General features: G+C 40.8%; 4 protein-coding genes and 2 long non-coding RNA genes across 10 annotated transcripts; 3 read left to right on the top strand and 3 right to left on the bottom strand.

The window, feature by feature from the left end:
* The first annotated feature begins 227 nt into the window (after positions 1-227).
* On the top strand, positions 228-16,288 carry CCAR2 (cell cycle and apoptosis regulator 2). Its single transcript, XM_031950878.1, has 21 exons — positions 228-298; positions 799-893; positions 1,278-1,369; positions 1,836-1,927; positions 2,215-2,329; positions 2,481-2,610; positions 2,773-2,869; positions 6,106-6,225; positions 6,336-6,558; positions 6,654-6,767; positions 8,696-8,859; positions 9,284-9,455; positions 9,534-9,767; positions 9,863-10,081; positions 13,288-13,444; positions 13,539-13,621; positions 14,090-14,236; positions 14,411-14,522; positions 14,611-14,802; positions 14,945-15,150; positions 15,426-16,288. Exons 2-21 carry the CDS (start codon positions 836-838, stop codon positions 15,468-15,470), a joined length of 2,772 nt encoding a protein of 923 aa, XP_031806738.1. The 5' UTR covers positions 228-298; positions 799-835; the 3' UTR covers positions 15,471-16,288.
* Positions 16,289-16,691: 403 nt separating this feature from the next.
* BIN3 (bridging integrator 3) lies at positions 16,692-65,289 on the bottom strand. Of its 3 annotated transcripts, XM_031950886.1 has the most exons (10): positions 65,177-65,289; positions 50,725-50,809; positions 46,134-46,182; positions 39,615-39,655; positions 39,197-39,258; positions 28,985-29,121; positions 28,191-28,231; positions 22,053-22,194; positions 21,732-21,866; positions 16,692-17,696 (listed from the first exon to the last, which is right to left on the bottom strand). In XM_031950886.1, the coding sequence occupies exons 6-10, from the start codon at positions 29,117-29,119 to the stop codon at positions 17,550-17,552; spliced, it is 600 nt and encodes a 199-aa protein (XP_031806746.1). In that variant the 5' UTR covers positions 29,120-29,121; positions 39,197-39,258; positions 39,615-39,655; positions 46,134-46,182; positions 50,725-50,809; positions 65,177-65,289; the 3' UTR covers positions 16,692-17,549. The 3 variants fall into 3 exon arrangements, with proteins under 3 accessions (XP_031806746.1, XP_031806745.1, XP_031806747.1); XM_031950885.1 differs by lacking the exon at positions 50,725-50,809; XM_031950887.1 differs by lacking the exons at positions 46,134-46,182; positions 50,725-50,809.
* A 23,479-nt stretch (positions 65,290-88,768) lies between these two features.
* Positions 88,769-94,844, top strand: LOC105749066. The gene is made up of 3 exons (XR_001120340.3): positions 88,769-88,808; positions 89,810-89,893; positions 93,962-94,844. It is a non-coding gene; the product is annotated as an uncharacterized LOC105749066 (long non-coding RNA).
* A 10,983-nt stretch (positions 94,845-105,827) lies between these two features.
* On the bottom strand, positions 105,828-111,112 carry EGR3 (early growth response 3). 2 transcript variants are annotated; one of them, XM_031950889.1, is made up of 2 exons: positions 110,777-111,112; positions 105,828-109,489 (listed from the first exon to the last, which is right to left on the bottom strand). In XM_031950889.1, exons 1-2 carry the CDS (start codon positions 110,928-110,930, stop codon positions 108,483-108,485), a joined length of 1,161 nt encoding a protein of 386 aa, XP_031806749.1. In that variant the 5' UTR covers positions 110,931-111,112; the 3' UTR covers positions 105,828-108,482. The 2 variants fall into 2 exon arrangements, with proteins under 2 accessions (XP_031806749.1, XP_031806748.1); XM_031950888.1 differs by lacking the exon at positions 110,777-111,112 and adding an exon at positions 110,582-110,695.
* A 23,278-nt stretch (positions 111,113-134,390) lies between these two features.
* PEBP4 (phosphatidylethanolamine binding protein 4) lies at positions 134,391-398,076 on the bottom strand. The gene is made up of 7 exons (XM_031950890.1): positions 397,975-398,076; positions 394,735-394,868; positions 392,484-392,613; positions 266,596-266,694; positions 155,085-155,130; positions 150,731-150,850; positions 134,391-134,702 (listed from the first exon to the last, which is right to left on the bottom strand). Exons 2-7 carry the CDS (start codon positions 394,860-394,862, stop codon positions 134,620-134,622), a joined length of 606 nt encoding a protein of 201 aa, XP_031806750.1. The 5' UTR covers positions 394,863-394,868; positions 397,975-398,076; the 3' UTR covers positions 134,391-134,619.
* LOC116421422 lies at positions 333,207-347,308 on the top strand. Of its 2 annotated transcripts, none has more exons than XR_004231771.1 (3): positions 333,207-333,450; positions 334,869-334,946; positions 347,199-347,308. It is a non-coding gene; the product is annotated as an uncharacterized LOC116421422 (long non-coding RNA). The 2 variants fall into 2 exon arrangements; XR_004231772.1 differs by lacking the exon at positions 333,207-333,450 and adding an exon at positions 333,958-334,109.
* Positions 398,077-483,989: the final 85,913 nt, after the last annotated feature.

Below are 483,989 nucleotides of genomic sequence, written 5' to 3' on the forward strand. Positions count from 1 at the left end.
GAATGGGGGACTTGGTTGGGGGGGAGGAGTCTTGAGTAGAGGAACTCGAGCAGTTGCCGGACACTTAGACCGTGAGCACCCGGCCCCCGAGGCACCCGCGCCGGCCCCAGTAGGAGGAGGCGCACTTCCGTTTCTGGGCTGTGGAAGGCTAGGGGCGGGCTAAGAGGACGATATCCGGCTGGGAAGCGGCTTCGGAGCGGCGGTCGCGCTTCCGGCGAAGCGCTTCCGGCGGCGGTGGCGGCGGCGGCGGTGGTTCCGGGTGCCTTTGTCCCCCGGTGTCGCGACCCCGGGCCCACAGGTGGGTTCAGGGCCCTTCTCCTCCCCGCCGTCCGCCCGCGGCGAGGGGTCGCGGGCTCCTGGACGGGGCTTCCCGGGCCCGAGCCGCGGCTCGCAAACTCCCCTCCTTCCCGGTTTCCGTGGTAACGGGCTCGGGCCCCGGGGAGGGGGAAGTGGAAGCCGCGCCCCTCCTTTCCTTTGCCCTCTGCCCCTCCCCCAGCGGCCCGGGCCGCCTCGGCCGCGGCCGGGGAGGCGGGAAAGCTGCAGCCCGGGGCTGCGGTCCGTCGGGGCGGGGAGAGGGCTTCCGGGAGCCTCCACCCCCGGCCCCAGGCGCCCCCTTCCTCGCTCCCTTCCCCTCAGCATCCCCTTCCTCCCTGCCGCCGTCCTGCCCGTATTCCCTCCCCCATCGGCTGCACTCTCCCCCCCGCATTGTCGGGACCCCCAGCGTCCCCTCTCCCCCTCTCCGGGAATCCCACCTCCGGCCTCCTCACCAAGTCGGTAACACTCACTTTTTCGCCAAAGGTTTTTCCGAGACCAGTAAAAGACACCGGCATTCTCGATGTCTCAGTTCAAGCGCCAGCGGGTCAACCCCCTTCCCGGAGGACGAAACTTCTCAGGTCAGGCTCTGCCCGCAGCCCGCTCTCGGGAGGGGGAGGGGGGGCGGCCGCGTTGTCCTCCCGGGGCGGATTCGTTGTTACAGGCAGGCAGCCGCGGATGCAGGCCCTCCCCCCGCCCCACTGCCCCGGGGGGGGGGTGGGGTTCGGAAGGGGCCCACAGAGCCCCGAGAGCCGCAGCATCTGCGGCCTTTTCAGTTCAGAGCTAGAGTGAGGAGATGGGGCCTCGGAAAGGGGCCTTAGTCAAGGTTGCAGAGGATTTGCACCCAGATCCCGCCTCCGTTGTGCTTTCGCTTTCCCACGGCGTCTCACGCACCCTTTTCCCGGTCCCGAGTCCTGGAGCAGACCAGGGCGGACGCCAGCTCTGCTTTGCTTTGATTCTCACAGGCTCCACATCCACCTCTCTCCTGGGCCCGCCACCTGGTTTGCTCACCCCTCCTGTAGCCACAGAATTGTCCCAGAATGCCAGGCACCTTCAGGTAGGCCTTTATTCAGGTACATTTTGTCCATTGAGGTTTTTTTAATGGGTCATTCATTCTCCTCTTCTACCTTTTGCCATTCTGGGGGATGGGAGTGCTGGCCAACTCTTTGCCTAGGAATCCTATACTTTGGCCCTGAGGATTATTTAGCTTTTCTCTATTCAAGAAGAAGCCAGAGTCCCTACAGGTCGGTGGCTCAGAGACCAATCTGATTTTCATCTGTGACTGGATTACTTCTATTTTTAATTGTTAGTCTCCTACAGATTGAGATTTTCTGGCAAAGGGGACTTTAGCCGTATTTTTTCATCTGTCCCTTTTACTGTGTATCTTGATGATTCAGATTGTTGAGGGTGTTGGGTAGAGATGAGAAGGTAGTTTGAAAGTAGATTTTTTTGTGTTGATGGTGAAATTATGAGATGCTCATTTTTTCCCTTCTTTTTTTGATCACTACCCTTTTACTCTACAGGGTGGAGAGAAGCAACGTGTCTTTACTGGCATTGTCACCAGCTTGCATGACTACTTTGGGGTAGTTGATGAGGAAGTCTTCTTTCAATTGAGGTAGGCTGAAGACTCTGATGGTCTCCCCAAGAGTGAGGATGCTTTGGTTGAAAAAATTCAATGGGTTGTTAAGGTTCATCTTCATCCTGGTGAAGAAGTCTCCGAGGTTGCTATTTACTTTGGGCCCCAGGGGATTTTATTGCTGACAGGCAGGAAATATATGGGGGAAAGACCTTCTTTACCAGAAGATCTTCTGGGGAAGGGGAGGGAGTGGTCTTTTTGAGGTGACCAGGGGACCTTGTCAGGCCCCTCTCCTCAATGGGCACTCTTGGATTTTGTGCTGGCAGTGTGGTGAAGGGCAGGCTGCCCCAATTGGGTGAGAAGGTGCTGGTAAAGGCTGCATACAATCCTGGCCAGGCAGTGCCCTGGAATGCTGTCAAGGTTCAGACACTCTCCAATCAGGTACTCAGTCCTTGTCAGTATGTGCATTGGGGAAGGGAACCCATATGACCTGAAAGCCAAGAACTCATCCTTCTTGGGAGGGGGATGTTTTGCCTTAAGGTGTGTGAGCTCAGCATTAGAGTTCCCTGAGTTCTTAATTTTCACTCCTCAGCCTCTGCTGAAGTCCCCAGCACCTCCCCTTCTACATGTGGCAGCACTGGGTCAGAAACAAGGCATTCTGGGGGCCCAGCCCCAGTTGATCTTTCAACCACATCGGATTCCCCCACTCTTCCCTCAGAAGCGTGAGTATGGTTGATAAGGAGGGTGATATAGTAGTTATGATTTGAACTAACAGGCTTCCTATTCTAATTATAATTGTGGATATAGGATCTGAGATATAGAGATGTGGAGATAACCAGGAACGCTACTTGAGTCTTGAGTTATAACATATTTTCTCTTCTTAGCGCTGAGTCTCTTCCAAACATCCCCTACCTTGCATCTGAGCCATCTGAGCAGGTTTCCTGCTCGGGGTCCTCATAGCCGACTGGATCAGGGTCGAAGGTAAGAAAATAGGACAAGGGAAATTGTTATTTGTGTGCTGCTTCTTTATCTTTATTGATACTGTCTCTGCCATGGTCATTTTGCTTAATTATATATTTTCACACTGATATATAAATGTAAATGACTATTTTAGCAGACAGATGTAAGATGTGAATTGGTCTTTTAAAGTATTTCAGATAATAGATTTTTTCATATAACTAAAATGATTATAAGACCGAACATTTCAGTGTTCATTAAAATGACATTGCCATCTCCATTTTTAAAAGTTTAAATTGTGCGTATTCATAAATGTATAACAACAATTCTTTAGATTTATATAATGCTTTGAAATTAAGGAAACAAAGGTCTTAGGTTGCTTAGTGTGTAGCAGGTGTGTTGAATTGGACCTTTGGGATATATTTAATATGTTTTGTATGATATATGAGTAATGTGCTCTGTCAAGAGTGTTATTAGTTCTTGCTCCCTCTGCTTATTTTTTCCACCTAAAGGTTTTTACTTTATTCCCTGAGACTAAACTTACTTTTACCTTAGAATCATAGTCTCAGAGCTGGAAGGGATCTTAGAAACCTTTTAATCCAACTTTTACCTGAGTAAGAATATCTCTTTCATATCCCTGACAAGTAGACACCTAGCTGTTATTGGGTGTAATAGGATACTCATTACCTCTCAAGGCAATTCATTCCTTTGTTGGACAGCTCTAACTGAAAAAGGTTTTCCCTTTCATCTTGCCAAAATTTACCTTTCTGAAATTTAAAGTTTTTTTTTTTTTTTTGCCTTTGAGAACCAAGTAAAAGAGTAATAATACCTGTTCCACAGGATAACTTTTCAGATACTTGAAAAATATCATCATGATCTCCCTAAATCTTTTTAGGGAGTTTCTTTTCCTGTTCCTTCAACTGATCCCTTTTATGGCATAATTTTGAAGTCACTCACCATCTTGTTTTCAATCTCCTGGATATTCTCCATCCTCTCAATGTCCTTTTTAAAATATAGTGTCCCAAAGTGAACACAAAATCTCCTTTGTTTGTGATACCATATTTCTCTGTTAATGCAGCCTCAGATCAAATTAGCTTTTGTGCCTTCCATATCACGAACAGACTAGAGTTGTGTGTGTGTGTGTGTGTGTGTGTGTGTGTGTGTGTTGTGAAGCTTTGGTCTCCTTTGAATTGAAAAACAAAAGAGGGATAAAAATCTCATCCCAAATGTCAGCAGGATTGTAAGTAATAAGAAAGCCATCCAGAATCCTGAAAAGAAGCTCTGCAAAACTTAGGACAAAGTTTTATAGTTATATGACCAGCAACCGGTCAGGCTGCAGAGTTCATGTTTATTTAGGAATAAATCTTTCTTGAATTCACAACTAAAAGATAAGTTTAGAACCTTGAAAGTTGCTTATCAAGAGGCTTCGATTTATGCTGAGAATTGCTCTTCAAGAGGCTTTGATTTATGCTTTCTTTGATTTTTCTGCATCTCATGGTAATAAAGTTCAAATCATATACAGACTTTTTACTCCTAGATCTATGGGCTTCAGTGTACTTATTTATAAAATGAAGGATTAAATTAGGATGATTGCTACAGATGGCCTTTCTCTTTTCATATTCTATGCAATGAGTTAATTATTATATCCATTAAGTCATCATATAAGTCAGGTGAAAAATACATATTTCTGTTTTTGTTTTTAGAATGTAGGTCAGTTATGGAGCTACCAATATCTCTTTTGCATGTCAGACATTGCATTTGGGATTCATTATGTGATGTTGGCCATGGCTTTATAGTGATCTAATTTGGAGTGGAATGAAATAATTGAGGATGACCATTTTATTAGTTGAGAAATATGTGTGGGGTAAGAAAAGAGGTGTTGGAAATTAATGCTTTTAGGGGATGTAACATTAATAATTTTGCTGGAAGATATGTTTTTCTGATTCCACATTTAGAAAGGAGATTAAAAAATCATCAAGTGCCCAAAGGAGGTATCTAGGATGGTGAAAGTCTTAAATTCATATCAGGTTTCATTCATTTTTTTAGTCATATCTGACCCCATTTGGGTTTTCTTGGCAAAGATACTGGAGTGGTTTGCTATTTTCTTCTCCAGCTCATTTTACAAATGACCTGAGGCAAACAGGATTAAGTGACTTGTCCACACACAACTACTAAGTGTCTGAGGCTGGATTTGAACTTGGGAATATGAATCTTCTTGATTGAGACTTAGCAACTAATATATCTATTAGTTGAAGGAGCTGGGGATATTTATCCTGGAGAACAGAAGACTCAAGGGACATTATAGTAGGCTTGGAAGATAATTAAACATATTCTATTTGGCACCAAATTTGTGGAAGTCACAAAGAGACAAACTTAAACTTGATGTTAAGAAATACTTAATGATATTTAGAGATATCCAAAAGTGAAATGAGTTGCATCACTAGGTAGTAGACTCCCCTTTCATCGTGCAAATGATGGATGGCCACTTTTTTGGATATAGGTTAGGCTAGATGGTCACTTTACTCTCTGGCATCTCTGAAATTTTGTGATTCAATGATGACAGCTTCTTTTCTGGGGATTCAGAGCATGGTATCTCATTGGATACTAAATAATACTAAAAGTATTATTCCTCATGAGGCTTTAAGGCTGGTTTTATTTCTGCTGACAGTTTTCTGTTATTGAAATTTGTTTTTTGTTTTTTAACTGATAATGAATTATAACCAAGTCCTGATCAGAATAATAGAAGAAACCTGTTTTGAATAATTCTAAACCACAGCTATTTAGTAGACTTTACAATGTAATATTATATATTACGTATAATATATACTAAAATAATATATAATATTAAAAAAGTTATATACTAAAATGTATTTAAAGTACTGGTCTAGCTGTATATATTGTCCAGATGATTTCAAAGTGTATCTTAGAAACACTGAAATTCTTGTAGAGACAGCTGAAAGAAAGAATTCTTGTCTCAATAATTAAGTAACACCTAAAACGGTTGAAACTGTGATTTTGAAGCTCAGTGAGAGCAGAAGAAAACAGGTCTTGTACCAAAAAATCTGGCTCTCAGTTATTCTGGAATGAGTAATTTACCCCTGAATAACTGAGAATTAGTTATGTTTGTACCAAAAGGGGTTTTACTATCTGGGATTATCTGAAAATGTATGTTACTGGATGATAGAGATTGTCTTTAACTCATACCATAACCTAATACATATGGGTATTTAATACTTTAATGATAATATTTCAATTTCCAGTGATGACTATGACTCCAAAAAACGCAAACAGAGGGCAGGTGGGGAGCCTTGGGGTGTTAAGAAGCCAAGACATGACTTACCCCCTTATCGGGTCCATCTTACTCCCTATACTGTGGACAGGTGAGCATATAAGCTATGAATTAGAAAGGAACTTTTTGACAACTGAATGGGAGAGTTTGATGTTATAAGGGATAGGCTATGACTCCATTTTCTTTGTTCCTGATCTGTAGCCCCTCCTGTGACTTCTTGGAACTCCAGCGCCGTTACCGTAGTCTCTTAGTACCCCCAGACTTCTTAGTTGTGCATCTGAGCTGGCTGTCTGCCTTCCCTCTGAGCCAGCCCTTTTCCTTACATCATCCAAGTCGAATTCAGGTATCATCAGAGAAGGAACAAGGCCCAAATGCTAACTCTGAGTCCACTCCATCAGATTCTGACATGACTTATAGTGCTAAGGTGAGTTGGCAACATCTTCTTGCTTTTCTCATGATTTAGGTGAATATTCATGGTGTCTTTTTGATTGTTATTCTTTCTTTGCTGCCTCTGCTTAGGTACTTTTACTCTCCTCTCCGGGACTGGAAGAATTATATCGTTGCTGCATGCTGTTTGTGGAAGATATGGCTGAGCCAAGGGAGAATCCAGAACATCCTTTGAAGCAAATTAAGGTGAGAGTTGGAATGTTTCTGGGATCTGTGAAGCAAACTCTCAAAAAGTTTTATGCTTTTCCTTCCCCTGAGACTTTCATTGATACTATTCCCCTCCTACCAAAGGGATTGGCTGTATTTCCCCCTACTACAAATTTGCCCTAATCTTCTCTTCTGTGTCCTTGCCTACTTCCTATTACAAGAATCTTAGGTGAATTGTAATTCTGTTACTCATTAATCAAGCATTTCCTATTTTCCTGTGGTGCTGATAACTGGGGAGGACTATAGGTTTCATGAGGGTGTAGCTTGTTTCAACTTCTCACTTAGCAGTAAAGCACTTAATTGTGCTTGACTTGCACTGAAGAATGTTAGAGCTAAAAGAAACCTTGATATAAGATCACATAAGAGAGGATGAGATCAAAATGGGTACATGATTTTGACAAAAAGGGCAAAACTGTAAGCAAATTAGTAGAGCAAAGAAAAGTTTGCTTTTTAGATCTGTGGAGAATGGAAGAATTTATGGTCAAACAGGAGATAGAGAACATTATGAAATGCAAAATGGGATAATTTTGATTACATTAAATTAAAAAGGTTTTGTATAAACAAAGCCAGTGCAACCAAGATTAGAAAGGAAGTAAAAAGCTGGGAAATAATTTTTATAGTTATTGTTTCTGATAAAAGCTTCATTTCTAAAATATAAAGACAACTGAGTCAAATTTGTAAGAATACAAAACATTCTTTATTGAGAAATGGTCCAAGAGTATGAACATGCAGTTTTCAGATGAAGAAATTAAAGCTATCTGTATTCAAAAAAATGTCCTAAATCACTATTGATTAGAGAAATGCAAATTTTAAAAGCCTGAGGTACCGCCTCATAACTATCAGATTGTCTAATATGAAAGAAAAGAAAATTGGTAATTTTTATGTGGATGTGGGAATATTGGAACACTAATGCATTATTGGTGGAGTTGTGAACTGTTTTAGCCATTCTAGAGAGCAATTTGGAACTATGCTCAAAGGGCTATCAAATTGTGCATATCCTTTGATCCAGCAATACCATTATTAGGTCTGTATTTCAAAGAGATCATAAAAAAGAGAAAAAGGGATGCACATGTGCAAAAAATGTTTATCACAGTTCTCTTTGTGGTGGCAAATGATTAGAAATCAAGGAGATATGCCTGTAGCTAAACAAATCATGGTAATTTGAATGGAATGGAATGCTATTCTCTAAGAAATTACGAGCAGGCATATTTCAGAAAAATTTGGAAAGACACAAATGAACTGCTGGTGAGTGAAGTGAGCAGAACCAGGACAACATTGTATACAGTAATAGCAACATTGTATGATGATCAGCTTTGATAGACTTGGCTCTTCTTAGTGATAAAGTGATCTAAGATATTTCCAAAATTGATAGAAAATGTTATCTATCTCCAGATAAAGAACAATGGAGTTTGAATGCCTCAGAAGCATACTTTTTTTTTTGCTTTTTCTTTCCCTTTTGTGGTTTTTCCCTTTCGTTCTGATTCTTCTTTCACAGCATGACTATGATTGTTATGTATGGAAATATGATTGTACATGTATAACCTATAATAGATTGCTTGCTATCTTGGAGAGGGGGAAAGAGAGGGAGGGAGAAAAACAGAAATCAAAATCCTATAAAAGTAAGTGTTGAAAGCTATACTTAAATGTAATTGAAAAAATATAATACTATCAAGTTGGGAGAATGACTTTGAGATTATCTAGATGAGATGAGAAAGCTAAGGGCTGAAAAAACCTACAGATTTGCCACATTGTGCAGTTATGACTTCTGGCAGCTAGAACCCTTGTCTTTACCTACTCTTCATTCTGTATGGCTTTCTTGGCTAATACTTTATATAGATTGGTTGAGAAGGCAAGTAAAATGGAGGAGGAACCATTTAATCAAGCCATAAAAACATTTTCTTTCACAGTTCTTGCTGAGGAGGAAGGAAGATGAGACTGTGATGGTTGGGGGTGAGTGGTCACCCTCTCTAGATGGTCCTGACCCAAAGGCTGATCCCCAGGTATTGGTCCGAACTGCTATCCGCTGTGCCCGAGCTCAGACAGGCATTGATTTGAGCAATTGCACAAAGTGGTAAGTGCCCTTTCTGCAGTTTTTATTTGAGGACGTTTAATGTAATTGGTGAGATTGTATTTTAATTAGGATAACAGATTGAGGTTCCGTATAGAGTTGTTAGCCCTTCACAGTTTTGTGACCACATAACACACCTTTGACCCCAGCCTTACAGATAGGTATTGATCATAAAGGGGGTGGGCTTGGTGACTGTGTTTGTGTGTGATTTAGTGCCAGTCTGCTATCCTTCCTGATTCCACAGCAGTGGTCATCCATGTGTTCTTTGTGTAGGAAGTCTAGTGCATTTGGTGCAGGCAATGGTCACAGTTTGAACTCATGTATTCCGGCTTAGGGAGCTTTTGGTAGTTATGGCAGTTGCTTGGTCATTTGGGCTGTAGGGTTCACCAGAGGGCAGTGTCTCAGTGCCCCCTTCTGTTGGGAGCAGGTGGCGCATTGCCGAATTCCAGTACATACAGCTGGGACCCCCTCGGCGGCAGCGAACTGTAGTGGTGTATCTCCCAGACATCTGGACTCTCATGCCCTCCCTGGAGGAGTGGGAGACCCTATGCCAGCAGAAAGTGACTGAGGCGGCTGCCCCGCCCCAGGAGTCTCCAATGGTATGTCTAAGCCCTGGGAGGGAAAGGGTCCCAAACATTAGGACTAACAATTGATGACTTTTTTGGTTTGCTTCCTAGGAAGCTGAGGCTTCTGTAGAAGAAACAGACTCTTCTGAACTTGCAACAACAGAGGCTTCTGAGCAAGACACGGAGAACCCTGAGCTCAGCCTGCAGCAGGAAATGGATCCTTCTCTCCCAGAGGCCCCTCCCCCTCCTCTGGAGCCTGTCATAGTAGCCCAGCCTGGCTGTACTAACCTTTCCCTCCACGCCATTGTGGAGGATCGTCGGCCAAGAGACAAGATTTCGTTTGAGGTAGATGTGGATGATCTGGGGCAGATGTTGGTCTGGTGGGATGTAGAGGAACCATTTCTACTTGGTACTCATGTCCCCTTAACTCTTATTAATAGGTAATGGTGTTGGCAGCACTGTTTCAGGAGATGCTTCAGCGAGACTTTGGGTACAAAATCTATAAGATGCTGCTGAGCTTGCCTGAAAAAGAGGTGCCCCCCCCAGAGACGGAAAAGGAGGAAGCGGCCAAGGATGAGGCAGCCAAGGAGGAAGTGGCCAAAGAGGCCAAGGACGAAGCCCAGAATGAGGGGACGTCCACAGAGCCAGAAACCCTGTCGGTGAGTGCCGGGGCCAGAGAGCAAGGACTCAGGTGCTCTGAGGCCAGCAGTGGGGGAGGGCCTGCCTGGGCCTGGCACTGGGCCCGGCCCTGCATCTCTGAGGACAGAAAGTGTCTGAGAGTAGACTTTCCTGGTGAGAGTGCTGTGAGCTCTGTGAGGCAGAGGTAAACAGGGAACTCGGGGCAGGCATAAGGGCAACCAGGGAAGAGGCACAGAGACTGGAGACGGAGAGCTGATTGTGAGGTGAGATTGGGCTTTCAGAGCTAAAGACAGGAGTTTCTTTTGTGTCTTAGAGGCAACAGAAAGGCAGTGGAGCTGGTTGGGGAGAGCAATCACGTGGTCAAGCCTGTGCTTAAGGAGAAGCACTTAGGGAACAATGGATAGGACAGCTGGAGTCTGGGGCCACACTCCAGGAGGGGGGGAGGCGGGTTAGGTGGTTGTAGTAATCTAAGCAAGAGGTGAAGCCCTGCACCTGGGTGGTAACTGAGGAACAAAGAGCCCCATATGAGAGAGACACTGGAGGTGAAAATGCCCCATTTCATAGTCAGTTGGGCCTGTGGAGTGAGAGTGAAGAACCCAGGAGAATGCTGAGCTTGAGAGCCTATAAAGCTGGAAGGGGCTGGAGCCTTCCCCAGAAATAGGGGAGTTAGGAGGAGGGGAGACTTAGAGGAAAAGAGAAGGAATTCATCTTTAGACATGTTGAGTTTAAGATGCTTCTAGGATATCCAGTTTGAACCATCCAATAGGCAGTTGGTAGGAGACTAAACCTTGGGGAGGAAATGGGGTGATTCTATAGATTAGGCCAAAATCTACAAAGAAAGTGATTAAATCTATAGGAGCTGAGGGGGTTACTGAGAGGGAACAGAGAGGGAGAAGAGGGTCTCATGATACGGATGATGAGGTAACAAAGACTGAGAGTGAAAGAGAAAAGGAAGCAGGCAAATCAGGAGCAAAGATTTTTCTGGACGTAGAGGTAAAGGATGCATAGGTGATAAGTCAGAGAGCCCGAAAAAGTCATCCAGAATGCTTAGGGAATGGGGCATGTAGATCATTATTGTGGTTGCTGACGGTTAGCCCAAAATCTTTTTGCTTTAACCTTTGTCAGAATACTTTTCTAAAATGAGTGAATGTATTTTTCTGCTGAATATGATTTAGTGAACATGATTTCACTTCTGCATCTTGGATTTGAGGATCTTGTACTACTCAAATGAAACTTCTCATCAAGAGGCATCGATTAACTGTGGTGCACGGGATAGAGTGCTGGCCCGGGAATAAGATAGACTCAAGTCAAATCTGCCTCAAATATTTTCTAAGTGCTTTGGTGTTTTAAGTCATTTGCATAGGTGGTAAGGATTCTAAGAATTTCTTGCTCTTAAGGAGCTAATTTTCTGCATTCCTATTGATCTTGTTTGTCACTGTGTGAATAAATTGTTAGATTCAATTCTTTTGAGTGGTTCTGGGTCTTATGAGGAGACCCTGTAGGATTTTGGTGCTTGATATAATTACTACAGTATAAATTGCAAACAGGGTCATCTGGAGAACTTCTTCATCTATATAGGGAGTTCTATTATTTAGACTCTGCATAGAACATCTTTCATGATAGTAATGAACACTTTTTGTGAGTGTTCTATGCTTTATTTCATATTTATAATTGGAGAATTTTTAAAAACATATATATATACACACACACACACACACACCATAACTTATTCAGCCATTCTCCAACTAATGGGCATCCACTCAGTTTTCAGTTTCTAGCCACTACAAACAAGGCTGCCACAGACATTTTTATACATGTTGGGTCCCTTTCCCTCCTTTAAGATCTCTTTGGGATATAGATCCAATAGAAACACTACTGGATCAAAGGATATGTTATCAACAAAGCAGTGGAATTTCATTTTCTTTTTTGGGGGGGTGGGATGGGGGAAGGGTGAGGCAATTAGGATTAACTGACTTGCCCAGGTGTCACACAGCTAGGAAGTATTAAAGTGTATGAGACCAGATTTGAACTCAAGTCTTCCTGATTTCAGGGCAAGTGCTCTATCCACTGTGCTGCTTTGGGATTTCATCTTCTATAAAGATTTTTATGGCTTTGAAGAAGAGGTCTGTAAGAGCCCTCATATTTTCAGCTCATAAAGATTTTATACAGATGGATACAGATATTCTTGGATATTTGTTGGTAGTTCTTAATGTCTTCTCAGGCAGCTGCTTTTTTTTTTTTTTTTTTTTTTTTTTTTTTTTTTTTTTTTTTTTTTTGTAATATCTGATTTTGGGGCTTTATTCTTCACTTTTGAGATATCTTGAAAATTGGATCTTGGTAATTCAAATCATGTTGCCTTTTGCACAGTATGTTTTATGTTTATACTTGATTTGATCTAGTCAACTTTGTGACTTCATCTTTTGATTTTCTAGTTTCTCTCAATAGCACATTTGGTTCTGAATCTTGATGTAATTCCACTAATCAACAGTTTTAAAGAGATACAAACATATGCACATGTGTATGTGTGTGCGTGAGTGCACGTGCACAGATGTCCTGTTCTGCATCTGTTTGTTTTCCTTAAGTTTCATATAAATACTCTTAGCTTAAGTGGATCTTATGTCAAGCTCTCTGCAAACTTGTTTGGCTTTGTATCAAGTAATCACCTTCTGCTATGGTCGGCAAATTAGGGTAGTGAACACCTTTGAATGTGTGTCTCCCTGGGTGTGTACTCTAAATGACATTGTTGCTTTTGGCTGTTCTGTTTCCCTTCCTTGAGAGGAGATAAAGTACTTGCTGATTGAAGTGGTTTATGGGCCCTTTGGGTTTTCCTTGTTATGGTGGCTATCATCATGAGTTAAACTTCCCTAAGAATTGGTATAGTTTTAGGTAAAGAGGCAGAATAGGCACAAGGATTCGGAAATGAAGATGGATCTTCATAGACGGTCTAATCATTGTGGCCTACAGGGATGAAACTAGGTTTTAATTCCAGGTCTTAAAACTGGGTTGTATTGAGAAAAGGAGTTGTTGCAGTGAGGGAAGGGAATGTTTTTTTGGGCCATGAGAATTCCTTACCTTCTGTTCATTCCTTGTGATTAACTAGCTAAATTTTATTACAGATATCTAGAATTTCCCAAGAGCACCTTGAACTTCAGTTAATATATTTAAAATGTTTTGCAAATGATATATAAATGTGGGCTAATTGTTATTACTCTTCTGTCCCTCTCAGAGTCCCTCTCAGAAGGAGGATGGGCTTCTGCCTAAGGCTCCAGCCTCTGCTGAAGAGGAGGAGGAGAAGGGCCGGGGTGAAGCATCTGAGGACCTTTGTGAACTGAGCTTGGATGCAGAATTGTTGCTGCTGAGGGAAGATGTGGAAGAAGATTTTGGTATGGAGGAAGCCTGAGGGAGGAGGGAGGGAATTTTGATGTAGTTGATTTGGGTCTGATGGTCCCCTCACCTTGTTATTCTGGGACTCTTCAGCAGGGGCAAAGCTAGAAGATGCTGAGGTACGGTCTGTTGCCTCAAACCAATCAGAGATGGAATTCTCCTCACTCCAGGACATGGTGAGGATCTCTCCTTTCCCACCTCTTCTTCCTCACTGAGTTGGGTTATTATAGTTTGGGGAAGCCTCTGATTTGAGTAGCACTTTTAGAACTTTATCAGTGTTGGTGGACACCAAATGGCCCTTGCTTTTTCCGTTTGACGAAGAATACGCACTTAAGAGAGAATTTGTATATATATGAAGATAGGGCCAATAGAATTTACTATCTGAAAATATGATTAATCTCCACTTGATATTCATCTGTAGGTCAAAACCCCTAGGGCTTGTTAGGATAATCTTCACACTTTGAATTTTATAGAGCTAGTTTCAGAACTAAAAACCTGGTAACAGGAATTCCTTTACTTGGCCTGACAGATTCAGTAACTCTTCCAGTTTACCAGCCTGTCTGAGAGCCAGCAATCCAGCAATATAATTGCAAACACTAAGCCAACAGGGACATTTCTCTTTACTTTCTTTGGGTTTCTCTTAGCCCAAGGAGCTAGATCCCTCAGCTGTGTTGTCCCTGGACTGTCTTCTTGCTTTTGTGTTCTTTGATGCCAACTGGTGTGGCTATCTTCATCGACGGGACCTGGAGAGGATCCTACTCACTCTGGGACTTCGTCTCACTGCAGAGCAGGTACCTTCTCTTTCCTCTGTTGCCACCCTGCCCTGGGATGCCTTGTTTTATCTCGATGTCCTCTCTCCCCAACATAGGACTCAAGCTAAGTAATTCCTGTAGTCCTTGAATCTTGTATTGGGTACGACAGTTCTTTCTGATCCTGGTGCAGTAATGGTTGCGTGTTGTCTGTAGGCCAAAAAGCTGGTTAGCCGGGTGGTAAGCCAGAACATCTGTCAGTACCGGAGCCTCCAGTACAGTCGTCAAGAAGGCCTGGATGGAGGACTCCCTGAGGAAGCGCTGTTTGGTAAGCAGGAGAACTTCATGTCACTTCACTTTGGAAGGAGAAGGCCTTGTTTGTCTTCCTCATATCTTAATTTCTTTGTCCTTTCAAGGAAACTTGGATCTGTTGCCGCCTTCCTCTGGGGAAAGCACAAAGCCAAGCACTCTTCAGGTGGAACACAAGGGTCTCGTGTCTCATAATGGCAGCCTGATTCATGTGGGAAACCTACTGCAGCGGGCAGAGCAGCAGGACAGTGGGCGGCTTTACCTGGAGAACAAGATCCACACATTGGAACTGAAGCTGGGTGAGATGCTCGTAGCCCGAATCCTTGTGTCTGAATGTCCCATAGGCTGGTTGCATCTTGGCAGGATGCTAGGGGTGACTTCTGTCCCTTATTTGTCTGAAGTTGCAGGCTGGGAGCAAGATTTCTGATGTTTTCTCTTTAGAGGAGACCCATAGCCGCTTCTCTACCACGGAAGCCGCCAATAAGACATTGACAGCAGATATGCAGGAACTTCGGACACGGCTAGCAGAGGCTGAAGAAATGGCCCGCACTGCTGAGAGGCAGAAGAATCAGCTACAGCGTCTGCTTCAGGAGTTTCGAAGACGTTTGACTCCTTTACAGCAGGAGATGCAGCGGATGGCAGAGAAGGTAGGGGGAGGATTGGGCAGGGTCTGGTTACTATAGAAATGAGGAAGGCCACATAAGGTTGCTATTGGGAGAAGACCGCTAGAGTGGCAGCTCCCTCCCTCCTCATCCACTAATTTCTTGGGCCCATTAGTAGAGAATTCTCAAAAGTAGTAGCTGGTAACTTTCCCAGTCCTCTTTTGTTAGAGTGCACAGATCCGTTTTTCCCTCCCGTCTCTTCCCTTGCCCAGCTCTCTCCCACCTCCAGTCTCCTAATCCTCGACACACCTGTGTTTCAGGCTGACAGCTGGGGAGAGAAGGAGGAACCAGCACCTAGCAACTGAGGCCGAAGGGCACTGCACAGCAACTGCCACCCTGTGAGCTCAGCGATGGAGTGACTGATGAAGTTAGATCCTCTCAGCACCAGAAAGCAGCTGGAGCAGGGCCTGGAAACACAGGCAGGGGAGGCTGACAGTGCTCAGCATCTCCAAGGCAAATGGAGGGGGAGGGGCCTGGGCCGTGAGGAGAAGAACAGGGACTGGTTCTCGGCCTATCAGAGCAGGGAGGGACCCAATTTACACCCACCACTAATACAGCATCTTTCCTTCTCACTCCTGAAATATTGCTTCTCCCTCTACTGTGGTTCCTCCTGGAGCCCTTTTAAACTTGTGCTTCCTCATATCCTCCCAGTGTAGAATGAGACAAAGGAAGGGAGGGGAAGACATCTTGAGAACCTTTGACCAGGCCTAACAACAACAGACTTTCTGGAGAGAGTCAGGAAGTCCAGTTTTGGGCAGTGGATCCTTGATCTGGTCAAGCTGCTGAGCTGTAGGGGGCAGATCCTCAGAAGAAAGGGGCTCATGGCTCCTGCAATAAGGAATAGAGCCAGCAGCAGGGGCCACTTTGTGTCTAGGACTTCTTGTCTGTAGTCCTGCACTCTGCCAACTCCAGATGAGATCTCTTGTCAGGTGAAAGCCGCTCCTTTCTTTTCTGCTCTTTGTTCAGAATGTGGTAATGGCTTGGGCCTGGTAGGTCAAGCCTTTCTCTGTTACCTTTGTAATTCTCACCTCTTTCCATAACCCACGGTTCCAGTTTGACTTTGTATATAAACAGTTGTCCTTTTTTGGCTTTTTGTTTTTTAAATAAACCAAAGTCAAAAACACAGTGTGTGCCTGCAGTGCTGTAGGGCCCCCTCCCCTGTTATTTCCCAGTGTCGGTCTTATCTGGTTTTTAACCTATTCATGTCAGGCCCTGAGCTTTCTTGTCTCTTTTTCAGACTTTGCTGCACTTCTCTTCCCAGGGAATGTAGTGAATTGCCTCAGTTTCTTCCTGTTAAACACATGTCAGATTCCAGAACTCAGCTAGATATAAGCCCAGAAAGAATATTTGAAAAAGAAAACAAGTTTGTTGGTACTACCAGGCATTAGGCAGAAGGGTTGTTATCAGTTAAAACATTTTGTCCTCCAGAGGGCAGCACCGCATTATTCAGAATCTTATCAGGTCTCCTTGGAAGCAAAGCTTGTTGGTTAGTTTAACCCCCAGTCCCATTACTTAGAGCACCAGCAATATGTTCCAGATTTATTTTACATTTCCTTGAAAAAATAAAATCCCCAGTATTGGAAGTCAGGGGAGCCCAGACTTTGCACCCTTTCCATGGGGCTCCTGAGTTGACAGGTGAATAGAAAAACAGCATGAAATTTACATTACATTACATTAAACTAAACTAGATCCCAGACTCCAGAAGTGGGAAACTTAGAACTCTTCCCTTGGTTGAGGTACAGGACAAAGACTAGGAAGAAGAAAAAAACTTCTGGACAACTTTGGGTTTGTCCCCTCAAGTTATTTACCATATCTCTAACTCAGACAAAATGCCTTTTGAAGTGAAAGGTTCATCAGCAGAAGCAAGGCTAGAGTGCCAAAGCAAATCGGCATTCTAGGCAAAAAAACTCCCTGACTTCAAGATTTAAATGTTCTGGCCCAGCCTAAGCTGAATTGTTTACACATCTGCTGCTGCTGGATTCAAGTTACCTAAAGCTCTGGGCTGAGGATGTAAATAGATGTTGGGCCAGTTATTTTGGAAACAAAAGCCCTTATTGCTGTTCCTTTTACACTAATGTACATAGAATATCTGGCTCTAAGCAAATACAATGGTACAGCAATAAAATGAGACCACCTGCAACCTGAGGGTTGTGTGTGTGGGGGGGTGTAGCTCTCCAATAAGAAGGTTAGACTTAGTCTAAGGGCCAGTAAAAGGTAGCAGGCTGATGCCTTTGTGGTTTTTCCAGTGGGTCATGGCAAAGTTTTACAGTGGCTATTGCCCTTTACCACAGTGCTGGCTTTACTGGGTCTGAAGGTATATATAGCAGGAGGAGCTCTGCTCCCGGGGGGAAGGGGGAGTGGGAAGGGTTGATTCTGTGTAGAATTCAGTCATCAGCCACAATGGAAAGGGCTCGGAGCTCGCTCAGTTTCGTCTCATTCTCCTGCTCCCTCTGCTCATCTGTGTGACCAGGCTGGTCTAGCTGTTGGGTTAAGTCCCTGAAGATCTTGTGCATCTCAGTGTAGTATACAACCTAGGGTCAGTGGGAAAAGGAAGAGAGATTGACGAAATCTGGGACTCAACTGGATAAAAACTATACCCTCTTTTTCTCTCCATATAAGCCCTAGAGACCAAAAGCCTCATAGTATAGTAAAGCAGTCAATAAGCAGTTATCACATGCTTATTGTGTTCCAGGTGCTATACCATGGAGAAAGATAAAAGGCTACTACACACAGGATTAAGGTTCAAATGGGGGGGAGGGGGGAGAGGGTTAAACTTGGTTTGTCCAGTAGTCCGGCACTAGGGAAACTGAAAGGGGTGGGCCAAATTTACCAAGTCTAATCCTATAAGAAAAGCTCAGGCCTCTTTTTGGAGAGAAATTCTGTGGCCTGGTGCCCCATGAACACCAGAAAACTAGTAAGGGATACCTTAGAAAACCACAATGAATCTAATTAGAATCTGTCTTCTGGCCTTCAGTCTCCCCACTTGAGGGCAGGAAAGTGGTTGTGGGCTAGTTTGCCACTTTTCCTCCTGAAAGTGCCAGAAGACACCAGAGTGTGAACAGAGAAATGGGTATTATGGGTCCCCACCCTCCCCATGTAGGACCATCAACATCAATAAAAACAATATAGAGCTGTTTAAGGGAACGACCCTGAAAGAATTTTGAAGAGTCTTTTAAAAGTTGGTTTTATCTGGTGCTGGAAGGTATATAAGAGGACTCCTGTACCTCAACACTGGTTTCTTGTATTAGGGCATTTGATCAAGATCCCCCTAACCTGCCTTCTCTCCCTTTTCAGACAGGTAGGAACTGTTCTCCCCCACCCAGCTTAGACAGCTGGAGATTAAGTGAGCCCCCAAACTTGGATCTTCTCACAAGAGTTTAGTCATAGTACCCCTGCCTAACTGACATTCTGTCCCGGAGGGGTCGGGAGTTGAGCAAAGATCCTAAGAAAATCCTGTTTCTTTATTCCTCGTAGGGGCTCACAAAGAAGGAGTCAAATCTGGAAGTTTCCAACTCCCACTATCAGCTCATCACCTCTCTAGCAACTCTGCCACAGCCTTGCAGGAAAATAGGGGACCTTGTGGGCAGCCTAAGCAGGCTAGTGGGTGGATGGGGGTGGAGGATGGTCCCCCCCACAAGCCGCACTGCGCTGGTGAGTCACCAGGAATGCTCACTTTTACTATGACTAATGGTACCAGAATTCAGAATTCAGGCAGAATTCAGGCAGGAGAGGGTTAGAAGGGAGTGGGAAGGCCTCCTCCAGCCAAAGATTCTCAGAGGCTACACTCTAAGCCCTGAGGATTCCTTTTCTGACAACACTAATCTAGTGGGAAGTCAATGTGACGGGATGGGAGGAACGATGGAGGAAACAAAGTAGCCTCCCTGGCTAACAGAAGCTTACAATCCTTCCAATTCCTTCCTGATGACAGTTGGGTTCCTGGTGCCAAAACCATTAGGAGATTATGGTAGCACCAGCATGTCACCCCCATGGACTTCACTCCTGCCCACTGTCCCAGACTCTTTGGGAGATCTGCTGACACAAGTTCCACTGGATCACTACCCATATCCAACCAAGCCTGTGCCTGGGACGCCATGGTCAGTAGGGTGTGTTTGGTGGCAAGACTGGCCAAGGGCCCTGATGGTCTTGAGTCATTTCTTCTACAATTGTGCCTAGAAGCAGCAGCAGGGCCAAGGACTGCCAACAATGGGGTTTTCTGCACACACTTAGTCCCTAGCTCAGGGTTCCTACCCCTCAGACAGCTGCTTCCCGGCCTCTCCTTAGCAAGCTTTGGTACATGCCTGAGGCCAGCCAGCAGGTGGAAGTGAACCCAGCTGCAATGGCTCATATTGTCCACTGGAGGGCATAAGATGTTCAGAACATGAAAGAACAACTCTGAACAGGAAGCTGATTGAGCCCCAAACCTTGCCTATCTGGTTCCCATCCCCAGATCAAGAGTTTCCATAGCCTCTGAAGGGCCTGAGGTCTGGTGGAAGGAAGCTGGGCTAAGTGTTCCCTGCCTTAAGCTACTCATGATTCTTCCCAGGGACTGACTTTCCCTTCTGCACAAGAACTGTTTCCAGACTTGCTAGGCCAAGTAGAAGGAGCCTGAGAGGATCAAAAGAATTAACTTAGACATAAATGTGGCCTTTCTTTTCCATTTCTGCCCTCCCTAAAGGTATTTAGATACAAAGGGCTACAATTTTGATCACAACTCTAAGGCTGGGAAGAGGCCAAGCCTCTCCAATGCCTGATATTGATGAATTCACTTCCCTAATGCCTCCTTTTCTGTTCCCTTATCAGGTAGGAAGAGGGGCCTGAAGATCAGAAGGTAGTGACCTCAATCTAGTCATCTCCTTAAGCAAGGGTGGGGGGACTCTTGGATTCAGCTCTCATTTCAGCAAGAGCTGAAAACCCCTTAAGAGTCCATCTCTCTTCTTCCCCAAGAAGGGTTCTGACTAAGAGGTAAGGTAAACTGGATTCTCTGAAGATGATGATTTCTTTTGATGGTCCCATCAGCTCACACATGTTCACTTATCTCTTGTGCAGATAACTCCCAAGTTTAGATATGAAACTTTCCTTTCTTAGAACTCCAATCCATTGCCAACTGTCCAGTGGACCTCTCCATCTGGAAAGTGAACTGTCACTTCAAATTCAATACATCTCAAACAGAGCTGCTTATCTTTCCCCTCCAATTTATTCTTCCTTGAAATGTCCTTATTTATGATGAAGGTACCCATCTACTTCTAGTCTATCAGGTTTGAGATCTAAGAGTCATCCTTATCACATGCCAAGTCTTTAGTGCAATCCTCCACAGTACTTTTTTCAAACATCCCATCTCTTTGCCCATTAGGCCCACCACCCTGGTTAAGGCTTTACCATCTCTCATCTCAACTAGTACAACAGCCTCTTAATTGATCTTTCTGCTTCAGTTGTTCTCTTCTCCAATTTATTCACCAGACAACTGCCAAATTTATGTTTCTAAAACCATGCCTGATCACATGTTAATTCCCTCCTCAAAAATCTTGACTAATACTTAGGCTGGCATTTAAATACCTTTATAATCTGTCTTCTACCTACCACACCAGACTAATTTCACATTAGTCCCTTTCACAATGTTTAAGCCAAATTAGCTTAAACTAATCCTAAACTTGATTTGATATCCCTTGCCTCCATTTCCCATGTCTGGGATGCATTTCTTCCTTTCTGTCTCTTAGAACCTCTAAGTTCCCTCAAGGCTTGGTTCAGGCACTGGACTTTCCAGATTTCCCTGGCTCCCATCTGTCAGTACTGTTTCTTTCCCCTAAAATGACTCTGTATTACTTATATCTTCCCTGTGCACCCCCAGACCACAGGACCACCACACACAAGCAGGTTCCAATTTCAGTGCCATCACTTTCTAGCTGTGCACTCACATACAAATCACTTGTACTTTCTGAGTCACTGTCTCTTCTCTGTAAAAGGGGGACCTCACTGATCATGGCAATATGGTATAGTACATGAGCCATAGGTAAGTCACTTAACAAGTGATAAACTGAATTGCTGGTCTCAATCAGTGAAGGGAGTTTCCTCATGCTGATGAAATCACAGGATGGACAAAAAGAAAACAGACTACCTCAGTTGTGAAGAAACTTTAAAGTTCAACAGAAATGTCATTGTCATCATTATCCTGGAAGTGAAATAAAGGGCCTTTTACTGACTGCCCCCCAAGACCTCGGCCTCTGGGTCTTATAGTCCGCTGGACAGCTTCTTTAGGGCCATAGAAACAAATATATGCCAGGGAATGCTGCTGGCTCCATTGGGTTTGAAGAACAGGGTACTCCCCCAGAACTAGAGCTTTGGCCTCTTATTTCTCAGCCATGAAATAAAACTGAAATCCAAAAAAGAAATTTCAAACTGTGCCCGTGTGGGCTTTCCTTGAATAGCTCTAGGGTGGTGGGAGCTGAATTCCCTAGCTTCCAGTCTTCTGGATACTCTTGTTCTTATTTTATTGTTTATTCTTTCAGTGGGGTATCTGGGGGAGGGGGGCTGCCAGAATTCCACTAGGAGCTCAGAAAGCTCAGTTTTACCTGGGCCCGGATCAGGGACTCAAAACTTGGCTGGAAGTAGTCAAGGCGGCTGCTGTAGAAACGAGGCATTTCTTCCAGGAGTTGTCTGTTCTTAGCTTCAAAGTCATCCTTCACAGGCCGGAGCTCTTCTCGTACCTGTTCACAGCGGGCTCAATCAGGTTCCCAGGCTGGGCAGTGGGGGCAGGGGCAGACCTATGTTTATACCACCCTGTCTCCTCAGAGACACCTAATTCCAAGGTGACGGTGGGGAACCCCCACCAATGGCCAGCCCTTTTCCTCACCTCCCCAGACTGTGCTTGGGTTTTTTCCCTGTCCTAGTACCTGGTGGAGCTTGGCCAGGACTGGTCCCGTCTTTTCCTTTTCCTCATACTTTTCCACTTTGGACTGCAGCCGTTTATAGTCTTGCAGAGCCTGTTCCCGTCTCTTTACGGCCATGTTGAGGCTGGGGAAGACACTACCGAACCTGCCAGAAACAAGGTAGAAACACGATTAGAGGTTGCCCGGGGAAAACAGCATTTCTCCTGCCAGAGCACAGAAGGGAGGAGAGGAAGAGTGCAAGTTTCCCAGAATTTGAAAAGACCTCAGAGGTGATCTAGTGCACCCCATTCATTGCACAGATGAGGAATCTGAGGGTCTGAGTAGTTCTGCAACTTGCTCACAGTCACCCAAGTAGTAATGCAGATTCTTTGATGCCAAATTTCGCGTGCTTTTCCACCAAACTTCAATGTCCTAGCATGAACTTCAAAGAAAAAAAAAAAGGAAGGACCAAAGGCATGAGCACTGTGCTGGTCCCAAAGCAGCACCTTGCTAGATGGTGAATACATATGAAGCCTTTATCCTTGCTAAGCCTGTCAGTCAGTGTGTTCATGATTTCAGTCAGTTGGGTCTAATAATGACTTAGGAGCTTGGGAAAGCTGCCTGTGTCACAGCCTATGGAATTACCCACGAGAAGACTTTATCATGGAATTGTAAGGGCCCCTAGAGATGATCTAGGGCAGATTCTCTCATTTCACATAAGTGGGATGGGGTAAGTGACTGGTCTGAAGTCAGATCACTTGATCACAGCAGCAGTGGCACAGTGGAAAAAAGCTTTGGGTAGCTCTGGTCAGAGAGCCTGGGTGTAAACCCCCATTCTACCTCTGTTGTGACTGGGGGTATATTAATTACTTATGCTCTGGGTCTTTTCCACGACTCAGACTTGGGGAAAACAGGATCCATGACTTACCAGATTCCAAAATATAAACCTAACAGAGCTGACTTTGGAGAGAAGTCACCCACTGATCTACAGGACCTTTTGCCTCTTATATAGCAACTTTTGAGAGCTATGCGTTTTGATGACCAAAATAAACACCAGATAAGTCCAGAGCTTTGGCACCATCTGATAAGCTGTCAATAATCCGCCATTTCAAAGTAAAGGAAGCACTTATTTACTAATTGTTCTGAGATGAAAACCTCAAAGTTGTTAATCCATGGCTGTTGTTAAAAAGACTTTGGGAGCATTTTAAATGCCCCTCAAATATTTTATGGCTAAAGCCATAGAGGCAGAAATGACTTTCTTTCCTTGGACAATCTAGAAAGGCAGTTCTTGAGGGTTCAGCTTTTTTTCACCACAAGCCCATATGAGCTCTGGATTCCAAATACTAACATCTATGTGGATCCAATTGAATACATCCTGAGGAAAAAATAATGCTTGCAATAATCATGCTGCTGAAGCTTTCCCCAAACTTGGAACAGTTGAGATCACCACTCAAACAAACAAAAATTAACAAAACATTGTACTTGAGTTAAAGAATTATTTAATGATGCCTGAAACCCAAACAAAGGAAGAAGAAAATAAAAAGTTGACCAGAGAGATGGAAATCATCAACTTGCTCACATCGGACTTTTCTGTAAGCAAATATTTTGATTAAACTATTTTCTTTCACTGAAGTCTTCCTCAGATACTTGACCGTGTGTGTGTGTGTGTGTGTGGGGGGGGGGAACGCCACGCGTGCCCTCATGAATGCCTGCCTATGTCAGCAGAGGAGGACAAGATCTGGCAGGATCTGTTCAGCTGGTTAAGTTTCTGAATAGGCACAGTATGAAACTGCGTGTTGGGTAGCTAAGGGCAGTGTAGCGGAGAAAGACTTTTCATTCTGTGGGTGGCCACAAGAACCCTTGAAGACCATCCTCTTAAGTTTCAAAAGGATCACAAGAAGTGTTGGTGAAGGGAGTATCCATACCAAAAAAAAGACAGATTCTTTAAGTATAGAACCAAGTAAACCATAGCTGGGGGGCTTGTTCCAAAAGCAAGGCAAAATTTCACCATCTTTTAGATCACTAGCTGCTGCTCTGAATGAGTTTCCCTTACTAAACTGGGAACCCCAAAGGTTTAGTGGTCTCTGCCAGTCAGTACTGTGAGAGTCCTAGTGATTCTAAGAACAAGGGGCCACTATGGGATACAATCTCTGATTTCAAGAGGCTTATCTGCTTCTGAACTGGCATCTGAGGTTGTTACTATGAGGCAGTCTGAGAGATTTCTTGCCCCACCCTCCACTCCCCTTGCTGAAGACTATGGCAGACAACTGATAAATCTGACACGGGAGCGGTTCCTCCTGTTTCTCCTTGACAGTGACTTTCTTTCCTGCAACTTCAGGAGAGGGCGGCCCTGTGGAAGGGGCAATGTAATGTGAAACACTGAAAGCAGACAGCCCTGGGAGAGATGCTGTAGTGGGGTGGGAAGGATACTTGCTGGACTTGGAGTCAGGGAAAACTTGAGCTGAATCCTAGCTGCCCAGACTTAGCCCGTGATCCCCTAAGTCAGACCTCCTCTGAATCCCCAATCTGACATGGCACCTTTGACATCTTTAATGCACTAACTGCCTCCCAAATTCACACACCTTAAAACCTGTAGAAATGTCAGTTGTATTATCTGGAGAGCAGATGGGGCCAACCCAGTAAAGAAACAGTTAAGGGTTCGTCCTGAGGGAGCACCAGCTCCCTGGCCCACCAGGATATCCCCCTCTCCTCTACAAGTTATCCCATAGTATGCATTTTCCAAAGTCATGGTCACATTGTCCAGGGAGTGATTTGGCAAGTACCCCGTGGCCTAGGGACATGACACCCATTTTTAGGAGCAGAGAGAGGGACCCTAACTGCCCTAACAAGCTTATGAGTTCTTGGGAAATTAGCCCAGCCTCCTCCACACAAGCCACCTGACTACCCTGGAAGCCATTTCTTTTTCATGATGCTTGTTTTGCCTCCTGACATTGCTGTCCCCAAGCCAAGGCAGGACGCCATGGATGGGATAGGTGGGAACAAAGTGAATATGGCAGCCAGGATATTACCCTGGGAATCTAAGATGAAATAAGTGGGGATGCACTTTACGCCCAGTATGGCCAAGCAACAGTGAGGTGGGCAATTCTTTCAGCTCACTGTTAGGTAACAAAGAATGACCAATACTTCTGGGACTCTTCCCAGCTCTTCCTTTCTCTGAGATGTTCCATGGCTCACTGTAGATTATTCACTAATACATTTCCATTCACATGAATTCATTCAATTTTGGTGTTCCCCTCGGGGGTTGATTTCATATTTTCATTGGATTAGAGAAACTGAGGCAGAACTGGGGGCGAGGGCACAGCTTAAACCAGGCTTCTGATAAGTCAGTGGTAGGATCAGGAATCAAGAATTCCTGGCTCTCAATACTGGCCCACTCAGCCCCCACCTCTCTACTCTATTTATAGGAGATGGAACAGCCTTTACCAACTCCCAAGTTATGGGCAATATAAATAACCACGGTGTTGCAAAAGGAGTTGGTTTGAAAGCAGGAAACCTCCAAACTGGCCTTCTGCAGTTTGGGGGGTAGTGTGGGATAATGGAAAGTGCTCTGGCTATACAGGATCTGCCACCTGACCCCTTGTGGGGAGTGGGCAGTGGGCACATCATTTCCTAATCTGCAAATCTACATTTCTTCATCTGTAAAATAAAAGAATTGGATTAATGATCTCCAGACTCCAAACTGGGGGTCCCATGATGGGACCAGGCTAGTTCGAACCCCTCAGAACAAGCCCAGCAATGGTTTCAGATGGGACCTTCATGCTAGTTTCTCTCCCAGGAAGGTCTCAGTAGCTTTCAGGGTCCCTCAGTGCCCCTTCTACCATAGCATGCTGCCTCAAAGGCACCTTGTACCGGTTGCTCCTGGAGTGTGGCTCCTGGATAACACAGTATAGAGTAGTGCCTCATTGAGGATTTGATTCTTTGCTTTCTCCATCTCTTGCCCGTCCCAAGGCTGGCTAACAAATTCTCTCTGCTGGGTAAGTGTGGGGTAGGAAGAGAAGGAGGGAGAGAGAGGCCGGCTGGGAGGTGGGCTGGGAGCAGCCGGCCTTGGTAGGGAATGCCTGCCATTCCTCAATCTGTGCCTACACAACCGGGATCTTCCACCCACCAGGAAAGGGAAATTAAAAGCATCCCAATCCAACCAGAGCCCGGAGGAGCAGAACACCCGGCTCAGAGAATGGGGGATTAGAGGCCGAGCCCCCTGGAGGCGGGAAGGAGGTTGTGAGGGGGCAGTCATGTGGCCGTGTTCTTCATTAGGGGAGGACAGGAAAGCTGCTCTTTCCTGCTTCCGGTCCTGGGGTCCCCAGGAGGCTCCCCACTACCAAGACGGAAGTAGGAAGGGAGTGTGCAGAGGGGGTACAGCTAGTACTAGTTTGATGTGGTCAAGGAGATTGCATGTCACCCGGGGTGGGGTGAGGAGCTAGTCTACAGGCTCACAGGGAGGTCAACGGATCTGCCCAGGGAGATCTCAGCTTCCACCCCCTGCCACTCGCCCACCTTCCTGGCAGGTGGTGGGCTGCCATGGTGGTGGGAAGCAGCCGGGATTTCTCTCAGCTGGGCACCAGCTACAAAAGCCAGGGTCAGGGATTGGATTTCAAGGCTGCTTGGTGTGTGTGAAATTGAGTCAGAAGCTCCTGGGGCTGACTTTTCCTGCCTAGATTTGCCAGGCTCCGAGTGCCTAGCCCTGTCCTGTCCTTTTTACCTGCCACATGCCAGCTCAGGTGTTGCCCGCAGACTAATCTGACTGCTTCGTCTTTGGTGGAGCAGGGCCCAGAGAGCAGGGCACAGCTTCTGATGTCAGAAGGCTACACCAGGGCAGGGGCCACTCTGCTGCCCACCTGCTTTCCTGGTTTTCTGTGATGTCTTATCTCAGGAGGCCGGAGTGCCAAACCACAGAGCCGTCTGATTTATTTAGATACTGGCTTCCTGACTGCTACAGCTGCCCATCTATTGTCATCTCATGAGCTTCTCCATAATAGATCCAAACAATGTACCTTGTTCCTCATCGTATCCTGATATTTTGAAGTGAGGAATGACTGCAGCAGGAAAAGGGATTGACTTTGGTAGTAAGAGAGAAAATGCTTTGACTTATAAGCCACTGACTTTAGTCACCTGTAAGGTTTTCAGTCATTTCCTGGAAAAGCTGGTGATCAAGAAAGGTCAGAAAGAACCCCTTCCAGAGGTTAGGAGAACCTCCTCCTAACTTTCCCCCTTGGACCTAGGCAGGGATGGATAGTTTATGATTCCCAAATACAAAGGGTTAGAGGATCAAAAACTATTCTCTCTCATCCAATTTTGGGGACCCTGATCTAGCCCATATAATTTAGCAGATCCTGCTTATCCAGGTCCCAGATGAGTCAACTGCAAGGGACCACCAGAGAAGAAGTAATAATGTGCAGCTGTTGAACTGGAGCCTGGATCCTTTCTAGGTCAAAGCCAGTTTGGGAGAGGCCAGAGAAGATGAAGTGAGGTGGGAGCTTCAAGGCAGCTTTCCTGTCTCCTGCCACCCCCACACCTACTTTTTCCCTTCAACTTAGGGGACCTAGGGAGCAAGTCTGTCTCTCTGATCATCAGCTGGAGACACTCCCAACAGAGCAGATGGATCCCACTGCAGAATTTATGAACCTGATGGGTCATGAATTATGAGGTCTTTCTAGTCAAACAATCATGCCGTTGCTCCCCCCACTCCCATCTCCCCTGCCCAGCCGCTCCTTTATTTCAGAAGTAGAATGCTCCAGACAGCTGTTCTTTCACTTCTGACCAGAGATGAAAGACCTCCTGCACCTCCACTGAGGGCCAGCCAAGATCTCTGTTAGCTTAATTTGGCAAATTCAGGCCCTACTGGGTCTTGAACAGAGAGCAAAAGGAAAAAGCCAAATGACCATGGTTGTAATGGCAGGTAGATGCTTGGCTGCCTCAGGTTTCTACAAGGACAAGAAGCTAAATGACAGAGACCAGAACCAAGTCTTGTGGTCTTCTATAATTGTCCTTTAGCAGTCTAGTCTGGTCCTCAAGCTGCTACCAGCCTGCTCACCTCTTTCCTTGCTCCTTGCCAAAGTTATTTGAGTTTTCCTCTTTATAAAGAGAACAACCTCGGCAAAGCTCTTTTAAGAATATCAAACCTCAGGGATGGCTGCTACTCACTTTTTTAAGGGTTCAATCACTGTCTTTTGGATCTGGTTCACCTGTCAAAAATAAAACACAGGGGGTCAAATTCTGGGTGGCAATGCGATTGCTTGGGCATTCAGATATCACTTCCTCAGACCAAAATCTGAAGCTGGTTTGCAATGGACAGACCAGAAGATCTGAAGATCTTTCCTTCTTCCTCAATCATATTCTCCCTTGCTAGTCTGCCATCTCCAGGACATTTAATGATGGTCAGTTAGAAGACATGGATCTTTTTTGAGGGCAGGGAATGTACTGCCTGTGTCTGTGTCCTGGGATCTAGCACAGTGCCTTGTATATACTAGGTACTTAAAATTAGCTGAATTGAATGAAAAGAGCAAATCATATCTGAAAACTATAGTATCTATGTGAATAGCCACAGAGATCCACTGGGATTCAGGCAGACTTCTTATCTATCACTGAATAAGACTAAATGGACCATTCTCAGTGTGAAAAATGGCACTGCAACTGGCATTCAGTCATGGTGTTACAGATATCAATGTTGGTTTTAACTGATTTAGTCTGGCTTCTCAAATAATTATTAACTCAATGGTCTTCTGAGGCTGAAAAAGCTATAGGAGGAACTCTGGTAGGGTTAAGTCAGACAAATATTAAGAGACATTTTAGCTTTTGCAGTAATTCAGCAGAAATTCTCTGTAGAGGGTAGGACGAACTGGAAATGAGAAGTAGGGGCCCACTGTGGATTCTAAAAGAGCTGCCCAGTAGTTTGTAAGAAGACATGAGAAGAGAGAAAAAGTAATACCCTTAGCTACCTTTTCCTGGTTAAAGGCATCCATCCTTTTCATGGCTGTATCTAGTGCAGTCACCATGTTTAAAAATTCCTGGTCTTGCTCACAAAGTGGATTGGAGAGGAGATCAGAAGAGATCTTCACAGCTGATTTGGACATGGCTGTGGGAAGAGAAAGCTTAGAGGTTGAATGGAAGGCCAAAAAACAAGGGTATTTAAAATTTTTTCCTTCTACAATTCAGATGACAATGACCACTTTCATATTAACACTTCAAATTTTGCTGTCCATATATCTTATGGCTGACTTGACAGCCATGAGAAGGGCAAGAAGAGGGAAAAGAGCAGGCTAGAGTCTGAGAATTAGATACTAATGGCTATATAGTGCTTTTAACACAACAAAGTATTTTATGTCTTTAGATTCTGACGACCCTGAGAAACAGGTATTATAGAAGAAACAGGATGAGAAAGGTTAATTTATTTGCTTCATATCATAAGGCTAATAAGTGGCCCAGATGGGACTCAAACCAAAATCTTCTGACTCCAAATGCAGAGTTCTTTACGTTATCTCCATAGATGATTTGTCATAGTCCTGGAAGAAAGTTGGTATAGCACAGGTAACTTAGATCCTCCCAGCATGGGTTAGAATCCAATTGACACCTTTTCCCCTCTACATGCTCCTTTAATAAGGATCAGAGATTCTCAGAGTTGAAAGATTCTTAAGTGATAACAGACAATATTTCTGATACTACTGGTCACTAGTTTCTATGTTTGCTTAATATAGCAATTCTTTCTATTTAAATTATATCCACTAGTCCTAATTCTAATATATGGAGTCACAAAAGCTAAGCCCAAATAGTTCATCTTGCATTTGTTAATACTCAAGTACAGCTATCACTATCTCTCTAATTCTTTTCCTAGCTAAGCATCTCCAGATCTTTTACCTGCTTCTCCTATGACATAGCTTTTTTTCCCCTTTTCTTTTCTTTGTTTTTGTTGAGACAATTGGGGTTAAGTGACTTGCTCAGGGTCACACAGCTAGGAAGTGGTAAGTGTCTGAAACCAGATTTGAACTTGGGTCCTCCTGACTTTAGGGCTGGTGCTCTATCCACTATACCACCTAGCAGCCCCCTTCTATGACACAGCTTTAAGGATCCATGCCACCCACTTCTTCCTAAAATGTGGTGCCTAAAATCAAATTCACTATTTTCCACAGATGTGATTAGTTGCCAAAATGGTGGCTACTTTAGGCTGTCAGTTAAAAATGAATGGAACCAGGGATCAAGAGATCTAGCCTACTCACTCCCAGTCCTGATTCTGGGGAAATCATCTAACTTCTGTAGGTCTATTTCTTCATATCAAATCAACAACACACTATCCACCTCAGGATCACAGTATCCAGTGAGATAAGTGACATGAACAAGCTCTGAAAATAGATTGCTGTATCAAGTTTTATCATAGAATACTGTCTTAAGTGACTAAATTTGTAGAATTTTTTTGGGGGGAGGACTGTAATGAATCGGATGGCCACCCACTTGGCACAATATAGTTTTTTTTTTTTTTTAATTTAATAGCCTTTTATTTACAGGATATATACATGGGTAACTTTAGCATTAACAGCCAAACCTCTTGTTCCAATTTTTCACCTCTTACCCCCCCCCCCACCCCCTCCCCTAGATGGCAGGATGATCAGTAGATGTTAAATATATTAAAATATAACTTAGATACACAATAAGTATACATGACCAAAACATTATTTTGCTGTACAAAAAGAATCAGACTCTGAAATATTGTACAATTATTGTGAAGGAAATCAAAAATGCAGGTGTGCATAAATATAGGGATTGGGAATTCAATGTAATGGTTTTTAGTCATCTCCCAGAGTTCTTTTTCTGGGCATAGCTAGTTCAGTTCATTACTGCTCCATTAGAAATGATTTGGTTGATCTCGTTGCTGAGGATGGCCTGATCCATCAGAACTGGTCATCATCTAGTATTGTTGTTGAAGTATATAATGATCTCCTGGTCCTGCTCATTTCACTCAGCATCAGTTCGTGTAAGTCTCTCCAGGCCTTTCTGAAATCATCCTGTTGGTCATTTCTTTTTTTTTTTTTTTTTTTTTTTTAATTTAATAGCCTTTTATTTACAGGATATATACATGGGTAACTTTACAGCATTAACAGCCAAACCTCTTGTTCCAATTTTTCACCTCTTACCCCCCCCCCCACCCCCTCCCCTAGATGGCAGGATGATCAGTAGATGTTAAATATATTAAAATATAACTTAGATACACAATAAGTATACATGACCAAAACATTATTTTGCTGTACAAAAAGAATCAGACTCTGAAATATTGTACAATTAGCTTGTGAAGGAAATCAAAAATGCAGGTGTGCATAAATATAGGGATTGGGAATTCAATGTAATGGTTTTTAGTCATCTCCCAGAGTTCTTTTTCTGGGCATAGCTAGTTCAGTTCATTACTGCTCCATTAGAAATGATTTGGTTGATCTCGTTGCTGAGGATGGCCTGATCCATCAGAACTGGTCATCATCTAGTATTGTTGTTGAAGTATATAATGATCTCCTGGTCCTGCTCATTTCACTCAGCATCAGTTCGTGTAAGTCTCTCCAGGCCTTTCTGAAATCATCCTGTTGGTCATTTCTTACAGAACAGTAATATTCCATAATTTTCATATACCACAATTTATTCAGCCATTCTCCAACTGATGGACATCCATTCAGTTTCCAGTTTCTAGCCACTACAAAAAGGGCTGCCACAAACATTCGTGCACATACAGGTCCCTTTCCCTTCTTTATAATCTCTTTGGGATATAATCCCAGTAGTAACACTGCTGGATCAAAGGGTATGCACAGTTGGATAACTTTTTGAGCATAGTTCCAAACTACTCTCCAAAATGGTTGGATTCGTTCACAACTCCACCAACAATGCATCAATGTCCCAGTTTTCCCGCATCCCCTCCAACAATCATCATTATTTTTTCCTGTCATCTTAGCCAATCTGACAGGTGTGTAGTGGTATCTTAGAGTTGTCTTAATTTGCATTTCTCTGATTAATAATGACTTGGAGCATCTTTTCATATGACTAGAAATAGTTTCAATTTCTTCATCTGAGAATTGTCTGTTCATATCCTTTGACCATTTTTCAATTGGAGAATGGCTTGATTTTTTATAAATTAGAGTTAATTCTCTATATATTTTGGAAATGAGGCCTTTATCAGAACCTTTGACTGTAAAAATATTTTCCCAGTTTATTGCTTCCCTTCTAATCTTGTCTGCATTAGTTTTGTTTGTACAAAAACTTTTCAGTTTGGTATAATCGAAATTTTCTATTTTGTGATCAGTAATGATCTCTAGTTCTGCTTTGGTCATAAAGACCTTCCCCTTCCACAGGTCTGAGAGGTAAACTATCCTATGTTCCTCTAATTTATTAATAATTTCATTCTTTATGCCTAGGTCATGAACCCATTTTGACCTTATCTTGGTGTACGGCGTTAAGTATGGATCAATGCCTAGTTTCTGCCATATTAGTTTCCAATTTTCCCAGCAATTTTTATCAAACAGTAAGTTCTTATCCCAAAAGCTGGGATCTTTGGGTTTGTCAAAGACTAGGTTGCTATATTTGTTGACTGTTTTGTCCCTTGAACCTAATCTATTCCACTGATCAACTAATCTATTCCTTAGCCAATACCAAATAGTTTTGGTAACTGCTGCTCTATAATATAATTTTAGATCTGGTACAGCTAAGCCACCATCATTTGATTTTTTTTTCATTAATTCCCTTGAAATTCTTGACCTTTTGTTTTTCCATATGAACTTTGTTATTATTTTTTCTCGGTCATTAAAATAGTTTTTTGGGAGTCTGATTGGTATAGCGCTAAATAAATAGATTAGTTTAGGTAATATTGTCATCTTTGGCACAATATAGTTATGACTGGGTCTAGAGGCAAAAATCTCACCAAGTTTTTCAGTTCGATGAATCTATGTTGTACTTTATGAAAAGACAGAATATTCCTATCTTTTAAAAGATTTCAGGGACAGGGTTGGGAAAAAGAGCACTTGAAGTTTCTCATCCCCTACTGGTTTTAAAAATCTATATAGCTTTTAAAAACAAATTCTCTAAGTGACAGACAGGATGGGCTAGAGTTGCTATATAATAGAGAATGCCCATAAAACTTTCAGCTAGTGTTTGTTACACAGTCCCTGGCACAGGGTCTAAGTATTTTTCAGGAAAAAGATAACTTGAGAGACAGCTAGGTGGCGCAGTGGATAGAGCACTAGCCCAGGAGTCGGGAGGACCTGAGTTCAAATCCAACCTCAGATACATAACACTTCTTATGTGTGACTCTGATAAGTCCCTTAACTCCAACTGCCTTGCAAACAAAAACAAACAATAAAAAGCGAAGGTTATTCTGTCATAAATCTTAGCAATTCATAGGGAATTCAAAGTGTTTTTAAGATGTGCTATCCTTGACTTTTATCAACTGTTGCTAAGTGAAGAGAGTAGAACCAAGAGAACATTGTACACGGCAACCACAAAAATGTGAGAATCAAGTGACTTTTTTCAACAATGGGGTGATTCAGGCCAATTCCAATAAACTTGTGATGGAAAAGAGTCATCTACATCCGGAAGGAGGACTATGGGGACTGAATGTGGATCACAACATGGTATTTTCACTTTTTTTGTTGTTTGCTTTTTTGTTTTCTTTCTTTTCCCCCCTTTTTGATTTTTTTCTTTTTTTTAATTAAAGTTTTTTTATTTTCAAAACATGTGCACAGATAATTTTTCAACACTGATCCTTGCATAGCTGTATGTTCCAATATTTCCCCTCCTTCCTTCCATCCCCTCCCCTAGATGGCAAGTAATCCAATATATGTTATACATGTTAAAATATGTAAACATATTTATACAATTATCCTTGCTACACAAAAAAGATTAGTTGATCTGATTTTTCTTGTGCAGCATGATAATTGTAGAAATATGTATATAAGAATCACACATGTTTAATCTATATTGGATTACTTGCTGTATAGGGGAGGGAGTGGTTTCGTGAAAGGGAGGGAGAAAAAATTTGAAACACAAAGTTTTGCAGGGATGAATATTGAAAACTATCTTTAAATATATTTTGAAAATAAAAAGCTATTGTTAAAAAAAACACTTAAAAAAAAAGATATGTTCTCCCTAATAAGTAGGGAATTCTTCTCTCCCAAATAAAGGTTCAAAGAAAGGCAGTGACTCAACCTAAGTCACAGAAGTCTGTATTCAAGTCAAAAATGGAATTTTTGATGATGACTTTTAAATGCTGCCACTTGGTGCTTCTTTTCTCTCTGGAACTGGAGATACCTACATAAGGAAAACAATAAAAAGCACAGTGGGAGATAGGGATATAAAATTCCCAGAAATGTTAAGAGACATGGAGAAACATGTTTTTAAAAAGTGAAATTGTGGGAGAAAATATATGAGTGTATGTATATATAAAACAATATTTAATAAGCATTTTAAAGTACCTTTTAGGATCTTTAAAGTCATTTTGTTAGTTTAGAAACATAATGCTTAGCACAGTTCTTGGCACACAATTAAGCACTTAATAAATGTTTATTGATTGATTATAATCTAGTTCACTCATAAAATATCTTATTTAAAATAGAAATGATTAAAGACCTCAGAAAGGAGAAATAGTTCATTAAGAACAAAAAAGTCATCACGAAAATTTTTCTTCCAATTTCTCCCCTGACATCCCAAATCCCTGACTCGTATTTTTCTACATTTCAAGGAGGAAAAGATAAATTTCTTCTTTGCTAAAATTATAGGCTACTGTGGTGGAAGGTCTTTGGAGTCAATTTGTTTTGCTTAGCTAATTAGCCACTGGGAAAAGCTGAGCCAGGTTTTCCTTGGTGGGATCTCAGGCCAACTAGCTAAGCTCTTTAGAACAGGATGCCAAACTAAACCAGGGTCACAGATTCCATTTCCATATGGGTGAATTAGCCATGCTCTGCAGCCACAGACTAAATCTTCTTTCAAAAATATGGTATTAAGGGAAGAGGCAATGGGCTAGCTGACAGTTTATAGCTGATCAGGGCAAATATATTGCTATTATTTGAAAAAATAATTCAGAAATTACTTGGGTCACCTTCATATATAGCAAATGACACACTTAACAGAATTCCTAATAAATGTTTACTGAACCTGGCTTTTTTGATGAAAAAATTACTCACTGATCATTATATACTTCAACAACAATACTATATGATGACCAGTTCTGATGGACCTGGCCATCCTCAGCAACGAGATCAACCAAATCATTTCCAATGGAGCAGTAATGAACTGAACCAGCTATGCCCAGAGAAAGAACTCTGGGAGATGATTAAAAACCATTACATTGAATTCCCAATCCCTATATTTATGCCCACCTGCATTTTTGATTTCCTTCACAAGCTAATTGTACAATATTTCAGAGTCTGATTCTTTTTATACAGCAAAATAACGTTTTGGTCATGTATACTTATTGTTTATCTAATTTATATTTTAATGTACTTAACATCTACTAGTCATCCTGCCATCTGGGGGAGGGGGTGGGGGGGTAAGAGGTGAAAAATTAGAACAAGAGGTTTGGCAATTGTTAATGCTGTAGAGTCACCCATACATATAATCTGTAAATAAAAAGCTATTAAATAAATAAAAAATAAATAAAAAAAAAGAATGTATTACTAAGAAAAAAAAAAAAGAAAAAATTATTCACTTCAGCTCTGGGCCAGGGAAAGGGAGCTAAGAGAGGCTGTAATGAAAAGGATGGCATGCAGGAGTACGACTGTTGAGAAAGATCATGAACCCTTTAAAATTAGGACTTAAATGCTAGAGAGACATCTAGATCACAGGGATAAGGGTAGCCTTTTCACTGCATAGAAGAGGAAGTGAAGATCCATTCTTCACAGAGGTCACCTGAGATGTGGGATCTTCATGACTATAGTGCAGTTTCTCCAGTCTAAAGGTGGGCAAAGGTCCCATTTTGAATGGTAATTACACATTGTAACTTTTCTGTGAGACAGTATATGCAATTTTTCTTATCTAAGTGGAATAGAATCCAGGAGTCATCAAAAAAAGTTTGTGTGGGATCTATCCAAATCTAGCCTCTGGGGTCAGTGAAGGAAATCATCACTTCAGAACTGGGGACAGCTAAGATTAAATAATAAGCCTTCTTTACCTTTACTGCCTTCCAATTCTCTGAGGGTTGAATCTGTGAGGCCAATAATTCACTTCTGGGATTCTGGCGTTATATGTATAACCCTGATATCAGTGTGACTAAAGCAAGGACACCAACAACAGGGCTGGATCCCACAATTTATACAGTCAAAGGGAATGATTTATTATTGTTACTAATAAATCCATGAGGAAAAGTTTGAAAACTTCTACTTTGGGATGTAAAAATCTTTCTTTTTAAGGTTCTTTATTTGAAGAATAAAGAGTGTTAATTCCAGCTATGAAAATTCAATAATGCTAACATCCTAGAAGGAATGGAAACACTGAATCTCAAATCCAGTGAAAGAAGTCACCATAGTTAACCATCATTTCATCAAATCCCATCCAATCCCTAAATGACTGTAATACAGCCTGGTATTTGTATGGTGTTTCACAAATTATCTGTAAAGTAATTTCCTAAACACAATAAAAGGCCATGTTTATTTAAAACTTTAATGTTTGCAAAGTGCTTTTTCACAATAGTTGGGAGATAAATGGAGAAAGTATCATCATCTCCATTTATAGATAAGAAAACTGAGATTTAGAGAGGTGACATTATTTGCCCAAGTCACAAGGTAAATAAGCAAGAGAGTCAGGCTTAGAAATGGGAACATGTTCCTTCTATTGTACTAGGATTCCTTTATAATTGATAATTGTCCAGATCTTCCCTCTATCCCTAACCCCTAGCTCCCATCTCCTTCCTTCAATGTTGAAAAGGTAAAGAAAAAGGGAAATGAGAAAAAGAAAAGGCAAGTTCCAACTAAGTTGAATTATTTTAAAAACCCAGATTTTCTCTATGTGCCAATTTTTCCCTAGTTGGAACCAAAAATAGAGGCTGGGAATAAGTTATGAGTCAAGTATGGACTAACTCAAATAATCTGGATTAACATGGTGTGAATTTCCCTGGCATAAACCAAGGGGTTTAGCTATAGACAGAGTCAGTTCATATCAGGGCTTCTGATTTTGGGGAAGAGGCATTTTGTTTTTTGCAGCTCATTATGATTAAATGAGATAATGTATATAAAATGCTTTGCAAACCTTAAAACAATATAAATGTTAGGTATTATTGATTAATGTTATTCTTATTATTAATACCCTTAAAAGGATGTGGAACAACTCCTTTGCATAAGTAATTGTTCCTTAGTTCTTGTGATGAATACTAAAAATCCTGTGATAGAAAACACATACAAAAATATTCTAAGTCTTAATGCAGTTTTAAACTTGTAAAATATGCTCTGTATTCCACTCAGATGCCAACCAAAAGGACAAACTCTAGCGAGGTCATATTGAGAGTATTTGATGCTGTAGAACAGAAATACATAATATGTAAATATTCCCCTTGTGAGGAGGAGGGAGTGGGATCTATAGCCTGGCTGGCTAATGGTACTCCACATTGCCCTTGAACAGGAGGAGGAAAATGAAGAACACTGTGCTCATCCAGTGTTGATTCTGGTCTGCCTTTCTCAGGAATGTCTAGAGCTGGCAGTCTGCAGAAGACAGATTCCTCCACCCTAAATTCTAGGGACCCTAATGGGAATGCCTGGAGAGCTGCCTAAAACCCCAAAGGACATATCTTACATGGGTGGAGTAGGCCCCACTGAGCAGCTGCCACTGACCACTCCCTACAGACTCCCAGCATGCTCTTCTTTGACCATGAAAATTGGTTTTATAATATTAATTAATTATTTACAAAGTGAGGCGTGAGGAGCAAGGCAAGCCTGGATTTCTAACGCTCTTGACTCCCTATAGGAACTGATATGAATTACTTCCACTCTTCTGTCTCAAGTTGTGGATAAAGGTGCAGTAAAGGCAGTCCAAACTGGAACACTCATTTAGTTTCATCAGAAAACTGAATGGCTAACAAGGGCCTCCAATTGGGCAGCCTGGGTGCAATTTCAGAAAATGCTTCCAAGGAACCACAAATGAGTCATCATGGACCACCAAAAAGAAGACTTACTACTGATGAACTTTTATTTTCTCTGACATCTGGTCACAAAATGATAGGCCAAAGAATGTTAAAATGAGAAAGCATCTGGGAGATCATTTGGTCTAAGCTCATTATTTTGCTAAATGGGAAACTAGTCTCCTTATGTATTTCTCCTGCCATTTCTGGAAGGAAAAACTTTATATACAATATAGATGGGACTCCTTGGAAGAGAAGCCTCAAAGAGCTGCTACAGACTTCTGACATGTTCCTGTGTCAAGGAGAATGGTAGTGCTAATTGGCATGACAATGTGAGTTAGCTACAAGTTGTTGTTTTTAAAATATAAGCGTTCTAGTATAATTTCTTTTCATTTAAGAGTGACTCTAGGTAAGAGATTTGCATCTCTAAGACTTTTGGCTGACTCCTATTAATTTCCACACACAAGACTCTCTTAGACTTTTCAGAATACTTAGTAAATTAACTAAATTCAGGGCAATGTAAAAGCGTTCTTTAAAGCCTGTCTATCTTAGAACTATGTTTTAGTCTACAAGATATTCTTCTGCCCTTCTCAAAACCAATTTCTGAGTAGTTTTGCTCCTGAAAAGCAAATCACCTATTTCCCAGGGGATCTATTGTAACCTTTGTCAATATTCATTGCTGCAAGGGCCTGAAATGAGGAAGATAGAAGACAGCAGCCTAGATTCCAATATGCCAAAGACACTTTTAGCATAAAGTTCAAGTTAACTGTGATGGTATTCCAATTCTCCTTGAAGCAAATTTGCTTCAAGCTCATCAAACTCAGGATTAAATCCAACAATACTAAGGAGTACACAGAGGGCCTCCTGAGAAGTTAGGAAAGTAGGAGAGTTTTGACAAAAATAAGAAGTCTGAACAGTTAACCTAGGGTCAACTGTCAGTCAACATTTTTGAAGAAGTCATTACAAATCTAGTCCCCACAAAAAAACAGACTTGGGGTTCTGTAAGAGAGAAACCTATTTATTCTCACAGTCACCATCCTCCAACTCTTGGTCCCTAGCACCATGGTATGGGACTACCTACCCAGATCCGCATCGGTACTCTTCTTCAGATCCTTCTGCAGCTTCTTGGTCTGATCTTCCAGCCTGCAAGAGAGACAACAACAGCTAGATTTCTGGCTCTCTTAAGCTTCTTTTGGTTCTTAAATCTAATCTTCTCTAGGATGCTGCTGGAGAATAGAAGCTCATTTGTTATGGATATTTTCAATCTAATCTAAAAGATCACTCATTTTATAAGCTTCTCTAGACAGCGTTATCAATGAAGATAAAGGAACATGGGCATTTTGTAGTATAATGAATTGAGCTGTCTCAACAGCATACTAATGAAGGTCACTAATAAAGCATCAAACAAATGTTATAACTAGAGAAATTAAAAAAAAAACAGAGCTCTCTCCCCCCCTTTGGAGTCCCTCCATCTCCTTTTCCTGGAGGTGATCACTTACTGCTGAAGTTTTCCATATTCTCTTTCAAAGTCTCTCTCCACCTGTAATGAAAGACAACTCAATCATCAAAGAAAAGACAATGTTGGAAAAAAATATCAGCCCTTACTTTAAACAATATATGATAATCATCCCCCACCTGAGCCTCCAGGAAGTAATACTGTTTAGTTCATGCAAGTACTGACAATTCTCCAATGACAAGTTCTCTTTGTGCTCCTTGATTAATTAACTGCTTGATTTAGGGAAGAGACTCCTCTTATATGGGCCTTCTAGGCAAGTACCAGCAGATTGTGACCTTATTCTTCCACCAAAGGAGCAGGGGAATAAATTCTTTCCCCTCTACTCCCACAGCAATGAAAGAAGAAAATTATTGAAACTATTTAAGGAAATAAAGTCAAACTTTTGCTTAGTTAGCATATTTTTCATACACCAGAGAAAATTGTATCTATTTGTATGTTGGTAGTCCCAACTACAAACATGTTAGATGAAGTTAAAGGTCCTTCTCTGTTTTCTTGTGTATCAGTTTCCTCATCAAGAAAATGGAAACAGTAGCCTGACTTCACTATAAGCTTTCTATAGTTAACACTCAGCTTATCTGGGATGTTATATGAAACAAATAATGCAACAAATTGTACCAGAAGATACTAAAAGAACACAGCTAGAAACATATCTTTACTTTAACTACTTTCACGGGAAGGAGATAAATGGATGTTCCTGGTCGGAAAAGTAAATGTCACAGGTATGACTTGGTGAACTTTCATTGGATTCATGTATGCTTCCCTCTTAATCAAACTTACTTACCTAATATTCCTCTTTGGGAGGATGTACTCACTGATGGAGTCAAAGATTTGGTCTCTAGAGCTCTCTCCTTCTTCCTTATGCTTCCCCTTTGATAACTGTCAAGTTGCCTCATCTTTCTATGTTAATTAGCTCAGAAGGCAGAGATGTAGTTTCCTCACTTTATAGACTGGCAAATAGAGCCTGTGCCAGACCATGGCAAAATTGTAAAATAGACTAAATTTGGTCTTTGGTGTCCCCAGACTTCTGGGCTACATTTTTTTCTCTCTGCAGCGAGGTTCCTCACTTTTCTCTACCAAGTGCTCAATAAATGTTTTCATTCTTTTCCCTTCCCTGTTTTTCCCCCTGACAAAATCTGTTCTCAGGGGAATGAGCTGAGACTTATTAATGGATAAATAACTGATAATAGTTTCAATAATGTTGTCCTCTCAGGGGGATATGCATTTTAAAAAACCTAGATCAAATGAGATAATGTATGTACAAGTTTTTGTAAAGTATAAGTGCTTCATGAAATATAATGTGTTGTTAATACTGTTTTAGTAGAGAATCTTAAGTTAAAATAATGATGCTTCTGTGATGGGATTTCTAGGGTCAGTCAATCAATGGGGAAGATTTTTTTTGGGGGGGGGGTAGTAAGGTCTTATCTGTGCTCCTGAAATCATACAACATAGTGACCTATTTAGAAAGGCACTGATAGAATTCAAAGAGACTTGGGTTCAAAGCCCAGCTCCATCACTTAAGAGTTAACAACAGCCAGCATTTGTAGATGTGCTTTAAGGTTTGAAAAGTGCTTTATACACATTATCTAATTTGATCTTCACAATAAGTCTTGAGAGGTGGCTGCGGCTATTATCTCCATTTTACTGATGAAGAAACTGAGGTAGAAGGAAGTGAAAACTCTAAGTCAGGATTCTGGAAGCCCTTAGCTCAGTCTTCTTCACTGCAGACCCAGTGCTCTGACTGGATAGGTTTTGTGACTGTGGGCATAAGACTTCCCAGGACAATCTCGGACATCAAACAAAATACCACTGAAGGATTTTGCACACCAATTCTATATTTAAAAAGGGAGAACAAGACTTTTGAGAATGAGTGGAATAGCCCAAATTTCACAGTAAGCTGGTGGCAGGGTGATGCTTAGAGTCTAGAATCTTACTTCAAGTCAAGCCACCAGGAGATGGCAGGTAAGTAGTATGTCATTCTATGTTAGGTTCCCAGAAGAAGTTGAGCATTTTAACTCTGCCAGAACCAGTCCCTGTGAGGGTGAGAGTAGAGTGCAGGTGGTTTCTTGTACAGAAGGCAAGAGAGTTTATTAAGCTCCTAGAGCTGTGACCTTTGGCTTCCACTCTTCTCTTTTGCAATCCCACCGAGTGTGCTGGTATGTGGGACGTCAAAGAACACCTGGTTTCTCTGGACTGAGATTGCTCGTAATTGTATAGCACAGGATTTTAAGCTTCCAACTAGGTCAGTTCATTCTAGGATGCACATGATCCTGGGCTTGCACAGGGGCTGGAAGCTGAGAAGGGCAGTCAGGGGTGGGAACTGATACCTACAATGAATGCCAAGAAAGGATGCCCTTCAGCCCTTTTTGTATGGCTAGAAACTGGAAACTGAATGGATGTCCATCAGTTGGAGAATGGCTGAATAAATTGTGGTATATGAAAATTATGGAATATTACTGTTCTGTAAGAAATGACCAACAGGATGATTTCAGAAAGGCCTGGAGAGACTTACACGAACTGATGCTGAGTGAAATGAGCAGGACCAGGAGATCATTATATACTTCAACAACAATACTAGATGATGACCAGTTCTGATGGATCAGGCCATCCTCAGCAACAAGATCAACCAAATCATTTCTAATGGAGCAGTAATGAACTGAACTAGCTATACCCAGAAAAAGAACTCTGGGAGATGACTAAAAACCATTACATTGAATTCCCAATCCCTATATTTATGCACACCTGCATTTTTGATTTCCTTCACAAGCTAATTGTACAATAATTCAGAGTCTGATTCTTTTTGTACAGCAAAATAATGTTTTGGTCATGTATACTTATTGTGTATCTAAGTTATATTTTAATATATTTAACATCTACTGGTCATCCTGCCATTTAGGGGAGGGGGTGGGGGGGGTAAGAGGTGAAAAATTGGAACAAGAGGTTTGGCAATTGTTAATGCTGTAAAGTTACCCATGTATATATCCTGTAAATAAAAGGCTATTAAATAAAAAAAAAAAAAAAAAAAAAAAAAAGGATGCCCTTAAGCCTATGAAATGCTAGAAGAAACTATGCTATCTTTGAGTCTATGATAGGTAAGTGCTGAGCCACTTTCATACTTCATCAGCTAAAAGGGCTCTCCAACTTCCAGATGGGAAAATTCAAGGAGGTCTGAGAAATTTTGGTTCCTTAGGTAGAAGGCACAAAAAAGCTACTTCCCTATTTTAAGGGAAAGATTTGACCAGGAAAAGATCAGAATCCATTTAAATGCTTCTTTCCTCTGCCAGAAGAGTAACTGGATCTCAGTCAACAATGCTAGAGTAAACAGAGATGCATGGATAGCAGGGGCTGGGTCAGGCTGATGAAGTGAGCTCAGGGACTCAAGCTGGAGGCCACTGACCAACACTGCTCAGTTGCTCTCAACATCCTCAAATTTGGGGCTAGTGCCCATGTGAAATGTGACCTTTTATCAAAGAGACTAGAAAGATTCTGGCAAGGTCAGGAGGTTGGAGTAGATCGCTGCTGAGAGGTCATTCCAGTTCTAAATGAGAAAGGAGGCAATGACAAGAGAACACAAGGATAGAAGGGGCTCCTGTGGCAATAAAAAGGCTAGAGTGCCAGAAAAGGCTGCAGACACTTCTCCCAGAAAGCTAGGGTCCAAATGGTGTATTCTCATGAGCTTGATATTACAGAGCTGGGTAAACAATCAGAAAGAATGCAGACAAGCACCATCTTTTGCATTTAAGAACCTTTCATCAGCAAAGGTCTCATTTGACAGGTTTTTTCCTTGCCTCACATGGAGAGGGGGATCCCTCTTTAATTTACAGACTCAAATGAGCTCTTCACCTGGGAGATAAGCAAGTCATAGAAAAGGAAGCTCTGCACTAAGATTCTTTCTCTTTTTTCCTTGAAGTACCCGGGCTCTCCATTTTTTTCCTCAGGGGGATGTTCTAGCAACTCTATGAGATACTGGGAATTGTGAGGGGAGCAAACAAAATGACAGCATTTGATAAGGATTTTTTCCTTAAGTTTCAGATTCACTTGTCAGCTCCTACAGAGAACAGGCCATTCTAGTAAAAGTCCCAGAAACCTTCATGAATAACCTGGGTGCAGGAGAACAATGAGGGCAAAGACACAATGCTCTCTTTGTGTTTGATGGCTGGGTGTCTTGAGCCAAAAATCTCCTGAAACTCCCTGAAGATAACATTAGCATTTATTCCCATGACAGCGCCCCTGTGACTTCCAATAACCTAGCTATCCACATCTGTTCCACTCCCAGAAAGCACTCAGGCAAGAAAAACAGAGTGCGTCACTGGTGTTCAGATGGCAGCTGCCAGAGATGCTGATACAACTGTATAGCCTGGGCCTGTTTGGAAATTTGGGGTGAAGATGGTGGTAGGGGTGAGGGACAGTAAAGAGGAAGAGTTGGTAAATATTAAGATTCCTTAAGAGTTCAGGAGATAAAGGAATATAGACATCAAGGAAGTAAACTCAATAATGTTTCTTAACCCAACCTGAGAGCTCTTTAGACTCCTTCATTATGGATCAGACTCAGATCATAATCTCACTAAGCTGGGATTCCAGGTGCTTGGCATGGAATTATTTCTTGGAAATTTATAAGAAGGCACTAACTATCTCCTGGCTGCCCTTCTGCTTCAGTGGAAGCAAGATTCTCTGTGGTAGTTCAGAGTGGGACATTAAGAGGAAAAAAGTTCTGTCTCAAATGAAGGCCAAGCCTAAGGAGGAATAGAGAATGAAATGAGGGGAATCACCAGGCTGGTGTGACTCAAGGGGTTTTCTAAGCTCTTCATACCTATCCTTCCCCCTATAATCTTGGTTGTCTTGGAGTCATTTTGCCACTCCAGATAGTCTGTCAGGCCCAGGGGATCTTTCTATCCAAAAGTACAACAAACAAGCTGGATCTTAGCCCTGCAGCTTTCCAGGGAGCAGCATGTTCCAGAAGGAACAAAGTTCATTTCATTAAAGGCAGGAATAGTTTTGTTTTGTTTTTTAATATCAATGATAGGAATATAAGATCCTTCCCAAAACCACTTCTCTTTCTGATCTGCCCTGGATTAAGCCCTGGAAACCTGAGGCCACTTCCTGTAGCCGGCCAGAGCCCAACATCTGCACACCCAGATTCTTTGAGCTCTGGCTCAAAGTCAGCCTGTACAGATGGATGGCTTCATTTAGCATCCTGACTCCTGATGACAAAGTAGGAAAACTCTTTTTAGGATTTAGGAATAGCCTCCTCTCCCCAAGTCCTTCTTTTATAAGTGACTGGGCTTTGGATTTCCTACTGATAGAGTTGTTGCTATGTTTGCTCTGAACTTCATGCTGACTGTTTTGTATTTAATTTAGTTATCTCAGTTAGAGAGCAGAACCTATTAGTCCAAGAAGGCAGGAAGGGACTTTAGCAAATAATCATACTTGAGAGGCTTAGAGTTCCAGAGTTGGAAGGACCTTCAGTTGCTCATCCAATTCATACCTAAAAGATTCTTCATGGCTTTCAAACTAAATTTAAAAGACTTACTTGGAGGGGGAAGCCAGAGAGACCTCTTAATTTTATGGGCTTTCAAAAAATCTTGCAAAGTGCATATGGGCACAAAATAGAGAGTGGAAGAGAACAAAACAGGGGCAGGATCTAACTCCTGCTAGAGGTATCTTCATAACTGGAGGCTATTTAATTGCTTGGAAAGGTAACAAACCTTCTGCAGAGGCTCAAGAAGCTTGCTTCCCTGGAGCTGACCTATTCCCTGGATGTTAAATTAGCTTACAGCCTCATCCAAAGTAAAGGACACATTTGGATATATAGCAGGTAGGGGAGGAGGAGGAGGAGAGGATGAGAACAGAACTCATTGTTGAGGGGGGGGGGGAAGGGGAAAGGCAGGGTCCCCCTATGAGGCCAAGACAATAGGAAACCGTTTTAGTAGACCATTAATCATAACTTCTAAGTCGATACACAGCTGTAGTGGCTACTAAGCAAGAGAAGTGGTAAGGGCCTAAACTGTTGGCTTCAACTTAACACAAGAACTCTCTAGGGAAGTACAAACTCTATCTTGATCTTCCAAACAGGTTGTTGGCACGTTAATTCTTTCTCTAGAAAAATGAATGGAAGCTAGATGGAAAGTTATTAGGCAGTAACAAAGAATGGCTACTCTGGAGAAGTACTAGTAAAAATTTCTGAATTTTCTGCATCAAATTTATTTTAGATCATTAAATCCAGCCCTATTTCTGGAGATGGGCTTGTTTAGAATTATTAATTTTTCCAGGTCCTTTGTAATTCCCCCTATTCATTTGTTCTTGTGAGGTTGAACAGGATGATCCAAAGAAAGGAAAAGTCTCAGAACTTGAGAACCTTTGAGGTTTTACATCTACAAAAATGGGAACAAAGTCAAAGGCTGCTTTTTTTTCCCCACATGTAAGATGTGTTGGGTCAAAATAATGGTTCTACTAGAAGGCCATGTGCGGCAAGACTGGCTTTTACAGAAGAAATTGGGTTACTCACTGTCTTGGGAACAATCTGTTTCTTGGGCTGCCCAATCTTGAATGGAATCCTGTAAAAGAGAGAGAAAACTTATAGGAGACAGAGAAGAATGTACTGTTGTATAAGGATGAGGATAAAGTGGATTGTTTAAAGCTAGGTAACTCTCTTTTACAAGAAGCACTGGATTTAGAATCAGAGGATATGGGTTTGAATATAAGCTCTGCCAATTCTGCAGACTTCAGTTTTCCTATCTGCAAAATGACAAATTTGGGATAGATTAATTTTTTTCAATAGTAATTTTTTCCTCCAAATATGTGTAAAGATAGTTTTTTCAACATTCATTTTTGTAAGATTTTCTTCTCTTCTCTCTCTAAAATAACAAACAATATGATATAGGTTAAGTATGTGCAATTCTTTTAAACATATTTCCATATTTGTCAAATTGCACAAAGAAAATCAGATAAAAAAGGAAAAAAACCTATGAGAAAGAAAAAAAGAAACAAAAAAACTGAAAATACTATGTTTTAATTCAAATTCAGTCTCCACAGTTTTCTCTCTGGATGTGGATGCACTTTTCATCCCAAGTCTAGTGGAATTGTCTTGAATCACCACAATGTTGAGAACAGCCAAATTCATCACAGTCGTTAATCACATAATCTTGTTGTTACTGTATTCAATGTTTTTTTGGTTGTGCTCGCTTTACTTAGCCTCAGTTCATGTAAATCTTTCCAGGCTTTTCTGAAATTAGCCTACTCATTTCATTTCTTACTTTTTAAATAATAATTTTTTATTTTCAAAATACACACAAAGGTAGTTTTCCACATTCACCCTTGCAAAACCTTGTGATCCAAATTTTTCTCCCTGTCTTCCTCCCACCTCCTTCCCTAGATAGTAAGTAATCTAATATATGTTAAATATATGCTGTTCTTCTAACCATTGGAAATATGTTTAGAAACATCATGCTGCACAAGAAAAATAAGATCAAAAAGGGGGAAAAAACGAGAAACAAAGAAAACAGCAAGCAAATAACAACAAAAAAGGTGAAAATACTATATTATAATCCACAGATGGTCCCCATAGTCCTCTCTCTGGGTCCATCATAAGTCTATTAGAATTGATCTGAATCACCTCATTGTTGAAAAGAGCCAAATCCATCAGAGCTGATGATCACATAATCATATTATTGTTGTGTACAATGTTCTCTTAGTTCTACTCACTTAATTTAGCATCAGTTCATGTAAGTCTTTCCAGGCTTTTCTGAAATCAGTCTGCTCATTGTTTTTCATAGAACAATAATATTCCATTACTTATTCAGCCATTCCCCAACTAATAGGCATCCACTCAGTTTCCAGTTCTTTGATACTACAAAAAGAGCTGCTACAAATATTTTTGCACATGTTGGTCCTTTTTCTTCTTTTATGATCTCTTTGGGATACTGATCCAGTAGTGACACTGCTGGATCAAACCAGAGTATGCACAATTTGATAGCCCTTTGAGACATAGTTCCAATTACTCTCCAGAATATTTGGATCATTTCACAACTCCACCAACAATGCATTAGTGTCCCAATTTTCCCTCCAACATTTATCATTATCTTCCTGCCATCTTAGCTAACCTGAGAGGTGTGAGGTGGTACCTCAGAGTTGTCTTCGTGTGCATTTCTCTAATCAAGTGATTTAGAGCATTTTTTTGTGTGTGATTAATACTGATTTTAACTTCATCTGAAAATTATCTATTCATATGGATGGAATAGATTTTAAATCTTTTCTAATTCTAAATATTCTGACTGTTTCAGGAATGTAAAGACAGAGAAGGCAGGCAGATTACTATCTGTGATGCTGTTTCCAACTCAGATCTTTGTGGCTATTCACAGCTAGGCTTACTTTCAGGACAATGATCTTCAAATCAACAATACTTTATCAAATGCAGTTTTTGAGAGCATACTCTTGTTCCTATCTTTGCTGATAGTCACTGTAGTATTAAATAAAGAGAGTAGTTTCAGGCTAGCAGTCATTTTACTTACATAATCAACAAACAAACAAAACCACACTGACAGTCTTCTCTATTAGATGCCTGATAACTCTGCAGTGGTTCTCAAACTTTTGTTTTTAGTATCTTTATTCTATTAAAAATTATTGAGGATCTCTCCAAAGCGTTTTTGTTTATCTGGATTATATTTATAGACATTTACCATATTGGAAATAAAAACTATTTTTGAATTTGTAGACCTTCTAAAAGGGTTTCAGAGATCCTCAGGATTCTCTAGATCATACTTTGAGAACCACTGCTCTAATGCATTTGTGGATCTAACATTTTTTTTTTTTTTTGGATTGGTCAGATGTGATGGATTTCAACTATACTTGGAAAACTGATTAATAAGCCTAGTTTCCGCTAAACTCCAAATGAAGCTCAAAATGGAATCTAAGATTCAATCTCAAATCTGTCTTCAAGTCAACAAACATTCTTTAAAGTGCTTACTAAGTGCAAAGCATAGCTACAAATAAAAGCAAAAAGAAACTTATTGTCCTCAAGGAACTTACATACTAATGGGAGGAAACAACATGATACATAAAAGGGAGCTGAAAAGTGGGGAGGAAGATACAAGGTGGGTTTTCACTTGGGGGACTGATGATGAAGTCTGGAAAATCACAGGCGGAGATGGGAGAGGAGTGAAGGATGGCTGGTCCTGTATCCTTCCTCAAAACAGAGTTCTGCAAAGAACTACCAATGAGAAAAAGGGCTGAGAGGAAGGGCGTTCTAGAGACCTGTTTTGGACCTACAATGACGTTCTTTACTTCAGATTCTCCACTTGAAAACAAGGAATATTTTTACTGAGAAGTAGCATAGTATAATGGAAAGAGCATTAGATCATGAACTATTTTACCTCTCTAAGGCCTCAGTTTTCTTACTTGAAAAATGAGGATCCTATCATTTGCTTTACTTATCTCTCAGAGATATTGGGAGAACCAAATCAGAGAAGGTGCCAAAGTACTTTGAAAACTCACAGTTATATAGAAGACATTTTTATTATTCATATATATATATTCTACATATATATTATCTATATATTTTACATGCTCACAAATTCACGACATCCTAACATATTGACAAAGAGAATCAGTACAAAAGCTGGAACCCAGGTTCAGATTAGGAGGCAAAAGACACATATTTCCTGATATAATTATTGAAACTGTAGATATGTCTTAACATCAGATAGGGTAGGGAGTCACTGGGATCAGCCCTAATAGATGAACAAATTCAAATGCGCCCTGGAGGCAAGAGAATGAACTAATGACTTCTCATCTCTCAGTTCTTCCCAGCTTTCTTGCTTCCCTTAATACAAATTTCTTGCTTCAAATGTTACAACTTATCTGTTCACTCACTGTTCCTATCATCCCCTTCATACTTCTCTGTTCTGTACCTAGTTCTATTTAGTCCACACTGACCAATATTGCTTCCAAACCCAACAGTGTAATTAACCACCGATAATAACCCCAGACGTCGATCTGGTGGAGAGGTTGGGCCAGCCTGAGTCACAGCGGTTAAATTTAATTTCTGGAGGACATCCTGTTTATTGTTAACCCAGCCCAGTAATTTGGAAGGGTTAACCCTTTGGGGACTGGCTAGCCTGGCAGCAGCCAAAATTCACATGGCTTCCATAAACAAATAATCCTCAACTGTATAATTACTGAGGAAAAGAGCCGGCTGAGGGATAAAGAAGGGAAGAGAATTAGAATGCTGCTTCCCTTTCTTGACCTGGCTAGGAAGGTCAATGGCTAGGTGAGAAGATCCCCTGAGACTTCTCTAATTCCCAACTCTTCTTCCTAAAGAGTGAAGATTAAAACCCACATGTTGGTTTGAGACAGCTGGCAAGTACCTTTAAGGACCCCTCTGTGGCAGTGCAAAGAAGGTCCTCGGAGAGGCATCATTATGAAATCAGACACTGGCTTCCTTGAAGCCTGTGGTGTGGAAAGAATGCTATTGTAGCAATCACAAGACTTAGGTACTAGTCTGTAGCTCTGAAACTGATAAGTGTGTGACCCCAGGCACTTCTCTTCATCTCTTTGAAATCTGTTTAAAGTCAACAAAAAGAGGGATTGTGGTGGGAAGTGGATTAGAAAATAGGTAAGGTTTTGTCTAAACTACATAATTTTAATCTGATAATCCAGCTCGAGACAAGTAAAGCTGGGCCAACAAATTTCAATGTGGTTTTCAAATGGATTTGTACTTAGATATGCAGTGCTCCTGAGAAAAGACTGCTAAATTAGGAATCTGGGTTTAATTCTTTTTCAAGCTATCACCAATAATTGGATTAGAATTATAATTGTAAAAGTTTGAGAGTTTAGAAGGCCACCTGAAGATTATCTAGTCTGATTGCTTTATTTAGAAAACTGAGGCCTGGAGAGGCTGGGTAGTTTGTCTACAGTAGACGGCTAATGGCAAAAGGAAGCCAAGTCTCCCAGACTGGAAAGGAGTAATGATGATTTGGATTCTGACTTAAAATGTATTTGTCATTATTAAAAACAAAACAAACAAACAAAAAACCCAAAAGCACCCAGTCAAATGCTTAACATGAAGATTTGGAGGAAGGGGTGGTGGTGGTTAAAATTACCATAAGTAGAAGGTACTGCTGAAAACTATCTTCAACTCAAAGAAAGAGATTTTCTTGCAGGGATGTTGCAAGATGTGATGTCTATCTAGGAAAGGAAAATTCATATGCATGACAAAATATTCATCCCTTCTTCCTCACTTATTGAATTTCAGGCCTTTAGTCATACCACTCTAATTGTAAAAGTCTGAATGGTCTCCCTTATTTTTTTTCCCCCTTATTCCTACTGATCCTTCTCTACTGCTACCACATTAAACATTCTAACAAACTACCTGTATCATGCCATTCCCCTGCCCAGAAAAGGGTCCCCTGCTGCATGCAGGATAAAAGCTACTCCATGTTCCTTAAATTGTCATTTAAGAGGGTAGCTAGTTGGTGTAGCGGATAGAGCACCAATCCTGATATCAGGAGGACCTAAGTTAAAATCAGGCCTCAGACACTTAATAGTTCCTGACTGTGTGACCCTAGGTAAGTCACTTAACCCCAAATGCCTCAGCAAAAAAAAAAAAAAAAAAAAATCATTTAAGATTTCAGTGGTCTGGATAGAACTTCTAACCTGAAGTATCCTCTCTGGCCACAGCTCAGAGACCAGACAGGGATTACATTTAAGATACAGTGTGGTATTGCAGAAAAAGCACAGGCTTAGGAATCAAAAGAGCTAGGTTTGAGACTTAGCTTGCATCTGCCTTGGTATGACTGGGCATATCTAGTGGCACTAAATTGCCTCTATGATCTCGTCTAGCTCATAGTCTTTGATCCAAGTTCCTAGCCTATTTTTCACTGTTTTTCAGTGAGAAGCTTCTGTTTCTAGTCATGCTGATGCAGTTACTCACAGGAACCTCCTGCTTCCTCAGAATGTCTTCCCATCTTTTTTTCCATCTTTGCCATCCCTGCAAAATCTCTTTCAAATCATCTCTCCCTTATATGCACCTTAGTGATTCCTTCCAATCTTTTACTACTAAGAAGTGCCTATACTACTCACCTGGCATTTATCACATGACTCTGCATCTCATCTCTTTAACTATGAGATGTACCTCAAAGCCAAGAGTCAGGTAGTATACTAGTTTTTATTTTCCAGAGTCTCATCTAATTCTGGGCACATGCTGAGTAACCATTCCCTCAAAAAGTTTAAGTGAATGAGATTCTTCACAATAACTACTAATATAGTAGTTACTTATTTCCATAAGTAATTCTATGTTGGTGAAATACTGTTTCCTCCAGCTAAGGTCAAAATGCTGGGACATCATTCTATTTAGGGTCTTAAGAAAAGCAAGAACAACAAATACTCAGAAAGGATGGCTCTCTTGGGATTTGAGGATCAAGCTTTCAGTTAGCATTCAGGATAGGAGGCTAGCTTTCAGTCTGAAAAATGAATAGGATAAGGGAAAACACATAAAAAGATCCAAGAGAGGAAATATCAAATAAGGGGAACATCCCTGAGTCATTCTGTCAAATAGAAGATATACTCATACTCTGTTATAGGAGTGGCTTGAAAAGAAATATATGCCTTGCTGTAGAGAAGTTGAGATAAAACACCTACTGATAGTAGTGATGGTGTATATCAAAAAGGAAAGAAAAAGAACAACTATAGATTCAGTAAGACCTTCTATAATTTCCTCAATCTGTCTCCGTGGTTTCCACAGTGTTTGAAGTGAAGTTTTTTTTTTTTTTTTTTTTTTAATACATGACCAAAACATTATTTTGCTGTACAAAAAGAATCAGACTCTGAATTATTGTACAATTAGCTTGTGAAGGAAATCAAAAATGCATGTGTGCATAAATATAGGGATTGGGAATTCAATGTAATGGTTTTTAGTCATCTCCCAGAGTTCTTTTTCTGGGCATAGCTAGTTCAGTTCATTACTGCTCCATTAGAAATGATTTGGTGGATCTCGTTGCTGAGGATGGCCTGATCCATCAGAACTGGTCATCATCTAGTATTGTTGTTGAAGTATATAATGATCTCCTGGTCCTGCTCATTTCACTCAGCATCAGTTCGTGTAAGTCTCTCCAGGCCTTTCTGAAATCATCCTGTTGGTCATTTCTTACAGAACAGTAATATTCCATAATTTTCATATACCACAATTTATTCAGCCATTCTCCAACTGATGGACATCCATTCAGTTTCAGTTTCTAGCCACTACAAAAGGGCTGCCACAAACATTCGTGCACATACAGGTCCCTTTCCTTCTTTATAATCTCTTTGGGATATAATCCCAGTAGTAACACTGCTGGATCAAAGGGTATGCACAGTTTGATAACTTTTGAGCATAGTTCCAAACTACTCTCCAAAATGGTTGGATTGTTCACAACTCCACCAACAATGCATCAATGTCCCAGTTTTCCGCATCCCTCCAACAATCATCATTATTTTTCCTGTCATCTTAGCCAATATGACAGGTGTGTAGTGGTATCTAAGAGTTGTCTTAATTTGCATTTCTCTGATTAATAATGACTTGGAGCATCTTTTCATATGACTAGAAATAGTTTCAATTTCTTCATCTGAGAATTGTCTGTTCATATCCTTGACCATTTTCAATTGGAGAATGGCTTGATTTTTTATAAATTAGAGTTAATTCTCTATATATTTTGGAAATGAGGCCTTTATCAGAACCTTTGACTGTAAAAATATTTTCCCAATTTATTGCTTCCCTTCTAATCTTGTCTGCATTAGTTTTGTTTGTGCAAAAACTTTTCAGTTTGGTATAATCGAAATTTTCTATTTTGTGATCAGTAATGATCTCTAGTTCTGCTTTGGTCATAAAGACCTTCCCCTTCCACAGGTCTGAGAGGTAAACTATCCTATGTTCCTCTAATTTATTAATAATTTCATTCTTTATGCCTAGGTCATGAATCCATTTTGACCTTATCTTGGTGTCTGGTTAAGTATGGATCAATGCCTAGTTTCTGCCATATTAGTTTCCAATTTTCCCAGCAATTTTTATCAAACAGTAAGTTCTTATCCCAAAAGCTGGGATCTTTGGGTTTGTCAAAGACTAGGTTGCTATATTTGTTGACTGTTTTATCTGAAGTGAAGTTTTGACTCTGCTCCACTGTGGGAATGCAGGCTTTCCTGATGAAAAACAGATGCTTTGGGAAAAGTATAGGTGAGGTGACAATAGCTCAGGATTCTGGAGAAGAATGATCAAGCTTGACACAGCTAGAATACTTAGAACTGAGATGCTAGGCCTTGAAGGAACATTCACTCCAGTGTATGGAGGAACTCATAGTAATTGAAGGGGACATTATTCATTCATTCTCACAGAATTCAAGGAAAGCAGAAAAGGCACATGGATTGAATTACATTTAATAATTTACCAACAACAAGCACTGGGAATGTTGTTGTTTTAAGTCCTTGCCTTTCAGAAGTTTACATTCTATTTAGAGTTTCCTCTTTGTATTACAGAAGAGATTCAGGAAGAGGACACAGTCTACTATTAACTACAGAACTTCATGGGACTGAGAGAAATGAAGAGCTCACAGATGAGTGTGGAGTGAAATTCACCATCCTGCCTTGTTCTCCAGTTCATAAATATGGAGTCACAGAGGGCAGGAGCAGGGAAAAACAGTTTTCACAACTATTCCTTACACCCCCACCCCTTTACCTAAAACAAAACAAAAAAACCAACTTCTATGTGTGCAAAGAAGGAAAAGAAAAAAGAGATTCTATTTTCTTTCAAAACAAAGATAAGTCAACAGGATGTTCTCCAAAGCTACAAATATACTTTTTCAAACAGTAAATATCTTTATTAGCAGCATGATGCCAGTTGGCTAATTTTGTCTGTCTCAGTAAAACCTTTCCAAAAAAACTGCTCTTGTGTAATGTCTATTTACAAAAACAGCTCTTTTGCATTTTCAACTTGCGGGGTTTCTCAATCTTTTCTCTCGTCCCCTCCTCTTTCTTCTCTGCTGCAGAGGCAAGGACAAGAGAGATGCTCAGACAGCATGAGTTCCCCAATTTCAAGATGATTTTCTTGACACCTATTTCTTTAGAGATTCTCCTTTGTCTTCATCAAGTATATTAATAAGTTATTTAGATACTAATCATGTTCTCCTGGCTTCTATTGGATTGTGGGGTTTTTGTTTGTTTGTTTGTTTGTTTTGCCACCAAGCATAAGGGGTCTCTAAAGTTTGTTCTGGGAGTGGAGAGTGCCCTAAAATTACTTTTCATAAATTAGTAGATGATTCAGTCCAGCTCATTCCATGAATTTCTTCTGTCTTTCTCTGTCCCAGGGATCCAATTTAACCCCTAATCAGTAAGGGGCTAGAACTGAGCAAAGAACATAAGATAATCCATAATGGCTGAAGACTAGTTGTTTCAGGGTAATGATCTGGGCTTAATCACAGCCTGACCAACAGCAGGAATAGATTGGAGAATTAGTTTTTTGCTGTCTGGATAGGATTTCTATCCCTTATTCTACTTACCTCCATTAATGTCCTCCCATGCTTCTCCCCAAACAAAACTAAACAAACCTCAGGCTCATGCTTATCTTTGGGTTTATTATCTGTCTGGGGTTCATAACTTACTCTATGAGAGCTACCTTCCCATTGTCATATAGATAAGAAACAATCAATCAACTTCTTTGGATGCCATTTAGAACCAGGGTAACAGCTATCTATGGAGTTTCAACTTCTCTGTTTGAAAGAAAGCACTTGCTGGTCAGACTGTCAAAGTAATCAGAGTGCTTGTGTCAGTGTCGGTATCAGTAGCTACAATCCACCTCAGCTCCCTTTTCCCAAACAACCACTATCCTATTGAATGCCCATTGCAAAAAGGAACATTAACAGTATTCACCAAATGGAGGTAAAATATATACATGTTTAAAAGTCAGGCGCAAAAATGACAGTTTTTTTTTTTTTTTTTTATGACTTAGTATATGGCTTATTTGATTCAGAAAAGTCATTCTGCTTGCTGTGGGCCTTTCTTCTCTAGGCTGATCAGACTAGAAATCATAACCAGAATCAAAATCTACATGATCATAGTTGACATATACATAGTACTTTGGGGACTGCAAAGCACTTTATGAATATTACCTAATTTGGTCCTCACAACAATCCCATCAAGTCATCAAAATCAGCACTATAGGGATTAGTTCATTTTTATAGATGAAGAAGCTGAGGCTCTCAAGAACATACAACACTTCATTACAACATGCAATTTAGAGCTAGGAAAAGCCTTAGCAATCATCTAGTGCAGGGGTTCTTAAATTTTTTTTGACTGATTCTTTTTTTAGTAAACTAGTGAAATTTATGAATTCCTTTTCAGAATGTTTTTAAGTGCATAAAATCAAACATATGACAAAGGAAATCAATTATATTGAAATAGGTTCTGTGTTTTTTTAAGGACACCAGCTAAAAAGCCTTTGATCTGATCCAACTTGTCCCTCTCTTGCTCCAACAAGGATGGAATGGAGGTCTACATAGCTTAAATAATTTGCTCAGCTACTCAGTAGAAGACCTGGGTTCTCTGACTTCCAGTCTGGAGCTCTTTCTATAGTGCCATGGGATTGTCAAAGGTCAGTAGGTTCTTACCACAGGTCTGAGATGGTGCAAATTGTCTTGTTTCACAGAAAAACACTTGTGTCAAGAACTCACTATTGCCTGGACCAAGGTAAGAATGGAGACTGCTTCCTTGGTAGTCATATTAATTTAATTCATGTTGTAACAACACATTGTGCTACACATAGGGGAAAGGAGTGATACAAAAATGAATAAGATAGTACCTACTGTCATGGAGATCACAGTTTAGTAGGTAAGAAAATGCACACATACACATGAGGAAAAAAAAAAAAACAAAGCAAATCTATCTGAAGGAAGCTCACAGAAGGTTTTAAGGAAAGAAAGCACTTGAGCTGGTTCTTGAGGAAGAAAAGGCTAAGTAAGATTGTGGGATAATGAGTACAAATGCCTAGGGAAGATAAGAGCACTCTAAGGAGTCTAGTTTGGTTATGCAGAATAGGTTACATGGAATAGCATGAAATACAGATGGAAAGCTAGGCAGGAATCAGACTATGAAGGATCTGAATGACAGCCTATGAAGGTTATATTATATTTAGTAGTCAATGGGTTGGCTACTAAAATAGACTAACGCAAGGGATAATGAGGGCCTGAACTAAGTGATGACTGTGGGAAGTACTGGAGAGAGACTGCAGAAAGGACTTGGCAACTGACTATGTTAGGAGTAAGGGAGGAGGATTCAAAGAGAAAATTCTGAAGTTCTGAGTCTGGGTAATTGGGAGGATGGTGGTGGCAGCAACAAGCTAAATGAAACAGAGAAGCTGTAAGAAAGAGCATATTTGGGGTATAGAGTAGATAAACAATGACGAATTCAGAGTCCGGGGCAACTTTCAGCTAAGGATATTCAACAGGAAGGTAGAAATAAGGAATAAGAATTCAGGGAAAAGGACAGAGGTAAAACTAGAGCTTTCTGAATCTTCACAGAATTCACTGAAGTTATAGGAATATATACATGGCTTTGTCAGAAGAGATACTACAGAGAAAGAAAATAGCTAATGACAAAATTTCTGCTACTGGAATTACCAAGTGAGAAAGTCAAGAAATCAAAAAAATTAGTGAAGATGAAGAAGGCAGATCACAAAAAAGAAAAATGGTGATTTGTGTTTTGCTGTGGCTGTCTTGAGATAGATATGGTGTAGTGCTAAAGTGTCAAACATGCAGCCCATAAAACTCCCAAGTGCAGCTGAACCAGATTAAAATGTAATTAGGAACTAATTAAAAAATAAATTAAAATAAAATATAGATAATTTTGCATTTTAAAATTAGATCAATAGGCCCTATGTCTGGTTTAGTGGCCCCTGTTTCAATGTGAGACCTAGCTTCAAAGACTATCTCAGACACACAGTAGCTGTGTGACACTGGGCAAGCCACTAAACCTCTCTGGGTCTCCGTTCCCTCATCTGCAAAGTGAAGGGGTTTGAGTCAATGACCTCTCAGTTTCCTTCTAATTTTAAATCTATGATCCTGTGGTCTGTATCTGTTATCTATATGATCACAGATAAGATCACACTAATTCTCACCACTCTGACACAGAGTATGTGTGGGGAAAATGATCTTTTATAGAGAAGTTTATTCTATGGAAGGGGGAACTGAAGTAGAAATTTAATAGTTCGCTAGGCAAGTTAACAGTTGTACAAAGAATCAGACTCAGATGTCGTCACTTCTTTTATAATTTAAGGCTTTGAGAACTGGTGTTCTTATTCCTCCCAACTAGGTGGTGTCCTCAGTAGCCACAAGTAAGGTAGAATAGCCAACAGAAGTAGAAATAGAGAATGGACTTCTATTGTAAAGCCAGTTTTGGAAGCAAGTTTGTGTGTAGCACATGCTTTATCCACACACCTTTACTTTATTCCTGATCCTGGAAATCATGTTTGGTTCAAACAGTGTTGACCTACGGGACGAAGCCAATTCAGAACCCTAAGAGTCAAATCTACACCAGCCGTGGAAGGCTGCAACTGTCTTTAAGGTGACTGTTCAATGGCAATAAACAAGGTATTCTGGCCAAGAATGTTGCTTCAGTGAAACTGGAAAACAGTCATCAGGGATGGTGTTGCCAAGACTGGGTTTGACCAGTTTCCAAACCCACAGTACAGGTTTTCATAAACAACATGGACATAACCTTTTGGTTGCCTGATTCTTTCCTCTCTTCATCATTATGTATTTTAAAAAATAAAAATGATTCCCCCTGCCACCATAATCATTTAGTTGGTGTCCAAGGAGGGAGCTTGTGTTCTATAGAAGTCTCCTAAGAGATCTACCTGTTTGCATTCACTAAATGCAAGCCATCCTACACATGGTCCCATATTATGAATGAATGAAGAGCATGTATTCTGAACTTAGTTTGTGTTTTGTTTGTATCATATCAATACCACTCTAATAAACCTTCAATGGCATTCCAACATCTATAGGATGAAATCCTAAAGAATCCTGGCATTTGAGACTCTTGATAATCTGATTATACATATCATTCCAATGTTATCTTCCATTACACCATTCAAATTGTTCTCTGCCCAAGGTGGACTGGAGAAGTTATGTGGTGAAATAGAAAGCCTATTGGATTTAGAATCAAAGGAATCAAATTCATATCCTTGCTCTGCTACTTACTGCCTGTGTGACTTGGGATTGACATTTATATAATGCTTTAAAGCCTGAAAAATACTTATTTCTTTTGATCTTCACAATAACCTTATGAGAAAAGTAAGTACTGCTATTATTCCATTAGGAAAGGAAGCTTAGACAGATTAAGTAGCTTTTTTAAGATCACATAATTAAAAAGTACAGGAGAGGGGCAGCTAAGTGGTGCAGTGGATAGAGCACCTGCCCTGAAATCAGGAGGACCTGTGTTTATATGTAGTCTCAGACACTTAACACTTCCTAGCTGTATGACCCTGGGCAAGTAACTTAACCCCAACTGCAGGAGGGAGGTGGGAAGGGAGGAGTACAGGAGGGATAATTTGAATACACACCTCAAGTTAATTTAGTGCTGTTTCCTTTATAATATACAACCTTACTGTCTGGTTAGAAAGGAATGTAAGGCAACAGGTCACTTAATGTCAGTCAAATCTGACTTTCTGTAACCCCATTTGGGGTTTTCTTGGCAAAGGTACTGAAGTGGTTTATCATTTCCTTCTCCAGATCATTTCATAGATGAGAAAATTGAGGGAAACAGGGTTCAGTGACTTGCTCAGGGTCACATTGTTGTTAAGTTCTTGAGGCCAGTTTGGAACTCGGGAAGTTGAGTCTTCCTGATTCCATGCCAAGCATTCTTATCTACTGTGCCACCCAACTGCCCCACCATAAATAAATCCTACTTGTCATTTACAACCAGTGCAGGTCCTATCACAATTTATTTGGCATTTAGCAATACTCTCTAGTATGGTCAATGATCTTTTTATATGTATATGCCCTTGCTCCCTAAGGTAAGTTCCCTGAGGTCCAGGATTGTCATTTCTTTCTGATCTCCTAATATAAGGTACCCTACACACAGTAGGTGCTCAAAACTTATCCATCCAACAAATATATAACATACCCAAGTGTTGTTTGAGTGTCTGAAGTTAGCTGATTAGAGTTAGCTAGAGAAGCATCATGCTACAATGGGAAGTGCTGGATTTAGATGCAGGGGATATGGGTTTGAATTATAGCTCTCCTACTTATAGGATGATAGATTTAGATTTGGAAGGGATCCCAGAAACCATCTAGTCTGAACTTCTCATTTTACAGATGAAGAATGGAGGCCCAAAGAAAGGCAGCTAAGTGGCACAGGGGATAGAGTACTGGGCCTGGAATCAGTCAACAAGCTTTATTGAGGGCTTACTATATGCCAAGCACTGTGCTAAACAGCTGGGGATATAAAGAGAGCAAGACAGTTTCCTCCCTCAAGGAGCTCGCAATCAGAAAGACTTGGGTTTGAATATAGCCTCAGGCACTTACTAGCTGTGTGACACTGGATAAATCATTTGACCACTGTCTGCCTCAGTTTCTTCAATTGTAACATTTATTAACATTTATTGTGCACCAGATTGGTCAATGCCATGGCAATAGGTTTTGGAATGATAGTTTCAGGGTAATCTTATACAAAGACTTTAAGTCATCTATACTATTTCATCTCTGTAATCAGTGCATGGAAATGGAGAATATAAAAATTGGAAGAGAATTGAGAATTCACTTACTCCAAAACATAGCTGAGCAAGAACCCTCTCTACAACATTCCTGGCAAATGATCCTCCATTTTCTTCTAGAGATAGTAAAATGACTCTTTGAGAGAAGGAATATCCAGGGATTGAAATCTGCCTTTGCAACTCCCATTCACTCATCTTAGTTCTGCATTCTGGCTCCAAAAATCCCACTACTCCACTACACAGCCTTCTGAAGACTGATGTAAATCTTCTTCAGGTTAAACATACCAAGTTTCTTTAAATGGAAACTACATACAGGATGATCCTGAGTTTCTTTAATATCCTGGTTCCTTTTTTCTAGTGCTCCCCAGATCATCAATGAACTTCCTAAAATATGGCACTCAGAATGGAACACAATACTTCAGATATATTCTGAGAAGCAAGGAAAACAGCAGGATGATAACCTCCCTTGTTCTGGATCCTCTACTTTGGTTAACTTGGCCTAGGATCACATTAGTTTTGTTGATAGAATACATTACATGAACAGTCCAACTAAAACTCCCTCTTTTTCACACAAACTTGTTTAGCCACCCCTTCTACATCTTGAATTTGTTCATTGAAATATTTAACCCAAGCATGGAACTTCATAAATTTCCTATGAAATTTCTTTATTTTTTGACCTTGTTGCAATCTTTCTAGATTCTCTGTCATCTAACATATTAGTCATGCCTCACCTTAAAATTTACTAAAGCATGTCATCTCTGACTTTATCATCACCATTGATAAAACCACTGAATATAACAAAAGCCAAGGCCAGAACTTAGTCATTCTACTGGAGCCCTCCCAACAGGCAGACATCAAACCATTAATTACTATTCTTTGGGTCTAACCATACTATCACCCAATTCACAGCTTTCCATCTGGTCTATAAGGATATCAGGGGAAACATGCCAAAAGTACATTTATGTCTACAACATTCTATTCATCCACCTGTCTAGCAGCCTCATCAAGAAGGTCTGATTCAGGTCACTACAGTGAAAAAGTAGAATGTGATAAATGCCATGAGAGATGGGCAAAATGACACAGGAAGAATTCAGAGTGCTAAATCACATTTAGTAAGAGAATTAAAAAAAAAAAAAAAACTTTATGATCTAGGTACCATGTGAATCTTTATCATGATATCAAGCAGTTCCAGTTAGTAAACACAGGATACTAGGTCTCACCATGGCATCTGTGCAGTCTCTTTCATCTGAACCTAAAATTGGTAGAGCAAGAGGTTCATGCCTATACTCTTAATTTTTCCTAGTCCTATGGCAGAGCCATAGTGAAAGAGTCCTAATAATACTTAGCAATTTTATGGCACTTTTAAGTTTGCTAAGTGCTTTATATTTATTATTTCATTTGATCTTCACAATAAAACTGTGGTGAAGGTGCTTTTCATTTTACATACTGAGGCTAAAAAGTTAAAATGATTTGCCCAGGGTCACACTAGAAGTGCCAGGGCTTCATAATTATGGTCTGGCACCCTATCCATTTTACTACCTAGCTGCCTAAGAGGACTAGGTCTTAGAGTTCTTAGATAAGAATGTTTGGTATTTAGATTTCTCTTCTTTTTTTAATCAATGTCATTTTAAAGGGACAAATTTGAAAAATCACTAGTAATTATTAGTATTAAGGCTAATTTAATCAAATGATATTCCTCTAAATAACTAAAAACATTCAGATATACTCTTGCTTATTCTCACAAACTGCACATGTGGCAGTCAATCAATAAACAATACTCATTATGTGCCAGGTACTATGCTAAGTGCTGGCAGAAAGGCAAAAAACAGTCTTTGCTCTTTAGAAGCTTGGCCTAAAGTCAGGTTGACTGGACCAAGGACTCACAAATAAGCAGCTAAACCAGGGATTGAGTCCATTTCTTCTATTTCCAGGATAGTGCTTCACTCACACTATTTGGATACTTTCTTTTGATTTAGTCTTCTAGGGCACACATAAACTTTTGCACAAGATAAATCTGACAGTTTCTCCTCCAAGGTTTCTTTCTCCTGATCTTACCTGTGATCTTTTAAAGTTTCAGAGAAGGGAGTAATGGTAAGCTCAATAACAAAATTTAATTCTATTCAATTTTAACTCACATTTTAGGGAACAAGGTATTTAGTCTGTATCAAAGATGAGAAAATGGAGATACAGAATCTAGTTTGTGCCACATAGCAGGGGAGTGGAGCTGAGTCTCCAATAGCCATTTGCCCAGATTCCTGGGTCGTCTTGATTAGAAACGGATGGTCTTTGAAAGAGGGAACACACCAACTAAACAAACAGGGGGGTAGGCAGGTCGCCTGCAAAGAGGAAGTTGGGAACAAAGGCTATTCGATCTTCGTGTAAAACCCAGTGTGCAAAGGGCACTAATGTTGGACATTTTTCACCATGACATTTTGAAAGCACAGCCTGGCCCAGAACAATAGCTTCCCTCAGGGAGCCATGCTCAGAATGCCCTATGTCTCACTCACCAATAGTTGGCACATCCCCTGAGCTTGGTGAACTTGACCCTAGGCTAATGCCTCCCTTGGTGGCTGTACGTCACTCTGGCCATTTTTCCCACCCCTGGAATTCCAGGCTTTGGTGAATGAAGAGATTGATCCCAGGAGCAGGAAAACAGTTCCATGTATGAATCAGACAGACCAAATCCTGGCTCCCTGTGCCAGCCATTGAGCCAGGAACTGAATGTAATTGTGTGCCTGGTCACCAGAGCTGCTCCCCTTTCAGAGGGAGAGGGTCAAGGTCCACGCAAGAGATGACGTGGGCTAAATCTAAATGGAAGAGAGACACATCTCAGCGTTGAGAGACAAAGCTGCTCTCTTTAGCAGTGGCCTCCTGTCTTAATAAGACAGAGTACAAGTGGCTCAAAAATGTAGTAGTGCAGGCCTATGACAGCATTCTTTTCAGTTCCTATAGCAGCGCTTACTCATGAACTGTCCTCTTCTTTAAAAAAAAAAAAAACAAAAAAACAAAAAAACCGCTCAGAAGCCTCACTTTTACAGAATATGCTCAGTGAGAAAGATACAAACATCTTAAGAACTTCCCCAGAGAACTGCTCACCCAGATCTTCTTCTAGATAGAGAAGTAAAGAGGAGTTCTGTCTGATTTGTAAATTATGCTCTGAGCAAAACAAGGCAATCCCCCTTTCTGGTTCTGATCCTGAGAAATGAGGTACCATGAGGTAAAATCATGATGCGATTTATTGGGGATAAATCTAGCCACAGGAAAAAGAGGACCAATCTGTACTCTAACTAATCGATTCTCTTGTGGAAAAATATCCCTGTACTATCACTGTCTCTGACTGGCAGGCAGAAAAGACTCTGTGATTAGGTTCTAACAACTGGAACATTAACTTTTCTTAGGTAAAGGACTACAACTGGCCTCTAGCAAGAAAGATCATTAGAAAAAGAGCAATTCCTGGAAGCCTGTATTAAGTTATTGCTTGGAGCGCTACCTAATCTGCTGGGTACTGTTGGTTCAACATTTGCACACAGTAAAGAGAAAGGGAGTCCCAAGCAGTTTGGACTTCACACTACAAATTTGTCCCTGATGTTTCTTGGCATATCAGCTGCTTCTAGGCAGAAAAATAATCTGCAAATGAACTCTTTAAAAGGACATACATTCAAACCTGTCTGCGGTCAATGGACTTAACTATAATGCTTTATGGACAAGCCTCCTAGTTTTAGCACAAAAGTCTTGGCCAAAGGCAAGACTCAGCAAAGCTGACAACTAGATAAGGAGATTCCTGAAATCCTCAATAAAAAACAGGAGGGGGAAGGGGGAAGGGCTTCTTTTCCAAGAAAAAAATCTTGTTCTACACACAAAAGTCAATCCAGTATACAAAGAACCGCCTGCTTTGCCCAAATGGAGTATTTAAGTCTAGCAATCATCAAGCATTTAGTAAGTGCTTACTATATATGAAATATTATCAAGTGGAGCAGCAAATAAGGGTTAGAAGTACTGCAGAAGGGGGGTTTGACAGTTATTATTCATACGTCTGACACTCTGTTAATATGTACATGTGTGTTTGTATATATATGTGGATGACTATATCTTTGCGTGAGAAACCCAAAGTCCAGATAGTACTAGAACTTTAGAATATTGCCCTAGAGCTCTAGGGATTCGAGATTCTCTTTAAACACCTTTTCTACAGGATGAATCAGCTTGGGAAAGGTGAATTTTGGAGTCGCGATTAAATGGAAGATCCTGCCGGCCAAGTTTAGGAAAACAGAGCCACGCCCCCCCCAGCCACTCTGCACACCAGAGCACCGGCTATGCAGCAGGGCCAGGGTTTAATTAATAAAACTCCCTCTCACTCAATCTCGCTGGGCCGCCTGTAGAATGACAGGGACGGATGGGACGGGCAACTTCTAAGACTCCTCCCGGCTCTAATGAGACGGTCTCACGACGGACTTTTCTAGAGGTCCGGGCTCGCCCCGCCTCCCTCGGGCTCCTCAGGCCACGCCGCTGGGGGGCGGGGGGGGGCATCGGAAGGCAGAAAAGGAAGGGACCCCCCCCTCCCCCCCCCGGGGACGCCTCCGCCAAGCTGCCGCCCTGGGGACCGGGAAGCGGCGTTAACCAAACCCGTTCCCTGCCCGGCAGGAGAGAGCGAGCTTCGCGCAAGCGCCAGAGGCCGCCCGCGGCGGGAGCTCAGCAGGAGGGACCCCGGCGCCGGGGCGGGGCGGGGCAGCCCAGCCGGGGGTCTCAGACGCGGAGTCCGGCGTGAGGCGTGAGGGGGGCCCTAAGGAAGCCGGCGCAGGACGCGCTGCGTCTCACTCACTCACCAGCTCATGACGGCGGCCCCGCTGTCAGAGCCACCAGGCGCGGCCCCCGGCCCAGGCCTCGGCCCGCTTTGCCACGGCCACTTCCGGATTCGGGCCGTCTCCAGGAAGTGACGAGTGAGATACCCCCGGAAGCGCGCGGCGCGCCCGGGGCACGTAAGGGGAGGATACTGGCGTGGTTACCTAGTAACCCTTTCGCTGCGGCATCTGTCGGAACGTGGGCTAGGACTGCGCTATCCCTCCCCTGTCCTTCAGCGGACTCCTTAAAGCCCTGTCCCAGGCGCTCACGTCTCTTTCTTGCTCAGTTACTTCAGCTACAGAAATGCAATAAAGCACAACGCGCATCTATTAAGCGCCTTCTGTATGCGGTGCAAAAAAGAGGAAGAGGAAGGCAGCCCTGGCTGCTGCGGAGCTTCGGAGACTGAGGCTGAGGCTGAAGTGGAGGAGGACGGGTACGAGGAGGGGGAAGGGTTGCAGGACGGACCTAGAGTCAAAAAAGACCTAAAGTACAAATTCTGCCTCTGTGTGAACTTGGACAAATCCCTAGACCTCTCATCTGCAAAATGAGGATAATAACAGCTTCTGCTTTACGAAGTTGTGAGGGTCAAATCGTGTGTAAAGCACTTTTGACAGACCTTTAGGTAAAAATTAGCCATTATTATCGTCATCCTTCAGGTTCGGGATCTTCCACGTTGTTCACAGATTAAATCGAATGGCGTGTCATAGAAAGTGGGGACTCGGAGGATCAGGTTATTGCAGAGGTTGGAGCCTGGAAGCAAAGGCTTGCACGCAATTATCCTTTACTACTTTATTCTATTCAGCCATCTTTCCAGCCTCACCGGACATCACTTTCCTCCTTCCCCTCCAATTTTTTGATTCGGACTTCTCCCTGCTTCTTTCACAGAATACCACATTTCACACTCTCTGTTTTGACATTGGTCTTCCCTCGGCCTAGAACGTATTGCCTTAGTGTCACAGGGACTTTCTCTGAGATGAAGCTTTGGACCACTTTCTGTGTAAAACTTCTCCTGTTTCTCCCATCTACTGGTGCCTTTTAAAAGATCTTGAATTTTAACTTCTGTGTACAAAAATAAATGTTTTTGTATTTATTAACTTTATATTTATGCTATATATTATATATAGCAAGTATATGTAGCAAGTAACCAAGAAGCAAATTGTAGAGAAAGTCTCAGGATAGAGCCTTGGGGGGTACACCCAAAGTTAGTGGGTAAGATAGATATTGAGTCAGCAAAGGAGTAACCAGGCAGGGAGGACAACCAAGAGAAAGCAGTGTCATAAAAACCCAGAGAAGGAAAAGCACCATGGTCAAAGGCACTTTATTAAGTGCCTACTAAGCGCCTGGCATTGGACTATGCCTGAAAGACGCTTACATCTCTGGAGGGTTGGGGAGACAACACGGACACAGATGAGGAGATATTTATATGAGCAAAGGGAAAATTAATCTGGTGAGGGAGAGCATTGATAGTCCGTGGGTGGGCGGTGGGTGAAGGTGACCAGGCTGAGTGTCAGGTGCTACAGAGATTCAAAGACTCAGGATTCACAAAAAGCTATCATGTTTTGCAAGGTAGAGATCTCTGATAACTTTGAAGAGAGTAGTTTCAGAAGAGCAATGAAGCCTCCTGTAGGAAATAGTGTTTCAGTCAAAGCCATCAACAAGGACTTATGTGCTAAGCAGTGTACTACAGGTTAGGGACACAGATAAACCTGACAGTGCCTGCCTCGAGTTTCTGTTCTATTGGGGAAACATGTACACATATACATAAATCTACAGAAAAGTATACAAAGTCAGTTACAGAGTATGTAACAGCCAGGAAGATCAGAAAAGGCCTCTTGTGGGAGATAGACTTGAGCTGTGTTTGTAACGAGCCAGTGATGTGCGGGATGAGGAGGGAGAGCATTCCAGGCATGCAGAAGAGCCTGGGCAAGAGCCGGAATTGAAAGTCATGTGTGAGCAACAGTAAGGCGGCTGAAATTAGGAATGGCAGCTAGGGGGCGCAGCGGAGTCAGAAAGACCCCTAATTTAAAGGAGACCTCAGACACAAGCGGCATGATCCTGGGCAAGTCACTTAACCTGTCTGTCTCAGTTTCTTCATCTGTAAAACAGGAATGATAATAGTACTTAGTTTGCATGGTTGTTGTGAGGATCAAGTGAAATAATTTTTAAAGTCTTAGTACAGTGAATACTTTAAAAGTCAATTCAAAATTTTAAAATTTAAAACAATTTAAATTAATTATTAAAAACAAAAAATATTATTATTACCCCCAGGGTTATTGTGAGGATCAAATAACTTAGTAATTACAAAGCACTTAACATTAAATAAATGCTACTTATTAGTGGATACCTAGAAGAGAGAAGGACTAGATTTCGGAGGGAGCAAGGTTTAACAACTGAATGGGCATGTGAGTTTAGTGAGTGTGAGGAGCTAAGAATGATTAATATTGGGAACTTGGGTGCCTGGAAAGGCGGTGGCACTTTTTATAGAAATACAGAAATTTGGGGAAAAGATGGGTTTGGGGTAAAAAGGTAATTCTGTGTGGGACACATTGAGTTTGAGATACCTATGGGATATCTGTTAGAAATTTCTAATAGGCAAATCATGCAGAAGCGGGGCTCAGAAGGGATCAGAGCACATATCTAGGATGTGAGAGTCATTATCTCATATCTCATAGAGATGGTCTTTGAACCAATGGGAATCGATGAAGTAACCAAGAAACAAATTGTAAAGAAAAGTCTCAGGATAGAGCCTTGGGGGGTACACCCAAAATTAGTGGGTAAAATAGATATTGAGTCAGCAAAGGAGTAACCAGGCAGGGAGGACAACCAAGAGAAAGCAGTGTCATAAAAACCCAGAGAAGGAAAAGCACCATGGTCAAAGGTGTCCAGTGCTGTAGGGAAGTTAGGAAGGATAAGGATTAAGAAAAGGCAATTAAAGGATCACTGAAGAGAACAGTTTCAGCTGAGGGTTGGAATTAGAAGCTGGATGTAAGAGGCTGAAAGGGGATGCAATGAGTATGTTGTTTTAAAAAGAAGGTTTTTTCTGAAAGGGAGGAGAGATAATAGAATAATATTTTAAATTGATGGTAGGAAGTCCTGAGGAGGTTTGGATCTATATTACAAAGATGTCTGTAAGAAGATGGGAAGGAAGCACTAGACAGGGAGAGGCAGAAAATTAGGGAGGGGGAGAGTTGAACCTCCAAAGATGTTATAGATTGTCTGAGACAGAGGTGACAGGGAAATGCATGTATTTCATCCCTATGAGACAGCTCCACAAAGAGCTTGGATAATACCATCCTGGCTTCCTCCCTCTTCTTCACATACCTTTAACTTCCAAGGCATCTCTTACCTCTGACCCTTCTCTTTATTTATATGACTACCACTTTAGATGAGCCCCTCATCACCTTTTGCCTAGATTATTGCAATAGCCTCCTAATTGGTCTCCTTGCCTCAAGGTTCTCATCACTTTAGGCCTTCCTACACACAGCTGCCTGAGTAATTTTCCTTAAGCACAGATCTAACCATGTGACTCTCCTACTCAGTCTACTCCACTGGCTTCCTCCTGCCTTTAGGATGAAATATAAACTCCTCTGTTTAGCATTTAAAGCCCTGCACTTCCTGACCCTACGCCATCTTTCCAGCCTCACTGGACATCACTTTTCTCCTTCCCCTCCAATTTTTTGATTTGGACTTCTCCCTGCTTCTTTCACAGAATACCACATTTCAAACTCTCTATTTTTACATTGGTCTTCCCTCAGCCTAGAATGTATTGCCTTAGTGTCACAGGGACTTTCTCTGAGATGAAGCTTTGGACCACTTTCTGTGTAAAACTTTTCCTGTTTCTCCCATCTACTGGTGCCTTTTAAAAGATCTTGAATTTTAACTTCTGTGTACAAAAATAAATGTTTTTGTATTTATTAACTTTATATTTATGCTATAGAAATACTTTGAAGGTGGCTTATTACCTTTGTGCATCTTTCCTATGCTCTGTGGAACATCTATATCTTGGATTCTAGGAAGATTGTGGTTTTCTAAGATTCACAGCTAAAATATCATTGGAAGAATATTTATATTAATAAGATGTACAGAATATCTGCTTGATATCATTAAAAGCATTAGCCAGTTTCCTTAGCATACTCCAGCCTACTCTCTTCCTCCTATTTAAATGGGGACCCAACTCATTGTCCATTTTTAGCACTAGTCCCAGATGTAGGTACTGAGGCACTAATTCAACAGATCATCCATCCCAATACATGTCTAAATCTATGCAATAGGCATTTTTCATTCATTTAGTTTTAAATGTATGGACTGTTAATCTCTCTTGTATCTCATGAAAAAACCTGCATGATCTTTGCTCTAACTTGAATAGATGATCTTACTGTATACAGACAGTTGATGGTAACAGTGGTTAGTTTTATTACTTAGAAGTATCCTGTATTTGTTGAGAGTTGGATCAACTTCATTTGTTATACTTTGGTGAGGGCAAAAGGAGTAAATTATTTGTTGATTTTACTTATATAAATTTGCATTTGCCATTATTATAATAATAAGTCACATTTACATAGCATTTTAGAATTATGAAAGTAATTCTAATCTTATCAAATCCTATATGATATCTTTATGGTATTTGGGATCAGCAGAAAACTCTATTAGTGGTCATCTAATTCAGCTCCCTCATATAACAAATGTAAATTTGTTGTAAATTTTACTACCAGTAAAATAGGTAGTACACTTATGATCTCCATTTAACAGATCAAGAAAATGGGACCCACACAGAAGGGGGCAAGTTTAGGGTTACTCAATGAGTTTTTATCAGAGCTGAAGTCAGAACCCCCTTAATGATATTCATTATGCTCAGTCCCCAGAGAGGGAGAGATATGATTAGAATCTGATTCTTTTCCTCAGTTTCCCTAGGCTGTAATATCTTTTTTTTTCTCTACCTTGGAGAGCTTCCTTCATTCATGAATCCTCAGAGCAACAGATGTTCCTTGGGTACAAATACAATCTGTATTGTTGTCTACAGGAAGAGCTTTCTTGGGGGCTTAGACCAAGTAGCAAGAAGAACACTGATCAGAATAGTGTGGGGAGTATCTGTCTGGTTCCACTCCTTGGCATCAGTCCAATGGGAGCTGTTTATCAGGATCATCTTGAGATGAATTCAACCACCAATCAATCATGCTCCTGTGTACTTTTCTCTTCCATAAATTCATTCAAGTAAAATCCCAGCATCTGTGAAAGAGAGTAATGGGAAGGGTCATCACAAAAAGCCACATGTAGTCTGGAAAGAGTCTCATGGTTTTATCACATAGACAGATTCTCTGGCTACGCCTTGTATGAGGGAGGAAAAATGTGCTAGAAAAATCTTGCCCAGGGATATGCACCTTAGGTCTTTCAGCTACCTGAACCACTACTATCTAACCCCTCAGTCATTGCCCAGTTCTTTAGTACCCATAGTCTTCCTTTTCATTTGTTTAATGCTTTCATTTTATACCCATAATGTTATAGAACAATTGTTGCTACTTTACCACATCTGTAGATTTTCCTTAATTTTTTTTTTTTACTTACAATCAGTATAAGATCCATTGATGCAAGAGATCCTAGAAATTATCTAGTCATATTGTCATAGATTTAGGACTGGACGAGATCTTGGAGAAATTTAGTCCAACTTTCTTTTATAGATGAGGAGACTGAGGTTCAAAGACTTGCCCAATATCATATAGTCCTCTGATTATAAATCTTGTGGTTTCCCCATTACACAACACTGTTTCACATTTAAAGCTTTATTCAAAGTAGCATAAATCCAGCCCCCACAACAAAAACAAATACAAAGTAGCATTTCTCTTTAAAGTAGAGGTTGTCATGGAAAATCCAGGTCACATGATAGTTATCTTAGGAGTCCCCCTAGAAGCATATCCTTCAGGACCTCAGCATAATAGGAAGGGCACAGTAGAAGCTGATTGCTATCTTCAAGGTGTTTATGAAAAATCAGGGGAAGGGGCCAGTGTTATTATAATCAGGGAATCAGGGCATTGAACTGTGGGGAATAGACTTAATAAAGATATCAATCTCTCATCCCACTCTAAAGTTGTCAGCCAGCAATAGAAAGGAAAACAGGGCTACTCAGAATCTTGGTGCTGGTGTTTTTTCCAGGTTAGCTCTCCATAACTACTACTAATTGTCCTTGGGGAAGAAAGAGATGGAGAGCCAGCATCATCCAGCTGGCCAGATGAGACCTCTTCAAGGCCCAGCACTGCTCTAGTTTCTTTGTGCCTTTCTTTCAGAAACTTTTGTTCCCTTGAATTATGTTTTTTGTGCTGGGCTGTTCATTGAGGGGCTGATGTTAGCATAGTACCTAGCATATAGTAGTTCCTTAATGTTTGTTGATTGAGGTTTTCTTAGGCATAAAGAATAGTTAAAGGGATGTATGATGATGGCTTTTTGTCTATCACAAGATGACTATTACCTCGCCCCCCCATCCTTGGCAACATTTTCTAACAGCTCTTCCCTATTTTCCAATGAGTGTTTTAGAACTTGAATATGTTAGAAGTAGAGGAACCAGTGGCAGAAAGAGGCCAATTTTAAATCCTTTTTCCCTAGGTTTATAAAGTACTTGGTCTGCACTCCTTTACCCACCTGTGGGTCGTTAATTCTGCCTGCCTGCATGTGTTCCATGCACACCATCTGCACCTCTAACCCAATTCAGTTATCTTGCATTGACTGCAAGGGGAATTGGGTCAGAATAAGAGGGGCCACATCAGGATGAGTCCTTCCTCATAATTAAATTAAGAACTGTAATAAGGCAGTTTGGTGGTGCAATGGCTAGAGCTCACCAGCCCTGAAGTCAGGAAGACTTGAGTTCAAATTTGACCTCAGACACTTAACCTTTCCTAGCTGTGTGACCCTGGGCAAGTCACTTAACGCCAATTGTCTCAGCAAAAAATAAACAAACAAACAAACAAAAAAAAACCCCAAACCTGAAACTGTAGTAAGTAACAAAAAGTCAGAAAGATAAACACCAAGAGGATACCAAACTTAAAGGTCTGTAGTGGGTGTAGCCAGCCACCATGCTGGATCAAAGAATCCAGAAACATATAGGAATCCAGTCGTGTTAGAAACCATTCTGCCTGATGAGGGCCAGAAGGATGCAGAGTGATACAGAGAGGCCATTAGGGACATCAGAAAAGGACAAGTTGGTGTGAATCCTGACTTTGGCACTGCCAGCTTTCCTGGCTTCAAAATTGAAATCAGTGTTACCATCTGCAGGAAGCCTTTCTGGGTGCCCCTAGCTGCTCATGCCTCCCCTCTGAACTTGCTTTCTATCCATTCTATATATCTCTATGGTGTCTCCCATTAGAATGTGAACTCCTTGAGAGCAGACTGATTTTGCCTTTATTTGTATCCCTAATGCAGAGTGCCTTTCACATAGTAAGTGCTTAATAGAGGCTTGTGGACTAACGGAGCTGGGGATCCAACCCTACCTCTGATGCTTACTCCTTGTTTGACTCTGGGTAAATCATCTAATCTCTCTGGAACTCCCATTCTTCATCTACTAAATGAAATAAGTGGACTAGATGGCTTCTGAGATTCATGTAAGGCAAAGGGACCAAAAGTTTCAGCATATACAATTACCATTGCAAACCACTAGCCACAAGAGCTTTGCCTCAGTTTAGGTATTTTTACCATGCCTTTTATTTTCTTGTTAGGGTAGGACCCATATCTTAAGCATGGCTTTCTTATGACAAGGTGATGGACATAGGCTAACGAGAATACTTGGTTGGAGAGGGAAGTGTGTACATCCCAACACAAAAAAACTTTCAGAGAAAATATCTATCCTGGTTTTTAGAACTGAGTAGAGAGGAAGGACAGAAGAGTTAACAGCTATCAGTGGTCGAGGAGGTTAGAAGAATAATTTGACCATAATGCTTCTTGGGGATTTATGTCCTGAAGACCCCAATGCTGCTTGAGTTCTGGCTGCTGCTTATAGGATTCCCACCTTCCATTTCATGTTGCTGCTGCTGCTGCTGCTGTGTGTGTGTGTGTGGTTTTTTTTTTTCCTCTGGAGAATGACTAACTTTAAGGACTAAAAAAAAAGTGTTTTGATTACACTGCCTTTTTACCAACTGGGAGCATTAGTCACTGTGGATTGCTGCAGATAACGGGTAGAGCTTACAGCAATCCCCCTCCTCCTCTCTGGATTGCCTGCAGCACCCAGTGAGAAGGCAGCAAAAGAGGGGGAGAGAAAAGAAAAAGAAAGAGAGCCCAAATTGGAGTTGGGGGCAGACTCCCATGAATTGGCATTGCCAGAACCTGAGAAGTTCATTGCAGAATTTTCTTGTTTCCTAAGCCTTGGATTCTCAATGAGAAGACTAAGGGGGAAAGGACTCTAGGAAAGCTCCACAGAGTCCGTTTAGGGTCCTTTTTCTTGGGATTTTAGATCATGAGCACTTTAAAGAGGATGATATTTCCTCTTCCAAAGTTCTTCACATGATTCAACCATTGAATAAAACTGGGGAAAATATATTTCGTCATTGCAAGTCTGTGTAGAGGTATAAGAGAAATAAAAAGAATCCTTAAAGGATGTCATATTTCTGTCATCCATTGGAGAAGGGGATGTTGACAGGTTAAATGTAGGAAGTGATGACTATGCCCCCAAAAATGGGAATACAAAGGAGATGGTTTGGGCTGGTCCCCAAAGCCTGAAGCTGACTCCCATTCTCTGATCTCTGATCTTCAATTTCTATCCAGAGCCAATGTTTGCCTTTACAGTTTCCTGGGCCTCCCATCCTAGAAATGACCTACATCTAATCACAATGATGGATCTATAGACAAAGATGCTGCTGATATTGACCAGCTGTCTACCAGTTTGAATTGCTTTACCAATAGTGGGGAGGGATTTGTCTCTGGAAGTAGAGAGATGTAGGCTCCTTTGAGAAAGAGATTGAAACCTGTGGATCAGCTCAGGAGGGGATAGAGCTATATTTTCTCAGATTCATTCAAGATCTTTTAGCCCTGCTTTTCTTTGGCTTCTATACCTTTAAGTGCCCCCTCAAAGAATTCATTTTTCTGAGAAGCTCTTAGAGGGTACCAGTAAAGGACAGAATGGAATGAATCCTACTTTCTTATGGGTTTATAGATGGGAGAGGAAAATTAGGCGTCAGAAGTAGAATGAGAGAACATAGAGGACTAAACTATAGTTTTGTCTATTAGAGACAGCATAGCATAATGGATAGGATGCTGTACTAGGAGTGAGGAAGGTCTTAGATATTTGCTGGTTGTGTAACCCTGGATAAATCATTAATCTCTATCTACCTCAGTTTCCTCATCTGCAAGTGAGAGAGTCAGACTAGGTGACCCCTAAAGGCCCTTCTAACTCACTCCATGTTGAATCTCCAAGAAGATAATATTTAAATTAGTAGGGTTGTATCATGTCATTCTTCTCCAAAAATCTTCAGTGTGTACCTGCTAAGTGAAATTCAAACTCCCTTTGCCAGGCATTCAAAGGCAATCTGGTGCCACCATACCTACTCTTCCCAATATATTGAGTACTTTAGTCTGCCAAAGCAGACAACACTTTATCCCTCCATCAGGATTTTTTTCTACCTCCATAGCTTCATTTTTGCCATTATTAACTTCATATTAGGTCTTGTGCCTGGAACAGAGCTTACAAGATGAAAAAAGAACATAGTCCCTGCATGGAATGCCCTCCTTTCTTCTTTTTTACTGGTCGAATTCCTACCCATTATTTAAAGTCCAACTCAAATGTCACCTCCTCCAAGAAAGCTTGTTCTAGTTCTAAGTCCTAAGTCCCTTCTTGTCCCCCACCCCTTCTTCCATGACCTTCTTCTTTCCCCACTTATGACCTTATGTAGCCCCATAATTTGGTACCTTTCCAGTACATTAAACATTACTATGCAATATAATTATTTGGAGATTACACACACACACACATACATATAGGTATATAAATATATTATATATACATGTATATGTGTATATATATATATACATATTTGATGTGTGTATCTAGATATAGATATAGATTATATCTATATAGATAAATATCCTACTAGACTGTGTACTGTGTGAGGGCAGAAAACATATTTTAGTTAATGTGTTTTCTCAATGGTTAGCACAATTCTTTACACACAATAGACATATATATGTGTGTGTGTGTGTATATATATATATATATTTGTTTTTTACATATAAATGAAAAGAAACAGTTTCCTCCAGAAAAAGCCTTTTAGTTTTCAGGTTAGGGCTTATAGGCTTGGCTTGGGGCAGGGAAAGGGGAGGCTGGCTTTCCTAGCTGGACAACCCTTCCTTACTCTTCTAGAAAAGAGACAGTCCTAGACACTATGCTGTGGTAATCTACCAGAGTAGGTAATTATCTCTGAGCTTTGATTATACCACAGAATTGAACAGGAAGGCCTCAAATAGTCCAACAGCTGCCCTAGAGGTATCAGTCAACCTTGTTCCAGGGAAGGGAGATAGAAAGGGAAAAGAGGAGGGGGATGGTTTTCTGCTGGAGATTCCTCCTGAGATTGGATACTGGAACTCAAACTCTTTTTTCCTGGAGGCATTGGAAATTGAAAGCTGCTTGGTCCAGAATTAATAAGGAAATATAGTGATTAATTAAACAAATATTGATTAAGTGCCTATTAAGTAAAATGCACTGTGGAAACATTTTAAAATGAGAAAATACAATGAAGAAGCTGCCCCTCTCCTCCATAGCAGAGTCTAGTGTGCCCTACCCAGGGATAACTGTGAAGAATTCTCCAAGATAAATTGGGGGAAACTGTGTAGTAGTGAAAAGAATAATTGGGATCAGAAAATCTGAGGTCAAATGTCATCTGTGAAGCTTTACTATCTATGTGAATTTGGGCAAGACTCTTAACCTCTATGAGTCTCAGTTTTTTCATTTTAAAAATGTGGGGATGGTTTCTGAGGTTCCTTTTAGATCTAACTGTATGATCTAAGGATCAGAAAAGACAAGGACAAAAGGATAAAAAAAATGAGACTTCTGGAGAAGTAAGGAAATTCTTTAACTTAGCAAATTCTTTAGCCTGCTCCAGAGCTGTATTCCTAAGTCCCCTCTCACTGCTTTCATCATTGTTTTGGGTAACCCTTATCCTAAAGGAGGCAGGTGACATCAGGCAGGGTAAGGTTCTGGCCTGTAGTAGAGACGTGGATATAGAAATAGAGAAAGAGATGGAGGTAGAGAGGGAGGAAGAGGAGAAGGTAGAAGATATGGGAGGGGGGAGTGGGAAAGTAGCGTTGATTGTTAGTCTAAAAATGATATAGTACAAATATCCGTGAGCTAATTTAGAGTCTTAGCCTTTGCTATATGATCATATTCAGCCAAAATTTCTTAATTTAAAAAAAAAGGTTTTTTTAGACTATAACAGAGGTTCTTGACCTTTTTTATGTCATGGATCCCTTAGGTAGAATTGTTGCAGCCCATGAACCACTCTCAGAATCATATATTTAAATGCATAAAATATATAGGATTATAAGGTAATTATTCATATTGAAATGTAGTTATGAGAAATATTTCTAAAACCCCACATTCATAAATACTTCTGAACCCCACAGACAAAGAAAGTTCCATGGATTAGTCAACAACTCAGACTCTGAAAAGTGAAATCAGAATGGGGCTGAGGAGTCTCTTACACTGGGGGCTGGGATAGGGTTCCAATTAGGGCAACAGGAGGAAGGGCTTCTTCCTTTCTTGGGAGCTTTCCCACTCTCTTGCTTCTCTCATTCCTATTGGATCCTCTTCAGAACTTGCTCTTTGCCATAGTGAGGAGGAATGTCTGGGAAATTATATGGAACAGAAGAAGTCATTGGATTTTAAAAATTGGAGGGAAACATTTCTCCCTTGATCCATTTCTCCTCTCGAATAAGCAAAAGTGCATTGATGTTCATCTCCTTCCTCTAATTTTGTTACTATAATTTCCCCTACATGTCAGAAAGCAGAGGGACTTTTTTGAACAAGCTAAGGGCAAAAGTGCTGCTGGCTTGCTACTTGTGAGCAAGAACCTGAACAAGGAGTGTTGGTCCCTCAAAATCTTTCCAACATAGGAAATAGTGGTATTTTGTGGGTAGGAAGGTAATTGGAGGAGAAACTGGATTTAATTTAAAAGACCTGGGTTCCCTGACAGATATCATTTATCCAAGAGAAAAGACCAGGAAATAAGTCATGTCTCTACTTCTTTTCCTCTTCAGTCTCAGCCTCCAAACTGAGCCTCTCAGCCTCTACACACACACACACACACACACACACACACACACACACACACACACAAACACAAACACAGATATATAATTTCTCACTCCCTTTTCCATCTTCTCTTTCTATTCTTCTTCTTCTTCTTCTTCTTCTTCTTCTTCTTCTTCTTCTTCTTCTTCTTCTTCTTCCTCTTCTCTCTCCTCCTCCCTCTCCCTTTCTCCCTCTCCCTTCTTCCCTCCCTTTACCTCTTTGCTTCTCTCTCTCCCTCTTTCTTTCCCTCCTCTCCCTTCCCCCTTTCTCTCTCTTCTCCTCTCCCTCCCTCCCTCTCTTTCCTCCCCCCAAGCTGGCAACAGATGGTTCCAGGCCCCGTATTAGTCAGCCAGTACAGGGACAGAGAATGACTCCTTCAGTCAGTGGTACGGTGGCTCCCTGCCACCCTACCCAGTAAGTTTGCTTATAGAGAAAAGGCAGTGGGAGGAAATGATAGTTTCAGAGTTATTTTCAGAAAGGAAACAGAAAAATTTTTTAAAGGGTGAGTGTCCTGTGTTTTGGTACAAAATCCAGGAAGTTTGAGGAAAATCACCTGAAATCTTTCCTTTTTCCTCCAGCCCTCATCAAACAGCATTAAGAGATTGACCTGACTGGTGATGACAATTTCTTTGCTTCTCATTACTTTGTTTTTAATTGTGTGTGTGTAACTGGGGTGGCTGGTCAGAGAAGACAAGGCAGGAGGAGGTTAGAAAGAAAGCTGGAAAACCTTCCAAGACCCTTGCCACCAAGGCAGCTGCACCCAGGTCTGGAAAATCTGTGATATCTTTGTCTTGCTGCTCAGAGCTGGTTCCTCCCTTTGGGGGTGTGGAGGGGTCAGAGGAGATGGAGCTGAGGAATTGAGTGGGAAAACCATGGAATTCTTGAGTTGTTGCTTACATGCATAGTCTATGTAGGATTGGCCAGGATGGGAGGGTGTGTACAAGGAGAGAAACACAGCTAGAAAGAGAGGGAGAGGGGGAGGAAAGGAGGGAAAGAGAGAAAAAGAGAATGTTGGGGTGTGTGTATGTGCGTGTATGTGTGTGTGTGTGCCTGCTTGTAGGAGAAATGTGTAGGGTTGCTAAATGTGATTGTGTGGAAGGATGAGTACATGAGTAACCAAAGCTATGTTTTGAAGAGATAGCTAAAGTTGCTTCTCTTTGAAATTCTAGGAAATCAGACTATAGGTTCATTGATTTAAGGATAAAAAGGACCAAAATGGCTATCCCTGAGATTTTGTCATTTAGCTCACTCCTCTCATTTTATGGATGAGGAGTCCAAGGTCACAAAGTAAACAGCAGAGCCAAGATTGGATTCTAGTTCCTCTACCACAAATCCAGTTCTCTTCCCACTTCACAGGGCCAGGGTTGTTCTCCCTATGAAGGACATTAGTTACCTTCTGGGGTTCTTGGAATATTTTGGTTTTCCATAGAAGGAGAGAATAGCAATGGCCTTTAGCCCCTAGAAACATCTGCTTGGGGACACAATGTAATAGGAAATTAGCTGGCTTTCCTTGGTTGAGATCATCAGGATTTGCTAGATCCTCTTAAATAAGAAAGTATGAAAAGGAATAGGGGAGGGGAAGAAAGAAAGGGAAGGTAGCAAGGGAGTGAAGATGTGGAAGGGAGAAAGAAGCCTCGGAGGGAAACACTTAAAGGAGAAGATAGTGGGCGCTCTTGTTGCTTATCTATAGCATTCAAAATCTTTGCACTGACTATAAGCAAAGGTTCCACTTATGGATGATGCAGTACTGGTTGGTAGAGAACCTCTGTTTTCTCCATGTTGATCATCAGGCCAAAATGAGCACAAATGGTAGAGAATCAATCCTTGTTCTGTTTCATCTAAGCCTCGGAGGCTACACAGAAAAGAGAAGGAAGAAATTCTGGTCAGAACTAGCGGTTCTACTGGTCACTTTTGGGACATTTGGGTATTAAGTGGTTTTAAGTAAGATAGGAAGAAAGAAGAAAGAAACAGGAATGAGAATTGTAGACAAAGTGGTTAGGAAAATTTCAGTTTGATGAATCCCTCCAGATCACTTTATAAAATTACAGGGCATGGACCTAAACAGAAAGAGAACTCTCCCATGGAGCATGTGGACTCCCTAGACATGTAGACTTCTTACTGGGTGGACATAGTGAACTCCAGATTGGTTCCCAGAGACTGGGGCTATGTCAAAGAGAATTGATGATTGAGGCCCAGAAGGATGAATTCTTGCTGGGAGGAATCCTGCCTTGTCCTCTCCACAACCAACCTCCTGCTATGAAAAAATAAGCAGTAGAAGTGGCTTTGCCCTTGTGATTCCTTTCTATCACTTTCTCTCTCCTGGACTTCCAATGGGAATGGGAGATGACTTTTCCTTTCCCTTCCATTGCAATAGTGGATTGCAGTAGAAGGAGATGGCACTGGCTAGAAATCCTCAAAGAAAAGGACATTTTCAGCCTTGGCAACTAACTCATGAGTCAGAAGCTCCTGAGTTGGGGATTCAGGCCAACCAGTGGAGATTTCCACAAGAGCATGAATCTAGAAGAAGTAAACCACTACCAGGATCATTTTATACCTGAAGGACCAAAGAAAGCTATATTGTCCAGGAAAGTTCAATCCTTGTGAATTACTCAGACAGGCAATGCAGTAAATGTGAAATATCTACCCATCAGTTCCACAAAATTGTCTTTGTCATTCTAGGGGGTGAGTTATAAAACATCATGAGTATAATGGACCAGTGGAGTATTTGATGAAAACAAAAATATACTTCTTCATGTGAGCCTTCGAATTCTTTTATTTCATATAATTTCTCTGGTGGAGGAAATAAAAATGTTGTTACATACCTGGGTACTTATGTAGAAAGGAACCTTACTACCCACTTTTGGGAAGATGCTAGAGCATACCTAAACTTCATTTTAGAGGTTTCCAGCTGGAAGGACAGAATTGGAGAGAGAATCTGTACTCCAATAGGGTCAGGTTCCACAGAATGACCCTAAGTCTTGTAATCTCATTCTCCTTTGGGAACTACTTATATGTCAAAGATGACAGGATCATAGCTCTGGTAGGTAGAAGAACCCTTATGAGGTCTCTGTTTTCAATCTCCAATATTCATCCAAGATCAATTGAATTTTAAAGAATTATAGTACTGGGGGCAGCTAGGTGATGCAGTAATTAGAGCACCAGCCCTGAAGTCAGGAGGAGCTGAGTTCAAATGTGGTCTCAGACACTTAATACTTTCTGGCTCTGTGACCCTGTGCAAGTCAATTAACTCCTATTGCCTCAGCAAGAACAACGACAAAAGAATCATAGTATCCCAGAGTTGAAAAGGACCTTATGGGTTGTCCAGTCTAAACCTTCCCCAATGAATAAATCTTTTCTATAACATCTTTCAAACGATTCCTGGCTCTGTTGCATTCAACCTTTGCCTGGAGACTTCCAGTGATTGGGAATTAGCTACCTCCATGTCACCGTCTGCAGTTCTCTATCTTTGGATAGTTCTACTTTCTTTATATTTAACTGAAATCTTCACCCCTGTAACTTTCATCCTTCATTCCTGGTCCTGCATTTTGGGAGCAAAAAGAACAAATCAAATCTCTTTTCCTCATGATTTTCCTTGAAATAGTTCAAAACAGCTACCATGACCCACTATGTTCTCTTATCTAGACTAGCACCAACAATTATTTCAATTAATCAGTGCTTGATTTTAAGTCTCATCACTATCTTGGGCATAATCCCAGTTTATCATTGTTTTTTTCCAATATATTATACTTAGAACTGGATATAGTGTAGATGGAGATTGCCCAGGGCAGACCACAGAAGGACTATCTCCTCTTTTTCTCTGGATTCAATTGCTTTTATTAATGCAACCCAAGATCACATAAACTTTTTTTTTTTGGCTGCCACATCACACTTCTGAGTCATCTTGAGATTTCAGTCCACTAAAACCTTCAAGATTTTTTTTTCCCTTCACACAAACCACCCCCATTACTAGCTCTGTGACTTGTTTAGGGTCATGCAGGTTCTAAGTGGTGGTGGTGATGGAGTGATGTCCTAGAACTCAGGTTTTCTTTTTCTTACTGCACTTCTTCCCTAGGGACTCTTGAGTTAAAGAATCTGCAAGTATTCAGTAGAATTAAGGAGAATAGCAATTTAAGAGAAAAAAGTTGGACTGAAGTCAGGAAAATTCTGATATTGATGAGGACCCACGAGGCAGAGTCAACCTATCCTCCTCCCTCCATTACTCAAAATAAAATGAGGGAAGTCCTCTTTTCCTGCTAAACCTGAACAAGCCCTGGAGATCAGGGAGTGTATGGGGAGGAGATGGAGTAATGACTCAACATATCAAGCAGATCCTCAAATAGGGAGGAGGAACCACACCCTCACAGAGGGTAGATTGGGTAACTGAAGCTGGAGTTGAGTGAAGGATGGAATAAATTGATGTTCAAAAAGACAAGGGAGAAAGGGAATAATGAGAGGGAGTGTAGAATTTGTTCTCTGTGCCTTGGCCTTGGGAGGAGAGAAGGGAAGAATAATTAAGTTATGAAAAAATATATTTTCATCTCTGGGCAAGGGATCAGGAGAAAGAAAATTGTTATTTCCCAAGATGAATACAGTCTTTGCTAAAAAAAAAAAATAAAGAGGGACAGATATAAAAGAAATTGGTGAGTTTGCCAGTGGAGCTAAGATCCAACTCTTGAGAGATACCCTGGCTCAGGTTGCGAAGATCTCTTTTGGGATTAACTCTCTCCACCCAAAAGGCAGGACAAATTTGCAGGTTGCCAGGGCATTACATAGAACCATCATGGATTGTAGATCACTGGAGTATCCTCTGAGATAACTTAATGATGTCTACCTTAAATCTAAACAGAAATGAGGCTGCTTCCAAAGATTCAGTACAAAAAAGAACTGGGAAACTTTCAGTAAAAGAGAAAAGGGGTGTTTTGAAGAGTTGAATTATGCTGAAATCTAGAGGGAATGTCATAAAACTGAAACCCTGAACAGTCTGGGGAGTATGTACTATAGCAACAGTCTGAGCAACCTGTTTTTTACTACTATAAGGGAGAAAGGTAATTTGTTCTTCTTTTTCTCATCATTGAACATTTAGGGCTAAAGACAAAAAAAAAAAACCTAAAAGGCTTATAGTGTAGCACTGTACTTCTCAAATAGAATACTCTAGGGCTTGAATTATCTTGGTAAGAACCATAAATACTAAGCTACAGGTGTGGAGATCTAAAATCCCCTCAACGATGGAGGTAGTTCAAGGAAATTTTGAAAAAAGTAGATTGAAATTAAGGCATTTCTTTTTTATACTGAACAATACTTAAGTATTTTTGATACTTGCATAACTTAATATTTAATACTTCAAAGGAGAAAAATCCCTATTTACATTTTATCATTTACCTTTATTCACATAACACAGAAGTTTGAAAAACACTGACCCAAAAAAAAAAGCCAAGGGAATTTTAAATGATAAACAAGGATGGAGACAGAGGAAGTCTTCTGTCTCAGCACAGCTGAGAGGAAACATTATCTTGAAATTTCAGCAAAAGAAATCAAAGCACAAATTTTTAAGAATAAGCTCTATTCCTCAATGGATAAAATGGTCAAAGGATATGAACAGGCAGTTCTCAGAGGAAGAAACACAAATTATCAAGAACTCCTTGAAAAATTATTTGGAAAGAATAATGAGAATTTAAACACCAATCTGAGGTACCATCTTATACCAATTAAGCCATCAAAGATAGTTAAAAATATAAAATTCAATGTGGGAGTGGTTATGGAAAAATAGGCACATTACCACATTGCAGGCTGGGCTGTGAATTACTGTGTTTGGAATGCAATATGAAAATTTAAAAAAAAGGAGAGAGCTACAAAATTATTTATGCCCCTTTATCCAGGGGTCCTAACTATTGGACTAATACCCTACATATAATCTAAAAGAAAAAAAACTTATTTATCTGTACAAAAATATTCACAGCAGCTTTATTTTTAATAGCAAAAAGCTTCCCATATGCCCAACAATTGGAGAAAGGCTGAACAAACTGTGATATATTAACATAATGAGATTTTATTGCATTATAAGAATTGACAAATATGAGTATAAAGAAATATGGAAGGACATATATTAAGTGATGCAGAGTGAAGAAAGAAGCTTTTGAATAATATGTATACTATGATTATGCAAAATAATAATGATATTAGCAAAGAAATCTGAAAAATGTATAAAAGTATGATCAAAAGGAAATGTAGAATCAAATAGTATTTTTTTAAAAATTAAGCTCTTTGTAAACCTTATGTAAATGTCATCTTACTTAGAAATTCAGGAAACTTTGCAATATTCTGGGACCTGATATAGTCAGCCAAATGTCATCCACAAACAAGAACATCTGGAGGACCTTCCCATCTACAGAAAATCATCCTTTTATTTGGACTCTATGCTGGGAATTCTCTGTGGATGGTAACAAATGCTTTTGGCTAGTACGTATCTCCCAATTTTATGACTTGTTTGACCTTGATAATGAGAAGGTCAGTGGCCAAAGTTAGCTCTGTTATTATATCTTTCAAATACCCCTGTATGATCTTGCACATACATAGGAGACATCATGATAGAGGACAGTTTAAGGTAGTATTTTGCTACACTGAAATAAATTTTATTTTCTAGTCAATAAACAATAAGCACAGTGGGACTTTGTATTCTATATACTTTTCAGTCTTCGGTGTGAATGAATGTCAGCTACAATGATTATTATTTTGAAGAATTAAAATTATAAATAATTTAGAGTTTGTAGTTTTATGTATACCCATTAAAATGTGCCTTATTTATTTAAATGTGTTATTGCTGATGGTTGCTAAGTTCAATTTAGAGTTAAATCTCTCTCTTTTCCACAGAATCAAAACCCAAAGTTCCTCTTCTCAATTCTACCCTTCCAATTTGGAGTTTCATTTTTGCCCCCTGTGAATTGGTATCAATAATTCTCATCATATATTTTTTTCTTTTTTGTTATTTTTGAACAGTCATTTCAGACTTTTCATATCCCATTGTGGGCATTTCTTGGCAAAGATATCAGAATGATTTGCCATTTCTTTCTCTAGCTCATTTTACAGATGAGTTATTAGGGTGAACAAGATTAAGTGATTTGCCCAGTCACCTAACTATTAAGTGTCTGAGGCTAGAGCTGAGCTCATGAAGATGAATCTTTCTGATTCTAAGTCCCAGTACTTTATTCACTGCACCACCAATTTCTCTCATTGTACATAGTGCATAACAGTCTACATTGTGGACACAGGTAGTAGCCAATGGGATGTTCCATCAGATGGATAGATCACAGGGTTTGATTGGGGTTGATTATCTTTGGCCTTGATGGTCTTGAATCCACTTGAATCAACAAATACCGTATTTCTGCAAACATATATTAGGTACTTACAGTGGCCAAGGTGCATCCCAAATGTCACTTCTGATCTGGCCTAATAAGAGAGTTAATTTGGAGGTGACACTGCTAAGTAATCATGGCTTCTTCCCAATCCCCTTCCCAAAAGAATTGATCTTAAAACATCACACGTGATAGTTTTGATGTGGGAAATAAAGGAACCTGACTAGTTGGTGCTTCTCACCCAGAGGGTTAGTTTGATTTTTAGAGAGCAAGAGAAGAAGAAAAAGGAGTAGGATTGGGAGTTGGACTCTAAAGAAGTTTCCATGGGCTTAGAATAAGGGAAACTCAAATTAAAGCTGATCAAACACTATCCCTCATTTCCCAGGCTTCATTTCTTCCCCTAACCAATGACAACCTCATGGCCTTCCATTTTTATGGTGCTATGACTAGTACCCAAGATCACTTTGTCATTTTGACCTGACACTATTCTTATTTTGTTAGTGTCTGATCTCTACTATCTACTCTCTCCACTCTTGCTCCCTGGTGGTTGAACGTTGCTGGAGAAAAATCACAAAGTTCTCCATTGGCTCCATAAGAAAATCAGGCCATCTAATGTCAGCAGGACTCTTAAGGCAGGTCAAGCAGTTCCTTGAACTCATCTCTTACTGACCCTTACTTATCACATTCCCTAGAGCAATCATTGCAAATATCTACTTTCATCAGAACTCAACCTCAGCTGACAGACATTGAACTCTTTCACCTTCTCTTCTTTGCACATCACAGTGTTTTAATATCTTGATTCATCATCTCCTTTTTCCCTCCGCCTCAAAGGAAAGAGAGGTCATCCTCCTTACTCAGGTGAAGCCCTCTACATGTGCCTTTGATGCCATATTTTCTATTCCAGGTCCTTGCTCCTTCAGCATTCCTTCTCTCTGTCACACCTTTAATTTTTCCCTGTCCACTGGCATCTTATGCTTACAAATGTTCTCAGCCAATCTCAATCCTTACAAAGGGCCTCCATTTAACCCTGTTATTCCCTCTGGTGTTCACACTAGATATCTTTTCCTTCCTTTCTCTGACATACTTTATGAAAGTCTGTACTTGATGCTTCAACTTCCTAGTTACTTCCCACTTCTCAAACCTTGAAATATGATTTCTAGACTCACTACTTGAATGAAGTTTTCTCAATCGTGACTAGCTGTCTCTTAATGGTTACTTAGTTTTCATATAGAGTTAAACACTATTACTCGCCTCTTCATTCTTAAAAGTTTTGAGTTTTTTACTTTTTGTGACATCACTCTCCCCTAGTTTACTCTTACTTGACTTTTTCTCCTTTCCTACCATTTTTTCACTCTTTAAACATAGTAAATTCTCTAAGGTTCTTTCTTTGGACCTCTTTTCTCTTCATATACATCATCCCTTAGACATCTCATCTACTTTCACAACTTCAACTATCATCTAGTCATAATTTCAGAATTCATATATCTAGTTCTGTCCTCTCTCTAGAGTTCTAGATGTGAGTCTCCAATATCTCAGGTGTTGGACCTCAGATATCTGGATGTCTTTCTGGATTCATCATAGGCATTTTGAACTCAACAGCTAAACTGAACTCATATTTCCTTCTAAATCTGCCTAAATTTCAAAGCTCAACTCCTGAGCACCTACTGTGCAGAACATTTTGATAACTTACAGTCTAGTAATCAACTAAGAAGCATTTATTAAGCAATTTCTATGTGACAGGCACATTTTTTTTCATTTTTTTTAAGAAAAAGGGAGTTTATTTCTTTCCCTAATTACTTTGTATCAATTTTATATTTATTCTTATTCTGAATGTAATTACATATATACATATTACCCCCCTTAGAACATAAGCTTCTCAAGAAGATATCATTTCATATAAATTTTTATCTTTGAAAATTAATACAAAGTAATTAGGGAAAGAGGCCACTAACAATTGGGAGAAAGAAAAGGCAAGACATTATGTAGAAAGTAATGCTTAAACTAGATCTTGGAGGAAGTGCAAGATTCTATAAGGCAGGAATTTATCTTAAGCAAGGAAATAAATACAGAGAGAAGACCAATTTGACTAGACTGTAGGATTCAGCAAGAAGAGCAAGTGATATATAATAAAGTTGAAAAGTTAAGTTGGAGCCAAGTTGTGAAGATCTTTAAAAACCAAACAGAAGAATTTATATTTTATTCTAGAGGAATAAGGAACCTCTGGAATTTAATGAGTAAAGGAATAACCAACATAAAATCAGGTTGGAAAAATAAATGCATAGAGGTCAGATGGGGAAAGAAGGATCATTTCCAGCTGAGTGATCATCAAGGAGGTGGCACTGTAGCAGAGAATAGCACTGGCCAGGGATGCTCAGATACACCCTAGACATTCCCACATTCTCCCAGGTATTTTGAAAACTTTGGTTATTTTTCAGCATGATGTCTCACCTATTACATCCAAGTCTAGTTAATTCTACTTTGTCAGACTCTCTTGAATCCATCACCTCACATCCATCCCATTGTTATTCCCCTAGATCAGTTCACTTCTCCCCGAGACTGGCATCTGAGCTGGTTTTCCTATATATAGTTTCTTTCCCACTTATCCATTGGGCACAAAAGTACCCAAGTAATTTACTTCATGCACAGCTTTGATCCCACTGTTTTCCTACTCCAAAACCTGTGATTATAATAAAGTCCAAACTTCCTGGTCTGGCACTCAAATTCTCTTCTGACTTACTCCAAACTACCCTAGCTCACATTCCTATTCATATATACCCTATGTGCCAGGCTTGTCATGTGAACTGTTTGGCAATCCCTGGGCTTGCTCGGCGCCTCCTTGCCTTTGCTCACGCTGGTTCCTCCATCTAGGGTACCCTTCTCTTCCTGTTATGGTGTGACTCAGACTTCAAGGCTCTGTTCAAACACCATAAACCCTCCCTGATCTCCCTTCTCCCTAACCCCAAATGATCTCTTCCTCCCTTGAAATCTCATAGTACCTTCTATGTTGTCGCACAGTGGAAAAGGGCTGGAGATGGAATCTCTGCTACTTACTGTGTGACCCCAAAGAAATCCCTTAGCCTCTCTGAGCCTCTGTTTCCTCATCTGTAAAATGAGGAGGTGGACTAGATGGCCTCTGAAGACGCTTCCAGCTTCCTGTTATCCTAGCACTTACCACGTTCTGCCCTGTACTAGAACTATTTGTATACTTGTCACAATGATAAGAATAGCTGATATGTAAATGGATTTTAAGGTCTGCCAAATAGTTTCCATACATTATTTCATAAACTCTCTGAGGGTAGGGACTTTTATTTTTGGTTTTGTGTCTTCAGCACCCAGCACAGTGCCTGGCACATGGTAGGCATTCAATAGAAGCTTTTTGGTGGATTTCATTCTCACAACAATTCTGGGAGTTAAATATTACTGCTACATTTTTAAAGATGGAGAAGGCAGGGATCATAGGTTCGGATCATAGGTTCATAAAATTAAAGATTTAGAGCTAGAATGGACTAAGAAATCATCTCAGACCAATCTCACTTATTTTACAGAGGAGCAAAACTGAGGCCCAGAAAGATTAAATGACTCTTCTTGCCCAGTCATATGTCTAGTAAATGTCAGAAGAAGGAGTTAAATCCCAGGTGTCTCCAAACTTTACATCTGGTACTTTCTCCTCTGACTGTGGGCTCCAGTAAGATTCATCTTTATAGATCCAGATTTATTGTTAATCTGGGTCCTTGAACACAGTAGATAAATACTGGTAGAACTGAGATATCCTTTCCCTAGCTCTCTTCCTACCCCAAGAACTGGACAAATATGAGCCTAATCTATAGGATAAGGGGTTGAATTTTTTTTGTTCAATCATTTTTAGTTGTGTCTGATTCTTTGTGATTTCTTTTTCTGTTTTCTTGGCAGAGATACTGAAATGGTTTGCCATTTCCTTTCCTAACTCATTTTCTAGATGAGGAACTGGGACAAACAGGGTTAAGTGACTTGCCCAAGATCACCCAACCAGTAAGTATCTGATGCCAGATTTGAATCAAGATGAGTTTTTTTATGTCAAGCCCAATGCTATAGCCACTGTGCCCGCTACCTGCTGAGAATTGGATTAGATGATCTTTATATCCATAATATATGTACTGTGAGGTCCCATAACTAATAGAAGCCCATTCAGAAGGTGCATAGGAAACAGGAGCAGAGAAGGAGAGATTGAGAGCTCCTGGTAGAGCAAATGGGGTGGTTAATTGCTGTTTTTGACTGTGTTGAGATACAGCACTATGAAGACAGAGTTACGATGGAACCAGGAGAGATTTGGTGGGCAAAGCACAGAAGAGCTCAAGGTACTGGGGTGGTAGGAGGTCAAGATGGCCTGCTGGCTGCAATGAAAACTAAGTTGTTGATAAGATCAGGAAGCCCAAATCTCTGTAGCTTTTTCCATGTTTTCTTCAATTGCTTGGGCACCAAGAAAAGTCTCAGAAACGCTATTCCTCTACCCCTTCTTTTTGTACTCCAGGAGTGGTTAAAGGATTAGCAGGAGGCAAATGGCTGAGCATCAATCAGATCACACTTAACAAGTATCTTACAGATTTTCCCGTATGTTAAAATGCACAAGGCCTTTGCTTGTCTACTATAGAGAGACTTGGCTGCATTAAATGGAATTTCTTAGATAAACAGGGATGGGAGTTAGCACCAAATAGAAATGTCCATATTTCTCATGTTTCAGAGTGGTGGTTTATTAATTTGATTTACGCTCTTAGATCAGGACCAAATGGGGCTAGTGTCAACATGTCTAGACGTGAGAGGATTTGGTGGAGGAAGAGGGACTTTTCTAAGAATTTGTAACCTGCCTCCCTCTGCTGAGCAGTGACTATTCTACAGACTTTAAGGAAATAAGCACATGGGCACTGGATGGCATCTGATAAAAATGCCTGGTTTATTATATGCTATTATATACCAATTATATATATATATGCCTTACCAATCAATTAATTAATTGACAACCTGTTTTTCTGTAGGCTTGTGGAAAGTTGGAAACATGTCAGATATGGGCGGCTTCTGCTACTGGAATACCCTGAGTGTCATCTGGATACTCACTCAAGGTTTGTCATCTGGACATTCACCAAACACACAGAGCACTCAGACTACTCTTATGGAGATAAAATACAGGGAATCTGGACAGTAATAAAGGAAGAATTGGTGAAAACAAAAGATTGGTCTGAGGTTGCAGAGACATGGAATTGTAGAATTATAAATTAAGAGCTCGAGGTGATCTATTCCAACCACTTCATTTTTATAGATGAGAAATCCTCAGAAGTTAAATGACTTGCCCAAGCTCACACAGCTAATAAGAGAGAGCAATATTAAATTGTTGTAGTGCTACAAACCACTAGGTATTTAATATAAAAAGGCAAAAACAAAATTATTCTTACCCTCAAAGAGGATATGTTCTACTGGGTGAATGGGAGGCAGAAAAGGCAGGATACATTATGTTTAGAAGCCTGTAAATACAAGTAATGCAAAGTCAAACGGGAAATTTAAAGAGTGGGAGTGTTAATATTAGGGGGGGGGGATAAGGAGAGATCTCCCAGAAAAACAGGCATCTGAGCTGTGCTTTCACAGAATGTCCAGGTGGGGCAGAATGGAGGGAAAAGTATCATCAAGAGCTAGGGAACCATGGGCCTACCCATCGATAAAAATTCAGTGATAATGCACTTTAATTCAATTATTTAATTCAAATATTCATTACCTATTCTGGGTAGGACACCAAGCTAAATTCTGGGGCAGATATCAGGATGAGTAATGACTTAATCCTTACCTCTAAGTACATAGTGATTAGTATTTAGTATTAAATACTAAGTGATTAGTAATAATGACTGACACAGAGCACTCTAAAATTTACAAAGTGCTTTACATACATTATTTCACTTAATAGTCAATCTGAGTCATTCTGAAATCAATGTTATAATTATGCCCATTTTACAGATGAGGAGATTGAGGTTCCTATAAGTTAAGGGGTTCATCAGAGATCACTAAACTAGTAAATGTCAGAGGCAGGATTTTGTCCTTGGTCTCATTTGATTCCCTTCATATCTAGGACTTTTTTCATTTCATAGCACTGCCTCTCTATTAATGAGATAGGCCCACCAATAACTGTAAGTTAAGAGGATACTTAAGTGCATGGAAAAGGACAAATAGTGTACTGATGGACGTAAGGAGGGAGGGATCATTTTAGTTGGAGTGATCAGGGAAAGCACCATGGAGAGGGCAACCCTATAGCAGCTATTGTCACCTGGCCAGAGACACCCCGATATGAGATAATGATGGATAAATAAAGCTAAAATCAAGAGAGATCCAGGAATATCCCCATCACACCTGAAAGTTTTACTTATATTGCTAATGACGTATTTAGAAGAGCCGATATAGAGTATGGCTCTATATAGATATATGATAGATATATATAGATATGATATAGAGATACTCAATGAATGGTGTTATGAATGGCAATTCATGGTGTGTGTGTGTGTGTGTGTGTGTGTGTGTGTGTGTGTGTGTGTATGTATGGTGATAATAGTAGTGAAGATATTACTTTCAACCTATGGCTAATCTATGGGAAATAGACATTTTTAAAGTATCAAGGAATGAAAGAATGCTAGCTGAATTTGGATCAAAACCTAGCACATATGTAACAAGGATGCTTTTTTTTAGGCAATAGTGAGTGGAAGGGGAGAGGGTTGAAGTGGGGTAGGATATTGATTGATGATCCAGAAGAATTAAGTTGAAATCTCAGTATCGGTGGAACTAGCCTGTATCTTCTACCTATTCTTTCTCTTTGGCAAACACATTTTGCCAAAAATCTTGGGTAGAGAAAGATTCTATAAAACAATTAAGAAAGGGAACAGCTGAATAGCACAGTGGATAGACCACCAGCTTTGGAGTCATGGGGACCTGAATTCAAATTTGATCTCAGGCATTTAATACTCACTGTGTGACACTGGACAAGCTACTTAACCCCAATTGTCTCATCCCACCAAAAAAAAAAAAGTAGGAAAGGCAGAGTGTGTACTAGAGTTGAATTAAGAAGACTTGGGGGTTACCTTGGCTCTCCTGCTGTGTTCTATTATTCTGTTAGTCTCCATTTATATCTCTATAAACTAGAGCTGAACTAGTATTACCTTCCTCATGGATGTATGAGAAAAGTACTTTTTCAACTATAGTTCAATGTAAACATGAACTATTATTTATAGCATATTTTTATATTTATATTATTTAGCACAGTGCTTGGCATTAATAAATACTTGTTGCCTCCCTATCATTTTTTATTGTTGCTGTTTTTGAATGAAGGGAGAGAGGGACTGGGAGACCAGCTGGAGTAACAAGTATCTAAAAGAAGGATGATATCAGATAAGGTTGAACAGAATCTTGGAGTCATATTGGACCCTGAAAATTTTAGGTTTCCTAAGTCCAGGTTCAGTTATGTTCCTAAGCAAAAATAAACAACAGGGCAAATGGAATAGGGTTAAATGGGAAACTCTGTTATAACCCATCCAGAAAATATGAAAAGCAAAAGCAGGTCTCAGTATAAGAGAAGGAAGTACTGATCCTATAGATTTTGTGTTATGGATCAGAATTTCCTCTTCACTTGACAGAAATAATTTTTGTGCTGCTTTTAAATTAGACTTAAAGTATTCAGAGTTTGCAAAAATGTAATGGTAGGATCCTGGGAGACCACCTTTCCCAGGAATATAGGCACCTGAGTTATATGACAGATATCCAGTCCAGAACCAAAAGCATGATCAAAAAAATAGACCTAAAGAGAATACTTGGAAGAAGATCCTGAGAAAAACTGGGGATTCCATTAATTTCTGGAAATATTGACACCTCAACTCTGCCTCAGGCTAGAATAAGAGAGTCTTTATTTAGCATCCAGACCAATCTAGACACTTGGAATCTCTAATTCTTCTTATCAGTTGGGTTTTTAAAATTCCTTAGCATATCTACTAAGATTGTCCTCTACTGCTATATAACAATATCAAGAATTTAGTTGGTGTAGTGGAGAGAATGCTCCATTTGGAGTCAGAGAACCGGGGTTCAAATCCTTTCTTTCACTTACTACCTGTGTAATCTGCTCAGGGCATTATACTAGACATGTCTCTTAATTCTAAATTTATGATCTTATGACCTTGGGTTCTTGAAGATAATTCCAATGGATAGCAAGCATCGGCATGTCCTAGCAAGTTGGAAAGGCTTTAAGTATGGGTTGGCAACAGACTTTCTGTCTGTCATCCAAGAACCAGCTTAGCTGAGTTCAGAGAAGCTTCTCAACAGAAGGCTGGCCACCAGATGATGAATATTTTTTTGGCCATCTCATGAAACTGTCTACTAAGGCATGGGGGTAGAGGAACTTTCAATCTTTGTTGGTGTTAAGGATAATTTGTAGTATAAAATTATGTCTCTTTGGGGAAGCATTTGAAGTAGGATCCTTTATAACATTATTACAAATGCAAGCCACTTGTGGTTTTTGTCAAGGGAACGCAGTTATGGTGTTCCTCCTTAAAAATCTACATAGAAAGAGTAGAAGTACTCTCCTAGTGTTCAAGTATAATGATGACAGTCATAATATCAATTCTAAACCCTGGTGAGAGTCAGTAGAAGTGAGAACAGAGAGTAGGGACAGAGTAAGGGCCATCTGGGGGATACCAGGTCTTTTTGATTTGCATCACAGGTTATTAAAGCAAAGTCTAAATTTTCTATTATGTGAAACTGTCTATACTCTTTTGCTAAAAATAATAATTTAAAAATATTTTAATTCACATAAACAAAACTTGCTTTGTAAATTAAAAAAGGGTCTTTCTCTCCCAAGAGGTAAACTCCAAATTTAAAAAGTGATAGACATCAAATGGGACTTAGATCATGGGATTACAGAATCTCAATATTAGAAGAGACTTCAGAGATATGGTTCATGCCTGAATAAGAACCCTTCTATCACATATCTGACCAAGCAATCATCTAGCCTTCACTTGAAGATCTCTAGTGATAGAAACCAACTTCTCATGGAGTACCCCATTCTACTTTTGGACAGCTATAATTGTTAAGAAACTGTTTACTTAAATTGAGCTTAAATATGTCTTTCTTGAATTTTAATCCATTGTTCTTAATTTTATTTCTAGGGCCATGAAGAACAATTTTAATCTCCTTGCTATGTGATAGTTCTTCAATTATCTGGGCCATCTTGCCTCTCTGATTTTTTTCATCTCCAGGTCAAAATTTCTCAGTTCCTTCAATCAATCCTCACGTTGGAATGGTTTTCAGGTCTTTCCTGTGTGCTTTCTTTCTGGACACACAATACTGTTTCCTAAAATTTGATGCTCAAAGCTGAACATAACATTCTAGTTGTACTCTGATCAGAGAAGACAACAGTATGGCCACCCCCTTCTCCTTGTAGACAATATATATGATTAATTCAGCCTAAGATTGTTAGGGTTTTTATTTTTTGACACCCATGTCACACTGTTGATTCATACTGAGTTGGCAGTTTGTTAAAAAATCCCAGAGCATTTTCACATGATCTGTCTAGCCCTGTCTTCTTCATCTCATATGGGTGAGATTGATTTTTTTGAACCCAATACAAGTATAATCAATAAACATTTGTAACCTAAGTATAAGACTTTTTACATTAATCCCTATTATATTTCTTCTTATAGGTTCACTCATTGTTCTAGCATGTTGAGATCATTTTTATTCCTCCCTCTGTCATGTAATGTGTTGGCTATCCCTCTTAGTTTTGTGTCATCCACACATTTGCCGTCTGTGCCTTCACCCAAGTCAGTGTTAAAAATGGTGAGAAAAGCAGGACCAAGGACAGATACAAATCGACACTATACTGGAGATCTCCCCTAGGATGACATTGATCCAATAATCATTACTCTTTAGGGGGAAGTAATTCAGTTATTCAGAATTTGCCTAACTCTATGGTCTTCTGGTTCACATATTTCTATCTTGTTCACAAGGATACCATGAGAAATTTCATAAAATACATCAAAGAAACCCAGACCTACTATGTCTATAATATTATCATGGTCTATTAGTCTAGTGATACTATCCAAAAAAAGAAAATTAGTTTAAGCATAGCAAAGCTTGTTTTTGGTGAACCAGTGCTACTTCTTGGTGATTACTCCTCTTTCCAAATGCTTACAAACTATAACATGAATAATCAGATATAATACTTTTTTAGTGATCTAAGTAAAGCTCAATGGCACATAATTTAGAGAATCCACATTTTCCTCTTTTTGAAAATCAGGACAATATCTATCTCTCTGAAGTACTGCAGCCACAACCCTGTTTTCCAAGATTTTTCAAACATCATCAATTATTACATCCTCAGCATCAAGGGATGTAGTTCACCCAAGTCTGGTGACTGCAACTCCTTGAGGGTGGCCAGATATTTTTCTTTTTATCAACTCATTTCCCAATATCTTAAGTATTACTTCTCTGTTAACTAATTTTATTCATTTCCCAGTGTGAAGATAGTTCTGCTTGTTAGAGAAAACAAATGCAAAGCAAGAGTTCAATAGATCTATTTTCTCTTTGTCATCCATTATTATACTGCCTCATTCATTCCATGCAGCAGACATGTCACTTCTTTTCCTTCCAATACAGCTTTAAAAGGTCCTTTTTATTGTTGTTAGCATTTATCACCAGCCCCAATTTGTTCTGAGCATATCTGTTTCTGATAGTTTCCATATAGGACTGTGCCACTTTTTTTTTGTATTCAATATCAATTTACCTGCCTTTTGTTTTGAGTATCTTAAAAATCTAAATTGGTTGATGAATTTCCTGTATACCTACACCAGTCCTTTGGGTTTTTTCATGTTGGTTAGAATCATATCCAGAAATATAAATTCTCTTTATCAATACCTCTGATTTTTGAAGGACGAAATTATTAAGGTAAATTTAAAATATATTAGTTGTTCTGTTTTTAGCCATGAGAGAATTGAAGCAAATGTCACTATTACTATAGCATGCTTCCATGCTAGGTTTGTAATCTGTTTCCAAAACTCACTATCCATTTCTTTCTTTTGTTAGGTGATATGCATACTCCTACCATAAATATGGCTTCTTTCTCTCTCTATTGATCCTCCCCAAAACATTTTCACCCATGTTTCACTCTTCTGGTTCAAATATTTTCCCACATTAATATATGTTTTTAATATGCAATAGCACTTTGTTGCCCTTTTTAACTAATCTGCTCCATTCGAATTTGGTAGGATCATAGGAAATACCTGAAGAGCCATCTAGTTCAATTCCTTCACTTGCCACAGCCATATTCCAATTGACTTACATACCATGCCTCAAAAAAAATCTGCTTTCTTGTGTTATGAGCTTGGTAATTATTCATTTTGTGTGTTTTTGTGTTATATGTAGACTTCTGCAACCATTTATTTTATTGCTACCTATCTTCTTTAATATTACCTACCATGAATTACTGGTCTTCTACACTTTGATAGAATTTGATAGAATTCTTCTTTTGTTGTTGTGTCCTTCTCAAATGTCCTATTCTGATGCTTCATTCTGACATGGAAGTAACCCTAAGGTATTGAAAACTGGTAGATTCTACAAAGGTGGAAAGGTTTCAAGTATCATCTTGGTGATAAGAACCAGCCTGGTATAGTTTGGAGAAGTTCATTATTGGGTATTTTATTCATAGGTTATGATGGCCCATGAAGCAAATAAAAATAAAATACGAAAAGTTCTTAAGATTTGTCAGCTTTGTTGTAATTGTCCCAAAGTTTTAGGACAGAGGCTAGAGGATTCTAAGAATAAAACAGTTTTTGGATCTTTGATAAACATTCATTTAACTATTGTTTCTTTTAATATGAGGTCTCAGTCCAAGAACTATTCCATTGATAACTAGAGGAATGAAACTAAATACATGTTGAATTTCTTGGAAATAAATAAAACTGGAAGATATAAAGAAGTTGTGCCTAAATGGAAAGAGGGCTCAAGATTTCTCTTCAAAGGAGAAAATAATGAATGTTGAGGAGCTTCTCTCACTGTCCACCCAAAGGCAAAACCAAAACAAAAAAAATATAATTTCTTAGAATTCCTGGCCACCTCAACTTACAGTGCTCATGATGAGACTAAACAGAGGAAACAGCATGAAAATGAGGTCAGTTTATGCACCATCTGTGGCAGAAGGTAAAGAGATAAAGGAATGCTGTGACAACCTTGAAAAGTTCTATTCATTGTCAATATGTGTGTGTATATATATATATATATATACACACACACATACACACATGTGTGCATATGTGTACATATGCACACTATACAAATATGTATACATACATATGCTATATATGTGGGTACATATATTTTATGTATATGTATGTGGGTACATATATTTTATGTATATGTATGTGTGTGCATATACATACATATATATGTATATGCACACACATCTATCTTATACTTTGAAACTTCAGTGTAAAGATAGGAATATGTAAGAAAAGTGAAAAATGTTTGAAAATATGCTTTAGGATTAAGAAATCAAAGTGACCAATAGCTTGAAAATCTTAAATATGGATTATAGAAAACATTTGTATATCATAAATACTTTTCACAAAGAGTCAAAAAGTGCTTGATATGATGAGAATTGGGCACCTCAAAAATGAAATTGAATATACCCTAACAGAAAGAGAATTACTGGTTTCCAATATATAAATTGTTTTAGAATCAGGTATATAGTTAGACTATTTACTGGTGATATCAATTTTCATAAGATGACACAAAATTAGTAGAAAAATTTTTAAAAATGAAAACCAATGACAATGTCTCCAGGTACAGAGAGCTACCAGGCTGTCTGAACAGGGGTTAACTGGCCAATTTTAAAAAAAGAGAATATATTAAAACTATTGCTGTTGGGCCAAATAAAAGGTTGGTGCACTTCCAGCTTAGGTGAGAAAGAGACAAAGTCTAAAAAAAACAACCCAATCTCACCAGTCCAAATCAGTGATGGGAAAAGCAATCTGAAGAAAACTTGGGATGAAGACTAACTTTGCCTGACTATCCTTAGAATATTTACAGATGAAACTGAAAAAACAATAAAGATCTAAAATGGAAATGTAACAATTGATTCTATCATTAATGACAGTAATTGATTGATATTTAAGCCAGCTTAAGAAAATGTGTTGATGAAAATGGAAAGAGGAGAACAAGTAGATGGAAAATTTAATAGGTCTTCCAGCCTCTTTATAATTATCTAGTGTTATCTAGATAACACTAGATCATGTTTATAAGTATCTAGTAATGATTTACTAACTCTGGAATGACATTGGGCTCTATAACTTCAGTACCTTATAGACCATAGGAGGAAATAGAAATGATCCTTATGAAGATGAAATCAGGAAGATGGGCCTGACTGCTCTGCTGGACTGGAATTTCAAGTAAAAGAGACAAAAATCTCACATCAAATTGACCTAATCCAATAGTAGATCTATTGTTGATATAGAACTGTTAGCATAACATATACAAAAAAGGATACAAAATGTCCACCTGCCTTATTGTCATTTCAGGGGGTCTCTTCCCTGGCCTGATTTTGGGAGATGAAGTTCCCCAGTACCTATTGCAATCTAGGTACTCTTCCCTCTGTCCTGGCCATCAAGTGATGCAAACAAAGAGAGCCTGATGCACAGGCAAAGGTTAACTCCTAGAGTTAACAAGAATCCTAAAATCTATTCAGACATACAAATTATATTCCAAATTGGGGAAAAGGCACATTCAGGGGTTAATATAGGTTCTTTGGTTCTAGTAGTTTTATTAATCCTTTGCAAACTAGTTATATTTTTCCTCATTCTTCCACAGGGAGAAAGAAAGGGTTGAATCTGAAGCAATCTTAACTGACCACACATGGAAGAAATAAATAATGTTTCCCCAAGTTTGTACTATCTTGGTGCATTTTTACATATTAGTAGTTTAAAACTGAACTAAGATTTGTGAGACACCATATATATGCTGAATTAACACAATTTTAATGGAATCAGGGATTGATATTCAAGGAATCTCCAACAGACATCCCCCCAAAAAGAGAAATCATAGAATGGTATTTTTTTCACCAACTTTTTTTTTTCACCAACAAATTTTTTTTGTTGTTCACCAACAAATATTTTTTCACCAACAAAAGGCACCAAAGATGATACCAGCAACTTCTTAAACTTACCTACTTGCTTATGTCTACAAAAATTTAATGCAAATGATCTAAGTTCACACAATGTGAGTATCCTCGATGAAAACATCACAGAATATAGATAAGCTTTTGAAGACTATTTTCTACAGCAAACCATACTTTGTCATATACGGCTGAGAAGTATAGTTAATATAAGAATCCCTTGTGCTTATTTTCTTGCATTTTCTTTGAGTAATGACCATCAAGATGTCGACATGCACATAAAATTATATGAGATTTTATGATAGATATAATCATAGGGATGATTTCAATGTCATTTGAGTACCAGCATCATTCAAGGCATAAAACAGAGATGCTCCTGAATATGATATCAGTGATGTCAAACTCAAATACAGATGGATCCCTGATAGTGATTATTGAGTTAGAAAACTTCAAACTAGCATTTTCTATCTTGTATTATAGTTTTTTCTTTTGTTAAAGATTTTTGAAAAATCTGGCTGGCTGAAATCAGGAGTTTTTGCAGGCCAATTGCAGCTTTTGGCTCTGAGTTTTACACCTCTTTTGTACAATACTGCCATGAAGACCATCTTAAGCCAAAACCAAGCAAAAGAGGGATTCCTTACAGATGATAGATTTCTCTAGATTTTTTTTTTCTGATGACTCCATTGAGTCCTGGAAAACCATGGGATCCCTTCATTGCAAACCACAATTAGTCAAAAAAGAATAGTGTAGCAAACTACAAAGAAAAAAAAATAAGCAGATAAATAATGGCTATTGCTCAGATTATGTAATGCAGTTGGATTGAATTGTATCTTGAATTGTAGATGGATAATGAAACTAGATCCAGAATTGAATAGAAGTAACAGACTGAGATAGATGGCATTTGTGAAATCTCAAAGCGCTTTCAGTGACCCCATTTTTTAAAATACCAATATTCTCTTGGTAATAATATAGGGCTATAATAATATGTTCCAGATATCTTATATTTTACTCCCTTATACAAACTCTATAATCCAACTATACCGACCCGTGTGTTCCTCACATATGATATTCTGTTTTCTAATTCAACTCCATACAGTTTCTCTGGACTGCTCTTCTTTCTCATCTCTGATCCCTAGTTTCTTTGGCTTCATTTAAGGCCCGAATCAAATCTTTCCTTCTGCAGAAGGCCTTCCCTAGTTCCCTCTATGATTAGCTCCTTCCCTCTGAGATTAGCATTCATTTGCACTATACATATCTTGTAGGTATGTAGTTATTTGCATGTTGTCTCCTCCATTAGAACTGTGAGTTCCTTGAGAACAAAGACCTTTCTTTGTTGAAAGAATACACTGAATAAAAATTATAGATGATCCAAAGGAAAATTGAAAGACATATTGTTGTTGATCAATGATTTCCCTAGGGTCATACTGCTAGTTTGCAATTAAGTGCCTAAATTCAGTCAGAAAAGTCTTCCTGACTCTAGACCTGGTACTCCATCCATCGCACCACTCAGATGCTCCAGAAAAACATATGATGTTCACCACTAGATTGTAGCACATTACCAATCAGAACAGTTTTGGCTTCTGGGACAAGACTCACAAAATTTGCTCAAATCCAATTCGATAAGTATTTATTAAGCACCTACTTTGTGCCAGGCACTGAGTATACAAAGACAACCTGAGAAAATAGAAGTCTGTGATTTTTAGGTGCTTATATTCTACGTAGTGGTTCTCAAACTTTTGTTTTCAGTACCTTTATCCTATTAAAAATTATTGAGGATCTCTCCAAAGAGTTTTTGTTTATCTGGATTAATTATATTTATAGACATTTACCATATTGGAAATAAAAACTATTTTTGAATTTGTAGACCCTCTAAAAGGGTTTCAGAGATCCCCAGGATTCTCTAGACCATACTTTGAGAACCATTGTACTAGTGGATGGGTGGGAATACATGTAAACAGAAGAATATATGTAAGTACTAATAGCTAAGGAGATCAGGAAAGGCTTTTATGGGAGATGGTACATGGGTTGATTTTTAAAGGGAAACTAAGGCAGTGGTAGCTCTTTTTTAGGGGAGAGATTATGCAAAGTTACAAAGGTAGAAGAGATGGAAAGCTCCATTTGGAGAATGGTATGTAAACCAGTTGGCCAAAGCAAAGAATACAAGAAATGGAGTTAAAAAAAAAAAAAAAAAGTGTGCGAAAGTAAACTGGAGTTAGATTAGGGAACCTATAAATAACAACCTGAAGAGTTTGCATTTTATCTGAGACATAATCACTAAAACTTCTTAAGCAAAGGAGTGATAGGTCATCTAAACCTTAGAAACATTATTTTGGTTCTTGTGTAGGGACTGTATTATAAAGGTGAGAAGGGTCAAGCTGGAAATCCAAGTAGGATGCTTTTGCAGTAATCTGAGTAAGAGGTGGTAAAGCCTGAATTGGACATGTAAACCATAAAGGAGGGGATGGCTGTGAGATAAATTGTAGCAGTAGGATTGACAAGACTTGGCAAATAAATGGGCTGTAGAGGTAGGATTGGCAAGACTTGGCAAATAAATGGCTATAGGGTGTGAAGGGGAGAGAAGAATCCAAAGTTGCAAACCCGGACAACTGGAAACATAGTTGTACCCCTAATAGAAATAGGAAAGTCAGAAGGAGAGGTGGATTTGAAAAGAAGGAAGAAGTTAAGTTTTGTTTTTGATATTTTGAGTTAGAGAATTCTTGTTGAAGATTTAACGGGTGGTTGGAAATATAAAACACTGATAGTAAGAGAGAAATTAGGGCTGGATGAAGAGATTGGGGAGTCATCTGCTTAGTAGGTAATTGATACTCACAGGAAATTAATGAGGTAGCTAAGTGAGGAAGAATAAAGAAGAGGGCATAGGACACTGCCTTGGGGTAGATACAGTCACTGCCAGGGGCCATGACATAGATTATGACTCAATAAAGGAGACCAAGGAGAGGTCAGATAGATAGGTGGGAGGAGAACCCATCCCCTCTCCCAAAAAAGCAGAGAGACTGAGAAGTCTTATTTGGCAATTAAGAATTCAATGTTAATCTTGCGCAGTTTCGATTGAGCGGTGAGGTCAGAAGCCAAATTGCAAAGGGTTGAGAAGTGAGTGGGAGGAGAGGAAGCAGGGATAAAGGAGTAGGGATGGTTGTTTCTAGAAGTTTGGTTGTGAAACAATGGATATAAGAGGATAATCTGAGGAAATGGAAGTCAAAATTTTTTTTTTTTAAGATAGAGGAGAAAGATATCCCGGCATGGTTTTAGGCAGTAGGGAGGGAGTGTTTAAAGAGAGCATAAATTATGGCACAAATTCACCGAGAAGGAAGGATCAAGCGTTTAAATACAGAGGTTGGCTTTGGCCAGGAAGAGGGCCACCTCTTTGTCAGATCTGGAATAAGGTAGGAAAAAGTGGGGGATGGTGCAGAGAGGTTCTGAAGTACATTTAAAGTTGGGGAGAAGAGGTAACTTACATTAGATGGTCTTTATTTTCTTAATAGAAAAGTTTCTGTTAAGAAGGCAGGGAGAAGAAAAGTGTAGGGAGACTTGAGGAGACAAGTAGTTTGAGATAGCCACTAGATGGAGTGTGATAAGCAGTCAGGGAAGAATTAAAAAGATTTCTGTGCAGTAATGAGTGCCCATCTGAGACTAGCCTGTTGTTTATTTTCATGGGATCTCTAATTATCAAATTCCTGCTAGAGCCCTAATGGAAACAAAAGCTGTCCCTACCCTTTGTCTGTTAAAATGATTTTGTATAGAAATAAACTTTCCAATTATTTCTTCTACTCTCTTCAGTTCAGACCTTAGACACCTTTTGCTCCCCTTTGTTTTTCACCCCCATACCATTAGGTTTTTTTTTGTCTTGTTATAGAAAAAATGATCTTCAAAAAGGTTTGATTTTTGTTGAACATGGCACTGACTAAGCTGTATAGGTTTTTGCTCCACAAATGAGGGGTTGGTTGGTGGAAATGAACGGTGAAGCTCTTTAGAGGGATCTTTGAATTGTCTCCAGTGACCAGTCAATCCACAGGTTTCTGACATTAGCTCAGGCTTTGGAAAGGCCTCTTCCTTCTCTGATTCCATCTCTTCCAATGATAAATTTCTAAATGAGCACCCTTTGGTTAAGGGATTATGAAACTATTTCAAAACCTCATATTCTCTTTTAGAGAGCTATTTTCTTCTAGTCTTTTAGATACTTGCAATATAATTTTTAATCTACAAGACACACAGAAACTTCCTACTTGAACTTAGTTATTTAAAAATATATATAGAAAAGCCAATCGTGAGTAAGGAAAAAATCATAGTGCTCATAATTATTTTCTCAGTGTTATCATTTAGGCCAAAACTCCATCCATTTACTCAAGTCCCAAGTTTCAGAGTTGAACCTTCACTCCCAACTGGTTTCTACCCCAAACCTGGCAGGTTGGGATGCAGGTGTGATCCTATCTGGGGCAATCTTATCTGTTTACAAAGTGTGAATCAGTGATTACACCATATAGGGTTGGTGCTTGTCATACAGGCTGCCATATTGCCAAGTAACCCATTGGTCAAATCATGTTGAGTAATACTTGCTAATGAGAGGCTACAGAACACACATTATACTTTTTTTTTTTTTTGCTGAGGCAATTGAGGTTAAGTGACTTGTCCAGAGTCACACAGCTAGGATGTGTTAAGTGTCTAAGGCCAGATTTGAACTCAGATCTTCCTGATGTCAGGGCTGGTGCTCTACCCACTGCACCACCTAGCTGCCCCTATATGGTATACTCTTGAATAAAAGTGCAAACCTGAAGGCTTAATTTGACTGGAAAAGGTGCCCACTAAAGCAATGTGCTAAGGGCAATCAATCACATGAAATAGAGTAGATACCAACATTTAATAAGGAAAAGATCTTAATGAGGTTCATGGGCACTAAATGGGGATCTAGACCGTGGGAAAAGAGACAATAAAGATGGAAATCAAAACTTGGAGGTAAATACTGTGTTAGAGAAGTTATTATGGTTGCTCATGGGCTTTGCCTGCCATGGGGAATATCAGTAAAAAACTAGTCCGTTTCCCCACTTAATATGGAAAACTATAGTTCAGATTGTTAAGAGTTTCCTAAGGTGAGGGAGGAAATTCAAGATGGTAGCCAACACTGTCCTAGAATCGTGTGGGTGGGAAACTTTACAAGATTCCATACTGCATTCTCCTTGTGTGTTTCTCACTTCAAAGTCATTCTGCTCCAAGGCCCTAATGCACCTGCTCCACCCAGGCCTGGACTGAGCTTCTTGGTGACTTGCCAATAAAAAATACCACCCACCACCTCCTCATCAAGTGGGGAAGGGGGGGAGGGGGTGAGAAGAACTGTCTCTTTAAAGAGAAGCTATCAACCATTTTCCCTTCCCATTGTTTAATCTAATTTTTGTTTTGATAGCTAAGATACCCATTTGCCCACCTTTCTCCCCTGCCAGTTTGGTCTGTTATTTGGCCCCAATAATCCAATTTTAACACATTGTTCTTAGTGAAACTGAAGCTTCACAACAAAGATGCTTAGAGGAGTTTTTCTAACAGGTAGGAAGTGGGGGGGAGAACTGCTTATCCTCTACAAGCCTAATATGATTCTCCAGTAATAAACCTCACACTCTCATAAGTGCAAAAAGTGATAAAGAGAAGAATGGGAGATAAAAAGATAGCTAATGTGAGAGGAATTGGGTGGGTGGGTGTGGGAAACAAATTTCTGTGCTGGCTCAACTCAAGATAGGGGAAAATCATCTAACCTAGCAAATACATTGGATGGGGTAAGAGATATAGGGTAGGAAACTTTAAAGTGAGAAAAGCGTGTGTGTTATGGAAGACAAAAGTGATGAAATAAAGGGAACCAATATGCAAAGACAGACCCCGTTCTTTCTCCCCACTTCCCTTCTTACATCCCATGGGAGGAAAATCAGATGTCGGACTTGTATTTCAGCAAAAAAGAAAAGAAAACAAAAACAAAAACAAAAAAACCCCAAACCAAAAGCCAGACATAAAAAAAACCTACCTTCCTTGGTTAATTTATATGAAAGACTTCCAAAAATCAAAGCCATCTTCAAACTAGGTAGATCCAAATGAGACTGAAACAAAGCTCTAGAAGTCCTGTCCCTGTAGGATTAAGGCTGCTGCATTTAACCCTTTTCTTCCCATTCCTATCCCACCCCTCACCTTTTGTAGCTGCCAAGGAAGTTTCCAAACTACCCAACAGCATACTTGAAAATCCTGAGATCGAGTCTTAAGTCAAGCTGTAGGTAACGCAAGTCTCCTATTTTCTGTTTTTCACAAAGCTTCAAGTAATAAGAGAGACAGTCTCAATATAGTTGCAGACAACCTTCGTAGTCCTATTCTCTTTTCTCCATTCCCCCTGGTCATCACAGCAAGATTCTGCAAACCAAGAGGGGTTTTTTCCAAGGTTACTGATTAGTAGAAACACAGGGGGAAATAGGGATGAAGGGAGTACAAATTCCTGGCTTATATCAAGGCCCCCTGGGCTGTCAACTCTTTCCCATGAATACATCAGTAGTGCTTCCTTGTGATTCTCAACTCTGGACAGACTAAGGTGTCCTGGCAGAGGAACACCCAAACCAATTCAAGCCAAAAACCAACCAACCAGCAACCCCTCCCACTCTCCAAAACCAACAACCATCAAAACCCTCTAAATCTGGCTTTCAAATGGTACCAGAACCTAGACAAAATTCACCCTTTTCCCACTTCACGTTTTCTCTGTGAAGGTTTTCTGAGCACGGGAAGTAAAACCAAAAACCAAACCAAATAAACCAAAGCAAGAAACAAAAATAAACATGATCTATACAAAATTAAAGGACCCAAACACGAAATGAAATTTACAGCCCAGGTGATTGTCAGCAAACACAATATATTTACTGTATTAGCATTTGCTCACAGTGCAAATGGTACGACGTTACACCATTTCAATATTCTGGTTTTTAAAAATGCTTTTTGCATTAACTATATCGTATTGGCATTACAATGTGACAAATGAGCAAATGAAATGCTGGTGAAGAAATTCACCTTTTCACAATATCAAGCATACTTTTGGTTACCTTAGTATAAGGTACTATAAATCCAAGAAATAAAAACATCCACAAAATATATTACATCTGGTTTGTCTTTTTCTAAGTACTCAACTTTATACAAAAGTCTTTCAAAAAATATCATTCCCCTTAGGTTTTTCCTGTTTAAAACCTGATTTTGTTTTGTTCCTCTCAGTTCACATAAGTTAAGAGTGCATTTTCTAGTTGTTTTGATTTTACATGCAGACATAAAAACCTGGATAGCACAACCTTTTGGCAACAAAGTTTTTTTTTTTTCCTCTTAGTTTAGCTTAAATGTCTGAGCACAGTTTTATTAAAACAAAAGAAAACTCAGATCTGTCATGCAGTGACATGCATATACCAGAAGGAGCAAGAAAAATATTAAGGGATATCTGATTCCTCCTTCCAGCTTTGAAGTGACCAAAAATTTTGGTTTTATTTTTTTTTTTAATCACATTATAAAAAGTGTTCAGCAAAATACTGTCTCTGCAAAGAAAGATTTTACCCTTCAGCTGAAAAAAACGTGGGCCTTTCCCAGACCTTTTCTCTCCTCTTAGGAATTAGGAAAAGGTTAAAAACTCCCCTGAAATTTCACAACCCTTTGCCTTTCCATTTCTTCTGTCTCAAGTCCTTTAGTATTATTTTATCCACCACTGAAAAGGTGCTTTTTTTCTTCTTAAAGAAAAAAGAGAGGTGGGAAATGCATAAAGTGACTTTAAAAGCAGACCCACCCTGTAAACTCCAGACCTCTACACCCTCTCTCAGCAGCTTCCTAACCACAGGAGAAATAAATCTTATAGGTACATTCAATCAGACCTGTGCTGAAAGCTGCTGGGGAGAGCAACTTCCCCTCTATTTCCACTTCAAATGAGCCATCATAACACATTCAGGGCTGCTTTGGGGTTGGGTTCCGGGTCAAGTTAGAGCAGGAAGAAAGATTTGTGGGAGAGGGAGAATAGAGAGGTTAAGGTTTGGGTATGGGAAGATCATCCAGCAATAGAGGTCAATGCAAAAATCCCCATCTTCCTTTGAGGAAAGTTTGGATATAAACACACACATATACATACTAGTTATGTATATATATTATATATATGTATATATAATCTCCTCCACAGTTAGCATTTCTTCCAAAAATAAAACATTTAAAGCTGTATATTTAAAGATTATCCACGTGCACTGCACCAGATAACCAAGTACCGTAGTGATATTATCCGGCTAAGGGAATACTCTGTGTGTGTTTTCACACATACACACATATTTAAGTTCAATTTGTTGTACCATTTTTTTTTTTTTTTTTGTGATGACTAGGACAAAAAAAAAAGGGCCATCTCTCTCTTCTGTGAGGAGAGGTGGAATATGTGACTTTTCTCTGTATGTGAGAAAGAAAAATACAACCGCACTCGGGGCAGGGAGAAAGGGGTTGCTAGGCCAGCTAAAGTTGGAAATTGGGTGGGCCTCGCATTTTCTGGAGAAGGGGAAAGTGGGGGTGGGACGGGAAAGAGGACCGAGTAGAGGAGAAGGAAGGGGAGCAGAAGACGATGAAAAGTCAGTTTAAAAAAAAAAAGCTAAGAGAGGAGGGTAAAATACGTGGAAAGAATAAAAAGAAGAAAGAAAAGAAGCAGGCTCAGTCATGGCCGCCTCCTTCTCCAGGCAGGTGAGAGTAAGCGCCCTGAGGGCCATGGAGGGAAGAGGTTAGAGGACCCAGGGGCCAAAGGAGACCCTGAGGCGGCGGCATCCGAGGCATTTCTCTAAGAATGAAGGTTTCTCGTCGACGGAAGCAAGCCCACCTCATCCCGCCCCGCGGGCAGACCCCCAATTCCAGCTCTCGGCTCTGGCTCTCCTCCGAGAGGCCTGGGGCCCGGGTGTGGGGAGGGGAGTTTTTTGGAGGGGAGGGTGGTAAAACAGCCCAGTTGAGAGCTCGGTCACAAACATACATAACACACGCACACACACACACACATACACGCGCACGCAGGCGCGCACACGGCGGGCAGCAAGCACTGCGCTTTGGTGCGCTCCTTATCTCCCCCCTCCCACCCCCGTCTCCAAGATGGGGGGCGGGGGAGGTGGAGACGGAGGGCGGTGGGGTGTGCAAGGGTCGGACTAAGCTCCTCACCCCACCCATAAGTCTTCGTAAGGTCCCTGGTGAGTCCCACCTGCCCCTGTGGATCAAGGCGATCCGAGTTGAACAAAGCGGGCTAGACGCCACCTTTCCACACCCCCCTCTCCAGTGAAGGGCGGCGGCGGGGGGGAAGGTTCCCCCATTTGGACCCCGACTCCAAGGCTAATGCCGAGGGGGTGGGTAGGAAGCATCATAGGGGAGTTGGGGGCCGTGCGTCCAGGGAGAGGCCAGGGCGCGGCTCCTGCGCCTCCGCGGCGGGGTGCCCCATTACTTTCAAGGCAGCAACAGGGAGGCACTGGAGGGGAAAAGTGGGGTCTGGAGCCGGAGCCAGGTCCTCAGGCGCAGGTGGTGACGACGGGAGCCAGAGATACAGGGGGCGCCGAGGAGGCGGAGGCCGCTCCCCCCTTCTCTGCCTTCTTCTCCTTCTGTTTGAGGTGGATTTTGGCGTGGCGCTTGCGCTCGTCGCTGCGCGCGAACTTGCGCCCGCAGAACTCGCAGGCGAAGGGCTTCTCGCCCGTGTGAGTGCGGATGTGGGTGGTGAGGTGGTCGCTGCGGCTGAAACTGCGCATGCAGATCCGGCACTGGAAGGGCTTGTGGCCGGTGTGGATACGCAGGTGCCGGGTCAGCTCGTCTGAGCGGCTGAAGCGGCGGTCGCAGCCCTCGGCCGGACACGCGTGGGGTCGTTCGTGGAGCGGGGTCTTGCTGGGTCGATTGGGGTACTTGCGGGGCCGGATGGGCTTGAGAGTGAGCGGCGGCTGGGGCAAGCTGCCGAAGCCAGGGTGGATCTGTTTGTCCTTGAAAGCCTTGATGGTCTCCAGAGGGGTGATGGGGGGCGGATTGACCCGGATGGGATCCATACTCTGGAACGGCTTGTGGTCCGTGACGGATCCCATCTCATTGGGGTGGTGGTACAGGTTGTAGTCGGGGATCATGGGGAAAAGGTTACTGTCCAAACCGGGCTTGGCCGACTGGTAATCCTGGGGGGAATAAGCGAGCCCGGGGTTGCCCTGAGGGTCATGAAAAGACACGGGCTCAGAATAGAGGTCGCTGCAGTTGGAGTAAGGGGGCAACGCCGGGTACATGGGTTCCACCTCGCCCTGCGGCTGCACCATGCTGGCGGTAGAGGTCTGTGTACTGAGCGCCCCGGAGGCCGGGGGCACCCCTAGGATGCCGGCGCTCATGAGGCTGATGATGTTGTCCTGACACCAGTTGGAAGGGGAATCGAAGGCGAACTTCCCCAAGTAGGTCACCGTCTTGTTGCCCGGAGCGGGCTGGAAGGAGCCGGAGTAAGAGAGTTCCTGGTTGGGCTTCTCGTTCGCCAGACCGATGTCCATCACATTCTCTGTGGAGAGGGGGGAGGGAAAGAGGGGAGGGGTGAGTGAACCCGAGCGCCAGCGCCGCGCAAAACGGGCCCAGGGGCCCAGACCCGTGCCCAGGTGCCGAGCGAGGGTGGGGTGCCAAGGAAAGCGAGCGAGCTAATGGGGCAAGAAGCAACGCGCGCCCCGGCGCGAACCGGGCGGTGCCGATCTACCGGGCGCAACCTGGGATACAGCAAAATACGTACTATGGCTCGGGGTGTGGAGTATATGCAACACACACACATACACATACACGCGTATAACACACGCGCGCACACTCGCGCATAACGCGCACACACATGCAGGTTTATTGTTTCCCCCCCGAGGAGGGGCAGGCAGGTAGCTAGCTATAGCTACAGGTAGATTCGGAAGCGGAGCGCAGTGGTCTCTCTCCCCGAACCCCAACAAACTCAGCTCATTCTCTCAAACCCTTTACCCCTGCGAGACCCCTCCCTTATGCCCTAGGATCGGTGGGAAAGAGGCAAACAGCAGTCCCCAGTACTATCGGATGCTTTGTCCCTAAAGCAAAGAGGGGACACCGTGGCTATAGAGGAACACGGAGTGCCGAGAGCTGGGTCCCCTTACTGTTCCTTCTCCCCCGCCCCCACTCCTCCTTGGGGCCTGGAGAGGCTCCGGGCTCTCAGTGGAGGGGGTGGGGTGGGAAACGAGAACGAGCTGGGGAGAAAGGCTGAGGGCAACTTGGCCAGCATTTCCCCTTCGGGAGCAGTCATTTCTCCTCTACCTCCCTTGTCCCCTTCAGGGTCCTCAGGCACAGGATCGGTCGGTTTCTAACCCCGCCACCCCAGCCCCCACCCCAACCGTACCCACACCCAGTTTCTCTCCGGTAAATGCCCTGGAAAGGCAGCGTCGCAGTGCCTCTCCCTACCGCGGGGACTCATCGCACATGGCTCCATTCCCGGGGGGGAGGGAGGAAGGGCCGATCTTATATAGAAAAAGGCAAGACCCCCCTACATGCACCCGTAGAAAGAGAAAGGGGGAGATCGCCACGCCTAGCGTTGAGCCTGAAGATCGGGCCACCTGCAAGGGGAGAGAGAGCTGGAGCTACTAGCACCTACCTCCCATCAGCGGCTGCACCCACCCGGGATAACCGGAGCCTTTACCGCGGCGTCTCCAAGGGAGCCTCCCCGCAGCCCGGGAGGCGGGAGGGGTGGGTGGGAAAAGCAACTCGCCCCCCGGAAAATTCCCAGCGCGCCCCCCTCCCTCCATCCCTCCCTCCCCTCCTCTCCCCATCTTCCTTCCTTCCTCCTTACCTGTAGCCATCTGGTTGTAATGAGCCACCGCGTCGCTGCTGCCGGAGAAGAGGTTGAGAGAGCTGGGGATCTCCTCGGGGTACAGATTGTCAGGCAGTTGGTTTAGCAAACTGCTCATGGTCACCGGCAGCTTCTCGGCGAGTTTGCCGGTCATAGCACTCCCGAGCTGCCGCCGCCGCCGCCACCGCCGCCGATCGCTCTTAGCACAGCTCCCCGGGAAGCGGCATCCGAGAGGCGATCCGTGGTGCGGGGGAAAAGCATGCGAGAGGGAAAGTTCGGGGGGGAGGGGGGAGGGAAAAGGGGAGGGGGGCGGGCTGAGGGAGGAGAGCCCTTTTTGGGGGGTGTGGGTGGAAGAGGGGGGAGGGGGGAAAGGGGGTGCAGCCCTCTGTGCGCCCTTGGGCGCTGTGGTGTGAGGCTAGGCGCTGTGTGCGGTGGGGGTGGGGGGGTGTGCCGATGGTGGGGGGGCGGGGAGGGGGGCTCTGGCTTGCAGGTGTTGGAGGCTGCCCCTTTACTGATCTCACACACACACACGCGTGCCTGCTTTCCTGGGACCCCCCCACACACTCCACCAGCGCCACCACCGCCACCGCCACCGCCACCGCCGCCGCCGCCGCCAGCACCAGCAGCCACACCGCTTCTTAGCAAGCTCACTGCTGCCCAAATGCTCCCAGCCAGGGAACTCCACCAGCCTATTTATCCGAGCCCCGGGAAAGCTCCGTGACGTAGCTGCCCATATATGGACAGACAAAGCCCAGCCGAAGGGGCGCGACGTCACAATGGAAGCTCCTCACAATGGAACATTAGAAAGCAGGAAGCCGCTGCAGCCAGTGTTGCAGCGCTCGCATCGCTCGCGGTTCCAGTTAGCTGGAAAAAGAAAAGAAAGAAGGAAAGAGAGAGAGAGAGAATGGAGAGAAGAAGGAGAGGAGGGAGGAAGAGAAGGCGGAGGGAAAAGGAGGGGAGAGGAGAGAAAGTAGATAGATTCAAGGAGGGGGGGAAGGGGAGAAGAAAGAATGGTGAGGGAGAGGAAAGCAGGGCCCATGTTTCATTTTTTATTTTTGTATCTACGTAGTGCCTTGCACATAGTAGGTGCTTATTAAGTGTTGAATTTAATTGGGTGCAGAGGAACGGAGTAGAAGGAAAAGTGGGAGGAGAGGTGAAAAGGGGAGAAAGGAAGAGATGACAGAAAAAGGGGGTACAGGAGAGGGGGTGGGGAGGGAAAGGGAAGAACGGGAGGAGGAAGAGAGGAGAGAAATGAGGAAAGGGGGGGGGGGAAAGTGGAAAGGACAAGAGAGAGAAGAGAGGGTAGATCCTTGCAGTTGCCCAAATCCTGGGACAAAATGCGAAGCCTTTTTCTTTGGAGAGTCAGGGTTGGGCCTCAGGAGAGAAGGGGAGGGGAAGGTGAAGCAGAGAGGAGGGGAGTCGCAAAGGCGCTTCTTATTTGAAAAAGCTAGAGCCACGTGTGTGTGTGTGTGTGTGTGTGTGTGTTGTGTGTTTCCCCGCGCAAGCGCTCCCACAGTTCGGTGTTATTTCAGGTCGGTGAGGGAGGGTAGCTTTATTGGGATGGGGGTCGGTAGAGGGGTTAGAGTTTGCCTGAAGAGCTTTTAAAAATTGCAACCCAGAGAAAGTCCTCAAAAGTAGAGGCACTGATCTCTCTTTTTGTATCCCCCTATCTCCCCAAGACCAAGGGGGAAAACTTTTAAGTCCCTGTAGCTCTCCCGCAGACCCAGCCCACTTGGTGGGCTTTCCAGAAGCAAAAGAGAGGTGATTGGGGGGAGGGGGGAAGAGTCCATTTGCAGCGACAGAGCTATCTTCCATCCAGAATTCCAGGAACTTCTCTAATCATCTATGCCTTCAACACTCTCCTCTCAACTCATGAATCCCACTTTATGCACTCCTAGGCTTAGTGGATTCCTAGGGGGAAGCTGCGCTCTTTGCTCGGGAGAGGCCGCTGGTCAGTGCAAGGGTAGAGGAGAGTAGAAAGGTGAAGTCAGGTTGGAGTCTAGGGAGGGACAGTAAATTATAGATCCCTATTTCACTTTACCCCCCTCCCCTCTCTTCCCCCCTTCCCCCGCGCAACAACTTCTAGGTAGAGCCAATGAAGGCACCTTGCTAACTAGGCGAGGGATGGATGCTTCTGGGGCGGAGGGACCACCATCTGAACTTGTCATCTCACGAAACCCCGCAACCAAGAAATCTTTGGGACTGGGGGAGAAGGGAGAATTGCTTCGGCCTCCCGGGGTCTTTATCAGGGTTGTTCCGTTGTCGCCCGAAGCCACTCAGCAGTGGGTGGTGGTCCTGTGTGCCAAATGAAATCTTGAACGGAGGTCTGTTACGGCGAGTCTTGGGATGTGGGGGGTGCAAATAACCTCTCCGGAGACTTGCTCTGCCAACAAGCTACGGAGTACTTGGCCCGAGACTGGCTTGTGAACGACCCCGGGTTCTTTCCGTGGGAGGATTCCCTCCTCCGTGGTTCTGGGGGCTGGGAGGATCCCGTAACCCCCGAGGGCGCAGGGGCACGGTTGGAGAAGGGCACGGATTTCTCCCGGCCGTGGGGGTGGGAAAACAAGAGGATCCCCGGGTCCGCTCTGCGCAGGGCCTGGAGTCGGGGACAAGTGAGTGGGAGGAACTCCCAAGCCTCACATTTTGAGAGGGCGGATGGATGCCAGCAGCCTCTTCCCTCTCCTCCCTCCTCCGCGATGGGGACGACTAGGGTTGGCAGAGCCAGTGCTTCTCTCTTCATGCCATCTACTGTCCTGGGAAGGTGCAGGGATTCCCACCTCCCCCTCTTCCCCACCCCAATCTTCTCGCACCACTTCTAAAAAAAAAAGCAGATTCCCCGAGGCTCCCCCTTCCCACTCCCGAAGGAGCCGGGCTCAGCGGCCCAGGGCGCAGGCCCGAAAAGGGGCCTCCCCGCGGCTCCTTCGCCCCCGGGGGCTGCGCTCTTCCAGCTGAGCCCCTGGCCGTGGGCGTGCGGGGTGTGTAAATGTGTGTGTGTGTGTGTTTGCGCGGCGCGCGTGGGGACGGGGGAGGAGGCCCGGGCGGCTGCTAGGAGGGTCGCGGGGCGGCGAGCCAAACGGGGAAGCTCCATAGAAGGAAAGGATCCGGTGACGCGGCGGTCGCGCCCCTTCTCGGGCTCGATTTGGCTGCCAATTCCGGTCTCTGAATTTGCATTTTTTGGCTACAAGTGGAAAAGGGAAGAGAGCGGAACCCGCAGCCTTTAAAGGAACCGCATAGCCGGTCGCGTCACCCAAGGAGGCGGTCTGAAGGGCGGGAAGAATTAGCCTCGGTTCTTAGCCTCGGGGTGGAGAAAAGGGCCGGGATGGGGGGGAGGGGGGAGAAGAGGAGGAGGAGGAGAAATGGCAGTCGCCAGCTGCACTCTCCTTCTCCTCACCGGCCCCTGTAGTCCTGGCATGAGGACCGCGGTGGCTTCGGAAGCTGAGCCTCCCACGTGGGGCAGGGTCTGGACCGGACGGCGCGCAGGGATGCCCCCGGAGGAGGGAGGGAGGAAGTGGGAGGGTCCGGCCACCCTGAGCAGGGATGCAAGAAGCCTGCAATTCGGCTCTCCCCGCAGCGTCCTCCACACTCCCACTTTCCTGTCCCAGGACCCCTTACTCAGGGAGTACACAAAGCTGCAATAAAGTCCGACTGTTGCTGCTTCCTCCCCTACAGACGCCTCAGAAAATATCTGGATAGCTGGGCTAGTCTAGGTTTGCTCCTCAGACGAGCTGAGTTTTTGTAGGAAGAGGCAAAGGAACGAATGGTGGTCAAGCAAGGTTCGGAGTGGAGGGTGAGGGGATATTCCCTTTCTTCTATTAGCTCAGACTGGTTTTGGGGAATCTTCAGTTAGATTCCATTGACAAACCTGTCTACTATATGCTTGGCTCTGTGTTGGTATCTGGAAGAAGGATGAGAATCTTCCTTCAAGGAACTTCTTTAAATCTTTTTTTGGTATATATGTGTGAGAGGTAAGACATCTTATAAAAACAATTAGGCATTCACCCCCCCCCCCAAAAAAAAAAAAAAAAACAAGCCAAAAACACACTTTCAGGCCTTATTGGGTTCTGAAGTCCTTGGCAGGGTTAGGGAAAGAGTGAAGATACAAAATTGGATAAAACACTACTTTTGACTTGCTGGATAAGGCACAATAGTTTCCCTCCCTCCCCCTACACCGCAACCTCTAACTCCCATCTCCGAGATATCTATAATTACAAAATAGCTAGTTGAGAAGCTTTTCCACCTAAAGTGTTGCATTAGGACCAAGGGTATAAAAGCCATTGAGAAGAATGAAGCAGGAGTTGATTTAAGGATTAGCAGAAATGTAACAATTGTCTACTTGTTTCATGAAACAATTAAGGAATAAAATGAAGCACTCACCACCATTCTGTATCCCTATACCCAAGAGTTACATTAAATGTTGATCCTTCTGAAATATCCCTTTGGATCCACTGAAGTGAATCTGAAAAGGGAAAGGATTATTGCTTTCAGGATGATACAGTAGAATAGAAATGACCTTAGCTGTGGACTCAAATGTCCTGGGTTCAAATACCGCTCTGTACCTCTGCAATTTTATGCAATTTGCTTTTAACTTAACAGTTCAATTTTCTTTGGGTCTCAATTTTCTTTTTTATAAAGAGTCTGGGTTAAGTAAGGATTTCTTAATTTGGAGTCCATGGACCCCCCTCCCCCCCCACTGGTAAAATTCACAAGGCCAGGGAATTTGGATGGCAAAAAATGAATTACATTTTGATTTTCATCAACTCTACTTGAAACTTAATATTTCCTTCAATTACTTAAAAACGTGATTTTTTGAGAAGGGATCCCACGGGCTGCATTTGGAGGAGTCTGTGACCCTGGATTAAGTTAGATTTGTAGTTCTCAATTTTATAATCCTTTGATTCAATGATTATAGGTTCATAGGCTATTTCTTCCCTCTTAGATTTCTATAGAGCTACTGTAGATACTTAGTGAATAGCCTTCAAATATAAGACTCTTATCACCCCATGTCTGGTCTAGGTGTGGTCTGCCGGGAAGATCATTCCCACTGCTCAACCCCTCCCTCCCCAAGGACATCAGGGAAGAGCAGGGGAGGGAAAGGGGCAGGTCTATGTGAATGATAAGAGGCTGCTTCTGTAGACCCTGGCAACTCAGTTTCCTCTGGTGCCAGGTCCTGAGTTCCTCATGGAAAAATGCTGCTCATACCCTCTCTTCCGTGGAGGGGCCAAGGATGTTTGTCTTGGTTTCATTGGCAGGCCCAGGTGAGATTGCTAAGGGCCTAATTACCTGAGCTTGAAGTCCTGAAACGTGTAGCAGAGCAAGTAGGCACTGGCTCAGTGTCCTCACCCTGAGAGATGGTGAAAGGCAAGCCCAGCCCCTTTGGTGCCAGGTGCCAAGAGAACCCAACCCTGGCTCCTCTTTCTCTCTTGCAGGATGTCAGCCAGCCCCATTAGCTGTATCTTGGAGGTGGCCTGGATGGATATATAAGCTCAGCGGACCCAAGAGCTAGTGATTGGTTTTCCTTGGTGAATTCAGGGCAGGCCCCTGGAAAAGAGTTTGGGACTGCAGTGCTTCTGATCCCAAATGCAAAGAAAGCATCTTTCCTTCAGCCTTTCAGTTTTCTAGTGGAGTAAAATCTCCTAAAAGAAGGTCAGTAGGGGTGGTATGCTAGTCAAGTTACTTTTCCTCTCCCCATTCACTCACTACTTTCTCCTTTCCTCAAGATGTCTAGTGGATTCAGGGGCTATCTCTTTTCTCCCAGGAATGTGTTCAGATAAATTCCTTCACACCAGAGTGTTAATTAGAATTGGCTTTTCAGTGGAGATTTGCATTTTAAACTAATATCACTGGAAAAGAGAAAGACACTTTACCTGCAAGGATGAAACTTGACGTGGTAGAATCTGAGGCCTGATGACAGGCCATGGAATAGCTTTTTGGAGGACCTGGAAGGGTCCCCCCTTTATTACAGTCACCTACATCACCTAAATACGACTGGTCTTATTTGTGAGGGCCTCATGGTTGAGAGACCAACCCCAAAATTCCCAATTGGTGGGCTTTTACTGTTTTTGTTTCTCTTTGTGCCTCCTCAACCTCTCAGATTATCTCCAGTGACCTGAGGAGAACTGAAAGTTCCCCAGTGGGTCTATTCTCAATTCTAATTCTTGGTATAATCTGTTTGATAAGCTAAGAAAGAGGTCACAGTGAATTGAGAGAGAGCCAGACACACAATGAGATGGAGAGAGGGCTTGGTGCAGTCAGAATTGGATTTGGAGTTAGAGGATCTTGGTTGGAATTCTTTACTCTGTCCTCTTCCTACCTGTGTGAATAAATTGGGATCTCTACTTTAGTTTCTTTATATGTAAAATTAAGGAATTGGACTAGATGATCTTTAAGATCCCTTTCCAGCTCTAAATCTGCAGTATGGTGATGTGTATGGTTCCCGTAGTTAATATTTATCAAGCCTATTTATCAAGCACCTATAGTCTGCTTTTCTTGGTGAGTCAGACAAAGATTCAAGTGATTCCTGTCCTCAGAGAGCCAGGTTGACACCCACATCCTAGAGAAAGGAATTACTGTTGGTTCCTTCATCCTCAGAAAGGACCATGACATCAGGGAAGTGATGTCATGACATGCAAGTGAGTTGGATTTAAGGGAGGGAGGGCTGGGTAAAGTTACCAGCCTGTTTTTCTAGAACCATCTGGGTTACCTCCAGGATCAGGACCCCTGGAGATGACCCTGGATGCAAGAAGGAAAGATGGTAAAAGATGTAAAAATATGAAGGGATGAGAGAGATAAGAGAATTGACAAAACTGCAGGGAAATGAAAGAGGATCTTTATCATTACTACTAATATCCCAACACCACCCTCACAATAATAGTAATAACTTACATTTATGTAGCACCTGAAAGCTTGCAAAGCATCCTGCATGTATGTTGTCTCATTTGAATAATAATTTTTCAAAGGAGATGCTACCTTGTGTCCACACTTATCAATTCTTCCAATATAATATGTCAGTCCTAATATAATAACCACATCCATGGAGAGTTATCAAGGCTTACCAAATATTTTCCTTATGGTAATACTTTGAGGTAGGTAGTTTGTGTCACTTTTCTTTTTTTACAGTTGAAGAAACTGAGGTTGAGAGGTATGAAATTATTTTTGAGCATAAAGATTCAAACTTAAGTCTTCTGATCCCAAAATGATTATGAACCCCCACTACCACCATCCTCTCCACATTTGCCATGTGGAGAACACTGTGTTTCTTACTGAGGATAAAAGGACACAGGCTATGGTCTCTGATCCTTAGGATACATAAAGAAATGTATAACAGTACAAGGTAGGATGTGTTGCCCACTTTGTTTGCACATGGCCTAGGCTGAATCACTTGCTGACTTTTTCTTTGTCTCTCCTGTTCTTAGGATGGACACGCTCCACATCTTCCATTATAGAATTTCCTTTTCAAGGCCTGGCTTACCAGTCACCTCTTCTTTGGAGGCTTCCCTGATCCCCTGGGCAAGTTCTGCTTCCCTCTTTGAATCTCTCTAGCTACTCTACTTAACCCCTCCTATGAACTTCATCATTTTCTAATCTTGTATGATGAATATCTGATTATGTGTCTCACCTTCCCCTGTTTTCCCCATCTCCTCCCTACTAGAGTGTAATTAAAGAGTGAAGGACTGAACACTGAAGTAGGAATAAGAAGACCATCGTTTCCAACCGGATTCTGTCAGTTGAGTGAGTTTGGAGAGATCATCTTCTGAGCCTTAGTTTTCTTGTCTTCTTTATAGGAGTCATTGTGAACCTCAAACTGTAAGGTAAATTTTACCAGCTTAAGGTATTATTCTATTAATCCTTTGAAGGCTGGCCAAGACAATATCTTATTCAATATTCAATATCTTTCTTCAAGTACCCAGTGGGGTATTCTGTATGTATCAAATATTCAATATGTGTTTGTTCAGTGCAATTGCCATGTGCCAAATGAATGGCACTTCAGAAGATCAGAGGCAAGAGAGAGGGAGATCTCTGATGAGTGTGAAGTAGTCAGAGAAAACTGTAATGAAAATGTGTGTTGAAGAATGGTCAGGATTTTGATAATCAGAGAAAAGTCTAGGTGGTACAGATTCATAGAATTTAAAAACTGGAAGAGACCTTAGAAGTCCAAAAAATGATCTTCTAATTTTACAAATGAGTATACTGAGGTCCAGAGAGAAATTAAATGACTCACAGGAAGTCTCATGACTAGTAAGGTGCAAAGCCAGGACTTGCAACCCAAATCTTCTGACTTAAAGCCTAATGTTCTTTCTTCTACAATGGAAGAGGAAGATGAAGGAGCTGGGAAAGTATTAATAGGAGGTCAAGGGTGGTCCATGAGAAGGCTGACAACAGAGGGATGCTATATGTATTGGTTCCCCAATGTAAATCTGAAATTGTGCTCAAGTTCTAGGACATTCAGGTGGGGAAGTGGTGGCTCAGGGGATCAAATCTCATGACCTGAGCACTTGCTCTATTAGTGCAGAGGCTACATGGAAATATTCAATTGAGTCATGTGTTCAGGTGGGTGTCATTCTCCCTGGGGGATCATGGTGGGGCATCCCCTATAGAGAGTGAAGAAGGATAAATATCTATGTGAAAGGCACCCTCCGGGGAAGGGACTTTTGGAAAGAGGAACTTTGTGGCTGTAAATCAACCATAAAAGAGAAAAGTAAATGTATGAGATACACACACATACACACACACACTCTAAGAGAGACAGAGAAAGGGGGGATGGAGGGAGAAAAGAAGGGAGAGAGAGAAAAAATAATTGGAAAGAGAAAAAAAGGGGAGGGAAAGAATAGGAAGGGAGAGAAATAAAGACAAACGGAAACAATGAGAAAGTTCAATACAGAGAGAAACTATTGGGTACTCAAACAAGTGTTTAGGTTGGAGAGAGGGAAATGGGGAGAAGAACAGAGAAAGACAGAAAGAGCAGACAGAGACAGAACAGGGGAAAGGCTGAATTCTAAAAGGGAGAACTGAGACAGAAAGAGACAGAGCTGGAGAAACAGAGACAGACATAATAAGGCAGAGTCAGAAAGAATGAGTTTGTGGAGCTCAGCTACATATTCTCATCATTCTCCTAGCAAAGTCTCCTTTGCTAGGTGTGAGGAGGAGCTGTTCAGGCCCCACCTGTGGGACAGGTGCCTGAATTCCACATTACTGGTTGATCAGTCTCCTCCCCACCCCGTAGGGAAAACAATTGGGAAACATGGGGATTGCAGCCTTCTGTAAACCTTGCACTCCTATCAGCTTTCAGTTATAGGGGCCCTCCCCTGAGTGAGAAAATCTCTGACCCTTTCTCCCACTAGGTGAGGTATCTGAGGCTGCCCATTTGGTTTCTTGGGTGCAGATCAACAAGGTCAGAGATCTGGGTACTGAAGAATGAGCAACACAATACTTCAGTCACTCATCAGTTGATTCTCTGCTTCTCTATAGTAGCAGCTCAGGAGAGGAAAGATGAGAAAGAAAAATATTTATTTTCACCAGGTAGTGGGTTGAGGGGAGGGAAGAAGAGAAAGAAATGAGATAGAAACAAAGTGAAACAGAGCTATAAAGGCACATCCATCTCTCTTTCCATACACATCTACATGTGCTTATGTTCAAAACTTCTCTAAGACTTGTGGTACATCCTGTGTGGATGCATCTATGTGTGTCTATGCTTATATATGTATATATGTAATATTCACGTAGAGAGACAGAGAGAAACAGATAGGACTTGCTGAAGGGACACAGACAACCCAACATTTTAATGATGGAATAGGAAATAGATCCTGGTAGCTCTTTCTGAGATACTGATTCAGAGGCTGAGGTTCTGTTTCTTTTCATTTCCCTCCAAAGAAAGTGCTTCTTTTCCTGCTGAAATTTTCTCTTCATAGAAGGATGGATTCTATATGGCACAATGCTGGGCAGTGGAGGGAAGCCATCTTCTATCAGGATTTCCTTCTTTTTGAGTGGTCACATTTCATTTGTTTAGTAGTTTTTCATTTGTTGAATGCTTCATGACCCCTTCTGGGGTTTTCTTGGCAAAGATATTAGGTTAGTTTGCCATTTCCTTCTACAACTCATTTGACAGATGAGGAAATGGAAGCAGAGTAAGTGATTTGCTCACAGTCATATAGGTAGTAAGTATCTGAGATCAAATTTGAACTCAAGTTCTCCTCACTTCAGGACTGGTGCTTTGTCCATTGTAGAGTGCCCTGGTATATTGGAAGGATTGTGTGATTTGGATTCAGAGAAACTGGATTCATATCCTGTTACTGACACTTATTATCTGCATGATCTTGGGCATGTAAAAATTGGTGGGGTGAACTAAATTTTCCCCAAGGACCTTGTAGTTCTTGATCTATTATCATATGACCTAGAAAGATCAATTACTTCTGTTCTCCCATCATATTTAGGATTTTCCTCTAGAAATGTAGTCCATGGTCCCCTATGGATTCCGATTTCTAGAGCAGTGTCCCAGCCAGGAAAGAGGAAGTTTAAAGCAAATTGTATAAAGCAATCAGGTGCTGGAGTAAGGAGGAGTGGCAGTTAAGCAAAAGCAAGCAAAAGTGATAGGAACTTTAATTGAATGCTAGTGGTTTATCTTCAAAGCACCAAACTCACTTTAATTAAACTTGGGTGTGTGAGTGAAGATGTGTAAGTCCTGCAATTCAGAAAGGGAAATCGAGGTTAATGAAGGCAGAAAAAAGTGGCCTAAAGTGGTAGGGGAGATCAGAGGTGGTAAGCATAGTGGAGTGGAAAAACGACTCAGCCAGGAATGGAGTCATTAGTCCGTTTGGTACTCTGTGTGGCCATGTGACTATGGATGCTGAACCTTCATTTCCTTATTTGTGAAATGGGGGTAATGCTACTGTACCACTTGCTGCCTGTGATTGTAATGAGGAAAGCACTTTGCAGATCATAAAGGGCTATATAAATTTCTTTCCTTTTTCTTATTTATTTTAACATACATTGCTTTATGAATCAGTTGGGAGAGAAAAAATCAGAACAAAAGGGAAAAATCATGGGAAAGAAAAAAAATAGAAAAAAGAAGTGAACTTAGCATGTGTTGATTTACATTCAATCTCCATAGTTCTTTTTCTGGATACAGATGGCATTTTCTATCCAAAGTCTATTGGGATTGCCTTTGAAAAGGCTATATAAATTTGAAGTGTACTTATTTTGTGGAGAGTTAAAAAAGCAGGCCCCATGGTCTTTCCAAAATCCTCCAAATCCATTTTGTTTACAGCAAGAGTACCTCCTGTTGCTAATTCAGAAGATGAGTGAGGTTGAGAGACATAACTGAGGCTTTGGGGGCAGAGAAATCCATATGAGTTTGGACGTAGTTGAGGACTTTTCACAAACTCCTGGTGGAGGGTTAGGTAGTTGACCCACCTAGAGGTGTACTGGTCATTGATCACCTGGCATATAGTATGAGCTGCCCTTGGGAAGCTCTTCTTCCTAGTTATGATGGCAAAGTTCCAGAATCAAATTCCAAAATCTGAACTCATAATCTAGCCAAGGCTTTCTGAGCCACTCAGTTCTGTTTCTACTTGACACATGGGTTGCCTTCACCTATTCCAACGATTCCAAAAGCACCAAATAAAGCCCCATATATTGTGTTTTTTAAAGATGATTTTTAAGTTTTAATTTTTTCAATTTCATGTAAAAATTAAAATTCATCTTTTTTTCTTAGCTTTTTATTTGCAAGATATATGCATGGATAATTTTTCAGCATTGACGACTGCAAAATCTTTTGTTCCAATTTTTCCCCTCCTTCCCCCCATCCCCTCCCCCAGATGGCAGGTTGACCAATACATGTTAAATATGTTAAAGTATATGTTACATATATAACATTCATCTTTTAAAATTTTGAGTTCCAAATTCTTTCCCTCTTTCCTTGACCCCTTCCTTAAGGCAAGCAATTTTATATAGATTGTACATATAAAGTCATACAAAACATATTTCCATATTAGCTGTATTGCAAAAGAAAACATGGACTAGAAAAAAGATAGAGTGTATTGATCTTCAATTAGACATTAGCTTTCTCTGGAGGTGGATAACATTTTTCATCATAGGTCCTTCAGAATTGTCTTAGATCGTTGCATTGTTTAGAGTAGCTAAGTCATTCACAGTTGAACATCAAACAATATTACCATTACTGTGTACAGTGTTTTCCTGGTTCTGTTCACTTTACTTTGCATCAATTCATGTTAAGTCTTCCTAGGTTTTGTCTGAAACTATATAGATTATTTTTTCCTTTTCTTTGATATCTTTGGGATACAGATCTTGTAGTGATATTGCTGGGTCAAAGGGTATGCACAGTTTTATAACTCTTTGAAACCCCATATATTGTTAATATCATCCCTGTTTTTAGTAGGAAATTGAATCAAGAAAGATGAGGTGGCTCCTCCTGTTTGGTTGCTTACTGTTTATGGATTGACCACAGAAACTAATCACAAAGCTGGGAAAAAAGAAGCCAGGAGCCCTTTGCCCCAGGTCTCTGTCCCCAGGGGAACTCAACAGCACCTATATTCATATTCATCATGAGTCACTGACAGCACCAAAATGCCTTTTAGTTTCCTCATCATACTGGTAGTCCTTGTGGGGATTTTTCATTAGGTCAGTAATTAAAGAAGGTAAATATCATCATGAGGCCCCCAGTTTTCATCTGAACTGAAGCCCAGTTTCAGAGCTTTAACAGCTCAGCCTTATGGATAAAGCAGATTTGCTGTTAGATTCCCTGAGAAACTTGTTCCCCAGATGTCTTATCTTTCATTCTGTTTATTTCACTCTTGATCCCAGTTTTTCCCTGATACAGTTTCCCATTTTGAGTTCATATTCCAAATGGAGTCTTATTTCCTATGATTTCAGGTTTCTCTCCAGGTTTTTCAAAATCTTAGATCAATTCTTAAAGGATGCTATAGTAGAAGACATTAAGATCATAGGGGTTTTTGGAGGGCTCTCAATTCATGGAACCAGAATAGGTGGTTTTTTGAACAAATTGTGAATGGACAGCCACAGGAAAACTTGGGCTATCAGCAGATGCAGAATCGATGGTGAGGATGGGGAGAGAATCCTCTTAACCTCCCTATGTCAACCACTTTGCCTTATTCTGAAACCTATATTGAAAATTCTGGGACTTTCTTCTGAAGACAGTAGGCTTTACCATTCTAATTCCTTCCCTGCCAAGTTTTTGCCCTTCCAATCACTCAGCATTCTTGTTTTGCCCACTAAAGTCCATTTCCGATCTTTTCTTATGGCAGGGAGGTGACCTTGGTTGCCCAAAGACTATGCCAGTTGAAGTTCAGGCCCTGCCAACATGAGTTTTACATCCAAGTATGGTGGTAAAATTTGCCTAGCTAAGGTTGGAGAGACTTAATTCCAGATTGATTGCCTAGTGATGAAATTTTGGGCCATACAAACTCATGAAAACTGGCTGCTAAGGTGCACCAAAACATACAGGTGTCATGAGCTCTATGTGTGGAGGCTGTATTCACAGACATTTTCAATACAATGAAGAACTGAAACTTATCTTGATTCCTCCTGGTGGAACATAAACTCCATGAAGACAGGATATCTTTAATTTTGTCTGGGTATCCTCTGTGTCTAGCACAGTGCTTGACACAATCGAATTGGATTCTCATTTTTAAAAACAACAGAAAGATAATACTTATGATTTATATTTTACAGATAAGGAAACTGAGGCAAAACAACTTAACCATAGTCACAAAACTAGTATCAGAGTTGACATTTAAACCCAGATCTTCTAAGTCCATTTCTAATATCAAACTGCACTATACTGCTTCTAAAAATCTATGACATTATTGCTGTGGTATATTTACATATTTGAAGCCTTTTGGGATTCTCACCAAATGCTGTTGCTATTGCTTTTTCTTTCTTCCCTCAATGTTCTCTGTCTCTTATGCCTTTGTCACATTCTACCTTCTATAAGTTATTCAAATCCCTGTTTTATTTCTCCACCAACAATTAAACCCAGTGAAAGCAGGGACCAGGTCTTATTTGTTTTTCTCCCCTGCCCTCCCAACCTTGAACATAACCTTGAACATAAAAGATGCTTTCAAAAGATCTATCGAACATAAGATTTGGATTCAGAAGAACAGGTGTTAAAACCAGAATGCCAGCACCTGCTACCAGAATATCTTGGTCAAATCACTTACCATCATCTGGGCACAGTCTTCTTATATGCGAGAGGGGTTTGATTTTTTAAGAAATATTTTAACATTCATAAAATAACATTAAAAATTTAATTTTTTTAAACATTCCCTTCCCGTGACCTTACCCTATATTCCCTAGTACAATTACAATAGGTTCTAAATAAGGAAAAAAAATCACATAGGGGAATAGAATGTTAAAGTGGAAAGGGTCACCTAGTCCAAAAACTGGTCATTTATAGATAGGAAGACTCTATTGGTGGGGTTAAGAGATTGGATCAGGGTCACACAGGCACTAATTAGCAGAAACAGAAGGCTGGTTCTCACACTCCAAATACTACCCTGAATTTTTGGCGACAGAATCACATTTAAAATGCTCTTGAGGTGCTCTCTATTTAAAGAAACTAGAGGGCAGTTAGGTGGTGCAGTTAATAGAGCACCAGCCCTGAAGTCAGGAGGACCTGAGTTCAAATCTAACCTCAGACACTTAATATTTCCTAGCTGAGTGACCCTTGGGCAAGTCACTTAACCCCAATTACCTCAGGAAAAAAGAAACTAGAGAGAGTGAAGCTTTCTGCATAATGGATAATTTCCTTTGTGGAACCCGCTCTTATTTCTTTGGCATTTCACCCCCAGTTTAAATAGCTCTATGGAAGGATTTAACAATGACAGAAAGAGGAGGCAGGGAAAGATGCAGTCTGCATTGCTCCAGGAAGGCTGATGAGATGGATGGAGGGGAAGAGAAAAGCAGACTGCTATTAGAGTCCAACTTCTGATACTACCTAGCTGGGTGACCCTGACTTATTTGAACGCCCAGACTCTCTGTAAAACACTTAATAAGATTGATGTAAGAATCAAATCTTTCTACGCAGAAGAAATTTTATGACTACTGCTCTGTAGAGACGAGCTCTTAACAATGAAACCGTGGAACCCTAAAAGTCTTATAAAAGCATTAGAAAGCCCTTCTTCACTTTTTTACCTAAGGGAAACCCAAATCATTTCCTCCGAGCCTCTGTGACCCTAGACAATCACCCTCAACTCTACCCGCCTGATACCGGAACCCACGGACTTCAAAACCTGACTTGAGGAGCAAGATAGACTGAGAGGCTCAACTGTGAACTGGAGTGACCCCTCAGACGGAGCGGCAGAAGCTACTTTCCCCGAACTAAGGAAGAAGCGTGGGGGGAAGACACAGATGTCTGTGTCAGGACTCGTGTGGGGGAATGAGGTGGGGAGAATAAGGAAGGGGAAAGGGACAAGGTAGGGATGCTGGCTAAAGCCACCTGATGCGGCTCTGGGTACCTTAGTCCTCCTTCCACTATACTTTTTGAAAGCTGGGATTGATTTGTGGCTGGTTTTTTTTTTTTTTTTTGGGGGGGGGAGGGTATTCCCAACGCTTAGCTAAACAATAAATGTTGGTTGAATGAGTGACCGCTCTTTGCATGAATTATCTCTTTTCCCCTAGAGGGGACAGAAGTTCTTCCCCCTAACTTTCCTCCTGGAGGACGGGGCACCTTAGAGCTACACAAAGTGTGATTGAGGAAGGGTTCCGAAATAGGGGAGCGCGGAGTAGATGGACAAATTGAGGTGCTGGGCTGATCCCCAAATCTCAGAACCGTATTTCCTATTCTCTCCTCACCCATTCACCTATCCCGGCATTCTGGGTAGAGACCGAGGCTTCTTCCTGACCTCGAGCAAAAGAAAAAGTAGCCTCAATGGAAATTCGGACTCACCCCGGCGGGACCTAGCCCCACTTCCCTCCCTCAGCCACACTTGGGGCGGGCGCCACAGGATATTTTGGGCTCGAAAACAAAGCGTCAGATCTATTTGAGGGACTTTTGTTCCATTGAAGCCCAAGCTCGGGGCCCTGCGGCTGGCCCGGACTCAGCCACTTCCCCCAGGACCTGACGCGTTTCCCCTCCACCGGGGACCGATTTAGCAAGCCCGACGCGCCACTTTCAGTCTCAGCTTCTCCTTTTCTTCCCTGGCCTCGGCTGGAGATGGGGCCGAAAGGGGTGGGGGAAGGGGACAGGATCTTGCCATTGCCTATCAGTGGAAAGGGGAAGATAGAAGATAAGTTTCCCAGTTTCCATCTGCTCAGATCCCCACAGCCTGCGCTCAGCGAGGCAACTGGCCCCAAGGAGAGGGAACGGGCAGTGGACCGGACAGGCAGAGTGAGCAATTGTGTTTAAGATTCCACGGGACTGCGCACTCCTCTCGATTTCTCCACAAGTGGCCTCTTGCCTCTCTTTTAACGGGTATCGTTTTCATATACAAGGGGTACCCCACACTGTATGGAACAACGTGTAGACAGTTTGCATGGATGCCTAGAGAGCTGAGGGATGCTGTATGTTGTACCGTATGCTGTACCGTATTTGCATAATGGTGTAAAAACCCTGGGATTTTGCGTGGGCTGCTGAATTTGCAATATGTATTCTGTGTATGTGTCCCCAGCGTGTGCCATGTCCGTGTGTGACACCTCAGAATAGGTGTTTGAGGGGCACAAGATGGTGTTGTGAAAGGGACACTGGATTTGAAGTCAAAAGACCTGATTCTGCCTTTCATGTGGGATTTGACACAGGTCACTTAGGATCACACATATAGAAGAGACCTAAAGGTTGTTTAGTTCAACTCCTTCATTTTTACAGATGGGGAAACAACCCCAAATGGATTAAATGACTTGTCATAGCTCCTGATGATTAAAACTCAGGTCCGATGACTCCAAAATCAGCATTCTTCCTAGAATTGTGGATTTAATTCAGAAAGGACCTTAGAGGCCATTTGAATCCTACTCTTGCACGATTTTCACATTTGAGGAAACTATAGAGAAATTCTGTCATTTTCTGCAGTTAGTGTCTGAGGTAGGATTTCAATATTCCAGATTTTCTGACTCCTAATCCAGTTCCATAGCCTCTGTGCCATGTTGATTCTTTGTAAAATTAGTGAATTGGATTAAATAATTTCTAAAGTAGCTTTTGGCTCAAAAATCCTATGATTCCTGTGGCATTGGATCTCAGTATGTATGAGTATGCATCGCTTGTATCTTTGTTTGGACTCTTTCTAGGGGTCTGGCAAAGGAATATATGTGTAGTCACTGCTTCCTTCCAGATAACCTCCCCCAAGTTTTTACTGACACTTTCCTATTTGGGACATACTCTCCTCATTCCTTTCCCCAAATTCCACCTATTCTCTAAGTTTCACTTCAAGGGCCCCCTCTGCTAGGAAATCTTCCTTGAGCCTAGAGGAACCTCCATCCCTTTTTGCAACTCTTTCTGAAGGAAGATCTTTGATACGGCCTTGTATGAAATACTTTGGCTTTGGAGTCAGAGAGCATGGAATCAAATACCATCTCTGCCACACACTGTGTAACTTTGAAGCTAACTGCTCGACGCCTCCAGCCTCAGTTTCCTCATCTGTATAATGAAGGGGTTTGTTAAACTCTGAGATCTCTTCTAGCTCTAACTCTATGATCTATGAACTCTTATGACCGTCTTTTCTCCTTTCACCAATGGGTGACTATATCAGTGCCTAGCACATAAAAAGTCCTCAGCATATAATCATTCAATAACCATTTATCATGAGCCTACTGTGTGCAAAAGTCTATGAGTACAAGAAAGAATGAATGCATTCAAGGCCTCTAGTATGTGTGCAGAAATGCCAGCATATCTGGGTCTATTTATGGCCTTTGCAATATATACTTCCGGACTTCACAATTGATGGGTGTGTTTCATATTGCTACTGAAGGAAATGCACACTTAACTTGCTGTTTTTGAGGCTTCCACTTTCACTTTATGAGTTAGAGCTAAGTATGGTAGGCTTACCAAAGTGGGGGGTGGGGGTGGGAATCAAGATGGTCTAGTAGAAAAGTAAGCTTCTGAAAGGCTCAGCAGACCCCTGGCAAATAGCCCTAGCTCCTCTTCCTTTATTTAATCCAATGTCTCCTGGTCAGGGAGTTGATATTCTAGAGAGGAAAAAAAGGTCATCTTGTTCTTCCTCATTTTTACCCTAACCAAAGGAAAATTCTGGCTACAGGTAACTGAGATACAGATGGAGGACCCTTTTATTTTGGGAAACTAGCAGCTTTAAAGAGCTACATAGTTCTGTTTCTTGGTGAAGACAGAGCCACAGCAAGTTTGGATACTAGAAAAAGACACATTTGTGTACTATTGCCATTTTAGAAAGCTTTGATATGAATCCAAATGATACCTCTATTACTTAAAGCCAACATTAAGCATTGGCTTTAGTGGCCACTTAAAAATCTTGTCAATTTGGAACAAAAGGTTTGGCAGTTGTCAATGCTGTAAAATTACCCATGCATATAACTTGTAAATAAAAAGCTATTAAAATAAAAAAAATATGCATGGAAAAAAATAAAATGCATAGACTTGTCTATGAAAAAAATCCTGTCAATTTGAATACAGTTCAATTATTAAATAAACCATTAGATATCAAATGGGAGACCCTTGGGACTCTCAGCCCCATTCCTCAACACTCCTCTTAAAGCATATTAGGGTGATAGACCTCCTTTTGGGCTGATTCCCAACAAAGAACTGGAATTTACTTCCAAATCTATACTATATGATGTGGCCTCCTAAGTGGGATTTTTCTGTAATGAGATTGTTAAAGCCAAAGATTCTCAATTCATTTTCATGATACAAACAGTACACTGTGAGTCCCTGTTTCACCCTGGGGTCTCCCTACCTCTTAGGTAGATTGGGCATCTGGAGATAGTGGACTGTGGAAGACCAAAGTGGCACAGTAACTACTCACTCCCAACTGATGCATCTCATAGAATTTGTCTTAGAGCTGACATTAGAAGCCCCAGCCCCTTCATTTCACAAAGAAGCTGAGGTCCATAGGATGGAGGGCCAAGATCCCAGAGTTCTCAGTTAGCTAAAGGAGTTGGTACTCTTAGGACAATCAGATTTTAGAATTGAAAAAGATCACAGAGATGGTTTGGTTCAACTGCATTTGTCTCATAGATGAGAATACTCAGGCCCTGAGAAGAAAAAGGACCCACCCCCCAGGTTCTAGTGTATTGAACTAGCTGAGATTCAAAACTCCTATTCCAGATTCCAGCCAGACTGCTTCTACCAAGCCATTCTAGTAAGTCTTCCATTCTACTTTCTTTTTTCACCTATTCCTTTCTTTTCCTACTCGCTTCCCCACTCCCCACAATGTTTATGTCTTAATGGACCATTGGCTTAAGGTAACTGTGTGTGTGTGTGTATCAATCTCTTAATAGCTACGAGTTTTTGTTTTTTCCATTGTACTTCAGTAATTGTGGAGTCTTCATCTTCAGCCCCTTAGTTTTATTCTCAATCCTTCTGTCAAGTAATCAGTTTTTCTTCTCAGCCTCAGCTTCCTAGTCTGTAACATGGTGATTATGAGCCTCTTAGTAGGGCAGAGAAGAGATATTTGGGGTATGTATGTGTAAGAAACAGAGACAGAGACAGACTAGAGAAAGAGAGACAGGGAGACAGAGCGAAAGAAACAGAGTGAGATGGAGAGAGAGAGAGAGAGAGAGAGAGAGAGAGAGAGAGAGAGAGAGAGAGAGAGAGACAAAGACAGAGACACACACACCGAGAGAGACTTCGCCTGCCCGTGCCTGCAGGTGTGTAAATGGGAAAGTTAATTAGTGACTGTTTGAGATGCCAGGATGAAAGGGGCCGGTGTGGACCGGATAATTTCAGGTAATATCAGGACAGCCTCCTCCTAGGTGGGCCCAGAGCCAGCTCCTCCTTATCCTGGAAGGGGGGAGACTAGGGAAACAACCCCTCACCCCACTCTTAAGCCGTGGATCACATCCCCAGAGGGGCTGGGGGAAGGGAGAATTCTGATCTAAGGGTCTTTTGTCTTTATAGGGAGTTGCTTGTTAGTTGCTAAGGAACTGTAGATCTTTGTAGATCCAAGACTCCATTGCCTCATCTGACTTGGGGAGTGGGATGCTGGGTAGAATTCATTGAAACTGGGGGAGTCCATCTAGAGCCCCCAAGTCTCTGCCCATCACCCCAATTCCACGACATTATTTGCTGGAGATTTCTGCCTTTTGCTGCTAAATCGGAGTCAAAAGATCTGCAGCTGGGAAGGATCTTAGAGCACATTTAGTCCAATCCTCCCGAATATGGGGAAACTGAGTCTTCCTTCAAGGCTCAGCCATGAAATCTTCTCTATCTTCCCAATTATTAGTGCTTCTTCCCTCCTAAACTTTCCATGAACCACCTTTATTTTCATATACAGTCTCCCTTTTCCTCCCCCTCCCTCTACCTCTCCCCTTACTCCCACTCCCCCGCCCCCAGTAGATTATTAACTTTGAGGACAAGGACAGTTTTGTTTTTTGTATCTTCGATGCCTGGAGCAGTGTGTTGCCCATAATAGGTACAGTTTAATTGTCTAATGGAATCAAGTTTCTCAGAGATGAATAGACTTGTCCAAAGTCACAAGGCAGTAAATAGGAGAGCAGGGTTTGAACCCATTTCTCCGACCTTAAGTGCTATTTCCAAAGAATCAATAGCTTCTCAGGCTTTAGTCCTTATCCTCCTTGATCCTCCTAGGACAGGCAGGCAGGCAGGCAGGCAGGCAGGCACACACACACACACACACACACACACACACACCACAAACACACCACAAACACATTTGAATAGACCCCACCCCAAAGGGCAAGGAAAAACAGGTGTGGTGCTGACAGCTCATTGGAAATTCAGTGGAACTTTAGTGTGCATACCAGGCCTTCTTCCCTCTTGTACCTGGAGTCATCATCATTATTATTGTTTTTATATGGAAGTTTTCCAAGGTGACTTGTTCTTTTTCCCTCTCCCTCTCCTTCTCCCTCTGCCTGCCTCTCTCTCTCCCTCTCCTTTTCTCCTTCCCTCCCTTTCTCTCTCTCTCCTTTTCCTTCCCTCTTTCTCTTTTCCTTCCTTCTCCCTCATTTTTTCTCCCCCTCCCTCTCCTCCTCCTCTTTCCTTTCTTTTTTTCTCCATCTCCTCCTCCTTTTATTTTACTCCTCCTTTCTTCTTCTCTATTTCTTGTCTGTATCTTTCTCTGTCTCTCTGTTTCTGTCTCCTTTTCCTTCCCTCTTACCCTCCCTCCTCCCTTTTCCCCTCCCCTTTCCCTCTCCCCTTTCCTCTCCTCTTTTTCTCTTCCTCCTCTTCCTTTTTCTCCTTTCTTCTTCTCTATTTCTTGTCTGCCTCTTTCTCTATCTCCTCCTCCTCCTTCTTGTCCTCTCTCTCTCTCTCTCTCTTTCTCTTTCTCTTTCTCTCTCCCTCCCTTCATCCTCCCAAAGAGTAATTAGCTCAAAGCAATGGTTTTCTCAGGGAAGAATCGGATGGGTATAGAAGACCAAGGAGTAATTGGCAGAATCTGGCTAAAGGATGGATCTTGCCTGGGAGACAGTGATGGGGAAGCTCTCTTCTGGGCAATCCTTGCCATTACCAAGGGGGCCCCGGGATCACGATAGGTCAAGGAGGGGAGATGCACAACATTTGACTCCTACCATCCATTTTCTCTCTCACTCTATCTGGGATGTAAGGGGAGGGAGCTGGGTTTGCTATAAGTAGTCCAAAGGGTGCATGTCTGTTTCCCAGTAGATAGCTGGCACTTCTCCCAAGTGGTCATCATCACCTTTTCCCAGGTCCAGGGACATTTTCCTATATTTCTTTTCAGTAGATCTATTATTGGGGATCTCAAAGCAATTTGTATCTCTCACATTCTTACTCCTAGAGGAGGAAGATACAGAGAAAGTCTGGGGGGAGGGACTTTATGTAGGAAAGCTGAGGCTGAGGTGAATTTTTCCAAAGAAATCCACAGCAGATCAGGTATGCCATTCTTCTCCCTGGGGCTCTCCAGAAGGGTGTGGCTTAGCCAGTCACAGAGTACACACATAGAGCAGTTTCTCTTATTATTAATATATGTAAAAATATATGTATCTATATATTTAAGGGTAGAGTGCAAAATGGGATAGGAGCTTTCTTCTAAAACTGATAGAAAACTCCAGAATACAAGGGAGAATGGGGGGTGGAGTGGGGAGAAACCAATGAAAAAAAGGCAAAGAAAGTCAATAATTTCCTTGAAGGATAAACATCCGATCCACCCCACCCCCAAATAAACACCCTCACCACAAAGAAGGAAGAGAATCAGGGGGGAATCTGTCTGTGTCTGGATCTGGTGCAGCCCTAGGAAGTTTAGCCTCTCTTATTTCTCTTGGCACTCACCCAGCAGCCAAAAAACACCCTGGTGTTGGGAGGAGGGGGTGGAGGGAAGGGGGGTGGAGAATGATGTGGAGGGAGATGTTGACACACTAAAACAGTCCCCATTGCGGCTGCCTTCCATGACATTGTAAACGGTCACTTCCTTTTGCTTTTTTTAACTCAGATTGCTGGGCTGGGGGGTGGGGGGGGGAGGAGGAACTGTGGGACCCGATTTCACCACCCGTATTTCCTCTTGGCCCCCGGCTTGGTCTCAAATGCAGTAATCCCACAGCGGCGGAGTCAGAAGGGACTCGGAAGAGAGCTGCGGACTCTGAGCAGTTGTGGGCTACCTCCCTCTGGAGCCCTGGGGGACGTTTTTAGGCCTGTCCAGCGAGCGGCAGCAGCCGGGTTAGGAGCTGGCCAGAGGCTGGCAGGGCCACGGTGCTGTGTGGTGGGAAGGGGATGGCCCTGCGTTCTGGGGCAGTGCCTTTCCTCTCATGATCTCAAAGCACTCAATTAACATCATCCTTAAGACTGGCCAAGGTTGGGGATGGGGTGGCCATGGAAAATGTGAACTTGTGGAGGACAAATGAGGCAAGGATGAGGAGCTGAAGGGGGACGGCCAGTGGGAGACCAAGAAGGTGCAGGGGGAGAGAACCTAAGTGACTTTTTTTTTCTAGGTTATGAGTCACACTCTGTAGGGTAGCTAAGCCTCAGGGACTCCGAGGGGAAAGCCTCTGGAGGAGTGTTAAGTGGAAGGGAGGGTGTGGCTGATTAATTAGGTTCGTGAAACCATACAGTACCCAAACTGAAAGCCGTCCACTTTAGAAGTTCTTCACCTGCGGTCCTTGAACCCCTAAAGTGTCCTAAAGGGGGAGGAAAAAAATCTTTCTTTTTTCAGAAACCTCTAACTGAAATTCAGCCTTTCCTTCTACTCTCTCCAGAGGGGATTGTGAGGCTACTGCTAGAACACAAGAACCCCTGATTTAATTGAACCCCCTCATTTTAAAAGTGAGAAAGCTGAGGTCCAAAAGAAGGCGAGTGACTTGCTCGAGAAGTCAGATCAAGTTAAAGTTAACGACAAAGACAGAATTAAAAAGTAGATCTCCTGTTCTCCAGCTTAGCACCCCCTTGATTCCCCCTCACACCTTGGAGACAACCTCCAAGTCTATTTTCTCTCATCGACTTTTTCCCGATTAGGGTAAGAAGAATGAACAGAAGCCAACAGATCCAACCAGATGGCAATTTAGGATGTCATTTTTATTTTTGATGGGGTGACAAGGAGATTCCAAATCCAGAGGCCACAGCCTGAAGTTTTTCAACAAGCTTGAGATGACCTTGTAGGGGGAAAGAGTGACTGGGCAAAGAGCTGGTACCTTCGGCACAGAGCTTGGAAGAAAGGCCTGGTTCTGTCCCTGGTCATTGGCAGCTCTCTCCAGTGGCTAGTAGGTCTAGCTAAAAAACCATGCTAGTTCTGGGTGAGGAATTGGGTGGCGGCCACAGGATGGCCCAGGTGGAAATGCTTTATGAAGTCATTCATGGCCCAGGAACCTGAAAAGAAAAATAAGAGAAGTAAGGAAGTGATGTCCATGGTCGATCCTTTGTCGTTAGAAGGGGAACGAACTATCAGGTACTCATTTAATAGGATGCATGAGGAAGGACTGATCATTTAATTGTTTGCAGGAAAGATCACTGGGGTGGGGGCAGTGAGGGTGGAGGAAAGGGGAATAACCTAATCCTATATAGCCTCTACCCTATTCCCTCATTCTCTCACAGTCCATAGATCCGGTTTTATCAGATAAAATTCCGAGAGGTCTTGGTGCCTGGAACTATTGCAGACTGGGAGTAAATTTAAGGTTCATCTATAAACCCACTGGATCCTGGAACAAGATCTTGATATCTTCCTGTCTCCATATTTGGCTACTCCGGCTTCTGAGTCTGAGAAGCCTCGGCTTGACCCTCTGATCCATCTTTCTTGCTGCTCTCCCATCTTACCTCCCAAAAAGAAGGAAAAAAATCTACCACCAACTAACAAATATACATATAATGTAATATTTGCTGGTGGGGCAGATCAGGCAGGATACTTCAAGGTTAATGGCAATGCCGAGGCATGACAGACTGTCTCAGAATTTTGTTGGGCATGAAAAAATTACTGAAGGTTGAGAAATGGAGGTTAAGGGGTTCCAATATTGGTGCCTGCTAGGGAAATTGAGGCAGAGCCAGAGGGCAAGGGAAGAGTCTTAGAGGAGGAAGATTTTTTTTTTGGTAGGTAAGGCCTGGGAGAAGAGGGAATTGCCAGAATAAATAAAAAGGGGCCGAGGGAGAGAGGGGGCAGAACATGACACAGGAAGGGAAGTGGTGAGGTCCTCAATGTTAGCCCTATTGCTTCCTGGAGGAAATACAAACCCCACAATCTAGTATTTAGTTTGCTCCCCAAACTGTTTCCCTTTTACCTTTCCAGAGCTCTTTACGCTCTTTACCTTCTCTCTTCTCTGGGCCATCTGGTTTACTAACTTTTCCGTGGAGACATTCCTTCTTTTGTCTTTGTTCTGTGTACAGCCCTCCTGTCTGGTGGGGGCTCTGATTCCTAGAATTGAATCCCGGGTCCTGATCCCCCAAATATTAGCATTCTCTCTTGAAATCACTTTGTACATACTTTGTCCTTGCTTACTTGTGTACTGCTGTATTCCTCCACTGGGATACAAACAGGGATTGCTACATTTTTGTCTTTGTGGCTCAGAACTCAGTGGCTTGTGTGCAGGAGGCCCTTAATCCACATTTGTGGAAATGAATTTAATTAAATGAGATCCTTCACTCAGGAGACCTTGCATCTTAAAAGAGGCCCTTGGGGGTAGAGAAATGTTTAACCCAAGGAATGGATTTCTAATTGTGGAATTTTAGGCATCTGTTGTTGAACATTTCTGAGGAGGAGATATAACCAGAGCTCCTTAGAATCCCTTAAATCACAGCGTTCTCAATAAATATTCAATTGAGAAAAATGGTGATTTGATCATTTTAAGAATGGAATAATAAAAAGGAAGGATGTTGGAAGATCTATCTCCAGCCCAAAGGTCCACCTTAGGCATTTATAGTCCTTTCAACTTACCTGGGGGCATTGCCAGGTTTGCATTTGCCCAGCCAGCCTCTCAGGGAGTGCCCAAGGCTAATTTCCTGGAGAAGTAATGGGGGAATATGGCAAAAAATTGGAAAGTTGGAGTCTGAAGCAATAGGATTCAAATCTTGGCTGCAATGCTTAAATAGCTTGTGAGTTTAGGAAAGTTAAAGTCTCCCTTCATCTGTAAAATGGGGATGAAAATACTTGTTCTATATGCTACACAGGTTATTATGAATACAGTGTCCCTTAAAATAAGTGAATGAAGAGCATTTAGGTGGCATAGTGCATTGGTCCTGAAGTCAGAAGGACCTGAATTCAAATCTGGTCTCAAGACACGCACTAGGGTCCTAGGCAAGTTACTTAAGGCCCATTGCTTCCAGAAAGAAAGGAAAGGAAAAGGAAATGAGCAAATGAATGAAAAGCTTTTTTTTTTTTTAAATGTATAAAATATTGTGCCAATGGGAATACAAAGAGAAGAAGGGAGATAGCCTGCTTTTAAAGAACTCCTACTTAGTTATGTTCTGGCTAGTACTCCCCAGAGCCAAGGCACTCCAAGGATATAATCAGCCCCAGGAGGCAGTGCACCTCCTGGGTAAAATTGTAGAGGCAGTCAAAGGAGTTTTATCTTTGGTGACTTTTTAGTATTGCCTTTCCCTCCCTAGTGTTAAGAGTTCTTTTTTCCTCCCTCCCTCCCTTTCTTCTCCCCCTCTCCCTCCCTAAAAGAATCAGGGGCTGTCACTCACATTAAAGCCTTAGCATTTTGAGATGTTATGCTTCATAGGGACATTTATATTTTAAGTAAGGCCCTCTGGGAGAGAGCAAAGCTTAATTCAAAGAAATGCGTCCCTAATGGAAGAATGTCAGGCATCAATGGGATATATATATATTATATATACACAAAAATATATCTTATATGTATTTTATATTCATATAATGTATACAATACACACATATATATTTGGGAAGAGGTAGTCCTTAGGGTCCTTCAAATCATAGTGTGCCTGCTGCTTATTTTGGGGGAGCAAAATTAAGTCGGCAAGCATTGAATAAGTACTTATTATGTGCCAGAAACCAAGCTAAGTGCTGGATATAAAAATAAAAGGAAATACAGTCTCTGCCTACAAGGAGCTTTCAGTCTAATAGGGGAGGAAATACATAAAATGGAGCCTAAAAGCAGGTAGGTGGGAGGTCTCAGCTCCAGGGGGCTTGGTAGGGAGGTTCCAAATGTTTGGCCAGGGCCTTCCTCAAAATTCGGGTTCCTGAAGAAACTCATCAATGGGAGAAGAGGCCTTCAGGGGCAAAGAAAGGAGGAGACAGCTGAGAGAAATATGGCTTAAGTCCAAAGAATGAGTAAAATGGCTAAGTCTCATCTTTTGAGGGTTGGGGATAAGAATGACAATTAAAGGGGTTTCTTGGAGCCCCTCATTTTATTCAGGTTTTGCTTTTTCCATCTGATAAGGGATGGACTGACCCACAGAATAGAGAAGCACCTCCCTCTCCATCCAAGGAGGGAGGCAGGCTGGCTTTGACTAATGTGGAGTCCTTGCCGGCCCCCAGCTTCTCTGGTATAGGCTCTTTACCTAGTTAACACCGAAGCCAGGACTATGCCCTTTGGGGGTCACTTAATCCAAGCCAAATAAGACAAGCATCTCTTCTCTGACACCTGGGACAGGTATGCTCCAACTGCTGCCCATCATCCTTATTCTGGTCTCTGTGGCAAAGCAGGAAAAATTGATTCCCCCTTTCACATGGCAGTCCTTCAAACCGTGGGATTATACTGGTAGATCTAGAAAGGACTTCAGAGGCCAGGACTTCAGAGGCCACCTAGCGCAAGCTTCTCATGTGATGGGGAGAAAAATGAAAAGACATGACTTGGCCATTGCTGGCAAAATTCTGGAATCGGTTACAAGGATACTTTGTCAATGCAAAATGGAAAGTATTAATCAGTAAAAGTTAGCATGAACTGGTCCTTCCAAGTTAACTTCACTTCCTTTTTTTTTTTTTTTAAAGGGTTGGAAACTACTGGACCAGGAGAATGAGATAGGCAAGTTATATCTGTATTTTGGCAAAGCTGAGATAAACTCCATAATATCTTTGAGGAGATGATAAAGTTATCTGGGCTAGATCAGTGGTGTCAAGCTCAAATAGAAATGGGGAATGGGGGAGGGTGGGAAAGGGGAAGAACAGAGAAGGGGAGGGGAGAAGCACTAATCCATATACTAGGATCCCTGCTGGCTGCATATTGATTTAGCTCTTAAATGTGCTTTACTGCATTTTAAATTTATTTTGTCAAATATTTTCCAATTACATTTTAATCCCCTTCCCACTTCAGTCAGGAATATTGTGGGCTAGATGTATGACACTTCTGGACTACATTATAGAGGTTAGATACCAATTGAAGGACTGGACATAAAGAATGGTGATTAATAAATTGAATCCAATCTAATGAAATGTCCCAGGAATCTCGGCTTGAATCTTTTCTCTTAAATATTTTTTCTCCTGAATGAGGATGTAGATGAAATGCTTTTTAAAATTTGTAGATGACCCAGAGCTGGAAAGAGAGTAAATCTATTCAATCATAGAGTCAGGAAGCAAAGAGACCCTGACAGGCTAGAGTGATGGAAGAAATCTAATGAGAGGAAGTATAACGGAGCCGAGTTCAAAAAAATCAGTTGTACAGAGTCACTGAGTAACTATTGGTCATGTGAAAAAGTCCTGAAGATTTTAGTAGACCACAAGCTCAGTATGAATCAACAGTGTGACGTGACAGCTAAAAAAATTAATAAGACAATGAATAGGGAAGTGTGCACTAGGAAAGGAGGTAACAATCCTGATGTTATGTTGTCCTGGTCAGATCACATCTAGAATACTGCCTTTGGATCCAAGTGGCTCATTTTCAAAAGGAAATTAAATTGGAAAGCATGTAGCACTGGGGAACCAGGATGGTCAGAGGTCTCCAAACCATGCCACATAAAGAGCTACTTGAAGAAACTAGAGATATTTTGCCTGAAGAAATTTAGACTTAAGGGATACATGGTAGTTATTGTCTTCAAGGCCAGAAAATAAGGTTCTTCTTTTTTAAAATGGATATTTAAAATTTTGGGGTCAAATTCCATTAAATCTTGAGTAATGGAACAAATTTCCTATCTTGTTCATTATATTGGACAATTATTTGAAAATCCTAAATAAAAGAGCTTTTGTGAGCAGTATCATAACCTGTGCCCTTCTCAGAGTTCTAATGGATTAGGGCAGGAGAAGTATTGGAATTTGAAATCCAAGAACCTAGGTCCAAATCCTAAGGCTACCAATTATTATCTATGTAGGTAATACACAGGTAGGGGGAAATGACCTTTCTGAGCAGCTTACGTCACCTCTCTGTGGCTCAGCAATCATGTCTATCCAGGTTTTTTTGTTTGTTTTCGTAGTACATTGATGTCCATGGAGGTCTCATGTCCTAAATTCATTGAGGGTGGGTAGAAGCACTCTTACCATGCACTCCTCAATGTCTGGGATAATCAATATCTTGCTAACCTTTGTTTTATATATCCCAGTTTGAAGATCATTCTTCTTGGAAGAGAAAGCAGAAGCAAAATGAATTAATTAGCTCCTCCTTTTCCCCTCTGCGGTCGATTATCATCATGTTCTCTATCTCAAGTGTGGCTATGGCATCTTTTCCTCTTCCTCTTTCAATCTACAGCAATTTAGTAAGCATTTATTGAGTGCCTACTAAATCTAAGGCTTTATAAGGAAGAGGAAGAAAATATGCATTTATATAGCACTATGTGTCAGACACTGTGCTAAGTGCTTTACAGATAGTGCCTCACTCCATCCTCACAAGCCTGGAATGCAGGGGCTATTATGATCCCCATTTATGAACTGAGGCAGACAAATTAAGTGACTTGCCCAGGGTCACCCAAGCTACTAAGTGTCAGAGGCAGGATTAGAGTCTGGTTTCTACTGACTACAAGAGATCAGTGTTCTTTTTCCTGGAAAAAGATTCCACTTAACCAAAACTTGGATCATTCTTTTCTCCTCCAAATTCACCAGGAATTGTAATCTGTTAGACTGTGTTCCAGGGGAACAAGAGCAGTGAGGAAGGAAGGTAATGGACGGTGGGCATGTGAACCTGACAGAAGATGATGACAAAGAGAAATCCCCTACACCCCTGAGAACTTCCTTCCTTCCAGATCTCAGGGGGCCACCTTGGGGTCTCATGGCTCCCAGCAGCTCGCATCCTACTCTAGCCATGTCCTTCTCCAGAAACACTATGCTTGGTTTTCGTTGGCAAATATTTAAGAGTGGGCTCTATCTTCAAGTTCTACTCTTGGAAGCAGATATATCCATATCCTAGTCACCTCCTCTCTGATTCTATTGGGATGCTGCTTCTCTCTCTCTCTCTCTCTCTCTCTCTCTCTCTCTCTCTCTCTCTCTCTCTCTCTCTCTCTCTTTCTCTCTCTCTCTCTCTCTCTCTCTCTCTTTCTCTCCTCCTTCTTCCTTTCCCTTTTCATCTCTGTCTCTCCCTCCCCTTCTACATGTCTCTTTTCTCTCTCTGTTTTTGACTCTGTCTCTCTCATCTTTATCTCTCTCTTTCCCTCTCCTCCTCCTTTTCCTTCCCCCCATCCCTTCCTGTCTCCTTCTCTGTCTCTGTCTATCTCTGTCTCTCTGTCTCTGTGTCTCTCTTCTCTGTCTCTGTCTCTTTCTCTGTTTCTCTCTCTCCTGTCTCTCTCTGTCTCTATCTCTCTGTCTGTCTCTCTTCCTGTGGCACCCTTCTCTTCCTCTGAAAGATCTAAAAGGAAGAGGAGTGAGTCAGACCCTTGGTGAGGGGGCTGAGGGTGTTTCAAGCAAGAAGCCAGAGGACTGTGGTTTCTTTGTGGTTACTGCTCTGAGAAGAGTCCCACTATGTATGGATCAGCCTCTTTCCACAAGCTGGAGTGGAGTCAGCTGTCTGTGCCATGTGGAGCTTATACACAGAAGCCTGCCAAGGTGGGCTCTTCCTGGGTTTTTGTGAGAGTGAAACTCCAGAGGGTCCAATCAAAACCTATGGTTTCATTCTGACTGAAAGGGAGAAACAAGGAGGAGATGCCTGATACATGCATTGCTTTCTGGGATGGTGCTTTGTACCTTGCTAGGTGAAGAAGGGCAGCAGTAAGTCTGCTTAGCAGTCCCAGGATATTGGGCGGGGAGGGGGCTGGCATTCAGCCCATGGCTCCCCAAAGATCCTCCTGTTCTTGCCTATTTATATGACAGGTGCTAGTAAATTCCTCCCTTCTTGACCTTGCATCATTCTCACCCTGCTAATCCCCAGACTTCCTAACTTGGTCATAGGAAGAAATTAAAGACTTGTACTGAGGCCACTGGAAATTCATTTTGTTTAATGTTAATTGAGCTCTCACTGGTGCACTGCAATCCTTTTGTTCAATTCTTATTGATTCCCAATCATACTCACTACAGGTATTGTTCTTCTCTAGTCTCCTATAAGTGTCCAGGGATAACTCTTTCCTATCTTACTTTCAGCAATGCCTCAAAAGATGAAAACCATCCCATAAATCCTTTATTGCCCCTCTTCCACATCTCAAAATTTCTCAATGTCCTTCCCTCTCCTCGAGATGACCTTCCCATTCCCAATTTTCACATGTGATCTTGACCTTAATTCATCTCCATCTTCTCCATGACCTTTTTAGATCAATAATCTCTCTCATGTTTTATTGGCGCCTGACTCTTTGTCAAAGACACATTCACAGTCCACAATGGAAAAAGCATCTCTGCTACAACACAAATAGCCACTTAGCCTTAATTCAAACACCTCCAGTGAAGGAGAACTCATCACCTGTCTAAGCTGCCTATTCTATTTCAGATAGATGTAATTATTAGAAAGTTTTCCCATTCACCAAGTATTACATTTAGGTCTTTGAAAATTTCTCTTTACCTATTACCTCCTTCCCTTCCCCCTAAGTTCTATTCTCTGGGGTCAAGAAGAACAAGTCTAATTTCTCTCCCATAGGACACTTTTTCAAATCTGAGTCTTCTCCTCTCCTGGCTAAATATCCTGCTCTCCTCAAAATGATCCTCATGTAGCATGGGCTTTAAGGTCCTTCACCATTCAGATCTTTCCAATTAAAAAAACAAAAAACAAAAGGCTTCCCTTGATGTGGATACCCTCTCCACCTACCTTCTTTGCTCCTTAATTGTCAAATTTCTAGGAAGAATAGTTTCCACTGTTGTTTCTATTTGTTCCTCACTCATACATTCCTTAGTGTTTTTAAATTTGTCTTCCATCCTCAATCCCTCTTCTGAATTTCTTTAAGGTTATTAACAATCTCTTCAACACCAAAATCCAATGGCCATTTTGGACCATCCTCCTGGACTTTTCTACAGCACCTCCACCATTGAACACTCACTCCAAGATACTGATAATTTCTCTTGTTCTTTGGCTGCCTTGACTCCTGCATTATCATGGATTCTCTTCTCAGTTCTTCACTAGTTTGTCTTGGTCCCATCCCTGAAGTGTGAGTATCCCCCCAATTTTTAGCACTCTTTCCTTATCTCTCTGCACCAACTCCTTGGCAATCATCTCCTCCGATGGTCAATTTCTATGCAGATCATTTCCAAATCCGTAGTTCTAGTCTTGATTTCTCACCATTTCTAATCTTGGCCCCAACCTCACCATTCTAATGCTTGGGAGACATTGCTACAGGCAGCACACACACACACACACACACACACACACACACACCCCACATAGACACATACAACATGTCAGGAGATTATAAATGGAGTAATAATACTCATGATACTTCCAACATTTCCAAAATTGGTTGCCCCAATCCTCTCTAAAACTCTCTTTTGTTAATAGCATTGAACATTTATTAGTCACCCAGGCTTGCAACCCTGAAGTTATTGCCCCAGCCTTCCACAATCAGTTGTCTACCTTCCCTATTCTGTTTCTGAAATATCTCTTGAATCTTTTCCCTTCCCATTAAATCTCAAAGTCTGAAGGAATTTTGGAGGACATCTAGCCCAACAATGGAAAGAACACTAATTCTGGAATCATAGGAAATGGATTCAAATCTTACTTCTGATACTGAGTTTCTGTTTGATTTTAGGCAAATCCCTTTACCTTCCAGTGTCCTCAATTTCCTTATATGTAAAGTGAGAGGGTGGGACTAGGTTGTTTATGAGATCTCGTCCAGTTCTAGGTCTTTTGATTTCTGTTTCTCTGTACAATGATTTCTTCTGTGACATCCAGACAAGTCCATTTAAAACCTGCAGTGAAGGGGGAGCTAGTACCTCCCAAGTCAGCTCATCCCACTAAGTGCTAATTGCTAGGAAGTCTTTTTTCCTGAAGTCACTTTGAGTTACAAGTGAGTGATGGCCTCATACCTTTTGCTGTTCTTCCCTCCTCCTCATCTACCCGGACTGTGGTGGAGTGTAAAGGAAAGACTTCTACACTTGGAAACCTGAGTTTGAATCATGATTCTGGCACTTATTAGTTGAGTACCAGATAAATAGAACTTATTATATGCCAGGCATTGTGCTAAGTACTGGGGATACGCATATAAGGCAGTCTCTGCCCTTAAAGAACTCGCATTCTACATGACATATAAAGGGAACCTGGAAAAGAAGAGGAGGAGGAAGGAAGAAGGGTACCTGGTTGGGGGTTTGGTGAGGATACAGAGAGGTCTGGCCCATTGCAAGATAAGGGGAAAACTCTGCTATCAGAGTCAGGGGATCCAGGAATGGAATCCAAGTTTCCAGTAGGATGGAAATGGTTTGAGAAGAGGGCCATGGTGAGGAGGCAGCTGGGATTAAGTAATCCATGCAGCCTTTCTGACCCTTGCTTTCCTTCTCTGTAAAGTGGACACGATTCTTGGGGTACCTGCTTAACATGTACTTTGAACATTTTCAACATCAGTGACTAATGTCGACCATTATTTTATTTCTGGTCTGCTGGAGGAATAAGGGGGAATGGGACCACAGATAGACTTAGTGGGAAGTCCAGCTGGCTCTCCCTAGAATTCTCCTTGGGCCTACTGGCTCCTGCCATCTCCAGGTGGGGCAGCTTTTGGTCTGACTGATAGAACTCCACCCAGCCCTCTTTACTCTGCAGCTGGTGAGCCTGGGAGCCATGCTGTTCCCACTCACTGCTTTCCCATGTACCTCCTAGACCACTGCTCTACTGCCTCCCATCAGGGACAGTGGCCTGCAAAAAAAAAAAAAAAAAAAATCAACTCCAGCCTAATAACAGTCCCGCCAGGATCCTGGCTTAAGTCTGTAATTTGTCTGGCTCGTTGGCAGGGCTGGCTGGCGGTGATAGGAGCGCTGATGCTTTTCTACTGAGATTAATGATATCCTGGTGCTGGTAGGCGGGAGGCCTGAGCCTTTTATTTTTTATGCCATTAAATGACATCCAGAGATTTCCACTCTGAAGCTGAAAAGCCCCCGTTCCACCACATTCAATTACGCCTGGAGATTATTTGCTGAGTGGGGGAATCTTGGAGTGGAGAAGCTAACTTTGACTTTAGCGGGAGGAGAAGAGTTAGGATGTGAAGATTTAGATCCCCCCCCGGGGGAACCCCCCCATTCCCTCCCATTTCAGGCAGAGTTGCCCAAAGGCCCAGAGGACCCTGGCGGGGAGAACCAGGAGCTGGTTCTGGAGAGAGCATCTACGGGCCTGGTGGGGTTAGCGGAAGCTCTCCCCTGAGGAGGCGGCTAACTAGGTGTGGATGCAGGTGGTCTTCCTGCTTAGTGCACCCTTTGGACCACCATTGGCCCCTCTCTTTGGGAAGAGCAGCAAGGGAGACTTGTAGCCCTTGGGATGCTATGTCCACTCTGAAGCCTTCCTCGTCGCCCAATCTCTCCCTCATCTCATAGCACTGTGTGTTGCTCTTAGACGCTTTTTATGTTCTCACAAGGATTAATTTGTCTTTGTGCCTTACTCCCATCAGACTGTAAGCCCCTTGAAGACAGATGCTGTGGTCCTGACCAATGGGCCACTACTGGGGAATGAGTGCTTGCCACATGAGTGAGTGATGTCAGTCAGAGCTGTAAGAGAACCCAGGGGTCATGCAGTTCCTGAGAGGAGGAGCCCGGGCCTCCAGTGAGGTGACTGCTGGCTCACTGCACTTCCTGTAAACAGTTCTGGCAAGACGTCTGCTCGTGGGGGTTGGAAGGTTTCGGGGAGCTTGGGATATTATTATTATCTGTAAGGTTTTTTTCCCCCATGATTTCTTACTTACTACTTTGAATAAGGACACACTGGCTGGTCCAGGGTGTTCTGGGAATGGGACAAGGCTAAGGTGTCCATCTGAGAATTGCCCTAGAAAGGCCCCAGCTGGGGCGCTGCCAAGCCCCCAGTTTTACCAGCTCGGCCAGATGGGTGGTGCCTGTCCAAGCAAGAGAGATCCCTTGCATAAGTGTTCAGAACTGACTCAGGGCGGTGCTGGGGCCTCGTGGGGGGTCGTCGGCACAGGCTCCCCGAGCCTCCCCCCAAAACCTGCATTTACACAAAGGGGTCTGAGAGAGCAGAGGGGACTGGCAATCAGAAACTCCGGGGAGGCTTCTCTGCCACCAAGCCCTACAGCAATTTGGGGAAGAGCTCCCATTTTAAGAAAATAAAGTGTGTGTGTGTGTGTGTGTGTGTGTGTGTGTGTGTGCGTGTGTGTGTACAGTGTGTGTGACTTTTATGCTTCGAAATTTCATTTCTAAAATACAGTTCGGTCACCTTCTTCCCAATGACCCTTGTCTTATTCACCTATTATACCCTCAGGCCTTCAGCTTAGCCACTCAGAGATACACTTCAGTGTCTGACAAGTTTCAGCCCATCCTTCCTATTTCATTGTCAGAGGATGGATACAACAGCGTCCGGGCCAAATTCAGGGTTGTGTAAAGTGGGGCTCCTAGGGAAGGGAGGATCAGAACTGAAAGGGGCCTCACACACCATCTAGTCCAACATCCTCATTTCATTAAGGAGGAGGCAGAGACCCAGAATGGCCTGTCTAAGGTCACACACCTTCATCCCCCCACTCCCGGGCTCTTCTCGATGTACCATAAACGGCTTTTCCCCTCTTGTTTGGGTTTTCTCTCTGGGACTTCTGCCAGCCCCTTTGGCTGAGGGGGGCAATTTTACAGGGCTGATTTCAGCCTTTGGTCAGGGAGGGAGGAGCTTTGGGGGCAGTTAGGCCTCCCTCTGGTCTCTTTAATCCTCACCTTGGGGAAGCCTCACTGGCTCTTTGGGGTGAGGAGGAGGGCTAAGAAAGGGGAAGGGGAATGGATTTATTTTTGACAGCTGGGCTCAGCGGAAGTGACCCTGGGTCAGGTGCAGTTTCTCTGGGATGTGGTTTCCTTATCTGTCAAATGGAAATCATGACACCTATTCAATCCATCTTGTGGGGTTTGTGAGGATCCTATGGAATGCTTACTGAGAAAACTCTTGACAAAGTCCTCAATGTGTGAATTGTGGTTATTTACTTGGGTCCCTTCCATCACTTTGCCTTGAGGTCAGGGAGGTTGAGGATGGCAATGAGGGAAACTTTCATTCATGAGGATGTTTTTTCAAGCTCCTAAAAGAGTTGCAGAATCTCAGAGTTGGCTGAGGAAGTACATGGGGGCTGTGTATGTTTATATAGATGTGTGGGTGTGAGAATGTGTGTGAGTCTATGAATGAGAAAGGGTGTGTGTGTGTGTGTGTGTGTGTGTGTATGTGTATGTAAGTATGTATGTTTGTGGACATGAACACAGCACTAGACACTATAGGGGGAGAAAAGACTGGTGAAGATCTTCAAGAAGTGTCTAAATAAAAGATGACAAGTGCACAAATAAAGATTCTCAAGAGCACAAATTCTAGAATCAGGGAAAGGGAATAAGCATTTATTGTACCAATTATGTGCCAGACACTGTGTTAAGTGCTTTTACAAATCCTATTTGAGCTTCACACTAACCCTGTGGGATAATTACTGTTATTATCCCCATTTTACAGCTGATGAAACTAAGGTAAATGGAGGTTAAGTGTCTAAGGCTGGACTTGAACTCAGGTCTAACACTGTTTGCTACCTAGCTTTGTGGAAACTCTGGAAGATCTAGCCTAGAGTCTCATTTCTTAGGGGAAGAGTCTTAGAGATATATTCCCTAAAAGCCTGGAGATGAGAGGTCAGGGGTAGGGGGAATGGTTCTGTAAGATGAAAATTGTATCCATGTATAAAGAGTAATGAAGGGTGTGTGTGATCTGCTCTAATGAATGCTTTTAAAACTTCCCATTTGGGGACTGCTTTATTATCTAGTGCCTCCATGGAACCTCTAAACCCATTTCTGGGGAATGTAACTTAGAGACTGCCTTAGTGAAAGAGACTCTTAACTGGGTCAAGTCTTCTACTATAATCATCTACTGAGTGGTAGGGATGTGTGTGTGTGTGTGTGTGTGTGTGTGTGTGTATGTGTGTGTGTGTGTGCACATTGGGGTCTTCAGCAAGTCCTTGTGTACTTTAAGCTTTAGTAATTTAAGCTGTTTCTATCACAGCATTTAAAAGCACATTTTACTGCAGTTTAGAATAATTCATCACAAAATCACTCCCAGTGTGTTCCTTCAGATTCCTGGACAAACAAGAAATGCTTACTGTAGATATAAAGATAAGCTATTTCCTATGGCTGTCAGAAATTAAGTTACTATCAACTTGCCTTTAAATTTTACTCACAGATTGCTCCTATCTTAGCTACCACTGAAAATAACTTAAAAGTTAAAATTGGGGGGCTAAAAATCTGCTTATGACTTTAGGAAACCCTAGCAGCACCTCTAGCATTAGGGAGTGGCTGGCAGGGTTTGGGGCAGTACTTTGCTGGAAGGGACAGCCACAGGCCATATCCTGCCTTCTAAAGTCTTTAGTCTGAAGGTCATCAAGTTGTATCCAACATGTTCCAAGCGGAGCCTCATCCAGGACCAATACTGAGTCAAGTTCAGAGGAAACCAATTGACACATGATGAGCCAAGTATTCTGAGCAAAGGCTCAGGTTTTTAGCTATGGATGGTCAGGGGAAGAGATTGTGCAGGGGAGAGGGTATTAAGATTAGGGTAAGAAAGCAGAGGAGCCTGAGCCTGTACATGTTCCCTGGGCCTGAAATCATTCCAGACCCTTTTTCTTTCCTCTTTCCTTTACTCTACCCACAATCTAGGAAGGCAGCTTCTGTGCAATCAAGGGAGGTAGGGGGTTAGGGTTGAAGAGTGAGAGTGAGCAGTAGAGATTTTCCCTTCTTTCTCCCTCCGGTTCTCATGATTCGATCCTAGTCTGATACCATTTGATCTTCCCCTTTCTCCGCCCCATCTTGAGTAGTTCTGAAAGTCCCCAATGGAAAAGAGGGCTTGTGACATCATATTTATTCCAGAGACTGATAGAACAGTACAAGAACATACTTGGGGGACAGTATGCTGGGAGGGGGGTGGGTGGAAGAAGGGAGGGCACTGAAAGTATGTTGGAAGTGGGACAGCAGGATGGAATTTGTACAGCCAGAGGAAGCCGGATCCAAACCTGCCTCTAGGGCCCTTCATGGGGTCTTAGCACCCCAGTGCCTGGGCCAATTTTGATGCCCAGACATGTCTGGAATTGGTTGGGACATTGCTTCTGTGGGCCTGCCTCTAACTGTTTGCCAGACCGTGGAGATGAGGGCAGCCAGGGCGGAGAGCGGGGGGCATGTGTCACCCCACCTTGGTTCTAACTCCTCAGTCTGGATCTGGGAGACACTGATTCGGATTAGGGGAAATGGACCCTCCCCCCCTCCTTCATACATTTTTCCCCTTCCTTTCTGCTCGCCAGGATGCCTACTTGCTATGGAGGAGACACAGAGGGCTGGGGGAGACACAGAGGGCTAGGGAACAGCATCGCCTATTAGGGATTCCCCATGAAAAGACAAGGAGCAGGCCACGGGTTCTGGGCCCCAGGTGGCACTGAGCCTATAGTAATGTAAACCATCTAGTTGAGGCTCTCATTACCTCTCACCTACACTTGGTAACAGCCTCTCACCTTGGTCTGGTGCCTCCAGGCTTGCCCTGCTCCCTTCTACCTCCTGTGCCAGACTCGTCTTTGAGAATCCACCTCCTCTTCTCCCTTCCCCACTCAGCGGCCTACAGCACCCTTCCTGACTCCTTGTCAAGACCAAGGCTTTCCAGGTCCTCCGTGACCTGGCTCCTTCCTTTTCCTTCTGCTCTGGTGAAATCAGCTGCTTTCCCATCCTTCCCTCTCCCCACACTTCCAGATAATGGGTTCATTCCCCAGGGATGCTAAAGGGGCAGGACGGGGTCTGGGAGGGCATCGGTGCCCCCACAATTCACAGCTCAGAAGGGTGCTGAGGGCACCGAGAGGGTTGGTTAAGAATAGCTACTGTATTAATATATTTGTATATAGTTTACTACAGAGTTTCAGTTTGCAAAGTTCTTTACTTACCTAGGTTTTTTCATTCAACCTCACAGCCTGCTTGCAAAGGCAGCAAGTGCTATTATTGTCCTCTTTTTTCCAGATAAGGAAACAATTTTAGAAAAGTTAAAGCCCCCTGCTACTAAGTATCTGAGGCAGAATCCTAACCTAATCTAATCTAATCTGTTTGGCTGCTAATATTCTGGAATCTTCCTTCTCTTCCTTCTCTGAAAGATCAAGGCTAGCTTTTTGGGAATCCCAGATTTGGGAAGGGGAGGGGAGTTTCTGGGGCTCGGCCGGGCAGATGTTGGGAGAGGGAAGAAGAGCTTGGGCTGGGCCAGCTGCTTCTCCCCAGCCGCCCTTCTGCTGACTCTGCCTTGATTGACATCACTGCTTCCTGGCTTACCTCCTTCTGCTACATCCCTTCCCTCCCACTGCCTCATCTTGACAGGCTCTTGAAATATTCTTCTTCTTCCTTTTCTTCCATTTTCCTGGAATGGAAATCTAAGGCTCGGAAAGGATGGGGGGAGGGTTCACTCAGGGTCACGGATTATGTCAGGTGGCTGCTGGAAGCCCGGCATCCTATTCTCCCCCTGCCCAGGGCAGGAGGGAATGGAGGGTCTTGGGGGGGGGGGCGGTTCAACAAGAATTCAGAGAGGAGAGTGGGGGATCAGGCTGGGCTTGAGGTTGCCTTTGCCTTGGCCATGGAGGAGTTTTACGGAGAACAAGCTGGCAGGGAGGTATTCCAAAGTCCTCTTGCCTAGATCAGACCCAATTGCCAGTGGGGCTGGTTGCTGCAGGGGTTACTGCCCATACCTCTGGGGTCATTAGGGGAGATTGCTCATCCTCTCCATCTGGGGTTCCTTTCATAGCTACGCTCTTGGTTCCTGGACTTTGCTGTCTTGGGGAGATGGCGCCTCTAACAAGTAAATACCTTTCTTTTTCCCAAAGAAGGAAAACCCTTTGCTCAACTGAGACTTCAGAGGCTTAGTACTATGGGGACTGAAGCCTTCATTACCCCAGTGGGGTCTGCTCCAGCTGGACCATGGGTAAGCTGGATGCCTTACCTCTCTTAGCATTTTCATTAGCCTTCAGGGTGATAGGTTTTCCTTTTTTTGGCTGCTCAAACAGGATGAACTGGTATCGATGGAAGCCAGTCTGTGGTGGTGGGCTCGGAGGTTGGTAGGCTGAGGACAAAGAAGGGACAATGGAGTGAATCCCTCTGGAGCACAGTGCAGGACAGAGACCCCTGAGGCCTTCTTAGGTGTCCCCTGGCTAATCCAGGCAGAGGAGAAATCTGGGGACCAGGTTACCTAAATATTCCTACTTATCCCACCCTTGCCCCTGAGAAAGATGGGTCCTCTTCTTATAATCAACAGGTTCTCAGAGACATTATCATCAACATTGTCCAAGGATCCCAGGGGGTCGTCTTCTTCATCTTTTCCTCATTTTACAGAAGAAGAAACTGAGTTCTGGAGAAGTTACCATGTGAGTTGCCCAAGCCTTACAATAAGTGGTAGGGCTGGGATTTGAACCCCAGGTTCTCCATCTCCAGACTCTGAGGTCTTTCCACTGGACCAAATATTCATTCACTCACCAAATAATTACTAAACCCTCATGTACAAAGCCCTGCCCTCATGGACCTTATAGTTGAGTAATACTAACAATATCAGCTGACATTTCTAGATTTGCTTTAAGATTTGCCATTATCTCATTAGATACTCACAAGAACCCTGGGACAATATCACCCCCATTTCCTGGAGGAAACAAATGAGGCACATAGAGGTCAAGGGGCTTGCACAGTAAGTGTTTGAGGAAAGATTTAGGATTTAAAGCGAGGACCTCCTGACATAGAAATTGTGAGTCAGGAAGGGGAGATGGGGGATGGGACGGAGTGAGAAATCATGAAAACATGGGGTCAGGAAAGATTTCTTTGAAGAGGTAGCATTTGAGCATTTCCTAGAGGGGCTTTCTAAGGAGTGGTAGTTTTCAAATGGGAGTGTGTGGGGCACATTCCAGGCACAGAAAACATCCTGAATTCCAGCATCAATACCCAAAACCTCTCCTCTTTATCTCTAATGATCTAGTGAAGGGCAAGAATCAGGCCTGAGGGAGAGGGATGGGAGGTCCCTGCTTTGTTGCTCTGCCCCATGACAGTCTTTCTGTTCAGGAAGAAGCTCATTTTTTCTACTTTTTTGTATATGTTTAGCAGTGTTCCCCTCCCCCCTTCTTTCTTTCCTTTTTCAGCATTTCCTTATGAACTAAGTTCCCAGGGGAGCCAGTTTCTTGGATGGGCCCAAGGATCTGGAAGTGGTTATGGGGGTGGGCTGGATTCAATTCAAAGGCTTGCTCATGGAAGCTCTCCCAGTGGGAGTGGTGGCCTGGGTTGTGGCAGGGGAGCTTACTGAGGACCTTTTGGATGAGAGAGGGCCCGGGCCGAGCTCTCCCCCTCTTTCTTCTCAGGAGTCAGGTTTGGAAGGATAGAAGGATCTCTCCCCACTCCCCAGCCCTCCAGTCTGTGTGAACCGCAGTCTTAAATGACTTTAACTGTCCTCATCAGGTCTTCCTTTTCCTCTCTTTCTCCTGCAGGAGAGAATTAGATTGGAGCCTTCCTTGGCCCTCTCTTCCATTTGGGGAAATTGAGGCCCAGAGTATGCCCTTTTTTGGTGCTTTTTTTTTTGAGTCAGAAAATTCTGGAAAAGAATTTTGGGGGAATAGAATGGGAGAGAAGGGATTAATTATGCAAGGAATCTGAGGAAAAGGCCTGGAGGTCTTAACTACATTTGTCTTCTGTCCCCCACTCAGCCAGTTCACAAGTCAGAGAGAAGGGGGCTGAAAGAAAGAGGGTCTGTTTGGAGCTCAGAGGACCTGCAACTAAGAGGGGCAGCCTGTCTATTAACATCCTTGCTCAGCTTTTCTGAATGCAAGTCAGTCCGAGTGCCTGAGCATGTATGAGTGTGTGTTATGTGGGAGTGAGTGTGTATTGCATGTATGTGTGTGAGTGTTATGTGTGTGAATGTTTATATATGTGTATGTGCATGTATGTGAGGGAGTACGTGTGTGTGTGTGTGAATGAATCTGTGTGTATATTATATATATGTGTGTGTGTGTGTGTGTGTGCATAGTATGCTAGAATTGGAGTCAAGACCTGGGTTCACATCCTGATATCTTTCTATCTATGGACTAAAAAAAGAGAATAAGGAACTTGCTCAATCAAAAAAAAATTTTTTACTACTACTTTCATTTCCAAATTTTTTCCCTCTTGCCATTCCTTTCTTTTCCCATTGAGAAGACAAGAAATTTATCCTCTTTTGAACTTCTTTTTACTCATCTGTAAAATAGAGATAATAACAGTATGTACCATAGTGTTGGTAAAGATGGTAACGATGGAAGGATCAAATGAGGTATTGGTTATAAAGGCCTTTGTAATTAAAGCGCTTTTATAAATAACAGCTATTATTATTACTAATGTTGTCATTTTAGGCTCATCTTTGTTAAATGGAAATTCAAATAATAATAATAGCTAGTATTTATGTAGCACTCAAAGGTTGGTAAAATGCTTTACATAAATGACCTTCATTTGATTTTTAAAGCAACTCTGTGAAGTAGGGTTGGGATAATAATATCCCAATTTTATAAATGGGGAAACAGACTCAGAGACTCAGAGGGAGGCTCAGAAAGGATAACTAGTTAAGTGTCTCAGGCAGGATTTGAATTCAACAGTTTCTGACCCCAGGTCTGATGCACTATTTACTTTGCCAACAAGTTGCCTTTATAATGGTAAATATGCTCTATATATTGGCATATATGGTAGGGATGGAAAGGGTCCTGCTTTTTTTATGTTTAGGGTTACTATTAACATTGTTGTTATCTTGGTGAGAGATCAGTCAGTTGATAAGCATTTATTAAGTACCTAAGCTCTGAAGATATGAAGAAAGCCAAAAGACAGGCCCCACCCTTGAGGAGCTTACAGTCTAATGTGTTTGTGTATATATGTGAAATGAAGGTGTCTGTCAGGGGCTGTAGGCCAGCAAAAGTTTGGGGAAAGTCTCCAGGTTTGTGTGATCTTAAAGACGTTTTTGTTATCGTGTACATTCATGCGTAAGGGCTTCCGAGTATTTGTGCTTATGGATGTTAGGGTTTCTGTGTGTGTGTTAGAGACAGAACCAGAGAGAGGGAGGGGAGGAGAGAGGGAGGGAGGGAAGGAGAGAAGGATGGAGGGAGAGAGAGAGATAGAGACAGAGAGACAGAAAGACAGAGACAGAGACACAGAATAAGAGAGAGAACAAAAGAGAGACAGAGAAGACAGACAGTGACAGAGAGTGAGAGACAAATATATATATATATATATATATATATATATATATATATAGAGAGAGAGAGAGAGAGAGAGAGAGAGAGAGAGAGAGAGAGAGAGAGACAAAGACAGAGAGACAGAGACAGAGAGACAGAGACAGACAAAGAGATGGAGGGAGGAGCACATTTTTAAGTCAATGTCCCGGTATGCAGGGATGGTGAATTTTAGCATGTGCTATTAGGAAATGCTCTGTGTCTTGGAAAATGACATTGGGAAGTAGGAGAGAAAGAAACACGAGCTTCTCTCCTCCATTTCTCTTCTCCAGCACTTCCCCCATCTTTACCCTGAGTCTCCCATTATAGGACTCTTCAGCAGAATTCCCTTCCTAGTGGTGAGCATGGGGAGCCCATGCTCCCACTGTGGGCATCCTGGGCACCTTCTGGCTTACTTCCCTGGAGAGATGAGGCTGGGAAATTGGTGACCACTTGGGAGTGCTGTCAGTGCTGAGGACATATTCCGACTGAGGGAATGTGAAGGGATTATGGGGGAAGAGAAAGCATAGTTTAGGGGCAATAGGTAAGGAGAAAGGTCAAAGGGTGAGGGAGGTAACAGTAAACTGCAGATGTCCAACTCTGCAATTGTCTTCAGCTTCCTACTGGATTGTAAGCTCCTTGAGAGCAGGAGGAATTTTGTAATGATAATAGTGTACAACTCTATAGTCCTTTACAATTTTGAAAGCCCTTATGGGACAGTAGCCTTGTGAGATCAACAGTACAACTATAAAGACCCCATTTTACATATGGGGAAGGTGAGATGACGCCTACAGCCAAATAACATTTCTCAAGTAGGATCTTGCACATAGCAGAGGCCCATAAATGTTTATAAAAGGAACGAATGTTCATTCTCCCATCAAATTCATCAGACCTACCTTCTGGGGTTTCTCAGAGCACACCTCTGCACCCCAAAGCAGCTGGGTCACCCGGAAGTCTTACCCACTCATCTTACTAATGAAGAAACGAGAACCTAAGTATCATTGGAGAAAGGATTGCTTTGGGGCGTACCGCAGTGGATGCTTGCTGCCTGATTGACTGAAAATGAAGATGGGGTCAGAGTGTCTTACTTACGGGTCAGCTCGTGGCCACTTATTTTTCCGGTCTTGAGGCCAGCACCCTAAAACACAGAAGCATGTGTGGGTTACTTAGGGAAGGGCTAGAGGGAGCAGGAAAACTTGACTGCTGGACAGGAGGTGGCGATGGGCGCTGTGGGAGGCAGCATCTGTCTTGGACCAATGCCCACAGAAGGATGCTCAATCTGCTTCTTTCAGTTTTAATGCAGGTAACACATACCCGTGTTCCAGAGGGAATGGTTCAAGGGGAAGGACTCCCTGGAGGAAGGGGGTGGGCTGACTCTGGAGAAGTCCAAGGGTCCATTTCTTATATCGGCTTCTGGAAACCTATGGGACTGCGGGGAACTGGAAGTGTATTGTGCTAGAAAGGGCACTGGGTTCAGAGCAGTGGTTGCCCTGTCAGACTCCTCATGATCCCATATGGGATTTTCTTGGCAAAAATATTAGAGTGGATTGCCATTTTCTCTTCCAACTCATTTTACAGAGGAGGAAAATGAGGCAAATAGAGTAAAGTGGCTTGCCCATGGTCATGCAGCTACTGTCTGAAGCTGCATTTCAAATCAGGTCCTCCTGAGTCCAGGTCTGACACTATCTACTGTGGCACCTACCTACCTCTTTATTTTATTTAAGATATAATTTTATTTTATTTGTTTTTTAATTAAACATTTTTATTTTCAAAATATATACATGGATAATTTTCGACATTCACCCTTACAAAACCCTCTGTTCTAATTTTTTTCCCTCCCTTCCCCTCTCCTCTCTCCTAGTTGGCAAGTGATCCAATATATGTTAAACATGTACAATTCCTCTGTACATATTTCCACAAATATCATGCTGCACAAGAAAAATCAGACCCAAAAGGAAAAAAAAAAACCATGAGAAAGAAAACAAAATGCAAGCAACTGACAACAAAAAGAGGGAAAATGCTATGTTGTGGTCCACATTCAGTTTCCCTAGTCCTGTCTCTGGGTGCCTAGGGCTCTCTTCATCACTGAACGATAGGAATTGTTGTAAAGAGCCATGCCCATCAGAATTGATCATTGTATAATCTTCTTATTGCCGTGTACAACAATTTCCTGGTCCTGCTCATTTCATTTACTCATTACATTTAAATGACTTCCCCAAATGAGTTCAAATAAGTGCTTCATGGTTATCTCTGGGATCTGGAGCAAATCATCTTGGCCCTTCCATGTCTGAGATTCCCCACCACAAGCTGACTCTCTTCTAGCTCCAGACCTAGAGTTCTAAAATGGGTATCAGTGGCCCAAGTTTAGGTTCTGCACAAGGGTATAGATCCTTCCTATCTCCTTTGGGAGCATTCAAAGGGCTTGGCCAATGGCTGTCTAAGTTACCCATAGTAAAAGGGACAAAGGAGGGTGGGATGGACCATCCAGGCTCCTTTTGTGGGGCTGACTCAGCTTAAGGCCCCCAGCAGGCCCTGGGGCCTCCTCTGGGCCTCTGCTCTCCCCAGCCTGTGGGATAATAAAGAGATGGGGGGGGGGGTGCGGCATTAATTACTGTTTGTTTAGGGCTGGGAGATGCTCAGATGAAAGGACTTAGAGGGAGGGCACTGGGCTCATCGGTGCCAGTACCCTGGGCTATGCCGGGGAATCCTGGGGCCCCCAAATGTAGGTTTTTATAACGTTCATCGTGATGATTAAGGACAAATCATAACTGGTTCACTCGGCACCTAACTGTGGCCTAGCCACTCTTCCCACTCAGCTGGTCCTCTTCCTTGGGTGAGGGATCGAGGTGGGGGGGAGGCCTCAGGGGGAAGCAGGAGTCTCATCCTGATATCTTAGGAAGAACCCACACAAAGTTACTGCTGTAGTTCTGATTTTAAATCTAAAGTCCAGGTAGGATCCTTGCTATAAAATCCTTAAAGTGGACAACATACTTCACATGTGTGATGACGCTTGATGCTCATAACAAACCCATGAGGTAGATTCTACTGTTGAGCTGTTATCCCCACTTTACAGAAGAAGAAACTGAGAGTCAGGATCATTGGGTGAATTATTGATGGTTACAGAGCTATAGATGCCACAAATAAGTGTTAGATTGGAACTCAGATCTCTCCCGAGTCTCTCTGTCTGCAGGACTTTCCATTACTCTATTCTAATCTCCAGGATTAATTTCACACCTGTCCTATAGCCCAGCCTCCCATTTCCTTCTCTGGGAGAACGCCCTTCATTTTTGCTGAAGCTTTGAATTTTCCCAGAGTTGTTCCTCTGACACCTTTAGCACTTAGGTGCTGACGCGGGCAGGAGGGGACTGAAAGTGGGGGTCTGCAAGGAGAATGTGGTAGCTGCCTTTTTTGCTTCTTTCCCCAGAGGGCTCCTCTGTGCATTAACCACTTTTCTCACTCCTTTTCCACTGTGGAACAGCCTCTCTCGGCTTCTATTTCTACACCAGGGACACAACACAGCTGTTTGGGAGGAGGCCAGCGGGCCGTGCCCACCCAACTCATTCTCATAAACTGCTACCAGCAGTGTGACCCATGCTACTCCCATCTGCCCTGCAAGTCCTGTCTGCCACGGGCTCGAGATCTACCTTCTAAGTCCTGTCCTCCCTCCTCCCTGTCAGCTCACTCCACTCCCAAGCTCCCTACCTCAGCAGGGATCTCTCTACCTGTATTTTTCCTTTTTTTGTTTACTCAGAACCTATTGCAGTGCCTTGGATAGAGTAGAATGACATTGAATTCAATATCCTCCCTCTCTTTATTAGACATTCTGGGGATTTGAATCTAGGGTCTCAGACCGCATAAAAGGATTCTTTTAGCTGCCCACTCTCCTTAGCTCAGACCTTCCCAGCCCAATTTAGCTAGTGATTTGTTTAAACAAAACAATAGCAACCCAAAATCGCTGTTTCATTTTTCCTTGCCTAAAAACTCCCAGCCCCACCCAGAGATATGACCTTAGCTCTGTCCACTGGAGGGAAATGGGGGTGGGGGTGGGGAGATCTGGGGTGGAAAGTTTGATTTTCCTCTCATTGACTTGGGAGGGAACTTATTCTCCCTCTGGGAAGTTCTCTCTCACCAACTGGAGCTTCTTAGACAGGGAACTGATCTCTTCCATTTACTTTGCTGAGTAAGACCATATGGCCTGTTGCCCTGGACCCTGGGCCTAAGCTGGCTGAGTCAGCTTCTCAGGAACTTGTAAGCAGGGATCCTTAAAAGAGCTAAAAATACTCAAGAGGAAGGAGAGTAGTTGGGGGTCCTAGGTCAGGACCATAGCTGGATCGTTTCAGCTTCTTTGTACTGTGAGGGGCTTGGACAAACGTTCTTTGAAGTTCCAGGATGCTGTGATCTCATGATCTTTGCTGCAACCTTCCCTGTGTGAATTAAGAAGGGCCTGAGGAACAAGGGAGAAGTAAACCCACTCCTGTTCATTGCCCTGATGTATCACCCCAAACTTTCACTTTTTGATTCCTGCTATGGGGGAGTCTTTATAAAAAGCATCTGTACCATAAGGGTGGGATCTCAAGACATAGGGAAGGTGTTAGCTCTCATATTAAAGCATGGGTCCCTAAGATCAGATTGGCAAGCCTTTGCTAATGTTCTACTCCTGGAAATCATTAACATGCCCCCAATTTCATAGTTGAGGAAACAGGAAAACAGGGAAGAGAGTTGCCTAAGATTACACTTGGAATCCAGGCTCCCTCATGTCTATTCCCATGCTTTTCCCATTATATTGAACTGGTTCCTAGAAGGATCTCTGAAGGGAAGGAGAGAAATGGTTACAGACAGAAGTACAGGAAATAGCAGAGAACTGGGAATCAAAACATCTGGATTCAAATCCAGACTTTGATACTGAGCACCAGTGCCACTTTGGTCAAGTTCCTTTTATTCTTTGATTTTTTTTGACAACCTCAGTTTCCTCATCTGTAAGGGTTATTTATACTGGATGATCTCTAAGGTCCTTTCCTGCTCTCAATCCCATAAAATGATATGTTCTCTGTGGGTTCAAGGCATGAAGTATGACCAGACATGATGGACCTGCTTAGGATCATGGAGACTCCAGGTGGCAGAGGAGCATGGGCATCTCAGGGTAGGGTGGGAGAAATCATGAAAAGGGGAGGAAGGGGAATGGAAAGTGGAGAGAATTTAGAATCAAAAGGTCTGGATGTTATTCCTTCTTCTGTTTTTTTGTGGGCCTCAGTTTTTTTCATCTGTAAAATTCAGAGAGAGGGAGGGTGATTGTACCAGACAACCTTTGAGGTCCTTTAAAGCCCCCAAATCTATAACATTATGATCTTTGAGGTTTTGTTTGTTTTTTTGGTGTTTTGAGGTTTAGTTTCCTTTTTTTTAAATCCCATTTTCTTGATTTTTTTTTTGTTTTTATACCACTTTTTCTAAATATATCCTACCATTCAATTTAGCTATTCCTTGCAAAATAAAATAAAGGTAAAAAAATTTTATCAACCAAGTTGGCAGTATATGCATTATATTATAACCACAATCACTTATCTTTGTAAAAAAAAAAAAGGCGGGATAGGGATTGGGAGGGAGGTGTATTAGCTTTTCCTCATGGTCAGACACTAAAAAAATTTTTTTTTTGATAGGTAACATGTAATAGTTGCTGGACTTGGAATTAGAAGGATTTGGTTTAAAATCTTACTTCAGACACTTCTTAGGTGTGTGACCCTGGCCTAGTCCCTTAACAGATTTATGTCTCACTTTGCTCATTTTATATAACAAGGAGTCAGAATAGATGCTTCTTAAGATCCCTTTTAGCTCTAGACCTGTGACCTGACAGTCTTTTGAATGCTGTGGGTCTTCAACCAATCAAACACAAATATCACCTTCCTAATTGTTGCAAAGGCACACTCTGCATATGGTATCCAGAACTTTCCCATGGCTGGCACCAACCCCATTGCATCCAGATTTCTCACCAGCATCCCTAACTTTTACCATCAAGACCATCTTGGGTATTGTAGAAAAAATAGTGGTTCTGTTTAGAGTAGAAATTACTTCAAATTTTGCCTCTAGTGCTCATTGTGGCACACAAGAAGAAGCACTGGCCTTGGCGTCAGAGCACCCCAAATTATTTTTTATTAAAGCTTTTTACTTTTCAAAACATATGCATAGATAATTTTGCAACATTAACCTTCAAAAAATCTTGTGTTTCAAACTGGGAAAACATCTTCACAGTTAAAGGTTCTGATAAAGGCCTCATTTCCAAAATATATAGAGAGCTGACTCTAATTTATAAGAAACCAAGCCATTCTCCAATTGATAAATGGTCAAAGGATATGAACAAACAATTTTCAGATGATGAAATTAAAATCATAACCACTCATATGAAAGAGTGTTCCAAATCATTTTTAATCAGAGAAATGCAAATTAAGACAACTCTGAGATACCACTACACACCGGTCAGATTGGCTAAGATGACAGGAAAAAATAATGATGAATGTTGGAGGGGATGTGGGAAAACTGGGACACTGATACATTGTTGGTGGAGCTGTGAACGAATCCAACCATTCTGGAGAGCAATATGGAATTATGCCCAAAAAGTTATCAAACTGTGCATACCCTTTGACCCAGCAGTGTTTCTACTGGGCTCATACCCCAAAGAGATACTAAAGAAGGGAAAGGGACCTGTATGGGCCAGAATGTTTGTGGCAGCCCTGTTTGTAGTGGCTAGAAGCTGGAAACTGAGTGGATGCCCATCAATTGGAGAATGGTTGGGTAAATTGTGGTATATGAATGTTATGGAATATTATTATTCTGTAAGAAATGACCAGCAGGATGAATACAGAGAAGCTTGGAGAGAATTACATGAACTGATGCTAAGTGAAATGAGCAGAACCAAGAGATCATTATATACGTCAACAACGATACTGTATGAAGATGTAATTTGATGGAAGCGGATTTCTTTGACAAAGAGACCTAATTCAGTTTCAATTGATCAATGATGGACAGAAGCAGCTACACCCAAAGGAAAAAAAAAACACTGGGAAATGAATGTAAACTGTTTGCATTTTTGTTTTTCTTCCCGGGTTACTTCTACCTTCTGAATCCAATTCTCTCTGTGCAACAAGAAAACTGTTTGGATCTGCACACATACATTGTATCTAGGATATACTAGGACATATTCAACATATATAGGACTGCTTGCCATCTAGGGGAGGTGGTGGAGGGTGGGAGGGAAAAATCGGAACAGAAGTGAATGCAAGGGATAATGTTGTAAAAAAAAATTACCCAGGCATGGATTTTGTCAATAAAAAGTTACTATAATAATAAAAAAAAATCTTGTGTTTCAATTTCCCCCCTTCCCCTACTTCTCCCCTAAATGGCAAGTATTCCAATATATGTTAAACATGGTAGAAATATATGTTAAATCCAATATATGAATACATATTTATACATTATTTTGCTGTACAAAAAAATCAAATCAGACCAGAAAAAAATGAGAAAAAAATAAAATGTAAGCAAACAACAAAAAGTGAAAATGCTATGTTGTGAACCATCCTCAGTTCCCACAGTCCTTTCTCTGGGTGCAAATGGCTCTCTTCATCATAAGATCATTGCAACTGGAGCACCCCAAATTCTAACCTTGGCTCTGCTGCTTCCTAGCTGTATGACTCTGGTCAAGTCAATTAGCCACTCTGACCTTCAGTGAGGGAGTTGGACTAGATGGCCACTGAGGACCTTTTGGCTTTGTATCTATAACCTTATGCATCCTGGATGCTTTACAAAGCTTTTACTATGTACAGAACAGTGAAAAATGATGCCGTTTCTGCCCTCAGAAATCCTGCATTTTCATTTCTCAACCTCCCAGCTGGATTTCCTAGATCCTATTCAATTGGGGCCCTCAATCTGACTCTACAAAGCAGGAGGATTAGACATTCTTTTGGGGAACTGACTTATTCACTAGGTGGCTTTAGGAAGGAGTCACCTTCCCTGACAGTATTCTCTTTTGAAAATGGAGAGACCAATGTCACTCCGACAGAGACTGGGACAGGCTCTTTGAGGGCCTTATATCTGCTGAATGCTAGCTGGCTGTGATGGGCATGTGGGAGGTAGGCGCCCACCCAGCCCCTAGAAGGCTCCTCTAGTCCCATGCATACAAACTAGCCAAGTTTCCCATTCCTTTAGAGTTGTGTTCCTGGGGTGGCGCTTGTTGGTAATCATAGCTGGGAACAGACAGAACTCCATGGGAGTTTGGGCTCTAGAAGTCTAATTTTCTCTTCTCCCCTCACTTAGAGTCTGACTATTCCCCTGTCAAATGGGGCTAGAACTGGCCAATGAGCTCCAACAGAGACAGCGACTGGCTGTGTGGACACCATCAGTGTCTTCCAAAAAGGCCCGAGTCAGTTTTGCTTTGGGTGGGCCTGGGGGAAGCTTTCTCTTTCATGGTATCCATTGAGAGATGATGTGGTAAGGGGAAAGGTGCTGGCCTTTCCTCTTTGACAGTGCGGCCCTTAAGAAATAGGGCACATGTGGTCTTTTAATTTGTTCATTTTTCATTCTGTGTGAACTTCTAAAGGTCCCGAGAGTGAGCCACAAGAATCTGGGAGCTGGAAACTAGGCTAGGTTTTCTAACTCAGTTTAGCATTGATGCCCCCAGAGTGAGGATCAGTTTTGGTGCCCCTAGGATTCTGTGGCACATTCAAGTGTGACTTTGGGACCCTAGCCCAGCACAAGCCTCATTCCTGGTAGACATGCTGAATCTGGATTCAGAGAGAATTTCCTCACACTTAGGGTCAAATGCTACGTAGAATCTGAACTGAGTTTGGCATCTACTCCCCACAACTAAAGTGATGTAGGGGACGGCATGTCCTAGAGGTATTGGGGGCTTTTTGTCCCCATTTGTCCATTTATTCTTGCTATTTTGAAGTCAATATCACTGTGTAAAAGCCATTCATGTGAAGTAGTTAGATAGAACTAGGGTGCTAGTCATTGACTTCTTAAATAGGGGAAACACTTGGTGGGGTCTCAGACTGCTGAGATTAGGGAGATACTTCAATCCTAGAATCCTGAAATGAGGTGGAACTATCTGACCTCTGGGAGAGGGATCCAGAGCACACATAATATACACCCTTCACAGAGCTGCCAAATTAATTTATTATTATTATTATTAAAATATTAATTTTATTATTATTAATCTTTTTATTTATTTTTTATTATAGCTTTTTATTTATAAGTTATATGCATGGGTAATTTTTCAGCATTGACTTTTTTTTTTTTTTTTTTTTAATTTATTTTTTTTTTATTTAATAGCCTTTAATTTACCGGATATATACATGGGTAACTTTACAGCATTAACAATTGCCAAACCTCTTGTTCCAATTTTTCACCTCTTACCCCCACCCCTCCCTAAATGGCAGGATGACCAGTAGATGTTAAATATATTAAAATATAACTTAGATACACAATAAGTATACATGACCAAAACATTATTTCAGCATTGACTCTTGCAAAACCTTCTGTTCCAACTTTTCCCCTTCTTCCCCTCTCCTAGATGGCAGGTAGTCCAATATATGTTAAATATGTTAAAGTATATGTCAAATACAAATATGTATACATATCCATACAGTTATTTTGTTGCACAAGAAAAATAGGACTTAGATATAAAGTAAAAATAACTTGAGAAGGAAATCAAAAATGCAAGCAGACAATAACAAGGAGTGCAAGTGCTATGTTGTGGTTCACACTCACCAAATTAATCTTCTTAAGGGAAAGATTGGACCATATTCTCCTGCCCCTAAATCATCAGTGGCTCCCTATTATTTCCAGCATAAAAACCTGGCCTTGGAAGCCCTCTGCCATCTGGCTCCAACCTACCTTTCCATTTTTATTTCACATTACTCCCTTTCTCTGGACCCACATGTTGCAGCCAAATTGCACAATTGCTCTCAGAACTTGACATTCCATCTGCCCCTTTTGTGCATTTGCAAACCTGTGTCTTCAAGGTACTTTTTCCTTTCTGAATCCTGAACTTCCTTCAAAGATCAGCTCAGGAGCCACCTCTTCTGTCGGTGGAGCCTACGCGGGCCCCTGTTCTTGTCACAAGTCCTCCTAGGCTCCTAGCCAGAATTGGTCATGGATGTCATTCCGCTGTTGGAGACAGCTGATGGATAGATGGACACTGTTCTCCTTATCATATTCTGTGTTTCCTTGGGAGAATAGCTGGAGAGCTCATTTGTCCTTGACCTCTGGGGCAGGAGGGCAGGAGTGCTGGGGCTGCCCCAGGGCCCCTCTCATTAGTCCCCTCTGCTCAAGTCAGTGATTGGCCTGGGAAGGCCACAGAACAAGAGGCCCGGCTCAGCTGCGGGCCCCAGCAGCAGCCGAGGACAGTTTCCTCATTCCACTTCAATTACCCACAGCCAACCAGCCGCCCACCTTGTCGTTTGCTAGGGCCTCAGGTGCCCGATGCTTGCTGACCTCTCCGGAGCAGGGGGTCAGCAGCACATTTCCCCGAGCGCAGAAGAGATGATTTAATCTTTTCACCCACCTCTTCCCATTGGGTCGGGAGGAATCAATCACTTTCCCTTTCCTGGCTACAAAACTCAGGCCCTCAGAGTTGAAAGGTGTCCCTTTTGATGGAGAATGGGGGTGGGGGTGGAAATGGACAGTTCTTGCAACTCAGAAAGTGAGGGAAAGAAATAGAGAGAGAGAGACCTCGAGAAATAGAGTAAAGAGGGGGTGAGGGTGGAGGGAAGTGCATGTAATCTACCACTGCCTGCATCTGGCTCTAAATCTTAAAATTAGATTGGAGAGAGAAATTGGAGGGAGAAGCTCAGAGACAGAGACACAGAAAAACAGAGAGAAAAAAACAGGTAGAGAGGCAGAGACAAAGAGAAAGTCAGAGACAGAGAAGGACAGATGATGAGACTAAACAGAGGTGGTGAGAGTGTGAGAAACGGAGAGAGATCCAGTGAGAGGCAGTCACAGACCGAGCGGTTCAGAGAGATGTACACACACACAGCTAAGGACAGAAAAAGACAGGACCAGGGAAAGTGGAAGGTGGTGGTAGTGGGACTATGGGGAGGACAAAACAACAAAGATGGAAGATACAAAAAAAAAAAAAAAAATCAAGACGGTAACCCAAATCACCTATTTCCTTTTTCCTGAATTTTGGGTATTGGGTCTTAAACATGAGACACATCTTCCTCTTTGACCCAACAACCAGGTTCTGGGGATTCAGAAAGAGTCACTGCCAGGGGACTGCCAAGGAAATGGCTCTAAATGAAAGCACTTTCCCATATGTTACCACATTTGATCAAAAAAGCCCAGGGAGGTAGGCAGTACAAGTATTATATTTTATAGAAAAGAAAACTGAGGTTTAAGAGGTTAGACTTTATTTTATTTTTGCTTGATTATATCTGTTTTCAGGGAAGGTTTTTATTCGATGGGGGGAAGTTAGGAGTTGTAAGGAAAAGGGAGAAAATAGCAATAGTGATGCAAAAAAAAAAAAAAAAGAAAAGGAGAAAAAAGGAAATGAATAAAATATTTAAAATTACACAGGTGAGAGAAGTATTTCAGAAGGATATAGAGGGTAATTTTCATTTTCCCACCTTAAAATTTATATATTTTCAAAAGCAAGATGTGTAGAATATATTTATGGTCTTATATACTAGCTTTTTCTTGGCCTTCTTTGAACAAGAATATATATTTATTGATGATAACAAAAAAAAAAATTAAGGACACCACATTCCTCACAAAAATCAGAAGATGAGAGAGAAGAGGAGCTAAGTGGAAAGCTCATTGAACACAAATGGAGGTTCTATTCTGGACTATTATACCACTGGGAAGAACAATTTATACTATAACATCAATATTGTAAAAATGAACAGCTTTGAAAAACTTAAGAATTTTGATCAACTGAATTATTAGTCATGATTGCAGCTGAATGATAAAGAATTCTGCCCACCTCATGACAGAATAATTTACTTACTAAATTACAGATTTACTAAAATACAGAAACAAGAAATGCATTTTTGAAAGTGACCAATGTGGGAATGTTTATACTGTTTTAATATAATACAGGCGTTCTAAAATCTTTCCTTTTTTATTCCTTTCTCCTTCTCTCTCTTCTTTCTTTCCTTCCTTCCTCTTTTCTTTCCCCTCTTCCTTCCTTGCTTGCTTCCTTCCTTCCTTTCTTCCTCCCTGCCCCCCCTCTTTTCTTTGTCTCCCTAATTTCTTCCTTCCTCCTCTCTATGTCTCTCCCTTGTTTTAATTAATCAAGATCTACCTTCTCACCTTCCTCATGTTAAGTGGCTTTTCCATGATCTCTTTAGATTCTGGGGACTACCATTGTCCATTAAACCATGAATCTACAGGCTGGAGTCCTGGGGTTGCTATTTCTGGAGAATTGATTTTCCTCTCCAAATTTTTCTAGTTTTGTATTTCTCTGTGTGTATTTCTGTCTTTCCATCATTTCTTTCTACTTCTCTTAGTCTCTGTATTTAGTCTCTGTCTCTTTCTCTGTTTATTGCTCCCCCCACCTCCTCCATCCTGCTTTCTGTCTCCGAGGAGAGGAGAGTCTCAGGGAGTGAGACTGTTTTTGGGCTGCCAGATGCAAAGTAGCTGCCAGCTCTCTTGGGTTAAGTAAATTTTAAAAGGAACACTTGAGGACAGCCAGGACAAAAGATCTCTCAAGAGTGGGCACTGTCTTTTCTTTGCCAAACACCCCAAAGCACTAATTCAGGAGCCCACTGAGATGTGAATTTAAACATTAGTAAATGTCCTATTTCTGCACCAGTACTCTGGATCTCTGAGTTTTGATCCCTAGCTTGGCTACTGGTGTGGGCTTCTGGGCCCATAAAATGAGGTGATCAGGCAGGAAGAAAAGATGTGATCAACAGAGATCAAGCAATCAAAAAGTTAAAGTTTTCCCTTGAGCTAGGAATGTCCCATGCCCAGTCTGGGAAGGACAGGCACATTCCTATAATGCTAGCCAGGCCAGTAAGCAGGGTTGCTCAGGATGAGAACTGTGGTTGTTTATACCTGGAAAAGTACATAAACTATAGGTTACCTCCCTGGCTCCTGATCAAATATTTGATGACCCTTCAGGGTGTTCCCACATGCCCACATCTCTTCCAGAACCGTTAGCTGCCCCAGACCTCAGGCATCCATGCTCCAAAGCAAAGGCAAGGTTTTTCTTGCTCTCCAACGTCTCAGTCCTCAAGAGCCAGTAGGGCAGTCAGAAAAGGCTGGCAAAACAGCAGCTTTTTAGGTTGGCATCTCACTGATATTCTCAGGATCCCCATGGAGGAGTGGAGTTGGGCCCCTGAGTTGCATTAGCTGCTCAGGAATTAAAAAGCTTCTTAAGGCAAAGCCCCTTTCCCAACATTTTCCCCCTACCTTACTGGGATCACTGGGCATGAGGAGCCCTGGCCAGGGAGGTATGAGACCCTACAGTTCAGAGAATTGGGAGAGCAGAAAAAGACGCCACACCTGTCCCTCTTTGACTCATGATCTGCAGTAAACAGCTTATTCATACTATCATCAAATGAGCCACCCATTATTTAAATATTTATGGCGTGGCAATAAGTGTATTAAGCTCTATTTAGAGCATATATACTCTGGTCCTGTTCTATAGGAGTTCACAAGCTAGGAGTGATCATTATTTATCAAATAAATAAAGTATAATTTAAAGGGGCTGTGAGTATAGTAGAGAAAGCACCGGATTTGGGATCAGAAAAAGACCTGTGTTCAAATTCTGTTCTGACTCTTATTAGTTGTGTGACCCTGGGCTAGTCACTGAGGCACCATCACTCCCATTTGGCAGATGAGAAAACTGAGGCTCAAAGAAGCTTGAACCTCCCAGGACTGTTAGAAGGAAAGCCATTGCCAGCATTAATATATGAGAGGAAATGTCAGTTACTGTATTTTTAATTATGGATAAAACAAGTATTGGGATGGTTAATGGTGGGCTCATGGTTAAAGGAAAGACCACACTTTCATGTTTCATCTCAAGCCCCTTGGCAGCTGTAGTGGGCACGGCATCATTGACAGCTTTTGAACTAGATCCTGCTGCTGGAGGACATGTAGTACGACAAAGACTGACCGACTATAAATAGAGATTTCTGTTTACTTACCAGTATGACACTTTAGAATGATAGAAAAGAAGTGGGTGATACTGGCCTGCCTTCAAGGAGCTTACAGTCTATTTTTGAGTGGATAACAGATAGCTAAATGCTAGTAAATCTTAAGGTCTTTCCTTAATTAAGTGGGTCTTTTCACCTCTCTTACTACCCGTTACTCCTCCCTTCCCCCCTTTCTCTTTCCTTCTCCCAACCACCTTCTAGTTCTGTTCCTGAACTTATATAAACCACATATATGCACACACACATACACTTACTTCTAGGTCAAACCTAATGAGATGAAATCGAATCCTGAGAAATGTAAAGTCCTACAACTAGCCTAAGAAAATCAAAGTCTTTAAATCAAGAAGCTATGAGGTACTTACTATGTGTGGGGCAACTTGGGGACACAGTGCATAGAGGGCCAGAACTGGAGTTGGGAAGACCTGGTTTCAAATCTGGCTACAGACACTTATAGCTGTGTGATCCTGGGTAAGTCATTTCACTCTATTTGCCTCAGTTTCCTCATCTGTAAAATGAGCTGGATAAGGAAATGGCAAACCACCCTAGTATCCTTACCAAGAAAACCCCAAACGGGGTCACAAAGAGCTAAACTAAAACGACTGAACAACGACAAAACTCTTAGAGCCCTCCACAAATCCCGAAGGTTTTAAACCACAGAGGCTTGTGTAGCGATTTTCTTCAATGGAGGTAGTTTTCACTTTGGGAGCTCCCTATAGAGATGAAGTCCTGGATCCAGACCATGAAAGATTGGTGATGGGGAACACCGATTTCCTAACAAGTTGTTCAAGAATGGAATGGAATGACTTGCAAAGTTGGGAGTTCCTCGTTTCCTTCAAGAGAAGCCTTGGTTTCCTTTTTGATCTGATTTTTCTTGTGCAGCATGATAATTATAGAAATATGCATAGAAGAAATTGCACATGCTTAACATAGATTATTTTCTGTCTAGGGGAAGAATTGGGGGAGGGAGAAAAAACTTGGAACACAAAGTTTGGAAGGGTGAATGTTGAAAACTATCTTTGCATATATTTTAAAAATAATTTTTAAAAAAAGAAGCCTTGGTTATCCGAGATGGGGCAATGGCCGTCCATGTTGTAGATTCATTTGGGACCAGATGATATCTCAGATTTCTCTAAGTCTAGGTCTCTGTAGTTCTAGAAACTTCATCAGACCTATGAGTTGTTGGGGTAGGCTTTATGCCATGGTGGAAAGAAATATGGGGCTGCTTTCTGGTCCCTATCTGGCCACTGAGCAGGGCTGTGGCTTTGGCACAGTTTCACTAGGTCTCAGTACCTTCACCCTTAAAAGAGGGATAATAATACCCGTCCCATCTAGCTCACCAGGTTGTTATAAAGATCAGATGAGATAATAGGTATGAAAACACTCTGAAAGTTATTAAATTCTGCACAAATATAAGGGATGATTAATATATATATATTTCCCATGGAGGGGAGATGGGGTGGGAAGAGGGGAGAGGGTACATGTAGCTCTTTATGTTCCCCACTCTGAGTTCTGTATCCCAGCTAGGTTTCTTGGTGGCAGGCCCAGGGACCAGCCTATTGGGGTTGGCCCAAAGAGGCTAATTAATGGTCCTGCCGAGGGGCTGATGGATTGGAGGTTGCTCAGCTATGAATGCCCAGGCCCCATCCTGCTGCCTTCTCGCTCACCCAGGGTGTGTGGAGCCAACGGCTGATGGTGTTTCTTAATATGTCTTGATGAGGGGCATTAGTATCCCTTAATGATACCATCTGAGCTCAGCCTTCCTCTTGGCCCCCTCTGCAACCCCTCCTTCCCTCACTGATCCTCAGGAGAGGGGAGAGGAAGGAGGGGAGGGGGAGCCACACAGCCCCCATGGACTCCACAGAGTTTTAAGTGGTAGAAGCAAGGATGACCCATAGAAACTAGATTCCTCTAAAAATAGGGTGGTGGTGGTGAAACCAGAGCTTCTAGGACTGGGTGGAAACTTGGCTGGGAAGTATTTGGTGATTGGGCCAAAATACAAGCAAGACTTTTTCAAAGCTGTTGATGAGCTTGGGGAAGTGGAGGTAGAGTGCGTGTGAGTGTGTGTGTGTGTGTGTGTGTGTGTGAGTGGAGACAGAGCCGGAGTGGGAGTGCAGTGCTTAATTGTATGGGGTGAGGAAACCGGACCAATAAGGCTGTTCCCAGGTCAGTGCCTTGATGACCCATCGGCAGCCAGAAGGCTGGAGCTCTCCGATCAGGGTGAGAGCCAGGAGAGGGAGAAGAATGAGTCACACACATGCTCTCCTAATCAGTCTTTGCGCTTAATGGGTATGACAGGATCTGGGGAGGGCGAGGAGGAGTGGGGCAAGGGGGCGTCTGGGAAGGGGATCAATGGAGAGGCTACGGCCTGGACCATGGGGTTAGGAAAAGTGGGTGTGGGAAATCTACACAAGCCTTGGCAGAGGCCCAGTACAAACAGATGACTGATTTGGACTTGAGGTCTGTGAATAAGAACATGGCTGGTTTGTTATTCCCACTGAGACAGAGAGAGGGAAGGGGAAGCGGGACGAGAAGGGAGGGGAGGGACAGAGACTGACCCAGGGGAGGGAGATAAGGTAACATCTGGAAGACCTAGTCAACAACGAGGGCCAAGGGGGACTTCTGGGGGGGAGGGGATGGCACTGTTTCCTAATCCCACTCTTGCCCTTCCTGGAGGGAGGGGCAAGACCTTGTCTCTCCCTGGAAGAACAGAGCAATTAGGACAGCAACAGCTCACTTAATCCCCCAAATAAACAGTGCTTGGGAAACAGGGACGGGAGGGGCCATAGGGTTACCTCCTTAGCCCAGGCTCTTATCAGCCTCCATCTCTCCTTCCTCTTATCTCCAGCATCCAGTCTTTCTGGCTGGGTGGCTACTTGGGAGGGAGGAGTCACCAGGGAGGGGCGAACCTTGGCTTCTGGGAGTGCCCATCCTGATGAGCCTGAAGGTCATATGGCCTCTGTAGTCAGTGGTAGACCCTCCATGGATGGCACTAACAGCCTCCATTCCTTGAGGTCTCAAATTCGGAGGGGGCCCAAGAGAGGGAAACCCCCATTAAGTAGGCTTGGAAGAAGGCCAGGATAGCACCCTTAGACCAGATCTCTCAGGCCGGTCAAGATGGTTTTCCCACTCCCCTGTACTCACTGGTCAAAAGGCATATGGCTGGCCACCGGGTGCATTGGCTCTCTATAGGCCGGCTGCCTCCCTGGTGGTCTGCTGGACAACTCTGCGTCCCTCCCCCCATGATTAACAGGCCAGACTGCTTCTAAGACAATACAAGATTTCACTAGCGATAAACAAGGTAGTGTTTGTAACATGCTTAGCACTTCATGCCTGTTTCTGTCCCCCCCATCTCTCCCTCCAAGGGATGACCGACACCAAAGGACGTCTCCAGCAAAAGGTCAAGCTCGGGGTGGCTGGTGTGGAAGTGGACTACAGACACGCTGTCCCGGTGATCTTCCGGCTCTGTGATGTTCTCTCTCCCCCTAACTATCAGGCTTAGACTACTCTTCTGGGATGGTGATGGTAGGGACAGAAGGAGGGGAAACCAGACTGTGCAGTTTGAAGAGCAGTGGTTCTGGGTCCTTGACACCCCCATCCCTTTAATGGACAAGGGCACCCCCTGGGAGCCCCTTTCTGGCCTTTTCTGGCTTTTCTGGCCAAGATCTCTGGAGACCTGTTGGGTCTCCCTGCCTGCAAAAGAGGGGAGAGGGCTCGATCTAGGGAGGGGGGAACTTTGGTGGGAGATTTGGGGTGGGGTACTCCTGAAAAGCAGATCCAGGGCCCCAGAATCTTGAGAGAAAACAAGAGGCTGGCAGGACTGGAGGCTGGGCTTGTGAAACCCTCTTCAAGTGAGAGAAAGAGAGATCCTACAGTCCTCTATTCCAGTCTGTTTGGTGAAGCTGACCTTAAGTGATAAAAAGGACTGGAACCTTTTTGGTGGGTCATCTTTTCCCGATCTTCCTTGATGGTGATGGGGGACCCTGGGCTGGACTACAAATGTCTCACAGGGGAGGGGAAAGGGCATTGGCTAGCTCAGTATCATTCTTTCCATTGCCTCCAGATTCCGGACCCTTTGGTTAATCATGGCCTAGGTGCTAGTGAAAGGGCCACCTTCCGATTCAGGGTTGGGGAAGAGCCCTCCGCGTCTCAGGTCAGGACATTCAGGTGACTCGGCCTGGCGAGGTGCCTGGGAACAAGCTTTTGTTCCGGGACTCAGTCATCTGCAGGTAGGGGACTAGCAGGGGTCAGGGCCCCTGTCTGGGCTGGAGAGACAAGAGCCCTTGTGTGTCTGTTTCCTCCCATCTGTACCCACTGTGAGCCAAGAAAAGCAGCCACAGAGAAGTGTCCTTCTTGGCACTAGCCAGTGTTCTGAGCCACCAGTGTTCCTGGTGGGGATGTGATGTAAGGCAGTGATGGGAGACAACACAGATGAGGAATTGGGCAAGAGGCCCCTTTTCTTTCCAGAAGGCCTTCTTCCCTACTTTCTCCTACTCCTAAGAATAACCCCTGTCATATGGATCCCCTCTGAGGGAGAGAATGTTTGGTGAGCTTCTCGCTGGGCTCTTTGTCCAAGGCTCTACTGTTTCTCAGAACCCTTATGTGGGCTGCCTGAGGGGAATGGGATCTTTCTGGGGAATACTTCTGGCAGTATGTTTGGGATCTTTGGATCAGACTTAATATTCCCCAAGGAATGACCCTATAAACAAGGAAAGCTAAGGTGGGAATCCCTTTGCTTCTTGAGAGGTGTAAATGGAGGGGGCTGTCATGGATACCAAGGGACCAAATAATTTCAGGGGTTTTGATCGAGCTAACTTTCCCCTCTTCCCCTTTCTTAATGTCTGAATGTTGGAATCATCTCCTAACCTGCCACCCAGAGTCCTGGTAAGAGTGACCAGAGCCCACCTGCTGGACCTCCAGCTTCCCCTTGCCCCTGACCCAATCACAAAGCCTGTGGGTCTGGTGATATTCTGAATGAATACTGGAGATCTGGGCTGACTCTCATCTGGTTGCATCATATTTATTGTGCCTTGCAGGCAAATGCCATTCAGGGGAGTTTGGCAATTACAATGAAAACACAACCGAGACTGAGACCCATAAACTCCACCCCAAGCCCAGAGGGGCATGTGGAATGATCAGTGCCCTTGGAGTCAGGAGAGCCGAGTTCAAATCTCAGCCTTCACTTCTGACTTCTGTTTTCCCATGTCTACATCTGGTTGACTGCTAGGGAACCTTCCAGTCTGAATCCCAGGAAATACTCCAGGTGCCCCTTAATAGAAGGGGGTAAGAGAAGGAGGGGATGGACAGTAGGGAGGGAGGTCTCAGCCAGGTCCCCTGCTGCTCTGCCCTTATGTGTCTGCCCCCGGCTTCTGTCCAGGACTCTTGTCATAGTGGAAGGAGAAAGGGAGTCACTGGGGCTGTCCAGCCACGTTCAAGGGCCTGAGCCTGTGGCCTCCTGGGAAGCACCCCGCACAGAGGATAGGAACCCAGAAGTGGACTGACAACTCAGCTTCCCTGGATGGGGAGTGTCAACAATGTGCTGGTCATGTTGAAATGAACCTTTGCACAACCTTGGGGAGGAGGAAGCCATCCCAGGTGAAAGCGCCCAGGGGCACGCAGGGAAAGGAGATCAGAGGATGGAGCTGCAGCCAAGGAGAGACTCCCAAGAGTGTGGAGGGCTTCATTAGTCCCGGCCTGGCCCCTGGGCCGGCTCCCCAAGCCCCCAGCCTAGGCCCTTGCTTAGCCTCCTGCAAAGGGGACCCCCACGTCCAGATGGTTTGATAGGAAAGACACCCGCTCCACTGGTGAGGGTGATGCAGGTGTGTCCTCAGAAGGCTCAGCTGGCCTCGGGATTCTGGGCTTCCAGGAAGCTTCCTGGAAGCCTGACTGGCTCTGGCCAGGGGGATGAGACAAACTTTTCCCCAGAACTTTTTTTTGGTTGTTGTTGTTGTTAGCCACTAATTGCCCTGGTGGTTGTGGCTGCAGCACAGAAGCCAGCGGCCATTAATGAAATGACAACTGATTTAAGCTGGCAGCTCTGGAGTCCCTGTGCTCCTCTCGGTGGGGTCCGGCCACGCTCCATTCAGTCCCGAGCTCCCGCACCGACAGCCCATTAATGTTAATACTCCCAGGCATAATGACAACTCTGTGTGTGTGTGTGTGTGTGTGTGTGTGTATGCGTAGGGATGCCGGGGGAGCCTTCACTCCTACCCCTGCCCTTAGATTACTGGTCATGCACGAGGGGCTGGCCCAAGGCCATGAGCTGCCTCAGCGATGGGCTTAGTGGAAGGGCACCCCCATCGGGGGGAGAGAGGGGTCCCCCAGGACAAAGCCAATACTGCCTTGCGGTCCCTGAATGTCACTTTTTTATCTGGAGAGTTGGACGTGGGAGACAGGATAATGGTGAAAGAAGTCACTACTTCTTACATCTATTTTTTCCTGTGGTCCCCCCAAATCATCTTTTGCCTATGAAGTCACTGACGCTCCCCCCCAGGGTTGGAAGCTGAGTTGTTAGTCCCCCTTTGGTGCACCTAGAAGGTGGGATGGATGGTTAAAGCTAGAAGAGATGGGGCTGAGAACTGAAGCAGGGAGGGGCTTTACTCAAACCTCTCCCTCCGCCCCCAATCCAGATCCTTTGACTCCAAATCCAGAATACTTGACACTATGTCACAGTCCTCTCTCTGACACTGCTAGCTGAATTTACAGCTCTTGATAGCTTGCCAATCTGGTGGAAGGTTGGGAAGAGTCTACCAGAGAAGACACATTTGCAGCATATCCCAGATCATACCAGTCACTGCTGAACCTGGCCCCTGAAACACAGATTCCTGATATTGTAGCAAAGAAAAAAAACCCGGGATCTCATCTCCCTGTCCTTGTCCCCCTAAAGAGCAGGGGAGAAGAAGAAAAACAGACTTCTCAGACTATTCTATGTATTTATCAAGAAGCCCAGATTGGAGAAACAACTGGCCCCAGATCACACAGCCAGGAAGTGTCAAGAGCAGGAAGGCCAGCCTCCTGATCCCGTTTTGTGCTCTTTCTCCTGACCTGTGGGCAGCTCATGTGGGGCAGAGGGGACTCCAAGGCTGGGGAGCAGAAGCCACCATCCCTTCTCAGGGCCCCGGGGGAGGGGAAACTCCACTCCTAAATAGTCCTGTCGGGAGGAAAACCTGTAACCCTGCTCAGTTTCTGCTATAGAGGAGATTAAGCCTGGAGCCCTTGCTACAAACCTCTAATGACTGGGTTTAGGTCCCTAATGAATATCTGCACGCCCATAAAACAGGCTAATAACCGCCCTCCACTTAATGCAGTCCCTTTCATCCTCACCAGTTCCCAAACTGAATGGGCTGGGGGAGGGGCAGGAGAGGGGATGAGGAAGGTGCAGAGCCGTTGGCCAGTCTGCCAGCCCGACACACAGCTGGAGGCTGTCCTTCTTTGTCCCTTTCCCAATGCTGAAATAGCCCCAGGAACTTGGGGAGCCTCTCTGGCCTCAGCCACCAGCCCTGGGATTGGGCAGGGGTCCCGTGACCAGGTGGGATGGGCAGAAGCCACGCAGGACCGGGGGGGGGGGGGGCCTGGCACCTGCCAACCACATCCCCTCCTCAGCCCTGCCAGGCAGTGGGAGGGCCCAGCGGCCTCGTGGCTGTCTCCTCCAGTCCCCCAAGCACCTGGACCTTGCTTGGGAGGTCTGGCTTCCAGGGACTGGCCAGGCCTGGTCCTGCTTAGCTCACAGGGCCCCGATGAGATCACAGCCCAAGGGACTATGGCAGTGGGCCAGGAGGGCCTACCAGGCAGGGAATCTTTTAAAGAGATACTCCCCTCTGCATTCATTCCCAGGGTTAGGCTGATGAGGTACTCAGCTTGTTATTTGATTGTTTGTCTTTTTGTTTTTAAAATTTGAATTCATGGGAAAAGGAAGTCAGAAGAAAATGACCAATGACAGGCGCTTGGTGCTAGGAAACCTAATGAAAGCTGGACAGGTTTTAGCAACAGAGAACATTTGAGTGCTCAGAGATGGGTCATTCCCTGGGGGAGCCCAAAGTCAATGGGAACAGAGAGGAGAAGCCGGCTGGCACCATTTCCCAGGTGTTTCCAGGGTGCCCTTCTGGTCAGGGCCATCTGCACACCGTGACTCATTCTGCTGGTGGCAATGAGACTTAGGCATGAGTCAACAACTCATCCCTGATGGTCTCAGTTTCCCCATCTAAATCTCCTAGTCCTCCAGGACTTTGGGGGAGTAGGTAATGTAAAGATAACTGGGGACACAGGAAAGTTAGATTTGTGTGTGTGTGTGTGTGTGTGTGTGTGTGAATTCCCCCTCCCAGCTGATCTCACTTTTATGTCTCCTTCCCCAGAAATCACTCCCATTTTACAGCTAGGAAGACTGAGACCAAAGGGAGATCAAGTAATGTCAAGGTCACATAACAAAGTGGTGGTATAAACTGGAAGGAAGGAAACAAATGTTTATCATGCATCTACTGTGTGCCCACTGGTAAGTGCTTTCCTAGTATTTTATTTAAATAACTTGGCCAGAGTCACACTGATAGGAAGTACCCAAGGTCACATTTGAACTCCAGTCCTCCTAATTCCGAGGCTTAGCAGGCTACCTACTGTGCTACCCAGCTGTGTCCAACTTGAGCTAGAAGCTGCTGGATTGATTATACCCCATTAAACCTTATCGCACCATTATAACAAGAGGCTGCTCCATCAACAAGGACTATTCTGAGGGGAAGAATAAACTTTCTTCTTCCTAAAATGTCCTGGTTGTACCAGTTTCAAGATCATGGGAGTCAGTAAAGGCACTAAAATTTTGGTTAATGTCAACCCGGACCAGTTTGGTCTCTTCTCAAGAGCAATTTGAAGTTTAGACCCAACTCTAGATTTAGGAACAAAGAGACAAAGGGGCAGAGAATTCTCCATCCGTTTCACTCATTCCATCCCAAGTCCTTCAGCTAAGCCAAAGGAGCAGGGAGGAAATGCTGGGACAGATGTGGATGATAACTAAATTCTTTGCCCAAATAATATCCTAAAGGGTATTAAAATAACAGTCAGAGCCCCTACAACTAAAGCTAAAAATTAACACATAAACTAGATAGGAGGGAAGGTGGAGAAAGAACAGAAGAAGAGAGAGGGCAGAAAAAGGAGAGGAGATGAGGGAAAGGAAATGAGGGCTGAAAGGGAAAGAGAAAAGAAGGAAGTAAACAAAAGAGAAGGGAAAAGGAAAAGAGAAGGAAAAAGAAGAAAAGGAAGGAAAAAGATAAGAGGATAAGAGGAGAAAGGAAAAGAGATGAGAGAAAGAAAAGAGAGGAACAAAGGGGATGGGAAAGGAGATAATGTAAGAGCAGAGTTAGGGAGGAAGAGGAGAGGGGAGAAAAGAAGACTAAGCAGAAGGAAAGAAGAGAGCTGAAAGTAAGGGGTAAAAGTAGAATGAAGAGAAGAGGAAGGGTGGAAAAAAAAGAAGAATTCAGAAGGAAAGAGGAGTGGAGAAAATGGAATAGGAAAGGGGCCAAGAGAAAATCATTGCCAAAGGGAGAAGAAGAGGGGATAAACAGGGGAAAAAGAGGAGAAAGCAGCAGAAAGCAGAGAAGGGGAAAGAAGAGAATGAGAACAAAGAGAAGAGAGAGGGAAAGGAATGGAGCATGAAGAAAAGGAGTGGGAGAGGAAGAGAGAAGTAAGGAGACAAAGGAAGGAGCTAAAAGTCGAAGAGTTGCAGATACATGAGGCCAGGAAGGCAGATTCATGGTGTTCACTTCCATTTAAGACTAAAAAGTGTCAGGCTAGTGTCACCTGCCGGGGATGTGCCTACTTAACCAATGCTCATTTGAGGTGTTCATCATCATGGAGCTGTTGATTCTTTTAGTTTGTGTGAGCCCAGGCTATTGGGGGCAATAGAGTAGAGAGAATCTAGAGAAGAAGGGAGGGGATACTTCTGCTTTCCCCCAATGGTCATCCTGGTCATGAGCTAAGAGAACACAGGCTTTACACTATCAAAGTCAAGTCTTTGGCAGGAGCTTCTAGGACATTGGCTCTCTATACACAGTGAGCACTTTATGTTTGCTGAATTAATGAACCAATTAATTCATTTGGAGAGTGAACAGAAGCTCATGTCTTGTTCTTATTCCTTTTCTCTAGTGTTCTTAGTCTATGGTCTCTGTCTCCAGCCTTGCCTTAAGTACAGTTGCATAGATAGGAGATTCTGGGATAAAAAGTCTGGGGAAGTTGGTCATATCTTCAGTATCTCACAGGATGAAAGAAGATGAATGATTACCTCTCCCCTCTCCTGTCTTCTCCTGCTTCTCCTCCCTTCTCTTCTCCTTTCTTTCCCTCCCCTTGGTGTTAAAATAGGGAAAGGATATGGAAAAAAGCACTGAGAAAAAGATCTGGGTCCTAGTTTATTACCCCCTCCCACTACATAACTGTATAGAATTGGGGAAAACGCTTAATCTCTTTGAACTTCTGTTGCCTCTCTTATAAACCAAGTATAAAAATACCGTGCCTGCCACCGAGGCCAACTATGGGGCTACAGCTTTCCTAGAGCAGGAGTGTGAATATGAGTGTGCACAGGAGTGGTGGTGGTGGTGGTGTGTGTGTGTGTGTGTGTGTGTGTGTGTGTGTGATACAGGAGGATGACTTGTGACAGTGCTGGTCTACTTACAGCTTGACCCAGTTTGGAGTCTCCCTATGCCCTGATGACCTGCCTGGGACTGGGAAAAGGGTTAAAGCCTCCATCATGACCAAGAGGTTTACAGCCTGACTTGATTCCTGGCAAGCACACATCCCCCCATCCCCTGCCAACATTGCTTCAACAATGCCATAGACTTCCTTTTTTTCCATAAAAGTCTCCCGGAAGAGACATCAGTGAACACACACACACACACACACACACACACACACACACGAAGAAAGAGATCTTGTTGGGAGGGGGTATGTTTTTCTCCCCCTGGATCCTAGCCTGGGCTTATGCAATGCTTAGATACATAGTCATCTTGAGCAATTAGAGAAATACACTCATTCACATCCTAGTGTGGTGAGGTATATATGTATTTGGGGATAAATTATCTCTTGCTGTCCTATAGTCTCTCAGCCCTCTGTCAGGAGCAATCATCCCATCTGGGGATAGATTCTCTCTGATGTCCTGTTGAGAAGTGGCTACTTGGAGGTTGCTCAGAAAGGATGGTATCCCCAAAGCTAGAGCAGGGGTGGGAGAGGCTGTGCCAGGAGAGGAGCCCAGATTTCTCGCTGGAATGTGTCCAAAGCTCTGGGGATGGGGAGGGACTCCTTTTCCTACCCCAGGAGGTACATGGAGTCTCCTCCTGGGTTGTGGCACCCGCCTGGTCTATTTCATCAGAGTGAAACTGCCTGATGCCCTAAGGGACAGGGCGCATGGAGCCCATGAGTTCACTTTATAAGTCCCCATCACCCTGTCTGCCTTGGATTCTCTGCCAACAGTTTCCAGTGCTGAAGTGGAGGGAGGTAGCATGGTCAACTGGAGTGAGAGAAAGCTAGGAGTGATTCAGGGGCATTGGGCTCTTAGCCAAGGAGGATCTGAGGGAATGGGGTTGGTTGGGTTGTGGTTGGACACCACTCCAAAAGAGTATCTGGGGCTTCCTTAGAACAAGATCAGACTTGGAGGAAAAGGTGTCCCAGAAGAAGATCTTCTACATACTCACCCTGGCCCTTTTTTTTTAGGGAGGTCTTTTCCTTTGTCACCCCTATACTCTCATGAAAATAGGAGAGGCAACTGTTAGTCTAGGATAATTTAGGTGTCAAACAGATTAGAAGCAGGGAGCTGGACAAAATAACCCCTCAGGATATCTTCTAGCCATTGGACTCCATGAAGACAGCACGGCAGACTAATGCCTCCTTGCCTTTTGGGACTAACTCAGCCCACGGAGAGTCTAGGCATTTTTGGGGGCGGGTTCACTGTTGAGATCAGTTAAGTTTCTAGAGTGAGAAAATCCTGTCTGGGGAGTTGTCAGGCGCCGGATGTGGAAAAGGAGATGGAGATGGAGATGGGGTTTGGGGAGGAGAAAAATGGATGAGTATTTCACATAACTCTGCCTCTGTTCTTTGTTTCTGGTTCACTTCAATTAAATTGAACAAATATTTTAAAGTCCCTTCTATGCGCAAAACCTATCAAGGGCTTCCCCCTGGCATTGACCATAGACAAGGTATAAAAGAGCTGTAGGAAATCTCTAATACTTCTAGGAAAACATAGGGATTTCTGCTTGGTTTGGGTGGATTAAGCGTTCTGAATTTTTTACACTTAGTGGCTGGTGGCTTCCATTTTCCAAGAAATTTAGTTCTGAAGTTTAACAAACAATTACTATGTATCCATTATGTTGGTACTGTGCTGGGAAGAAACAAAACAGTCCTTGCTACAAGGACTTTCTACTGGAGTGATACAACATGTATATATATATAGGTAAGTAATTAAAGGGAATTAGAGGCAAGCAGGAAAGTAGCACTGTCCTGAACAAAGGAAAAGGCAGGATTAGGAAAGATTTTCTTAAGAAAGAATGGTTGAGATGGGTAGGGAAAAGGATGGATCCCTTCCCTCTACATCTCTCCTAGCTTTATTTATTTCAGCTTTATACTTGAGTAACAAACTATCTATGATATGCCTGACCCTTTGCACAAGGTCACCCTGGGAAACAGAGCCTTACTTTAACAAAGAGTTAAAAGCTGAGTAATAAGTCTAGGAACATGAGTAGCAAACAAAAAAAGTTTCTGACTATTGAAAGTTATTATGGTGTCAAGGAGTATCAAAATACACACTCAGGAAGATGATAACAAAGTCAAATCTCTGACATCCAAAGCCTCCAAGAAAAACAAGAATTGGACTTAGGCCGTGGAAGAACTCAAAAGAAACTTTGAAAATCAAGTAAGAGAGAATGAGGAAAAATTAGGGAAAGAATTGAGAGAGTTTCAAAAGGAAATGTAAAAAGCCAATGAGAAGAATGCCCTAAAAAGCAAAATTGGCCGATTGGGAAAGGAGGAGCTCACTGAGGAAAATAATTCCTTATAAAGTAGAATTGAGCTAATGAAAGGTAATGACTTTATGAGAAATCAAGGTACAATAAAGCAAAATCAAAAACATGAACATCATAAATAGAAGAAAAATGTGAAATAATCTCATTGGAGATGCCTGGCCCTTAGTAGGACCCTTCTATATAGCACATAATCATCATTCACATGCCCATAATCATTTCACAGGAATTCCAGAATTGCTGCTATATCAGATCAATCCCAATGCAGATAAATGGTACATGAATCGACCGGGACAGTGAGTGCAGCTGGGGAGCTGGCTGGAGTCTCCAGATGCTCTGTGTTCTTCCATTGGTCCAGCATTGCTTGTCTGTCTCTTTATCCTACTACATCTTCCCTAAATGACATGTGACCAGTTTTCTATGGCACAGGAAGAGTTGTTTCTATGCCAGGCTATCTCCTGGCTGATTGTCAGAGCTGCTAAGAACTAGCCACTAAGAGCTGGTCGTCCAAGGGAGTGGTCCTTCAAGAAACAAGGTCCTTAGTACGTCACTTTGAACAGATTGCTGAACCCTTTACTAGTCTGTGACATATTCCTCTCCCTCTTTTTAAGATCTCTTCTGTGATGCTCAGATGTATAATTGGAGGGCATCTGTGGAGTGCTGAGGGGACACAGATTGGCAGCAGTTAATTTACTGTGTTTTTTAGAAGTAAGAATAGGATAGTCAAAAAAAAAAATAGGGATTTGGCAAATTATCATGGGCAAGGTTTTCCCAAAGTCCATTGACTGATTTATTGACCAACCATTCCATTAGGTAGAGCTTCCTACCCCTTTTCTATCTGGTCATATTTTGGAGGAGAGTAGGATAGAAAGAGAAAAGAATCATGCTTTTATTATTCCTTCTTTCATCTTTTCATCTCTATCTCCTCTGCTAAAATGGATCCAGGTACCTAGGTAGTACAGTGGATAGATTCTGGACCTGAAGTCAGGATTACTAATCCTTATGAGTTTAAATCCAGCCTCAGATACTGACTAGCTCTGTGATTCTGGGTAAGTCATATAACCCTGTTTGCCTCAGTTTCCCTATTTGTAAAATGAGCAGAAGAAGGAAATGATAAACCACTCTAGTACCTTTACCAAAAAAATCTCAAATGGGGTCATGCAGAATCTGATATGATTGAAACAACTGAATAACAACAAAAAAAGAATACATCCTTTTCTTTCCCACTGAACTAACAGTCAGAAAGAAGGGATCAACATGTGTCTAACTTGATGAAAAACCCTCCAGATTCTTCAGGGCCAAAGGGTCCGGATTTGTAACCTGGTGTTCTTGTTTCTTACCTATGTATCTTTGGGCAAGTCAGTAAACATTACTGGGCCTGTTCCCGAATTACCACTAAATTGAGAGCAGCCACAATGGAGAAGGCCCTTTGTGGCCATCACTTATGAGGACAGAGTAAAGGAACTGGGCTTGTTCAACCAGGAGAATAGAAAACTTAGGAGGGACAGGTGAGATGTCATTAAGTACATAAAAAACTGTCATGTCAAAGAGAGATTGGATTCACTCTGGCCCTAGAGGGCAGTCCTAGAAGCTATGGGTGGAAGCTGTAAAGAGGTCCATTTAGGTTTGGTGTCAGGAAAAAATTTCCTGATAATTAGAACTCTCCTAAAGTGGAACAAGCTGGCTTGGGAGCCAGTGTATTTCCTCTCACTGGAGGTAGTTGAGCAGGGGTTGGATGACCTTTTTGAAGGGGGTATCACATACAATGGGAATTTTTCTCCAGGAATGGATTGAATGGACAGCCTTTGAGGTCCATTTTAACATTCTGTGACTAGATCTCTCAGGTCCTTTCTAATTTTAAAGCTACCATTCTAAATACTGTCCCACACCTTCTACCCTACACTTAACTCCTTTCCAGATTTTTGGGATCAAGTCCCCCCAAAAGACCCAAGCACCAGTGTATAAGCTAGCCCACCACCAGGGCTGGAACTGTTAAGAGAAATAAACAAGATGTCATTCTGCCGAGGGGGAGAGGAATTACATCAAAAGTATCTCGAAAGGGGAGAAAGCCAAATTTTGTACGAGATGCATAAGGAGGAGGGGAGAAGGGGGAAAAAAGCCTGGGTAATTAACTTAATAGGTTTCTTAAAGAATGCCCTTGTGAGTGATGTTCAACACATTCAAGTGTTGACAAGAAGGCATTGAACTTGACGCCCACGCAGCGGGCAGAAGCATGCTCTCAGCTCCGACACACCTTCTTTGTCTGAAACTTGTAGTAAAACTCAGAGGGCTCTGTTGTGCAATCCATTTTGGGGGATCTGTTACGGGGGCCCTGGGGTTAGTCCTCCTGCTTCCAGGGAAGGTTTGTTTTCCTTGGCAGCGACTCATATAGAGTAGGGAGGGCAAGGGGAGCCATTCTGAGTTCTCAGGTCCTTGGAGACCAAAAGAAAAGATAATCAAACCTCAGAGGCTGGCTCAGGTGCGGGACCTGAGAACTTTTGATACAGAGAGCTGCTCAAAGATCATCTTTCTGATTCTCTATGTTCAATCTCAGAAGGATTAGCAGCTTGAAGCCCCCAAGGAACTGTGTGATTTCAATGAAGCAATACATCTTCTCCCCTGGGGAATGTCTGTGTGATCCCAAGGTGCTATTGGCTCATCAGACAAAGAGAGTCTTAGATCTGGGTAGAATAGAGGGGTTGATTTCCCCTTTTCGTAGAACTGTAATTGAAATCGGGTCAAAGTCAATAGATTCTTACATTCAAATGGCGAAGTACAAGAAAGACCTCATTTGGAAAAGATGAGCTATCCCAAAGACAGGAGGCTGGCTGTCAAACATATGTGAGTGTGAGTGTGAGTGTGAGTGTGTGTGTGTGTGTGTGTGTGTGTGTGTGTATGTGTGTGATTAGAGGAAAGTATGGGTTTTCTCTAGTTGATACCAAAGAACTGTAAATGACCATCTCAAAGCAGAGGGCTGGAATCCTGCCTTCTGTTGGTCAAAAGTCCAAAGTTAATTCAGATAGGATGAGGTCTTGTCCCTGATTGTCCCCTATTCCATCCCTTCTTCTTCATTCACCTCAAGCTCTCTTCCAGTCAGGATGCCCCCAAATGGGTACTGGCTGTGTAGCTCTGGGCAAGTCACTTAATTTCTGTTTATCTCAGTTTCCTCAGCTATGAAATGGGGATCACCATAGCATCTGCTTTGCAGGGTTGTTGTGAGAATCAAGTGAGGGAAGATTTTGTAAAACACTTAGCCCCAGAACCTGGTATATAGTAAGCACTTAATAAATGTCTCCTTTTCTTAATTATAGGATATAAAGCAATATGATAATATTTAAGTTTCAATTCTATTTTAGACACTTTCTATGTGTGTGACCATAGGCAAATGGCTTGGCTTTTCTGAGCTTCAGTTTTCACATCTGTAAAATGGAGATAATAATATCTGCATTATCTACCTCACAGGGTGGTCCTGGGGCACAAATGAGATAATGTCTGTAAAGTGCTTTGCAAACTTTCTATGCTATGTTGATGTCAGTTGTTATAGTGTCTTTTTTAGTTGTTATAGTGTTTTTTTTTTTAAACAGTGAAGACTTACCTCTTCCCTTTCCCCCCAGTTCAGTTAAGACATTTACTAAATGCTTACTACGCACATGCAGAGTACTATTTTAGGTGTTGGGGGGGGGGTAGACTTAAAAATGTTTATTGGACAGATTTTTGCCTTCAGAAGGTTTATAAGTGAGCAAAAGAGTATGGTGCAAAGAAATAAACAAATAGACCACATTAAATGAACGAGATGTACAAAGATTTGAGGGAAGAAATATGGTTCCCAACAATTTTTTCAGAGAAGGCTACTTGAGCTCAGTTAAGTTCAATCATGAAAGTTGATAGGAGTTCAACAGAGAGAGATGGGAAATGAGAAAGTCTCTCCAGGCATAGGCTATGGGGTCAGCAAAGGCATGAAAGCAGGAAAGTATGGGATGTGTATGAGGGAGAGAAAGCCGGCCACTTTAACTGAAATACAGAGTCTGCCAAGAGGGATGATGTGAGGTAAGGCTAGAAAAGGTAGATTGCCGCTAGAGCATGGAGGGTGTTTACTTTCCTGTGATTGTTGTTTGTCCTTTGTGCTCGGAGGTGAAGGAAGTGAATTGGATTTAAGGGAGGGAGGGCTGTGCAAGGTTACCTACCTCACCTTCCCCTCCAGAACCATCTGGGATAGGGACATTCTAATTAGCTCAAGAAAATTTTCCAGTGTTGCATAGGTACTTTTGACCAGACCCTGAATCCTGTGCATTGTTAAGTGCTAGTCCCTGGGCAGCTGTCCACTCTGAAAGAACTCTTAAGGATATTCATACCAGTCCCTTAGTACTAGAGAGTAAGGGTACTTTCCAAAATCAACCAACCAATAAACATTTATATATGAAGTGCTTACTATGTTTTTGGGACTGTTCTAAGCATACAAAGTATATAAAGAAAATTAAAAAAAAATAATCCTTTGCCTGGCATATATTCTTATCGGGGAAATAATATTTAAATAACTCCATGCTTACAAGTTACCTATTGAGAGAGCAACTTTTGAAGAGTAGACTCTAGCTGCTGAGGGGACTGAGAAAGGTCTCTTTTGGAAGGCAGAATGGGAGCCAAGTCTCAAAAGAAGCCAAAGATTTGAAGAGGTAGAAGTGAGGAGGGAGGACAAGACCAGTACAAAGGTTATGGAGACAGGAGATGGAAAACTCTGGGGAGACTAGCATGGTGGGATTGTAGACTTTAGTTTAAGAAGACTGGAAAGGTGGGAAGGGGCAGGGTTCAGGTTGTGGAATGTTCTAAATGCTAAAAAAAGGACTTTATATTTGATCCTGAAAGTAAAGGGCCACAGCCATTATTACTGCCTGCCAGACCTGGGATGAGCTGCCTGGGGAATTTCCCCTTTGCTTTGAACAGGGATGGATTCTGGCTCAGCTCAAACCAAAGCCTTGTCATTTGGCAGAGAGCTGGGATAGATTTTTCACTGTGACATCTCACATAGTTCTCAAGTCATTTTAAAAACTTTTTTTCCCTTTGAAAACACCTAGCCTATGAGAAGGAAGTGGGTGTTTTTTTTTGTTCTGTTAAAAACAAACAAATAAGCCAAACCAACAAATCAAAGCGGGGTGGTGTGTGCATGCTGTGAATCTGTTCTATATGGACAACTATGTGGCCAATTGCTTTTCCTCGTTTTCTATGTAGGGATAAACACCGGGGTTCAGTGAGAACTGGAGCTGCTAAAAAGTTCAAGTTTCAGTTAGGGTAGGAGTCTCTCAAATGGACACTGAGGTTGGGGGGAGTGGAGGAGAATTAGGTCAGAATAAAGGGCCCACCCAGGGGCCACCACTCCTTGAGGAGGGGCTGTGAGTGATGGAGAAAGGAAGCTGTGGGGGGGTTCTCTGGCAGTGAGGTTGCTGTTTCATTGGTGGGATTTTGCTGGCAGCTCCACACTGTCTTCCAAACTGAGGTGAAATTCTCCAGACCAGACTTCCCCACCCCTGCCCTGCGTGGGACGTGTGAGGGGCCGGAGCTGGAAGACAGGAAGTGAGTGCAGATGTGAGGCTCTCACAGCTGTATGGGGAATAGAACACATCTGTCCCTCCTCAGCCAGAGCCACTCCCCTTCCCTGTCCCTGCCATCCTTCCCCCCCCATCCTCCCCAGCTCCAAAGCTGAGTGTGCATTTTCCATATAGCATTATGTATTGGGCTTCAGAACCATCAGAAGGACAGATAGGGAAAGGAATGTTGAAGAGGGAGTAGAAATATGATCAGGAAAAAGAAAAAAAAAATAAGGTCTTACAAGGTGTCTCTGACACAAGTGTAAATTGCCCGAGACTGGAAGTTACTTTCCAGATTAAGAGTGAAGGCCAGGGAAGAAGGGATATTTTATAACAGAAACCCACATGTATTTCTATGAAATACTTGTAAAATTTCAGTGATATGTTCAGCCAGACTAATATGTATGATGAATACACATTCTATCATGTCCTCTTAGTGGATCTTGTGTCTGTGGAGGCAGGGATCCCAGAGGATTTGGTGAAGCAGTCTTGGATCTCCTGATTGGCTGAGGGGGTAGCTCCCACTTGTGAATTTACAGTGACCTAAACCTAGAGGTCTGGAAGCTGAATGGAATCAGGCCAGCCCCACAGTGTGGTCCTGGGAAAGAAAGCAGACATTCCCCCCCATGAAGAGGAAAGGATTATTTGGCCAGTGGATCCAATCCCTGATAATGGGGGAAGCCATAGAGCTCACCCATCACTCCCACTTCTGTCCTCTGAGGCCCAGAGGAAATGAGTCTGACCTCTTTTCATGAGGCAGCCTTTGGATGCTTGAAGTTGGTTATCATGTCCCACCTAAGTCTACCCTTCTCTTGGATAAAATTTCCTAGTTTCTTCCCAGATCTTTGTAGAGCTTGCTTTTTAGTCTCTTTGTAGCAGAAAGTGGGTTGAATTTGGAGTCCCCTCATTTCATAGAGCATCTATGACCAGCTCATAAAAACACAAGTAGCAAGTGATAGAGCTGGACTGAGGCTTTCTAAATTTGGGTTTCAGGTTTTTTTCCTCTTTCTGATTCTATGATCCATCCTGGTCCCCCTCCATACTCCAATGTGTCAGTGTCTTGAGTGAGAACAACCTTGTTTAGTACCCTATATTTCAGGCAAACCCAGACTACCCCAGACTATTCATCCTGCAGCCTGACCTGCCATTGCTGCCGCCTTCATCTCTACTTGCATCAGCATCCTGTGTGCTGGACCCCTGAAATCTTTAATGCTGTCTCTCTATACTGGACTCTGTAATACAAGCTCACTAGATCTTGAAGAAATTAATCTACTTAGCTTTGGAATTTCCACTTGGAAATTGAGCGCTTCAGTGAATACAAACTCAATATATCTAGCTGGCCCTAGACCAGACCTTGCTTCACAGTGCATCTATCCCAGCCATATTGCCATCTGTCCTGGCACCTCAAGCTCCCTGTTTCACCATCACGTTCTGCTTTCTAGTTCTATCTCTGGGCACAGTAATAAAGTTAATAGTACTATTGCTTTGGAAAGGGCATGTTAATTAACTGCCCCATTGATAAAATCAACATCTCTGTGACTCCCAGACTAAAATACTCTTCTTTGGTCATCACTCCTCTATACTTTAGGCATATGTAAGCTTCTTGAGGGTAGGATTATTTGCTATTTTATATTTATATCCCCAGGGCTTGGTATTCTTTTTAGCAAATAGAAAGCATTTAATAAATAAATAAATAATAGATGCTTTTTCATTCATTCTCTTGTTCATTCATTCATTCATTTAATTTTCTTTCTAAAATATGTTGGCCCAGCTAACTGTAACATTCCAGATGTAACATGACTAGGGCAGAGAACAGTTTGGATACTATCCTTTTATTAATACAACCTAAAAGCATGTTAAAATAATTAAGTCTCACTTTTCTGTTTTGCTGTGAGGTGAAGGTGACTGTGGGCTTTAAAAGGTCATGCCGGCAAAATTCACCTTTTGGCAGTCCCTATCAAGCATGCAAGGCTCTGAGTATGGATGTCACCAGAATAATCCAGCTAATTCTGGAGAGGTTTATAACCAGATTGATTTCCGAGTGATGAATGTTTCAACCTCAGCAACTCTCAAAGACCATCTCCCATTGCAACATGGAGGGATTAACCACACCAGTGAAACCAAGTTTCTCTGCAGTGTTGAAATAAGAGGTCATGTTCACATTTATGATTACCATGTCATGTTCCCATAGAGTTTATGGTCCACTGAGGTTCACAGGCTCTTTTCAGAAGCCACTTTTGAATCAGTGTATCCCAATTAAATTTTATCCCATTGGATTTGGCCCATTATTCTAGCCTGTTGAGATCCCTTAGGATCCCAGCACTATTATGGAACAGTGTAGCTATTCTTTCTCCAAGCTTCATTTAGCTTCAATTAGCATGACATTTCTAACATTGCAGAATTAGGGTTAGCACAATGCCTGGCATAGAGAAAAAGCAATAAATGTTTTTTGATTGCTTGGATGACTGCTACATGCCTTTATCTAAACCATAGGTAAAAAGTCACTTAATCTTTGTTTTCCTCAGTTTTTTTTTTTACTTGTATAATGGGGACAATAGTAGCATCTACTCCCAGGGTTGTTTTGTGGGGAAAACAAGATATTATTCATAAAGCATGTTGCAAGTATCAAAGCACTACATAAATGATGGCTACTATTGCCGTTGTTGCTGTTATTAAAATGTTAAGCACAGAAAAGCCAAGATCAGGGTCTTTTGTCATTCCATTAGTTATTTCCTTTCAAAAGTTGCTGATCCATGAATCTCAATGTTATTTTTGTACTAATGTGTCCCTCTTTCTTATTTTTTCATCTTTTGTTCCTCTGCACATGCTTTATAATATCCCAGTAGGGCAATGAGTTCCTTATGTAGCCATATCAGTACTTTTGGACAGCTTCCTGTTTTGTGTCTGTCAGAATGTCATTCTTTTGAAATGGATCTTTTGTTTTTGCATCACCTATATTTCTCAAGATTTCTCTCTCTCTATTTTCCCCCTCCCACAGAATAATTTCTTATAATAAAAGAAGAGAATAAGAAAAGGAAAATAGCAGAATGTCATTCTTGAGAATATCCCCTTTTTCAACTGATTTCCCTCATAGAATTGTAGTTGAGGGGATTATTAGAACACTTTAAAATCTGTTCTATCAAATCTTGGGTACATTTTATACTATGATTAGATTTCTTCTCCGTATCTGTCACAAATTCTTGTGTAGAATTAACATGTTTACCACGGACAGCTAACTCTGAGCACTCAGATGATATTTGTTTCTTGTAATATATAGCTATATCATGACAACTCTGTTTTTTAATGAATAAAACCTTCCCTAGACTCACTATGTCTCTCAGATGAGAGGAAAAGTTTGCTGTCTCCAAAGAGAGGGATGGATGCTGGTGAGAGGGAGTTTGTAAAGATCATAGTGAAGATTGAGAGAGAGAGAGAGAGAGAGAGAGAGAGAGAGAGAGAGAGAGAATAATAGGTTGGGTAGTGATGGAGAGAGCATTAAACTGGGTTTAAAGCTTGGTTAGGGTTTTAAGGCAGTAGGTAGCCAGAGACAATTTCTCCATTTCGAGGATGGGTCTGGTTATGAGTTGGTCTCTCTAGTAACCCCCACCCCTACCCCCACCAAGGACAGTTGCAGAGTAGGGGAGATAATTGAATCCTGGAGTTGGAAGACATCACACAAATCTTCTGCTTTAATCCCAACTAATTATGAATTTCCTTTTAAATATTCCTGACAAGATATTATCCAGGTTCCTCATTGCTGAGGAGTTCCTTACTTCTAAAGACAGCCCATTCCACTTTGCGATATTTCAAATATTTAGTTAGTTTTTTCCTTGAATTGGGTAAAAATCCATTTTTTTTTTTGACATTCCCACTTAGATTCCACCCAGTTTTAAGGCCAAGCTGAATAATGTTAATTTATTATCCTTCAATCAGAAATGTGAAATGCACTAAAGCAAATTAAAATGTAATTGGGAAATATTTAGCAATAAAATAAAAATAAAATAATAAAAAATTTAACAAATAAAAATGCAATAAAACATAGAAAATATGAGTATGTAGTTTTCTAAATCAATATGCAGCTCACAGGGATCCTTAATGTATGGTTTACTGACTCCATTTCTATTTGACACTACTGAAATAGATAATCCTCAAGTTAGACCTCAAAATAGATAATGCCTCAAGAGAGCTACCTTCTTCCTCTCTTCTTCAGGCTAAAAATCTCTAGTCCCTACAAGAGGATAAGAGTGTTTGGGGATATGCAGGGTGTGGATATCAATATCATTTCTTCCTGGAGGAAATGAGATCTTTGCTGCTTTTCTGCCGGCTTCCTCTATGTGACACGGCCCAGATCTCATATATTTTCCTTTCCCCTGGGTGACTAATCTGGGTCTCGTCACCATAGTGTTCCTTTCCTAGGTTCTACTTTCTCCCATATCCCCTAACCTTAGGTGCTAGGCGCTGGACTCTTTTGAGGATGGGTCATCACTCTCCAGATCCAAATGAATTCTCACTTATGTTGTACTTTGTACAGTTGCTATAACCCTTCCTCCTTACCATAGTGACTGTCCTCTGTGCCATCTTTCCAGCAGCCCTCTCTAAACCCCTCCATCCAGGTGAAAAGAAATTTCTAATTATGTCTTTGGATGTGGAACCTATAAAATTTTCCTGGTTTGTTCAGTAGAGGTCATCCTACTTTACATTATATATTTATTAATATATAAATTATATTTTGTCACCTCTCTGACAGAGATCACTACAAATCATTTTAGGGACTTGCCCAGGATTTTTAACAGATCTTTGGAGTTAGTTAGCAGTGGAAGATGCATTTGTCACACCCTCAGTGCCAGCCATCCTTGCCATTATCCCCATAGTCACTAGCCCTGTCCCTACTAAGCCATCAGTCTCATCACCAGCTTCATCACTATCACTATCACCTTGGCCACAACTACAAAAATGACCCCCACCACTGCATGGTCCTTCTGGACCAATGGGTAGTGAGCATCTGCTGGCAGTTGTGGGAGTGCCTTCTCTATTAGACTTCAGATTCATAGAATATGGATATAGAGAGTGCGCTTGAGGCATAGTCTCTTGACCCAGCTATGATGAGCTGGTCCCATCGTCACGAGAGTCAGGAGGACAGCCTCAATGACTTTTCAGAACTGTCTCTCTCAAACTGTTATACAAATGCCCTTCAGGTCCTAAGACAGAGTGACTTTTTTAGGGGAACGGACCCAAGTTAAGACTGTTAGATCATCCATTTCCTCCACTATCACTATCATCTCCATCACTCAAATGCATCCCTAGTTACAAAATATTTCTGGTGCTTGCCCTCATTGTGCACGGGGAGGAGCAAATCAATAGGCATTCCCGGAGAGGTTGCTTGTGGAAAGGTTAGTCTGTGCGGAGCATCTCAGCCTGGGCTGCTTTCAGACTGCCCCGATGTTAGCCGCAAGAATGGCTCTTGACGCTCGGAAGAGGAAACAGAGCCAGTTGCTTAGAGATCCTGTGTGAAAGTGGGTTGAGCTCTCTGGCAGAAAAGCACAATATAATTCCAAGCTTTGGCTCTGGGCCAGGGCCATCCACTTCTTAGCACCCTCCCGGTGACTAGCAGAGGACCTTGTACAAAAGCAGGGCTCGCTTATCGCCGCCTCTGAGCTCCCAGCAATGGTTGGAGGGGGAGAGGCTCAGCGAGACCCCGGCTCGGGGCTTTGGGATGTTTGAGGAATCGGCGTTGGGCGGACTGGGGGGGGGGGGTCGGATTTGGGCAGGAGACATGGGGTTGGTGCCTCCTTCTGGCAGCGGGGCTGTCGTGCAGGACCGGAGAAGTTGGGGCACGGGGGTGTGGGAGCCGCCGGGCGGGGTCAGCCCCAGGCCTGTGGCCCCGCAGAGAGGGGCACTCCGGGCGCTTCCCTCACCCAGCAGGCCGCCGCGGAGGGAGGCCGTTATGTAACGCGGCTGCCGCTCCTGACAAAGCCACGGGCTCATCTCCGCAGAGTCAGCCCGGATCTGCTCAGCCGCCAAGGGGACCACGGCGAGGCTTGTAGGTGATTCTCACACCCTCTGCTGGACGGATTTCGCAGCTCCTGCCCCGGCCCGGCCCCACCCTCTCACTTGCCACAAGCCACGGCCAAAGCCACAGGTCTACCGGCGCCCCCGGCGCCGCCCACGGCCGCCCGCCCGGGCTGACTTGTAGGGCTTCCTTCCTGGGCAGCCCGAGCTGCAGGTCTGAGGCCTGGGGCTGGGGAGAAGGCTGGCCCCTCCGATTCTGCTGACCGGGTCCCAAACGAGCCCAGAGAGGCCGAGCCGCTGCCCAAAGTCACACCAAGGAGGGGACTAACACCAAGGGCCTCTGGATCTAGATCCAGTACTCGCAACACAAGCTCTCCTATGGTCCTTCTTCTGTGATGCTGCCCTTCCCCCAACTCCCTTACCCTTCTAAACAGCGCTTGATATTGATTATATAACTATTTCACATGCAATTTTTTCTTTCTTTCCTTTCCTTCCTTCCTTCCTTCCTTCCTTCCTTCCTTCCTTCCTTCCTTCCTTCCTTCCTTCCTTCCTTCCTTCCTTCCTTCCTTATTTGTTTCTTCCTTCCTCCCTTCCCTTCCTTCCTTCCCCTCTCTCTTCCCTCTCCTTCCTTTTTCCTTCTTTTCTTCCTTTCTTCCTCCCTTCCTCTTCCCCTTCCCTCCCTCTTTCCCCTTTCCTTTATTCCACTCTCTCTTTCTTTCTCTTTTTCTTCTTTGTTTGTTTCTTTCTCCCTCCCTCCCTTCCCTTCCCTTCCCTTCCTTCCTTCTCTCTTCCCTCTCCTTCCTTCCTTCTTTCCTTCCTTCCCCTCTCTCTTCCCTCTCCTTCCTTCTTTCCTTCTTTTCTTCCTTTCTTCCCCCCTTCCTCCCTTCCTCTTCCCCTTCCCTCCCTCTTTCCCCTTTCCTTTATTCCACTCTCTTTCTTTTTCTTCTATGTTTCTTTCTTTCTCCCTCCCTCCTTTCATTCCTTTCTTCTTTCCTTCACCCTCCCTCCCTTCATTCCTTTCTTTCTTCTTTCCTTCCTCCCTCCCTCCCTCCCTCCCTTCCACCCCTCTTCCTTATTCTTATTTTGTTCTTGGAAACATAGGAGGCAGAGTAGATGGAGCTCTGGGCTTGGAGTCAGGAACATTTAAATTAAAATTCCACCTCAGATACTTATTAGTTGTGTGATGTTGGGCAAGTCATTTTATATCTGTCTCAGTTTTCTCAAATGTAAAATGGGGATAAATAGCACCTGCTTCCCAGGTTTGTTGTGAAAATAATGCTGATAATATTTGTGAAGTGCTTGCCACACAGTAGATACTATATACTATTATCATTACAGAGTATGCTTATCCCTGGGCTCCACCACACCTGGTGAGGGAGGGTCCCTGGGCCAGGTGAGACATATATCTACTATCTCTAAGTCAACACCATCTTGGAACAAATGACTCTGCTCTTGAGGGGTATGCAAGGCAAAGACACCTAGCATAGTGTGATCCATAAGAAAGAGTCCTCCAGGATTTATGGTTGGAGGAAATAAATCTTAGGATTGTCTTTACCACTTATTATCTATGTGAGTCTGGATATGGCTTTGTGCCTCAGTTTCCCCAGCTGTAAAGTGGAGGGGTTAGACTCAATGGCTTCTAAAGTGCTTTTCAGGTCTCTAAATCAATCATCTATGATTTTATGGCTTATCTGCCAAGGGATGCTGCCTGCTGTGCCCAAGGTCTTGCCAGCCTGGGACTTGATACAGGTCTGTCTATGCACAGCTGGCCAAGAGCATGGGTTATTTCTAACCACTCCCAGGAGAGGAGGGGGTGGGGAGAGGGAGAGGGAGAGGGAGGGATACTTGTTATAATCTTTAGAGGAAAGTAATGGGAAAGAGCATTTGACCTGCTTCTACCCGGCTTCTGATAATACTGCAGTCCTGAAAGGGAAGGAGCAGCCCAGCTGAGACTGAATAACTGAGACTAAGTTGGATGGAGCTCAAGGATAAAGATTGGGGCTGGAGTGCAAAAAACAGGAAACTGTCTCTGGTTCCTCTGAATAAACAGGGAGCAAGCCCAGGAGCTGGGATACAGTTTATAAATGGATAACTCATCACCAGCACTGGCTGTGATTTGGGAGGATCTGAAAGTGCTGAGTCTGCAGAGCTGGAAGAGACCTTGGATAGAAAGGGGGATTTATCAATAGTGAGAAATCTCTGTCCCTTTGAGTCTTGTTTCCTCCTCCAAAAGGAAATTAAGAGGGATAAAGTTTTCCCAGGTTTGGATCAAGTCAAGGAGTGGTCTAAAAATAGGATGGAACCACAGGATTCCAGTAATCAATTTCCTTCCCCAATAGCTGGGCTCTGATCAGTGCTTCAGCTCGCTAAGGATATTCGAGCTGGAATTGATTTTATATTCTGGATCCTTTTGGATGGGCAGAGGAAAAAGAATTTGGGAAAACCCAATTCTTCTTGGCAGGATGGAAAAACCTGTGCCACAGATTTTTGATATGCAGACTCAGGGACCCTCATTTCTAAGACTGTGAGGTTATATGGCAGGGTCAAAATCCAGAATGGCCAAATAGGGAAAAACACATAAAAAAAGTAAATAGGTAAGGACTTTAATGATGGCTCGAAGGAAAGGTCAGGAACCTAGGATGTGAGCCTAGGGGTAAAGGAAAAAGTGTCTGGGGCCTCAGGAAGGAAACACTGAGGAAACAGGAACTCATTCAATACATAGGCCCCCCAATCCTGAATCTGTACCACTTGGCCATTTCATCTGTGACATAAGGGGCTTGAATTAGATGATGGAGATAGACTAGTAAACTAGAAACAGTACTGGACCCAGAGTCCAAGGCTCAGTCATTCCAATGTTGGGCAAAGATCCTGAAAGTGGTTTGCTGTTTCTTTCTCCAGCTCATTTTACAGATGAAGAAACTGAGGCAAGCCAGGATCACATTGCTGGTAAGCTTCTGAGGCCAGATTTGAATCCATGAAGTTTAAGTCTTTGACTCCAGGCCCTTCACCCTATCCACTAGAGTGCCGCCCAGCTTCCCAGAGTCCAAGTACTTTGGTTCAAATCCTGGCTTTGCCTTACATAAACACAGTCCTTCACCTCTAGTCTGTCTCCCATGCCCAGGAGGTTTTGCCTCCTTCCATCTCCACCTCCTAGAGGCTCTGGCTCTCTTTAAGACTCAATTCAAATTCCGCTTTCCTCAGGAGGCCTTTCCTGGTTCCCCCTGTTGCTAATTAATGCCTTCCCCTTTCAGATTGCCTCTGCATACACGGTATGCATCTTGTACATACATTATCTGCACATATTTGTGCACTGTCATAGAATTTGAACTGCTTGAAAGAAAGAACTGCCTTTGTTTTCCTTTGTATCCTCAGTGCTTAGCACAGTGCCTGGCACACAGTAGGTGCTTAATAAATGCCAATTGACTGATTTTAAGGTCCCTTCCTTCTTTAGCAAACATTAATCCTATGATCTTATAATCAAAGCTTTACTAAGATCAGGGGATGAGTATTTATTTGAGTGTTTTTCTTTTTTCAGCCCCTTTACTGTATCAAGGTTTTTGTTTTTTTTTTGGTGAGGAGATCAGAACTTGCCCAGGACCACATACTCGTGTCATATAGCCTTTTAAAAGCTATTATCCTAAGAAAATTAAAAAAAACCCTATTAACCTGAAAATCTTCAAGAATAGACTTGATTCTTGTAGTTGTGGGTTATAGTTTGAAGGTCAGCTATTTTGAAGGTATGGGATAGTTTACAGTGTGGGGGTGTTCTGTAGAATCCAGATCCTTGGAGATGGAAGAGACCTCAGAAGATGGATAGATCAAGCTGTTTCCATAAAGAAATACTCTTTATAACACAACTGACATGTGGTCACTCCAATCTTTAGTAAAGGTTTTTTTATGTACTATTTATGAAGGCAGCCGCTCATTCCACTTTGGGTCAGTTCTGTTAGAAATGTTTCCCGTGGGGGAGTCCAAATCAGCCTCTCTGCAACGCGACTATTGTTCCTAGTTCTGCCCTTTAAGCTGAGGATTTTTTACTCTGTCTCTGCCTTTGTCTCCCTAGGATGACATGGGAAGCTAGAGGCAGGTAGCTTTGTGTGTACCTGTCGATAGAGACACATGAATTTCAAGTCTTCCTTTGTAGCAGTGGTAAGTGTCATTTAGCTCATAGTAGCAAAGCGTATCAGTGCTCATGACTTTCTCTCCTGCTCATTAGGAAACTTAGGAGGTTCCAGAGCATGTCAAGCCAGGGACATCGACAGCCTTGAGCCTGCCAACCATGACCAAGTGTTTTATTTTTTGTTTTTGTAGCCCCAGTGCCTAGCCCAGTTCCAGATACAAATAGATGCTCTTGGTCAACAGTAGTTGAGTTGAAGGTGCACCAGGATTGCTGTAAAGATCTTAGCCAGAGAGCTCCTGATCTGTAGCCAGGATACCACCAGGGCAGTGAAGGTAGTTACAGTTTGTGTGTGGTGTATATTTATGTGTTTGTGTGTGTGTGAGAGAGAGAGAGAAAGAAGAGAGAGAAAGGAAGAGAGAGAGAGAGAGAGAGAGAGAGAGAGAGAGAGAGAGAGAGAGAGAGAAAGACCTACAGCTCTCAGAGTCCCCCCCTCTGCAGTTCAACAGTTCTATGCCCAGTCATCCAGAAAGCTCCTTCACTGCCCAGACTGGGCCCAACTCTGTGTGGTTGCTTGACATGCTGTAGAGAAAAGGTTGGGGGAGGTGGGAAAAATGAAAAGATCCCCCAGCAAGAAGCATTCATACAAAATGCATTCCCCAACATATCCCTCTGGCCTGTCGGAGCCCCTTCTGCTCACTGCTCTGTTTATACATGATAGACAACTAATTAACATCCAAACCTCTTGAAAGGTCTTTTCAGAGGTAATGTTCTGACAGATTATGTCAGCAAGGAGCACTGATTTGTCTAAGCACGGATCACATTGTTTCAGATTGAATGAGGTGAATATTAAACTGCTTTAAATGTACTCTTCATAAAGCACTAATTACACACTCCCAGGGGAGAACAGCTAAGGAATACTAAACAGCAGAGAAGTCAACAGAGGGTTCTTTTTATAGTATGTTGCTGGGCTCTGTGTTTTTCTGTCTCCTTCTCTCTCGCTCACTCTCTCTTGCTCTCTCTCTCTCTCTCTTTTTTTTTTTTTACAGTAAAATCACAGCACGCTAAAGAATACACATTTATAGCACAATGCTTCTCATCTAATTATATGGCAATCATTAGTTTTAAGCTGGATGCATTATATTTTCTTTGATATATTATGCCTAAGGCATAGTTTTGCATCTACTGCAGCTCCTGGCAGATTCTAGTCCTCCCACTGTTCCCCCCTCCATGCCAAACCCCAATCCTCTCTACCTCCCCCCCATAACAAGTGATTGTCCCCCATCTAGTAGAGTTTGCTTGTTGTCTAAAAAATATCACATTTTAATTGGCAGAAATGGGGAATGCGCACACACACACACACACACACACACACACACCCTTCCTTAATTAAAAAAAAATACATGTATAGAGAAAAACTCATGTGCTCCTGGGAGTTGTGCAATCTCTTTTTAACCAGGTTGGGTCTTGGATATAGAATCTCCACTCCCCATCCCAAAGATATTCCTTTATAATGAATTCCATTGGATCATTCTGAATTCCTAGTTGGCTGAGCTTTATCACCTCAGGGAAAGAGATATTTATATGAATGTGTACACATATACACAGAGACAAACACATACATATATGTATATGTAATATACATTCATGTTTTATATATACACAAAAATATATTTATATACATATTACATATAAATTGCACATACACGCATACATATGCACTGCTAAGGTGAAAAGTCATAAGCATTCATCCAGCAAGAATTCAGATTGTCACCCTCCAAAGCCATTCTAAATACACAGAAGGCAATGTATTTCCCTGGCATTATTACTGAGAATTTCTGATACTGAGAAATCAGCCCTTGACAGGCCTTGAGAAGAATGACCAAGTCTTGAGAAGAATGACTAGCCCTTGAGAAGTCTTAGCTAGTTGATTTTAGAATTGGGCAGGGCCCAACCTCAAACCTTCTACCTTCAGGGAAGAAAGGACTAGAGGAACAGAAACTGCTTCAATTAAGCAAATATCTCTCAAGTACTTACTATGTGCAAGTCACTAGGGAGACAAGGCTAGGAACAAGACTAAGTTCCTGAACTCAAGCAGTTTATATCAGGTAGGAGAAGTATAGAAAATAGGAGGGATGGGAGCAAAGGAAATATGCAGAGGAACGTTTTAAAGAAAACATAAGGAGGGAGTAAATACTTGTGTCAAGAGCAGAAGTATCTATCAGAGGGACAGGGGAAAGTTTTACAGAAGAGGTGGCATTTGAGTTGAGCCTTTTAAGGAGAAAAAGGATTCTGAAAGTCAGAAAATAAAGAACAAGGCCATCTTAAGTATGAAGGATTGCTTGCTTGAATGCAGGAATGGTAATAGGAGAGTGAGATGAAATTTTGGACTTGGAATAGTGCAGCTGACTAGACTGTAGAGTATATGAAGAGGAATTCTGAGAAATAAAGCTTCAAAATAGGCTCTGCCGATTAGATTTCTGGAGCCAAACCGAGGACTCTGTTTTATTTTGTCCGTGAGGCATTAGGGAGTTACTGATATTTTTTGATCAGGGGAGTGACATGGTCAATAGCATGAAGTAGAAAGATGATTCAAACAGCTATACAAAGGATGGATTATTGGAGATAGGAGAGCCTGGAGGCAGAAAGAGAGAATCCAAGAAGAAGGTTGGTCAGCAATATCCAATGATGCTGTAGGTTAAGAAGTCCTTTTGAGGACTCAAAAAGAAAGGTCATAGAATTTACAAATTAAGAGTCCACCAATTATCTTTGAGGGATCAGTTTACGTAGGAAAAGTCAGAAGTCAGAGTGAAAGGGATTGAGGAGTGAGTGATGTTGAGGAAGTTAAAGCAATGAAATAAGACTGTTCTTTCTAGGAGTTTAAGAAATGAAAAGGAAAAGAGAAAAAGGATGATAGTTTGAGGGTGTGGAAAGGAAGGATTTTTTTTTTTAAACAAGAAATGCAATGAGCACATATATGTATCGTAGAGAAGGAGTTAGAAAAGTCAACAGGGAGATGTTGAAGGTTGGAAAGAGAAAGAATGTTTCATTTGTCAAACTTGGAAAAAAATTAGAAAGGGATAATCAATGACACCCAGAGAAAACTTAGTCTTGGTCAGAAGAAACATCATATTCATGAGCCTAGACTCCTAGAGCAAAGGAAGAGAGATGGAAGACAAGGCTATTTTGAGATGTGGAAGAAGGAAGATAAGAAGAGGAGGGAGATAAGGGATCCCATGGATAAAATGCAAAGAAGGAAGCCTGCTTAGGAGGTATGGAGATGCTTGAGAATGAAGTTTTGGACACAAAGGGAATCAGTTCCAACAAAGAAAGAAAATGGGATTTGTCTAGAGAGACAGATGTGGGTACACAAGAAACTCACCATCAGCTTAGTTTTAAAATGAAAGGCACACAAGATAGAAGCAGCTCCTGGTAGTAGCGGATGCAGACAGGAGTCCTATAGAGTCTTGTTAAGGTTGTGTCAAGAGCGCTAAGGTTCAGACTGAGTGGTGGCTGATGAGTGAAGGTAGCAACAATAAAAGGGGTTCCCTTTTCAAGTGAAAGAACAAGAAAAATGAAAGAAGGGATAAGATCTTGGCTTGTGTTGCATGGGATGAGGATAACTGATAACACAGAGAAGATAGAGGAAACCTATTGTTATTCTGTTTATGTTTTCTCGACCAAGGAGAGCAAATGGCCTTTGTACTAGAAATAATAGACCCCCAATGACAATAGGGAGTTGATGCCCCAGATAAGTTAGGTGATAGTAAGCTGAAGCCCAGATAAAGCATTTTCTCAGATATTGAAAGGGTGGCAGACATGATGGCTGAGTTGCTGTCAGAGGCACATGAGAGATCATGGAAAATGGTTGAGGTATCACAGAGCACCACGTGACCATGGAAATGTTGAACACATTTTCAAAAAGAGGAAGAAAGTCATCTTTAAAACCATAGATCTATTGAGTGTGACTCTTGGGAAAATTCTAGAAGAAATCATTGAGGAGATGGGTAGTGAAAGGTGATGATAAAAAAGCTAACCTGGCTTCATCAAAGACAAGTTATGCCAGACTAACCTCATTTCTTCTTTTGGGGACAGAATTATTAAATTAGTAGAGACTACTAAGGAAAGCTGTGGATGGAGTTCATCTAGATTTTAGCATGTTTTTTTTGGGGAGGGAGGAGAGGGGATGAAGCACCTCATGCTATTTTTGTGGAGAAAATGGAGAGATAGGGATTAGATGAGCAGCTAGGTGGCACAATGGATAGAGTGCCAATCCTGGAGTCAGGAATACAAATTCTAATCTGGCTTCAGACACTTATTAGCTGTGTTACACCCTGGTCAAGTCACTTAGCTCGGTTTACCTCAGTTTCCTCATATGTACAATGAGCGGGAGAAGGAAATGGCAAATCCCTCTAGAACCTTTGCCAAGAAAATCCTGGATGGAGTCATGAAGAAATGGAAATGACTGAAAAGACCAAGCAATAGCAATAAGAAGGGAGTGGATGACAATATAATGAGATGTATTTAAAATTTGTTAGATGGACTCAAAGAAGAGTTATTATTGGTTCAATGTCATTATGACAGCAGGTCCCTATAAGATGCCCCAGGGATCTATGCTTGGCCTTGTGTAGTTTTAACATTTTCATCAGTGACTTGAATAAAGAAATCGATGGCATCCTCATTAAATTTGTAGATGGCACAAAGCCTGGAGGTATAGTCAACTTGCTGGACAACAGACTCCATACATAAAGGAATTTTGACAGGCTAGAGTATTAAGTTGAATCTAATAAGAAAAAATTCAATTGGTATATATTTATAGTCTTATACTGGAGTTAAAAATCAAATTCATAAATGCAAAATGGGGGAGACAAAGTTAGAAACCATTTGTTCTGAAAAAGACTCAAGAGTTTTAGTGGACTTCAAGCTACATATGATTCAGTAGGATGAAGTGTCAGCCAAAAAAAGCTAACAAGATCACAGAATGTATTGAGAGAGTCACAGCTGCCAGGAACAGGGAAGTGATGGATGGTCCCTCTCATGCCCTGCTCAGAGATCATCTGGACTCCTGTGTTTGGTTTGGACACCACAAATGAAGGAGGACCTGATTAAGTAGGGAGTATTGAGAAGAGGATGGTGAAGGGCTGGGCATCAAGAGCATGTGACGATTGCTTAAAGGATCTGAGAAGGTTTAATCTGAGGAATAGGGAGACTCACGGAAGACTTGACTGCTTTCTTCAAGTATATGAAAGACTGTCATGTGGAAGAGGAGTCAAGTTTGTTCTGTTTGGCCCCAGAGGGAAGAACCAGAAATGGTGTGTAGAAAGTGTAAATAGGTAAATGGCATTGTGATGTTGGGAAAATCTTCTTAATGATAGGAGCATTCCCAAAATAAAATGGACTGCCTTTTGAAGAGGTGGCTTTCTCATGCTGGGGCAGAGACTGGACAGTCACTTTTCAGGTGTGTTGCAGTGGGGATATTTTACAGAGTTGGGCTAGTAGGGTCAGTTAGGTTTCTTGCAACTTTTCAGTTCTGGTGAGTTCACCAAGGATAACTTCCATATTGTCAGAAAAGTAGAAGTCAGGGTCACCTGCTGAAAACAAGGATGTGGTGGTAGAGCTGGGACTACCAGTGGGGCATGAAATAGAGATGCGCTCTTGAAACCTTGGTCCCTTCCTATCAGAAGAAAATATTCTAATTGAATCTAACTTGTCAATGATTTTCTATGTCAACTTCCAGGGAATTTTAAAAAGGGCTCTGGAGAAAAAGAGAATATTGGTGGAATTTGAGTTATTCCTAAGAAGATAGTTGTGGGGGAATACTTTGGGATAGGGAATTTTCCCTTCCTTCAAGTAGATGACTACCTAGCCAGGAGACTGGCCTAGTCTATAGCTGAGGGAAATGGGCACTTGGTTGGGGAGTACACTTAGAAGTTTTAAGTATTACACAAATGCCTTATCTGGATGGTCCTTTTCTCAATCTGTCTGCCAAAAATATTACTCAGGTGAACAGAATCTATCCATGAAACTTAAGAGTTGATTCTTCAGAAATCATATAAATCCACTTCTGCAGGTTAATTGAGGCTTGGAAGAAGTATGATCAGCAGTTGTTTTTATAGGCTCCTTCAAAACTCTCACAGAGCTGATGGCCCTTAAGTGGGCAGAAATATGATGATGAGGCTAAATTGTTCAAATTAAGAGCCTCCAGGAAATTTGGGATCGCCACCAGACTCTGATCTTCTCTTAGCCTCTTCTGATCTCCACTGATATTTTTATCTTGTGAATATGAGAAGGGGAATGAGGCACAACAGTACTAGAAATGTTAATCTTGGTGGTGATGACTCTACTCAAGTTATTTCATTCTTTTTGACAAGAGTAGCTTTATGGGGACAAATAAAAGGATGAAGGACAGTGATGAACATCTTGCTTGGCATCTAGAGGGAGTCACAAATGAAGTTTCCCAAGGTGTCCTTCAGCACTTTCTCTGTCATGGGAGTTCCTAGGACTATCCCTCACATCACTGTTCGTGGTACACTTCTCTCCCAGTAGTTTCCATGGGGGCCTGTGTATCAGTCCATAGTTGTCCAGTTTGATAGAAAGCCAGTTCTGGGGAAAGGGAATGAAGTAGTCATATAGGAATTCAGGAGGATGATGGGAGTAAGTCAAGACAAGTTTCTTGACTGTCAGCCAAGAAAGTTAGTGTCATGGAAGCCTATTGGAAGGTTGAGGAGCTTGAAGAACTGATGGCAAGTAGTCCAGTAGATGTTAAACATGTTAGAAATATATGTTAAATCTAATGTATGCATACTAAATATCTGTATTTTCAAAGACAGATGTGGTATGTGTATAGTCAATTATATTGTTTCTTGTGGTGGTTCTTAAAAGTGAGGTGGGACTCTAGGATGCACCTGGCGTTCTCCCTGAAGAACTTTAATTCCTGTAAGTATACCTCAAATTCTATTATTAACCTAATGGCAAGATATAAAGAATAAACTTCTTACCCTAGTTTTCATGTCCTTCTACAGTTTATTTCCAACCTCATTTTTTTAATCAGTTTTTTTTCAGTCAACAAGCATCTTAACACTCTTCCTTCCACTTCCAATGCCCTACCCTATACACCATTGGAAGAGGTGGGAGGAAACCCTGCAACAAATATATAAGGTGAGAGAAAAACACATTTGCACATTGGCCATGTCCAAAAATACATTTTTCACTTTGCATATACAGTCTATCACTTCTCTGTCAGGAGTCTAAATCATTAGTCCTTTGGAATCATAGTTGATCATTGCATTGATTAGAGTTCCTAAGACTTTGAGAATGATTTGGTTTTGTGTTATAGGATGAATGATTCTAATGGTTTTACCCATTTTACTCTGGTTCCGTTCAAAATTGAAGTGCAAGTGATGTCTCCTCCCCTTCTAAACTACTTTCCAATATTATTTCCCCTTCTTGTATTCTGTGTTCCAGCTGCACTGGCCTATTTATCACCCAAATTTACATCTAGTTACTTTGCCATTCTTGAAATGGAACCTCCCACCTTCATCTCTGCCCACTGCTAGCCTTCCCTTCCTTCTGGACCCAAACTCCAGAATTTCGGATTTTGAAGGGAATTCAGTTACCCTCTAGGCCAATGTGTACCTGAACAAAAGACCCCTCAGCAGCACACCTAGCAAATAAATGTTCAGCCTGAAGATCTTCATTGAGGGAAAAGCTGCTACCTCCCCAGGCATCCCTGATCATGTTGGACAGTGCTAATTGAAGAGTTATCCATTCCACATCCATCCCATACTAAGCTCTTTGTGGCTACCCCCTTTGCTCCTTATTTTGCTCTCTGAGGCCACACAGAACATGTCTGATTTTTCTTCTATGTGACCATCCTTCAAACACTTGCAGACAATTTTCATATCCCACTTGTGTCTTCTTCCATCCAAGTTAAACACCCTCCATTCCCTTCAATCCATCTTGACAAGTACTTCCCCATCTTGGTGGTATTTCTCATGTTTTTCTCTGGCTGCCCTTCCTCAAATGTGGTACTCAGAGCTGAGCGTGATGCTGCAGAAGTGAGGCTGCCACCTGCCACCTGCCTGGGGCTGAACATCTTTTAGATGGCCGGGTGCTTGTTTTAATGTAGCCTAAGACTGCTCTAGCTTTCTTGACTGTTGTGATAAGCTTGCAGTTAACGAAAACCCCAAGATCTTTTTCAGAGGAGCTATTGTCTAATCATATTTCACCCCATGTATTTGTGAAGTCTATTTTAAAATGTGCAGGTATAAACTTTGTTAAATTAAATTCCATAAATTTCATATTAGATTTAAATTTCATATTTAAATTAAATTTCATGTTAAATTTCATATTTTTTGATTTGCTACAGAATTTTAGGCTATCACTATCAGTGCATTCCCTCTCTCTACCCGCTTTGTGTCACTCTGTGGATTCAGTCATTCAAATAATTCAGAATCTAGCTAACTGTACTATTGTCTGGTCCACATCTTTTCATCTTTTCCATTAGCATAGCATGAAAGAATGTCAAAAGCTTTGCTAAAATCCTCATAAAATAGCATTCCTCTGAGCCATCAAATTCAGTAATTTTGTCCAAGAAGAAATATTGTTAGTTTTACATGATCTGCTCTTGATAAAGCTGTGCTGGGACGCTGTAATCACCAATTTCTTTACTACTATTCCTTAACCATCTCTTTAATAATCAGTTCTGGAATTTTGCCAAGAATCAAAGCGAAGCTCATTGGCCTCTAGTTTGCAGACTGCAGACTTCTTCCTTTCTGGGCAACTGAGAAAACTACATGTCCAGTCCTGTGGCACCTCTCCCCTGCCTCATGATCTTTCAAAGTTCACTTACTGCTTAATAATCATATGTATTAGTTCTTTCTATATCCCTGACACTGCTGCCTTGAATCCATGCTCCTTGCCAAGACCAAGTCCTCTCAGCGTTCACTTAGTCCGTGACTCTCCTATATTCTCAGGCAAATGGTATGTTCACGATCATTCATCCTTCCTTTCTTTATCTTGAATCTTCAACTTCTTCCTCTCTACTGATTCCTTTTTTACTGCCTTCAGATATGTGCCAGTTCCCCAGCCTTAAAAACTTTCACTGGATGGCACGGGCTTCAAGCTATGACCTTCTACCTCTCCTCCATTTCTTGAGAACCCGCTACTCTCCTTTGCTCCTCATCTCTTTGCACCTTATCACTCAACTGCACCACCCATCTCCAGACTTACCAATGCTCTTGACGACCAGCTCTGATAGTCTTTTGCTGGTCTTCCTCTTTCTCCACTTCTCTATGCTGCACTTGGCACTATTGATCACCCTCTCTTCCAGGTGTTCTGAATTCTCTGGGATTTTATGACACTTCTTTCTCCCGGTTCTCCTTCTTCTTCTTTGGCTGCTTCCTTCTTGGTCTCCTTTGCTGGCCCTATACACACATATATCTATGTATATACGTGTGTGTGTATGTGTGTGTGTGTGTGTGTGTATCCACACATGTGCACATACAGATTTATTTATCATCTTCCTGCCCCCACCTGTGGGTTCCCCAGGAATTCTGAGCCCTTTTTTCTCTTCCCTCTATATGTTCTCTCAGCAAGGTAGAACAGTGGATAGAGGGCTGGACTTGGAGTCAGCCAAGTTTGTGACTCCAAGCCAAGTCAGCTTGGAAAACTTGAGTTCATATCGGACTACAGACATTTCTAGTTCTGCATGAACCTTGGTAAGTCATTTAATTTCTGTTTGCTTCAGTTTCCTCAACAGCAAAACTCAGGATAATAAAGATGACCTATCCTGAAAGCTTGTTGTGAGGATCAAATGAGATAATATTTGTAAAGTGCTTGGCACAGTACCTAGCATATAGTAGCTGCTATATAAGCGTTTACTCCTTTCCCTTCCTTCCCCTTCTTAGTAACCTCACTGGCTCTAATGGATTTAATGATCATTTCTATGTAGGTGATTCCCAGGCCCATGTTTTCAGGTCTAGTCTCTCCCCTGAACTTCAGTTCTACATTCCTCAGCCTTTTAGTTTCCTACATTCAGAACTCAGAACTTCAACATTGTCTTGGACTCTCCATTCTCATACATTCCATCAGCTGCCAAATCTGTTGTGACCACCTCAGTTCAGACCCTTTTACCCTCTCCTCTAGATTTTTGTAATAGCTACTTAATGTTTCCCTGATTCAAATCACTCATCACTCCATTTTATCCTATACACTGCTGCCAAAGTAATTTTCTTTGGACTCAGATATGACCAGGTATCTTTCCTATTCAACCAACTCAATGGTTTCCAGTTGCCTCTAGGATAAAATGTGAACTCCCCTGCTTCACTTTTAAAGCCTTGTACAGCTTGACCTCAGGCTATTTTCCAACATCTATGGACATCATTCCCTATTATGAATTCTGTGATGTAGGGAAACTGGACTTTTTGTTCCTCACAGAGGCCTCTAATCTCTCATCTCCATCCCTGGAATGCACTGTCTCCTTACCTTTGACTCATCATCCCATCTATATCAGCCCTTGATCTTATTCTTTCTGTAATCTTCTCCCCCTCACTATAGCTACAAAACCTCACCCTGTTTGTTGTCCCTAGCTTTCCTTGCCAGCCTCAATCCTTTCTGATTTTATTTTCATTACTGGCAGGCATAATAACATAATTTTTTCAATTCCCTCTCTTTTTTTCTATCTACATGATGTAAGTTGGTTTGTAAGTTCCTTATGTGTCCATGTCTCCTTTTTCTTCTCATGGGAACTGTTGCCTTTTTGTCTTTGTAATTTTAATTTTGAGAGTTTTACCAGTCCTTCTGGCCGATTCCTCCTATCTCATTCCAAAAATTTCCTTTGATATCCATCAATTCAAATTTGTCTCTGTTAAGCTCTCTATTTAATCTTGCTTATAGGTCTTATTTTGTGCAATTGTGCATAGCCAATTGAAGTTATGATTTTATGACTGGCTCCTTTCTTAGGTTTCATCCCTGAGAATTTCTGGATGTCTCCATTGCTATTCTTCCTACACAGTCATTCCCTATGGTCTTTAACTTGGATATGCTTAGTTTCCAACCCCCTCTTCCCAAGTATACTTTTCAGTTTAAAGCACTTTTCATTAGATTTGCAAAACTCCAGGGAAACAAATTTATACTGGGTGGGCCCTATCCCTAGCCAGGAGCCCATCATTCTATATTTTAAGTCATTGCTCAGAAATGTAAATCCTCTTCTCAGATACCATTTTCTTCATCAGCTGTTCCCTTCTGAAATCTGCTTTTCTCTTCTGAAGTCCTTAGCTTTGATGAATGGAAGTGAGGGAAATGCCCCCTGTGTTCTTAAAGTTCTCACTCAATGCTCTGCAACCTTTACCACTCCTTACTAGATTCCTAAGAAAGGTATCATTTTTGCTTGTATTAAACACCCCAAATAGTCATTAGTCAATCACTTTGACAAATTTAGGGAGGTTCTTTAACATTTTGAACATGGACCATGACAACAGACTTCTCTATTGTCATCAGTTTGGTTATTCCTCAGCAGAGTGTCATTAAAGACTACTATTACTCTCTACTTCCTCTGTTCCTTACTGGATGAATGCCTATTGGCTGCCTTCATGGATCCACAGAATCTCTTCTTGAATGACAAGCAAGATTTCCTTTTCATAGTCCCCAGCCTTTCTTAGTGGGATAAGTCTCATCACTGATTCCTCTCTCTGGTGGTCTTTCTAGTCCCATTTTTCTTTCTTAGTGATATTCTTTTAACTCTTTGGCATCTTGGCATAGGTCATGATTTCATTCTGCTTTGTTGTATCTTTTCTCCCTTCTCTCTTTGTTTTTACGTTGAAAACCCCTTTTCCATATTACATATATTTAAACACTACTTTTGCTTACCCAATAGTCTTCTGAGAGGGAGACCAACCTGCACTTTGAGCAAAGATAACAGTCACTTGGCAGTGACAGAAATACAAACATCACACAAAGGTCACTGCTAAATTTATGCTGCTTTCCATGTTTGCTAGAGATAAGTGCTGTATAATATCCAGATAAGTATAATATGGAATAGGGAGTGAAGGGAAGAAAGGAGATGTTAGACAAAGTGCTCTAGTATTTTTAAGGGAGAAAACATTAACAGCTGGACAGAGCATCGGAATTGAGACATGTGAGATGGTATCTGAGTTGAACCTTAAGGAAGATATGTAGCAAGAAGGGTAGAAATGAGGAGGGAGTGAATAGCAGGAATGGGACACAACTTTTTTTTTAATGTCGGGTGGCATCTGATGTGCTAAATTTGGAAAAGAGCCAACAGTTGAATTTGATTGAAAAGTAGATTTTATAAAAGGAGTTAATATGAAATGAAGCTGGGAAATGTGGAAGGCCTTAAATGCTATTCTAAGACATTCCTTCATGTTTTATCCTAGGAACAATTATGGTGTTAAGAAATGATTGCTGAATAGTTATACTAAGTTCTCATCCTTACAGAAGGCATGAACTCAAGGTCACTGACTGATATTCTTATGAGACATTCAGGTGCTCAGAGGATGTAAAAAGTATCAGAGGAAGACATGAGAACCCCCCTTTTGGGAGATTTTTCTATTGGGAGGACTCAAACCTTTGCCCAGCTGAATAGGAAATACCCTGTTTCTTTGCCTCTACCTACACTATACTTATTGGAACTAGCTGGTTCTTTTTAAGGCCTCTAACTTTGTTTTCACCATAGCTAAAAATTTCATTGAAATACCTGAAGAGAGAGCAGAGAGCTACGATCGGGAACTTTAGGGCCTTTATACCTCTAGGGAACAAAGACTTCCAGAGACCATCTTAGCCCTCCCCACCCCCTACCCATTTTTTAGAAAAGAAAAATGAAAGAATCTGATAATTACTTCTATCTACCACCCAACTGTACTAATTACCAACCTATTTCTTCACAGTGTGACAGACACCAGCTCTTGAAAACACATAGAGATAAATTAGCACTAATTGGTTTTCCTCTGGCTGTTTGAATTAGTATTTAAGGCTCCAATTACAAAGCAGAATAATTGCTATTAATGTCCTGTCGCAGTACAAAAGGCAGCTCTCTGGAGAACTAGACCAGGTGTATTATTACTCTGATTACTGCGTATTTAACCTGGCTCGTTAAGAGGGAGATGCGGGAGACAGTTTCAACATGGCGGGCAGACCATTTCCTATAGGGCACATGACTATGAGAGTGATCCACCACTTGGTTGGAGGAAGAAGGGAAGGCAGAAGAAAGGAATAGGAGCACACATAAGGATGGTGGAGAGGGAGAACTCGGCGGATTTTAAGTCAGCATTCCCAGATTCTGGTTCTTCCATTGCCTCATTGATTAAGCTTGGCCAGGACCCTTTCTCTTCTCTAGCTCTCACCCTTCCCCCTCCTCTACCCAGATCTCTTTGCTCTTACTGCCTTCAGAGTTGGAAAGATATATAAGCTCTGCCTGGAAAGAACTCTGAATGGCTAGAGAAGATGCAAGAAATTCTAGGCATCGTCTTTAGACTGATTACTATCTGGTGAGTGTGAGGACATTGCTTTTCAACATCATTCCAACATTTCATTCTTACTGATTTGAGCCTTCAGAGCCTTTGGGAATTGACTCTTTAGTTCCCCCTCCCAGCTCTTCATTTTCCTTCTCTACTTGGGGTTCTTCCCGAACAGATTCAAAGACTTATTGCATAGAACAAGGCCTGTGGGATAGGAAAACATTTGAGAACTCAGTGAAGAGAGGGGCTGTACCATAGTTCATGATGCCCTTATAAGGAACATTTCACAAAATCGTGAACTGCGTGAGCTGGAAAGAGACTCTAGTGATCAGTTAGTAAAACCCCTATTACAGATGGGAAACCTGAGTTTCAGAAAGAGGAAGTGAATTAAATGGCAGAGCTTTCATTACCCAAGAAAAAGGGTGATATTTGTGACCTATAAATGACAATAAGCAGAGCTGAAATGGCCTATGCAGAAGCAAGACTTGTTTTTTAAAATAACTCCTGCCTATTGCTTTTCCTTCCTAGAGCACTGGGCCCGCAGCCAGGAAGGTCTGAGTTCATATTTGAGTTCACACTTATTAGCTGTGTGATCCTGAACAAATCATTTTACCTCTGTCAGCCTCAATTGTAAAATAGGGCTAAATAATCTACCTACCAGATTGCTGAGGATCAATTGAGATGGTATTTGCAAAGTTCTTAACATTCTGCACTTAGTAGGCACTTAATACTTATTTTTCCATTACTTCCCATTTAGCAATCCCTTCTCCCTTTGGATATGGGCATGCTACACTTGTTCCCATCCCCATCTGCTATAAGATGCCTTCTTATGGCTGGGAGGAAAGAGATCTGAAAAACTCATTTTCCCTGGGATGCTGGGAACCAGCCTTGAGTAGTACATAGGAAGACTTAACTTTACCTTTTCTCTGCCAGGCACTAAGGGCAAATCCCTTAATATCTCGGCATCCCCAGCAACTCTCTTAAGACTGCAAGTTATATATGATTCAATTCCCTGGAAGTTCCCTTCAGTGATGAGATTATAGATCCTGATTAAAAACCTCCCCACACCCCAATAAGTGCCCCTTACTCAGAATATAGCCATACCTAGTTTTATCAAGCTTTGTGGCAACCCTGAATTGAGCAAAATCTGTCAGTGCGATTTTTCCAACAGCATGTGCTCATATCATGTCCCATTTTGGTAATTCTCATAATATTGAAAACTTTTTTTATGCCTATTATGATGATCCGTGATCAGTAATCTCTGATGTTACGATTGTAATTGTTTTGGGGGCGCCAAGAACTGCTCCTACATAAAGTAGTGGACTTAACTGATAAGTATTGTATGTGTTCTCACTGCTTTATCAACCATCCATTCCCTGTGTATCTCCCTTTCCTCACGCTTCCCTATTCCCTGAGACACAACAACATTGGAATTAGGACAGTTAATAATGATACAATGCCCTCTATGTGTTCAAGTGAAAGGAGGAGTCAATTGATTTGGCAAACTTCATCATTATTTTATTTTAAGAAATTGCCACAGCCACCCCAACCTTCAGCAACCACTGCCCTGATCAGGCAGCAGCCATCAGCACGGAGGCAAGATCCTCCAACAGCAAAAAGATGATCTGCTGAAGACTCAGATGATGGTTAGCATTTTCCAGCAATAAAATATTTTTTAATTAAGCTACGTACAATGTTTTTTTAGACATAATACTATTGCACACTTAATAGACTACAGTATAATATAAACATAACTTTGATATGCCCCAGGAAGCCAAAAAATTCATGTGACGAGCTTCATTTTGATATTTGCTTCATTGTAATGGTCTGCAATATCTCTGAGATATACTTGCATTTGCATTTACAAAAAAGTGTACTCTGGGAACAAAGGTGGCAAAGTAGGACAGGCCCTGGAGTCAGGAGAACCTGTACAAATCCATCCTCCAACACTTAAGTCACTTAACCCTGATTGCTTAAAAAACAAAAAGTAAAATCAGTAAATTAAGGAACTGAATGCTAATGATGGATTTTTTTAAGGCAACCATTGAGGACAGGTTTTGTGGGGAGGTAGGAGGACTTGCTACATAATACCAAATATGTATTTCAGTTCCTTATGAAGTGGGCTCCAAGTTTAAGCTGATGAGCCTGTAGGGAAGCAATGAACACCAACAGATGTGGAGAGGCTGGGCAGTGCAGTACGGCACAACAGGTGCAACACTGGATTGGATGTCAGGAGCCCTGGATTCCAGTCTTGCCTCTACTACTTGCCATGTGGCCTCAGTTTCCACATCTATAAAAGAAGAGCGGTGCCTTAGGAGATCTCTAAGATCCCTTTAACTCTAATATGTTAGGATTCTAAGTTTTTTGCGGGGGGGGGGGGGAAGAGGTAGCAGAAAAGGCAAAAGAAACAGGCAGAGAGAAGCAATCTTGATAAGTCTAGGAGAGACTGGTTGGTCCTGCCTGCAGAGCTGTGTAAGGGGCAAGTCTCCTATGCATTTTACTTTAGTGGGTGCTGAGACTAGGATGACTGGGTCATGGAATACTCTCTCTAGTCTTCGCCCTCCAATTTACTTGTTTTTTCTTTCATAAGTCACCTCTCATCTCTAGTTCTTCCCTTTTGAAGACCCAGCTTCTTTCCTCATGTATTCCCTGTCCCAGGGGGTAACTAAATAGGGGCAGAATTCTGATATAATTTTTTTCATCGTTTGTCCTTTGTTTTCCAAGAGGACCATGGCATCAGGAAGGTGATGGCATGACTTGCAGGTGAATTGGATTTAAGTGGGGAAGGGCTGTACAAAGCCACCAGCTTCATTCACTTTCTCCTCCGGAGCCATCTGGGTCCAGTGGCCAGATATAGATCAGGACAACTGGAAATGGCCCTGGATGCAGTGGGAGACCGTGGCCTTTGCAGGGGTCCTCAAACTATGGCTCATGGGCCAGATGCAGCAGCTGAGGATGATTATCCCCCTCACCCAGGGCTATGAAGTTTCTTTATTTAAAGGCCCACAAAACAAAGTTTTTGTTTTTACTATAGTCTGTCCCTCCAACAGTCTGAGGGACAGTGAACTGGCCCCCTATTTAAAAAGTTTGAGGACCCCTGAATTCTAAAGTCTTTAACAGGTCTCAGTTTGATAGAGGGAATCACTGATTAAGGCTAGGTAAGAAATGAGGCAAAGAATGGCCCCTTAAAGCACAGGTGAAAGAAAGCACATATCAAAGTTAAAGTCTTTCCCTTTGAAATAGTAAAAACTTCCCAACAATTCCTTGAGCTATCCCATCATAGGGTGGACTGCCTAGGGACCGTCTCTGAAGGTTAGATGTGGGTCACGATCTGGATGACTTTGGAGGCCAATGATGAAACTCAGGATTCTTTCTTTCTCTCTATTCTTTCTCCCTTATTCTCCTTCCCTATTCTTGAGTCCTTTATCCTTCTCCTTCTAGCTAAACTCAAACTAGCCACTTTATTACTGTCCACTAGGCCTCAGGAACCCCAGAGTCAGGAGAGCCTTGAGAAAGGGATTGGAGGGTAGGGGAGATGGGGAGTGGCCTTCAGGTGGCCCTGGCCCAGCATCGGAGCTATGGCAGCCCAGGAAGGGAACGTCACTGACAGCAGATCCATCCTTAACAACTGTGCTGGGAGGAAATGTGCAAAGGCCTGAGGGTGGGTGTGCATGTGCGTGTGGGGGGGGGGGGGGGGGGGGGGGGGGGGATTTCTTTTTAAGAGACAAGGTGGGTGGAATGGGGGGAGCCAGCTGGCTGTGGGCTCTATTTCTCCTGACAAGGCTTTACCCTGTAGGTGTGAGGAATTCCAATTAAATATGCTGCCTATTTGTCTGTGTGTGGGAGAGGGTTTGCTGGAAAGGAGGGGAATAGAGGCAGTTTCTCTGCCTTGAACCAGCAAAGCAGAAATTAGCTCCGTTCATCACAGGCACACGGGGCTTCCCTCAGCCCTCCTGTGCACTCAGAGAACAGAGGGAGGAGGGAGGAAAGGAGAGAGGGAGGAGGGGAGGAAGGGGGAAAGAGACAGAGACAGAGGAAGAGAAACAGACAGAGACAGAGAATGAGAGAATTGGGGAAGTAGGTTTAGCCAAATCCAAGAGCTTTAAAATCCTTGAGTGGACAGGAAGGTTTGCCCAAATTTGGGACTTTTGGTTTTTTCCTCATTCTCAAGGGACTGCTAGCAAATCCTTTTGTCCCACTGAGGCAGAATCCCTCTCCCTCAAAGAGACTCTGAACTCCTCTCTAGAGCTAGTGAAAGAGTTCTGGTAGAAGGATAAGGACTTTTAATTAGGGTGGCAAGATAAACTTGATGACCAGGGTGGGTGGTAAACACTCCCTTTTTGAGGACTAATTTCTAGCTAATCCTAAGGGGACATTCAGGGGATGCCTTTTTAACAATACCCCTATCCCCAAGCTGATGATGTGACATAAAGGTAAGGAATACATCTGAGAAATGACACCATTTGAGGAAATGTTACTTGCTAGCGTTTGGTTAAGGGTCATTCACTATCCCAGGACCTTTGGAGGCACAATTGTAGACATCATGTGGGTCTTTTCAAGGAATTCTCTTAGATGCCCTCCTTACTCAAGGAATTTAGCACACTATATGAAAGGGTACTTAAACATAACATGTATTGAAACCCAGGGGACTAAATTATTTCAACTATAGGAGGCAGCTTTGAAAAGTTTCCCAGAAGCCAGGATCTGAGGTCCTTTGAGCACATCAAGTTAATTTGTGTTCCAAAGTCTTATTATAATCATGACTATTCAAACTCTGTTACTTGATCAAAGGAGATACTATTTATAAAGAGCCTGGCTTAATGCTTGGCACCTAGTAGGTGCTTATTAAATGACTGTTCCCTTCCCCCTTTCCCCTGTACTTCTGGTTTTTCAACCATCTCTTTTTCTCCTGTCCCTCAAACTATTCACAATCCAATTTTTTAAAGTCCCTCAACCACTTTCCTTCCACTAATCCAGCACTTTCCTCTTCTGTTCTTCTCTGTATTCCTCTTACAGCTTTCCCTGTAGTTTCTCTTTCTCCCCTTTAGCAAACACTGCCCCCTCCTTCTCGTTCTATTTCCAATGTCCCCATTAATCCAAATGAGGTCATATGCTGGGTTTCAGGAAGTTTAGTTGCTGGGGGTGGGATGTGGGAAGGGGAATGGTTGGCTGGGTATTGGTATGGTTAAAGCATTCAGGCTGTTGACCATGAAGTCCTCCTCTGGGGACTTGGTGCTACCAGCAGACCCAGCCCCTTCTCCATCAGCGTTGAGCTGGGACCTGCTGGGATAGAAGATGGAAGGATGAATGGCTCAGCATCATTAACAACAGGCTAATTCAGTGGAGTCTGACTACAGAGGAAGGGGGTGGGGTGGGGTTGGCAGGCCAGGAGCCTGGAAGCAGCCGCAGATAAAGGATGAGACGGATAGGTCTGGGAGGGATGATGTGGTGGGGGGTCCGATGCAGCTGAAGTTCAAGGGGAGATTTGGAGGCTGAGGGAATTGCCGGATTTCAGGCATGAAAATCTCTTTGTGAATGGCAGAGCTGCTCTTCCAGCCCTCCTCCAACTGGGAGGGAGGGAGTGAGGGAGAGAGAGAGGGAAAAAGGGAGGGAGGAAGGGAGGAGAGAATCCGTTGGCGAGGTATTTTCCCGGCGCCAAGGATAACCTTGTAGGAGGCAGAGGGAATCCAATTAGATATGCAACACCGGGGAGGCTGAGGGCGTGTGGGAGAAGGTTCCCTTCCGCTTGCTGGTTTCCCTGGGACCTGAATGGCAGCCATGAGAAATTGCAGCCTAGCTCCCTTATTCCATTCACCTCCTTCCTACTCTCCTTTCCAAGAGAAACCACACCCTCTCCCAAGCTTTACCTATGAGATGTAGGTTATCTATCCCCCCATTCTCTATTTTCTTTCAATTTAAGCTTAGCTTCCAATGTGGGACAATCTTCATGAAGCACCTGAGGTATATTTAGGTGGTGACAAGTTATACAGCAGGATTTCCGGGGGTGGGGGGAATCACACATGTGTGCAGGCCTTCTTCTTCAGAAGGGGGAGAAGTTTGGGGTCTGGGGGATTGAGTTATCCACCCTTAGCCGGCGGCTGGCCGAGGCAGGACTCCCCTCGGTCCCCCTGAACTGAAGTGCTACTCTTCCCCATTTCCCATAGTTATCCCCCAGACCTTTGAAATAGCCTTTGAAACAACCTTGGCAGCTGTTGGACTCTGGTTCTTAAAGTGATTGTCCAAGGGGCAGCTCTCTGTTCATTTCCAGAACTGCGGCGGGTGGAGGGATAGGGGTGGGGAGGGGGCTGATATTGATAAGCCCACAGAGAGACCCGTGAAGGACAAGGAGAAAAGCAAACTTACAGATATGTGGGCAATGCAGGGATTGCTACATTGGCAGTCCCAAATCAGGTTTCAAGAAGGGTTGGGAGCGAGAGCCCTGGATGCCACCCCCCCCCAATAGTTCCTCCTTCAAACTCATGGTACTTCTCCATCACACACAAACTCACACTATCTCCCCCTCTTCCCTCCCCCCTCTTCTCCCCTCCCCATTCCACCATCCCTGTAGCATGGGGAAGCAGGCCTGAAGGCAGAGCTTGTCCTAGGACATGATCCAAGAGAAGGGACTAAATGGACTCTCCGGCTAGGATCCTGGGGAGTTTCCTTAATTTGCTTCAGGGCACTGAGAAAGCATCTAAGACCCAGAGCATCCTTGCTGGCCTGCTACTGGCTCTAGCCCTGCCTTCCCCTCCCCTCAACTCCCCCCAAATGAAACCACTTGAAGGGTGCTTAAAAAATCCCATAGCACAGAGAAACTCCATAGCAACTCTCCACTCCCTGGGGTTTGACTTCTGGCACTTTGATCACTCTGTCATTTTGTTTGAGGCTATACCTGGGAGGTGTGAGGAACTCCAATTAAGCTTTCAGCCAGTTTGCCTGTGTAGGGGGACCGGAGGTTGTGGAGGAGGGAAGCCTCAGCGTTAGCACAGTGACTAATCCTCACAACACCAATTATCAGCCTCCTGGGGTGGGTGGGTGGGAAGTTGGGGAGGGAGAGGGCGGGGGAGGTGGGGAGAGGGGGCTTTCCTCCTCGACTCAGCTGCCTTTCAGCATTCTTAGCAAGCAGTTTCTCTTTCTTAGCATCATATCCCCCCACCCCCTCATAGGTCCTAAAGCTCTGGGAAATACTAAGGATCTTTATTCTGGCAGAATCTGCCAAGCACTAAAAAAGAATCCCAAAGCCTTTTAGATCCTAAGAAAATTTCCATTTTACACATGGAGAAACCGAGGCCTGGAGAGGGGAAAAAAGTATCTTCTCAAGGACACATAGGAATTCATTACAGAGGCTGGGACTAATCCTCTAATTTCTCATTCTGGTCTCTTTTTCACTTGGATACCTTGCCTCTTAATCCAGGAGGCCTGTCATTCATCCTAGGATCCCTGACTCTGGGTACCCTTGTGAAGTAAGTCAGAGAGAAGAAAGTTTTCAACTCCAGTATAAATCCTAAGAGCAAGTAGAAGAGGGACACTGAGTCACAGAGCAAGGAAGATGGAAGCGGTCAGGAGGTGGGGAAAGAGGACCAATTTGGGTGAGCTGAAGGAAGCATGGGGCACTAGGAAGGAGGAAAGGCCAGAGGAAGGTCCAGTCCTTTGAAAATGGCCCTATTGTCTACTAGATGATGACCAGTTCTGATGGATCAGGCCATCCTCAGCAACGAGATCAACCAAATCATTTCTAATGGAGCAGTAATGAACTGAACCAGCTATACCCAGAAAAAGAACTCTGGGAGATGACTAAAAACCATTACATTGAATTCCCAATCCCTATATTTATGCACACATGCATTTTTGATTTCCTTCACAAGCTAATTGTACAATAATTCAGAGTCTGATTCTTTTTGTACAGCAAAATAATGTTTTGGTCATGTATACTTATTGTGTATCTAAGTTATATTTTAATATATTTAACATCTACTGGTCATCCTGCCATCTAGGGGAGGGGGTGGGGGGGGTAAGAGGTGAAAAATTGGAACAAGAGGTTTGGCAATTGTTAATGCTGTAAAGTTACCCATGTATATATCCTGTAAATAAAAGGCTATTAAATTAAAAAAAAAAAAAAAAGAAAATGGCCCTATTGTCACCCCTGGGATTTTGCTTGGGTTCCCCCAGTGAGGCTGGGGACAGGTTATCTTGTAGTCTAGATGAAGCAAAGGCCAGGAGGGGGGAGCAGTAAGAAAGGAGCATGTCATAGCTTTGATTTCTAAAAGAATGTTAACATTCAGAATGGGGGTGCTAAAGGTATCTTTTTCATGGTGTTTATTACTTGGATTCCAAGACTATAAAAGGCCAATATTACTCAAAGACAATTTTCCTCAACTGCACTTAATCTTCACAGGGAACAAAACAGAGGGAAACAGGACCTTACAATAAAGCATGAGAGTTTTGATTCGGATATGAAGAATTTCCTGAGAGTGAGAGTTGGAAAGACTCCCAAGTACCTAAGATGCTTTGGATTTAGTGTGAGAGAGAGAGATTTAAGGGTCTTCCCATTCCTGAGAAGTATGACTACATTTGGAGAATATTTGGAGTTTACCAGAAATGGAGCTTCTTTTAATTTCCTAGATCCTCTCTATCTCCTGCTGGGTCTCATGGTAGTTGTTATCCCCCTCCCAGCCCCAATAGCCCTCCCTTCCACCAAGCTCATGTTCCAGGGCTTTTAGTCCCAACATGTTGACTAGAAGTGGCTGATTCACAGTGGCCACTGGAAGGGAAATGGGTGCGCCATCTCTCCTCATCTCCCTTACTGACCTTTGTGAACAATGCCTTCAGAAAACTTGACCATCAGTTCATCCAGGCCTTTTGAGCTAAGTGACTATATTATCTCACCTCCAAAACCTGCTCCTTTTCCCTACTCTCCTATTTCTTCCCAGGCCCTGGGAGTCAGCGTCATCTTGGTTTGTTCTTTACCTTCATTTCCCCCCAGACTGAGTTAGTGGTCAAGCCCTATCATTTTGGCTTCTAGAACATCCCTCTTATTGGTCTCCTCCTTTCCACCGTTAGACAGAGAGCATAGGCCCAGCGTTCTGGCCCGTAGCTCCCAGTCTGTGTGCACCCCTGTGATCATGGGGCACTTCAGGCCCCTCACATTTCTCAGCTAGACGACTGTGGCAGCGGTCTAACTGGTGTCTCTGCTTCTGGCATCTCCCCTTCTCCCACCCATCCCTTGTAAAACTGACAACCAAAGGAATCTTCCTCGGGCCCAGGATGGATCGCACTCTCCTCCTGCTCAAACATCGTCCGTGACCCTCCACTCCTTTTGGATAATATGGCATTGAAAATTCTTTACAACTTAGCTTTAATCTGCAACTCCCTTTTCGTACCTGCTAAACTTCAGCCAAACTTATGGTTGTTCTCCAGTATTCCTTTCTCTTCTCTCTGCATTTGTTCATGATGTTTCCATTGAGACTTGACTCCATTATTTTTGTGTAATTCTCGTCTACTCCTCAATGACAGAGTAAGATCCTTAAGGCAGGGACCTTGTATGGCTCATGGAAGCACCTGCCCTAGTGCCCTACACACAGGCCCATAGGGTTAGTGCTGGATCTACTTCAACACCCTTATTTTTAAGGATGAGAAAATTGAGGTCCAGAGAGGTTATATAGTCACAGAGACAGGATTTGAACAGAAGTCTTTTGACTCCAGAATCAATGTTATCTGTACTGTACCAGGAAGAGATACCTAATAAATATTTTCTGAAGGGAATTAAGTTCTAGCTCGATTAAACTCAATTCTTAAGATATTTGTTAGGTACTTCCCTATGTACAAGGCATTGTGCTAGGCAGTAAGGATTTAAAAATGTTAAGTATCAAGTGAATCAATCATTTCTTAGGGAACTGGCACATTCATGATTGTCCAGTAGATTAATTTGTTGTTGACAAAACTTTTCACCCATCTCCACAACAGTGCTCAGAAGCCGGGGTGGGGTAGCAAGCTAGTTCAGCTCTCAGGAGAGCTGATGCTGGGAAGAGCCCTCTATAAAGTCTTGTTGGACTGGATTGTATGGCATGGGACAGTTAGGAGTATAACTCGTTTCTGGAGCTTGGTATTATGGGAGGTGGGAACCACATGGAGGTGTCTTGGAGGTGAGACCCTAAGTGCTTGGGAGGGTTTCACTTCAGGGGGGAGGCAATATCATAATGTTAGGAGTACATCGATGAGAGCAGATGACCTGTGGTCCCCTTCCAGGCTGACCTAGATCCTGCACTGTTCTTTCAAATGCCCTAGCCTTAGCTGGGCTCTCACTCCAAGAGAAAAGAGGAATCCTTTTGCCCAACTCAAAGACCCAGAGAGCTGGTTACCCTTAGCAAGATATAAGATGCCCTTGGGGGACAGCCCCCCTGCTCCTGGCCTACCCCTGGGAGTGGGAGACAGGGATATTGGAAATTCCCATAGGCCTCAGGAGCTGGGGCTGGGAGCAGGAAGGGACATGGGGGTGGGTTCCAGGCTCTTCCTCACACTTCCTCGGAGATCGCTTTACATAACTGGGCTGCTTAGTCACCGATTTTTACTTTTTTTTGGAAACAATTTTCTCAGCATCACAGCCTCCTGTCTCCATTCCCTACGAGTCACTGATGCTAGGGAAGTCCCTTTTCTTCCGTTCCCTTGGCAACCCGGCATATTTGCCTTTCAAATGATCCAGGGCCTGGGCGGGGTAGGAGTTCCCTCCCCCTACACCCCTCCCTCCCACGCTGCCACTGCTGCCTGATTCGTCATCCCAATGCCTGAGGCTCAGCCACCAGGGGAATGTGGGAAGCCAAGACTGAGTCTCCTGCTCCATCCTCACCCTGGACCTTCACATCTCCTGGCTTAGTCCTTGAGGAAAATATAGAAACTCTGGCATAAGGCTCAGTTACCCAGGCTGGACTCAGGGAGTGCTGGGCTTCCTTAATCCTCTGTGAAGAGCAGGCCCAGATTCCCAAAGGGCCAAAGGTGGTGCCCATAATACACTGGCCTACTCTGTTACCATGTCCCAGGAGCAAGCTCAGCTGGTTCTTAACCCAACTTTTCCTTTCCTAGGCTTGGGGAGAGGATCCGAGATATGACTTTTCCCCAACCCCTCCCAGCATTTCCCAGTGACACAGGGACATTCCCAGAGATAAACGAAGAATGGAATTCTTCATCCTTCATATGGAGGTACCATAGTCCCAGGGAAACTGAGGCAAGAGAAAGGAACCCCTGTTAGGGATTGAGAAAGTAGGAAAAGTTCCCAGAATTTATCTATTCTTCACATTCTTTCAGTGATAATGGACTTGATCAACATTGTTAATGATGTTGCTGAGAATTAAGACTGGACTCATTTGAACCCAGTCACAGAGCTGGAAAGTACTCTATGAGACTGTCTGGTTCAGTCCTCTGCCTTCAAAATGCCTAAACCACCTAGACAGTCTATTAAGTTCTCAAATAATGAAAAATCAAAGCATTCCTTGCTCCAATCCAGTGCTTTACCTCACTAGCTCGATTATTCTATGCTCTCAATTCCAGGTAGACTCAGAATGGGGATAGCGTGTGGGACACCAGACAGACAGTAGCTCTGAAGATCCATTTCAACAAGTGGTCCATATAAAGAAGGAACCTGATTCTAATAAGAACCCACTCACTGAGTGACCAATTTGACATCCTTGCTTGCTTGCCCTCTTATAGGATACCACCACTAGGCCAGCTCCTGGAACGTTTGAGTTTCATGGTGTATTTGAAGGTATATCTGTGACCAGGGAAAACATAAGCAGGCCCACAGAACTCCTCAAAGTTAAATGTATACAGGGAGATGTAATCTACCCCCCTCCTCCTTGTCCTATGAGTCCCATTTCCTACAGGCTATCCAGGCCAAACTGGCCCACAGAGCCCATCAGTTTCTTCTGGACTTCTCACCTAATCTATAGCTGACATTCTCAACCATAAAGAAATGCCAGCCATCCACACCCCTGTACAGAGCCAACCTCAGGCAAGGAGTCTCCAATGCACATCTGGTGCTACCTTCAGGTGGGGTTCTTGGAGGGGCAGAGTTCTTGAGAGAAGGGGGAAGGAGAAAAGGATGAGATTCCCATTAGGCTGGCGCTCTATTCAGAGCTTTCCAATGCCTTGTTTTCCCCTGATCCAACTTATTTTTCTTCTTCTTCTAAATTTAGATCTTTTCTCAGTCCTTTCTGAGACTAAGCAAATGATGCCTAGCAATTTTCTACATGCTTTTGCTCCTTTTTTTCATTATATTGATTCTTCCTCCACACCATCTCTTGCATCTATTCCTTATTTTCCATTCAATCAAGAATTTATTAAACACCTACTATGAGTTCAGCACACCCCCCCCCCCAAGCAATTCATATGGCTACCAGTCTAGTTTGAGACCTTATCACCTCTTCCCTGAGCTAATGGATAGCTAACTAGTTTCCCTGCCTCTCTCTGCTCCAATCCATTCTGTACACTGCTGCCAAGTCATGAAGCATTTATCAAGTGCCTATTGTATACTAGGTACCCTGCCAAAATTATCTTCCTAAAACATATGTGACCATGTCATGCCCCTGTATGAAAGCCTTCAGTAGCTCCCTGTATCCTGGATCTGACACAAACTCCTTTTAATGTAAAGTCCTCCCCAGTCTGGCTCTCATAAACCTTCCCAACATTTTGGGTTCTTGCCAAACTGGACTAGCTGTTCCTGAAATCAGCATGCTTGTTGTCTCATTCCATTCATGTAGACTCTCTCCCATGCCTGGAATGCATTCCCTCCTAATTTCTTAATCTACTTTTCATAATCTTTTTTTTCAAAGCTCTACTTATTTGCTCCCACATCTGGAAAGCCTTCTCTGATTTGCCAGCTTTCTCTGATTTGCCAGCTGAAAGCTATCTCTCTTTCTTGAGGTTTCCCTAGGGTAACTTGTCTGGATCTCTCTTTTATTCCAGTTACTTCTTAACTATATTATATTTATCAATCTATAGGATGTATCTCATGGCCTATGTCCCTTTATTGCAAGCTCCTTGAGCTCAAGGACTGTATGGGTTTTTACTCCTTTATGCCTCTAGTTAAGTGAAGACTCTTCCCAACAGCCACAGAGGAGTACAAAATAGGTATGATCAGTGTTGGAACACAGTGTCAACAATAAATTCCACTGGGAAAAGGATATTATAAAAAAGATCCATGAATGGCAAAATAAGATGTACAGGCTCATAGGAAGAGTAAAAGATTTAAAAGAAAGTTCCCAGCACCCCAGTGGAAGATTAATGGAAGGATATGGAAAAAGAGTCTTATAGAGTAGTCAGATATGGATGGGTTGTGATTTGTATCCTGACACTGGAGGAGAGAACACTCACATTGTGAGACCACTTCATTAGTCCATGAAAGGATTTCTCATACTGTGGGTTTCCTGAACATAGTAGATGCTTAATATTTGTTTGATACAAAGTTTCTGAATAAATAGAAATGGTTAGTGAATGAATAGTGGACAGTCCACTTCCAGAAATCTTATCTCCTGGTTGATTTCAGTGGCTTCATGATCTCATGAATGTTATCCAGTTCCTCTCATTTTTACAGATGATACCATCCCTGTGGGCTATTTATTCACTGGAGGACCCCATGAAAGGAATAGGCAAAACATCCAAAAATGCCTTTGACAAACTCTTCATGTTCACTTTCCTCTGCTTGGTAAAAATCTAACTAAGGCCTGGGTTCTCTGAGAGGATGCTGAGTGAGTTTTTTTATGAATGCAACCCCACAGTGGATGACTGCTAGAGATCTCATCAAGGCTGCCATTCTCAGAAGATTGTCAGTTTATGAGATCATAAAATTATATACAACTGGAAAGAAACTCAGAAATGGTCTAGTCCAAGCCCCTCATTTTCAGGGTAATTTTTCCTATTATCTTCTGTTTTTCTATCACCTTTATTTTCTTGAGAGAGAGAGAGAGAAAGAGAGACAGAGAGAGAGACAGAGAGAGAGAGAGAGAGAGAGAGAGAGAGAGAGAGAGAGAGAGAGAGAAGTAGTTCAACAAAGCTAATCATCAAATCAATGGAGTCAAACACTGAATGAAATATTCCACATGCATAATATTCCAGTTTTGTCAGGAAAGAAGGGAGGTAAACTTTCTTGAAGATTCAGCTTAATTATTTTAATGACATAGAATTGTTTCACCTTTTGCTGTTCTTTCCATTTATATTATATATCGGTTTCCTGCCAACCCTCCCATTTTACAGATGAGAAAACTGAGGCTCAGAGAAGTGAAGGAAGGTAGTGTCAGAGGTAGGATTTGAACTCATGTCCTCTTGACTTTAGGACCAGCGGTCTTTCCATTTTAACATATTGTCTCTCATAATGATGATGCTAAGAATAGTAATGAGAAGTATCCATCTGGAAATATTTATGAGTGACCATACAAGTGACCATACAAAGATACCATGCTGGGAACTGTGAAGGAGATATATTAGAAGAACCGGACAAGCACAGGGACATAAGAGAACAACAAGAGATGTTAAGCATTGTACTTAGTACTTGGGTGCAAAGATGAAAGACTACCACAGGAAATAAGAATGAGCAAAAACTAAGTACTGGGGGATTTTGGAGGAGATTAGTGCGGGCTTGGCTCCGGGTGGGGGTCAGGGCAGACTTCCTGGAAGAGGCAGGACTCCAATGGAGCCTTGAAGGATTTAATGATATCCTAAATATAAACACCCCACTAAGAGTATTCTCGAACCTTAAGGGATCTAGCTCTTGAAGGGCTAGAAATGCATCTTGGATTGCAGAGGCGGGGCAGGGGAGGTAAGGTAGGCATTTGATCAATTGTTAGGATTGTTGGTTTGTTTTTAAATCAGAGCATATGATTTGCTTTAAAGGAAACTGGCTGGAGGAGGAAAGGGAGGGAGCCGAGCTGGCTGCGCCTTCCAGAGGAGCCGGGGTCCCCGTGGGCCCTGGTGCGGTTCAGGTTGACAGGGGCCGCTCCCGCGTGATCCCGGCGTCCCACCGGGCCTAGGAAACGGGGAGACGCACCGGAGCAGGGCTGCCCCGACCCTGGATGATTTCACAAGCGCCGTGGTAAGGGGAGCTAATTAACAAACCTCCATTTAAATAAACAGCCAAAGTGATGTTTGTAACTCAGCCTTAGCGGATTGTGACAAGTTATTAGCCTTCGCGTGTTAAATGAAACAGAAGCATCCAGGAAAAGCCCCTAAATCCAATCTGCATCAAGAAGATCCCCGCTGTGAGAATGACAGCCGCAAGAAACTGATTCACCCTAGGCGCGGTCTCGGAGAGAACGCCAGGACTCGCCTCTGCCGCTTACATAAGCCTCTGCCATAAGCAGGACACCGGCAAACCGGCGAGCCGGGTGCGAGGGCCCTCCCCGCCAGAGTAGAGTGGGTCCGACGCCCCCAGTGGCCACGAGCCCCAGCGTCCAGTCATCACCTGGAAAAGGGAGTGGGTGAGCCAGGGAGGGGTTTCCCCCCAGGGATGCCAGAGACGGCGCTCGACAGCTACTTTCCCCGGGAGGGAGGGCTGGAAGAGGTTTTCAGTTCTTCTCTCCCCCACCCCCAGTTTTTTATTTTATTTTTTTACCGGGTAGCGATGAAGGCCATGAACTTCCTCTTCCTAGCTGTCAGATTTTCCCAGGCCTGATCTGTAGGCAGCCGTTTCTAGGAAAGATCCCCAGGACAGCCCTTTTCATCTTGCCCCACGTTTATTTAATGAGGGCTCTTCAAAGACCCACCCCGGGTTTTATTTATTTACATTCTCCCTAAAAGGATCAGGTTTGGAATATGAAGCAGAAGTTTCTGAGGTCCTGGTATTTTCTTTTGGAGAAAATGGCCCAGTGGTCCCCAATTCACCATCATTACCAAGAGCTTCCAGTGATTGTCTCTTCTCTGTGGCTTCTCCAAGACTGCCCTCACCTCTTACCTTAATGCACTCCTTTTCCACCTCCACATTTTAGGATCTATAGATTCCTTCAAGGAGGAGTAGATAGATAGGCCTGGAATCAGCAAGACTTGATTTTTAAAACTGGCCCCATTCCTTAATAGCTGTGTGACCCTGGGCAACTCAGTTAAGCTCTGTTTGCCTCAGTTTCCTCATTGGTCAAATGATCTGGAGAGGAAAAGGGCAAACTGCTACACTATCTTGGCCAAGAACTCCCTCCCACCTAACCAAAGGGATTACTAAGAACCAGATACAACTGAACAACTTTTCAAATACATGTAAAGATAGTTTTCAACATTTTTGTAAGATTTTGTGTTCCAAATTTTTTTCCCTCCTCAAGACAAAAAGCAATCTGATATGTTTAAAATCTATATCAAATACTTCTTTCCACATGAAATCTTCCCCCCAGTATCTACTATCTCTCTTTCCTCCTCAAATTTTCTTTTCTTTTTTTTATTTTTCCCTTCTGTTTCCCATCAATCCACATATATTTGCTTCCTCTCCTGGGTAAAGCTCCTTGAGAACAGAAACTTGTTTCACTTCTACTTTTGTATCTCCAGAGCTAGGCACACAGGACTGCTTCTTGATAAACGGTTGTGGATTGGGTGTTTAGCCCTGCTCCCTCAACTTTTGGAACATCTCAGCTTCCCCTATGGCCACTCCCTTCTTTTAGCTCTGGAATTAGAACCAAACATAGCTAATAAGAGGCCAGCTCCTTGAGATCTGGGAAGTTTGACAGAAACTCCTAGAAACCTTGCAAAAAAAGGGGGAGAGCAGAGGCATTCCTAAATGGCTGTACTAGTGTTGAACTGTTCTGGAGCAAAAGGAACTGATATCCACTCAACTCAAGAAAAAACAAAGCAATGTCTTTGAGTCTGCCCCTTCCCTTCCACTCCTGGAAGCTCATCAGTCCTTCAGCAATTCCAGGAGCTACAGATTCAGAAATTCTGAAACACTCCAGTCTGTTAGAGGGAAGAATCTTGGATGAGGCTCTGCGTCCTTCCTGGAGTAGGAGCCTTGATGCATGATGAAATTAACCATTCTTTTTGGGATTGGGTCAAGAGAAGTTAATTTTAGCAAGGGCTCAATGCAAGCTTAGTTAGTCCTCTCAAAGCTGTCCTTGCCAGACCCCAAAGACTCTCTTGACATCTCTTTAAATTAAAAAAAAAAAAAAAAAAAGGACAATAGATAATGAGGATTGTATGTGAAAACACAAATCTCTTATATAAACTTGCTTTTCCTTTTAAAGGTATAATACAATCAACATGCTACTTTCAAAGCTCTCCTGTTTCCTGGTGAACTTCCTTTTCCTTGATTCTTGTGCATTTAAAAATATTTAATAATTCTCATTTTCATTCTTTTCTTCTTTTTTGACAATACCATTTCCAGCTCCCCTTTCTCTACAATTGCTTCCATTAAATAAACAAAACAGAATTCTTATAACAAATATCCAGTCAAGCAAAAACAATTTTATACATTGACTAGGTCAGAAAATACATGTCTCATTCTGTACCTTGAGACTACCACTTCTCTGTCACAGTTGGATGACATGCTTCATTATTAGTCCTCTGGAATTGTAATTTATCATTTCATTGATCAAATTTCTTAGGTTTTTCAAAATTGTTTTTCTTCATAATATTATTTTATAAATATTTTTTCTGTTTCTGCTAATTTCACTTTGCATCAGTTCATGTAAGTTTGGTTTCCTGGAAACTCTCTTTTATAATTTCTTATTGTGAAATAGTATTCCTGTTCATTTACATAACATAACTTGTTCAGGCATTCCCCAATTGATGGATAACCCTTTAATTTCCAGTTTTTTGTTACATGTTAATATTTTCTTTATTTCTTTGACCTCTTTAGAATATAGATCTAAAAGTGGTATTGCTGTGTCAAAAGGTATGCATAGTATAGTGATATGTTTAGGATGGATCCAAATTGCTTTCCAGAAATATGAGATGAATTCAAAGCTCTGCCAAGAATGCTTTAATTAATGTACCTATCTTCTTACATCCCTTTCAACAATTTTTAACATTCCCCTAATTATTAGTGATTTTGAAGCATATCTCCCCCATAAAGCTATCGATAGCTTGAATTTCTTCCCTTGAGAACTGCCTGTTCATATCCTTTTACAATTTCTCTATTGAGGCATGATTTTTGATCTTATATATTTGAATCAATTCCTTATGTATCTTGGATTTCAGATTTTTATCAGAGAGACTTGCTGCAAATATCTCTCTATGAAATGCTAGTCTAAATCAATTTTCTCTCAGATTGATTTCTAGTTTTCCTCTTGGTTTTTGTGGTACGATGAACCCTTATTTCAGTAGCTAGGGTCTTTAGATTTACCGAATATTAAGTAAATATTTTATTTTTTCTGAATGTTGCATACCTAATCTTTCTACTGATCAACTTTTGTTTTTTTTTTTTTTAAACTGGCGTCAAATTAGATGATTACTGCTTTCTAATATAGTTTGGGATCTAGTATTACTAGATCACTTCCTTTTCCATTTTTTTGCCATTAATTCCCATAAAGTTCTTTTTTTTTTTTTTTTTCTTTTTTTGTTTCTCTGAATGAATTTTGTTATTGTTTTTCTTAACAGTTGGTTTGGAATTGTTGATACTTTGATTGGTAGGGCATAGAATGAGTAAATTAACCTAGGTAGTATTATTCTGTTGTTAGATTAACTTGGTCTGTCCATGGACAATTAATTATTTCCATCAATTTTAATTTAATTTTTTGGGAAGACACTTGTGACTTGCCCACGGTCACAAAGTTAGTAAGTGTGTGAGGCTGGATTTGAATATAGGTCTTCCTGACTCCAGGGCAAGTGCTCTATCCACTGTCCTTGTAATGAATTTTTAATACTTGTGTTAACATAATTTCAAATATTTTATACATTCTATAGTTACTTTGAATTGAATTTCTCTATCTCTTCTGATTGGATCTTGTTGGTAGTATACAGAAAAGCTATAGGTGAGTTTGTTTTATATTCAGCAAATATATTAAAATAGTTAATTTTTCAACTAATTATAATTGAATTTGCAAAAACATAATATTTCTTCTTATGCTTAATCCCTCAATTTCTTTTTTCTTCTATCATGATATTAGTTAGCATTTTTTAATAACTAAATAATAGATATCCTTGCTTTATTACTATTCTTATTAGAAAAGCCTTAGTACTTCTCCATTACATATATACATTGGTTCTTGGTTTTAAATAGATATCATTTACCATATTTTTAAAAAGTCTATTAATTTCTATTATTTTGTATAAATAGAATTTTTTCTTTTTACAAATAGAAATTTGTATTTTATCTAAAGCATTTTTAACATCTATTAACATAACCATGATTTTTATTATTTTTTTATAATTGTCTATGACATTGTTTCCTTATATTGAACTAACCCTGAATTTCTTGTTTATAATTTGAAAATTTTTTTGTTGTAGCCTATATGCTAATATTTTTATTTAAAAAAGTTTTGCACTGATATTCATTAATGATAATGAATGGTCTATAGTTTTCTTTCTTTGCTTTGTCTTACCCTGATTTAGATATTAATACCTATGTGTACTATAGAACAAATTTGGTAGGACCTCTTTTCTTTTTTTTTGTAATTGTAACTGTTCTTTGAATATTTGATAACATCCACTTGAAAACCATCTGGTCTTAAATTTTTTTTTCTTTGAGAGTTCATTTATAATTTGTTTAATTTATTTTTCTGAAATTAAGTTATTTAAATTCTCTTTTTCTCATTCTTTTATTCTGATTATTATTTATTTTTGAAAGTATTCATCTACTTCATCTAAGTTATCCATCTTATTGACATATTTGGGCAAAATAAGTCCTAATAATGTCTTTTATTTTATCTTAATTGTGGCCAATTCTCCTTTTTTGATACTGGCAATTTTATTTTCCTGTCTCTTTAATAATATTAGGTAGTTGTTTTTGTATATTATTGGTTTAAGAAAACATTAGCTAGTTGTTTTTGTATTTTATTGGTTTAAGAAAATAACCCATAATTTCATATATCAATTCAATGATATTTTTGCTTTTAATTTTGTTAATCTCTTGCTTAATATTCAAATTTCTATTTTGGTACATAGTTGAGATATTTTGATATATAATTTTTCTAGTTTTTATTAGCTGAATGTCAAATTCATTGATTTCCAATTATTCTTTCAGTCTGATGAAAGTATTTAGTGACAGGAATATTACTCTAAGGATTTCTTTGGTTACATTCTCAAAACTTTGGCATATTGTCTTATAGTTGTCATTTTCTTTGGTGAAATTTCTCTCATTTCTATAAATTGTTCTTTGGCATACAAATTTAAAAAAGAGAATTTTAATCTTTTCTTTAATGGCCCTTTGTTGAATATAATTTTTATTGTGTGGGGTCAGAAAATTTTTGTTTACTATTTGTGCCTTTCTGCATTTGTAGAATTTTAATGTCTTAATTCATGATTTTTATAAATGTGTCATGAAAGCTGAGAGATGTGTATTCCCTCATTTATTAATTCTATTCCATTTGTTAATTACCAGAGATCTATTATAACTAACCTTTCCAATCTGTTTAGATTCTGAACTTTCTTGTTTATCATTTTGTTAGATTGTCTAAGTCTGAAAGAACTACATTGAAGTTCCCAATTATTATAGTTTACTGCCTATTTCTCCTACTAAATGAGTTTTAAGTATTTATATGTTTTATCATATACTGAATATATTAAGTAAAATTTATGTTGATTCATTACATATAATGCCTTTAGGAATTATGTAGTTGCCTGTTTATCTTTGTTCAATCACATTTTTTTTTTTACCATTTCCTTAACTGAAATCATGGTTGCTACCATTGCCATTCACCTTAAGTATAATAAATTTTGCTCCAACCTCTTATTTTATGTCAATCTTTCTGTTTCTAATATGTTTTTACATAGTTCAAATTCTGCTTTATAATTTATTTTGCTATGTCCTTACATTTTATGGGTGAGTTCATAATTATTTATTATTATTAGTCATATTCATGATTATTGTTAATTCTATATTTCTTTTCATCTCTTAATTTTTTTTTTCTTTTTATTCCTTTCCCCCTCTTTAAACATAGAGGGAAAGCATGTTCACTATGATCTTATATCCCACTGCCATTCTTTTTTTTCCCTTACTCTGATCATAGACTTTGCCCTTTCTTCTTTCTTTTTAAGCACATCATCTCCAATATACCTTTCATGGTTGTAGCTTACATTTTGCTTATGACTAATTCCTACCTTATTGTACTCTCCCTCTTAACACCGACTTCCCTGTTCTCTCTGTCTCTGTTTATGTCTTGGTCCATCTATCTGTCTATCTGTCTCTTTCTCCCTTTTCTCTCCCTCCGTGTGTGTGTGTGTGTGTGTGTGTGTGTGTGTGTGTGTGTGTGTGTCTTCAACCCTCCATTTTCTGGTTCATATGAAAGGAAGGTCCATATTATATTTACTTCCCCCACTATCTCTCCATGTCTCTACAGTTTTATTCATGTATCCTGCTATATGAAATAGTAAGTTTCATCTCCTTTCTTATCTTTTATTCTCTAGTGTATTTCTTTCCCTTTCCTTTTCTTTCTTCAATTAAGATAATCACAACAGAGAAAAACTACATCTTGACCCTCTATTGGTTTAACTCTTCCTATGATTCTTCAAAACATTAGGGTTCTGAGTAGTCCTTGTTTCTTTTGCTCCTATTAAAAACTAAATATTTCTTCATTATACAGCACCTCTTAACTGCTATATTAAATTGTCTACATTTCTCTCAATTCCCATATTTGCATTGCAGATAGTCTGGTTAGTGCTAGCTTTTTCATCAGGAATACTTAGGAGTCATTCATTTTATTCAAGGTCTACATTTTTCCCTTGTTGGATCACAATTTGTTTTAATGTGTCAGTTGTTCCTGATTGTAAGCTTTTAGTTTTTAACATTTAGAATGTGATAATTCTAAGCTTTCTTGTCTTTATTGTGGCAAGTGTCAAATGTTGTAGGATCTTGACTGTACTACTTTGGTGTTTAAACTCTTTCTTTATAGATAGCATTTTTTCTTTAACTTAAAAATTCTGGATTTTGGCTTTGAAGTTTCTTGAAGATTTCACTTTAGTATTTCTTTTAGGAGGTGACTTTAGGAGGTGTGAATTCTTTCTATTTTTACTTTGCCCTCAGCTTCTAACAATTTTAGTCCGTTTTAATTTATGATTTTTTGAAATACGATTTCTAAGGTTTTTTTGGTTTTTCAGGTAATCTGCTGATTCTTAGATTAGTTCAACCTATTTCTGAGGTCAAGACTTATTTTTGAAAGGAGATATCATGTATTATTCTCTCATATTTTTTCAGTTTTTAATTTTATTCTTGTATTTCTTATTTTTTGGAGTCAATGATTTTTGTTCAATCCATTCTAATTTTCATAGAGTACTAAAAATTTTGGGTAAACTTTTAGAGCTTGAACACAAAGCTGTTTATTCTTCTTTTGAATTTGTTCTCTAGAATTCATTCACAGTATCCTTTCTTAAAAAAATACCTTGTTTTATTTTATCCCAGAAATTCTAATAGATCTTGTGGCCAAGCTGCGCCTTTATCTGAATATCTGCTCATTGTCATTGTAGATTTCGTCTTCTTCTGGATTTGTGTCCTATTCTTGAATCCATAAAACTTCTTTACATATTGCATCTTTCTTTTACTTCTTTTTCTAGATTTACTTACCAAAATGGGACTTTTTATTTTTACCAGAGCCAGATTTTGATTACTCCTACACAGTTGAATAGGATGATGGGACCCCTCATCAATTACAATCTATAAAGGTTTGGGTCCTGCTGTTCACTCTCCCTTCTGCTGGTGTCTTCCATGTACAAAGTTTTGGCAGATCCCAGGCTTGTTTGGATCCTCTAGACCCAGAATTTTGAGCTCTCTGAGGTTCTCAGGAATTGTTCAGTTTGCTCTCAAGTTTACTGCAAGCTTTCAGAGTCCTTAGAGCATGCACAAGGATTGTTGCTCTTTTGGTAGGAACTTTGCCAGTTCCCTCCTACAATTAGGCCTAGAGCTCTGCTGATAATTTACTGCTTTGGGGCTTCCTCAGTGGAGCAACCAGGCTTCCCATATGGAGTCCAGGCCTGCTTGATCACTCTGGGGTTTGCTGGTTGGATTACTTCAAGATCTGGAAGGTCTTGAACTGGAAGGTCTCCAGGTGCTAAATGTGTCTTTCCCAAGATCCACAAGGCTGAGGAACCTTCTTAGTGTCTGCAGGCTTTTGAATGTTCCTTTTTGCCATTCTAGACCGGATGAAGAATCATTTGAGGAAGAAAATCAAGATATGGTGGATTTTTTTCCCCACATGAATACAAAACACAATCTACCTTAATGACTCCTCTCCTTTCTGAGAATGCTCTGAACAACTGTAATTTCTGAGACAGAATATCAGGAGCCTCCTGAAGGAACTGTTACAAACTCTGTTAGTAGTTTTCATCCTTGGACTTGTGCTGTGGGTCCACATGGCAGAGGAAAATAAAAGGGAAAAAGGTCACTATGTACCAGTGGGATGCTACCAGTTGGAGCACATGCCGGAAGGGATTTCTGAGAGCCCAGCTACTTTTCAACAACTCATGAAAAAAAGCAATTGGTGACATAGACTAGTTGGAAGCATGTGGATGATCTCATCTTATTTGGAAAGGCATTGGAAGGGCATGAGGAAAAGTTTCTGAAGGCATCAGATCAGTTAAAAACCACTGGTCTAAAACTGCCAAATTGATGTGTCAATTCTGTTGAGTCTCTGTCAAGTATCTAGTTCACATAGCATCCTAGCAGGGAGCAAGCACCAGTCTCAGAGGATGGAAGCTCTTGATCCCCTGGTTGAGAGAGAGAAAGGCTTGCCTGGGATTTGGTGACTAATATCAGACATCTAAACATAACCAGTCAATCATCATCGAGCTGAGCCCTTTGAGAGTCTCACTTGTGTTGACATCGTTGAAAAAAAAAAGTAAACAGACAAAAGAACATGAACTATTCTGAACACAGATCATTGGGGCCATTTTTGGAGCCAATATTTATATTAATATTGTATATCTCCAGAACACAATGGGAAGATGTTAAACAATGTCTTAACATCAATAAGCCATTTCACCTGATATGTATGGGGCCTACCCAGCAAGAACTAGATGACTGTCAATAGTTAAGGAAGAAATAAATATAGTATCCTTTCATCCATTCATTTCATTGCCAGGACTTGTTCTGCTCAAGTTAAAATTATGTGAGCAGTTTAATAATAATCACAGCTAGAATTTATAAGTCCCTCTGAGGTTTGCAAAGTACTTTGTAAATATTGTCTCATTTGATCCTCACAGCAACCCTGAGAGTTATTGTTATCCTCAGTTTTACAGATGAGGAAATTGAAGCAGAGGATAAGTGATTTGGTCAGCTGTTAAGTAGGATTCAAATTCAGATCATCTTGACTTTAGACCCAGAACTCTATCCACTGTGCCACCTGCTGCCTAGTTAATAATTATTTTTGGTATTGTTCATTTTTTTTAGTTGTGTTCACCTCTTCATAACCCTATTTGAGGTTTTCTTGACAAACATATTGGAGTGGTTTTGGGAAACTGAGGTAAATAGGATTAAGGGACTTGGCTAGGGTCGAAAAGCTAGTAAATGAGGCCACATTTGAACTTAGATCTTCCTGATTCTAGACCTGGAATTCTATCTACTGAGCTACCTAAATGCCCTATGATAATGATAACGATAATAATAATAATAAAGAAATACAAACATATAGCCCTTTAAGGTTTGCAAAAAGTGCTTTTAGTAAGCTTTCTTTTGATTTATACAACAACCTTGGGAGTTAAGTGCCATTATTATCCCAATTGTACAGATGAGGACAGATGAGAAGTTAGAGGATAAGTTATTTGCTTAAAGTCTTATAGCTCTTTAGTTTCTTGGGCAGAATTTGAATTCAGGTTTTCCAAATCTAATGTCTTATACCCTATCCAGTTTTCTATACAGCTACAGAAAATGTCTTAGCCATGTCTGAAGTTTTCAGAGAAAAGCCAAACAAGAATGTTTTTTATTATTATTATATTATAGCTTTGTATTTACAAGATATATATATGCATGGGTATTTTTTCAGCACTGACAATTGCAAAACCTTTTGTTACTTTTCCCCCTCCTTCCCCCTACCCTTTCCCCTAGATGGCAGGTTGACCAATACATGCTAAATATATTAAAGTATACGTTAAATACAATATATGTATACATGTCCAAACAGTTATTTTGCTGTACAAAAAGAGTCGGACTTTGAAATAGTGTACAATTAGCCTGTGACAGAAATCAAAAATGCAGGCGGACAAAAATAGAGGGATTGGGAATTCTATGTAGTGATTCACACTCATTTCTCTGAGTTCTTTTGCTGGGTGTAGCTGGTTCAGTTCATTACTGTTCTATTGGAACTGATTTGTTTCATCTCATTGTTGAAGAGAGTCACATCCATCAGAATTGATCATCATATAGTATTGTTGCTGAAGTATATAATGATCTGGTCCTGCTCACTTCACTCAACATCAGTTCATGTAGATCTTTCCAGGCCTTTCTGAAATCATCCTGCTGGTCATTTCTTACAGAACAATAATATTCCATAACATTCATATGCCACAATTTATTCAGCCATTCTCCAACTGATGGGCATCCACTCAATTTCCAGTTTCTGGCCACTACAAAAAGGGCTGCAACAAAAATTTTTGCACATACAGGTCCCTTTCCCTTCTTTATGATCTCTTTGGTGTATGAGCCCAGTAGAAACACTGCTGGATCAAAGGGTATACACAGTTTGATAACTTTTTGAGCATAGTTCCAAATTCAAGCAAGAATGTTTTAAGTAATTTTTAGCATGCTGGGCTCGTTGGGGCCTGGGCAAGAGGCTCATGGAATTAGCACGAGCACTTTCTAGTACACATATATCATGCCACCAAGAATCGAGACCAAAGTCTTAACTCTATACATGAGGAGGTTTGAATGAGAGCCACATTTGTCTATTTTATAACCTTTTTTCTTTGCTTCTTGATTATGATCCTACCTTCTTCTACAATGAACTTGTACCAGACAGATCAATTAAGTAACAATATTACCAGCATGTGAAAATGTCCACAATGTAACCCCTGTCTTTGTCCCTCCATTGAGAAAAAAAGGAAATTATTTTCATCCTCTGTCCTGTGTCCAGCATTGATCATTACAATTAGTATGAGGTTGACCGACCACCAAAGAATTATAGATCTCAAGGTGTAAAAGACCCCAGAGGTAATCTAATCCCACTTCCTCATTTTATAGATGAGTAGCTAAATTCCATGACTTGCTCCAGGGTCACACAGTAAATGCCAGGTAGGATATGAACACAGGACTCCACACTCTGGCCTGTTTTCACTATATTGGTGTTGCTTTTATATACAATACCATAGTCGTTGTGCTGTACTGTTTGTAGCTAGTTTATTCTGCTATTCATTGTTTATCATAAAAGCTTTTTGTTGTTCAGTCATTTCAGTCATGTCGGACTCTTCATGATCCCATTGGGATTTTCTTGGCAAAGACATTGGAATTGTTTGTCATTTCCTTGTCCAGCTCATTTTACAGATGAGGATACTGAGGCAAACAGGGTTAAGTGACTTGCCCAGAGTCACACAGCTGGGAAGTGTCGGAGGTGGGACTTGAACTCAAGAAGGTGAGTCTTCTTGAGTCCCAACTTGGTGCTCTATGCATAGCAGCCCCTTTCATATATTACAGCTCAGCTAGTCTCTAATCAATGGGGCAAACAAGTTTTTGTTACTCCGAAAAGTGACACTATAAATATTTTGTTATGTGTCATGTTTGCCTGCTAATGTGTACTTAAAGAGTCCTCAAAGAAAGAAACCATGGAACCTCCCAATCGGCTCGTCTCTCCGCTGAGAAACCCACCGTGGCTCTGGCTCAGAAGGCTCCCGACAGAAACGAGCCATGGTTGTGATGCCCATGATTCCTGGCAGGGCCGCCAGCCAAGATTTAGTCATATATTTCTATAAAGCCTTGGCAAAGGTAATGTAGCACATAACATGACAGGCCACTGGGAACCCATCCCTCCAAGAAGTCAAGTCTTCCATACCGGATGGCCTTGGAGCCAAGGTGAAGTGGAGAGGAGGGAGGGACTCGCTGAGTTCTCTCCCAGACTCTCCAGATACCCTTAAACAATGACTCTATAGACAAAGTGTCCCTGCAGAATGGTCAAGAGTGAAAGTAGCAGTCATTGAAATCTCTGGAGAGTTAGCGAAGGGTCTCATGGAAAGGCCCCTCCGTCAACCATAAATGCCAAGTTGGCTTTGGTGGATGGCTTATATGGAAAGGATCCAGGTCACAATCAGAGTGTGATTTTTCTCTCGAGGATCAAGGAACCCTGCCATGACTGTCTTGGACTGAGAGGGACCTCTGGCTAGAACCAGGGCAGGGACCAGCTGGGAGCACTGAATCCAGAGGCTACACCTTCCCTCCTTCCCCAGTTGGGAAAGAATGGATGCAGCTTGTAGCATCCGCCTCCCTAGGGAAGGAGACATGAACGATTTCTGTCTTCCACAGGCTTAAGATTGAGTTGGCAGACCAGTGGGCTGAGGGGGCAGAAGGGGCGCTGGGTTACTGTACAAGTGGTTGGATCGGGTGGGCCGCGATGCCCCAGGGTCAAGTGGGACAGGTAAGAAGAAGACTATTGTTGGTGCCTCCAGGGGGAGTGCTTTGTCACCTTGTGTACTGCCTCTGTGTTTGGCTCTCTGTGGGACGCTCAGAAAGGGGACAGCCAGGAGGAGCTGGGGACAGACTGCTGGGCCTGAAGTCAAGAAGACCTGAATTCAAATCTGGCTCAGACACTGTCTGTATGACTCATTGACTCATGTCAAACTTGTTTGCATCAGGTTCCATATCAGCAAAGTGAGGAAATGGTATCTACTCAAGTATCATTGCCAGAAAAAAAAACAAAAAACCCACATAGGACTACAGAGAATCAAACATGACTTAACAATAACAACATGCAACAATGATGGATAATGGTGTGTGTTATTTACATGTGGCACATATTTAATCTAAGTATGTACTTTTGTCATGGGTCCTAGCTATTATGTTTGTGTTTGTGATGTGTTTGGCCTATTGCATAAAGCTTGGATGTATTTATGAAACACTATGTACCTTCACATGGCCTACTTATTTGGGAAAATTGCCCGTAACTATATTATATTCTAATTAATGGATGTTTATAATATGTGTCTGTGAATGAATGACCCTATTTACCCAGTATGATTTACAGGGACTACAAATATTTTTTTTTTCCTAAGGGGAAGGTATAATAGGGATAGGAAATGCCTTTCTAGTAATGGAGTTTTCCAGTTTGATGTCCATTATCCATAAGGACTAAAGAAAGGAAATTTCTTTTCATTAGGAAGGGTCCTCAGAGAGGCTAGTGGTAGGATGAAGAGTTGCAATCTTGGAGAGAAGATGGGGAATCTCATGGAAAAGAGAGTTCTGGCGTTTGTTCTGAGGCTCAGTGGGCAAAGAGCTAGGCCACAGGCAAAGACATTCTCAGCCCCATATTAAATAACTGTAAATAGATATTTATGGGACACTTACTGTGTACAGAGCAAGTAACTGAGGGAAATACAAAGTTTAAATAAGACATAGTCTCTATCCTCAAGGTGCTTATTGCTTATTGGTGAATAAAATATAATTTTATTCCATATGATAAGCATGGATTACTACATGATATTCTATATGATAAGCAATAGAGCATTAATAAAGAGAAATCTACTTTAAAACAATAAAGGCAGGATGCCTTCATCCTCCCTCTGGGGCTCCCTGACATGAAGACAATTATCTTTGTGAACTGACCCATAGAGTGATAATTAATTAATTACAGTTGGATAGAAACTGGACAAAATTACTTATGAGTGCCTTTCTAACTCAAGAGATTTGAGGTTCTATAACTTCCTGTTGTCCCAGATGTCATACAAGGTGTGATGGATGTCATATTGTTTTAGTTGTTAAGCTGCCACTGATGTCACATTGCATCTGTATCACTTCCTTCCTCCCTCTCTCTTTTCTCTTTTTTTCTCTTTCTTTCCTTTATTTTTCTCTCTCTCTCTTTCTTTCCTTTCTTTCTTTCTCTTTCTTTCTTTCTTTTCTTCCTTTCTTTCTCTCTCCCTCTCTCTTTCTTCCTTCCTTCCCTCTCTCTCTCTCTCTCTCTCTCTCTCTCTCTCTCTCTCTTTCTGTCTCTCTCTCTCTCTGTCTAGGGCTGAATTTGAACTCAGGTCCTCCTGATTCTAGGGCCAGAACTACCTAGTGTTCTGCCTTAGCTGCCCCTGCATCACTTTTTAAAAGCAAGACAGAGATTACTAGGTCTGGCAACCAAAATGAGGAAGTTCATAGTTAATTTACCCTTTGTCCATTTCTGTGCCCAAGAATTAGGAAGTAAAGAAACTGGAAGCCTCTCTGACCCATGAAGAGAAAGAGATTTAGCCCGCACAGCTTCTGAGCTAAGGTTGAAAACAGAAGCACAAATGGAAATCCTGAGCTAAATTTTGCAAAGAGTTCCATTGCCCCATACTCCTTAAGTATAGTGGGAGGATTGCACCCTGTGAACCCTCAAAGACTTCCCATTTGTCTTGGGTTCATTCTGCAATGTTCATTGAACATTTTTGTTGAGGTTGTATCCCTAGTACCTTGTTAAATTGCCTTGCATGTAGTAGGTACTTAATAAATATTATTGAATTGAATCAAATTGAAGTACTGCATTCAGATCTGAGCATTTCATTTTAGGAAAGATTTAGATAGGCCTGAGATATTTGGCAGGGGGTAACCAGAATGGTGAGAAGACTATAAAATCCATGACAAGGACATCTAGGAAGGAATGAGTTTAGGGGAAAAAGCAGTAGAGGAGCAGGAAAGAGACAAATGAATTGAAGGACTGTCTTGTAGAAGGGAGATTAGTTATTTTTCTTGACCCCAGAGAAAGGAACTGGACTGTTGGGTAGGAATTATAAAAAGGCAAATGTAGGCCTGTGCTAAGGAAAAAAGTTCCTGACAATGATTGCCCCCCACAAATGAAATGGATTGCTTGGCTATGTGGAAATGATGTTAGTCTTCAGAGACTGGATAACTCTTTGTTGGGGGGAGGGCTATAGATATGGAGTAGAGAGAATTGGCGCCCGAGGCCTCTTTTCCATTCTGTTATTCAGTAAGTAGGGAAGACCTAGGCCTGGCCCTCCATGTCTGAAGGGGTCTAGACCAGCAGGCTGTCCTGGGGCTGAAGCCCTTCCTCCTGCTGGGTCCTAGGCTCTGAGTATGGCTCCCCGGAAGGCACCTTGAAGCCTCGGCACAGGGCCCATTAACTATTGGCTGGTACTGCCATGCAGCCCTCCCACCTTCCCACAGAATGTGCAGCTTTCCTTGTGTGGGTCTGTGGGAAGGCAGCACTTTGGGCTAATGGGGCCTGTGAAATTACTCAGATAACTGCTCTAGTTTTCTGGGGCTCTGGCCAATCACAAGGGTACTAGTTGTTCTCCCCTACCCCAGTAAAAAAAAAAAAAGTTACTGCTGTCCTATTATTCCCTCATCTTAAACCCTGGGTGAGCTTTGTACCTCCGAGTCACTCCCCCTTCCCAATGCCTCCGACTAAAGACTATATTTAAGGGTAAAATAAATAGTTTGATCTTTACAGCTCCCTGGATGCATAATATCTATACATAGTTTCTGAATTTTTATTTGAAAAACAATACCTCCAAAGCCTTTCCCCCCTTTTTATATGATATTTGCAACCACACTGACAGTAACAACAATTAGATCCCATCTGTTTGCTCAGAAAGGAGTAATTGCCGGCAGCAGTACATTTCTCCAGAAGCCTGTAATGTGTACTTAGTGTGAGGAAGCCATACTTTTTCCTTCAAAGAAGCCTAGAACAGGCCCAGACTCTCTGGGTCTGAAAGCTTAGAAAATTAAATGGAGAGCTTTGTTTCCTGCTATTTCTACCTCTGTGGGAAGGAGCCCAATCCAAAGGAGCCAAGACAACTAATGGAACCTCGCTATGTGGATGAGGACTCCGTTTCTTCTTTATTTCAGGCAATTGGTACTGTGGAGGATCTTAGACTTCCAGCACTTGAGGGGGCCTCCTGGGCCAGCTAATCTCTGTCTTTTTTTGTGGCTGAGTGATTTTCCACTTGTGTCCAATACTTGGTGACTCCTTTTGGGTTTCCTACTCCAGCTCACTTTAAGAATAAGGAAACTGGAACCTAGGGTCCCCGAGCTAGTAAGTGTCTGAGGCGGGATTTGAACTCAGTCTTGCTGACTCCAGGCCTGGTGATCTGGCTGCCTTATTTCTTAGCTACTCAATTAGTAGCCATTCAACCTCTCCCTGAAGTGTATAGATAATTCAGCTATGGTTACTGCTGCCATGGAATTTACAATCTAGGAGCTAAGCTACTGATAACCATCATACCAAATACAGTATGATTGCTGCACAAGAGAGTATGTACAGATAGACCTCCATGGGACACAGAAATACAAACTCTGTGCTAAGAGGAAAAAAATCTATTTTGCGACTGAAGGTGTTACATAGACCCTGTCTTTGAACATACAGCTAGTAGGAGGTAACAGGATGGGAACATTTGGTATCCCATGCAGGCCAGGGAACAACTACATATAATGTAGAAGTGTGTGTGTGTGTGTGTGTGTGTGTGTGTGTGTCTAGCATTTGTATAGAAGAAATAATAATAGCCAAACAATAATAGTATTTATATAGCACTTTTAAGATTCACAGAGCACTTTACAAATATTCTTTCATTTGATCTTTGCAATCACCTTGCTATTATTATCCACATTTTGCAAATGAGGAAGCTGAGGCAGACAGAGGCTAAGTCTTGCCCAGGGTCACACAGCTGGCAAGCATCAGAGAGGGATTTTAATTCAGAGCTTCTTGCCTCTAAGTGCAATTCTCTACCCACTGCACCACCTAGCTGCCTATATGTATAAGAAAAATAAATGTAAAATAAATACCAGGTCATTTTGGGAGAAAGGATGTTAACCACTGGAGGAACCACAAATAGTATCTTATAGAAAGTAATAGCTTAAGCTGAGTCCTGAGGGAAAGGAGGGATTGTTGGAGGCAGAGATGAGGAAACTGGGCATTCAAGACAAAAACCCAGAGACAAATATGGGGTCCCCGTGTGAGGAACAGCAAGGCCATGGCTGATAGATGATAGGAAGAGGAATCCTGGATAATGATGCTGGGAAGATTGGGACCTGGTCACAGAGGTCTCAATTGCTGAGCAGGAATTTCTATTTTATCCTAAAGGCTAAATAAGCAGCTATTAGTGTTTATTAAATGAGGCACCGACATGGTCAGATCTGTGCTTAAGGGATAGGGGGCAGCTAGATGGCCCCGCAGCGAGAGCACACCAAATCCGACTCAATTCCGGCCTCAGGGGCTTGCTAACTGTGTGGTCCTGAGCAAGTCCCTTGGTCCTGATTGCTCCCTCCTGAAAAAGGAAATTACCCCGGTCCTTGGAGGCTGAGTGGAAGATGGCTTGGAGCCAGAGAGACCTGTGGGGAGGCCGTGTGAAGAACAAGAAGAGGTTAGATGGGGGAGATGGAGTGGAACTGGACGCAGTGATGGTCCCCACAGGGACAGAGCAGAGTCTGGGAGGAGAGCAGAAAGCAGGAGAGAGGAAAGGGAAGGGTCACAGTGAAGGCAGAGGTTGGGCACTAAGGGAGATGGTGGGCGAGACTGTGTGATGGCACTGGATCGCAAGTTAGGGAACTGGATTCAAATCCTGCCTTTCTAATTCACTGCTTTACTTCAAGATCCACTTGAGATGTTGCCTTTAGGACCCCAAGGGCTTTCCTGGTCCCCCAAGTTGTGAATGGTCTCCCTTTCCTCCAACAATTACATATTTTCTTTATATATATATATTTTTTCATTTTATTTTTTACATATTCCTCCAACAAGTGACCCACACTGACTGCAGGACCTTGGGCAAGTCCCTTAACCTCTCAGCCCTGCAGGCAGCTCTCTGAGATGAGAAGAAAGGACAGGCCCAGCCAGTAGAGGGAGTTTTCTCAACCACTAATTCCCTACATCAGTTAAGTCACAAGTCTGGGTCTTGGACCTGTATTTTGGCCTTTATTTTTCTGTGTAAACACAATCTTCTAGTATAAAGATGAGCCCCTGAAAGGCACAGTCTCACTCACTTTGGCCTTGGAACCCCCAGTGCTTGGCAGAGCGTCTTACAACAGGCTATTAATAAATGCTTATCAGGGTAGCCAGGTGGCGTGGTGGAGAAAGCCCCAGCCCTGAATCGGGAGGTCCTGAGTTCAAATCTGGCCTCAGACACTTAACACTTCCTAGTTGTGTGACCCTGGGCAAGTCACTTAACCCCAATTGCCTCAAAAAAAAAAAGTTATTGAATCAAGCCAAACTGAACTGATGCATTTTTGCATAAGATGCCCCCCTGGCTCCATCAGCCGATGAAGAATGAGGCAGAGGAAGAAGAAAGCAAGGAGGGGGGATAGTGACAACTCCACATCTGAACCCAGCAGCATACTGGGCAGTGTTGGACTCCACACAAAGCAGAACCACTCGGACAGGAACCTGGATGACCTCTGCCAACTCTGGACCAACTCCCACAGACAATTCTTTGCAGTAATATTTGTTTCTTGGAGAAAAGGCAGGGCACGGGCCCCATTACCCGCCCTGTTCCGGCCCCTGCCCAATCCCACAAGCAAATGTGGACACACATGTTCTTCCGTGTCACCCCCATGGCGCACGCATACAGACACATGTACATGCATTGTGTCTGAAGCACCCACAGAGTGAGTATTCTGAAGCCATAGTAGCCCCACCCTCCCTTTCTCCTCTCCCCCCAAACCTCCGCTCTCGCTTCTACCCTATATGTGCAATCTTGTGAAAACTCCACCACTCTTAAGGTTAATAAGGCTCATTTGCTTAAGATAGCACCTGTTTCTATGGTGACTCCTGCCACCCAGAATCTGTTCATCAACTGAGACAAGAAAACACCAGCCCCATCCCCCTCGGGAAAGCTAGCTCTCAGCTCAGTGCTTGACAGGCCAGCAGCTCTAGAAGCCTAAGCCCCTGCCCTCCCACCCTGTCTGTGCCCCCTCTTCCTGCCCACAAACGCATCCTTAGCTGGCCCTGAGCTCCTGGTGGGCTCCCTTCTGGCTGTTTTTCTCTGCCCTGGGGAGATAGAACAGAGCTAGGAACAAGGTGGAGGGCACAAGGGTTTGGAGACTGACATCCCCCCCCCGCTTTTAAAAACTCACCCCAGACTACTCAGGGTGATCTCCTTCTTCAGGCCTTGGAAGGAAGAACTCCTCTATGACTGGCAACTGTTTTGAGAGAGGAGCCTCCAAGCTCTTTGCCGCAGTGCATCATGAAGTCTGCTTCCTAGCATCTCTGCCTCCTTGTTGGCCAGACGGGACCACTGAGCCAGACTGTGCTCCCAGGGCAAAGGGAGGTGAGACGGGGGAGAAGGCAGACCCGGAATGCAGTATCACTAATGGGGAACAGCAGAGAGCTGGGACTGGCAAGGCCGTGGGCCCGTTTTTAATGGTTTGGAGAGAGAATCAAAAGGAAAGGAATAAATTTATATTGCACCTACTATGCTCCAGGGCACTGTGCCAAGGGCTTTACAAATGTTATTTTATTTGATCCTCCCAACAACTCTGGGAGATGAATGCTGTTATTAGATCCATATTACAGTGGAGAAAACTGACTTGCCCAGCATCTCATAACCAGGAGGCATCTGAGACTGAACTGGAGCTCCAGACAGCCACCAACAGGATTCCAAAGTCTTTTGAAGGCAAGGTATTACATGTTTGTGCCCATTTAGACCACATTCTGTTTTGTCTCCACCACTGATTGTTTCATGGGAACACGGAGATCTGACCCTCTCATCTGGCAAGGGAGGAGACTGAAGCAGAGAAATTAGATGATTTGTCCAAAGTCACACAGACACTGTGTCAGAGCTGGTTTTGGAGTCCTCCAAGCAGAGATCTTTACAATTAAAAGAAAGATTTAGTCATTAAGTTGATTTAATGCTATATGCGCTGTCTGTCCCCCAAGGCTCTGCTCTGGATCCTCTTCTTTTTTTCTCTTTGTATCATTTCTTTTGGTGAACTCTTTGGCTCTTGTAGGTTCAATGGTATATCTGGACAGGTGAATCCCAGATATATCTCTTTATCTCTATCTATCTATATTTCCTTCTTTTTCTCTTTCTCTTTCTCTTTTTTCCTTATTTCTTTTCTTTCTTACTTTCCTTTCTTCTTTCCTTCCTTCCCTTCCTTCTTTAATTTCTTTTCTTTTCTCCCTCTCTCTCTTTTTCCTTCCTTCCTTCTTTCTTTCCTTCTTTTTCTTTCTTTCTTTCTTTCTTTCTTTCCTTCTCTTTTTTCTTTCTCTTTCTTTTTTCTTTCTTTCTTTCTCTCTCTCTCTCAGTCTTTCTCTTTCTTTCTTCACCATGCCCAGAACAGGATTCAGTGTTTTCTCCTATCCCCTTTAATCTTCTTCCTAACTTTCTTATTACTGTTGAGGGCACTATGGTCCTCCCAATCACATAGGTTCTGACTTCTGCTTCCTCTTACACTACTCACTCCCACACTCCACTTCCCATATCCAAACAGTTGCCAATTATGTTTTCTACCTTATATCCCCTTTTCTCTATACTCACAACCCCTCATATGAACTATTCTACTGTCCTTCTAATTGGTCTCCCTGCCTCAAACCTCTTCCTGCTCTGATTATCCTCTACCAAATGGCCAGGATGATTTTCCTGTATCTGATGATCTCCCATATCAAATCATGATTCATGAAGCATTTTCTGTATACCAAGCATCCCCCAAACACTGGGGATACAAAGAAAGGCAAACTCATAGTCTGTATCTTCAAGGAGCTTGCATTCTCACAGAGTAGGCAACAGGACAACAACCAGGTATGAAATATTCTGAGTAGAAAGAAGGTACTCTAATGAAGAAACTAGCATTTGGGGGATGGACCCCGAAAGTCCCCCTGTAGTAGCCTTGAAGGAAGTCTAACTAGGAGGTAGAGGTGAAGTGGTAGAACATTGTAGAGGTAGAAGGGAGACAGTGTGAAGGCAAAGAGATGGGAAATGGAGAATCACATTAGAAGAACTCCAAGAAAGCCAGTGTTGCTAGTCAGTAGAGTGTTTGTGGGCCAATAAGATGATGATAGATGATGATGATTATGATGATGCAATAGTAATAATCAAAATGTAATCTTAGAGGGAAGAAGGTGCCTTTGGAAGCTGAGTTCAGAATGGTTTGGAGTGGGCAGAAGCTCTAGGCAGGAAGACAGGTTAGAGGGCTAATTGCAAGGGCCTAACCGTTATGGCCATGGAAAAAAGGGATGCAAATGGGAGATGTCATGAGGTCAAAAAGAGAAGATTTAGCAGTGATTTTGAGCAGGGATGAACAGGAATCTAGTGGTGCCCTTAAGAGTAAGAGGTAGGTTGGGAAGAGGGAAGGATTTGGAGAAAAAGAGAGGGACTTCTGCTTTGGATATGTCGGGTTTGAGACGGTGAGAGGGGATCCAGTTTGAGACCCTCTTGCTCACTAGAAGGTAATTGTGGCTCCTTCTTTCTCCCAGGATCAAAGTCCTCTGTTTGACATCTATGGCTCCCCATTACTGGCTCCTTTGTGCCCTTCCCTCATCACACTTTCCCCTTCTCTGTGAACTCCTGGAGCCACTAATAGAAGCCCATTTGTGGTTACCGAGGACACTCCTCCATCCGTTATCTCTGTGCCCCTGCCCAGGCCAGCATGGTCTCCCTTCTCCCTTTTGCCCAACAGCATCCCTCGTTTCTTTACACTGTCTTCTGCTTAAGATGTCTCTTGCACTTATTCTTCCTCCTTGAGCTTACATCTTTTATATGGACCCATTTATGTACACACACATTGTCTCCCTCATTAATATGTAAGCTCCCTGAGGGCAGGGACTGGGATTTTTGTTTTGCTTTGCTTTGGTATCTTCGGCATTTGGCTCCTAGTAAGCGGTTGATACATGCTTGTTGATTGATCTGCTTGAATACTTCCAGTGATGAAGAGCTCACTACACCTCATGAAAGAGCGGTAAGCAGAGGCTTTCTTTTTAACCTTCTTGCCTTGAGCATGAGTACTTCTACATAATTCGGGCCTTCTTTGGATTCCATCGTTTACAGACTGTTCTCAGAAACACTGATTTGACAGCATCTCAGTAAAATGTGGCCGGGAATCAGGCAATATGTTGCAGATGAAGGGCGGGGAGGTGGTGGGGTGCTGACTCTTAGACACTTACTAGACCCTAAGTAAGTCACTTTATCTCTGTCTGCCTTAGTTTCCTCCACTGTAAAAAGGAGATAATAATAGCCCCTGCATCCCAGAGTTGTTGTGAGGATCAAATGAGATAATTGTAAAGTACCCAGCACTAGTAGTCACTATATATATATATATATATATATATATATATATATATATATATATTTCCTCTGCCTTCTGGATTTAGTTGATCAAGTACAGTAGAGGGCCTCCACTGATCTTGGCATTCTAATTTTATTTTTGCAGTTTCTATATATTACAATAGCTTTTCTTTTTAATAGCTTCTTCTGAATAAGCCAGGTCTTTGTCACAGGAGCCACCGTTCAAGGCAAAATTCTCTCCTCATTCTGTTCTCCATGTCTTTTCTCATCCTGTGCCTCCACCCCAGTTCCTGGAATATCTCTACCTCATTCTCAGTTTGCAAGTAGAAGGGTAAGACTATTCCTGCTCTCAAAAAAAAAAAAAAAAATGGGACTATTCCCTAATAAAGGGAAGACAGCACAGAGGTATCTGCTGTAACTCCATTGGAAAGGTAGCAGACCTGCGATAAATTCATCTCCTTCATTCATTCCCACTGATAAATGTTCTGTGTTTCTGACGTTGAACCAGCTCACAGGGCTGAGGACTTGGGTTTTGAGAACTTTCTTTTGGGGACCTCAAGAGTTGTGGCTGCTGAAAATGTGGAACTGCAGCCTCCAGAGGTCCCTGCAAGATTTGTTTCCACTAGTGGTGCTCCTCTGCAGGGGCCAGGCTGGAGGTGGAACTGGGGATCTGAGGCATATGGCCAGTTTCCATAAGGGCTCTCTCTGGGTCCTAGGCTGTCTCCTCTGTGGATTGAAGTGAGATAGTAGCGGAGGTGATGGCTGTGGTCTGACTTGACTCTTTGATGGTGGAAATAATGTCTTACAACTTCTTCTTTCCCCCCATAGCATCATAGTGGCCTAAAGTTAGGTGGTTAAGGAGCACGTGGTTAACAGCTTGAATTTCTCTTGGGGAACATAGTGTTGTTTTGCTGAGTTCAGAGTAACAACTATGGTCTTCCTTCTGGCCCAGACCCTGTTTTCACACTAGATTCTGGGTTTTCTTGGCAGAAATAGTGGAATGCTTTGCCGTTTCCTTCTTCAGCTCATTTTACAGAGGAGGAAACTGAGGTAAATAGGGTTAAGTGACTCAACCAGGGTCAAGTATCTGAGGCCAGATTTGAACTCAGAAAGAGGAATCTAGCACTGCATCACCTAGCTATCCCCTGTCTTCAGATTAGATAATCTATGTAAACTGTTCTATAAACTTTCAAGTGCCAATTTACTGTTGTTATTGTCATTGCTTATGCTTTTGCCAAATGAAGCAGACACGGGCACCTTCTAATACCTGTTGGATTCTTCCAAACACCCATATAATGTGTCAGATTTTGTATATGTGGTAGGAAACCTCTGGAGGCCTTCTTCCTCGAGAATGGCCATACCTACTGTTTGATTGCATCTTCCCTTTCTTTTTTCTGACTCCCTGCTCTTTCACCCTATCATAAGCAGCCTTAGTTCCAGTGATTCCAGGATGGAGCTTTATCATCATACCAGGCTACTAGAAGGAGGGAAACATCTTCAGTTGGGGGTGAGGTGGTAGAAAGGAAAAAGAATAAGCCTTTATTAAGTGCCTATGATGTGCCAGGAACTGTGCTAAGGGCTGCACAGATTTTATCTCAGTTGATCTATTATTCAACAACCCTGTGAGGTACATGCTATTATGATTTTTATTTAAAGATGGGAAAACAGTTTGTCTAAAAAGAATACAAAGCAGGATTTGAATTCAGATCTTCCTGACCCCAGGCTGAGGGCCATTTCCATTACGGCCACTTAAGGCCTGGAAGGGAGATGTGACGAGTAGGCATTCCGTCCATCCAAGGACATCATGAACTGTTAGTGTTGAAAGAGATTTTTATAAGTGACCTCATCCCACCTCCCACCCGATACAAGCAATCCCTTCTACAATATTCCTAACAGATGGTCATCCATCCTGTGCTTGAATATTTCCAGCAATCATTTAATATAAGGGAAAAGAGTGTAGCTCTGGACTCAGAAAACCTTGGTTCGAATCTCAGCTCTGTTGCTTTCTGTGTGCAGCACATGTACTCTCCCCACTGCCCCCCATCTTCCTACATGCTCAGCAAGTACATGGAAGCCTGGGTTTGGGCCCATCTAATGAAGGCTCCTCCCCAGCCCTTCAGAGCCAGGTAACATTCCCAACCTAGTTTTGATCCAAAATAAGGAGGCTTGTCCAACCTTATGGCCGTGAGTGGCTAATGCTGTGCAATAACAGTCTCTGGTTGGTTGAGGAAATAGTGGAAATATTGATGGTAAAGTAGAGACTGAAGGGGTGCTGAGGGTGCACAGGAAGGGCTCTGGCAGATGCTCGTGCCTTCCCTTGCCTTATAGGCCTGGGGATTTTCAAGTGAAAAAGATGCAGCCAGCTGACAGGCCAGGGAGGAGCAGGAAACCCTCTCTCCTACTGCATAGCTATGTGTCTGTGAACTCAGGGTCCCCCAGTTTCTTTGGTCTCTCTTGTGTTTGTTCTCTCCCTGTCATAGGTAAATGGGTGTCCAGAGAGAAAACTGACCAGGTGACAACCTTTGAAAGGCCAGAAGTGCCATGGGAGGTCTCCTTAGAAGCTGTTAGGTGTATTGAGAAGATAAAGCTCCCGGGTTTCTCAGGGACTGGCTTTGTTTCCTCATTTGAAAAATAAAGAGTCTGAAACAAGCCACTGCTGAGATTCTAAATCTATGATCCTGTAACCGAGTCCTCATCCTCAGATCGCCCATGTGATTTCTCCTGCTGCTCTGATGCATCCGCCACAGCCTGCCAGAATGGCTTTCCTCAAGTGTAGGTTCTCAGAAATAATCAAATGCCAGAGAAGATGGAGGACTAGGCTTGGAGTCAGGAATCTGGGTTCAAATCTGACCTCCGACACTCATTAGCCATGTGATCCTCAGCAAACCACTTAACTTCTGTGTGCTTCAATTTCCTCAACTGTAAAGTGGGAATAAGGATAATAACAGCTCCTATCTCCTGGGGTTTCTGTGAGGATCAAATGATAGAACCTTTGCAAAGTGTTTAGCCCAATGCCTGGCATATCCTAAGCATTAGGTAAATGCTAGTTGTTTTTATTATTATTCACTGGTTCTCTATTACCTCTCTGTTATTTAAAGCTTCTTATAACCTGCCCCCTTCCCATCTTTACAGACTTTGTACATATGCTCATGTTCGGAGACTCTATGGTTCACTAACCGGCCTGCTACACATTGCTTAACATTCTGTCTCCTGTGTCCATCCCCCCATGCCTGGAATGCTCTACATCCTCAATTACATTCTTTCAAGACATAGTTTTAAGGGCCACCTACTATAGGAAGTCTTTCTTGATCCTTCCAAACCATCCTTCCTATTCATTTAAAAATATTTTATAAATTCTTAAATATGAACACATCTTTCTAATTTCATTTTTGTCTTCACATATTGTAATCATTTAGCATGGTTCCTGGTACTAAGGTGTTTAATAATGGCTTTTTGAATGATCTAGTGAAACTGTTCTTGTTGTTAGACATTTTGAATCAGCCAAACTCTGGTTTCCCTTTGGAACCCACACAAAAATTTTAATCTCTCTCCAACATGACATGACGGCCCTTCAAACATTGAGAGATAGCAAATATATCCAGTTTCTGGGCTTCACCTGGGCCCAAGACCCCCTTCACCTTCCTCCAAGCAGGCTCTTTCTCAGGGACATCTCCGGTACCAAACTGCAGGCCCCTAGGGCCTGTCCCTAGTGCAAGGCCAGCATGGATGAGAACCTTTCCACCTCCTGCCCCACAGGAAAGCATCACTATGTCATGAGCAGGGTCCTGCCCTTCTGGATGCTCAGGACTAATCTTGCTGAGGCTTCCCAAGATATATTATTCTTATCATGAGGTTGAACCTCGAAGGCTGGTCTTGAATAGCCTAATCATATGTACATCTTCTCCAGTCCCTGAGTTGTCTGCACTCCCTCCTTATAGGTCAGCATACTTCTGCCGTATTATATTTGCCTCATCCAGTTGATTCTGAATACCTTCCTCCTTCCCTTCCCCCCACTGCCGATGTACAAACTCTGTTCCCTATCCCCCTCCAGGCTACTCCCCTACTTTGATTCGCTTCAACTCCAAAACGTTTTATTCCTTCCACTTTGCCATGTGAAATATCTGCTTCATAATTAACACTTTGAAACTTCCTCTGTGAGGGAAAAGGACCCATACATGGAAAAATGTTTGTAGCAGCTATTTTTATGGTAGCAAAGAACTGGAAAATGAGAAGATGCCCAACAATTGGAGAATGACCAAATAAGTTGTGGTATCAGAAGGTAATGGAAGACTATTGGTCTATAGAAAATGATGAATAAGCTGATTTTAGAAAGGCCTGGAAAGATTTACATGAACTGATGCTGAATGAATCAGAAATACATTGTATACAGTAACAGTAACATTGTGTAATGATCTGAAAGATTTGGTTCTTCTCAGTGACTCAGTGATCAAACACAATCCATCTGTATCCAGAAAGAGAACTATGTATTTGATTATAATTGCAATTGAATGCAAATTCATTTATTGTAATTGAACGTAAATCAACAATGCTATGTTCATTTCTTTTTTCTGTTTTTTTTCCTCCTGTGGTTTTTTTCCCTTTTATTCTGATTTTTCTCTCTCAACACGATTCATAAATAAATGTGTATTTAATAAGTTAATATACCTGTATAACCAGAAAAAATAAATTTAAAAACATGTTAAAAAAAACCTTCCTTTAATCATAAACCTCTTCTTCAATTATTCGTCATGTCTTGTGGTCTTCACTGAGACCTAGTTCCCTTTTGATGATACTTCTTCTCTCACCACTCTTTCAAGTACAAGCTAGTTTTTCCCATATACCTCTCCCTCTTCCCTCCAATTCAAGGGTTATAGTGTGAGAGTTGGAATATTCTTTGTTCCTCATTTGCATTTTCAGGTTCTCTCTTTTTCACCTTTACTAAACAACTTCTCCTTTGAAGTTCGTACTGTCCATATTTATTTGGAATTGATTGCATCATATGGGAGACACTGACACAGAATCTCCCAGCATGGCATGCCCTCATCAGAGAAGGTGCTGTGCTCTATCAGCAAAGCAGAATTGAAGTTCAATTCAATTGAAAAAATCCACTCTTTTCAAAAGAAACCTGAAATACACAGCTTTATAGAATCTATACCAAATGTTCACATGGACTGTTTGTATCCAATCTGTGGTAGAGCATTTCAAGTTCAAATTTGGTCTGATCAGTCACAGTTGGACATCCTCTACATTAACTTTAACATAGTGATGCCATTTTGGTCCTTTTTGAGAACAAAAGACAGCAACCATCTACATTTATCACCCAATCCATATTCTATTAGTCACTATCAATGGAACATTCACCTTCCTTCCTCAGTGAGTTTAGTGCCTAATTCATTCTTTCTTCTCCCCATCTCATATTCTTCAACATGTATGTTAAAGCTCCCTTAAATACACTAACTTTCCAGATACTCAATCTACTTAATTTTGATGACCTACCTACTTTTATGCTCTGTCTCTGCTAGACACAGAGATGGGGATACAGAAAATAGATTTCTGTGAAGGTCATAAGCTGGAGGAGGCAGAGAGCATTTGGGAAAGAATTAAAGGATGTAGAAACAAAAGTGATATTGGAGTGCCAATGAACAACAGACCACCCAGTTAGAAGGAGAAAATGTACAATGACTTCAGACAACAGATCGCAAACCTGGCACACAGCCATAATATAATACTAATAGGAGACTTCAACCATCCTGACATCTGCCAAAGTTCTTACTCTCTCCAAAAAGCAGAATTGGTGACAATTTCTTCTTGTCTTGATGATTATTTTATTGATCAAAAGATATAAGAAGTAACAAAGAAAGATGTTATAATTTGGACCTGATTTGGCTAATACAGAGGTGCAGATTGCCAAGGTTAGAAATGAGGAGAATTTGGGGAAATAAATGATCACAATGATCTTAACTTTTTGATAGATACATAATTGTTCCTGTCTGTCCTTTGTTTTTAAAGAGGACCAATGACATCGCAGTGATATCTGGACTCATGTGTGAATTGGATTTAAGTGAGGCAGAGTTGCACAAAGTTGTCTTCCAGTCATCCAAATCCAGTGACAATACAAAAATCAAGATGATTGCCAATGGCTCAGGATGCAATGGCTGACTTTGGGGCTTTGATGTCTGCCCAAGCTCTGGCTCTCCATAATATCTGTTTTAGCTGCCTTCATGGCTGTTGGAACAAATTGTTCTCATCTGCCCATTCCATTGGAGTGAAGTGTCAGAGACATAATAGACCATGCACAGAGTTGTGATTTAGAATGTAAATTCCTAGCACAAGAAAGTCTATCTATGGCTTAGTAGAAAAGTTCTACTGTGTCATGACCATTCTTCTGTGTGCTCAGATCAGGGAGGAACAGAGATAGTCTGACAAGCATTCTGGATTTGGGGAGAGCAGATTTCAGAGTTCAGATAAAGGACATCCTGTGACCCATAATTCTATAGGGGAAGTTTTCCCAGGAGGGATGAAAAGCTTTCAAGATTAAAATTCTGACAACATAAACATAAATGATTCTGATGGAGAAGAAAGAAGTAGCTGTTAAAAGAGACTTGTGTAGAAGTGCAGTGGACTTATGGGACCAATTTAGAATAAAAAAAAACAACAACTTGTACAGAAGATGGAAACAAGGGTATATAACATAACTGAGGATGAATAGAAAGTATAAGGTCAGGAAGACGGAAGCTCAAAGTGTCTGGTAGCAAATGAGGAATGAAAAGGAGAATAAAGGTCTTGTTTTAAAGACTTGGGGAGCAAGAGGAAGATTAAAGAAAGGTGTGCAACACTGCTTGGAGTGGATAGGGCAATGAGAATGGCTGAGAGAGAAGGTAGGATTGTTTGACTCAGAGCTAGCTCATTGCTATTTTCTCTACAAGTGACCTTTGGACTGATAAAGATAAAACACAAATGAATTAAGAGGTACTTGAAATCAAGATAAGTAAGGAAATAGTAAGAGAACACCTACTATCTTCAGTGAGCTCAGGACTCAAGGCTTAGATGACCTACAATTTAGAGGCCTGATATAATTTGGAAGGGAGGAAGGGAAGAAGGAAAGAAGGGAGGGAGAAAGAAGGAAGGAAGCAAGAAAGGAAAGAAGGGAAGAAAGAAGGAAGGGAGGGAGGAAAGAAAGAAGAATGCAAGCATTTATCAAATACTTGTTATGTGCCAAGCATTGTGCTGGTTGATATGATTACCAAGCCTCTGTCTATGATGACTGAAAAAAATAACAGAAAATATGGTATACCACAAGACTAGAGAAGAGGAAATGTTTTGATTTTCAAGGGGATAAAGGTAGATTCTTTAAACTTAGGCCTCTATGTTTAACACTAATCTTGTTGAATTTAGAAAAAGTACTGGAGCTGAAATGAAAGAAACTGGGTTTAGGGTCTGGCTCTGTTGTTTTTTAAGTGACTTTAGCTAAGCAAATCATTAAAGTCATTCTGGGCTTCTGCTGTTGATATATATATTTTTTGTCTATAAGATGATGAGACTGGTCTAGATAACGTTGAAGTTATCTATATAATCCAAATCTGGGATTTATATGAACATATTAAAAGGATGGCTTATGAGCATTTAGAAATGGAAGTAGTGATCAGTAAGAGCCATCATGAGTTCACCAAAAGGTCTTGCTGGACTGTTTATTTCCTTTTTTGGCATGGTAATTATATTGTTAGTTAAAAGAAATCTAAACACAGTATATATTTGGATTTCAATATGGCTTTTACAGTGGCTTAAATGATAATAAACTTAGGTCTATTTGGAACCATTGGGCCCCACAAATAGTAGTTTAATAACTCAATGTCATGGGATGTCAGTCTTTTAACATATTACCTCCACAGCTCTATCCTTGACCCTGTTCTGTTAAAAAAAAATAATAAATATCAAACTTACATATGCTACAAATCTGAAATGAGTAGCTAACAAAAGAATCAGGATGCCAAAAGAACTTGTCAGGTGAGAACAATGGACCAAATGTAAAAAGAAATTTAATAGAAATCAAAACAAAGTCTTACACTTGAGATAAGCAAACAAACAACAGCACAAGAAAGGGAGATATGGCTTAGCAGTGTAAAAAGGCCTAATATGCAATTTTATTTTGTTTTGTTATATTTGTTATAAGGGAGGGTTTCTTTTTGTATGGGGTGGGATGGGAAGAAAGTGGACCAGATGACAGGGGCAGGGATGCAAAATACAAAGAAACAAACAAAGACAATCCTGGGAGCTTTAATGGACTGGATGCTCAAAATGAATCAATCATGGTCAATCAAGTGAATACCATCATAGGCTGCATTAACAGAAGCTCAGTATTCAGACCCAGATAAACAGTTCCAATTTGAAATCGTGTGATTTGGGCCATTGTTTGAGTATGGTTCTTTTGTCCTATGGCTGGTCATGCTATAATCCTTAATTCTTGATATCACATTTCAGGAAAGACATTGACAAGCTAGAGTGAATCCAGAGATGGACAATCAGAGGGCCTGAAAGAGAACCCATTGAAGAAATGGGGAAATGAGAAATGAGGAAGAGTTGGCCCAAGATTTGGCCATCTGAAAACCTGTTGTGTTGAAAAGGAATTAGGGTTGTTCTGCTTGACCTCAGAGGATGGGAGTAGGGCTGCTGGGTAGAAGTTTCAAGGAAGAAAAGTTTGACTTTGATAGAAGGAATGACCCTCTAGCAATCCAGTGGTAGAAAGACTTCTTTGGAAGGCAATTGGCTTCCCATCACTGGAGGAGGTATAGCAGTGATTGGATGGTCTCTGCAGGGAGTATTGTAGAGTGGATTCCTATTCATGGAGAGGTTAGACTATTTGGCCCCCAAGTTCTCTTCTAACGATGAGATTCTACAATTCTATGACTCCCCTTCTGATTATGTACTCAGAGGATCTAAGACCTTACTCTGCCATGACCCTATTTACTTTCTTCAAAGGGCAACTATCTTAGTAAGAAACTTAGCCCTACAGCATGATAAGGAGAGGCTTGACTCTTTCATAAATCAGGGATGGAGTTTAGACTGTCTGCCTCAGCCCTATTTGTTGGGCAACAATCCCCATTTCCTTTCAATGTTTCTTTCTGACATTTGCAGGTATGGGACTCAGGAATGGTGTTGTCCTCTGTTTTGTCAATGTTAGCCCTCAGTCACTGATTCTGCTGAGCTCATACTGAGTGGGCAAGAGCCTGTTGTTCCTTTGTGGACTCTGTGTGTGTGTGTGTGTGTGTGTGTGTTAGAGAGAAAGAGAGAATGAACATTACAGTGTTAGAGATAAAATAAGTGTGTTATGTATGTGTGAGACAGTGAGTGTGTGTAAGAGAAATAGTGGGGATGTGAGTGTGTGAGAGAAAGATTAAGAGAGAGCAATTTGTGAGTGTGTATGTGAGTGTGTGTGTGTGTGTGTTTTCTGCCTGATCCAGGAATTCTCCTGGATGGCAGAATTGGTTTCCATAACGACTTTCTGATATAAACATATTTGATAAAAATAAGTTAACAGCAGAGCTGTGGTAGAGTACAGATTCTCAGAATGTTGAGAGAGAGAGAGAGAGAGAGAGAGAGAGAGAGAGAGCTGCTTGAAGAAAATCATTTTCTTTCTCTCTAGCCATCCTTCCTCTATAGCCTTCCCATACACCAATTCAAAAGCCTTGTTTATCAGATTCCTCATGAACACCAGCTCCTCTCTCCTTTGCTCCCTCCCCCCTCCCCTTTTCTCTCTCTGCCTAGTTACCTGAGGCACTACAGTATGTACAGGATAATATGATAAATTCATTTCCAATTCACTGCATTATCCCTTGAATATTTTAATGACTCATTGAATGGAGTAAAAAAAGCTCTTTCAAATGAACAATTATGCTGCATTAGTCGAAGGGCTGATTATATTTAAACACTGCTCACATGGATAACAGGACACAGCGACCTGAGCATACCAGAGCTAATTTGGCTCTTATCTCTAAATAATTTTACACCGCAAATTACCATGAAAACCTAAAGGGCTTTAAAAACATTCATCAAAAGATAATATTCTACTTTATAGCAACATTTTATTGAAATTATTTTGAATGGGAGTGAAAGCATCTGTAGGGTGTGACAATAACAGCAAAGCTGAGTCCACTGATACTAAAGGAATGGTGAAGGGCGCTGAGTTTTAGAAAACAATAAGCCAGCAGACCGTGGCGAGCACCAAGTAGCCATCTTCTTGGTAGCTGGAACAAGTAGCATGGAACAGAGAAAATTTTCCTGGATTCAAATTTCAGCTTTGCCCATTTCTGGACTAGTTCCATGGATTTGTCTGGTCTGAGAAGACACCAGGAAATCTCGCCAGAGCTGTAACTAAAACTTATTTCATACAGGGCAAAAACAGTTGAATGTGGAACTGGGGAGGTGAGGTATCCACAATGGCAGTGGCAGTGATAAAGAAGTCAATCTAATTCTAGGAGTGTGTGTGTGTGTGTGTGTGTGTATTTGTAGGTCAACCCATTCCCTAAAATCCCACTTCTACTCCATAGGGGTTTAGGAGCAATGCAGGCCATGGGAGATGGGTGTCCTTTTGAAAGGACGTTGGGAATAGGCAAAGAAGTGGAGACGTGCCATGACGTGCAAGCCCCCAGCACCATAACAAAAAGCCCTAATAAATTTGTGTCTGGCTCAGATTGTGTGTGTCTCAATGATGGGGGTCAGGAAGGGGAAGCTTTATATCATTCTCTTGGGGTTTGTCCACTAAAACTCTTGGATTCAACTGGATCTGATTCTAATTGGTTTCAAGTGGTAAAAGAGAAAAATCAGATGAATTTTTGTTTCTTGATATTGTGAGAAATTCAATTTCTATATTTCCTAATTGATAAATAATCAATGGATATGAACAGGCAGTTCTCAGATCAAGAAATGAAAACCATTGTGTGACCCTAGGCAAGTCACTTGACCCTAATTGCTGCAGCAAAGCAAAACAAAACAAGCCACCTATAGGCACCACCTATAGGCATTTAACTAAATTATTTTTGATTAGAAAAACACAAATAAATTTTAAAAAAACTTTGTGGTACTATACATATCAGGTTTGCTAATATGACAGAAAATGAAAATGATAAATAATGGAGAGGATGTAGGAAAATTGGGACACTGATTCACTGCTAGAGTAGTGAACTAATCCAACCATTCTGTAAAGCAATTAGGTTGCCCAAAGGACAACCAAACTATACATACCCTTTGATCCAGTAATACCATTTACTAGATTTGTATCTCAGATCATAAAAAAGGGGGAAGTACCTACATATACAAAAATACTTATAGCAGCCCTTTTTCATGGTGGCAAAATATTGGAAACTGAGGAATGCCCATCACTTGGGGAATGGGAAATGAATAAACCATGTTATATGAATATAATGAAATCCCATTGTGGTGTAAGAAATGATGAGTAAGCAGATTTTAGAAAAATCAGGAAAGACTTGTATGAACTGATGTAAAGTGAAATGAGCACAACCAGGAAAACATTGTACACAGTTACAAGCAATATTGTATCACGATCAAGTATGAATGATTCAGTTCTTTTCAGCAATGCAATGATCCAAGACAAGTACAAAGAACTCATATGAAGGAAAATGCTATCTACATCCAAATAAAATACTGACAGAGTCTGCATGCAGATCAAAGCATACTTTTTTCACTTAATTTTCTTTCATGTTTTTTTTCCTTTTAATCTATTTCTTCTTTTACAACTGTGACTAATATGAATATATATTTTACATGACAGCACATGCATAATCCATATCAAATCGCTTAACATTTTAGGAAGAGAGGAGGGAGGGAGAAAAAATTATAACTCAAAATCTTGTAAAAATAAATGCTAAAAATTTTCTTGACATTCAATTGGGAAAAAGATAAAATACTTTTTAAAAATATTAAGAAATACATTTTCTGTGAGGCCCAAGATCCATGGGTGGGGCTGAATTGTAATTAATCCCTGAGTTATAGACTGAGGTACATTAAAATAGGCTTTATTATTTTTTAAAATCTAAAATTTTATTTTATTTTAAATTTATGAAATAAGAAAGCATTTTATAACAGTATAATAAAAAATGAAACTGCAAATCTGCAAATTATTATGTGCAACTTGTTAGTTCTTTTATATGTATGATAAAATTGTCATGTAAATTTCTCTTTTCCTTTCCTCTCCCTATTAGACACAAATATGTATATATTTGTAAAATCATTCTATATATACTTCTATTTATCAGTTCTTTCCTGGATACAGACAGCATCTTTTTTTCATGGATCCTTTGAAGTTAATTTGGGTAAAATAGGCTTTATTTCAAAATTAGATAACTTCCTCATGATCATAATTGAAAATATCACTGGAAGTGAGGGGGGGAGTCTTTATATGTACTAGATAAGTGAAATATCTTCCATTTGTTAAAAAATAAATAATTATGAGACAGGAAAAACAGATACTCAAAACAACTTGTTCAAATCCCAAGAGCCAATTCCCAAATGTATTAATAAATAAATCACAATTTAATGCACTGCTCTGCTTTGATTTGTCTGACCCTGGATTCCAAGTAATAATCATAATTCATGTTTCTATAATGCTTTAAGACTTGCTTCACAACAACCCTGTGAGTAGGTAACGTAAGCATTATTAACTTCATTTTATAGACAAAGGAACAAAGATACAGAGGGTTTACTGACTTTATCAAAGCCCCATTTTACAGATAAAGAAACAAAAATAAAGAGGATTTACTGACTTTTTCAAAGTTACATAACCAGTAAGTTGAATGTACGGTATCCCTTCTGACGTCAAGTCTACTGTGTTTCCTTTATGAAGGTAAGAAGTATTCTGGAGTGGCACAGTGGATAGAGCATCAGCCTCAGGATGACCTGAGTTCAAATCTGGTCTCAAACACTCAACATTTCTAGCTGTGTGATCCTGGGCAAGTCACTTAACCCCAATTGCCTCAGGGGGGAAAAAAGGATTTTCCTCAATCTTACCTGTTTTCTCATCATTGACAGAGTTCTGGGCACAAAAGAAATGCCCAATTTTAGTGTTTTTTATTTGCTTTGATTGCAATAAAAATTCTTTGACAGACTAGGAATCCAAGTAAATCTTCAGATTACCATAAGACTTGATTTTTAACACAGATAATCTTTATATTAATTCTCAGAGGTCTCTATTTTCCAGAGAAGGAAGTTAAGGGACAAGGTGGCCAAGCAAATTCATGAAAACTAGAGAGGACCTTAAAAATCACTCAGTTGAATTTCCTCATTTTGCAGGGGAAAACTGAGGTTTGGAGAAGTAGTTTGCTCCTGCCTAAATTCCGACCTAACCCCAGAATCAATGATTCAATCCCAGCCATCCCATTTTTGCCTTAAGCTTCAGTGTAGCTGACCCCACTTGCCAAAAAGCAGGTGCTGCGCTATTTTTTCCATTTCTCTGACTATCCTGACACATTGTTGGTATTGGCTATATTGACTGCATTCAAGGGATAGAGGGGAACAGTGGACAGAAAGGAGAGGTAAGTAAGAAGTGCAGCAGAGCAAGGAATGAATTTTCATTCTTTTTTTTTTTTTCAAACAAAAGATTTCTAGGTCAAAATTTAGAATCACTGAGAGTTTCTAGGAAGATCTTTTTGAGAACAGAGGGGGAGGGGAAAGCAGGTGGTGGATGGAGATGCCTTTGTTTATTTGTTCTAAGCTCTCTTTGTTATCACTTGTGATATTCTTTGTGGAAAGTATTAATATCCCATTTTCATGAATTCAATATTCCCATTAATAATAGACTCTAATGAAAATACCTGCATGAAAAGCCCTAAGCACTAATTTCAAAGACAAATAGAAAAGAAGCCTATATATGCATTTTTCTGAAATGAATGATACAAAGTTATTGATAAGTTAATTAGACTTTCATGCTAAAGATTATTAGATGAATCAGACCTAAAAAAATATATCCTCCTAAGTAAAAGCCAAGGATATAGCTAGTGGTGGGAGAAAGAAAACCATTTAATGTTCTGCTAGAAATTTCTCCCAAATGAGGACTTTCCAGAAAAGGTATAGGGTAGGGAAGAAGGAGAAAGAGGACACTGACAATACATTGATAGGGTTTGGTTCCAAGAAGCTCAGTGTTTTTGCCATCCCTCTCTCACCCCACTACTATGTGAAAAGTTGAACAATACTATAGGTGGGGTTCCAAAAATCGATTGTTTTTATTCATTCTATATGGGAAAAGGAAAGCATACTATTTTTCTCATTTTACAGAAAGGAAAAATGAGGCATGCTTCTGACTTGATCAAAGTCACATAGCCAGCAAGTTGTATGTATCGCATTCCTTCTGACATCAAATCTAATGTATATAGTGTTTCCCCTGTGATTGTAAGAAGTATTCTTCTTCTCACTCTTTCCTGTTTTCCCATCATTGACACAGTTCTGGGTCCAAAAGAAGTGCCATGTGTTGATGGAATAACTGGATACAGAATCCAATGACTCTGACTCTTAGTCCTTCCTACTGTCTACACTCTATCAATGTTTTTCCTAATCCAAACTGTTCAATTAAATTCAACACACATTTATTAAGACCCTCCTATGTGCCAAGAACTATGCTAAGGTCAGGGGATAACAAAAAGAGGCAAAAGAATGCCTGTCCTCAAGGACTTTACAATCAATCCAGACCACATGCAAACAAACATCTACAAAGCAAGCTATATATAGGATAAATAGGAAATAATTAGAAGAGTTGGAATTAAAAGGAGTTAGTTAAGGAGGACTTCCTATAGAAAGTGGGATTTTTGTTGGGATTTAAAGGAAACTGTTGGGTCATTAGACACTGCAGAGGAGGGAGAGCATTCTAGGTTTGAGGAAAGCCAGAGAAAATGTCCAGAACTGAGAAAAGGAGAGTCTTGTTTGTGGAATATCCAGGAGGCCAGTGCTGCTGGATGGAAGTGTGCGCTTATGAGAGGAAGCTCACAGGGATGGGAAAAGGAGGAAGAGGCTACGTTACCAAGGGCTTTGAATTCCAAACAGCATTTTGTATTTGCTCCTGGAGGAAGTAAGAAGCCAGGGGAGTTTATTTAGTAGGTTGATGGCAAGATTGGACCTGTTTTAGGAAAGTCACTTTAGTGGCTGAATGGAGAATGGTTTGGAGGGAAAGGCTTGAAGCAGGCAGACCCACCACCAGGACAATGCAATAATCCAGGAATGAGGTAAGGATAGCCTGCACTAGAGTGGTTAACAGTGTCAGAGGACAGAAGGGACATATTGGAGAGATGTCACAAAGGTAAAATCAATGAACCCAGGCAACAGCTTGGGTAAGGGGCTTACAGATACTGAAGGATCTAGGATGACTCCTAATTTGCCAGCCTGGGAGATTTGGAGGAAGTTATTGCTCTCTACAGTAATAGGGAAGGTTAGAGGGGAGAAAAATAATGAGCTCTGTTTTGAACATATTTGGTTTAAGATGTGTCCTGGACATGCAGTTTGATATGTCTGAAAGGCAATTGGAGAACCAAGATTGGGGGTCAGGAAAGAGATGAGGACATGTGAGGTAGATTCGAGAATTACCAGCATAAAGATGGAAATTAAATCCATGGGAGCTGATGAGATCATCAAGTGAAGTAGTGTAGAGGAATAAAAGAAAAGGGTCCAGGACAGTACCCTGTGGGCCGCCTATGGATAGAGAACTTGATCTGGAGGAGGATCCAACATAAGAGATAGAGAAGGAGTCAGAGAGGGAGGGAGAAAACACGTGATGCCTCAAAAAACTAGAGAGAAGGGAGAAGCAAGAAGGAAAGAGCGATTAGCAGTGTTAGCAAGATTGGGCAATAATCAAAAATGTTTTTATTTTGGCTATGGCAATTCAGGAACAACATGATGGGGACAGAATTTGCATTAGTGGACAGAGTGTTTGTCCTCATGAAACTACAGATTCTTGAAATATTGAGATAAGCTTTATTTTATTAGGTCTAGTCCATCTTGAGTTGAAAAAAAATTGATTTGGGGCTTCTCTCTGTATCAGATTCTTCCCAATCCTCCATCTTCGTGGTCCACATTCCTCAAGACCCAACACCTCAAATTGTGCTGTTAAGGAAGGATGCACTAGAGAGAATCTAGTCATTTTACTACCATGTTACATAACCTCAGCTGGACCCTCACAGCTGCCAGGCAATCCTGCTATTCACTCCCTTACCACTCTCCGAAGAGTGGGCCTCCCAAGCTTTTTCATCTTTCCTTAAATTTCCCATGCTCTTCACCCCCCACTCCCAATTCTCCCATCTGAGAACTTTGCCTCATAATTTAATGAAAAAAAAAAAAACAAACTGAGGCCATTTATGGCGAGCTCTCTTTTCTCCCCTCTTCCTCATCTCCTATCATTCAGATATTTTCTATCACTGTCTTCTTCACCCCCCAAAACATATTTTTGATTGGTGGCCAACTTTATGGTGATGGGTCTCTTTGAACTCACTTAGGCTGGACTTTAGATGACAGTCATATAATCTATTCCCAGGTCCATATTGGAAACCTTTCTAACTTGGTAAGAGCTTCCAAGGCTTGCACTGCATTTGACATAACTGCAAAAGCCTGAAGTCATTGCCTTCCGACCACTTCAAGAGTACTGTATTAAGTTCTGGCTATCATGTTTAAGAAGGATGCACACACGCACACAAAAAAAGAGGGCCACTCACAACCATACTATGCAATGAAGGATCTGAGGAGGTAGGGCCCTGTGTCAAGGGGTTATATTGGTTTTGTTTGGCGCTACAAAATAGGACTAGGTACAATGGGTGAATTGTTCGGGCATTTTTTAGTTTGATATAAAGAAAACCTTCATAATGATTGTAGTTATTCATAGAATGTGATGATTTGGAAGGTAGTGAGCTCCCCATCCCTGGATATTTTTAAAGAGAAATGGGATAATTACCTGTCAGGAGTGTTAGAGAGAGGATACTTATTTGAGTATGGGTTGAAACATAAATTTTTAGGTCCCTTCCAATGATGAAATTTATGATTTCAACTTTATATGGTTTAGAAGCAAGGCCCTTGATGATAAAAGTTTTGTAGTCTGACTATAGTCTGAAGCTGGCAGTTGGGGAAATATTGTCCCACTGCATGGTGCCAGAGGAGGCTTGAAGAAGGACCCCTAGATTACATGAGGGCCTTTCTCCCTCTGGATCTCCCTATATCCCGTAGGATAGGATGGACACTTTTTGTGTGGCCCCTTGGAATTCAGGGCCCATGGGGAAGGGCAGGACCTAGGGGAAATAGCTGCAGAAAGCCACCATTTCCTGTTTGGCACTCAGGCCAGGGACAGCCGGTGAAAACTGGCCTGAAACTCAACACCCTTAGCTGGGGTAGAGAGGGCTGAGAGACTGGTCCCGGCAGTTGTCTGCCGGACAACTGCCACCTACTCCATTTCTAACTTGGGCTGCTGATCTTGGCTGGCCCTTCCACTACAAAGATGTCATAAGAGAAAATAACCCCACTGTGAGAGCTTCAGAGGAGACAGAGAGGCCATCTTGTTTATCCGGGAGCCATGTTCCATTCTAGAGTGAGTCTCCAAGCTAATGTTGCTTCTCTGGTCCAAAGGCACAACTTTGTGGACTGGCCGGAGTCAGGAGACTAGATTTTAGTCACAATTAGCCACATTCCCTTTGCCAAATCATTTTTACCCTACGGACCTCACTTTCCCCATCTGAGAAATAAGGATGTTTTGAGGTCCCTTCCAGCTCTGACATTCTCTTGTTCTAAGATTCTAGGAACTTTGTAGAAAATAGCCATTGGTCTTGGATTAGAGCACAAGAGGATCTTCTATAACCCCAGAGCCTTATGGAGAGTCACTCCTTCCCTTCTGTTTTATGCCCCATCCCTTAAGCACGCCAGCTGGCACATCTCTGACCTGACCCAGAGGCAGCAGCCCCTACAACAAGCCTGGCTCCAACACTTGCTTCCTTTTCTCCTGTCTCCTTCCCTCCTTGTGAAGTCTTAACAAAGCTGTTCTATGCCCTGGTTCTATGACTGCCCCCTTAGTTGAGAGACTTTGGGTAAGGAGTGAGCCTGGGCTCCAACATTGCTCAACACTTCCTTTTAGAGAGGAGAGGCAGGAGATACAGAGTAATCTCTCTTGTCAACAACCAGAGGGGCCAAAATTGCTCTTTGGCAGATGGCAACCTATATAAGCCAGCCAGGAGTTGGGAGCCGATTTTCACTTATCTATGTATGGCCTCCCTCGCCCCACTTCATTTCCTGCCTCTTTCAGGAGCTGTTGACCATTTAAACCCCATTCCTTGTCCAGAAGTCCACTAAGTAAATATACAACCCTGCAGTTCCAGTTAACATCTTCAGACTCCACCGTGGAGCTATGTTGCCCTCCATACAACATATGGAAGAAAGGGGGTAGGAGTTGAGCCTAAAACTAGACCACAACAATTACAAAATACACATGCTTTACCCCTGTTCAGCCTGCTCAGACCACCTCAGGAGCACCAGGAAAGAAGAGCTGCCCATGGGAACCATTCTGGTTAGAGCCGTCCCAGATTCTACCAACAGGACCTACCCAAATGTTAGAGAGCCCTGAAAGCCTGGCATTTGGCTCTGTAGCACTCCAGCTTTCCTTCCCTGCCCCCAGACATCAGTCAGGCTCTGAAGGACATACTTTGATTTAGAAATGCAATTAGGAAATGAAGGGGGTTGTGAAGGACAGGTGGCTGGTGGGTGATGGCAGGGGTTCTCGGCTTATCCCAGACTCCTCTCCCAAAAGGGAACATGAAAACACCAATCAGTTCAAGCTTTTAGCCATCACCTTCCTGGGTAAGAAAGTACTGATAAGTCTACTCACACTGATATCAGTTATCAGCCAGTGTCTCCAGTAGCGATTTTGGGGATGATACCTGCTGGGGGCATCGGGATCAACCATCATCAATACGTACTTCTTATTCTGAAACCAAAATTCATGAGAGAAGTCAGTGCCATGGGTGACCAGGGCTTTGGTGAGAATAAAACAAGGCTCTGACCATCCCTCCCTCCATGCTGCTCTCATGACCACCTCTCCAGGGGCTGACATCACTGACATTGCTTGGATGCAAGATTTGAGGTCTGTTGAGTGGGAGTAGGAAGGCAGGATGCCTGGATCTCCCTTTGATGGAGGAGAATCTAGTAACCAACAAGTATTTACTGAGCTTCTGCCATGTATTCAGTATTCTATTAGACACTTTAGGGGACACAGAAGACATAAAATGGGTTCCTGCTCTCAAGGAGTCCAGAGGCTGAGCACACTTATACAGACATTGGAGGAGCCATGAAATGATATTACATAATACAAATACTAAAATGTGGATTACAAACCACAAGTGCTTTATGTAGTATTTCAGAGATGAGAGTAGGCTGAATTTAGCAGGAAGAGTTTAATGAAAGAAGTGGGTTTGGAGTGGGGCCTTGGGTAGGACTTAGGTGGGGAAGAGGGAATTGGAGGGCATCTAGGACAGAGGGAATGATGTGAGCAACCTCAAGGTGAGAATCAGAGAGGGAAAAGGGATAAAGTTGGGTACGTAAAATATAAGGCTTTAGAGAGAGGCAGGATTGTTGTTATTCAGTCATGTCTAACTCTGTTACCCCATTTGGGATTTTCTTGGTAGAGACATTGGAGGGCTTTGCCATGTCCTTCTCCAGCTCATTTTACAGATGAGGAAACTGAGGCAAGCAGGGATGAGTGACTTACCCATACCACACAGCTAGTAAGAATCTGAGGTCAGATTTAATAACTAGATGGCACAGTAGATAAGAGTGCTGGGCCTGGATCGGGAAGCCTCATTTCCCCAAGTTCAAACCTGGCTTCTGACACTAGCTATATGCATTGTCTCAGTTTCCTCCTCTGTAAAATGAACCACTCCAGTATTTCTGCCAAGAAAACTTCAAATGGGGTCATGAAGAGTTGGATGTGACTGAACAGCAACAACAGATGTCCAGAGGTTGAATTAGATCATCTCTGAGACCCCTTAGAGTCATTCTGAGGTGGCTGACCAATTCTCCCAGAAATCCTTCTCTAACCCTTAAAGTTCTCTCCAGATCATCTCCTGATTTTTCTTCTAACTACCCATCCCCCTTCAAAGAGCTCAGCAAGAAAGAATGGGCTTTTGTGGTCCTGACCGTCGAATCTTTTGTCCCTGGGTGCCCGGAGTGCTGGTTCCCAGCCCTGCCACTAACCACATCCTTCAGCAGGAGCTCCCAAACACCCTCGCAAATGCTGGGGGCTTTCCACCTCAGCTTTCTCCCTCCTACCGGATGAAATGGGGCATGGGGAGCTAGCTCCAAGCAGGCTCCATAGAGTCTGTCCCAGGCTCCTCCGCCCTGCTTTTGTGATCACTGGAGCATTTGCTCCAGGCAAAGAAGGAGAGGAAAGGAGCCATTCTTTTGAATAACCCAGACATATGCAACCGATTTTTGGCCATTCCAATGGACCAGTGCAGAGAGCAGAGAGCAAAATGTGTGCTACTAAGGCAGGTATGACCTGCTTCTCCAGAGATTTTTTTTTAACTGTTCCATGTGAGTTTGTCCTGACTGCTCAACAGAGAATGTTCACCCCTTGAGGGCAGGGGCTAGTTTATACTTCTAGCCCCTAGATATGACTATTTCTTCAAATGAAGGGAAAAGGGATTGATAGAATAGGAGTCTGTCCACTGGCAAGAAGATAAACTCTATATACTCTCAAAATTGAATCTCTTATTTATGTATAGACTTGTTGATAAAGTTTTGCATGCGTATAGTGATAACACAGAAATCTCCAAGTGAGAGAAATCCAAAATTTGGATTATACATTTTAGTGCAGAAACATAAGCAAAGATTATGGATTTTTCTCTTCTATTTTTTTTTCAGGGAAGGAAGTGCAATTCCACAATGATAATATTTATAGAAAATATTATAGATAATATTTAAGGTTTTTTTTAAAGTGCTTTATATGTGTAATTCCTCTTCTGAGATGGTGAGATTGGATCCCTAGAAGATTGTTATTACTTTGGATTCTGGGGTACCCTGTGTATCTGGGCTTCAAACATCATAGCTCATGAACCCTCATTGGTGTGCTTTACCTTGACAGTTAGCCAGTAGACATAAAATGCAAAAGCATTATTAAGATGGCATAGTAAGAATAGCAGTGATAAACCATTCCTCCCACAAGCCTGGGGCATTCTCTTTTTTTAAAGTTTTTAAATTTTAATTTTTTTATTAAAGCTTTTTATTTACAAAACATATGCATGGGTAATTTTTCAACACTGACCCTTGCAAAAACTACTGTTCCAAATTTTCCCCTTCTTCCCCCCACCCACCCACCCTCCCCTAGATGGCAGGTGTCCAATACATGTTTTTTTGTCCCCCCCCCAAGGCAATTAGGGTTAAGTGACTTGTCCAGGGTCACACAGCTAGGCAGTGTTAAGTGTCTGAGGCCAGATTTGAACTCAGGTCCTCCTGACTTCAGGGCTGGTGCTTTCTCCATTGTGCCACCTAGCTGCCCCCAATACATGTTAAAGATGTTAAAATATATGTTAAATCCACTATATGTATACATATTTATACAGTTATCTTGCTGCACAAGAAAAATCAGATCAAGAAGGAAGAAAAAAATTGAGAAAGAAAACAAAATGCAAGCAAATAACAACAGAGAAAGTGAGAATGCTATGTTCTGTTCCACACTCTATTCCCACAGTCCTCTCTCTGGGTATAGCTGGTTCAGTTCATTAAAGCTCCATTGAAACTGATTTGGTTCATCTCATTGTTGAAGAGAGCCACGTCTATCAGAATTGATCATCATATAGTCTTCTTGTTAATATATAATGATCTCCTGGTCCTGCTCATTTCACTCAGCATCAGTTCATGTAAGTCTCTCTAAGCCTTTCTGAATCATCCTGCTGATCGTTTCGTTTCTTACAGAACAAATAATATTCCATAACATTCATAGGCCATAACTTATTCAGCCATTCTCCAATTGATGGGCATCCACTCAAGTTTACAGTTTCTGGCCACTACAAAGAGGGCTGCTGAGGCATTCTCTTTGACAAATACACTGAGCCTGTGGGAACAGTGGGTACAAACTTATAGTTCAATAGTAATGAGACAAACATAGGGAGAACTCTTGTGACCAAGGCTAGTCACTCTTCTTAAATTGATAAGCCTTGTAGAGTTCTTAAAAAGCTCCTCTGTGGACACAGAGCAGCTCAGGATTCTGCTCTTTATAAAACACAGTGACTCTCAAATCCACAGCAGATTCTCTTCTCTGCTGCCATAGGCCACTCTCCTTCCAGCTGCTTTCAAAGCCCTAAATGCCTACATCTTGGCATCCTTATCTATCTTGAGTATACGTCTGCCCCTGCAACTGTGCTTTCTACTCTCTGAAGGTAACTTTTCAACTCCTAGAAGGGGTATGTGTCTCCCTCTGGGTAAGAAGCTTCACAGCTACAAACTTTGGCTGATGGAGGGAAGGGAAGAGAGAAAATCCTGTTCTTTCCCTTCCTCTCCTTTTTCCCTTACCCTCACTGCGATGAAGAGCTGGGTTCCTCCTTGACTACCGGCTCCTGCCAGGACTTTTGAACTACTCATGGTCTCCAGAGCTTAGCTATTTAAAGCCTCCCGAGTCATAGCCAATTTTTAGTCCAGCCAATCTGTTGCATCTTCTGACTCAATTAGAGAGAAGTACTCATACTTGTAAAGGGATTATTGAATATTAACACATTGTTCACAAATTTATAACTCATTATCTATGACTATATCAACTCTGTAGTCCCAAAAGGCAAAACAATGCAGTGAAAAGAGCAATAACTTCAGTCAAGAGGATCTAGGTTCAAGTTCTCCTCCCTTTTACATATAGTATATCCTTTGGTCCTTATAATATTTTTAATCTCATTTTGTAGATGAGGAGACTGCATCTCAAAGAGGTTAATGAATCAGGATTTGAGTCCATCTCACCCAGCTCCAAGTCCTGCAAGCTTTCTACTAATCATCCTTTTTTTATATATATATAAGGGAAAGGAAGATCAGGACCTCTATGGGACATCTAGCACAACATGAAGAATAGAAAAGTACTTTAAATCATGATTTTTTGGTTAGAATTATGAATTTATTTCACTCAAAGTGGTAGAGTAATTGCAAGTCTAGTCCTGGATGTTGTACTGCCCATTCTTATGCCATATTCCAGCATCGAGAACTATGTCTCTTCTAGGAGCAAGAAGCACCAAAGAAAGCAGGAATGAAGAAGAATTAAAGAATTCTCCCATGCTACATTTACCCAGAAGTCTGACCCACAATTCTGGTTTATGAGTGAACTTTTTCAAGATCAGGTTCTCCATGTTCCCAGCCTTTTTTTTTTTTTTTTTTTGAGTTGTGCACACACCTATTAGTTCCATTTGCTGGATTTTTCTTGTTATAGCTGGCCATGGTTTCAAATTCTTATACTCAGTCACTAATGGCTGACTGGAATATAGATAGTGAATGCATGGAAGTATGAAATAGAAAGTAGAAGGAATCTAGTCAAAGAATGCACAGGAGCAAATGTAACATGCCCATATTTTCCAATATGGCATTTTGGTACCTTTGACACAGGTACAGATGCATGATTTCTGGCAGATAACCATCAGAACATTATCTTCAAGGTAATGCTTAGCCAAGAGTTCAAAGAGGTCAGTTGAGGTTTAACTTGAGGTTTAATACAAGTTTGGATAAAAGAGGCAGTGGTAGTATAAAATATAAAAAGGTATACATTTCAGTGGATATCCACAATGAGTGGAGGGGAAAAAAAGAAGTAATATCATGGTAAGGGCCTACTCTAGCTCACTCCTCCAAAAGTAGGAAATGTAAAATGAGTTCTAGTAGCAGATCACAAAACTGGCAGGAAGAGAAGACATACATATAATTATGATTGGAAATTTCATTTATTCTGCTGTTATATATATATTATATATATATGTATATATATAATATATATATATATATATATATATATATTATATATATATCCTTCAGCTAAGAGTAGAAATGAGAAATTACTGATCTGCCATTTTACTTTCCAGATAGAAATGATCTCCCCATCAGTTTTAGGCACTTAAAAGTACTAAATGTATGAATGAATGAGTAAAGCACTTATTAAACACTTATTTTAGGCAAAACACTGTGCTAAGCACCCAAAGATACAAATACAAAAGCCAAGCAGTTCCTGTTCTCCAGGAGTTCTGATTCTAATGGAGGAGACAACATATGCAAGGTTTTAGCTGCAAGTAAGGTGGAAAGGTCTCTATAGTCCTTAGGGTGCTGTGGCAAAAACAGCTTCTGATGTTGCATTGTTTGACTATGCCAAAAAATTTTATGGCAAGAACTGTTTTTTCTGGACCTTGAATAGCTGTGGCTTTGATGCCTACAGGAGTAATCACCATGCTACATCTCCACAGGGATGGCAGTCAGGATGATGGTTACAGGCATTATGCTGATAAAAACCTTGGAAATAGTAATTCTTCAGGACACTGGACTGTCTCTATCAAAATCTGAAAGGGATGGTCCAAGTGGTGATAGTTTAAGTTGCCTGAGACATTCTGTCTTCTGTCTCTCCCTCCCGGTACCTTACTACTTCAGCTAGGCCGGTTTCCCTTTCTTATTCTATTGAAGAGGAATTGAAAAAGGGAAGTGATATTGTGGCCAATAAGAAGGAATTAATAAAGGAGCTAGCAATAACTTGAAATCTTGGGGGGAAATGTCCACGCTATCACAAAATTCCTGCTAGACAAGGATGGGAATGCTGTCATAGATCGAGGTCTACTTCAGACATTACAGGAATGGATTTCCAAGCATTCTGAGAAAAAAGAAGCAAAATTTTGTGGCCTGACTTTCTTAAGGACAAGTAGATTTAAGATTGGAGGCTCTCAAGAATGAAAATCTGAAGACATAAGTGCAAATTATAATAATTAGAAGGAAAAGTAGGAAGAGTCTAAAAAGAACATATGACTGCACAGGGGTTAATCCAGGACTTCAAATTTTTAAAAGACATATAATAGATAGAAGCAGGAAGGTGATGGAGAATGACTACAAAAGAATGGCATGGTCCTATAAAAATAGGAATGTGAAATCCTAGAATTACCCAAGGGTTGCATAATTTGTGTGCTAAGTCAACAAAAAGGGTATTTTTTTTTAAAGTAATGTTGGGAAAAGAGAAGGGAAAAAAAAGAAAAGTTATGTTTACTGATGGAGGGAATGAGATGATGACAATGGACAATACAGTTTTCCCTTTAGGTAAATGAACCCTTTCTCAGACCTAGTCTATTTTAGAGTGATTTTTATGTAATGCAAATTTGCCTGTGGAGGCAGGGAAGGGAAGGAGGGAAGAAAAGGGGGTCATGCTCCAGTGGAGGGAAGGACAAACATATGGTTCAAGGACACAGTGGGGTCCAGGGACAAAGCAGGAGGGGGAACATGCAGAGGCAAGGGCCAGCCACATGGCCAGAATCAAGAGTAAGGGAGCAGACATGTGGGAGATCCACACGGAGAAAACAGGTGACAGACAGGGGCTAGGGACAGTAGTCCCATAGTAGTCAAATGTGGACAGAGGGAAGACAAATACAGGAACGGGGTGGGGGGAGAGAGAGGAGAGACAGGGGTTGGGGCCGGACATGCTGGAGGGGAGCAGAGTCAAGGAGAGAGAGCACAATTCTGGGCACTAGAGTTAACACAGGTGGTTTTGTTTTTTTGAAATGTGAATTTCTTTCAGAATTCTTTACCTAAAGTCTAATTTCTATAATGTGAATTTACATAAATCAAGAACTGTTTGTAACGATAAGACAAAAACTATTAGATTCCTCTTTTGTTTCTGTTGACAAGAAGAGTGATATTCAGAATAAAAAGGATAGAACAAAAAATATGTAGCAGGGAACTGAAATTCAAGCTAAGTAAAGAGTGGGAAAGAGAAAATCTAAATGCCCTTAATGAGTTCCAGTGACCTGGTCTAGTGAATTGAATTCTGTGGATGTGTTTGCTGAACCACTGTTGGTGATATTTGAGGAATCTTAGAAAATGGAGACTTGCTACAGGATGAAAGATGGGCAAATGCTATTTTGATTTTATTAGATGGGATAAGAAAATACAATTTTCAAATTTTGATATTGATTCCTGGTAAAAATAGATCTTTTAAAATGATAGTTTTTATTTACTCACAAAGGGATTCAGTTTCCATTGTGAGATAAAATGGGTTCATTAAATTAATGCTGTCAGACTGATGAGGTTCGGTGCAGGGCAGAGACCGACCAGCTTTGTTTTCTTTATTAACTAGGCTGCTACTTCAACAAAATGCTATAGAAGTGACATACAAATATACCCAGGAATTAAAAAATCATTTGCATAAGATTCTCCTTATTGATAGAGGTTGTTAATTTAATTCTTTAGCCTCGTGAGGGGTTTGGAGTTAGAAAGAACTGGGAAGAAGAGAGATCCTGGTCTTCTGGCTTTCAGCTTCAAGAAAGATATTTTATATTTCCTCCAGGGAGATCCCTGAAGGGAGAGAAAGACTTCCGAGAAAAAGTTGACATGTTGAAAAGACAGCACTTCAATCATGTCGCTATCCCTAGCTTATCATACTAGAAACTTCAGAGAATTTCTCCTTGGGTGAGATCTCGATCTCCCTTCCTCTTGTGTCTCTTTCTGTCTCAATCTCTCTCCTACTCTTTTTTTCTAGTAGGACAGCTCATTTACTCTGTGCTTTGCTAGGTATCCTCATGTACTTAATACCAGATTTCAGTATGCTATTAGCTTGAATAAATGGATTTATTTCCTACTTACCACGTGTGATTTTTGTGTAACATATTTGATGGGAAAGGAATGGAGCCTAAGATATATAGCTGGGAACCCTTGTGAATGGGCTTTGAGATCCTGGTTACTTGTGGGTTTACACATGGTACGTGATAATCTCTCAAAATAACCTTGTGGACAAAAAAGATCTGGCTTGGAGGCTGGAACAGTTGGGTGGATCCAAAGCCGATTTGCTAGCCAAACGCAAAGCATATTGATTAATCTATCTATCAGGACCTGGCAGAAAACCTATAGAGTTAGCCATAGGATTCTGTCATTGGCCCTGTTCCGATAAACTTTTTAAAATCAGTGATTTGGATGAAGATACAGATTACACTCTTATCAAATTTATAGATGACATGAAGTTGGCAGGGCTATCTCTGACAGAATAATGTTCCAAAAAGAGCTCACAAGTTGTACTTTTAATGTGGGAAAGATATGGTTAGACAATATTTCACTTGGAAAAGATCCGGGGGTTTTAGTGAATTGTAAGCTTAATAGAAATCAACACTACAACATGGCAGCCAAACTACCTTATAATAAACAAAGAATTACAGAATGTACATTTGGAAGGTCCCTCAGTGATGTTGAGACCAAGCTCTGCCTAACAAAGAGCAGGGTCTATAACATACCCAACAAGGATTCAACAAGCCTTTGTTTGAAGGCCTCCAATGAGGGGAAACCCACTCTCTTTGGAGACAGCCTGGTCTATTTTAAGGCAGCTCTAATTGTTAGGAAGTTTTTTTTTTCTTATATTAAGCCTAAATTCGCTTCTTTGCAATTTCTACTCATTCCCTAGTTCTACCCTCTAGGAATAAGCAGAACACATCCATCACTCATCCGGATGACACTTCTTCAGCTACTTGAGAAGACAGGTACCATGCTCTGCCCCCAAAGTCTTCCTTCTCTGTCTCTAGGCTAAGCATCCTGGTTCCTTCACAGATGTGTTTTAAAAAAATCCTTTCATGATTCTGGTCGCCCTCTTCTGGACATGTATCAGTGTGGCTAGATCTTTCTCCAAAATATGAAGCCCAGAACAATACTATAGATGTATTCTGATCAGGACAGAGACAAACAGCCGTGTTTATCACCTCCTTATTAACTGCACATCATGCCATTTTAATGAAACCAAAAACTGAATTAGTTGGTTTTTTTTTTTTTGGTATGCCATGACACATTTTTGATTCATATTAAACATATTAAACAAGATCCCTAGATTTTGTTTAGGCAAATCATTGTCTGAACCATGATTCCCTCATCTTGTATTTGTCTTGGGAAGCTGATTTCTGAACCCGTCAAAAATTTTTACATTTATCCATACTGAATTTCATCTTGTTCAGTCTGGAACAATATTTTAGCCTGTCAAGACTTTGACAAAGGTTTTGACAAAGTCACTGATAAACATGCTACATATGGACCTAGGTATTCTCCTAAAGACATCCCTCTAAATTGGAACCATAAATTGAGACCATTAGTGACTCTCCTTTGGAAGTGGTCGTTCAACCAGTTGCAAATTAACAAATTTCTAGCACTCATTTTTCCATTTTTTCCTCAAGAATAGTATGAGAGACATCAATATCAAATGCTTTATTGAACTGTCTGTGTAGACATTATAACTATAATAATGTGAATGAAAAGGTCAAAAATCCCAAACTGTCCTTATAATGACAATCTGGGCCCTGGAGAAGGCTTGAGAAAATATTCCTCCCTTCGTCTTTTGAAAAGTTAGGAGGATGATGATGGATGTTATGGCACATATTGTTAGGCTTGGTTGATAAATTGGTTGATTTTGCCACGGATGTTGTAATAGATAGTCCTGAACTTGAGTCAGGAGGCCATGGTTTCAAATCCTACCTCAGACACTTACTAGCTGGGTAATCATGGATGAGTCACTTAATTTCTATGTGCCTTGATTTACTAATCTACAAATAAAGGTCTTGAGAGGATAGATCCTTTCTCGTTTTAAATCTATGATTCTATGAACCCAAGTTGTAATGAAACAGATTTCAGTTGGTTATAAAGAGCAATTTCCTAATAAATAGAGCTGTCCAACAATGGAATGGGCTGCTTCTTAAAGAAGTGAGTTTCCTCTCACTGGGGGTGTACAAGTGCTTGGTGGAGGCTGCTATAAATTCTTTCAGCAAGGGTTGGATTATGTGGCTTTTAAGTATCCCTTACATTTCTAAGAGTCTAAGTTAATTGAGGCTGGACCAAACAGTGTCAACATGTGATCTGGTCAGAGAATCCCCTTTGTCCCTGTACTTTGTGTACTGCTCCCAAGCCAGCTCCCAACACTGATTTTTAAAAAAATGAAACTATTTGCTTGAATCACATGGCAATTTAATTTTTCAACAGCTTTTGGCATAGGTTCTTACTGAAAGTCTAAATAAATCCCCTCTGGGACACATGTTTATTCCTCAAAGAACTCCAGTAGAACATTAAGATATGAGAACCTCTCAGTAAGTCAGACTTCATCGATGTGCTGTTGATGAACATATAAAATACTTCTGCCTTGCCTAATATGAAAGTGAAACAATATAATAGTGTGTAGCTCTAAAGAGGTCCTGGGAAGGTTTTCCTATGGAAGGGATAGCTCTTTGGCAGTCCTCTGTCATGGAGGCTATTGATTCCTTTAAGCTACACATATTAGCCAATTGTTGAGTTTTATCTTTGAATTAAAATTGGGGTGGGAAGTTGACAGGAATTAACATCTAGCTTGCCAGTTGGAGCCAGAAAATTCTTGTACACTTACTACTACTACTAACTTGCCACCTCCAACTTATTTCAAATGACAGTTAAAATGGGAATTTCCATTATCTTTTCCTTAGTGAAAAACCAGAGGAAACCCATACACTGCCTGAGCACTTGTACCTTTGCATTCCTGAAGAAGTCCCACCAATTCTTTGCCTGATGAACATGTTTAGGAGACCTTTCCTACCTGGCTTTGGTAAGGTGGGTTGGGGTCTTTGCTTTTTCCACTTACTTGAAAAAAAAAAACTTCACTTTGGATTTCCATTTTCTAGAAAATTACTTTCTCAAGTCAAAGAGAAGACTAAGAAACTCTTGCCTTATTCCCTGAATATTCTCCTTTCTCTCCCTGATCTACTCTCCTGAGGGCCAGTTGTCGCCACCCCCACATCTATGGACCAGAAGACACACCATTTTTTGCTTTTAATAGAAAGTCCATTTGGATTTAGTAGGCAGAAGATGAGATCAAACGAGATATTTCTGAAGTATTTGGCCCTGTGCCTGGCACATAATAGGCACTTGATAAATGCTTCTTCCCTCTCTTGCCTTCCATTGTCCCCCAATCTGATAAAGGGGAAAGCCCAGATCTGCCACCATTCCAGGCAGCCTCACCAGTTGGAGCATTTCCAATAATCAGAGCCCTTTCCCATATGTTCCGTGAGCCCTTTCAGGGCTAGGATGTGCTTTCACATCCATATTCACAAGGAGACCTTGTGAGCTAGGTAGAGCAGGTACCGTCAGCCCCACTTTGTAGCTGAAAACGCTAAAGCTCCATGTGATTAAGTGCTGCCTGGGGTTAGCTGTGAGTGGAGAGCCGAGTGAGGACCCAGATCTGGGGCTCTGGTTCCTGCTTTGGTGCGCTAGCCTCCCACAGCACTGCTGTTTCATAGGTAAAACAGTAAATGGTGATTTGGAACCTTAGTCACTATTTCACAGGCTCTGTCACACCAGGCCTGCGTGGTCCTCCCTTGGAAAGGCTGACAGTACTCTAAAGTACTCTCCCCAAAGTCTTCAAAGGTAAGGGTACATCTTGTCCCCATCTCACAAACAGAGAAACCGAGGCACCCAGCGGGACAATGGCTTTCCCCAAGATCACTCAGCGAGTCTGGCAAAGAGTTAGGAATATATCTTAAAGGCCAGCTTCCTAGAACCTGTCTTGGACTAAACATTTCCCAGACTTTTCCCCATGTTTTGTTCTGGGTTCAGCGTCCTTGGCCGGGAGGATCATCACTCTCCCCAAATACCGTTCTTTCTTCCCAGGAACTCCTAACTCCGCCCAGATGTTAAGCCTCCTAGGTACTAACTCTGCTGGGGGACAACAGCAACCTCAAGAGACCAAGCCCAGACAATCACCCCCATCTGGCTAGGCTTGGTCACCCCCAACAAGTGTGAAAATACCACCTTTGCAGGCCAGAATCCGAAAGAAATTGGGAACCTGCTGTTAGCTACATTCCCACTCCTTCTCATGTTTGCTGTTATTTTTTAACACTTTTTTTTTTTTCATAAAAGCACTATCCTCTTCCCCAGAGCTTGCCTGTAGCGAAGGCATGGTCTGTACAACTGCAATTATTTCAGAGAACAGATGGAGTGAGGAGCAGAAAGTCTGTTAATAGTAATAGAAATGCTACATGTTAACCTGGACAGCACATGATGACAGTCCCATGACTACCCGTTCTGTTCCTACCAGCTGGGCAGCCAAAGTAGGAATGAGATATTCACAAACAGCCATCAGCCACGTAGCCACCTAAAGTTAGAACTCAGATTCCTTCACACCGGGGGCTTGGGGGACCACAGGGGCTCAGGCCTGCAGCAGGAGAGGCTGGTCGCCCCTTGGGCCTGCGGGCCCCAAAGACATCTCCACCCTGCTTCGCTTCTTACATCACCGCAAACCCCCATCACCTAGGCCCCCCTCTACCCCCCCCCCCCAGGGAGAGCTGGCCAGGAGAGGAGGTTGGGGGAAGGGAAGACTCTGTAGCTGTCTGGCCAGGAAAAGACCCCTTCAAGAGCCACTCAGGCACTAAAAACATGCCCTCCGCCAGGAAGGTGTAGAGATCCCAGCAAGGCAAGCTAAGCTTGGCTGCTCAGCACGGGCCTGAGGCCCAGAGTCCTTCCTCTATTTTGTGCCCCGACCCCTTTGGTAGGGTCTCTGGGGTCTGTGGACCCTTCCTCAGAATGCTTTATTAATTTATTAACAGTGCCTCAGACTGAAGTTCGCGGAGTCCGCGTTAAGAACCCCTGGTCCAGCTCATTGAGTTGGGAGCTGAGGTTTGGTTCCCAGAAGCCGAGACCCTGGCAGAGACACGGTGAGTCAGAGGCGGCTACAGACGGCAGCCGAAAAGACGGGTTCTCGCTCACAAGCCAGGCTTCTCTTTCCCACTTTGGCAAGTCCCCGCTCTGTGTGTGCGGGCCATAGGAACAGCCTCCCCGAGTCCCATGGAGGGGCTCGTTACCATCTAGCGGGTCCGTGTTGATTTTTAGCTGGGCACACAGAGCCGAACAAAGCTTACACAATCGTGGCACTTTCCGCGCTTCATTTGGCCGGGTCTGCAGAGCGGCTTTGGAGCAGCCCCGAGCGCAGCGGCGCCCGAAGCCCCCGGCCTCTGACTCTTCTGGTCAGCCGCTGCTGCCCGGGGCTCTGCGGACGCCGTTCCAAGGAGGCCAGAAAGTGGCTTCTCCCAGCCAGCTTGAGACTGCAGATGCTGTGGAGGGATTTCACCTCCCTAGGGGACTGGGTAGCGCAATGGCAGAAGGCGCTTGACTCAGAGACACCATTACATGTTGCCAACAAGTAAATCTTTGTAGTCTATATGTTTTAAATTTCACAAATGTCCAGAGATTTAGGTGTGGAGTGGGTTTTTGGAATGCAAACAAATACCGTATAGTCAAGAATATAAGTCAACTCCAATTTAATTTCTTAGCTTGCTGGGTTCTGCCTGCCTCTCTCTCCCTCAATCCGATTCAACAAATATGTATTAAATGCCAGCCCTTTGCGGGGTTTCTTATTATGTGCCAAACAAACCAGTTCCCTTTCTCAAGGAGCTTATATTCTACTGGGAGTGGGAAAAAATATTTGGATAAATATAAAAATAACTCACATTTAAAGAATGCTTTAGGGCTCATGAAATACTTTTCTCATAATAATGGGGTAAAGAAATTAGCATAGTTATCATTATCCCCATTTTACAAGTAGGGAGATGGGCCCATGCATGACTTCCCCCCTCACCACCCCCAGCTCCCATAGTATTTTATTCATTGGAAAACAACTTTTTGCTCCATGCCTCCCCAATACCTATGAATGGTCAATGCAGCCTGAAGCTATGGCCCAACCTGGATTCTGATTGGAAACATGATTTTTAAGCTTCAATTTCAAAGAGATCAGCATATTCTAGACCAGGAATTATTGCTCTGGGATCCACAAACTTTCTTTAAAAAAAAAAAAAAGATAACTGTTGGAATTTAATTGATTTCTTTTGTAATTTCCTGGCTTTTGTTTTATGCACTTACTATTATTTGGAGAAGTCCCTAGGTTTCATCAGACTGACACAAAAGAGGTTAAACAAAACCTGCCTTAAACTGTTGTGTTGGCTGAGAGGAGTCCAAAGTGATTTCTTCTTCTTCTTTTTTTCCCTGAGGCAACTGGGGTTAAGTGACTTGCCCAGGATCACACAGCCAGGAAGTGTTAAGTGTCTGTGTTCAGATTTGAACTCAGTCCTCCTGACTTCAGGGCCGGTGCTCTACCCCCTGCAACACCTAGCTGTCCCCAAAGTGATTTCTATAATGCTCTACAGTTGCTCTGTTGAGATGCTAGCTCTTCCTATACTGCCAATTGCAAGATGTTCCCTGGTATCTGTCTGTAGGTTAACCATCATCTTCCCCTCCTACTCTGCTGGGGCAGGGGTGGGGGTGAGGGGGAGAGAGACAGAGGGACATTAGTTTTATTATTAAGTTAATAAAATACCTGCCAGAGATGGTAGTCATTTGGGAGTGATTATAGAGAGCTCTTCATACCAATTTCAATTCCTTTTTATTCTGATGACATGGAATGCCTTTTGCTTTGAATTCATGTATCACATAGCTTGGTCTAGTCTAAAGAGATATGTTGGTAGGAGCTTTGAGCTGGGAATCTGAAATATCAATTTCTCCGACAGTATCATAGACCTAGATGTAGCAGACAGGTGGCTGCACTGAGGGGTCTTGGAATACATATGAATGGAGAAACTGAAACTCACAGAAACAAGGCCATATAGGGGTGGGGTGGGGAATTTGGACCCAAGTTTGTCTGATTCCAGTACCAAAGTTCTGGTTTCCATTATATCATGCTGCCTTTAGATAATACTGAGGTAATTTGAAGAGGACAAAAGCACTAGGAAGTGGGGAGAGGGAAGTAGCTTCACAAAGAAGGGATCTCCTCAGAGGAAGGTAAGTTATCTGAAAAGTACAGATAAGAGTAAGTTAGTAAATAGTGTGTCAATGAACAGAGGTGGGAGATAGGAACATGTTTAGGAAAGAATAGTCCATTCTGGCCAGAATGAACAGCATGTGATGAAGAGCCCCATGAAATGAGACTGGAAAGGTAGGTTAGAGCTAGATTGTAAAGATTTAAAAGCCAAGCTAAGAAGATTCTGCTTGATTCAAGAAACAATGGGGAGCTACTGAAGGTTTGGGAGCAGAGGGGTCACATTGTCAGACTAATATATTGGGAAGAATATTTTGGCAGCTGTGTGTAGATGGATTGGAGAAGGGAGAGACTGGAAGCAGGGAGACCAATTAAGAACCATCTGTCATCTGTCAGTCTTTTCAGATTGCTCTCCAACTAATTCTACGAATATCTATTAATCCACAGGTTTACAAAACACATATTAGTGTGATACTCAGGCTTTGTGATGAAGAGACTTTTCTTTCCCGAACACCTGTAGAGTATATGAGTATGTCTGCGGGTGGTGAGGGGAAAGAAGGGGGGTACTTCTCTGCTGTCTCCCCCTCTCCATCTGAGCTTATGAAATTTTGTTTCTCCAGGCAGCTCTTCTGATCACAGGTAGGCAGCATGGTGTGGTGGGAAAGGCTGTAGATGTGGATTCACAAGGCTTGGTTTCAACCTCTGTCTCTACTTATAATCTGGGTGACTTGGGGTAGAATTTTTCAATTCAGTTTCCTAATCTGTAAGAAAGTAAGTGGGTTGGTCTAGGCCATGGATTCTTAACCTCGTGTCCACAGACCCCTGAGACATCCCTGCATAGATTTCAGAGGGTCTAGGAACTTCAACGGGGGAAAAATTACATTGTGGTTGTAACATAATGGTTTCCTTTGTAATGCCATATTTAGTACTTAAAAACATTGTTCTAAGAAAGGATTCACTGGCTTCCCCAGCCTGCTAAAGGAGTCCAAGACATAAAAAGAATTAAAAGACTACTGGAGGCAATCTCTGGTCCATTCCAGCTCTCATGATCCTAGGAATGACCTTTATTCTTCTCTGTCCCTGTAGCTACAAGGATAATGGCTGATGATGGATAAAACACGGGACCTAGTCCAGAAAACCAGAATGTACATCCCCCTCAGATCCTTACTGACTGTGTGACCATTGAATCTCCCCCTGTCTCAGTTTCCTCATAAGTCAGTGCTTGTTCCTGTCCCATCTTATCCACCTCACAACAGACTGGCATTGGCTCCAGCTGCTACAGAAAAAGACCGAGGCTCCTCAAGAATAAATGTCTTACCCGAGGTCCCACTAAAAACCTATTAATCAACGGAGACAAACTGAAACACATCTTCAGATTCCAGGAAAGAGTTCTATCTGACGGTGTAGTGTTGCAGAGCACCAGCCTTTGGCACCTATTGATCTAAGGTCTACTCAGAGAGGGCATTATTTTCTTGAAGATCCTGAAGCTTTAATTTAGCCAGTAATCTGGGAATGGAGAGTTTACCTGTCTACATAAAAAAAAAAAATAAAAGTCCTCCCTTCATCTAGCTTCTAACTGTAAAACTGCCAACAGCAAGGGACTGCTGTCCAAACCTGAGCTTGGATTGTGACCTAAATAAGCAGCCTCTCCAGGGAAGGAGCCAGGTGTCAGAAGTTAACCTCCCCACAGGGAGCAGGAAGACTCTTGACATGCAGAATTTGTTGTAGAGGTAGTTAGCAAATCAAAACACCAACCCCCTCCCTCCCAACACTATAATCTGAATTTTGATACCAGGCAACATTGGAAGTCGGGAAGAACAGCAGGATATTTCTGTTAGTTGGATTCAAACCCCTACTCCATTTTTTTTTGAGAACTCTGATCCTTTAAACCTCAGAGCACAATCCAATCCGAATGAATCCAATTCACTTCTGACCCTCAGTAGATGTCGGGAAAAACAACCTTTTCCACAAAGGTGCTATATCAGCTACTGAGGAAGCACTAAACTGGAAGCCGGGACATCTGAACACTAGCCCATGGTGTAACTAGGGCAGGGAGGCTGCCCAAGGGCTCAGCTCCTAAGGAGAACACAGGATTAGACATGTGGAGGCGCAGGAGCTGGAAATGGACCGGGAGAATTGGGGCCACTGTTGCCACCCACACCACAAGATAATTTGCCTATGAACCTCTGCCTTGCCAGCTCAGCTAAGTGGCTAATCACTCTTTCCCCTAACAGCCCTTCAATTACTTAAGATAATAGGATTTTAGAGCTAGAAAGGACCTCCGAGATCATCTAGTCCAACCCCCTCATTTTACAGATGAGGAAACCAAGGCCTTGAGAGGGGTAAATGATTTGCTTAACCAGGTCTCCTGGCTCCAAACTCCATTCTCTTTCCACTGGGCTGCAGCTGCCTCCAGCTCTTCAAGGATAGTTAAGCTTTCTCATATCCAGTAGTGAGTGATGGAAAATCAAGAAGAAGCTAGTCCTAGAATCCCCTGGGCTGCCTTGCGTGTTTGATGGGGCACAGCCACCTGTGCTGAGGGCCTTGGACCGTGTCCTACATTGTAATCACAAGGATCTGATCATCCCACCTGATCCCTACTTAGGATCACCTCAATACAGAAGAAGGGATCTGAGAAATCCAATCCTGCCCTGGTCCAGGCCTGGAAACTGAGACCCCAAGCCATGGGGCCAGTGGAAAAATTAGAATTCAAATCCAGGCCCTCTGGACTGCACTGCACTGCTGGGACACTGAGCTCTTTTTATTTTTTAATGAAGTTTTGTTCTTTTATCTTAAAAGGCCTAGATTGGAATCCTGATTCCATCTCCTGTATCTTTTTGTGATCCTAGGCAAGTCATTTCCACGCTCCAGGCCTAATTTCCTAATCCACAAAGTTAGGGGGTTCCTTTAGGGACCTCTAAAGTCCCTCTATTCTTCAAATTACTTTTTCCTATAGGAGACTTCAGGCGGGGCTGGAAAGACGAGCAGAGAAGGGCAATGTTTGTCTTTTATAGCTCACCCCACCCAGCCAGAGGTTCCCCCAGCCCATGTTCAGCATTCTCCCTCTCTTACTTTGCCTCATGTTGTCTGCATTCAGAACTGTCCCTGGGAAATCTTACACCAGTTTGTGTCTGGGTCTCCACAGATCTTGGGATTTATTCACTCAATATTTATGCCATGCTTGTTTTTAAATGTACTATCTCCCCCTTTAAAATGCAAGTTCATAGAAGACTGATTTCAGAAAGGCCTGGAAAGACTTATCTGAATGATGCCGAGTGAAGTGAGCAGAATCAGGAGAACCTTGTTCGTGGCAACAAGTTTATGTAATGATTGACTGTGATGGATTTGCCTCTTTTCAACAATGAGATAGTTCAAGGCTAATAGACTTGGGAGGCAAAGTGTCACTCATCCAGCGAGAGAACTATGGAGATTGAATGTGAATCAAAGCATAGTATTTTTACCTTTTTTGTTGTTGTTGCTTGTTTGTTTGGTTTCCCCCCTCCTTTTTCATGTTTTTTCCCTTTTGATCTGATTTTTTTGTGTGCAGCATGATGAATATGGAAATATGTTTAGAAGAATTGCATGCGTTTAACCTATATCAGATTGCTTGCTATCTTGAGGAGGGAGGAGAAGAAAAATTTAGAACATAAAGTTTTGCAAAGATGAATGTTGAAAACTATCTTTACATGTATTCAGAAAAATAAAATACTATTAAAATATAAAATAAAATAAAATGCAAGCTCACTGAGAATAGGGATGGTTTCATCCTTTCTGGTTGTATTCTCAGGCACTCCACCCAGTGCTTGACACATATTAAGTGTGGAACAAATGTTCATTAATTGAAAAGGGCCCCCAGGATATATACAACATTCAAGGTAAACAATTCAAATATTGAGTACAAGACAGCTTTTGTGCAGAGAAACCATAAAGGCCTCAGAGAACCCATAAAACAATTGCTACAATCCTCATCCCTTTCCATCAAGTATTACCTTACCTAAGACCCTCTGGTTCTCCTGACTCATGACACCATCATGTGAACTAGGCTTCTCTAGAAAGAGAAGTAACCTTGGAACTGATAGGTAACACTCTTCTCATCCTTCGGGGTTTCTAGGGAGAGAGCCTCCTTCTCATCAGTCCTACAGTATATCAGGGAAACAAAAGTCAGACCTTTTGCTCCATCATATTGTGGCTTGGATTCCCTGCTACTTCTCTGCCTTGGAGATTAAGTTACAGGAACTTTCACCACTGCTCTGGAAAGGTAGAGTTTAGTAACCCTTCACTCCCCAAACAACTTGCTTCCCTTTCATATCACTGTTACTGCTCAACCTGAGAAGGCTGGGATGGGATGTGGGGCCCAAGAACTTTTCCCTCACATTATGAAAATGGAAGCTACATAGCACCCTTGAATCTCCATAAAAGGACAACCTATTTAAGAATGTCTCCTCTCCTCCCACCTCAGGACCTAGGACCCAAGACTCAGATCTATTCTTAATTTTGTTATGTTTTATTATCTTTTTTCCAAAGTGGAGGCTGGTGGGAAAAGGCTCATCCTTCTATTGAAAAGATTTCCTTCTATAGTTAGCATAAAGAAGTAGCTCCATTCACAGTAATCCATCACATCACAGTTTGAACCAAATTCTTTTCTCATCATTGAGACACATCCTCAAATATTTGGTAAAGGCATGACTATACCCTCGCATAGTAAAAACCAATGAAAGATGCTCAACAACAGCTCCCTTCTCTGTGTGATTTCACCAACTTGATCAGTAAACTTCCCTGATTGACTCTCTACATATTCCGTCTATACAATTATAAAGAACAGAAGTATGCTTTTCCAATTTTAGAACATTAGAATTGACATCTCCCTCTTGAACTGTTGAGAGGTACCCTGAAGTCATACCAAAAAAAGGAATATTAATTTGTTTCTGTAGCACTTGGGATTCATGAGGTGCTTTTGCTACAACTTGATAGACCGGGTAGAGTAAATATTATTTCCCCATTTTACAGATCAGGAAACTGCGGCTTAAAAAATCCCAAAGTGACTCCCCTGACTTTACAGTTATTAAGTGGCAGGATTGATATTCAAACTTAATTTTTTTTTTCTGACTGCTCTATCTACTATGCCACATTTACAGAATGGGTAGTATTCATGGAACCCATCTGCTTCAGGGTGGACATAGAATTAGCTTCAAAAATGTGTAATCTGTTACCAAGGGTTATTAATCTTAAAGGAATTTTTGAAGGAAATTATGAGCTTTACAAAAATCCCCCTGCACTTTTGAGGTTGTTGGGGAAGACAATACTGCCCTCCTACAAGGATTCCCTAGAGCCACTCTTAGAAACAGAATGTTAAGGCTGACCCACTGTGATGGATTCTTCTCTTCTCTTTGGTTAGAATGACTATGACTTAAAAAAAATAACTCTTGGCTTTTGGTGCCCTTGCAACTGGCAAGCTAGGCATGAATCCTGCCTTAGGCAGTCAGCCAGGACTTCTCTGGAAATCCATGGGCTCTGTCTTAGTGACAGTGTCTGTTTTTCTGATGATATGGATGGAGCAGTATCAAATCTCAGAATGTTAGGGCTGGAAAAATATTAGAAGTAATTTAGTCCAACCCCTTTATTTTACAGATAGAGAAACTGAGGCCAGAAGGAGAGGACCTTGCATGGGATTAGAATGCATATGGAAAAAAACCAAAGGGGATTAAAAATATGCATTTCTCTCTCTCTCCCTCTCTTTCTTTTTTTCTCTCTTTCTCCCTCTGGAGTAAGGACAGATAACATAGAACTTACTGTTCCCTGAAATGACCACCTAGCAATGGCTAGTATATCAGAAGGTATTAAAGAGAAATCCAACTAAAGAGGATAGAAACTACAGGTCATAATGGACTTTAGAGGCCACTACATATGTGAAAAAGAATTCTCCCGACTCTACATCTCTAAGAAGCGATTGCCAGCATCCACAAAAATGTCTCTCATGGGGAAGAACCACTCCCTCACGGCCTGTTCCAGTCCTGAATCACTCTGTTAGAAAGTTTTCCCTTGTAACGAGCTGAAATATATTTCTCTAAAACTTGACAGAATCATGGAAGGAACCTCAGAGGTTCCAATCTGTATCTGAACCAGAATTCCTTCTAGGATATAACTGATGGGTGACCATTCAGCCCCCAAAGGTAAACCTAATGACTATCCCTTGCTAGGTAAGTGATTATTCTACATTAAGGGACACACATATATGGCTGACCCATGTTTCTTCAGAGCAGTGAGCAAAAAAAAAAAAAAGGAAATCAGACATGGGAGCACCTCATGGCGCTGTTCTAAGTGTAGGGTTTTGCTTTTTGACAGAATTTGACTAGGACTTTATTTGATCTAGAACTTGATAAAATAAAAGAGGAAAAAATCCTTATTCTAAGATTGGTAGCAATTGAATTTTTCTAAGTTGGGTGGTGGCCTTCTCTTCCCCTGTCATTGCTACCAACTAGACGGTTTGCTTTGCTTTTTTCCCCTTGCCTTGTATAAGCAATGATCAAGACATATACAGATGGTCTTGTAAAGTCAATGGATACTGAATTGAAAACCAAGGAAGAGGATGCTGCTGAACTAATATCTGTGAAAAACAGAAGCTAGGAGCCCACTTCCTGAGTCCAGTCTCCTTTGGTGGTTATATCAGCCACTGGATTAATGAAATATTTCAAGTAACCCCTTTACTTTTGCAGTTTCTTTGAGAGATAACATGATATAGGGTTTTCCTGACTCCAGGGCCAGCTCTCTGTCCACTAAGCCATGCTTATATCCCAGTCAAATATTAACCAAAATTAGTCTCTTTATCTACATAACTTTTGAGATTCCAGTATAAAAAAATACTGTTAGAAAGCCTACTGATAAATTGCAAAAGATTTTTTTAAAAGATGAAAATAATGAATGTTGGAGGAGCTACAGAAGGATGGGCACACGAACAAACTGTTGGCAGAAACATGAATTGGTCCAACAATTCTGGAAAGCAATTTGGAATTGTGCTATAAGAATGGTCAAAATATTAGGATATTTTATGCCTTGGGACCCAGAGATCCTATTGCTGAGTGTGTAATAATAATTAATAATAATAATAATAGCATTTATATAAAACTTTAAACTTTTCAAAGTGCTCTCCCTCCTTCCCTTCCTTCCTTCTCTCTCTGTCTCTGTCTGTCTCTCTGTTGTATCTGTCTTTCCTTGTCTCTGTCTGTTTGTCTGTCTCTCCCTTCCTCCCTCCCCCCTTTTTTGTCTCTCTCTTTCTCACTCTCTATCTCTCCCTTTGTCTCTTTGTCTCTGTCTCTGTCTGTCTGTCTGTCTCTGTCTCTCACACTCTTTCTCTTTCAGATACAAGCATTTCAATTTGCCGGCATGACGCTGGTAGACTGTCCAGGTTTCCTAGGGATGCAATAATGAGATCAGCACAACAGTTTGTTTCACTGACCTTCAGTTTAGTCGTTAGCCTAATAGTTCTCTCTCTCACTTTCTTTGAGAGCCCCGCAAATGCTGAGCTAACTCTGGAAACGTGTATGTCAAAGTCATCTTTGTGTAGATCCCCGGAAAGTATACTGCCAAATATACTGCTGCGTATACACAGTGGATACCTGGAATCAAGAAGACCCCTCTTCCTGAGTTAAATCTGGCCCCTCCCTTACTAGCTGGGTGACCCTGGGCAAGTCACTTAATCCTATTTGCCTCTGTTTCCTCATCTGCAAAATGAGTTGGAGAAGGAAATGGCAAACCATTTCAATGTCTTTGCCAAGAAAACCCCAAATGGGGTCATAAAAAGCTGGACATGACTGAAAAATGAATAACAACAAAGTTAACTTATTCACAGCATTCAAAATGTCTCCATTTGCTGTCCTGATGGTTCCATATGTATGGGGTGGTACTGATCAGAGATCCAGTCTCTATTCTGTTACATCTCAGAGGCTGCATTGAAAGCACAAATTTTTGAACAAAAAGGCACGCACCAACTGTTTGGGCTAGTAGTCTTTGCAAGTTAAACTTACCATCAATGTGGTTTTGGTGCCAGTTTTGTCTTCTTCAAAGCTATCAGACAACATCATGGAAAACATCGTGCTAAAAAGCATAGGAGCAAGTACGTAGTCCTACTTTACTCTGTTAGTGACTGGGAAAGTTTAAAACATCCTCCCTCCTCCAGAACGTAGGTAAAGGTGCCATCACGAAACCAACACACAATCCTGATTATCTCTGGCAACCAGATTCTGACACAATTTTCTATAAGCCTCAATGACTGACAGTATCAACAGACCTTGATCAGAACATCACGTACAGATCTTTGTTCTGTTCCTGGTACTTCTCATGGAGTGGTTGGAAGGCAAACCCCATATTGATTGTTCCTCAGCCCTTTCTGAAGTCACATTGGGTAAATGACCATCTCTCAGATGAGAGATCGGGTGATTAAGGAGGACTCTGGCACAAATTTTGCTGGCAATGACTAAGAGAAAGAACACCCTGGGATTGTCTTAGGGCAACCTATTTCTTTTTCCTTTCTAGAGATGGACATTCTTGAATTCCTGGGGCATAATCTTCTCTTACCATATAACCTGGAAGATTTCAGTTTTCCTATGAGAAGTGGACCTCCTGCTCCAAAGATCTCTGCTAGAATGGAATCAGCATCAGGTACTTTGTCACACAAAGAGAGCTTAATGGCATTCAAAACCTCTCCTTCAGTTGGATGTTTGACTCGCAAGGGATCGACTTCAACCTGTCCTTATCACTACTCAGTGACTCCACCACCACCTAGTAGTTGAGATGCAGTATAGGTTTTGGGACAAAAAATAGTCTTCAGAGCATCACAAAATCCCTTTTGATTGTTTCTATCTGCATAAAATTGAATTTCATTTATCTTCATACTAAGTCAAGAATTCTGCATCTCTCTAAGCTTCACTTGTACTTTACTTTTTTTTTGAATTTTCAATAGCATTTTATTTTTCCAAATACATATATAGTTTTCAACTTTCATTTTTTAAAGACTTTTGTGTTCCAAATTTTTCTCCTTCTTTCCCTTACTTCTCCCCTCCCCAAGACAGCAAGTAATCTGATATAGGTTAAATATGCTTTTGATGGAATTAAGTCTGCCTTTTTCAAAAAGGACAAATTGATCTGTTGGTAAACCCTATGGAGATCACATTTTTCATTTAGCAGCTTTTGAATTTCCCCATCATTTTCATAAAACCAAAACTGATATTTTCAAATGTTCTGGCTCAGATGGGCAAATATGGTGGTGTATACCAAATCTCTGAAAGCTGCCCTGTCCTCTGCTTTTCTGCTCCACTGTTGCTTCAGTTTGTTGATTTAGCTTTCACTCCAAGTTAGCAATAAACTGTAGCTGTTACAGCAGGGAGAAGCTTTCTAATCTGTTGACATTGAGTCTTCTGCTAATCATCTTGCCTTGGGGAGACCACTTTTGTTGACTACAAATGTTTAGCTTGCAGAATATAAGTCTATGATTGGACCACCATTCCATGTCTTACATCCCCTTAGTCACTCTCACATCCTGTTTGTCTCTACCCCTTACAATGACATAGTCTATTAAGTGCCAGAGCTTGTTGCAAGGATATATCCATGAAGTTTTATTTATTTAGGTAAATGGAATACAGTGCTAATAATGAGATACACAAGTCTTCAGTAGTAAGTGACCACTGCTGTTGCTGTTTCTGACTCCATTCCCCCCACTGATTCCCTGATATATATCAGAATGACAAGATGTCCTTTGTCAGCATATTTATGATGAAGGTCTTCATCATAAATGTCATAAACTTTCTCTCTCTGACAGGTTGGAGAATACATTTTGTTTGAATACTTCTTACTGGGGGATCTTTCCATTTTTCCACTCCCTCCCCCCAACTTTTTCTCTACAGCATGTCAAGCAACTGCCCAGTCTGTCTCTCTCTGTCTCTTTTTCTAGCTCTGTCTATCTCTATCTCTGTCTCATTTCTATCTGTCTCTCTGTCCCTCTCTATCTCTCCATTTGTCTTTCATTTTATCCTCACAACAACCCTATGAGGTAGGTATTATTGTTATCCTTGTTTAGTATTTAAGGAAACTAAGACTAGATATGAACTCAGGTCTTCCTAATTCCAAGTCCATCATTGTATCCACTGTACCTACAGTTACTTCCCTCATTCATTTGTAAACTCATTTTGAGTAGGGACTATTTTTTGCCTCTTTTATGACCCTAGTAATGTCTGGCACATAGCAAGCACTTCATGTTTATTAATTCATTTCCTCTATATATACTCCAAAGAGATCAAAGACAATGAGAAAGATCCCAAACATAACAAAATACTCATTATAATACATTTTTATGACAGCAAAGAAATAGGAATTAAATAGATTCCAAATGATTGGAGGAATGAATAAAAAATTGTGTTACATATATGTGTAACTGTGGTGTAAGAAACATTGATTATAAAGAATTCAGAAAAGCACAAGAAAACTTCTATGAACTGAAAAGTGAACCAGAAAAACAACATATACAATAGTTACAACATTGTAGACTGAAAGAACAATAAAAACAAAAAATACCCCCTATAAACTAAATGCTATATAATTATAATGATTAAGACTGGCCCTGGAGAAGAACTGACACAACACACCTCCCTCTCTGAACAGCGGTGAGGAGCTTTGGGAGTCATATTTAGTGTGAGATACAATTAATGTTTTTTTTCCCCCCTTTCTTGTTGGATCTTTGTTTCAAGGGATAGCTCTCTGAGAAAAGAAGATTGGAAGAATATATTTGGAAATGAATGTGACAAAAGAACAAAAGCCATTAACAACAACAAAGATTGTTTTAAAGATAGCCTAAAGATACAATTCTGCATAGATCTTTTTCTAATGAGGGGAAAACTGAATCATGAACCTCAGCCAATCCATCCTTCCAGAAACAATTCCAAAAGGAAAAATGTGAAGATTTTATTTTGTAGATGATTCTGCTGCTACAAATGGCCATTTTCCATTTTGAAAGTCAAAGGAAACTACTGCATAAGCCCTTTCCAAATTATACTAAGAGAGACTTGACAACCAATTACATGAGAGGGGCAGGGGAGGGGATGAGGAAGGAAAAAGAGTCAAGGGCAACTAATATCTTGAATTCAATGTCTAGGAGGATGATTTAATTAAAATAAAAAAAAAACTGGGAAGAGAAAGGTTAAGAAAGATGATGACTTTCATTTTCAAACACATCAAAGTTGAGATGCTCACTGAACATTCATGTGGAAATGTCCAGTTAGAGATGTGTAGTGAAGCTTAGGACTAGATATAAAGATTTGGGACTTTTGTCCTGTTCATGCTAGCATAAGCTTCCCCATAAGATCCCCATAACCAAGATCTGCTGCAATTCTGAATCTTATTCTCATTCTCCCATTTGAGTCATTTCCCCCAACTTAGACTGTCTTTCCCATCTATCTTATCTCTTGACCACTTTATCCATTTCTGGGTATTCTAAGTTTTTATTTCTTAGAAGAATAATGAAACATAAGTTAAACACAGACTCTTTCACCTTCCTTCTTTCACCAAAAGCAAGGTGTAGTTTGGGATGAAAACTGAAGCTGCACTGGAGATTATTTATGCAGTAGGAGCCTAGATTAAAGGAGACAATTTGAATATAGTAGACAAAACACTGGATTAGGTTGGAGAGTTCTGGTTTAAAGATCTAAGGATAGGGCTGTGGTGATTTATAAAACAAAGCAGTGACATCAGCAGCAGGCTGATGCTTGTGCCACAGGACAGATCACATGCCAGAGTAGGGCTTCCTCTCCAAGGTGCTGATGATCACACCTTTCAACAGTCATTCCCACCAGTCCCGCTGACTTCTGCCACCTAAGCAATAGCACTGGTACTAGGAGGATACTGAAACCAGCTCACCATGGCCAATTGTTCAATCTTCAGTGTAAATGTTTACATCTCAGAAAATAGACAAATGCTACCCCCACAAAAAGACATGATACTTTTTTTGGTTGATTGTCTAGACTTAAGAAAAAGATGAGTAAATAAAATTTTAAAGTGTCATGTGTTTTCAGGGTTGTTAAACATTTACCAGCTATCCCCAAGTGACCAAAACCCAATTCCTATCAGAGAAGGCAGAGAATAAAATGGGGTTATCAGAGGGAGCTGGAAAATATGGGTTAGGAGAAGAGAATGGGGTTCCCTTGCAACAACTATGCTTATATTGTGATGATTAGAAAGAAATGTGGTCAGTAATTATGAAAGCCTATTCACAAATTCCAAGAATCAAGGCCCTGCATTGGTACTCAAAGGTGGTAATTGCTGAAGTTTGTGCAAATAGACACCTCGAAAGAGCTAAAATGATGTTAAATGCCTAAACATTTAAAAAACAAACCTTGCAACATTCAGCCTTTATTCATTCATTCATTTATTTATTTAGTTCCTGTGCCAGAGCACTTTCTCTCTTTCTTTTCATCTTTCTCTTTTGGGGGAAATTCAAAAGCCTTTTTATGCCTCATTACCTGCACACTATGAGTGATGTCTGTCGGTCCATGTGCTGTAAATACCTTAAATCATGCTTCATTAAGAATATCTATGGTGCTATTAAAGAGCTATAATAGACAACGAGCTAACAGATGATTAAAGATGAACTCCATTTGTGTCAGTCACCAGCCAGAGAGCTAGAGAGAGAGAGAGAGAGAGAGAGAGAATGAGAACAAGAGCGTGTGCGAGAGAGAGCAAGAGAAAGAAAGAGAGAGACAGAGAGAGACAGAGACAAAGAGAAAGACAGAGAAAAGAGGAAAGTATAAGTCAAGGTATAGCAAGATTAGGATAGGATGAACCTCAGTCATTGGATGAAGAAGCATAGAAAGAGAATAGAGAGTTTGGTTTTTTTTTTTTGAGAGGAGAAGGGGTTCAAGAAACAGGGAAAGAGCCTCTGTGTGTGTGTGTGTGTGTGTGTGTGTGTGTGTGTGTGCATGTGCATTTATGCATGTGTGTCTGTGCAGACAATGCTATCAGCTTTCCCTGTTTCCATGCATACAGTCAAATTCCATTTTGAGATACTGAAAAAGAAAAAGATCAATTTTTGATGGTTTGTGCCCAGAAATAAATAAGGGCAGGGCAGGGACAATGATAAAGGCAAATCCAAAACAGAGAGCTACCTTTTGTTGGGAAAAGGAAGAGCTATTTAGTCAGCAGGTGGCAGTTGTAGGGAGGTGTATGGGAACAAGGATGAGCTCACCTGAATTTTGGGAAAAAGAAAGACATAAAAGAAAAAACTATCAAGAAACAATGGATATAGTCTCTTATTTGACAATAACTGCTGGGAAAACTGGAAAGTAGTTTGATAAAAATCAGGGTTAAACCAGACATATCATATGCCACAATATATGTCAAATTGACCTCAACATAAAAGGTCATAGCATAATAAAAAATAGAGAAAAAATAGAAGGAAGCAGCTTTTACAATTATAGTTGGGAGAACTTTTAATCAAACTAAGGATAGAAACAATCATAAAAGGCAAAATAGAAAATTTTGATTATGTAAAATTGAAAAGCTTTCTCAGAAACAAAATAAATGCACATACAATAAGGAAAAAGATAAGAATAAAATAATAAAAGTTTTGCATCCCATTTATATATGTAAATATATCTGACAAAGGAATCATTCCAAAGGCAGTTTTGAAAGGAAAATTGCAAGACTACATGAAGATAAGTTTCAAATATTTAAGAAGAGAAAAGCAAATTAAAACAACTCTGGGGTTTTTACCTCATATTCCGAAAGCTGGCAAAGATGACAAAGAGTAGGAAAAGTCAATGCATCAAAAGTGATGGGAAGACAGGCACTCTAAAATACTACTGCTGAAATTGTAAATTGGTTCAGCTACATTGGATAGCAATGTGAAAGCTATATAAGAAAAGTGAATAAAATAAAATGGTTCATGCCATTTGATCCAGTAATCTCGCTACTCCAAGGATATAAGAGAAAGAGAGGAAAAATTCCAGACTCATGGTATTTGTAGCAGCAAATAAAAGTAAGCGAAGTGGGTGACCTCTGATTGGGAAATGGCTAAATAAATTATAGTGTATGATTGTAATAGAATATTATTGTACAAATGACATATATGGGTAATTCACAGAAACATGGGAAGATAAGTGTGAACTGATACAAAACTAAATTAAACAAAAGCAGGAGGATAATATGCACAATCGCAAAGAACAATGTAAATGAAAAGATCACTAAAAGGAAGCTCAAGGTAATAGAGAAACCCATAGTTCTAAAGAAAAATATTTCCTTCCTCCTGGCAGAAATATGGGCAACAGCCAGATCAGAGTAGTAGAAGCACCTTCCAGGAGTGATCACTGAATCTATAATTTTTGATGAACTGTCTTTCTGTTTCAATATAGGGATTCAGTTTAGTGAGAGGAGCAAGGAAGAGAGGGAAAGGCTGGGGTGGGATATTTTTTAGAAATGCCTTTGATTTAAAGACAAAAATAAATAAATAAAACAAAAGAAAACTTAGCTCTTAAAAAAAAAATAACCGGTTCTGGAAATAAGGAAGAAAGCTAAATGGTTGAATGTTTGGCTTCTGAGAAACAATCAGCTAAAGATGAAAAAATTTTTTATTGTTCTCTTTCTTTTTATAAGCTGGCAAAAATATTAAGACTATAAAATACAATTCAAGAATCAGGATTTGTATTCCCCATTACTTAAATCAAGAGTAGGGCAGAACTAGCTGTACCAGAGCTAAAACTGTATATTATAAAGCAGCAGTCATCAAAACCATTTGGTACTGATTAAGAAACAGAGTAGCTAATCAGTGGAATAGATTAGGTTCACAGGGCAAAATAATGTTTGACAAACCCAAAGACCCCAGCTTTTGGAATAAGAATTCACTATTTGACAAAAATTCCACTATTTGGGAAAACTGAAAATTTGCATAGCAGAAATTAGGTATTACCCCACACCTAATACTCTTTACCAAAATAAGATCTAAATGGGTTCATGATTCAGACATAAAGAGTGATATAAGTGAATTAGAAGAAGAAAGCATAGTTTATCACTTAGATCTGTGGAGAAGGAAGGAATTTGTGGCCGAAGAAGAACTGGAGTACATTACTGAATACTAAATGAATAATTTTGATTATATTAAATTAAAAAGGTTTTGTACAAACAAAACTAATGCAGATAAGAATACAAAGGAAGCAATAAACCAGGAAACATTTTTATATTCAAGAGTTCTGACAAAGGCCTCATTTCTAAAATTTATAAATAATTGACTCAAATTTATAAGAATTCAAGCCATTCTCCAATTGATAAATGGTCAAAGGATATGAACAGACAATTTTCAGATGAAGAAATTGAAACTATTTCTAGTCATATGAAAAGATCTCCAAATCACTATTGATCAGAGAAATGCAAATTAAGACAACTTTGAGGTGCCACTACCTGTCAGATTGGCTAAGATGACAGGAAAAGATAATGACAAATGTTGGAGGGGGTGCTGGAAAACTGGGACACTGATACATTATTAGTGGAGTTGTGAACTGATTCAACCATTCCGGAGAGCAGTTTGGAACTATGCTCAAAAAGTTATCAAACTGTGCATACCCTTTGACCCAGCAGTATTTCTACTGAGCTTATATCCCAAGGAGATCTTAAAGGAGGGAAAGGGACCCATATGTGCAAAAATGTTTGTGGCAGCCCTGTTTGTAGTGGCAAGAAACTGGAAACTGAATGGATGCCCATCAGTTAGAAAATAGCTGAATAAATGATGGTATATGAATGTTATGGAATATTATTGTTCTACAAGAAATAATCAGTGGGATGAGGCTTGGAGAGACTTATATGAACTGATGCTAAGGGAACTGAGCAGAACCTGGAGATCATTGTACATGGCAACAGCAAGATTATACAATGATTGATTTTGATGGACAGGTTTCTTTTCAACAATGAGATGACTCAGGCCAGTTCCAATGGTCTTGTGATGAAGAGAGCCATCTACACCCAGAGAGAGGGTTGTAGGATCTGAGTGTGGATCACAACATAGTATTTTCACTCTTTTTGTTGTTTTCCTTTCCATTTTTTTCTTTTCCATCTGATTTTCTTGTGCAGCATGATAATTGTGGAAATATGTATAGAAGAATTACACCTATTTAACAGATATTGGATTACTTGCTGTCTAGGGGAGGGGGTAGGAGGAAGGAAATGAAAAAAAAATTGGAACACAAAGTTTTGTAAGGGTGAATGTTGAAAATTACCCAAACATATGTTTTGAAAATAAAAATCTTTAATTAAAAAAAAGAGTAGGATAGAATATTCCAAGGCAAAAAGATTTTTTTTGTGGTCAAGGAGAAGAAATGGAGAAGCATCCAAAGTTCTACTCAATCCAATGTTTCTACATCACTTTAACTGTCAGTTAAGAATGATGAAATCAGAATGAAAAGATTTTAAAATGTTCTCTAATGGGAAGAGAAAAAACCTAGATTTGAGTCCTTCTGCTATTTACTATCTATATGATCTTAGGCAAATGACTTCACCTTTCTGGACTTCAGTTTCTTCATCTCTAAAATCAGGAAGCTGGGCTAGATGACCTTTAAGTTTCCATGAATGTCCATGAATCTAAATTTGTTTCCTACAAAACCCCATAAACAATGCAAGACTTCATTTTAACCTTTCCGAGAAAAGTTGAATGATTTTCTCATCTGTTCCTTATTTTTGGATCAAGATGATTTCCTCCATTTCACACATGGATAAAATAAGAAACCCAGCAATATGACTACTGATCAATCAATGGGCACTTATTTACTATGTGCAAAAACACTGTACCAGAAAATTTTTTGGAATAAAAAGATAAGTCAGATATGGTTCCTGCTTTCATGGAGCTGACCATTCACTGGGAATGGTCATGTTGTTTATCCTTCATTTTCAGGAAGAAGCAACGATAGCATAGGAGGCCGTCTTGACTTTCGAGTGAATTGTATTTAAGTAAAGCAGAATTACACAAACTCTTCCAGTGTTATCAAAGGCCATTGGGAAAACAACAGTCAGGATGGCTGGCAATGGCCCAGGATGCAGCGGAGGACCTCGATGCCTTGGATGCTTGATGTGCCCCAAGGCACCTGCTTCAGCCAGCTTCAAGGCCAGCTGAACAAACTGTGTGGTCATTCTCCTGGGGAGGTGTTCACATGCTTGGGGTGGACAGTCCCCTAACTCACCCAAGGGTTTAAGCCTGTCAGTTATCTCGGCCTGGTGTGGACCGTCTGAGAGCCAGAGGCGGGAGCCGAGCGCCAGGCTAAGCAGCCATGGAAAGGGCTCAGCAAGCTCTCATGGACACTCCAAAGATCCCAAGGGAAAAGTTGTGGGCATTGAGGAAGGGCCCTCTGAGTCACAGGGCTCAACAGCAGGGGATTGGGTGCGGACGGAGAGGACCACCTTGAGAGGGGGCTGGAGAGGGAGAGGGGCCATTGGGTGCCACACTTTTTGTAGGAATCTGCAGGCTGCATGGCTTGTGCTCCGTGGCATCTTGTGACCCAGACAGCATCGCCACACCTGCTGCCAAGTTGCCCGGCTCTGCTGGCGCGGCCGCCATAAGACAGGATGCTGCTCGCAGCTGTGCTGCTGTCACGTTCTCTGACACTCCGCCTGTCACTTGCCACCCTGAAGTGAGCCGGCTGCCTGGCTGGGGGGCTACTACTGCTCTGAGCTCTTCAGTCAGCTTCCTTTCAGGATGTCTACTGTTAAGGTGGAACCTCCTCTGACTTCCTTCCCCCACATGCCCAAGGCCCCGGGCTGCTTCCTGCTCCCTTAGGTCCAGTCTTGGGGAGAGAGCAGGGGGACTTGGTCCGAGGGCAGGAAGGGGAGAGTGGGGTGGGGTGGGGTCGTGAGCAGGGCACGAGGGGCTGGCCAGGAAAGCTGCCAGCAGCCGAGAGGGTAGAAGGCTCTCTGTTGGGCTCCCAGCTTGCCTTACTGCGTGATGCAGGCTCCAAGTTTAGAATGAAGTTTGGAATAGACTTAGGTTAAGATTCCATCGGCGCTCTGCCATGTCCCACTTCCAGGAAAAGAAATGGGTTTGTTGGAATAAGAAAACAGATTCAGAAAGCATCTTGGGTATCCAACGGTTCTTAGGCAAACATCATTTAATCAGCAGCACTTGTATCTACTTTCCCTTGACATCTATACTGACAGCCTGGACTGTGTCCAGGGGAGAGCAAGCAGCCAGGACAATGAAGAAGACTGGGGACAATGCTGTAGAAGGATTGGCTGGATGACAAGGGGGCATGGGGACTGGATAATACTTGGGGGGGAAGCCGGTGTCATGCACTGGGAGATGTTTGGCACAAATGAGAATCTGGGTGACTAGGGAGGGGAGGATAACTGGTCATATTCGAAGGACATGCATATGGAAAGATTGGGATTGCTTTCCTTGGCCCTGAGAGGTTCCAACAAAGAGCATCAGCTAAAAGTTACAGAGAAGTAGATTTCAAATCTGTATTAAAAAAATTCTCTAACAATGAGAGGGGCCCCCAAATGGAATGGGTTGCCTTTGGAAGTGATGAATTCTGTTACATGGAGATGAGTAAAGATGTTGTAGAGACATTTGCAGCTCAGGTATGTATCTTTTGGTGATTTCTTCCTACTCTGAATATCATCCTATTATCTGAAGGTTGCAGGTTAAAAAAAGGGAGGTTGGGGATGCTGACAGTTTTCTCGGGGATAATCATAGCATCATAGAAATGCTGGCACAGAAAGGGATCTTGGAGACCATTCAGGCCAATTCTCTATTTTGTGAATGAGCAAACTCTTGTTCTTGGATCCCCCCGGTTGATTAATGGCAGAGCTGGAACTCAAACTGAGTCTTCTGTTTCTCAGATCTCCCAGACAATCTTCCAGTTTGAAGAATCTGGCTCTTCCAAGGTGTCCTCCCACTGTAGCAGGTGGATTCAAAGATAGAGAGAGCCCCAGGTCAAAAGCTGGGACTTCTGGGTTCCCGTCCAACAGGCTCTGTTCTAGTGCCTCCTTTTCTTTCAAGTGTGCTTTTCTCTGAAAGATCTCCTTGTGAGTAAACTTCTTCCTTTCAAGAAAACACTGTGAGATCTTCAAGAGTGCTAAAAAACACATGTTTTTTTTTACCCTAGGGAGAAAGCTAGATGCTACTCTTCCCCATGTCCCTGATCTTTCCAGTGGGGAGAAAAGCTCACTCTTTGCATGCTTCCCCACTTTTTGGCCTACAAATGCCTTCCTTCACTCACAGCACAAACCTGCCAGAAGGGGAAAAAAGACCCTGACGCCTCCCTGAGGGCACAGGAAAAGATGGGAGGAGGGGAGAGGCAGAGCATGATTTGAGCCCGATAATTGAATCTCCGGGGTGCTTCGAAATAGCTGGGGGTGGGGGGAGACGCTGCTGGAATGGAGTTAACTGGAAATGCCATTTCCGTATTGTTAGAGACCTCCAGGTCCAGAGCTGTGATCATTTACTGGGAGAGTTGGTGCTCTCATGCATCTGACCCTAGTTCTCCATTAGGCCACAGGCCAGCCGGGATCAGCCGCTTTAGGACAAGGAAAGAAATTAATTTTTGATCCCTAGGGACTGCAGTTTGGTGGCTTAGCTGCGGGAGATTATACTGTGGAAGAGAGAATTGAGACTATCCCTCAGGGGCTGTTATTGAACCTCTAAATGCCTGGGGGAAAGGGGAGGGGGGGGAGAAAAGGGTGGAGGAGGGACAGAAAAAGTGAAAAGAGACTTTCTTGGTAGTCCCATCACTTCAGATTTAATGGACATTCCCCTTCAGGAGACTTTTGCTAATTTAATGTTTAGCTCCTGCCTTCCACCTCCAAAGTAGCAGTCCTCCCTCAAAAGGGCTGCTGTTGGATACTTCCCTCTGCACTGAAATTGCTTTTGCCAATCAACCTCCCTGTGATGACCCTGACCCTCTGATTATTCAAACAAACTCTTCCTGACTTATTTCCCCTCCCACAATCATCGAGTTGTAGCCACTACTCACCCCCCCCCCATCTACTTAAAAGAAGCCAGCCATCCTTTTCTCTGAGTCCATCTTCTGGGCCCACCTTTGCTAACATTTGGTAAATGAATGTGCCCAACCACAAGACGGAATAAATCTTTAGAAATCTGTTTTCTGACACAAATTTGGTTCCACTAAAGGTCTTTTGTGTGTGAAGAAAATATGAATTATGGTTCCTAGCTGTATAAAGTCCTTACTGGAGAGAAGGAGGGAAGGAGGGAGAGAGAGAGAGGAAAGAGGGGTGAGACAGAGACAGTCAGACAGAGAGATAGAGAAAGAAGGAGAGGGAAAAAGAGAGAGGAGAGAGAGAAAGAGAGAGGAGAGAGAGAGAGAGAGAGAGAGAGAGAGAGAGAGAGAGAGAGAATATGCTACATCTGTTTCCATCTCACTTGCTCACATGTATAAATACATGGATGAGGCATCTACGTATATTTATTGGGTCCCAAGCAATTAACTGTGCCTTACGAGTCTTTGTGTCCCCCAGAATGCTAAGCACACAGGCTAGAGCACAATAAGCACTCAATAACAAATATTTATTGAATGAATGACACTCCCCCCTCCCAACTGCTTTAAATGGAAATAAGCCTGAAAGGCACAAACAATGTCTGAATCTTTGCAAAACGTTAAAGTGCTAGTGTTAATATGTTCCTTCCTAGCAGGCTGCATTTCTTTGAAATCTGGGCACTCACTACCTGAACACTGAAGTCCGGCGGGTTCAGAAGCAGTGCATTATTAGCGCTGTCAGAGCTATAGCATAGATCGAGCAATTACCATCCAGTGAAACCTTGGAAGCTGTGAAGAGCTTTCATTACCGGGGGAGTAGCAGGTCACTCACCTCTAGCCCCCATCTTGGGCTAAAACAAGCATTTTTCTCCCTCAGAGTTCCAGCTTCATTTCAATCAGTAATTGCTTTGATTTCAGTATGTATGGGACATGGAGACTTCATGACTAAGAATTCTATTAGTCAATAACTTTGCTCCTTTTTAAAATCATTAGTCAGCTCTCTTTTCAGACCTTTCCCATACTGAGTTGAAACAGGAAAGCAGATTGGATTGGGGTGGGGTATGTGTGTACAGAGGACCAGAAGCCACCTGTTTGGGGGTAATTGTTTTAGAAGTAAGATTCCATCACTGGGTACCAGCAGGGAATGTTCTTTCGGCTTCAGTTACAGAAGGAAATCCTTATTTGGAGGCTAGCAAATTTCTTACAGATGCCTTTAATTTGCATAACATTTTAAACTTATAGAATCATAGGATTTAGAGCTCATCTAGTCCAATCCCCTCATTTTACAAGGAAAAAAAAAGAATGAGGATCAGAAGTGCAGAGACAAGCACCCAGGTAGTGCAGAACAGAACAGAGATTTGAATCTAGATCCTTTGACTCTAAATCTAGCATTTATTTCACAAAGATAGTACTGGAAAGGGCTAGAGTTAGAATCAAGGCATTATTATCTCCCTTTTACAGATATGGAAACTGAAATATAGAGAAAATGGTATTAACAATAATATCACAAATACTAAATGATATTTTTTCTGATTTTTTAAGGCTGATAGGTAGGATAGATATCATTAACATTCCCCGCCCTTTTATTTACAGATGAAGAAACAAAGATTTAGAAGATTTCAATGGCCCCTTGTCACACAAGTGACAAGTGTCAGAGATGAAATTCTCAGTGCTTTAAGTTCAGCCCTTGTTCTGCTTCACTATGTCATCTTTATTTAGGACTGAAGTGAAACTAGAACCTATAACTATATATTCTTTGCCCAATTCTCGTTTTATTAGATCAGGCTACCTCCCAGAAGTCAGGAAACTACTTGAGCTCTCCCAATTTCCCTCAAAACCACATGAAACTGAGCTTCTCAACAGAGTCTGACGGAATGAAACTCCTCTCCAGCTTAAGAGAAACTGGAAAAACTTCAAGAAAGGTCAATCTCAATGGAGTGAAAAGGGTGTTCAGTCCAGCTCAGATACTCTGGGAAAGCCAGTAAGAGGGTCTTAATCACAACAAATTAGCAACTAAGACCCTCAGACCTGGCTCAGTAGAGAAGCAAAACAGCGGGGCAGTTTCTGGTATCAGCTCAGAAGGTAAACTCTGGGAGACCAGAATGATTCCTGGAAAGAGCAGGCAAAGGTCCTCCCTGCAAACACAAGGGATTCCTCTGCTCAAAGTCAAGGTTCAGAGCTGCACAGGGAGTTTGGAAGAGCTCCAGGAGCAGAGAGCTCAACCATAAAAGTTAAAGAAATAAAAGAGCAAATACTAAAAGAAAAGGAAAGAAATAGAAAAGACTCTTGACCATATGAAGCTACTATAATGACAGGGCAGACCAAAACACAAACTCAGACAAGGACAGAATGTCCACAGAGGAAATCTCAAAGAGTGATATAAATTGGTCTCAAGCCCAAAGAGGCTTCTTGGAAGTGCTCATAAAAAACTTTAAAAGACAAATAAAAGGGGTAAAAGAAAAAAATGAGAAAGGAAATGAGAGGTATGCATGAGAGAGTCAACAGCTTGGAAAAGGAAAGAAAAAAATTGTCTGAAGAAAACAACTCCTTAAACACTAGAATTAACTAAATGGAAAAAGATATACAAAAGCTAACTGAAGAAAATCACACATTAAAAACTAGAACAGGGCAAATGGAAGCTAATGACTTTCTGAGACAGCAAGAATCAGTCAAACAAACTAAAAAGAATGAAAAAATGGAAGAAAATGTGAAATGCCTCATTGGAAAAACAGCTGACCAGGAAAATAGATCCAGAAAATATAATTTAAAAATTATTGGCCTACCTGAAGGCCATAACCAAAAAAAGAGACTGGATAGCATTCTACAAGAGATTAAGGAATATTGTCCCAATATTCTAGAAACAGAGGGGGAAACACTGATTGAAAGAATTCATTGATCCCTTTCAGAAAGAGATTTCAATGAGGTTTAGTATTCAGCCATCTAAAAAGTTTTGGGGCCCTCAGGAGGCTAACCCCCTGAATTTTCCCAGTGATTAGGCTGCTCTCTGTTGTAGTGGGCTCTTATGCTCATCATCTTCTTTTTGGACCATATAAACCTTCTAGTAAACTTCATGGACTCTATAAGCCTTCCTTTTCTCTCAATAGGTGAAGTTAGAAGATTTAGAGTTGGAAAGAACCTTAGAGAAGAAGATCTTGTCAAACCCTCTCTTCTTCTTTTAAGATGAGGAAAGTAAGACACATAAGAGAAAGTAACTTGCCCATAAACACATTTGAACCTAGGTTCCCTGACTCCACATTCAGTGCTGTTTTCATTATATTCTTCTGCTTATCACAGTTCTTGGTCACTCGGATAAATCTAAACATAAAACAGAAAAACACCTAATATTGGACTTCAGGATTCATGAGACTAAAGAATTCTTTAATAAAAGGAAAAAAAATCCACCAAATTCATGAGTCCACGTGACTTCAAACAGGCAAGCAATGCATTGAAATCCTTGTTGTGAAAAGCATTTCTAAGCATCTGTACATGAGGTCCTCATGGGGATTACAGAGAGAAGTGGGCATACCCATTTAGAATTCCTCAGGGAACAGATTCATGTGGCTACTAACAATGGCCAAGGGGATGAGGGAAATAGATTCCTGGAGATTCTACATCATCTTCTCCAGAAAAGGGAACTGGTACATCTCCTTTTGATTCCCCCCACCTCCCAGATCTTGGTAGGGTTCCCTTCCTGCAGGGCGTCTGAAACACATTTACTAACTGTGGTTATTTTCTGAGTCTCTTGTCAGAAAACTGTATCTTCTCTCCTCCTGGGTAATAATACAGGCTTGGAATAAAAAAGAAGATGCAAATAGAGAATACTATAGGGCTGACCAGCCTTAAGAATGGAAAGCATCTTAAAAATGACTTCTGAAATCTTCATTCATGCCTCTCCTAACATGTCCATAAAGTGCAGGAGATCAGCAAGGGAAAGAGACCAGATAGGAGCGAAAGGGGTTAATGTTCTCTTCCCCTCAGCTTTCAATTGGGAAATTTGAATTTTTGATCGAGTGATTTGTCAGGATTGTTGTGTATTTACTATAATTACAGAACATCAAATGTGCATTGACGTAATTACCATAAATATGTGTAAAGACATGATAACGTGTAATTATGTCATATAATTCTTTAATAAAGCATGTGGAGGAAAAATTATTCTGCACATGCTCAGTGCCCATCTTTTTCTTAATGTTGACAATGAAGGAGGTTTTATTCTTCCCCCTTTCAAAATTACTGAGACAGTTTTCTCCATTATAGATTAACTAGAGGGAAAAGTGGGGTTGGAAAACACAAAGACACACAATTATAGACATGCACATACACTGTTGTGTGCAGACAGAGACAAATACACATACACTATAGAAGAAAGGTATTGAAAAACTCTGATTTAGGAGTGAATAAAACCCCAAACTTAGAGTTCAGGCTCTTGATTTCTATTGATGGTGACATACTGGGTGTTGTTCTCCTCTCTTTAGTGCCTCCATTTCTCCTTTGACTAATTTAGGAGGATTGCGCTTCCCAAAGTCCAGGATGGAGGTGGAAGTGATTAAGTACAGTTTTGAGCTCCTCTAAGGATTCTTAGGGAAAATACTGGATTTTGTCTAACCTTAAGAAGGTTTTCTAATGATTTGATTAAGAAATATCACTCCTTGGGTAATATCTTGTGTCTATATACATTCCCTTTTTGCGTTGTCCCCTTAGCGAAATCCATTGATCCTGAGAATCCAGATTATAGTGACCAGATTTAGGGAGAAGAATGTCCTATATGATCAGAAAAAGTGCCCTGTCCATGAAGAACAAGGGTTTCTTACTACTCATATAAATCCAGGGGATCATAGAATGTCAGAATTAGAAGAGACCATAGAGATTTTATGGGAGCACTAGATAGTGCCGTGAATAGAGGGCCAGAGCTGGAGTCAAGAAGACTCATTTTCCTGAGTACAAGTCTGGCCTGAAATGATTATCTAGCTGTGTGACCCTGGGCAAGTCACTTAGTCCTGTTTGCCTCAGTTTCCTCATCAATAAAATGAGCTAGAAAAAGAAATGGCAAACCACTCCAGGATCTTTGTCAAGAAAACCCCAAATAGGGCCATGAAAAACCAGACATGACTATAATGACTTAACAACATAGAGCTTATCTAATCTATCTCCCTCATTTTTTCAGGTGAGAAAACAGGCCAGGAAATGAAAGGGATTTACCTGAGATAAGGAAGAGGGTACCAGACTGAAACTTATGACCTCCACCTCATTCCTCCTTGCCCTGCAATGCCCTGAGGTGGAAATCTCTGACTGGGTTAGTACTATAGTCAAAGCAGATCTTTAAAATGAACAGCTATTGAAATCTCAGAAGAAATGTATGGAAATGAAGTTGATGTGTGAGATCCACAAATCTGGAATCCTCTCAAAGGGCTGGAGAATTCGGGCTAAGACACCCCAATTCATTATCTCCCTTTTTGTCCAGGTCTTCTCTGCTCTGCTTTTCTTCCTTCATGTTGTGACATGAAGTTTGAATTACTTTCCAAAAGGCTCCTTCTTGTTTCCACAGATTACAGACTTTTGAGCTAGAAGAGATCTTAAAGGCTTTCCAATTCAACGTTTTCATTTTACATATGAGAAAAACTGAGGGTAGGAAGTCAAATGACTAGCTCATGATGAAACAGATAGTAATTGAGAGCAAGACTCGAACCTAGCTCTTCTGCATCCAAATCCAGCTCTTCCTACTATGTCATACAACCTCTTCAAACACACAATACAGGCAAATCAGCTCTATGAAGGCTTGTGGACCCTAAGCTCTCTGAGTCTTTAGCAAATGCGTGGAGTGCAATAGCAATGCTTTTGTATATTTTATTCCTCCTAGACTAAATTCGAATCAGAGCCTAGTATGGTACTTTGGTTGCCCCTAGAATTCTTCCTCTCTTTGACTAAATCTCATGGCTATTTCCTCAACTTTCTAATCCATCACCTGCTGAAACAATCGCTTTAGTGATCATATATGCCACATTTTCCGGTATAGATCAGTTTCAAATATTATCCCCCCTGTCCCAATAAATCTTTGAAATGTCCCAGAAATACCGTGATTTCAGCAAGTGATAACTGAATGAATCAAGTTAGTCAAGTATAAAAATAAGCCAACACTTAAGTCACCCGAAAGAGAATTGAAGAATGAAGAAAGCCTACATTTACTCATGAAAATATATGCGTTATTATGTGTGCCAATAGCTATGTGCCTAGTTAACATGCATATGGTGCATGTGTCAGTGGTGTAGTGATAAGCATGAGGCATACATACCAGTCAGTAGGATGGCAACAATTGGTTTCCATGATTGGCTGGGTGTGTTTTTAATGAGAAGATTTGCAAACATTATATTTTGTGTAGTAAATACAAAAGCCTATGCCACTGTGGCAGCAGGGCAGACATAATCGCCCTGGAGTCTCGGCCTTTTGTTTGGAAAACAGAACTGCTCCAAGCATTGACCTATGATTGTGCCATATACATTTCAGTTATATTCAAGAACATCACGAAGTGAAGTGACCAAGGATCTCATGAAATGACATTTTGTATTCTTGGATACTCAATAAAACAAATGCCACCAACTCTTTATTCACTTTTCTGAGGAGAACCTGTGGAGCATCCTTCCATTCAATCACCACTCTTTTATGTTTCCTGGTTTTATTTATAGTAAGACTATCAGTGTTTTATGTGGCTCAGTTCATCCAGTTATAATTGATAATTATTAGATGAATTGTCCTCTAATTTCTCATATTTAGAGTATCAGTGCTCAAAGTAATATTTATAGTTGGTCTGAAGTCTGGATAACTCTTACTCTGGAATCATCATTGCTGAAGTTGAGGTCCATTTTGTATCCTCAGCAGCAGGCACAGTTTTTACTTGAAGCCATTCTAATGTCATAAAACTACTTAAAACCCGAGTTATAACTTTGTTGGCAGGATCTACAAGAGCATTGGGTTTCCTCCAGGCCTCAGTGTTATATCTGTATAGAAATTCTATGGAAGCGACAAGGGTACCTCTCAGAGAAAGAGCTTACGGATGGTGACTGAATCCTCTGCTGGGAATATAAAGGAAAACATAAGGCAAAATTAGGTATGATGAAAATGTGTGAAAGGAGTAGCTATACTAATGAAATTTCACATTCATAAAGTATTAAAGGTGCAAAGGAAATAGATAGTAAACTAAATGCTTGCTAGTACTATGATTGGAGTATACTGGGAGGGAAAGAGGGATTCTTGTTTAGAATTATAGGAAAAGTTTCAGACCTCTGTCAAATTGGCTCTTGCCTTTTCAATCATGGGCCAGGCCAAGTATAGGAAATTCCAGTTAAGAATTAAGTTAGAAAATTTAGGTATGACTCTGACTGGGGTTAAGTACATTTCTTTTATATGTAGATGTGTGCATGCTCCCATGTAAGATATGAATTTCCACATGGGTTGTCTAAATATGGTTCAGAGACAGCATGGATGAACACCTCTGGAACCTGTCTCACCCCGGGAGTTTTTATTACATGGTACTTTCAAGTTTCCAAAGTGTTTACCTAACAAAACTGTAAGATAAAGAGTACAAGTATGTTTATCCTTATTTTGCAAATGAGGAAACAGACTAGAGAGGAAAAGGGATTTGTTCAAGGTCAAATCCAGTTCTTCAGCTTTTAATTTCCTGGTATGTTAACTCTGAATTTGTTATATTCTTTTCCTTTGTAACTAAAATCCAGAAAATGTTCCACCTTGTACTCTTTTTACCCCTCTCTCCCCTTTCGTGTGTGTGTGTGTGTGTGTGTGTGTGTGTGTGTGTGTGTGTGAGGAAGAGGGAAGGAAAGAGGGAAGAAGGAAGAGAAGGAGGAAGGGAGTGGGGGAGGGAGGGAGAGACAGAAACAGAGACGGAGGGAGAAACAGAGACAGACACAGACACAGAGAATGCAAAAGGAAAGAAATATATGTGCAAGAAAGATGGTGGTGGGACAGGAGAGGATTATTTAGGATTAGGATACCAAAAATCTCTGAACCCAAGGAATTAAACTCTCTGAGAGATTGAAAAGGTCCAGAGGACTTGATATCCATGAGTTGGAGTTGAGTGACTAGGAAGACTTAAAGGAAAAACTTCAAGGAAGCTAGCCAACCATTCAGCAACTCTTCCCTTTCCCTTGTACCCAAACAGAGCTGAGATTTCAGAACAGAGAAACCCAAGGCCCTGCTCCTTTAATCAAATCCCCAAAATGGGAAAATGTACTTGGAAGAATATGCTCCAAAATCCCAAGGTTCTAAATTCTATCTCAATCTCTGAAGACAATCTGAAAGTCTTCTATTCTGTTTAGGTTTGTAGAAGAAGTATTCCACAACAATCTGCCTCCTAGTATACTGATTTCTAAATCCCAATGAGCCCATTGCCTTAGCTTCCCATTCTTAACTTCTGCCAAGCACTCATTCTCTGACCCATAGCTCTTGTGTCAATCATTACTACTCTTTGCAAGTTCTATTTAAGCCCAGTTATCTATTGCCTAGCATATTGTACTATGTCCTATAGGATTCCTACTTAATTATTCACAAAATGCCTCCCATCCTTAAACTTTTCATCTAAATCATTTTAGATACACTCCCATGAGTATGGCTTACAATTCTTTTCTACTGATGGTTATTCTTTCAACTGGTCCCACCAACTCAAAGGGCCAAGAGATGGTGATGGCATATTCCTTGTTCCCTACTGCCGATTACAAACTAATATAATTTGGCCAGACGAAGCTCATTCCTCTAGAGAAAGAAACGTAGACAAAGAATTATTGAAGTAATAAATGTGTTTTCTGACACCAGAATCATCAACCTATATCTTTACTAATCTAGCTTACTCATGATAGACATGATTAATCACACATAAGTATATACCATGCCTTCTTTTTAAAAAAGGAATTAGTCCTTAAAAGTCTAGGACCTAACTATAGGGGGAGAAAAAGGTTGTTAACAAGGTACAAAGTACCCACACCAGGTGATTTCTTTATGAGATGCGAACAAGTCTCTTGAATGAGTCAGAGGGAAGCAATGTCATTGTATGAACAATGACTGAACAAGTCCTTAAGGGAATCAGTTTAATAAGTAAGAGGAAGTTGATATAAGAGCCAGACATTAGGGAAGGATGAAGCCGTTCAATTTATGGAAAGAAAGATAAAGATAAAGAAAGGGGCAGCCCATCCAATGACTGGGGAGTTAGTTCCAGAGATTTCAATTCACAAATGAAGAAAACACATACTCCAGACAGACACAGACAGTCACTCAAGGCTAGAAGCAGCTTCAAAGATGGGGTCTTTGGAAGCAAAGAAGAGAGATAGCTATGGATCCAGAGAGAGCTACATCTAGCTTGGCTCTTGTCAAGCTGTGGAGTCCCTGGATTCCGGATTAGCAGTTCACTAAACAGATATGCTGATCGAAGCCTTGCATTTCCAGAGTTCCAGAGGCCATGTGTCCCATATATTACTATCACTTTACTTAAATATCTGCTCAACATTTTCCATAGGTGTTGTGTATCTTTGCCAGGTTTCTGGGAGGAGAATGTTTTATAGCCACCATTCTTACTAGGGTACTTTAGTAAATGCCTTTACCAAAAGCTGATTATGTCTACTGAATAAGTATTAATGGGAAGCATACTGATAGGGGCTCATGACTAGTAGTAGTAGGCATAAGGACCAACAGACTACACACTTCAAAAAGAGACTAGCATCTGTCTTCTGGGGACCAGTTCCAAAATGGGAGGTAGAAAGTACCCCAGAGGGGGTGCTAGAGATTTATATAAGTAAGAGGGATAGAGACTTGTAAATAGTGGCAGAAATCTAGGAAATCATCAATCCCACCCTTCTTGTGTGGCCAAGTGCTTCTTTGAGACTTACTGAAGGTAATTTGCATGACTCCAGCACTAACTTACCAGTGATGGTAGGAACTGGAGAAAATTTATCCATCCCAACATCAGGGGAAACTGGAATGGCTGGCTCATTATTTTTCTGCTTTAAATTGGAGCCCACTCTTCCCAGAGACCAACTCTGAATATAGGGAAGATTGTGCTTCCTACACTGGAGGCATGTTTGTCCTTGCTCTACCTTCTTGTAAACATACTTTTGTACAAGCTAATTTGTATCTACTGATTAATTGATTTTGGGGAGAGAACCCTGGATAAGGGCTAGTGAATGATAATATTAAAATTCATAATTCCTCAGGGTTATCACTAAAATACTGAAGGGAACAGCAGTCAGCCACCTTCTGGGGACCAAATCTGGTAATCCATCCAGTATTAGTAAGGAGTCGTTCCATTAACATCCATGAAAGTGAATTAGAAAAGGAAGCCCTCTCTACATTCTGAGGCAGGTCTCTCTGAAATGTATGAGTTACATTTCCCTTTCATGTTTCATGCCTGAAGAATCTGTTAAAGTTACTCATTTGACCCTCCTTGAACAGGGAGAGAATACTTCCTCTTGAAGGCAGAAGATGTAGGAGGACACCTGTGTCCTTTCTATGTACGCTGGGTGCTGTAATGGCCCTACAACCAGGAAAAGGGGGAAACTAGCCAGTATATTCTCACAGAGGAAATTCAGTGAAGAAATGTTATTCTTTCTAAGCTCAGTAGGACTGGAAGACAACCCGAGAAATCAGAATGTAGGACTTACATGCAAACAGATAGGGATTAAGAGGCAATTAGCCTAGAGAACAAACACGACTAGTAACAATTTGTCTCTAGAATTCATTATTTACCAGCATTCAGTGACCAAACTGAGCCAAATACTAGCATCCTAATATCAAAAGAAAGAGCTAGCATTTGACATCCTGTATGTATCTATTTTAAAAATTACACACCCCAAAACTTAGGAATATACAAACAGCACATGGAGGGTAGGAGTGGGGACTGGGTGGGGAACTAGTACTGCAAAGTCTCAAATGGGACACATTACCAGCTTTGGAAATCATGTGCAAAATGCAATTTTCTAAAATAAAGAGTTAGGAAGAAACAATGAAACTAGTCAAACATCACTGTGATTTCTGCTCTTTCTGATTTTATCATTTGGTCTTCTAAATAAATTAAGCTATGAGGGGACAGATAATGTTTTTAAGTACATTTTTCTTTCCCTCAAGAGAAGGGATTAAATGAGAAAGGGAAACAGATAATGACTATGGTATAAGAAAAAAAGTCAAAAAAAATTTTTAAGAGAAAAAAGTACAAGGGTGATTTCCAGATCACATGACCCACAAAAGGGAGAATTAGACATTTTCTCTGATCCTATTCTCTTAAATCTTCAAAATAGGAATTATGGGCAAGAGATAAAAGCAATTTTAACTGTCTTCACAGTCTAGGACACATCAAACAAGGTAACAATTCAATGAACTGCTCTCTCAGCAGTCCTTACTTGACCACCTACCATAGTCTGGCACCAAAGCAGCACAAGCCCAACCAATAGGTTTTAATAGAACTGAACCCTATTTTCCCCCATCCCTCACTCCAACCCCAGGAGTGGAAAACCAAAAAACAGAAATTCACTCAGCCTGGGATAGCATCATGGCAGAACGTTGTGCCACAAGAGAGGTCATCCAGAAAATTCAGAAACAGAGAGAACTAGGGCAAAGTACTTGTATGTGGGAAAGAGCCCAGTGTCTAAGCTTATTTTGTTCCCTGAGAATTCATTTAGAACAAACTGAGGCATGTGAGATGAGGTTCACTTCCCTGAGAAACTATCATCTAAACAATAGAAAATAAGGGACAAAAAGATCTCAGGAGAAAGAAAAAATCTTGAGCATAACATGAGCACCAAAAGGAAAAATAATAACAATATGGCCACCAGATCAAGTAAAAGCACACAGACATCTATGAATAAATATTGTAAGACAAAGAAAAATGAATCAATACCTGATGAAACAGTAGGTTCTCAAAAAAACATGGAACCACAGTACCATGTTCCTGAATCATTTAAAAGAGAAATGAGAATTGTGAAACCAGAATTTATGGCTTGCACAGCAGAAATAATTGACGAAATATAAAAACTTGAACACTTGATAGCAAATTTCACCAAAGAAACAAAAGAGAATAAACAACTGGGAATGTAATTAAACAGAAGTGAAGAACAATCTGGAAAAAAGAGAAGCTAAAATTAATAACATTAAAAGAAAACATTATCTCCATACAAGCAAAACATTATTCTTGAAGGCAATGATATGTATAGAGACAAATGAAGAATTAAGACAAATTAAGAATTATGGATCTCTCCAAAGAACATGACTTGAATACCTTATTCCAAGAAATAAAAAAAAAACTGCCTAGGACTTGTGTTATGCCTTAATTTCCCTACTTCAGTTTCCCTGAATTGTAATACCTCAAGTTTCTCTGCCTCAGTTTCCCTGGTGGCAACCCCCCTCCTTCCTGGCCATTGGGACTGAGATAATTAGGATTTTGGATCTCTGGCCACTCTGGCATTCCAAAAAGTCATAAAACTCCAGATGGCTTATCTCAAATATTTGGGTATCTGCTTCCTGTCTCCTGCTCAACCATCTTCTTGACTCCAAACCTGTCAGAATTAAAAAGTTATGGCCCTTCCCGGAATTTTCAATCACTCACTGCTCTGACTCCCCTTGTCTTTGTTTCCTTGGTAGCCAGAGCCCTAGAAAGTCTTGTTGCTGGATGCTTTGAGACAAGAGTCCAATCCAGCCAGATGGCTAGGGCTTCACTAGTCCAAATTCTCCACTATTAAAATATTAAAAACATTAATCTCTATCTTGCCTCACTTTCTCCAGCATTACATAAACACAGATAACAGTGCCAATCAAAAGAATCCACAGATCTCTTTAGGCAAAACAAAACCTTATGCTACAAACAAGTTGACATATAGTGGTTAAATTTAACAATTCCAATGACAAATGACAAATTCTGCAAGCAACCTCAAGAAAGACCTTCAAATGTAAAAGGAAGGAAATTCAAATAACACGTGACTATTCTGTACCCACTAGAAAACTGCAGGAGGGAATAAAATAATGTATTCCGAAGAGCAAAAGAGCTCAAGATGCAACCTAAAACATGACATATCCTGAAATCCTGAAATTAATGAAAAAAAAATGGCTGTTCAATAAAAAAGAGGCATTCGAAGCATTCCTAGAAAGAAACCCAGACCTGAAGAAATGATTTGCTTTTCAAACACCTCAGGCAACAGATAAATAAGCAAGGTAAATAAATGTTGCAATCAAGACAGCAGCAACAAAATAACAACCTTAGAAATCATGAACAGATTTCTTTCTAAATCCACATAAGAAGACAAGGGTGAAAGCAGAAGACAAATACAAGTTATGGTAGAAAAACTTGAAACATCATAGACTAAACCTCACAACATCCTGTCTAGAACTACGTCAATGGGTTTTTTTGGAGGGAGGGGAATAAATTATAGAATGGGAGCACATAAAGCAGGGAAGAAAAGGAATAAGATAAGAGGTTGTGATGTACTCTAATACAGTGAAAGACTAACAATGAAGGGAAAACAATTTCCATAATCTTGTAGGAAGAGTGCCTACAACCTACAAAAGAATTTAGTGAGAGGTAGAGGAATTATAAAGTGGGGGGGAAAAGAACTGTTTCAGTACTGGAAGGGAATGAATGTTTCCATAGGAGAAGAGAGATATTCTATAAAGGAGAAAGAGAGATATTCTATAAAGAAAAACAGAGAAATTCCAATGAGTATAATCTGTAGGGATCTGGTCAAAGAGAGCATTCAAGGAGAAGGGAAATTTGAGCTCCTGGCAGGAAGTAAGGAAGTTGGACTGACATTCAAAAGTTGATTAAGGCATGGACCCAGGAAAGATATTCTGAAGAGGAGGAGGAGGAGGAGAAAGGGGAGAAGGAAGAAGAAGAAGAAGAAGAAGAAGAAGAAGAAGAAGAAGAAGAAGAAGAAGAAGAAGAAGAAGAAGAAGAAGAAGAAGAAGAAGAAGAAGAAGAAGAAAAGAAAGAAAGAGGAGGAGGAGAAGGAGGATGAAAGAAGAACTACTGTTGCTATATAGTACTACTATATGGTAGTAATACTACTATTACTATATAATCAAGGTAGTGCAGTGAATAGCACACCAGGCTTGGAGTCAGGAAGACTTATTTTCCTGAGTTCAAATTCAGTTTCATACACTTACTAGCCGTGTGGCCTTGGGCAAATCATTTGGCTCTATTTGCCTCAGTTTCCTTATCTGTAAAATTAGCTGGAGAAGAAAATGGCAAACCATTCAGTATCTTTGGCAAGAAGATGCCAAATAGAATTTATCTGCCAAGGGAAAAAGTCAGGAACTATATAAGCAAAACAATAAAACACTTTCCACCCAAATAAAGTCAGATCTAAGCAAATGGAAAAATATCAAGTGCTTGTGGATAGGTTGAGAGATTATAATAAACTAATCTATTTATTTAGTGCTATACCAATCAAACTCCCAAGAAACTATTTTACTGAACTAGAAAAAATAACAACAAAATTCATCTGGAAGAACAAAAGGTCAAGAATTTAAAGGAATTAATGAAGAGAAAAGCAAATGAAGGTGGCCTAGCTGTACCAGATCCAAAACTTTATTACGAATCAGTGGTCATCAGAACCATTTGTTACTGGCTAAGAAATAGAGAAGTTGATCAGTGGAATAAGTTAGGTTCACAGAACAAAATAGCCAGTGACTATAACAATCTAGTATTTGACAAACCCAAAGGCCCACTTTTTGGGATAAGAATTCACTATTTGACAAAAACTGTTGGGAAAATCGCAAACTAGTATGGCAGAAAGTTGGCATAGACTCACATTTAACATAGTATACTAAGATAAGGTCGAAATGGGTTCATGATCTAGACATAAAGCATGATATTATAAACAAATTAGAAGAACATAGGATAATTTACCTCTCAGATCTGTGAAGGAGGAAGGAATTTGTGACCAAAGAAGAAGTAGAGATCATTATTGATCATAAAATAGATAATTTTGATTATATTAAGTTTTAAAAGTTTTTGTACAAACAAAACTAATGCAGACAAGATTAGAAGGGAAGCAATAAACTGGGAAAACATTTTTACATTTAGAGGATCTGATAAAGGCCTCATTTCTAAAATACATAGAGAATTGACTCAAATTTATAATTGTTCAAGCCATTCTTCAATTGATAATTGGTCAAAGGATATAAATAGACAATTTTCAGATGAAGAAATTGAAACTATTTGTAGCCACGTGAAAAAGTGCTCCAAATCACTATTGATCAGAGAAATACAAATTAAGACAACTCTGAGATACCACTACATACCTCTCAGACTGGCTAAGATGACAGGAAAAGATAATGACAAATGTTGGAGGGGATGTGGGAAAACTGGGACACTGATACATTGTTGGTAGAACTGTCAACGGATCCAACCATTCTGGAGAGCAGTTTGGAACTATGCTCAAAACGTTATCAAACTGTCCATACCCTCTGATCCAGCAGGAGTTACTACTGGGCTTATATCCCAAAGAGATCTTAAAGGAGGGAAAAGGATCTTTATGTGCAAAAATGTTTGTGGCAGCCCTCTTTGTAGTGGCTAGAAACTGGAAACTGAGTGGATGCCCATCAGTTGGAGAATGGCTGAATATAGTATATGAATGCTATGGAATACTATTGTTCTGTAAGAAACGACCAGCAGGATGATTTCAGAGAGGCCTGGAGAGACTTACATGAACTGATACAAAGTGAAATAAGCAGAACCAGGAGATCATTGTATACAGCAAGAACAAGACTATAAAATAATCAATTCTGATGGATGTAGCTCTCTTCAACATTGAGATGATTTAAACCAGTTCCACTTGTTCAGTAATGAAGAGAGCCATCTATACCCAGAGAGAGAACCATGGGAACAGAGTGTGGAACACAACATAACATTCTCACTCTCTCTGTTGTTATTTGCTTGCATTGTGTTTTCTTTCTCAGCTTTTCTTTTTCTTCCTTCTTGATCTGATTTTTCTGGTGCATATTGTGCACATATATTGGATAAAACATGTATTTCAACATATTTAACATGTATTGGACTACCTGACAGCTAGGGGAGTGGATGGGGGGAAGGAGGAGAAAATTTGGAACAAAAGGTTATGCAAGGGTCAATATTGGAAAAATTACCCATGCATATACTTTGTAAATAAAAAGCTATTTAGTAATAATAATAAAGAAGATCCCAAATGGAATTGCGAAAAGTTGGACATGACAAATAACAGTAACAATCAGGGTCATAAGAAAGTTTCTATCTCAGGGCAATCTATTCTCTATTCTGCAGGAATTGGTATTTCTAAGAACAAGGCACAATGTAAGTTTCTGAAGTCTCAGCACTAGGTCTAACCTGTTAGACCAGCATGACTCTAAAACATTTAGAAAGAATAGAATTCCTAAGTCCCTTAAGTCTTATTTCTGTTCCAAAGACTAACTCTATTTTCCTAGGTGGAGCCTATTCTTCAGTTACAGAAGCCAACTAATAATACCTATTTAGTAAACCTGTCAAATGACTAAGAATTTTTCAAAAGAGCAAGGATCCTGGGGACAACTAGAAATGAATGAACTGAGAAGTTTATAATTTAGTCTGGGAATTTGCAAAACATGGAGCTAATAGCACAAAGGTTACAGGAAAATATTTAGTGATAAGGAATCTGGGATCAAAATCTCTGGAATCTGAAATCTCATTAGCTATCATTTCCATTAGTGCAGGTGGAGTCTAATCATTTAGGGGAAGAGACACAGTAGAAACCAGTCATCCTATTCAAACCCAGATGGGAGAACTCTTCTTTCTGTCCTTGGCAAAGTTGTCTTGGGCCTATGAACAGGACAGCTGAGATGCCATCTCTTCTATGTAGCTTTTACTGGTGTTTCTGAACTTCCAAAGTCTTTATGGCTTTTTTACATTCTGCCCTGTAATAGAATATATAAGTAAAATATGTCCTACTAGACTAGAAGCTATATCCCCTATAACTGGAGAGATCAAAATCAGAAGAAAATTTTAAAAATAAGCCATAACCTCATAAATCAGAAGGATCACCTATGTATCATTTCCAATATCAACTTGTTCTCTTTTTCACATCATCCCCAGACTCATTCCCTATCTGATGTGACATATTATTTGGATGGTGGAGCACATAAGATAGTAAAAAAAAAAAATACAGGCTCAATACAGAACAGTCATAGTTACAAGCCAGCAATTGACTTCTAACCCAATCCAGCTTAACTCACATTTATCAGGTCCCAACAACAACTAATATTTATATAACCAGGTACTATACAAGTGCTCCACAAATATTATCCCATTTGATCATCACAATAACCCTAGAAAGTAAATGCTGTTATTATTCCCATTTTACAGATGAGGAAACTGAGACAAATAGAGGTAAATTGATTTAGAGTCACACAGGTAGAGTCACACAAATCTGAAGCCAGATTTGAACTCAAGTAACTCAAATTATCCTGGATTAGAGGCCTGGCTCTCTATCTATTGTACCTTGTAGGTATTCACTATGGACCTCGTTTCAAGTCTTCTGACACATATGAACTTATACTTAGATGCTCCATGCCCCAGGTAGTTCACTGAGAGGAGCTATTCCCTGGGAGTCATTAGCATGGCTCTGTTGACTTTCTACTGTACTATCTCCCTCCCCTGATGAAATCACAGGTCTATCTCACACACACACACACACACACACACATACACACACACTCCTATGAAATTGAGAAGATACATAAGACAATAACCTGAGTGGGTGGTAAGGTCAAGTGAGAATTTTTTAATATTGAGAAAGAAGTAGGTATGTGTATAGATATTAGAGAAGGAGCCAGCAGAGAGTAAGAAATTAAATATTATATATAAATGAGGATGATTATGAAGACAAGGAGCTAAAAAAAAAGGAGGGAGTAAAACCAAGAGTACAAGCAGGGTTAACTTTAGTAATAAGAACCTTCTCTTTATCAAGAGGAGAGAGGAAGGAGAATGGAGGATGCTATCAAAGAGTTTTGAGATGCTGAACAGGAGAAAAGATGAAACAAATGGCAAAGGCTTCTGTTTTCTCTGCAAAATATAAAGGGGAAGGAAAAGGAAGGGATACCATGAGAGTTCTGATAAGGGAAGAAAATGTTTGGAATAGTCACTGTGGGGAATGCATTAGAGAATCAATTAGGGAAGAATAAAAGAGTTATCTTGTGGTAGGGCGGACCTTACTAATGATTTACTATGAATGCATATTATCTAATCTCAACTGTTAATCAGAAATTTATTTTTGTAGGAGCCACTATGACTTGATTCTATAATTAATTATATTTAGTATCCATTAGAATTACTAATTGATTGAAATCTCCTAATATGGCACCTGGTGGCAGTCTGTTATACATCCATAGGGTAGGCAGGTTAATGGGGACTTCCTGAACTAGTAGCTTCTTTGAGCACAGGGACAGGGTCTTTCTCTTTTTCATTTCTCTAAATAAGAAACTGAGGCCAATAAGGGTATGCACTGACAGTGTGTTCATGCTGGAGCTAGAAGCTGACAAAGATTAGAAAGAAGAAAATTACAGAGAAAGAAATGATCCAGAGAATAGTCCAGAATGAGTAGAGGATTATAACAGCCAGGGAAAGAAAAGGGAATAAAAGAGGAGTGGGAAGGGAGCAAGTTTTAATGAAGTACCCACCGTATGCTAAGCACTGTTTTCAGAAATATAATGGCCTTTGGTGGGCATGTCTAGTCCAACACCCTCCTTCTACTAATGAGGAGCCCAAGGGCCAGAGAGTTGAAGAGACTTGCCCAAGTTCACACAAGTAGCAAGAGTTTGTATTTGAACTCATGGTCCTGTTATTCTCAATCCAGAGATCTTTCCATTGTACCACAACAGAAGTTTACTTTAGAAATTTTGTCCTCATTTTACATTAGAGGAAAATAACACTGAAAGAATGATGAATTTGGATTTTTCCTCACTTTGCATGAGAAAATAAAGGCTGTGGAGCTGTCCAATTAGGAATGACAAATTCAAGAGAGAAAGAAAAGACAACAACAACAAAGTTTTCTTATCTTACACTTCAAATGACAAAGATCAGTGATCCAAGTTGGAACCATTTTTGGAGAAGAGGAAAACCTTCTGCACTCCTGAGAATGTATGTACATCCTTGGATTTCATGCCTGATCATTTGAATGTCTCTGTTTTGATTTGTTCGTTTGCTTAGTTGATTTTTGGGGGAGGTAATATTATGACAAGGGTGCTTGTAAATGGAGAGTCTGTTTTGGTATACTGGAAGGTACCATGCCTACGTTTTTTACAGGTTTACTCCTCATGCCAGGAGAATGACTAAAGCATCAGGTCCCGTGTCTCTGACACAAAGATTATATTTGTAATAAGAGTAATCAAGAAAGCTCCTCAATGTCCTGGGCACTTCCCATGGAGCAAGGCATACGTGCTCTGGCTTTGAAAGGAGAAGACAGGTGTTCTGGATCCAAAGAGAAGGATTTGTACTCTGGTGAGACAACACTCCTATATTAGTCTCCATGGTCTCTGTCACTGAGGGCTGAGCCAAAGAGGATTGGTGGCCGAACCAGAGACAGCTACCCACTCAGTTGGCTTCAAAGGAACCAAAGTCTCTGCCCTTCTCTTTCTTCCCCTGTTCTGAGTAAACTGAAACTTTGGGAGCTCTTTCTTAGACTCTAGTGAGAAAAGAATAGAATTTCTGTCTCTTCCCCAGCTGTAACTAAGGCAGCTACATGCATATGATAAATGAGAGCACCTGACGGTCTAGGTAAGCCTGAAACCAGATGCCAAATCCCCTGGCTGCCTTTTCTGTTAGATATTTCTTTCCCTGAGCACAGGTTACCAAATGTCACTCCTGAGATTGGTGTTTCCAGCCTTGGTGGTTACCTTGTAAGGCTGAGGGGTTCAAATTCCCTGAGATATCTAGGGGTTGGCAGTTGCTTCCTCCTACTCGACCCTTTCTCAGAGGAGAAGATGAATATTAGCAGGAGGATGACCCATGTGTCCCTGGTTGGCCTGAAGATCTGAACTCAACCAGTAGGGATACTAAATTAGGATGTTAACACAGAAATGGCATTATCTGTACCTACTCTTCCTAAAGATCAAAACCGTATAGAGGAGAGTGTCAACCCCACCCTAAGTATTTGGAAGAAGAAATATTTGTATTTCTGTTCTTGCTGTATGTTCTAAGTAAATATCCCTTAATTGATGTTAATTGGCTAAATGAAACTAAGGTCTAATCACTGATTGCTAACAGTCAGGAAGATATGCTTGAAATAGGCTCCAGCCAAGAGAAGCAGAGCAGAGACATTTCTAACTCCTCAGGTGAGCCCCTAGAACCCTGAGGGCAAGATGTAGCTAGCATCACAAAATGAAGTTAGACATTTGCCATATATGCTTTAAGTATTTGTTAATTTGTATTTACAAGTCTCTTGTATCATAAATATTTCTTTTGTGGTAGAAGAAATATACAGCTGTCCACTCTCTGATATCTATTACTTTGTACATTTATTAAGTTTTCTTAAAAAGGATTCTGTTAATCTCCTTTGGAGAGACCATAGACGTGAACCATTCCAAAGCTTTACTAAAGAAATTTCCTGGGGCAGCTAGATAGCTCAGTGGATAGAGCACTAGCCCTGAAGTCAGGAGGACCCGAGTTCAAATTTGGCCTCAGACACAACGCTTCCTAACTGTGTGACCCTGGGCAAGTCACTTATCCTGAATTGCCTGGCATAAAAAGGAATTCGCTACCCCCTGTCCCAATTTTACTCTGAGAAATAGAAGTAGCAACAGTGCACAATAAGCCAGAGAGGTCCAAGAAAAGTCTGACAATCCTCTTTGGGGTTAGTCTGTCTCTAGGACTGAATGTGGTCCATGAGAGATCAGAAGCAGGGTCTCTTTATAAGGAGGAACCTATACTTTCTCCTCATCTGAGCCATAACCCTTACAACTAAAAAGGTTCTTTGCTGAAGATATCTGTGATCTGCAAGCTGCATTACATGTTCAAAGAATTACAAAGTCTCAGGGTTGGAAGGATCCAGAGAGGTCATCTAAGATACTTTCATTTAAACCCTCATTTTACAGATAAGGAAATTAAGGCACAGAGAAATTAAGTGATGTGATCAAGCCCACCCAGGTAATAAAGTGGCAGGGCTAGGATTCCAAGCCAGGGTCCTCTGATTCCAAAGCTGGTGTGCTTTTTTTTTTTTTTTTTTTTTTTTAGCATCCTGACTTTATGACATGGTTAAAATTCAAGCCATCCTGACTACCCGCTGTGGGTGGCACCGTGAGGTTTAAGGTGAGAAAGATCACATGATAGAGAACCTCAATAGCCTTCCTAAAATGAGGTGCTAAGAACTAATCATTTTTTCTAGATGTGGTCTGATTAGGGGAGAATACAATGAAAATGCCAGGTCTTGTTATAGACACTATTCCTCTCTTAATATGGCCTAAGGTCATAATGGCTTTTTTTGTCTGTTTAATTATCATGCCGTTATCCCATCTGGGGTTTGTGTTACATTAAACCCCCATGATTCTATATTATTTTATTTTTTGGAGGGAATCAAGGTCAAGTGACTTACCCAGGGCAACACAGATAGTAATGTCTGAAGTCAAATTTGGACCCAGGTCCTCCTGACCCCAGGGTCAGTACTCTATCTTCTGTGCCACTTAGTTATCCCCCATCTTTATTACATGAACTGCTTTCATAACTACTCCATCTTATACTTATGAAGTTGGGAGGTGGGTGGGAAAAGAGAGGCTCCAGAACAGTGATTCTCTTAGTGTAGGGAACTCACAGTAGAGAACTCTTTCCATGCATGAAGATCACAATCACTGCTCAGAGGGATTAAGAAGTTAGAGAACTTGTCCATATATTTGGGGTAGGATTCGAATCCAGGACATCTTGATTCTAAGGGGGAGTCTTCTGTGTACCATGATGAACTCTTTCTCAAAGGTGACTATAATATAGAATAGTCCATTTGCTCCCTTTAAGCTGCATCTTCTTTTATCTGACCCATCATACTAATCTATCAAAATCTTTAAGGATGCTCAAGTCTATCCAACTCATGAACTAGTCCTCCCCGTTTTATAACTGCAAATCTGAAAGGTATGTTTTATATATACTTTTAAACAAGGCATTGATAAAAAAAATATTGAAGAGTACAGGGCCAGGAATCTGTCTCTGAGGCCCTGGAGACTTCCATTCAATTCAACATTGACCCATGAGTGACTTCTCTTGGGTCTGGTCATTCAATCAGTTTTAAATATACCTAACTATATTACCATCTAGCCCATGTCTGTGGAGTAGTATGAGAGGCTGTCAAATGCTTTGCTGAAATCTAAGTATGCCATGTTTACAACATCCCCTTGATCTGCCAGTTTAGGAATCTTGTCAAAAAAGAAAATGAGGGTTAGTCTGACTTGACCTTTTTTTGATGAAGCCATGCTGGCTTTTAGTGATCACGGCTTCCCTTTCTGCCCTGGTTCTGGACCTCCTCTTGAGAGACAGGGAGGGTGGATGAAGAAGAAACAGAAAATTAGGCCAAACCCTCTTTATCCATCAAATTCTTTTGCCAATATATGTGCACTGTATTTGAAATATGTGGGAACAGATGCTTAACGCAGTGGATGGTTTGAATGAGAGTATATGGCTCCTTCCCCCTCCCCCCGCAACTGCCCATTTGCTACCACTCCCATTATTCCTTCTACACTTCACCAAGCTTTATGACCCTTGTCTCTTTGGGAAACAATAAGTATATATGTTTTTCCTGAAAGAGGTGAGATATGAGATTTAGGCAGGGTAGATAGAAGGAATAGGGTGAGAGGGAAGAGAAAAAGCTGTTCATTTAGAAGATGTAGTATTGTATAGGAGAGGAAGTTGTCACATATAGAAATAATTATGATATAAAATAACATTAAGAACATCAAGACACTATATATCATTATGTGAGATCTGAAGGGAGAAAAGTCATCACTTCCTGGAAATCAGGGTAGACTTTCTAGAAGAGAGAGCATTTCAATTAAGTTTTAAGGACACGTGAAAAGAGGAAGAGAGGGTAGTGCAGACAAAGAGCAACATAAGCAAAAACACAGGTAGTTGAATCAAGGTACAGAGTACATAGAACATAAGAGGAAAATAATATAAGACAAGTGTGTAAAGGCTAAAGGCTATCTGATTGTGGTGGTCCCTAATGGCAGGCCAGAGAGTTGTTTTATTTCAATAAACAGTAAGAAACTATTGATAATTTCCTGAACAGAAGGGGAATGTGATCAGATCTACACAAAAGGAAGATTATTCTATCTGCAGTATAAATGATGGATTGAAAAGGTAAGAAAGTATAAGAAGGAAGAAATATTAGCTGATAATTTAGTAATCTACTCTGGTGGGAATAAAGGAGGGAGGGGGTAAAATCAAAAGCTATCAGAAGGGTAGAATTTATATGACTTGCTAACTGATTGGATCTGAAAAGTGAGAAAGATGGAAGAGTCAAAGATTCTAAATACAACAGACTAAGAGAATGATGGCGTTACTGACAGAAATAAGGAAGTCCAAAGGAAGAGTAGAGTTTCTTCATCTGGAAAAAGAAGGGGTTCCTTCCAGCTCTAAATTTCTATTAATGGCAACCCTGGAGGCTTCTCCACTGCAGGTTTAAGCTATAAGAACATCTTGTCCTATTAAAAATGGTGCTTTCTTTCCAGGAAGAGAATAATAATTCACATTTCTGTAGTGTTTTAAGCTTTATAAAATGCATACCTCTGTGACATAGTTAGAAGGCATTGTCATTTTTATAGAGTTAAGGAAACTGAAGGTCAAGTGAATTATTCAGGGTCACAAAGTTAGTAAGTGTAAAAGCTAGGACTCAATTAAAAATTTCTGAATCTAAGCCATGCTAGTGTGTCCATCCCCTAGAATAAAATACATTCTGAACTTATGGGGTAGAGTAGGGCTCTCTTGAGGGGCTGTAAAGAAAGACCTGGGACCCACATGTGCAAAAATGTTTATGGCAGCCCTTTTAGTAGAAATTGGAAGTTGAGTGGATGCCCATCAATTGGAGAATGGCTGAATAAGTTATGGTATATGAATGCTATGGAATATTATTGTTCCATAAGAAACGATCAGCAGGATGATTTCAGAAAGGCGAGGAAAGACTTACATGAACTGATGCTGAGTGAAGTGAGTAGCACCAAGAGAACATTGTACATGACAACAGCAAGATTATACAATGATTAATTCTGATGGATGTGGGTCTCTTCAATAATGCGATGATTCAGACCAGTTCCAATGATCTTGTGATGAATAAGTTATCTGTACCCAGAGAGAGGACTGTGGATCACAACATAGCATTTTCGCTCTTTTTGTTGTTGTGTTGTTTGCTTGCCTTTTGTTTTCTTCCTTTTTGATCTGACTTTTCTTGTGCAGCATGATAATTGTGGAAATATGTATAGAAGAATTGCACAGGTTTAACATATATTAGATTACTTCCTGTCTAGGGATGGGGTAGAGGGAAAGGAGGGAAAATTTTGGAATACAAGGTTTTGCAAAGGCAAATGTTGAAAATTATCCATGCACATATTTTGAAAATTAAAAAAAAAGCTTTAATAAAAAAGAAAGAAAGAAAGACTTGGGAATTGGGAGACCTGGATTATCAATTTCTCCCACTGACTAGCTATATAAATTTACTTCCATGGGTGGGATTCCATTTCCTCATCTGTAAAATGGGAGGAATAAACTAGGAAATCTCTATGGAGGAAATCTTTCTTTCAAATTTGAACAAATTACACGATTCTAGGGATTTGGGGCTATAGCAGAGTATGGAATAATCTAAAGTCATCATAGTATCGCAAATCTAGCACCTATTTTGATGGGAATTGAGGAAAATGGGTAATCTTATCTAACCTCAGCATAAGATAGAGGAATCTGCTAATGGACTTTAAAAAAATCCACAGAAAATCTCCAAGCATTTGATAACTTAGAATAATGACAATACTGTTATGTAATGCTTTTATATACCAAATGGTAAGAAGTGTGAAAGGGTGGTTGGACTTGATATATATACAACAGAAAGCTTTGCTAGAGGTGACAAGATTTTTTAAGGAACTCGGGGATTAAAAAAAAAACAATCAATATATGAGATAAATTTCATGATAAATATATGAGAAAACACAAAATCACAACATACCTCTTGTTTGTAAATTAGGGAGGGAAAAAATCATTTGACCCAATAGAATGAAATGCAGCCTTCAAAGACTTTTCTCAGAAAAGATGTCTCTTATAAACATGTTAAGATTACATGAGATTCTAAGACAAATTCACCAAGGTGACTTTGTGCAACTATTTTCTGAGTACCAATGTTAATTGAGGCATTTAACACAAAGATGTATGCTCTACAGAAAGATACATAGCTCAATACAGTATTATGAAGGATTTCTTGTAAGCTACAGCAAAACCTTGCTGTATCTAGTTGCTCTAATTTGCAGATAATATTGTACTGGATTCATGAAAAAACACTCTGAAAATGAAAAAAAGTATCCCTAAACAAGATATGCATTTGCTAGAGTTTGGTTGAGTCATCAACATTGAAGAAATAAGGGGATAGAGATTATGACATGCAGCTATTGAATTAATAGTTCAGTACCTAAATCAGAGGAAGGTATTACAAATGGGAAGCAAGGTACAATGGAGAGAGTGCTGGATTAAAACAGAAACCTGAGTTCAAATCTCAGCTTTGTTATTCGTCAACTATGTAACCCTAACAAATCACTTAACCTCTCTGGGTCACTTAACCTCATCTATAAAATGATCATATGGGAATAGATGTACTCTAAGGTTCATATATCTGTAATACTATGGGCAAGATTGTATTAATACTGCATTCTCAATAATTACAAACTGCTTGGGGTCATCAAAATCCAGCATTTTACCATTAGTATTCTTTTAGTCAGTGTTTCTCAAAGTCTGGTCCAGAGCATCCTGGGGATCTCTGAAACCCTTTTAGAGGGTCTACAAATTCAAAAATAGTTTTTATTTCCAATATGATAAATGTCTATAAATATAATCCAAATAAACAAAAACTCTTTGGAGAGATCCTCAATAATTTTTAATAGGATAAAAATACTGAAAACAAAAGTGTGGTTTTAGTGATGCTATACTGCTGAGAATCATGAGATACCTCTATCTCAAAAGAAATCCATGATGGATGCTAACCTCCCTCCAGATCTTCAGATTTGCAACCAATTGACAGCAGCATATAAATCAAGGTGACTTGGACAAGAGCGATGACATTATAAAAAACCCAAAGCAAGAACATGTGTTACTAGAAAAGGAGGCAGGCCATTTGTGTAGCAAGAGTAAGGGGATAGTGGAGATATCACTATTACGACTATGTGGCCCTGGCATCCACAAATTCAACAAACACTGACTAGGAGATGGCTAGGAATACTGTATTGCTACCACTAGGAAGATGAAGATAGTTACTACACATCTTGCTTTCAAGGAGCTTAGTCTAATGAGATATCTGTGTGTGAGATCTTTTTAAAAATGAAAGCAGAGACTCTAAGAAGGATTTTCAGGAAAAAGGGGGAGACGAATCACGCAGGATGAGAGAGGTATACAGTGTGACTGTGCAGGTACGGCAAAGATGGAATTCTCTCCAAGTACCAGGTTTCAATACTGACACAATGAATCGAAAAGCAGAAAGCCTTTGGTGAAGACTTCTGGTCCAAACCACATTTAGCCAGGAACTTGGAGACAAGTAAATATTATTTTCTACCTCTCTGCCGATGCAACAGTCCGGACTCCAGGCAGCTGGGCTCCTGTACTCCCTACCAGGGAAAGTAGCTACAAATCTCCCACTACATTTCAGCTAGTCCCTAGGTTTTCAAAGAAAGGGGTGCCTCGGTGGCTTTTAACTGGAAAAGCCAGCTCCTCCACTGGTGGAGTGCAGCCATTTCTCTGCCTCTGCTGCGCCTTCTGAATTGAGTCTGAATCACTGCATCATTAGTTAGCTGATTCCATGTGCTGAGAAGAGAGAATTATCTTCAGCACACACTGAGCTTTAACTGGGAGGAGGCAAAAGGAGGGGGAAGAAGCCTAGATCAATCTGCCCCTGATACCACCAGCCAAAAGGGTTTCTTCTGGTCCTTTCTCTAGCAAAAACAAAGGCCCATTCATACCTTCATTTAACAAACATGTATTAATACCCTTATGAGAGCAAGGTTTTTTGTTAAGGGATAGGGGAGAGGGGGGAAAGGGAGTAAGGACCAAATTATATTTGGGACATAGGCTCTTCTCTTTAGACAGTTCTGAAGAGGTCTAACATTCTCTTTATTTGGAGCCCACTCCATGGTTTTTTTTGACTGAATGACAGTAAGGCGGAGGAAAAATTAAAAGGCCTGAACAGTCGAGGGACAATGGCATCAGTTCTCTCTTGACCTGAAAGGTCTAAGGGATAAGATCCCCCAGAGATGCCTCAGTTTCCCCATTAATAAAGAGGAGGGGAGAGAACGCTTAATGCAGCTTGCTTGGAGAAAGCTGCTGGTACTCATTCATTAGCATTTGTAAAGGGCTTTGAGAGCTGCAGATGGAGTCTGTTCTGTGACAGGACTAAAAATAGAGCAGGCTGTGTTCGGCACCTTTTTTACCATGGGCTCTGCAAAGGGTGCTGTGGGTGGGGGAAAGAGGCAGACCTGAGGTCTCCAGAACTGGGCAGCGCAGCGGAAGCCCTCAGGCTCTCAGGAGGATAACCGGGAGCTGCGAGACCCCGAGGTGGCCGGGTCTCGGGGAGGAGGAAGGTAAATCTCCATCTCCAGACGGAGTGGGGAGCACTCACCGCAGCTCGCCTCACTAGCCACTGCTCCAGGGCATCCTAAGAGGCGGCCGTGGGGGGTCGGGGCTGAGTGCTGGACTGGCTGGGTCCAAATCCCAAACCAACAGTTTATTGTGTGCCCGTGGGCAAGTCACTTAACTGCTCCGAGACTCGGTTGCGTAACAATAGCTGTATGACTCACCCCACCAGGCTGGGGAAGGACCAGATGTGATCCTGGGAAGGATCAGTCCATCTACAAGCCTTAACTAGGGGCTGGGGCTCCAAAGACAACCATGAGTGTCCCTCTCCCTCAGGGACGCGGTGGGTGGGGGTGGGTGTCCACACGCCCCCTCCCCACGCACACACATACCCACATGCGGTGCATGCACCGATTCACATACGCCTTGTGTGTGCACGTGTGTGAGCATACAAGTAAATCCAAGACGTTTTGGGGAGGAGGGCGCCGGCACTTGGGGGGTCAGGAAAAGCTCGGCGCGGGCGGTGGCTGGTGCTGGCCAGGAGGAGGGAAGCAAGCAAGGGCTCCCAGGGCCAGAGGGCAGGAGAGAACGCCTTTCAGGTAGCGGAGCAGGGACTTTGGAGGACGAAGTTCCCGGCATTAGAGCAAGTGAAGGCCAGACTTAAAGCTCATCAGAGAGAGGGGAAGTGCATCTCCGAAGCCTCCGGGGTTCTCGGGCCTTGTCCCAGAGACCAGAGGGAGCCTCTGGAGCACACAGCGCCGGCCCGGTGCCTTGGAGAGATCACCCGGGCGGCTGCTCACTGGGCGACGGGCAGCGGGGGGCGGGGAGGGATTGGATGCAGACACCAGGCCGGAGGCCGAGGCCAGACCCTAGGGGGCGGGGGAGCCCCCAACTTGTGTGTGTGGGGGGGGGGTCTCGGGCAGGGGAGCGGATGGAGAGCTGCCCTAGAGGCACAAACAGCGGCGTGGTTGGCGGGGGGGGGGGGGGTGAGGGAAGTCTGAGGAAAGCCCGGGAAATAAGGATGAGAGAGTGCGTCAGGGGCCGCAAAGTGTCGGCAACGTCCCTTCGTTAGTTATCGCCCTCGCTCCCGGGCGGGCGGGCGCGGGAAGGCCATCATTCACAGCCGCCCGAGGCAGAGGGCATTTACAGAGGTGGTGGGGACGGCCCATCGCCCGCTGCCCTAACCGGGAGACCCTGGCAAGATTCGAACCCGCGGCCCGTCCCTGCAGCGCCCCCGGGTCGGGGGGTGACTCACGCCTGACTCAGCGCGGAGGGGGCGGCCCCGCCCCGGGTGTCCCCAGCGGCGAGCCACCCCCCCTCCCCGCCTGCCCCGGGGGCGGGAACGGCGCGCTACTCACGCAGTCTCCCCTCCCCCGCGGCCTCCCGCCGGCCCCCCGAGCCGCCCCGGGGCGCGCGGACCCCGGGCACGAGCACGCCGCCCCCGCCCCGGGAAGGCGCCGCCGCCGCCGCCGCCGCCTGACGGGGAAGGAATTCCCTCCGCCCCGGTGCCGAAACAGCCCTTCCGCGCTGCTGGGGAGGTTTTGCCTCTGAGTGGGAGGGAGAGGAAGACACGACTCCTTTCCCTCCCGTCCCCCACCCCCCAGGATCCGGAGACAAGGGGAGAGGATTTTCCCCACCGGATGCGGTGGGCGGCGGGCTCGTCCCAGGGAAGGAGAGAGAGGAGCGGGAGGGGGGGAGGGAGAGCGCGCCTCCAGCAGCCGGGGATCGCCGCGCGGGGGGCGGGGGCGCGGAGGGGGAGGGGAGGCCACGCCCCCCGCGCGCGCCCAGCGCTGACCCGGGGCCGACTCGGTCCGCTCCCGCGGCTGGCCCCGGGCGGGCTGAGAGGCTGGCGTGGAGCCGGACGCCCCGCGAGGGCGAGGGGGCCGCGGGCCCGTGGGGGCGGGGGAGCTACACCTGGGCTCCGCGCAGGACCTGTCAGAGTTCGCGGGGGGCAGCCGCCGCGCTCTCTCCTCCGAAACAGCCGGGGGGCTCCCCGGGGCTGCCCTCCCACCCCACCCCCCGTTAGCATTAGAGCCTGTCAGTCACGCCGCTCCTCAGCCTAGCCCGAGCCCCCAACTCTCCGCCTCAACCGGCTCTCTGGAAACTTCCAACGCGAGGGAGTTCTCATCCCTCCTGCACAGAATGACCTTTCACCCCGCCTCCTCCCTCCCCCCCAACAGAGCTATTCCTTTTGTAACTTTTTCTCTGAAACAGGATTTTCCCTGTTATAGGGGCCGCCTTGGCCCAGAACACCTGCACTCGGGGTCAGGAGCCTGCCCCGAGGGCTAATCCCATCAGCCCTGAAGGAAAGAGCAGCAAGGAGGGGAAGCGGGCGCGGCCCGCGGCCCACGGGGCCCGCACCTCCCAAAGGGCTCCCGTGCTGTAACTCTGGTCCCCAAAGCCAAGGGCCGGGAGTAGGGCTTCGGGCTTTCCGTACGTTTGGGGCAGAAGGCCCCACAGCCCTAGGGAAACTTGCTAGCATGGGCTGTTGCCTTAGCTCCATGGCTCCGTTTCACTCTCCCAGAGCTGGGACTGAAGAGGTGCTGGCTCCATAACCCCCATTTCTACGTCCCGTTCCCCTGGAATTTCCCTCTCTGGTCTCCCCCGAGCACCAGCTCTAAGAGAAACCTTGGATTATCAAAGCGCTCGATTTCCAGGCCGTGGTCACTGGCCTGCCCCGGTCCCTGCCTGGGACCCGGGCCCAACCGACGGCATTCACCTTCCTGGCACCGGCGCTGCGAGAAATGCCCCCCAATCCGCCCGCCCACTTACCAACTTCCCCCTCCCCCGAGCATCAGCAATTGGTGCACAGAACGTATAGTAGCAGCTTCTCAGCAGATTCCAAGTTCCAGGCTGGAAATAGAGGGGCCTTTGCTCACGTCATTGCATGAAGCTCGCCATCTGCCACTAAAGCAGGAGAAACTCAGTCAGAGACGTTTAATAGGAAACCGCGGCGCTTAGCCGGGCAGCCGATCAAATATGGGGGGTGACGACCACCGCTGGGGCGCTCACCCGGGAGTCCAGGTTGGACCCCTGCGCAGTTAGGCTTTGGTGCATGAGGACCTCCGTCATCGCTCTCTGCCTTTGTTAAAAAAATGCACACGTGGGCAACACAAACTCCAGGAACAGGGGACCTTGCCATAGTATAGTCAAGGGTGAGACCCCCCTTCCACCCCCAATCAGGCAATCATAGTCTTTTAGGGTTGAGAAACAGATTGTCTTTCCAGGACCCTAATTGTGGAGTCAGCGATGATCGCAGAAAGGGTGGGCTCTTTTTAGCCTTTTTTTTTTCCTTTGTTTTTCAGGTAAAGCAGGTTGAAAAAAAGAACACACCTGGATAGATAGGTGCATTTGTGATTTTAAAAACTATTTAGCTAGAGGACAGGTCTAGTTGCCTCTAGAAGAAAAAATAAATCCTATTTTCCTCTTCTCATCTTTTCTCAGGAAGAAATCAAGAATTTTTTTTTTTTTAAGCTATTGTGTTTTAATATAAGCTGTAAGCTGTAGAGGATTTCTCTTCTGTGATTCCCCAACCAATGAGGTCTATGAGACGTCCAGGGTCACAATGCCCACATATTTTCCAGAGACAGCCCAGTCTGACTGTTTCACAGTTGTACCATAAGGCCACAGAGCTTAAAATTTCAAATTCTATCTTTGGAAATTGGGACACAAGTGTCCCCAAACACTAGATTATCAGGCTTCAAATGGTGCCTGCAAACCTTTAAAAAGCTTCCTTGGTTAGTGAAATGCGTTTGACTCTTGGACTAACTTGGCTTCTCTTAAAAGTTAGCTTCTTTCTCTATAAAGTGAGAGGATTGGAGTTGATCTTTTAACATCTCTTCCAACTGCCAATTTATGAATTTTCAGGAAGAAGGCTCGCCAGGTTAACCTGGACCCTGGTTGGACCCTTTGTAGATGTTTGGGATCTGGTTCCTGAGTTGGAATCAGGTGAGAAAGAATTCCCTGCTCTATGACATGCCATGATATAGTTTGGTTTGACTTCTTCCTCGAGAACCATGTTCCTCACCTTTCCATGATCTAAGGATAGGGAGAAAATAGAATCCACAATAGAATTCACTGAAAAGCTACTATTAAGAGAGAGAAGCAAGGAGACTGGGAGATGATTCCAGAGGGCAAGAATTCAAGCCCATTTTGTGGCAAGGGAATTGGGAAGGTGACCTCTTGTTTTCAATCTCCCTTGCCAGCAACTTCACATCTCCAACAAACCAGGTCTTTAATAAAACAGTACTTTTGTTTTAGCTTATCCATTTTAAAGAACCCTAATACTCACTTTGGGCAGCTAGGTGGCATCATAGTAGATAGAATGCTAGGCCTGGAGTCAGGAAGACTCAGTTCAAATCTGCCCTAAGCCACTTATTAGATGGGTGACTCTGGGCAAATCATTTAACTCTGTTTGCCTTAGTTCCTCAACTGTAAAATGAGCTGGAGATGGAAATGGCAAACCACTCCAATATCTTTGCCAAGGAAATGAGATAACTAAGATTTAGGCTCATCTGAAAAAAACGATTCAAGAACAACATTCACTTCCTACTGTGAGGGTCTTGGTCTCATTCCTACTTCTCATTACTCCAAAGACGAAGAGGAAAGTAAGTGAACAAACATTTATTAAGTACCTACTATGTGCACGGTACTATGTTAGGTGTTTTGCAGTAAGACAGTAACTTGGGCCCCTTCTGAAATCTTGCCCATGGTAAAGGAGTTTTACCCTTTCACTCCCTGCCCTAAGCGGTCCTCTCACAGGGCCCCCTTGATGCTTCCCAGCCACAACTACTTTGTTCTCTCAGCCAAGTCATCATCTGCTCAAATTCCTCTTCCTGACTTCCACTCCCTTTCAGATAGCTTTGGAAGAGTAAACACAGAAGCAGAAGTCAGACAACTCCAGCAAAGCAGCATAATATAGTGGAAAGTGAGCTGATTTTGAAGTCAGAGGACCTGACCCAGCTCTGCTACTTACTGTACGAATGTTGGGCGAATCACTTAATTAATTTTTCTGTATCTCAGGTCCTCATATGTAAAATGGAAGTTGAATTCCATGGCTTACAAATTACTTCTAGATTTAAATCTAATGTTCCTCTGAAACATGGACAATCTCAACTCGGAGCAGACAAGATCTCACTAGGGCTCAACTTCCCAACTCTAGAAAAGACCCTGGGGAAAGGGTTGCATTAAGATTACCTTACCTTAGTTATTCTTTCTAAAAGGTGACTGTTAGAGCCTTGCTTATATTTAATCTTATTTTTTCACAATGACAACCATAGAAAAGGTAGAAGGAGGCCAAGTGGGAAAAGGGATAATTGATTAGGGAATGACTTCTGATTTTTCCGTGCAACTCTCTTTCAACTCAGCTCACCAAGACGCCCTTTAAAGTCATCCCCACTAACCTGAGCAGACCAGGCTTTAGGGGCTGCTGCATTTCCACAAAGGTAGGTTGAAATCAGATGAAAATGAATATCAAAGTCTGCCTTGAAAGGGAAAAGAAGGCACAAAAGGGGACCCTGGGAATCTGTGTCCAGAGGACAAGGACAGTCCCACTTTGCTTTGGGGGAGAGGGAGAGGGGTTATATATGGAATGTGTGAAGATTTAACACAGGAAAATTATGGAAGGCCTTTACATTGGAAGGAATTTTACATTTTTGATGTTCCAGGACCTATTGTCCCACTTTGGGGATGAGGGAAAGAGGACTAGAAACAAATAATTCACTCTCAAAGGTTAAGATTAAGAAATATAGTGATACATTTTCTTATAATCTATCATTTTGGTAGTTATCCATTCCACCTTGATTTCTTTGAATGAAAAATTTGATAACACAGGAGTAAAAAAGCATACTATATGTATAAGTATGCTTGAATAATTGCTCATCTAAATATATATATATATATACATATATTCTGCATATGTTAAGATCCATACTTTATTTTTTATAAGAAAATAAAATATATTAATTTTTTTTTAAAAAAGTATGGTGATATTCAACAAAATCATTGGCCCCTCAAAAAGAGACCCAATAAAAACACAGATTTAAAAAGAGAGAGCAGGATGTGTGGAGAGGCCAAGGGCCTCCAAAAAGAACTATATCACTCCACAGATTTTTCAGTATTTGGACTTGGTAAGCACTAAAAGCTATTTGTGGGCCTTATTTTTGTTTGTTTGAAGCAGTGTAATAAAATAAAAAGAATGATGCATCTCATGTTAGAGAACCTGAGTTCAAATTCTGACTGCCACTTCTTGTGTTGGACAAGTTGGCTTCTCTGGGTCTCAGTTTCTTCATCTGTGAAATAAAAGATTGAACCAGGTAGTCAACTTTACTTCTAAGATCCTGTGAATTAAATTTGCCCCTGATACATTTTGTCCAAAAGGTTTTTAAAGAGAGGAGTTGATGATAGTCAGGTTTGGGGCTCCATAATAGAGTGGTCGCTGGATTTTGGGAAGGGCATCAAGTAAGTAGAAAGTAATTTTAGAATAGTAATTCAGATGCCCAAGCCTTTATGCCACTGGCATCCAGTACAAAGATTATAAATGTATATGAATCACAGCAACCTGAAAAGAAATATTTAGGGGGTTATCTAATCTAACCTCACTTGATGCAGACATCTCCACATCTCCACCCACTAGTGATGAGTAACTGGTAGACTTTAATGGAAAGAACACTGCATTGAACTTGAGTCCAGGGACTTGGGTTTTGTCTCACCTCTGACTTTGAGTGTGTGACCTGGGATCAGTCATTTTGCCTCTCTGAACCTGTTTGTCATCTATAAAATGGGAATCATCATTCTTATATTACCTGTCTTTTAGAGTTGTTCTAAGCAAAGTGTTTTGTAAATCTTAAAACACTGCAAAAATATAAGCTATTTTTACTGACATAGGTGTCCCATTGTTGGACATCTCTGACTTTTAGGAAGTTCTTCCTTTTACAAGGCCAAAAATCACCTCTCCTTTTTCTCCCTGCCACCACTCAGCTGTCTGGTACTAATAATAGAGCAATAAACATTTTCTCCGAAACCCTCTCCCCGCAATAGGCAGGTCAGATTCATTGATGCTAGTAAAGGGTCTAATCATTGAACAAAAGGAGGCAGGAAACCAAATCAAGCAGAGAATCTCAGGTCTCCTCTGCTTCCGACCCCTAACTTGTTCAGCATGTTCTAAACCCATTGTGTGCCTTCTAGTATATGGAAGAGGCTAGATTATAGCAATAAGTGCCAATCCCTCTGGGACTGGAAGCTATGGGGTTGAGGTCCAGGACATATGCTGGCTCTGGCTGCCTAGCAGCTGCAGGAATTTCAATTAAAATAAAATAAGGTCAGGACAGAGGGAAGGCAAAGAAGTCAAAAGCTTTTTTTTAAGTACCTGGAAAAACGAAGAGGCAGAAAATTATTATTTCAATTACTATGAAAATGTATTTTATTAGAAGATGGGGATTCATCATTGACACTCAAAAGCCCGAAAAGCAATATCTAGCACTATAATACCTCTGTCTCCATGCCAGGAGAATGAATTATTAAATCGAAAGATGAATGTTTTGCAGTTCAGTTAGCTGCATCTGTTAAAAAGAAATAGTTACAAACTTGCTCTTCCTCCTAGCCCTGCTCTGCTAATCCTGCCTCTCTCTGGCCCCTTACCCCAATGTCTTTAAGCATCCTGAATCTCTTCCACATTTCTATGAACATTCAAGAGGAAGGGGGAAAATCAGACAAATTAAATGCAAACTGGAGATTTTTTATTATTATTTAAAACACACACACACACACACACACACACACACACCTAGTTGCACATAGTTCAATTGTTGCAAAGTGGCGACAATGTGAGTGTAGTGCATTCTTATGTATAGCAGCTTTCCCTCGGCTCCCCTAGCTGCCTCTGTTCTGCATGAATAAATATGTATAAAATGTAACGTTGGAAAGAAATAAAATCCGATAACTGAAAGATACCATTTCTCACACTGGGAGCAACACAAGGCACCAGCTTTTCTGAATCTTTGGTATTTATGTAAAGAGCCATTGAAATGATAATGTGGAATTTATTATTTTTTTCCAAGGGCGAGTAATTTTCAACTGCTCATTGAGGTTTTAAGAAAAAGCAGTTCTGGTGGCCGACCTCACCTTTACTAGCCTGGGTGGAGTCTGGCCTGGGACTCTGTCCAAAGGTTATTGCTGGAATTTCCTCAAAGAGGAGGGAGCTGGAGAGGCCTCAAAGATTTAACTGAAAATATCCAGCTCCCTTATGAACAAATGAATAAATTGAGGCCAAATTTGCCCCAAGGTCACACTTAGCAAACAGCAAAGCCTAGATTCAAACCAAGTCCTCAACACTCAAACCAGTGCTCTTTCCATTAAACCAGACTAACATAAAATTAAGGTCCTGCCAGGTTAATCCCACTGATATCATACATATCACAGCCTCTAAGGCTCTTCTTCCTTTGCCCTTATTTTGTTCCTGGGAGAGAATCACAGCTTCCGTAGGGATCTTTCAAGGTCACGCAGTCCTTTTCTCTGCCTCTAGCCACCTAATGTTTTAGGTGTACTAAGACCTTCTCAAAACAGGGAAACCAATGCTTAACATCTCCTGGTGTTATTTTCCCCTTATTTAAAAAATAAAAGTTGGGGAGGATTCCATTTGCAGGGATTATTTGGGAAGTCAAAAATTAAGGCAAAAACTCAAGGTTCAAAAGGCAAATCCTCTATGCACTCGTGCCAGTGTGTGTTCATTGGCTTTTGTTGGTTTAATCATTCAACACCTTAAGACAGTAGACAATCATTTCTTCTGTTGTGTCTAGACATGGGACATGGCAGCCATATAGTTATGCCTTAATCCAGGTTGGGATAGAAAGAAACAATGAGCAAATTTCTGGGAATTCAAGAAACACTCAGATATTCTCTGCCTATCAAATAAAGAGGAATGAACAAGTTTTGGAAGTAGTAAGTTTCCTCTCTCTGGAAATCTATAAGCAGAGGATGGATAAGCAACCAGAAATCTATGTTGTAGAGGGGATTTCTGTTCATGTAGGGATTGGATTTTAGAAGATTGCCGGCAGACATCCCTTTTAATTCTGAGACTCAGTGATTCCATGAAGTACAAATTCTTTGGCTCTTTATTCAAAGATTAATTCTATCCATCCTCAACCTACCTTTGTAGTGTGATCTTACATTAAGTAGGCTCTTGAGATGCCCTCCAGCACTAATGTCCTGCCCCCTATTCACCCAGTTGTCCAGCTTACTCAAACCACTAACTATTCCTTGTGCACATCTTGATCCCTGAATCTTTGCCTTTTGCTAACACCATTTCTGATGCTTGAAATACTTTCCATGCCCCAACTTTGTTTAAAATTTTACCCATCCATCAAAGCTTAGTTCAGCTCTATATAAGGAAAATTTTCCTAACTTAACATTTAGAGCTGTCCAAAAGTGGTATGTGCAGCCTATTAAGGTAGTGAGCTCTCAATCATTGAAGGTATTTGAGTGGAGGGTAGATGACTACTTATCAGGAATATTGCAAAGTAGATTTCCACTCAGGCTTGGGTTGGACTAGATAATTCCTGGGGTCGCTTTCAAATCTGAGATTGTTAAAAGGAAAAAAAAACCCTCATCTTTTCCATGAAGGCTTCACAGACATCTAACCCCAAGTAAAAAATAACTTCTATTTCTCCAAATGCTCAGAGTGCTTTACAATTCCTTTTAGGCACTTTTAACAGTCTACCTTTTATTTTAGTTATTTTTGAACATACCTATCAAATCTTCCGTGCAGATTGTAAGCTCCACGTCGGGAACCATATTTTTTCTACATCTAGAATATTCTCAAAGAATGCTTATTAAATGAATAGGTGAATGAGATTGTTTAGGATTCAAGGATCTCATTTTGTCTTTACGTGCTCTTTAAGGTACCCTTGATACCTATTCTCTTTTTCTCAAATTAGAATTTCCAAATAGTTTAGAGCTAGTTTGGATTTAGAGCTAAATCAGTGATGTCCTCTAACTAGTCCTGAACTGAGGACCTCAGAAATGGAGGCATTGCCCATAGAGAGGGCTGAACTTTGTGGGGTTTGGGATATCAGGCTCAATGATCCCTGGTATTTTATCACAGAAGCACCAAAACCATCTAGTCTAAAACATCAGTTCAGTTGTTTTTTCAGTCATGTCTAATGAGATGGGGATATTGAATTATAAATCCTTTTCTTCCACAATTGAGAGTCAAAAGAAACTTTAGGGGTTATAGGGGTCCTCAAACTACAGCCCGTGGGCCAGATGCAGCACCTGAGGACGATTATCCCCCTCACACCCAGGGCTATGAAGTTTCTTTATTTAAAGGCCCACAAAACAAAGTTTTTGTTTTTACTATAGTCCAGCCCTCCAACAGTCTGAGGGACAGTGAACTGGCCCCCTATTTAAAAAGTTTGAGGACCCCTGACTGGCTAGATCAATCCTTTCATTTTATCAATGCGAAAACTGAGAGGGAATCAGGAACTTGCCCCAAATCGTAGGTTAAGTATCAAGAGGATTCAAACCAGAATATCTGACTCCAGAGTCAGTTCATTTTTAATCACAAGACCTATTGTGGTGCATATAACAAAACCTCAGTGATCTGGAATCAGCAGGGAATGAGTCATAGGAATGATAATGTCAGAGCTAGAAGGAAACATGTGGTGCAACCCACTCATTTTTACAGATGAGGAAACTGAGGCCCAGAGAAGGGAAGGGTCTTTCTTAAGGTCACACAGCAAATTAATGGGAGAACTGGTTGGATAGCTGGGATTTACTTAGCAGTTAAACAAATCTTTATTTCAACCAATTTATGAGTGCAAAACTTTTGAAAATATATCCTATTCTTGATGTTCTTAAAAAAGACAATAAAGAATATAATTTAAACCTTTCTTGAAAATCTTAGGTCTTTATTTTGAACATCAATTATCACTATGATACGAAAATGTCCAATAGAAGCAGGAGAGCTTTTTGTCTTGATCTAAAACAAGGATTCTTACCTGGAACTTTCATAGCTGCATTTTACTATAACTAGTTTCCTTGATGATATTTTATATTTTATTTTATGAATTCAACATAATTATTCTAAGAAAGGATTTGTAGATTTTACCAGATTGCCAAAGGAGAGTCCACACAGAGAATTAAGAATCCCTTTTCTACATACCCCCAGATTGCTATGCTTTCTGAAATGTACCATTTTTTCCCAAAACTTTTTTTTTTGTCTCCTATCTAGTGAGCTCTTTCCTAGAAAAAATTCTCTTTTAATCTTCATTGAACTAGGGACCCAAGGAATCAAACTTGTCAGAATTGTATATAAAGTAAGTATAAAAAAATTCTGAGTGAGGACCTAATGAATTATCTCAGTAATAAAGTACCCAATATTGGGGTATACCATGCCCTTCAGCAATTCATTTCCCATTTCTAAGCATCAAACTTCATCTGCTTTGCCAATATCATGAGGACTATGGTGAAGATTATATGAAATAATGGGAAAGTAGTTGGAAACCTTTGAACCATGTACAAAAGGAAGGCATTATTATGAATTCAAAGCATGGACTTTATAAAGTCTATTTTGACTGCTTCGAAGCCTTCAATTGTTCCTATTCTGAATCTCAGCTGTTTTGCATCTTCCCATGAATGAGATTGTACCTTACATTGGTTTGGCAGAGTGTTAGATAGGTGAAGAGTTACACTATACACATAAAATATGATCTTTTTCTATGAAAAATCTGAGAAACAGAATCTCAAAATTGGAAGAGATCTCAGAAGCTCTCTTGTCCAAGCCAGCTAAGCCAGAACACTTTCTCCCTACAGGATCCATCCACCACTTCCTCCTTTTCTGGTCATTCATAACCTTAATGATGTCTTTTATACCACTTTTCAAGGTCAGATTGTTGCTGGAGATATGCTACAGCCAACTGACAGTCCACTATAACCTTTCATTGTCTTATTGTCCCATGTGTCTTTGATTTTGATTCTCCTGAGACCGTAGGGATCTGTGATTCACAAACATATTGCATCACTGGGGGAAATAATGATGTTGAAAAATAATGGCAGTATCCTGCGTTGGTTAAAACACTGGAATATTTTCCTAATGTGATACAACCAGTTCTCTTCCTTACCAGTTTTAGGTCTAGCTCCTGTTCATATAAGGTATCTGGCCAACACTATATGCATTTATGGATCACTTCAATTGGCTGCTTGGCCAACCACCTGCCATGGTTTGGGCAACTTGCAATCTTCATTTATGGATGGCTAAGCTGATCTCTTTTGGAGAGGTCCTGGATCTTACTAAGAAGCCCCTAAATCCCTATGCCATTAGCACAATATCATCAGCAAATGGGAGCCCCTGGAGTCGATAGACTTCAAGATTTCTATGTGGATCCCATGCAGTACCTCCTCTGTGACATTGGCAGGCAGTCTTGGATGTCAAGAAGCAGCCTCTCACTTTTATTCCTTGCTTGATAGAGTAAGAGATTCACTGACCAAAGTTATTTCTGTTGTTCCATCTATCTAGGAATCTTGTATGATATTAATATACATGGGACATGGTTTCTCTAAAGTACATCTTTCCTCTAAGACATTAAAAATGAAATTATATCTTTAAAGCCTTATGTGCAGCAATTTGGAAACACAGAAATAGGCTCCCTTTATTTGAAAACAGATGAGGAGCTGAATGGATAAACCATGACTATAAGAGGCTTTTCCATCCTCTTGACCTCGCTCAGGATCTGGTAATACTTCTGCACCTACTGTAAAATTTCAAGATAGGGGATATCCATGGCAGCCCTGAGGTTCTCTGGGAGGAGAAGAAAGCTGTGAATATAGCCCGGCAAAGGCAGGAGGGCTCTAAGCTGTTTCCAAAGCCAGATCTCCAAAGCTGGAGCAGGTGGAGGTGGTGGTGGGGTGTGTGAAAAAAATGCTCTGTGCTCCTTGACCACTCTGGGAGCTGCCAACACAGAAAGCATCCTTTGTGTGCTGACAGGTTGTAAACACACACAGCAGACAGCAGGGGGTGAGAGGCTCTCCCAACACTCTGCCTGAGACACACACACACACACACACACACACACACACACACACACGCTCTCGCACAGGGCATGCTTCGAGACCTGCTCTACAGAGCTCCAAGTCTCCCCTCCCCTCCCTCCCCCGCCCTCTCCCCGCCTCCCCAATTCTGGTTACGAAACCCTGCCGGGGACATCCACATATGTGGGCAGCCGGGGGCTTTCCTCAAATCCACAACAGCCTCTCGGAGCTGCTCGGTAGAACATGAGCAGCTTACATAAACACTGCTCCAGAGACACCTGCAGTGTGGGATGCACAGAGTCAGGGGGTGGCGGGGTGGAGGTGGGGGTTGTTGGGAATAGAGAGACACAGAGGGATAGTGAAAGTTTCACCCCCTGTTGTGGTGCTCTGAGGGGGACAATATCATATACATCTACATATATATATATATATGTATGTTTATATGGGGATATAAATATGTGTGTATGTATACACACACACACATCTAGTTATGACTCAAGAGGTTTATCACACTCTAAGCTGTAACTGGTAGGCAGGGATGAGGTTACCCAAACCAAATATTTCTGATACCTCACAAATGCGAGTTCCCCTCCTCTTCACCTAAGACACAAACCACAGGCTTGCACAGGAATACACACACACACACACACACACACACACACACACACACACACACACTCCTTCCAAATATAACTTGATAACAAAAGGAAACTCCAGGATTTTTTCATTTGTTGTCATTGGAGGACCTAGATATGTGGAGGTGAAGGGACTGTAGGCACCAACAACTTATTCCCACCCAGAGAGTTCTGGCAAAGGCTTCAAGGCAAAAGGAGGGCATGCTTGCTGAGGGTGCAGAAGACTTTGGGGGTCTCAGATTCAGACTTACACAACAAATAAATACGAATTCTGAATTCCATGGAGGAAACTGGTGAGCCCTTTGTGACTGTGTTGTTAGTCTGGGTAAGGGGTGAGGGGGTAGGGAGGGAGGGGATTAATTGGCTGGAGGCTGAAAGCTCCCTAACAAAAGTAGAGAGAGTTGCTGTTGAATACCAGGGTCTTATCCAAGTGCTGGCTTGATCCTCTTCCCACCTCCCTAATTTACCTGGCCGCCAAGTCAGTGGGATCTCCACCTACCCAGGCTCTGAGTCATCCAATTGCTCAAATCTGCTTACAGAGTTGGCAGAGGAGGAGAGGGCTTCCCTCCTGCAAACACAGAGCCTTGTCCTCTGGGGGTGGCCGCAGTGGAGTTCTGACTTCCCTGGTGGTGATGGGGGGAAAAGGATAGCTCTCTGGATTTCTGGAGTGACCAAGGCTTATGGAAGGGCCCTCTCTGGCCCTCTCTCTGTGGGAGCTGAGGGAAGTGAGGGGAAAGAGGGTTAGTTTCTTGGCTCACTACAAGCTCCTGCTGAGGCCTGAGTAGTTCTTTCTTGACTACAACTAACATATGTTGCTCAGGTTAAGAGGCTGTGAGCTCATATGAGTAGCAGAGCACCAGACTGAATAACCAGTCAGGGAGAAGACTGAGAAAGGATGGCCTATCAATAGCTAAATTCCCTTGGATTCAAATTGCGGATCATTTTGGTTAAAATGATTCAGGCTAGAAGTTTAGGGAGTGGGAAAGAGGAGAAGTAGTTTCTGAGAAATATACTGGTCTGGATTCTCATCATAGAACAAAAAAGACCAAAACAATAGACAGGGAAGGAGGATATCTGGGCTTCAGCCCCCTTTCTCTCATCCTGTCCCCAGCATCAATATTAGTGGGAGCCATTCTTTCTCTTTTGTGTCCCTTTGTTGATCTCTTGGCCCTAGAGAACATCCTTAACTATGAAAACTTCTAGACTAGACAAATTAAAAGAAAACTGTAACTACTATGAAGATGGTGGCCCTGTCAAATGGAAATTTTTTTTATGAGTAGAAATAATAATAAAAAAGAGACATTCTCATCTGATTTGCCACTGTACTGCCAAAGACCACGGGGCTTTTCCATCTGACTCAAGGCTTAAAATTCCTTTGGGTGCTATGTTAATAGCACCTTTAATGAAAGGTGAGCTCCTTACAGGGAATGTCTTACTTTTCTATTTGTATACTTTGCACATGGAAAGCACTTACTTTTTTTCTATTCATTCATTTTTTTTCCCACATTTATCCAGTCTTGTTGACTTTTTAAGGCATTTTCATATCTGGCAGCTCACTTAAACCTTGCAAGAAGAGATAATCCAGATTCTAGTTTGGAGGAGGTAAGACAGGTATCCCCATTTGACAGAAGAGGAAAATGGGCTTAGAAACATTAAACAAGTAGGCTAAGGGGGCATAGCTAGTACTGGAACCCAAACCCAAGTGTCCTCATGTTACTGAAACAGTAATTAGAGAAGCACTGGATGAGATCACAGGATTTAGAACGGGAAGGCACCTCAGAGAGCCTCGAGTTTTGTCTGCTCCTTTTGATATTTTTCATATTTATATTGTTTCTATTTATAATTTTTATATTTTTATGCTGCTGGATAATTGAGATGACTTGCTCAATGGCACACAGGTACTAAATATCAGAGCCAGGATTTGGTCCTAGGCCCTTAGACTCATAATCCAACATTGTTTTTCTCAGTCAGTGAAAATGCCAATGTGTCTTGTCACATGGCATCAGAGCTTTTGTCCTTAGGTAAGGAGGAGTAGACATGGCGACTGAGGATTGATTGATGATTACAAATCTTAGTATATTGCGCACATGCACATACACACAAACACTAAAACAAAATGGTATGATTCAACATACATCTCTAGCAGCAATGCAATTATCTCTTGGATTTAAGAATTGATGGATAGGAATTTTAATTACCAAAACCTTTTCATCCTCCCCCACAGAAGGAAAGGAAAAAATATTTTCTGGCATGTTTATTTGATAATAAAATGTAATAAAATTACATGTTAGACAGAGGGGCACGTCGTGTGTGCATAAAGAGGGTGCCATATTCAGCACTGTTTTGTCACCAGAGCCAAAAATATTATTCCTTTCCATCCATCAGACAGAATGCAAAGTTATGGCTTATATTCAATTAAGTTCAGAGCAGGGAAGCTTCACCTAACCCTGGGAATGAGCAGCTAGGGGACTGTGGATATAAGACCTGATTCCTCTTTCTTCAGGAAAACAGGAAAGAGAGTAAATAGCTCTGTGAAGATCTGAACCCAGTCTGAGGAGGAGATGAAGCCTGGGAGGCAGGTGGATCTAAAAGATCTAAAAGAAAGGTCTCAATGCTCAGAAGATTTAGGCTCTAGATTTGTATCAATTTTGGTCAAACAACTTCACTACTCAAAGCATCAGATTCCCCATCTATAAAAGAGGAATATATAATCCTACCCAGCCTGCCTTCCGTAGGTTCCCATCAGAGAATAGTGAGAAGGGTTCTAAAAAGCATGAATAACTACATATATGGAAGCAAGAAGCCTAAGGTTTCTGGCCCAGATTGGAAGGAGAAAATTATAACAGTAAGAAATGATCCGAGATCTGAGATCGTTTCTTTCTTTCCTTCAGTCACCCATACCCACAGCTTCCTCTGGCCTTTTCTACTACTATGGGTCAAAGAGCTTTACTGACTCTCCCTGTCATTCAGAGATACTGGGATTTCTGGCACAGAGGTTTCTCCCCAACCCAATCCAACAAATAGAAGTAAAGAATTCAATTCAAATCGATATGCATTTACTAAAAACTTACAAAATCCATACATACAAAGGCAAAAAAGAAATAGTCCTTGATCTCAAGAAACTGAGGAATTTCTCTTCAGTAGATTCCATGTGGAAGATCAGATGTGTATAAAAATATGTAAACATTTGCAAAGTACAAAATAATTTCCAGAGGAAAAGAATGCTTCAACTGGAGCCCTTAGGGCTGGAGAATGGAGGATTGGAGTAAGAAAATCTTCCTGGGAAGTGGCAGGCACTCAAACTGCTTTGAAGTGAGTGAAGGACTTTCTGAGGGAGAAGTGAAGAAGGCATGCATTCCAGATGTGGAGGATCATTTGTACAAAGGCATGGAGATAGAAGAGGGCATGTTAAGTAAAGGGGAATAGGGGAACTTTAATTGAAATGAACAGAGTGGGAAGAGTAATCATGTGAAACAGGACTAGAAAAATAGATGTGAACCAGATTGTGAAGGGCCTTAAATGCAAGGCAGGCCCCATTCTCAGCAGTTTTCCCTCTTCCCCTTAAGACTGATGAACTCCTTGGCTTCCATTAAGTCCTAACCCAAATCCTACCTTTTATAAGCAGACTTCCCCAGCTTCTCTTAATTCTAAGGCCTTCCTTCTGTTAATTATCTACTATTTATCCTATATATAGCTTGCTTGGTATATATTTGTTTACATGTTGCCTTCCCCATTAGTAGATCCTTAATTATTAAGGCATGTTGTCTTCCCCATTATTAGTTCCTTAAGGGCAGGAGGTATCTCTTTTTATATCCCCAGAGCTTAGTACAATTCCTGCCACATAATAGGCGCTTAATAAATATCGATTGATTGATGGATTTGTCCAGAGGACTTAGAGAGGTATACTTCCTAAGTCCCCCTCCAGCTCTTTCCCAATGAGATAATATCCATGCCTTGGGGATTTGTCTCCTTCCTGCTTCCTGTGCTAGCACCCTCTCCCTCCTTTCTAACTGAGATGAGAAATTCATGTCTTTGAAGGGAAGTTTTTAGATGAAAAGATGTCATCTGGGAGGTTGGAAGACTTGACAGAAATGCTGATGAATACTTGAAGGCTTCCCCACTTCTGGAGATTGGCTCCATGCCAAGAATGATGGTCAGTATCTGTGGTCAATTGTACCATTTTCTCTTCCCCATTCAGAGAATCATAGATGCCTGTGCTAATAGAAACTTCAGAGATTATGTATGTAGTTCAGCCATCTTATTATACAGATAAGAAAACTGGTCCCTCAGAAGATGAAATGATTTGTCACACAATGAATTAATTACAAGAGGAAGACTAGAGCCCAGATTCCTTTTCTCTTCTTCAGGGCTCTTTGATCCCTGCCTATATGATTACCTTGTGCCATCTATTCTCACTTTCCTTCCATCATGGAATCCCAGTCTACTGAGGTCAAAGAGTGATCATTTATCAAACTGAAGAAACAAACCCTTAAGGCAGAAAGGGGAGTGGACAGCTGTGCAGTTTTAGTGCTAGTGTAGCACTCAATGCTTTTTCTACCACAAAGTGTCTTCAGACAGAGGAATGGAAGCAAACTGGGCAACAGGCTCAAAATTTAGATGAAGGTAGAGTGCTGATTTCCTAGGGGAATTGCTACTGGGAAATAATTGCTGTCTTCAAGTATCCAAAGGGCTGTCATGTGGAAGAGGGATGAAATTTGTCTCTATAGAGCAGAAAAGCAATGGGGGGAAATTGCAGAGTGGTAGATTTAGGCTCATTGTATAGGAAAACTTCCTAATAATGGAAGTTGTCCAAAAGTGGAATGGTCTCTTTCTGAAGAGAGGGAATTTCTAGTCACCAGAGGTCTTAAAGTGAAAGTTAGATGACCACCTGTTGGGGATTCTTGCTCAAGTATAATAGGAATTGATGTGTATAACAGATATTATGTAGGTACTATGGATATTATTATGCCCACTTTACAGAGGAAGACACAGAACCTCAGAAGGTTATATGACTTCCCTATGATTACACAATTTACAAGTGTCAAGAAGGAATTACTCCTCAGTAGATTTCCCACTTTTGGTTTTCCCTTTCTCCCCAGAGCCTCCCTTCCCTATGTTCTTCACTCCTCAGATGAGTCCTTCCTCTATGCATCTTTGCTCACACCATTGCCCACATTCCACTCTCTCCTCCTCCTCCTCCTCCTCTTCTTGTTCCTCCTTTTTTTTTTTTTTTTTTTTTTTTTTTTTTTTTTTTTTTTTTTGCTTGGGCAATTGGGATTAAGTGACTTGCCCAGGGTCACACAGCTAATAAGTGTCTGAGGTCAAATTTGAACTCAAGTCCTCCTGACTTCAGGGTTGGTGCTCTGTCCACTGTACCACCTAGCTGCCCCTCATTCCCCTCCCTTGTTAACAGGAATGATCCCTAAGGATTATCCCTCTTCTGGGAGTCTTCTGTGATTCTATGACAACTCAGATCCAGATTGTGGAGTTAGGAGCACACGTGTTGGGATGTATAGTATCCATACACATGATGTTTCCCTTCCTGTTTGAAGGGATTTGGGGTAGAAGTGGGGAGGTCTGGAAGGAGCAGAAGGAGTTTTCAGTAGAAAAAGGCAGATCAGGGTCTGGGATTGCTGTGCCTCCTTGGCCATTCTCCCACCTCTGTTTCGTGCCTGCATACTTGGCAACATCTTTTCCTCCCTCCCTCCACATAACCTTAGTTACCTCTTTGGTCAAAATCACTTAGCATTTGGGAGTAGCCCAAATATCCCACAAGGTCTCTAATCACTCCCACACCTCCAGATCAATCTGAATTGCACTTGCCTTACTACTGTCAGCTTTGTGCAGCATCACTTAACACACCTGGAAACTTGACACCAACCTAGACCCACAGTTAAACTGAAGCCAAAGGCAGCAGGAGTCCAGACTTTAGTGGCTCCCCAGGGCTATGACCAGAGCTTAAACTCCCACCTCTGTATTCTCCTCCAGGGAAAGTGGCATCTGTGCATTAAAAAAAACCACCAACAAAACCTTAAACCGAAGATGGCACAGAATTAGTTCCTAAGACAGGCAAATTTGCTCCTGAAACACTCTGCCAACCTGCTAATGAGTCGTCTTGAACCTTGCACGGTGTTACCTCTAATTTTGCAGCCTGCTAGGATTTGAGTTTTGTGGACAGCCTCACATTTGGTTTGGAATTATAGGCTGAGCTGCTGTTCACTCCTATTATTGTGCTGTCAATCTTGTATTAGCACATTATAATATGGTACACTGAATGCATCTGTTCTGTATATCACAAGTCCTAATTGTCATTTGTTGAATCATTTTGTCTTATATGATTGTTAAGCAATTATTTCATCTCAGGCGGCTTAAACTTTGATTACTGTATACTATTTACAGGAGATCAAAGAAGAAAAAAATCCACCATCAGCTGCTTCCACCATCTCCCAGTCTTGATGTTCACAAATATCTGGATTAATGTGAAAAGAATAGCAATAATGTCCAGCTGCAGAATTTCCTAAACCAGTAGAAGAAATAGCTGTTCAAGTAAGGGGAAGGGAATGAGGAAGCAGAGAAGTTGGTCTGTCTTGGTGCAAGAACTAATAAAATTGGCAAAATCAAAGGAAATTGATAAATTGGAGACAGTTCCTCTGGCTCCCCACATTCTACTTGTTCCCCTGATATGACAAAGAATTCTCAATAGGTCAGTTTCAACTCTAGCATCCTTAAAAATTAATGTAATAGGTCCCATATTCTAGGCAAAAACAAGACAAAGGTTGTAGAATTGCGCATTTTTTTTAAAGCAAGAATGACCAAAACTACAAGGGACATTGTGTTGGGGGAGAAGCTACCAGATGAGAAGGTGCTTTAAAGGCTTATCACAACTCCAGGAAATAAGGCTTCTGTAAGAGTGGGGTCAAAAAACCTATCCTTTCCAGCTCAGATATCTTTATTAGATGAGAAAACATCATAAATTGTTCACTAGATTAGAACAAGGTGTAGTTGCCCTATATGGGATTTTTTGATTGAATGAGGGTCTTTGTCATGTCCTCAGAGGTTTGCACAAAACCATCCAGTTAGTTGAAACTGTAAGATTCTAGTACTTGACAAAAGAGGGAAGAGAATGATTCTAACTAAACTCTTGAGAAGGAATTGGCTGAGGTAGAGGCAGAGCCCCAGACCTAGGTCCCAGTTTCTTCTCTCTCTCCTCTTGCCTTTGCTAGAGGAACTTCTGAACTTTGAAGAGTCTGGAGGACTTGATTTTTTTCCTAGGCATTCCATGGTTCAGCATTGAAATGGCAGATATCAACTTGGGAGCTGAAAAATGGACCAGACTCGAGGAAACAAGATTCAAAGCTTTACAAAGTGTCCAAAAGAAAAGCCAAGGAGGAAATATTGAAGATGTCAGCTAAAGGATTTATTGGAGCTCCAGGATATCTCATTTGCCACATTTTGCTCCCTGAATTTACCTTGGATTATGTATGTACTTTTGGAAAGAATGTATCACAGATTTAGGGAGGTAGGAGTGGGGATGTTTTGTATCAACTCTTCTTACTCTATCAGTTGAATAAATACCCCTTCCTCAAATCTAATTAAATCTGGCTGAGTAATTTATCTTAATGGATAATCATGGAGGGAAGCACACCAGGGGGGCTTCATGAACTATTGCATTTGAAAACACACTCCTCAGGGTTAGCCCTGGAGCCCTGGGGGATTATAGCTGATGAGATATATAGCCTCAACTCCCAGAGAAGGAAGCCCTTTCTTTAAGAATGTGCCTTCCGGCTCCTGCTAGGTTAACTAGTTGCATTTCTATTTCTTTCCTTCAGCTTACTGGTCAAGGTAGGAGTGTTGGAATATTCTTTGCTCCCCTTTCCACTTCCAGATTCTCCCTCAATTTCCATCATTCGTCCCTTCTTTTGAGATTCATACAAAACATATTTTTCACCCTGTCAAAATCCTAGTAGCCCTTGCCAACAGATCCTTCCTTACTCAAACAGTTGGGTACCTGCTTCATCATTTTTCTCTCCTCCCCAACACCTGCCCTCAAAACTAGTAGACTTCAATATACATATAGACTCTCCCTCAAGCACTCTAACCATTCAATTCCCATGACCTATTTCTTCACCTATTCAGCCACATACACACAAATGGTTATACCCTTGATTTTGACATCACCAAGAAATGTACTACCTTCAGGTTCAAGAATCCCCAAATTCCCTTATCCAACCAAAATCGAGCTCCCTCTGCCTTCCTTTATCAAACCCCTATTTTGTCCACATTATGAGCCCCAATCCCTCAATCCTTCAAATGTCTCTCAGACCATCCCCCTGCACTTTCCTCCTTCCTCTGAAGGGGGTTGTGGTCCCTTTAAGAAATTGTATTTCCTATGGATCTGTTATTCCTTTCAGATTCTCAGCCCCTCCTGGCTGAGGCATATCCTCCTCCCACAAGTTGTCTTTCCAGGATGCCAGAGTCTTTGATTCAATTACAAATTCTGGTCAAAAAGCATCCCTTTGAATTCCAATAGGAGATTGGGCTCTCCCAGCCCCCACTGGGTCTGAGCCAACTTGGGCTGCCCCAGCCCCCACTAAGACACTCAATATAAAAGAGCCAAACTAAAATCCTTTCTTTGCAGAGGTTCCAAACATGCCAGCTATGCCATTCTTGGGATGCCAAGGGCCTCTGTCCACTGGAATATTCTTTTCCAGTGTCACACTTTCTTTACCCTCACCTATTACCCTAACTAGACTTTATGCCTCTGTCAGGATTTCTATTTACTTCCAATCCCCATAATAAACCTCTTTTATCAGTCTAGGTTTTAAGGTCTGTAAATTCCTTTAGAGAGAACCTCTGCACCACCAGAAGGGAGTCCCCAAAACTCCCTATCCTTGCGCCGAATCCGAAGGGGTTGTAGGGGAGCCAAACCTCTCCATTTGGTTCTCTGAACCTCGAACCCACCACTAGACCTTATCATTTAACTCCCTGACCACCAGAAACCCTAATTTCATTTTGGTTCCCTAAATCTAAACCTTATTACCTCCATTATGAGCTTGATGAACCCATTCAAGCCTATACCATTCTCTTCTCTTGAGTCTTTGATTCCCTCATCACATTGCTGATTTCATTCTGTCAAGTCTCAACCTTGGATCACTGAGCCAACTGCCTCTCCAAAGTTACTAATGATCCCTTCAGGACCAATCCAATGGCTTTTTCTCAATTTCATTCTCCTTGATCCTTCTGCAGCCTTTGGTCCTGTTGATTGATTTCTCTTTATTACTCTCTTTCTAGATTTTCAGAATCCCACTCTTTGTTCTCCACCCACATACTCCTCAGTCTTCTTTACTGGATTTTCTTCCAGATCATCCTAACCTTAGATGTCCCACAGGATTCTCTCCTGGGTTCAATTACCTTTCAGACTTTTTTTTTTTTTTTTTGCTGAGGCAGTTGGAGTTAAGTGACTTGCCCAGGGTCATACAGCTAAAAAGTATTAAGTGTCTGAGGTCAAATTTGAACTCGGGTCCTCCTGACTTTAAGGCTGGCACTCTATCCATTGTACCATCTAGCTGCCCCACCTTTCAGACATTTTGAACTGGAAATCCAGTAAACATTTTAAATTCAACATGTCCAAAACTGGAATCACTTTCTTTTCTCTTAATACCTGTCCCCCTCCAAACTCCACTATTACTATAAAGAGCATCACTATCCTCCCAATTCCTTAGACTTATATCTTCAATTCTTCACTATCTCTCACTAATCTATTACCAAATCAATCTGATACCAATATCAGCTTTGCAACATCTGTCCTCTGATACCAACCTGTTAGTTGGTTTCCCTAATTCAAGTCTCCCCTCACTCCAATGATCCAGGGATCCTCAAACTAAGGCCCGTGGGCCAGATGCAGCAGCTGAGGACATTTATCCCCCTCACCCAAGGCAATGAAGTTTCTTTATTTAAAGGCCCACAAAACAAAGTTTTGTTTTTACTATAGTCCAGCCCTCCAACAGTCTGAGGGACAGTGAACTAGCCCCCTATTTAAAAAGTTTGAGGACCCCTGCCCATCTTCCACTTAACTGCCCACATGGTTTTCCTAAAGTACAGGTCTGATTAAATCACCCTTCTCCTCAACTCCAGTGGCTCCCTATCACTTCCAGAAAAAAATGAAAAATCCATTGACTTTCAAAGGCCTTCATGATCCAGGGTCCCCTCCCCAAACTTTCCAGTCTTGTTATACCTTATTTCTCACCATATACTCTTTTTTTTTTAGCTTTTTTATTTTCAAAATATATGCATAGATAGTCTTCAACATTCACCCTTGCAAAATGTTTCCCCCTCCTTTCCCACACTCCCTCCCCTAGACAGCAAGTAATCTATGTTAAATATGTGCAATTCTTCTATACCTATTTCCACAATTATCATGCTGCACAAGAAAAACCAGATCAAAAAGGAAAGAAGATGAGAAAGAAAACAGAAAACAAGTAAAAACCACAAAAAAGATGAAAATACTATGTTGTGATCCACACTCAGTTCTGACTGTCCTCTCTCTGGGTGCAGATGACTCTCTCCATCACAGGTCTATTGGAATTGGTCTGAATCACCTCTTTGTTGAAAAGAGGCACATCCATCAGAATTGATCATTGCATAATCTTGTTGTTACTTTGTACAATGTTCTCTTTCACCAAATAGTCTTTGAACTAATGACACTGACCTTCTGCCTTCTGGCTGCTTCACAAACAAGATCCTTTATCTCTTGGCTCCAGGCATTCTTTCTATCTGTCCCCCATGCCTGGAATGCTTTTCCTCAATTCTGCCAAGTGACTTCCCTGGCTTCCTCCAAGTCCCAATTAAAATCATACCTATACTACAGGAACCTTTCCCATCCCCTTTTAATTTTAGTGCCTTTTCTCTTTTAGCTATTTTTTATTTTTCTTGCACATAGCTTGTTTGTACATATTTATTTACTTCCTGTCTCTCCCATTAAATTGTGATCTCCTCAAGGGCAGGAACTATCTTTTGCCTCTTTTTGTAATCCCAAAGTTTAGCACAGTGATACATAGAGGGTATTTAATAAATGTTTATTGACCGACTGACCCCACTCCTCAGTTTAAGTAGGTAAGAGTTGAAAGAGCAGCTTGGGAACATGAGCTATAATTCCTTTTCAAATGGTGTCTATGATGATTTTGGGATGTTTTCTCTTTTTTTCCCTAATAATAGAGGAGCATGATGTGGTGAAGAGAGAGATGACCTTAAGAGTTAGGAAGAAATGAATTTGAATCTTGCCTCAAACATTTATGACAACTTCTCTAAGCCACAGTTTCCTTACCTGTCATAAAAGCAATAAAAATAATATCTTGCAAGGTTATTTTGATGCTCAAATGAGATAATTTATGTAAGCATTCCCAAAGCCTTAAAGTACTATGTAAAGCCTGCTTATTGACAGGATGATACTAGGTCAAAAACTGAAGGCTAAAGCAAAAGATAGTTAGGCTTAGATGAAAAACATCAATTAAGATTGGTTTTAATAAGTTTCATTCTCAGTTAATTCATTCTCTTATCAACTTTAGTAAGAAGGGGGTAGGAATGGGATGCTCTTTGGATGAGCATATGGTTCTCTCACCCTTACAATGCCTAATATAGTGAGCCCACTCACTGAGGCTCCTCCCTCGCTCCCTAGCTCCCACCATCCCAGATCTGCTCCCAAAGCATCATCTTCCTCTATTCTTTGCTTCTCTTTTGATGTACACTTCTGCCTCATCCACTTTGCTCATCTCATTTCCTCATCACAAAATGTCCTTCTTCCTCTTGTCTACTTAGTTCTACTACTTCTTACTATAAGCTTCAAGATCTATTCCAAGTCCCACTTGCTCTGTGAAATCTTCCCTGACCTTCCTGGAAGATGTGGTGTCAGCCAAGAGGCTGAGCATCTGAAGCTGGTTTTGAAGCTGGTTCTTTTCTTACCTGTCTGAGGGCTGCTTCTCAAGTCTTCTGAGCCAGCTCAACAGACTCTCCTTCCCACTCAGTCCTCTTCTGTCTCTATGCCTGGGCTTTAGTCTTGCATCACCAACTATCTATTGGACATTTTAAGAATCTGCTAGAGATATCTCAACTTCAGAACGATTAAAGCAGAATTTATCTTTTCTTCAAAACTGACTTTCTTTTAAACTTCCTTACATGGCTATATATTCTTTGTATCTGCAACCAGAGGGGATATGGTGTTGGATCTGGAGTTAGGAAGATGCCTCTAGACGAATTCAAATCTGACCCCGGACAAGTCACTTACTTCTATTTGCCTCAATTTCTAACCTGTAAAATGATTTGGAGAAGGAAGTAGCAAACTACTCCTTTGACAAGAAAAACCCAAAATGGAATCATGAAGAGTAAAACAAGGCTGAAATAAATAAACAACAATGACATTTCTGTTGAATGGTTGAAACCACCATTCTTCCAATTTTCCAGATTTGTGCCTTCAGCCTTATTCTTAGCTCCTCGCTTCCACTCATTTCACTATCCCATCAGTTGTTGGATTTTTCCATATCTACTTCTAGAACATCACTCATATCCAATTCCTTCTTTCTGCTCCTCTACAGCCCCTTCCTTAATCCAACATCTGCATTCCTTTCATAGACTACTGCAACAGCCTCCTAATTTATCTCCCTGCCTCAGTTGTTCCCCCTCCAAACAGTTGCCAAAATGATTTTCCACAAATCTGACTGCATCACTCCTACTCAGTAAACTCCAGCAGCTGCTGATTGCCTTTAGGATAAAATATCACCTCTTTCACTTTTAAAGCCCTTTATAACATAGTCCCATTCTATCTTTCCAGCCCCACTGTATATTACTTCCCTTTCCATATTTTGCAGTCCAGTTAACTCTGGACTTCCCAGTGGATGTCCCCCATTTATGAAATGAATTTCCTATTCTCTATCAACTCAGAATCCTTTGCTTTTTTCAAGACTCAACTCAACCATCACCATCTCTACATGAACTGCCTCATAACCACTCTATACTTATTACTTTCTTTTGTTCTTTTCATATTTATTCTGTGTTTACTTATACATAATGTAAGGCCCTTGAGAGTGAGCAATGATTCCTTTCTTGTATTTATATGCCCAGCATGTAACATAATACCTGGTATACAGTACATGCTTAATAAATGTTTTTTGATTGATTTATCGGTCTCTCTCTCATTAACATATATTCTCTATGTCATTTGTTCTGGGCGACTGACTTTCTCTCTTTAAATTTTTCTCAGTCATTTTAAACATGGCTGATCTATAAGCATACTGTGCTAGATATTATGGGAGATACACATATAATGAATATGTTCTGGTATTTATTATGATGGATCCTGGTTTTACCACTGGCAAAACCTTGGTTTGGGCATTGATTAAGTTAAGTTTCTTTGAGAAGGAAGAATGAGAGTTGTTTAGAACACTGATGATTTCAGGTATTATCCTTTCTATTTTTTATTAAATGAATCTTTTTGAATAGTCAATGTCATGTTAGTTTGAGGGATTACATAGGAACCAAAGGCTCTTTTCCCTTTGTTGTGGAGACTTACACATAAGCCTTAAAAAATATTCTCAGGGTGACATAAACCAAAAAAATAGGATTATTCCCCAAGACTGAGAAGTATTGCCTCCAAAAGAAAAAAAAACTCAAACCAGTGAGATTCAGCAGAGGGAAAAACAAATTTAAAGAAAGTTTGACAAGATTTGCAATTAAACAATGCCATGTGAAAAGGCACATAAGAATGAAACTGGAAGGACAACTAATAGATGAAAACCAGAAATGATCTTGTAAAGATTATTTTTATAGCAAATTCTTTTTACTATTCAAGAAGTGTACAGCCTTCCCCTTTTAGACTCTAACATCACAGGTGTGCTAATGCCCCAGATGTGCTAAATGAATAAGTAGAAATGTCACTGGAAGAAACAAAAGTGGGAAGTACAACTAGATGAGATCAAGTAAACACAAAGAAATTCTATTCTGGAAGTGACACAATTTTGAGGGTGTCCAAAGATTGATTCTTAAAATATTTGAGAGAAGAATATCAATGGTGTGAAGCAATGTTCAGATTTTCTTTCTACCAAAAAATAGGAACTCAGAGAATATCATCAATTCTGAACCATATGCCTATTTTTCAATTTATGCAAAATATTTATGAGAATAATTTACACACACATTAAAGGTATATTGGATAAAGGAAGAGAAAGGAACAAATAGATTTTCACAGATGATAATCTAAAGCATACCCCATCTTTATATTCATATTAAAGATGATTGGAAGATTCAGAGAATAGAAGATTCTGTTGAACTCATCATTCGCTGATCATAAAAAGAAAATAAAATTGAGCAGAGTAAAATACTACAGTAAAGTCTCTCTACCAATAAGACGTTTCCCATGCATTTGCCATGGGATTCCTTGGGAGAGAATATTGTTTAATAACATTCTTACTATTAATATAAGGCAAGGCATAAAACAGGGAGTGTATACTTGCCAAAAATGTTTGCTTCTATCAAGTAGAATTTGCAGCACAAAATCCAGACTGAAGAGGGATTCACAATAGATGATGAGTACTTTATATATTTTTGCTTAGAGATGACATTATGCTAATTACATTAAGTTTTAGAATACTACAGCACTTTCTAAAGAGTATTCATAATCACTCAAAAGAATTTGACCACATATCACACAGGAAAAACCAAGTGGATGAAGAATGCCCATTGTTCAGACCACAATATTCAGTTGGATTGATAATTCCTAGAGTTTATAGTAAAAATATCTGAGAGACAAAATATAAATGAACAATCATTTTGGCCCAGAATTTAAGAGGAGGAAATTTCTATGGAAAATCACAAAATTCATTCATTGGCTCTAAGCTACTCCCTGAAAAAAAAAAGTCTTATGTAATGGCGCCTGTTTCCTACCACATCAAGTCTAATATTCTCTGCCTAACTTTCACAGAGCGTCTCAGAGGACATCCAATTCAACGGGTGCATGAATACTGTATTGTTGTTGGTTGTTGTTTGTGTAATTGAGGGTATACCTCAAAGCCTCTTTCAGGCTTTGTTGGCCACAACTGCAAATGAAAACCCATCAAAGTTCTAGAAAGGTGGAAGAGCTTTGTGTCTTCCCTCTTGCTCTTGCCTTCTGCTCTTAGATTTGACTTTGTGCCTTTTTTTCTGGGCACCCCTTTATGAGAGAATGGAGATGAAAAACTGGGAAACTCAGTCCCAGAACTATTTGGTAGTTACTGGTCAAGCAAGCATGACCTGGTTTATAGACAGATTGGACTTCACAATTTAAAACTGGAAGCTGCATGGAATGCTTATCATGGGCTAAAGTAAAGTCATTCACAGAAATCCCAAGCCCAGCGATGGAGATGTTGGATTTAAAAAAATTTTTAAAAAAACCGATTATCTTTCTGAGGGCAATAGCATCTGAGCTAGGACAGACTGTATTGTTTATTCTAATAAGATTGATGCCCGGGGCTGAGAATCTCCTGCTGGGGGAGATGAAAGGTTTCATAGCCAAGAATCTAGGGAACAAGTCAGTTTACTCCATAAGGAAAAAAAGAAGAGGAGATCTTTTAATTTTTTTCTCATAGGAAAGGTTTTTAGAAGGAGGGCAAGATCTAAAGCAAGAGTTTCTGGCTTTTATAAAAGATCACAGCAGGAAGAGCCTGTGGGCATTAAGCTAAAAGGGCTGGCAGAGTTTTTTCTTCCCTAGGGGAAGAGGTAGTAAAAAATTTCAGCTGAGCCAGAAGCTGGAGACAACAGAAGAGAATCCAGTCCCATAATCTCTGTCTGAGCAGGGTCCAGCAGAGGAATATATGGTGGAGACTATGTGTCTGCCCAAACAAAGCAATATTTGATGGAAACTACGAGACCAGCAGGGAACAACAGCTATGGCTGAACACAGTGACAACAGGTCCAGAAGTTTTGGAGGCACGTGTTATCCCTCCACATGTACACTGTTGTCTATGTGTGACTGACTGACATTCTATGCTATTTGTGGGGAAAGGGATCCCAAATTTGCAGGGGGAAAAATTATGTTTCTCTTTTTCTTACAACTCAGTTCCATTGTTAAATTCTTTTCATTTTAATTTTATTTATGTCGCCTGGCTAACTATTAAAGATAAAAATATTGGTGGGAGCTTGTGAGCGATGGAATTTGGAGTCAGAGAATCAAAGTCTGTCTACTTGTCCTGCTACTAACTATGTGAACTTGGGCAAAATTTTCCCTCTCTGGGACTCAGTTTCTCAATATGTAAAATGGAGATAATAACAGAACTTAGCTCCCCAGCTTGTTGTAAGGATAAAATAAGGTGATATTTGTAAAACTCTTGGTAAATCTTAGTGTTGTATGTTAGCCATTATATGACCTGTTTGGGCCACCAGATGGTGCAGTGTATAGAATGTTGTACTTGGGGCTGGGAAAATTCAAATCCAACCTCGGCCATTTATTAGCTTTGTGATCCTGAGCAAATCACTTTAACTTCTGTTTCCCAAATAGAAATAGCAGCAGCAACAGCAAAAACAGCAGCAGCAGCAGCAGCAGCAGCAGCATAATAATAAAACCAGGGGCCATACAGTTCTCTAAAGGCCCTTCTAGGTTTACATGTCCAACCTCTGAATCCCTTTCAACTCCGACATTTATAATGTATTGCTTAGAATTTGTTCTTTTAAACCTCAGGGCCTCTTTGAGACTGTCTCAGGACTAACTCATAGTTGTGTGGGATCTACTTTTTTCCTGTAAGGAATATAGCTAGCAGGCAGCCAGGGGCACAGGGACAGAGCTGGGACTCCTTAGAAGAGAGAGGGTGAGAGAAGAAGGAAGGGTAGACCCTGATCGCAGGGGCCTCTGGATCTTGGAAGGCAGGGCCAAAGAGCCAGGGAGGCAATCCGAGGCAGAACCAGCCCTTGGAAATAACCGAGGTCCTGCTGACCCTGTCTGTTACCCCCAGGGTGCTAGATCATCAGAGTCGAAGACAAGGGGGAGATAATTTAAACCTGAGAGAAACCTAAGAAAGTCATCAAAGCATAGCCAAGAAAACAGAAACCCGAAGAGGAGGTACAGGGTAATGCCGTAAATTACAGCTTAAAAGCCTCATTTCGGGCAAATTGCTTTTTAACAAGCAGACAAGCTCTATCAATAGCATCTACCGTATGTTTTTATAAAGTGCAGAAATATGTTTTTAAAAGGCCAGTAAATAAAGTTCCTATCGATTTGAACTCAAGTGTAATCTGTTTTTCTGTCTGCCACCAACACTGGTAATAACGCAAAATCATGTAATACGGTATTTCAACTAATGTGACTATACATCACTGCACAGACGCCCTGCTCCAGAGCGATCTATCACCTTCTATTGGTATTGCTTAGCTGCAGAATTTATAAACTTGCTCCAAATTGATGCAATGTTCAATTTTCTTTTCCAATTTATTTTTGGTTGAGCCAAGCAATATTGAGGTATCTGAACAGGCCACAGGGCACTTCCAGATGTTACCTGGAAAACCACCTACTTCCTGTGAGAAGAAATCAGGAGACGTGCACAAACAAAAACCTGCTGGTGAAAGGAGACAAATTATGGGGAAGTATCTTCCTATTCTTTCCATGTACTTAAAAAGAAAGTCCTAGGAGGAAGAGCTGTATCTAGTGAAAAAAACCCTAAAATGTAAAGTTTAGTAATTTCTTAAAATGTGGCAGCGAGGTTGCACAGTGGATAGAGTACTAGATCTGGAGTCAGGAAGACTCACCTTCCTGAGTTCAAACCTGGCCTCAGAAACTATTCTAGCTATTTTATTCTATTCGAACTATTCTATAGCTGTGTGACCCTGGGCAAGTCACTTAACTATTTGCCTCAGTTTCCTAATCTATAAAATGATCTGGAGAAGGCAATGGCAAACCACTCCAGTATCTTTGTCAAGAAAATCCTAAATGGGTCACAGAGTCAAACACGAAAAGAAACGAACAACAACAAAAAACTCTTAAAATGCAAATTTCTTTAAGAAAGAATAATGCTTTTAGCTTTTGTTAGTGTAAATGAGTTTCTGATGTGGGGGGAGGGAGAGGAAGGGGAACAGAGTATAATTTTTCAGGGAAGAAGGAAATCTCTATGAGTACCAATGACGAATTTTCCTTAGGGTTTGTGAGATAGAACTCTTGAATAGTCAGAACCTTCTTTCCTGGTCCCCTCAGTTCTTTTTTCTCATGCCCTAGCTCTAAAAAGGTATCAGATCTGAGATTCGAAGAGAGCCTGTTAAGCTTTAGGCTCTGATCAGACTAATAAAATCCATGAACATGACAATTTATTAGGAAACGATGTGATCCAGAGGGAGGAGCAGTCGCCTACAAGCTGAGATCTAGGTACTAGTCCCAGCAATGTTTCTAACTAGCTGGGATGTTTTGTGAGTCATCTGAAGTGTCTTTGGAGGTCAATTTCTTCACTGTAAAATGAGTCAGTTGGACAAGATAATTTCTAAGGTCTCTTTTAGGTCTAACATGTGATGATCATTATGTAAGGCATGTTATCAAACCAAAACTTCACACACACACAAATTAGAAAACCAATCTTGTATAAAATCCTCCGACTCGATTCACTTGAACTTTACTTTTACTTTCAGCCTAGCTTTAGCTCTGCCCCTTTACAGTGCCCATGAATCAGTATACCATGGAAGGGTGTCTCTTCTGGAACGTGACTCCCTGCTAGACCCGAGTTTCTCTTTCCTTGCCTTCACTCCATGTGTTCAGTCAGCTACCAAGTCTTATAGACGCTACCTTCATATCATTTCTTACAGCCTTACCTTTTCCACTCACACTTTGGTTCACTCTCTCTTGACCCCTAGGCTAGAATACTGAAATAGCCTCCTAATGAGTGAACTTAATTCAAGTCTCTCGCTTCTCCAATCCACACAACTGCCAAAATGAAGCTCCTGAAAATGCAAGTTATTCCCATTCCGTGAATTCCAAGGTATCCTTATCTTCTCTAACTGTGATCAAATACAAGAGCCTCTGTCATGTAAAACTCCTAACCAATCTTTCGGATCTCACTATATTTTATTCCCTTTCACGAAGTGAAGTCTGTGGTCCAGCTCAAATGACCTCATTGCTGTTCTCTCTCACACACAGCACCCTATTTCTTGTCTTTGCCTTTACATGGGTATTTTATTTCCTGATTCCCCCTCCTAAAATGCATTCCCTCCTTACTCTACCTTTTAAAAATCCCTACTTTTCTTTAAAACTCAGATCTAACACCCTTTCTCCCTAAGGTGCAATTCCTGACCCTCCTGGCTGCTAATACCCTCCCTTCCCTGTATTTATTTTGTATATGAACATGTTATCTCCTTGGAGAAGGAAATGACAAACCATTCCAGTATCTTTGTTAGAAAATCCTAAATGGATCACAAAGAGTCAAACACTAAAAGAAACAAACAATAAAAAGACTCTTAAAATGCAAATTTCTTTGAGAAAGAGTTACTTCAGGATAGCGACTATTTTATTTCTGTCTTTGTGCCCCTAGCATCTAGCACAACTGCTGTTATTGTTGTTCAATCATTCATTCGTGTTTAACTATTCCTGATCCTATGGACTTATCCAAGTTTTCTTGATACTGGAGTGGTCTGACATTTCCTTCTCCAAGGTGTCCCCATTTTATAGATGGGGAACTGAGGCAAATGGGGGTAAGTGACTTGCTCACCAGGGTCCCACAGCTAGTCAGTTTTTGAGTCTGAATTTGAACTCAAATTCAATTCAAAATTCAAACTCCAGGCCCAGGGGATCTATCCACTGCACCACCTAACTGCCCTCATCTAGTACAGTACTTGGCTCATCACAGGTACATAATAACTGAAACTATGAGAGACTTGAGAACCCTGATCAATGCAGTGAGGACCTGAGGGAATACATCCTGCCCACCTGCCTCCTGACAAAGAGGTGATAGACTAAGGATACTGATTTCTACACTGATTTCAGACACATCCAATGCTGATCTCCGCATATTTGTTACAAGGGTTTGTTTTTCCCTTTTTGTCATTTGGAGTTAGGTGGGGGCGGAACAGAGTGGAATAGGGAGGAGCAGTTATAGAGTTACCCAAAGAGAGAATAAACAAATTAAGTCATTGGAGTATGTTTTAAATGCAAAGAAAAAAAAACCCGATGGAAGGCTAGAATGAAACACTGAGAAGCAAGACAGCTTTGAAAGTTCCATGTTGAATTGATTATATATTTAAAAAGAAAAAGCATAATTTGCAGGCTCCTGTATAATCATCTTTTTCAGTTCTATTTTGAATAAGCAAATGCTCATTTTTAATGCTTTTTGATTGGTTGTTTTAAGGTTTCATTTCCTTTGCCTCTTTAGTCAAGACTGTCCCCTTGGCCTTTTCCTCTCATTTGGGCTTTTTTTATTTATCAAGATTCCTTTTTTGGATAAAGGTGGAGGGAGTATGTACCAATGAGAAGGCCTCTCCCCCCTCTACCTAGCTTGCCTTGGTCTTCCCATTCCTACAGAAATCCACTTGTGACTCTGTTGCTATATCAACATCTTTCTGGTACAGGCATCCTATTAGGGTGGTTTCCTGATGGGACTATGTAGAGATCATTCTCTTTAAGTCTCTGTGTGGCCTAGCCTCAATACTGTACGTTCTGATAGTCTGAGAGTGCCAGCTTGTATCTAGAAAATCTCAAGAATCAGGAACAAGGGAAGAGGGGCTTATCTGAAAAGGGTAGAGGTATACTGGTATTGTTAACAGTGGTACAAATCCTTAAATGTATTTGAGTCTCAGTTTCCTTCTCTGCAAAATTATGAGCTTGGACTAGATTATTCCTAAGGACCCTTTAAGTGCTATCATCTACTACTTAATGTTAGGGATAGGAATAGGTAACTATTAGGGGGAAGCATCAAACAGAGCCAGGGAGTGGTTTGCCCAAAGAAGAATGGTTTAACAAGCAGAAAAGAAGAGAAGAATTGGGAAGGAAAACTGACATCAAACTCACTTTGTTGTTCTCTCAGATGTCTACCTTCAATATTTCAGAGAAATCTAACGCTGATGGTGAGAATTTAGTATTTTCTACCAGGGCAGCCTATCATACAGAACAGGTTGGGCCAAAGTACCATTAAGGGTCAGAGAACAGTTAATGTTTCCATCAAGGTAGCTGCTTTTTCACTCCTCAGACCTCAGGGCAAGTGACTTTCTGGCCCACAGAACAAATCCTCAACTTGCCTCAAGGGGAGCCTGTGAGATTGGCCAGAGTTAAGCCAGCCTATAATTTTGCCAACCAGACTTGAACTTGGAGAGCATTCATCAGTTCTTTTCTTAATATCTAAAGTATAAGGAAACCCATGCTGAGATTGTTAGGGGATTAAAAAAACCCAAACAATCTAAGATATCACCAGAACCAATGGTGATGGGGTAAGGCTGGGGAGCAGAAAGAACTCTAGTTTTCTCCTCTGGGAGTCCTTTTTAAATGAAGCTGACTTTCTATGGCTGAATCTCTCTAACAGAAATTTTTTGAACTGAACTGTCAGCTGTGGTGAGGCAAGTGGCTCAGTGGTATGATGGATCTTTCATCTCTGAAATCATAGATTCATTAACTTATTGAAGCTGAAAGGGACATAAGAGTTCATCTAGTCCAACCCTCTCATTTTACAGAGGCTAAAACAGGTGCAGAAAAGTTGTAATGTGCTCAAGATCAAATAGCAAAGAAGCCTCAGAGCCAGGACCTGCCCACATCTTCTAAGTCCAGAAGCTTTAGGAGCCCCTGGGAATAACAAAATTAGTTGTTTTTTTTTTAAACAAGGCTCCTGAGGGACTTATAAGGAGGGGCTCATATAATTTTAAAGGAATAAAACAAGGCAGAACACAACAAAGCCCTATATTTGTATAGGGTAACTTTTCAAGATGTTTAAGTTTATCTTATTCTCAACAACCTTGTATTTAACTACTTTGTGTGTGTACATGTGTGTTACGTAAGGTATGCATATTATCCATATGGGTAATATGTGTTCACTTGGGTTGGTAAAACATGGCTTAACAAGGTGGGCATGAATAAATATCTCTGGAATCTTGCCCACATCTTTTCAAGGGAGACTTTAATTTCTCTCTGGAGAGGAGCAGGAGATAGAGACCATGATGTTGGCCCACCATGGGGCCCTGCTAAGTGGAATAGAGAGGGAAGGTAGTAGAACATAGGAAATAACCTTGGAGGACATGGATATTACATGGATAAAAAAAAAAGAAAATGGGAAGTAAGAGATGGACAGAGAGGAGGACCAAGACAGAAAAGTGTCATGAAAACCCAGAGATGAGAGAGTACACACAAAAGAAGGTGGCTGGCAACATCAGAAATATGACTTCAGAAATATCAAGAAGGATAAGGATCAAAAAACACCATTCAGTGGGTCAGCCAGACAGCGTGGTAGATAGAACACAGGCTCTGAAGTCAGGAGGACCTGAGTTCAAATCTAGCTTCAGACCCTTAACACTTCCTAGTTGTGTGACCCTGGGCAAGCCACTTAATCCCAGTTGTCTGGGAAAGAGGGAAAGAAAGAAGGAAAGACCATTCAATTTACCAATTCAGAAATCATGGGTAACTTCAGAGGGAACAATTTCTATTGAATAATGAAGATGTCGGAAGCATGGGCTGTTTGTAATCAGCAGGGAAGGAGAAGTAGATAGGGAGAAATTAAAAATTATAAAGAGAGGAGGAGGAGGATTACAGAGACAAGTCTACTGGATATGGAAAGGAATAGGATCAAAGATAATATATGTAAGGTGACAAGGAAAAGGGTAGTACAAGAACTAAAATAGGAAGATGCCTAGAATAGAATAGAAATTGGAAGAGTTAATGGTGATAGAAAAAAAGAAAGATATACATGTTTTAAAGGACCTGGGGAAGCTTACTCTGTAGAAGACAAGACTTGGGAACAGGGACATGATTCCTATCTTCAGGTGGGTTTTTGATGGGCTTTTATGAGGGAAAGGAACTAAATTTCTTTTGCATGAATGGAGAGCCAGCTTCTGGGAATGATAAGTATAAATTATGTTGAGGTAGATTTTGCCTCCAAAGATGGAAAAATTGCCTAATAATTAGGACAGTCTCAAGATAAATTGGTTTCCCTAGAAGGGAGTGGATTCTTCATCATTGGAGGTCTTCACGTAGAAGATGAATAACCCCCTCAAATGCTCACATATGTTTCAGACTACATGATCTCTGAGGTCTCTGGCAACTCTGAGTTGCTCGGGTCTCACGGTTAAATTTTTAAAGTTTTAGGATTTAAAGAGGCAAGTTTTAGTTACCTAGAAAATTCACTAAGGTAGACAAGCTCATTCCCTAAGCCATGAGACTGTATAAATGGAGATAATAATACTTGTAGTGCTTATTGGAAAAGCCTAATATTTTATAAACTGTAACCTACTATATACACGTAAGCTATTATTATTTTTAGCATTCAGGTCGCCATAGTCCCAGCTCAGTGCTCTTTTAACTAGATTATTCTAAATTCCCAGGTCCATCTGCAGCTTAATTGGCCCACAAGTCAGGATGTTCACTCTCAGATGTCTCAGGAATAGGGAGGGAGGAAATCATTGGGAGCTCGATTTAATACACCCCTTGGATATTTCAGTTGTGATTACATCCTCTCACTAGCCTACTTGCTTCTACCTAGGCTGCAGATGAGCCAGTCCCAGTGTTTACAAAGTAGCTTAAATGGTTAGAACCTCTGGTTCTAGTAACATCCCTGTGCTGAGCTCTGGGACTCTGGCCAAACCACATTCATTGTGCCTTAAGCCTCTGTCAGGCTCCTATTTTCATACAAAAGGGGAGGAGGCTCAAGTTTTCCTATAGACTAGGAGTACCTCTTTCTAGTAAGGAATTATATTGGATTTCCCTGACATCTAATAGAAATCCAAAGAATATTGTGGATTTGCACCTGTGTAAGTGAACTTAAAAGGTTTTTATTTCAGATACAGCTATTCTTGGCTGAATCTACATGGGAAAGGCCAGAAATTAAGCGAGGCAGGTTGGAGGCACAACAATCTCGGGCCCTGGAACTTAACTTTGTATACAGGGTGTGTTGTTTTTAATTGTTAATCTACTTGGGAGAATAGAAGAGTTTTGGATTAAAAAAAAAAACAAACAAACTGAAATTTCAAATGGCAGGACTATTTTGCAGTTATTAGGTGAGTATTCCCCATGTAGATGGTCACAAAGAATATATATTTTAGCCTTCAGAGATTAAAATTGGTAGATATAAAGAATGTTCACCAAAAATCACAATGAAGTTGCTAGCAGAAACCAGAGTCCAGTGACTGGGAAATTCAGTCCAAAGATAAGCTTAAGCCTGAGAGCATTGTCTAGGTAGGAGGTTTCTGTTCTATATTTTAAGGAGCTTAGCACCTGGGGTAAAGCCTCTCATGTGAGCCATAGAAGGGCTGTTTAGCCAATACTCTAGGAAGGAAGGAACCAACCAGCCAATATCCATAAAGGAAAAAAAGCCTGAGAAAGGATTTTTCCTCCCCGAGGAGAGCTGTTGCTGGTCATTTGACTGACACAAAGATAGATGCTTTTCTTAAAAGTCATATTGAAAAGTTTCTGCCTTTAAACCAAAAGACCATGGACTCGTATAGTTTTCATAGCTCAGGATTTCAACTCAAGTCAGAAGCCGAAATCAGAGATAACCTACTATTATTACGGCCCAGTGGACTATGCACACCTGACAGAATCTGCTGGGGACCATGTGGCTGGCTGGGAGAGGGACCCATGGTAGAGAATATATGTCCAGGAGGAAAACATTTGGTAGAGACTGTGATTCCACTGGGGATCAGCAAAGAGCGGGCAAGGTGGGTATGTGCCCTTACAATGTGTGCCCCACCAATATATTCTTGTGCTCTGGCCACATGTTCCTCAATATGTGTCCATTTTCCCCACTGATAATGTGTATACCAGAGGAAAATATTCCTCTGGTTTGTGGGAGTTTATGTTTTTATTATGCTTATTGCATTCAATGCTTTTGCATTTAACTATTTCTATCCTCTGCCTATTAAAAGTAAATATTTTGATGGGAGCTTGTGAGGAATGAAGGAAACAAGTATTGATTAGGTGCCTATTATGTACCATGCACTATGTTAAGCACTTGACAATATTATCTAATTTGATCCTTTGGAAGATAGGTACTATTATTATTATTATGAATCCCCTATTATCAGTTGAAGAAACTGAGACAGACGTATGAAGTGATATGCTTAGGGTCATAGTATCTAGAAAGAGTCTGAAGCCATGTTTGAGTTCAGGTCTTCCTAATTCTGAACTCAAGTTCTCCCTGATTCTGGGCTCAAGTTTTCTATCTTGTGTCACCTCCCATCTCAGCTAGGAGGCAATGATTTTAGTAGATATGAACCCATAGAATATCTTGAACTTAAGTTAGTCTTCTCTGGAGGATCTGCTTTGCAAAGTGCTACATCTAAAACAGTCCAATAAGCAAAGGAATTTTTCAAGAGGCAGATTGCCCATAGGCACCAGGAGGAAACTTCAATGGACAGAGTTTTCCTCTCCAAAGAACACAACTTCTAAACAGAGGAATGTGGAAACTCTACAGGGCAGGCCTGAATTTGGCTTGCCAGTTGGTTGAGGGCATTACCACCTTGGTCTCAGTCTGTGGCTTTCTAAACCAATCTTCCATCTGGGAAGCAAGGTTCCCACCCTGAAAATGGAAGGGGGAAGGGAAGAAGACAGTGTAGCAGGGAGGAGACTGCTCTGCAGGTTAGGAGTCAGAACTCTCTGTTCCATTTCTGGCTCTGTCACTAACTCCTAGTGGGAGCTGTAGCACATCCCCCTCTCCACTCCCAGTGCTGTGCCTTTCTCACCGGCTCCATTAGAAGGACCCCAATTTATTTTTAAGATGTCAGCAATGTGGTTCACATTCCCTCTGTCAATTCCTTTGGACTCCCGGAGCAAAGGCAGGAGGGAGGCGTCAGAAGGTTTGTAATCCCAAGCTGCTTTTGGCTTTTCCCTTATGGGAGACAGCCTGCAAAGGGTTAAACCCCAAGTGCACAGAAAAACAACTTCCATCTGGCCCTGGGACCAAGCAACAGCCTGCCCAGCCCCCAGCCCAGCCCCCAACCCGGGCTCCCGCTCCAAGGACACATTGCATTTTCAGATTCCAACTTGTGGCTGTCATGATCTAGAAATCACCCGGCTCCCCTGCATCTCTGAGCAAGTGGGAAGCTTCATGGTGGGGAAGACTCTCACATTCCATGCTTTGTACCTTCCACATGCTGCTGCTACGGGACTGATTCATCAAATGATTCCCTTCACCTGGCTAAGTCTCAGTTTCTTCATCTGTGAAATGATGTTTATGGACCAATAACCTTTAAAGTCCAGTCTATATACCCATGGTTCTGTTTCCTGGACCCCACCAAGTGTTTTTTTTTTTTTTATGAGAAACTGAATAGGGGGATTCAACCATCCCAATTCCCAGTCTACTATACTGTTTCCCCAGGCTCAACCAACTTCTCTCCTCCACAGAAAAAAAAAAAAAAAAGCAACTCGATACTAATGTATAAAGGCAGCCAGTTGGTATAGGGTAGAGAGAGCTGGGTCTGGAATCAGGAAGACCTGAATTCAAATTTGACTGGCTTAAAAACAATCCTCTTAGTTTCATCAACTGTAAAATGGCACTAAAAATAGAATCTACCTCCCAGGGTTGTTGTGAGGGAGGATCAGATGAGATGAATTTATAAAGTGCTTAAGATAGTGTCTGGTGTTTAATAAATGCTTGTTTACTTTGTAATGTCTTTGGGGGGTCATATTGATCACAACCAGATATGCTGTCCTAACTTAAACCTTTCTCCTCTCATCCAATCTTTGTTTTCTCCTCCTCAGGGTATCCTGTATCCCACATTCATGAAACTGTATAGAGTTAAAAGGGATCTTTAAGTTATAAGGACATAAAAAAGAATTAGACTGCCCTGGAGTTTGCAGTAAAGAACAAGAGGAGAAGAAAGGCCAACTACACAAATGACCATCAAACAAAACGTAAGGCCTGTGACAGGTATTTGCAAAATGAGTCAAAAGAAGGGAAAATTGCATCTGGCTGACGGGAGAAATGGGAGGCTTCCTGAAGGATGCTGAGCTGGGTTCAGATGGCAGAGATAGAAAGGAAGTCTGTCCAGGGTAAGAGAATATCTTGGACAAATAGGCAGAGGTGGAACAAAGAGGGAACTTGTTCGGTAATGTCTGACTCTTTGTGAACCCACTTGGGGTTTTTCTTGACAAAGATATTAATTTGTCATCTCCTTCTTTATCCCTTCTTATAGATGAGGAAACTGAGGCAAATAGGGTGAAGTGATTTGCCTAGGATCACATAGCTAGTTAAGTATTTGAGGGCATATTTTAACTCAGGAAAAGAAGTCTTCATTCATCTGCCACTCTAGCCACTGCACTACCCAGCTGCCCATGAGGGAATTTATAGTAAACAAAAAGTATAAGGTAGATTGAAGGAATAGTGGAGCTCTTGTATATAACTTGCTTTTCATTTGTGTATTGTCTTCCCTAGATTATAAACTCCAGAGATTGTCTTTAGCCTTTTTTTTGCATCCTTTTTGCATCCAGTGCTCATTACAGAGCCTGGCATATAGTAGGTGTTTAATAAATGTTACTTGATTGCTCAACTGGAAGATTGAAGAAAAAATTATGAAGGGCCCCTGAATACCTGACAAAAAATCTTGGATTCTCTTAGTGAGCAATTGGATGACATTATTGGCTTGTGAATTGTAGATTATTGTGATCTGAACTATGCTTTTGCAGGATTAATCTGGTTGGAGTGTTCAAGATGGCCTGGAGGAGGGGAAGCCTAGAACCGTTAGGAGACTGAATGGGTCCCTCTCCAGCTTCACTTGGAATTAAACCTTGTATCAATCCTGGGAAGAGGTGCCTAAAGGCAGAGAGTTTAAGAGTTCTTTGGCACGCATGAAGGCTTGGAGAGCTTCCATCCAGAAATTAACATGGTCTACCAGGCTTTCCTAGGAAGCTAAAGGCTCAAGAGACCTCTCTAAAAAAAAAAAAATTGAATTCTGCTCAACACACAGTGAACAAAACTGTGTGTGAGGGGATTGTAGTGGTGAGGGAGACACTCATCAAAAATGACACATGGAACATGTTTATAGTCTCAGTCTCTGCCTCCAGTCCCCAGCCTTAGGGCGCTAGCCCGTCCCCCCATTCTCCCAATATTTGGAGGCTGTTCCTGCTTCATTGCTGCCTTCACCCTTTCTAATCCGGTGCCAACAGCCCCTCGGAGGGAGATGTAGGAAGAAAAACGGACCCCAGTCAGCATTTTTGGATTCGAGTGCACTTCTGAACCGTGGGCGATCTTGGGTAAGTTACTTCTGAGCGTCGAGCCCCTCATCTGTAAAACGGGGGTGATTCCACCTGCCCTGCCCCCTTTTCACAGTCTGTGGCACGGGAATGGATGCAAAAGCACTTCAGGAAAGGTCACTCAATCCCCGCCTGCCCTCGTCCCAGCAACTCTCCCTTGCTCCCGGGCTGAACTCCGCACCAGCACCAACTCGGGAAGCGATTCACAAAAGTTGAGCAATTCAAAGTTCCGGTCTCCACGGCAACCGAAACTCAGACCATTTGGATGGATGGAGCCTTCTCTCGAGCCAGCATCCGTTCAGCTGCGGAGTTGGAGGCGCGGGCCTGAGCGGGAGTGGTTGCCAGGGAGACGGGGAGTGAACCCAGGCCTCTCACGCATCCCAGATCCCGCCGCCGCCGCCGCCGCCGCCGCCGCCTGCCCTGGTTGTGATAGATTCTGCAAGTGAATGGAAAAAAACTCCCAAGAAAGGAGAAACCGATTTTCCACAATTACACATTAAGAGAGACAAGGCAGGCGAGACTTGGTTTCCCTCCAAGACGGGCGGGGGAGGCAGCTCCAGGTGTACTGAGCCGACCGGCGACCCCTGTATTCTTTCGGCTCGGCTCAATGGCAATCCCGAGGACCCGAGTGCAGAGCTGACGCTGATCACCGCCCGCTCCCTGCGAGGGGCCCTGGGGCTGTTTGTGGGCTTTGCATGCTACTCTCTACGGGCAGATTCAGCCACGGGTCGGAAGGTTTTCCTAAGGAAGCCGAAACAAAGGGCAAGAGGACAAGACCCGAAGGAGCAGCTCTACTTATAAAGTCGCCCTCTTCCCCACACCCCAAAGAACGCACGTTGACGCTGGGGATTCCAGCTGTCCCAGCTGGGGACAACCCTGCCCCTCAGGGAGGGTTGCTTTCTCTCGCCAAAGATAATGACAGCTGACGCAAACACAGGACCTAGTGGTTACAAAAGGCAATTATATCCATTATCTCAATTGATCCTCAAAGCAAACTCGTGAGGCAGATAGCAGACAAATCACTATCCTCATTTAACATAACTGAGACTGAGCCTCAGAAAACAAATGACTCTCCTACCCTTCCAGGACTAACAAGTGGTAGATCTTGAACCCCAAGATTCTAGACACCAAATGTAGGAAGGGCTCTGTTTCACTGTCTTCCCAGCCAAAACTGCCTCCCCTCTGGACCAGGCCAGATTCCACACAGACAAAGCAGGCTCTCCTGTGTTAATTTATCACGGCACACATTCTTCCAATCCACAGCTATTTGTGGAATGTCTGCTAGGTGCCCAGGACCGCGTGTTGCCTGCAGAGCATCCATTCCTTCTTTTAAGAAAGCTCACTCCCATTCCAAGATAAAATACTTCAATCAACATCCACCTTCAAAAGGATTCTAGACTCCTTGGCTAAACCAACAAATATTTATTGAGCTTAACTTAACTCTGAGCCACCCTGGCTACTCTCCAACTTGTTCCAAAAATATGGCACTTAAAACCAACTTTCCATGTGGTCTGAGCAGTGGGATTATCACCTCTGGGCCCAGGGTACTTGACACCTCAGTCAAGGGCAGAGGAGTCTTATAGAGCACAAACAGAGCAGAAGGAACTTAAGTGAGGTCAAAAGTGGGGCTTCAGAAACACTAACTAAATCTATTTTTTTAGACTCTAGGCTAAAGCTCTCTCTAGGAGAGATCAATATAGGCCAAAAGATTTGGAAAGGGGTTTATTGTACCAGGTCATCTTTACCCTAAATCCTAGCAAACTCTCAGCAAACTGCCAATAATACTTTAGCCATAGGGAGAAAGGAATGGCCGTTCATATGGGAGAGGACTTTAGTGAGTTCAAGAAAAGAGACTAACTTCCACCCACAGACAAAGGTGCCCCTTACAAACAGGGTGCCAGGGATTGAACAATCAGATTTTGTTAAGTGTCTACTACTGGTCAGGCATTATGGGAGACACTATGGATATGTAAATAGGAATTGTTTCATTCTTAAAATTATATCACTGGAACAATATGCATAGATCTGGGAGGAAGGAAAAACAAAGGAAGAGAAGGGGTGAAAAGTATTGATTGATAATTCAGCTGCCTCTTTAGCCAGAAATGGATTGTCAGCTGCCTATATGAATCCAAAGCCAAGAAAGAACTCTCCTTGTAGGAAGAGAGGTTTCTAGGTCTGAGGATCCCCAATCCCCAGCAGCACTATGCAGCTGGCAAAATTTGTAATAATAATAATAACTTGCATTTGTATAGTGGTTTACTATGTACTGGGCATTGGACAAGTGTTATACAAACATCCAATGTGATACTCACTTATCTGTATTTTACAGCTGAAGCAACTGAATTTAAGTAATTTGCCCAAAATCAAAAAGCCAGGAAGTTTCTGAGACCAATTTTGAACTCTGGTCTTCCTGACTCTAGGGCTCAGTGTTAGCCTACTGAACTAGCTGTCCCTCTCTTTTTGGGAGTATTAATATTGACGATTTATGCTGTCTCTCCCATTAAAATGTAAGCTCCTTGAGGACTGTTGTAATGATTTTTGTTTGTTTCTTGCTTCATTTCGTACCACCTCATACAGGCTAAGTGTCTGGTACCTAGGAATTACTTAAAAGATTCATGTTATTTGAAATCCTGTTTGAGCTCTTTGGGCTATGAAAATTACTTCACCTCTTGGCTGTTTCCAACTCACTATCAGGGACCTAGAGCTTTCACCATGTAACAGATGCTAGAGTCAATCCCCCTTTTCTCTTCATCTCCTATTTGAGAACTCTCCTATTAGGAGAGTAGGAAGAAAGGTTGGGGCTGACATGATCATGGTTAAGAGGATGAGGAAGGGTTGAGCTGAAGAGGAAGGAAATGATGGCAATCAGAAGAAAATCAGAAGATTTTTCTTCATCTTGTACTAAAATATTAGAAAACTTTGAAAATTCATCTCTCCCTTCTCTGAGAAGCTCTATGGAGCTGGGAATCACCAAGAGGGACAAAAGGAAGTTAGCAAGACTAAAGAAATACATCCTCTCTTCCAGCCAGAAATATCAGACTGAGACAGGGCTTGAGGTTGGGAGAGCCTTCATATTGGGGTTATAAGGGATTCTGATATTTCTGTCTCTTAGGGTCTCATGGTTGCTTATTCAAGCGTCTTATATTCCTTTTTTCCCCAGATTTCTTTTCTCTCCATAGACATCCCTTTTCCATTTCTTATTTCCTTGGCATCTAGCTTCCATCCCATTTTGGCCCTTATTCTCAGTTAATTATGATAATGGGTGAGTACAAGAAAGAGATCTGGTGTGAGGAGTCAGGAAACTTGGACCTTGGTTCTCAAACTACAACACAGAATTCTAGATCATCAAAGATGACTGAAACTAGCTAATCCAACATCATCTTTTTACAGATATGGAAACTGAGGTTTGGAAAGAGGAAAGGGACTGACCTAGATCATACAAAGAGTTAGTAGTAGTAAAGTTAATATTAGACTCCAGATAACTCAGTCAAGTGCCTTTTTTTAAACTAACCCTCACTTTAGCTCTATGACTAGACAATGTCACTTCTCTTTCCATTTTCACATCCATAAAATGAAGGAAATTTATTAGATGATCTTTAAGGCTCTCCAGAAATCCTCTGGCTCTAATTTTAGCCAATTAAGTCAATTCCCATTAAGAAAAGGATTAAGATGTTTTCTCTCCTAAGTGATAATGAATTTTAATACAGGGCTTTTGAAAGCCTCAAAGGCCTTCAAAATGCAAAGAAATTACTCTAACAAGGAGATATCATCCATACTCTCTGATCCAGAGATTCCAGTACTAGTCATATATCTCAAAGAGGTCTCTGATAAAGTCTCCTATACACCAATTTTGATGAAAAACAAAACATGGTACATGAATACAATAAAATATTCTGTGCTGCTATAGGAAACAAAGACTATGATGAAAACAGAAACCCATAGGAAGACTTATTGAACTGATACAGAATGAAGTAAGCAAAGCTAAGAAAAAATAAACCATGACTACAGCAAAATAAATGAAAACAACTTCCACAAAATAATTGAAAGTCATTATTACAGATTTTCAAAGAACAAGCATGACACAAAGAATAGCTATATAAACGTAACTCCTACTCTTGTAGAGATAGGACATGGGTGTGGCACAATGTGTGTACTTGCAGGTTCTTTTTCCCTTTTTTTCTGATCATTTTTGTTGATTTTTTGGTCTCTTAAAAATATCCTTGGTTAAGTGGAATGACTTTCTAGGACATATATGGGAGAAACTATTATGAAAACAAAACATATTGCAATAAAAATTTATTTTTTAAAATTGAGGAAATATCAGCTAGGAAAATAATTTGAGGCAGAGGAGCTTTCCTAGGGAGTTTCCTTGCCCCTAGTTTTGCTATCATTTTCTCCCATATTATAGATGTCTACAAGCAAACAGGGTCTCTCTCATACTGGTGCCTTGGAAGACAAACATATTTATATCACTTAGTCAAAAATCAGAATCCTGAGTTTCTCTCCTGGTTATTTAATTGGTCCTGTCTCACTTCCCTCTGAAATAGCCAACTTCTAAAGTGGAAGAGGTCAAAGTCAAGTTCTTTTAACTCGACCCAGCTTTTCCTATCCAATATGAAACACAAACTATGTTCAACTATTGCTATCTGCTGGCAGTTTTTGTAATAGCAGCCATCGGAATGATAGAAGGTGATTACTAGGCTTCTCCCAGGGCTTCCTGCAGAACCCTTTTTTAAAGCATTTTTCAAACCAGGCGCAAGCTTCAAAAAACATACTCGGTCAAGAGCATAAAAAGCACTCAGACGTTGACCCCAATGGGTGCAGAGCTTCCAAAGCTGCTCCACTTGCGGAGTGGAGAGGAGGAGCAGGGCAAAGCTTACCTGGAGTACAGCAGCTGATGTAAAGAATCACAAGTAACATTTGGTAGCTTTTTATTTTCACTAAATATTCTTGCTAATGAGGTGTTAAACTCAGCTGTTTCTACGAGTATTTTTTCACTTACTTTCTGTAAGTGCCCTCTAAATTGTGGCACTCTGAGACAAAGCTCCATTTATGTCTCTGAGACATCAAGTCAAACCTACTAAGCTCTACCCTAATCGATAACTTCTTTTAGGCTCTCTTTTTTGCATCTTGCATATTATGTGGGGTGGAAATTGTAGGCTGAATTCTGCGTGAGAAACCTAAGGACATTTGAGAGGAAGGGCTCTAATATACAGAATGTAAGCTCCTTGAGGGAAGGAACAATTTCTTTTTTTTCCCTTATCCAGGAACTTAACACCAGTGTCTGCTGTTGTTGTTCACTTTTGTCTGACTCTTTGTGAGCCCATTTGGGTTTTTTTTGGCAAAGATACTGGAGTGGTTTGTCATTTCCTTCTCCAGCTCATTTTATAGATGAGGAAACTAAGGCAAACAGGATTAAATGAGTTACCCAGAAACTCACAACTAAACCAGATCTGAACTCGGAAAGCTGAATCTTCCTGACGCCAGTTTTGACACCCTATCCATTGTACCAACTAGCTACTCCCTGTACCAGTGCCTAAGCACAGAATAAATGCTTGCTTGTTGATTGATTGCTAATAACCTACAAATATTATCTGCTAAATAATAAATACTATTTGGTGGTATTAGTCACAAAATCCAAAAGTTCAGACAGATCTCAGCTTTGGAGATCTTTTATAAGAATTTCCTCTACAATATACTTGACAAGAAATTATTCAGATTTTTCATAAAGACTTCCAGTGAAAAGGGTTAAGACAGTGGAAGTGATACCTCTATTTTCTTTCCTCTTTCTTAACTCCCTAAAGTATGACTTTTGATCTCAACTTTCAACCTAAACTGTTCCCTTTAATGACTAATGTTCTCTTTACCAAATCTAATGACTTTCTCTCAGTCTTCATCTTTCTTGACCTATCTATAGCCGTTGACACAGTTGATTACCCTTTTTTTTATTCTTTCAGTTTTTCTGGCACTAGTCCCTCCTGGTCCGCTTCCTACCTGTTTGTGGGACTTTTTTTTTTCACTAGGTGTGGTTGTCTCACAAAGCTCTGTCCTTGGATCTCTTCTTTTTTTCCCTCTACTACTACACTCGAGGATCTCCTCTACTCCTACTGATTCAATTAATGATGATTACTTATCTAGCCCTAATCTCCAAGTTTAGCATCTCTTATAGACATCTGGATGGCCTGTAGATAACTCAAATTCAGCATGTCTGAAACCGAACCCATTATCTTTCCACTTAAATCTTCCGCTCTTCCTAACTTCCCTATTATTATGAAGGGAACCACCATCCTCCCAGAACTCAAGCTTGAAAAGGAGGTGTCATCCTTGATTCTTCAGTCTTTCTCACTTCCATATCCAATCTGTTGGCATGGTCTGTTGATTTTTACCTTTGCAACATCTCTGAAAAACACTTTTTCCCCCTTGACACTCCATCACCCTCACATCTGGATTATTCCTTCTGATTAGGCTTCCTGCCACAAGTCTGTCCTCACTCTGCTCCGACAGGTCTGACTATGTCAATCTCCTACTCAAAAACCTCTAGTGGCTCCCTTTCATCTCCAGGACCCAAATATAAAATCCTCTGCTTGGCATTCAATGTTCTTCATTACCTGGACCCCCACTTACAAGTATTCCTTCTAGTTTTTTTTATACCTTAAAGCCCCAGAGTATTTCAGATAAGTGCATTTACAATTAGTCAAATTTTCATTAAATTGATGCTTCTCTTCCCCAACCCCCCCAGATTCTCCTTCTGATCTGGTGATCCCCTATGCTTCAGTGGATGCCCCACAAGATGGTTCATGGAGAAAGAATACTGCTATTTCAAAGCTTGAAAGTTAACCCCAAATGACTGAAATGGCCAAATGACCCTTTAAAGCCTCCAATACTTTTCCAAAGCTACTTTTTTTATACCATCTTTTTCTTTCTCTAAGGAGAGAGGGCCAAGAGTCACTTCAGCATAACCGCCAAATATCTACTCCTCTGTGTCTCATTATAATGTAGCTCAGTCTTTGAAAAGTCTATAAACCTCTTCCAATATTCCCAGTAGATCTACTATTACCAGATTCCAAACACGAGAATAACCTCACACAGAAATTTGGCTACATAATTCTTTTTTTTTAAGTCAGGATGTAAACTCATTGAACTCGCCTTTCATGTCTGATGCTCCATCCGTTAAACATCCTACACAATTTTTCAAAGAAACATTATTTGATCTGAAAAAACATCTGCAGTAATGGTCAGGAACATGTTTTTCCTAGCATTAGAATTTATGCTTTGCATAAGCATTCAGTGATTTGTTTCTTCATCTATCTGTCCATTTATTGACTAACATTCATCATCTATCAGATGCTCTTCTCTTTCCAAGAAGACATTTGTGGGCCAATGTCTCTGATAGGGTCAATCTGAGTTCTTTCAGGGGAAACTAAGGTTCTTTTCAGTTTTAAATAAATCTGTGATCTTATGATCCTTGTCTACTGGGTACCTGGCAGCCTAAAGGTTCTCAATAAATGTCTCTCGGTGATGAGAATTGTGCTGAAAGGTCCACACGAACAAGCTTAAACCATTCCTACATTTGTTCATTCATTCAGCACTTATTGGGCACAGGTCAAACACGCTGCCAAGTCTCTCGACAATAAGAGTTCACTGCTGTTTTGGAAATGAGTTGTATGAACACATTTTCCGCCAGCCCTAACATGGTAGTAAGATAATGAGGACCAGCAAGGTGTTGTAGTTGAGTTCAGAATCAGAAAACCACTATTCTGCTAACACCTTTGATGGTAATTCAGTGTAAACTCTCAAGGAGGTCACTTCTCTCTGTACCTCAGTTTTCTCATCTACAGAATGGAGAGGTCAGACAATTTGGCTTCTAAGGTTCTTTCTAACACTTGATTTCTACATCATTATCTGGCTCCATTTTCTCACCTTGCTCCTGCATTTTGAGGGATTTTTTTCCCCTTTCACTAATGAAGGTAAATTACAGGTATATGGTATAACATGAAAAACCCCAGAATAAGAGTCACAGACTTCTAAATCCCAACTTTGCTACTAATTTTCTGTGTAACCCCATTGACCTTCCTCTGATTCTCATTTCCACCCATTTAAATTAAGGACTTCCATTCCCCCACCTCTACCTCTATCTTGTCTACCTTTTCAGATGGTAGTAAGGGATCAAATGAGATAAAATATTTTGTAAATTGGAAGGCAGAATTGATTCTTCAGAGGACCTCATCCTTTAGACTTTCCTTTTCTTTCTGTAGGAAGCAAATTTAATCCTAAAATAATGACTTAGTGCACAGCAACCTCTAGATCAACCTAGAATCAGGAAAAAATGAATTCAAATCTGGCTTCAAACAATTACAAACTGTGTGACCCTGGGCAAGTCACTTAATCCTGTTTGTCGCCATTTTCTCATTTGTAAAATGAACTGGAAAAGTAAATGGCAAAACACTTCTGCCAAGAAAACTTCAAATGGAGTCACAGAGATTTGAACACGGCAGAAATGAGTGAATAAGCAGAGCAACCTAACCTGAAAGAGAGGGCTCCCTGGATATATTTGGTAGGCAGGCCTATAATACCAAGAGCAAGGAGCATGAGTCATTTTGTGTCCCCATTTCATGACCCCTTTTGGGGTCCTTGCATCCCATGCTCCAGCTTCCTTGCACTCTTCAGTTTTTGCCTGAGTTACCTGGCCTCCTCTCTGGCTCCCATTCTGTGGGAAAGAATACAGTCCTATGATTATCTGCTCTGGGCAGATTCCTAGCTTCACCTTCCTGCTCCCTTCCTCTCAATTGATTTCCACGAAGGGTCTATAGATTGATCTCAGAGGTCAATGAACTTGAATGGGGAAAAAAACTTATAACTTTATTTTCACAAATCTTTGGTTTCCTTTGTAACATGATATATTTCATTTTATGCATTTAAAAGCATCTTTCTGAGAACCATAGGCTTCACCAGACCACCAAGGGGGTCTACTCCACAAAAAAGTTAAGGAACCCTACTTAAGTCAAACTATGAACACCTGAGGTCGTAGGTGTCCTGGAGTAGCTATTAGGAAGAAACTGCAAGTTCTATGAATCAAATTTTTTGAAATAAGGTTTCCTTATGTCCACCCTCCACTCAGTTGTTGAAGACTCTCTCCTCCTCAGATTACTTTGTATTTATTAACTTTGCATATATTTGGTATTTATACTTATTTGAGTATTTGTTGCTTCATTCTAGTGATACATGGAATCCTCCTGGGCATGAAAGATTTCCTTTTTGTCTTTCTATACATAGTACCTGGAACATAATAGATGCTCAATATATGTTAGTTGAATTAAAAAGAATTTTTTGATGGGAAAGTGATTTACCAACAGAAGTGATCGTCGTCACTAGCTCAGCTGCCCTTCTTACCTAGAACCTTTTGGAACCAAGGGTGGACGACCACTGAAGTGTTACTGGGGGGGTGGGGTTGGCTAAGGTCCAGGCTAAAGTCTGGGTCATGGAACAGAGCCAGACAGATTGACTGCAGCCTGGGCTGAGTCCAGGTCTTCTCTCCTTCACACCAAAGTCCAATAGAGGGAGCCAAGGAGCCACCATCCTTCCCCATTTAAGATGTTAAGGAATGGCAAGAAGAGCTTGAGACAGTGTTGCATCTCCCGCAGAGAACTGACTTAGGATTCCAGAAGACCTGCGTTCAAGTCCTATGTCTGACCCGTGCTGGGCAAGTCAATGAACCTCTCTGAGCTCCTCTCGGCAACTTTCTAAGACTAGAAAGGACTGAGTTATACTTTGGTAGAGGACTTCCCTCAAAGGAAACACTTGTCACAAGGCAAACTTAATGCTTGTTAACTGATTCAAGTCTTTTGACTTCAAGACCTTGTCTTTCCGTGACACAGTCTGTACTCTCGTTCTCCCAAAATAAATCAGTTTGAATCATGGAGTTTCTGAATCTCAAAGTTGGACCCCTGAGTTCAGCTAAGGGCTGACTACCTATTCCCGAACAGGACCTCCCCCTTTCATCCTGGAACCATACCAAATGAAGGGTCATCCAGGTTTTTGCTTGAGGATCTATGATGATGAGGAGCCTGTTTCACTTTTGGATAACTCCCATCATTAAATTTTTCTTTACAGCAAAATTAAGTCTGCCTATTTCCACTGGAATAAGCCCATTTTCTCTTTACTTGACAATTCTTCAAAATCTTGAAAATTGTTAATGTTTTCCTTTCCTTTGTCTGTTCTCCAAGCTAAACGCTCCCTCCCCCAGTTCTTATGTTGTTATGGCATGGACTCTTTACTATCCTGGTGGTCCTCTTCTAGATTATTTTCTAGTTCATCAATCACTAAGCATTTATTAAGTGTTTACTACATATCAGGTACTATACTAAACACCTGGAAGGCAGGTGCTTACCAAAAGAAAATAGACCCTTTTCTCAAGAAGCTTACATTATAATGATTGCTATAATGATATAATGATATAATGGTATATATGCATATTTACACACTTGTGTAGACATATATATGTATATATAAAACATACAAAATGAATAGAAAATAGTTTTGGAAGGGATCTTATTAGTGTTCTTTCTAAAATGGGACTCACAGAATTAAAGACAATATTCTAGATGTGGCCAAATCAGAGCAGAGTACAATTGAACTATCAGCTCCCCTGATCCTAGACATTATGCCTTTCAATACAATCTAAGATAAATATTTTAAACTGTCATATCAAGCCTGCTTTGGGTTTGCAATCCACAAAAACTTCTCTATCTGACCTCCGAACTATTCCTTCAGGTACAGGAAACACCATCTCTTTATTCTTAGCATTTTCTCTCACTAGCTATAATCCTACTTTCTGCAAGAAACCTTTCCTGGTCTTTCTTAATGCTAATGCCTATCTCTGAGACTATCCCCAATTTATCCTTGATGGCCATAGTTTGTATTCACATAGTTATTTGTGTTTTGTCTTCCCTCCCCCCATTAGATTATGAGCTCCTTGAAAACAAGATCTGTCATTTGTATTTCTTTATATTCCAAGCACTTAATACAGTTTTTTGGCATAATGTAGGTTCTTAATAGGGTTCAATGAGGTGGTACAGTGGGCCCCAAGTTAGGAAGTCTAGTTCAAATCCAGCCTCAGACTCTTAATGGCTGGGTGAATCTAGGCAAGTCACTTAACTCCTTTTTGCCTCAGTTTTTATCTGTAAAATGGAGACACACTGGATAAATAAATAACAAACCAGTCTCTCTACCAAGAAAGCCCCATGAGAACCTGATATAATTGAACAACAACAACAAAGGTACTTAATAAATTCTAGCTGACTTGACATTTTAGATGAAATGTTTCCTAGTCATACTTCTATACTGTGCTTCTGAAGTTTATTTATTTATTGCCTTTTTTTTTTTTGGTTGAGGGAATTGGGGTTAAGCGACTTGCTCAGGGTCACACAGCTAGGAAGTATTAAGTGTTTCAGGCCAGATTTGAACTCAGGGCTTCCGACTTCAGGGCTGGAGTTCTATCCACTGCACCAACTAGCTGCCCCAATTTATTTTTTTGATAAATAGTATTTTATTTTTTCCAGTTATATGTAAAGATTGTTTTCAACATCCATTTTTAAAATAAGATTTTTGAATTCCAAATGTTTCTCCCTCACTTCTATCTTATCAAACCTGCTTTGGACTTGCAATCCATAAAAATCATGACCTCCTCCTTTGGCAAGATCAGTCATAGGCTCAAGGCTATTCTTAAATCCAGATTCTTAAATCTGGACTTCATTTTGGCTCCATTCTTTGAGCAGCTCAGAGTCACTGCTGTTAGGCTGGACCTTCCTGTGTTATCCATAGAATATCTTTATATAGTATTTTAGAAAGGGCTTTTAAAAGTGCATCACTTTGACCCTCAGAATAATCCTGTGAAGTAGCAAATAGTATTATTCCCATTTTACAATTGAGGAAACTGAGCTGATTGAGGAAACTGAGCTGAACAAAAGAATGATTATTCAAATTCTTGCACCTTATAGAATCTCAGGTGTAGAATCAACCAGGCTTAAGTGTCAGGGTCAAAACTCAAATCCAGGCCTTCTGACTTCAGGGATCCTTGATGCTGCCACAGCATTGTTGCAAGGCACAAATAATGGATTAAAAAAAATGCTTAATTAGCGGGGAAATACTCTTCCAATATATGCATACATATGTATGTATTTGTAGCTATGTTTTCCATTGTGTGTGTTTCCTCTTTCCATGTGTTTCCAATCTGTCAGCTTAAGTGAGATGTGCTGCAATTTTTGCTTAGCCCTTGAAAAGGAGGGCTCCGCCAGTCACTAAGGCAGCTGCTGGAGAGACAAGGAGACTTTTCTAAGACAGCATAAATGTCTAAGCTGGTGGCCCAAGAATTTGAACATGACTTTCGGCCATTATTGCCCAAACCTGACTTTTGTGATTGATGAGGCATGTGACAAAATTTAGCAGGCTTTTCGCGTACTAGGTTGTCTTGTCATGAGTCAAACGGAGCTCAGCCCTTTCTCTTGGATGAAACAAGAGTCTGCCAGATCATTCCCCACCATTTCACACTAGCTTTTTCCTAGTCCCGATTGACCTTTGGGTACCAAATCAAACTACAAGTATTCATTAAACAACTATGCCAGCAACATGAAAAACAAAGGAGATATTTAGTTAAAACTTTGTTCCTGTCCTGATAAAGCTCCCAACCTAATGTACTAGGGAAAAGAGAGAGGGAACTGACCTGTTCTTGTTTTCTTTGCTTTTTTATCTGGAATAGCTGCCACATATTTTCTTTGGCTCTGGGGCCTTCCTTCCACCCTCAAAAACCTCTTTCCATTTAGTTAATTGTCTCAATCCAACTTTTTATCAAGCAAGTTTTGAGCCTTAAGGAAGCTCCTTCTCCCTGGAACTTAGATGCCTCATTTGTGTGTGATGAGGGACAGTCAGGGAGAAGGAACATATTCTCCTTGGGAAATACCCTCCCATAAGCCAGTACAGAGCAAAGGAGATGAGGATGCTATCCCCAAACAAACTTTGGTTGGAGGGAAGGTCTGCAGCAGACCTAGTGGGAGGCTGATCCACATGGGAAGATTTGGACAAAGAGACATAGCATGGAGAGGAGGAAAATGAGAAGTTAGGAACCTGGGCTGTCCTGTCTCCAATTCCTCCCAGCACTAGGAGGCTTTTCTACTTTCAGGCCAGGTAGCAATGGCTCAAGGCTCCCCGCTGTGATTCCCATCCCCAGTGCTCCATGACCACAAGATTCCAATTCATTGCAGATCTGGTGCTGAGATTTCATGCTTTCAGATCCAGAGGCTCCCAAGTGCCAATTGCTGAGCAAATTACCACCATCTCTTTAATCTTCTCCTAGGCTGCCGCGTACATAGTTATAACTAACGTCTATTTGACTCGCTTATGGTATCTGACTGAGCAGACTTAAAATCTACATTGGCTGCAAGTTTGGGAAGTAATTCAATAATGAGTCTAAGTTTTCACTGCTTGATTCTTATTTCTGGGAAGTCACCACCCAAGTGACTTTTCTAAACATAGAGATCATGTCACTCACACTCTCCTCCCCATTCTCCATTCTACTGAATAAACTCTAGTGACTCCTTCTAACCTCCAAGATCAGATACAAAGCCCTTTGTTTGCCAAATGCTAGGTATCTTTTATCAGTGGAAAGGATTTATTGCATGTGTGTGTCTCCATCAAGGTCCTGCCCCAGTGCCGCCTCCTACTTGGAAAGCATGTGAGTTCTGTGCCCAGATCTTGGAGCACTGAGCCCTTGTCGGAAACATCAAAGCTACCTCTTGGTCTTGCTGCACGCTTGGCTCCTTTTTGACTCGGCTTTATCTTTGACTTGCTGTGGGGAGACTTTATACAGGTCACTTCTCTAGCCTCACTTTCCTTTTTTTTTGTAAAGAGGCTGGTTGTGCTGTCTCTGAGACCCCCCCCCCCCCTTCAAAGTCCATTCCTGCGATGGTAAATAAATATTCACCAAATCCAACAGGATCTGCAGGGGTTCCGTGAAGTGCCAACGGGATGTGTCCTGTGCTCAGAAAGGCTTATGCTGCCATCTCGTGGAAGAATTGAAGGACTGTTGGCAAGCCTGGAGTTCTCAGAGACAAAGCTAGTGCCTAATTCTGTTCAGCCAGAGAAACAGGTCTTAGTCTCAGCTGCATGAGTCTCATGATCCTCCCTTAATAAAACATCACCTTTTGGCCCTGCTGATATCCTCATCTGACCACCTGTTTTAATCCTGTCCCTCAAATAAAACCACCTCTTCCATAAAGTCTTCCCTCATTCTTTCCAACCTAGATGCTCCCCTCCCCTCTCCACTAATTGTCAGGAGTGATTTCTTCTCCTCTGAAACCGCATAGCTTTGTGCTCCTTCCATGGTTTTATCACAGTCTAATTTGTATCCTAATCATTTAGACCCTTAAAAATAATTTTAACAATTTTTAACATCATTGTTAAGTTTTTGAGTTCCAAATTCTCTCCCTCCCTTCTCTCTCCCACCATAGTAATCTGTGTATATACATGTACAATAATGAATGTACAACATTTTCATACTAGTGGACAAAAAGAAACTTAAACAAAACAAAAAGAAAGAAAGAAAGAAAGAAAGAAAGAAAGAAAGAAAGAAAGAAAGAAAGAAAGAAAGAAAGAAAGAAAGGAAGGAAGGAAGGAAGGAAGGAAGGAAGGAAGAAAGGAAGGAAGGAAGAAAAGAAAGAAAGAAAGAAAGAAGGAAAGAAAGAAAAAGAGAGAAAGAAAGGAAATGAAGAAAAAAGAAAGAAAGGAAGGAAGGAAAGAAAAGAAAAGAAAAGAAAGAAAGAAAGAAAGAAAAAGAAAGAAAGAAAGAAAGAAAGAAAGAAAGAAAGAAAAAGAAAGAAGGAAAGAAAGAAAGAAAGAAGAAAAGAAAGAAAGAAAGAAAGAAAGAAAGAAAGAAAGAAAGAAAGAAAGAAAGAAAGAAAGAAAAAGAAAGAAGGAAAGAAAATGGGAAATAGTATGGTTTGGTCTGTATTCTGATACCATCAGTTCTATCTCTGAAGGTTTTCATCATGAATTCTTTGGAACTATCTTGGATCACTGTATTCTGAGAATAGAGAAATCATTCACAGTTGTTCATCATACAATATTGTTATTACTGTGTACAATGTTCTCCTGGTTTTGCTCAATTCACTCAATATCAATATCAATTCAAATAAGTCTTTTAAGGTTTTTCTGAAATCATCCTGTTCATCATTTCTGATAGTGTAATAATATTCCTTTATAATCATATGCCACAACTTGCTCAGCCATTTCCCAATTGATGGGCATCCCCTTAATTTCCAGTTTTTAGATACCACTAACAAAACTGCTAATAAATATTTTTGTACTAATAGCTTTCAGCTCCCACCTTTAAAAAAAATCTCTTTTGGATAGTGACATACTAGTGGTATTTCTGGATCAAAGAATATGTGCAATTTGATAACGCTTTAGATGTGATTAGATCAGTTAACAAGAGTGCTTCAGTATCTCAGTATTTCCACACCCTCTCCAACATTTATTGTTTTTCTTTTTTTTTATCATAATAGACAATTTGATAGGTGTGGGATTGTATCACAGAGTTGTTTTAATGTGTATTTCTTTAATCAACAATGATTTAGAGCATTTTTTCATACAACTATAGATAGATTTGATTGCTTTATCTGAAAAGTGCCTGTTCATATTCTTTGACTATTTATCAATTGGGGAATGAGTTGTATTCTTATTTGATTCAGTTTTCTATATATTTGGGAAATGAGGCCTTTAATCAGAGATACTTGTGTAAAAATCCTCCCCCTTCCCAGTTTCTTGCTTTCCTTCTAATTTTGGTTGCATTGGTTTTGTTTGTGCAACTAACTAAGCTCTTTGAAGCCAAGTTAATAGAGATATGGATAAATGAAGCATATGTTAGACTTACTACATGCTGGCATACCCTACCTTCAAGAAATTTACATTCAAATAGGAGGATGTAATCCATCATAGGGTGCTTTGTTAGCATTCCTTATGTCTTATGTGGCAATACGCATAGTCCTTATCCATTGAAGTTACCCAAGATATATTTAAATTGGATTGAAATGATATATTTGAAGCTCATCTCTGAGTGCAATTTCAGTGATTTATTGTGATGGAGAATTGATCCTGGGTTCTTGGAACCCGGATGGCCTCAGCCCTTGTAGTTTCTACGCAGTTGGAAAGGACCAGCCTAGGTTTGGAAAACGCTCTCATTAGGATGGACTGAAGTCAAAACATCTCTCAAAACATGCATCCAGGAACAGAGTGTTTACAATGATCACACATCCTAATAAAATCAAGGATTCTTAAAGGAAGAATAAGGCATAGGAAAGCCACATTTTCTTCTATTCTTGTACTTTTTATATTACTTTGTGTTAGAACTTCACAAATGACATCCCATCAGAAATCCAGCTCCCCAAACCCTAAAATCCCTAAGTCTTCTCTCTCTCTCTCTCTCTCTCTCTCTCTCTCTCTCTCCCCCCCCCCCCCCCCCCTCCCCCCCCCCCCCCCCCCCCCCCCCCCCCACCTAGGAACTGACTTGCTGATGAGTACTCATATATCAGACTTCAAATCCCTCATACTCTGTACTGAGCCCACAACCTCCATTTCTTCCATTTTTTTCTCTTGATTATCCTAATGAATGACCTGGCCGGAAAGAAGCTGAGGGTTTCAGGTTAACAAGTCCATTGCCCCTTGGCTGTTGGCTAAATTGGGGACTTCAAGAGTCCTGAACAAGGTCCCATGTCGCTCTTTCTGTGGCAGCCTCCCTCCGCATACTAGGTGCCTGCTGTTTCTGAAGTTTCCAAGGTCTTTAGAAGCTATGGAGAGATATAGTTGCCTCTCAAGGACAGTTGTCACTGGCCGCGCTGCCATGCCATTCTCTTGCAAAAGATGGAGCCAAGTTTTGTACATAGACTTCTGGACTTAATTTCCCAAGGTGCAGCTGTCTGGCCACATGGGTGAACCAAGGGTCACGGAATTACTGAAAACCGGCACACTTTTGGGACAAGTCTGAAACATGTCTGAGACACGCTGCAAATGGCCGCATAGATAACCGAGGCACACTTTCCTAGGGCCAATAACTAACACACAGAGTACACGCGGGCCAATAATTACCATTGACCATTCATGGTAGAAGAATGAGCCATGGTGGTGAACCGGTTATCCTGAGATTGATTCTGCTTGATAAAGCTTGATAAAGCTCATGTTTATGATGAGAGGGAAGGACAAAGCCCAAGACAGGGAGATGGGGAGTTGAAAATGCAATACCTATGCTCAAAAGGGGTTGCAATTTGCTTTTGATTTCCATTCAGTAAATGTATTTAACATATAAGAATTCTTTAGGAATACACTGAGAAGGAAAGTGAGAAAATTAACAGATAAGGCGATAAGCCCTAAGAAAAGTGAGTTATATCTGGATTTATCTGTTAGCCTACATTTAAAACAACCAGGGCACCAGGGAGGCTAGAGTAGCGAGGGGCTTCCTGCTCCTGCACAATGGGCAGTAAGCTAGAGAATCACTCTTTAGCCCAGGCAGGTACAGCCACTGAGCAGTTTGGTCAGCGCTATAACCTCTAGGGAGGTTTGGCTGAAACTTCATTCCCAGGGAATGCTCAGTGTCTTCATGGGACAGAGGGAGAGAAAAAAGTGCTTCCCAGGCTAAGAGCAGAATCAGCTTGGCCAAAGTTCCAAAACTTGTCTAGGAGATGTAAGGTTAGAGTTGGGGAGAGGGAGAAAGTAAAAGTCCTCTCAGCCACTTCCACTGAATAAAATAGGATATGAGTAGATACCACTACACGTTTCCCTACACAGTGTAGTCATTTGACTTTTATACCTATGCTAACTGAGAAGATTTCATAGTGCTCCTGCTTTTAAAACATCAGAAAAAAATAAGGGACCCTAGGTAGTACAGTGGATAGAGTGGAGCCGGGGGACCCCAAATCAACTCTAGGCTCAGATACTTAAATCTGTGTGACCCTGGGCAAGTCACAACCTTAGTTTCCTCATCTGTAAAATGAGATCAATAATGGTGGAAAGACTGAATTAGCGTTTGGTACGAGGCGCAAACACCAGCCGGATTAAGTTGGGGCAGGCTCATCACCAAGGTAGTCCCAGAGAGGTGAACTGGGGGCAAAGGGGGAAATAGACACCCTGATGCTCTAAGTCAGGGGTCCTCAAACTACAGCCTGCAGGCCAGATGCAGCAGCTGAGGACGATTATCCCCCTCACCAGGGCTATGAAGTTTCTTTATTTAAAGGCCCACAAAACAAAGTTTTTGTTTTAACTATAGTCCGGCCCTCCAACAGTCTGAGGGACAGTGAACTGGCCCCTTATTTAAAAAGTTTGAGGACCCCTGCCGTAAGTCATATTTGCTAATTTAAAGGAAATTGTGGTCAGGACCAATGGAGGAAGTCTGACTTTAATGAAATTATATATCTCTCTGCCCCCGGACTGCTCTTAGCTAAATCTCAGTCATCTCTTAATTCGTGGCCTAAAATGCCGAGCCTCTGACTTTCTTGCCAATGCCAGACCCTCAGCTCCCTCGGCTCAGAAGTCTACTGTTGTTGCTCAGTCGTGTCCAACTCTTCATGATCCCATTTTGGGTTTCCTTGGCAAAGATACTGGAATAGTTTCCCATTTCCTTCACTTTATTTTTACAGATGATTAAAACTGAGACAAATGAGGTTAAGTGGATTGACCAGGGTCACAGAGCTAGTAAGGGTCTTTGAATGCACAAAGAGGAATCTTCCAAACTCCAGGCTGGCACCTGTACTTCCTAGGTGCCCCCCCAGAGACCTGAAGGTCATCTCTGATTGGCTAGCCTCCTCTCCCACTGTTGCCCCTGCAAGAGATGGAAGCTCTGGATTAAGGGAGCTGGATCCATGCTGCCACTTCCCCTTGTGTGTTCTTCTGACACTGGTGATTGGTAGTGGGACACTTGTCTGTGATGAAGGGCAGAGGATGAAGCTGCTGCTGAATCTGAGGGACTGTGGGAGCTGAGAACTTTTGTAAGGATATGGAAACAGGGACTCAGTCTGGTTTTAAGGTGGTGCTTGGGGAGAGGGTATGTGGGGGTGCATCTCTGGGTAACTTAAGGGAACATTTTGGGCAATGGAGCAAGGATAGCCAGAGAGTTCAAAGGGTACCTTTGGGAAATATGGGAGTTTTGAAGCATTAGGGCAGCAGGCAAAAGCAGATGAACCCAGCTCATGAAAAACAGACTGGCAAAAGCAAGTTCACATTGAGTCCTAATGCTAATACCTACAGAGGGATTTTTGTTGTTGGGGTCCATGGCATCAAAGTGCTAGTGGATCTTTATATAGGAAAAGAGAATGGCTGAGATGGGCATGGGATGGGGGTGGGTGGGATAAAGAGCTGACTCAGAACCAGAATAGAACATTAAGTAACCCCAGGCTCTAGCCTTTTTCCCCCTTTCCATTTTGAACCACTTAACACATAAGTTGTCCCTTTATTAGGAAAATAAAACAATATAAATATTCAAAACCAACAACAATAGCAACAAGATAATAGCTATCCAAAGTCCATATAAAGGCCTGACTCCCCAGTATATGGACCAGGCCCTAAATTAAACATTTCCTCATGTGAATCCTTGGTCCATAAGATCCTTTGATCTGAGAACTAGAGACTGACAATTTCTAAAAATCTCTCGCAATTTAATGCTCTTTTTGAACCCAGAGACACAATTGTCCAATAATCCTATTCAATTATACCAACTCAGTTTTCCTCAGTAGGAATCTTTGAGTTCAAAGGGCATTCTCATCCAGAACCCAGTCTCAAATGGGCCCCATTCAGAAAGAATAAATCTTTAAAACCAGGTTCTTGTATATTATCAAACTCCACCAAACCAAGGGAAAGACAAGGAAATGGCGCTCAGGAGAGGAACCCAAAGTTTATCAAACTCTAAAATAGGTCACAAAGGTCTCTTATCCTAGATTTCCCAGAAGCATCAGCTCATCTTGCCATTTCCCAGAAACACAATGATTTCCCCTATATCTTGATTTCCTAATATTCACAGACTACTTTTGCCCTACAAACCAAGGACAGTTTTGGGAACAAGATGATGCTACTTGATGCTCAGTTCCTGTAGCAAATCCTCATAATGTTTCCACCTAAGTCATCACAGTTATACTCTACATCATATCAGAACACATCTCTTATGGTTCTGGCCAAGGGTCAAGATAAACCTCACCATTTCACCAAAATGAAGAACGGTAGCTTTCCATTTTCTAAGATTATGGACAATACCATCCTTGATGGTAAGAAAGTCACTGGCTGGCCCATCTCTGCTTTCTAAGTGTTTTCCTTTTTACAAAGTCAAAAAGCAGAGTAAAAAATTCTTGGGGGAAAATTTTTGGAGCTTCTAAAAAGTGCATCTAACCACCTGAGGCAGGTAATGCCTCTTATTTCACCAGGTCTTGGCATTGGGGGAAAATAAAAAAGCCAAAGTGGGTAGGGTGGGCAGGGGTGTGGGTGAGAGTGGGAGGTGTTTGATTTCCAGATTTGTTCATATCATTGGCTTCTTAGAATCCCTCATCCTGGTCTTCAGACTGAGAAAAGTTGGCTGTCCAGGGCAAACCACCCCTATATTTGAAATATATCTCTTCCTCCCAACTTTTCATTGTCCAAAGGCTTTGAACATTCCTTATAATGCATAAAACTGGTGTCACCTTAAACTCCCCTTGTGCCACAGAGACCAGGGCTTTCCAGTATTATAAAAATGTGCAAGTGTAAGAAGCTATATTCAAAAGTATCCTTCACTGCACCCCCTGCACATTTCACCCAAGGCTTTGCCTGCCTCTGTTGGTCTTTAAGGAATGAGGGTGGCAGTCAGCCACCTGAGATGCCACACTGCCCATGGCAGGCTGATGACAGTAACAGTGCTGATCACTTCCCCCATGGTCCAGTGCACTCACCTCATTAGCCTGGGAGTATTTGATGGAAGGTTTGCCCCAACTGCCTATCTTCTGTCTGAAGTTGTTACAGTCAGGGACATACATGCAGCCAATGTCCCCTATCTCTGGGTAGATGACATTGAGGTTGCCCCTGCAGAGAAGAAGAGTGACACACAAAGAGAGACAGAAACAGAGAGAGAAAGACAGAGAGAGAGAGAGAAAAAGGAGAGAGAGAAAGAGAGAGAGGAGAGAGAGAGAGAGAGAGAGAGAGAGAGAGAGAGAGAGAGAGAGAGAGAGAGAGAGAGAGAGAAGGTCATTGGACATCCGGTTTCCAAAGATATTAGAAGCATTACAAGGCTGCAGCTTAGGAACACAAGAATGGGTCTAGAGTTTAAAAACCCAAGTTAAAAACAATCAGGTTCCATTTTCAAACCTAAGGAAATAGAAAAGGAAGGGAATGAGCATTTGTACTGCACCTATTATGTGCCAGGCTCTGTATTAAGCCTTTTTTTTTTTTTTAAACAAATATCTCATTTGATCCTCACAAAAATCTTGGGAATAGGCTCTATTATGATTCCTGTTTCACATGTATAGGACTGCTTGCCATCTTTGGGGAGAGGGTGGAGGGAGGGAGGGGAAAAATAGGAACAGAAGTGAGTGCAAGGGATAATGTTGTAAAAAATTACCCTGGCATGGGTTCTGTCAATAAAAAGTTATTTAGTTAAAAAAAATTAAAAAATAAAGAAAAAAAATGATTCCTGTTTCACAGTTAAGAAAAATGAGGCAAGACAGAGGTTAAATGACTTGCTGTGGATCATGCTAAGTATCTCAAGCTGGATTTGAATGCAGGTCTTTGTGACTTCAGATCTACCACTGTGCCATCTAGTTGCCTCTATTCATGTTTTTCTTTTCTTTTTTAAATAAAATTAATTGCAGGATATCTTTAAATGGGATTTGGTCTATAAGAGCCTAGTCTCTTCATGGATTATTTTAGGAACAAATAAAATATAGAGGTCTGGGAATATATACAGGCACAGAAGGTAGCTGTCCAGCTGGTATGATTTGGGGGTAAGATGCTAGGAAAGTCTCCAGCAATATTCTTCAAGTTGTCTGAAATTAAACAGGAGCTCCTTCCTTTAAGAACGAACTTTGAAGAAAAATTTTTAAAAATAAATTTTTTAAATAAAATTTTTTAAGTTTTTTAAAAAAATAAAATTAATAAATTAAAAATAAATTTTAAAAATAAAAATACATTTTTAAAAAGAGAAAGAACAAGCTTTGGCTATCATTTACTTTCCCTTTTAAATCATATATTTCAATCAGGCAAGAAGGCAGGAGCCCATTAAGTCAAGAATGGCAGAGTATAAATAAATGACCTGCCTTATCAGATTACTTTCTCCCTGGACAGATAGTGATAAAAGATCTAGGAGCTCTAGTTCTTTTCCATTTAAGCAGATTTGCTTACTGAATCAATGCTTAGCGGAAAGTAAAGTTTCTTTTTCAAAGACCAAGGCCTACTGTGCAGAGGGAAAGGGAGTGTTAACACCCTGCAGGAACTCTTGGGAGACTGTGTTCTACCAGATTTTTGGCCCGTGAAGTACACACTGACCTTGCCTAGTTTTGCCCAACTTTATTTCTTTTAATCTTTTTTTAAAAATCCTGAGTAAAATGCCAGCCTCAGCATTTCGGGTTCATGGCTTGTAAGGGCCAGTCTCCTGCGGCTACGACTATAGCCCTTTCCCCTATTTGGCCCTTGGTTATGTTGAAGTGTTCTGTCCTCTGGCCAAAATAAAAGTTATGTCTATGTTCTTCTTTGAAGAGAGGAGGGATGAGTTCAAGGCCTAATGAATGTCATAGTAAAAAAAAAAAAACATTAATCCTCATTCAGGGAAGAAGGTCGTTTTTCAGAGAACTAAATTTTGTTGCAATGAGGGATTTTGTCTTACTGGTTCATGACACCTTTCTCCACTCATCAGAGAAGGGAGAAGAGAGTCCTAGTTATAAACCAGCTACTTCCAGACAACAAGCCACTCAGGTCCAGGAAAAAAAATTAATAGTATTCTTAGCTAAGGTGACCCACAGGCTAGATCCCCTAAGATCATATCTTTTTCCCCTTGGACTGTTCAGCCAACGTGACCTAGAATCAGGGAATCTTGCCCCTGACTTCAGGAGAATCCCCTCCCTTGGTCCCCTCCCCAGAACAAATGCCCAAATCCCATCCTGACCCTTCTTTTCTTCAACCCCGCCTCCCACCTATGCGGGTTCTACTCACGTGCAAAATAAAGCATCCCCTTGGGAGATCACCTGGTAGACACACATCCTATCTCCATTCTTTGGTAAATGGCCAGGGGCCATCCCCAGCAGGCCGGACATGAGGCTCACTGCTATTAGCAGCTTCATTGCCACCTGTAACAAGACAAAAATTTAGTTTTAGAGAAATATCAGTCTTCCCCTCCCAGGGATCTCTTTCCACCTCCTCTAAACCAAGTAGCCAACGTCTGCCCTGGAAGGGAGTTAGACTAAGACAAAAGCAACCTTTTCTATTCAGCTCTTAGTCACTGGGGAGGTAAACAGTGCAGTTGGGCAGGTTCCAAGCAGGATCCAATTTGCAACACTACTTTCCTGACCCTGCCTCAGCCCCTGCGGCCTCCAGCATGGAGCTTTGCTTTCATTGTATTTCTGGCTGCACAGCCAGATAGCCAAGGCTCTTATATAATCTGCCCGTCCTCCCTCCTTGGCCTGCCCCCATGCTTCTCCTTAGCCATTGGGCTGAGAGCTAACATTCCTTGGCCTTGAGGCTGTCAGGCAGAAGCCCTGCCTACTTCTCTTAGAAGCTGGTGACCCTAGAGTGGACCGTGGGAAGAGGGGAGGGACATTCACTGGAACAAGGCACTTGCTCCATTTTTTAAACTATTAGTGCAATCTGATGTGGTCATTCCCTTTAACCGACTCCTGCCTCTTCCTGAGGTAGGTAAAGTCGAGTAGATAAGAATCACTTTTCAAACTTTTATTTCTCTAATCCCATCCTTCGAGCCACTACCAGATTAATCTCCCCCTAATGCAGAATTCAAATTACTTCATCCCTTGGCTCCAAAGCTTTCAATAGTTCTCCCTGCCTCCAGGACTGGAAATTAGGAAAATCTGAATTCAAATCTGGCCTCAGACATTTTCTGGCTGTGTGATCTCAGGCAAATCATTTAATTTCTGCCTCAGTTTCCTCATCTGTAAAATGGGGATAATAGTAACATCTCTCAGGGTTGTTGTGAGTATCAAATGGATAATATTTATAAAATATTTTGCAAACCTTAAAGTATTGTAGAAATGCTTTTATCATCATCACATCATATATTATTATTATTACTGAATGCAATCCAAATTTTTAATCTGGTATTCAAAGCCTTTTTCTAGCTTAATCTCACCACCCTTTCTCTCCCTTTCTCCCCCTGCCCATATGTACTTTTGCTCTGTCTATATAGGACCCTAAGTAGAGTCCTTATTCATCAATATGTCTCATATTTCCTAAAGTAAGAACTAAGCTGTCAATTTAATGACAAGCTCATATTAAGTCCCTCCTATACATGAAACATTGTACTAGGGTAGGGAGAAAATGACAATAAAAAATACCTACTTTAAAAGTATTTACATCTAATGGCTGAGATAGACACAACCTTTTAAATAGATAAACAAATAGAAGTTCATTTTAGAAAGGTAAGAACATTAATAATTAAACGGAGCAAGGTAAAGGCTTCCCTGAAGAAACAAACCTTAGTTGAGCTTTGAAGGAAGTATTTTAAGAGACAAAGAATTGGATTCTATAGTCACTGAAAAAGAAAGGGGAAGGAATAAACCTTTATGTAGCACCTACTATGTGTCAGGCATTGTGTTACGTGCTTTGCAAATATTATCTCATTTGTTCTTTATACCAACTTTGGAAGGTTATTATCACTGATTTACCTTTGAGGAAACTGAGGCAAACAACTTAAGTGACTTGCCCAGAGTCACACAGCTAAAAAGCTGAACTCAGATCTTTCTGTCTCCAGGCCCAGAGCTCTATCCACTGTACTACCTGACCCATGAAATGGGTTTATTCTCAGTGGGAAAGCAAAATGAGGACTCAGGAGCTCTTGACAAAATAAAGCTAGGGAGGACATATAGAGGGGAGGCTGAAGTATAGGTACAGCTAGGAGTGAGATTTTGGGTAAATCACTTTCCTAATCTGGACCTTGGTTTCCTTATCATTTCTAAAGTTTCTACCACGTCTGGTGTAATGGAAATCTCAGGATGCTTTTCATATTTAAACCAAATGCAAAGAAGCAAAAAAGGGGAAAATATTAATCTCTTATCTATTCCATACTAACAAACTTACTGAGCTCCATTTCTTCATCTGCAAAAAGGTGAGGGGGATGTTTTACAGAGGGGGAAACTGAGAAGCAAAGTTTTCTTAAAAGGGGGCACCAGATTGACAAGTTTTGTTGTTGAGCTAATGAACTAGGTACATAGTACCATAGTACAATGGGTGCTGTGTACCTCATAAGGCTGCTGCAAGGGAAAACACTTAACGGTACCATGGAAATGTTAGCTATTATTAAGTGATCCTTGTGGTATCTATGGAAGTTTGTGTTTATTTTTTGGATTCAGCAAAAGCTGTATACCTGTGTTTAAGTTAGCTAGTGGGGGAGGAGATGTTCTACAGATGAAGGAACTTCCTAAAGGGGGGGCCAGAAAAAAGGGGGATGAGTTAAAAGGCCACTTGTCACAGTAGGTGCTCAGTCAGGCTGTCTAGAGAAGAACTCAGCATCCTTCAGGGCCTCTCTGGTGCGCTTTAGCTGCTTTGAGGACACTGGGCCTCTTTTCTCCAGATGTGCCCAGATGTGGAACCCCACAAGCCAACATCTAGGCCTGGGCAAACTTTCTGTGTAGATACAAACCATATTGATGAATGCATCTCCTCTAGAAACTTAAGGATTCTGAGAACAAATCCATGGCCTTCCCTGAGAGGGAGATCCAATGTCATCGTACCGAAATATAAGGTGGGTGTAAATACTTTCAGACATATTTGTCTCCTCTTCCAGGCTCTGAAGCCCTTTGTGAGAAGGGAAGAATTGAGTTTACTAGCCCAACTTGGCCACATATTTAGCTAGCATCTCTTTTCAAAGGCTTGAGGCCCTTTATTATAGGTATGAACACTTCTCCAAATAAATATAAGGCAGGGAGTGTGTGGGGATAATTCTACATATTTCATGCAGGGGGACATTGAAGCACTAAGAGGGGATAAGATTTTATTTTTCCAAGCCTGTCAGAAATAGGAGCATATAGAATTCAGAGCTCTTGAGATTAGCATCAAAGGATTCGGAGCTGCTAGTCTCAGCTAGTAGTTAGAACAACTCCAGGGACCTACCCAAGGCAGAATGAGGCAAGGGGGAGTCCGTGTAAGAAGATCTGGTCCCTGAGGGCAGCTTGGGTGTACCTGTGGAACCTGAGCCGGAGAAGGTGGGGATACCCGTCTTTCTACCTTGGATCCCTCCGTTTGGGCCGCTGTGTGGACTGGCAAGCTTCCTGTAGAAGTAGGCAGGTGGCCAACATTGAGGAAAGGCCCCTGAGAACCTGTGTGACAGTTGGTCGTTAATGAGGGAGCTCTGAGGGTTCTACAAAGATTCTCTGTAACTGTATAGCTGGGCTAGAGAGACAGGAAGGAGGTGGTAGGCAGGAGGTCAAACTCCTGACCTGGAATTACTAGGAAAAGAAGGATGGATGGATTTTCTAAGCATTTTCTCTCCTATGTGCCCAGGTTAAGATCTTACTACTGTTTAAGGTACCTGGAGGAAGGGAAAGAGACAGAAAAATTTAGAGACTTAGAAAAAGATATAGAAAGATAAATGCTTAGAGGAAGAAACTCAAGAGAGACAGAAAGAAATAAGAGGGGCAGAGAGATGATCTGGAAAGAAAGCAGAGACAACTGGGAAAGAATTAAATCTTGCTTACTCTGAAGATGGTGAAAAATATTTTTGTTCATCATCACCATAGAATCAGGGAAGGGATTGGAAGTTAAGACGCTCCGGTTCAAGCTTTTTTCAAGACTTTTGTCATCATTGCCAAGATACTCGCTAACTTTTGATCTCACAAAATCCCACAGATTTCTCTTCCTCAAGTAACTGAGGCTGAAATAGGTCTCCCTGCTGTTAATGATTAGGAGTATCCCCACCAAACTCCAAATAACCACGCTGAGATTTAGGTCTCCCTTCTTTTAGGCACTTGAAGAGAGAAACTCACTGAAAATTTGCTAGTAGGTGAGGGGGATGTTTTACAGAGGGGGAAACTGAGAAGCAAAGTTTTCTTAAAAGGGGGCACCAGATTGACAAGTTTTGTTGTTGAGCTAATGAAGCTGGAAGGGAAGGGGAAGGACAGAGGGGCCTCCAGCTTGTTCTCCCCTTTTCCAGGGTCAGTGGTCCTGGACAGGGTACTTCTAGCTCCCTCTGTGTAAGCAGAGTGGGATGGATTTTTCCCCAGAAGTCCTTTCTGCTCGTAGGCAAGTTCCCTCAGGGCCAGAGAGCAGGAATGGCCCTTGGGCCAAGCAGTACCTGTGGACACAGATTCTGTCCCCATACCCTAGCCCCTCACTCCATTTGGTGGTTTGGCTGGTAGCCCATAGTCCCTCAGGCCTCAGTGCAGAGAGTCTGATCCCAGGCCCCTGGTGGGAAAGACAGTTCACTTCATGAAAATATCATTTGCCAGGCTAACCTAGTCAGAGAGCCCCCAGGTAGGCAAAAGCCAAAGGCCTACCTCCTTGCCTTTACTGATCTATAGAGTAAAGCAGTAATTAAGCACTTCAAGCCAGCCCTTGTTTGGGTAAGCAGCCTTTGTCCTTGTACTTCTCTGTCGGTGTTTGCCCATTCTCCGGAACTTGGAAACATTTGTTTCTTTCTTTGTTTCTGCCTGTCTTTGCACAAAACATCTCCTTTATCTTTTGACTCACAAGGCGCCTTATTCACTGTACCCCGAACTAATAATTTAGTTAGCTGCCCCCTCTATTCTCCACACAATCCTACTTTTTTTCTTTTCTGGAGAAGCCAGTTAGCCATGAGCACAAAGGGTTATCATAGGGAAGTTATGTTATCTAGTCAAAGACTAGGATTTACCTGAGAAAAAGAGAGAGAGGGACACTTTGTGGACTATACCTTATCAGGTCCTTAGCCTATATAAGCAAGCTTACTTTGCTAGGTCTTTTTAGAGTGCTTTTTAAAAAGTCCCAACTAAAAATTCTGTTATGCTCATACAGTATGTGGTCACACTTATACTGCTCAGCTTTCCATCCCAAACCTAGAACCCTTCCACTCCCTTGTCCTGAGTGCTCAAGATAAACTCCTATCTGGAGAAAACAATCCTATCTGGATTTTGTACTCATTTTCCCTGTCAGGAGCTCAGAAGAGATCACACAGGTGATATCATTTGGCCTCTCATACTCCTCAAGATGCTGCAAATGAAGGGGTATTCTATAGATGGAGAAACTAAGGCTTATAGAGATGTGACATAATTCCTTCTAAGGATAAAAAGTAGGCCTTCTCATGCCTACCTCTTTCCATGTAACAAATATAGCCTGGATTGCTAAAAGAATAAATAAAATTGTGTTTGAGAGTTTTAGAAACAAGCTCTCACATAAACGAGAGGCAGTTTGTGGGGGAAGGGGATGGAGAAAGAAGATAAACATTCATAGGGGATCAACTACAACCTGGGAGAGTCAGAAACAGACTATTCTGCCTTCTCAGGAGTTATGGACAATGACTATCTGGAGACTTGGAGCCTTTCCATCAAAGCCATGGGAGTAGATAGGCCAGGTTAAAATACACTGGGAGGGTTCTCAAAAATCCAAACTTGATGAAATGGTGTATCCATGGGGAACTGGTGAACCCAGTGTGGATGAAGCTCAAGGAGACATTGGGGAAGGTAAAGGGGATTCCCTTCCAAGGCTTGCCCCTTAGCACAGTTTCCTCTTAATAATGAATTGGTATATATACACTGGTCATCATACCTCCTCATCCCACTCCTTTGTCCTTAAAGGGATAAACTCCTTTATAAAAATTAGGGGATTTTTCAAGAGGGCTTCACAGAAGAATCAGGCAGTCCAGAAAAAGTGTAAATAGGCCTTTATTATGACACATTTTAACTCACACAGGGAAATGCCGAAGGCCTAAAATGAACGTGTTGGTGGGGGGGGGGAGTGTGTGCCTGTATCTATATCATCATCAGGAATATAGAGCAGGGATGATCACAAGAGAAATACGAGCAAGAAAGTTTAAAGAACCCTAGGGTACGACTTTCGGCCAGGAAGGCCTAGAGAAGGGACATGGCCGGGGCACACTCAGACAGCCCCCCAGGCTTTCTCTTGCTCCCAGTCACTGTGTGGGACAGCTTGGGAAACGGTGGCCTCCGACAGCAGCTGGGATGGGGGGTAGGTCTTATAAGGAGGGAGCAGTTTTCGGGGCATCTGGTTGGTTTTCCATCTCTGATGTCACAGGCAAGGAGACACTAGACATTACCAAGAGAATTAGTTAGGGGATATAAGCACAGAATATGAAAGTTTCCAGAAAATAGACAGGAAGAGAGAGCATGTTCAGAGCAGCAGCTTGCTGCAAGTGAGTCTCACGGATCTCAAGCCTATAAGCTCTAGATTTTTTGGATGCTCACACTAGGATTCAAGAACATAACACCATTCCTTCTCCTGTGATACTCAGTCTGGTAGAATCGCAGTGATAGAAGGTCCATACCAAGAGAAGGGTATGGAGGTTTCCTGCAGGTTCTCAAGTTGAGTCTTCTAAACTGTGATCCTCCCCATTGCCCACAGGCCTGATCTGGATGTGGAAGTTTTATCAGGACACTCCCTCAAGCCTGGGGTTTCCATGAATGGCTGAAGATTTCCCTTGTCCTTCTAGGATGTTTAGGGGAGCCGGGGCCGAGTGGGAAGGCGGGCTGGGGTGTTGGGAATCCATCCAAGGGGCCCGCGGATGGAATTAGTCTAGGACAGAAGCCAGAGATAGCTGGGAGGTTCAGACCTGCTATAGTGTTTGGTCTGTGTCTTCTCCCCTTCTGTGATCCGTGGGCTGGAGAGGGGTGTGGGGCGTTCATGCGGGTCCGAGGTCTGTACTGCTCCAGACTCCTGACAGCTCGTGCTAGAACTAAAAATAATACTGGGGGAAATGGCGGCTGAATCGTAATTTCTGTCCCTAGAAGAAGATGCCTCGAGGTGGGCACCGAGCGGCTCTAACGAGGTGGTCCTCCTCAAAGTGTATTACTAGTTTCTGCGCAGGGCTCCCCTATATGAGCTGAAGCCCTAAGAAGAAGAAATGTGTTAGAAAGAAACAAAAACGATGTATAGGTATACACTGAAAAATAACACCAGTTATAGGCCATGCTTAGTTTTTATACAAGTCATATTTGGGAGGAAAGTGTGGTGGCACAGATGACATTCCCATCAGGTTACCCTGGAAAATGGGGGGTCTTCTCCCCGCTTCCTCTTCTGGCTCTCACATCCGTAAGAGTTGTGAGGGAGCTCCACACGGAGCGCCCCCCTCTGACAAAACCCTGGGAGTGGCAGCCGGGGACCCGGCGGGGCAGCACGCCCCTGGGGAATCAGTGTTGCCGTAAGGAAGAAGAAGGGGCTTTCCTGAATTTTCTTCCAGGAAATTACACCCCCTCTCTGGTTCTAGTGTTAGTGTATTACGAGAAAGAAGCCCATTTCACTGTGGGCTGGTTTCTCTACTTATGACTCTTTCACTCACATTGGCTCTCTTCTGGACTCTGCTTTGAAAGAGCAACATACCTGATGTTCCAGAATCAAAGAAACTTCCTCATGCCGCAGGGCAGCGTGGCCTGACATAGACGCAGGATCCTGTCCCGAAGCAGCATCCGTGGGAGACGTTCACATAAAACACCAGCACACACAGTGCATACAGATAGGTGTATATATACGTGTACATGTAGACATGTATGTGTACATTAAAACATGACTGAACATGGAACTGGAGAATCGTTTTGTTTTGTTTTTTAAAAAAACAAGATACTCACGTGCCAGTGAGTGTGCCCAAGTTCCTCAGTTAGTTTTTGGTGCCATGTATTTTTAGCTACCATTCCCAGATCCAAGCCAGGCTTTTTCTGGGTCGGTAAAATCACTTATTTTGATATTTCAAGGGTCTGTGATTTTGTCAGTGTGGACAGTCCCGACCCCAAGCCAGGTCACAATGCAAAAAAAAAATAAATAAATAAATAAATTGAGGAGCTGGTCTACAAGAGTTCCTGGGGAACAAAAGTCATTACCCTAAAGCCAAACTCAGTAATGAGTTTCCTCAAACCAGAGCCTTCTGGTCTTTCAACGTGAGACCTTCCTAGCTCATCACCAGGCCCGTATTTGAAGCCTTTCTGACTTGGTAGAAACTGTCACCGCTGTCACGACATGGCCTTTGAGAATCCAGGGCCACCTCTACCACAATGTCATCCAAGAAATTTAATAGAGGATTTGTGAAATTAAACTCTTAAAAAATGGTTAGAAGCCTCTTCCACTTCTTGGATAATTTAATATAGCATTTCAGGGAAAAAAACAAAAAACAAAAAACATTCCTTAACTCCAACTCTATGGGGTTTATTGACCATATCTGAACCACCAGGGTAACCACAGAAAAGATACAAAGACACATGCACTAATCAGCTCCAGTAGCTGCCCACCCTCTCAGCAGACTATTTTGGTCCCTGAGAAGAAAAATATGTCCAGATGAGTCTGAGTGGCAACAGCGGTTAGGGGTAGCAGTGTTTTATACTTGGGAAGGGGAGGGAGGGGGGGGACATCAGCTACTCTGGAACTTCATTTTTTAAAAGCATTAGCCTAAGGTAAACAGAGCCCCAGAAAAGCTCCTGGAGATTTCAATCACAAGCAGACTAGATAAGGATGCCCCCAGGGATTGGTCGAGTCCCTCTCATGTCATGGGAGGCGTGCTCATGGATTGCTCAGTCAAGTTTTGGTCTACCTGCCCCCACCTTCCCTGAGAGTCATGATGAAGATGCCTGGCTTGGTCAGGCTGCATCATTCCACACCTTGAATGATAGATACTAGGCAGCCACTGAAGCTCTTTGCCCTGGTTTAACTTTTTGCAAAAGCTCTCCATTCCCACAGTCACAAGACTATAGGAACTCTTAGCAAAGTCCCCCAAAAGGCATTGAAAAAAAAATGTCTGAGCCTTTAGTAGAGTCATTGTCTTCGGGGCATCCCAGAAAGAATTCCCACCAGGAGGAAGAGTTGAAAGTTGTCTAGTCCCATCATTGTTTCTGCCCCTAACTGGAGGAGCTACCCCATTTATTTGCCTGGATGTGGAGATGTCAGCCTGGAGGAAGGCACACAGACAATAGGTTACTTCATCAGAGAAGAGACTAATGGTGCCCAGAGTTCCCAGACTTTTTGCACTCTGAGTTGGAAACATGAATAGTAATCTTTACCTGGGACTGGTTTAGAAGTATAGACAAGTCCCCAAATTCAGGAAACCAGTGACAAACCGAAGGGGTATTTACTGTCAGGAGACACTATCAAATAATGCTACTTAAAGTGCCAAACCTCACCACATCCTTGTATTAGAGACTATTCTTCCCTTTGGGGGCACATCAGCCCTTTGAGCATTGTGGATCCCATCATGCTCCTGTGCCCCCCATTTCCTTCTGGTTAATGTAAAGTTCAATTATTGGTCACCCTGTATTTCAGTATGGGGATGACTTGGCTGGTTCCTCGCTCTGAGGCGTCTGGAGGACAATTCATTATCCACTTCAATATTCAGGATGACCATAAAAACATACCTTGTTACCAGACTTTCCCACATCCCAGAAGAGTGAAAATAGGGAAGCTGGGAAACACAGTAGGTTGTTTTATAATTCCTGGATAAACTCCACCTGGGAGCACCTGGGTGATTTGTCACGGTCTCAATCCTCTTGTGGGAAGTACTTTGCCAGGTTTTTATCCTAGTTCCTCACAACCTTCCTGCCCCCATTGTTAGGGCTTCCCGTTTGGTTCCTTTGGTTGTTCTTACCATATCACTGCTGATCTTTTGTGGGAGATCTGTTGTCTGTGCACAAACAACACAGCCCCGTCTTGACCCACCCTGCTCAGAGGATCACAGCCAAACCAGCCTCAGTGCATCCCAACTTGTGCTTAAATTGTCTGGGAAGGCGCTCTCTCTCCCTGTGCTTGGTTTGCTTTGGGGGTTGGGGATCAGTCTGGCTAAGTTAGGATGGCCATGAGGGCATCAACTGGCCAGGAAGCCTGACCATCCCACCACCTGTCCACATTCCACTCTACAGTTTTTCTGTTTATTCTTTCTTTCTGCCCTTCTCATTCCATCCCTTCCTTTTTCTTCCCTTTTCCTTTTCCATTTCCTTTTTCCCCCTTTTCCTTCCCTTTCCATGTTTTTGAAATCTGAATTTAAATTGCACACATACTGTACCATTCTTAAGATATTGGGTATGACCCAATAGTTTTTGGTTGTTTTCATGGTCTCAAATATAGAACCCCTAATGGGTTGTGGTGGGGATGGGGTATCAAGACAAAAATGTTCAGAGCTGCTATCCAAATGCCCTATTCCTCATTTGGGTTATTAAAAAAAAATTCAGGTGGACCCAGACCTAAATGTGGTATTGTTGGGGAGGATTTCCCCCTTATCACTCAAATGGAATATTCCATAAATCTTATAGAATCAATACTCATCTCTTCCTTATAGTTGGGGTAGGGACCCAGGGTCCAGTGGCTTCTCTAGTGTGGCCTACTCATAATCTATATGCAGGGTCTAGGGGAAATCCATCCTGTGTCTGTTTGAAAGCAACTAATTTAGTCTTCTAAATTCAATATTCTCTTGGTTAGGAGATAGATCCTTCTAGTCCATTTCCCACAATAATAGACAGAGATTTCAGAGTCTTATAGCTCCCATTTGGGGGAAGAACAAAGATCCTGGCTGGATCATTCTTTAGAAAATTTCTGTCTATCCCTTGAATGACTCCTTCATCTCCTCTCTTTTATATAGGAAAACAATATGAAGTCATTTAAGACATTTCCTATGTTCTTTTGAGTGTAGGTCTGGGAATTAGGGATTTTGCACTGTTTTCCTAGGTCTAGCTAATTTTCTGTATTTGTTTTGATCTTGCATAAAATCTAAGCCAAAACTTTCAGTTCATATCAAATGTCTGCTTAATATCCACAACATGTGGTCCTGTAGGTGAAGAACTCAGCTTCTGAAGGGAAGAAATCAATGGTTAACTCAACAGAGGTACGGCAAGAAGAACCAAAGGCATGATTGGCCCTAATGATATGGGGATTTTCATGATGCTGTTTCTCCCATCATTCCCTCTTCTATACAATCCATCTGGGATTAGTCAGTAGACAAATGTGCTACTCAGAATCAATGTTACTGTGACTTTAATATCTTACGTACTCAAATTCTTTCATTGTTTTCTACTTCTACCTTTTATCTTCCAATTCATCCTTTTGCCCACAAGTATGAGAACTCTCCCCTTCATTTAAGCTAATCTTTCTTTTACTTCTATATTATGATCCCCAATTGAACCTGCCCATCTTATTAGCTTCTAAGTCACTTATTTTCTGAACTATCTCATATTTTTTAACATAATTTTTACTACTGGGGCATCAAATTTTAAAGTCTGTCAAAAGTCATGCCTTGTTTTCTAAACTTTTTTTTTCTAATTTAGTCTCTTGAGTATGACCTTAATCTTTCTTGCCTTCAGTGCCTCAGAGTTTCTTTCTCTATACATTTTTAATTCTTTCTAGTTATGATGCCTTGGTTTATATTTTAAAACTATATCTGCACACAACTAAAATCCAATCAATTCATTCAACAATCATTTAAACTTTCCCACTTCCTTGAACTAGATTAGAGAAAATGACTCAAAGACCATAAATCACTGGAGATAGATGTTTATGCTTCTATCCTCTCCTGATGTTAGGCTATCTAGTTATCTAGAAACTTTAGTATGTTTTGAGAGAAATGCTCCTTTATCATTTTATAAAAGTTAAAATGTAACTGGTTTCAACTATGATAAAGAAAAAATAAAAATAAATTTATTATTTCTCACTTTAAATAAATGTATATAACAGTTTTTAAATGCAGAAATTACTACTTTAACATTGTCAGGAAGGGGGATGATAGGAGGGCAAGGTGGTTAAAAGGATAGGGCAGAATTGTCAGCACCTTGGCTAGGGACAGCTGCACAGCTGGAAGAATTGAGTGAGCTAAATCACTACTAACACTCAGCCACCACATTTTCTCCTTTGAAGTTCATCATTTTGTTCCTGTGCTTACTGCTATGGACCCCCATAAATGACCTAGATACCACATATTCTCCCCTCCTCCATCAGTATGTAGTTCAGTTTTTCCCCTACTGCTCCTTTGTTATTCCTTAACCTCCCAACTTCCAAGACTACTTCTCTAATCTATCTCAACCACAAATAGGAATGCTCATAATTTAGATTATCCCCGCCTCCCCAATCACTTATTACTCTATGAATTTACCACAGGAACAGAAATTTACTTCTGGTTCTGGCACTTTCTGGAGAGTCTTTGGGCAGCTTTGGTTTCTTGCAGAATAACTCAAAACCAAGTGAAACATCAGAATTAAGGAAGGATGTGGTTGCATTTAATGTAATAACCAAGAGCCTTCGCTGATGTCAGCATTTCTTTTCTGATATTTCAGTCCTTGAGTAGTCATCCAGGAAGCTATTTGTTGCGTCTGTTCCCCCTCCCCAACCTCAAGCATATTGAATGGTGTGGTTATGACTCTTCAAGAGGTAGGAGATACCATTTTGTAATTAAGAGAGTTCATGTCAATATGAACTCTTTGAGATATCCTGAGGTTGATGTCCTAATATAGCGACTATCCAAAACTTCTTCCCATCAATCTTAGGAAATTGAGAGACTCAGACATAATATTAAGGATCCTAGTCATTCAGGACTCTATCCCCAATAGACTACAATACATGACACATCAGAGATGGATAGAAATGTTTATGTACCTAGTCTGCAATAAGAATACTTTAAATATCAGCTCTGGGAAGAGAAGCAGAGTTGAAGGGGAATGAATCAAGTGAGAACCAATATGATTCCAACTGTTTCTGCAGTGCTAATATTTCCTATATGTTGAGTCCTCTGAAATGACAAAACTCTAAAACAATACAAAATTGCTATTTCAGTTGTCTTCTTTCTCTCAGGACACCATAGAATCTAGGACTAAAAAACATTAATTGCTATTTTAAAAGAAAAAGGAAGATCTTTCTAAAGGACTCCCAGTGATGGGAATTGCTTTTGTTCTAATAAGTGTCATAAGGTAGGAAAAGGGGGTGATGGTAGGTGAAATGAGAACTATATATTCAGGAAGAGTGGCCACAGAAAGAAAACTAGAGCTTTACTTATCTCTTTAACCCTGAAACTTAATTTGTTCAAGAATTCCTTGCAGAAGTACTCTCACTCTTCCCCCAACTCCCAAATGACTCTAGAAGTACAAAGCTAAATGAAAAGATTCTACTGTCATGTTAAAAGCAAGATACTTTAGGAGCTGCTTTTCCACATTAAAAAAAAAGAAAGAAAAATGAAGATTTCTACCTTAAATATTTTTCCACAGTTAAAATCCCATTTGAAAGTTATCCTATTGAAGTGTTAGAGGTTTAGCACCAAATGATGAGATTGATGTTCAAGCAGTGAATGATGAAATTTAGGAGAGCATTTGGCATTAAATGTTGAGGTTTAGTTGTGAAGAATTCACAGTGGCCATTTTCTTTGGCAAAAGGTAACTTTATTTAGGAGAAGAGGTTACAGACAAAATGAAGAGGTAAAATAGGCATCAGGAGTGGTAAATATGAAATCTATTTTGAAGTACATAGCAAGGAAAGGGATTTTTTAACAATTAACAACGGAAAAAAGAATTTCTCTCTTTTTTTATTTTTATTTTTTTTTTTTTGCTGAGACACATGGGGTTAAGTGACTTGCCTAGAGTCACACAGCCAAGAAGTGTTAAAATGTCTGAGTTCAAATTTGAACTCAGGTCCTGCTGACTTCAGGGCTGGTGCTCTATCCACTGTACCATCTAGCAGCCCAAAAGGACAATTTCTTTAGTGGAACTCACTATTAACCAGGAGAAAGGAAATAATACTTCATAAGGTGGGAGTATACACATTGACTGTCAGGCTAAATCATAAAAGGGATTTAGCGCACCCTAAAAGAGTTACTTAGAGCTACAAGAAGGAGAGAGACAACATGAGGCTACGGTGGGGGGATGAAAGTGAAATGGCATAACTTCTAGGGAAATATAGTGGTGGTTTTGGGGGGCTTCTATTCTGGCAATCTGATTCCAAAGTACTCTGACTTTGCCCCCCGATCAAGCTAGGGTTCTGACAAAATCTGCCTGATTCTGGAGACCACTCCTCAATTCATTGCTGATTGAATCATGTCAATGAGAACCAAATTCTGGAGACCACTCCTCTGCCCTACCTATGAGCCGTAGAATTAGCATATCAATGACAGAAAGCTGTATAAATGTGTCTCCTTGCTTCTGTTTCTCTGCTAATTTCTTTTGGAAATTCAGCCTGCTTTGTAATGGCGTTACAATTACAATAAACTTTGCCCGTTGACTTGGATATGGGTTCAAGCCTGCAAATTCTTTTGAGACATCTTGTGACACTGGTCTGTGATCCCAAACTTTTGGGGTCCCCTTCCCAACCTCAATAAGAGGAAAGTCACTATGAGGGACAGGGGAAGGATGAGGCAGAACCCTATGGCAGGCTAACCCCAAAGGGATCAGCATGGTGTAAGTTATTGGCAGATTTATAGGGGAAATTTAACTTCAGGAATTTAACCTATTTTGGATTTCTGACTGGACACAGCAAAGTGTGGCTACCTAAGACCTTCACAGAGAACAGTGGGGTGTATATTGTTGAACTGATCCCCATCAGTGCTCTTCCCTGCTTTCTCTGCCAACCCCAATGACTCAGGAACTCTTCACTATGGACTTTTTCCTCTCTCCTTTTCTGAGAAACTGCCAAACACATAGCTTTGCTCAAATTCTCTATGAGAAATCTGCTACAGAGATTGCAAGAGCTATGAGGCTATGACACCAAAATCTCATGGGAATGTAGTAGGGAGACCAGTAAGATTTTGAGTTAGTCAGAATATGAAGTGAAAGTCACTGCATTTGCTGCTGGTAGAGGGGCATGTAATAATAAAGGAATGTGGATCAGGTGTTTCATCAAATCTTTGTTTCTTGCCTTAACTTTATTTACATGCCAATCAAACAAACAGTTCTTGGAAAATGGGTAGCTTAATCACCCCAGCTTTCATGAACTACTTCCTATCTGGGCTGAATCTTCAGTAGATATTTGGGGGCATGGGTTCACAATTTGAGATATAATGGAAATTTCAAAGAATTTCCTATCAATGTCAATTAAAAAACTTGAATACTATATTGAAGGAAATAACTTAAGAATATTGCAGGAACTTTTGAATATAAACAATATGTAGATTGGTCAAATCCATAGATCTCCATCAAAGAAAAAATTCACTCTTGAAATCCCAAGGCATGTTGTGTTTTTAAAAATTTCATTGTCAACACATTTTTCAAGCTGCCACAAGAAAAGCATTTACCTATAAATGATTAACAACTCATATATCTCAGGATTTTTTCATAGCTATGGAAATCAGTAAAAAAGAGTAGGATAGGATAGTCTCCAAAACAAGGTATCTCAAATAACCTCAAGCAAAACACAAAAGAGAAAAATTTGAAGTGTTTTTGCAACATCCCCCTTGGCTCCCCTCTCCCACAAAAAGGTGAGCAGAATTGACCCACACCTAAATACCATATATACCAAGATATAATGGGCTGAAGCTCGAGTTGATGCACTGAGGTCCCAAGCACATGAGGCTAAATAGTAATTGGACCATACTCTATTAATATATATATATGCTTGGAGAAAGAATGGCCCCCGTCCACTCTTTGTGCAAATCCTGATGTGTTGTTATAGAAAATGACGATTTTGATGGGTGGAGGCAGAGGGGCGGAGAGAGGAGTGGAAAGAGATGGCTGGCTGGTTTCTTGTCACAGCTGCTCACATTGCTATCGTGATCCCCCTTCACCTCTGCTGGCTGGGTCCTGTCGCAGCTGCCCATATTGCTATCGCAATCTCCCTTCACCTCAAAAAGAATTAAAAATTGAAGATTTTCCCTTAACCTGAATTCCTGACTCTGGCTGATTTTAAAATATGTGGTCATCACACCAAGATAAGGTCAAAATGGGTTCATGATCTAGACATAAAGAATGATCTTATAAACAAATTAGAAGAACATAGGATAGTTTACCTCTCAGATCTGTGGAGGAAGGAATTTGTGACCAAAGAAGGAATTAGAGATCATTATTGATCACAAAATAATTTTGATTATATTAAATTAAAAAGTTTTTGTACAAACAAAACTAATGCAGACAAGATTAGAAAGAAAGCAATAAATTGGGAAAACATGTTTATATCCAAAGGTTCTGATAAAGGCCTTATTTCTAAAATGTATAGAGAATTAACTCAAATTTATAAGAATTCAAGCCATTCTCCAGCTGATAAATGGTCAAACAATAAGAATAGACAATTTTCAGATGAAGAAATTGAAACTATTTGTGGCCACATGAAAAGGTGCTCCAAATCACTATTGATCAGAGAAATGCAAATAAGACAACTCTGAGATACCACTACACACCTTTCAGATTGGTTAAGATGACAGGAAAAGATGACAAATGTTGTAAGGGATGTGGGAAAACTGGAACGCTGATACATTGTTGGTGGAACTATGAATGTGAAGGGGGAGGGAAAACTGTTCCCTTTCCTGAAGCTGTGCTGTGTTCCCTTTAAGAAACTGTATTTTCCTTTTGATCTGTGATCCCTTTTGGAATCTCAGCCTCTCCTGGGGAAGGCATATCCCCCCAGATAAGTTATCTTTCTGGGATGCCAGAGCCTTTGATTCAGTTAGAAATCCTGGTCAAAAAGCACTCCTTTGAAGTGTTGTTAATTCCAATAGGAGATCTGGGCTAGAAACTGATAAGAATCTAAGTCTGGGAATCTTGGCTCCTGAAGCCCCAAGACTATCCTTAAAAAGGGAAGTATTTAGGTTCATTCTTTGCAGAAGGCCTAAAGTAGCTAGGAGTCTCTGCCTGCTGAGAAGACATTCTCAGTGCAAAATTCCATTTCTTTAATAGGACTATGCCACTATTGATGTCAATTTCTTAGCAAACTGGTTTCTATCCAACAATAAACTTTCATTTTGCAATTAAATATTGGGGAATAAATGAATTTTCACTTTAAACCTGCAGCCTACCAAAAAGGGGATTTTAACAACTGTCTTATTGCCACTAACCTCATCACCACCGGAAATTGAGGGGATACAAACCTCATCAAATGGATCCAACCATTCTGGAGAGCAATTTTGGAACTATGCTCAAAAAGTTATCAAATTGTATATACCCTTTGATCCAGCAGTGTTTCTACTGGGCTTATACCCCAAAGAGATCTTAAAGGAGGGAAAGGGACCCCTATGTGCAAAAAATGTTTGTGGCAGCCCTGTTTGTAGTGGGAAGAAACTGGAAAGTGAGTGGAATGAGTTGGAGAATGGCTGAATAAGTTATAGTATATGAATGTTATGGAATATTATTGTTCTGTAAGAAACGATCAGCAGGATGATTTTAGAAAAGCCTGGAGAGACTTACATGAATTGATGTTAAATGAAATGAGCAGGACCAGGCGATTATACACGGCAAAAACAAGATTATACAATGACCATCTCTTGATGGACGTGGCTTTCTTCAACAATGAGATGATTCAAACCAATTCCAATTATTCAGGATGAAGAGAGCCATCTACATCCAGAGAGAGAACCGTGGGAACTGAGTGTGGACTACAACATGGCATTTTCATGCTTTCTATTGAATTTGCTTGCATTTTGTTTTCCTTCTCTGTTTTTTTTTTCTAGATCCATGCAGCAAGATAACTGTATAACTATGTATACATATATTGGATTTATCATATATTTTAACATATATTGGACTACCTACCATCTAGGGGAGGGGATGAAGGGAAGAAGGGAAAAATTCGGAACAAAGTTTTGCAAGGGTCAGTGTTGAAAAATTACCCATGCATATGTTTTGTAAATAAAAAGCTTTTTTAAAAAAAATAGCTCTTTCCCACAATTAGGTTTAGAAGTGGGGACTTCTAAACTATTTTTACAGAATATTATGGTCATATCTACTCGTTTCATATAAAGTGCTCAAACCTGGGGGGGGGGGGGCGGGAAAGTGAGCAGATCATTCAAACCACAAATACCCGAACCAAGGAAACACCAGGAAGCTAGAGAAGTACAATGATCAAGAAAAAGAAATCAATTCTCTAATATTTCTAGACTGTTGTTCTTTACAAAGAAAATCCAACAAATTGGAACAAAGATTCAAAAAAAGAGATGAACAAAAGACAAAAAGGATTTTGGGAAGAGGGCAGATTACAGAGGAGGAAGTTGCTTGAGTTGTGAGAAGAGGGACATGAGCTGTCAGTCTAGAGGTGAGCAGAAGAATGATTATTTCTTCAACTTTTCAGCAAATGTAAAAGGAGGGAGAAGATTAAGAACTTGAGGGGAAGACCTTGGGAGTAGAATAGAAAGTGGATCTTACACTAGAGTGGTAAATTAAAGATTATGCTTGAAGAATGTTCCTCTGTAGAAAATGCCATCCACATCCAGAGAAAGAACTATGGAGACTGAAAGGTGGATCAAAGTATATACTATTTTTGCCTTTTAAAAAAAAGCGTTTTTCTTTCTCATGATTTTCTCGTTTTTTTTCCTTCACACCATGACTAATATAGAAATATGTTATTTTAAAAAGAATGTCCCTCTGGCAGTGGGGGGGGCGGTCTATATTTGTGATGAGAAATTGGGACCTTAAATAGGGACAATGTGTACAACAGATGACTTAACCTTCTTTAAAGCAAAGAAGCCTCCCAAGACTGCATTCCACCCCAGGAGAGAGGATATTATTAATAAGGCCTTGGGGGTAGCCAACACAAAAGATTTTGTGTTGCCAACACAAGTCTTAGAAGAGATAAATATTTATGATAATGGAAAGGATTGGAACTAATAGTTCTGATAAGCAAGTAAGGACTACCAGCCCACCACAGCTTACTTTATGAACTAATACTTCTGTAAAGGAAGCACAGGAGAAAGTCCTGCCAAAAAACAAGGAAGAAAGTGAATAGTGTGAATAGGGTAGAGGAGATAGTTCAAATGTGGTACTACTGAAAATCTACATTTACAAACTTGGCAATCAGAACTTTAAATATGAATGAATTAAGCATTTTAATAAAAATAGAAGAGAATGACTAAAAAATAAAACCATTTGCTATTTATAAAGAGCACATCTTAGCAAAGCCACATAAAGAACAAAAGTGAAAGGCCAGGACAAAATTTGTCATCCATCAAAGAATTCTCCCAAATCAGGATTTGTAATCTTGTGGTTGAGATTCAAAGGAGGACCCAATAAGGTTGGGGTTTCAGACTGGTATCATGAAGCGTTTCAAAAGAATTTGCAGGCTTGGACTCATCTCCAAATGATGAGGCAAAGTTTATAATTTTAATGCCATTTTAAAGTAGGCTAAGTTCCAAAAGAATTTAGCAAAGAGCCAGGAGTAAGAAGATAAATTTTATAGGAAAAAGTTGAGAATCAGGTGCTTTATATCACTGATATGCTAATTGTATGGCTTACAGGTGGATTTGAGAAGTGGTCTCAGAAACTTGATCACTGACCAATGAATTGTTATCTGACAGCCAGCAATGTTTGTCCCCAAGGCCAGGGGACATTAGGGTTATTGCTACATCTTCGTTATAAAGTAGGGCAAGAAATACATTATTTTAAACTATGTCAGTCCCAAGGCCAGATGGCCTTAGGGTTATTCTCCCTTAGAAGCTGCACCCCATTAAGGCCATCATAAAAAAGCAAAAATAGCCATCTGAAAAATGAAAGAGATAAACAAGAAAAACATATTTATTATTAAAGGCATCATGTATTATGAAACTGGCATAATAAAGCATAATCAAACACTATATTCCATATTTCCAATTTATAAAAGAATTAGCACAATAATTCTAGGAAACCTTAATGCTCTTCAGAGTATAAATCTATAAAAATCTTAACAAAGTCAAACAAAAAGTACTGTTAGAGAAATTAGGTTTGAAAGATAGGGCATTTTCTGAATAGAAATATAACCTATCAGCATCAGTGGCAGCTTTACAAAAATAGGCCTTGTGTTAATAGTATTGAAGAATTACATATAAGCATAAATATGCAGAAATATTAGACATTTTACAGGTTACAATAAAACAAATAGGGATGAAAAAAAAAACAAAAACAAATAGGGAACAGAGATTAATAATAATACATAGACTAAAAAGGAGGCAATGCCATTCTGAGCAAGTAGGTCAAAGAACAAAACACTGAAACGATTAATAGCTATTTGAAAAAGAATAACAATGCAACATTACACTAAAATTTGGGGGAGGTAGCTAAAGCATCTCTCTAAAAACACACACTAACAAAATAGAAAAGGAGAGGACTAATGAACAAGGCATGTGACAAAAATAAAAACTGAAAGAAAAATGGAAGAATCAAATTTACAACCCAAAAAAATCATAAAAGGAAAAATTGAAAATTAGAGAAATAAATACTATGGAAAATAAAGGATTATAAAAGTAATAAACAAAACTAACATCTACTTGTTTGAAAAGACAACAAAATGAATAAACCTTTAGCAAAAAAAAAATCAAATTACATGAGACACAATAAAGTTTGGGCTAACTTTAATTATTTTACCTATTTATTAAAGTACATTTAGAGTTGAGTCAAGGCCAAATTTGTAGGAAATTTTTAGCAGAGAAAAGAATTTCCACGAGTGACCTAAGCTGGAGAAGAACTGCAAACCACCTCAAATCACAGGATTGCATTAAATGTATCTAGAAGAACCAACAAAACATATCTGTGTACCACACAATTCCAGTGGTGCTGTTTATTTTTTCCCTTTGGGCCTTTTATTTGTATGGTCTACTTATTAAAGGGGATTGCCTCCTTTAAATTTGTCAAAGCCCCTTCTATTTTTCTCTTTCCCCTTTATATTGTCTCCCTCAAGTCCCATTGTTAGAAACCCTTGATAACGTGTTTGTCCTGTTAGTGTTTTCACTGAGGTTGCCTCTCAATAGAATCAAATGGCAAAATGAAAGAAATGATTATAAGTAACTGATGTATTGGGGAAATCTAGATTTTCCCCTTTTTTCTGAAGTCCTGATTTTAAAAAGTTTAGCCTTCTGAAAGACATTGCTGATAATGAGATTGGATTACCATTTTTGTTCAGACTCCATCCAAGTTGGGGTAGCCATTGTGTTCTGCTGAGGCTCGACTGGAACATAAATTCTTTGAATAGATTGCCCAAGTCTAGGGGTAGTTTGTATAGATAGTCTCTCTATCCAAGGGGGGCATGATGTTACTTTCAGCCCTCATGGAATGACTAATCTTTGGAGGATATATAAATTGTGAGCCAACCATCATAATTTTAAGAGAGATGGCCAGATGACCTTTCTTTTATTAGAAACATGATGGCTTTATTCATAAAATAATTACAATTACACAAAAAAATCAAATTATACAAATAAAAAATAATTGTGGTAAATTCACATCAGAGGATAAATGTTTTTAGAACCATCTATACACAATTATATACTAGAACAATTAAGAATTTAAAGCATGTGATTACATGATCAGTAATTTATTAGCCACAGTTCATGGTTGGACACTCCCAATATAATAAAAATCATGGCATCATCTACTTTACAGATTGTTATTTTAGCGTGGTTTATTTTATAGATTTAGACAAAATACAATTCTTTTGGAGGAGCAAATGTCAGAATTTTATGGGAAATAATAAAAAAATAGCAATGAAGGCAGAATAGCATTTCCAGATTTCAAAGTACATAATGAATCACCAAAAATGTTTGATATTGGTTAAAAATGAAAAGTAGAACAATGAGACATAGTACAGAAACAAATCAAACTCATTTAGCCTTGTGTTTAGTAAGCTCAGGATAATAAGCTATTTGACTCCCTATTTGACAAAACATACTAGAAAAAAATTGAAATTCATTTGGCAACAAATTTAGTCTGGCAACTGATATTACATAATACACAAAGTTTTAACTGGGTTTTACTTAATGCATGGTATCTGACAGTGGGAGAAGAGCCAATCTAGCCATCTAGCAATCCCCACTCATAGGCGAGAGGCCCTGTCAAGGCATTCCTGCTCATGAGCAACTAGCTGTGACCCTCAGACCGAACCCATTCCCATGTTGTGCATCACTGCTCCTTGCTTAACAAGGGCGATTCTGCAACGTGGCAGAAAACTTATTGGTGGCCTTGGTACTTCCTCTCGGTGGGGTCCCATATCCTAGCAAAGTGGTACCTCAGAGTTGTTTTTAATTTGCATTTCTCTATAATCACTAATGATTTAGAGCATTTTTTCTTATAACTATAAATGACTTTAATTTCATCATCTGAAAATTGTTCATATTCTTTGACCATTTATCAACTGGGGAATGACACGTATTCTTATAAACCTGATGCAGTTCTTTATGTATTTTAGAAATGAGACCTTTATCAGAAATACTGTCTGTAAAGATTTTTTCCCAGCTTTGTACTTCCCTTTTAATCTTGTTTCTATAGGGTTTTGTTTGTGCAAAAACGTCTTAATTTAGTGTAATCAAAGTTGTCCATTTTTGCCTTTCATAATGTTCTCCAGTTCTTCTTTGGTCATAAATTCCTCCCTTCTTCAAAGATCTAATATATTGGTAAAATTATCCCTTGTTCTCTTAATTTGTTTACAGCATCATCTTTTATGTCCACATCATGTATCCATTTTGACCTTATTTTTATTTTAATTTGTGAAATGTAGATCTATGCCAAGTTTCTGACAATTATTTTCCAGTTATCCCAGACATTTTTGTCAAATAGTGAGTTCTTATTCCAGAAGCTGGAATTTGGGGATTTATCAAATACTAGATTGATTAAGGCCTTGGTTATTGTGTCATGTGTATCTAACCTATTCCACTGATCTACCATCTTATTTCTTAGCCAGTACCAAATGGTTTTGACTGCTGGCTTTATAATGTAGTTTTAGGTTTGGTACTACTAAGCCACCATCCTTTGTATTTAAAAAAAAATTAATTTCCTTGATATTCTTGACCTTTTATTCTTCTAGATGAATTTTGTTAGTATTTTTCTAGTTCTATAAAATAATGTTTTTGGCAGTTTAATTGGCATGGCACTGAACAAGTAGACCAATTTAGGCAGAACTGTCATTTTTATTATACTAACTCGATCTAGTCATGAACAATTTGTTTTTCTAACTGTTTAGATCTGATTTTATTTGTGTGAGAAGTATTTTGTAATTGTGTTCATATAGTTCTTGGATGTTTGAGAAAATTCTTAACCAAGCAAAGGGATCAAGAAGATAGCAAAAGACAAAGTAGATAATTTTGAGAATATGATACTGAAAATATTTTGCAGAAAACAATTCATTTATGACCAGAAAGTTAATTTTTTTCTCCCTCCCACTTCCTCCTGCCCATTAGGAAAAGAACAACAATAAGACAAAAAACCCTTGCAACAAATATACATAGTTAAATGAAACAAATTCCAGCATGGGCCATGTCTAAAAATTATGATTCATTCTGCACCTTTAGCCCATCATTTCTCTTGTCAGGAGATGGGTAGTAATCTTCATCATCATTCTTGTGGAATTGGTTAGTAATTTTTTATCAGCATTTTTGAACATTTCAAAGTTTTTCTTTACAATGTTTGAACAAACAGTTCTTTTTTATTAAAGCTTTTTATTTTCAAAATATGCACTTGGATAATTTTTCAACATTGACCCTTGTTGCATAGCCTTGTGTTCCAAATTTTCTCCTCCTTCCTCTCACCTCCTCCCCCTAGATGGCAAGCAATTAAATATATGTTATTTATAACTGTTAAAATATAGAACAAACAGTTTTTAAAAGAATTGCAAATTATTAGCAGCCATATGAAAAACTGCTCCAAGTCACCAATAATAAGAGAAATATAAATTAAAATAATTCTCAGGTTTCACCTGTCAAACAAAGTCTGAGAAATATTAGGGATTCAGGAAAGGAAGGTTCACTAATAATATATTATTGGTGGAACTTTGAATTGGTTTAACTATTCTGGAAAGTTACGTGGAATTAGGTTTAAAAAATGATTTAAAGAATTCATACCCCTTGGTCTAGCTTCAAGGTGTGTACCTCAAGGAAGTCAAATACAAGAGGAGAAGACATAGCAAAACATTCATAACTGTAATTTGTGGTAGTAAAGAACTTAGATAGAAACAATAGATTGGATAATAGCTAATCTAATTATGGCATGTGAATTATTGGTGGAAGGTTATTTTGTTATGAGAAGCAAAAAAATAGAAAAAATTAAAATGTAACACTTTCATTCTATACACCACCCTTCAACTTTCTGCACAGCAAAATAAGAGATTTTGGCTTTTAAAACATAAGCTCCTTGAGAATGAGAATCATTACTTTAAAAAGCAACAGTGTCTGGAACATGGTAGAAACTTAATATATAATTGTGAATATATTTGAAATGAAGGTCAACAGAGCCTGATATGGCTACACTATAGAAGGTATGAGTCAAGTTTAGAGAAGGAAGCCTTGATCAACTGCCAGGTCCATTCATTCTCCTTTGTGATAAATTAGGTTATAGCCAGAAGAGGATGGAGCTCTCTATTAATAAATACAGCCAGGATCAAATCACATATGTTGTACTAATTTAAGATTCCAAATCCAAATCCAATGTTGTGAGTACCAGTGTCAGAATTCCTTCAAAGTTTCTGCTTTGTTGTCTTGTAATTGTAACTCAGCTGTATTTGGAAGACTAGCCCATGAGGGTTCAGTTCTCAAACCATTTGCAATATTTCTTGCTGGTTTCAATCCAACACCTGAGGCTTGTTAGAATTTTCTTCTAGCCATGAATAAAAGAAAGGCAGGTGCTACATGATGATGAATTTTCTAAGTGGCTTCAGAGCCAGAAAGACCTATGCCATAGTTAGAATGAAGTTTATATTTAAAAGGCTCACTATGCCCCTTGACCTTTTTTGAGCTTTTCTCTTTCTTGTCAGTTTGTAGGTAAAGAAAAACTTCCATGAGCCTCCAGATAGGAAGAAAATCAGTAGCTTTCATCATCCTACCTAGTCACCACCTATTCCTGAGCACAGACTTTCTGTTCTTTTGTTTCTTTTTTCCTGGTCTTGGGTGATCATATATTCAGAGATAGAATCAACTGAGATTTAAAATAGTGTAAACTTCAAAAGGCTAGAAGAGTCTTCAAGAGATCCCTCTGATAGCATACGCAATAAGAGAGCCAAAAGCAGACAATAAGACTCTAGAGCAGTAGGGCAAGCTGAGTTTAATGAAATAGTCCTGAAAACAACCTGTTTGACCCTACCTTAACTGTAAGTTCGATTCTAAGACACAATATTCTAAGGCATTAGACCATCTGAGCAAGAGAAAGACATCTGTAAATATAGTGTGGCCATGTCACACTTAGAATGAAACTTGAAAATTCTGTAAAGGAATAGGATTTCCAGAGCCCTGAGATAACCTTCAGTCACATGTGTGGTACCCCTTAAATAGTTTGCCATTGGGTTGTGTAGGGAGGAAGGTTGTCTTATTGCCAGCCCATTTGCATTTGAGCCCACTTTCCACAAAAACTGAGTAGGTATAGAGGAGAGACTGTCTCTCCTATTTAGGGGAAAGTTTTTGTAACTTCTGCCTCAGTCCATACCCTTTTGTAAGGACTAGTTAACTGGTTAACCAATAATAGGAACATACCAAATGAGAATTTGTGAGTGATAGTATTTGAAATGTCAGACCCTTTGGGCTGCCTCATGGTTAAGACTCTCTAGGGAGAAATATTCAAACTACCCTTTGAGGATCTGGATGTAAGAAACAAATACTGAAGGGTACACCCCCTGGGTTTGCTCACAAGAGAGCAGGAGGGAAGAGCTAAACAAACTCTGAATAGAAAATGCTATACATTTTTAAGAGCTTCTGGGTCCAAACTGATCCTCTGTTAAGGGACTTCTGAGACTTGGAGGAACCATCAATGTTTGATAGATACTTTGTGGCTTTATCAAGCTTTGGATGCTAATTATTATACTATCTTACTGATTCTATACTAAGAATTTCAAAAAATTTTATCTGGTACCCAAGCATGTCTATCTGCTTCTGTGCAAAGATGTCATTATATCATGGCCCATGTGATGAGGCTCACCGAAATAGAGCAGGTTCGAAAAAGATATAGATCACAGTGGGACAAGTAAAAATTATAATCTGGAAGACCTTGAAAGCCATCAACCACACCCCTTGGCAATGAATCAGTATCACCCTACTGGGAGGTGGAGACGTAGGAGAGGAAAAATTGCTTGTCTTTTTACCCAGCAGAATGTGTAAATTTTCCAGGGTGAGCAAAAGATGGGACAATAGAAAAACATGGAAGAGTTATATGTATGACCTGATAAAAAATGAAGTAAGCAAAACCAAGAAAGCAATATATACAATGAATACAATAGTATCGATGAAAAGGACCACACAATAAAAGAACAAAGCTTTAACAGACAATCTGGGTCCTGGAGAAGAGAGGATGTTTCCTCCTCTCTACCTTGGAAAAGTGGAGGGACAACAGGTGTGGGATATTACATAAGTTGTCAGGTATTTTGCTTAACTTTTTATTTTTTTGTTAAAAGTGAAGATTGAGTGGAGATGGGAAGGATATATCTGGAAATTAATGTAAAAACCAAAGCAATCAATTAAAACATTTTTAAATTAGTGAAAAGTTGTCATAAAAGTTATAGTTGACCAGGAAAGGAAACAAGCAAGTCAAGAGAGCCAGAGAGGATGATAACCTGAGTAATTGTCAAAAGACTTAGGAGAAAGCCTCTATCACAGTGGATGAACCTTTGATGGATTCATTGCAATGCAAGAACAAACTTGCAAGATAAGAGAGTGTAGTGGGTTATGATTGAAATTATTGAGAGGGAGAGCCCATAGCAGTGAAATCACAGATCTATGAAATATAATTATATAAAAAGGGGAGGGGAAAAGGAGCCAAGATGGCAAAATATAAGGGAGCAATGTAGCTGAGTTGCATTTTGCAATTCCTCCAAACAGATCTAAAAAATGCAGTGAACTTAATTCTCATGGAGAAATACAGAAAAAATCGCAAGTTTTTTGTCATTTCTAGGTTGTCATAGGGAGACAAGACCCTGGTAACAAGAGTTGAACATATGTGCATTAGGACAAAAAGAGGCCCTAGCCCCCATACAAGGCACCAGAGTCCAGCCTGGGCAATAGGAATAGCTGAAAAGTAGTAGCTTTTTTAAAAAATTAAAGCTTTTTTATTTTCAAAACATATGCATGGATAATTTTTCAACACTGAACCTTATAAAACTGTGTTCCAAATTTTCCCCTCCTTCCTCCCACCCCCTCCCCTAGATGGCAAGTAATCCAATATATATTTAACATATTGATACAATTATCTTGCTGCACAAGGAAAATCAGATCAAAAAGAAAAAAAAAATGAGAGAGAAAACAAATGTAAACAAACAACAAAAAGTGAAAATGCTTTGTTATGATCCACCCTCAGTTCCTATAGTCTCTCTCTGGGTGCAGATGGCTCTCTCCATCACAAAGTTATTGGAAATGATCTAAATCACCTCGAAAAAGAGCCACATCCATCAAAATTGATCATCGTATAATCTTGTTGTTGCCGTGAATAATGATCTTCTGGTCCTAGCAGCTTTGTTGCCTATTAACCCACTTCTGGGTCCCAGATCAGGAGAGGAGACAGTGAAAAGGAGGTGGTGGGATTCTCTTTCCACTTTTGAGTACCTAACCCAGCCTGCAAAGGCAAGGAATCCCAGGTCTAAGGGGGAATTTATGTTTCTGCCACTTTGAACCAACTGAACTTTCAAGCTACATTCACATAGACCCAATAAATGGAGGTCAGGAACTATCAGAGCTCAGACTAGGAAGATAGTAATCAGACTTTTTCCTGGGTCAAACTACTTTGGGAGCACTAAAAGCTTTGGAGTCCCCAGTCTGTCCCTGAGATGCTGGAATAATCACAATACTAAAATCAGCAACAGGACCAGCCCCACCACACCTTCCCTCCAGAAGTATGGCAGAGCTTTAGCTCTGATATCAAGGCTAAAGTAAAAATAAAAAAATTAAGCTGGAAAAATAGGCAAACAAAAAAAATAAACCCTACCTCAATCATACTGAGATACTGTAGTAGCAGGCATTTAAGACACAAACGCAGAAGAGAATGACTCCAAAACAGAAGAAAAGCCTCAGAGAAAAATACAGCATGGACATGAACTCAATCCAAATTCCTGGAAGAGATAAAATGAGTTAAATATGCAAAATGTTTTTTATAAATTTGAATGTAATTTGTGAACTTGGCGGGAGGGTGGGAAGAATGGAAAAGCTAAGAAAGAAATAAATTGGAAAGGGAATTAACAGCTTGGCACAAGAGGTACAAAACCTTGCCCAAGCAACAAACTCCCTGAAAATTAGGCTGGACTAAGTAGAATTCAAAAACTTCATGAGACAAGAAGAAATAAGTAAATCAAAAGGCTGAAAAAATAGAAGAAAATGTGAAATATCTCAGAATTCAAAAACAATTGGCCCAAAAAATAGATGAAAGACAAACATTTAAGAATATTAAACTATCTAAAAGCCATAACCCAAAACAAATTTTAAGAATGAATTGTTTAACTGTGCATACCCTTTGATCCAGCAGTGTTACTACTGGGATTATATCCCAAAGAGATTATAAAGAAGGGAAAGGGACCTGTATGTGCACGAATGTTTGTGGCAGCCCTTTTTGTAGTGGCTAGAAACTGGAAACTGAATGGATGTCCATCAGTTGGAGAATGGCTGAATAAATTGTGGTATATGAAAATTATGGAATATTACTGTTCTGTAAGAAATGACCAACAGGATGATTTCAGAAAGGCCTGGAGAGACTTACACGAACTGATGCTGAGTGAAATGAGCAGGACCAGGAGATCATTATATACTTCAACAACAATACTAGATGATGACCAGTTCTGATGGATCAGGCCATCCTCAGCAACGAGATCAACCAAATCATTTCTAATGGAGCAGTAATGAACTGAACTAGCTACCCAGAAAAAGAACTCTGGGAGATGACTAAAAACCATTACATTGAATTCCCAATCCCTATATTTATGCACACCTGCATTTTTGATTTCCTTCACAAGCTAATTGTACAATAATTCAGAGTCTGATTCTTTTTGTACAGCAAAATAATGTTTTGGTCATGTATACTTATTGTGTATCTAAGTTATATTTTAATATATTTAACATCTACTGGTCATCCTGCCATTTAGGGGAGGGGGTGGGGGGGGTAAGAGGTGAAAAATTGGAACAAGAGGTTTGGCAATTGTTAATGCTGTAAAGTTACCCATGTATATATCCTGTAAATAAAAGGCTATTAAAAAAAAAAAAAAGAATGAATTGTTTAACATTTACCAGCACATCACTGACTAGTTTTCAAAAGATAAATTGTCAAATATGAATGGTTTTTGATAAGATTTCAAACTATAAACAACCACAAGAAAAAATGTTCCAAATCACTAATAAGAGAAATGTAAATCATAACAACTCCTAGATTTTAAATTCTATCCAGCAAATTAAGAGAATAAAAGATAGAAATAATTGATATTGAAAGTACTGTGAGTTAGTCTAGGGAGATATCATGGAAAACAATCTGGAATTATGTAAACAAAGCCATCAAAATGCTCTTAACTCTGTGACCCAGAAGCCTCACTATTAGACATATATACCAAAGAGGTCAAATACAAAATTATTAGGCTGTGTATATGGTTATAATATAAAACTTATTTGCGTCTGTGCAGAGCTGGTGCCATCATGTCAAAGTCATGAGAGTGGGGCTCAGATACAAAAGGTCAGGGTTCACCAATGGGTAGGTACATTGGTAAAAGTCATAAATACAGGTTATTTATCTATGTAAAAAAAAAAGCAACAACAAAAAAATACAGCATGGTATAGTGGATAGAGACCTGCCTTTGGAATCAAGAAGACCTGGATTCAAGTCTTGTCTTTGACATATACTAGTTATATGACTTTAGGCAAGTCATTTAATTTCAATGTGTCCATAAGTACCCAATTTCACCAGGAGCTCTTAATACCACTGAAATTATAGATCTGAAGGCAAAAAAGATAATTAGATATATACCCAAAACATCCATAGCCACGCTTTTTATGGTAACAAAAAACCCCTCAAAATACTAATAGCTAATATTTATGTAGTCCTTATTGTGACTATGCTAAGGGATTTATTTACAATTATTTTCTCATTTGACTCTTACAACAATCCTTGGGAAGATAGATTGTTATCCTCATTTTGCAGATAAAAGGCCTTTTCTCAAACAGAGGTTGTAACCTGCGTTGTAACCTGCCCTCCGGGGTCACATATCTGAACACAAGTCTTCTTGACTCCAGACTTAGCACTCTACCCACAATTTGGCTACTATTACAGTGTAGTATATTGGTACAATGGAATATTATCACATTGTGAGAGAAATGGTTATTTTTCTTATATTAGTAACAAATTATTGAGGTTAAGATCTTATTTTTATTTCCTCATTCAGAAATAAATCCCTATTGGTTATATTGTCAGTCCTATTAAAAGACATTGCTAATAGATAAGTTTAATTTAGGTGGAATTCTTATTCTGAAATGGACAAAATACTAGCCCCCTCATCCCTGGGTCAAGGGGCCTCAGGCTTATAGGCAGACACTGCTCAAACTAAATTAAGAGTAAGTGTTATGTTCAGACTGGGTCCCATCCCCCGGTTCATGAGACCCTAGACAACATTGCAAAACATGTCAACAGGTTCCCTTGTGTGCTCACTCCCATCCAGACATTTCCCTATTGTAAACGAAAAACTGTGTCAGTGCTTTCCGAAATCTGTAACCGCAAGGCTGTACCCGGATGTGGTAAACGCACTTAAAAGTGTACCTCGCTAAAGGTTCGGGGCTGGTCTCTTCTAGCCTGTCCAGTGGAGGTCAGTCCTGGCCGGCCAGCTATTAAAGGATGCTTTACATTAAGTAATCTGGTCTGAGCTGTCTATCTCGTGTCCATCTATTTCAATTCTACCCTTGTTCATTGTTCACTGACCGGGTGAAGGATAAACCCTTTTTTATATAGATTTCCAAAGTGGTGTAGTTTGGCTTCTGCCTCTCTCTCTTTCTACTTCTCTGCCCAAAAGAATTTAAATTTTGATCAGAGAAACTTTGCAATGTGTCTTAGGGTTTAAAAGCTACATTTCTTTAAGGACCATGACTTAAACCCCAATCTTTCTGCCTCTGATTGGCCAACAATAGGTCCCAGCCCAAATGCACTGGATCATTGTTTGGGATTTGATTGTTCAGAAGGAAGCAAATAAATAATTGTTTCTGGCTAGAATCCCTGAGGGTTTTATTCTCCCAGATAGTTTTGGTTTTTGATTAGGTGAAAGGGGCCATTCTCTTCCTCATTTTTTATCTAGCCTTAATGGTTGGGTCAAACTGAGATCTGGGAAAGACCTTAGCTTAAAAAGACTAAGGTCTTCCAGTGTCATCTCCAGTCATCCTGATCTATATCTTGCCACTGGACCTCGATGGTTCTGGAGGAAAAAGTGAGGCTGGTGACTTTGCACAGCTTTCCCTCAAATAAATCCAGTTCATTTGCATGTCCATGGCATCACCTCCCCTAATGTCATGGTTCTCTTCAAGAATGAAGAACAAACCACAAGAGTTTGGTTTGAGATGAGTCTCTTAAGTCCATAAGTGACAAGAGTTAGGAATGCAACACAGTACCCAGCGCTTCATTAGAATAGGCTCATCTCTCATTAATATTCATTCTCTTATTAATTGTGAAACGATCAAAATTGATGTTTGCCTATAAGGAATGCCCACTCTTCCAAGGGCATATAAATGTTGAGGTTTCCACGATTTGTTTCTGGTTTACAAGAAAAAGCCAAGTGACCATCTTTTTATTTTTAATTTAGGGAATAAAACAAGCATTTCTATAACATAATTAAAAAATGATTGCCCATGAAACTGCAAATCTGTTATGTTCAGCTTGCTGTTCTTTTAAAATATGTAATAAAGTTATCATGTAAATTTCTTTTCTTCTTCCCTTCCTGCTTGTAACTTTTAGACACAAATGGGTATACATACACACAGACACACACATACACATATATATATGTATTATATTTTATATTTATTGGTTCTTTCTCTGGATACATATAATATTTAAATTCATAGGTTCTTTATAATTGGGATAGTTATAATAGGCAAAATGACAATTTCTCTAAAAGCCATTTTAGGTGGAATTCTTAAAATTCTTAATTCTTAAAACAATATTGCTGTTATATATTATATTCTTTTGATTCTGCTGTTTTGGTCTTTATTATTTTATGTCTTTCCATGTTTTTCTAAGACATTAAGTTCATCATTTCTTATGATATAATGTTGTTGCATCACAATCCTATACCACATCTCATTCAGCCATTTTCCAGATGATGGGCATCCTTGCAATTTCTAGTTCTTTGTCACCACAAAGAGAGCTGCTATGAAAATTTAGAACATATAGGTTCCTTTTCTTTTGCCCTAATCATCTTTAGAAATAGACCTAGTATAGTGGTATTTCTAGGTCAAAAAGTATACACAGTTTTATAACTTTGGGGGCATAATTTCAGATTGCTTTCCAAAATGGTTTTCATCAGTTCACAATTCCACTAATAATGAATTAGTGTCCCAATTTTTCCACATCCCACATTTGTTTCTTTCCCCTTCAGTCATTTTAACCAGTCTAGTAGGTGTAAAATGGTATCTCAAGATTGTTTTAATTTGCATTTCTGTTTAATTTTGATTTGGAGCACTTTTTTTTTTATACGACTCCAAATTATTTTAATTGGTTTTAACCAGTGAGGTACAATAATAAGTCACGAAAGTAAGGTAACTTCTCGAATTAATTCATAGACTCAAACCATCTTCAGTTCAAGGAGCAAACTTTTATTATAATACTTTAGACAAGGGATGTTCCCTAGTGAAACTCACAATTATTAACAAGAGGGAAAGTGATACCATTTATAGGAAAGGACCCAGAGCAAGGTGTGCTAACTATGCTAATTTGTGTGCATTAGTAAATCAAATGATGGTCCTGGCCATCTTATTTATACAAGGTAGCCTCAGGAGTTGACATTTATAGCTTATTCTCCAGATTATATAAAATAACTGAGCATCAGTGTAAGATAGATAGCCACTTGACAGAAGGGATTTTTGATCACTCCAAAGTTTATGAATTTAGGTTTAATTGGATTCTCAAACTAAAGTTCATGGATTACATTCTATTTAAATCTAGAAAACTGACTTTGCCTACCCAATATATCTGATATCAGGGCAAACATAAGGTTTTTTTTGTCTTTTAAGATACTTTGATCAAGGTTTTTCTTTTTGATTAAGGTTATAACACTAAATGCAATAACTTTAGAATTTCATCAATTTATGTTTAAAATATATATTAACATTGCAAAAGCTGTTTGCATAATGTAGGTGAAAATTGTGAGGGAAATACAACTTAACTTTCTTGATTTATAAATTGTTAAAGTGTTAACTCTCTCCATATTCTGAAAAGTGGAGTGGCAGAAAAGAAAGAAAGACAGGACTTTTGATTTGGAAAACTCTCTTCATAGGCAAGATAAGAGATCTCTATTGTTAAGTGGATAGTAAAGCCTTTTGTAAGCTGCTAACAGAGTTGGGAAACTCTAGAACATGATCCTGGGCTTCCGACAGACTTCCTAAAAATTTTGGCTATTTTGTAATTATAAAAACATCTCAATGGATTTTAAAAGGAGAAATTTAGGAAAACTATAAAAATAATTGACTATATCAATAACAAAACCAATTGGTTATTATGTCAATAGATGGCAGAAAAAGCTTTTGATAAAATACAGCACCCATTATTAAAAACACTAAAGAGCATAGGAATAAATGGAGTGTTATTTAAATTGATAAGCAGAAGCAGTATTCATCTAAAACCATCGGCAAACATTATATGCAAATGGGAATAAGCTGGAAGCCTTCCCAATAAGATCAGGAGTGAAGCAAGAATACCTGTTATCACCATGATTATTCAATATAGTCCTAGAAATGTTGACTTTAGCAATAAGAGAAGAAAAAGAGTTTTAAAGAATTAGAAGAAGCAATGAAGAAATAAAACTATCCCACTTTGGAGATAATACAATGTTAGAGAATACTAAATAATCACCTAAAATCTACATAAAAAGACAATTTTTATCAAGACAGCAGGAAATAAGATAAATCTACATAAATCATTTCTATATATTACTGACAAACCCCAGCAGTAAGAGTTAAGAGAGAGAAATTCTATTTAAAATTTTAACCTATAAGCAACATAAAATAATGGAAAGTCTACCTGTCAAGATGAATCCAGGAATTAAAAAAACACAATTGAAAAATACTTTTCACATAAATATTCAGATTTAAATAACTAGAAAAATATCAATTGCTCATGGGTAGGCTGAGCTAATGGAATGAAAATGACAATTCTATATAAATTAATTCTTATTCAATGCCATACCAATCAAACTACCAAAAATTATTTGATAGAGCTTGAAAAAAACAACAGAATTAATCTAGAAGAACAAAAAGCCAAGAATATCAAGAGAGTTAATGGAAAAAAATGCAAAGGAAGATGGCCTAGCCATAACAGATCTGAAACCATATCATAAAACAAAAATTATCAAACTTATTTGATACTGAGAAAAATAGTAGATCAGTGGATCAGATTAAATACACAAGACACATTCGTCAAGTGACTATAGTAATTTGATAAACCTGGAATAAGAACACACACACCAGCTGACAAAAACTTCTGAGGAAAACAGAAAAATAGTATGGCAGAAACTAAGCATTGACCAATATCTCACATTGTATAATACCAAGATAATGATCAAATTGGGTATATGATTTAGACATAAAGGATGACACCATAAGCTAATTAAGAAAGCCAGATATATAGTTTACCTATCTATGAAGAAGAGAAGAATTTGACCTAATAGGAGATGGAGAACCTTATGAAATACAAAATGGATAATTTTGATTACACCAAATTAAAAAGTTTGCACAAACTTTTATAAAACAATAATATTCTATTACTTTTATATACTATAACTTATTCAGCTATTCCCCAATTGATGGGCATTCACTCCATCTTTAGCTCCTTTCCACTCCAAAAAGGGCTGCTACAAACATTTTTGCACATGTGGGTCCTTTTTCCTTTTTATCATCTCTATGGGATAGTGACATTGCTACCAATGCAACCAAGATTAGAAGGTAAGCAGAAAGCTGGGAAATAACTTGATAAAGAACTTATTTTAAAAATAGAATTGACTCAAATTTCTAAAAATACTAACTAATCATTCCCCAACTGATAAATGATATGAAAAGGCAGTTTTCGGATGAAAAAATTAAAGATATGTAGTCAGATGGAGGTACTTACTTCATACCTATAACATTGGCTAATAAGACAGAAGAGGAAAATGATATAAATGTTGGAGAGGATGCGAGAAAATTGCAACACTTAATGCATTATTATTGTAGTTGTGAACTGATTTCAACCATTCTGGAGAGTCATTTGGAACTATACCCAAAGGGGCAGCCAAACTGTATATATCCATCGATCCAGCAATAGGACTATTTAGGTCTGTATCCCAAAGAGATCATTAAAAAGAGAGAGAAAAGACCCACATGAACAAAAATGTTTATAGCAGCTCTTTGTGATGACAAACAATTGGAAATTAAAAGGATACCCATCAATTGGGGAATGGCTGGACAAACTGTGGTATATGAATGAATATAAGGCAAGACTTACTGTTTTATAAGAAATAATGAACAGACTTCAGAAAAACCTGGAAAGATTTACATGAACTGAAACTGAGTGAAATAAGCAGAACTAGGCAGGGGTCCTCAAACTTTTTAAATAGGGGGCCAGCCAGTTCACTGTCCCTCAGACTATTGGAGGGCCGGACTATAAAAAAAACTATAAAGTTTTTTACTATAAAAAACAAAAACTTTGTTTTGTGAGCCTTTAAATAAAGAAGAAACTTCATAGCCCTGGGTGAGGGGGATAATCGTTCTCAGCTGCTGCATCTGGCCCGCGGGCCGAGTTTGAGGACCCCTGGGACACAGTAGCAGCAACATTGTACAGTGATCAGCTTTGGTAAACTTGGGTCTCCTCAGCAATAACAATTATCTGAGCCAATTCCAAGATTCATGATGGAACATGCTATCCACATCTAAAAAATGAATAATGGAGTCTGAATACAGATTGAAGCATACATACTATTTTTACCGTTTTTCTTTCTTAGTTTGTCCCTTTTGTTCTGATTCTTCTTTCACAATAGAACTAATGTGGAGATATGTTTTGTTTCATATTATTGTAAATATATAACCTATATCTGATTCCTTGCCATCTTGGGGGAAAAGGTCAGAAGGGGGGGGAAGAGAAAAAATGGAAATCAAAATTTTATTAAAATGTTGAAGACTGGGAAAAAATAATAAAAGAATTTTAAAAAATTTTCCTCTTTCAGGACTTAGGACAAGGCATTACAGGTTTATATCTTCCTTTTGGAAGAATGAGAGAGATGTGGATCTCTTTTGAGCTAGTAAATAATATTTGAATAGTAGTTATGCAACAAGTTGTAAATTTGATAGTTATATGAGAATTACCTGGATTGAAATTAATCCTATAGTTTAAGAATATTTAATTACTATAGGTGCAGTCTGGGATATGGTGGAAATGTAAGGGAAAGTTATAGTATGAATAATGAATTTTAAAAATTTGGGAAGAGAAATAAAGGCTGGAGGAAAAATATGGAAGGTATATAAGAAGGTGTGGGAACAAATAAAGGACCCTGGCAGCAGTGAGACCACATGCTCTAACCTCCTCCCAACCCCAAAAGGTTGCTCTGTGTACCCATATAACACCTTTAGATGATATAAGCACATTGAGAAGGTGTGAGGAGGTCTTAATTGTAAATAGATTGGAAAAGGAAATTTTGTAGTTTGAAGGGGTTAGGAGAAAATTTGATAAGTAAGATCTTCTCAAATATAATTAAAATCTCTCATATTGTTACTTTAAAAACCATTGACAGTGGATTAACTGGAAACTTAGCTGAATCCTATAATAAGAAATGGTTGGAAAAACCCTTATGTAAAATATATATTAAATTAAATGATAAATTAAGGTTCTTTATGATACTATTTAGAAAATATATCCAAATGTAATTGAATTATTCTGGTCTTATTTTAAGTGAAATTTATTATAATTCTTATGCTTTATGGATCAGAAAGCAAGTTGACCATGTGATTTTAAACCTAGTTACCTTTATAAGATTTGTAATGTATAGAAGAAAAGTGTCTAATATTTTTATATTCATTGTACTAGGAATAACGTTAGAAAAATTAGTTTTTCTTTAATTATTTTGGGTTATGGATTTAGTTGCTAAAAATTAATGTTAATATGTTATTAAAAACTCCTTAGAAATAGAAAAAATGAGGGGCAGCTAGGTGGCGCAGTGCACCAGCCAGGAGGACCTGAATTCAAATCTGGTCTCAGACACTTAACACTTTCCTAGCTGTGTGATCCTGAGCAAGTCACAACCTCAATTACCTTGGGAGGTGGGGGGCGGGGGGGGAATATATATATATATGTGTATGTGTGTGTGTGTGTGTGCGTATGTATATATAAAATGGTTACAATGATTTTCTGTGAAGTAAGCATAATAAAAGAGCACCTTTGAATGTCAAGGTGGAAAGGTAGAATGTTAAGATCTCACTAGACCTACTAACAGTTTAAAGTATATGGTGAAATATAGGTTATTTTGACTTGAAACTATGAAATAAGACATTAAATGTTTCCTTGTACTGTTCAAATGGAGAATTATTTAACCCCTTCTGTGAAAGCTTTTAAAGATTTCTACCTGGGGAAATTGACCACACTACCAGCATTATTAGTTAGATCAAGTACTTTGGATCTTTTTTTGCCTGGGCCAAAACCACTATTCAACTAGAATCTTATATTATTTTAGTCTAACACACTTGAAGCTAATTTAATAACAGGTATAAATTCAAACTATTTGTAAAATTTTATATGTATCACCTTGTATTATTAATTTGAAACTAAGCATATGTCTCTGTTGAGAAACTTTAATGTGGCTATTTGTGATTTACAACCTGAAATTCCCAGGGGCCTAGGAAATGGAAGTTGAATACTTAAAAAAGAGATCCTTAACTGGAAAGTCTCAAAGATAGGATTAAGAATTGACCCCGACCATGCCCAAAGGGTTATAAAACCATGCATACCCTTTGATTTAGCAACTTCACTACTAACCCAAAGCGATAATAAGGAAAAAGGACCCATATGTGCAAAAATGTTTGTAGCAGCCCTTTTTGGAGTGGGAAGGAACTAGAGATGGAGTGCATCAATTAGGGAATAGTTGAATAAGTTATAGTATATAAAAGTACTGGAATATTATTGTTCTATAAGAAATGATAAGCAGGCTGATTTCAGAAAAGCCTGGAAAGACCTACATGAATTAATGCTGAGTAAAGTGAGCAGAACCAAGAGAATATTGTACACAGTAACATAATTACATCATGATCAACTATGATGGACTTGATTCTTTTCAACAATATAGTGATTCAAGGCAATTCTAATAGACTTGGGATGGAAAATGTCAATCACATCCAGAGAGAGAATTATGGGGACTGAATGTGGATCAAAGCGTAGTATTTTCACTTATTGTTTTTCCCTTTTGTTATGACTTTTCTTTCACAATATGTTTAAAAGAATTGCACATTGTTAACCTATTGCTGTCTTGGGGAGGAGAGAGGTGGTAAGGGAGAGAGGGAGAAAATTTTGGAACACAAAGCCTTACCAAAAAAAATGTTGAAAACTACCTTTATATGTATTTGGAAAATAAAATACTATTGAAAAGTTTTTTAAAATTATTCAGCTCTTGAAGAAAATAGAGGAAAAGATTATAGGGAGCTGGGAATTGTTAGCTACCATGTGTCTTTTTTGAAAATGAGTTTATGAATAATGGCTCTTTTGAAATGCTATCAGTAGATGGGCCTTGAAAAAAAGCTGAAATTTAAATGTTATCATTAGTGATTATAAATATGGACTGGACTGAATTGGATTTGGTCCAAAATTTGTCCTGAAAGAAATCAGAATGGTGTTCTGTGAAGATAATTAAGGTAAATCAAAACCTAAAACATTTGCTGTTGATGATTAATTATTCTTAGTGGTTCAGTGATCCAAAGCAGTCCCAATAAATTTTAGACCAAAAATGCCATCGGCATTCAGAAAAAGAACTATGGAGATTGAATGTAAATCAACACATACTATGTTCACTTCTTTTTTCTGTTTTTTTCTATTCCAGGGTTTTTCCACTATTGCTCTGATTTTTCTTTCCAAACATGATTCAAAAAGCAATGTGTATTAAAATAAAAAAAAATTGTTATTTGGCATTAAGAAATTTATCTATGTAGAGTTAGGTAATGAGAAAACCAAATTGTCACTCTCTGCAGATGATATGATAGTATACTTAGAGAACCCAGAGATTCTACTAAAAATCTATTAGAAATAATCCACACTTTTAGCAAAGTTGCAGGATACGAAATAAATCCACATAAATCATCAACATTCTTATACATCACTAACAAAATCCAACAGCTAAAAATATAAAGAGAAATTCCATGTAAAAATAACTTCCAATAGTTGAAATATTTGGGAATCTATCTGCCAAGGGAAAGTCAGGAACTATATAAGCAAAACTACAAAACACTTTCCACACAAAGTCAGATCTAGCCAATTGGAAAAATATTAAGTGCTCTTGGATAGGTTGAGCGAATATAATAAAGATGACAATACTAGTCCAGGGGTCCTCAAACTTTTTAAATAGGGGGCCAGTTCACTGTCCCTCAGACTGTTGGAGGGCCAGACTATAGTAAAAAACAAAAACTTTGTTTTGTGGGCCTTTAAATAAAGAAACTTCATAGCCCATCTATTTTGGTACTATACCAATCAGACTCCCAAAAACCTATTTTAATGACCTAGAAAAATTAACAACAAAATTCATCTGGAAGTCAAGACTTTCAAGGGAACTAATGAAAAAAAAAATCAAATGAAGGTGGCCTAGCTGTACCAGATCTAAAACTATACTATAAAGCAGTGTCACCAATAGGTTAGGTTCACAGGACAAAATTGTCAATAACTATAATAATCTAATGTTTGACAAACCCAAAGACTCCAGCTTTTGGGATAAGAATTCATTGACAAAAATTGCTGGGAAAATTGGAAATTAAGAATGGCAGAAACTAGGCATTGACCTACACTTAACACTACATACACCAAGATAAGGTCAAAATGGATTCATGACCTAGGCATAAAGAATGAGATTTTAAATAAGTTAGAAGAATATAGGATAGTTAACCTCTGACCTGTGGAGGAGGAAGGAATTTGTGACCAAAGAAGTAGAGATCATTACTGATCACAAAAGAGAAAATTTTGATATCAAGTTAAAAAAGTTTTTGTATAAACAAAACTAATGCAGACAAGATTAGAAGGGAAGCAATAAACTGGGAAAACATTTTTACAGTCAAAGGGTCTGAAACTATTTCTAGCCATATGAAAAGATGCTCCAAATTTTATTTTTCAGAGAAATGCAAATTAAGACAAATTTGAGATACCACCAGACATCTGTTAGATTGGCTAGGATGACAGGAAAAGATAGTGATGAATGTTGGAGGGGATGCAGGAAAACTGGGACACTGATGCATTGTTGGTGGAATTGTGAATACATCCAGTCATTCTGGAGAGCAATCTGGAATTATGCCCCCAAAATTATTAAACTCTGCACAGCAGTGTTATTACAGAGCTTATATCCCAAAGAGATCTTAAAGAAAAGAAAGGGACCCATGTGTGCAAAATGTTTTGGCAGCCCTTTTTGTAGTGGCAAACAGGCCACTTTCTTGTAGTGGCAAGAAATTGGAAATCGAATAGATGCTCATCAATTGGAGAATGGCTGAATAAATTGTGGTGTATGAATGTTATGGAATATTATTGTTCTGTAAGAAATGACCAGCAGGATAGTTTCAGAGAGGCCTGGAGAGACTTACATGAACTAATGCTGAGTGAAATGAGCAGGGCCAGGAGATCATTATATACTTCAACAATACTATACGATGATCAATTCTGATGGACGTGGCTCTCTTCAACAATGAAATGAATCAAATCAGTGCCAATTGTTCAATAATGAAGAGAACCAGCTACACCCAGCAAAAGAACTATGGGAAATGAGCGTGGACCACTACATGGCATTTCCACTCCTTCTGTTTTTGTTTGCTTGCATTTTTTATTTTCTTGGGTTATTTTTACCTTATTTCTAAATCCAATTTTTCTTGTGCATCAAGATAACTGTATAAATATGTATACATATATTGCATTTAACAGATACTTTAACATATTTAACATGTATTGGACTACCTGACATCTAGGGGAAAAGTTGGAACAGAAGGTTTTGCAAGGGTCAGTGCTGAAAAATTACCCATGCATATATATGTCTTATAAATAAAAAGTTATAATAAAAAAAATTTATCTGTGTAACCTCAAGCAAGTTACTTTATCTCAGTTTTCTGTTATGTAAGGGAATAATAGCAGTACTCGCCTCCCAGGATTGTTGAGGATGACATGATTGTAAAATGCCTAATACAGTGCATAGCACAGGGCAAGCACCATATATATAAATGGTAATTTAATTACCTGTAATTGCTTCATACTTGATAATTGTGTGGAGTTAGAGATGCCAATGGTGATGAGATGATTTTCTGTGTAAGGTAATTTGGAAATACATTGGTAATGGTTTGTTTCAAGTTTCAAATACATAATTTTATTTATGATATGTTTCCAAATTTCTTGCACAATTTGACCAATATGGAAATATGTTTTAAAAAATTACACATAGTCAACCTATTACTTGCTGTCTTGGGAAGGGGGAAGATGAGGAGAAAAATTGTGAAAAATACTATTAGAAAAGCAACTTCTCATGATCCAATCATTCTGGAGAACAATTTGGAACTATGCCCAAAGGACTATAAAATTGTGTATACCCTTTGATCCAGGAATCTCAACTACTGGGTCTGTATCCCAAAGAAAAAATAAAAAAAGGGGAAAAGACCCATCCATATATTAAATGTATGTAGCAGCTCTTATAGTGTCAAGGAAATGGAAATTTGAGTGGATGCCCATCAGTCAGGGAATGGCTGAATAAATTGTGGTATATGAAGGTAATAGAATATTATTATTCTATAAGAAATGATGAGCAGGCTGATTTCAGAAAAGCCTGGAAAGATCTACATGAACTGATGCTAAATGAAGTGGACAGAACCAGAAGATCATTGTACATAGTATCAAGATTATGTGATCATCAACTGTGATGGACTTGACTCTTCCCAACAATAGTTATTCAAGGGAATTCAGTAGACTTGGGATTGAAAATGCCAATCACATCCAGAGAGAGAACTATAAAGATTAAATGTGGATTGAAGCAGAATATTTTTCACCTTTTTTCTTGTTTTTCTTACTCCTTTAGATCTGATTTTTCTTGCACAACATGACAAAGATGAAATGTTTTAAAAAATAATACATATTTAACCCATATCAGATTGCTTGTTTTCTTGGGGAGGAGAGAGTGAGGGAGAAAATTTGGAACACAAAGTTTTGCAAGGATGAAGGTTGAAAACTATACATGTATCTGGAAAAATACTATTGAAAAAACTCATAATATGGATGTTAGCAAATGAATTACACTATTAAAGAAAAAATGTGAAAATTGTTAGGTAATTTTATCAGTCTTGCTGACCTCATGTTGTAATATTCTGAAGCACTGTAATTTTTAAATTATTAATTTCTAGTTATACCTATATTTAGGAGGAAATTTTATCTAGAATCATTTGGCTATCACTTGAAAACTGTAAGATAGTTGGCTAAATCATTATGGGTTGTGATAAGGCTAAATTTTTTTTAACATTGCTTCACTCAGAAAACTGATTCTCCTTCCAAAGAAAACATTTTTTTGTCCAACTGGTAATTAGGAATTTGTGGTAATATATGGTAATTTGGAATTTATTACTGATGTTTAGGATTTTTTAAAAACTAAAGTCTTAAAACTCCCAATTTAAAGATTTTTGCTTTGAGTTGAGATGTTAGTTGAGAAGTTTCTTAATTTACTTTATGAAAGTCTAGTGATCTTTTTATATTAAGATAAATCCTAAAATTGTTTTAAGAAACACTTTTAGAAAGAAAATGTTTAATTAAAATCTTCTTGTGCATGTTTTAAATAAAAGATGTTTTGTGTGATTTTCAGAAGGCCTGATAGATTTTTAAACGATTTATTACAATAAATTGATCGGATTGATAAGTGGTGTCTAGTCCTACTGTGATTAGTGAGACTTTACTATTTAAGTTGAAACCTTTTTGGGTCCCTGATCATTCTTTTTGAGTTTCATTTTTAGAATTATTGTTTCCTTGGGCCAAGCTTATATAAGTGTTTCAGGAAAAATATCAGTAGTCAGCAGCGCAATGAGAGTGACATTTGAGATTTAAGGCTAGTGAATATCTCTCTCTGAAAATAAGTTTGGGAGGTTACCTTGGAAAGGCTAAGCTTGAACTCAATTTAGCTGGTTCCATATTCTAGGCATTTATAGTGATATAGAGTTAGGACCAGTATTGATGTATTAAATTCAAGTGTCTGCTGCTTCCATTCATAACAAATAAGGTCAGATAAGTTGTGGCTTTTTGTGATGAATCTCTGTCACTGATGTAAAATTATAGTCAAAACTTGCTATTTAAGATATGTGATTATTAATAATAATTGAATTCATCCAAAACTATGATTATTGGAACTTGCTATTTAAACCCTTATGGGATTTTAATTAGTATTATTCAGAGACTGACTACAGGTATGATCATCAAAGAATGATGTTAAACTAATGATCCATGATGCCAGCAGCCTATGGAGGTGAGATCCATGAGCTAACTACAGATGGAGTTTTCATGGGAAGGTTGGGAGAATAACTCTTTGGCATGAGCTAAAGTATTTTCTTGACTCAATTTCCCCAGTATGATTTCCTCTTCAATAGAAAGTAGCCAACCATATAAGCCTGGCTTGGTGCAATTAGCTATCTTTATGACTCTGGCCTGGAATTGACATTACGATGGAGGGCACATATTCATTTTACTTTCTGGCAAATTTCTATAATTATGTTAGATGATTAGTTTAAACACAGTTAAGTATATCTTTTAGGTTAATGCTAGCTACAGTATATCTTGAGATACTCTAATGAAATGCAAATATGAGATTTGAGCCATTTGGTCTAGAAGCCTTGTCATCTGTTACTAATTTATATTAGAATATGGTATAAAGATAATTTTGGTATAAAAGATAATTTTATTACAATGGTATAAAAATAATTAGGCAAATATAAAGACTTGTGAAACCAAGATATAATTTTTATTTCATGAGATTAATATGCCTCAGTTCTGTATTAATAGAAAAAATATCAACACAATTATTTCAGAAGAAGACGAGCTTGTGGTCTTAGAGACAGGCATTTAAAAAAAGAAACAACTTTCATTAGAGGTCATTTGAAAATGGATAGAAATTGAACATTTTTATTATAAACTTGTTTAATAGGTACTATTCTTATTTTATATAGTTATACATTCTCTCCCAATATTTTTATTACAATTGTAGTTAATATGACAACTTTTGAGAGAATTCATTAAAGTCAATCTTATTAAAAAAGTCCTCATTAGGTTTTTTTTAGCAGAATCTCTTTCTCTTAATGGAGAAATGAACCAGGCCAAGAATAAAAATTGGTTGTAATTTTTTGGTTTGTATTTGAGTTTCTTAGCTATTATAGCTAACTTAAAAATGTAAATTCTCTGTCTAAAAGTTTCCATATTTGGTTTTCTAATAGTAGGGACATAAAGTTTGAATTAACAACTCTTAATTGGCCTAGTTATTGGGAAAGTAAATTTAAAATTGTGTCAAGACCAATTTTGTAAAGAGATTTTTTAGCATAGAAGGAAATCTTTACAAGTGACCTGAAGTTAGTCAGCTAAAAACTACTCTGGGATCACATATAGACCAGAGGGCTGTTCCAAATATTTCCAGAGAACCAGACAGTCATGTAAGATGAGACTTTTAAGTGTTAAGATTTGGTTGACCTATGAAATGGACTTTTTTTTTTTTACTTACTATTTTTTCGCTATATGTGCCTTTTCTCTATAAAAAAAGCAACCATATGTTTGCACCAAAGAGTGCTGCTCCCTTTGATACTGTCAATGCATCGATCAATAGCTATCCCTTTCCCTCTCATATTGTTTTCCATAATAAGTCCCATAGTTAGAGATCCATGATGAAGTGTTTGTCATATTAGTTAGAAATTCATTGAGGATACTGTGTATCCCAATGGAATGAAATGAATGAGAAGTGATTATTCCTCTCATATTAATAATCAATTGCTAATTAAGATTTCCCCTTGTCTATTTCCTCATTCAGAAATAAACCCCTATACATTATGTAGCCCATCATTGTGAAGAACGTTGCTGATAGATTAAATTTTCCAAATCCTCTGGATACATGCTTATAAGGAGAATCTAATCTAGGTAAAAGTCTTATTTTACCAGAATTCATTGTTCATTAACTGGGTGATCAGTGTTAGAGAAGAAAGGTATATATGGAAATTGTTGCAATGAAAAGGCAAAAGACATCAATAAAATTTTTAAAGAAAAATTAAAGTTAGCTGTTTTTCTTACCATATATTTAGATGCTAAATTTAGAAACTCTGAGCCATGTTATGGCTGGGAAGCCTTGCTGTTATTCTTTCTTATCCAGGTCATCAGTTATCATGTCACCCTAAAAATGTATTGTGAATTGAGTTCAACTTGACACCTCTTTCTAGTTTGTCTCCCCAGAAAACACAAAAGAAATATACTCTTGACTCCTTTAATTTTTCAGGTGTGGTAAAAGATTATAAGTGATGTGCTAGATTAAATTATTCTGATTTTTAAGGTTATAAAAATACTGTTCAATTTCTCTATTTGTATTTTATTTACCTTCTGGTCAAGGAGAAAGAAAGTTTTAAAAAGTGATTGTACAGAAGTATAATCAGGAGAATGGACCAATGAATTCATTATTAAAAAAATTCAAGCAAGTAAATCTTAAAATTGATAAGAGGCTTCTTTGGAATTGAAGAAGGGAAAGGAATAAGCACTTATTAAGCACCTACTATATGCCAAACATATTAAGCTTTCTACAAATAGCTCATAACAACCCTGTAAATTGGTGCTATTATCCCCACTTTACAATTTGAAGAAACTCAAACAGATAGAGGTTAAGTGACTTGCCCAGTAATTATACATCTAATAAGTATTTGAAGCAGAATCTGACTTCAGGACTTCCTAACTTCAAGCCCGGCACTTTATCCACTATATTATCTGGCTGCCTTTGGCTCCACAAATTAGATGACTATGACTGGTCTGGAAAGATTCAGAATGGACAATCATAGTATCTAATTACTTTAGTATATTTTTCTCTCTTCTCTCTTCATACACACACCATATATATATACACAGATATATGTTACATATGTGTACATATATACATATATATAGATATATAGTTTCTTTGTAATAAGTGTTGGAGGAGAAAGGTAGAGATTTAGAGCTATAAGGGATTTCCAAGTGCATCCAGTCCAATCCCCTCATTCAACAGATTAGTGAATTGAGGCACAGAAATAGTTTGCATTATTTACCCAAGGTCACTCAACTAGTGAAATGTTTGAAAAAAAATTTGAACCCAAGTTTTACTTACTGTCCAATGCCTTATTATGTCATGCTATCCTTTCAGATAACTTAATTTGAGAGGTGACTCTATAAGAAGTGAAGGTTGTAAGAGCATAAAGGTATTAATACTTGTACTGAAAAAAGAAGCACAAACATCTATCCATAAGCAATATGAAAGATAAGGAGGAAGATCTTAATATGGAGAAAATTTTTCAGTGACCAGCACCAAATATACTGTTATATTTCTTCTACACCTAAATGATGTCCATATTCCAAGTGAGACTCATCACTTGGTAAGAATGAAGATGAAGAAATTCATGGAATAACTCTCTACACTCAAGCTTATCAGGAACAAATAAATTTTAAATTCTTTAAAATCTGGAAGAGGAACCATACATAGTACCAAAAAAAAAAAAAAAAATGAAAGGGCCTCAAAAGGCAGAATAAAAAGAATGTTGGAAAATGGAAGAATGTCACCCAGAGGATAAAAAGGGCCACTATCCTCTCAGAACTAGAAAATAGAGGATCTTCTTAAAGGGGAGGAAATTAAATATTCTGAGGTAAAAGCAGCTGCTTGTCCTCCAAGGAATGATAAAGCAGAAATAGGTCTCATCAGGGAGAGAGAAGTCACAAAGGATCAAAAGAGAATGGCAATTGTTAACTCCTCCTTCAGAGGTACTGTAATTTTACATTAGATTATACTACCTAATATTAAAAATAAAGAGATTTGTGGTCTTCTAGGGTATATATCTAAGACATAACAAAGTCTCTCAGACTTTTGAAAATAAATAACTACTACCCACTTCTGGAAAGTCATGTGGACTCAATGATAGAAGAAACCTAGAAAGCACTGCCAAGGATTACAAAATCTTTGGCAAAAAATTGAAGACCAGAAGAGGCACAGGTGGTATTTTCATCACTTGTACCCCACTGAAGGTAAGAGAAAAAGAAGAAAAAAGCTGTTTTTGGAAACGAACAGAAGGCTGAGAAGATGATGTCCAAAAATACATTTGGATTTCTGGACCACAACTTAAAACTATAGGAATGAAAGATGCTTTGGGCCAGGATGAGATGATGTATAACAGAAACACTGGTAAGAGTCTACTTAATATGAACTGATGCAGAGTGAAATGAGTAGAACCAAATAACAATTTATACAATAACAACATTGTAAAGACAAAAATGAAAGACTAGAATTCTGAACAAGGCAATGGTCAACCATGTTTTAAGAGGGCTCATAATGAAATATGCTATATTTCTTCTAAAAGAGAGGTGGAAGATGGAAGAGATGGAAGGTGCAGATATATATATCCATCCAAATAGAGATATATCTATTATAGATATTGATATATAGATATATTTGTATATGATGAGATTATATATGTTTAATATAGCTAAAATGGGGATTTATTTTGCTTGACTATATTTGTTGCAGTTATTTTTTCCCCTATGTGAGAGGACAATGGGATGGAAAAATAGATTTTTTTAACCTGAAAAAATTTTTAAATGAAATGTATTTGCCTCATATCTTGGAAATAAATTATAAAGTTTTTGAATTGAAAAGAGAAATGAGGAAAGAAAAATGTTTAGGTCAGGATCTTCATGTATTAGAATTTGCCCCTCATTCTCAAAGAGGTTCAGTGATATCAGAAAGGTGACGTCTTGACTTGCAAGTGAATTGGATTTCAATGAGGTGGTGCTGTGTGAATTCATCAGCTTCCATTTTTCCTCCAGAGTCATCAGAGTCCAGTGATAAGACATAGGTATAGCAATTGTCCTAGTGCAGTGGGGGAGCTTAATTAAGCTTTTTAAGCTAAGGTCTTTCCCGGGTCTCGGTTTGTCTGAGACAAAGCCTACTCAGTAATTAAAGGCCAGTGTGAATTGAGACAAAAGATGACTTAGTTTACCTTCATAAAAGAATCCATCAAACAATGAGTAGCTAAATGTGTGTGGCCAATTCTTATCACTTTATTTACCTGGTTGTATCACTGTCCCAGGATCCAACTTTGTCAATAGCTCTAAACAGAATGCCACATTCTGTTAAACATTCCTATGTTTAACATTTTTCTTGACCCTGATGTCTTATTGAGCCAACAGACTTCACAGAGGGCCAAAAAACCCCACCTAATTGCTCAAGATCTAGTCCTCTGCCTAGTGTTCCTCCAGTCCCAGTATTTCCCATCTTTCTATTTCTTTCCCTTTATTCTCTGACACTAGCTATATTGGCCTATTTCTTACTCCTCACAACAATGCTCCATATTTTATCTCTGTTCCCTTGCACTGATCATTCCTTATACTTAGAATGCTCTCTCTCCTCTTTCTTCAACATAACATTTTCTGCAGGAGGCTTTTCCCTGGCAAATCCCTCTTCCTAGTCCATTGGTTACTTACCCTCCTACCTTGTGTCTACTATGTAATGTTTCTTCTGCACAACATATATACAATGTGTACAACTTGTGTACAACATACATACAATGTGAAAGTGTTATTATAAGCAAATTAGAAGAACATAGGATAGTTTACTTCTCAGATCTGTGGAGAAGGAATCTGTGACCAAAGAAGAACTGAACATCATTATTGAACACAAAATAGATAATTTTGATTATATTAAGTTAAAAAGTTTTTGTACAAACCAAATCAGACAATAATAGAAGGGAAGCAGTAAACTGGGAAAACATTTTTACATTCAAGAGTTCTGATAATAACCTCATTTTAAAAATATATAGAGAATTGAGTTGAATTTATAAGAATTCAAGCCATTCTCCATTTGATTAAATGGTCAAAGGATATGAACAGGCAATTTTTGATGAATAAATTAAAACCATTTTTAGTCATATGAAAAGGTGCTCTAAATCACTATTGATCAGAAAAAATGCAAATTAAGACAACTCTGAGATACCACTATACACCTCTCAGATTGGCTAGGAAGACAGGAAAAGATAATGACCAATGTTGGAGGGAATGTGGGAAAACTGGGACACTGATACATTGTTGGTAGAGTTGTGAACTGATTCAATCATTCTGGAGAGCAATTTGGAACTATGCCCAAAGGGTTATTATCAAACTGTACATACCTTTTGATCCAGCAGTTTCTACTGGGCTTTTATCCTAAAGAGATCATAAAGGAGGGAAAGAGACCCACGTGTGTGAAAATGTTTGTGGCAGAAAATGTTTGTAGTGGCAAGAAACTGGAAACTGAGTGGATGTTCATCAGTTGGAGAATGGCTGAATAAATTATGTTATATGAATATTATGGAATATTATTGTTCTAAAAGAAAAGACCAGCAGGATGATTTCAGAGAGGCATAGAGAGACTTATATGAACAGAATCAGGAGATCATTGGAAATTAAACAATTATACAATGATCAATTCTGATGGACGTGGCTCTCTTCAACATTGAGATGATTCAGGCCTGTTTCAATGATCTTATGATGAGAGCCATCTGCACTCAGGACTACAGGCACTAAAAGTGGATCACAATATAGTATTTCACTTTTATTATTGTTGCTTGCTTATTTTATTTTTCTTAGTTTTTCCTTTTTGATCTGATTTTTCTTGTGCAACAAGATAATTGTATAAATATGTATGCCTATATTGGATTTAACATATATTTTACCATATTTAACACTTAATGGATTACATGCCATCTAGTGGAGGTGTCGGAGAAAAGGGAGGAAAATTGGAACACAAAGTTTTTCAAGGGTCAATATTGAAAAATTATCCTTACATATGTTTCAAAAATAAAAGCTTCAATAACTATATACACACACACATGCACACACAGACACACAGACACACAGACACACACACACACACAAAATGTGTACAATTTGTGAACACCTTCTTTACCATTTCTTGAGAGCAGGGATTGTTTTCACATTTTCTTTGCATTCCCAGCACTTAGCACTGGCACATAAGAAACTTCTAATAAATGCTTCTTGATTGATTGGTTGATGAGGGTGGGAAACCAGAATTCACCAAAAGACTAAAAGTTCGTTCATTGTCCTTTCCCTTATGCTCAATGCATTCGAATCCATATTATCCTCTGGAGAATGATGTATAATTTAATAAGTATTTTTTAGCATTAAAAATACATGAAAAGATGAAATGTAGACATTCATAAACAATATTAAAAATATAAAAGGCAGAGGAAGATCTTAATCATCTTAAAGAATAATCTTTGAATGCATAGCACTCAGTGTCCTATGTTGAATTTCTTCCACAGCTAAATGACTTCTATGTTCCAAATGAAGCTTATCACCTGCTAAAAAGCTAATATTATACTAAGAAATGTACCTTATTGTCTCCCTTGAGAGTTATATCTGATTCCCTCTTTTGCCTACCCAGAGGTCCAGATTTGCCATGAATTCCTCAATCTCTGCTTTGACAGAAGATCTTCCAAGGATTTGAGATCATTTCTGCTCTCTAATAGCCACAGATTTCCAAATGACTAGCTAGTAATTTCAGAACTTGGGCTCCTTAACTCTCTTCTCCCAGATCAGTCACTGGATTCTTCTATTTCCTATATTCTGGCACAACAGAAAAAAACTAGTGGAGGTGCTTGCCCCAAGCAGTCTTTCTCCATTTACCATGACTAATATTAGGCCTAGAGAAGAGTTCTATAGTCTTTGTCCATTTTGAGGCACCATTCTTACTTTTGAGAGAAGATAATGGATTTGAAATCCAACTTAACTTCTGGTGGGAAGTACATATTATTAGAGTCTTAGAAAGAAATAAGAACAAAGTTTAAAGTATGGTGCCAAACATTTCAGTAAATGTGGTAGAGTGCCTGGTCTAGTATCAGAAAAACTCATCTTCTTGAGTTCAAATCTGGCCTCAAACACTTACTGGCTATGTGATCTTGGGCAAGTCTCTTCACCCTGTTTGCCTCAGTTCCTTATATGTAAAATAAGCTGGAAAAGGAAATAAAAAACTATTCTAGTATCTTTGCCAAGAAAACTGCAAATTGGGTCATGAAGAGTTGGACATGATTGAAAAATAAGTCAAAAAATTAGCCTTAGGCCTATGCACAAAGAAATATTTATAGTATCTCTTTTTGTGGTGGTTAAAATTGGAAACTAAAGGGTTTAATTTTCTATTGGGAAAAAACTAAACAAATTGTGGCATCTACATGTAATGGGATATGATTATTAAGGACCATGCCTGCGTGAAGGGGCAGGTCAATTTTCCAAGAGCCTCCACAGCTGTGGATTGTAACACTTGGAAGTTTCGGGGCAGCTTTTACTGACACAAGTGTTCTGGTGGATTGGGAATGAGATAAGTTGGAGGCAGAGGGAAGAAGAGAGAGATCAGACAACGCAACTGCCTCTCAGTCTCCTTGTATCACCATCATCCAGATGGTGGATATAACAATTCCAGGTACTGGTATCTGGATTCTGGAAACCACAAGAGCAGCAGATAACAATAGTTCTATGAGAAATGATGAAATAGACAATTTCAAAGGAAACTGGGAAGACCTCTAGGAAGTAATGCAGAGTGAAATTAGCTGAAACTGAACAGTTTATTCAATAATAATATTATAGCATATAATGACTTTGAAAGACTTTAAAACTCTGATCAATGCAATGATAAAACATGAGTCCTAAAGAATGAAGATGAAACATGTCACTTTCTGATAGGGGACGAACTTGAAATAGACACAGAAACGCTTTCAGACAAGGCTAAGGTAGGAATTTGTTTTGCCCAGCTGAAGCTATGTATCAAGACTTTCTATTTCAGGGTTTTATTTTTGATTTGCTCAGTGAGGTGAAGGTAGTGAGACAGACAGTTTAGGGTTTTGTTTAGGATTTAAAAAAAAAAAACATTAGAATTTATTTAAAATTATGTTCTTTCAAAGACTTAATGTGTATATGTATCTATTTTGCCTCTAGAAATAAATCAAATGCTCCTCACATATACCACTATATGTGTAAGAGATTTAAGTCCTTTATAAAGAGTATAAAAATATGGAAAATAAGTGATGATCCCATGTGAAATGTTTGCATAGTGATGGTAAAACTGGTAACTGGTAGAGACTAGAAGAGGAACAAAAAGATACAGAGAAAGGAGAGGGAAGAGATGGTGTGGAAGGAGAGGGAAGGGGAGAAGGAGAAAAGAGTGGAGGGAAGGGGAAAGGGGGAAAGGGGAGGGAATAGACTGGTAGCATCAAGAGAGAGGGCTAGATTTTCTAGTCTCCTTTTCTTTTATGGAAGATAGGGAAGTCCATAGAAATAATTCCTGTCCTTAAAAAGTATACATTTGGAAGAGGAAAAGTTGATTCAAAGAAACTTGTTTTTGAGAACGTGTATGAAGCATAGTACTGGAGACAATCATGGGGAATGGCAGAAAGTTGGTGGAGAAAAAGAGGGATTCCCATTAGTCCTTCAAATGAAATTGGAATGCCAAAAAAGGAATTGTTAGGAATGATCACCTGAGGAATTCTCAAATGAGATTGCTTATTTATACTCAGAGGCACAAAAATATTTCATAGGGATTGATTAATGATTACTCTATGAAAGATCTTCATCTTGATTTCTTCTTTTCGTATACCTTTCCTCTAAAATAGGTAACAAACATGTATTATTGAATTATTTGGTCTTATAAATATTTGTTGACTAAAATACATAAATTACATGCTCCTAAGTAAGAAGTCATTTCCAGGTTGCTGGGACAAGGGTACAACACTGTGTATAACTTTTCCTAGATTTCCCAGGCAAGTGAACTACTGAGAGAAATGTATTATTCTCTAAAGTGTTCTTGGGCTTTTCAGGGCCTGAATTTCTGAACACTAGTATATATTTTGGGCACTACTTTAGGTTTATCCTTGTATCTTTGGTCTTTTCAGTAGCTTATCCTGCCTTGGTAGCTCAAGTAGAACATAAATTCCTTGGGAGTAAGGACTGCTCACAGTTTTGCAACTGAAGTGCCTTGCTTAGTGCCTTGAACATGATAGATGTTTACTAGATAGATGTTGAATGGAATTGGACAGTGTGAACTAAAGTAAACTGTAGGTTTAGTGGGCATTAATGACACTGTTGTATGGTATGGTGTGTGGGTTAGCTACAGAAATAGTTTCTCAATTCACAACTTTAGCAAGGTTATAGAATACAAAATAAATTTACATAAATCATCAACATTTTTATATATTATCAACAAAGTCCAGCAGCCAAGAGATACAAAGAGAAATTCCATTTAAAATAACTGTTGATAATATAAAATATTTGGGAGTCTATTTGCCAAGGCAAAGTCAGGAACTCTATAACTCTATAATCACAGTTACAAAACATTTTCCACACAAAGTCAGATTTAATCTCTTGGGAAAATATCAAATGCTCATGGGTAGGCTGAGCTAATATAATAAAAATGACAATACTACCTAAATTAATCTACTTATTCAGTGTCATACCAATCAAACTCCCAAGAAATTTCACAGAGCTAAGAAAAATAACAAAATTCATCTATCTGGAAGAGGAAAAAATCAAGAATTTCAAGGGAATTAATAAAAAAAAGTGTAAAAGAAGGTGGCCTAACTGTATTAGACCTAAAATTATAAGGCAGTGGTCATCAAAACCATTTGGTAGTGGCTAAGAAGTAGTCAACCTGTGGAATAGGTTAGGTTCACAGGACAAAATAGTTAATGACTATAGTAATCTATAGTGTTTGACAAATCCAAAAACTCCAGCTTTGGGGGGTAAGAACTCACTATTTGAAAAAGCTGGGAGAATTGGAAATTAGTATGGCAGAAACTAGGTATTGACTCATACCTAACAGCCTATACCAAGATAAAATCAAAATGAGTTCATGATTTAGACACAGTGTGATATCATAAACAAATTAGAAGAAGGATATTTTACTTCTCAGATCTATGGAGAAGGAAGGAATTTGTGGCCAAAGAACTGGACATCATTATTGAACACAAAATAGATAATTTGATTATATTAAGTAAAAAAAATTTGTACAAACTCAATGCACACAAGATTAGAAGGAAAGCAATAAATTGGGGGGAAATTTTTACATTCAAGGGTTCTAATAAAGGCCTCATTTTTTAAATATATAGAGAATTGACTCAAATAAGAATTCAAGCTATTCTTCAGTTGATAAATTGTCAGAGGATATGAACAGGCAATTTTCAGGTGAACTAATTAAAACCATTTTAATCATATGAAAAGATGTTCTAAATCACTATTGATCAGAGAAATGCAAAATAAGACAACTCTGAGATACCACTAAACACCTCTCAGACTGGCTAAGATGACAGGAAAAGATGAATGTTGGCGAGGATGTGGTAAAAGTGGAACACTAATACATTAATGGTGGAATTGTGAACTGATTCAATCATTCTGGAGAGCAATTTGGAAATATGCCCAAAGGGTTAATATCAAACTGTGCATACCCTTTGACCCAGCAGTTTTTCTACTGGGCTTATATCCCAAAGAGATCTTAGAGGGAAAGGGACCCACATGTGCACAAATGCTTGTAGTAGCCCTTTTTGAGGTAGCAAGAAACTGGAAACTGAGTGGATGCCCATCAGTTGGAGAATGGTTGAATAAGTTATTTGTATATAAATGTTATGGAATAATGTTCTATAAGAAATGATCAGCAGGATGATTTCGGAGAGGTCTGGAGAGATTTATATGAACTAATGCTAAGTGAAGTGAGCAGAACCAGAAGGTCATTGTACACAAAAACAAGATTATGTGATGATCAACTCTGATCAACAGCGAAATGATTCAAGCCAGTTCCGAGGGTCTTGTGATGGAGAGAGCCATCTGCACCCAGAGGGAGTATTGTAGAGACTGAATGTGGACCACAAAATAGTATTTTCATTCTTTTTGTTGTTGTTTGCTTACATTTTGTTTTCTTTCTCATGTTTTTCCCTTTTTGATCTGATTTTTCTTGTGTTAACATATTTGTGGGAATATGTATAGAAGAATTGCACATGTTTAACATATATTGGATCATTTGCTGTCTGGGGGAGGAAGTAGAGGAAGAGAAGGAAAAAATTAGAACACAAAAGTTTTGTAAGGGTGAATATTGAAAAGTATCCACGTATATGTTTTGAAAATAAAAAGCTTAAAAAAAAAAGAAATGGTTCTTTGTTGTCAGAGGATTGGTACCCTGGAACAAAAATAGAACCACACATTGCTGATTTAGGGAATATCCTTGAATTTAAATGAGGGCACCACTGAAGAGAGTCCCTGTGCATGAGGAGAATGTTTTCATTAATAAATGCTTGTTTATTGGTATGTTGCCACATATTCCCCCTGGTAGAATGTAAGCTTCTTGAGGGCAGTGGTTGTTTTTCTTTATATTCTTAGTGCCTAGCACTTTATACTGTCTCCCCAAAAGACAGGCACTATTTTTGCCTTGTAACACCAGCACTTACCAGAGTGTTGGACACATAAGTATTTGACACAATGAATAAAACGTTCAAGAGACATGATTTCTGATTTTATTAATTACTGTTAATGGATAATTAATAAAAGGAGTCAATGGCACATTCTCAAATGGCAAAGATGGATCATGATAGCTTCCTATTGTTTATATGCCTTTGGAAGAGTTGGTGCTCCCAACAAACAACATTCAACTCTAACTGGTTAATGATGAAAGTATGAATATTATAATGACAAGTAGACCCATTCTAATGAGGGGTGTGGAGCTGGCATGACTGATTATGTCACTCCTAGACTACTACCCAGCCTTGAGCAATCTAGACAAAGAGTTTCTTCCCCTCAATCACCCAAGTCTGAAAAGAGTGAAATGGGCTTCTCTGCTGGGATGGACTCTGAACAAGATTGAGGAGAAAGTTAATGTAATTTAATTATCAGCAATGTTCTTTAGATGCTGGTTTGACTTAGTAGAGAATGAGGAAATAGGAAAAGGAAAAAAACAAACCCTGGATCTACCAATTAGTTATTTAATAATCATTTCTCTCATTAATAAATTTTTGTTGATTGATATGCTACCACATATTCCCTCTTGTGGCTTCTTGAGGGCTGTTTCTTTTTATCTTTATGTCCCTAGTGCCTAGCACATTGCTTTGTTCATAGTAGATATAGTAGATACTTAATAAATTAGATTGAATTGAAAATGGCAAAATGATTAGAAGAATGCCCCTTTATTCTCAAACATGGTCTCATCAGCAGAAAGGCCTGGGTCCTTGGACTCTAGGACAAATATTATTTCATTCCAAGTAGATCCTCTATAGGTAATTATCATCGTTTTCAGGAGATGTTGCAAGCATAATGATCAGCTGGAACATGTTATATATAACTGATCACATGACACTCTTGATTTTTCAGTCCTTTTCAATATATGGTTGGTCTTTTGAATCCTGGAGACAGGCTCCAATTGCTATTATCCATAGTTTCTTTGCCCTTCACAAATCCTGATACTGGTCTACCAGATGGGAGTTTCTAGTATACTAAATGTTGGCTCCTTCCTTGGGTATAATCAGCATGCATTTTGTTCATTTTGCTACTTCCCAAATAATTGACTTCTCTCCCTAGGTTCCCTTATTTCATACAGCATGAAGTATGAACCTTGACTGTCATATAGTGTTGAAATGCTACAAGAGTGGCAGGTGTCAGACATGAAAAAATGAAGAGGACTTCTAAGAAGCCTCAGAGGTCTTGCACTTGATTGGATGCCTATGTTAAAAAGGGAAAACCTGCCTACTAGAGTTCAGGAATGCCTGGGGGCACTGTATAATCACTTTGGGGTCTTGGAGAGTATGAGGATCTTAGAATTCCTAGCTACAATCCAAGTAGAGGGTAAAAAAGGTTCCAGCTGTGTAAAGAAATTATAAAAAGATATTGCAGAAAATGATGGCCCAAGAAGCATTGACTTTAGATCTTGGGCAACTATTTCTGGCTTGCTCCAGAGTTAAAGGGAACCTTAAAAGGTAAATAGTTATTATGACATTTTGTTGTTTAGCCTTTTGAGTCATGTTGCTCTTTGTGATCCCATTTGGAGTTTTCTTGGCAAGGATACTAGACTGATTTATTCCTTTTCCAACTATTTTTCAGATGAAGAAACTGAGGAAAACAGGGTTAAGTGACTTATCCAGGGTCATTGAACTCAGGAAACTAAGTCTTCCTGACTCTAGGCCTGGTGTTCTATCCAGTACACTCCATTAAACCAGCTACAATTGCCCAAAAAGCAGAAAAACTAGCTTAGCAGTCACCATTGATACAATTGATCTGGGAAGAAGAAAAATAAATCATTAAAAAGAATTATTGGAAGAAACAGATGTTAGAAAAATAGGCCCAGTTCAGGCACTGATGCCCAGTGGAAGGGAGAATCTGTCTAGACAAGTTCAGATAGTACTTGCTATGCTCTAAGATATACTGTTCTATTCCTCCCTTATATTAGAATGAAAAGAGGCTCAAGGTAAGAAGTCAAAAACTTTAGCCATGGTATGAAATAAGGGAACCCATGGAGAGAAGTCAGTTATTTGGAAAGTATCAAGATGAACAAAATGCATGTTGAGTATGCCCACTTTTACCCCAAATAATAGCAAAAACAGCTAGCATTTATATAGCACTTTGAATGTGCAAAGGGTTTTACAAATATAACCTCATTTTATCCTCATAACAACCTTAGGAGATAGATGCTGTCATTATTCCCATTTAAGAGCTCAGGAAACTGAGGAAAGTCCCTTACCAGGGTAACATAACTAGTAAGTCGGCTAATAAGTGGAACTTGAATGCAGATCATCTTTTATTGAAATCCATTACTCTATTCACTGTACCATCTAGCTGTCAGAACTCAACTTGGAATGAGAAGATATTTACAATGTCTAAAGAAGGCACCAGCTATTCTAGGAGAATGGTTTCTTAGTATCAATGTTAAAATATCAAATATGTCTTCACTGCCAAAATTCACTCTGCTCCGAGTCAAGATTTTGCGAGCAAGTTACTGAGAGAAGAGAAGCATTTGATATCAAAGGAATTAAGAAACTTAGAACCAACCCATCCATGCCTTAAAATTTAAGATAGTTGCCTAAAATTAGCACAAAATATAAGGCCAAGAACCATTTCCCAATAAATCTGGTAATCAAAGATTAATAAACTTTTGTCAAAAGAATTTCAAACTATTATCAAAAGATTGGTCCAAATATTAATAAGATATCTGCAAATCAAAACACCTGCATTTTCCATCCAAAAAACTGGTAAAGAATACAAAACACGAACTTGCTCAGGAAGAATTAAGTTCAAATCTGGCCTATTAGCAGTGTGATCATGGGCAAACTCATGTCACTTCTGCCTGCTTCCCTTTATTCTGTTATAAAATGGGGATAATAATAGCAATACCCACTAGGATTGTGTGAGGATAAAAAAAAGTATTTGTAAAGTGTTTTTTATACTCTGAATATAAACACTAGCTATTGTTGGCTATTAGAAGAAACAGATGCCATTATGATGTTCAAGTTCATTGTCAGTAATTCTAGCAAGGAGATAAGTCTCACTAAAACCTTACAAGAATGGAATTTTATATTGAGAGATCAAAGAGAAAGAAACTATTTAATCCAACTCTTTCATTTTACAGATGAACAAGTTGAGTCCAAGTGGACAAGTGATGGTTTAAGATCATGTGGGCTGGAAGTAAATGAACCATGACTTGTCCCCAAGGTTTCTGATTCCAAGTCTTGTGCTCTTCCTACTACACTACGGGTCACTGGAAAAGACATGGAATAGCAAAGTAAACCTCTCTTTCTCCTCTTTCTGAATATATATGTATATGTGTATACATACATATAAAGTCATATAAAAACACTAAATCATTATTAGAAAAATACAAATTAAAACTTTGAGATATCTCACAACTATCAAATTGGCTAACATGCTAGAAGAAAATAACAAATGTTGGAGGAGATGTAGAAAAATTGGGACACTAATACACTGTTGGTGGAACTGTATACTGATCAAACCATTCTAGAGAACATTATGCCCAAACAGTTATAAAGATATTTTTACCCTTTGATCCAACAATGCCACTATTAGATATATGTCCCAAGCTGATGAGGGAAAAAGAAAAAGAACCTGTATGTTCTAAAGCATGTTGATTTTTAGAAAAACACGGAAAGATTTCCATGAAATAACGAAGACTGAAATGAGCAGGACCAAGAGAATATTGTATACAAGTAATAGCAATACTGTTCAAAGAATAACTATGAATGACTAAGTTATTCTGAGCATTTTCAATATTCAAATCAACAGCAAAGGACCTATGATGGAAGATGCTACCCAAGTTCAGAGAAAGAATTGATAAATAGAAATATTCACAATATGTATATACACATAAATGTATATGTATACACACACACACACACTTATTTGTTTATTATCTTTTAATTGATTTCAGTTTCAAAAAGTGGCCTTCTCTGATGCAGATTGAGAAAGGGAGAGATCTTAAAATGTAATAAAAATAAGCATATGAAATGAAAAAAAAAAGGTAAACCAATCTACAAAATGGCAAAAGAAAGCTACTGGATTCCTTCTGAGACAATATATCACTCTGTTATAATGAGATCCATAGGGAAATTTTTTGGATCCCCAAGTGACCATAAGAATAAAGAGTCAAGGAACTGAGTCAGCAAAACTTCCATCCATAGGTTTCAACCTCATCTCTATCTCTGGAGGAAATCCAATGTGGAGGTACCCTGAACCAGTATTCTTATGAAGATGAGTCCAAATTTGAGTATCTTACACAAGGGAATATGGGATGATGCTAGGGATTTTTGACCTGTTCTTACAATTGTCTAGCTAGAAAAGAGAAGTTAAATCCACAGGTTCATTCCGTCTGGATCCCAGTGGAGGTCTCAGGAAAACAAATGGGGTTTTGTTTGTTTGTTTTGTTTTGTTTTGTTTAGATCAGATGTACAATTTGATTGGTTTAAGAAATTCCAGCTGAAGAAAATTTCCACTAGTACAGATCAGTACCTAGTGTTCCTATTCCCTTTGGAATAGTTCCAAGTTAGTGATTTCATATGAACTTTGCTTGAAGTTAAATTCAGTAAGTTTCAGTTTCATGCCATATATATGAGTATAGCATTTTCCCTTTCTTTTGGTTTCCAGATTTTCAATGCATTGTGATAACAGATATCTCTCGAATAAGTTCTTCAAGGACTGCTGAATATGCTACTCTTGATATTCGTCACAATGGCCTAAACCCCACTTCACCCAACACAAGCATTAGAAAAAGATGGATTTGGGGACTAGGTAGGGATTCTAGAGATCTAAATGACTCTGGAGGGTTCAAATACATATTTTGGATTAAAGGTTATTCATTCAAGGGTCTCTTTGATTTCTATCCTCATTAAATACTTATAAGTGAGAGGGAGAATCAGTCTGTATGCCAGGTTTCTTGGATCAGAACCTTAATCAAGAGAGAGAGAAAACCCACATCCCCCACAAAAAAGGGTCCTAGGATTTTTCATGCTTGAGAGTCTCTGACATATAACATACATATATATATATATATATATATATATATATATATATATATATACATATATATGTATGTATGTGTATATATATATATATATGAGTTCCCCTTTGTACTGTTCCCAGGGAGCTGTCTCCCACAGTATTTTCTAATATAGCCAAGCAAACTTTAGGCAGAAGACAGAAGAGTGGGAGGGAAATAGTGCTCCCTAGTTTAAAAGAAATAATCTCTTCCATCCCAGCTGGGACAAAAACAAGTGACATTAGGGAAATCATCATTAGGAAATGCCAAGCTCTTCAGCAAGGAGAATCGGGAGACACAAAAGTGACTCCTCAGATCCAGACAGGCAACTTTCAGTGGGTGTGAGGGCAGTTGTTGGAATCTGGAAGATTTATTGCACTTACTGACTGTGTGACTGTCAGTCACTTTGCTTCCCCATTCTCTCTAAGCAACTCTCTAAGACTAAAAGTTGCAGAGAACGTACCTACTTGCTCTGGAAGAGGGAGCTATTGTTGTTATTCATCCTTCATTCTTTGCCATGGTCCATAAAGGACCATGACAGGGAGGTGATGCTGTGACATGCAAGTGAGTTGGATTTAAGTGAGGGAGGACTGTGCAAGGTCACCTGCCTCATTTTCTTTTCCAGAGCCATCTGTGACTAGATATAGATCAGGATAACTGGAGGTGCCCAAGATGCAATGGGAGACCTTGGCCTTTTTAACCTAAGGTTTTCAAACAGGTCTCAATTTGACTGAGACTACACCCATTTAGTGATTTGGGCTAGGTAGCAATTGAGGCAAAAAATCTCCATCACCAATCCAAAAAATCTAAATAAATGAATGAATGAATGAATCTGGGAGGGGAAGACCCTCAGGGTTTCTGGCCAAAGCAGAAATGATTGCTAATTATATTCAATCTGACTCAATCGGGACCCAAACAATAACCAAATGGGGCTTGGCCTAGGGACCTATTGGATGACCATTGAGAACATTTACTTCACCCAAGAGTTCTTTATCCAAATAAAATCAGAGATTCAGTCACTATCTCTATTATATAGGGCAAAGATGGGAGAAGCTGGTTAGGAGAAGGTCTAGAGTGACTAGAGGGTCACTTATACTAAAGAGCAAACTTCCTTCTCTGTCTCCCAATCTGCCTCCCCCAAAAGGGTCCTAGCACTTTTCATGTTTGAGAGTCTCTGACATACACTTTATATATACATCTTATGGTCTTCCAAGATAAAAATAGCGATATTTATATCCAAATAATTCGGTATCTCCTAACTTCTCACTCTACCCAATACACACACACACACACACACACACACACACACACACCCCTTTTATCCCTTGAAGATCCCATGATCTTCATGTTCCATTAATGAACTCTCCTGGGAAGAAAGGAACTATTCCAGAATGGCTTCATATGACTGTTGTGATGTGAGTGACCACCTCTTCTAAGTGATACTTGGGGTTAGAGGTGACCTTGTCATCCAGAATGTATTCTGAGTTTGTTAAAGTGGAAATTTCCTGAAGTGAGAAAAGAAGAGTGGGATGAGAGAGAGAGAGAGAGAGAGAGAGAGAGAGAGAGAGAGAGAGAGACACACACAGAGAAACAGACAGACAGACAGACAGAGAGACAGAGAGAGAGACAGAGAGAGAAAGACAGACAGAGACAGAGAGAAAGACAGAGACAGAGAGAGAAGAGACAGAGAGAGAGAGACAGAGACAGAGAGAAAGAGAGAGAGAGAGAGAAAGAAGAAAGAAGAAGGAGGAGGAGGAGGAGGAGGGAGGGAGGGAGGGAGGGAGGAAAAAAGTGAAGTCTGGGAGGAGAAAGATGAGAATAGCAAGGAGAGAAAGGAAAGGAGGTTGGAGAGAAAAAGAGATTTGTGGGTGAGGGAGAGAACCATTTGTAGGGAAAAAGAAAGGCCTCTGGAAAAATATGAGCCGAGTAGGGGATTAGCAGAGAAGAGTTGAAGAGTTGAGGATGAAAGGAGAGAGAAAAGTGGGGGAAGAGAAGAGAAGAACAAAGATGGGATAGAAGGAATCTAGGGAGTTGCTTAGGAAAAAGATGAGACTGAATGGATAGGAAAAAAAAACAAAAGGGTGAGTGGAAAATGAGTGGAAAGGACCTGACTTCAGAAAGAGGAGGAGTCTTGTCAGGCCAAATCAAGAAACATTTATTAAACACATACTATGTACCAGGCACTAGTGCCAAATGCAAGGGATACAAATAAAACCTCTCCTCCCTTCCACCTAAAAAGAATGAGAATAGAGAGGGAAAAGGTAAGATGGGACAGAAAGAAGAGAAAAGTTTGAGAGAGTGGGCTAAAGAGAATAAATGAAGAGAGAGAAGAGAGCTGAATGAATGAGAATGAAGACTGAAATGGAAAGAGAAAGAAATGGGTAGGAGAGAAAAGGAAAGGCTGCAAAAGAAAGGAATGCATATTTCTATAGCACCTACTAAGTGCCAGGCATTGTGCTAAATGCTTTACAAATATTAGCTCTCACAGCAATCCTAGGGGTTGTAGGTGCTATTATTTTTCCCATTTTACAGTTGAAGAAACTGAGGTGTACAGAGATTAAGGATCACACTACTATTAAGTATCTGAAGTCATATTTGAGCTTAGGTTCTTCTGACTCACTGGCAAGGAAACAGGAAAGAAAGAAAGGAGGAGAGTTTTGGAAGAAATAGAAGGAGAGTAATGGAAAAGAGGAGAGAAAGAAGAAAGGAAAGGATAGCTAGAGAAGAAAGAGATCAAAAAGTATGGGAGAGAAAAATTTGAGATGAAATGAAGAGAGATCAGGACCGTTGGTGGTGGAATGAGACAGAGCAGCACAGTTAAGATGGAAAGGAGAATTTGGTAGGGAATAACTAATCTGAGAAAAGAAGAAATAGGAGGAGGCCTAGGGAGAAAAATTTAAAAGAGCTATAGAGGAAGGCAAGAAAGGAGAAAAAGGAGAGGGGACAAGAGACAAAAAGAGAGACAAAGAAATTCAGAGAGAGACACAGAGACAAAGAGACAGAGAGAGGGGGAGAGAGAGAGAGAGAGAGAGAGAGAGAGAGAGAGAGACGGAGAGATGGAGAGAAGCAGAGACAGAGACACAGAGAGAGAGGTAGAAAAGGAGGGAGGGAGGGAGCACTGGATGAAGAGGAGAGCTGAAGGGAAAGAAAGAAGACTTTTCGAGGAGGAGAGAGAAAAATGTGGAATGAGCCAAGGGGAAAAAGCAGATGAGAGAGAAAGAAGAGTGCAGTAAAGACAGGAGAATCTGAGGGGAAAGAGGAAGAATGACTAGGGAAGAAAGATCAGAGAATGAAAAAAGGATAAGAGATGAAAGGAAAGAAGGGTGGAAGAGGAGAGAGTAGAAAAACTTAGATGGAAAGAGAGAACTGTAGTACAAGGAAAGAGATGGAGAACCAGAAGAGAAAAATAAGAGTTAGGATAAAGAGGAAGTAGAAGAAAGGGGAACAACAAAGAAGTAGGATAAAAAGAAGAGAGAGAAAAAAGACAAAGAGATCAGATGAGGTCAGAAGGGAGGAAAGTGGGTGAGGAAAGATGCAAGTTTGAATAGAGAGAGGATGCTTCCCTGGAGAGAGAATTGGAGAGAAAAAAAGGAAAGAAGGCTGGGCAGGAAAGAAAAGAAAGGAACAAGAGAGATAGGAGATTAACTGAAATATAGAAAAAGAACCAGGAAAGAAAATGAGAAGTCCAGAATCCACCATGTCAGAGTGGAGGAGAGAGGAGAGTAAGGAAGAAGAGAGAAAAACAGATTTTTGAGCATGAGAATGGGGAGGAGAGCTGGGGAGAAGGGTGGAAAATGGGGAGGAAGAAGAGGAGAAACGGAGAAGAGAGCTGGAGAGCAAGGTGAGCTGAGGTGCAAATGGGGTGAAGTATGGTGGGCTAGCTTTCCCTGGGTCGTCCTTTTTCATGTCAGAGTTACATAATACCTGGAGAGACCTGCATTCCCCTGTTCCTCACACCTCTTCTCTTTTGGTGCAGCCTTTCACAATTGCAGCTGCTTCTCAGAGAAGGTCTATTTCTGGATGCTGTTTTCATTTGACCTATATTAAGCATAGTCACAAGGCAGAAACAAGTTGGGGGCGGCTTGCTTGCGCTTTGCAATTGTGTGTGTGTGTGTGTGTGTGTGTGTGCCACCAGTGAAGAAGCCAGACTAGCTGGTAACCACAGCTCATGATCCAAGGGAATACAGAAGTGGATGGGCCCCATCACCCCCTGCCAAAGAAAGTAACCGTCAGAGAGGTTCCCAGAGGCATCAGTATTCCAGGTAGAGCTGGATCAGGCTCCACTTAGCCCAGAGATTTTTTGCCCCTTTCTGGGAATGTTTCCACTGAGCCTTGACAAAAGGCAATTCCTTGTTCCCAGCTAAGCCTAAGCAGGTGACAAAGTTTGAGTTCTCTAAAAGCCCCAGCTTCATGAGCCTCCCATTTCAGGAGGTGGGTGCTGGGTATCAACTAGTTTAGGATTTAGAATTCATAGGATTATAGATTTAGAGCTGCCTCAAAGGCCATCTAGTCCAAGCCCTTACTAGAGTCTTAATCATTTTAAAACTTACTAGAAACATAATCCTCTTTTAATTGAACAGAAGAATATTCTGAATAATGAGATACATTGCAGCAGCAGGAATTAGTTTTCTGGTAAAATCCTGTCACATATACAGAACAGTAATATTGGTTGGCTTGTTCATTTTTTTTTCAAATAATATTATATTTTCCCCAATTATATGTAAAAAACAATTTTTAGCATTCATTTCTTTTAATTTTGAGTTTGACATTCACTTTCTTTTTTTGATCTGATTTTTCTTGTGCTGCAAGAGAATTGCATAAATGTCTTTATACATATTGGATTTAACATATATTTTAACATGGTTAACATATACTGGATTGCCTGCCATCTAGGGGAGGGGGTGAAGGGAAGGAGGAGAAAATCTGAAACACAAGGCTATACAAGGGTCAATGTTGTTAAATTATCCATGCATATGTTTTGAAAATAAAAAGCTTTATTAAAAAAATAAATAAATAAAATAAAATTCTGAGTTTGAAATTCTCTCCTTCCCTCCCCCTTCGTTGAGGCAGTAAGCAATTTGATATAGGTTATACATATGCAATCATGCAAAACATAGCAGAAGAACAAGGTTTGACTCAGTTTCCTCATCTGTAAGATTAAATAACTAGAGTAAGTTATAACATCTTTTAACTCTGAACAATGAGTTAATGTAGAGCATTGAATCTGGTGTTATGAAAACATGAGTTTAATTTGGTCTCAGATACTTAACTAGCTATATGATCCTGCAAAAGTCACTCAATTTCTCTGTTTCATTTTCCTCATCAGTAAAATGAGGATAATAACTACCTACTTGACAGAATTATTATGAAGAAAAAAGGGGATAATTCTAGTAAAAACACTTTATATGTGTTTTGTATACACTGTTTTGTAAAAGCACTATATAGATTCTAGTTATTATTATTCTTATTATTAGAAGTTCCCTACTTTGACCTCTATCCTAATGAAATCACAAGTCGGGTCCAAAATAATCTTCTCCTGTTTGCTGCATTACTGTACACCACATAATACTTTGATGAATAAATGAATGAAAAAGGCATCTCTTCCCTTCCCTTTCTTTCCCTGTCCAGTGATCACTGAGATAGAGGACCAGATACTTTTTTTTAATACTCTTGACCTCTTAATTCTCACCAAAGGTAGTATTATGCATAAGGGATAAAATAATTTCTACTGCCTTCAAGGTGTAAGACATCAAAGACCCTATCTATGGAGGTATCCCAATGAATTAATAGCAAACTCATCCCTACTTCATCAGAACTCCCATGTGCTATCAGTTCTGAACTCTCATGTACTATCAGTTCTGCACAAGCACAAGCACACCCATGATTTGCAATAGAACTCAATTCTCCTCTCCTTCCCCTTTTCCCACAACACTACTATAGAAAACTAAATAGAAGTTTACTCTTGCAAGAATGCAGCATGGCAAAGTTCTGTGCTGCAATAGAGATTGACTAGAGAACTGAGGAACAGAGAAGTGGAAAGAAATATAAGCATGTGTGTGATGTTCCATTCAACCTTTAGGTAAGGGGATAAGCTACTTAAGCAGAGATAGAGGCCAATGTAGCATAAATTCCACACCATAGGAGGAGACCAAGACAGCTTAGAGAGCCAGCCTCCAGGAAAAGTGACATTAAAGGGGAAAGAGTCAGAAAATTGAATTTTTTTTAAGACTAAAATTACCAAAAATCTCAGAATGAAAAAAAAATTCAGTTAAAACTCTGAACATAAGCAACTAAACCAGCAGAGAAGATATTAATAATAGAAGAGGTATTCAGATTGGAAAATGAATGGTGTCCATCAGTTGGAGAATGGTTGGGTAAATTGTGGTATAGGAATATTATTGTTCTGTAAGAAATGACCAGCAGGATGAATACAGAGAGACTTGGAGAGACTTACATGAACTGATGCTAAGTGAAATGAGCAGAACCAGGAGATCATTATATACTTCAACAACGATACTGTATGAGGATATAGTCGGATGGAAGTGGATTTCTTTGACAAAGAAAAGATCTAACTCAGTTCCAATTGATCAGTGATGGACAGAAATAACTACACCCAGAGAAAGAACACTGGGAAATGAGTGTAAACTGTTTTTTCTTCCCAGGTTATTTTTACCTTCTGAATCCAATTCTCCCGGTACAACAAGAGAACTGTTGGTTCTGCACACATATATTGTATCTAAGATATACTATAACATATTTAACATGCATAAGACTTCTTGCCATCTAGGGGAGGGGGTGGAGGGAGGGAAGGGAAAAGTCAGAGCAGAAGTGAATGCAAGGGATAATGTTGTAAAAAATTACCCAGGCATATGTTTTGTCAATAAAAAGTTATAATAAAAAAAAAAGAAAAAAATCCCCCCCCCCAAATTTAGGTAAATATTTATGTTGCAAAACAAAAACAAAAACAAAAAAGAGGTATTCAAGTTAGCAAAATGACTCCAGTTACCTCTGGATAAATATTGCAAGACAAGGAAAATGAATCAATATCCCATGAGGCACAAGATCTTATGAATTCCCAAGAAACCATGGAACCACAGTAGGATATTCCTAAATAGTTTAAGAAAATTAAGAATTGTGAAATCAGAATTTATAGCCTGAACAACAGAATTAATTAGAATAGGATGGAATATTTGAATCCACAACAGCAAAACTCATCAAAGAAAGAAAAGGGAGAAAGAATATTTAATAGTGAATGCACATACATATAAGTAAAGGACGATATTCAACAAAAGCAAAAAGTAATAACTTTCAAAGAAAACATGATCTCAATACAAGTAAAACATACTGGTTGTTAAGACAGGATGTTTAAAGACAACTTTTAAGTATTAAAGGGTGAAAAAAGGAAGAAGGGGGAAAAAAGAGTAAAGTAAAAAATGTGCAGCAGAGGACAAAAAAAGACTCTCACAGAAGCAAAAAAAAAGAAGAAAAAGAAGATAACTCTGAACGCAATACATAGTATTTATTAAATAGGCTATCTTGAAATGGAAATTTATTGTTTTATATATTTTGAATCTTCTCACATTATTCTGTGCACATGGCAATTTTTTTCTTTCCTATTTTATATTTAAGTTTTAAATTTTTAAAAAGAGGGGAAAGAATTACATATATATATGTAAAATATCAGAGACATAACAAATTTAAAATATCTTGAACACATTTTTTCTCTTTTTCCTTTTTAATATAGTATTTTATTTTTCCAAATACACATAACATAGTTTTCAACATTCATTTTTGTAAGACTTTCTATTCCAAAATTTTCTTCCTCCCTCTCTTACTTCCCTTTTCCCCAAAACAGCAAGCAAGCTGATATAGGTTAAATATGTAATTCTTTTAAACTTATTTCTCTATTTGTCATGTTGGGAAAGAAAAATCAGACCAAAAGGGAAAAAAAATCATGAGAAACAAACAAACAAAATGGTGAAAATACTATGCTTCAATCCATATTCAGTATCCATAGTTCTCTTTCTCAATGCAAAAGGCATTTTCCATGCCACAACTATTAGAATTGCCTTGAATCACTGCATTGTTGAGAAGAATCCATCAGTTAATCATCACATAATCTTGCTATGTGTACAATGTTCTCCTGTTCACTTCACTCAGAATCAATTCATGAAAGTCTTTCCAGGCTTTTCTGAAATTATCCTGCTTAACATTTCTGATAGAACAATAATATTGCATTACATTCATATATCATAACTTATTAAACCATTGTCCAACTGGTGGGCATCCACTCAATTTCCAATTCCCTATTCCTACAAACATTTTTGCACATGTGAGTCCCTTTCCCTTTTTTATGATTTCTTTGGGATGCAGACCCACTTGTGAGACTTCTGGGTCAAAAGATATGCATAGTTTTATAGTACTTTGGGCATATGAACACCCATAACGTAAGAAACAATACCAAGAAAACTGCTCAGAATTTTTGAATGGAAAAAAAAGCCAACCCCAAAGAACCAAAAGACTACACAGATTGCCTTCAGGGGACGGGGCAGGAGGAAAACTACTACAAACTTCAAAATGTAAATGAAAAATTCCTATGACAAACAAGTTCTTCAAGTACCGAGAAGAAAGAACTTCAAATACAAAGGAAAGGAACTTTGAAAAATATAAAACCATTCTGCAACCATCCAAAATTGAGGGAGGGAATGGAATTATGAGTTCTGAAGATCAAAGAATTCATCCCAAAGGGACATGTTTGAGTCTAAGCCATTCATGAAAAAAAAGATGAGCGATTAAAAAAAAGTATTCAAAATATTCCTAGGAAGAAAGCCAGAAGAGAAGAAACTATTTGCTTTTCAAATGCTCTAGACAATAGAAGTACAAAAAAGATAAACAAATATAGCAACCAAGGAGGCATACATAAGGAAATAAATTGCCTCAGCAGGAAAAAAAAAGATAAAGGATTAACATCAACAATAAAATATCAACTGAGAAATCATTAAAAGACTCATTTCTAAAAGCACCCAAGGAGATGGGTGAAAGCAGAAGTCAAATATTAGTGAGGGTAATGAAACAGGCCTGAAACATCATGAGCTAAGCTCCACAACACTTTGTCTACTTAAATCAAGATTTTGGGGGCTAAATTGCAGAATGAGAAAGCACATAAAAGAGGGAGAGGAGAATATGTGAGATACCCATATAAAATCAAAGGTTAATGGTGAAAGGCAAGTAAAACCTATAGTTTCTCAATAAGAAGTGAACCTACAGTGGAATGGGTGAGAAGGCAAAAGAAGGGACTGAAATGCAGTTTGAATTTTATAACAGATGGAGTGTAAGACTGGGAGTTAGGAAGACCTGAGTTTAAATCCAGACTCAGACATTTACTAATTGTGTGACTCTGGGAAAATCACTTAACTCTGTATGCCACTGAGAGAAATAATTATCAAATAACAAATTATTGGAAAGATTCCTTTCCCAAAAGTTTGCCTCATGAGGACTATCTTATCCAAGTAAAGTTGTTGTCTCACCCAACTAGAAAACCTTACAAAGAATTTAATGTAAGCTGAATTCTGGCCCATTGTGTCCCTCCCAGGCAGTGAGTAGATCCTTTTGTCTAGACTGTCCAAATTTGAGAGTGATTTGGAAGTAAATGAGTGATCAAAGTCACAACCTCCAGCCCCTTATTAGAATAGTTCCACTTCTCATTAAAATATTCATTCTCTCTTATTACTCATTAGCCAACCAGAGCCAATTGCCACCCTTAGGAACACTCATTCTTCCAAAAGCATATAAATATTAAATGGGTCCCGTGAGGAGTCTTTGGCATTCAAGAGGATCACTAACCCCTTTTGTTAATTATATGCTAGCATGATTAATAAAATGATTAATTATCCAGAAACTATGTCTTTCAAACTTTTTATACATCCCATTTCAGTTTTCTCATTTATAAGACAATTTGGATAAGCAAATGGCAAAACCACCCCAGTGTCCTTGCCAAGAAAATCCCAAATAAGGTCACAGTCAGAAATTACCGAACAACTATCTTGTTTCAATGGCAGGAAAAGAGCCTGCTGAAGTATGTTTACATGGGGAGGAGATATTCTAAAGCAGTGCAATATGGAAATATAATAGACTAAAAAGAGCATTCATCTGGCTTCCAACAAAGGGGAATAACAGCTCTCAGAACAAGTGACATCCAGAAGAGTAGAAGGGTATCAATTCAAAAAGGAGATTGGACAGGGATGGGACACAATAATACGGAGGACACAGGGTAGTAATGAATTAAACAGAAATTCAGGAAATTTTTTGTTCCTATGGAACAAAAGTCTCTATTACCTCTTGGGACTGGTATTTCTAGGAGTGAAGCACAACAGAAAAATGGGGCTAGAGGACAAAATCTACAAGACAATAAAAGCAGGTTAGAAGGTAGATCTCAAAAGAAATATCATAGAAGCTTTAATTCCATGAGAAATATAAAGACTAAAAAGGCAAAAAGGGGGAATATTAAGAGAAAATGCAGAAAAATAGAAACTTTACCCTCATAACTTTAAATGTGAATGGATTAAACAATCCAATCCAACAAAATGAAAAAATGACAGCTTGGAGAAAAAAAAATCCACAATTGATTTGCTTACAAGAAACATTTTAAAAACAAAAGATATACACAGAACAAAAATGAAGATTTGGAATAGATTTTTTTTATGCAGCAGATAAATCCTAAAAAGCAGTAGTTGCAATCAAGCTGTTAGACAAAACAAAAGCAAAAATTTACCACATAAAAAGATAAAAAAGAAAACTACATTATACAAAAAGGAATCATAAATAACAAACCAATATCATTATTAAATTTAGCTGCTCCAATTATCTTAGGATCTAAATTCATTAAAATAATAATTAACTTAATTACAGAGATGGTAATATGATTGTGGCAGAGAAAATTCAATGTTCCACTCTCAATTATAAACTAATCTTATAAGAAGATAAGTAAAAATGAAGATAGAAAATTGAATAAATTGCTGGAGAAATTAAAGTGTCTTCTAAATGGTACTACTAAAGGACATGCATATTTCTCAGCACAATGTGAAGCTTTAACAAAAATTAATTCCATGTTTGTTCATAAAGATTCTGCAAAAAAATAAAAAGTGTAAAAAGGCAGAAATAGACATTTTAAATAATCCAATATGAGTAAAAGAAATAGAGCTGAATTTTAGCCCCCAAAATCTTGATTTAAGTAGACAAAGTGTTGTGGAGCTTAGCTCATGATGTTTCAGGCCTGTTTCATTACCCTCACTATATTTGACTTCTGATTTCACCCATCTCCTCATAAAGAGGGGGGGGGGGGGGGGGGGGGGAGACTCCTGGTTCTGATAGATTCACAGAAGTCTATCAAACGTTTAAAGAACAATTAATACCAATGTAAGACAAATTATTCCCAGAAATTAAGAAAGAAAATACCCTCTTTATGATACAATCCAGTCCTAGTTCTTAAGCCAGAGAAGGATAAAAAGACAGAAGAACAATACTGCCATGTTATTAATGAATAGATTCAAAAATCTTAAACAAAATCTTATCAGATTATAACAACTTATCCAATAAAATGTTCGTTATGACCTAGTTATACCAGGGATACAAAGCTGGTTTAAAATTAGGAAAACAATAAACATATTTAAGCATATTGCAAAGAAAAGCATCCAAAACTACATGATTATCTCAATAGATTATTTAACAATTACCTTTTACAACATATAAGTTATTTTTGCTAAAAACCCAACAAATTATGAGCATTGAAAGATTTTAAAAATATAATTAAAAAGTATCTATCCAAACCCTCAAATAAGCAATGTATGCAATAGGAACACATTTTCTCAATAAATACAGCAACAAAGCAAAGATGACCATTCTCTCTACTATTACTTTATGTAGTCCTAGAATTGCTAGCAATAGCAATAAAACAAGAGAAGTTAAAAATGTAAAAAAAAAGAAATGATAAAACTATCCCTTTTTTACCTTGTGACATGATGGATTATTTAGATTATCCTAGAAAATCAGCAAAAATAATCATTGAGAAAATTAATAGCTTTAGAAAAGTTGCAGAGAAAATAAACCCTCAAAAATTAACATTTCCATATAATGACAAAATATAAGAGATAACAATAGAAAAGGAAATTTCATTCAAAATAATTACAAAAGACATAAAATATTTGGTTGTTAATGTACCAACTTGTTGAAGTCCAGCTCTAATAAAATATTGAGAGTGTGGTTATGAATTTAAAATGCACGGGCCAAGTGGAAATCTGTCAAGCAGTTTTCATTTATTAATCTGAGAGCCAGAGTTTATATACTCTTTAAACTAGTGTTGTATTAATACCAGCTACCTCCAGGTGGCATTATATACATTCTAGGATTAATGTATAGCCCATACGTCAATTTTCCAATTTCCGTTTGACATTAACTAACAATAACAATGTTATTGTTATCATAACAGTCATAAATAACTAACAATAAAAAGTTTATCATAACAGAGTTGTAAACAGCAGTGACTGACAATAACAATGTATTTACCAGATTGTAAATAGCATAATTGATGCCTTGTTCCTGTTACATGCATTCTTCAAGATCATATTAAATTTATTTTGAGCATATCATTTCATTCATTATTAAGGGATGAACTGCGCGCCCTTACAGAGAACAGATCTCAAGTAATACCTGGACCAGACTCTTCCTGTACATGGACTTTTTCGATACTGATCCTCTACACCAAATCACTCAAAAAACTTTTATAGATTCAATTACAAAGTGCTCCCTAAAGAAATAAAGAATAACTTGAATAGTTGGAGGGATATTCAATGCTCATGGTTGGACTGTGTCAATTTAATAAAAATGAGTATACTGGTAAAGTTAAATTATAGTTTGAATGCTTTATCAATCAAATTATCAAAGACATACTTTACAAAATTCAATAAAATAATAAAATTCATGTTGTGGCCAATAATCAGCTCCTGAGGTCCCAGGAAGTAGAATTGTGGGGAGAGAAAGGAAGAATAGATAATTTTCCAAAAGAAAGAAAACATAAACAGGCATTCCAGATATAGACTTGTCTATGAGACCATGACCTCATGGGACAAAAAAAAAATTTCCCCTCCAACCCTGGAGCTCAGAAACACCCTTACATTTCAAGATCAATAGGAAAAATAAGTCTGAGGGGAAGGAATATCCACGAATTTAGAGAAAACTCATGGCTGTCAGGATATTTGTAGCTGCTTTAAGTGGTGAGTGAGAATGCCTCCATCATGTCTTTCATTAATGGAGTGCTACACATTTGTTCTCTTTATGTTAATTCTGTAACTAATTAGGTATGCACTTGTTTCCTCTGTTAGAATATAAGTTTCTTGTGAAAAAGGATTGTTTCATTCCAGGATGGTGCCTGGTAAATAATAGGTAATTAATAAATGTTCATGATTGATTGATAGTCTAAGTACATTGTCCTGATATCCCCCTATCCCTCCCCCCAAAAAATATTATGAGGACCAGAGGAAGTCCTCAAGCACATTGGGTAGATCTTCTATTGAGCATTTATTGAAGAATGTGGACAAGGATCATGCAGAATATAAAGGCACAGGTGGGTTACAATCTATACCAAAGAAGAATATCCATTTTGAAGTAATCCGTAAATCATAAAAGTTTGAAAATATCAAAGGTCATAGAAATATTGAAGGATATCTAGATAGTCCCAAATTAAATAGCCCTCAAGCTTCCTAAACTGTTCTATATTAAAGTTCCCTCAAGGCTAACTCTAGTCTTCTAGTTTTGCCTGGGTAACTGCTTCCTTTGAAGTCTTGCTCAATATCTTTTCAGAATATACTCAGGATGACTCTTGATTAGCTTGCTTGGGCTATCTGGACTGAAGTCATTAGTCCATTCTTTAAATTCCAGGCTTATACTTAACTAATCAGTAAACTTACAACTGTAATGGTAGACTTGTGGTAAGCCAATAATAATAGCATGGCAAAATCCCTTAGTTAAGTATATTTCTCATTTTTCCCAACACCAATGAAATACATACACATAAATAACTCTCTCCATATCTCTCTTTCTCTCTCTCTTTCCTTCCCTCTTACACACACACACACACACACACACACACACAATTCTAAAATTTACAAAGTAGTTTCTTCACAACCATCTATGAGGAAGATACAAGTGTTTCTGTCCCCATTTTATAGATGGGTAAGTAAGGCACAAAGAAGTTAAATATTTTGAGAAAGTTTTATAGCTAGAAAATGCAAGTTCTGATTCCAAAACTAACTGCACACCAATACCACACCACTTCTCAATAGCGATCATTACCTAATTTCCAGAATTGGTTAAAAAAAATAAGAAAATCCATTTGGAAAAACAAAAGCTCTAGGATACTAAGAGAAATACTGAAAAAAAGGTAAAAATGAAGGACGTGCACTTTCAGACTTCAAATTATATCATAAAGTAGTATTCCTCAAAACCATTTGGTATTAGTTTAAAATGGACAAATAGATCATAGAATAGATTATAAAAGGAAAAACCATAAATAATGGAATTCAATAACTCAGGGTTCAATAATACCTCTAAATATAAATTGCTATAAGAACTCTATTTAGAACTGTTGGGAAAACTAGAAAGCATCCTGGCAGAAACTGAATTTAGACTAATGCTTTATAGAATGTTCTATAGTAAGTTTAAAATGGACCTTAATAATAAATTAAGATTAAAGGTCTCCCCCCAAAAATAATAAATTTAGATCATATGCTTTTCACAGTTATAGATAGGAGATATATATTTAACCAAACAAGGGGAAAAGGAAATTACAAAAGATAAAAAAGAATAAAAAGATTGCAAAAGATAAAATGAAATTGAAAAACTTCTGCATTAATAAAATTAATGCATAAGGATTATAAGAGAAACAATTGAATGGGGGGGGGGAGGGCGCGGAATGTATTACATTTCTTGGGTAAAGGGTTTGATATCTAAAATAAACAGATAACTGACAGAAATATATAAGACCCAAAGTCATTTCCTAATAGGTATGATGTTCAAAGGTTATGAATAAATAATTTTTAAAAGAATTGCAAACTATTAGTAATCATATGAAAGATTGCTATAAATTCCTAACACTGAGAGAAATGCAAATCAAAACAACCCTGATGTTTTACCATAAACCCTACAAATTGGCAAAAATGACAAAAAATGGAAATAGTCAATATCATGAGGAATATGGAAAGATAGACATTAATAAATTGTTGCATTGTTAGTATAATTGTATATTGATTAGTATAACTATTTTGGGAAAGGATTTGGAAGTATACAAATTAAATGTGCATACATAAATGTGCCAAGAGATTCCACTAATGGATATATGCTATAAGGAGGTCACTGAGAAGAAGCAAGTGCACAGATACACCAAAATATTTATAATAACATTCTCAATTGAAAAAGAACCAAAGTATATATCCTTTGCTTGGGAAATGAGTAAACAAATTTTGAAACATAAATGTAATATACTATTTTTGTGTTGTAAGAAATGGCAAATATGAGGAATACAGAGAAGTATGAAAAGATTTACACGAATGGAAGAAATGTGAACTAAGCAGAGCAGTCTAACATAAATGGATAGGACAATGAGTATAAAAGAATTTTTTAAATATATATTGCAAAGTTACAAAATAGAAACATGGCCCCCAAAATACTTCCCTTTTCTCCTTAGCAGAGGTAGAAGGTTTATAGTTGTGGTACATTGTATATTATCAAAATTTTAAAAATATATATTGATAGGTTTTCCTATCAGATACATTATCATCCATAGGTTCAAAAATCTCACTTTCCCTCTGGCTTAATTCTGGTTAATTCTGACACTGCTCTCTCAGGACCAAGTCTGATACATTTTCTTTTTAGATTTCAACCATCTCCAGGGCATTTGGCAGGGATTTGGCATATCTCTTCTCTCTGTCATCGTCTGGAAGTGGTCATGTTCCCCCTACTGTTAGGGAAACAGTCACTAGCTCCCCAGTTTTATTCAATCATTTATTAGGTAGCATTTACTTCAATGATATCAACAAAACAAAGTACTAATATTTGAAACCTAAGGGACATAATTGGACCTATACCTTCTTGGTCTCTTAGGGAGGATTAGGCTCACAATTTAGTTCCTATGTAGCATCGGTCCCATAAAGTTCATTTCCAGATATGTCACAACTGACAAATAAACCCTTCCACTGAGTTGGAGGCTTTAATTCTGTTCCTGAAAAATGCTTCTTATCTATTTCTACATATATTTGGAAAAATAAAATACTATTGAGCGAGGGGGAAAAAATGACTGCTCCTGGCTCCAGTTTCCTATGGTTTGCTCTCTAGACCTTTCAAAACTCTTCAAATCCCTTCCCACCTGATGTCATGAATGAAAAAAGTCACTGAGATTTTCAGAAGTAAATCAGGCAAGTGCCTCCACAGACTGTCAGAGCCTCCTCTTCAAACACATATATAGTGCAAGCTGCAACCAGTTATATAATGTTTACACCTGCTCTAGTCTCTCCAGGACATTTCCCTTATGTGTCCTCTAAATTCTCCAGAAAGCAACCTCTCTAATGTCCTCCAGGTGGAAAGGCGCCATCTGAAAGGGGTCTAAAGACTCCCACCCAGCCCCCCATTATGTTTACAGACAGACAACAGAGCTACGTGGGAAACTGACAATTCAAAGAACCAAGGGAGTGATTAAAACAACAACAAGAAATGCTATAGAAAGCAAGAGAGAAACTGGATTTTGAAGATTGAGGAGGTGTGAATGAAGCTTTTCATCTGTACCAGAACTGCAGGAGAAGCCAATAAAAATGATGCCCAAATTTAGAGGTGGGCTGATTAGTTCACTGATCTAAGATCACCTTTCTAGGATACCAGTTCTTCCTTTCACAGCCACTTGGGGTCCTTGACTTCTATCCTAAAGCTCTTATTCCATCTTGAGCTTCCTAATATACTTCCCTGAATTCCTGTGCCCCAACTACTGGTAATATATCACCTAGTTTTTTAGCCTCCATAGATCTTTCTGCCTCCTGGGAGAGTTTGGATATCTATCTATGTCCCAGAACTCTAATTAATCACCCCTGTGCCCCAAGATCTGAATGCCTGTTTCTAATACTCAATTTCTTCTCTACCTTTTATTATGTCTCTACATATTCTTGAAAAGCACAATTTTTTTTTTAAAAAGTGGGTCTTCTGGGGCATATTTAAAAGGAAAAAATACACAAATTCAGAAATAATACAACAGGATAAGGTCTCTAGAAATAAATGTAATTACCATAGTCTTCGAATAAATAGTTCTTAACTTCATAAATTATAAACTGCATTCAAGTGTCCTGAGACTCAATCTGGACATTACCTATCAGTAAGACGTGGCAGTTACAAAGTTTTCAAACAAGAATGATTTCTTCTTCTCAGGAAAGAACCAGGCAAAATTTGAGATTCATTCACTCTGTCCTTATGTTCACTAGTCCATTCATCTAAGTCCAGGCCTCTTGCTTGGAGTGAATTTTGCTTGGAGAAGATTACCTTCCTCCCTAAGAGGAAAACAAAGAAAACAGCACAAATGCTTTCTGTCAGCTTAAAAAACCCATTTCACAGATCACACCAAAATTCCATAAAAGGTATATGGAAATTCTTTAGAGAGGGGGGGTCAAGTTGGTCAAGTAAGAGTCTGACAAATTGGATGGGCTCTGAAATCAGACTGATAAGATTACATCAAGTGAACTTTTGTTTGATACTATTTGAGGGACTATCTCCCACCCCCACTCCAGAGAATGGGCCTGTCTATTTGTGTTTTGCCAATAGGACAAAGGGAATTCAGGATGTTTGACTGAGGCTCAGGGGATGGATCACATTAGAAGAACCATCCTCTTCCTTAGTATATAAGAGAGAGGTGTGACCAGTTAAATCTTTCTTTTTTTTCTTTCCCTCTTGGACCTGGAAAAGACAAGTAAGTACACAGTAGCCCTACATTCAAAGGGGAAGGAATCTGTCACCATGTGTAATCCCCTCTCCAAGAACTATTAATAATGATTAATGAGAGAAGTCTATGGTAAGCTTCATGTACCTATCCAGTTGGTTTGAGAGAAGAGTTTTTGGACTCCTGTTCCTAGTTACTTTCTGACTTTCTGTTTCATTTTCTGAGCAAGAGTCAGAGACCTGATAGCCATTTCTCTAACGAGAAGTGGTAGCAGCCAGAGCATGGAGAGAGTTTCTGCAGAAGCACATGGCAAAGGTAGCTATGTGTTTATCCATGGATGGAAAATGTAGTTTGTAGAAAGTGTCCCCGACTTCCTGTTTAGAGAAAGGGGAATTTTGAATTGTCTAAGTGATACGATCTTGGAATCTATCCTTTTAGCCAGTGAAGGAAGATTTCTTGGGAAATGTCTTGTGGATAAGGATAACTGATCCCTCTAAAAGCAAGGATCCTTTACCTGGGCTCCATAAGTTATTCATAGAAAGATTTCAGGGTGTCTGTTAATTTGAATGGAGAAAAAAATTACATCAATTTTTTTTCTTGTGTAGCATGATAAATGTGGGAATAAGTTTAGAAGAATTATACATGTTTAATCTATGTTAGATTACTTGCTATCTAGAGAACATGGGATTAGGGGGAGGACAGGAGAAAATGGTGAATGTTGAAAACTATCTTTGCATGTATTTCGAAAAATACATCATTATTTCAATATAGTAGGTTTGAATTTTATTTTTCCTGTGTATTTTACATTAAACATTAAAAAACATCATTCTGAAAAGAGGTCTATAAATTTCAACCAGACTACCAAAGGGATCTATAACACATAAATGATTAAGAACTCCCTGCTTTAAGAGAAATGAGAAAGAGAAGAGTCCGCTTAATTCTGGCATGGCATCCTATATGGAGATCAAAGCCCAGAAATCATTCTTATAATTCAGATCCAATGAAAGAGGGGATTGCTTATTTAACATTCTCCAGAAGGACTCATTCACTCTCTTATATTTCTCTGTATAATCTAATCTGGATAACTTGTCTAGTTGCTTTTCCTATTTTGCTTGGACAAATTTTGCTATTTACTATTTGTGATAGTCTTTTGTATAACCTGTGTTTGGTGGAACGAGCCCAAACAGACAAGTATAAGCTTGGAAGTACTTTCTCCCCCTTCAAGCATAGCAACCAGGCAAACAGCTTTTATTCAAAACTTATAGAATTGTGTGGCATTGTGAACAGACCATTAGTTCTGCCGACCTGAGTTCAAATTTGACTCAGTGACCCTAGGAAAGTCACTTAACCCTGATTGCCTCTAAAACAGTAAAATAAAATAAAATAAAAAAACCCTCACAAACAAAAAAATCTGTTTAACCTCTATACCAGCAACATTTAGGGAGTATTAGATAAAATTCTATTATATTCTAGTTCCCCTTTCAGAAAATGGAGAAAAAAAGCACCCCTCTTTGTGGCAAAATTCTCCTGTGACCCTCAAGGCAGGAATCAATTTTTCTCACAATGTGGGTTTAGATAACCCATATGAACAAACATAAATTACATAGGAAACAATCCTACACATTATTATTCCAATTGTCTATCTGGTCCCCTGAGATCCCCCTCAAGAACTGAAAATAATCATCAAGGGTGGTGGTCAGAATTGAAAAGAGAACATTATCTGGTAGACTGCAGAGCCTGAGTATCCTTCTCCTTCCCAGCTAGTGCCCCCAGATCCCAGTTTCCTTATTGAGAAGCTTCCTACTCTGGGAGGCCCTTTTAGTTGTAGATTGTTAGAAAGTTTAGATTCACCTCAGTCTAGCCTGGGTTCCTTTTCTTTATGCATGTCTCATGGCCTTCCTGGTGGTGGTACTGGGGAGGCCTGTGTGGTTTAATCTGCCTATTTTCTTTTCTTTTATAAGTGCTTCAAAATTCCCTTGAATTGATTTTTAACTCATTCATTTGTATGCAGTCATAAGGTAAGACTGTAAGCTCCTTAAAGGCAGTCTTGTTTCATTTTTTTTCTCATTGTCTCCCAGTTGTTTGATACATTTTGGGGCACATAGTAGGCACTTACTATTGTTGGATTGAATCCTAGGTAAATACTCTAATTTGCAGTTTTATTGTTGCGAGTCCCTCTTTTATTAATGCAGATAACGGTCTCTCCTGACCCTTATAGACAGCTTTCATGAGTATCTGTGCATTTATAAATAAATCCTGAGAAAACACACTCCTGTTTCTGGGGTGTAAGGAGAGGAAGGAAAAGAAACAAGGTGATAATGAGACCAAGGCAGCTGTAAGCAGGAGCAATGGCAAGAACAGAAGGGAGATAAGGGGAAGAAGAAATAAGTAGAACTGGATTATAAAAGGGAGGGAATGAGCATTTATATAGCACCTACTACATGCCAAGCACTGCACTAAGTCCTTTTTACAAATATTATTTCATATAATCCTCACCACAATCCTACAAGGTAGATTCTGTTATTATTCTAACTTTAAAATTAGGGAAACTGAAGCAAACAAGTTAAATGACTTGTCCAGAGTCACACAGTTAGTAAATGTCATAGGCAAGACTTGAATTCAGGCCTTCCTGACTCCAGATCCAGTGCTTTACACAGTACAAAAATGATACACATGAGAGACAGAGAGACAAATAGAGAGAGGCAGACATAGAGACAAACACAGACAGATAGGAGAAGAGACAGACTGAGAGAGACAGAGAAAAGAGAGAGAAAGAAGAGAGAGTGAGGGGAGAGACAGAGACAGAGAGACAGACAGAGACAGAAAGAAGAGAGAGACAGAGAGATAGAGAAAGAAGAGAGTGAAGGAGAGAGACAGAGAGAGAGAGAGAGAAAGAGAGACAGAGACAGAAAGAAGAGAGAGACAGAGAGACAGAGAAAAAAGAGAGAGTGAGGGAGACAGAGAAACAGAGAGACAGAGACAGAGACAGAGAGACAGAGACAGAAAGAAGAGAGAGACAGAGAGAAAGAGAAAAAAGAGAGTGAGGGAGACAGAGAAACAGAGAGACAGAGAGAGACAGAGAAAGAAGAGAGAGTGAGGGAGAGAGAGAGCACCCTGGATCTAAGCAGGGCTCTGCAAGAAGGTAAGACCAAAGTGCAGCCTTAAGTCTGGACATATCTAATTCCTCCCCTCCATGCAGGTTTAAATCCCACAAGTCACCCAGGTTCTCTGAACTTCTCCTTTCCTACCTACAAAACGCCTGTTTCTAATCCCTATCTTTACCACTAGAGGGCGTGGACTCTGACACAGTTGTGTAAATTTACAAGTAACCCCTTTCCTGGAGAACATACAGCAAGTGAGACATGGGACAGGTTTGTAGCCTTTCACCCTATGTAAGAGATAAACCCATAGGATCATTAGTCCTCCTCTCCTTCTTTTATCCAGTTCTTTCCTCCCTAAATGTTTTTTTTTCCTATTTAATGGTCTTTTTAAAAAATTAAATATTTTTGGTTACATTTTAAGTTCAGAGTTGTCTCCCCATTCCCACCCCACAGTAGACAGATAGATAGATATGTATAGATATATGTAGATGTAGCTACATAGAAGTAGAGAGATAGAGATAAAGACAGAGACAGAGAGAGAGAGAGAGAGAGAGAGAGAGAGAGAGAGAGAAAGAATGAAAACTGTACAATATATATCTTCCATATATCAGCTCTTTCTCTAGAGATAGATAGCAGTAGAGTTTGGATTTAAATGCTTGCCAGTTCAGCCTGAGAAAGCACCTCAATGTGCAATACTTTCTTGCCAGGTAATCTTGAGAATCTTCCTAATTTCTTCAAATTGAAGAAATTTAGTTTCCTGTATGGTGCTGATGTACTATCCAAGTTTCTAAGACATACAATGAGTTAGTATAATGGCTTTGGAGATCTCAAATTTGGTAGGCAGCCTAATACTTCTCTCCCACACTTTTCTTCAGAGCCTCCCAAACACTAAGCTAGCTCTGGCAATGTCAACCTCATCATCTTACATCCCTGGAAAATATACTGCTAAAGTAAATGAACTTATCCGCAGCATTGAACATTTTTCCATTTGCTATAACCCATGGTTCCTCATATAGACAGTTCAGTGTTGGCTGGTGGAGAACCTCTGTTTTCTTGGTATTAATTGGTAGACCAAAATTAGTACAAGCAGCAGAGAACTGATCCATACTTTGTTGTATCTCAGCCTCAGAGGCTGCCTTGAGTGCACAATCATGTGTGAAGAGAAAGTCATGCACCAATGCTCCTTCCACTTTAGTCTTGACTTGTAGCCTTTTCAAGTTAAATAATTTACCGTCAGTGTGGTAGCTGACCTTGATGCTATTTTCGTCCTCATTGAAGGTGTCCAACAACATCGCTAAAAAAAATATCATGCTAAAAAGCATGGGGCAAGCACATGGTCCTGCTTCACTCCACTGGTAACTAGGAGAATACTGTTCATTCTCCAGAACCTAGGCAAGCATGCCATCAAAAATTAGTATAAACCAAATAAACTTCTTCAGGAAACCAAATTTTGCTATAATTTTCCAGTCTCATCATCAATGATAAGGAAGAAATATTAACTGGCCCTAGTTAGATGATGTTGAAGAGATAATTAAGTGATTGAAATTGAGGGTATAATACACTAGAATAGGAGTAGAAGCCATTAGAAAGATACTTCACTATCTCTCAGGAGTATATACCCTAAAATCCTTAAGAGAAGATGTAGCTAGCCAGACCCCTAGAGATGGAACTTGTCAGTGGGAGTGGGAGGAAGTGGGACAAAGGGCCTCTAAACCAAGAAGGAGTCACTAAAAATTAAAGTTATTCAAAAATGGAACTGACTGCTTTGTCACTAGAGGAAATACAAGAGGAGACCAGATGAGAAGCCCTCAGAGCATTGTTGATGAGATTTTTGCACAAGTTAGACTACATAATTTCTGAGGTGATTTCTAGCTCTGAGATTCTAAGATGGGAGCTATCTCATTTTCCTGTTTTCATTTCCTCATATCCCTGGATTATATTCAGCTAGAGAAATAATCTAGATAATTAAATGACTATTTAATTCCATTCCCTGACTAGCTGGGAATGAATTTGCAAATGAAAGAAGGGACTCAGTCTAGACGCCCACCATGGGCAAATCTCATAGACAGCTTGTGTGGGTTCTAAAGAGAAAATGCCATTCCAAGGCTTAGAAAAATATAGATGCAGGGATACACATCTGTTCAGTCCTTTTTTCAGTTGTGTCCAATTCTTTGGTAAAGACAATGAAGTGGTTTGCTATTTCCTTCTCCAGGTTCATTTTACAGATGAAGAGACTGAGGCAAGCAGATTTAAGCTAGTAAATATCTGAAACTGGATTTGAATTCAGGAAAATGAGTTCTCCTGACTCAAAGGCTCAGTGCTTTATCCAATGTGACCCCTAAGTAGCAGATAATTAATGGCTTAAAAGCAAGGTCTCAGACAGGACCCTAGAGAAAGAGAACTTACTTCTGAATTTACTGAAGTAACTTCAGAAGTTACTTAAGTTGAGGAATCAAGGTCAAGGGCTCTAGGTTTTCATCTTTACATTTTCCCATCCCCTTGCCCATCTCCTTACTCTTGCTCCTTAGCCCATTTCCAACCAAAAGACTATGAGACTTGAGGGCAACTGGGAACAATTTCTTTTTTAAGCTTTTTATTTTCAAATATGTGCATAATTTTCAACATTTACCCTGGCAAAACTTGGTGTCCCTAATTTTTCTCCCTCCCTTCCCTTCACCCCCTTCCCTAGATACCAAGTAATCCAATATATGTTAAACATGTGCAATTCTTCTATACATATTTCCACAATTATCATGCTGCACAAGAAAAATCAGATCAAAAAGGGAAAAAATGAGAAAGAAAACAATCTGTAAACAAACATCAACAAAAAAAGTGAAACTACTATGTTGTGTGCAGATGGCTCTCTCCATCACAAGTCCATTGGAACTGGCCTGAATCACTGTTGAAAAGGTGGGGACAATTTCTTTAAGCAAAGTCATGTTTTAAGGTAGATAAAAGAAAATTGTAAGATAGTCTGTTTTGGAAGCCTCTAATCTCAGAGTTCTGAGCCCACTCCTAATTGTCAATCTCTTCTCAATAATTGGACTCTACTATTTTCCCTATTTAGGGGGTGGGACCCAGAGACCTTGAAAATTCAATTTCTTTCTTTTAGCATGGCAATTACTTCTAGCATGGCCACACTTGCTTTTAGAATCTTGTCCTGCATTCCATTCAAGTGATGTGTCACAGCAGAGATATGATCCCCTTCTTTGCATTTTAACCACGATAGAACATTTAAATTAAGTGGGGAAAGTTCTGGCAATAGAATTTCACCCATTTGTTGTCCCATGCCAAAGTCAGCTTCAACCCATGTTATAGTTGGGAAGGCCTGGAAGCAACTTATCACAAGTCTAATTATCAGCTTACCTATGAACTTTGCTACATAAGTCCTCTGATAAGTAGTCCACCAGACCTTTCCAAAAATGAATCATTAATTATAGATAAATGTGTTGTATGTCTATAGCATAAAAATGCAAAAATAGTATCATCTATACATAATTCATTTCTCATGTGGCTTTTCTCTTTTGGATTCTTTAGACTTTTTCTGGGGCCCTATGCTCCAGGAATCATTCCTAAGAAATCTTAATATCTTGCAAGAATTCATCGGGCTTGATATTCCCACTCACCAATACTTTATGTTCCTCTAATTGGATTATGCCCCCATGATTACTTTAAAAAAATTTTATATTCCCTAATTACATGTAAAAACAACAATTATTTTTTGGTTATACATGTACTTTAAAAATTTTTTTTTTTATGAATCATCCTGGTAATGAAAAATCAGAACAAAAGGCAAAAACCACGAGAAAAAAAAAAGAAAAAAATTAGTGAACATAGCATGGGTCGATTTACATTTTCTATCCAAAGTTTATTGGGATTGCCTTGGATCACTGAACTACTGAGAAGAACCAAAAGTCATAGTTGATTGTTACACAATCTTACTGTTGTTATATACAATGTTTTTGTTTCTACTTGTTTCACTCAGTATCAGTTCATATAATTGTTAATTACAATATGAAATTCATAGACATTGAGTAGATACAGGTATTACATGGGGATTTTCTTCCTCTTTTCCTCAAGATGTATATAAGCCAAAGATATGGGGTGAGATGGACTGAGACCAGGAAATTGAGGTAGTTGGTCATTCTTGAATTCATTTACACAGTGCCTGGTACATAATAGCAGCCTAATAAATAATAGCACTTTAAGGTTTACAAGAAAAGCAATGTACATAGGTTATTACATTTGATCATTTTAACAACCCTCTAAGTTAGGTGCTATTAATATCCTAAGAGAGATTTTCTGTGTTCTCACATGAGTGTCTTAAAGAAGATTCCAACATGGTACCCACTACAACAGTAACTGGTAGTTGTCCTTCTAGAACACCTCTTGCTCTTATAAACCGGTCCCTGAATGATGGTTTGATTCACTTATGTATATTTTCTTCGATATCTCTTGCCTTTTCTACTCCATCCAGCCCTGATCTATAACAGGTAGTTGAATATACCTTATGATTTTGAGAGATGTCACAAATGGGGCCCTGAAACAACATAGTTTCAAGGGTTTTCACCTCCAAAGGGAAGCCATCATTTATAATTCAACTTATAATGGAAAATGAGCTTTGGGGACTCTCAGACCTGGGTGCTCTGGGCTGTTTCTGGCCTAAAGGTGTTGCCAGAGCTAAATTATTGAGGCCATTAGTTCACTTGATCCTTTTAGAAAACCCTGGGAAGATGGCATGGCAGATGATATCTCATTTTGTAAACAGGAAAACTGAGACTCATAGAAATTAAATGACTTATCCAGACAGAAATGAATCTTGATCTCAGTTCTGTTCATTGTTAGTCTGGCATGTTCTGTTAGACCAAATTGCCTCTCAACAATTCATGTTTCAGTTCCCTAGAATCTCTGTGGTACCCACTTTTCAGAGAGGTGAAGTGAGGCCTTAGCTTCACCTGAAGGCACACAGTGTACCAGTGGGAAGTCTAGGAATTAAAAGCAACTAGCTTCTCTCTTAGCTGCTCACTCCGAACTAAGTACAGCTCTGAATATTTCCTAGCAGCCTGCTTTCTGAAGTCCCCCTGTGGGGCTTCCCGGCTTCCCAGGGGCACAGGAAAAGCAGGCTTTCACCTTAGCAAGCAGCTCGTGTTCCAGAGGCCTCTCCAGGTCAGGTAACTAGAATAGCTCCCTGGTGACAGAGCTGGAGGGAAAGTGCTGTTCCCTAGAGTGGGGGCAGCCTCCCAGGATGTGCGTCAGAAACAGCCTAGCCCGGCAGTGAAGTTTCAAGTCAATCTGAATCAGAGAGACAGAGAGAAGGAGAGAAGCTGGGGCATGGTCAAAAAGGGTAGGGCAGTCTGAGCACGGCTCTCTTGGCCTCCCCACTTTAGGACCTGGGGACATGGGCAGTCAAAAGTCCTCTCTTGCCTGTCCCCAGCAGAGCCCCCTTAAACCAAGACTGGTGGTGCTGGCAGCACTGAGTGTGGCAAAGGCAGGGAGGGGAGGGACAGAGCCACCTAGTCACGCCCTAGGCACAGGGAACCAGGGAGTCAGCTTGTTGGATTCATCCTAAGGCCGTGCTCTGGATCCCGGCCCTTAAAACCAACTTCCCTCCCACTCTCCTGCCCCAGGTGCCTCCAGGGCTAGTTAGGCCAGCTTCCTCAGAGAACCAACAGGTAAGCGCCCTTACCAGGTAAAAAAGCAAAATCCCAAATTTATTTCTCCTCTCTCTAACACACACAAACCTGTTAGCCTTCAGTCTAGAGGAACTTCTAGACAGTCCTATCATTCTATTCAGAGACATGGAGCTAAGGACCCCTTTTGGAGATGGAGGAGTGTTAGGGGCCAGAACTCTGAAACAAGGATTCTTACAAGGTGTCAGTCAATGGAATTGATAAGACAAAGGTTATCTAGTTTAGCATGGTGCTTAATTGTTCTCTATTTACATGTATTTACATGTATTTAGTACTTAATATAGTTCTACAAGATTCACACCTATGATAATGTAATTATAAGAGAGCATATAAGCTGGGAGCCTCAGCCAGAGTCAGAGCCAGAGAAGACAAAGGACAGGAGCCAAGGAGAGACAGATTCATTCCATCTTCCACCTTTGTGGTGGCTGGAGACTGAAGCATAAGCCCTCAGGGTCAGAGAGATTCATTCCATCTTCCCTCAGGCTCTGGGTGGCAGGCCTGGCCTCCTTCACTTGTCCACTGAAACCAAGGCTTCTGAAAGGCTCTCCAGAAAGCTGGCCCTAACACCTGGCTATTCTTATGGTGATTACTTAGCTGAAAAGAAGGCTGCCCCGCAGACCTCCAGAGACTCCAAGAAAACCAAGGAGAACACTACAGAGGGGGAGGAAAGTGGAGCAGATTGGTAGCGGAGAGGAAGTGGGTACATGTTGGGGAACTAGGAAAACCTCTGTAACCACAGGAAACCGGAAACCGTCATTCTAGCCCCTTTTAGGTCTCTGTAAACCCACACACAACGGGAGAAGGAAAAGGCAGGAGGGTCCTGAATTGAGCTGTAGTCACAACCTCATCTAGCCAGTTTAATCCTTATTAAAGTGAAAGATCATTGTCAAGGGCCTAGCATAGTCATGTTGTCACTGGTTCCCTCCCCAAACTGGCTATTTCCTCTTATAACTGCTAATGCTATTGTTAGACTGCCTACCCCTTGATTTCAGTCTCCTGATTGCCTCACTACCAACCCTAGTTCCAGGAAAGAAAGAAGCCCCATGTAGTTTCTCCTGCCCCAGTAAATGGCAATAGCCTATATCTCTAAAAAGAAAT

This window comes from Sarcophilus harrisii, chromosome 2 (genome assembly GCF_902635505.1).
Source record: "Sarcophilus harrisii chromosome 2, mSarHar1.11, whole genome shotgun sequence".
Lineage (NCBI taxonomy): Eukaryota > Metazoa > Chordata > Mammalia > Dasyuromorphia > Dasyuridae > Sarcophilus > Sarcophilus harrisii.

Excerpts from the sequence above, each read along its gene's own strand:
- CCAR2 (XM_031950878.1), top strand. The coding sequence starts at position 836 with ATGTCTCAGTTCAAGCGCCAGCGGGTCAACCCCCTTCCCGGAGGACGA. Across the intron at positions 2,870-6,105 it reads CGACTGGATCAGGGTCGAAG|TGATGACTATGACTCCAAAA; the intron begins GTAAGAAAATAG and ends TTCAATTTCCAG. Across the intron at positions 13,445-13,538 it reads AGATGTGGAAGAAGATTTTG|CAGGGGCAAAGCTAGAAGAT; the intron begins GTATGGAGGAAG and ends GGGACTCTTCAG.
- PEBP4 (XM_031950890.1), bottom strand. The coding sequence starts at position 394,862 with ATGAAGCTGCTAATAGCAGTGAGCCTCATGTCCGGCCTGCTGGGGATG. Across the intron at positions 392,614-394,734 it reads GGGGATGCTTTATTTTGCAC|GGGCAACCTCAATGTCATCT; the intron begins GTGAGTAGAACC and ends TCTTCTCTGCAG. Across the intron at positions 150,851-155,084 it reads AAGTGGCCACGAGCTGACCC|CCTACCAACCTCCGAGCCCA; the intron begins GTAAGTAAGACA and ends CTTTGTCCTCAG.
- BIN3 (XM_031950885.1), bottom strand. Across the intron at positions 39,259-39,614 it reads GAATATGGAAAACTTCAGCA|GCTGGAAGATCAGACCAAGA; the intron begins GTAAGTGATCAC and ends TCTCTCTTGCAG. Across the intron at positions 22,195-28,190 it reads GTGATTGAACCCTTAAAAAA|GTTCGGTAGTGTCTTCCCCA; the intron begins GTGAGTAGCAGC and ends TGTTTCTGGCAG.
- EGR3 (XM_031950889.1), bottom strand. The coding sequence starts at position 110,930 with ATGACCGGCAAACTCGCCGAGAAGCTGCCGGTGACCATGAGCAGTTTG. Across the intron at positions 109,490-110,776 it reads TTACAACCAGATGGCTACAG|AGAATGTGATGGACATCGGT; the intron begins GTAAGGAGGAAG and ends CCCTCTCCACAG.